This window comes from Fusarium venenatum, assembly GCF_020744135.1.
Source record: "Fusarium venenatum strain MPI-CAGE-CH-0201 chromosome Unknown EDB82scaffold_1, whole genome shotgun sequence".
In the NCBI taxonomy this organism is placed as follows: domain Eukaryota; kingdom Fungi; phylum Ascomycota; class Sordariomycetes; order Hypocreales; family Nectriaceae; genus Fusarium; species Fusarium venenatum.
In genome coordinates this window covers 8,766,263-9,201,642 of record NW_027072129.1, presented here as the reverse complement: position 1 = coordinate 9,201,642, position 435,380 = coordinate 8,766,263, and the positions used below count along the sequence as shown (strand labels likewise).

General features: G+C 48.7%; 132 protein-coding genes and 3 non-coding genes across 135 annotated transcripts; 66 read left to right on the top strand and 69 right to left on the bottom strand.

Moving 5' to 3' along the window:
- The first annotated feature begins 1,855 nt into the window (after nucleotides 1–1,855).
- Nucleotides 1,856–4,403, top strand: EDB82DRAFT_96494 (uncharacterized protein). Its single transcript, XM_025725034.2, has 2 exons — nucleotides 1,856–3,151; nucleotides 3,331–4,403. Exons 1-2 carry the CDS (start codon nucleotides 2,147–2,149, stop codon nucleotides 4,123–4,125), a joined length of 1,800 nt encoding a protein of 599 aa, XP_025588211.1. The 5' UTR covers nucleotides 1,856–2,146; the 3' UTR covers nucleotides 4,126–4,403.
- A 5,951-nt stretch (nucleotides 4,404–10,354) lies between these two features.
- Nucleotides 10,355–12,248, bottom strand: EDB82DRAFT_96450 (XRCC4-like factor-domain-containing protein). Its single transcript, XM_025725045.2, has one exon. The coding sequence runs from the start codon at nucleotides 12,149–12,151 to the stop codon at nucleotides 10,535–10,537; it is 1,617 nt and encodes a 538-aa protein (XP_025588212.1). The 5' UTR covers nucleotides 12,152–12,248; the 3' UTR covers nucleotides 10,355–10,534.
- A 1,219-nt stretch (nucleotides 12,249–13,467) lies between these two features.
- Nucleotides 13,468–15,099, top strand: EDB82DRAFT_491311 (DNA photolyase; the record flags this gene model as incomplete). The annotated part of the gene is made up of 2 exons (XM_025725056.2): nucleotides 13,468–15,030; nucleotides 15,078–15,099. A coding segment is annotated over exon 1 (1,277 nt), but the record flags the coding sequence as incomplete, so codon positions are not given.
- A 1,394-nt stretch (nucleotides 15,100–16,493) lies between these two features.
- On the bottom strand, nucleotides 16,494–16,947 carry EDB82DRAFT_458245 (40S ribosomal protein eS21; the record flags this gene model as incomplete). Its single annotated transcript, XM_025725067.2, has 2 exons — nucleotides 16,803–16,947; nucleotides 16,494–16,725 (listed from the first exon to the last, which is right to left on the bottom strand). The coding sequence occupies exons 1-2, from the start codon at nucleotides 16,832–16,834 to the stop codon at nucleotides 16,494–16,496; spliced, it is 264 nt and encodes an 87-aa protein (XP_025588214.1). The 5' UTR covers nucleotides 16,835–16,947.
- Nucleotides 16,948–17,106: 159 nt separating this feature from the next.
- On the top strand, nucleotides 17,107–20,197 carry EDB82DRAFT_96343 (uncharacterized protein). Its single transcript, XM_025725078.2, has one exon. It carries the CDS (start codon nucleotides 17,272–17,274, stop codon nucleotides 19,927–19,929), a length of 2,658 nt encoding a protein of 885 aa, XP_025588215.1. The 5' UTR covers nucleotides 17,107–17,271; the 3' UTR covers nucleotides 19,930–20,197.
- Nucleotides 20,198–23,944: 3,747 nt separating this feature from the next.
- Nucleotides 23,945–26,916, top strand: EDB82DRAFT_420825 (fungal-specific transcription factor domain-containing protein; the record flags this gene model as incomplete). Its single annotated transcript, XM_065607590.1, has 3 exons — nucleotides 23,945–24,730; nucleotides 24,781–25,143; nucleotides 25,177–26,916. 3 exons carry the CDS (start codon nucleotides 23,945–23,947, stop codon nucleotides 26,914–26,916), a joined length of 2,889 nt encoding a protein of 962 aa, XP_065465878.1.
- Nucleotides 26,917–27,160: 244 nt separating this feature from the next.
- EDB82DRAFT_96307 (uncharacterized protein) lies at nucleotides 27,161–28,829 on the bottom strand. The gene is made up of 2 exons (XM_025725100.2): nucleotides 28,082–28,829; nucleotides 27,161–28,031 (listed from the first exon to the last, which is right to left on the bottom strand). Exons 1-2 carry the CDS (start codon nucleotides 28,602–28,604, stop codon nucleotides 27,406–27,408), a joined length of 1,149 nt encoding a protein of 382 aa, XP_025588217.1. The 5' UTR covers nucleotides 28,605–28,829; the 3' UTR covers nucleotides 27,161–27,405.
- Nucleotides 28,830–29,231: 402 nt separating this feature from the next.
- On the bottom strand, nucleotides 29,232–29,314 carry EDB82DRAFT_t28. Its single transcript has one exon. It is a non-coding gene; the product is annotated as a tRNA-Lys (tRNA).
- Nucleotides 29,315–29,905: 591 nt separating this feature from the next.
- On the top strand, nucleotides 29,906–30,942 carry EDB82DRAFT_521760 (60S ribosomal protein uL14; the record flags this gene model as incomplete). The annotated part of the gene is made up of 5 exons (XM_025725112.1): nucleotides 29,906–29,919; nucleotides 30,375–30,422; nucleotides 30,479–30,725; nucleotides 30,782–30,859; nucleotides 30,910–30,942. The coding sequence occupies 5 exons, from the start codon at nucleotides 29,906–29,908 to the stop codon at nucleotides 30,940–30,942; spliced, it is 420 nt and encodes a 139-aa protein (XP_025588218.1).
- A 1,191-nt stretch (nucleotides 30,943–32,133) lies between these two features.
- EDB82DRAFT_565358 (uncharacterized protein) lies at nucleotides 32,134–37,179 on the bottom strand (the record flags this gene model as incomplete). Its single annotated transcript, XM_025725134.2, has 3 exons — nucleotides 32,784–37,179; nucleotides 32,255–32,731; nucleotides 32,134–32,192 (listed from the first exon to the last, which is right to left on the bottom strand). Exons 1-3 carry the CDS (start codon nucleotides 36,685–36,687, stop codon nucleotides 32,134–32,136), a joined length of 4,440 nt encoding a protein of 1,479 aa, XP_025588220.2. The 5' UTR covers nucleotides 36,688–37,179.
- A 523-nt stretch (nucleotides 37,180–37,702) lies between these two features.
- On the top strand, nucleotides 37,703–39,800 carry EDB82DRAFT_491283 (maintenance of telomere capping protein 1). The gene is made up of 2 exons (XM_025725145.2): nucleotides 37,703–38,620; nucleotides 38,674–39,800. Exons 1-2 carry the CDS (start codon nucleotides 38,065–38,067, stop codon nucleotides 39,630–39,632), a joined length of 1,515 nt encoding a protein of 504 aa, XP_025588221.1. The 5' UTR covers nucleotides 37,703–38,064; the 3' UTR covers nucleotides 39,633–39,800.
- Nucleotides 39,767–42,044, bottom strand: EDB82DRAFT_552334 (uncharacterized protein; the record flags this gene model as incomplete). Its single annotated transcript, XM_025725156.2, has 5 exons — nucleotides 39,767–40,684; nucleotides 40,738–40,981; nucleotides 41,033–41,329; nucleotides 41,383–41,575; nucleotides 41,643–42,044. The coding sequence occupies 5 exons, from the start codon at nucleotides 42,042–42,044 to the stop codon at nucleotides 39,901–39,903; spliced, it is 1,920 nt and encodes a 639-aa protein (XP_025588222.2). The 3' UTR covers nucleotides 39,767–39,900.
- Nucleotides 42,045–43,215: 1,171 nt separating this feature from the next.
- Nucleotides 43,216–44,748, bottom strand: EDB82DRAFT_96141 (peptidase S8/S53 domain-containing protein). The gene is made up of 2 exons (XM_025725167.2): nucleotides 44,303–44,748; nucleotides 43,216–44,252 (listed from the first exon to the last, which is right to left on the bottom strand). Exons 1-2 carry the CDS (start codon nucleotides 44,606–44,608, stop codon nucleotides 43,317–43,319), a joined length of 1,242 nt encoding a protein of 413 aa, XP_025588223.1. The 5' UTR covers nucleotides 44,609–44,748; the 3' UTR covers nucleotides 43,216–43,316.
- A 3,490-nt stretch (nucleotides 44,749–48,238) lies between these two features.
- EDB82DRAFT_t39 lies at nucleotides 48,239–48,310 on the top strand. The gene has a single exon. It is a non-coding gene; the product is annotated as a tRNA-Thr (tRNA).
- Nucleotides 48,311–49,576: 1,266 nt separating this feature from the next.
- Nucleotides 49,577–52,589, bottom strand: EDB82DRAFT_96065 (glycoside hydrolase superfamily). Its single transcript, XM_025725178.2, has 2 exons — nucleotides 51,978–52,589; nucleotides 49,577–51,924 (listed from the first exon to the last, which is right to left on the bottom strand). The coding sequence occupies exons 1-2, from the start codon at nucleotides 52,485–52,487 to the stop codon at nucleotides 49,867–49,869; spliced, it is 2,568 nt and encodes an 855-aa protein (XP_025588224.1). The 5' UTR covers nucleotides 52,488–52,589; the 3' UTR covers nucleotides 49,577–49,866.
- Nucleotides 52,590–53,250: 661 nt separating this feature from the next.
- On the bottom strand, nucleotides 53,251–54,756 carry EDB82DRAFT_96041 (P-loop containing nucleoside triphosphate hydrolase protein). Its single transcript, XM_065610080.1, has 4 exons — nucleotides 54,615–54,756; nucleotides 54,491–54,555; nucleotides 54,266–54,395; nucleotides 53,251–54,210 (listed from the first exon to the last, which is right to left on the bottom strand). The coding sequence occupies exons 1-4, from the start codon at nucleotides 54,675–54,677 to the stop codon at nucleotides 53,449–53,451; spliced, it is 1,020 nt and encodes a 339-aa protein (XP_065465877.1). The 5' UTR covers nucleotides 54,678–54,756; the 3' UTR covers nucleotides 53,251–53,448.
- Nucleotides 54,757–55,684: 928 nt separating this feature from the next.
- Nucleotides 55,685–56,976, top strand: EDB82DRAFT_491259 (uncharacterized protein). The gene is made up of 3 exons (XM_025725200.2): nucleotides 55,685–56,021; nucleotides 56,082–56,337; nucleotides 56,394–56,976. The coding sequence occupies exons 1-3, from the start codon at nucleotides 55,807–55,809 to the stop codon at nucleotides 56,886–56,888; spliced, it is 966 nt and encodes a 321-aa protein (XP_025588226.2). The 5' UTR covers nucleotides 55,685–55,806; the 3' UTR covers nucleotides 56,889–56,976.
- Nucleotides 56,977–57,305: 329 nt separating this feature from the next.
- On the top strand, nucleotides 57,306–58,444 carry EDB82DRAFT_472473 (D-isomer specific 2-hydroxyacid dehydrogenase; the record flags this gene model as incomplete). The annotated part of the gene is made up of 2 exons (XM_025725211.1): nucleotides 57,306–57,495; nucleotides 57,552–58,444. 2 exons carry the CDS (start codon nucleotides 57,306–57,308, stop codon nucleotides 58,442–58,444), a joined length of 1,083 nt encoding a protein of 360 aa, XP_025588227.1.
- A 3,212-nt stretch (nucleotides 58,445–61,656) lies between these two features.
- On the top strand, nucleotides 61,657–63,014 carry EDB82DRAFT_95936 (aquaporin-like protein). Its single transcript, XM_025725223.2, has 2 exons — nucleotides 61,657–62,135; nucleotides 62,201–63,014. Exons 1-2 carry the CDS (start codon nucleotides 61,809–61,811, stop codon nucleotides 62,831–62,833), a joined length of 960 nt encoding a protein of 319 aa, XP_025588228.1. The 5' UTR covers nucleotides 61,657–61,808; the 3' UTR covers nucleotides 62,834–63,014.
- EDB82DRAFT_95975 (uncharacterized protein) lies at nucleotides 62,991–64,148 on the bottom strand. The gene is made up of 3 exons (XM_025725234.2): nucleotides 64,006–64,148; nucleotides 63,153–63,945; nucleotides 62,991–62,996 (listed from the first exon to the last, which is right to left on the bottom strand). Exon 2 carries the CDS (start codon nucleotides 63,784–63,786, stop codon nucleotides 63,196–63,198), a length of 591 nt encoding a protein of 196 aa, XP_025588229.1. The 5' UTR covers nucleotides 63,787–63,945; nucleotides 64,006–64,148; the 3' UTR covers nucleotides 62,991–62,996; nucleotides 63,153–63,195.
- An 876-nt stretch (nucleotides 64,149–65,024) lies between these two features.
- Nucleotides 65,025–68,367, top strand: EDB82DRAFT_552330 (fungal-specific transcription factor domain-containing protein). Its single transcript, XM_065609588.1, has 8 exons — nucleotides 65,025–65,558; nucleotides 65,615–65,685; nucleotides 65,759–66,128; nucleotides 66,180–66,261; nucleotides 66,309–66,785; nucleotides 66,831–67,143; nucleotides 67,193–67,512; nucleotides 67,560–68,367. Exons 1-8 carry the CDS (start codon nucleotides 65,496–65,498, stop codon nucleotides 67,910–67,912), a joined length of 2,049 nt encoding a protein of 682 aa, XP_065465876.1. The 5' UTR covers nucleotides 65,025–65,495; the 3' UTR covers nucleotides 67,913–68,367.
- Nucleotides 68,368–68,590: 223 nt separating this feature from the next.
- EDB82DRAFT_472470 (uncharacterized protein) lies at nucleotides 68,591–69,472 on the bottom strand (the record flags this gene model as incomplete). The annotated part of the gene is made up of 1 exon (XM_025725256.1): nucleotides 68,591–69,472. The coding sequence occupies one exon, from the start codon at nucleotides 69,470–69,472 to the stop codon at nucleotides 68,591–68,593; it is 882 nt and encodes a 293-aa protein (XP_025588231.1).
- An 874-nt stretch (nucleotides 69,473–70,346) lies between these two features.
- EDB82DRAFT_572598 (peptide methionine sulfoxide reductase MsrA) lies at nucleotides 70,347–71,341 on the top strand. Its single transcript, XM_025725267.2, has 2 exons — nucleotides 70,347–70,811; nucleotides 70,862–71,341. Exons 1-2 carry the CDS (start codon nucleotides 70,541–70,543, stop codon nucleotides 71,209–71,211), a joined length of 621 nt encoding a protein of 206 aa, XP_025588232.1. The 5' UTR covers nucleotides 70,347–70,540; the 3' UTR covers nucleotides 71,212–71,341.
- A 212-nt stretch (nucleotides 71,342–71,553) lies between these two features.
- Nucleotides 71,554–76,272, bottom strand: EDB82DRAFT_425545 (uncharacterized protein; the record flags this gene model as incomplete). The annotated part of the gene is made up of 3 exons (XM_025725278.2): nucleotides 71,554–72,040; nucleotides 72,105–72,631; nucleotides 73,336–76,272. The coding sequence occupies 3 exons, from the start codon at nucleotides 76,270–76,272 to the stop codon at nucleotides 71,554–71,556; spliced, it is 3,951 nt and encodes a 1,316-aa protein (XP_025588233.2).
- A 10,065-nt stretch (nucleotides 76,273–86,337) lies between these two features.
- EDB82DRAFT_421760 (uncharacterized protein) lies at nucleotides 86,338–88,201 on the top strand (the record flags this gene model as incomplete). Its single annotated transcript, XM_025725300.2, has 2 exons — nucleotides 86,338–86,770; nucleotides 86,871–88,201. 2 exons carry the CDS (start codon nucleotides 86,338–86,340, stop codon nucleotides 88,199–88,201), a joined length of 1,764 nt encoding a protein of 587 aa, XP_025588235.2.
- A 578-nt stretch (nucleotides 88,202–88,779) lies between these two features.
- On the top strand, nucleotides 88,780–91,831 carry EDB82DRAFT_491229 (V-type ATPase, V0 complex, 116kDa subunit family; the record flags this gene model as incomplete). The annotated part of the gene is made up of 5 exons (XM_025725311.2): nucleotides 88,780–89,040; nucleotides 89,107–89,185; nucleotides 89,237–91,249; nucleotides 91,298–91,477; nucleotides 91,531–91,831. 5 exons carry the CDS (start codon nucleotides 88,780–88,782, stop codon nucleotides 91,701–91,703), a joined length of 2,706 nt encoding a protein of 901 aa, XP_025588236.1. The 3' UTR covers nucleotides 91,704–91,831.
- EDB82DRAFT_491225 (Endoribonuclease YSH1) lies at nucleotides 91,832–95,122 on the bottom strand. Its single transcript, XM_025725322.2, has 4 exons — nucleotides 94,724–95,122; nucleotides 94,573–94,670; nucleotides 93,111–94,242; nucleotides 91,832–93,058 (listed from the first exon to the last, which is right to left on the bottom strand). The coding sequence occupies exons 1-4, from the start codon at nucleotides 94,874–94,876 to the stop codon at nucleotides 91,943–91,945; spliced, it is 2,499 nt and encodes an 832-aa protein (XP_025588237.1). The 5' UTR covers nucleotides 94,877–95,122; the 3' UTR covers nucleotides 91,832–91,942.
- A 504-nt stretch (nucleotides 95,123–95,626) lies between these two features.
- EDB82DRAFT_543946 (uncharacterized protein) lies at nucleotides 95,627–97,621 on the top strand (the record flags this gene model as incomplete). Its single annotated transcript, XM_025725334.1, has 2 exons — nucleotides 95,627–96,902; nucleotides 96,951–97,621. 2 exons carry the CDS (start codon nucleotides 95,627–95,629, stop codon nucleotides 97,619–97,621), a joined length of 1,947 nt encoding a protein of 648 aa, XP_025588238.1.
- A 772-nt stretch (nucleotides 97,622–98,393) lies between these two features.
- EDB82DRAFT_491219 (carbon-nitrogen hydrolase) lies at nucleotides 98,394–100,437 on the top strand. Its single transcript, XM_025725345.2, has 5 exons — nucleotides 98,394–98,578; nucleotides 98,639–98,711; nucleotides 98,836–98,928; nucleotides 99,276–100,051; nucleotides 100,108–100,437. The coding sequence occupies exons 2-5, from the start codon at nucleotides 98,700–98,702 to the stop codon at nucleotides 100,142–100,144; spliced, it is 918 nt and encodes a 305-aa protein (XP_025588239.1). The 5' UTR covers nucleotides 98,394–98,578; nucleotides 98,639–98,699; the 3' UTR covers nucleotides 100,145–100,437.
- Nucleotides 100,438–110,406: 9,969 nt separating this feature from the next.
- EDB82DRAFT_572590 (uncharacterized protein) lies at nucleotides 110,407–111,862 on the bottom strand (the record flags this gene model as incomplete). Its single annotated transcript, XM_065609926.1, has 3 exons — nucleotides 110,407–111,181; nucleotides 111,236–111,266; nucleotides 111,573–111,862. 3 exons carry the CDS (start codon nucleotides 111,860–111,862, stop codon nucleotides 110,807–110,809), a joined length of 696 nt encoding a protein of 231 aa, XP_065465875.1. The 3' UTR covers nucleotides 110,407–110,806.
- A 2,237-nt stretch (nucleotides 111,863–114,099) lies between these two features.
- EDB82DRAFT_95574 (actin-related protein 2/3 complex subunit 5) lies at nucleotides 114,100–115,091 on the top strand. Its single transcript, XM_025725378.2, has 3 exons — nucleotides 114,100–114,527; nucleotides 114,607–114,734; nucleotides 114,795–115,091. The coding sequence occupies exons 1-3, from the start codon at nucleotides 114,273–114,275 to the stop codon at nucleotides 115,018–115,020; spliced, it is 609 nt and encodes a 202-aa protein (XP_025588242.1). The 5' UTR covers nucleotides 114,100–114,272; the 3' UTR covers nucleotides 115,021–115,091.
- Nucleotides 115,092–115,162: 71 nt separating this feature from the next.
- Nucleotides 115,163–116,293, bottom strand: EDB82DRAFT_521738 (S-adenosyl-L-methionine-dependent methyltransferase; the record flags this gene model as incomplete). Its single annotated transcript, XM_025725389.1, has 2 exons — nucleotides 115,163–115,990; nucleotides 116,039–116,293. 2 exons carry the CDS (start codon nucleotides 116,291–116,293, stop codon nucleotides 115,163–115,165), a joined length of 1,083 nt encoding a protein of 360 aa, XP_025588243.1.
- Nucleotides 116,294–116,973: 680 nt separating this feature from the next.
- Nucleotides 116,974–120,397, top strand: EDB82DRAFT_95526 (adaptin N terminal region-domain-containing protein). Its single transcript, XM_025725400.2, has 4 exons — nucleotides 116,974–117,635; nucleotides 117,691–118,025; nucleotides 118,080–120,046; nucleotides 120,099–120,397. The coding sequence occupies exons 1-4, from the start codon at nucleotides 117,139–117,141 to the stop codon at nucleotides 120,261–120,263; spliced, it is 2,964 nt and encodes a 987-aa protein (XP_025588244.1). The 5' UTR covers nucleotides 116,974–117,138; the 3' UTR covers nucleotides 120,264–120,397.
- A 183-nt stretch (nucleotides 120,398–120,580) lies between these two features.
- Nucleotides 120,581–121,639, bottom strand: EDB82DRAFT_95521 (uncharacterized protein). Its single transcript, XM_025725411.2, has 3 exons — nucleotides 121,469–121,639; nucleotides 121,234–121,405; nucleotides 120,581–121,182 (listed from the first exon to the last, which is right to left on the bottom strand). Exons 1-3 carry the CDS (start codon nucleotides 121,577–121,579, stop codon nucleotides 120,674–120,676), a joined length of 792 nt encoding a protein of 263 aa, XP_025588245.1. The 5' UTR covers nucleotides 121,580–121,639; the 3' UTR covers nucleotides 120,581–120,673.
- Nucleotides 121,640–121,742: 103 nt separating this feature from the next.
- On the top strand, nucleotides 121,743–123,031 carry EDB82DRAFT_491195 (uncharacterized protein). The gene has a single exon (XM_025725422.2). The coding sequence runs from the start codon at nucleotides 121,839–121,841 to the stop codon at nucleotides 122,964–122,966; it is 1,128 nt and encodes a 375-aa protein (XP_025588246.1). The 5' UTR covers nucleotides 121,743–121,838; the 3' UTR covers nucleotides 122,967–123,031.
- Nucleotides 123,032–123,253: 222 nt separating this feature from the next.
- On the top strand, nucleotides 123,254–125,635 carry EDB82DRAFT_491193 (Sds3-like-domain-containing protein). The gene is made up of 2 exons (XM_025725433.2): nucleotides 123,254–124,009; nucleotides 124,072–125,635. The coding sequence occupies exons 1-2, from the start codon at nucleotides 123,602–123,604 to the stop codon at nucleotides 125,299–125,301; spliced, it is 1,638 nt and encodes a 545-aa protein (XP_025588247.1). The 5' UTR covers nucleotides 123,254–123,601; the 3' UTR covers nucleotides 125,302–125,635.
- Nucleotides 125,636–125,715: 80 nt separating this feature from the next.
- On the bottom strand, nucleotides 125,716–126,564 carry EDB82DRAFT_543941 (uncharacterized protein; the record flags this gene model as incomplete). Its single annotated transcript, XM_025725445.2, has 1 exon — nucleotides 125,716–126,564. The coding sequence occupies one exon, from the start codon at nucleotides 126,562–126,564 to the stop codon at nucleotides 125,716–125,718; it is 849 nt and encodes a 282-aa protein (XP_025588248.2).
- A 558-nt stretch (nucleotides 126,565–127,122) lies between these two features.
- Nucleotides 127,123–129,653, top strand: EDB82DRAFT_552294 (ARS binding protein 2-domain-containing protein; the record flags this gene model as incomplete). The annotated part of the gene is made up of 3 exons (XM_065609587.1): nucleotides 127,123–127,845; nucleotides 127,930–128,018; nucleotides 128,076–129,653. The coding sequence occupies exons 1-3, from the start codon at nucleotides 127,581–127,583 to the stop codon at nucleotides 129,651–129,653; spliced, it is 1,932 nt and encodes a 643-aa protein (XP_065465874.1). The 5' UTR covers nucleotides 127,123–127,580.
- A 2,270-nt stretch (nucleotides 129,654–131,923) lies between these two features.
- Nucleotides 131,924–134,410, top strand: EDB82DRAFT_95491 (uncharacterized protein). Its single transcript, XM_065610079.1, has 4 exons — nucleotides 131,924–132,145; nucleotides 132,226–132,318; nucleotides 132,372–132,955; nucleotides 133,024–134,410. The coding sequence occupies exons 1-4, from the start codon at nucleotides 132,111–132,113 to the stop codon at nucleotides 134,262–134,264; spliced, it is 1,953 nt and encodes a 650-aa protein (XP_065465873.1). The 5' UTR covers nucleotides 131,924–132,110; the 3' UTR covers nucleotides 134,265–134,410.
- Nucleotides 134,411–136,849: 2,439 nt separating this feature from the next.
- On the bottom strand, nucleotides 136,850–138,067 carry EDB82DRAFT_572581 (uncharacterized protein; the record flags this gene model as incomplete). Its single annotated transcript, XM_065609925.1, has 5 exons — nucleotides 136,850–137,034; nucleotides 137,076–137,144; nucleotides 137,201–137,422; nucleotides 137,671–137,745; nucleotides 137,996–138,067. The coding sequence occupies 5 exons, from the start codon at nucleotides 138,065–138,067 to the stop codon at nucleotides 136,945–136,947; spliced, it is 528 nt and encodes a 175-aa protein (XP_065465872.1). The 3' UTR covers nucleotides 136,850–136,944.
- A 611-nt stretch (nucleotides 138,068–138,678) lies between these two features.
- Nucleotides 138,679–141,777, top strand: EDB82DRAFT_95257 (Mechanosensitive ion channel-domain-containing protein). The gene is made up of 2 exons (XM_025725478.2): nucleotides 138,679–140,347; nucleotides 140,398–141,777. The coding sequence occupies exons 1-2, from the start codon at nucleotides 138,850–138,852 to the stop codon at nucleotides 141,609–141,611; spliced, it is 2,712 nt and encodes a 903-aa protein (XP_025588251.1). The 5' UTR covers nucleotides 138,679–138,849; the 3' UTR covers nucleotides 141,612–141,777.
- A 117-nt stretch (nucleotides 141,778–141,894) lies between these two features.
- EDB82DRAFT_491175 (Alpha/Beta hydrolase protein) lies at nucleotides 141,895–143,140 on the bottom strand. Its single transcript, XM_025725489.2, has 6 exons — nucleotides 143,005–143,140; nucleotides 142,905–142,947; nucleotides 142,813–142,853; nucleotides 142,605–142,756; nucleotides 142,422–142,547; nucleotides 141,895–142,369 (listed from the first exon to the last, which is right to left on the bottom strand). The coding sequence occupies exons 1-6, from the start codon at nucleotides 143,066–143,068 to the stop codon at nucleotides 141,944–141,946; spliced, it is 852 nt and encodes a 283-aa protein (XP_025588252.1). The 5' UTR covers nucleotides 143,069–143,140; the 3' UTR covers nucleotides 141,895–141,943.
- Nucleotides 143,141–143,866: 726 nt separating this feature from the next.
- On the top strand, nucleotides 143,867–146,854 carry EDB82DRAFT_95280 (RHD3/Sey1). The gene is made up of 4 exons (XM_025725500.2): nucleotides 143,867–144,094; nucleotides 144,164–144,607; nucleotides 144,664–146,411; nucleotides 146,470–146,854. The coding sequence occupies exons 1-4, from the start codon at nucleotides 144,003–144,005 to the stop codon at nucleotides 146,766–146,768; spliced, it is 2,583 nt and encodes an 860-aa protein (XP_025588253.1). The 5' UTR covers nucleotides 143,867–144,002; the 3' UTR covers nucleotides 146,769–146,854.
- Nucleotides 146,768–148,310, bottom strand: EDB82DRAFT_95211 (ribonuclease H-like domain-containing protein). Its single transcript, XM_025725511.2, has one exon. It carries the CDS (start codon nucleotides 147,954–147,956, stop codon nucleotides 146,940–146,942), a length of 1,017 nt encoding a protein of 338 aa, XP_025588254.1. The 5' UTR covers nucleotides 147,957–148,310; the 3' UTR covers nucleotides 146,768–146,939.
- A 358-nt stretch (nucleotides 148,311–148,668) lies between these two features.
- On the top strand, nucleotides 148,669–151,375 carry EDB82DRAFT_95179 (kinetochore CENP-C fungal-like protein). The gene is made up of 4 exons (XM_025725522.2): nucleotides 148,669–148,942; nucleotides 149,019–149,218; nucleotides 149,272–150,900; nucleotides 150,951–151,375. The coding sequence occupies exons 1-4, from the start codon at nucleotides 148,866–148,868 to the stop codon at nucleotides 151,070–151,072; spliced, it is 2,028 nt and encodes a 675-aa protein (XP_025588255.1). The 5' UTR covers nucleotides 148,669–148,865; the 3' UTR covers nucleotides 151,073–151,375.
- EDB82DRAFT_95180 (RNA12 protein-domain-containing protein) lies at nucleotides 151,376–154,565 on the bottom strand. The gene has a single exon (XM_025725533.2). It carries the CDS (start codon nucleotides 154,283–154,285, stop codon nucleotides 151,679–151,681), a length of 2,607 nt encoding a protein of 868 aa, XP_025588256.1. The 5' UTR covers nucleotides 154,286–154,565; the 3' UTR covers nucleotides 151,376–151,678.
- Nucleotides 154,566–155,624: 1,059 nt separating this feature from the next.
- EDB82DRAFT_521724 (uncharacterized protein) lies at nucleotides 155,625–156,260 on the top strand (the record flags this gene model as incomplete). The annotated part of the gene is made up of 1 exon (XM_025725544.1): nucleotides 155,625–156,260. The coding sequence occupies one exon, from the start codon at nucleotides 155,625–155,627 to the stop codon at nucleotides 156,258–156,260; it is 636 nt and encodes a 211-aa protein (XP_025588257.1).
- A 357-nt stretch (nucleotides 156,261–156,617) lies between these two features.
- EDB82DRAFT_491163 (heat shock 70 kDa protein) lies at nucleotides 156,618–160,774 on the bottom strand. The gene is made up of 3 exons (XM_065608385.1): nucleotides 160,490–160,774; nucleotides 159,739–160,414; nucleotides 156,618–158,028 (listed from the first exon to the last, which is right to left on the bottom strand). Exons 1-3 carry the CDS (start codon nucleotides 160,555–160,557, stop codon nucleotides 156,820–156,822), a joined length of 1,953 nt encoding a protein of 650 aa, XP_065465871.1. The 5' UTR covers nucleotides 160,558–160,774; the 3' UTR covers nucleotides 156,618–156,819.
- A 2,276-nt stretch (nucleotides 160,775–163,050) lies between these two features.
- Nucleotides 163,051–164,404, bottom strand: EDB82DRAFT_95075 (uncharacterized protein). Its single transcript, XM_025725567.2, has one exon. It carries the CDS (start codon nucleotides 164,178–164,180, stop codon nucleotides 163,365–163,367), a length of 816 nt encoding a protein of 271 aa, XP_025588259.1. The 5' UTR covers nucleotides 164,181–164,404; the 3' UTR covers nucleotides 163,051–163,364.
- A 430-nt stretch (nucleotides 164,405–164,834) lies between these two features.
- Nucleotides 164,835–167,024, bottom strand: EDB82DRAFT_472439 (major facilitator superfamily domain-containing protein; the record flags this gene model as incomplete). Its single annotated transcript, XM_025725578.2, has 7 exons — nucleotides 164,835–165,014; nucleotides 165,067–165,518; nucleotides 165,572–165,629; nucleotides 165,710–165,748; nucleotides 165,796–166,271; nucleotides 166,328–166,710; nucleotides 166,762–167,024. 7 exons carry the CDS (start codon nucleotides 167,022–167,024, stop codon nucleotides 164,835–164,837), a joined length of 1,851 nt encoding a protein of 616 aa, XP_025588260.2.
- A 3,135-nt stretch (nucleotides 167,025–170,159) lies between these two features.
- EDB82DRAFT_424660 (Choline/Carnitine o-acyltransferase-domain-containing protein) lies at nucleotides 170,160–172,828 on the top strand (the record flags this gene model as incomplete). The annotated part of the gene is made up of 3 exons (XM_025725589.1): nucleotides 170,160–170,589; nucleotides 170,638–172,620; nucleotides 172,677–172,828. The coding sequence occupies 3 exons, from the start codon at nucleotides 170,160–170,162 to the stop codon at nucleotides 172,826–172,828; spliced, it is 2,565 nt and encodes an 854-aa protein (XP_025588261.1).
- Nucleotides 172,829–173,907: 1,079 nt separating this feature from the next.
- Nucleotides 173,908–178,388, bottom strand: EDB82DRAFT_543932 (armadillo-type protein; the record flags this gene model as incomplete). Its single annotated transcript, XM_065609389.1, has 7 exons — nucleotides 173,908–175,256; nucleotides 175,308–176,134; nucleotides 176,439–176,440; nucleotides 176,614–176,785; nucleotides 177,413–177,861; nucleotides 177,996–178,016; nucleotides 178,149–178,388. The coding sequence occupies 7 exons, from the start codon at nucleotides 178,386–178,388 to the stop codon at nucleotides 173,908–173,910; spliced, it is 3,060 nt and encodes a 1,019-aa protein (XP_065465870.1).
- Nucleotides 178,389–183,293: 4,905 nt separating this feature from the next.
- On the top strand, nucleotides 183,294–187,156 carry EDB82DRAFT_458191 (uncharacterized protein). The gene is made up of 4 exons (XM_065607857.1): nucleotides 183,294–183,554; nucleotides 183,602–183,614; nucleotides 183,674–183,775; nucleotides 183,827–187,156. The coding sequence occupies exons 1-4, from the start codon at nucleotides 183,428–183,430 to the stop codon at nucleotides 187,056–187,058; spliced, it is 3,474 nt and encodes a 1,157-aa protein (XP_065465869.1). The 5' UTR covers nucleotides 183,294–183,427; the 3' UTR covers nucleotides 187,059–187,156.
- On the bottom strand, nucleotides 187,157–188,865 carry EDB82DRAFT_491135 (P-loop containing nucleoside triphosphate hydrolase protein). The gene has a single exon (XM_025725644.2). It carries the CDS (start codon nucleotides 188,620–188,622, stop codon nucleotides 187,285–187,287), a length of 1,338 nt encoding a protein of 445 aa, XP_025588266.1. The 5' UTR covers nucleotides 188,623–188,865; the 3' UTR covers nucleotides 187,157–187,284.
- Nucleotides 188,866–189,307: 442 nt separating this feature from the next.
- On the bottom strand, nucleotides 189,308–190,680 carry EDB82DRAFT_491132 (60S ribosomal protein eL15). Its single transcript, XM_025725655.2, has 4 exons — nucleotides 190,605–190,680; nucleotides 190,409–190,500; nucleotides 189,949–190,105; nucleotides 189,308–189,886 (listed from the first exon to the last, which is right to left on the bottom strand). The coding sequence occupies exons 2-4, from the start codon at nucleotides 190,493–190,495 to the stop codon at nucleotides 189,519–189,521; spliced, it is 612 nt and encodes a 203-aa protein (XP_025588267.1). The 5' UTR covers nucleotides 190,496–190,500; nucleotides 190,605–190,680; the 3' UTR covers nucleotides 189,308–189,518.
- Nucleotides 190,681–190,828: 148 nt separating this feature from the next.
- On the bottom strand, nucleotides 190,829–192,135 carry EDB82DRAFT_94695 (uncharacterized protein). Its single transcript, XM_065610078.1, has 3 exons — nucleotides 191,800–192,135; nucleotides 191,526–191,748; nucleotides 190,829–191,480 (listed from the first exon to the last, which is right to left on the bottom strand). Exons 1-3 carry the CDS (start codon nucleotides 191,837–191,839, stop codon nucleotides 190,982–190,984), a joined length of 762 nt encoding a protein of 253 aa, XP_065465868.1. The 5' UTR covers nucleotides 191,840–192,135; the 3' UTR covers nucleotides 190,829–190,981.
- Nucleotides 192,136–192,858: 723 nt separating this feature from the next.
- Nucleotides 192,859–195,701, bottom strand: EDB82DRAFT_543928 (uncharacterized protein; the record flags this gene model as incomplete). Its single annotated transcript, XM_065609388.1, has 3 exons — nucleotides 192,859–193,492; nucleotides 193,546–194,224; nucleotides 194,276–195,701. 3 exons carry the CDS (start codon nucleotides 195,699–195,701, stop codon nucleotides 192,859–192,861), a joined length of 2,739 nt encoding a protein of 912 aa, XP_065465867.1.
- A 5,444-nt stretch (nucleotides 195,702–201,145) lies between these two features.
- On the bottom strand, nucleotides 201,146–201,399 carry EDB82DRAFT_521713 (uncharacterized protein; the record flags this gene model as incomplete). Its single annotated transcript, XM_025725700.1, has 2 exons — nucleotides 201,146–201,241; nucleotides 201,301–201,399. The coding sequence occupies 2 exons, from the start codon at nucleotides 201,397–201,399 to the stop codon at nucleotides 201,146–201,148; spliced, it is 195 nt and encodes a 64-aa protein (XP_025588271.1).
- A 1,856-nt stretch (nucleotides 201,400–203,255) lies between these two features.
- EDB82DRAFT_491118 (uncharacterized protein) lies at nucleotides 203,256–206,992 on the bottom strand. The gene has a single exon (XM_025725711.2). It carries the CDS (start codon nucleotides 206,702–206,704, stop codon nucleotides 203,426–203,428), a length of 3,279 nt encoding a protein of 1,092 aa, XP_025588272.1. The 5' UTR covers nucleotides 206,705–206,992; the 3' UTR covers nucleotides 203,256–203,425.
- Nucleotides 206,993–207,173: 181 nt separating this feature from the next.
- On the bottom strand, nucleotides 207,174–208,720 carry EDB82DRAFT_491117 (SUR7/PalI family-domain-containing protein). Its single transcript, XM_025725722.2, has one exon. The coding sequence runs from the start codon at nucleotides 208,375–208,377 to the stop codon at nucleotides 207,349–207,351; it is 1,029 nt and encodes a 342-aa protein (XP_025588273.1). The 5' UTR covers nucleotides 208,378–208,720; the 3' UTR covers nucleotides 207,174–207,348.
- A 2,445-nt stretch (nucleotides 208,721–211,165) lies between these two features.
- Nucleotides 211,166–212,248, bottom strand: EDB82DRAFT_521710 (uncharacterized protein; the record flags this gene model as incomplete). Its single annotated transcript, XM_065609091.1, has 6 exons — nucleotides 211,166–211,444; nucleotides 211,516–211,738; nucleotides 211,803–211,896; nucleotides 211,958–212,024; nucleotides 212,071–212,115; nucleotides 212,171–212,248. 6 exons carry the CDS (start codon nucleotides 212,246–212,248, stop codon nucleotides 211,166–211,168), a joined length of 786 nt encoding a protein of 261 aa, XP_065465866.1.
- A 466-nt stretch (nucleotides 212,249–212,714) lies between these two features.
- Nucleotides 212,715–214,464, top strand: EDB82DRAFT_472427 (uncharacterized protein; the record flags this gene model as incomplete). Its single annotated transcript, XM_065607978.1, has 3 exons — nucleotides 212,715–212,721; nucleotides 213,193–214,008; nucleotides 214,067–214,464. The coding sequence occupies 3 exons, from the start codon at nucleotides 212,715–212,717 to the stop codon at nucleotides 214,462–214,464; spliced, it is 1,221 nt and encodes a 406-aa protein (XP_065465865.1).
- Nucleotides 214,465–215,565: 1,101 nt separating this feature from the next.
- EDB82DRAFT_491101 (uncharacterized protein) lies at nucleotides 215,566–216,112 on the top strand. The gene has a single exon (XM_065608384.1). The coding sequence runs from the start codon at nucleotides 215,676–215,678 to the stop codon at nucleotides 215,892–215,894; it is 219 nt and encodes a 72-aa protein (XP_065465864.1). The 5' UTR covers nucleotides 215,566–215,675; the 3' UTR covers nucleotides 215,895–216,112.
- A 1,558-nt stretch (nucleotides 216,113–217,670) lies between these two features.
- EDB82DRAFT_543926 (Metallo-dependent phosphatase-like protein) lies at nucleotides 217,671–219,374 on the top strand (the record flags this gene model as incomplete). Its single annotated transcript, XM_025725755.1, has 3 exons — nucleotides 217,671–219,092; nucleotides 219,143–219,295; nucleotides 219,345–219,374. 3 exons carry the CDS (start codon nucleotides 217,671–217,673, stop codon nucleotides 219,372–219,374), a joined length of 1,605 nt encoding a protein of 534 aa, XP_025588276.1.
- EDB82DRAFT_491094 (uncharacterized protein) lies at nucleotides 219,273–219,929 on the bottom strand. Its single transcript, XM_065608383.1, has one exon. It carries the CDS (start codon nucleotides 219,721–219,723, stop codon nucleotides 219,445–219,447), a length of 279 nt encoding a protein of 92 aa, XP_065465863.1. The 5' UTR covers nucleotides 219,724–219,929; the 3' UTR covers nucleotides 219,273–219,444.
- Nucleotides 219,930–219,951: 22 nt separating this feature from the next.
- EDB82DRAFT_491093 (uncharacterized protein) lies at nucleotides 219,952–221,170 on the top strand. The gene has a single exon (XM_025725766.2). It carries the CDS (start codon nucleotides 220,085–220,087, stop codon nucleotides 221,111–221,113), a length of 1,029 nt encoding a protein of 342 aa, XP_025588277.1. The 5' UTR covers nucleotides 219,952–220,084; the 3' UTR covers nucleotides 221,114–221,170.
- Nucleotide 221,171: 1 nt separating this feature from the next.
- Nucleotides 221,172–225,205, bottom strand: EDB82DRAFT_565332 (Aldehyde/histidinol dehydrogenase). Its single transcript, XM_025725789.2, has 7 exons — nucleotides 224,830–225,205; nucleotides 224,691–224,781; nucleotides 224,274–224,643; nucleotides 223,233–224,221; nucleotides 223,092–223,158; nucleotides 222,042–222,173; nucleotides 221,172–221,958 (listed from the first exon to the last, which is right to left on the bottom strand). Exons 1-7 carry the CDS (start codon nucleotides 224,938–224,940, stop codon nucleotides 221,208–221,210), a joined length of 2,511 nt encoding a protein of 836 aa, XP_025588279.2. The 5' UTR covers nucleotides 224,941–225,205; the 3' UTR covers nucleotides 221,172–221,207.
- EDB82DRAFT_t27 lies at nucleotides 222,649–222,734 on the bottom strand. Its single transcript has one exon. It is a non-coding gene; the product is annotated as a tRNA-Leu (tRNA).
- Nucleotides 225,184–227,116, bottom strand: EDB82DRAFT_491084 (uncharacterized protein). Its single transcript, XM_025725800.2, has 3 exons — nucleotides 226,310–227,116; nucleotides 225,961–226,257; nucleotides 225,184–225,905 (listed from the first exon to the last, which is right to left on the bottom strand). Exons 1-3 carry the CDS (start codon nucleotides 226,627–226,629, stop codon nucleotides 225,656–225,658), a joined length of 867 nt encoding a protein of 288 aa, XP_025588280.2. The 5' UTR covers nucleotides 226,630–227,116; the 3' UTR covers nucleotides 225,184–225,655.
- A 4,382-nt stretch (nucleotides 227,117–231,498) lies between these two features.
- EDB82DRAFT_94278 (uncharacterized protein) lies at nucleotides 231,499–236,387 on the top strand. Its single transcript, XM_025725822.2, has 2 exons — nucleotides 231,499–236,165; nucleotides 236,219–236,387. Exons 1-2 carry the CDS (start codon nucleotides 231,705–231,707, stop codon nucleotides 236,312–236,314), a joined length of 4,557 nt encoding a protein of 1,518 aa, XP_025588282.1. The 5' UTR covers nucleotides 231,499–231,704; the 3' UTR covers nucleotides 236,315–236,387.
- A 900-nt stretch (nucleotides 236,388–237,287) lies between these two features.
- On the bottom strand, nucleotides 237,288–239,686 carry EDB82DRAFT_491079 (Pleckstrin homology domain-containing protein). The gene is made up of 3 exons (XM_025725833.2): nucleotides 239,098–239,686; nucleotides 238,787–238,976; nucleotides 237,288–238,711 (listed from the first exon to the last, which is right to left on the bottom strand). Exons 1-3 carry the CDS (start codon nucleotides 239,376–239,378, stop codon nucleotides 237,503–237,505), a joined length of 1,680 nt encoding a protein of 559 aa, XP_025588283.2. The 5' UTR covers nucleotides 239,379–239,686; the 3' UTR covers nucleotides 237,288–237,502.
- Nucleotides 239,687–248,870: 9,184 nt separating this feature from the next.
- Nucleotides 248,871–251,197, top strand: EDB82DRAFT_521700 (uncharacterized protein; the record flags this gene model as incomplete). The annotated part of the gene is made up of 2 exons (XM_065609090.1): nucleotides 248,871–249,759; nucleotides 249,816–251,197. The coding sequence occupies 2 exons, from the start codon at nucleotides 248,871–248,873 to the stop codon at nucleotides 251,195–251,197; spliced, it is 2,271 nt and encodes a 756-aa protein (XP_065465862.1).
- A 433-nt stretch (nucleotides 251,198–251,630) lies between these two features.
- Nucleotides 251,631–252,283, top strand: EDB82DRAFT_93296 (mitochondrial 54S ribosomal protein bL36m). Its single transcript, XM_025725889.2, has 3 exons — nucleotides 251,631–251,668; nucleotides 251,765–251,983; nucleotides 252,074–252,283. The coding sequence occupies exons 2-3, from the start codon at nucleotides 251,774–251,776 to the stop codon at nucleotides 252,161–252,163; spliced, it is 300 nt and encodes a 99-aa protein (XP_025588288.1). The 5' UTR covers nucleotides 251,631–251,668; nucleotides 251,765–251,773; the 3' UTR covers nucleotides 252,164–252,283.
- EDB82DRAFT_491056 (uncharacterized protein) lies at nucleotides 252,072–252,940 on the bottom strand. Its single transcript, XM_025725900.2, has 3 exons — nucleotides 252,774–252,940; nucleotides 252,576–252,716; nucleotides 252,072–252,513 (listed from the first exon to the last, which is right to left on the bottom strand). Exons 1-3 carry the CDS (start codon nucleotides 252,867–252,869, stop codon nucleotides 252,439–252,441), a joined length of 312 nt encoding a protein of 103 aa, XP_025588289.1. The 5' UTR covers nucleotides 252,870–252,940; the 3' UTR covers nucleotides 252,072–252,438.
- Nucleotides 252,941–253,246: 306 nt separating this feature from the next.
- On the top strand, nucleotides 253,247–254,149 carry EDB82DRAFT_521697 (acyl-CoA N-acyltransferase; the record flags this gene model as incomplete). The annotated part of the gene is made up of 3 exons (XM_065609089.1): nucleotides 253,247–253,377; nucleotides 253,434–253,757; nucleotides 253,882–254,149. The coding sequence occupies 3 exons, from the start codon at nucleotides 253,247–253,249 to the stop codon at nucleotides 254,147–254,149; spliced, it is 723 nt and encodes a 240-aa protein (XP_065465861.1).
- A 1,192-nt stretch (nucleotides 254,150–255,341) lies between these two features.
- EDB82DRAFT_521696 (PLAC8 family-domain-containing protein) lies at nucleotides 255,342–256,087 on the top strand (the record flags this gene model as incomplete). The annotated part of the gene is made up of 3 exons (XM_025725922.1): nucleotides 255,342–255,456; nucleotides 255,514–255,628; nucleotides 255,685–256,087. 3 exons carry the CDS (start codon nucleotides 255,342–255,344, stop codon nucleotides 256,085–256,087), a joined length of 633 nt encoding a protein of 210 aa, XP_025588291.1.
- Nucleotides 256,088–256,618: 531 nt separating this feature from the next.
- Nucleotides 256,619–259,045, bottom strand: EDB82DRAFT_93279 (IMP dehydrogenase/GMP reductase). Its single transcript, XM_025725933.2, has 3 exons — nucleotides 258,351–259,045; nucleotides 257,214–258,159; nucleotides 256,619–257,162 (listed from the first exon to the last, which is right to left on the bottom strand). The coding sequence occupies exons 1-3, from the start codon at nucleotides 258,808–258,810 to the stop codon at nucleotides 256,970–256,972; spliced, it is 1,599 nt and encodes a 532-aa protein (XP_025588292.1). The 5' UTR covers nucleotides 258,811–259,045; the 3' UTR covers nucleotides 256,619–256,969.
- Nucleotides 259,046–259,064: 19 nt separating this feature from the next.
- EDB82DRAFT_491049 (glycoside hydrolase superfamily) lies at nucleotides 259,065–262,542 on the bottom strand. The gene is made up of 6 exons (XM_025725944.2): nucleotides 261,658–262,542; nucleotides 261,390–261,588; nucleotides 261,123–261,336; nucleotides 260,054–261,064; nucleotides 259,610–260,002; nucleotides 259,065–259,558 (listed from the first exon to the last, which is right to left on the bottom strand). The coding sequence occupies exons 1-6, from the start codon at nucleotides 262,308–262,310 to the stop codon at nucleotides 259,335–259,337; spliced, it is 2,694 nt and encodes an 897-aa protein (XP_025588293.1). The 5' UTR covers nucleotides 262,311–262,542; the 3' UTR covers nucleotides 259,065–259,334.
- Nucleotides 262,543–262,717: 175 nt separating this feature from the next.
- Nucleotides 262,718–264,559, top strand: EDB82DRAFT_491048 (Metalloenzyme, LuxS/M16 peptidase-like protein). The gene is made up of 5 exons (XM_025725955.2): nucleotides 262,718–262,922; nucleotides 262,998–263,123; nucleotides 263,174–263,251; nucleotides 263,303–263,988; nucleotides 264,040–264,559. The coding sequence occupies exons 1-5, from the start codon at nucleotides 262,776–262,778 to the stop codon at nucleotides 264,425–264,427; spliced, it is 1,425 nt and encodes a 474-aa protein (XP_025588294.1). The 5' UTR covers nucleotides 262,718–262,775; the 3' UTR covers nucleotides 264,428–264,559.
- On the bottom strand, nucleotides 264,560–266,020 carry EDB82DRAFT_491045 (transcription initiation factor IID, 31kD subunit-domain-containing protein). The gene has a single exon (XM_025725966.2). It carries the CDS (start codon nucleotides 265,697–265,699, stop codon nucleotides 264,935–264,937), a length of 765 nt encoding a protein of 254 aa, XP_025588295.1. The 5' UTR covers nucleotides 265,700–266,020; the 3' UTR covers nucleotides 264,560–264,934.
- A 60-nt stretch (nucleotides 266,021–266,080) lies between these two features.
- EDB82DRAFT_565327 (histidinol dehydrogenase-domain-containing protein) lies at nucleotides 266,081–269,037 on the top strand. Its single transcript, XM_025725977.2, has 2 exons — nucleotides 266,081–268,679; nucleotides 268,733–269,037. Exons 1-2 carry the CDS (start codon nucleotides 266,312–266,314, stop codon nucleotides 268,927–268,929), a joined length of 2,565 nt encoding a protein of 854 aa, XP_025588296.1. The 5' UTR covers nucleotides 266,081–266,311; the 3' UTR covers nucleotides 268,930–269,037.
- On the bottom strand, nucleotides 269,033–272,059 carry EDB82DRAFT_552242 (Lipin/Ned1/Smp2-domain-containing protein). Its single transcript, XM_065609586.1, has 2 exons — nucleotides 271,330–272,059; nucleotides 269,033–271,280 (listed from the first exon to the last, which is right to left on the bottom strand). Exons 1-2 carry the CDS (start codon nucleotides 271,787–271,789, stop codon nucleotides 269,389–269,391), a joined length of 2,352 nt encoding a protein of 783 aa, XP_065465860.1. The 5' UTR covers nucleotides 271,790–272,059; the 3' UTR covers nucleotides 269,033–269,388.
- Nucleotides 272,060–275,359: 3,300 nt separating this feature from the next.
- Nucleotides 275,360–276,836, bottom strand: EDB82DRAFT_533907 (NUDIX hydrolase domain-like protein; the record flags this gene model as incomplete). The annotated part of the gene is made up of 2 exons (XM_065609266.1): nucleotides 275,360–276,277; nucleotides 276,830–276,836. 2 exons carry the CDS (start codon nucleotides 276,834–276,836, stop codon nucleotides 275,709–275,711), a joined length of 576 nt encoding a protein of 191 aa, XP_065465859.1. The 3' UTR covers nucleotides 275,360–275,708.
- Nucleotides 276,837–280,749: 3,913 nt separating this feature from the next.
- On the top strand, nucleotides 280,750–283,786 carry EDB82DRAFT_491035 (Vps53-like protein). Its single transcript, XM_025726022.2, has 3 exons — nucleotides 280,750–281,014; nucleotides 281,073–282,865; nucleotides 282,917–283,786. The coding sequence occupies exons 1-3, from the start codon at nucleotides 280,975–280,977 to the stop codon at nucleotides 283,565–283,567; spliced, it is 2,484 nt and encodes an 827-aa protein (XP_025588300.1). The 5' UTR covers nucleotides 280,750–280,974; the 3' UTR covers nucleotides 283,568–283,786.
- Nucleotides 283,787–284,123: 337 nt separating this feature from the next.
- Nucleotides 284,124–285,674, top strand: EDB82DRAFT_92975 (uncharacterized protein). Its single transcript, XM_025726033.2, has 4 exons — nucleotides 284,124–284,371; nucleotides 284,455–284,517; nucleotides 284,571–284,689; nucleotides 284,747–285,674. The coding sequence occupies exons 1-4, from the start codon at nucleotides 284,353–284,355 to the stop codon at nucleotides 285,536–285,538; spliced, it is 993 nt and encodes a 330-aa protein (XP_025588301.1). The 5' UTR covers nucleotides 284,124–284,352; the 3' UTR covers nucleotides 285,539–285,674.
- Nucleotide 285,675: 1 nt separating this feature from the next.
- On the bottom strand, nucleotides 285,676–287,801 carry EDB82DRAFT_92985 (nucleotide-diphospho-sugar transferase). The gene is made up of 2 exons (XM_025726044.2): nucleotides 285,987–287,801; nucleotides 285,676–285,930 (listed from the first exon to the last, which is right to left on the bottom strand). The coding sequence occupies exons 1-2, from the start codon at nucleotides 287,418–287,420 to the stop codon at nucleotides 285,862–285,864; spliced, it is 1,503 nt and encodes a 500-aa protein (XP_025588302.2). The 5' UTR covers nucleotides 287,421–287,801; the 3' UTR covers nucleotides 285,676–285,861.
- Nucleotides 287,802–288,129: 328 nt separating this feature from the next.
- EDB82DRAFT_491029 (uracil-DNA glycosylase-like protein) lies at nucleotides 288,130–289,643 on the top strand. Its single transcript, XM_025726055.2, has one exon. The coding sequence runs from the start codon at nucleotides 288,611–288,613 to the stop codon at nucleotides 289,562–289,564; it is 954 nt and encodes a 317-aa protein (XP_025588303.1). The 5' UTR covers nucleotides 288,130–288,610; the 3' UTR covers nucleotides 289,565–289,643.
- EDB82DRAFT_491021 (actin-related protein 4) lies at nucleotides 289,644–291,384 on the bottom strand. Its single transcript, XM_025726066.2, has 2 exons — nucleotides 291,212–291,384; nucleotides 289,644–291,137 (listed from the first exon to the last, which is right to left on the bottom strand). The coding sequence occupies exons 1-2, from the start codon at nucleotides 291,264–291,266 to the stop codon at nucleotides 289,777–289,779; spliced, it is 1,416 nt and encodes a 471-aa protein (XP_025588304.2). The 5' UTR covers nucleotides 291,267–291,384; the 3' UTR covers nucleotides 289,644–289,776.
- A 152-nt stretch (nucleotides 291,385–291,536) lies between these two features.
- On the top strand, nucleotides 291,537–293,714 carry EDB82DRAFT_552228 (uncharacterized protein; the record flags this gene model as incomplete). Its single annotated transcript, XM_065609585.1, has 2 exons — nucleotides 291,537–292,309; nucleotides 292,345–293,714. Coding segments are annotated over exons 1-2 (1,908 nt in total), but the record flags the coding sequence as incomplete, so codon positions are not given.
- A 305-nt stretch (nucleotides 293,715–294,019) lies between these two features.
- Nucleotides 294,020–295,542, bottom strand: EDB82DRAFT_425888 (putative TOS1-like glycosyl hydrolase-domain-containing protein; the record flags this gene model as incomplete). The annotated part of the gene is made up of 4 exons (XM_025726088.1): nucleotides 294,020–294,465; nucleotides 294,516–294,685; nucleotides 294,744–295,237; nucleotides 295,300–295,542. 4 exons carry the CDS (start codon nucleotides 295,540–295,542, stop codon nucleotides 294,020–294,022), a joined length of 1,353 nt encoding a protein of 450 aa, XP_025588306.1.
- A 1,342-nt stretch (nucleotides 295,543–296,884) lies between these two features.
- EDB82DRAFT_491017 (ATP-dependent RNA helicase ROK1) lies at nucleotides 296,885–299,360 on the bottom strand. Its single transcript, XM_025726099.2, has one exon. The coding sequence runs from the start codon at nucleotides 299,088–299,090 to the stop codon at nucleotides 297,006–297,008; it is 2,085 nt and encodes a 694-aa protein (XP_025588307.1). The 5' UTR covers nucleotides 299,091–299,360; the 3' UTR covers nucleotides 296,885–297,005.
- A 319-nt stretch (nucleotides 299,361–299,679) lies between these two features.
- Nucleotides 299,680–300,763, top strand: EDB82DRAFT_491013 (uncharacterized protein). The gene has a single exon (XM_025726112.2). It carries the CDS (start codon nucleotides 299,818–299,820, stop codon nucleotides 300,442–300,444), a length of 627 nt encoding a protein of 208 aa, XP_025588308.1. The 5' UTR covers nucleotides 299,680–299,817; the 3' UTR covers nucleotides 300,445–300,763.
- A 2,325-nt stretch (nucleotides 300,764–303,088) lies between these two features.
- On the bottom strand, nucleotides 303,089–305,341 carry EDB82DRAFT_92870 (uncharacterized protein). The gene is made up of 4 exons (XM_065610077.1): nucleotides 304,902–305,341; nucleotides 304,601–304,846; nucleotides 304,318–304,552; nucleotides 303,089–304,258 (listed from the first exon to the last, which is right to left on the bottom strand). The coding sequence occupies exons 1-4, from the start codon at nucleotides 305,267–305,269 to the stop codon at nucleotides 303,221–303,223; spliced, it is 1,887 nt and encodes a 628-aa protein (XP_065465857.1). The 5' UTR covers nucleotides 305,270–305,341; the 3' UTR covers nucleotides 303,089–303,220.
- A 1,806-nt stretch (nucleotides 305,342–307,147) lies between these two features.
- Nucleotides 307,148–308,794, top strand: EDB82DRAFT_92863 (uncharacterized protein). Its single transcript, XM_025726145.2, has 2 exons — nucleotides 307,148–307,829; nucleotides 307,875–308,794. The coding sequence occupies exons 1-2, from the start codon at nucleotides 307,169–307,171 to the stop codon at nucleotides 308,783–308,785; spliced, it is 1,572 nt and encodes a 523-aa protein (XP_025588311.1). The 5' UTR covers nucleotides 307,148–307,168; the 3' UTR covers nucleotides 308,786–308,794.
- Nucleotides 308,795–309,652, bottom strand: EDB82DRAFT_92861 (PIG-P-like protein). The gene has a single exon (XM_025726156.2). The coding sequence runs from the start codon at nucleotides 309,512–309,514 to the stop codon at nucleotides 308,804–308,806; it is 711 nt and encodes a 236-aa protein (XP_025588312.1). The 5' UTR covers nucleotides 309,515–309,652; the 3' UTR covers nucleotides 308,795–308,803.
- Nucleotides 309,653–309,725: 73 nt separating this feature from the next.
- On the bottom strand, nucleotides 309,726–315,196 carry EDB82DRAFT_491006 (Golgi CORVET complex core vacuolar protein 8-domain-containing protein). Its single transcript, XM_025726167.2, has 3 exons — nucleotides 314,436–315,196; nucleotides 313,945–314,386; nucleotides 309,726–313,898 (listed from the first exon to the last, which is right to left on the bottom strand). The coding sequence occupies exons 1-3, from the start codon at nucleotides 314,763–314,765 to the stop codon at nucleotides 309,892–309,894; spliced, it is 4,779 nt and encodes a 1,592-aa protein (XP_025588313.1). The 5' UTR covers nucleotides 314,766–315,196; the 3' UTR covers nucleotides 309,726–309,891.
- EDB82DRAFT_491004 (uncharacterized protein) lies at nucleotides 315,183–316,371 on the top strand. The gene has a single exon (XM_025726178.2). The coding sequence runs from the start codon at nucleotides 315,336–315,338 to the stop codon at nucleotides 316,269–316,271; it is 936 nt and encodes a 311-aa protein (XP_025588314.1). The 5' UTR covers nucleotides 315,183–315,335; the 3' UTR covers nucleotides 316,272–316,371.
- On the bottom strand, nucleotides 316,372–318,656 carry EDB82DRAFT_491003 (uncharacterized protein). The gene is made up of 2 exons (XM_025726189.2): nucleotides 318,063–318,656; nucleotides 316,372–317,974 (listed from the first exon to the last, which is right to left on the bottom strand). Exons 1-2 carry the CDS (start codon nucleotides 318,269–318,271, stop codon nucleotides 316,840–316,842), a joined length of 1,344 nt encoding a protein of 447 aa, XP_025588315.1. The 5' UTR covers nucleotides 318,272–318,656; the 3' UTR covers nucleotides 316,372–316,839.
- A 3,764-nt stretch (nucleotides 318,657–322,420) lies between these two features.
- EDB82DRAFT_472394 (peptidyl-prolyl cis-trans isomerase H) lies at nucleotides 322,421–323,421 on the top strand (the record flags this gene model as incomplete). The annotated part of the gene is made up of 5 exons (XM_025726200.1): nucleotides 322,421–322,458; nucleotides 322,640–322,665; nucleotides 322,828–322,973; nucleotides 323,033–323,170; nucleotides 323,221–323,421. The coding sequence occupies 5 exons, from the start codon at nucleotides 322,421–322,423 to the stop codon at nucleotides 323,419–323,421; spliced, it is 549 nt and encodes a 182-aa protein (XP_025588316.1).
- A 717-nt stretch (nucleotides 323,422–324,138) lies between these two features.
- Nucleotides 324,139–326,004, bottom strand: EDB82DRAFT_92854 (uncharacterized protein). The gene has a single exon (XM_025726211.2). The coding sequence runs from the start codon at nucleotides 325,810–325,812 to the stop codon at nucleotides 324,244–324,246; it is 1,569 nt and encodes a 522-aa protein (XP_025588317.1). The 5' UTR covers nucleotides 325,813–326,004; the 3' UTR covers nucleotides 324,139–324,243.
- A 3,569-nt stretch (nucleotides 326,005–329,573) lies between these two features.
- EDB82DRAFT_92539 (uncharacterized protein) lies at nucleotides 329,574–332,677 on the bottom strand. The gene is made up of 3 exons (XM_065610076.1): nucleotides 332,055–332,677; nucleotides 331,771–332,001; nucleotides 329,574–331,720 (listed from the first exon to the last, which is right to left on the bottom strand). The coding sequence occupies exons 1-3, from the start codon at nucleotides 332,491–332,493 to the stop codon at nucleotides 329,811–329,813; spliced, it is 2,580 nt and encodes an 859-aa protein (XP_065465856.1). The 5' UTR covers nucleotides 332,494–332,677; the 3' UTR covers nucleotides 329,574–329,810.
- A 648-nt stretch (nucleotides 332,678–333,325) lies between these two features.
- EDB82DRAFT_92532 (uncharacterized protein) lies at nucleotides 333,326–336,430 on the bottom strand. The gene is made up of 3 exons (XM_025726234.2): nucleotides 336,100–336,430; nucleotides 335,217–336,050; nucleotides 333,326–335,008 (listed from the first exon to the last, which is right to left on the bottom strand). Exons 1-3 carry the CDS (start codon nucleotides 336,328–336,330, stop codon nucleotides 333,506–333,508), a joined length of 2,568 nt encoding a protein of 855 aa, XP_025588319.1. The 5' UTR covers nucleotides 336,331–336,430; the 3' UTR covers nucleotides 333,326–333,505.
- A 3,810-nt stretch (nucleotides 336,431–340,240) lies between these two features.
- On the top strand, nucleotides 340,241–340,927 carry EDB82DRAFT_521668 (dynein light chain; the record flags this gene model as incomplete). Its single annotated transcript, XM_025726245.1, has 7 exons — nucleotides 340,241–340,298; nucleotides 340,352–340,374; nucleotides 340,441–340,474; nucleotides 340,540–340,574; nucleotides 340,631–340,657; nucleotides 340,709–340,778; nucleotides 340,863–340,927. The coding sequence occupies 7 exons, from the start codon at nucleotides 340,241–340,243 to the stop codon at nucleotides 340,925–340,927; spliced, it is 312 nt and encodes a 103-aa protein (XP_025588320.1).
- A 2,749-nt stretch (nucleotides 340,928–343,676) lies between these two features.
- On the bottom strand, nucleotides 343,677–344,660 carry EDB82DRAFT_92378 (uncharacterized protein). Its single transcript, XM_065610075.1, has 2 exons — nucleotides 344,227–344,660; nucleotides 343,677–344,176 (listed from the first exon to the last, which is right to left on the bottom strand). The coding sequence occupies exons 1-2, from the start codon at nucleotides 344,510–344,512 to the stop codon at nucleotides 343,893–343,895; spliced, it is 570 nt and encodes a 189-aa protein (XP_065465855.1). The 5' UTR covers nucleotides 344,513–344,660; the 3' UTR covers nucleotides 343,677–343,892.
- Nucleotides 344,661–353,308: 8,648 nt separating this feature from the next.
- EDB82DRAFT_490961 (uncharacterized protein) lies at nucleotides 353,309–354,652 on the top strand. Its single transcript, XM_025726289.2, has one exon. The coding sequence runs from the start codon at nucleotides 353,381–353,383 to the stop codon at nucleotides 354,272–354,274; it is 894 nt and encodes a 297-aa protein (XP_025588324.2). The 5' UTR covers nucleotides 353,309–353,380; the 3' UTR covers nucleotides 354,275–354,652.
- A 58-nt stretch (nucleotides 354,653–354,710) lies between these two features.
- EDB82DRAFT_490959 (putative methyltransferase-domain-containing protein) lies at nucleotides 354,711–356,204 on the top strand. Its single transcript, XM_025726300.2, has 2 exons — nucleotides 354,711–355,744; nucleotides 355,850–356,204. Exons 1-2 carry the CDS (start codon nucleotides 355,010–355,012, stop codon nucleotides 356,177–356,179), a joined length of 1,065 nt encoding a protein of 354 aa, XP_025588325.1. The 5' UTR covers nucleotides 354,711–355,009; the 3' UTR covers nucleotides 356,180–356,204.
- Nucleotides 356,205–356,893: 689 nt separating this feature from the next.
- On the top strand, nucleotides 356,894–358,439 carry EDB82DRAFT_552214 (uncharacterized protein; the record flags this gene model as incomplete). The annotated part of the gene is made up of 4 exons (XM_025726311.2): nucleotides 356,894–357,239; nucleotides 357,303–357,392; nucleotides 357,455–357,965; nucleotides 358,086–358,439. The coding sequence occupies exons 1-4, from the start codon at nucleotides 357,064–357,066 to the stop codon at nucleotides 358,437–358,439; spliced, it is 1,131 nt and encodes a 376-aa protein (XP_025588326.1). The 5' UTR covers nucleotides 356,894–357,063.
- Nucleotides 358,440–359,110: 671 nt separating this feature from the next.
- EDB82DRAFT_92047 (uncharacterized protein) lies at nucleotides 359,111–361,841 on the bottom strand. The gene is made up of 7 exons (XM_025726322.2): nucleotides 361,522–361,841; nucleotides 361,238–361,451; nucleotides 361,078–361,176; nucleotides 360,926–361,024; nucleotides 360,726–360,876; nucleotides 360,286–360,679; nucleotides 359,111–360,238 (listed from the first exon to the last, which is right to left on the bottom strand). Exons 1-7 carry the CDS (start codon nucleotides 361,641–361,643, stop codon nucleotides 359,203–359,205), a joined length of 2,115 nt encoding a protein of 704 aa, XP_025588327.1. The 5' UTR covers nucleotides 361,644–361,841; the 3' UTR covers nucleotides 359,111–359,202.
- A 5,594-nt stretch (nucleotides 361,842–367,435) lies between these two features.
- On the bottom strand, nucleotides 367,436–367,850 carry EDB82DRAFT_521661 (8 kDa subunit-domain-containing protein; the record flags this gene model as incomplete). Its single annotated transcript, XM_025726334.1, has 4 exons — nucleotides 367,436–367,490; nucleotides 367,547–367,633; nucleotides 367,700–367,761; nucleotides 367,815–367,850. The coding sequence occupies 4 exons, from the start codon at nucleotides 367,848–367,850 to the stop codon at nucleotides 367,436–367,438; spliced, it is 240 nt and encodes a 79-aa protein (XP_025588328.1).
- Nucleotides 367,851–368,004: 154 nt separating this feature from the next.
- EDB82DRAFT_442284 (uncharacterized protein) lies at nucleotides 368,005–371,603 on the top strand. Its single transcript, XM_025726345.2, has 3 exons — nucleotides 368,005–368,497; nucleotides 368,545–369,353; nucleotides 369,404–371,603. The coding sequence occupies exons 1-3, from the start codon at nucleotides 368,187–368,189 to the stop codon at nucleotides 371,161–371,163; spliced, it is 2,880 nt and encodes a 959-aa protein (XP_025588329.2). The 5' UTR covers nucleotides 368,005–368,186; the 3' UTR covers nucleotides 371,164–371,603.
- EDB82DRAFT_490944 (uncharacterized protein) lies at nucleotides 371,604–372,956 on the top strand. The gene is made up of 2 exons (XM_025726356.2): nucleotides 371,604–371,890; nucleotides 371,960–372,956. Exons 1-2 carry the CDS (start codon nucleotides 371,691–371,693, stop codon nucleotides 372,927–372,929), a joined length of 1,170 nt encoding a protein of 389 aa, XP_025588330.2. The 5' UTR covers nucleotides 371,604–371,690; the 3' UTR covers nucleotides 372,930–372,956.
- EDB82DRAFT_490943 (At2g23090 like protein) lies at nucleotides 372,957–373,808 on the bottom strand. Its single transcript, XM_025726367.2, has 4 exons — nucleotides 373,615–373,808; nucleotides 373,457–373,528; nucleotides 373,325–373,395; nucleotides 372,957–373,269 (listed from the first exon to the last, which is right to left on the bottom strand). Exons 1-4 carry the CDS (start codon nucleotides 373,621–373,623, stop codon nucleotides 373,200–373,202), a joined length of 222 nt encoding a protein of 73 aa, XP_025588331.1. The 5' UTR covers nucleotides 373,624–373,808; the 3' UTR covers nucleotides 372,957–373,199.
- A 589-nt stretch (nucleotides 373,809–374,397) lies between these two features.
- Nucleotides 374,398–376,500, top strand: EDB82DRAFT_91909 (uncharacterized protein). The gene is made up of 4 exons (XM_025726378.2): nucleotides 374,398–374,409; nucleotides 374,467–374,492; nucleotides 374,544–375,004; nucleotides 375,054–376,500. The coding sequence occupies exons 3-4, from the start codon at nucleotides 374,882–374,884 to the stop codon at nucleotides 376,371–376,373; spliced, it is 1,443 nt and encodes a 480-aa protein (XP_025588332.1). The 5' UTR covers nucleotides 374,398–374,409; nucleotides 374,467–374,492; nucleotides 374,544–374,881; the 3' UTR covers nucleotides 376,374–376,500.
- Nucleotides 376,501–376,767: 267 nt separating this feature from the next.
- On the top strand, nucleotides 376,768–377,714 carry EDB82DRAFT_472381 (uncharacterized protein; the record flags this gene model as incomplete). Its single annotated transcript, XM_025726389.1, has 3 exons — nucleotides 376,768–376,879; nucleotides 376,955–377,087; nucleotides 377,162–377,714. The coding sequence occupies 3 exons, from the start codon at nucleotides 376,768–376,770 to the stop codon at nucleotides 377,712–377,714; spliced, it is 798 nt and encodes a 265-aa protein (XP_025588333.1).
- A 263-nt stretch (nucleotides 377,715–377,977) lies between these two features.
- EDB82DRAFT_91610 (uncharacterized protein) lies at nucleotides 377,978–379,902 on the top strand. The gene has a single exon (XM_025726400.2). It carries the CDS (start codon nucleotides 378,241–378,243, stop codon nucleotides 379,675–379,677), a length of 1,437 nt encoding a protein of 478 aa, XP_025588334.1. The 5' UTR covers nucleotides 377,978–378,240; the 3' UTR covers nucleotides 379,678–379,902.
- On the bottom strand, nucleotides 379,747–381,193 carry EDB82DRAFT_490912 (B-cell receptor-associated protein 31-like-domain-containing protein). The gene is made up of 4 exons (XM_065608382.1): nucleotides 380,943–381,193; nucleotides 380,787–380,872; nucleotides 380,574–380,729; nucleotides 379,747–380,506 (listed from the first exon to the last, which is right to left on the bottom strand). The coding sequence occupies exons 1-4, from the start codon at nucleotides 380,961–380,963 to the stop codon at nucleotides 380,128–380,130; spliced, it is 642 nt and encodes a 213-aa protein (XP_065465854.1). The 5' UTR covers nucleotides 380,964–381,193; the 3' UTR covers nucleotides 379,747–380,127.
- A 174-nt stretch (nucleotides 381,194–381,367) lies between these two features.
- EDB82DRAFT_442277 (uncharacterized protein) lies at nucleotides 381,368–385,749 on the bottom strand. Its single transcript, XM_025726422.2, has 2 exons — nucleotides 384,579–385,749; nucleotides 381,368–384,519 (listed from the first exon to the last, which is right to left on the bottom strand). Exons 1-2 carry the CDS (start codon nucleotides 385,263–385,265, stop codon nucleotides 381,730–381,732), a joined length of 3,477 nt encoding a protein of 1,158 aa, XP_025588336.1. The 5' UTR covers nucleotides 385,266–385,749; the 3' UTR covers nucleotides 381,368–381,729.
- Nucleotides 385,750–387,197: 1,448 nt separating this feature from the next.
- EDB82DRAFT_490909 (Eisosome component PIL1-domain-containing protein) lies at nucleotides 387,198–388,962 on the top strand. Its single transcript, XM_025726433.2, has 5 exons — nucleotides 387,198–387,558; nucleotides 387,619–387,676; nucleotides 387,734–387,867; nucleotides 387,919–388,102; nucleotides 388,155–388,962. The coding sequence occupies exons 1-5, from the start codon at nucleotides 387,502–387,504 to the stop codon at nucleotides 388,778–388,780; spliced, it is 1,059 nt and encodes a 352-aa protein (XP_025588337.1). The 5' UTR covers nucleotides 387,198–387,501; the 3' UTR covers nucleotides 388,781–388,962.
- Nucleotides 388,963–389,767, bottom strand: EDB82DRAFT_490907 (uncharacterized protein). Its single transcript, XM_025726445.2, has 2 exons — nucleotides 389,273–389,767; nucleotides 388,963–389,190 (listed from the first exon to the last, which is right to left on the bottom strand). Exons 1-2 carry the CDS (start codon nucleotides 389,381–389,383, stop codon nucleotides 388,981–388,983), a joined length of 321 nt encoding a protein of 106 aa, XP_025588338.1. The 5' UTR covers nucleotides 389,384–389,767; the 3' UTR covers nucleotides 388,963–388,980.
- A 146-nt stretch (nucleotides 389,768–389,913) lies between these two features.
- EDB82DRAFT_490905 (uncharacterized protein) lies at nucleotides 389,914–394,031 on the top strand. The gene has a single exon (XM_025726456.2). It carries the CDS (start codon nucleotides 390,107–390,109, stop codon nucleotides 393,773–393,775), a length of 3,669 nt encoding a protein of 1,222 aa, XP_025588339.2. The 5' UTR covers nucleotides 389,914–390,106; the 3' UTR covers nucleotides 393,776–394,031.
- Nucleotides 394,032–394,296: 265 nt separating this feature from the next.
- Nucleotides 394,297–395,491, top strand: EDB82DRAFT_521650 (transcription factor S-II, central domain-containing protein; the record flags this gene model as incomplete). Its single annotated transcript, XM_025726467.1, has 3 exons — nucleotides 394,297–394,437; nucleotides 394,653–395,426; nucleotides 395,483–395,491. 3 exons carry the CDS (start codon nucleotides 394,297–394,299, stop codon nucleotides 395,489–395,491), a joined length of 924 nt encoding a protein of 307 aa, XP_025588340.1.
- Nucleotides 395,492–395,663: 172 nt separating this feature from the next.
- EDB82DRAFT_91485 (tryptophan synthase beta subunit-like PLP-dependent enzyme) lies at nucleotides 395,664–397,668 on the bottom strand. Its single transcript, XM_025726478.2, has one exon. It carries the CDS (start codon nucleotides 397,170–397,172, stop codon nucleotides 395,835–395,837), a length of 1,338 nt encoding a protein of 445 aa, XP_025588341.2. The 5' UTR covers nucleotides 397,173–397,668; the 3' UTR covers nucleotides 395,664–395,834.
- Nucleotides 397,669–397,780: 112 nt separating this feature from the next.
- On the top strand, nucleotides 397,781–399,594 carry EDB82DRAFT_490901 (S-adenosyl-L-methionine-dependent methyltransferase). The gene is made up of 3 exons (XM_065608381.1): nucleotides 397,781–398,202; nucleotides 398,266–399,242; nucleotides 399,299–399,594. Exons 1-3 carry the CDS (start codon nucleotides 397,869–397,871, stop codon nucleotides 399,506–399,508), a joined length of 1,521 nt encoding a protein of 506 aa, XP_065465853.1. The 5' UTR covers nucleotides 397,781–397,868; the 3' UTR covers nucleotides 399,509–399,594.
- Nucleotides 399,595–403,308, bottom strand: EDB82DRAFT_490899 (tRNA synthetases class II (A)-domain-containing protein). The gene is made up of 3 exons (XM_025726500.2): nucleotides 402,913–403,308; nucleotides 400,070–402,681; nucleotides 399,595–400,017 (listed from the first exon to the last, which is right to left on the bottom strand). Exons 1-3 carry the CDS (start codon nucleotides 402,995–402,997, stop codon nucleotides 399,841–399,843), a joined length of 2,874 nt encoding a protein of 957 aa, XP_025588343.2. The 5' UTR covers nucleotides 402,998–403,308; the 3' UTR covers nucleotides 399,595–399,840.
- On the top strand, nucleotides 403,295–404,516 carry EDB82DRAFT_490897 (uncharacterized protein). The gene is made up of 2 exons (XM_025726511.2): nucleotides 403,295–403,822; nucleotides 403,889–404,516. The coding sequence occupies exons 1-2, from the start codon at nucleotides 403,681–403,683 to the stop codon at nucleotides 404,404–404,406; spliced, it is 660 nt and encodes a 219-aa protein (XP_025588344.1). The 5' UTR covers nucleotides 403,295–403,680; the 3' UTR covers nucleotides 404,407–404,516.
- Nucleotides 404,517–405,704, bottom strand: EDB82DRAFT_490892 (uncharacterized protein). The gene is made up of 3 exons (XM_025726522.2): nucleotides 405,218–405,704; nucleotides 405,037–405,165; nucleotides 404,517–404,976 (listed from the first exon to the last, which is right to left on the bottom strand). The coding sequence occupies exons 1-3, from the start codon at nucleotides 405,326–405,328 to the stop codon at nucleotides 404,698–404,700; spliced, it is 519 nt and encodes a 172-aa protein (XP_025588345.1). The 5' UTR covers nucleotides 405,329–405,704; the 3' UTR covers nucleotides 404,517–404,697.
- Nucleotides 405,705–406,388: 684 nt separating this feature from the next.
- On the top strand, nucleotides 406,389–407,294 carry EDB82DRAFT_490890 (dUTPase-like protein). Its single transcript, XM_065608379.1, has 2 exons — nucleotides 406,389–406,690; nucleotides 406,771–407,294. Exons 1-2 carry the CDS (start codon nucleotides 406,435–406,437, stop codon nucleotides 407,022–407,024), a joined length of 510 nt encoding a protein of 169 aa, XP_065465852.1. The 5' UTR covers nucleotides 406,389–406,434; the 3' UTR covers nucleotides 407,025–407,294.
- On the bottom strand, nucleotides 407,295–410,165 carry EDB82DRAFT_490889 (uncharacterized protein). Its single transcript, XM_025726533.2, has 4 exons — nucleotides 410,023–410,165; nucleotides 409,792–409,950; nucleotides 407,799–409,739; nucleotides 407,295–407,746 (listed from the first exon to the last, which is right to left on the bottom strand). Exons 1-4 carry the CDS (start codon nucleotides 410,048–410,050, stop codon nucleotides 407,409–407,411), a joined length of 2,466 nt encoding a protein of 821 aa, XP_025588346.2. The 5' UTR covers nucleotides 410,051–410,165; the 3' UTR covers nucleotides 407,295–407,408.
- Nucleotides 410,166–413,498: 3,333 nt separating this feature from the next.
- Nucleotides 413,499–417,077, top strand: EDB82DRAFT_91351 (uncharacterized protein). Its single transcript, XM_025726544.2, has 6 exons — nucleotides 413,499–413,790; nucleotides 413,868–414,013; nucleotides 414,063–414,156; nucleotides 414,213–414,441; nucleotides 414,496–416,900; nucleotides 416,955–417,077. Exons 1-6 carry the CDS (start codon nucleotides 413,610–413,612, stop codon nucleotides 417,053–417,055), a joined length of 3,156 nt encoding a protein of 1,051 aa, XP_025588347.2. The 5' UTR covers nucleotides 413,499–413,609; the 3' UTR covers nucleotides 417,056–417,077.
- A 525-nt stretch (nucleotides 417,078–417,602) lies between these two features.
- EDB82DRAFT_490883 (uracil-DNA glycosylase-like protein) lies at nucleotides 417,603–419,457 on the bottom strand. Its single transcript, XM_025726556.2, has 2 exons — nucleotides 418,711–419,457; nucleotides 417,603–418,654 (listed from the first exon to the last, which is right to left on the bottom strand). Exons 1-2 carry the CDS (start codon nucleotides 419,064–419,066, stop codon nucleotides 417,895–417,897), a joined length of 1,116 nt encoding a protein of 371 aa, XP_025588348.1. The 5' UTR covers nucleotides 419,067–419,457; the 3' UTR covers nucleotides 417,603–417,894.
- Nucleotides 419,458–419,887: 430 nt separating this feature from the next.
- EDB82DRAFT_521640 (uncharacterized protein) lies at nucleotides 419,888–422,376 on the bottom strand (the record flags this gene model as incomplete). Its single annotated transcript, XM_025726567.1, has 2 exons — nucleotides 419,888–421,318; nucleotides 421,366–422,376. The coding sequence occupies 2 exons, from the start codon at nucleotides 422,374–422,376 to the stop codon at nucleotides 419,888–419,890; spliced, it is 2,442 nt and encodes an 813-aa protein (XP_025588349.1).
- An 862-nt stretch (nucleotides 422,377–423,238) lies between these two features.
- Nucleotides 423,239–424,481, top strand: EDB82DRAFT_91285 (uncharacterized protein). The gene has a single exon (XM_025726578.2). It carries the CDS (start codon nucleotides 423,505–423,507, stop codon nucleotides 424,168–424,170), a length of 666 nt encoding a protein of 221 aa, XP_025588350.1. The 5' UTR covers nucleotides 423,239–423,504; the 3' UTR covers nucleotides 424,171–424,481.
- EDB82DRAFT_472363 (Thg1 C terminal domain-containing protein) lies at nucleotides 424,279–425,284 on the bottom strand (the record flags this gene model as incomplete). The annotated part of the gene is made up of 5 exons (XM_065607977.1): nucleotides 424,279–424,497; nucleotides 424,545–424,649; nucleotides 424,697–424,785; nucleotides 424,835–425,007; nucleotides 425,058–425,284. 5 exons carry the CDS (start codon nucleotides 425,282–425,284, stop codon nucleotides 424,279–424,281), a joined length of 813 nt encoding a protein of 270 aa, XP_065465851.1.
- Nucleotides 425,285–425,863: 579 nt separating this feature from the next.
- Nucleotides 425,864–427,302, top strand: EDB82DRAFT_424571 (WD40-repeat-containing domain protein; the record flags this gene model as incomplete). The annotated part of the gene is made up of 2 exons (XM_025726600.1): nucleotides 425,864–426,222; nucleotides 426,270–427,302. The coding sequence occupies 2 exons, from the start codon at nucleotides 425,864–425,866 to the stop codon at nucleotides 427,300–427,302; spliced, it is 1,392 nt and encodes a 463-aa protein (XP_025588352.1).
- A 1,171-nt stretch (nucleotides 427,303–428,473) lies between these two features.
- Nucleotides 428,474–433,860, top strand: EDB82DRAFT_420930 (uncharacterized protein; the record flags this gene model as incomplete). The annotated part of the gene is made up of 3 exons (XM_025726611.1): nucleotides 428,474–428,830; nucleotides 428,888–433,776; nucleotides 433,833–433,860. 3 exons carry the CDS (start codon nucleotides 428,474–428,476, stop codon nucleotides 433,858–433,860), a joined length of 5,274 nt encoding a protein of 1,757 aa, XP_025588353.1.
- Between the last annotated feature and the right edge of the window lie 1,520 nt (nucleotides 433,861–435,380).

Sequence of the window (435,380 nt, the reverse complement as noted above, 5' to 3'; positions counted from 1 at the left end):
GCTGCCTGCATATGTGGCTCGTTCGACTCATGTTGATTCTTATTCCTGTACTACTTATTTCAAGCATTCTAATTCGGGACCTCGAGTCGGAAACTGGTGTAGGGCTGGTGGTGGGCTGAGAGCTGGAGATGGGAATGGTTCAGTACGTGATCACAGCGAGTGCTCTTGCCCTGTCCTCATATATCTGTTGAACCATCCCATCATGGTGATATGAAAATACGCAAATCAGCTGGCGACATTGCATTGTTCCTGCAGCGTCGACACAATTATACAAGATTTAGCAGAGCGTCAAACCATGCATCAGTGTTTCGATTGCCACATGGACCGACATGGCAGGCAAACTGAGGTCATTGGGCGTTCCGCACATGAAGCCTTCTGGAAGACTGTCATGTCCTAAAGCGTCCACGGACCGCGTGTCGAACAGATAGCACCAAACCTCTCGGATATGTTTACATTTTACCTGTTTGAAAGGGGGGTTTGTGCGGAATATGAGCAATCAGCAATATAACAGAGGGGTTGGTGCAGTCCACCAGTCGGAACAGCTGCCTCAACCCAAGCATGATTCCCTGAACCTAAAGTTCTCAAGCGGATGCTTGACGATAAAGCTTCGAGAGATTGTTCCATATGTATTCTTTGACGCATCGGTCCGTAGTGTAGTGGCGATTATATGCTCTAACAATCTTCTGGCGGCTCTTCCGGCAGCAACATGGTGAAAACAAAGATTCAAACGGGACGGGAATCGACTGATGATTTGATTGGCGTGCCGAAAAAGTAATCAGATTGGTGTCCCGATTGGTATTGTCTGAAATGCAAGGTGCCGTTTGAGACGTCTACGTCCCGCGATAGCCCCGTTGACCAGTGCACAAGCCGGCTGAGCTACCGTCAAGTGACTTGATGCCGGATTGGTAACATGTACTATGCAGGGTGCGATGCTTCTCGGTCCCGATACCATACTTGCAAGATGAGGCCGGGACGTTTTGGCAGGAGAGAGAAAGCAGATTTGGCGACACGCAAAGGGGCAGCATGCAACACAAGTCATTCCGGACTGGCCCAATCCTTATCGGCACATTTATTGTTAGTAGATTCCTCTGCTACAGTGTTGCACCCTTTAGTTCTGGACCGTGGCGGAGGGAGGACCCTGGGCCATTTCCTTCCTGATGAGGATGCAATTTATTACTTGTTACCTATCCTTGCAAGGTTACTCCAGCAAAAGAAATGTATTGGATATACAAATGCTGCATAGAGGAAGTTTTGGAAGACCGGGGTATACAGACGCATGTACATCCTGGCGTGAAAGGTGACGGGACAGTGCCAGTTGAGAGGCTGCAAACCCTATGACAGGGCTTACAAACGTCACTTCAACTAGAGAAGGCAGCAGAAGGCAGAAAGTCCCCAGCGAGAACTCGTTTGCGCGTCCAGTCCAACTTCCTTCAGATTTGTATCTGATGGCCGCACACAGCACAGTACAACACGTACAAGCACAAGCGCACACATACACAAATGCATGTTAGTAGAATGGCTTGCCGTGATGAGCCAACATACCCCGGGGGGTGTCCAACACATGGCGTCCCTGCCCGTTGACCTTGTATGCCATGACCACAGGCCTAGTTGAAATGGCTTGCTGGGCGCCTGTTGGTCGTCCTGTCTTTTCTCACTTGGCCCACACCCTCCCTCCAGTTTTAACTACGATCTTGGAGCCCATGTCCATAGCTTCGATGCTTATGAGGGAGGAGTAGGAAGATCTAAAGCCAAGATTTCTGAATCTGTCTACGGGCAGTTGTTTATCAACAGATCGCCGTCTAAACGAAGCCGTTGCCTAAGAGCCTAACCCAGCCCTGCAACTATACGCCCTACCCCAAACGAGAAGACGGAGGCACAAACGTCTTTGCTTCGGCATCAAATATCGCCATCTCTCCTCTTCTCCCCCCCGTCCTTGTCCCATTGTGTCTATTGTAACGTTCTGCTATCTCCCGTTTTCTCTCCTCACTCTCCGCCTCATACATCTCATCTATTTGGCTCTTCCTTCGCTTCCCACTACTTGGTACATGAGTTGAGAAATCTCCTGGTCCCGATAATACCATCAAACGACCACAGGACGTATTGTACTTCATTCCAAGCACCGTCCTTGACTTCAACACAGGCCGCCATGGATCCACCGTTTCCTGGCGAAGGACAACCTTCCAGCTACACGAATGATCTCCCCGGTCACGGGCAGCAATCACCTTGCGTGCCAGAGCTCACCGGTATGGAGTCATACTATGCCCTCTCCTCGGATCCTCAAGATCAAGCATCTCATCTATCATCAACCTGTCCCCTTCCTCTGGGCCCGGTCCTGACACAGCACCAAGAGAATCAGCAACAGAGGTCACATCCGGCTCATGATGCGAACCCGTACGCCTCCGTCATCACAGGTTTTCCCTATCCACCTCGAAGCCATCACCAAGGCTGGCCTTCACCTCCACCAGGACCTGACGATTATGACAACTACTCATACCAAAGTTCTCCAAGCAGTGGTAGTGCCCCGATGAGCTGCTACAACCCTTCGCCAATCTCACCAAGGACTTGGTCCTCTCCAGACTTTCCTCTGCACCAGCCAGAAACCCTCCAGAGCCAACAGAACTCATTCAAGAACCTTCGAATTTGCACTCCAACATCAAACGAAGGATACCCCGTCAGAGGCCATCGAGTTCTGACGCCTTTTACAGGCGGCTCCATGAGCCAAAGCTTTGAGAATGAGCATGACGGCCTGCCACACAACTACTCCCCAGCGACAATCCCCAGCTCATCAGCCGGAGCGCTATCTTGCACCAGCTCCCCACAAGAGCATCTGCTCGGCACTCCTGTGCATATGAAGGCTCGCCAGGACTCGCCAGCAGGCGAACCGGAGTACCGTGCGAGCCCAGAAGTGAAGACGGAAGCTCCAGAGCTTAAGGATCTCGCGGTGAACGCCAAGACAGAGGAACCATACGCCAAGCTCCTTTACCGAGCTCTCATGAGCGCTCCAGACCATGCCATGACACTTCAAGAGATCTACCAGTGGTTTCGTGAGAACACCGACAAGGACATCAAGAAAGACAGGGCAGTGAGGAGGCCAGGCAAGAATGCTGAAGGTTGGCAAAACAGCATCCGCCACAACCTGAGCATGAATAAGGTACGTTGAGACAAGATGCACTCTCCATAATTTCCCGTCTCGGATCTCGCTTCCTCGCACTCCGCTCCATGTAAAGCCCAGGTGTAGCCTGCGGCATAAGCACCCACAAGCACACCCACAACACACACGGGCCAATTCTTTTTAGGGGCTTTAAGGCTGACAGTGGATCCTTCTTGCAGGCTTTCGTCAAACGAGAAAACAACAAGCAGTCTTCGGACCCGGCATCAAACGCAACTGACCAGGGCTCAACCAAAACTGGTGAATCGAAGAAGCCAACAGAATGGGTGCTTCAAGACTGGGCCGTGAAGAATGGAGTCGAAAGCACAACAAAATACCGTCAAAAAGAGCCAGCACGCCGAGCCATGGGAGCCAGAATTCATCATCACCCGTATGGCCACAGACTCCAACATGGCAGTCCCATTTCAACCAAGGGCTCATCTGGTCGAAAGGGAGATGGCTCGGCGAACAAGCTGAGTCTTCGTGGACGCCATTACACTCATGAGACGAGCATGCCACCAACGTCCCACCACATCATGGCTCACCCTCATCCCATTCGACGTACAACGATGCCAAGTATGTATCGATCGCAGCCCCAGTCACAACAGGGCTACGAGGATATGATGATCCCTCGGATGGAGAGGATGCCACAAACGGCCGTCAAACAGGAGTACTCTCCAATGACACCCGACTCGAATGCGTTTGGTTTCATGCTGCCAGAGCCGAGCCTAATACACGCGCATGCAGCCAATTCCAGCTCTAGCGCGAGCAACCATGGCACTAACGCGTATGCGATCCCTAGTGGCGCTCAGAGCATGTACCTTGGCTCATCTCCGTGCGAATATCCGTATGGTATGGTAGACGTCACGGGCGTCTATCAAGACAGTGGTCACAATGCTGCTAGCGTCGGAGTCAACGAACGCCTCATGGGGATCGCTCCTAGTCCAGTCTACAATTGGAACGGTCAGGGACTCTAAACCCTGAAATCCTCCGAACCTCAAGTGTATGAAACCCTCCAAAGCTTGCTCTTGTCCTCTCCACCATCACAACATTTCCCAGTTATTGTATTGATGGCGGCCGTAAACGCTGCGGCAGTTGACACTACCAAAAGTGGTCATTATTGACGAGTGGAGATGTTGAGCAAAGCAACAGGGGAAAAAGAAAAAGAAAACACAAAAAACGAGAACAGGAGAAGAGTCAAGTCCTCAGATACATACGAAAAATAACCGCGGGAATCGCGTTTGAGAAAAAAACAAGGGAAAAGAGGGGCTGAGACTGGCAATTACTGCTTCTAGGAAAAAAAGGACATCGACTTCCTTCACAACGGCGTAAGATTAAGAAAGAGGTGGTAGTTTCAAACGACAGGGGAGGACGTTGAACAACTGCACCAGTACCTGCCTACCTACATTTACAGCACCAACACACCCGACTTTATTCACCTACCTATCTACTCAAGGATGAACCCTAGTGACGGTTGACCCTGGAGGTTAGTCACCGCGGACCACAGATCATCCGGACCAGATCAGACATGGTCAGCATGGACTCGGTGTCATGGGCTGGGCGCGAAGCGCCGAGGCTGGCTGAGCCCTGTACACGGCCAAAGTCAACACAGCACCCTTAGTAATTCCAGTTGCTCTGCAGCTAAACTGGTCTTGTCTTGGCAGTGTCATGGCATATCGAGAGAGAGGGGGGGCTGCTGCTATTACAGGCGAGACCGAGAAGAAACGAAGACATTCTGTCATATTGTTGGTTCCCCCTTCATATCTGTCATATTTCCCGCTACCTGGAACGCGGGCCATATGACCATGCCATTTGCAACTCGGCAAGGATTGATTGATTCTCTCTCCCTGCGACTATTAAGGACTGAATAGACACGATTCGGCCTTGAGCTTGGTTAGGCATCATCATCATCATCATCATCATCGCTATTTCCATTTCATTTCCTTTTCCTTGTCTATGGGTGGCTTTATGGATCTTGTCTAGACGACGCGCTCCATCTTTCGCTCCCCGAGGAGTGACAAAGAGGCATCATTATTATTGGTTGGCCATTGCTAAGGGATAGACGACTAGAAACGTCGTCCCACTAAAGCGTGTTAATGTATTTTTTTTTGTCATTCTACGTCTTTCCAGCTATTGTTTATTATTTTATCACCACCATCATAAAATGGGCTTGTTATTCTACCCCTTTCATGTATCTCTTTGAACCATGCTATGACCTCAATTATCGTTAGAGACACACATACAAACGCTTTCTTCTTTCTCGTTCTGATTTTCTTTTCACCACTCCCGTGCCTTTTTTTGTCATGCCGCTTGCGGTACCAATACCACGAGCACACATCATCACCGCCCTTTCTTACCACCAACATAAATAACCAGTCTTCTTTTGACTCGTATTGTTGGATGCGCCCTTTTACTGGCTGGCCTCTCCGAGAATGCTGAAGAAAGACGGATATGGTAAATTGCCCATGGGATACACACAATCTGATAGAGGGAAATCTACAAGAGAGTTTCACACGGACACATACATAGTATTGGTAGACTTGCCAGAAATACAGCATAATAAAACTCTAAACACCTCCAAGCATCCATCGTTTGAAAACATGTCTATTGTGAAGCAGAATCAATCTGTCACATTAGTGACATGACGATGGCCTTGACCGACCGTTCTCATCGCAATCTCATCCGGTTACAGTGCATCGAGTCTAGAAGACCATGTCTTGCTTGCCCCCACTTGACCCTGCTATTGATCGCTCAAATTCCGCAGATGGAGGTGGGGAAAAGACAGGGTTCATGAGGCCATTGTCGAGAAATGAAGCATTTCTCATTGGTGAACCAAACTGTCGGGACAGAATAGCTGAGCCAACGGGGAATGATCCGGACCCCCTCATCCTATTCATCCCAGACCCCTGCAACCCTATCGCGATGCTTCGCTATCACGCTGAGCTGTGCTACTCTCAATGTGGAGAGGAGAACCGGTGTTGAGAAAACGAGCACAATCGAGGCTAAGTGAGTGGCTTGGTATGATTGCCAGGAGCTCACACATTGGCGTTGTCAAGAAGGGTCCTTTCTCAAAAAGGTAATGCTTGAGAATTAATAGAAATAAAGTGAATATCATCTCAAGGCCAAACTTGATACACAAGCGCTTCACCTAACCTGAGAGCGGGATACCGACGTTCCCCGACTCTTCTCCACTCACATACTGACACGATCAGCATAGAAGGATCGAGCCGCAGGTATGCTAAGATCAAGAGGACAGTTCTTATCGGGCCCAGGGCCGTTTCGACCGCAAGAGAGCAGGCGTTCCATGTCGTTGAGACCGTTCTGTAGATACGGTCTACCTTTCAGGCACAGCGGAAAGGGTCATTCTGTACTGTAGAAACCAGGCGCAACTTCTGCCGAGCGTTGTGTCATTAGAAGCTTGGTTAGGCTCATGAGAAGAGCCAGGACAGCAGCTGCTAGCAAGCGACAACGACCCCGAATTGTATTCCTTGTACGGTAAAATCTCATTATATGTCTCAAATCGCCGTTGATGGGTCTCTTCAGTCTCCTTTTCCTTCAGCATCCCCGTCATCGGTGAATTTCGTGAATAGGAACGCTCTGCATCTTTCCCCTGTATACATTGCACTGCCGACTGAGTCCATTCTCGCTGATTGAAATCATCCCTTGCCTACTCATCCCATGATACCTGGTGGTGTGGGGCTGCCCAGCCATCACTAATCGAGATATGCAATGTCTTGTTGAGACTTTCTGTCGGTCGCGGGCTCATATCTCAGGCGTCGACAGCCAATAGGTTCCGGGAATATGGTCACTATGGTGACACAAGATTCAAAATCCAAGTGTATATGTGCACAGTGTGGTGTGTGCTGTAAAGAGTAAAGGGAAGTAAGTTCCTCATGAAACAGGTGATGGAAAGGAAGCTCATCACAGAATCCTGAGCGAAAATGTTCGGCAGGTGTGATCGACAAAGAACGAGATCTCCATCCTTCTTCTGCCCATTGAACTTCAAAGTAGCGGCTTGAACTACTCGTCATGAGTGTGCGTTTGACACTTTGACAGGTCAACTACCTTGAGCCCAACCAGGAACGGGCCGGGTGAGGACCATCATTCTTGAACGAAATTTCTCTTAGGCCAAGCACGTTATCCCTTTCTTCGCAGGACCTCCGAACATTTGTGCGCTTCCATGCCGCCCATTCTCACAACACGAAACCCAAATAGGCAACCAAAAGTAAGACGCCTCTAATTCTTGGTGTGCACTCTGATATGCTTCACCGTTTAGAAATAAGGCTTCGCTCAAGATTAGCTTTGGAGCCAACAATGACAATAGGATAAGGCATTCTGCACCAACCATGGCTTACGATCAACGGTTAGCGGAGCTGAGAGCACTGCAGTACATGCATGCATGGTGCTCTAGTGCTATGCTTTAGACACCTGTCTTGTCTAGCGTCCTCTGCAGCTCGACGACAATGGAATTAGAGCTAAGAAAAGCATGACAGCATGGCATTTCCCTGTCGTAACTGGCAGATCCCACTCACTGTGCGCGTTGAAATAAGAAGATCTCAAGTGGGTGGCGGGGCATGATTGACCTCCAGGATGTATGGGTGGATCTACTGAAGCTTTATCCATTTGCACTTGTTATTGTCGTCGCATGGAATAGTTTTCGTGGTTTCCCGAAGCGGTAAAATATGGAGATTCAAAAGCTGTGTGGCTCGGGAGCTGAAGTTGCTGATGATGTACCTCTAAACAGTCTCTAAAGCTGAAAGACTCAGTGTTTAAACGGCTGCTTGTCAGATCTTATCTTTGGAAGCCCATTGTAGGACACATGCATTGTGATTACTGTACAATGTCCAGGCGATCGAAGAGGAGGGGCAACCATCACCCTTGCTCAGATAGGAGACACTCCGTGTGATGTATGAGCACTGAGTGTTATCCATACAACCCGGCAGCATGAGATGGGACCGCGGTCTCCCAAATACTGCGACACAGCATCCTGATATTCCATGCCAGATTTGATCCAAAAATGAGCAATACGTGGTCACTTGCGCCCTGAGTGAAGCCACATGGACCTATCTATTTTCGCTCTTTCCACCAACGAAGCACATAATATCGTGTCAAAAAAGATGATGGTGATTGACTGTCTCTGCAATCTCTGCAATCCTCATTGGCCCGTTCTTTCAGCCAGGAATCCGATGTCACCAATGTTACACACACCAACTGCTCGAAATTGAAGCATGCTGACATGCACGACTTCCAATTTGGTCAGACTTTTGGGTCCTTGATCTGCCATTGATTGCGTGGTACTGTCCTGGACTGTGGTGCATATTCAGGATAGCCAGGAGCACGCAAAGACCTCAGCGGCAATAACGCACGGGAGGTAGATGAATGAGACACTAACAGGGTTCAGCGAGATTTGTAGTGCAGCCCGTGACTTCTCATGGCGCAACCAGGGTGGTCCCAGACGACTAACCGTCGATCACTGTCCCCTGTTATACTGTGCCGCGTCCTAATTCGGAGAGAATCATCTATTGATCAAATCATGCTGGCGGTTGGACTCAGTTCCGTAACCCGGTACCTGGTACGATCTAACGAACATTTGCAGCCACTTGATCCACTATCGAGATGGTATCACGATCTGTTAAGATTCAGTTACTAGATCGCGATAACTGCCAGGCTTTTTGAGATCTTAAATAGAGCTCAACCAACACCCGACCCACCCATAAATCTGATTGAACCCGCGAGACGAACGATTCCTTTATTAGAGATAATCGTCAAGCCGCACGCTGAGGTGATGGTGATAAACAGAGTCATCGGTCATTCCAATAATTGGCCGTCATGACTCGAGAGTTCGCCGAAATGTCCATGTCTGAGGGCGAATATCCTTGTAGCTAGTTGAGCGAAACATTTGAGGTACCAGCACTGGTGTCCAAGACAAGGTGTGTACTGAATGCTTCAAGGGTTGATATCATCTCGCCATATCAGCCCTGTTGATATCACAGATAGACTGGCTTGATCCCTCGATTACTGAAACCGTCGTATCGCAGTCCTCCTTTCTTCTCTCTTTGCAGACAACTCTCTTCACCTAGACCAGCTTCTAGTCTGTTGGCCCTTGTTGTCATGGTGTGTGTATTCATAACCCCTCAATTACAACACAATACCTAGGAGTCTATCCAATGACAATAGGCTTCGGAGATCTAGCATGGCCAAGTCTGGCAGTTCTTCAGAGAGTGGTGTCTTCCAAGTTCGAAAGGTGTCTTCAGCGCCTGTCCAACAGTACGCCATGGAACGCCTCATCAAGCCTTAATCGTACGATTGTTATTGTGTTGGCCATTGAGGACTGTTGTCTTAGAACTGTCCGTAACCCTTTTGCTTCAAAATCCGATGGCGCTTGGTTTCTCAAACCACCTTGATCTGTAAAGGAAGATACACTCCGAGCCTAAGAACGAGAATTATCGTTCCTGGGACTGGACCAAATGAATGACTAGTGAACACACCACACGTCGGACTCCATTATCCTGCATAGATGGAGACACAAAAGAATGCATGAGATATGAGGTGATTGGCGGGCTATCGATAGTTTACTTTGTGAAGGATAAATCTGACCTTCGCTAGAGAAGAGCTTCCTCCGACATCTTTCGTACTTGTTCCGGGTAGAAGCTCGCTGCCGATTGAGCTCCTCACCATCCGCTTGGAATCGAGGCATGAGGTAACAAGGTCACCGGCACATGGCGAGTTTCTCATTGTGATCCTGGCGAAAGATGAATCTTGCAGCATGAAGGGTGTGCCAATCTAGTATCAAATTCTTGAATTTCTTGCGAGCGGCTAGCAATGCATATTCGAACAACGGTGCTGGCGTGTATATGTTCAAGGAATACGCCGACTTATAGTGCTTGGTATATGACTGCAGCTGTAGGAATTTGTACCATTTAATGTGGTTTCACAAGTATACTCCTGTTCGGCTTCCACAACATGAACACATGTAAGTACATCGATGGCGCTCTTCGTTGTTGGGTAGATACTGTACGTGTCCATTGTGTACACACGTGAAACGAGGAGTTCCTCCCTATTGAAGTCGTTCGATATCTTATTGAATTCCAAGATGTAAAAAAACACTGATGATGTGCTTGTAACGAATGTTGGCTGTCCAAAACGAACGCTGGTTGTTTCCACGTAGCTCAACTCGCAAAATTACACGGCTCAAAGGCCGGAGCAACTCTGGCCAGCTTGGCCACGGGGGATACGCCGTACGGAGCTCCAAATACCGGAACATCTTTCTTAGTTGTAGTTAATTGTCCCCATCACTTCCTTGCTATTTGAGTCGGACGATCTTTACAAACTGAGATGGGCGAGGTCTGAATCTGCTTGTGTTTCGGGGTGAGGTCACAAGTGTACCTAAAACCTGCGTTTCTTCTTCGCGGGACCAGCTGCCGCCTTCTTCTCGAGTTCCTTCTTTAGTTCCTCGCGTCGCCTGTCAGCCCGCTCCTGCGAAGTTTCTCTTACTTTCGGCTCGGGAGTAGATGCCTTTGCATCAGATCGACCCCGTTGACCGCGTTCACTGGAACTTGGTGCTGGATCTTCCTGGGCGGCTGCTTGTCTCCCAATAACACCCAACTTTCGAGGCGGGCGATGTGAAACTGCAGCTGTGCTGGGTTCGCTGATTTCAATCACCTCCGGTTCAACAAGTGCAGAGCCTTTCTCAACTGGGTGCTTCGACTTAGCCCCTCCAATGCGTCCGAGACCACTCTTCTTTGCCAGGGACCGGGCAGGGGAAACAGACGACGGGATCGGGTCCTTGGCCGGAGGAGAAACCGCTTCATCGTCCTCCTCCGCTTCGGATGCCGTCTCCGAATCGTCTTGCTGCTGGTTCTTTGAATCCGACCTTCTCTGAGATAGCATTGGGCCAGGGGAAGACAGTGGGGTCGACTGCTTCTTTTTACCCAGTGCGCCCAGACGACGGGCTGGCTTGTCCGCCTTTTGTGCATTTCGAGCTGGTGATACACTGCCTGCTGATTCACCTTCTGTAGAGGCATCATCAGTGGCCAGTGTCTCCCTTGCGTCGGTTGATTTCCGTTTGGACGTAAGATGCGGGGGTGTAGATTGAACCTGGAAATCGTCCTCGACGAGACATATTTCCGTGTTCTTTGGGATCGAGGAGCTGTCTGTAACAGCCGCTTTGTGCTGCTGTTGGTGTGCAACAGACGAAACACCTTCGAAATTCCGCCACCATTGATCCAATTGAGGTGACTCGGTGCTGTTCGGCATCGGCTCGAATTCGAGCCCCCCGTTTTCGAAAACACTCTCAACTAATGATCGTGGATTATTGGGGCTGTCTTGTTTATACTGAAGATCCGCCTTCCAGCCCCTGCGATCGAAAGGCGTGAGGCCAGGCACCTTTTCTGCTGCTGCGACTCTGGATACTTTTTTCTTGCCGGACAGAACATTGAAGATATGCTCCATACCTGTTCCCATGGCTTCCAGTTTGTCCAAGAGTTTGGTCAGTACCGCGTCTTTATGCCCCAAGCTCCGAATTAGAGATGCAATCTCCAAGTCTTTTGCATGGTGTGCTTGTATTAATGGGAGCACAAGGTTCGTGGCTATGTTGATTGCGGGCAATTTCTTCAAGTACATGGGCCATTTGAGTGGCTGTAATCCAGGAATTTCGCAAGTGATATTCAGAGTGAGATCGTCCTCGCCTGCTTCAGACCTACTATCATGGTCTAAGCTAAGACTCGTGTCGTAGTGACCTGGCTGAGAAGAGTCCAAAGCAGTACTGATACTTGCCAAAAATTTGGCCATGTTATCTGGAGTATCACTGGGATCGATACTAGTGTTTTCATTCCACCCTCTCATGAAAATTGCCTTGCGATCGAGTGACTCTGTCCACATATTGGCCATGTCGGTTATGTGAATAGTGTACGCTGACGTATCTTTATGGAACGATACCAGGAGGACAGGCAGATCAGGGGACGACTGAAGCGGCAGGGGCCGCCATGACTTGTTAAGGGACATGGCTGATGAGGGAACGGGGCGACGTTGGTAGCAGTAGAGCAGTTCTACTCGCGAAAGCGACGGCGAGTGACAGTAACACTGCTACTGCAGATTTTCTTTGGTGAAGTGAGGTTGAGGTTGCTTGTATTTCAGCGTGAAGCCTGGAGCCGTAGATTTGACGGAAATCCTGTGGGGTCTAATTGCAGAAATGTAGGTATGCAAAGAAGCGGCGCACAGCATGCGAATCTGATGAGGATGTATACTGGAATAAGATTGAAAGGTCGTCGTTGCCGCCAGCCAGACTCGCCAAATACGACGAAGTCCGTGGTACAGGTTGACAGAGAGGGTGTGTCTGTCTGGATGTTCTTTCTTTTTGCGGCGTTCAAAGTCAAATGAAATATTTGGCTCGCCGACTCGTGTCACGGGCCACGGTAACATTCAACGAGAAGTATAGCAAGTTCCAAAGTCGCGCAACGTTTATGATATGAGCGTCAGTGTGGTATTATATGTCCTGCTGGTGATAGAAACGCGTGAGATTGACACGCGCAGGCATCGAAGGATCCTGTTAAGGTATCAGGCTAGTAGGTACCGCTCCAGCCTGCGGACAACACTCAGCCAATCATAGAGCTCCGTTGCGGAAGGCCAAGTCGAAACTGCCGGTGTTGACTTTAATCTGATTCAGCGCCTAAACTTAGGTAGTACCTACTGGGCTACCAGGTGACGGACAGGTAATTCACTGCTAGGAGGTAAGTAATTGGCTTAGGTAATTTATTTGCTGCCCAAATGCAATAATGGCATCCAAATAAGTTATCCTAAAGAAGACAAAGGTAATACGGAAATGCCGTGTTTCTTTATGGCTTCTGTAGCCAATCACGGCAATTATGATATTAGGCTTAAACAGCGACATTGAGTAGACCTCATGATGAATTCTCTCAAGCACCTAGGTAGGTATGTCAAGGTAGGGAAGAAAGCAAAGGGAGGGGAGATGATGGGAATGGCCTTTCTTTTATCTTTAAAGCCTGCACTCCGGTTACAACTGAAGGCCTTGAGGCTACTGGGTAGCAGAAAAAATAGCCTCCTAAGTCTTAGGGTATAAAAATAAGTAGTCTAATAATTGTACCCTAAGAAGCATAAAGTGTCTTACTATTTTCATCTCTTATGCTTCCAACGGTCACTTTTTCTGATGCCCTCAGGGGTAGGTAGCAGTAGGTAGGTATGGCATATTAAATTAAGCACAGACTGCGACAGAACAAACACGGGCAGATACTAGCCAATTACAGAAGGAGATCGGACACTAAACCCATAAAGATCTGTGAATCTCAGATCCCTCCAGTGGAAGCTTCGATCGCCAGGGACATCATGACGTATTTCAAATCGAAGTTTCACGCTTTCCAGTCAGCCACTTGTTGTTACTAAGTAAGGTATGGGTACAGTGTTAAAGAAAGCAGAGGCCAGGATGATTTGAGTAGGAAAATCTGGTGCGTTTTCTCCTTCATATACACAACCGAAACTGCCTTGCTGTGCTCCGTCCGTACACGCCTTTTCATGTCGCGATTTGGATCGCGCATGCAGGTACTATCTCTGAGAGTTTTGCAATTCTCTCTCAGATTACAATCACAAATACTTCGAAATAGTGCATTCTTGTCCTTTGCGAAATTCACAACAATGCCCTCGAAGAGACTCAAGCGCGAGTCCTCGTCTCCCTCAGCAGGTGGTACAGCTAAAAAGGCAAAGACCACCAAGACGAAGGGTTCCAGCTCAACAGATGCTTTACGGCAATCCCATCACAAAGCCCAGGAGGCCGAAGAGAACGGGATCGCAATCCGAAAGTTTTACCCACCAGAAATGAGCAATGCGCGAGCTCGCGCCTACAACGACAACGAGATTCCCCGCCCAATTGAAGTCCTGATTGATGCTCTCGAGGTCACGGCAAAGGAACGCAAAAACATCGATGTAAAGGATGCGATTGTTCACTGGTTCAAAATGGATTTGAGAATATCAGACAACAGAGCCTTGGCTTTGGCGAGCGACAAGGCGAAGGAAGCCGGTGTTCCGTTGATTGCTCTGTACATCATCAGTCCACAGGACTATGAAGCCCATCTCAGAGCCCCCGCGCGAATCGACTTTATGTTGCGGACACTTTCAGTTATCAAGGAAGACCTCGCAAAACTCGATATCCCACTCTACGTGGAGATAGTTGAGAAGAGGAAACACCTCCCCGATCGAATACTGGAGCTCATGGATGAATGGGGCGCAAGTCATATGTATGCCAATATGGAGTATGAGGTTGATGAACTGAGAAGAGAGGCTGCGATGATCAAGGATTTTGCAGAGAATGGCAAAGCACTCGAAGTCGTCCACGATACCTGTGTTGTCCCTCCAGGGGAGCTTCACACTGGTGCTGGAAAACAATACGCAGTCTACAGCCCGTGGTTCAAGACATGGATTGCACACATCCACGAGAATCTCGACCTATTGGAGCTGTACGAGCAGCCCGAGAAGAACCCAACCAGCGCACGTAAGAAGTACAAAAAGCTATTCGATGTTGAAATTCCTGAAGCGCCTAAGAGCAAACGACTTGGCGATGAGGAGAAGGTGCGATTACGCTCGCTGTGGCCATGCGGAGAGCACGAGGCAAAGAAGCGCTTGGACAAATTCTGTGAAGAGAGGATTGGAAACTACCACGAAAAGAGGAACATACCGGCAGATGCAGCCACATCCTCCCTGTCGGTCCATCTAGCGTCTGGGACAATCAGTGCGAGAACATGTGTGCGAACTGCGCGTGACAGAAACAAGACCAAAAAATTGAATGGAGGCAATGATGGCATCCAGACGTGGATTAGTGAAGTTGCATGGCGTGACTTTTACAAGCATGTTCTCGTCAACTGGCCCTACGTCTGGTAAGTACAGACTTTCTGGAAGTTTATTCATTCGCTAACATGAGCAGTATGAACAAGCCTTTCAAGCCAGAATACTCGAACATATCGTGGTCATATGATAACGACCACTTTGCGGCGTGGTGTGAGGGCCGGACAGGTTTTCCGATTGTTGATGCAGCTATGCGACAGATGAATACGATGGGCTATATGCACAATCGATGCCGTATGATCGTCGCTTCGTTCCTGGCAAAGGACCTTTTGTTGGATTGGTAAGATACTCCTCATGTCTTATTGGACTTGTTCATTAACTTGAATATAGGCGAAAAGGCGAGAGATACTTCATGGAACATCTCGTTGATGGTGACTTTGCCTCGAACAACGGCGGCTGGGGTTTTAGTGCTAGTGTTGGTGTCGACCCTCAACCATACTTCCGTATCTTCAATCCTTTGCTACAGAGTGAAAAGTTTGACCCTAACGGCGATTACATACGCAAGTGGGTTCCTGAACTGAAGGACCTAGACAGTAAGGCGATCCATGATCCGTATAATCGAAAGGCCGGTCCCCGAGCCAAGAAGAACAGATACCCCGAACCTATCGTCACACACAAGGATTGCCGGGAGCGAGCGTTGGCGGTCTATAAAGAGGGACTTGCTGTTGATGAGTGAGATGACTGGGCAATTTTGACACACTTGTCCAAGTTATTTGAGATGCAAGGAAGCATTCGGGGTAATATTTCTACTAGTCTAAGATAGATACCCTATCCAGAGTATAAATTTGGAACTGATATTGGCAAGTATGTAGTCTAATACTGGCCTGAAGCAATAGTAGCGCCTAAGGCACAATAGTTCCGGAATATGTTTCTCAATATCGAACAACGAGTTTTGTACAAGGCGACTGGAACACATACGTTTATATTTGAACGCTTTGTCATGTAAAGCATTGCGTATGTGATAACAGAACAGGCAAAAATTCATAGTTGCAAGTGGTCTGTGGGACTGGTATCTACGTAATGGCTGGATGTCCTCGGAGGATGATGTCAAGTCGATAACAATTGCACATACTCAAGATAATCACATAATTGAAAATTCATGTTAGACCCGTATCTGTACCATAGCAAACGACTTGAGCGCTACGGCTTTTTCAGAGCCTAGTCAATCTGCGGCATGGAGACTATCGGAGTAGCCCCAGAATCCTCGGAGTGGGTTGACTTGTGAAGTCTGTCCGAGGAGACTTCGCCAGCCGTATCGGGGGGGAGTGTAACCAGTTCATCACATCTTCAAACACGGATTCGGGATATCGTAATGTTGTCTCAAAATCGAGCCGAACGCCTCGAAGTGGATTTGCTAGATGCAGCCAACCCTAGTTTCTTTCACCCATTGCCTTCGTGCCCGAACCCAAAACCCTGTGGTCCATTCGTATCAGAATTCCTTGTCGAGGATTCTCAGAACCAGATGTCGAGTACCTTTTTCCCACGCTTTATTGATTTATCGCTGTCCGCTCCAGACGCTCTTGAGAAGGCCATCGCGCTGGGCCAGTCGGTTGAGGGAGTCGTCGCTCTCGCCCATGGCTCGGACGAAACCGCAGAGGGCGTAGACGTGGTTCTCGCCCTGGACGGCACGGCCGTTCTCATCAACCTTGGCGATGGAGATCTGGACAGAGCCGTGATCCTTGGCCTTGATGATGCGGTTGGTGGCACTGCACTTGCGGGGGACGTAACTGGTGATTCCGTATCAGTATCATGATTCATCTATTCCTTCGCATGTCCATATGCAATGTCCTAGGTGATGTCTTACAGGTCCACAATCTCGCCGCGGTCGTTCTCCATTTTGGCTGATTTGAAGAGGAGTGGTTTTGGGTGGTTTTGAGTGGTAGTGTCGGCGGGAGGTCAGGTCGTCGCAAGTGGGAGAAGGAGAACGTTTAAGGTGTTTTTCAATTTTGTGGTGTGGGGCTGATTCCGGCCCTATTGAGCTCATCGCTCCTTCCTCTCATGCCTTCAGTCACGTGGGTGCCTAGTCATGTGACGACGCGTGCCATCGCGAAAGCCAAGCTGCATTCCTAGCGTGAGTTTGGCGGCGGACCCCCTTGCCTAAGGGCGAACCATCGTCTCATGACCGCAAGACTTAAAAAAAGGCAATCAAGGCGTTCCTAAACAATGACCCCGCCGTTTCGTATTTTCAACGTCTTTTCAACCACGACATTACTCTGCTACGAATAGAGGGCCTGAGATGCGCTGTGCGCTCTCGGTCTATAATCTTGAGCGCTATGGTATCCCCTGATGTCTCCGAGCTGTCGCCACTTAGCGATACAAGACGCCAGCTACTTCATGTTAATTCTTCATCCCCTGGCCTTCCACCGCTCCGGGAGGTCCTCGCAAACAGTCAGCTTCAGAATCAGAATGGGTACGGGAATACTATATTACCAATGAATGAGACATTGGGCTTCATTACCACCCATCATCTGCAGTCTTCAGAATCAATGTCAAAGGTCACTTCGGCACCTTTATTTGGGACATCTGTTCCTGTCACCAATTTTAATACCGCCGCGAACTTGGGTGAACTTTCGACCAATGGTGGCTTCATAGCTGGGGATTCTGCTGTTCCGAACCAACAGGAAGATGATATCGTAGTAGTCAAGATCACTGGGAAATCGACCAGGAAGCCTCGAAAACCGAAAGTGCCAAAACCAGCTGCGCCGAAACGAACTAAATCGGTTCCATCAGCCAAGTCACAAACTTCCAAAGACGACACTGGCGACAAAGACATCGACGATGCTCAAGTGAAGTCTAAGGCAAAGAAAAAAAGAACTGGTACTATGAGTAATCATTTTCCCCCACCACAAGAACCCAGCGCACCTGAAAAACTTGAGAAGGTCGACGTGAATAAACCCCTTCATCTGGAACAAGCACCTGCGCGGAGATTGGACTGGACTCCTCCGGCTCAGAAAACAGTGGTCAACATTGATTCAGACTCGTCCGCTTTCAAAACGTTGGGCTCTTCTGAGGCGGATCAGCCACTTCCAGTCTTCAAGAATCTTGTAGGTGGCTACGCCTGCGCAGAACAGCCTTCAGAATCAGCATGCCGCACTGCACAAGCTTCAGATGAAGATTCAAGCTTTCTCAAAAAAAGGAAGCGCATTGAGCTCTTGGCTACTAAAGCGACAAGCTCCTCGGCGATGGAACCCGAGAAGTCACCCACAAAGAAACCCCCAAAGAAGAAGAAGCCCACAACAATTACAGAACTTGCCACTGCTGCATACAGGGTGCCTAGTCAGCCCAACCCTGAACCATCAAGCCCTTCGCTGTTGGATCACTTCTCGATCGTCAAGAATGGCACTGATGCTGCTGTTGATGCGCAGTCAAACAATCCCAAAGGCAAAGGGAAGCAGCGGCGCAAAACTACGAAAGCTCCTAAAAAGAAAGCACCACCCAAACCCGTTTTGCTATCGCCAAATGCTGCTTTAGCACAGGTTGCTAACCAAGATTTTGTTTTTGGGACCTCCAGTCAGCTGGCTAGGGAAGAGTCACCAACTGTCTTGAAAGATCTTCAAGCTGCTCTGAGACAATCAAATCAGAACGAAGATATAGGCTTTGCCATACCCATTCATAGTGACGGTACCGAACCGCAACAACAACGTGGCAAGCTCTGGGACGCAGCCGCTCGGAATGCCGAAGGAGATCTCTTTGACGTCGAAGTCGTAAATCTGACTGAGGACACATCGATACTGCCGGTGGAGGGCACCAATTCAAACCCATTTGGATACCATGTGGGCGGAGATGACAGCATTATCACTATTGAGAGCCATGCTCCAAGTGACCATGGCCCTAGTGTTGAGTTGCCGGAAACTTCAGCATTTCCCGGTGAAAGGGCAATGCATGCCTCGGAGGGTGGTTCCCCCTACTTTTCCGACAGCGACTTTTCAGCCAGCACGAACATTGGCCCATCGAGAACTGAGCAGAACAATGCCGCCGATGGGGCTTTAGTAACACCGACAGAGGAAATCGAGAGACTGCCTGAACTTCCGCCACAGCTACCAAGGCCTAATTACGAGGGCTTTACAGACATCCGCTTGGCAAAAGAAATCAAGAAATTCGGCTTCAAACCCATCAAACGAAGAAGCGCAATGATTGCCTTGCTAGATCAATGCTGGCAGAGCAAGGCTCGTATAGGCCAGGCAAGTTTTCACGCCACAGCTATATCGCCTGCTGCAAGGCCCAAAGCCACAAAGATCTCCAAAATAAAGACTCCCCCAAAAGCCGCAAAGAGCCCCAAAAAGCCCAGAGGTCAATCGCGGAGGAACAGCGTTAGTGCTTCGGAGCCTCAAGAACCGCCGCCTTCCGCTCAACCCCCTGAAACTCCGAAGCGACGTCCTGGCCGGCCAAGAAAGGACAGCCTAGATTCATCGCCAGGCATTACTTCCCCCTCCAAGCGCAAGTCTGCTTCGCCATCAAAGCGTACAATATCATCTCGCCGGGGCAAAGCTTCTCAACCGCCTGTGATCGAAATTCCTGACTCCGAAGATGACGGGAGCGACCTCTCATCTTCACCGCAGTCTAATCTTCAACAGACCTTTCCTTCTTCGGCCCCGTTGGATATATCTATCACAACAAATGATGACACAGAGTCAATCCTTGCAGTCACGCATACCAAAGAGGAGGTGGCTCTGTTTGAGCATATCACCAATGCTGTCAAGTCCACTCCACGGACTACAGACCCGCAAAAACCATCATGGAATGAAAAAATACTTCTTTACGAACCCATCATACTGGAGGACCTCGCAACATGGCTTAATACAGGCGAGCTTAATCGAGTGGGTTATGATGGAGAGGTGAACCCCAACGATGTGAAGAAATGGTGCGAATCTAAAAGTGTATGTTGCGTGGCGCGAGAAAACCACCGTGGCAAAGAACGAAAGCGATTTTAATAAAACTCGATGGCGAGTATGGCGTTCCTTCTCTGGCATTACTATATCAGCATCATTGTCTACTTTCACATGCGTTGTTTCTTTTTGCTTTTTTTCTATTCAACATGGCGTCCGATATCCTGCCATGACTTTTGGCGAGGCTGGTCGGAAAATTGGAAGAGTCTGTACTCACTATGCAACTAGACAAAGACGAGCTTTATGTTTATACGACAACGATGATGAATACAGTTATAAACGACAGGGTCGCCTCTCAGAGGCATCCTCCCGCATACACATTCTGGTCCCTCCCTTCATGTCCAAGTGCGCCGGCGCGGGTATCAATCCATATTCTTTCCTTCAGTCTACTTCTTCTTTTCAGGTGTCTTGCTTTTCTCAGGTTTCTTGTTTGATCCCTGTTGTGCCCAAACATCAGGCAACTCCTGCCCTTTCTCCCACCTTTCCATACTGTTGCTATTAGTGCTGCAAAACAAGAGCTTTTCGGGAGATCTTACGGAGATTGGTCAGACATGCTGATTCAATGATGTTTGGAGATTCTTATGACGATGGTGAGGTTTGCTAAATACTGGCAGGTTTTGGGTGCGTACAGAAGAAATCGTGAGAATGACTTGGTTGTTAGAACAAAAGGTCCTGATTTGGGGGGTCGGCAAGTCACTAATTTATATTTCCAGGCTGTGGTAGTCTTACTACCAAGGTGTATCTCTCGCTTGCTACAGCACAACCTCATCAGGACCGGCCTTCGATACTTCGATCATGAGCCATACCACCAGACACCAATGATATCACACCACATCAGTTGCGGCTCTGCTCTTGCCTTTCTATTCTACTAGATCACACCATTAAGCAGGACGACGCTGCATCCTTTCTTTCCTACCGCGATGGGGTGTGGCTCTTTTATCGGTCTACCCGCGATGCATCTGATGGTGCAAATGATGCGCCAATGACGACTCGGGGGCCTGGCTTGCGCTGTTAAGAAAGCCAATTTGGGGCACATGAGACGGCTGCGCTGTCGACGCATAACAGCTCGGATACCTTATCGGGGAAAAGGATGCCGTTAGCACATCGGGGTCCTTGTCATGACCCTAGGTAATGGTTGCAAACTTCTTGGAAAGGTTGACCGTCCACCTCTGTGGTAGATCATGACAGCTCATCAAGCATCTCGAATACTGCAGCTAACTTCCCTGGTGTATGGGGTCTTTCATGGGGCAATGGACCGGTGAAATCTCGATGACGGATCTATCCTTCCAGTTCTGTTTGCTAGATCTGGTTTCCATCTTCTTGATCTATGGGGAAACCATTATCATGCCACAGGGATTTGATTGCGACTTTCCATCTTGGTCTACGGTCATGCTTCCAATTTCACCCAAGCTTCGACGGTTGAACCCCGCCAACGGCCCGGTTAGCCTTTGGAAACCCTTAACTACATCCATGACATGCATAAACAGACCACACCAACAGCCGACCCTCATTTAAGCCAACGAATCAGTGGGCAATATTTACTTGGCAATGCTACAGTCCGGTCTCCCGAACTGGCGTCACTCATAGGTGATGCTGAATCACATCTCATAGCTGTGGCAAGAGTGAGGCTCTGCTTCGAAAGATTGGCGCCCACAACTTCACCGGATTCGGTGTCTCAGACCGTTATTCACCATACTCGCCATAAGACTTTTACTTGTCGGTCCCTCAGTGGTGGAATGTTTATCCAAGTAGGGCAGCTGAGCAAAGATCTCATACTGCATTGACTCCCTGTGCCGCGCCATTGAGCGAGGATCAGAACTATAGAGGGGAAAGTGGCAGAATATTGGAGCTCATGTCAGGTGGGAATGCTGGCAAGTATCGCGGCGCAAAGGGTTGCGTTGGTGCACTAGCTCAAGAGCTAAAGCGACCTGATTGTGACCATGATTTGAGCCAATATTATTGTGCCAACAAAGAATTCATCCAGAAGAGGGGCCACATTGCTGATACTGTAGAGTCGCCGGCTCCGATGCGGCTTCTCAAGCCCAAGATATTCGGCTTTGATTCATACTCCGCTCCGGCCTTGGTGGGGCCGTACTGTATAATATCAGGGTTTAATCACCCCAGATCAATTCGTTGAACCGTCAACGAGCAAGCATCTTGAATTCTTCAGGACAGTTGATCAGGGAGTGTTACTTCAAGAAGACAAACCATTCTATTTGCTTGGTATGCCACCATCAAGTGATCAGCTGCTCCGAGGACACAATCTAGCCAAGTGAGATAAGGAATTCGGGAGACATATCGCACGCCAAGTGAGTTTTGATGTGTTCAATTCAGCTGTCAGGAGAAAGCCGCATATTCACGGCATTGCAGACTACCAATCGCATCTTTCAATTGACGTAACATCCCATGTAATCTAGCGGGATGTGTCAAGTGATACCAACTATCTGGGTTGCCTCAAACCTTCGAAGCCACTATCATAACGTGCGGAAAGCGATCTCGCTTTTGTAAGAGCCGATCAATGCAAGGCAATCGAATTGTGATATGTCATAAACCCCACCAGTTTAATTAAATGACTTCATGTCAAGCATCATGTTGCGAAAAGAAATGCCGTCCTAATGGTGGTTCGTGATATCAAATGCCGTAAGGGCTGTTGTGCTGATAAGCTTGGTCCATCCTGGCGAACTAAGTGTAAGCATAGATCCTCAGGTTGGTAAGTACAAACTTCGATTTTAACTAGACGTCATTGCTACTGGAACTCCGCTTTTGCATGTGAAGATCAACGGCATTCTTAAATTGCTTACATATTTACTTGAGTTCAGCCAAAATGACGGGCGAACCGGGTTGCTCAACAGCTTAAGTAGAAGGCGTATAACATCGAGGCTCAAGAAAGCAACGTCCAGTTAATGGCATGAGCTCGGTGATATTGTCAGTCTCCGTCGACTATTGGCTGATTATAACCAATAGTGAGTGCATTGACTTGACATTCTTAAAACGTTAGTTTAGACGTTATGACAAGTTCATGGAACCCCTCTCCTCTGCAGACGGATGGGGGTCTTCGGAGGCTGGGGGAGCCCAATACCGCAAACAATTTCACGATTTTTGCACCCAGCTACATGGTAAATAATGACGGGATTAACTATAAAGTTTACAGTTTATAGTTATCGATATCATCGAGAGAACCGTTGGTTGTAGCACAGACTCTGCAGCACAGGCATGGCTCAGATCAGACGCAATTCTTTGATGACGACAACAACAGACTCTCGTCTTTAGTGCTAATACCGAACGCGGAGTTAGTGCTGACTTGGCCGATATCAATGAATAATCATAGAACGAAGCCATCAAATAGAAAATCAGGTCTCGTGCAGGTTCTGTATGCTCTGAGACAGGTTGTTAGCGTTGACCCCCATGCCGTACATTCCATGCTATTCTGCCCTACGACCCTACTAGGTAGGAAAATGACAACATGGAAGAAAGTCCCCGGAATTTTAGTGAGGGTTGTCCGCCAGGTGCTACCTTGGCTGGTTGGGTACAGCACAGTACAGTACCTGCCACTTACTAACACTAACTTGGTACTGTACTACTACCAACTGTCACTGTCAGCTCGGCCGGCTCGTTTATTTGACGGGCGTCCAGTTGGTGCCAAGGCAGGGCCGGCACCCCAGGGATCGTCAATACAACGCGACCTAGCAATCCATTCAAACTCCCCACCAACTCATTCTCTTTCAGGTACCCATACCCAGACCCAGGGTCTCTCGCCAACGTCCCCGTCCCGCATCGTCTCTTATGTTTCACAGCTACAGCCTTCTCAGCCTCTTCTTGGCCCCTTCTGGCTTTGCGACGGAAGTCTGTTGGAGACTTGACATCTTACCTGACAGTGGGGGTTTCGCCTGCGTTACCGCACCTGGTCGTTGATGGCCTCTCGCCCGCATTCCGTCCATTCCAAGCCCACGGCACCCGTCTGCAAACTATTCGCCTGTTCTTTTGACCTACCCCACGTACTCTCATTACCGTGACTCGATTATCGTTATCATCGCGCGCGTCTGGCCAACGTAACACGACAATGTCCAACTACATGGATGGTTTATCCCTTGGACCCGGCTTCAACAACGTCGGCATGTCTGAGGGGCTTGACTCTGCACAACAGTCCACAACGTCGCCGTCATCCATATCCCACCAAGATGCCTCCTTCCACACCCAGCCGACTTCTTTTCAAGGCAACGTTACTGTTTATCAAACAACAGGTCCCGATGCCCATACAAGCCCGATCCAGCAACCCGGAAGCAATACCCCCGCCCTGAACCCGCGATCATGCGTAACCTGTCGCCGCCGGAAAGTTCGTTGCGACAAGCAGATGCCTTGTTCCAACTGTCGTCGAGCACAGATCCCATGTGTCTTTCCCGCTCCCGGAAGGGCACCACGGCAGCCGCGCCGAAAAGACCCAAATGCGCCACCCAAAAACTCAAGCCAACGTGAAATAGAGTTGATGAAGAGACTGAGGAAGTTGGAGGGAATCGTAGAAGAATTAAGCGGTCAGATCGAGGTTGAGTCAGGGGGCAAAGGTCAATCATCAGCCAGTTCGCCTGAAGCTGTGCATCCAGGTCAAATCAATTCCTTTGACACCTCAGCACATAATACCCAACGACACCTGTCAAATGCGTCCTCACAGCAAGGTAATGCCAGAATCACTGGTGAAAGCCCGCAAGGCAGCGAGGCTATAAGTGAGCAGAGCGAGAGTACCCGCAAAAGTATGCATAAAAAGTTTGGTCGGTTAGTCTTGAACGACAACGATACCAGCGGAAGTCGAAAATACGTCAGTCATGGACTTTGGGCAAAACTTAATGACGAGGTTGGTTTATATCAAATCGTTGTAAACTTGTAGCTGACTTGTAAAACCAGCTCGACTCGATACGAGAAGAAACACAAAGACTCACCGATGAAGACTTTGACGAATCCGACATAGAAGAAACGCCAGATAGTTCACCCGCAGCTACGCTCTCGGCAAACCATAATGCTTTCATTTTCGGATATCGCTCCACAGAGGTTGATTTGGACAAATACTGGCCTATGCCGACAGTCATCCCATTCCTGTGGTCTGTATACCAGGAGAACGTGGAGCCATTGCTTAAGGTGCTTCATATACCCACTATGGAGCCGGTTTTTCGAGATGCGAGAAGGGACCACAAACAGCTCTCCCCTGGGAACGAAGCACTAGTCTGGGCGATATACTACGCCGCAATAACATCACTAGACCCTGATGAGGTATAGCAAAGTCATCAGCTACAACGACAAGAGATGCTAACTTGGATACAGGTTCGAGCCAATCTTGGTGTCAACAAAGAGGATGTCCTTGTACAGTACCGTTTCGCCGTTGAACAGGCGCTCGCCAAAGCCAACTTCCTCAACTCGTTAGACACTCCGATTATGCAAGCTTTGCTCATCTTCCTTCTTGTAGTTAAGGGCCAAGATGGAAGCCGCTTCTGTTGGTCTTTGACAGGTCTAGTAGCTCACCTGGCTCAGGGCATGGGTCTTCACCGCGATGGATCACATTTTGGGTTGAGCCCCTTTGAGACGGAGATGCGGAGACGTCTCTGGTGGTCATTACTCTTATTGGACCTTCGGTCGGCCGATGAGTTGGGTACCGACCTTATTATTTCGGACTATGACACGCAGATGCCAAGCAACATCAACGATGCTGACATCAAGCCCGACTCAACAGAGGCTCCTGAGCCCAGAGAAGGCCATTCTGATTGTGCGGTGGCGATCGTTCGTTTTGAGATTGCAGGGTTCGGCAGGCGCCTTGTTCGACTTTCATCTGCATCCATGTCATTCTGTCCCAAAGGCATGCCTTTCGAAAACACTACTCTTGCTGAACGAGAAAACATGCTCATCGACGTTTATCGGAGGGTTGAGCACAAATTTCTGAAGCACGTCACGGCCGACACTGATCCTTTGTATTGGATGGCGGCCTCGATCGCTCGTATTATTATGGCCAAGATGACTCTAGTTATATATCAGCCAGTACTCTTCCCTGGTTCCGAGGGAGAAGGTGCGCTTTCAGATGAGGCGAGAGAGCGAGCCTACTTGGCAGCACTTGAAATCGCGGAATACAATCACATATTGAGCAACGATACAAGATGTAAGCAGTTTAGGTGGTTGTTCAAAACCTACACCAACTGGTCTGCCATGGCCTACTTTCTCATAGCCAGTTGCCGTCGGCCATGGACCCCTCTCGTGGAGCGTGGTTGGGAAGCGATCAATGGGTATGAGGATCACCCAGCGCAGCTTGTGAAATCTGGCGACAATACATCTGTCGTGATGCCTATAAGGAAACTTTACTTGAGAGCACAAAGACACCGTGCGGCAGAGATTATCCGGCTTCGCAACAACCCCGAAGAAGCTCGTCGGTTGGAATTTGAAGAAAGGACAAACCCTAGGTACCAAACTCGATTTGGACAGGAAACTGATCGGAATGTCAACAAGATGGACGAGATCAGGGGAAAATGGAGGTATCTGGTACGCGCTGACGGAAGTAACATACCGACGTCTACCCCAGCTGAGCTCAGTCCTGTGGCACTGCCAGAAATACCCCAACCCACACAAGCACAAATCCCATCTCGCCCTCGGACACCGTCAGTCAACGATATTCCAGGAAGCTTTGATCTCTCGGATACGACAATGAACTTTATGAACGATATGATGGCACAGGGCACAAACTTCAACATGGCAGGCTTCTGGCCAATGAACGACGTCGGTGCAGCCCAGATGAAGGCCATGAATACTGCGGCAACGCCCATGACTACAACTGCCCAGATGCCGCAACCACAAACGACGCAAGTATTAGACATGGGTCAGCAGTTTCAACCCCAGTCTATGCAACTACCTAAAGACGAGATCCCGCCGCCCTATCTCTGGGATGGTTCTTACCCGACCATGAACCCAAACTATGATCAAACAGCGGGTATGGATGATATCGACATGCTTGGGGAAGATTTTAATTGGCACCACTGGAGCCAAAATGTTCGTGGTATGTAGATAGATGCTCCACCAGCAAAAAAAAGATGGTGAGTTAACCAAGACTATATTAGTTTGGAAGACTATAGATGGTGTGTATTGGGGGTGAATGTGCTTGTATGATACCCGTTGAGATATTTGTTGTGAGCCGATGAATCTAGACAATCTTCTTTCCGTAATCTAGTTACTTGTGAATTTACTTTCTCCTGGCTTGTATCTAAGACTAAACCTCTATTCTATAACTGCCTGCATTTTAACCTCCTTGTGTCCGATCTCAATATTTCATCCGAAGTGACGGCTGCCTGTAACTCACTCCCACATACTATACAACATATACCATGTGATAGGCGGAGCCAGCTATTTTAAAACAGTTGTTGTTGATTTATCTTGTCTATTCTGAACTTCCGCTCACTCTACCCACTTGTACAGACGAACCACTCTTCCTTTCTTGTAGTGGCTCTTGTGTTGTCGTAGAGGAAAACTTTCAAACTTACAACCGCGTCGCTCCAGTCATAGCTTCTCTTCTTGAGCTTTACTCTGTCTCTCTTCTTCCAAGGCCTCCTCTCTTCCCCTAACTTCGACGCTGGTCGGTCCGCCTTTGCCGAAATTGACGAGAACCACATGCTCCCAATCCCCTCCTCTTTCTGAGTCTCTGAGCTCTGGTCCTGGCTTGTCTATTCCTAATACAATCCTCTTGTCCTGTTTCCTTATGAACAGATTATGCGGGCTCATGACTTTGTCGGCCCAGGGAATCATAGATGTTTTGTGTTGCTTGCCCTTCTCTGTCTCTGCTGTGGGCACCTGCTTCAAAAAGGACAGTAGCTGCTCCCGCTGTTTTGAAATTTGATGTGGTCCTGTTCCTCCTGAAGGACTCTTTATGATCTTGGCAACCAGTGTTAGGAGGAAGTACTGTGGTGGGAAGAGAATTATACTGTTGGTGGAGGCACGGGAGAGGAAGGATTGCGCTGGTGCGAAGAGCGCGGCCGTGTGTTCGACCCCATTGTCGGGTGTTGGGATGAGCATCTCAGATGGCATATCGCTGCGTGACTGTGGAAGCATGTACAGATACATCTGCGTCGTGAAGCGCTTGTTGTTGGTTGCTGGTGTGACCCAACGTGTGAACGGAATGAGGCCATCTGTGTTTTGTCAATAACGCTTCTTTCTGTGCAGTGATTGCTCATCTCACCAAGATCTGGCTCAGCTCCCACTGACTTGAGCCATTCCAGAAACTTGACTTGGTTTCCATGGATCATCTTCCTCGCAGCGTCTCTGTCCTTGACATCCAGATTTATGAGCTCGTTGTCCTTTCTTGCTAGTAAGATACCTGTTTCTTCAAACGTCTCTCGAATTGCCCCTATCCTGTATGCCAGCCCGTCCTGGTGCCTCTCTGGCGAGCCTTCCTCGGGGATAGCGCCGTCATGATAAGGGTCTAAATTTCCACCTGGAAAGACATGGGCCGATGCAAACGAAGAAGACGTGTGGACGCGGTGAAGCAGGAGAACCTCATTAGCCGGCGACACAAGGAGTACGGAGGAACTTGGTCTTGGAATTGAAGGTGGAGGTTTATTTGCTGACGATGACTCTTGTCGAAAATACATGAGAGGCAGATAGGGTCTGGGGAAATGATTACACTTATGAGGGGCGATATTGGTATCACGAAGGGGTTGTCGCGACAGAGAGCGCCTGATGGCGCGAAACAGCAGAGACATGAGTACTAGGTAAAGAGATTTGCAGGCATATACAACGTAGCCAGCGAATGCGGAGTAATACTAGCTGAACTGTTGGAGATGGGCATGTGAGGACTTGCAGGACAGCGAGCCGAGGTCCGGACTTCACGATGCGGTGGGGTGAAGATCGGCTCCGAATCACCGGACAGCCTGGCGGGTTCCGGTAGCTCTGACGATTTGGCGATATTTATACAACTTCGTAAAAGATTTGAAGGATGGAATAAGAAGAAAGTAATTTTTATCAACCCATTGGCTAACTTAAACTTATGACATAACCGGACTCTGATATGCAGATCAAGATATTGGACATTCATCACTTGTTCCAGGGTAGATAGATTGTCGCATATTCTTAGCACTTACATGTCTGACTCAACTCAATTCCAGTGAACAGAAGCACCCAAGAGATAAATGAATGTTCAAATAAAATGAGAAGGAAAATATAGCACTTGTCAGTCATGACATTAGCAGGAGATAAACAACCAATCCCAACGTCATGATTGTTATCAACAGTCTCAACCAGTTTCCCACCGCCACTACCTACTTCAAATATATACGCAAAAACGTCAAAAAGAAAGCACATCTCAATCATTGAATATGTATTATAGGAACAGCCCGATGCGGGGGTCGAACCCGCAACCTTGAGATCGCGTACTCGTAAGAGTCTCACGCTCTACCGATTGAGCTAACCGGGCGTGCTTCGCCGGGTGATCAAGCCCGTTTTTGTTGGAGGGCGACTTGAAAATAATGAATATGTAGTCAAGGATTCTTTGGAAGTGTGTGATGGAGGCTGGTTTTAGTGGGAACGATTGGTGTGGTTCGCTGGGGCTTTGTTGGTGAGGGTTCAATCGGGAATAAAGCCGGGGATCAGGTCAATTTCTGAATCGAATCTTGGCAGGTTGGTCTTCAATAAAACATCTATCTTACCGGAAGGTCATATGAAATTTCTCTTGGAATATAGTAAATAAAACTCAATAAAACCGAATTAAATAGTCTTGAGCTCTGTAGATCGATAACCTTGGCTTTTTCGTGGTTATCATTCTTTGTTCTTCATTGCGCCTAACTCAAAGCAAGCCCTGATTGGCTCTGGTGCGACCCTCAATTTGACTTTGGGCAGGTGCAACTCAGTCACGTGCATTTATCCCACCTGCCTCGTCTAGGGTTTCTCCCCCACGAAAAACAATTTCGACTGAAAACGAAAGAGCTACTGTTTGTTCACGGCATCTCGAGACCCGGCACGACACGACATCTTCACGAAGTAACGCCACACTAACCCTTCAGACACAATGGCCAAGATCTCGTAAGTAACCTCCTCTGCGGACTCATTATAGGACTCGTCTCTCGTTCTCGCTTCTCGTATTGTATCGTCTCTGTCAACTTGTTCGGTGATGGAGCGCCCGATGCGCAAAAGAGCTGGAAATTCTTTCCAAGGTGGCGGTTTGGCGGGGAACATCGAGCCGAATTTTGTGTCAACGCACACAACGAACAACGACAACAGCCATCGAGAATACGGCACCACTATCTGACAACGCTATTCATGCCTCTTTGGTCTTGAATTTTTCTCCACTCGATTTCGAATCCAACAGCCCGGCAAGCAAACGCTGTTGAACATTTGCACCATCCGACAATTCTGGCAGAGAAAAATTCAACTCAGAAGCGAGAACGGGACCGAGACCGAGAGACGAAAATCTCAAAAAAAAAAAAAAAAAAAAAAAAAAAAAAAAAGACAACAGAATACTGACATGCTTTCCACAGGCGTGGTGCCCCTGGTGGCAAGCTCAAGATGACCCTGGGTCTCCCTGTGTACGATTCCTTCCACCTATCACTCATCCGATTCAGCAAACTGACTCCCTCTCCAGCGGTGCCGTCATGAACTGCGCCGACAACTCCGGTGCCCGAAACCTCTACATCATTGCCGTCAAGGGTATTGGTGCTCGCCTGAACCGATTGCCCGCTGGTGGTGTCGGTGACATGGTTATGGCCACCGTCAAGAAGGGAAAGCCTGAGCTCCGAAAGAAGGTCCACCCCGCCGTTATCGTCCGACAGTCCAAGCCCTGGAAGCGATTCGACGGTGTCTTCCTGTACTTCGAGGACAACGCCGGTGTTGTATGTTTTGATCCAAGTATAAATATTAGAAGCTGGATAACTAACATGCTTTGTAGATCGTCAACCCCAAGGGTGAGATGAAGGGCTCCGCCATTACCGGCCCCGTCGGTAAGGAGGCTGCTGAGTTGTGGCCCGTAAGTTCTCTCTCGACTACACCGTCATATCACGCGCTAACAACTCCCAGCGTATTGCCAGCAACTCCGGTGTCGTCATGTAAGGTGCTTGCTTGCGAAAGGAAATCAAGGAAAGACAAAAGGGCGTGCGGTGCGTGGTGGTTGGGTTTCTGTCCCGAATGCGATCAGATAGAGCGCGGTAAAGAAACATTATCCCCCTTCCCCAAGACTCTTATTCTTTTTTCATCTGCCCGGGTCTAGGGGAAGGCGAAAAGGGGAATGTTCTTTTTATCTACTACTTTTAAAGTCGCTGGATTGGCACAAGGCTCTTGCATTTCGGTTGCGGCGTGTAAGGATGATTCACATACCAGGCATTCACATCAAGGACAAAACAAAAGTCACTTCAAAAGGATTCTCCCTGGGCGTTGTGTTCTGTTTTTGGGGTTCAAATATGTGCAATTCTCCTCGCCGTTGACCTTGTGATTCTGTTATGTGGTGATGTCTGTTAAATTACCAAATATCTTGATTGAATGTGCCTTTCACCAAGTCGAGTAACTCACTACGAAGGCTGTTCTTGGTGAGCCAGAGTAGATTTGCATTCCCCACTGTAAGTCCTTTATGGATAAAAACTACTCACAAAGTACTTCGATTCGAATGTCATCCGTCTCCAAAAGAACCGCCGGCTTGCAGTCTGAGAAGATGAACTGCATTAGCGGATACTGGCTGCACCATCGATGATATGCAGGTAGCAACGAATCTCAACATACGTTTTTGGCCAATGAATATCTCCGTATAGATTATTGTTATCTCTTTGACTTTGATCCATTTTTGAGAAGTACAATCACACCTAGTTTGATATCAAGCTATAAAACAAACATTCACAAGAAATGGAACCGATAGTATATATAACTTGAACATTAGGTCTTCTTTTGGGTGCTTGCTACTACGCTTGCCACTCCTTTTTCCCTTCTCAACGTTAAGCCTCCCAAGTTGAGGCAGTCGCCATATAATGCCGAACGATTATGCAAAGCCTCCCCCTCCCCCACTGATGCAGATTTAAGAACAACATTAAAAAAAAAAAAAGCAAGAAAACAATAGAAAAAAGACGACGAATTTTTTTTTTCGCATCTAGTGTACAAGAAAAACGAAAGCAGGATCCAAAACAACCTCTCTTGATATTTGTAGTATACGGAACGGCTGTATGCTGAGAGACTGTGCTTGTTTCTTGGTGTTCGGTGAGGTGGTATCGAGCCAGCGTGCTAGAGGCCACATATATGATAAGTGGCATTTTGTTGCTAGGTTTTTTTTTGTTTTTTTGTAGACATGATCCGAACGTCATCAATCCCAAACACCACTTTAGGGGACCCATTTATAACCAGTGGCCGTAACCTGATTGTTAATAGGGATATCCCATACCCGGCATGCCGTGGCCATGTCCATGGTTAGGATGTTGGCCATGCCCATGCATAAAGGGAGGAGGTGGGTTTCCAGGCTGATGCGGCGGAGGAGGGGGAGGTGGAAGATGTTGAGGAGGAGGCTGGTGCATCTGCTGTAGATGAGCTGGGTGAGGAGGGTGCTGATGGTGATGCTGGGGGTGTTGATGGTGCACGGGATATTGGTGATGGTGATGATGGTGAGGGTGCATGGGTGGTTGCTGATGCATCATGGGCGGGGGCGGCGGGGGCTGCTGCTGCTGCTGTGGTGGCATCTGGGGCTGTTCTGGTGCCATCTGCATCTTGAGAGTAGACTCTCTCTTTATAGGGGCCTTGCCTTTCGGCTTCGGAGCGACGACACCTGTTCTTTGCTCGGCTGCCGCTTGAGCAGCCTTCTTAGCCGCCAGGGTCGCTTTGCGTTTTTCAACGGCTCCAGCCATGTTTCCGTTGGCCCAACGATCTACATCACGTTAGTTCGTGGAAAGTGTAAAACAACCGGCTCAATAACTTACTCTTCATAGAGGCCGACATCTTTTCGGATTTAGTCATGGACTTGTAGTCTTTTGGAGTATCATCATTGTCATCAACCGGAATAGGGGTAGGAGTAGCAGGCTGGGGGGGAGGGGGCGGTGGTGGTGCTTGCTGTGCTTGAGGTGTTCCTCCATTCTTGGTGTCCTGGCTAGACCTGACAACCTTGATCTTCTGAATCTTGCGGTTGCTGAGGACTTGTGCCGGCTCAGTAGATGGGGCAGGTGTGGATGCAGCAGATGGAGTCTCGGTGACAGCGGTACCGCCGCTTGTTCGTTTGATTCTCTTCTTGGGCGGCGCTTGGCTTGAGTCTTCACCTCCATCAGGGTTGTCGCGGAAATTCCTCTGCCGTTTAGGCCGGAAGGAGTAAGACGACTCGGCAGTTTGAGAAGATTCCTCAGAGCAGGCGGTAGTTGGACGGGAATCACCATTGTCGACAATTTCCATCTCAGGCGTGAACTCAGCAAAGTAGCCACTGGGGAGTTTGAGAGTAACAATATGCCGACGGACTGGTGGCTTCTCCTCATTCTCTTTCTCCGCTTCCTCAACTTCCTCTTCCTCTGGCTCATCTTCCTCTTCCTCTTCCTGTGGCTCGTCGTCGACGAATTCGTTGGGATCGGCCTCCTCATACTTGACAGCAGGTCTGGCACGGCCACGGCGAGTGGGCTTTGCAGGCTCGTCTTGGGCTACTTCATCGGCATCTGGAGTAGGCGCGGCGTCTTCTACTAGTATAGCATTCTTGCCGCGAGTGCCACGCTTGCGCCTGGTCTTTGGGCCCTCACCGTCCGAGGGAACCTCGCTGTTGAAGCTGACTGCAAGGTTGGTCTGTGGCTCGTCCTCAGCGTTGGCATTCTTGCGTCGTCGACCACCGCCGCGAGTGGGTACGGGTGTCGAGCTCCTGCTGACATCTTGTGTCGCAGGATCGAAGAGTTGAACAGGCTTGCGCTGGCGTTTGCCGACGACCTCGTCGGTCTCTGTGGCCTTGGCAGTCTGCCTAGGCTGATTCCGCAAAGATCGGCCGCGTGTCATGACCCCAACCTGTTGTGTCTCGGGATTTTGTTTGCCAATTTTTGAAGGATGAGGATCATACTCAAAGCCGTAAGTAGCGGCCATGATGCGATCCTGACTTTGAAGATACCGAGTCTCAGTCAGACCTTCCTTGTCACGAGACTTGTAGCCCTTGACGGCGAATTCAGGCTCCTCATAGTTGACACCGTGTTGGTGAAGGTTACGAGTGCGGGCTTCGTACTTCGAATCAGCTGCTCGTCGACGAAGAGAGTTTTCGTAGTCGTCGACGATTGCTCCCAGATCACTCCACTCGTCTTGCCATTGGACCAAAGAGACATTAATAGCTTCAAGAAGCTCATAAAGATCTTCGGTGGGCATATCCTCGTAATTCTCGATGGCCGAGATATACTCTTCGGGATCCCTTAGCTTGCGATATTTATAGTATCGAGTGCGCTCTAGAGGATCTTGAGATTCGGAGGCGTCAGCATCATCAGCATCATCACCAGCAGGAGCAGGCGAATTGAGGGCTGTCGGGTCTAAGGAGTCTGGTATAGGGGAGCCACGAGTAGGTGTGTTGAGCGCGGGTGTGGGTGCTTCAAGTCCTGCGTCATCTTGATCGTCGACCATAGGTTCCATGTCAGCACCTTCTCGATCAGTGTCCTTTCCTTCCGGGGTCGCATCGTCATTTGCGCCGTCCTCATCCCCGCCCTTCTTTTCTGGGTACAGCAAGAACTCGCCATCGACATAAGGCTTGAGATGAGACCAGCGGCCGACCGGGGTAGGCTGTGGCATCAGCTCTAAAGGAACTCGAGAAGCGACAGATTTTTGAGGACTTGATTTTGGTTCCGAAGGCGCAGAAGACGCTGGGGTTTCAATAGTTTCAGCAGGAGGGGGAGTCGGAGCTTTCAGTTCGATAGGGCTCGAGAGAGTGCCAGGTTCCTCTTGAGTGACAGGAGTCTGAGTTAAATCGGGGATCTGGGGCTCGTCGGTAAGGATTGGTGCCTCGGTAGACTTATTGTCTTCATTGTCCTCATTGTCCTCATTGTCCTCATTGTCCTCATTACCCCCGGTGTTCTCGTTGTTCACGACACTTTCGTTATTCACCTTCTCAGCCTCAATTAAGTCGTTGTCCAACTCTACGGACATGGATATGTCACCAACGCCGACTTCTTGAGGTGAAGCTGTATCCTCTTGTGGCGGAGCCATATTATCTTGAGGCGGTTGATCAGGTTCCCGAGCTGGTGACGGTGACCGCAATTTGGCAGGGGACTTTGGCGATGAATGGGTACTTTTTGATGGCAATGGCGATGGTAAGTCGACAGATAAAGGTGCAAGTGCAGATGTAGGCACAGGTGCAGGCTCCGGTGGAGGCGTTGATACATTTTTCTCAACAGCTTGAGTCTCGTTGGTAGCGGCATCAGTCATTTCGACATCTTGAGCGGGTGGCTCTTCTTGAACTGGATCTATATCCATCTGGTCCATTCTGTCGTCTTGGTGCTGGCTTGGCAGCCGGTCTGGTGATTCGGGTATTTGTTCAACAGTTAGCTGATGAGACGGTTCTTCCTCGATATTGGTGTTGGTGGTGAAGAAATTGGGTTCGGGATTATTTTGCGGAACAGGTTCAGCAGCGGGGAGCTCCATAATGTCGTTTACAGGCTCAGGTTTGGGTGCATGAACAATACGTGAATGAATAGATTCACTCTGATTATTCTCCTCAGCTATAATCGGCGGCGGTGCTATTGTCGGTGCCGGCACTGGCGCTGGCGCTGGCACTGGCACTGGCACTGGCACTGGCACGGGTAAGGAGACTGGCTCGTGGTCTACCTGCTCTGTTTTGACACTGATAGCTGGCACTGCTGCCGTGGAAGCTGGCTTAGATTCTGTACTTGGCATTGTTACTTGCAACTCTGCCGTTACATCATTAGTATTCGCTACAGCTGAAGGCTGTTGCTGGTTATCATTAAATTTTTCCGGCTCGGGTTCCACGTTAGGAAAGTTTTCGGCTTGCGTCTTTGCAGGCTGAGATACAGGTTCCTCAATAGAGTCACTTATATGTTCCACAACAGGATACACTTTTTCTGAAAGGATTTGACCCAGTTCAGGAACGGGGGCAGTGTTTTCTGTTGAAGGTTCAGTTTGATGACTGCTAGTGAATTGCGGCGCTGGCAACTCATTTTTGGCCGACTCGATTTGAGGTGATTTCTTTGGTGAATTTTTTGGTGACATCTTTGACTGGGGGGATGAGTTGTTCGAAGCAGCACCTTCTCTAAGCTCTGAGTCGTCAACATCTGAGTAGTATGCACCGACTTCGATGGTGTCTTGGACCTCGTTATCGTCATCCTGCAAAGCAGCCTGATGAAATACTTTGAGGTCACTGGGTTTGCGTGTCGCATTCCTCCGACGGCTTGATGGAGTGTCAGCACCCATGGAGGCGCCTCTTCTCTTTGAGTCATTTGTGTAAAAGTCATCCGTGTCAAAATTTATCTCTGACCTGCGTTTCTTGCCGCGTGCTGAAGATGTTGAGTTGGGAACGACGACATCGTCGTCAATGTGCTCAAAGGTGTAATCTACACGAGCACGCTTACGGAGACTGTGGCCGCCCTTTTTGGGACCATGCTCACCCTCGTCTGGAATTGGAAAGTTTTCCATAGTTGTAGATCGCCTCTTGGAATTTGAGTTACGACTACTACCTGGAGGTGAGAAAGTGAAGGCGTGCTGAAGGGGTTTGGTTGAGCGGCGACCACCAGGCGTGGTATTAGTCTGAGCAACAACAGGGCTTGTGAGTGGATTCAAGTCAAAAGAAGCCTCTGAAGTAGAGGTAGGAGAAGCTGAAGCTCCTAAAGGGCGACGACGTTGAGGCATTCGGCGCGAGCGGTCCATTGTCAGTCAAGACAGGCTCTGAGGTGAGGCTGGGATGTTACAGCAAGGACGTGTAGCGACCAGCCGGGCCCGCGAGAGGCGTCATGCGAGTGAGTCCACAGACAGAGGCAAGCTTAGTGCGCAGTGTTGGGGGTGGATAACAAATGTCCGCAAGACGAGCAGGGCAGTCTGAAATTGAGGACAAGGCAATGGAAGGACAAAGACCAAGGAGGATGAGGCTCAAAGTGCGTGGATATGAATGAATGAGATGAGCGTGTCGGATGGAGTAAGAGAAACAAGCCAGGGCAGAGAAAGAATTTTGAAGTACAGGGAATTGGCGGCAATGGGTAGTAAGGTACTTGCAAAAACACAAGACGGCAAAGTAAAATGAAAGACAAAGGTGTCTAACAATACTAGCAGCAATAAAGGGTTTGACTTCAATGCCTTTGATACAGCGACGTTGCGATGGTCTAACCAGGAGTGCCAATATACGACAAGAGTCGCGGGTGAGTGATGAAGACAGTCAGTCTCCTTTTGGCTCTGATGTTGGTCTCTGCCCGTCGATTTTCTCAAGGTGTCGTGGTCCGAATAAGCCAGCCAAGGCTAGACCAGACCCGCCTGGGGCCTTGCTGTTAGTGGCATCCTGGCCACTGAAGGCCACTCTCTCACAAGGCTCAGGGACCTGGGAAACCGTCGGTACGTACCAGTCCCCAGCAACCCCTTCTCCGGGGTTCCTCCAGGCCAATCAGATACTATGAAATCATACGGACTTGCCCAGCGCTAGTACAACTCAGGAAAGAGCATGACCGTGTCGTCTGCTGTAAATCACTGCGTGTTAGTGGTTGTTTGGCTGTGTAAGTCACAGGTGAACCAATGACTGTACTTTCTGAGTACTTTGGGCTGAGTTATAGGTGAGGCTTGCAACACGCAGAATCAGGCATCTCGGTGGGTAACCATCAAGTACATGTTTCAGCACATGAGCCATTCATTACACCTTGATGCTTTTTCAAACCGGAATTCTTCAAAGGAAGGCAGTGATATCATTAATATCTAATCAAATCATCGAATTTATGCAACATATTCATTAAATTAAAATATCCGGCTACTCATGTCCCGGTGGTGTAACTGTGGTTTGTAGGCAGGTAGGTATCCATTCCATTCGGCAACGCACGTGTTCCCTGCTGTTTCTGCCTTTGCGGACCCTTGCAGCTGTCTGTACTCTGTACTGTACCTTCCTCCAAAGCTCCAACCCACCTCCTCCATATCTATTTGCGCCAAACAACCTACTTTCTTTCAACCCCCGTCTTCGACAAATCATCACCGCGAAAGCCTTCGATAGTCCCTGAGCAATTCCTAAACCACTACGCTCTTATACATTCTGAGATACGATTTGCAATCATGGCGTCGAAAAAGACCAAACCTGCGGCTGGTGACGACGTTGACGTTGACGAGCTCTTCTCTGGCCTTGACCGCGACACGAAACCACCGAAGAAGACTACCAAGTCCAAGCCTACTTCCGCTGCATCAAAGGCAATTGCCGATCAGGATATTCTAGCCGATCTCGAGTCTCAACTGGCCGAGCAGCCTTCACGACCTCACACTCCTCGACTCAAGGATGCTGCCCGCCGTTCCACGGCTACACCTCCTGCTGGTGACCCCCGCAAGTCTACAGATAGTGCACGCAGTTTGAAAGCAACATTCACACCGAGTGCCACGAGCTCAGATCTCCATGAGAATGAAAAGAAGCCAATTTCAGAGCCTGTCCAGCAACAAGATCCTGCCCCTCAGGCTTCTGGTGGAGGATGGTGGGGTGGCATTCTGTCCACGGCCAGTGCTGCCATGAAGCAAGCTGAAGCCGCAGTCACCCAGATCCAACAAAACGAGGAGGCCAAGAAATGGGCAGATCAGGTCAAGGGAATTAGAGGACTTGACGTCACCACTCTGCGAACCTACGGTATACTCGACTTGAACATTAACCTTGGCTCTAAAGACTAATTGAGACTCTAGGTGACGAACTCCGGCACCGTGCTCTCCCTACATTTACGAATATCCTCCATACTCTTGCCCCTCCCATCAGCTCCCATGAGCGTCTCCTCATTCACATATCTCACGATCTTGTCGGCTATCCATCTCTCGACCCTCTGATCCATAACGTATTTGGCCATGTGATGGCTCAGGTTGAGGGCGGTGATCTTCTGGTCATCCAGCGTGGTCAGGAAAGCCACTCTCGACGAAGTACCGATAGTGCTGCTGGATGGCACGACGGTCCTTGGTGGAGACAAACTGACACTGCTCGCGAGCTGGGCTTGATAAATGGATTGCCAGAAGGAACTAAGCTTTGCCGCGCCAACGCTGAATCGCATGCGAACGAATACTTTTCCGCCAACGGTGGCGTGGAGACAGCCAAGCTCAAAGCCACGGAAGATGTCAGCGAAACCAACCCGGTTCGAACGTCAGATTTATTCTTAGCCGTGCAGGCAATTGCTGTGGATTCTGATGGAACTCTGTTTGCTCGTACTGCTTCGGCCGAAAAGGAGAAGCAATCTTCCGATGTCCAAGACCAGGATGACGAAGACGAGGAACTCATCTGCTTCGCAGTCTTCATCTTAGACCCTGTCCACGACATTGAATTTTATACCGTCAGCCAGTCTATTCCTGCCCGATGGGTTCAGTGGCTTGACACCCCAGCTCCTCTCACCCCTCACTCTGGCGAGGACGGCGATACTTCGGACGCTAATATCCCAGAAGAGATTCGAGATATCATTGACAGTGGCGGTGTTGACCCTCGAGAATGGGTGGCTGAGTGGCTTGAGGAGCTTCTTAACCTCTCTATCGGCACTGTCGCCCAGCGATACGTTGCTCGTCGCATGGGTGTTGGCGAGGGTGGCCTTGGCAGGGGCAAGAAGAGGATGGAAGACCTCGTTCAAGACAATGCTGGAGAGGCTGCCCGAGCAGGCGTCATCTAAACGATTTAAGGGCGACGAAGATATGAAATGCATTATGCCACAAGGTAAGTTGGGCGTTCGGGTTTGCAATTGGCAAATATGATCCTCCTGAGCTCTAAAACGGTTTAGGAATTGGAATATCGGATTTTTGTTTGAACATGCAGTGCCACAGTCAAATTCGAATCAAGTGTCTGATATGTAGCTACAGTTATGTGATGTGAGTCGACTAGCTAAGCTGTGTTGCACTATATGTGACAGCCCACAATATACTATCGCATTATAGTAGATCTCATGTGTGACCAGTTCGATGTACCGTTCCGGCCTTCTTTAGTTCGCCTCTGGCCTCTCTTGTAGCACTCTCTAAATCAACTTGTTTCAAGGGACGGTACTCGGGATCCCACATCTGTTCCCTGATCCACTCTTCCAGATCATCCTCGTCCTCAGGGATGCCTTCTTGTGTAGCCTCACCATCCTTGACAGCTGCTTGTATCACGTTGCGGGCGATGCGAACACTTACATCCCTCACAGAACCCACGTCTGGTAGGAGAGGAGCCGTTGGGTCTTTAAGAACAGGACTCAGAGAGGAAACACCTTCCACAGCTGCGACGAGCATGCGATCTGTAAGGTGCTTGGCGCGGGATAGAATGCATCCAAGCCCAATGCCAGGGAAGACGACCGAGTTGTTACACTCGCCCACGTTGATGGTGATCTCTTCACCATTCTTGCCCCAGGGACCCTTGACGGCTGGGAAGGGTGAGCCAGTGGCCACGAGGGCCTTTCCATCGGTCCAATTCAAAATGTCCTCGGGCTTAGCCTCATGAAGGCGGGTTGGGTTGGATAGAGGGAGGACAATAGGACGCTCGTGGTGCTCGGCCATGGCACGAATTACATCCTCGGTAAAAGCACCAGCCTTGGTAGATGTACCGATGAGGACATTTGGACGAACACCTTTGACGACGGAGAGCAGGTCGGTATCGTTGTCTTTCCGCTCGGAAACATCTTTGACATACATCTTCTGTGACTCAGTGACGTCTTTAGTCTCGGAGGTGAGAAGCCCAGACTTGTCAATCAACCTAGAACTGGTAAGCACCTGACGTTTGTATAGGTTTCGGGGGGATTGTCTTACCAAATCTGCTTTGCGGCGTCTTCGTGGCTCATGTTTCCCTCCGTCGCTATAGCATCTCGAACTTGGTCCGCAATACCGAGACCGGCACTTCCGGATCCAAAAACCACCATGCGCAGGTCCTTGAGCTTTTGGTCGCTGGCGTGAAGACCAGACATGATGGCAGCCAGAGTCACGCATCCTGTTCCTTGGACATCGTCGTTGAAGCAAGCAAAGTCTGGACGATAACGCTCAAGTATTTTCCTCGCTGAATAAACGTCAGTAGTGCGACGTCAACTTCAGCTTGAGTGTCTCTTACCGTTGCCCAGGCCAAAGTCCTCAAAGTGGATATACGCATTTGGGTAAAGCTTCCTGGCAGACTGGACGAACTTGTCCACAAATTCGGCATACTCTTCACCGCGGACACGCTTCTCCTTCAAACCCAGATATAATTCATCGTCAAGAAGCTCCTTGTTGTCCGTGCCACAGTCCAAGACTACCGGAAATGTCCTGTTGGGGTGGACACCTGCGCAGAGTGTCGTAAGTACCAGCTTGGCGACAGAGATGAGGATGCCGCCGACACCTTGATCACCAATGCCGAGAATTTCTTCTCCATCTGTGGATGTATTAGCACTGTGCTGTAGCTTGGTATTGGAGTGAGTAACTGACCAGATACCACAATGTAGTCGATATCTTCGGGGTTACCCCATTGTGCAAGGTTGTGCTCTACATGGTCTGGGTCTTGAATGTTGAGATAGCAACCTTCTGGACGTCGAAAGAGTCGGGAGTAGTTCTGAATAGCATCGCCTTCTGTCGGTGTATAGACTATACTCATCATCTCATCGAGATGAGTCTGGAGCAGCTATACGGCAGTTAGTACAACCTCATGGCATGCATGTGCAGGTTGAACTTTCCTTGTAATAGAGAACCTCATTTTGATCCTTCAGTGAAGTTAAGAATGTGTTCTTGGCCAAGTCGTCAGGTCTAGACGAATACTGCTCATAGGCACGTTTGCACTGTTGTTCAAGTGTCTGAACACCTTGAGGCAGTAAGCCTGTGAGATTGAAGGCCCGGCGCTCGTCTGGAGGAAAGGCCGATCCTTTATTGAGGTAAGGCGTATTCAAGAGCGATGTCCCGCTCAGGGCACAGTTGATAGGACCGCTGGTGCTGAGGGGGAGATTCTCATATTTGGAATTGGACTTGTTTTTAGTTGTGGTAAATTGCGATTTCCCAGCCTGGGTGGCATAGCTGCTGGTGAGATATCGCATTGGTAATGATGGTGGATAGAATCGGGAGACACCGGACAGCGAGTATTTAGTTAATATGAACATGGCGATTATTTATTAAAAGTGACGACAGTATTAATAGATGAACAGTGGGCTCTATAGCTTAGTACAGAGTATTTGTTGGAAGCATCAAGAATTCATGATCGGGCCGTAGACAGTTAGTTACAACACACCATGACGTCTTTGAGATCTCACGGACAAGAATCCACTCTGACAAAACCTTGATAAAATTCACACGTGAAATAAAACAGGATAACGGTTGGACAAGGTAATGAGTAATATTACATAAATTTATGGTACGGTAAAACATCTAATCATTGATAGAACTAAGAAATGTTGGTGCTCCTGGAGCCTCGCCCGTGTAGGAATTTATACAATGTTACCCACCAAAGTGAGCAACAAAGACGAGACGGACGTGGACTATGATGGCCCTGTTTTTCTAGCAGCGACGATGAAAAAAAAAAAAGGACGAAGAGAACAAAAGCCCTCATTATCCTTCTTCCTTCCATCGTTAAATCATCCCTTCAGACTACTTCACAAAGACAGCACAAAACGTGTCGTCAGAGGAAGACCCTCCCGTTAGGGAAGACTCGTAGGGAAACCGAGTGACTGAAGGAAGAACGCTGCGGATGAGAGGAGAATGAATAAGAAATATACCTACCGTGATTCCAATAACGCATTTCAATAGTACATCTTTTTTATCAAGATGGCGTCTTTTGTTGCTTGGTTCGTCTCGTCGAGAGACTCCTTTGTTTGCATGTTAAGGTAAAAGAGTTTGATGATAAAGAAATTTTCACGCGACGAATTTCGGTGGTGGAGCTGACCCGACAAAAAACTCCACTGGTTGGCGGGCCACAAAGCCCAGCCCCTCGATACTCACTGTTGAATCGCTATTGGTTTATCAACTTACACCACGACAGGAGATTTTATGCCTGGAAATATAAATGGCTTAGTAAAACAAGTACCCTACAGTGACTAGATGATGAGAATTATATTGGTCCATTCAACTGTTAACTGCATGATAAGTGGCCAAAGTCTCAATTATTCAATTCGGACTGTTTTGAGAAGCTCGTTATATGGTACATATTCACAAACCATCAGTTGTGTAGAATATGATGAGCGAATGTCATCTTCAAATTGCGCAATATGTACGGCAGTATATACGGTTTCCCTCTTAAAAGGGGTGGGTTGAATTGAAAATTGCCGATCCCATTCTCATTCTCATCATCATCATAAGAGTCAAACTCTTGTCTCGACCCTCCTCTTTCTACGCATTCCAAGACATTTTTATATCTTGTGCAAACCGATAGCAGACGCTTACTGGGCGCTGTTGCCGTTGTTACCGATCAGGTTGGGGGAGCTGCGGAGGTTGCCGGTGATCTTGCCAGAGGTGGCAGTGGAGATGAGCCAGTTGGTAACACCAGAGACACCAGAGACACCGTTGACAGAGATACCGTAGAGGACAAGTCCGGCAATGTGAGGAGTGGCCATGGAGGTACCGCTGATGGTGTTGGTGGCACTGTTGCTGGTGTACCAAGCGGACAGAACACTGGTGCCAGGGGCAAAGATATCAAGGACGGTGCCGTAGTTGGAGTACGAGGCAATAGCCCAGTTGCTGTCAATGGCACCGACAGTGATAGCGCTGGGAGCAGAGGCAGGAGAGGTGTTTGCAGCGTTAGCACCATCGTTACCGGCAGCAATGGCAGAGATGATACCGGAGCTGGAAGCAGACTGGACAGCGTTGTTGAAGGCAGCAGAGTAACCACCACCGAGAGACATGTTGACAACCGAGGTTCTAGTTCGGCCCTTGGAGATGATGTCGTTGGCAGCCCAGTTGAAGCCAGCGAGAATGATGGAGGTGCTGGATGAACTGCCCTGGAAGACCTTGACAGCCTGGATGGTGGCCTTCTTGGCAACACCGTAAGTCTTTCCGGCAATGGTACCAGCAACATGAGTTCCGTGACCGTTGGTGTCAGCGTTCTGGCCGCTGAAGGCAGTGTAGACGGCCTGGGCACGGCCCTCGAATTCGTTGTGGCCAGTGATAATGCCAGTGTCAACAATGTAGGCATAAGTGCCTGAACCAGCATTGGTGTCGTAGATGTAGCTGGTAGATCCCTTGGCGCGGTGAGAGACCGTTCCGAGTCCCCAGGTAGCGCCATTCTGGGTTGTCAAGGCACGCTTAGAGAGAGATTCCTCCTCGGGCTCGTCGACCCAGTCGATGGTCCAGACGCGGTCCTCTTCGACAAGGGCGACCTAAGTCAATGTCAGTACTGCGCATGATACCAAGATATAAGGTTACTTACATCGGGGTTTTCCTTAATCTCCTTGATGGTTTTCTTGTCGAAAGATCCAGCATAGCCGCGGAAGCCATACTTGCCGTTGTAGGTGCGCTCAACACCCTTCTCAGCTCGCTCATTCAGTCCACGCTTGTGGACATCTCCGACCCAGTTGAGATGGCTCTCAAGCTTGGAAGCAGCAATATCAGACTTGAGGGTGACGATGTACTTGCCAGGAATGACTTCGTCAGAGTTGACCTGGGCAGTAGGAGCGGCGTTGGCGAGGCCGAGGAGGCTGGTCGCAGCAACAGCGAGGTTCTTGAAGTTCACCATTGTGAGAAGATAGAATCAAAGTGGAGTGTGAGTCTTGAAGTGTTGATGAGTATGAGGATGATGAGAGGGATAATCGTTCAAAGGAGGGAGATCATGAGGACTTATATAGATGTCGATCCACCTTGGTGCACGGCTTCGCCTTTCGTGATATTAGCATCGAGATTCATCACAAGGCGCAAACATGGAACTATGTCGCCTCCATCCTCAGATATGCTACATCGTCAAGACACAATCGAAGGGATAACATTCGTCAACTGCCTTTTGCGGAAAGAGTGAATGCTTCACACAGTGTCCCATTGTTGTCTTGGGCAGCGCCCAACGCAAAAAGGAAGGCGACATGCGGTGTATAGAGGCGGCATGGGCATAGGAGGCAACGCAGGATAGCGAACGATGCAAAAGTCCTTGAGGAATGTAAGTAGGTGATCCCTAAGCCAGGCCTCAAGGACCACCTGCATGGATGGAACCTATGATCATAACATATGCCATTATGGTGAAGAACTGGGATAACAGAGCTGCGCCAAGGGAACGGGGTGAACACATTGCTCAATTCAAGCTCCAATAGGTCTCATTGACATGTGATGAAATAGAGCAAGAGGATGGACGATACTTCTGTTAAGTGACTTGGCAAAACTGGAGATGTAGCTATTAACCCCTTGGCCTGTTCTCGCTATCGCCAATTATGATCGACATTGCACTAGCAAAGCGAAGCGCTAGAAGACCCTCATCAAAAAGTACATTTAATCAGTCGCTAAGCTCTGGCGATTACCTTGGTATCCTGGCATCTAGTACGAATATCAGAGGATGGCAGATTTGATATGAGGAGTTGGCCGATATGGAAGGCAGGCAGGCAAACGCCATTGTATCTTTGAACAGAGACAAGGACAGGAACAAAGCCACTCGGAGTCATGGATCGGTCCGTAGAATATGCATAAAACCTGGCTCGGGAGTTCATTATCAAAAACCGGAAGGATCAGTTCGAAATACCTACGAGAAGTTAGTGAACTGCCCAATAAGGTAGTAATACTCCCCCGCAACTCTAGCATGTCCATGCCAGGCCAGACGAACTATCCTGATTACCTACCCTAGCATCCAGAAAGAGCCGTAAAGGGTCTCACCCAATAAATTATGCACCTCCGGATTAAGGAACGCGATGTTGACCACCATGCCAACTTCCTCATCGAGGCACTTTGGCCGTTTTGATACGCATTGTTGCCGCTGGCTTTGCAGTATAAGACACTGACTTGGATGCTCGTTTCTTCCAAGGCTGAAGTGGCAAGGCTAGATTGTATATTGGCCACTTCTCTCCGTAGTTTTATTGAGTAGTCTGTATCTGCTTCCACTTAAAGCAGATCAAGGGATAAGAAGGAGGTCAGCGTGATTTGATTTGAGAGGTTGGAGGTGTACTCGGTAAAGGACATGATTTGAACTGAGACTTTCTGATGCAGTGAGGCTCTGATGGTGACAAGGCGGCAGTGATAGGCGAACAGACCCTAGAGGAGACTTATTATCCCTGCATTGAACCTGTCGTAATCTAAATTCCAATAGATTTGTGTAGTAGTATGGGCTATCCGAGCTCATGCTTGTAAGTCGTGTGGAGTTGATAATCAAGGTTGGAGAATAGAGGTGGGGGATGAGTGGGGTTAGATCGCGGCGTTCTTGCCGTTAATTTAACTGGTTAGATGAATTGGTGGGCACCCACTCTTTCCAATTCTCTTGGGGATAGTCTAAGATTTAGTTTAATGGCCGCCGAGAGAAGGTGCAACCCGGAAGTCTAACTTACAAACTCATTCGGATCCAGGTACTTGCTAACTCTAATTGCTTACCCGCCCACCGTCTCACCTGCCCGTAAGACAACCCATCAGCCCCCTTTACAGAAACACGGAAGTTTTCATATTAAGGTAGGCGCTGTCTTGCTGCCTCATGAATCCTACCGAACCTGCTTTTTCCTACCAACCTATTGAAACCAACCTCAAAATCGAATGTAAGTACCCCACCTCGTGCATCTCATGACCCTTGTCTCTCAAACAGCGTGCATGCGGTGCAGCCATTGATCGTTCAATCAACCCATCCATCCTTATCAGCACCACCTGATTCTATCTAAACAAAAGTCCTCGACATAACATAGGATCCCTAAATGTCATCAATACCCTTTACAACGTGCTGCATCAGCTTATCGAGTGCCAAGACTCTTCCGCAATGAAGCAATACTCAAACTCCGAGGATTCAACACGGAAGGCTATTCGTGGAATCATTTAGCGACCGCTCGCACGCCATTCTCGAGAATGTAGAGTCGCTTTCTAGCGGCCCTTGGGCCAATCCTTATGTTGTCTCAAGCTTGGATGGAGGCTACCACTAGTCATCCTCCCATACGTGTCCCCTGGCCGCTTGGAACATCTCAGCCTAGTCATCAATTGGTTGCTATCATCAGTTCCTTGCCTCCAGCCTTTGCCGCTGTTTCTCAGCGGTTACAATGCCAGACACGCCGACTTACCAGGCTATTCGCCGTGCCCAGCCCGCGCCACACGATCACCACGGCCCGCTTGAATCCTTTCGCCGCGGGGTTGTTGGTCTGACCGTTGTAGCAAGGCTCAGGAACAGCACCGTGAGCTGAGTTTGATCTTACAGCCGTCCGAAGGTGAAACTTCACTACCTTGTTTGCGAATGCTGCCGATAAAACTTCCCGTTCGTCAAGTTGCACCCTTGCTACCCTAGCTATCGACTAGTCACCACCCAACCTATGGCTTCCAATACAACACAACAAAAAGAGTAGTATTTGCTTTAACAAGAATGGTCTGGATATAGGACCTCGCTCGTTTTGGACGAGATCATCGATGAGACATGTCGCTACTGTATACACCGAGGACCCTTGGGGCCTTTGGACTGACGCATCTCGCCATTGCCTAAGATCTTGCAGCCCAGTGCCTTCTCGACAAAAGTACATACAACGTCAATGGCTTCAGCTCCTTCCTAGCTGGTCATTTTACCCCGGTATGCAACCGTAATGTCGCGATAAGGATGCCATCTTGCTCAGAATACTTTAATCCGAATAGAGTCATTCTAAATTGGAGAGTCCTACATGGCTCTCGGGTACATGTTCCCCCTCGACACCTTGACAACCCGTGAAAACAAAGGGCCTCATACTGTGATAGGAGTAGAGGGATGCACACGGACTCTTTTGCGACATTCGGCAAGTATATCACCTATCTGTGCCTTGAACGCGACGTGAACGGCAGGAAGAGTATCCAATCAACACAAGCACGAGGTACTGCAAGCTTCTAGATTGCTCTCGATGTCTACGAAAGGGTGTTCAATCAACACCCTTATGAAATTATCATCCGGTAAGTGTTTATGCATGTCCTTCCTTCTATGCTTCCGTCTAGTATCTTTTGCACCTTTCTCTACCATTGATGAGGGTGGGAAAGCGAGTCTTTTTTACCTTCCTTTTCTCGCAAGACCCGGAGAAGCTTTTTCGTACCAGTAGTTGCAAACTTGAGATTGCATCATCAACTCAAGTCCTTAGCCATGAAATCCAGTTGTCTATCAGGTTGAATGTCACAGGATTGAGCTGAACGCTGGCTGGCTAGTAGACTCTATAGGACTCGCGTAGGTGTTGGGTTTCTATCTCAAGAAGCCCCGTTGGCTCAGTGGTAAAGCGTATCACTAGTAATGATAAGATCACTGGTTCGATTCCAGTACGGGGCAGAGATTCATGTCGTCAGGATATATTTTTGGTATCTTCTTTTTTGCTATATTCGATTTGTGTTGAGAAAGGGAGGAGTTGGATCTCACTAACTTGGCTCGCCTTCCTGGTTGAAAGGGGCAAAGGTTAGATCAAAATTCCAAGTCATCCCAACGATTTTATCGTTCATGCTATCAGGACAAACTTCCGTTCAAGAAGAACAATGACTTTTAGTCTGGTTGCTGCCAAAGGCAAGGCATAGTACTGGTGCATGAATGCTATCTCCTCAGTCGAACTCAGTGCTCCGACAAATCTCAACTCATAGAAAACTGACAAATTATTACAAAAGTTACTGGGATACAGTATGTCTATGTGGAGATAACAAATCTTCTGCTGTTGCGTTCATCATCGTCAAGCGTAGTCTTGAATTTCAACTGCCGAGCACGAGATTGCTGGCTGATACCGTCGGCTTCTCATCTGCATGCGGTACCGACCCCTATTGGCCCCAGATCGCAGGATCAGGAACATCCTGCTGGTGAGGGTGTCAGTGTCGGCTCTAGATATTGGCTGTTGGTTCTTACACTATCTATGGATATGTAGGCTTTGTCAGACACAACCTTAATCAGACTTCTGAGTAGGGCGATGGATGTGACTGGGCACCGGCTTCAAGACAGCAAAATTCTTCAGTGTCTCTCTTATAAGGGGATGCAAAAGTCGCAATGCGAGAAATATCTGTACAAAACCTCCTCAGCTTGTTCTTCAGTGTCTCTCTTATAAGGGGATGCAAAAGTCGCAATGCGAGAAATATCTGTACAAAACCTCCTCAGCTTGTTCTTCAGTCAGATGGCATCTCTTGTTCTATGCGGGATCGCAAAAAGGACACACGTAGTACCAATACTACCTAGCAGTTTAATTCGACGTTGCATTCTCAACACCCAAGTAATTGTAGTACAAGGTTATGTTGCAACTGCAAATGTCTATAGACCCGTGCAGAAGTGATGTATGCTGCACCAGCTTCAGCTGTCCTGTAACGTCCCTAAGTGAGGTGCAGTACACGAGAGCATTTTATGAGCTAGTGACGTGTGAGTGAGTGACACTTTGGGCTTAATATACCTAGCCATGTGAGCTGTGGAGACGAACGGGTTACAGGCTTAGACACATAGACATCGTGTATGATATAAGACTTAAGACTCTGGCAAGTTTTGCTGTGCATTCCATTATGGGCCTCCCAAGGGACAGAATGAAAAGTTTGCTTTAATATTTGTATCTTAATAGATCAGCACTCTTATTCACTCGTGACATTATCGAAGCTATCTAATACAGAGAAACACAGAGGAGTCTTGCTTTTCCAAAGAGGGGTCGCACATAGGTTGACAGCTATCTAGCTCTACTCTTGGCTAGCAACTCCTAGAACATTGATAAATTAAGCGGTTGAGTCATTCTATTAACAGTATCAATGGCCATTATGCTAACAATTCATGTCGCCCCTCACTCTCGTTTTGGTAGGTTCAATAGCTGGGTTCACTATTCCATACCATCATGTATCGTACTTGGTAAGAGTCAGATACCACCCCTAAATCTAGTCATGGACCTGCATTCCTAGATACTGCGTCTTGAGGACAGTATCCTTCTTCGCCCCTTTGACGCCAATTGTCACAACCTCTCCGGGAACAACGTCAACTAAATTGTCATCAAACCTGACGCCATCATCTTCGCATTCCAAGGCCAGTCCTTTAATTGGAACTTCGGCACTGATCTCAACGGTCTTCTCGTCTTGATTGACCTTGACTTTGAGTTCCTGGGGTTTCTGAAAGTGGAGGTACTTGAGCGGCTCGGGCCAGTTGACGTATCGCGCAATCTGTTTGCCGTCTTGATATAGATACGCACCAACGACCGTCTTTGCTTCAAGTTCAGCGTGAGGCTTCTCAACTGGTACGTCCAAGATCTTGATCTCTGTTGAACGGTTGCTCTGAAGAACGAGCTCCGAAGACACTGTTTGCGAGTAGGTTTCTTTTCCTGTCTCAATGTCCCAAGCCTTCACTACGCAATCTACAGTCGCGTCTTTCAAGTTGAGGTTACTGCCCCAGATCTCAACTTGGGTCTTGATTTCGACGTTAACTCTGGTGTACTTGTCCTTGGGGTGCTTATGTACTCGGCGCGTCATTCCGATAGTGACGGGGGCCATCTCTCGTTTGATGGTATAGTATGCGTGCTTTGGACGGAGGTAATAGTCACAAATAGCCCAAGAGGTGACGGGCCAACAGTCGTTGGTCTGCCATACTAAAGCACCACTGCAATACTCCTTCTTCGGGCCCTGCCACTGTCGCTTCCAGAGCCTGTAAGCCGAGGCCAAAGCCTCAGCTTGCAACAGTTGACTATAATAGACGTAATCCTCTAAAGGATCAATAGTGAACCGGAAATTCTCAGCCATGTAGAGTCCTAGTCGGCGTTCTTGCCCGTCCGCTTTGTTATGGAAGTCAATGGTGGACGAGCTTGCAAACCTCTCAGGGTCATCTTTACCCTTTGGAAGGTACGCATCGATCGTTTTGGTATTTGGAAAACCCTCCATACCAAATTCGGAAACGAAGCGGCCGACGAGTTTATCGAAATCTTGGTATTTTTGCTGAGAGCCGTGCCAAACATTCCATTGGTGGATGTCTCCAATAGTAGGATCGGAGGTAACCTTTCCACCCCAGGGACTGGCAATGTGATAGACAGCATTAGAATCAAGGTCCTTGCAAGCATCTGGGAGAAGCTTTTCGTAGATGTAGCGTGCTGGAAAGTCAGTCTTCAGCCAGCTCTCAGGGTCGTGGTCATCAAAGTCATAAGTGAGGTTCTCTGATTCGCGCACTTGGTAATCTTCGTTGTTTCCTGCCCAAATAACAATGGATGGATGATGTCGCAGTCGCTTGATGTTCGCTCGGGCCTCTCTGTCGATAGATTTGAGCAACTCAGGCCATGCTGGATAGATTCCACAAGCGAACATGAAATCTTGCCATACAAGAATGCCAAACTCATCGCAAGCATCGTAGAAAACGTCTTCTTCATAGATGCCACCGCCCCAGACTCGCAGCATGAATTGGTTGCCTTCGGCAACGAGCTTGACCCAGTCACGGTATCTGTCTTTGGAAATACGGGGGATGAAATTGTCTGCTGGGATCCAGTTACTTCCGCCGCAGAAAACGGGGATATTGTTGACTTGGAAAAAGAAGCTTGTGCCAGGTTGCCCATCAAGTTCTCTCTGGACAAGCTCGAGTTTGCGAAGGCCAGCCCTTTTGGAAACCGAATCGAGTTCGTTGTCGCCATCAAGAAGAGTTGCTTTGATAGTGTACAATGGTTGCTTTCCATATCTGATCGGATACCACAGAGCTGGATCTTGAATGTGGAACGTTGTTGCTGCGCGTTCGTCCTTCACCTGTGCGGTTTCTGATGCGACCACTTTTCCATCTAGAGAGACATCAAAGCGGACTTTTGATGCTTTCCCCTCGACTGCGGCATGCGCAACGACCTTTGCTGTTTGGAGCGATTCTTCAACCTCTGATTCAGAGTTGAGATCAGCGATACGGGACTCGTATACTTCGAGATTTACTGGTCTCCAAGGACCACATGTCAGCATGGTAGGACCCCAGTCCCAGCCCTAAGAGTGGTCAGTCGTGGGGAAGCGATACATAGATTTAGGATGTAGATTACCCAGTGGTATTGTGCCTTCCGAACAGGCAATCTTGAGCCATCTCCATTCCAGGCGATGTACTTGTGGTGAGGATGCTCTTCAGCCAACTTCCAACCCCTCAGATAGGCAGCGTCGAAGCTGATATGAAGTTCATTCTCGGCATCTTTCTTGAGATGCTTCGTGACATCCACACGCTCTGGGATGAACATGTTCTCTGTCTCAAGGATTTTCTCGCCATTCAGTTTGACTGTAGCAAAAGTGTCGAGACCGTCAAAGGCCAGTACGGCCTTTTCGCCATCGTCAATCTTGGGGGTAGAAAATGTAGTCTTGTAGACCCAGGCAGTCTCTCCGATCCACTGCACTTGCAGCTCATTTTTTCCAATGTAAGGATCAGGAATCTTTTTGTGGTGCAACAGGTCGAGATGAACGTTGGTAGGAAATTGAGCGACAGGCAAATAAGACGCGTCGTCTTCCTTCTCCTGCTTGAACTGCCAATTTTTATCGACTGGAGTGATAGTGCGGGGAGCCATGCTGGAGTCTTCTCTCACTGAAGCTATTCGCAACGTGCTGTGAGGGTAATCGGGAGAAGTCAACTGGTGAAAGATGTCAGTTTAATTGGGGTATTAGAATGAAGAAGGTGTGAAGAGCAACGTCACCATGATTTGTCCTGTTAATATGGAAGGAGGTTCAATTCAACTGGGCAGGTGCAAGCAAGTGTGACCGTTAACCCCGCGATGCATGGAAGTCTCGCAACACCTCATCGATTCATGATTCTCGTAAGACAAGCAGTAAACCCTTGTAATGCTCTATTATCAGTGGTGGATTTGGGAATAACACGATGCCCGACCTCTACACAGCAGAAGAACACCCACTTCCGCTTCGACGGGACGTTAATCCGTCAAATCGACCCCTCAATTGGCAGTAAATCCAGGCTGAATGACGTTGAATCTTGTGTGAACAACACACACGAATGAGGATCAGCGGTTCATACATGCGAAATATGCATGTGAATCCTGTTTCATTTGATCGCTTTCGAACGTTGGTTGATATGTCCAGTGCTAGCGATTCTCTCTGGACTTTCACATAATACAGCATCAAACGAGGCTTGATACAACGGGATCATGAGATATGTATGGATAAAACAAAAAGACATATTATTCGACTCTCACATTACCTTTTACATGGTCAACATAGAAATATGCGCATCTCAAACTATCAGTCGCAGCCAATGATTGTCATGACTATATATATATGATGGACTCAGATACGAGTATAGGTCAGACTACACAACCAAAGAACTCCTATCAAGCCTTTGCGCATCCTGACACCCCAATCATCTATACCAAAACGCCAACGCGCTCCTGAACGAATGTCTCGCGAAACCATTTTCCTAAAATAAAATAAAAACACTGTCAGTCTAACATATAACCAGATATCTTGGACGGCACCGGCTTATAAGCAGGCATGAAAGGGCAGCCGCAATCTAAGCGATTAACAACAGCCACCTCCTCTCCTTCTACTGCTCAACGTAAACACTTCTTCCCATTCTCGTAGTCCCCAGTTCTGTGTTCTGTTCTTCTTCCTCCTTCTCCTGAGTCCGTTGTGAACGTCGTCCACGGTGGCACCTGTCATGGAACTCTTAATACTGCCTCCATCACTAGCTGTGTTCCACCCGCCGCTGTCACCGTACTGAATCCCGCTTGCTGGATCGTCCGGGTCTATCTCGCCGAGTTCAATCTTTGTAAGAATTATTCTTGCTAGCCTTTCGAATATCTCGTCAACACCCTCGCCGTTGAATGCGCTCGCCTCGGTGACTACTGATATTCCTGCCGTACTGGCCCATCGGCTGGACTCGGCTCTTGTGACTTCTCTGCCCTCTGGCGCAATGGTTGCTCTCAGCTGATTGCCTGCGCTTATGGATGCTCCTCGATCTCTGGTCGTGGCTGTACTTGTGTAAGAGCTGCCGCCGGCGCCGAGCATACCAGATGTCAGGGTTGAGTTTGAAGTGACGCTATTTGGTGTTGGGGGCGGAAGACTTGTGTCGACGAGTGTGTCTGTAAGGTCAAGTTTGTTGCCTACGAGCATAAGGCTAAGGTTCGGGGATGCAAGGGCTCGGGCGTCATTAAGGAACGGTTGTAGGTTTCGGAAGGATGCGTGTGAGGTAAGGTCGTAGACAAGGATAGCGCCCGCGGCGCCTCGGTAGTAAGAACGGGAGACTGATCGAAATCGTTCTGTCCCAGCCGTGTCCCAAAGCTGTGTCACGTCAATATCCCACTCTCTGTTATTGCGCGATGGCGAGTGATGGTACCTGAAGCTTTATCCGTTTCCGCCTCGACCCGGAACCAACTTTGATGATTTTGGTGGCAAACTCGACACCGATGGTTTGCGATGACAAGACTCGCCATTCATTCTTGACAAAGCGATGTAGTAGGCATGACCTATAAATGCGCGCAAGGGTCAGCCACTGGTGATCGCTAATCATGGCATTTGCGATCGCTATTTCGTTCGCCGACTGGCTTGGGGTATGACGTACTTTCCTGTCCCGCTGGGTCCAAGCAATATGATCTTGGCCAGGTAATCATACATGCTCCCTAGCTCCTTTGACGCCAAAAGTCAGTCGTCTCGTTTATGATAACGGCTTTGTTCTGGTCGCCTACCTGCTCACGAGCCGTACCTGAGCTCTCCTCGCTCGCGCCGGAGTGCCGACGAGGCCTGGTCATTGCGGGAAAATAACGAGATTGTGGAAGATAGATAAGTTGCGGATAGGTTTCAGGCGGTTGGAGCGACGTCGGATATCTTGGATCTTTGGCGAGCTGTTGCAGCAGGGTATGTAGGAAAGGAAAGCGATTATTAGGCGGGCGATTGATTGTTGATCGGGTTAGGTCAGTAGGTATGAAGAGGGAAAGGAGAAAGACCCGTCGTTCATGCGTGTAGTTGACAAGTTAGAAATTGACAGGCAATGCGATGCATGAAAATGGGATGGATGTCCAGGATGTTCTACTGCAACAGTATATACCATGCCATGGATGCCATGCTTGTAATGACCTGCCCTGCTCGGTGAGTGCGATTGGAAGGGTGGGTCACCTGTAAATAGCCCACCTTTGTCCCCTAAAACAAGAGATAGCGTCATAAAGTTGTGATAATATGACAAAAAATAGCAGCCCGATAACACCGCCAAAGCTTGGCCACCCTTAGCAGCTTACTTAATTCGGGTGGATCAGCTCCAGCTGTTAGGCATTAAAGCTATTGTAGCGTCAAGTTTTATCAGGGTACTCGACTAGTGATAGAGAGCTTGGGTCTATTAGTTGGATACACAAATCAGCCAAATAAGGGATTTTGGGGTCTTTCTTCTTAACAACGTTTTTAATAATGATCAAAGTTATTCGCATTGCGGAGTAGCCGGTTAAGGATATAATTAATCTCACGTCTTGACTTGATGTCACAAGATCCAAGTTCTTCACTCGTTGTGCTGACAATTTGGTAGTCATTGTTGACTTGTTTGGTAGCCGTTCAGTCTAAGTGAGGGTGGAGCTGTGACATCGCCGATCTTAAAGCGGTGTTGACTATCATATTAATCAACATGCCAAATGCTAATAAGTTTAATGAAACTAATAATAATTATTGGAATACCCTTCTGTGTGTGAACATGCACCACTTCATTGAAGTTGTCAAGAGATATGACGCAAATATGCCGAGGCTGTATTACCCTATACTACATCCCTTGGAGACCGTTCAGGCTTATGAGCATCTGCGTATTGGTGATCATCCAATAATATACATGTTGTTCTTGGGACTATCATTGAACCTCTGTTTTTTCAAAATCATATATTGTAGTTCGTTGATACCATCATGGTATTGTACTGTACTTACAAGCTGCGTAAGATGCCGAGGCAAACTCGGTTGTTTAGCCACGTGCCGAGAGACGATCAATTACACAGAACCCAGGTGGCTTTATTACTACAACACCGAGATCTCCTTTCCCCTAGATATCTCTACAAGCATTCATATCAATATCATAAATTCAAGATGAAGGTTCAGGATCGTACGTTCATAGTCTCTGGCGGGTAAGCAAACATCGGTGTCTCTGACAAGCTATCCACAACACTCACTAACCTACGTTCTAGTGCATCGGGCCTTGGTCAGGCTTGTGTAGAGGATATATGCGCCAACGGCGGTAATGTGGCCATCTTGGACATGAACGAAGAATCCGGCCAAGAACTAGTCAAGAAACTCTCCACCTCAACCAAGTTTTTTGAGTGCAATGTTTTGGAGACGGAGAGTGTTACCAAGGCAGTCCAAGATGCTGCCAAGTGGGCAAAGGAGACGGGCAAGCCTTTGGGAGGCGTGATAGCAGCAGCTGGTGTTTCTACACCCGCAACGGTAAGATGTTAGATCCTCACAGAGTGTGGCCAAAAGATACTGATCGAGCAATATAGATTCTTGACCGGAATGGCGCTGCCTTTAGCTTGGATGATTTTGATTTTGTTCTCAATGTCAACCTCCGCGGTACCATCGACCTCGTCCGCCAGACTCTAGAGCATCTCGCCAAGGTAGAACCTCAAGGACTCGACGGCGAGAGAGGCGTTGTAATCATGGTAGCATCATCGGCAGCATTTGATGGTCAGAAGGGCCAAGTTTCTTACTCTGCCAGTAAGGGCGCTGTGACGGCCATGACTTTACCCATGGCAAGAGACCTCGCGCGATTTGGAATTCGAGTTGTGACAATTGCTCCAAGTCTCTTTGAGAGCCGAATGACGAGCGTCATGCCCGAAAAGGTCAGAAAGAGTCTCGAGGGAGCGATGGAATTCCCAAGGAGAGCTGGTCAGCCAAATGAGTTTGCGCAATTGGCGCGACAGGGTATTGAGAATGTGATGCTGAATGGAGTTGTTATGAGATTGGATGGTGCTATGAGAATGCCCAGCAAGATGTAAACCAAATCTATATTGATATAGGTATTATAGCATTTAACTTACTGGTTTTACGTACTTTAAGATAAAATAGTCAGTCGACTTATTAGAATACCTATTGTGACATCTTGATTCAAGATTGCCGAAAACATTATCCGAGATCGGCGTACCCGGCTTAGACCTTAGCCGCTCATGACATTTGGTAATCGACTCCAAAGACCTCTCTCTACCTGCCAGTATTCTTAAACTGTCACATTTGCGATAAATCCAAATTGCTATTTAGCTTCCAACGCCATTGACATACATTCCTTCGATTACATGATATCGCACAGTGTCTGTAGTCGACTTGGACGCCTTGCGACTGTACGGCATTTCACTCATACATCATCACTACCATCTTACATCTCATCACCACCAAGAAACACCCGACAACCTTTAAGAATGGCTTCGACAAAAGTGGCAATCCTTGATGACTATCAAGGCATTGCAGACTCATTCTTTGCAAAGCTCGACTCGTCAAAGTACCAAGTCGTGTCTCTTAAGGATACAGTGCTGCCTTACAACCACCCAGACAACACACAGGAAGGCAAGGATGCTTTGGTAGAGAGATTGAAGCCTTATGAAGTGATATGTACGTAAAGTAACTTACACGCAAGATTGAGGGCAATCGGCTGAACTACATCCCAGGTACTATGAGAGAGCGCACACCTTTCCCCGCAGAATTGATCGAGAGACTTCCATCTCTCAAATTGCTACTTACAACAGCCTTCAGAAACAGATCGTTGGATATGGATGCTCTCAAAGCAAGAGGCATCCCAGTCGCCGGAACAGTTGTTAAGCCTCAGAGTGGCAAGAAAACGGGCGGCGTCAGTAGTACCGTGCAGCACTGCATCACTCTCATTCTTGCCCTCGCTCGCGGCATCGCCAGGGATGATGCCGCCATGAAAGAAGGGCTGTGGCAAACCGGCCTCGCTGCTGACCTCTCCGGTAAGACACTGGGTGTTCTTGGCCTTGGGCGTTTGGGAAGTGCCGTCGCGAAGATTCTGCACGTTGCATTCGGTATGAGGATCATCGCGTGGAGTACCAACCTCACCCAAGAGGCGGCCGATGAAAAGGCAAGGGAGGTCGGTCTTGCTGTCGAGGACGAGGATGGAGAAAAGACGTTCAAAGTAGTAAGCCGAGATGAACTCTTCAGTGACGCCGACGTGGTATCGGTACACCTTGTTCTCTCTGACCGATCGCGCGGCATTATCAACTCGCAAGACTTGGCAAAGATGAAACCCACGTCGCTCTTTGTCAACACCTCCCGAGGACCGCTAGTGGTGGAGAAGGATCTCCTCGATCATCTCAAGGCAGGCCGCATCAGGGGCGCTGCTGTCGACGTCTTTGACCTCGAGCCTCTGCCGAAAGATAGCGAGTGGCGGAGCAAGAATTGGGGCCACGATGAATCGAGCCAGGTCCTCATCACACCTCACATGGGTTACGTAGAGGGGGACACCATGAAGTCGTGGTATGAGCAGCAGGTTGAGAACATCGAGCGGTGGGCTGCCAATGAGCCTCTGGAGAACGTCATGAGTTGAGTGTAAGATCGGCAAAAGAATGAGAGTGACAGGGACGAGGTTTCTAGAAGGACGGTTCATTTGCAGAATCTTGTTTCAGAAAGTCGGCAAAAGGAAAGCGAAAAAAGCAAACATATATCTGCAACAGCGTCTGGGCAGGACTGCATCTATCCATGACCTAGAAAGTTGTTCATGATAGGCTATATAGTCGAAATAACGGCCACATAAATGATCCTTTCGATATGCACGAAATACCAAAATAGTGCTTGCATGTTACAATACTACAACGGGCTTACCCGCTTCATCCCTGATCAAAATCTCGGCCCCAGATTTCCAAGACTTGTTGGCAACATTTCTATGGTTGGTTCTTGGACTTACGGCAGAAGATGTAGATCAAACAACGGCCGTCGATCATATCTTGAATGGTTCTTCCGAGTTGCTTTGATGCTTATTTCTTTTCTTTTCTTTTCCCCCTAACGACGCAATACATGTATGCAGACATGTAGGATCTTGTGTGTATTAATCTCTCTCACACCATAATTTCATTCCCACACCCAAGCCAGTTTCGGGCTTCCAACGAGTGCACAATTACATCCTAGCAACATTCATGTCGACGTGTTATGTCTGAGGTTGGGACGATTCGATGGGCTTGAAAGTGTAACTAGATACTCCTGACAACAGAATATCACAAGGTTGGCTGTCGTAGAATAACGAATGGCATTCAACGCCATGTTGGTCCTCAGCAGACCTCAATCACTTCTCTAACCCTCATCCGTCCATCGCAGGGTCCCCCGACATACCTCGGGAGTAAGCATTGGGAAACAAATTTCCACAATTCACATGATGCTTGTCCCTTGCCGCAGCGCAACTGAAAAAATGCATACCTACCAAAAGTTTAGAGGCGCTGGAGAGGCGCTCAAACACCTCAGGGGTCTTCAGCTGGTATCGGGAGCGGCGGAGCGTCCCTTTTAGTCCTATTCTGAGACATGGGGAAAGTCGAGGATCGGATTTGTGACTTCAAAGAGCCATTATTCGTATGTGATCTAGCTAGCTATCCCTCTTCTGTAGGGTGAGACAAGTAGTAAACAAGCCTTTTTCACGCACATGGTATTCAGGTCCGTTATTGCAGGTCTCAGTTACGAGGCCATCCAATCCAGCTCTCATAGTCTAACTGCTTTTCGGGGAGAGCGCTCAACTATCGTGGATCTAGTGATTCTCAGATGCTTGAAGTTGCCGTGCTCAGGTGTCAACTACTAGTGCAGTGGGCCATCTCCCGCATCTGACAATAACGGTGGAGCTAGACCAGGTTATGGCTTGCGGGAAGAAGCTGAGGGGGACTTCATAGTTCAGTGCATACATGTCAGTTGGGTTAGATTGCCTGTTGTTATGGATCTGCACCACATCAGATAAAGCCAATGGCATATCCCTGCTCCCGCTTCCCCGCTCTCTCGAGGACTCCCCATGTAGCCTTGTAGTGTATCATCGTTTCCTGTCACCACCAAACTCTACGCCCTCAGCGGTTGGTTGCTGTAGAATCAATGTGTATTTACGCCACGAGTACGCCATAAGCTCTTGTAAGTAAAGGACCATTCATGTGACATCCTAGTCAATCGCCAAGATGCAGTAACAAACCTTTAATTTCGAAACCCGATCTTTCCATTTCTCTTTGAATTATCACCAGTCTTTTCTCCACTTGAGATGGAATGATTCACTATAAACATTCTCGAGGACAACTTGTTCCGGTATAACCGTACAAGTCTAGGTGCCGGATGCAAGCCGTCCAACCAATAAGACGCACTGCTTCGATGGACCTTTACTGTGACGTCCGTCGTACAGCTGGCTCAAAGTTTATTCATAGACTATGGGTTTAAGCCCTTCAGCGTCATGATAAAATCACCTGTTATCTACTATGTATGATGACCTCTACGTGAATCGAAGCTAATCAAACCTCTCCAAGGGGCGACCGTTGAAGGCCGAACCAGAGCCAAATAGCGCAATTTAAGGGACAAGACCTTGGAAGACGTTGGAATACTCCTTGTAAACCCGTTGAGTCCAAAAGGTACTCCCCGTCGACGTGGACTGGTACTTGTTAAGATCTGGGATATCCCGGACATTGATTGACAGGCTCCTCATTCAATTGGGTTTCTTCTTTGCATGCTTACTTGCGGGGATCAAACCTACCCCAGTGATCAACAAGCTGACAGAATGAGCTGTCCAATAAGGCTTGATATCGCATGAAACCTTGCTTGTCCCCTCGTGGTTCGTCCTAGGGTTCGCTCTGTCTGTGGTCGCCCGAGACAGAGCTAAAGTTTCCCAAGTCTCAGCAACATTACTCTGCATTCTTTAGCCATCGCTGAGAGTCTGTGATTGCGCGGTCCCGACCCGATGGCCGAGTCTCTGCTTAGACAACACTTGCATATTTCTTCACACACACACACATATCGAGAAGTCGTTTATGCTTTACCGCAAGTGGTTGTAGCTTTACCGTCCTGGACTAGGCTAATTTTTATGCCATCCATGTCTCGCCCCAATCTTCATCATCACGAGCTGAAAACCGCTTGCATGGAAATAGTCGCATTCTTCTCTGGTGCGTCCAGAGAGGCGTCATGAGCTAAGAAAGCCAATATACCTACCTACGGTGCTGCTAGTCCTGATACATGTAGACAGGAGGAGACCAGTCACATTTTCGTATCGTTGATAGGTGTGCTGTACAGCTCGTTGACCATCACCTTGACAGTCTTCCGAGCTTCCTATCCTTGTGTTATGGACAACTCAAGTTGGGCAGACAGACATGACAAAAGGCCCTCGTCCATATAACCAGGCTCCTTGTCTGTGATATGCAATCTGAATTATCACGAGACTCCTGGCGAAGTATTGTACTTGCGGCGTAACTTGCGAGTTACACGATGGACAGACCTGGGAGTCTGAGTATCAATCTCAGGGTTGATGAGACGAGTTTCGGAGCCCAGCCCCCATTCATCTGCCCATCCCACCTTTACCATAACTGTCCCTTGTCAGACTCAGCCCGTGTCCCAATAGACGGTAGCTGCCATGAGGCTGTTTGTACCCTCAGGGACTAACATATCGACGCCACTCAGATTGGCCGTTTGATCCAAAAGGTGTGCTTCGATCAGGGTTAAGGGAATGAGGGACGCCATCGACCGGTAAGTAAAGCTGTAGTTTTCCTTCTCTTCTGGATATAAAGTCTCCGAGGACGCCATCAACAAACTATCTTTCCTTAGACCCAGCAGCATCAATCTCCAGCATACATTCACATACATTCACATACTTCATCATCCTAGCATCCATCTACTCCTCCTCTTTCTGGTCTTCCCCTTCCCCATCACGCATAAACATCAATCAATCGCTTTGTAAATCGGCCACAATGGTTCAATTCGCCTCTCGGGCTAACACGAGCATGACTGGCTTGCCAACTGAGCAAGCTGTTGCAGATCGCCGTGTAGGTAATCCCCAGCGCGACCGCATCAGAAATGCCATTGTCATCATCCTAGGAGAGTTCTGCGGGACATTCATGTTCTTGCTGCTCTCTTTCATCGGTGCCCAGACTGCCCTCGTCACCAACAGCCCCTCTGATCCTGATACCCCGTTGTTGCCTTTCAGTTTGATGTACATTGCTGCCTCTTTCGGTACTGCTCTCGCTGTCAATGTCTGGATCTTTTATCGTGTCAGCGGTGGCATGTTTAACCCAGCTGTAAGTGACACCCGCACCAGCTTGCTTTTTTGATCCAACCCGCATGCTCATTCCCTCTCGTTCAGGTGACTCTTGGTTTAGTTCTCGTTGGTGCTGTGACACCTATCCACGCGCTCCTTATCATCCCTACACAGCTTGTTGCTGCCATGACCGCTGCAGGCATTACACATGCACTCCTCCCCGGCCCGCTTCTCGTCACCAACGCTCTCGGCAACGGGACAAGCATCGCTCAAGGTGTCTTTATCGAGATGTTCCTCACTGCCCAGCTCGTCCTGACAGTCTACTTCCTCGCTGTCGAGAAGCACCGCAGCACTCACCTTGCCCCCATCGGCATTGGTATTTCTGTCTTCATCGCCCACATCTGTGCGACCAACTGGACGGGCACGTCCATCAACCCTGCCCGATCCTTCGGTCCTTCTGTCGTTGCGGGCTTCCACGGTTACGACTGGATCTACTACGTCGGGCCCTTTATGGGTTCTCTCCTGGCTTTCGGCTGCTACAAGATCTTTAAGGTGCTCGAGTATCAGACTGCCAACCCGGGACAGGACGACGATGATATCGAGAAATTGAGCCACCATCATTTCTTCCCTCACGGAAAGGAGCCTATGCCCCACACTCATACTGATACCATTGAGCCCAAGGACCACGGTGTCCCTCAGCGAAATGACAGCGTCATTGATGGTCAGATGGCCGTCTAGGTCGTTCCTCGCAATTGGGCCTGGATCAGACCATGTGCTCAGCACAAACTGCGTTTGTATGACGGGAAGGAGCAGTGCAAGGATGCAAGGTGTCGTTACGTTCTCGTGACGGTAGAGAGGGCATTCAGCATTCAGCTGAATCGATGTGTCGAACCATTGGATACTACATTGCATCAGTGTCTGTGACACGATAACGGTTTAACGGGGTTTCATTGGAAACATTGGTTGGATAATGGCATGGAAGGGATCTTGGAGAATACGAGACAAGAATGATATATGATTATGAAGTCGTTTATGTATAAGGTCTCGGGGTACCTACAGTTTCATCAAGTACTATCAGTTTTCTTGAAAGTAATACCGGCTCAGATACCACGATTGTCCTGAAAGTCGTTCCACTGGTCCTCGTCGTCATTCTTGGTTGTCAAGTGGGTCACTTCCTCCTCGGGACTCTTCAGGTTCCGTACCCGTCTGCACGCTCCGATGCCAGTAACAATAACCCAAACGGGCAGCGGGATATAAAGGAGGATGCCTCCTATGTAAACGGCATAGCCAATGGGCTTGACGTAGATACAGAGAAAATCGATGGTCTTGGCCACGGGCCCATAAGCAATCATGTCCATCATAGTCAAGAGGCCCCAGTACAAGACACATAGGAACCAGAGGATACTTAGGATGGGGAGAATCATAGCCCAGTCTCGCGTTTCATAGAAGAATTTGTTGAATTTTCTGGTGTGGGAATCCAGACGACTAAAACGAGAAGCCGCAGTGTAGAGAAGAAAAAGTTCCATTGACAGGGGGATAGGCAGAGTCAAGACTGTTGTCAGGATCGCGTAAAAGGGGTTCGGGATGCTGAGTTCATGATAGATGCAGAAAGTTGCTGTGAGGAAGCCCCACTGGTAGGACCATATTGAGTAGACTGCGGTCTTGAGAATAGACGCTGCTTTGGACGACATGATGATAGGGATTGGCGAAGGTGGAAAGAGAAGATTCAGGGGAACACGTCGATGCGCGTTTTGGGCTGGATCAGGGTTCGTTGACCCCGCCGTAGTTTCATCGATGATCCCTGTTGAAGATCATCTAAATTGGGACAGTAGTGAGTGGCAAAAAGGTGTCTGTAAGTTGAAACTCGAAACTCATTAGTAAATGGTTGCATGAATATGTTTCTTGCTCACATCCTCAGAATTGGCTATAATTTAGTAGAAATTCGTATTCGATCATAGGTCTGGGCCTCTGGGCGTCACATCATCAGATGAACAAACAACCCTGTCTCGAGTCCTTGGCTCTCATGCTGTACAACTCAGAAACCAGGATACAGGATGTGAAGGTTTAACGTAGTCTATGCATGCATGTATGAACTTGTCCGATGTGAGCGAAATCGATGTCACATGCCATAAACGTTGTGCAAGTAGAATATAGTATATTTGAGAATAATGAAGGAGCGTACTGCATATCCGGATATCGAACAGGCATTGCTGGAGTTTAGGAGTAATTGTCCCGGGTCAGTTTCAAATTCCTCGATGTAGCAGTCAGTACTATACAAGCTTAGAAACACTTGTTCACGATCCTATTCCACAGCATCCACTGCGCCGGATATCGATGCTCTTGAACCGCCGCGAAAGTGGGTAGAATTGGATCCGCTCACCCGATGTCAACTAATTCATAATTCTGCTCTGGATCAAAGGGTACGTGAAGTAGGATTAGTAAAATAATTTCAATCGATCAGAATAAGTCGGTGAGTAATAGAATGGTGCCAATAATCATCATTTATGCGTGTGTAGCTATATCAACTAAGATACGAGGGTATTCTTATCAGATGCCGCTGCCGATTCCTCACCTCGGTACCGGAACGGGGGTTCAAATTCCGGGGTTGACTCGCTTGGCGGGACAATCCAAGACAAAGAACTGTAGGAACAGGGTGTTCTAATATCGGTAAATCATTCATGTTTATGATTTAAAGAATAGAGCCACAAGTGTTGTAGCCAAGCCTTAACGATTGTAATCAGTCGTCATAGCGGTGCATCGCAGGGATATTCAAGCCTGAATTACAGGGAAGGTAGCACCTTGTAGAAATGGCTTTGTCTTGATCCGAATGGCAGGAACCATCTGCCATCCTGCAGAAAGAGCACATGACCCACGTGATCATCTCTTGCTGTACTGCAATTGCTCTCGATCATCATTCTTGGTCTCTTCTCTCTAAGATACGGTTACCATCAATTGATTGATACTGATTTTCATGCGTCAAGAGAATCGCTTACACAGACTCTAACGCACCCCACTGTGGCCTCCTGTCGTTTTTTTGCGCCGGCCCAACGCAACGTCGGCTCCGTGTACTGAGTGGCCTGGCCCGGCCTGGACTGGTTTGGGTTGTGGCCTGTCTCTTTAACTGCACTGCATAGTTACAAAACGGGGAATTCTCGTTTACTCGGACTCTGAACTGTACCTTGCCTCTTTTCTGACCCCTAGAAAGCGACCTTGACCGTCATAATCTGTCCCTCGGTTCAACAATCCATCTTCAACTTCACTATCGGACAGACCCGGCCAAAGTCAACCTTTTTAGGTGGGGTTTCCAATGTCTAACGCGGGGCTCATTGCCTAAAGCTCACGACTCTTAACCGATATTCGATCAAGAACCTACTTGACTCACTAGACCTTGTGGCACAACATGTCGTCCGTCAAAGCCACAAAGAAGAGCGCCTTCTCGTGTGAGCCGTGTCGTAGGCGCAAGGTCAATATGCACATTTACTTCTTGTCTCTGACCTACCAGCGCTGATACTTTCATAGGTCAAGTGCGGCGGCGAGCAACCCATCTGCAACCGTTGTGCTGCTAGGAGCGATGACTGTATTTACAAACTGTGGGACTGACCCCTTCGGCCCTTTGGTCGTGTGCTCCTTTGTACTTTCTGAGCAATTGCTCACGTGTCATAGGAACCCGACTCTGTCTTATACCCAACGGCTTGAGGAACGCATCAAAGAGCTCGAGGATCAACTTGCTGCCATTAAATCCCCACCTTCAATTGCCGCTTCAAATCATTCTAGTCCGGGCGTCTGGAACGGCCACGACTTGAATCGCCATCCAGATGAACATGGCATGACGAGGAGCTTCATGGGTCTCAAGATCGACGACAAGGGTGGAATTACTTATCATGGGCCTACCAGTCTTTTCAACCTCCCCAGTGACCCTCACAAGCACAAGCCGGATTCAATATCCTCCATTGACTCAGATGCTCATAGGCGAGAGCGCCTAGTAAACAATGCATGGCATCAGCGTGCAATGGAAAACTTATCCGATATTCCAGTATGTCCGCCAATCTAGATTGGCCTGTGTTCTCAAACTTACACCACGCAGGAACCATTTCAGTATCTCCTAAACGTCCATTGGTGTTGGATCCAGCCCTTATTCAACTTCATTTACAGGCCAGCCTTCACTCGTATGACTCAAACTCTAAGCTTTTGTAAGACTATCTAACATTGACAGGTGATATGCAATCGATGGGGCCTTACTATTCTCACACACTTCTAAATGCTATGCTTTCACATTCCATCCGTTGGGGCAAAAGTGATCCCTCGACAAAACAACTACTCGACCAATCCTATGATGGCGGTGCGGTTTTCGCAAAACATGCTAGAAGCATGCTTTTCGACGAACTAAACAGAGGCGTTTGCACCATCCCAACAGTCCAGACGTTGCTCCTTCTCAGTGCTGGAGAATGTGGCCATGGAAACACGACACAAGCCTGGATTTACAGCGGCATAGCTTTCCGCCTAATCGACCATCTAGGTATATGCGTTGATGGACAGAGATATCCCGGATCCGTTCACTTGACCGATGAAGAGGTTGAGATCAGGCATCGATTGTACTGGAGCTGTTATTTCTGGGATAAGATCATAAGCCTCTACCTTGGCCGCTCTCCTTCACTGCAACACACGCTTGTATCACCGCCGCAGATCATTAGTAAGTTTTTTCTTCTTTAACTGCCACTTTACTTACTTTTTTCAGTGGATGACTCTGCCGAAAATGAGCTTTGGGTTCCCTTCGATTCTCCCAATGGTTCAGACTGGAAGTATCCTCCTGCGACAGCTCATTCCACCTCTTGCTTTATGAGTGCATGTCGATTGTCTGTCATTTTCAACGAAATTCTCATTCATATGTACGACCCACTGTTGGAGAATACAGAGGCAGAGATGCAAGAGTGCCTTCAAACTCAGGACCCTGCCATGAAGCTATGGTGGGACCAACTTCCGCCTTATCTCAAGATCGAGCTCTCTGCCATGCCAGAGCTAGCACCGCCCTCTCATATTGTCACTATGAAGTAAGCATCCTCGATTATTGTTCCTTCAAGACGTCTAACCTTGTCGTAGCGCCTTGTATCACACTTTCAGGATTCTTCTGTTCAGGCCTATGCTCTCCTGGCAAGTGTATCCAGATGACGAGGGCCCGCATCCCATGCAAAATCATCTCGTGGAATGTGTCACATCTGCAACAGCCATTATCGCCATCTTTGATCTCTTTTGCAGGACCTTTACTATCAACCACTGTGTTCTGTCACTCTCTTACAGTGTGTATATAGCGGCAACCATTTTCCTTCTGCAAGTCCAGGCTACCCCAGAAAACCAGCAGGCGGTTCGCAAACTTAACTTTTGCGTCCGAGCCTTACAACAAGCCAAGACGGTCAATCCAGGTAAGTGGCACAACCGAATATCTAATTCAGATCTGACACACTGGCAGTAATTTCAAGCGCTCTAGATTTAATCACTAGAGAAATGATCAATCTTGGTCTCAACCCGGGCTTCAACACGCCGCTGCAACAACAACCCATGTCGCAGCAAATATCAGAGGTTTCAATGCCGACTGATATACCAATTACAGAGACTGTTTACCCATCTTCCTTTGAGATACCTACACAACAATCTCCCTATGAGCCCGAACAGCTGTTCCAGACACCGTGGGCTGACAACATGAACCCGGATGCGATGGCTGTTGACCGCGGGGTTTTCGAAGCACTGTCCACATTTGAGCCACTGAGTGTGAGAGTCGGTGCTATCTACGAATCGGGGAACAATCCTCAGAGCTTCAGTTGAAAGGCCTCATGCGGCTAAGCACGTCCAAATCTTACTGCTTTGGCTCTGGCTGATGATCCGATATCGACATGCGCTGGGATAACAAAACTTAAATTTTTCGATGTTCCAGTCGATCAACTTGATTTTGCCGACCTCATTGGGCCCCAGACTGAGAATGGTTGTCTTGGCATAACAATCCGCCCTAGCCGCCATCGACAGCTGGGAACTAGAAATGGTCGACATAGGGCACATCAAAAGCTTCGGCAAGTCCCGACAACTGTTCTAAGACATGGAAACCAACCGACCTCAAGAGCGGTATGAATTAGAGTCGGCATCTCTTGAGTTCTGGGCTCCATATAGGAAGCCTTCCTGTCGAGGGCCGCATAGTTGGGTTTATCATGTTCACGGCGAGCCGTGCTATCCCTGACCTAACGGTACAGGCAGATGCTATCTGGGTTTACCAAGGACCGATCTTACACAAGGCAGATTTACAGAATGTAAGAGGCTGGGGCCGGCTGAATCTACTTGTAGGATATGAGTGACGTTACTATGTGACGATAAAGTCGCATTTAATATCGCATTTAATCAATATACATGGCCAGTTTCAACAGACCGCAGCCGACCATACCAAATCTCCTATAACTATTGTCGGTCAATATATCCACTTATTTTTGAATATCTCACGCTCAACCGTACATATTATGCTCTTGGCGATCTTTTAACATCCCACAGATCTTCTGCGTTTCCTCTGAATAGCCGTTCTTTGAGATGCTCATCCTCACCACACCAACCAACTACTTTCTCCATCCATGGCCTGATATCGAGACCCTCGAACCGTGTATGAGGCCAATCAGTTGCGAAAACGACATGGGTATTGCCTGCAATGCGAATTACTTCTTTGGCGAGGGGATCCAGATCGCTATAATCAGATAGAGCGGCGATGCGATAAGGGGCTGACAATTTGACATAGGTAAGACCACCCTTGAGCAGGCGAGCTAAAGATGGGAAGCCCGGCAAGTCATACATATCGACACCCTGTTGGTCTTTCAGTGGTGGCTGTCCCAGATGGTCGATGCAGAACTTGATGTTGAGTTTTGGGATGATAGACTCGAGGATTTCGATCATCTTCATGGGAACGTAAACTTGGACGACCCAACCCAATGGTCTTACAGCATCGGCATACAATGTCAACTGCTGCTCTAATTCGTCGGCATCCATTTCTGCCCCAACTGACTGCAGGTTGAGTCTCACACCACGCACGCCCAACTCATGCCACCTGCGGAGCTCATCGGCATCAAAGGCTTTAGGGTCGATTGCAACGACTCCCCTTCCACGCTCAGAACCAAGAGTCCGCAGACCATCAAGCAAACACGAATTATTCAAGCCATAAATAGATGGCTGAACAAGAACGATGTTTCGGAGACCCACGCTAGTTTCAAAGTCAAGGGCCTGCTCAAGAGAGTGCGAGGTTGGGCGGTATGTTGCTGAGGGGTCGAGAGCGTAGTTCTCAACATCAACAATATGCATATGCGAATCCCATGAGTCGGGTGGAATAAGTTGAGCGAGTTCTGAAGAAGCCATTGCGAAATTGTTGTGAGGAAACAATGAAGGATGGGAAAGACTTGAAGATGGGAATGTAGTCAATATAGCCAGTCCAATTACTGCTACTTTACAGAGGTGAGACGTATTCGGCGTTGACCGAGGTCGGCCGAGTCGGCGGAGAAAGCAAGTCATTGAGCTCCGCATTGTGCTACAACGGCGAGTTTCCGAGATTTGACTTGGAAGATGTTAACAGTTGCAAAGTTAATTTGCTTTTCTTGTTTCTCGCGCAACCTTAAGTATTGTAACGTTGATGATTTACGTCTATATCAGAATTTCCGAGGTTATCGTTCTTGTGAAGCGACGATGTAACGAACAGGCCTTAAACCTGGTCCGCTGCCGGATGTCGGGGGACCTCGGGGGCATGTTGAAGGCACCGAGCGGCTGCAGAATGAATTAGATGATGCGATGCGCACATGAATTGGAAGCCAGTTAAATCAGTATCCTAATGGGTCTTGTTGAAGGTGAGATGTGCGTATAGATGCATGTCTCATAATAAGCGTATCGCAGTTTACACAATACGCCCAATTTACAACCAGAAATTCCGCTTACACATTGTGAGTATATGCTCTTTTTCTCTGACTGTATTCGTCAAGCCAATGAGTAGGTCCTCTGATCAACAACTCAGCCTCAATCATTTTGATTCCATTCATTCAAAATGTGCCTAGCTCCTGCTTAGCCACGGGGATAAGAAGGCCTCTCACTAAGAAGAAACCGCGGGGCAAAAGACCCTTGATTACCTACCGCCACCTTCCCAAAAGAGCAATATAGCTCTTCTAATCCAATCGTCATCTGCGGCTTCCGTGACGCACTGCACATCCCCGCCCGCCACACCTTCCTTCCACCTTCCACCTTCCACCTTCCACCCGTCAATTCCACAATTCCCCATTCTCCGGACGGACGATTTGTCATTCATTAACCGCAAAAAAAGTTCAAATATCATTGCGGTCCCTTCCATTAAGATAGCTTCAATTTTTTGCCAAGCTTGCTCAGTCACCAAACACACTTGCGATTGATAGATACAATTGACCCCGCGGTAGTCGGCAAAAAATGGCTTTCAACCTCCCTCCTTTCCTGGCGCGTCTTGCCCGTCCCTTTACACAGTCCACTCGCCTCTCTATCGCTCCTGATCAATCCTCCGCATCAGTTATTCCCGAGGGTGCACAGCGCTGTACCGTGGCCGCAGGCTGCTTCTGGGGCACTGAACACCTCTACCGCAGACACTTTGGCGACAAGGGTCTTATCGACGCAAAGGTCGGCTACATCGGCGGTGATCTCGAGAACCCTACCTACCGCGCCGTCTGCGGTGGCAGGACTGGCCGTACGTTTCCCATAAGAATATAGAAAATTTGGTGACTAATATCGCAACAGACGCTGAAGCCGCGCAAATCATTTTCGACCCGACAAAGGTCACATACGCACAACTCCTTGAATTCTTCTACAAGACGCACGACCCCACGACGCTCAACCAGCAGGGCCCCGATACCGGCCCCCAGTACCGCTCCGCTATCTACTTCCACAACCCTGAGCAGGAGAAGATTGCGCGCGAGGTGACGGAGAAGGCCAACAAGCAGTGGTGGAAGGGCGGCATCGTGACTGAGATTGCGCCTGCTGGAAAGTGGTGGACTGCTGAGGAGTACCACCAGCTTTACCTACACAACAACCCCTCTGGTTATGAATGTCCTAGTCACTTCATGAGACCATTCCCTCCTCTGGAATAAGCCGTGATGTATCAAGGTCTTGGGTTTTTGATTGGAAGGAGTCACAAATGATATCAATGAAAAGCAGAGGAAAATATATGGGAAATTCCATTTAGGTAGAATTTACTTGTATATAAGAGTCATCGTGCAAGTTGGAGAGGAAACTTGATCTGTTTTTTTTTTGTTTTTTTTTAAGTATTTAGAGTCCTTAAATTATATATGGAGCTTATCTCGGTCCACAAACCAAGCTGATCAATAACAGAAGAGAGGAGTTCATTAGCCTCTGACAAAACAATAATCCTTTTTGCTTAAAAAATAATACAAGTTGCTTCTAAAGCTGGTTTATGCAAATACAAACATCGCTTACTTGCGGCGGTTCTGCTGCATCATGAGAATCTGGACCATGCGGATGAAGATGTTGAGGAAGTCAAGCTCAAGAGAGATACTCTCATTAACGGGGTCACGGCGCATGACACCAGCCTGAGCGAGACGGGCGTGGTGCAGGACCTTCTGGACATCGTACAGAGTGAAACCACCGAAGACAGCGAGACCACCGTACAACCAGAGGTTTTCAGTGAAAGCAAGAGTTCGGACAGCAGTGGCGGGGATGATGAGAGGAGCAAGACCGGAGGCAGCAACGATAGCGGCACCAGCAAGAAGAGGACCACCAATGTAGAGGTACTTCTCCTGCTTAGCAGTGGCGCCGACGATAGCAAGACCACCCATCATGGCAATGGTGTAGAGACCAGCACGGCCCAGAAGAACGGGAGGAACGAAGGCGAGAAGAGGGGCGACAAAGGCAGCCTGGGTGGCGTTGAAGGCAGTCCAGAGAGCGTACTTGGGGATATAGCTGCAAAGATGTTAGTAAAATCGACTCAATTTCGTCATCGATTATCTTTTTTCGAATTACTTACTTGTCAGGGCTGATAGACCGAGTTCCAATCATGGTAGCAAAGCTGAGAGCAAGACCACCAATGCCAACAACCCAAGGGTTGGTAACCATAATTCGGTACACAAAGCCAGTCTGAACCATTTGTCGAGCCGTCAATCCAATGATACCAATTCCAAGTCCAGTGTGCAAGAAGGTGTTGTTCAGGTATTCGCGCTCGTAGACGGGCATGCCGCCATCCTCACGAGTCTCACGGTTGAAGACAGCGTTAATGGCGACAAGAGTACCACCAAAGATGGCACCTCCGACCAAGAGTCGTCGGCTGGTTGACTGAGGGGCTGTTGCGACACCAGTAGGGGGACCCTGGTGGTAATAACGACCGCCGGCGCGACTCGTTCGCTGGAAGGCATTGCGGGTGGCAGTGGGTGTGATGCGCGAGGTGAAGAAGTTGGCTGTGGGCTTGGCCTGGACGTGGAAGCTTCGGGCGGATGCGGAGTTGCGGAAAGCAGTCTTTGAGAGCTCAGGAAGCCTCTGCGCAAGACGCGCAGGGCCCTGGCGGACAGTGAGGGTGAATGACATCGTCGTTCGTTCTGTCGGTGCAGTCGTCGATCGATAATGCAGGCGTTTACAAAGGAAAATGGTGAAGCGGGGACGGGGGACGCAGCGATATAAGTTCCTGGCCAGAGAAGCATGACGTTGGGTAATCTAGTGGAGCTCTTCCAAAATCCAACGTCACGTGGCTGTGGTGGAATATTGTGGAAAGAACCGGCGCCTCCAAGTGACTCAACTCTGTTGGTCAGCACTCGGCCACTAAAGCTCTAAACTCCAAGGTCCGTCGGATTTACAGGAAGAAAGTTGACGACACAATTAGGTCGGCATGATTCAAATTCTAGTCGCTTCTTACGTCAAATCATCTTGTATGAGTACCTAGGTATAGTACTATTAGGTAGGTAGGCTAGCTTAGCAGATTGGTAAGTTTTCCATCAGGGTATCAACCAAGTATCCTTTCAACACAATTCGCATTCGTCTCATCTCGTGATGCATGTCCTGGCCCGTCAATTCCCCTATGCATCGTGGCATGAAACTTGAATGTAATGACAAATGCTCCATGACTCTGACGCCAATGCTGTAAGCAACATATATCCTATCATTGTGCACCGCCTCCAAACAACTATCGTTTTCCAAACAAGGTTATCCAAGACGCCTTCCTATCTTCATCTTAAGCTTCCACGCCCCTTTTCAATAACAAAGCTTACAGGGCGCCTTGCTCTCTTGGACCTGTATCCAAACGCCGAGCGTGGCATAAAGTTCTGCGAAGTGAGCATAGCAACGCTCATGGCTTTTGGTGCTGGTGCATCGTCTTCGCCCTCACCTGAACCAGAAATTTCACCTGGCGTGGATTCTGCAGGGCGTTGACCAACTCGAGCATCGAAACCCCAGTTCGCCACACCACCAGCTCGAATCCATGGCTCCAAGTTCCGGCATTGACTAACATCCACCCAATTGAGTCGTCCGCAACCGTTCAGAACGTTCTCAACTCCTCGTCCTGTAACACGGACACAACCACGCACACTTAGAGCTTCCAGGTCGTTCAAGTGAAGTGCCACACTCTCTAGACTTCCGTCACTGACTGCGCTTCCACAAAATGCCAATCGGAGTTCTTTCAATTTGGGCAGTCGCAGGGCGACGACCTCTGTTGCTGTGTCAGAGAGTGCACAACAAAACGATAGATCCAGATGTGTAAGGTTTTTGGCCGAGTTCACCAAAGCAACAACGGCATTGTCCGATAGATATGTACAGTCTGCCAAACACAGTCGAGAAAGCTTCTCGAACCTGAAAGGCGCCCATGATTGGAACCCGGCATCTGTGATTGATGTACAGCGCGTAAGGGACAACCACTCAATACGGTTCGAGGCGTGCGCCGCAAGATGGGCCATGGAACGATCTGTGATGTGCTTGCAGTAGGAGAGGTTGAGGCGTCTCAGCTTCGGACATCCTACCACCGTTCCGGGTGGAAGGACATTTTGTGGTGAATGCTTCTGTTGCTGCTGCTTGGTTCGTGAACGAGCTGTGGAGCTGGAGATAACAACGGACTTGGAGGGTGGAGGATCAGGTTGGACCCAACCGACAACACGACCTAACAGATTATCGCCGACTTTACGGCAGTTACTCCAATCCACCTCCTCCAAACCCTTGGCATTCTCACTCATCTCCAAAATCTGATTGGCTGAGACGTCCCAAACAGACTTCATTTTCCATGTCTTGACATTCTTGCCGCAGCTACGCCACAAAGCGCCGAACCCTTCATCAGTTACATGAAAGCAGTTGCTCAGGTCAATGGATAAAGCGCGAGTGCCAATAAAAGGAGCCAGCACTTTAATCAGAACTTCATCAGTAACTCTTCGGTTGTAGATCGAAAGGTCAACGTCTTGACAGACTCTGGGCGATGTCGTTAAAAGTTTACGCCAATGCGTGCTAACCAAGCGCAGCCGAAAGAGTTCCCCAATATCCACATGCTTAAAGATATATATCAAGATCTCATCCGACAACACCGGTTTACTCATGGTGATGGGCCTCGTGGGCAGCGTAGTGCGAACTCGTTTGGTCGGAACGTCGTCGTCGTCGGATGGCGTCTCCGAAAATGCAAATTTAATGGGCGTCACCTCTGACAAACGAGATCTTGCGCCATTGGTGTTGGCAGCGGAACTGTCTGTGGGAGGTATCGGGGGCGCCAAAGAATGGCGTCTTCGGTTTCTGATGTTCTCCATGTTGACGCTCAGGAATGGGTCGGGATCCTTGGGTGCTACGTTGGCAATGTCCTCTTTAGAAGGAGATCCTGGTTTAGACGGAGTAGTGAATGTGAGATTGGGAAGTGATGCTCTCATCGATGCCGTAGGGGTCGTTGGATCGGATTTGTTGGCCTTTTCCCTGCCATCGACATCGATCATGTCAACATCGTCGCTCTGTTTGATGTAACGTGATCGCGCAGTCTCTTTAACCTGTGTCAAGATATCTGAAGGACAGCGCCTCCAAAACTCGTCGAGGACGTCTCCAGTGATCATGATACACTCCACAGAGGTGATGGACCGTACAGTAGCTGTTCGGCCACGGGACAAACCTAAACTTGCCACTTCGCCAAAGTATTGGCCTGCCTTCAGCCGCGGCCGTTTCGGAATAGCCAAAGCCTTATTTTGAACGTTGCTGTCGTAAACCGGTTCGTCGTGTATCACCTCGGCTTCTCCACGGACGATGAAAAATATTTCGTTACCTGGTAAGCCTTGACGGACAATGTCTGTGAAGGGGGTATACGATTTGGGTTGGACACTGAGTCCCAGAAAGTGCAGTATATCTGCGGGAAGGGTGGAGAAAAGTGGAAGTTCTTTGAGTGTGGTTCGAATGTTGATTTGACCACTCCCAATAGCACTGCCAGCAGTTGGGTCTTCCATGATACCTGGGCTTGGCGATTTCCTCTTCTTGTTGTTGACCACAGTACCATCTTTGATGACACCGCTTTCTCCAGTAGATACTTCACCAGGTGCTGCCTCTCGAGCAGTAAAATCCCCTTGAGGGGGTGACTTGGTCAGCCTTCCGCCCTCTTGTCGTTTTTTCTTGAGAAGGTTTAGGCGCTCTTGTGCCTCTTCTCGAATTGCCTTCTCCATATCTGGGAATTTGGGTATCACGGCATGCAGATCTTCTTTCTTTAAAACCAACAGAAGACATTTCGTGCGTGCAACAATGGTGGCCGTGCGTGGCATGCTCATCAAAACACCAATTTCACCAAAGAATGATCCAGGGTTGAGCTCAGCATAGACCGCCTCCCCGTCCCGCGAGGTCACAGCAACAACACCTCGTACCAGCCAGTACATTGCCTTGGCCTCATCTCCTTCGGTCACAATATGGTCGTTGGGGCTCTGGATTTGAGGCTTCAAGTGGTTTCCGATAGCAACGAGAAATTCCTCAGGGGCGGACATGAAAAGAGGGAAGGATCTAATGCGGTCGACCAAATCCAGTGGCATATCTCGAATAAGTGATGCTGTGAGCGGCGAAGGCCGCACTGGCCGCGTGGGGTTCGTCTCGACATTGAAGGATCGAATTAACGAGATAGAGTCTGACGATGCTGCTGCAGCCGCGGCATTCTGGTGATGAGCCAGCGCCCTGTAGGGCGATCCGGAGCTTGAACGACCCCGCCTCATTGTTCTAGGCTTGACAAAGAGCAATGTAGCTGGGAGTCAGCGTAATTGCAGCGATGAGGACAGTTACTCTCCCTCCAGCAAGCTCTCGAGCCGCTGCAGCAGCAGCTAAGAATGGGATCTGTTGCCGTTCGTTTATAATCGGCGTGTACAGTTGAAATTTTATGAGGCGCAAGTATCGACTAGAGCCTTGAAGATCGAGCAAGACACGGTCATGCTCTGGTGTGACGACTCGATGGCGAGGGATGGTGACCGTTGATGGGAATAGAATAATCAAGTTTGTACAATCGTTTTATTAGCTCACGATACGAGGTTTGACGCACAAGAGGTTCGTATGGCCGTTCAGAATCGATGTGTAGGGTCCGCGATAAGCGGAAGATGGAAATTCTATAGTCACAGGCTCAATGGCGAGCTGACAAGTCACACAGAGTTCCAAGGCGGCGGTTTGGAAGCTTCCGTAACACGAGAACAAGGTGAAAGCTGTTGCAGGTGCGGGTGTAAAAGTTGAGCGTCAAAGGCGATGGTGTAGATGTGCCGGAATGGGCTTTGAAGGCTGTGAGCGATGACGGCAACGCGGATAAAGACTGGAATCTGATGTAGACTTACCGAAGCTTGAACAGGAGCCAAGAAACAAAAGTTGTCTGATAGCCTCTAGCAGAATGTTGCAAAGTAGAAAGCAAGTGGGGAGCTATCAAGAAGCAACAGGGAAGCTTTTGCGAGGGTGGCAATTGGCATAATACACAGCTCGAAAAGGAAATCAGTTGAGGGAGGTCAAGAACCATGAAGATAGTCCGCATGGGAAAAGATGGATTCCAGTCCCCAAGGAGAGCCCAAGCAGTATAGTCTGGCCGCCACAAGAATAACGCCCACCCACAACACAGAGGGCCCCTCAGCATTGGATCTCTTACGGTCTCACACGCCCACCGCCCACTCACACGCTTAAGGCGAGCTCTGTGTGGGGTATCGATTCTAGCTGGACGGACGGGCAGTGCCGTCACACACGGTGAAGAGCGTGTAAGAAACGAGCAGGGCAGCAAGGGGGCCCTAGGCGCAGCGACACGTTGAGTGGAGTATTTGAGCAAGCCAGAAGACAAGCACCGGCAATGCAAGCAATCGGGCAGCCTGGTAAAAGAGCCAACTGACTGCCGAAAGACATCGAAATTGGGTTCAGATATCCGTATTAATGATGCGATTGCGGATGAACAGAATGAGATGCACGCATGGTGGTGCCGGTACCTTGGCACATGCGCATGTAGCTTAGATGAATTCTACCTAAGTTTAGTGGCGTCCTGGTTGCCACGCAGGGCACGAGAAAGTGAAACCGAACTGCTACTGGCGGCCAGGTCAGTGCGTACTTGTATCGACGCTTTGGCGCTTCGGCGGATGCTTCGATAAAGCTTCAATGGGATGGAAGTGCTGCTCGTCATGGAATCATTGTTGCTTAACCCTTTCAAGGACCCTAGCAAAGTCCTTCTCATCCTCACTAGCGGACGGCACCAAGCGCATATGACCGAGCACGCACAGGGCGCTTGATGGTTCTTTGCGTTGGTTTTCTGGCAGGGATAAAACAATCTGACCTAGAGGGCCTGATGGGTTTTACGGAAGCAACCCGATAGCTTCTATGCACCGTCCGTCATACATGCAAATGCTCCAACTGGAAGACGGATTGTTGGCGAAAAGGGCCATGCAATCAGAAAATTGACTTCACTTGCCAGTGGCTGACGGTGAGCCGTGTTTCCTTAGGGTTAGTAGCGGTCGTCGTCTGCCGTCATCATTTCCCCCTCTGCTACGTCGATCCTGATCTTCGGATCCGTGCAGCCAGCCTCCAGCCTACCGGGAAAGGGGTCATCGGTCAGAAGACCTCCTTTGTTATTTGTCGGCGTATATCCGCTCTGAACGTGATTTATCTCAAGCAAGCTACAAGGAAACATGACCGTTGAAGAGCCGTCAAAGAGTTTCGATATCCGTTGTAGCACCGTTTGGTCTTTGTCCTATGAAAGACAGGTAAGATGGATTTTGACTTGCATTTTGCATTTGCGGAATTACCGCGTACCGCGCTGCAGTTGGCTAGTGGTAGCTGTGGCTGGGAACAAGTATATCGGCGGATAGATTAAACGCATTGTTCGCATTTATGCCAATGCTAATAGTGTACCAGATGAGGCATGTTGTCGCAAAGATCCTAGTCTTGGACGCATTAGATAAATGAAATGCTAGGTGGAATTCTTTTTTGGTGAAACGTTTTGTCATGTTGTTTCATCTGGGCGGATAACCAGAGACATGCACCTTCCTTTGAGAAATCACCGACGACCTGGGTTGCAAGCAAGGTAGGTACAGCCGGTGCGCATTAGAGTACCTGGATACTTCCTACGTTTAGACAAGTGCATTACGGATATTTTAGGTACTGTAAAATATGCAGGTGTTTCTCAAAGAAACACTGCAGCCCTGCCAGCCCTGACAACTTTGCGTCAATTTCTCTCTATAATAGCTGTCATAATGGCGTAAACAACCAGTATTAGCAATGGTTCCTTTTTCCAAGTGAGACAGGATGACCAGCCATTAAGCTACCCTCCCCTACCTCTAGGTTCTAGTTCACCAATTTTGGTTTTTCTAGAAGGTTGCACTGAGCAAGGGCCAGCGGTCAAGCAACGCCATGACCACCTGGCCCTGGTCATGGAAACTCGCTAGAAGAATGCACGCACTCCAATGGAATTGCTTCCTAAAACAGCTTGTCATTCTGTGCATCTTCAGGTCAACACAAACCAATGCTAAGAGTTATTAGACTTTGAGAACACCTACATCAACAAACCAATGCTAAAGTTCCAAATAAGCCTCTGCCCAGCATTTACCACTCTCAAGTTGACTGATCACATTGATGATTGCATATTACCTGATATTTCAGAGACTCATAGCCATTCAATAGCATGCCCAGCGTTCACGAATCGTACCTTGCATGTATAGTTTCCATAGCGGTCCATCTTATGCCAACCGTTGGGCCGCCATACCGCGTCCTGCCTGCTTGAAATTGCCATGGAATTTGTGGTGTGCTTTCGAAGGAATTGGTCAGCACCTCGTGAGGCTGTAACAGATGATTACCCAAAATAAATGCGGTAGCTGAGGGTACTGACTCGAGCACTTTCTTCTAACGCACGCCATCCCAGAAAGATATGGTCTTCCAGACTATCCCATTCGCAATAGCTCAAACTATTGTCTGCTTTGGTCAATCATTCAAAGACAAAATACGCTTGACAGCTGGGAAGGGTAGTTCTGTGGAACAACAGACAGGCAGACAGGCGGGTCAGATAGGACAGACATACTTTCTGCTGGAAAGCTCAAATCAACATGATCCTTTGCCATGTTATGGCCTGGTTGTAGCTACCAATGTTTGTCACACCATCACATCATATTGTGGCTTGTGGCCTTGCTGAACTGTATGTACTGTTCTTCCTACCCTTCCTTCTATGGTAATACTACAAATATCACTGTATTTTTTCTTCTTTTACAACAATCGATCGTGTATCATGAAAAAAAAAATACACCGAATTGAATTGAGCTAAGTTTGACTATTAATTTCTGACGAATAACTCTAGTCTAGTATGCATGGTTCTATCCAACCTACCAGCCTACCAGACAAGAGGGCAACCTAAGTTCAAACGAATAACTACGAATAAACAATTCTACAGTATTGTTATTTCTATATTATATTGACTATCATTTTTAATTTATAGCTACTATTAATGTAGTACTTTGTTCAGTTAGCCTGTGATATTGTTATTGTTTTGAAATAAGCATGAAGGCCAACCTTACTCTTAGAAGCTATGAGGAAATGTAAAAGGATTCTAATTTGGCAGGAAGATAAGAAAAATAGAATTAGGCGTGAGTGTTTGAATATCGTATTATCCAGTCAACCGTCTCGAGAGCGATATGTTGGTGGCGATAAAGAGCGTACATTGTTTTGTAACAACGCATGCACTTACACAACATTAAAAGTTCGGCACGGCAACAACGCATCATTACTTCTTACTTCATACACTTCTTCAAAATCTCTCGCTTTTCGTACGTTCAACGAGCTAAGTTACTGACTCTACAGCGAAGTCATCCAGAATGCCAGAACGCATCACAAACATCTTCAGTTGACCGAAATACCCATACTGGCACGAACATTTCACACACCACTACCACGGTATAATGTTCGAGCGGAGTGTTTTTCGAGCTTCTATGGAAAGCATGTCTGAGAATGATGGCTAGAACTGCAATATAGTCACAAGTTGGTTTCAAGGAAAGGAAGTGTATACAGACGAAAATGCACTCCCTTATGATGTGTCCCACCCAACCGTTCATTGGCCCGACATTCGAGATAGAGAGGTTTCCGGAGTATTATAAATACATGGATCGCTAACAGAGTAGTATTCCTGCGTACATCTTCATAGACTGTGTCGAAGCTGCAAGCACCAAGGTTCACGTCAAAGTACCTAGGTATATAGACTTGACGCTGCCGAGATAGAGCAATAGGACTTGTACTTGATAAAAACACTTTAAGCAGCTACACACCGAGTAAATTAACGCTTCTTTTGTATTAAGGAGCCAAATACCGACATTTGTTGGCTAATCGTAAGCAATGTAGGAAGCCTTCTGTCAAACACCTTATCTGCGCCAATGTCATCTAGACAAGAACATAGTCATCTACCAAATTGGGCTTGTCCAAAGACTCGGTTCGTGTTTGACAAACTAAGTTCACAATGTAAGCTTACCAGTTAAACATTTTTTGGTGATTGGTGGGGGTTTTTGATCTGAGCTTGCTGGACAACATGCCGGTTCTGAGTGCATAACCTCAGTATGTGATCACCATCTAGGATGGGGACGCATACCCGCACAAACGACCATAATTCTTAATCTTGGAGACAACTTCTCTAGTATCAGAGGTACTTTTGGGGGTCCGGTCGTGTGGATATAGACTGCCACCATTGGCTTGCGGTAAAGGGGTGTGTGCTTGTTGCACTACACAAACTGATGGTATTGAGATAAATAGGAGTTGTTGTCAGAACCAGTGAGTCTTAGTAACGGCTATTGTACTTCTTTTTCTTTTATAAAAGTCGGTAGTGCATCACCACATATGTGAGCATCCCTTGGAATAACTACGACGTCAAAAGATCTGTGATTTAGGTTGACCAAGGAGACCATGAGAATCCTATCTCTTCATCTCGACTAGACAGGAGATTGTACCCAATGTCTTCACAAGCGATGCGTCGCTTAAAGGCGCATCAAGCATTGTGTCTTTAACGATAGACCTACCGGGGTCTTCAAAGGTATTCTTTTGGAGTGTAAGGACAGAACACGGAGAACTGATGGACAACCAAGTTGAGCATTTACCCTATAGAGGGAAACTCCAGGTCTGAGTTCCTTTGCCATTAAAGTCCCTGCAAAGTGTGTTTACAGTTAAGACTTTCACACCAAGAAGCCAAGTATCACATCAGGACAGATGGGTAAAGTCGTGGTTCTATATGACGACTGTGTTAAGATTTCTTGGAATCAAGAAGTGGCTGAAGTCGACATCTACGCTCCAAACTCTATGGGTAGTAGTAAACCTATTCGTTTTATATCGGTATCATCTAGGATAAGACATTCCGGGCACTCTATACCCAACAAAGGAATTCAACTTTCAAGCCAGTGGGCTTTAGCAGACGACCTTCTGTAATACTACGCAACACCACAGGTAGCACTCCGAGGTTTCCAAGGCAATGCCGACTCGGTGTCGATTTCCTCAGTCCTACGCAACGTATCCCGCAACTGTTGTTGTAGTGGCTGGAGTTTAGTTTCTGTGTGGCTCGGGTCGCGTCGGTCTATTGAGTCGAAATCTCATAGTCAGGCCAGCCTTGTGTTTATACTACTGAGTTGTATCTGAAGACTAGGCTGTCGATGAAGATCTGGAAATATCAACTGAAGGGTAGCACAGTAGCGGTCTTAAAGGCTAAACAATCAATCCCAATTCGTATTTTGGTTTTCAGTCGTTAGGGTGGAAGTTCATCGTATTGAGTTCTCGTGTTACGGCGAGACCGGATTATCCAAGGATCAATATGTATGTGTTTTGCAGAAAGCGGCATGGATGGTGTAGTTGGAAGGTAGTAATGGACTATGTATGCACAAGATGCAAACATGGGCCTAGACCCAGGGGCAAAATGCGGAGGAGTGTTTGAGGGGTGACCATCAGCATACGCTTATTGGCGGAACGAGTGCGTTGTGAGATCTGGCCATTTCAAGAAGCACTTGCTCGATGCGTATTAGTGATGATGGGAGAGAAAAGGGAGCGGAGCGGAGACGACGGAATAGACAAGAAAGAAAAGTCACGATGCTCCATTTCAAAGCTGATGGTGGTTAATAGGCTATTGGAAGATTAGAACCACCCCCGCCAAGGCCAACATAAAAAAAGGAACCAAGGTTGAGCAAGGGGGAGGCGTCACGAGGTTCACGATGTAGACCGCTAAGGGTAAAGTGTTAGGTAATTGATTTGAGCCGCCACAGGTTTACAAGGGGGGAGAGGTGAAAGCTGGGGAAAGGTTGACCAACGACAGGAGCTCCCTTGTCTGTTTCTGGAGGTTTGTGGTTGTGAGGCTTGCAAGTGTTTTCTTGGTTTTAGTTGACGACGGTAGCTGTGGACTGGGATCTGCAAGACTTGTTGGGGTGAAGACGAGATTAGAAATCTAATCTAATCTAGGAAAGTAAGAAGAGAAGAGAGGAGAGGAAAGAGAGATGTCAGCTGGAGGCTTGGAAAGATTGGACTACTGAGGACTAGGTGCCTGGCCTGAAGGGAAGTAGTGGCATAAGTCAAAGGTCAAGTGACATGTTGGAAGGGTGATGGAAAAAAGAAAAGAGACAAATTTAGGCCATGACGTTGAGGAAAATCCGGGGTAAGAATGACCTTCTTCTTGTCTTCTTTTTTATTCGGTGATAGCTTCCGGGGGGTGCGGGTGCGGGTATGTATATCGGCGCTTGTGAGACTCCCGGCCGCGCACCGGAGCCGCTATCGGGAGAGTATAAAAGCATGATCATCATGTTGAAGTGGTTTGATGATATGATTGATGACAAACGTGATGCAGTTGATACCGAAATCCTGATTTCTCCTGTTGAACTGATAGTGTAACAATAACATAATGTGTTGCATAACAAGCTGTTGTGAACCTCCTTTTATTACCTACCTAGCATGAGCACGATCACAATGTCTGGCATTCAATAGCTTGGGTAGTTGTCGGTATCCGTATTCAGGGGTTGAAGGCACATGTCTTGAACTAGTGAGGCGAGGCGGTGTCTAGTTACCCCATGTCATTCGTAGAACAGCCGATATAGCTTAATTACAGACATATTCCGGGGCAGAAATGAAGCGAAGTGAACAATCTAATCTCGTTCCATCTCTGTCAGAACACTATGAGGCACGTGCTCTGGACTGAATCGCACGTTGCTATGATGTGAGCCGTGCTATGCAATATCGATATCACCAGGTGAAGATCAATAACGTGTCTGTATGTCCATGCTTCAATATCTGGGGAAAGCTTCCGGTATTTTCAAACTTGTTGGCATGAATATGATAATGAGCATGGTGTTGTTCCGTCTGTTAGCCTCCACTGTCCCGTGACCAGTCCTGTCTCGGCGGTTGGAGTCGGTGTTGTTCTCCGTGTCGGTCTCGGCCTCGCGTGTTTAAGCTCTAGTCGGCGCTACGACTAGGGCCGGAAGAAACGGGGTGCCGGTAGAGAATCGAGAAAAAATTAAGAACCCTTCCAGGAGGATCTGGGTATTCTGGAGACCGGCAATAGAAGCCGGTCCTTGATGAGAAATTCCCTCTCTTTTTACGTATTATACTCGTACTCAAACGACTTGTTGTCGACTACGGCGGTTAGTTGAATACTCGCTTGTTGCTAACAAAAACCGCCGGCAATGCGGCGTTGAAAACTGCAAGCTTTTGCCAGTCAGTCATTGTCATTGGGGGTGGTAATAAGCCGGTGGTGCAGTGAAGGGTAAGGTATGTTGGTAGGCGGCGTAAAGGTACCGTACATTAGTACATACTTCGCCTCAAACTTTGCTATTGTAAGGTTGTCCTTGTGACCCGACTGGTCGTTATCCGTCACTATTGCAATTGTTTTGTACTGTTTTTCCCCCCTCTCTTCCTAGGACCTAGAAGCCATTGTCGAATAGAAAGAATCTTTAGAATTTTTGCCGTGTTCGGGACGCCATGGTCGCGAGGATCTCAGCGAATCTAGCAAAGAAGTAATTTCCAGATCTGGGGCATTCTCTTTCTAGAGAATCACTGCATCTGCTAGAAATCCGTGAAACGAGGGCGGGGTTGTGTGTGTGTATTTCTATTACTCTACAGATGCAGCTTCCCATCCACTGACGATGAATGCCATTCATTCATATTACGTTTTACTACCAACGTTACCTCTGAATCCACCGGCACAACTCAACAGAATTGTCAGATATGGCTGTGACTCGGCTGTGCCGTGCCGTGCCAAAGACTGTGGAAGCACAGAAAGGTCCATGTCCGCGGAACAGATGTTCTATAAGTTGTACGACATAAAGGTACCATACATGATACACGTCAAGGGGATGCATAAAGACGCAATTGTCTAGGATGATCAAAGACAACTGTACAGTCGAAAGAACAACAACATTTGATCGTCGCTAAGATTATGATGAATTGTGTATGGATAAATTTGGTGGATGCGTCGTCAATGTGTGGTGGATGATGATGGATTTGGATTTGTTGACAAAATTAGTAGACGGTCCCCTACCCTCTCCAATTGTTGTTAGTCTTGGCTTCTCAGCGACGTCGTTCTCATTACTCAATCCCGACTTGTTTCATCCAATCGAGTGGCACACTCTTTTTTCCAAGGCCATGACCGATTTGGTAGACAGCGGTTGTAGCGAAATTCCTTTCTCTGTTTGGACGTAGGGAAACCGTCTCTGACTTCTCATTACTCGCTAAGAATTCATCATTGGATATTTTCAGAAAATGAGTAAAGATGACAGTGAATGACTGTGACTACGATTTTCGTCAATCGATCCATCCCGGTTACGAACTACCAGCACCAGCCGTTTCATTTCCCCAATGGTGTCTGTCATGTCGCTTTTTTGCTCACCTGACGTCTCCGGACCCGAGAAGTCCATCCAGTCCTCGATTTCTATTACCCAATATTGTGCGATCCTGGAGCTAAAGCTAATGCCCCGTGCATGGTCCATGGCCTGCCTGGTCGGGCTACTGGCATCGTAACGTATGTCCCTGGCGTTGAGCCAGCCCCAGTGGCGCCGCTCGTTAGCTTGTTCTTGTTTCTTCCTCATCGTTCGGGGTTCGCCTTGCTTGCTTGGCTGTGGTTTTGGTCTTGGTCCCTACTCCTGGGCGTCCAGCTAAGGTGTTTGGACCCTCCGGTCCCCGTCATGAGGTCCCCTTCCCTTGTCAAAAAGTCAACTTACACTAAGCTCGAGAGAGTCACCTCGTGGAGTCGTTCGTTCTTTTCCTTCGTTTATAACTATCCACGCCCCCGAGCCCTGATGCGCCGACCTTTGCCCTCGTTTCTTCCCTCTATTAGAATTCAGACCTTTTCCCAATAAAGAAGAAAGAAGAAAAAGAACAAGACCTAGAACCTAAGATATTATATCTCAGGCTCTGTCATATTAACATAAACATCTCCAGGTTTCACTCCGGCTTCGCAAAGTCTACTCACTCTGTCGTCATCGCTTCTCGCCGCCCTCTATCGGCCTAAGTAACAAATACAAACAAACAAAACCTCCCGGATCCGGTCAGTGGCCAATACAACGCCACTGCTTTTTCCGTGAATACCTTTTATTTTCTTTTTTATACGAACTTGAATTCTTGCCAACCGTTGGGTTGGCAAGCTGAGTTCTTCATACCCGCCTAAACCTTACTTTTACCGTTCCGTCCTGTTTCAGGGTCGGCCATTGCATATCCTTGCTTAATAGAATTGAATGGCTCTCCCTCTTACTCCTACGCACCCCGCGGTGCCTTCGCCTTCCGCACCTTCAGCACCAGGCTACTTTGACCTTTCTGCTCTGCTCAAGGCAAAGATGTCTCGCCCCGAATCTCCAAACAGCAACAGCGATAAGACCGCCCGCTCCTCCTTCTCTTCCGTCCGGGAGAACGACGATGGCCTAGCTCAGACTTTCACACGTTCCAAGATTTCATCCTACACTCAAGGGACGGAAGAGGTATTCGATGAATCACCCTCACCCTCGGCTGAGCTTGCATCGCCTACTTTTCAGGCTCCTCTGACGCAGCCTCACAGTCGGCTTCATGGGTTCTGGTTTCCCGCCGATAACTTTCGCGGATGGAAGCAGATCCCTATCAAGGGCAAATCCGCCAGCCGCAGCTGCGAGGACCTTCATAAGCTATCCATGACATGGAGCTCTCCAGCACCTCCCACTGTCACAAAGAAACCTTCCCTCGACGGCTACGAGACCGGAACCTCTCCTCTCGAGCGACTCCCCAGCGAAGTTTTAGGTACGTGCACATGCCACAAAGGCTGTCAATTGGAAACCCTGTCAAAACGACCCTGGCCCCAATTATACGTATTATCAGTGCACTAACATGCCGATCACAGGTTCCATCATTGACCTTCTCGTCATCGAGATCCCCCCGAATGGCCTTACGCCGCGAAATGCCGACCTCATGGCTCTTTTGCTGACTTCGCGATCTATTCATGCTGCGACGCTCAATACACTCTATCGTCACATTACGATTCCTCACTCACGAATCTTCCGAAAGTTTCTTGCGACCATCACTGAGTACCCTGCTCTCGCCTCGATCGTGCGGCGGCTGGACTTTAGCCACTTCAACCCCTCCACCATTTTCTCGACTGCGAGCGAGCGAGCTCAGACTCGAAACTTGACCTCCGAGACCCTTCATAAATGTCTCGAGCTAACCCCATACCTACAGGAGTTCTTGGCCCAGGAGTACATCGATGAGGATCTTGGACCTGAGGTAGTCAAAAAGCTCTTTTTCGATATGCCCCGGCTCCAAGCCGTTGATTTCGCCGGCTGCTCCTCACCTTTCTTCAAGAACTCTTTCAACAGCCTCCTCCAGGAACAGTGGCCCGACTCTCTGACACTTACTCGCGTTTCGTTTCACAAGTGTCTGAACCTGCCAGGATCTGTTTTTGAGGCTATCCTACCTCGTCTTGAAAGAGCCACTCACCTCGATCTCGCTGGAACCAGAGTGACCGACAAGGCTCTACAGAGCTTGCCTGAGACGGCAAGACTCACTCATCTGAACTTGGCCAAGTGCCGTGAGCTCACCTCTGAGGTAGTTGTCAAGTTCATCACCACGCATCCTGCTATTACTCAGACCATAACTGTTCTGAGCCTTGCTACTAATGCCAGCAGCCACCTCCTGCTTGGCAAGGCTGACGTCGATGCTATCCTTCCTCGTCTGCCTCAAACAATCCGATCGCTGAGTCTCAAGGGTAGCAGAATGGATCCCTCCCAGCTTCCTCTGCTCACCCCTCTGGTCCAGCATCTTGAGGAGCTTGCTATCGGCCGAGGCCTCGATCTCCGCGATATTCATCAACTCCTGTACCAGGCTCAGGAGTGGATTCCTCACAGCCTCCGATACATTGATATCTCCGACTTGGACACTATCATTGGCAGTGCTAGCGCTCTTCTCACCCCCGCTTCTGCACCTTTGCAGGTTATCGAGCTCGAGGAGCGTGCATACGAACGCGCAGCCAAGGCGAAGAAGAACCTTGAGCGCGCTGGGTGGACTCCAAAGGAGTTCGGCAGCCGATACTGGCTAGTGCGCATGGAAACCGACCTCGATAGCGGCGCCCGGTGGTGGAAGCTGGGTGCTGAGAGCTGGGGCATGAGGAAGATCCCAGTCGCAAAGGCCGACGTCGGAGGTATGTATGGCACTTTTATGTTCGGCCGAAGGCTGTAAAGTGCCGGCCTCCGAGCTTGCATACATCACTTCGGTGAATTTCTCTACTCTCACATCATTTTCGGGTGTTTTTGTGTTGTTTTTTATGGTTAGATTTGGGTTGCATCTTGATCCGATTGATATCCCGGCGCATAGCGGTTGAAAATTAGCGTTAAAAGTAAAGTCATTTTGATGGAAAAAAGCGTTCTCAGGCATGCATATGACGAAGGAGAGAAAACTTGTAGATAATCAATAATGACTTTCATGAACACCTTTGAGATATGAATGAATGTGAATCTGTGATCATTTGTTTCTGTAATGACTCAATGGTTTGAGTAAAGTTGTATGCTTCACTTATGCGCGAGTTGCAAGTTGCTAGAGCTGGGCAACCTATCAGAACAAGATCAGACTATGCTTTTCACTAGGCGGAAACTTCTATGCATTTGTCTATCGAAGCAAGGGGTTATTATCGATACCAGATAAACTATTTAGAATATTTACCTCATTGATGTCGCTTCCATCCATGCATTGAGTGTGGCATGAAGCTTAATTGTGGCGTTTAGATAGACTTCGGTGGCTGGCTTGAAGAGTCACGTGGTATGAAACTCGGATCAACCAAGCCCCGTGGCAAAGACGGCCTCCTGCGACGTAACCGCGCCGAAGCGTGCCTTGCTTGCTCCTTGAATAAGCTCCAAATCAACGATTATACAGCTTTGGTGCTAGACGGCATCATGGCTCCCAAACCCGACACTCCGTTCCGCTCTGCGGACATGAGCATGGTCCAACTCTATGTTTCCAATGAAATCGGTCGCGAAGTTGTTACTGCGCTCGGAGAGCTTGGCCTCTGTCAGTTCCGCGATGTAGGCAAACCATTCATCAACCATCGCATCATCAACACAAGCTAATCCATCAATTCTTTACTACAGCTCAATGAGAATGTCAGCGCCTTTCAGCGTACATTCACTCAGGAGATTCGACGCCTCGATAATGTTGAGCGACAACTGCGTACGTCATCCATCGGGATCCACCAAAACAAATGAGTCTAACACATCGCAGGATACTTTTACGCTCAGATGGACAAGATTGGTATCCCGCTCCGGAAGCTGGACCTCGACGTCGAAAGACTTGCATCCCCATCAACTTCCGAGATCGACGAGCTTGCCGAGCGAAGTCAGAAGTTGGAGCAGCGTGTTTCCGCCCTTAACGAGAGTTACGAGACTTTGAAGAAGCGCGAGGGCGACCTGACCGAGTGGCGATGGGTTCTCCGCGAGGCCGGCAGCTTCTTTGACCGCGCTCATGGAAATGTCGAGGAGATTCGCGCTTCTACTGACAACGACGATGCTCCCCTGCTGTCCGACATCGAGCAGAACCAGAGTGGCGCCGATGCCGATCGCTCCTTCTCCGGCATGAACATTGGATTTGTTGCTGGAGTCATTGCTAGAGACAGGGTTGCTTCTTTTGAGCGCATCCTCTGGCGAACTCTGCGCGGTAACCTTTACATGAACCAGTCTGAGATTCCCGAGCCCTTGATTGACCCTACCAACAACGAGGCCATCAACAAGAACGTTTTCGTCATCTTTGCTCACGGTAAGGAGATTCTCAACAAGATCCGTAAGATCTCTGAGTCTATGGGCGCGGATGTTTACAACGTCGATGAGAACAGCGACCTCCGACGTGACCAGATTCACGAGGTCAACAATCGTCTCGAGGATGTCCAGAACGTTCTCCAGAACACCCAGGCTACTCTTCAGGCAGAGCTCAACCAGATCTCCCAGTCGCTCTCAGCCTGGATGGTTCTTGTCGCCAAGGAGAAGGCAGTGTATAATGCACTCAACAACTTCTCCTACGACAGCGCTCGACGTACTCTCATCGCCGAGGCTTGGGTTCCGACCAACGATCTTCCCCGTATCAGGACGACACTCCAGGAAGTTACTAACAGAGCTGGCCTCTCCGTCCCTTCCATTATCAACAAGATCCAGACCAACAAGACGCCACCGACTTACCTCAAGACAAACAAGTTTACTGAGGGTTTCCAGACCATCGTCAACGCTTACGGTACCGCCACTTACCAGGAAGTTAACCCGGCCATGCCCGTCTTTGTTACCTTCCCTTTCTTGTTTGCTGTCATGTTTGGTGATTTTGGCCACGCCATTATCATGCTTTCAGCCGCTCTCGCTATGATTTACTGGGAGAAGTCACTCAAGAAGGTCAGCTTCGAGCTCTTTGCCATGATCTTCTATGGCCGTTACATTGCCCTCGTCATGGCTGTCTTTTCTATCTTTACCGGTCTTGTCTACAACGATGTCTTCTCCATGTCCATGACTCTCTTCCCCAGCGCGTGGGAGTTCAAGAAGCCTGAACATTACACCAACAACACTTCTATTGTTGCCACTTTGAACGAAGACGGTTATCGATACCCCTTCGGTCTTGATTATGCTTGGCACGGTAGTGAGAACGACCTTCTCTTCAGCAACAGTTTGAAGATGAAGATGAGTATCATTCTGGGTTGGGCCCACATGACTTACTCTCTCTGCTTCTCGTACATCAACGCTCGCCACTTCAAGAAGCCTATCGATATCTGGGGTAACTTCATCCCTGGTATGATTTTCTTTCAGTCTATTTTCGGCTATCTTGTTCTCTGCATCATTTACAAGTGGTCTGTTGATTGGATAGGTATCCAACGTCAGCCTCCTGGTCTGCTCAATATGCTCATCTACATGTTCCTTCAGCCTGGAACTATCCCCGATGGCCAAGAGCTCTACTCCGGACAAGGTTTTGTCCAGGTTGTTCTCTTGCTTCTGGCGTTCGCTCAGGTCCCCGTTCTTCTCTTCCTCAAGCCTTTCTACCTTCGTTGGGAGAACAACCGCGCACGCGCCAAGGGTTACCGTAGTATAGGTGAAACTTCCCGGGTTAGTGCTTTGGATGGTGACGACGACGAGCCCAACGGCCACGGTAACAGCTTCGACGAGGATGGTGAGGGAGTTGCTATGATCTCTCAAAACATTGACGAGGAGCACGAGGAGTTTGAGTTTAGTGAAGTCATGATCCACCAGGTCATCCACACTATTGGTAAGTTATTTATTCACAATTGATGTTTCTATGCTGACAAATTTCCAGAATTCTGTCTCAACTGTGTCTCCCACACTGCTTCCTACCTCCGTCTCTGGGCCCTGTCCCTTGCTCATCAGCAACTCAGCATAGTACTCTGGTCCATGACTCTCGGTCCTGCCCTTAAGGCACCTGGCGTTATGGGTGTCATTATGATCGTTGTTTGCTTCACCATGTGGTTCTTCCTGAGTAAGTTGTATTCAATTCGAGAGACACCTGACGCTCGTGCTAACTTTGTCCAGCCATTACTATTCTCGTCTGTATGGAGGGTACCAGTGCCATGTTGCACTCCCTTCGTCTTGCTTGGGTCGAGTCGTTCTCCAAGTTTGCCGAGTTTGCGGGTTGGCCTTTTGCGCCTTTCTCGTTTGACACTCTGCTGGAAGAGTCGGAAGAGCTCAAGGACTACTTGGGTTAATTAGGGTAATTGGGAGGGTTGTTTATATCGCGGTGTCTGTTATAGCAGTAGACTTTGGTATTATTACTGTATCATTAAGTAGCATAGTGCACATTAGAAAGACTGGTTTTGCTGTGCTTATCTTGATTTAAAGACGTTATCTAACTACCATTTTGGTATTTGCCCATTCGTAGACAGGGGATTAAATCTGTACTGCATAACTTTACAATAACCAACCATCGTAACAGTGAAATCGCGCTTTAACCCCAGAGAGGTGCTGTCACCTCGATAGCCCTCTCTACAACAGCTCTCACTCGGTCAGCAAATACCTTATGGCTTGACTCGACCTCGAGATCCTCCAACCATACTGTGGCAGACATCTTGTCGACTTTGATCGATACTCCAGGAACTGGGATGCCAATCTTGTGCAATCGCTCAATTTCCTTTTGCTGTCTCTCCTGGAGTTGTGCGTCTTCGCCATCCTCCTCTACCTTCATGGCGTCTTCATCTTCGCCGTCCTTCTTGGGTTTGTCGTCTGCGCCTTCCAGCGTAGGCAGCTTAGGAATAGTAACAGGGGCGACATTGTCTTGGCCGAACTGGGCTTCGAGGAACCACAGGAGACGCTCGAGACGTTCCTCAGGGGTGGCGGAATGGTGAGGGTTCACTTCTGGGAGGTCGTGTGAGTGTGAGTGTTTCGCGGATGAGCGCTTGACCGCAGCGGGAGAGCTCTCGACAGAGAAAAGAACCGCCATGACGGAGTCGGCGATTCCATCGTTAAGCATGTTGCCCTCCCATTCAAGCTCAACTTCTCCGTTTGTTCGATATCGGACTGAAACACAACCCATGACCAGGTACGCTGCAACAAGGCTGCCAACCTCTTCATCCGCATCCTCTTGCTTCGCTTCGTCGCCATCCGTAATCATCTTATCAGCATGTCCATTATGTCCATTCTTTGCACGGCGCATTTCAGGAAGTTCCTCTATATTGCCAAAGGTACCCTCGAGAGCCCACCTGACAAGGTCAACACCCGCAGCACTGAGAGTAAGGCGCTGTTTGCAGGTGATAGTGGTAGTGTTGAGACCCGCGTATTCGCGGAGATCTTCGGGTGCCATGAGAGATAGCTTAAAATCATTTTGCACAAGCACACCAGTGACAAGAGGTGGCGTGGCGGTCTGATCAGGGTGAATGCTCTGAGGGGGCTGAATAGAGGCAAGCTTTCCTACGACCTTGGCCGTCTTGTCGGCTTTGAAGGGAATGCGTAGTTCCTCACAGTTACGGGGAGAGTAAACCTTGACTTTAGTGGTTTTGTTGGCGTTGAGTGATAGGAGCTTAGACTTGAGACGCATCATGTTGTGTTGCTCTCCATGGACAAGAATCTGATTGAGTTAGTTTGATGTTCATGTTAAGTCAAGATTAAAGGAGACTTACAACAACTGGTGCTTGAACCTCCTCGATAAATTCTCGGTTCTCGACGCCATCAACGTGAGCAGCGAACGAGTATTCCTGGACACTGCATCGTCGAGGAATAAGAACCTTCTCACCATCGCTGCCAGGCATACGCCGGGCACCGGCCATACTGCGAGACATGACGGCCTGGATTTGGTCAGGCTCCTGCATAATCTGCTTGGCCATAGTGCCTTCGACACTGTAACCAGTAATAATAACACCGTTCTTCTCGCTGGGCGCCCATCTTTCCAGTAGTTCACGGCTGACACCGTTCTGAAGCATACCGGGGCTAGCAAGCATAACACAACCGCCTACATCATCGAACCTGTCCAGGTTTTTGAGCGAACGGATGTACTTAAAATCCCATGGTCCGCCCTTGCCTGCACCATCACCAGATGCCTCGGCCTCGGCCATCCGCTCACGAAAGAGACGCTTAATATTGTCGTTCATGGCACCGACATATGTTTGGTAGATAAGCATACACTTCCTCGCAAGATTACTTGCGTAGTAGATAGGGTATTTCTGGAAGTCGGCATGCTTTCCCCAATACTCGTCGAGAATCAAAAGCAGCTCTTGGGCTCGTCCCAAAGCAAAGACTGGCATAAGCACTCGACCGCCTCTGTTGAGGATACTTGTGATTGATTTCATAAGGGCCTGTTCTCTTTCCAGACGAGGAACATGAGAGGCAATGCCATATGTAGACTCAGTGATGAGAACGTCAATTTTGACACCCTTGGGAACTTCTGCCGAGACAAGATGTCGATCTTGTTCGCGCGAGTAGTCACCTGTGAAGAAGATGTTGAGACCAGCAATCTCAATGAGAAACATGGCGGCACCGAGGACATGGCCGGCTGGGTAAGGGGTGATTCTGATGGAGGAGATGGTGTGAGTGGTGTGGTAGTCGATAGCCTCGATCTGAGGGAACGTGTTTAGATGGTCTTGCTCAGTGTAAACAGGCTGTGTGGTAGGATTGGATGAAGTGTTGCCAACTCGGACACTGTCCTGGATAAGCCATTTATAGATAGCCTTAGTGGGATGTGTCATGAAGACGCGGCCCCTGAAATTGGTCTTGGCGAGAACATATGGTAATGATGCCGCATGGTCAATATGGAAACTATGTCGGGTTAGCTGTAATTCTCAAGATGGCGTTTGGCTAACTATGAGTTTGGCGACTGGCGATTTCAGGACAGGACGGCATCACAAGGACGAATGGCAAGGGCGTAAGGAAAATGGGCAAAGACTGTATTGTATTGATATGGCATACAAAAAGCATAATCATGGATATAGACGTCACACACGCGCAATACTGGCCGTGACAATACAGAGTAGTGGTGTCCTGTACTGGACTGTCCGTTACATCGCATCACGAAATAACAAAACTTCGTTCCTCGCCCTGTCCAGCCTACGTATATCGTCGCGGGGGTGGAAAGAAGGGATCGCTTACTGGCTGATGAGGAGCACGTCGACAGTACTCAAATCAAAGTCGTCGTAGAAAGGCAACGCGGCGAGTCCATCATACGCAGGATGTTGACCGGCATCAAGCTAGCAATGGGTATTAGACCGGTTTGTGATAGACTGACTTATCGACCGCTTACCATGACTGTCTTTCCTTTGTACTGAATAATGTGGCATGACCTCCCGACTTCGTTTCCTCCTCCTAGGCAAAGAAACATAAGCTCATCCGACGGATCTACTGGTTCTTCGGCTGCAGCCGCGTTCATAGCTGCAGCTTTTCGTTTGGATGCCATTTCGAGGAGATGCCGAGCGGTAGCTCGATTCACATTCGGTGTTGGAAGCTTCTATATAGACAATCAGTAGAACGGCACTAAGCCACCGATAGCAATAACGTTATGATTCACAGACTGCGACAGTGATCACTAGCTGCAGCAATGTGAAGGTAGGTATGGATGAATGAATAGGCGGACAATAATGGCATAAACGCAGACGCGTTTGAACAATGAACGGATAAAAACCGGTCTTTTCTTTTTTTGGGGAGATAGCTATAGGTGTCAATAAAAAACAAACGCACACTATTAGGGAAAGTGCATATTAGTGGGTCTTAAGCGCACTTTTTCGCGTGGGTCTTATCATCGTTGAAAGCACTTTTTTGTCGCTGAATGATAAAGCTGGCTCCTTCCCCCATATTTCGAAAGAGGCTCTGCGCACGTGACGTTAAAACTACGCGACATCTGTTTTACAGGTGAAGCTCCCTCCTTCATAGCCACCCCCAGCCAATTATCATATTCACCCAACGACGCTATACAACGCCTCCATCTGAAAGCGCAACCCCAGCGCCTTCCAGTCACGAATTCCTCGTCTATTGATTGTTTTTACAGCTTCCCCGAGAGCCCCGTCGAGATTGAGCGCGTCGGATGGGAGGCGTCGCGATCGATTTGACAGGCTCATCCGCCTGCTGAGCTAACGCACTCACCAACACTTATCTTCCTTCTACCTTGGCACGACTTTCGACAACACAGTCACGACTAGGGAACTTCATCATGGCTCAACCACAACCACAGGCACAGCCTCAAACCCAGACGCAGGTTCAGGTGCCGCCTCGCGCCTTCTCTCCGCAACAGCACTCCCCATCGCCCGCCGCGTCGCAGTCGAGCTTTGCCCTCCCACCTCAGAAACGAGTTCGAACGGACGGTCCTTCTTCCCAACCCGAATCTCCTTATGCTACATCCCCATATGCTGCGAGCCCAGGCGCTACAGCAACGCCACCTGCTGCGACGGGATCTCCTGCCTTTGCGCAGAGCCCTGCTTTACCGCCGACGTATGCTACACCTTACATCAATGGGCACACGACGCCTGGCCTTAATCTTCCAGATGTGCGACCGAATTCGACGCCTCCAATTCAACAGCCTCAACAACCGCAGACACCTGTACCTCAATATACCAACGTAACGATGACACCTGTGCCTGCTCCAATCCCTGGTCAGTTGGCGGTTCCAACTCCTGGTCCAAGTGTTATGGGTCCCCCACAGAGGCCAGCTGAGCGACCGACCAAGGACTACGAATACGATGTGACAGATTCACTTGCTGGTACGGGCATTGATCTTCGAGCTGAGGAGCAATACATGAATGATCTTTACGCGACTGGTTTTGATGAAGCACGGACGGGATTCGCACACCAGCCGCCTGGGCCCAAGTCAACGTTTTACGGCGCAGGGCCAGCAAACCAACCTGCCCAATCCGTTCAAGACCAACAACAGGAACAGTTTGCTGCACAGCAAGCAGAGAGGGCTTGGTCAGAGTCATCAATGCGACTTGCACTCCAGCGAACACAGGAGATCAGTGAACCGTTTTTGCTGGTCGCCATGTTGCATCGGCGCGCGGACAAGATAGCACGAGAACACCATTTGGGGCTGAACCTGGATCTGAAGAATAACAGTCAGACTATGGGAAAGATGAGACTTCCGGAACAGTTTGCTGCACCAAAGGTGACCGTCAAAGTGACTCCGGGCCCGGATTCGACCATGGTTCACACGACAGGTTCATACATTCCGCACGATGCTTATCTGGTTGATCAGTTGGCATTAATGTCGATTGCTACAAAACAGCGACTTCGAGAGTTGGTGGAAGACGCGCATTTGGTAGCAACGAACCGACAAAAGACGTCTCACGGCGATATACCTGAAGAGTGGGTACCAGCTGCTGCCCCTATGAATGCCGAGCCTTTGGAGCCCATCGAGAAGCCAACGGACACAGTCAACGGCGTCGATGAGGCCACTATAGAAGGTGCGGATGGGGACAGCACGAATCCGTTAAAGCGTAAGTAGTACCAGGGCAATATCTTCAGTTTATACTCACAATCTACAGGCTCTAGCGATGCAGCTGGGTTGACAAACGGTGCGCCTCCCGTTAAGCTACCTAAAGTGTCATCTTATATGACAACCACGATGCGAGACCTCGCAAGACAGGAGCGTGATTGGGAAGAAGCACGACTTCGTAAACGACAAAAGCGCAAAGACGGAATACCAGACACTGGAAGCACAACTTCGCGTGCAGGCAGCGTGGCACCCGGTACTCCCGGTACCGCAGCTCCAGAAGCTCCCAAGAGCATGACAAAGAAGGAGATCAAAAAGAACCAGCAGATGAAAGCTGCCGAGATCGATAACCATCAGAGTCAGAACACTACCAGCAGCATCTTTGCCGGTTTTGGAGGCAAGGGTGGTCTCTTTGGCAAGAAGAAGACAGGCAAGACGTACGATTGGATGAACGTCGGACGCGGAGGCAGTGGAGCCAGTACACCAACCAGGAGCGCTCCGGGACTTGGAAAAGGGCCTGGAGGAGCGGGAGCGGCGCCGGCGCCAGCAAACATGGCCATGACCACTGAAGGACGCAACCGACTCGGCACGTGGAGAGAAGACAAAGAGAAGGGGCGCAATATCCAACTGCGCGATTGGGCTGCAGTACTAGAGAGGGACGGGCGAGAAGGCAAGGCACTCCAAAGAGCGTACCTGTACCTGGACGCGTCAAACCCCAAGTAATGAATGCTACAACTACGAAAACATGGCGACGTAATGGAAGACGGGAAGACCAAGAAGACAGAACCAGGGGAGAACGGATTGGTGACACTTAGCCAGGGCCAGGAGAGAGAGCTAGAGGAAGATACCCTGCGCGGCGTGCATCTCTTGTGATATTACTTAGCACGGCGTTTTATGTTTCTTCTTATTTTTTTGACCCAGCCAAAGGCATGACTTAGGGGAAAGACATTATTTGGGCACGCACTGCACAGCAGGAAACAAGACTATGAACTGATAGCATGAAGGGTGTGGAGGGGCCTCTTGGGGCAGAAGCAAATTCAACACTGGCGGTTACGATGCGTACCAAACGAAGGGAACACAAGTGCACCATGTGTTTCTCGAGGGCTGTGGTTCTGGCACGAGGCCATCACTACCTACCTAGTCAACTCGCTGAAGCCATGTGTTAACCAGAGGGGCAGCTTCTGGTCGGCAAAGGGGAAGAGAGAAAAGTCGAGGGAGAAATCAGAGATGACAAGAATTAAAACCCTTTGGACTTGAAGTTAGCTTCAATTCAACTCAAATTTAGAGTTTTTTTTTTTCCTGTGACGATCATTGATCTTAGTGAGAGTTGGTGATGAGGACATTCCTTCTCTTGAGTCAAGGGAGAAGAAAGTAAGGATAGAAAGTGCCTCTTCTATTTAGCCTTCCTTTGTGGTTGTTTACAGAGTCAATGACAAATGATTCCACTTGGAAGAAAAGTGGGACTGGAGCTTGCATCGTCGGTTTTCCCCTCCCTTATCAACAGTTAAATACCCGGACGATTCAGTCAATTGCTTGTTGAGTACGCAACTTTGATTTAATTGAAAACTCGGCAGGGTCCGAATCTACTGGTTGACACAAAGAAAACAGAGACAAAAACCAAAAACCTAGCCTAAATCACAGCTTCGAGACAACACATACACTCACACCTCTACTGTATAAGTAACGAACTTCCACTTTCAGTAACGTCAAGGGAGAACCATCGACTAATCTATCGTCCAGATCTCAACGCTCAAACCCGTTCAGGAGGATCCATAGTCTTGGCGATACAGCACTCATCAACATGGCAATTGCGGTTGGTTCCTTTCCTCTCTCTCTTTACAATTTTGGAAGGGGGTGTATCAGATCCCTCCCTTGCTTCCAAGCTGGTATGATATGTGCACTACCAAACATCCCAACTAATCCATTCGCGCTTGCAGGCAATCGGTCAGATCTGCTCAACGAAGTCGATCAAGGGTAATCTGGAACAATGTGTCAAACTGGTGGCGAGTGCAGCTCGGGGACAAGCAAAGGTGGGTGACTAAGTGACCGAGTGAGTCCTGTCAAATTTATGACTGGTCGTCTGCAAGTGTCTGGATCCGGAATAGAGGAATTTCTACATCCCTCGATCGAGATGGTTAAAAGGAGACTCATCAAAAATCAGAAAAGAGACACATGATCTAGATTTAAGGGGGTCAGTCAGCTGGATCAACCGTGAGACAACCACACTCTAGGAACTATGCTCGTAAAGAGGTTTGGAGACTCTAGTGTGGTCTAGTTTTTGGTTACCGCTTGTCTTACTATGTTCCCAAAACGGCGGTACTTCTCTTTAAGAGGTTTTGGTTCTTACTCACACGGTATACTTACACATTCTCTTTAGGTCTTGTTTCTCCCTGAGGCGGCTGACTACATCGGCTCCGATGGTAAGGAGTCACTCAAGCTCGCAGAGCCTCAATCGACGTCATCCTTTGTGAAAGGTCTTCAAGATGCAGCTCAAGAGTATCACGTTGCTGTCCACGTAGGAATCCACCATCGTGATGAGACTGATATTGGGCAAGAGAAGTCAAAGAGGATTCTGAACCGTACTATCTACATCCAAGAGGATGGTCAAATCGATGATACAGCAACTTATGACAAGCTTCACGCATTCGACTTTGGCAAGATGAAGGAGAGCGACACAGTCCAGCCAGGCACAACTCTCACGGCACCGTTCGACACGCCTGTGGGCCGCATTGGAAGCCTCATCTGCTTCGACTTGCGATTCCCAGAGGCACCCTTGGCACTCGCCCAGCCTGGCCCTCGCAGCGCGTGGAAGAACCGCCCAGCGCAGATACTGACGTACCCCAGCGCCTTTACCTGCCAAACGGGGCCAGTGCATTGGGAGACTCTTCTCAGAGCCAGAGCTATCGAGACACAGAGCTACGTCATCGCTTCAGGTCAAGTTGGAAAGCATAATGAGAAGAGATCGAGTTGGGGACAGAGCATGATCATTGATCCTTGGGGAAAGGTTGTGCTGAAGCTCAAGGGTGTGAAGGAGGAGGGAGGGAAATATGAGGGCACGCCAGAGGAGGGTGCTGTAGGGGACATCGGGTTCGTGAACATTGATCTTGAGTATTTGGAGAAGATTCGAAACGACAGCCCTCTTCAGAGGAGAACGTAAGTTGGCCATGGTACTCTGGTTGAAAGTGTTTGTATATGCTAACTGTGGATAGTGATGTTTATCCTGAGTTGACTTGCAGCAAGGCATAGACGGAAGGAATAGAATAGACATGCATTGATAGATATCGTGGCTTAAACAGAGCAGTATAAGTGTGGTCACTTCGCTTATAGAGTTATCTTTGAAGGCCCTTTTATGTTGGAGATCCTGTTACGGTTACATATCTCATCTTTTATATGTAGACCTGTCATAGGCTATTACCACTCTTGACAAGATATACCACATGCTATTGCCTTCCATGGCAGACCAAGTAACAATCAATTACGGTTCCTCGAATGGACTAGAGTGCAGTATCTTTCTAGTTATTGGTAAGAACCCTTTGAACTCTGTTAATCGTAGCATCGTTTTAGCAACGTCTACCATAGCTTAATCTGATTCCAAGCTCAAAACCTTGATACAGTACATGGTATGTAAAACTACCGGTGATCGAGATCTCATACAATTAGTTCGGGCCTGATTACGAGAACTTGCCGTGTTTGCTTGCCATGTCTTACAATTGATCACCTCCTGAGGCTCAAACACAAACACCAATGCAAACATGTAAAACCATGACCCCGTCCCCAACCCAACTTACAATCAACGATTGTCCATCCTCACGTAGTCGCCGATGAGATGGATCCTCGCGGAATTCTATACCCAGCTTCCGCTCTTAGAGAGATTGTCCTTACTCGCCCCATTATCTCCTTAGGACCGACAGTTCGGTACCAGATTTTCTCCCAGGAAGAGAGGGGGGGGGGATGTTACAAGTCAAGTCCCGGGTGGCTGGGACGCCTTGAATGCACATGGGTTCCGGTTCTCCCGAAAGACTTGACCTTTCCACCTTGAACCCTGTGAACTGGAACCGGAACTTGAAAAGTCGAGCCTCGCTATAGGCGAGTGGACTGGGGGAGACTTTTTGTTAAGCACAGACAGGCTGAAAGAACCGCCGAGTTACAAAATGGTTTAGAGTTCTTCTCTTCTCGCTTGAGGAACTTGATGGAAAAGGGTCCCGTTGCCGAGATGAAGTCGAAGATCTGTTCAAGTCCCGTTCCCATCGGCTTCTGGGGATGCAGTACCGTTTACCATAGCCGTTGCCTCGGTTCTGGATCCCTGGAAGAAAAGAAGAAGACTTTTTTTCTGCTCTGTGCTTTGCATGTGCGTATACCGGCCTGTGCTCCCCCTTTGCTTCCATGTGTTGTTCTTTTTCTTCTTTTTCTTCCGCTTTCTCCACTGGGCTAGGAATGAGTTTCCAAACTCCCCGGATGGAGATATTCCTCATGTCCCGGCCGTTGGTGTTGTTTTGTTTAGCGTTGCAACGTTGTAGGCCTGGCTTTTCCCTTTCTCTCCCATGTTTGCCATGCATGTTACCGAGTCGTTGGGTACGGTAATAGTAAGTAGGGGAGAAAAAGATTTTTTCCATTTTCCTTCAGCCTCGTCTCGAAACAGGTACGTTGTGATGTGTTGGTTTCAAAGGCATTTCGGGTCGTGCTTCCGCAGACGATGATACATAATGGGTTATAGGCTAAAATGATGGTATAGCAGACATTGGATATACACGAGGTATGCAGAGTAGTTCCATACGGGTGGGTGGGAGGCGACTTGCATTATTACAAGTTTGATTATGATGTCTTTTTTTGTTCAAAATGACATGCATCTTGAAACCTGCTCTTGTGTATTAGTTTTTGCGGAATAATTACGTGTTTGATATCTGTAGTTTCTCTCAACTCATTATGATCCTTTATCGTATTAGTGAACCTTGTTTTTATGTTTTTTTTTTTCTTTCTTTCTTCTTTGCTTCTTCTTCTCCCTTTTGTTCTTCCCGTCGCCCTGAACCTTGAATATTGCATTGCAGCAATGCAGCCTTGCGTTTGCGGTACTTGAGTTGTAGAGGAGTGGTGGTGGTGGAGTAGCACTGACAATGACAGAGGGAAACAAACCTAGACAAGACAAGACAAGATTTGCTTTGACAGTATCCACTTGATTGATACCATGAACCATCATCATCGCCATGGCATGTCAGGTACCGTTTACACTATGCACACGCCCTGTATCATCCCTGATGTAGGTGGTGATATACCCATGTCCTTGTCCATGTCCATGCAAGATTCCCGTCTCGCCTGTATGATTAATTAATTCCTTCCCTTTTATTTTCTTTTCTTTTCTTTTCTTTCCTTCATGTTCTTCTGGCATCTTTTCACCCCTCCCCTACCCTACCTTGCTTCCTGTCTTCCTTCCGCGTTCTCGCCCAACTGCACCTGCCTGAAGAACTTCCATCAACTCCACTGCGGCGCCTCGTCTGCCCCAATTCCCAACGCTTCGGTCCCGGGAGTCAGGCTGCATTAGCCCGGCGTCGCACGATTCTCAATGTGGTCAAGACTCTGCTGAAAGTACTGTGTTGTACCTGAGGTACGTACCGGTACCTTCTTCAGACTTTCCATTACCCTTACCCAGGGTTGCCTTCCGTCTGGACTTTGTCTGATCTTGCCTTACCTTGGACCTGGGAAAAGAAGAACTGGTAAATCGGAAGGCCTGCCCGTTGCCGTTCCTTTGTTCCTGCAGCTTGCAGCTGCACCCCAGTCTCCATTTTCCGTTCCTCCTTCCCCGTCCCCGTCCCGTCGCCGCGTCCCAAAGCAGGAAGCTGTCAATGTCATCTTGCATTAGCCGATATTCTAATTCCCCATCAGATATTAACAATTTATTTATTTATTTTAACAAGGTTTAAAACTGAGGAAGCAATTGACTAAATTTTCCCGCCGAGAGAAAGAGGAAGGAAGAAAGAAAGAAAGAACCAAGGCGACCAGTAATATTTTGCTTTTGTTGTCGTTCCAAAAATGATTGCTTTTTCATGTCTCATCTTCTCTTTTCTTTTTACAGAGACGGCTCAGCCAATGTCTTTCTTGACTCTTGTCTCTTTATCCAAAAACGAGTTTGCGCTTTGTTGTCCAATAGATAAACACGATTTGTTTCTTTTCTCAGTAACGCCTCATGCATCCACTTTATGCAAGATACCGTAATTAGGTAGTATGACTTGCAAAAAAGGCTACGCACATGTCTACAACATGTTGTTGTTTAGTTGCTGTTTTGTTTTGTTTGCCTGTGTTTGTCTGGATCATGATGAATAAAGGCTTTGTTCTCTCTTTTCATCTTTGCTTCTTTCTGGCGCGTATTCTAGCACCTTGATTGTTTTCTCTTTTTTCCTTTTCTCCCTTTGGATGAGATCTGATATCAGATTGCAAACTGTTTTTTTTTTTTTCGTTTTTGTTTTTGTCGCCAGTCGCAAACAGGGTCCCAAGTTGGAGATGGATGTACACGGAGCAGATCCACGTATGATGCGCAAACTGTCGATCCGATATGTCATAATGCTGGAGTCGCATCCTCTTGCTTTTTCTGTTCCTCTCTGGGAGTTACTTGTTTTGACCACTTGTTGCGACTCGTGTTAATGCCCGGCCTATTAATTGTCTTTTGTATCTGTACCGAGACAAGACTGTGAAACGGACGGCTCATGACTGGATACGGAACGCTGAGCCTCGGCTGGTTTTGTCTACTCGTGTCACCGAGCACAACGTTTGACTCTCTGGTAGACAGTAAAGATGTGCCTAATTAAGGGTTATACCCGTAAAATGGCAGCTGTGGCATGTTGATGAGGCCAAGGTTAGCCCACTATTTCATCTGAACCTCCTGCGTGTCATGTCTCCCTGCCGGTTGCCGCTTTACACTCTATCTACTGCCCAGTTACAGATAGATGGCTCAGATCAAGCGCCATGGTTCTGTTCTATTCTGTTCTATCAATGATGTCCTCGTTTTCGTGTCCCCCGGAATCCTCAACCCAGTTAGCCGTAGAGCAAACGTTCAAATGCTTGTTGCCAGGCCCTATGAAACGCGCCCTCAAAACTCAACCGCCAGCCATCAACTCTTTTCTTGCCCCTAATCAGTCGATAGTCTTGTTTTCTCCATCCATTATCTCATCCCAACGAACCTTGAGTGTTGTATTTATTATTCTGCTTTGGCCTTTACTCTTGACTTTAAGCTTTTTTCTTTTCTTTTTATCATATCGGAAACTGTACCCGCGGGTAGAGTCGTCGTCATTGCTGTATCACCATGTGTATATTGTGCCGCAACCACAATGCCGGCCCCTGAAAGCCCAAAAGTCAATTACTTTAGTAGTAGGCCACCACAAACTTACAATATCGTACTGTATCATCCAAGCGTCGCACACCCAATTCATCGACCACCAAAAGGTCGTACCTTGTTTTAGTGCAAAGGTATTTGATTTGTGTATTTATTTTTGGGTTTATGGAAACATTATAGCTCAGCTTTACAGAGTTGCATACGCACGCACTGACTCGTCTTGCCCGTAAACAATTCATGCTTGACCCCTTGCATTGCTGTCATAATTTCACATTCAGGTATAACAGATTGCGGTTTGACTTTGTGGTCATTCGTTATTGCAGCCCAATCTATTTTAATTATATGTGTCATCCCAAGTTTATTAGGTAGGACATTAGACCATCTCGATGCAGCAGGTACTAGTCAAGTTAGATCTATTAACCCAACAACGCTCTACCTTGTTGCGCAACGCTCAATGACATTTTATTACACTTTTTAATCGTCATTCGCATGGACAAGGGAACCCAACATAGCAAACCTCAACCTGTTTGTCTTTGCTTAGATTTGCTAGAGTAAATAGTCTTGTTTTCTCATGCCCTCTCTGTCTACCAGTGACAGCCCAGTCCATTCTTTCGTATTAGTCTAGTTGGGCCATCGACAACTCCCTTGATTCGCAGTAAACATTCCAACCTCTTCCATTCCAACTAAATTGCAGTCTGTGCCTACGCATACAGCGAGTAACTGCCCAGATATCTTTTGTATGCGCGCGTTACCCCAACTAATCTTATGTACTGTAACATACTCTATTGTCACTGTCCTGTTTTCTGTTTCCTCCATGGCCTCGGATTCTTCTCCCCGGTTCTTCATCACCCGCTCGTCACACAAACTACGGCTCCAAGCATAGCAAACAAACCTTCTCGTCCAAGTAATTCACATCCAGACTTATCTCACCTCCCGTTTAAGTTTCCTTAAAAGGCAAACACGGCGAGTAAAAAGATTAGAACCTGAAAATAGACCCTTGCCATGCATCCATCCATTTACTCAGTCAAGTCACTTGTGGCATTGTAGTAGTCAAAGATAATTATTGAATAATGTTCTATTATTTGTATTTCTTCTGGTGTCCCAGATTATTCGTTTCCTTGCGCTGTGTAGCTAAATGTCTTGCGTTTAATAAAATACTATACAGTCGAGATACTTAAAGGGGGGAGACGCGCAGTAGGGGGTATCTTCTATCAATCCTGAGTCCAGCCCAAGTGCTCCACAACACGGCTAGAGCATCGACTCGCTTCCAACTCTCCCCCCTTCCTCGATCCTCATCCAATAGTTGTGTTGTACACCAATCGAGTCCAGAAATAGTACAAGGGAATGTCGCAAGAAATCCCATCACTGTTGGTCCTCCCGCGAGGGAGCTCAGACCAAAACAGCCATCTCCATAACCAATAGTAATAAAAGGAAAAGAAAAAAGAAACGAGCGACGGGGTAGCCGAGAAAACAAAAAGATCAAAAAGCAAAACCCCCAAAGTCTATATGCGATTGCAGAAATCAAACATCTTTTCCCATCCGGTCCCAGTTTTTTTGTATTCCATCCCAAAACCCTTGCGTAAAAATAAACTCCAAAAATGTGTCTTCGTGGTATTCGATCTTCTTGGCTCGGTCGTCAGGCACTCCATGTCGGTTTGTCTCTGCTCGGTTTCGGTCGCCCAATTCGATGTCAGCCCCCCTCGCCAACCCTTGTCGCGGAGGAGACGATCTGAGACAGACCCATCCCAGTCAGATCTGCATTCCGATTCAGAACGCCCTTGACGTGAGTGGTGCTGAAACTCAGAGTTGGTTTTCGAAGGAGACGCTGTGGGGGCGGCCGGCAAAAGACGCTGTAGTGAAGACGAGGCCAGAAAGAAAGGAAAAGCACATAGAAAGAAAGAAAAAGCAAACCCAGTTTTGTTTCCGTCTATGTTCAAACGCCGCGTACTGAACCCAATGTAGAGATGTAACAATTTCGCGTCGCCACGAATGTTGGATGTGAAATAAAGAAAATTGACACTCAGTCATAACAATGAGTGAAATCGTTCCCAAGAAGAAAAATGTTTCCCTTGAAATTCTCGCTTGCTGCTGGGAAGCAAGTGATGGCTCTGAGCCGTTGTGTATATGGTTTTCGACAGGAATGTCTATTAAAAAGTGTATCCGGAAAGCATTATAGCCAGGAGTGATTTAGCTCCTTGGCTGTCTTGAAATGATTAAATAGTGTCGTAATTGATGAAAAGTCGCTTCAAGTCGAAAAGAAGAAAGGCGGAAAAGGGTGAAGCGCGCGTCTCAAAGATGAGCGCAGTGTCATGTCGTCGCCGGACAGGCCTAACCGCCAGCGTGGCCCGGCTTTTGGCGTGGTCGTCAGTCGCATTAGGTTGGGAAACATGTAGAGTTTATCCAACATTTCAAGCGAAAAGACTCTTATGAAGGTCTAGGGCGGGGAGGGGGCTTGGGGACACCGGTTGTGTCGTAGGCTCCTCGGCCCATGTTGGAAGGGGTTGATGATCCTTCAATCATTGTGAATGTTGTTGTCTGTGGCGAAGATTGGAAAAGAATGGATTGTTGCTGTGTTGTTGGTCAGTCGATGTTGCAAGGAAACATGCGATATATGAATGAAAAGACAACCAGAAGAATCAAATACGCAAGAGTCTTTCTCGGCAACTCAGTAGAGTAAAAACCAAGAGAGGCACCAGCGCGAGATTGGATTCCAATGAAGTGATTGTGGTTAAGCGACTTTGACTTACAAGGAATCTTCTTCGTGGTGCGACGAAGAATGCAGAACGTATTGAGCGAATGTCGGTGCGGATTGGCTGAAAGATTGAAGCGGCAGAGAACAGAGAGGCGAGAAGACAGCCGAATGGTGTTCAAGATGTGAGCGTTACCAATATAATTGGAGCGTGTTTCGGAGGTGTAAAGGAGTGGTGGTGAGTGGGAGTATGTTGCGAGAGACGTCGACACCAGAAGGTTGAAATAGGCAACACGAGCGAGAGATGATGTCGCAGGCGTGTAGTAGAGTATTATACAATAAATAGGTAAAGGTAGTCGAGGGACAGATGCGTCTCTTGAATAGTGAGTGGGAAAGGGGAGAGTTATGCTTTTTGAGCGACAACCCAAATGAGGTAGGATCCAAGGGGAAACCTTTTTATTTGGTTTGGGGTGACTTGAACTTCTGTCAAGCGTCCTTGCAAGGGGGATAGGATGGACGGGTCGTTGCCGTAATACGGTACTAGTAGCCTGGCCAGCTACTTTCTCAGCTCGTAGTTGAGTTCAGTTCCGTTCAGGCACAAGGCACAAGGCACAAGGCACAGGTACGCTGCAGAGTAGTAGGTAGAGTAGCAGGGTGGCGCCGGTCGGATGGTCGAATGAAGTGTGGGTCAAACAAACGGGGCTCGATTATTACGAGGGTGTGGGACTTGTTCTGTCTGTTGTTCTGTTCTGTTCTTTGCTGGGATAGATAGATTTGGCTAGCCTGGAGGCTTGCTTGAAAAAGGTCAAGGTAACCTGATGAATGAGGTAAGGCGAAAGGTTGCTAGCTTCGGTGTCTAGTCTTTTCTGTCCGAGTCGTCGATATCGTTCGCTTGAGGTGCGTGTGTATGTGTAAGTGATTCACTAAAAGAGGACAGAAGAGCCAAGTAATCAGAGGTGGGCGGCTGAGGGTATTTGAAAGAGAATGTGTTCCAGAGGGAGACGTGAGATGATGTTCTTGTCCGAGGGAGGAAGGGGAAGCAAGTCGCTTTTGTACAGACAACTTCCGTACAAGGGAACAAAACTTTGGGAAAACCTCAACGAGAATCAATGGCAAGGCAATGCAAGGCTTGCAGGGCCAGACAAGGGCAAGGGGGGTGCCCTCTCTCTCTCAGAGTCACTGGATGTGCCGTCCGGCCTGTCAATCAATGTCAGTGCCAATGTCAATCATACATTATTACCTTACCTGAGTATCAACCTCATCAAAATTGCTGCGAAATTTCCCCAAGGGGGTCCACGGTCAGGGGTGGGAGGGGCGTCTCGGGGGGTGACAAAAAAAATAGTGAGCCACCAAAGCAAAAAGAAAGACCAAGAAAAGGAGAGACGACGCCAGTACATGGCTGGACCATGTTTCATGGCCTTCCTCCCAGGGACTATGCATGTCTCCACGAGGGATCCGTTCGTGGCTGATGGGGATCAAAGAATGAGCTCGGGCTTCTAAAAATTCAGGGCGCGCTTCTCTCAACCTTCCATTCTCTCGCTTGTCGCCTGTGGGCATTGACACGCCATGGGTTAATAGTAGTCGTCTCCCGGCCAGGTCATGACTCCCAGATGAGCGCTGATCCGAAGGTCACAGTACTGTACCCCAAGTACTCGCAGTACCTTTGCTTGACTCTCGTCTCGCCTCTTTCTGCGACACCCAGGCCACCGGGTCGCAGGGATAAGAAGCCGCTGGGATCTGCTACTGCTGCAAGGCGTGTAATGTCTCCGGGAGGTTGGAAATTCGCAACCTGACCATTACATCCCTCTCCAACTGTTTTTTTTGTCTTACACACCCCATCGTCCACGCAGCGCACCCCAGATCCGCTTTGTTCATCCCTTGGTGCCTCCTGTTGCAGGAAACAGTGCTCTTCTCTTTTCCTGTAACTGGCCACGTTCTGACGTTGACAGCCCGTCAGAGCCCGTTTAGATCTTAGACCACAAAAGCGTGTGAGATAATTGTTCTTTGCCATTCCCAGCAAACCTTCTTTCTCCAACGTTTGTGACTAGTTCAACAGGTAATGACCATGACCACAAACCTTCTGAAGTGAACAGGCGTTCCAGGGAGCCTCCTGGCGTCCCATAGTGGGCCTAGGACTGGCCGAGCCCAATGCTCAGCCAAACCAGCCCGCGACGTCAGGTTTATGAGGGTCCAAACGGTACTTAGCGCCGTGTCGTTGCACTGTACAGTACAATCGTGCTGATTCATGGAGTATGCTCTCCATCCGGGTACGAGCGTCCATTCCGTCTTTCTTCTGGCACTGTGACTTGTTCACAAGGGTCTGCTGTACCGTTCTATCGATCCACCGCATCAGGCCGTTTGTTCATCAAACGCTTGATTTCCTTTCTCCAACTGGCCTCTTTCTCGTTTTCTATGCCTGCTCATTTGTGCGGCAGGGTCAGGTTCTCTCGCCTTATGCCCAGGGGCACGTATCCATTGGGATTTGGTTTGTAAAGTTTAATCCTATACCAAATTGCATGTAGCATCGCGATCCCTCCGCTTATATCGCCTTGCTAATTATATAGCACATACCCAACGTCCATGCTTCGTGGAATGTTGAAAGAATGTTCTTCGGCCTCCACACACCTGACGTCTCATCTCGTTGCAGGATGAAATCACCCCAGGTCAGAGCGCGGCAAGCATAACATAGCGCACCACTTTGTTCAGTAGCACCTAAAGGAAGGCATGTCGCACCTGTATCATCCTGTGATAGCGCATGATTTCTCGATTGGAAGGGTCATGTGGTGCTCTGTCGCTCCATCGTGACATGTCAATGCCTCAAAAACAATGACGTTTTACTGTTCTTCCTTCATCAATCATGGCTTAAAATAGACAAGATGACTAGTCTAGTCATTTGTAGTCTCTCCGCTGTCTTTCAAGCTTGCTTTCGGGTAGATCCGATACTTCAACGAAACCTAAAGGAAGACTTCAACCGCGAAAGATAAATATAGTCAGTCATGTAGTTCATCGAGGCACTGCACGAAACCATATTTTAGAACTCATAGAGTTGTTCTCTCGTCTTCATTTCCGATTGTGAGCAATAGCCGAGATAGCTAAGGCTTTACTGCATAACACATCCTCACCTAAATATCTGCTCGCCCACAATAGTCTACCTGTCATCCACGATTAGCTATTGTTTGCTCTGTATTGGTACCGCAAATCATCTAATTCTGGAATGGTGGGTTTCACATAGACCGGCAGATAAAACCATCCTCCGCCACATAGCATATGGGCGATTTCAATATCATGTTGGTTTCATTTGTGAGGATATCAATGACCCAAGCTTCTTTAAGTTCCGAACCTAGATGCGGTTATTAGAGGAGCGGCGAACGGAGTCAACAAAGGGCATCGTTGCAGAAGTAGTCCACGTCTCCCCATATCACATATGCGGCATGGAAGTTCTTCGGCCGAACCGTGCTGATGCGTCTCTTGTCGGGACTATGCAGCCCCGCTTATGATGCTGAATCCCAAGGACACGGAACCGCTGAACCATCACCTGTCCGATCTCAAGTGAATTTATTGACTTGTAGGCTATGCACGGTGACTCCCGGTGTGAAACATATGGCACCTATCGATTATAGGTTGCCCGGCCCCGTTGCTGTTCTGATGATTACCATGAACGAGTTTCTTTTTAGTATCGAGCACCCTTAACAATTGCGGTATCTGTATCGACACGGATAGTTGAAGTTACTTGTTGAGTATCAATGTGTTAAAACTGTTTCACATTCAGCTATTGCTAATTGAGACGTCGTAAAGTCAGTGACTGACAGGAAAGCATGGCGTTACAAGAAGCCCCATCCCTGTGTACCTTATGCAACGGAAGTATTGCCGGCCTCGCCTAATACTGGGCCAACGTCTCTTAGAGTGGTAGGTAGAGATATGCCACATCACCATAATTCGCCGAGATGGTGTTCTCAATGTTTTTCAAGCCCATTGCTACCGTTGTGCAACAAACAATGCTGAGGGGATTTGAGCCGCTCAAGTCGCCCTTCATGAGCTGCCGACTGGGGTTTAATACTTTTGTTTGTTTGTTTGTTTGTCTGTTTCCTGTTACGTTTGCAAGAGGCTTGCGAATGTCCAAGTCCCGATCGATCGCGGCAATGATGTACTGGGTTGAAGCCAAAGTGGACCGATGGGGCTGCGTAGAAGGCTTCCAGAAGCCTGCCAAATTTCTTGGCTCAATGCACACGGTACTTCCTGACCGTGCCAACATGGAAATATCAATGTCGAAGCACTGTATATGCAAGTTAATACTTAAGCGCCATGTGTGTGGTCTTTCTCATGGTACCTGAACAGCTGCGTCTTCCACCTGAGCTCCACTATAGCCAGTCAGTCAGTCCAATGTGGGAGTGTGCATCTTGTGGGGATAATTCATGGATTTTGGGATGAACTGCCAACAAACTCCCGGTCCGCATGTTCAGGGGTAGATCGCTGCACACATCCACGTTAGTGTGGCCAGTGCACACGTTGTGGCGTTTTACGTAGACGGTAGTGCCGCAAAGAAGCCCCAGGCCTTTCGGCGTTCCTGCATTAGTCAATTTCTAAACGCCATTCGTATTTGAAACAGGGGTCGGGGTCGTTCGTTCCAACCTTCATCCACTTCTACATAAGTGACATCCACCCACCGTAAGGGTCCCTTTTGGAGCCAATACCAGTCGATCGGTTTGGAAAACGCCTGGAGTTTCAAATGCCAGATACGATCGCGATGCTCTTGCGTGTCATGTGATGCCCATTGAAGCATTGGTCGCCAAGGATGGCAAGTCTGAAAACGGTTCGATATATGGTAGGAAGCCAACACTGGTCCTTGGGCTTCTATCATTCGTGTCTCAACCGGGCCAAGCCCATGGATAATCGTGTCGTAGAAAATGTACCTTTCCTTTCCAAACAACTCCCTTCGTCGGGCCTTTTCACTCATTCTGGCCTCCAGCATGTAGCTGGCTTCTTTGCTTTGTCTTCTTTTGCTTAACCCACACTACCACAGAAGCATCCTGGCGTTAAACCCTGTATTTGGATCATGAAGAGAGACACGTATGTAAGTCCATTGCTAGAGGCGACGGCGCGATCCTGGGCCTGGGCCACCGAGAATCGTGCTATTGATATGCTTTATCACACTATCACCACTGGCTTGTTAAGCAGGGGAATTGCTTGCAGATCAGGCTGACATGTTCAGACCAGTCAGTCAAGCCAGTGACATTTCGTTCCTGAGCTAGCCTGGCTAGTCGCGGACGACATATTATTCGTATGTCTATGTGTTGCGGCTCTTTGTACGTACCACGAGCCATGAGAAGATGAGATGAAGACCCTTCTTGGCACCATGTCCAGTGGGGTTGGTATCAAAGTCCACCTATCGGATTAGCAGCATACTGAGTTGGGACCAGACGCCAAACGACATGGGCATTTTCTTCTGTACTTCTTTCTGGAAGCCTCAGCGAACAGTGTTGTAGATCAGATGCGAGCGCGTGAGAGAGCCGTGTCAAGAACTAGGACGTCATAATTGACTGGCATATATTAACACTGGCTTGGCATATTCAACGCATTGCCTCTTTGTCCGGTGACTCTTCAGCTAACAGTCAGGGCTGTTATTAGAATGCCAATCTCTGCCAGTGTGACCTGATCTTATGGTAGCTGTTTCCCAGCCTCCCAGATGTTTTCCCTGTACTTTCTGCCAATTTGAGTTGTGTCGTTGAGATTGTACGTACAACGTAATATTGTTGTCGCCGGGGAACCGCTTCCGCAATTAAGGCGTCCGTGCCGGAACCGCCTCGTAATTTCAGAAAATTTGTCCCAAAGACCATGCTCCATGGTTCATGGGCATGAACCATTTGTGTGGGGCCAGAGAGGCCTCTCCCTAAGCCAGCAGGACCGGGTAGGTAACCTTCTGGAAGGACGATCCGTGGATGTGTTTGTTCTAGAGCGTATGTCGTTGAGTCCGGATATGTTCCCCGGACGATAGGACAAGAAGCCACGAGTCAAGCTTCAAATACGTTGGGACCGTCTGCCGTGTCCCCGGTTGATCGTTATCGAGATTGTGTATCTCGTGCCCAACCTCCAAGGCTTTTGGAATTATGTATGGGTACGTCCATGATCTACGCTATCCAGTAATTAACCACGAGTCGTGAGTCTAGCCACTGTCTAAGGATAGTCAGAGAGCCTCAGGAAGCTGACTCGTTCAAACTAACCCCTAAGAACCTTACTCGTTGAGACGCTACCTCAGTCCGGGGAAGCAACCCAAGACAACGCCACACTATCACCCGACGGTCTTTTCAGCCGCTGGATGTGGTGATAATGGGTAAATAGGAAAAAAGCATGGCTCAGTGTAAGTTGACAGACGGGTTGCGTCCAAACTAGTTCTGATACGATGGCTGACAGAAATATTTTGCCAGTAACATGGCCTAAGAGTGCGCTGATATTTTTGTCTTGTCTCCTTCAACTGGGTAGTTGGTTATCGTAATTCGAGCAGTGAGTACGTAGAAGAGGTGATCAGATGATTCTAATTGATCTTGGGGATTCAGTACCGTCGGAAGGTTTTCAAAGCTTATAAATTTGTTAGGAAGGCACGTAAATCCTGCTGCCGATGTAATAAGTCGTGAAGAGAAAGGCACTTCAGGCGTGACAAACGATCCAACCATGCCCATATTTACGGTACAGGGTAATCTGGTATGTGGAGATTCATATGTACGTTTTCGACTTTGTCTTCTCTCAGTTTTGTTATTGAAGCGTTAAGTATGTTTATAATACGTTAATGCTGGCAGTTTGTTGATGGTTTATGCCGTTTCTTTTGTCTGCGGTGCAAATAGCTCTCCATATATCATCAGTTGCAGGAAGTATCTCAAATTGGTTTCATGTGCATCGAATAACTTTTCGTACAAGTGTTTTAATGTCCAACCCACAACATATCTATATCGAATTCAAGATTGGCGAGTCTAGTAAGCTTGTATGGAGCCTAAAGATCTCAAGAATTAGAAAAATAAGAATACCACGAGTGGTATTATTTAACAACAAGCTTCCAATGCTATTTGTTTCGAAAGAGGTAGTGTACAAGATAGGAAAGTACAATGTCATATGCTGCAAGCCCCACTGTATCAGTCACTGTAGCATGATTATCATCACTAAATCACGACAAGCTCATGTATCCGCTTAACAAGGGAGCTCAGCTATCAAGCCACATATCACCGCCTCACCTCCACCCCGCCATCGCTGACGCAGCTTGGATGTCCAACCACGCCGACACCGATATAGCTTCCTACCGATACAGGCTCATTTCAGCATTACGAGCTTCCAACGCACCAACACGACAACCTAACTGAAGAAAAAAATTGCCCAACATGTCAATCATCCAACAGCATACAAGCGCTACCCTGAGCGACGCTTGGCGCACCATCAACATTGACGCTCTGGAGGAGGATTCCAGCGTCAACTTCGACACCTCCACCCTCCACCCCCCACAGCCCGAGATCGACGAGGCGGAAGTGCGACAGCTTTCTGGACAGATCAGACAGCTACTGCGAGGAGGCGATGCCGAGGGAGCTTTGAGGGGAAGTCTGGAGACGCCCGTCTACAACGGAACAGATGCTGCCAAGGTACGCCGATGTGATATTGAGAACGACTGCCATTCGATTACATATGGGAAACGTGGAACTGATGAGATTGCGTTTATAGGATGCGCATTTGCACACTATTATTGAGGTTCTCCAATCGATCAAGGCGAGCGATATGTCACCCCTGCTGAAGAGCATCTACGGATCCGATGGAGGTCCCGAGTTGTTGGATGTCTTGATGAAGTACATGTAAGTTTTAGGACCCGGCACATTGGACAATTGATGGAATTATCTAACGATTCCATGCAGTTACAAGGGAATGGCCACAGCTCATCCCGGAGCAGCTTCGCGATCACCAAACAAGATTACACCCCAGTCGACAGGAGGCTTTAGCCAGATCGGAGGACGACCTGGTGGCGCGAACGAATCCGCAACCGCAGCCATGAGTGTACTTCTGAGCTGGCACGAAAAGGTAGTTGAGGTCGCCGGTCTTGGATGCATCGGTCGAACAATGACGGACTGGCGCAGGGTTTAGAGGGTAGATGCGTGTACAGGAGCGGTCAAGAACACATAGAATCATGAGTACCGACAGCCACAAACCATGGAGCAGCAAACCCCTTGCGAAGCTCCTAGCTCTGATGTCACATTGTTTGCATTACAGAAACAAACAGCCTAGCCTATTTTTGTTCCAAAACATCCTTCAAGTTTATATCACCACTACCCCTGGGCAGTGGCTGCGGTTGGTTCTCGCCCTCTCGCCATCCGATCATGTAGAGAACTCTGAAAGTGGCAGGAATAGTTCCATCCGGGTTACCGTGAAGTTCTTTGTAGATGGCATTAGCAGCGAGAAGAACATCTCGCTGAATCGGGCCCATCTCTCTTCCGATAACAGCGTTACCCTCTCCCATCGCCTGTAGATCCTGCATCAGAGTGAACATATCAGGATAGTCAACAATGATATCATCGATATCGACAGTCAACATCTTGAAGCCAGCTTTCTGAAGCAGACCGCCGAGATCTTTCACATCAGCCAAAGGAGAAACTCGAGGAGACATGCCGCCTCGTCTTTCTGATTCTGCTAGTTGTAGTGACGTTCTCAATTCGAAGAGCGTGTCACCTCCAAGCATGGCTCCGATGAAAGGTGCATCGGGCTTGAGAACGTTGTTGATTTGAGTGAGAATGCCAGGTAGGTCGTTAATCCAATGAAGACTTAATGAACTCAGGACCAAGTCAAAAGAAGCAGGGTCAAAGGGAATTGTCTCTTCATCGTCCACTACTTTTCGAGTGATATTGAGCTTCTTGTTAAATTCGTGATTGGCATCTCGGTGTAAGAGCGAATAAGAAGAATCGGCAGCAACCAACTCGTCAATACGTGTCGACAATGGTGGTGACTGAGGCACATTGGAATCAGGATCAGGGTCAGGATTCTCGCGAACCAATGCTCGTGCGATATTGCAAGAGTTTGCCCCAAGATCTAAAACTCGAGGGAAGTGTCGTTTTATATCCTGATCTGTAGTTAGGATCATGCATCCTATTCAAGTATGCATACTTACAAGAAGTCGCTCTGACAACCGAATGGCAACCTCGTCTTTGAGGTAATCGGTTTCACGACTTTCCTCCGCATTCATACCCGCACGCTCCTTCTGTAGCCATTTTGTGCGGCGATTGAAGACCTGGAAGCGAGGAGCTCCAGCAGCTTGAACAGCATAGAAGCGTTGATTTGCGATGGGACGGCAGATATTGGTTGGTCGCAACAAAGCTTGAAGACTGCAGCGCATGGCCAATGGCGAGATCCTACATGGCGACATTGTGTAAGAAAACTATTCAAGGCACTCTCAAGTTTTAAGAGAAAGATAAGATGTAGTTATGTATAAGACGAAATACCAAAAGTGTTGATGCAATATAGAAGTCATGATGGATTTGATAGACTCCATTGAAGCTCTCTCTCTCTACTGGCTGCTGCAGTGTAGAGTGGATATATGCACGGACCATGTGTGAATTCGACATGCTAATCCGTTTTTGGTCATTACTGTAACCACCTGTAGGAGGCAGGAGACAGGAGGTTTCTTAGAGGCTACTGTAGAAGCCATAGATTGGCCTCAGTGTCTATGGGCGACGAACAACACTTACATCTCACTCCTTCGTCCACCGAATTCGCTGCTTTTTGACAGCTTCCATCTATTCGTTTCTTTGAGTGTCTGCTGTCGCGTTCTATCCAACACTGAAGCGCCCTCAATTACCCTCTCGTCAGTGGCAGCCCTTGTCAGTCCCCGACTCATCCGTTCCCTAGCCCACGGGCCTCTTCCGCAACTCCTAAGTTAACAATTAGGCCGCACAGAGCAGAGAACCATCCACCCACCACCCGCAACCGCATCTTTTGCTTAGCTCGCCCCTCCAACGAGCAATCTCCCATCACATCGACATACAATCGATGTCTGGCGCGTGAGCCGTCTGGACAATTTGAGTCAACTATGCGATCATTGCGATAGAGCGCGAACACACTCTGTTTTGGAGATCACTCGACATCACCCACCGTCTCTCCCGTACTTTTCGCCGAACGATTCATCCGAGTTTAATACCCCCGTCTTGTTCCCCATAATCAGGGGTCTTTAACAGCTGTCCGCACAACTGCTTCAACAATCAACCGCACGCCATGTCGAGCTCAGGATCCGGCTTTCTTGGCCGCTCGAGTAGCAGCAATGCGAATATGCGCGGTCTGGTTCAATTCATCGCTGATCTAAGAAATGCGAGAGCGCGCGAGCTCGAGGAGAAGCGAATCAATAAGGAGTTGGCCAATATTCGACAAAAGTTCAAGGACGGTAGCCTTAGCGGTTATCACAAGAAGAAATATGTCTGCAAGCTGTTATACATTTATATTCTGGGCTGGAATGTTGACTTCGGTCACCTTGAAGCCGTCAACCTGATCTCAGCCAACAAATATTCTGAGAAACAGATTGGATATCTGGCCATGACGCTGTTCCTTCACGAGAAGCACGAACTGTTGCACCTTGTCGTCAACAGTATTCGAAAAGATCTTCTCGACCATAATGAGCTTTTCAATTGCCTCGCCTTGCACGCAATTGCGAACGTAGGAAGCCGAGAAATGGGTGAAGCTCTTAATGGGGAGGTTCATAGGCTTCTGATTTCTCCGTATGCGCCAATACCCCCCTGTACTGCGAGATAAAGACTGACCGCTGTTCACCAGGACCTCCAAATCGTTCGTCAAGAAGAAGGCGGCTTTGACTCTTCTTCGACTGTACCGCAAGCACCCAGATATTGTGTCACCGCAATGGGCGGAGCGCATTATCCATCTAATGGATGACTCTGACCTGGGTGTCGCACTTTCAGTAACATCTCTTGTCATGACTTTGGCCCAAGACAACCTGGAACAATACAAGGGAGCGTATGCTAAAGCGGCAGCCCGTCTGAAGCGAATCCTTATTGATGGCGAGTATACAACGGACTATCTATATTACAAGGTCCCATGTCCTTGGCTACAGATCAAGTTGCTTCGACTTCTTCAATACTTCCCGCCTTCAGGTAAATCAGAACACTGCGATAAACATAACAAACCAGCACTAACAATATCTACAGAGGACACCCATGTTCGAGACATGATCCGCGAATCCTTACAAAGAATTCTTAACCTGGCCATGGAGACTAACAAGAACGTCCAACAGAACAATGCCCAGAACGCCGTGCTCTTTGAAGCCATCAATCTGATCATTCACCTGGACACTGAGCATGGCCTGATGAAGCAAATTTCAACGCGACTGGGCAAGTTTATTCAGAGTCGAGAGACAAATGTCAGATATTTGGGTCTGGAGGCTATGACACATCTCGCTGCGCGTGCCGAAACACTTGATCCTATCAAGCAACATCAAGAGATAATTCTTGGCTCACTCAAGGACCGAGATATCAGTGTCCGTCGCAAAGGTTTGGACTTGCTCTACAGCATGTGCGACGCGACAAACGCCCAAGTGATTGTCGGTGAGCTCCTGCAGTATCTACAGAATGCCGACTTTGCTATCCGAGAAGAAATGGTCCTTAAGATCGCCATTCTTACGGAGAAGTATGCTACTGATGTGCAGTGGTATGTTGACATCTCTTTACGACTTATCGCCATGGCTGGAGATCATGTCAGTGATGAAGTCTGGCAGCGAGTTATCCAGATCGTGACAAATAACGAGGAACTGCAAGTTTATGCAGCCCAGAATGCGCTGCAGTATGTTAAGGGCGACCACTGTCACGAAACCCTTGTCAAAATCGGTGCCTATATTCTTGGAGAATTTGGCCATCTGGTAGCCGATCAACCTCGTTGCAGTCCTATTGAACAGTTTATGGCTCTCCAAGGCAAGCTGATGGCATGCTCCTCGAGCACCCGTGCGATGATTCTGTCATGTTTCGTCAAATATGTCAACCTGTTTCCCGAAATCAAGCCCCAGCTCGTTCATGTGTTTGAATTCCACAGCCACAACCTGGACTCGGAGCTTCAGCAGAGAGCCTGCGAGTACTTGACACTTGTGAACATGCAAACGGATGACCTTCTGCGAACAGTCTGCGACGAAATGCCTCCTTTCCCTGAAAGACAGTCCGCGCTTCTTTCCAGGTTGCACCAGAAGCATGCCAACACAAGCGATCGAAGGACTTGGGTCGTGGGAGGAAAGGACGCCAATGCTGATGCCAGAGAACTTAGCATGGGAACAGGAGCACTTAAGAGGACTTTCAGTTCCAACATGCCACTGAATGGTAAATCGAACGGCCAGGCCGCGAATGCAGCTGGTACGAACGGCCACAGCAATGGCGTAGCCGACCTGGCTGGCCTCGACCTCAACGCGCCCACACCATCCGAGCCAAAGATGCTCAAGGCCCCTAACCTGGCCAGCGCAGCTCATTTGTCACCGGGGTGGGAACAGGGGTTCAACAAACTGCTGGTTCGGTCGGACGGTGTGCTCTACGAGGACGGCCAGCTGCAGATTGGTGTTCGATCCGAGTACCGTGGCCAAATGGCTTGCTTGATCACTTACTTCAAGAACAAGACACCGGCAACCATAAGTTCTTTTACAACAACCTTGGACTTGGACGAGAACGAGAAAAGCAACCTCACCTGGGATGTCAAAAACCTTCCCGACAGCACCATCGTGCAGGGTGGACAGTCTCAGCAAGTTGTCATGTTCGAGGCAAAGAAGATATTTGAGAAGTGCCCTACTGTACGCATCAGCTACCTGGCTGGTGCCCTTCAAGCACTGACCCTGAAGCTTCCTGTGGCGATACACAAGTTTATGGACCCGGCAGAGCTTACTGCCGAGGACTTTTTCAAGAGGTGGAAGCAGATTGGTGGTGCACCTCGCGAGGCACAGGCCATCTTTGGAGTCAATGGCAAGGGTGATAGACAACTCACAGAGAGCTTCGTCACCAAGACGGTAGAAGGATTCAGATGGCGCGTGCTAGACATGGTGGATCCCAACCCAAAGAATGTCGTTGGTGCGAGTGTGCTTCACACATCCCAAGGAGGCAAATTTGGCTGTCTTATGAGACTGGAGCCAAACTATGGACAACAGGTAAGCCCCACCATGCCGCTATATTGCAATGATTATTCTAACCGTTCGCTAGATGATCCGATTGACCGTTCGTGCCACGGATGATTCTGTCCCTGCCGTGATGCTGAAGTACATGCAAGAGCGACTCGCTGCAGGTATCTCGACATCGGCGGAACGATTTGAACCACCTTCACGAGAACAGATTTCAGACTCTTTCCGCAATGTGATGGTGACCTAGTGGGAGAGCATGATGTTTATGTTCTATATAATTCGCCGAAAGGAATTGTCTTAATACCAAGAAAGAAGCATATGGGCGTTGGGGAACTAGCATGCAACCTGGAGGAAGCGCTCAATTGAAGCCATAGCTTTATTGGCTGAGAAGTTGTCTGCGTTGTCGCTTCCTGCATAGTCCCTCTGAACAGCATCAAGGCGACCAACCCGCTGGAAGTGATTTGATTTGGGAGGATGTAGTTGTCATATACCATGATCTATTGTTGTAAATTGAATGAGCCATTACGCGAACCATAATGAACCAGTGATGCATGTGATTTGGCAAAGAACCATCCAAGAGAAGGGGCGTACTTTCTTGCTCGATTTTTTCTTTACAACGACGGTCAATATTCTTTTTGTTTATGCTATTTGGCTATGCTACTCTGTCAATTTGGCATCAGCCTTAGCAGGCCGTTGTCCAAAGATTGTGCTCCCAACACGAACTTCACTGCTTCCCAAGTGCACGGCACCTTCAAAATCCTCACTCATCCCCATGCTCAACTCCAGACTTTCTGGATCCAGACCAAGCTCCTTAGCCACTAGATCTCGCTGCTCCTTAAGAGATACAAAGTCCTCGTTGTCATTTTCAGGGGTGGTGGCCTTGCTGCGAGCAATTGCGCCGATGGTCATGAGGCCAAGCAGACGTAGATTGGGACATGTTTCAATGATTTCGCGGCACAGAGCAACGGTATCTTCACCGGGAGCGCAGCCAGACTTGTTCTCCTCACCAGATGTGTTGACCTGGACGTGAACACCGATTTTGGGAACATCGGGCTCCGAAGAGAGAAGGTTGGCTCGAGTAGTGTTGAGAAGTTGAGCCTTTTTGGAGGTATCTATACTTGAGACGCAGAAGAGATTGGGGATCTTTCCAATAGATTTACAGTGATCTAGAGAGACGTGTTAGTTGATGATTAGCTGGGATAGTGTGAGTCAGTTACTCGACTGGAGACCACCGATAAAGTGCCATTGGACGGTCTTTGGAAGAAGAGCGGCTTTTTGAGTGAGCTCTTGGGCATAATTCTCGCCGAAGTGAGTATGGGAAGTAGGACCCTGATGAAGGGCCAGGATATCATTTGCAGGCTTGAGCTTCGATACAGCTACAAGTCGGACCTGATAACATTTGTGTAAGCCAGGGTATTGTCGAGTGCGAATGTGAGTGTCATGCATGCATACATTTCGACCATTTGCTACAGCAGCAAGACGCTCTTTGACAGAGTTGAGCTGAGAGGCAAGAGCCTGCGCCCTAGATGGATCAATTTTCATTTCTTGCTGAGATTCACTCATTCTCCTTTTTGTATAAGATTATGCGAGTTTGTCGCCAAGCAAGTGATGATGGTTGTAAGTGGAGGGTGTGTAGTTTTGGTTAGCCGGGTTATCATCGGTTAGGTCATGCATTCGCCGTTACAATGTGGCCAGACAGCTCATCAGGGACGAAACTACCTGTACTATACCCCTTGAGTCTTCTAAGCCAACGCTTCAACAGCACATTTTATTCCCACCAAAGGAGCTGAACAGTTTTGAGAAACTCAGAAATACATGAAGAATGGCTTCCGATTTGAAAAATGGCCGTCGGCGGGCAGCTAGCAACGCCGCTACCAGACCCGGGCACATAAGGCGAAAGTCCAGGGCAGTTATCCAGCCAAAGTCATCACATACATCAGACGAATTCCTTCAAGACTTTCTAGACCCAACTTTTGATCCCGCAACTTTCCTCAATTCGGCTTTGCCTCCACTGCAGCAACGCTCTGTACCTGGTCGGACGGGGTCGGATATCGCACCCCTTGCTGAGCTGTCTACTCAGGCCCAGACTCTGATCTCACAGCTTAATGCCCAGACTTCACGATTGTCCACCACTCTCACACATCTCACTGATGATATCTTGAGAAGTGGAAGCCGTTTGGCTTACGAGGTGGAGTTACTACGGGGCGAGACACTGGGCCTGCAAGAGACGATGAATGAGACACTTCAAGACGACATCAAGAAGTTTGTCCCTGAAGGATTACAAGAAGCTATTGGGGCAAAGAACGCGGCTGCGGCTGCGGCCAAGGGAGACAGGAGCGCGGCACCCTCAACAACGGCCGCTGCCACTGCCAGCGACGCAGCAAATCCGGATGATCCCGAGTTCATCAAACAGTTGCAAACGCTGACCCTAGTGCGATCACGGTTGGATTCGGTCATCAAGACATTTGGAGATGCCATGGAATTTGTCTTCCCGCCTTCAGAAATCTCAGTTAGTTCCGGCTTTCTGTCAGTATCAGCGCCGGAACCCGGTTCGGCACAGCAGAGCTCTGAGGAGAAGGGCAAGGAAGTGCTCCAGAACATCCGAAATGAGATATCGGACCTGTTGAATAAATCAGAGGACCCAGTCCAAGGCATTGAAAAGGCGGCGCAGAGGATCGAGCAACTCAAGGAGCTTTCGCTAGTGTGGAAGGACACAGCAGAAGAAAAGGGCAGAAACAAGTTTATAGAAGGTCTCGCCAAGATGGTAGAGGATAAACACCGGGACTTGATGAAGGAAATGGAGCAGCAGGCGATCAAGGAGAAGGGTAAAGTCGAATCACGATCACGGAAAGGAAGCGTCACGAGAGATGCAGCTGTGGTGGAAGATACCAAATCACCGGGTGGTTTTGGTCTAATTAGCCAGTTGCATAAGCTTAGAGGAGGTCTTTGAAAAGATTACCACATACGGTAAAATAGACATTAAAAAATCAATTAAAAATCATCTCTTCCATTGAGCTTATTGTTTAACACTGAATAAACAAGCTCCACTCAAGCTTCAACCGTGTAAGTACAGTGCCAAGCACCGTTTGTTTGATTGCTCAGCCAATCGCTCCACTTACAGCATAACAAGATCAGTCTGGGGCACTATTTCCGTTTCTGGTAGGCGGTAAAAGCAACTAAACAGGCGCCGCAGCGAGGTCATGCCTCTCTCTGCCTCTCGCTCTCTACGTTTGAGCCGAGACAATAGAATCACTCAATTCTAATACTTCCTTGCTTTAGATTGTATGGCACCGGCACTAGCAATTCTCTGTCTGCCTGTGCTATTGTTCTCTCGAATCAATACAAATCTATTGTGCAGTAGATTCTTTTAGCGTTTGTCTTGTCTATTGCCTACTCGCCTTTCCTTGCTCTTAGCTCTTTTCTTCAGCTTGCACTCTTTGCTTCCTCCACCCTTACATCTTTCCTACACATAGCCACGGGAGATTACGACTCTCCCTCTCCTCGACTTTTCTTCCTCTCTCAGTCACACAGAACCAATATCGGCACTTCAAAAAATCAATTATACATACTCAGCAACCCTTCGCAATGGCCGCCAACGACCCAGCGGCCCCTGCTAACATGGGCGGACGATCCGACCGACGTTCTCCCCCTCCTGCTTCTCACTCCAAGCGAGATCGTAAGAGGCAAGCTCTTATGGAGCGACTTTCCAGCATGACCGATAAGTTCCATAGGGAGCGGGATATGACATACCGCGACCAGCTGCAAAAGATCCAATTCGACATCAATCTCGTCCAGCGCTTCGATCCCTACGATCCCAAGATTCTCAATGTGATCGGCGAGCTTCAGCAAGAACATACCAATACTCAAGGCCCTCCGGTCAACGCCGAGGATGCCAGAAGTCTGCTAGACATGGCCGGCATTCGGTTTTCTGATTTTATCGCCGAGGTTGAAGATCTCGTAGAAATTCGTGACTTTCAACTGACACAGTCCAAGGTGAGAGGGTGTTGCACGCCACGCAGTCATGTTTTTTCCCCACCAACCACTAACGCCAACAGAACGAGTACGAGCGACGGCTTCGAGAGTACGAAAACACTTTTGCTTACAAGGTCGAAACCGCGAGGCGCGAGCACAAAGCTCTTACGAGTACTCTCCGCGATCGGTTGATCAACACCCTTACCCACAAGAAGAATCGACTTAACCGCGAGAAGGAAGTGTTGGAGATCAACGACTCCAATGCCTTGCTACTCAACCCGAACCAGTTCAGTTTGACCAACCCTGCGAGTCCCGGCGGTCCCCATGGCAAGCGAGCCACACGTCTGCGCAAGGACGCCGACGATTTGCAGATGTACTCGGACAACAAGAAGCGAAAACGAAACGCCAACGACGACGACGGCTCGCCTGTCCCAGCTAGACGTGCCCTTGACAACCACAACACCACTCCTCTTTGGCAGTCTGAGAAGGCTCGCGCCGCTGCCAAGCAGAACGGTCCTGTCTACAGTATTGACAAGCTGTTTACCGATAAGGAGCTGTCGCTTAACTACAACACAGCTGCTCTCGCTGCGCATCAATACATTCTTCGCAACCGCGTTAACGGCAGTGGTGGGTCACCGGAGGACAGTGATTCTGGCCAAGGTGATGCCAACGGCGACCAGGACGTTGATTCTCTGCCCTCCGCTCCTGCAATGGAGCGCTCGGTCTCTCATGCCACTCGCAGCAACCGTGGCGGCGGTACCCATAACTTCCTCGACAGTAACATTCTCGGTGTTGAAGGCGTCGCCAACTTTGAAGTCAACAACCTGGACATTTTGCACTCTCAGGAGCCACCCAAGATGCCTCCTCCCGTACCTCAGCAGTACCTCAAGCCTTACCCTCGTACCGCCGATCAGAACTTTCCTGTTCCCCTGTCCAATGACGACATTGCCTCTGATCTGTCAGTCATGGGCTACTTCAAGCAGTACGACGCTGCACACAAGCCTGGAGCTCATCTAGACAACCCAGCTGGAATGCGTAAGGTCCTTGCAGCTGTGGCGGTACCTTACCAGAATTCCCAGTACGTGGCTTTCACCAGCGCTCCTCGAGAAGACCCAGAGCACGTCCGCGATTCCCTTGGCCTGCCTGCCATCAGCAGCCTGCGAGACCAGCCCAGCCCCGCGAACGCTGCTGCAGCCCCTTCGGTGGCAGCCCTGTCAAGTGCTGCAGTGCCCATGAGTCGCCAGAGTAGTGCCGGCGGCGTTGCCATGAGCCGTCAGGGAAGCAGCAGCACCCGTGGCAAAGGACGCAAGTAATAGTCATTTGCGAACCGAGGATAAATGTCGTCTTTTTATACTATTGCAAGCGCGGCGCACAGGCGTAGCATCATCGTTTGGCATATGACGGCATCTGACTTTACGAAGTTCGGAAAGCTGCATCTATGGGTGATGTTCTATTTGTTTTACTCTGATTTGAAAAGAGAGATTGGTATTCAGGGTTTATTGGCACAATGAGCTGAAGCATCAGGGAATCATGTTTACTTTTACGGTTTTACAATGGCATCAGGCGAAAAGACTGGATGGATAGAAATAGAATGCCTTGCTTATTATTTCCTTATATGAGTATGAAATTGAACCAATCTGTAACGATTCTCAAGTGAAAGAATTATGCCATCGCAAAAGACCCTGTCCGCCAAGTTCTAGCTTGTCCCTTCTTCAACAAAAACGAGTTCAAGGGCCAAAGACCAGTGTGCGGACCTCAATGCTCTCACGACCCTCTGCCTCGGGGCGAGTCCTTAGGTCCTCAAAGGCAGTATGCGGTACGCGGCCCTTGATCTTGGAGCCAGGCTTGAGTGACTCGCTGTCAAAACATTCTAGCACCAACCGCTCGCTGCCCTTCATGCCACTGAGGTAGTGCCATTTCTGCTCTGGGTTATGACGAATGGCCGCAGTCCAGCCGCGGTAGCCATCTGGATAACGATGTTCAACGGGTACAACATCATCGTCCTCTACAGAAGCGGAGGACGCAACGGCCAGAGGGAAAGACTCGAGGGGTTTCTTGGTAAGAGGTCGCCAAACGTTAACAAGACGGTAACGATGCTTGAGGAGCTCATCTGCCTCGTCCGGGAAATATCTGCGAACTCGCTGAGCCACAGCTGCGGCAGTCTGATCAATATGCACGCGAGTCACGGGGCCCCGAGCAGCATTGGATGTCTGTCGACGGATAGTGTGGTCAAAGAAGAAGACGCGGTTCGAGCCAGGGACCGTGTTGAGAAGTAGTTGTTCCACCTCTGGGTAGTAGTTTGCCTTGATGGAGTCATCGTCGACAAAGTCGGTTTCACTCGAGGGTGGAACATCCTGGATGACTTGGAAGGCATCGTGGTCTAAGCTGTATTCTGATTCATGGCCGCGGATATCGTGGATGGTGGTTGGCTGAGGGTTATCTGTGAAGTTGCGCTGTGGTTGACCCTCGGGGGGAGTGTCAACGAAGTTGAAGGGAATTGACTTGTCCGTGGGAGGATTGAAGAAGTTAAGGGTTGCTGTGACATCGCCACGGGGAATGGTTGATGAGATAGCCATTGTGAGGTCAATAGTTTGATAGGTAAATATATATTGTGATTATATGAATAATACACTTGTTGTAAGTGCTTAAGTATTGATGTTATTCAAGATTGGATGCTTTGTTAAATGAGATGCTTTCTGAAGCAACTCGCTCCTTACACGGCTCTTTATACTTTCATCTGCACTCGCAAATGCCACCATCATAAGAGATGGATTTCAAATCACAAAGTGATGCAATTGACCATCCTGTACCAAATTTGGATGTCAAGTCGTAGAGGTTTGAGCACGCCATTTTGAAGATGCATAACCGTTGGCTACTCGTCAATTGGGAGGGCGTGGCGTACGTTATAATGTAGCGTTCGATTACTAAAGAGGCTTGATTACTGTACAGGCAGACAGGGCGTTCTTTTACATGGAAGTCTGGTAAGTGAGTAAATTATAGCTTCTTTGACCAATGAAAATGGCAAAATGAGTCTGTCGGGAATTATGCGGGTTTTATAAAAGCCAAGCTCGAGATGGATATCGCGTGGTTGAAGAAACCATTATAGAGACTGTTGTGTTAAATCAATCATGACAGTGATGATTTATTATATGCACGGCTGTCATACGATAAATAATAATATTGATCTACAGTGCAAGTACCAGAATAATAAGCAGAGACTCTCCTTCCATCATCCTGGACCAATTGCTAAATTTAGCCCCCTTTTGCTCCATCGCTTGGTGGCCTAATTTCTTTCCTGTCATCGCGTCCATCTTGAGGGGAAGCTGGACTGGGCTTGTTTTACATCTACCGAGTCTCAGTAATTATCGTTTATGAGTCCACGGATGTTGTTGTTTCCAATGTCACTCTAAGCTGCTCCCCCCTGTTTTATCGTTGCTTCTATTGGAGGATCATCAATCATTCATGTCTCATCTTTTGCTCTGTTTCTACTTCTGTTTCTGTTTACCCCCAATTATCACATGAGACGGAACGGACAAACCGACTATGTAAAAAGACTTTTGTTCTCTATTCAATCTTGAGAGATGAACTCGCAATGTCGTCACCTGTCATTGTCAACCCTCGGCCTCCTCCGGCTCAGCCTCCACCGCAGTCCGGCGTATCGGGGGCCGGATCGGGATCCGCTGCGCCTCCGTCCTCGGACCAAAGCTTTACCACCGTACGCCCGGGACTTCCAGACCGGCGCGTCTCGGAGCACTCGGTCGACAATGCTTACGTTGATTTCATTCTATTCTGCAATCCAGCAGTTCCCCTCTCCACGGATACGACCTGCTTACGCGAGGCCTTCCGCAACCCGCCTCGTAGCGGCGGCAAGTCCTTCAGCACGTTTGCCATCTACGAGCTGGTCCGCAAGTTCTACAACGGCGATATACGCACGTGGACAGAGCTGACGACAAAGCTTGGAGTTGAGCCTCCAGACCCCAACAAGGAGGAGAGCGCACAAAAGGTGGCACAGTATGGGGTCAGGTTGAAGGTATGTGATATGTTTGGTCGCTCTCCCAAAGTATACCCACTAATAGGGCTGAGCTAGAAATGGATGAATTCCATGCACGTCAAGGCCTTTTTCGAGTATCTCATGGACATACCCAATGATTACTGGACAAGGATACCCACAGACAGCAATCCTACCAGCCAGCCCATACGGGATGGCGTGGCTCTCGAGGATGACATGGCCCTGAGGGCACTATTCCCACATATCCGGCCCAAGAGAGGTCGAAAGCGTCCAGTAGAAGATGACACGGCCACTTCTCTATCTCCTGCGCCAACTCAGGCTCAAATCCAGACCCATGGCCATAGCCATAGGTCTCACCTTGCCCCATCGTCAGCTGTTGACGGAGTAAGCGGTCCCATGTCAGCAGATCCATCGAGATTAACTGGTGCACCCTGGACACCAAGTGACATTCAACAAACTCCGCTCTTCCGATGGCCACAGTCTGCCATTACACCAACGTCACGAAACTCTTTCTGGGATGATGCTCTTGAACCGCAGTCTGCTGTGACGCCGTCCAGGCCGAAACTCGCTACCCAGCGTAGAGGTCCCAAGAATGTCTCTTCGGCTTGGCGACCTGGAGTTGCCAACGGCACTGTCAAACCAAGAGGAAGACCACCAATGAACAGAACTTCTGTTGATGTATCTCTGCCACCCTTTTCAGTTGGAACTACCACTGCTACAACTACAGATGAAGCCGAGTCTGAACCTGCCGCCCCCATCTACACTCCGCCAGTCTCAGTGGCTCCTAAGACAGATGACGGACCGCCTGGAGGTCCCGTCTCGATCCCTTCGATTACATCACAGCCGCATCCTATTCCACCACGGCCTAGCCGGCCAAGTATATCTTTGACAGTTCCCAACCGGCCTTCTGGCAGTGTGAGACTTGCAACTCCTCCTCCGCCAGTCGTCGTCATCAACGGACAGCCCAGTGAGACTCAACGTTATCCGCACCCAGCATACAGCGGCATCCCACCGTCACACTTCTCAAAAGCTACGCAAGAAGCCGCTGCGACGAGTCGACAGCGGGCTCAGAACGAAGAAGAAATGACACATCCCAAAGACGTCCCTCGGTTCTACTTTGAGAGACTCGAGGATCGGACGAACGTGGACGAAGTCATTGCATACATGATGCGCGGGTGCTTCGCAGCAATCTGGCTAGATGCTGAAGACAATCCGGCTCATGTTTGTACAACCCACGAAGCCATGGCCATCACCAACTGCATTCTCGAAGAGATGTACAAAACCGCTATATCACCACAAGCCTTTCTGATCAACCTAGCAGCCGTGACAGGAGGCGGGTACCTTCTGTCCGGGAAGAGCAAGATCAAGCGCCTGGGCGTAAATGACGGCGCAATGAAGTATAGCTGCGAGTGGGAGTACGGCTTCGGGCATTTCAGGGGCACGTATCATATGGAACAGATCGTGCCGCTGGAGCTGCTCGAGGAGCAAGATGCGAGTCTAGAGCCGACATCTGAAGGATCGGGAACAAAGCTCTCGACGGATGAGTGGCAGGCAAAGTACGAGAATTTACTCATGGCAATGGGTGAGAAGGATAAGAAGTTTATGGACCTGAGGACCAAGGTGACGGATCTTTTGAAGCAGCCACCAAAGAAATGATATCCTTTCCGTGGTTTGGCGTATTGATTTGAGGAAGCATCATAAGCGCATTGTGCAACTTTCTTTTTGGCTCGAGTATTTATAAGGCGTCTTGTTTCATCTTGTTTTTGGTATTGAGTCGCATGTGATTATTTGGATGGCTGCACATATTCAAGATTGGATTCTTGTGGTATTGTTTTTTCTTGGCCATTTACCTGGTCTTAAATAGCGGTGAAAGAGTTGTGTAATCGATGCGATCTCATAGTATGTCCCCATGATACGGTATATGTAAGCCGTCGCCTGCAAGTGCGATATTCGGATCGCGCGGAGGCTGACAGATACAGCATCACCATCCTAATCGAGATGCGGCACGCAAAGTGATCAACGGCGACTCCGAGAAGTAGGTGTAAGCGTTTTATAGTATATGTATGACTCGTGATATAGTTTGGATAGTCGTGATTTGTGCATTCATCATTTGCCAGCCCATCTGTATGGGTGTAAGTCGAGGTTGATACCGGAACCTTGCGATTGGACAAATGTACGAGCGGAGGGATCCCGATAAAAAAAACATGGGGGGGTCTAGAGAATGCCACAGATTGAGTGAACCGATAAGCTGGAAAATCTGGAGTACTGCAAGTCAAGGCAAGGGTCTTGTTTGTGAGAGATAACCGTGGTGTTGGGGCTGGGCTGGTCCTTTTTTGGTGGAGATGAAGCTACCCTAAAACGTCCAGTCATGAAGCAGAGAATTCTGCTGCCTTGAGCTGAGGCGACGCCAAGCAGCCCGAGAAAGCAGCCATTTATCGTAATTCAAATCCGGGGTTGAGTTTGAGTTTCAACGGTGAGGAAGTGAAAATGCCAACGTTGTGGCTGTTAGATAAGTATCACGTGTGATGTTTGTATTCGGTTTAATTTAAAGAATGGAAGAATGCAACGGTGATCCACGCTGTATCAAAACAACCAAGGAATATTTCCGCAACTTTCCTTGTCTACCTTGCATATTGAAGGATTCGGAATGCAGAATAGAAGTGGTCGGGCCATTCAAGTATGTAGATCACCAACAGCTACAGCTACAGCTACGTCACACGCATCAACGAGAGCCTCTGGTGTCTTTTGTCTGATCTGGTCACGAGACTAAGACGGGATCGTGTCGTTCCGTGTTGGTTAAAGTGTCATGCCACTAACCGTGGATTGTTTCTCGGAACGGGCCATGATATTCATGAGGGTCGTATAAAGGAACAGGTTGGGTTGCAGAGGAATCGCGTAGAGGGTACCTGTATGTCTGACAGTTTGTGACAACCGATGCGAGACACGGGACCCTTGCTGGAATGATGTGTTCTTTTGGGAAAGATGGAATATTTTGTGTTATTTTCCTAGTGTTGGAGAGTCGAGGCCCAAACAAAGTCAACAAGTGGACTGACCGACTGTACCTTGAGTCTGGGGCTGACCTGAACCGAACTGGCATCTATCAGATTGCGGAGATGCATGATGGATCGATCCTGGGTCAATAACCCGGGGTAGTGGATTACCTACCACAAGAGAAAGAGGACAGGGAACATTGCATGTTGTTTTGTATGATATGAACAGTGACTAAGGGCATTGATAACACATATTCCTAATTCCAATAAGAATCGACAACATCAATCATGCTAGTTAATTGTTACTCGTCAGGTTAAGCCAAGTCTTGTTGGTACACATGTAAAGTTGTTAATCCTTGACTACCCAGACCCTGGTCTTTTCTTCCCCATCTTCAAGCACACCCGCCAAAGCCCGAATAAAGCGCAACCGAACGCCGCATTCCCTCTCTTGATTATTGTTGATTATCGATTAACCGATTGATTAATTGATCGGGGTCTATAAACAACTCAATATCCGATGCGACTTGAGAATAATTTACTGCCACCAATTGTACTTTCGAATGTCGCCTCCAATTTTTTGACTCTTTTCTACCTAATTCATTACTATGACCTTTGGGTTCGTCGCATAATTCTACCTACTAACCGACGACGACCAGAGGAAAGGGCCTGGATCCTTCGACTCAACTTTGCCTCCTTCAAACTTTCTCGACCAATACCCACGTCAAATCATTCAGAATCACTTGCGTGATTGATCTCAGTGTTGTTATAACCCTCATCACGCATATTCTATACTCTGCGACAAACAGACAATCCTTGTTCTCTCTCTACTTTGACTGTGCCTCGATTCATCTCATTCCAACCCCACATTCGAGAGGCGATCGCCCGACGACACCCGTTAGGAATTATCGTCATTTCATCTCATCTCAACGGTCGCGACAATCAATCAAACTCTCGTCTACCTCGATCGCCCAAAAGCCTCAGGCCAAGCGATTCTCACCATTTATTTACTGCTGGCCTCAGCCATATTTGCTCTTGGGTAACGGCCCTTCTGTCCTGCCACTCAGTCTCATCTTCAAATCAGTCATACCCGCGTCACTACTAATTGGGCCGTCTACTTTACAATATGGCGCCGAATCGCGGCGAAGACGATGTAGAGCGGTACGGTCTATACCCATGCTTATACTCCAAATCATGTATTGTCGATCCCCATGCTGATCAATTGTTCCCAGTCTATCAAGGACCACCAACGAATATCCTTCTAGTTCAATGATCGAACATGCACGGCGTCCCTCAGAAGCTTACGTTAACCTGCATGCAAACGTTGAAGCCAAGTACGTCCACTCGAAGCACTGTCTCATTACCCTTCACCACTGACATCACCAAGAATCAAGAATCCTCTCTGGGGACTTCCTCGAGCAAGACTCTTAGCCGATGTGGACGACTTCTGCCGCAAAAAAGATCTCGACCATTATCGCCCTCTCATCCGCAAGGGTGCTCTTGTCGCTCAGGACCCCACTGGCTATGAGGATATTGAAGGAGACGAAAAGCTCAACGATGAGGAGATCCAAGCCCTCAGGGACGAAATCCTTCACAAGTGGCGAGTTCCCTTTGTCCTCTACTTGACCGTTGCAACGTGCTCTATCGGCGCCGCTGTGCAAGGCTGGGATCAGACAGGCTCAAATGGTGCCAACCTCGAGTTTCCTTATGCTTTCGGCATTGGTGGTGATAGTATACACGACAAATTACTTGTTGGTCTTGTCAACTCGGCGCCTTATATAGGGACAGCTCTCTTTGGTTGCTGGCTCTCAGATCCTCTCAATGCGCATTTTGGCCGCCGCGGCACAATATTCTTTTCAGCAAATTTCTGTCTTTGGCCTGTCATTGGAAGTGCTTTTTGCAATAACTGGAGGCAGCTTTTTGCGTGCCGTATACTTCTTGGTATCGGCATGGGTACCAAGGCTTCAACAGGCAAGTCCTCTTTCATCTATACAGCCCGCACGGTATTTGCCTGCTCAGAAACTAACTTGCTTTGATAGTTCCCATCTTCGCTGCCGAGAACTCTCCTGCCCCGATTCGAGGTGCTTTTGTAATGAGCTGGCAAATGTGGACGGCTTTTGGTATCTTTCTCGGAACCTGTGCAAATGTCGCTGTGACGAAAATCGGCCACAATGCATGGAGATACCAATTAGGCTCAGCTTTTATTCCAGCCGTGCCTTTGATGTTTTTGATTTACTTTTGTCCAGAATCACCCCGTTGGTACATGAAAAAGAACCGCTACGGCGATGCGATAAAGTCCCTGTTACGACTTCGAAACCACCCGGTACAGGCCGCCCGCGACCTATACTATATCCATGCACAACTCGAAGTCGAGCTCGAGTTCATCGGCCAGGGAAACTATGCGAAACGTTTCATCGAACTGTTCACAATACCCCGTGTGCGACGAGCCACTTTGGCGTCATTTGTGGTTATGATTGCTCAGCAGATGTGTGGTATCAACATTATTGCCTTTTATTCGACAAGCGTTTTTCGAGATGCTGGAGCCACCGATAACCAGGCTCTACTGGCATCGATGGGTTTTGGTCTGGTCAATTTTGTCTTTGCATGGCCTGCAATATGGACAATAGATACCTTTGGTCGACGATCTCTGCTGCTCTTTACGTTTCCTCAGATGGCATGGACATTGCTTGCGGCAGGCCTATGTACGTTAATTCCGGGCACCGGCGGACTCCACATGGCACTAGTGGCTCTCTTCGTTTATCTCTTCGCAGCCTTTTACTCACCCGGAGAGGGACCTGTGCCCTTTACCTATTCCGCCGAGGTGTTTCCCTTATCGCATCGCGAAGTGGGTATGTCATGGGCTGTAGCAACATGTCTGTTCTGGGCAGCGGTTCTGTCCATCACCTTCCCATTGATATTAGCGAGGTTACACGCCATCGGTGCCTTTGCGATGTACGCGGGCTTCAACATCGTTGCTCTGGTTATGATATTCTTGTTCCTGCCGGAGACGAAGCAACGTACGCTAGAGGAACTGGATTACATCTTTGCAGTACCTACCCGCGTGTTTGTGAGATACCAAGTTACCAAAGTCCTTCCCTGGTGGATCAAAAGATGGATCTTGTTCCAGCGGGAAGCCAGGTTGGATCCGTTATATCAGTTTGACACAGTTGGCGAGCCGGAAGACAGCCACGGCAGCGACTACGGGTATGAGAACGACAAAGCGAAAGTCGAGCTGAAGGATACCATTGGACTCACGTCAGGGGTTCAGACGACAAGATGAGGTCGATGTTTGATGTGGAGCGAGTGATATAACGACTCTGGCGTTTTGGATTTGATTGTGACGATATGATTTGGAGCAATTTCCTGGCTAGTACTGCTGCTGTACTGTACTGCACTTCATGATACCCTGCATGACAAAGTAGCAAGCGAAATGATATTGGACCAATGTCTTTTATTTGAACGGAGATGATTTCCACAGCCACTAACGCTAGTAGTGCGAGCTGAGTGTCTTAGATGATGTGACGTCAGAGGAACAAGTCATCATGACCGCAGCTATGTTGTTTCTGCCACTTTCAGTCCCTTGAGTCCCTACCTGGCTTGTTAGTTAATGAGCAACTCATCAAAACCCAACAAGCCAAGTTGAAGCACAAATTCACCGAACTCTTTAGTAACTGCTTAGTGACGTCGTCGGGGCCACGAGCCGACTTTACAACAAGCACCTGTGGACTAAGAAATCTGAGCTGAGCTGAACTATTGAAACGGACCGTCTTGGCTTTGGTGAGACCCCGAAATTCCGTCATCAACTGAGCTCGGGATTTGTGCCCCACGAAACAAGAACCAAACAAGACAAGAATGGTGATCGGCATCTCCACTTTGTTGTTGTCCATTGATCAGCATTCGGCTGTGAGAAAGAGGCTAGAAAGAATGCCCGAAGAGCGGTTGTCATTCTGGATCAGGAAGCATTGGCAAGATGGCCGAGGCCGAGGTTGCAGAGCCTAATAACCACCTAGCACAGTTCTGGTGGATTGGCACATTTAACGTCATGGTGTTTTATGCTGCGCGCTTATCATGACAATACAAGTGCTACAGGTGACGACAGACGGTCTCGCTCCATTTTCCGCGATTTGATATCGAGATATCCGATACGTCATGAAATACGAGCTGGGGCGTTGTTGCAGTACTGGATTGACGAGCACAGCACGGTCAAGCTTCCCCGGAGGATGCGTGATCGATTAGATCACGTTGCATCCTCACTGACCTCTTCCTGCTCGTAGCGGAGACGTGGTTGTTGGTGATCGACCGACGTGGATTCCAGACTGATAATGAGATCGGCATTGTGATGTGGAGGGTGTTTCTGTAGTTAGATGATGGGCATGCTGGTGGATGGCAGGACATGGATACTGCGGGAAGATAGTGAGACATTAAGGGTTCAGCGGTTAGAAGAGGAATCTGATGATGACGAAGTTGAATATCTACTATTTTTTGTTGACGGTTGTGTTGAAGTTTGTAAAGAAGAAGTAAGAAACGTCGTTGCTTGAAGCGAGATGTTGACCCAGTCTGCTGGTCTTCTCCAGGATCAGGACCAGGACCGGCCAGAGGGTTGCATTACAGAAGACAACCAGGACATTGGGACCCTGACAGACAGTGCAGCGATAACAGTACAGCATAGCACAGTGTATCATTCGTTCAGGAACCCCAATTGAGTGTCGTGTTGCGAGAGTAAAAGGGACCGCAAGAACGGTTTCACATTCATCCATGCATGCATAGCTCTATATTTTCCAACACAGTCATATTGCAGCATATATTTGCAAAACTACAGTGAGGAAAAAAAGAAGCAAATATTCTCCAGTCTCGACTCTCTCAAACCTCTACTAGTTTTCAATTCTTAACACGGGTCAATGCGGATTACCTGTCAACTAGCAACCGTTTTGATTCTTTTCTTTTCCATCTCATAAACTGTTATTTCCATCCCGACTCGACACGTTGACAAAAACTAACCGGAACTAGTCATTTCGTGTCTGCAGGGGCTGCAGGGCCGACCTGTAGTTGAACCACTGTTATATCGTGATTCGGTTTCTTGGGTTTTCAGCCGGTGGCAATATAGAGGGGCCAGTCGAGGAAGAAATCATTCCATTTGTAGATGATTTTTCCAAGATTTATTACATGGTCGAAAAACTATCACATCATCTATATGAAAGAGAGGCTGAAGCATAATGCATGGGAGACATCGGGCAATGCTTCTCTCTTGGCATTAAACCAATATCATATGTCAATCAGTGCCAGTTGATGCTATTGAAGTAGATATTTGCAGTTCTGCAACCATCAACAAGAATTCGTGTTTTTTTTAATGGTGGCGCAAATAGACGCTAGAAGTTCCTAAAATGGTAGAAAAGGGCTGGCTCGTTTCGTCTTGTCTTTTGTTTTGGCTACAGGAGTAGGTTGCGCGTCAAAGTCAAACGCTGGACGCGGTCCGAAGAGGTGCTAGCCTACCTAAGCCAGGCGTTGAAAAACACGAAGGAGGAAGTTGAGCCGTTGAAGGGTCAAAAGGCTAATAGTTAGTGTAGAAATTGTTCGCCGGTTGCTTTTTGCTGTGGAACAACAAAGAATCGAAAATAAACCTTTGTGATGTCGCTGATGGACAGACTATGTATCATTTGACTTGCTGGCGAACGATGTTTAATACTACCGTTCATCGTTAATTTGACCAGGACCGCTACACAAAAGGCAGTCGTACAGTGAACGTTTCACTGTGATTGAGAAACATCAGCTCTCGATGTGAGATCGGGAGATGGATCACTTGAGATCTCAAGCATCGGGTCCATCTTTTCCATGAGAAGCTGGACTCTGGGCTAGTTGAAGCTTTTCGCAGTGGGTAAGAAAAAGGTGGAACCAATATGGAGAAGATACGGTTATTATTAACTTAGCCGACCGATGACTGATCTTTCGCTCTCGTATCGAATCTACTGTCTCCATCTCGTTGGGGCATGCGAATACCATGTCGTGTCGCCATAATTACAGTAGCACTGCGGTATACTATGTAAGATGATGGGCTGTTGTTAATCAGCAAAACTTAAATGTCATGCATTCTTACTTTTGCCTGCCCGTTCGTTACATTCGGTTCGTACCAGACCAGACCATGCCATCCATGTCTTGCCTGATCCTGTGTTCCTATCAAGTTAAATTATAAGATAAGCTGCACTGTATTCATGAACCGACGTTCGTCCAGTCCGAGTTTTTCTTTGGCTCTGGCCGCGTAGTCCTCGAGCCCGATTGGGAGACGTGAAACAAAGGGGGCATTTGCGACCTGTCAATGGCTGTCTGTGGCTGCCAGGGGCGGCGCCTCCCCCTGGCCCGGCGTTGTAAAACGTCGTTTTGGAGTGCTGCCATTGGAGGGTACGGCTCAATTGGGAGGGGCCGAGTGCCCCTGAAAAGCCGGCACTGCAGTACTTAACTGCAGTGTAGTAAAAGCAGATGAAAGAGGGCAGAAAAATGGAAGAAAATTCAAGGAGCCTGCAGCGTGTCTGGGGACCCTGTCGCGGATCCTTTCAGCTGGTAGGGCTCCTACTCCAGTACAGTACAGTACAGTACAGGAGAGGAGACCATAAAGACCCAATGAGAATTGATTTAGCTTGCCTACTTTTCTACAAAGAGAAAAAGGCAGAGAAAACCCTGAAATGGTGGCTCACTGTCTGTGGATAACGATTGCCCCCTTCTTCAGGGACTTTGACCTCTGACCCGCTGGGCTGTGACCGATGGAAGCACTGGAGACTACCCAAGACTTTTTTATTTTATTAGTTGGACATGAACCCACGAGGGCCCCTTTCGCGAGCCAGACCTTTACGGGACTGTCGGTTTGTGAGTCCCGGCTTGGTATTCCTAGGATGTGCTTGGATGGCAAGGCGGAACAAACCTCAAATAGAAACAGACCTAACCATCCTTAGTACTAACTGTAGTAATCACTGTAGAAATCAACTGCCCACGGGCCGTGAGCACAGTGCCCTTCACACTCACATGAGCTTGAGCACCAGCCAAGAGCCAAGCAGTACTGACAAGGAAGGAGCAGGGAACCTCCACCCAATCCATGATCCCAGAAATCTCGTTCGTCGATGGACAATTGATTGACTTCAACTCTACTGTAGCTCTTCTTTCTTTCTCGCATCCGATCTTTCTTTTCCCTCTTCATTCTCCACAAGACGACGCTCGTTCCAGTTTCCCTATAACCACCCCGGGTCTCCCCTCTTCCTAAATCCTGTCTTTTTAGATCGCTTCCCATTCCCATCTTTTTGTTTGTTTCCCTCTTGTCTCTCTTGCTTCCTCAGTTTTGTCTGTCCTAGGTAGCACCAACCACCAACCAGCCTGTTCTTGTCCGTTCTTTCGCTGGAGAAAGACGGCAGATCGGATCCAACCCTCGTTTTTTCCTGTCCCGGAAAGCATTCTAAGAAAGAGAATTGTGTGGTCATCGGATTGTTATAGTGCTTTGTCTGCATTTGTTTCCTTGAATCCACTACATACATCATCGGCATTCATCATTGCCCACAACCCGCCTCTCGGCATCATCTAGCTCGAGCCAGTCTCCAGCAGATAGATAATTATCCCCTTTCCTATTTTACCCCCTGCTGGATCTCACAAGACTCTCCAAGAGACGATCATTGCGACTAAGGATTTGATATCCTACCGCCGTCTCACTCCCTGTCCGGCACTCCCAGATTTTCATATCCTAAAACGACCATCGGTTTCATCATCCGCTTGACTTGACCCGACGAGTCAATCACCTCTAGCACTTTCGGAATATTCGACCTGCGGCTTCGAATATCCCCGCGCCTTCGGCTCCCTGGTAGGAGTTCGATATATAATCGAGTCCGAGAATGGTCAACCGCCACGTTTCGCTCTCGCCTCGCAACTCGCGCCACTCCCACTCAGGCTTTGTCCCTCTTGGTGGAAGCAACAGCAACAACTCAAACGACATGGAAGGCATTCAGCTCACGACGGTCAGGAGCAACGTCTCTACCCGCAGCGGCCTCAGAAGAGCCGACATGGGACAGCCTATGAGCCCCGACGATAGCTCTTCTCCCACAGAAAAAGAGAATCTCAATTCATCCCATGGACATCGCGGACGTCGACGAAGAATTGGCGAGGGCCTCGCCCGTACTGGTACTGGAGGAGACGATGCTTCATTGAATGCAATGGGCAGACTCTACAACAAGATCATTAACTTCTCCGTTGTCACTCGATATCTTGTATACGTCGTTCCCGTTGGTCTTCTCCTGGCCATTCCCCTGATTGTCTTGTCTGCCATTGGCAAGAAGGACGCCCTCCCTATCGGCAAATTCAATAATGATGGTGACCGAGCCGGCGATGACGGCCCCCCTCTCTTTAAGATCTTCCTCTGGGTCCTCATTATGTGGTTATCTTGCTGGGCTGCCAAGGTAGTTGCATGGTTCTTGCCATCCATCTTCATGTTCTTTACTGGAGTCGTCAGCAAGGGCACTCGCAAGTACGCAACTGTCCTTTCAAACCTCGTTCTACCCTTCTCCTTCTTTTTCTGGGCCCTGGCTTCGTATGTCACCTTCAAGAACCTGTGGCAGGATGAGGATAGAAGCAAGATCTATGTCCCCTGGGTCCGTACCATGGGTCGTGTCCTGGGAGCTCTCTTCGTCTCGTCCGCCGTCTTCCTTGGTGAGAAGGCAATTGTGCAGCTCATTGGTATTTCATACCACCAGCGCTCATTCGCCAACCGTATCAAGGAGTCCAAGCGAGAGGTTCATCTCCTCGGTCTTCTTTTTGATGCCTCCCGCACTCTGTTCCCACTACACTGCCAAGAATTCTCTGATGAAGACGCCGTCATCAACGACAGCATTGAGGTGATGCTTCGTGGTAAGAAGGGTCATAACCGAAATGGCTCTGCCACTCCCATGAAGCTCATCGGAGAAGTTGGCAAGGTTGGAGACAAGGTTGCTTCCGTGTTCGGTAACCTGGCTTCTGAGATCGCTGGTAAACAAGTCTTCAACCCCAACTCGGCTCATTCCATCGTTATCGAAGCTCTTGAGAAGACCAAGTCATCTGAGGCCATGGGTCGTCGTATCTGGATGTCCTATGTTGTCGAGGGTCACGAGTCGCTCACTCTGGACGATTTTCAGGAGGTTCTTGGACCCGCTTACAAGGATGAAGCTGAGGAGGCATTCTTCATGATCGATGGCGACGATAACGGTGATATCAGTCTCGACGAGATGGTTAGAAAAACGGTTGAGATTGGTGTCGAGCGGAAGGCCATCGCTGAAGGTATGAAGGACATTGGTCAAGCTCTTCAAGCTTTCGACAAGATTCTTCTTGTTGTTGTCCTACTGATCGTCATCTTTGTTTTCCGTAAGTACCGACTTGGCTTGTCCGTGTGACCCAAACTAACATGTTTCTAGTTGCCTTCTTCCAGAGCAGTTTCATTGCAACACTTACCACTGCCGGAACCACCCTTCTCTCGCTCTCCTTCATCTTCGCGGTTACTGCCCAGGAGTTCCTCGGTTCTTGCATCTTCCTGTTCGTCAAGCACCCTTACGATGTCGGTGACCGTGTCGATATCACCAACACCAAGATGGTTGTCAACAAGATCTCTCTCTTGTACTCTGTTTTCCACCGCCTTGATACCATGCAAACCGTCCAGATTCCCAACATTCAGCTCAACAATATGTGGATCGAGAACATCTCTCGTAGCAAGTCCATGCACGAGACCATCGAAGTTAATGTTTCATTTGATACATCTTTCGAGGATATTGAGCTGCTCCGCATTGAGATGGAGAAGTTCGTCCGTCTGCCCGAGAACGCCCGCGACTTCCAGCCCGATCTTAGCATCAGCGTTGGCGGCGTTGGTAACCTCGACAAGTTGCTGCTCTATGTTACTATCGCTCACAAATCCAACTGGCACAACGACTCCGTCCGCTCTAGCCGTCGCTCCAAGTTTATGTGTGCCCTGGCTCTGGCTCTGAAGAAGGTTCCCATCATTGCTCCCGGTGGTGGTGGTGAGCCTCTGGGCGGACCCACCAACCCTTCATACTCAGTTACCGTCACCGATGACTTTGCCAAGCAGAGCCGTGATGATGCTGCCAAGGCTACCGATGAAGCTCGCATGGTCCCAACATCAAAGCAGGAGAACACTGCTGAGGCTGAGGCTGCGGCTGCTGAAGGCTTTAATGCGCGCCCTGCTGCCGCTGGCCTCGGTGTCTGGGACAACAGCGATAACCACACACTAGATGGCCACGACGATTCGCGCCGTAGTAGAGACATTGAAAACCTACGTACGGATCTAAAGCGCGAGAGCACTCGCGGTCGTCGCAAGGCCGGCGAAGCTGTGCCTTCACTGTCACTTGAGACAGCTCCTCGTGCCAGCATCCAACTGACGCAAGCAAGCCCTCGCAGCGCCACCCATGGCCCCTTCGATGAGGAGGCCGAGACTGGCATGGGCTCAACACCCTATCACTCCAACCTTGCTCCTGGATCCTCCCAACAGGGCTCTCATGGCTACCAACCCTATGCCAGCAGCAGTAACCAATACAACACTGCCCATCCTCTGCAACGACCCGGCCAGGGACCACCTGGACCACCTCCTCAAGGGCCACCTCCCGCTCCCCAGCGCTAGTGGACCTGGAATTGATTCAGAAGAAGCGTAACAGCTGAACATTGTGTATTGATAGTAGTAATATTGAGGAGGTCATTTGGGTCAGAATTGGATTTTTTTATGTTGGCATTCGGTGCACTCGAGAGACTAGGACAGTCGTCTCCTTTTTTACTACTCAGATTGTTTCATTCACATAAAATTGGGCAGGTGTATCGGTTTATGAAAGTCATTCAAGAACTGCAAATCAGCAGCTCTTATCTTCACGAATTAAAGAATTTAGAATATTATTACACCTTATACATATATTTTTAAAACAATGTTTCATTGTATTATTGTGATACATATTGACCACCTTAACAGTCGTGTTCTGGTGCTGGGACATCACCATCCTTGGCTCCCAGGTCAGTCTTGAGGACACGACCAAAGAGCTCCAGCAGGACCTCAAAGCAAACCTTGGTAATGGCGGGGTCGTAACGACCCTTGCTGAGCTCGTCACGGATGAAAGCATGTTGAGCCCAGGCGAACTCGTAGAAGCTAGTCACGACACCAGCCTCACGGAGCTTAGCACGGATGAGATCACGACCAGCGTCAGGGACGTGAGTATCCTTTACTCCAAAGATCATGGCAACCTCGCCCTTGAACTTGTGAAAAAGGTCCAGAGTGTGGTTGCTGCTGGCAGGGGCTGTAGAGGAAGGGTTGGGGGCATCGTAGGGACCTAGAGTGCGAGAGTGGATATCTGTAGCGAAGTAACCGACACAAGCAGAGATGCGAGGGTCAAGCTGAGACAGAATCAGCATGAAATATGTAACGATATTGAAAAGGAATACTTACAGCAGCGCGGACAGCAAGATGGCCGCCAAGGCACATGCCTGTGGAACCAATGCGTCCTGTGCATGTGGGAAGTGAGAGGAGGTAGTCGACAGTAGCATACGAGTCGGCGTCGTAAGACTCGAGAGTCTGTATATTATTAGCAGGAGTTCATATTATGATCAAAGAAGTATGAGATGATGTCACCTTTTCGATCTTGAATTTGTTGCCGCGGTCAGTGTCCTCAACATCGTACTTGAGAGGCTCGGGACCTGTAAAGTCGTGGTATGAAGAAGGTGCAGCAACGATATAGCCCTGACCAGCGATCTGGCGGGCAAAGCGAGCCACAGGACCGGTGACTGAAGATGTAAGTTGGAGTTTCACATAAGGAAGAAGAAGTAAACTGAATACTGACCTTGGTAGATCTCACTGAAGAGGCTCACACCGGGAAATCGTCTAAAAAATTGATTAGTGGACGATAGATCAGGTAGATCTCACAAGACTCACGCATTGGGATATCCGGGAATAGTAGGATGAAAGACAAAGATACCTGATCACGTATAAGCTCTCGATATTGTAAGTTGATGAGATGTGAGGAGAGACGCACGCATAGTGCCATCCTTGCCATTGGCAGTGGTAGGGACATCGACGTGAGACTCTTTGATCAACATTTTGGCAGTTTTATTTCCAGGCTCAGGATTTTGAGAAAAATGAGAAAACAAAGTGAGTTGTATTGTGGTTAGTGAACTTGTATCAACGAAACCTCATATCATGATCAACCCAGTTCCCCTCGATGCGTGCCCCTCGGCGGGGTGTTGCATCCATCCATCCTTCAAGCTAAAGGCTTGTGATTGGTTGAGAGAGGTATGATTCGAGCTTCATCAGCTTATCCGTTGTGGTGCCGGTCGATCCCGCTAGAACCCGCTGTTGGGTATCAAAAGAGCCAGCGGAGGAGTAGAGACTAAAGCAAAAGCACATGCTTTAACCAGAGAAGAGGTATAAAGAACAGCTGATGACATGTGCTGTACGTGAAAAGCAGCTACTTCAACATTGGTAGCGTGACCGCCTTTTTTAAAGAAGACAACTAACTACCCGTTGAATGCAGAACATGTGGCAGGGATGGATCTCAAGACTCCATTTAATTAAACAAATGCCCTGACTTGGGACCTGACCTGCATACAAAAGGAGTTGATAGGCGTAGAACGTAGAAGGAGGCTGGTTTGGTGGTGGAGGTGGAACCTCTACTAACAAAATGTCTCGTAGAGTAGGTACGTACCCCCCGACATCAATTGGACTGTGGACTGGATCTCTCGTCACAAGGATCTGGCCCATCTTGTCCAGGTGGTCACAACTTTTGGTCTCCCGACTGTCTTTATTCGCCCCAACAACTCTCGATCCCGTTTTGGTTTATCTCTTCTCTAAAACTTGATTGTGGTCTTTTCTTCTCCTTTCACTACAAAATATATCGTCACAATAACATAAACATTGTCCAGTTAGCGAGGGTCGCCACCCGTACTTCTCCACGGATGCACCTCCCAGAGCTCGAATAAAACCAAAACCTACACATACACATAACACTCTCGATATATACCACAATCGCATATCATGAACGGCCATTTCTCTGCCGTCGGCGAGACGCCGGGGGATGGAAGCTATGAGCATGGCGTCCAAGTTATCGACGAGGACAAGGAGTTCAAGTACGTCTGCAATACAGCTCTCCTTTCTCCGCCATTTTGCCCATCATGATGCCTTCTAACACGTCACAGCACCCACATCAACGAGTATCTCCAAAAAACCAATGTCGCCGATTCGGGTTTCAACTACCACCTTATTTCCGTCTTTGGCTCTCAGTCCACTGGAAAGTCCACCCTGCTCAACAACCTGTTTGGCACCGACTTCTCCGTCATGTCGGAAACGGAGCGTCGACAAACCACCAAAGGTATCTGGATGTCCAAGAACAAGCGGGAGACAAGCGCGGGCACCCCGATGTCGGAGAACATCCTCGTCATGGACGTTGAGGGTACGGATGGTCGAGAGCGCGGTGAGGACCAGGACTTTGAGCGCAAGAGTGCCCTGTTTGCGCTGGCTACCAGCGAGGTCCTGATCGTCAATATCTGGGAGCACCAGGTTGGCTTGTATCAGGGTGCCAACATGGGTCTCCTCAAGACCGTTTTCGAAGTCAATTTGCAGATCTTCCTCAAGGACAAGCAGTAAGCTACACCGTCCATGGTAGCCTGCGTATGCGCGATTACTAACGCCATTTTAGATCAACTCCCAGATCTCTACTCTTCTTCGTCATTCGAGATCACCTTGGCACCACCCCCCTCGGTAACCTACGAACGACCCTTATCCAGGACTTGACCAAGATCTGGTCGTCCATCTCTAAGCCTCAGGGGCTCGAGGGCGCGCGCATCGAGGACTACTTCGATTTTGGCTTCGCTGCTCTGCCCCACAAGATCCTGCAAGCTGACAAGTTCACCGAGGAGGTTCAGAAGCTTGGTGCTCGATTCACAGCCGGTCACAGGCACGGCAAGCCTGGCCTGCATGGCGACCAAGAGCTCGAGGGCGGCCTTTTCCTCTCTGAATACCACCGACGCATCCCCGCCGATGGTTTCTCTGTGTATGCCGAGGGTATCTGGGACCAGATTGTGAACAACAAGGATCTTGACCTGCCCACCCAGCAGGAGCTTTTGGCTCAGTTCCGTTGTGACGAGATCGCCCGGGAAGTCCAAATTGACTTTGACGTGATCATTGCACCGCTCGAAGAGAAGCAGAGCGAAGCAACCAAGTTGGGAATTCCGACTGTCCTGCCTGACCTTGGTTTGGCTGGAAACGACGCTCGCCAAAAGTGCATCAAGGCCTTCGAGGTGCAAGCTAGCCGATACCACAAGGGTGTCTACACTCGCAAGCGACACGAGCTTGAGGGCAAGATCGATACCCGTCTCAAGTCTCTCTACCAAAGCCAGTTAGCTGCTGCCCATAAGGCTGGCGTTGCTGCTTTCGGCGAGGCTGTTGCCAACAAGGTCAAGGCTGGGCAAAAGGCCGGTGGCCAATATGAATTCGCTGAGATTGTTGCCAATGAGAAGCGAAAGACATTGGACATTTTTGGTGTTGAGGCGCAGAGCCTGCTCATTGAAGGCGTCGCGTGGACTAACTTCGAGTCGCAGTTAAGGCTGTTCGAGAAGGAGCTCGACGAAGAGAGCGCCAAGCTGCGAAAGGAGGAAATGCGGCGACTTGCGACCCGTGTTGAGCGTTGGGTTAGGTCTCGACTTGGCGATGCCATTGGCCTCGAGTTCAATAAGCTGGGAAGCGGCCGAGGTGGCGCTGGTGCCCCTGAGAACGGCGAGAAACCCGAGACTGAGAAGGATCTGTGGGACAGAGTCTGGAAGGTCTTTACAGGTATCGTCAAGGAGGCCGAAGTTCGATTCGCTGAGCGCGCCAAGAGTTTCGATGCCAACAGTGAGGAGGTTGAGATTGGCACATGGCGATTGCGCCGTAAGAGTTGGAATGCCCTCCGAGAGAAGATCGAGGAAGAGGTTATGGAGGGCAACATTCTTTTGAAGCTCCGAGAGAACTTTGAAGACAAATTCCGATATGATGAGGCTGGCGTGCCAAGAATATGGCGTCCTAGCGATGATATCGAGGGAATTTATACCAAGGCGAGAGAGTCCACCCTCACTCTTGTTCCTCTTCTTTCGAGGTTTCGACTTTCAGAGACATACGGTCCTCCCGACCTGCCGGGCTTTGTTGGACCTCAGCCTAGCGGCGTTCAGGCCAGCGACGAGGAAGACCTTGCGCCAATTGGTGGCATCGATGAGGAAGATGGCAAGAGTCTCGAGGAGGAGATGACAGTGCTTAGCGAGGGCAAGCGCCAGGATCTCGTTGTCCGATTCAAGAAGACGGCTGATGGAGTATACGTTGAAGCTAAGCGTGGAGCCATTGGCGGTGTTGCCCAGGTTCCGTGGTACTTCTATGGCCTGCTCCTTGCTCTTGGTTGGAACGAGATTTTGACAGGTACGTTTGGGTTGGATATAGATATCTTCTATGCTTTTGCTAACAAACTCCTTTCTAGTTCTGCGAAACCCCTTCCTGTGCCTTCTTATTCTGGTTATCGCTGGAGGCACATACTTGGCATACACACTCAACCTGCTTGGCCCTATGCTGTCGATGAGCAATGCTGCCATGACTCAAGGTGTTGAGATTGCCAAGCAGCAGCTCCGCGACTTTATTGCTAACTCCGACACCGCAAGGCAGGCGGTTGGCATGCCTGCGCGTCAGGACAGCGACAATATCAGCATGGATACTTTGGATAGCCGAGGGAGGAAGGCCAACAACTCAACTGCTGAGAGGGACGACATTGACGACATTTGAAGTAAAAGAATGCGTAGGAGTTTGTGAGTAGAGGCTTCAAATCGAGCCCGATATGATTAGCGAATAGGATATAATGTCTATAAAAAGTCCCAACAACAAAAGTTCCATGTACACCAATGCCATGATGGACATATCCTCGACACCAAATTTGTATGTAGATTATAGGGGTATCTAGAATGCCTCCAAATCCGCTGGAGTACCAAACCAATTGCCCAACTCCGATGATTCCTTACTCTTGTCTCCTGCGACAAAGAAATCAGTGACTCTGCTGGTCTCGCCATCATCGTCTAGTGGCCACTCGACTTTAACACCATTGCCCTTGCCCTCGAGCATGTCCTTCGCTGTGCCCCAACTGAATCGACACTCAGGACCCCATCCAAAAACAGGGTGCATGTTATTTTTCATCCAGCTCACACAGTTTCCATCTGATGGATAACCTGAGCCCCAAGCCATTCCCTCACCACCCTTTTCCTCTTCATCTGCCCTTGCTTCGAACAGTACTTCGAGCGCAGCATCACGAGTGACCTTTGCGCACACCGAGGCAGCACTGACGCAGGGGTATAGACTATCGGCCTTTTTGGCGACAATAATCTTTACTGTGGGGAATACACGCTGAAGCTTGGCCTGGTAGGTCGCGGGCTGGCCGATGGTATCGACATAAATCTCTTGCACGTTGACACCTGCGGCATACACAGCCTTAATGAGCTCGATCGTGGCGTCCATGGCCTGGGCATTGAGGTTGTACGTATTGGGACGATACATGTTTGCGCCAATGTCCCTTGCTGATAACGAGGCCGTAGCCCAACCACAAGACTCGTAGAGATCTGAGCCAGGTGTACATAGGGTGCGCATAAGGTCTGAGCGTACGGCAGGTTTTAGGACCTTGGAGTCGTCAAAGTGATGTGTTTCGCGGAGAAGAGAATCGGAGAGGGAGATGGGGAGGAAGAAGACGCCGTAGACCATGGGACCGAGAACGGGGCCACGGCCGGCTTCGTCAACGCCGAGACAGCATGGTGTTGCGGAGGATGGATCTGAAGGGTCGGCCGGTTGAAGCGAGGGAGGGATCGCTGAAATATGTGTGAATGATGAGCCCGCGAGGAGGGCAGCGTCGTGGACTGAGGGTGGGATGTATGTTCCTGAGGATGAACGGGCTGTCGCGGGGACGACTTCGACCGGTGAGTCTGTCATGGTGTGATTGAGAATCGATATTATGTAGAATTGTTATTTGTTTGCTGCATATGAGGTCTGAATGGTGGAGAATGGAACAATTGACGGTTATGGTATTAGTGGTTGTCCTGGAAGTCAAAGTAAAGAAATTGGTTGGTGTTGAAGATGGGAGTTGTCCTTAGGAGACGCGTCTAGACGCGTTAAGCACTTTGGGTCCACTTTAGATCTATCTAGGTCAGCTTCAGTGTAAGCCACGACCTACTCTATTAAAACATGATGGTACAGCTGGCAACCTGAATGCATCACATTGTCTAAAAGAAAACTGTTAATTCATTCATCAACTCAGTTGCTATACTGTTCAAGCCGCTTGACGGTTGAAAAGGCAAAAGCCACTTATATAACGCCACGTCAAAGCAACCTGGTAGTAGTTACATGTAGTGAACCGAAAGCATCGGCCCATACCAAGGCAGATACTCTCACGGAAGCCCGAACAAAGAAGTAAAGATCCGTTTTGATTCGACTCCCTCAAATCCCGAGTTCATTTTTAGCAATCAAGTATACGTAAAGAATATCGTCAAACCCATACCAAAGTGTCTGTTGGTTACCACTTTTGTTGAATGATACCTCAACCCACTGTGCCAGTCCAGCTCTTTTACTGGGCCAAATCAATTGCGACCCTCTAAACACGCCCCAAGCTGCAGCCCACTTCACCTAATTACTCACGGCCGGGACAGCTAAAAGTCACCAAACGACAACAACACACACCACCCGCGTCACCAATCGCGTCCAGTCCCAATTTTTGATTTTGTAGCTGTATAGCTCACGACTGAAATTCTTTGACATCGAGGACTGGTCTAAATCACGGGAACAAGTTATACATATCCTAGCCTTTACATACGATTCGCTTGAGCGAACCAAAAATACATAATAATGGCCCCTCGTGGCGGCGCAGGACGCAGCGAAGTTGCTGAACCGCAAGGTTACTTCGCTCTCGGTGTTCGTGGTCGGTAAGTCTGTTTGCGCATATCGGATCGCGAGATCCCCTCGATGCGACTCAACAAACAAGTTCTAATTTATCTGTAGAAAAACTGGCGCACAGTTGAAAGACACGGGCAATCGCGACGAACATGGCATGCAACCTTTGGACGACCTCTCCTCGTCACCAGAAAGAGAACCAGCATCTCCACCAAGGTCCGACGACGATAATGAAGATAACAACCATGACGAAACCGGGGAGAACGAAGATGACGACCAAGGTAGTGAAGACATGGATATTGAAACAAGTCCGCACATCGAGGTTTACTGCAACAGAATACATTGACTAACACCACTCTAGGCTTTGGACCGGGTCCTCAGACTGTACTTAGGAAAAGCATGATCCCTCTACCTCGAAGTCGTTCACCAATAAAGACTGGAATATTGTCTTCTCCTCGACGAAACCCGAATCTAGAACACCTCTCTTCGCCAAGCCGATCGCCCGCTCGGTCGCCCGCACCAAAAGATCGCGACAATACCGTGACCAGGAAAATCGATTTTGGAGCAAAGCCCACAGGACGCGGGAAGTCTGCAACAAACGGGACCAATGGCACACTTCACGAGGAGGAGGAGGAGGAGATAGAAGACGTGCCTGGGGGCAATGATGAGATGGAGGACGACGTGGAACTACTCAACGAATCGATTCAACTGGTAGATGACATGGGCGGACATTCGTCAGAGCAGGGTTCTGAGCCAGAGTCTGAAGCCGAACCCGAGCCTGTGCCTGTGCCTGTGCCAAAGGCCGCGAAAGCATCAGCCAAATCCAACCAAGAAAAAGCGAACGTAGATCCCAAAAAGACAGGGCGCCGCGGAAGACCGCCAAAGGCAAAAGCAGTCGAGCAAGAACCTGTTGAGGAGGAACCCGTCGAGGAGAAATCCACTGAGGAAGAGCCAGAAGAGCCCCAAGAAACCGCGAAACTAGCCAAAGGCCGACCCGGAAGGAAACCCAAGAATGATGTTCAACCGAAGACATCCAATGCACCCCCATCACGGAAACGGCCAGCGCTGGAGGAGGCCGAGGAGACTGAAGAGCAGGAAAACGAAGAGTCAGAGCAAGAGCAAGGACAAGCAGAACCACCGAGACAGGTTAAGAAGCAACGAACAGAGGCTCCTAAGCCATCAAAACCGGCCAAGCCAGCACCATCAAAAGCTACGTCGACAGCAGAGACAAAAAAGCCGAGAGGGAGACCTGGACGAAAGCCAAAGGCGCCGGCGATCGCGGATGCTGGGGACGACGTTGGGGAGACATCATTCGCAGCGCTTCAGCGTGGGCCCCCTTTACCCAAAAAGCGTGGCCTCGTCTCTGTTCGCCACGACGCAGACGAGGTACATACTACAAGATCTGGAAGACACTCGTTCAAGCCACTCAGCTGGTGGGCAGGCGACAAGGTGGTTCAGGAAGAGGAGGAGTTCAAGGACGTTTCTGGTCGTGATCGCTTTGTGCTTTCAACTATCAAAGAGGTCATCCGTGCTCCTGTAGAGGAAGTGCGTGCCAAGCCGTCAAAGCCAAGAGGGCGCCCTGGCAAAGCCAAGTCAAAAGCAACGAGACAGGTTGAAGCTGTTGAGCCCGAAGACTGGGAGCTTGATCCTGGTACTGTCAACGGTGAGGTTATCCTATGGGACCCCGAACACGAGAAGAACCCTCCCGGTGACGAAGAGCCAGTGGAAGTGATGGACGATCGAATCGCCATATCAGGCCAGGCGATTCAAACCCGCGACGTTCAAGGTGTATCTTTCCGTATGGCCAAGACGCTCACAACGCCCTTTATGGGCGCAGGTGTCGTCGATCTACCGGCTGGGTCAGAGAAGCGGCCCAAGAACTCGCGCAAGATGCACATGGTATTCTTTGTACATACTGGAAAGGTACTTGTCACAGTGAACGAGGCCTCGTTCCGCCTCAGCGCTGGAGGCATGTGGTTTGTTCCCAGAGGTATGTTCCCCGTGTCTTTTCTATTCTTTTGTTTTGTTAACGATGAATAGGAAACTACTATAGCATAACAAACGACTACGATACAGACTCGCGAATCTTCTTCACCCAGGGATGTGAGGCAGCGACACAGTCTACAGAACCAGATCAGTCACAGATGTCCATGATGGCTTGAAAGTGACAACGCCCATGATACTTTTGGAAGTATATATACGATTGCGCAACTCGTTCCAATTTGTAGCGCAAACCAAGACTACTCTTGTTGAGGCAGTTTTGAGAGGGCATCTCTTTGTGAAAGACATGGAAACCGCTTGGTTCATTGTGTCAGAATTTCTCTTCGGGAGAGTGTTTTGTTGGCCGGTTTTATGATTCATGTGCGGTTAGGGAATGGCGCGTTGTATTTGTTGTATACCATTCATGAGATGAAATTTCAATGCAGAACTGTTGCAATTGCAGAGAGTGTTCTTTGATTCGCCTACAAATCACCCAAGTTATCAGCGTTCTCAGAAATGTTGAAGGATGGTAACGTGACAGTAATGCACTCAATGCTCTAGAGGTCAACAGGAAATAGGACCCAAACTTTAGGATGCTAAAGGTAAATTATACAAGGCCTGGTCGAAACTAGATAAATGGTATAAAATATCCATCCCTTCTCATAGGAACTCCCACGTTTTACTCCGCGGTTAGCGGGGTTGATCTTCACAAGGAGTCTTTGCTCTTAAGGTTTGCCTAAGACAACAGGAAATGGGGCCTAAACTTTAGGATGCCAAAGGTAAATTACCTAAAACTCTTCGCTAAGAACCTTCTTTAGGGCAGTCATCTCCTTATCCCACTTGGCGATCTTAGCTTGGCTATCTTCAAGCTTGCGAAGCAAAAAGGTGATGCGCCCAGCGGTCTCTCCTGGCTGTCGAGGCATAGTGCCCAGCAATGCTAGCTCGTTTTCGACCTTCTCAATCGAACGAGCCTCCGCTTTGGATGAGTCGTTCAGGGTATCATAATCCATCTTCGCGCGGAGCACGCGGTCATGGAGGAGAACAGAGAACGCGGCTTGGTGCAGCGGCTTGCCGGCTGTGATAGTCATTGGGCGGCCCTGGTACGTTTTGACTGCAATAAGTTCGGCACTGACGAGGTTATCGATAGCAGCATCGGCATTAGAGCCAGCAGGAGCGGCAGAGGAGAATGGCGCGGAGAGTACGACTTCGTTGTAACGCAGCTTCGGGTTTTTCGCAAGAGATTTAACAAGATGCCAGGCCTGTTGAGGAGAGAACTTCTTGCCCTCAATATCGGACGGCTTGCCAAGAAGGTAGATTCGCACGATGTCGGTGGCTGTCTCGGATACAATCTCCTCCATAGCCTGCTTGGGAGACTGGCCGGTACGAAGGCGTCGAGCAAGAAACTCCAAGTCTGTGAGTCGACCACCAAGGGTTTCAATGCATTGATCAAGCTCCATCATGTTGGTACGCGGAATGGGTGCTTTCGCTGGTGGTGCGTCGTCGCCCAATTCCTTTCGTGCCTTCTCATCATCTGCCAGCTGATCCTTTAGGCGACTGAGAACAAAGTTCTTGGCCACTTCCGGTGCGAGATCGCCGAGGGAAACGGTACGGAAAAGTCGATCGGGAAGTGCCTTGTCAAGGGGTTTCGAGTAGGCCGTATCTGTGGTAAGGAAGATAACATGAGCAACGTTGTTCTGCACGGCAGTAGCTGCCCACTCGGCAATCTTGTCGTAAATGATGCTGTTTTCCTCGCCTTTATGGAGAAAGTTGTCGACAACAACAACAGGTCTGCGCTCTGGGTGTGCTTCCAGCCATGCATCCTCGGATAGCTTGTAGTCACTGTCTCTCTTATTGCGCGATGAGACAGCAACATCCTTGAGGGCGCCGGTGGTGGTCTGCATGATCTTATTCAGTTGAGATTCGAGAGTTTCGGAGAAGCCCGCCTTGACGCCAGTGGTGCTCTGCACAGCAAGATCAACCATGCTACTGATGCTGTTTGCCCAGGAAAAGACAGGACGGTAGCCAACGGCCATTGCTAGACGCTTGATGGTACCCGCCTCTCCTCTAGCCTCGACAATGCGCCTGCAGTCAATCTTGAGCACATTCTTACGACCTTCCAAAGCCTGGTCCATGACCATCTCGACCTTTCCCGAGCCCTTGGGTCCTGTGATGACGATAAAGGTGTCGGAGGTTTCATCAAGCCAGCCTTGCACTTGAACAATTGCGTCTCGCCTGTGGTTCCAGACTTCCTCAAGGCCGTCATCACTCTTGGATTTGTTTGATAGTCCAAAATTACCCGACTGCTTCTTGAACCACTTATAAATGCGTGAGTCCTTGAACTCTAACGAGTGTTGGATATGAAGCTTGATGAAGAATTCTCGGATAGGGTCAAAGATTAATACTGAAAGACCAGCGATCAGTGCTGCAACAACAGGGACGACAATTCGAGGATGGTTGGTCAACCAGTTCCAGATACTATGGGCCTTAACACGCTTCTCGAAAGAAAGACGAAGTTTGGTCCCTTTGCTGCCACCTCCCAAAACCTCGTTCACGATGAAGCCGTGCATACAATTGCGGGCTGTAATGGCATCCCTTGTTACAGGGAATTGGATGTGGGCGTATCGCGGTGTGATCTTTGAGTCGGTGGGCTGCGGGATGATGTCGGCAATCTTGCCGTATTTGCGGAATAAAGAGTACAATGTCTCCTCGGGAAGCTCTTCGGGAGTTATGCCGGGAGTCGGGGGCACAAATTCGATCTTGACAAAACTGGTAGGGTATCTGTACAGATCTTCCAGCCAAGGTGTGCCTTGGACAAGGCGAGCGTTTACGGGGCGGAAGATGGAGAACCATGGCTTTATCGGCTTTTCCCTCAATCGCTTGCCCAACAGAGCTTCGATCTCGGCAGGATCTATGTTGGCGTTGTATTTGAACTTGACATAGGCGCCCCCGTCCTTCAAGCGTGGCAGGATCTCGGTGACTCGAATCGGTAGGTCTTCCGGAATTGCAGTCTTGACAAGGCGGATAGGGTCTAGCACTCCCAAAGAAGACGTTTCGAACCGCTTGAGAAGGTCTGAGACATCATGGTCTGACTTCCAGGGCCTCACGAGTACGCTGCTTAGCTTGAGAGGGAATATATTATCGAAGAAAAGGATGGCTTCGTTAGACTCCGTCGTGATATGGCCGCTCTTATCGGCACCTTCTTCTGAGGAAGCAATCGGAGGGACCGAGGCAAGGTCTCCGAGGTTGGCTGTAGTAATCCAAGCGCGGTTTAGAGGTTGATGTCGTAATGCGTTTTGGTTGATCCGCTGTCGAAGAAGTGACGTTGCTGATCCGGTTGACGTTGATCTTCTGGCTGCGAAGAGCGCTGCCCTGGCAAGGCCTCGACTTAGGATCATGGTGCCTTGGGCTCGCTGAGGCACGTTAGAAAACTCGACCTCTACTCTAAGCTTTAGGATAAATAACCTACGAGCTGGTCTAGAGCGGCATAAAATGACTAAATGATTTCGTCTCTTATGCTCCCAGTAGTCGATTTTTCTATTGCCCCAAGGGCTCGATTAGTCCCATTGCTGTAAGGAGCTTGACCTGGGAGAGAGGAGAGGGGTTATGGAAGGTCTATGTTTATGTCGTGGTGTGATAAATAAACTAGAGCTGTCTGTCGTAGCTAGCTTCCCACAATGAGGTCATTGTTTGGTATCTCTAGGGTGCAAAAAAGAGTCCGGTCTAAAATAGCATAACCTGATTCACTAATTTCGTCTACTCTGGTCAACTAGCAACTAAATTTCCTGATTCTCTGAGGGGAAGGTGCATTTGAAACAACTTGCTTAAAGCGATAGAACCAGCTCTTAATAGCAAACACTTACATCAGGGTATCAGAAAAGTCGGTCGTAAAAACCATAAGAGACGAAATTAGTAGGCCAGCTTAGGTTACTTAGACCATACTTCTTCGGCTATTCATTTGTGTAGCCTAAAGATTGAAGGTCAACTTTTCTGCTACCCACTACCTACCTTACCTACTCAAAGCAAGGACTCCTTGTGAAGATCAACCCCACTAACCGCGGAGTAAAACGTGGGATGTTCTTATGGGATGGGATATCTATGGGACTGAACAGTCAAACAGATTAAACAGTGTGCAATATATGTATTTGAGCATCAGTTTTTCCAACCATGTCTCAATTCATAGATAAGTAGCAACAGGTTCGTTTTGAAACACGAAGACTTCTAACTGCATTAGGTTGATGTGCCATATTTTCTTTCAAGGCCAGCGGCCATACTAACAGCACTCACTGACTAGCAGTAATGAGTTCACAACGGTAAATTTCGGATTTTGACTCTACTATAGTTAAACATCATTTAGTATTCAGCGTAATATCTAATCCCTTACTTCAGAAATGCTATTCGGTTCGATAGAAAGAAATAATCAACGTTGACGTTGGCCACATTGTATCGGAAAGACGGCAGATATTTCCCCCGTCACCTTCTAGCGGCATCTTTGTCTCCAAATCTCGACAATTAACCAAACAGCTTTGCGCGCAGCACGAGACCCAAGTCAGATTATATCACTTGCATCTACCGTTGAACATACTCAACTCCATATTCAGCAAGACCAATTTTCAATTACTTCCATACGCCATTTCAATTGCGACAAACGATTTCGCCTTTCAGCAGTTCATTCTTGCTATTTGATCCACCTCAAGACATTCCGACTACTTCTTTTACCACTTACACAACATCGCAATGGGCTGGCTATGGTCTTCGACACCCTCCAAGGAGGATAAAATATCGACACCAGTTGAGAACAACCCACTTCCTACTACATCGACAACATCAGCACCCTCGTCGTCTACAACCCCCTCCCCCTCCTCCAAGTCAGATACTGATCCCGAACTCCAAAAATTCCTTGATCTCTTCGAATCCGAAAAGAACAAGCCTACACCCACACAAGACGAACAAAGCCAATCACCCTCCACATTATCATGGCTCTCCATGAAAAAGTCACCCCGATCTACCGCTCCCACACCCTCCGACATTCCTCCCCGCGATTCCCTCGCCGAAGCCCTCCTACCAACGGACATGTCCTGCCGACAGGCCTTTGACCAAGCGTGGAGCTGCAACGGAATGGGCGGCCAGTTTACAGCCGTGTACCGCTACGGAGAGATGCGCTCGTGCAGTGAGCACTGGGACGACTTCTGGTTCTGCATGCGAGTAAAGGGTTACTCCGGTGAACAGCGCGAGAGGGCTATTCGGGAGCACTACCGCGCGAAGGAGTTTACAAAGTATGGACCAGGGAAGCCGAGCAGTGAGGACGTTTGGGAGAGTAGAGGGGAAAAGGTACCGGAAGGGTCATTTTTTAATCAGCCCATCGATGAATGAATGAATGGATCAACGATAGTTGTATTAATAGAAACAAACTCTTCAAGCCATTTTGGAAGACATGTACTCTGTTGCACATGACCAGTCAATGTTATCTTGCATATACTTACTTACTCCTCGGGACTCCTTCCAGGTCGTACGGTCTCTATTCCATCAGGCGTCTTTAGATTACAATGAAGAAGGCAAGGCTCGCCTAAATTGTCTACTTTTCATAGGTAAGTTAGGATTTCTTCTCCTAAAGCTCCATAACTTTTCGTATGAGAGGAAAGCATTTGAACTTCGAAGTCGGCCATTGGGCAAGCAAGCTATCAGTCTTATGATATTTCAATCATGTCACAGTAAAGGGAAGATAAAAGATTTATGAATATGATTCATTGATTCATTAAAGTACATGAGAGGTAAACCACCTTAGCTTTTCATAACCGTAAAAGTCGCATAAAAACAGAAAAAGGAAAATCTAATCTCATCATCCCATTAAAACGACTAGCCTCCGCATTGTACCCATGGATACATGACTGCTCTAGAAGTCGAGACTGATGTTATTGGGGTATCAAAGAATTTAGTCGACCTCCTCGACGGTGGGACCATCGTCACCACCAGCGCCGGGAGCGGGGCCACCAGCACCAGGGAAGCCACCAGGACCACCGGGCATGCCACCAGGAGCACCCTCACCACCAGCTCCGTAGAACTTCATCATGATGGGGTTGGCCTTGCCCTCGAGCTCCTTCTGGTGCTCCTCGTACTCCTCACGAGTAGCCTGCTGGTTGTCATCGAGCCACTGGACGACCTTATCAATCTCAGCAGTGAGGGTCTCCTTGTCGGAAGCCTCAATCTTCTCCTCGACCTTGGGGTCAGAGAGAGTGTTGCGGAGAGAGTAGGCGTAAGACTCAAGACCGTTCTTGGCAGCGACACGCTTGCCCTCGGCCTCATCCTCCTCCTTGTACTTCTCGGCATCGCTGAGCATGCGCTCAATCTCCTCCTTAGACAGGCGGCCCTTGTCGTTGGTGATGACAATCTTGTTGGACTTGCCGGTGCCCTTCTCAACGGCGGAGACGTTCATGATACCGTTGGCATCAAGATCGAAGGTGACCTCAATCTGGGGAACACCACGGGGAGCAGGGGGGATACCAGTGAGCTCGAACTTGCCCATGAGGTTGTTGTCCTTAGTGCGCTGACGCTCACCCTCGTAGACCTGGATAAGGACACCAGGCTGGTTGTCGGAGAAGGTAGAGAAGACCTCGGACTTCTTGGTGGGAATGGTGGTGTTGCGGGGGATGAGCTTGGTCATCATACCACCAGCGGTCTCAATACCGAGAGAGAGAGGGGCAACGTCGAGAAGAAGAATCTCGTTGGTGGCCTTGCTAGAGGTGTCACCAGAGAGAATAGCAGCCTGGACAGCGGCACCGTAGGCAACAGCCTCATCGGGGTTGATGGACTTGTTGGGCTCCTTTCCGTTGAAGTAGTCGGTGATGAGCTTCTGGACACGGGGGATACGGGTAGATCCACCGACGAGGACGATCTCGTGGACAAGGGACTTGTCGATCTTGGCGTCAGTAAGGACACGGTCGACGGGCTGAATAGTGGATCGGAAGAGATCCTGGCAGAGCTCCTCGAAACGAGCACGGGTGATGGAGGTGTAGAAGTCGATACCCTCGAAAAGAGAGTCGATCTCGATGGAGGTCTGAGCGGAAGAAGAGAGAGTTCGCTTGGCACGCTCACAAGCGGTTCGAAGACGTCGGAGAGCACGAACGTTGGTGCCGAGATCTTTCTGGTACGAGTTAGCATTACATATTCCCTGTTTTGGCCCGGTGGCCCTTTGATCGCTTGTGAGACTTGAAAGCAGAGAGGTATCTAAAAGAAATATCACAAGGTTCGCAATGGTAATCATCATCTCCCATCTCTGTCTTCTTCTTGTGCCGCTTTGTCTTGTTATGGCGGTCCAGAGAGGCAGCATCGCGACAAGACACATTGCAGACAGAACAGTGGTAGGTCTGGTTGGTAACAGCTTCTTGCTGGCGGATCTTGGTTGCTGGAGCTTGCTTGATATTGTTGGCTCTGGTCCGGGCAATGTGTTCAGGAGTTGGATTAGCACGTAGAGCTTTCCCGTAGTTCGCCTGGTAAGCACGGTCTTTGGCTTTGACCATGGCAGCCATTGCTTCAAGCTGTTCAGCAGTAAGACCCAGATCTCCCTTGCGAACTTGAGCGCCTTCAGACATAGGAGTATGGGAACACAGGCCATCCCATGGGTAAGAGTCAGGGGACCAAGGTGCCAAGTGTTCAATCCCATATGGTGCATCTCGAGGACGTAAGCACCAGAATATGGCATGAAATGCAGCTTCAAGTAGATGCAATAGAACGCGAAATCGAGGTTGGTCGGCTGGAGCTGGGATGGTACATGAAACAAGTAGAGCCATGTGAGTAATAGCGAAACCATCTCCCTTGGCTTTGTCGACATAGTATGGACAAGCATTACCAGCTTGATGACCACTGAGACGCTGGGACACCCCGTACTTAGAACCTGTACCCGAACCGATGTAGATAGCAGGAGCACAGCCAGGCTTCTTAAGCACCAGCACATAAACACCCCAGTGCTTAGCAGGAATAGAGGCAGGAAGACTCTTGAACCAGACATAATCAGGCGGTGCAGCCCTACAGAGTGTGTCGAAGAGGCCAGGGCAGAAGGAGAGCTCAGCAAGCTCAATCCAGAACGAGAGGGTATTGAAAGAGGTAACTGCGAGAGTGTACGTAGGATGGATGTAAGTTCTGATGTGGAGGAGAGACCAGCAGAGAAAGAGAATGAGTCTGGTAAGGTCTGTCTTGGAGGCGTCCAGTTCAGACATGGTTGATGGTTGAGCTGATGGTTGATGGGAAATCAAGTTCTGAGTGCCAGACCCATGCCAAAAGTGGTTTTATCCCATACTGTTTCAATGGGAAGGAAGACACTGAGCATTGCCGGCAATTCCTGGCAGGACCAAGCTGAAGGATGGTGAGGATGGCAGGAATGACTGGCAGTACTGGTGGGGATGGCAGGTGCGGTGTTCCAGGATGGCAAGTGCTGAGGTGAAAAAAGTTCGTCTGGCAGGAGCGATGATTGAGCCAGGAATACCTGTCCCATGGCTCAAACCATGGCAGGTAATAGCCATGCGAACAAGTAGAATTGCCACTGCTCTGTTAACCATGGGATGGGGCAGGAGCCATGATGTCGGCAAAAAATAAGCAGCAATTGATTGCCATGCCATACCATGACCATGCCATGACCGTGTCTTGAGGGTGTCGTGAAAAGATGCTGTAGTGCTGATGTCGCCATGATCTAGCAGTAGGAAGACAAGCGCCAGTGGAATCAGGACATTGGTAGGTAGGTGCTCATGTTTCAGAGAAACACCTGAGTTGTGATGATGATGATGATGATGAACCTTGATGAATGAAAAACAAAACGCAAAAGAAATCAAAAACTTAAAGAAAACTATCTATCTCGTACCTTGTGCTTTCGCTTGAACTCGTTAACGAAGTGGTTGACCAGACGGTTGTCGAAATCTTCACCACCCAAGTGAGTGTCACCAGCGGTGGACTTGACCTCGAAGATACCCTCCTCAATGGTGAGGAGAGAGACATCGAATGTACCACCACCAAGATCGAAGATGAGGACGTTGCGCTCGCCCTCAACCTTCTTGTCGAGACCGTAGGCAATGGCAGCAGCGGTAGGCTCGTTGATGATTCGGAGAACGTTGAGACCGGCGATGAGACCAGCGTCCTTGGTAGCCTGGCGCTGAGAGTCGTTGAAGTAGGCAGGGACGGTGACAACGGCGTTGTTGACAGTCTCGCCAAGGTAAGACTCAGCGGTCTCACGCATCTTGGTGAGGATCATGGCGGAGATCTCCTCAGGGGTGAAGGTCTTCTTCTCACCCTTGAACTCAACCTCGATGACGGGCTTGCCGGCCTTGTCGATGATTGTGAAAGGGAAGTGCTTCATGTCGGCCTGGACCTCAGCATCGGCGAACTTGCGACCGATCAATCGCTTGGCGTCGAAGACGGTGTTCTGGGGGTTCATGGCGACCTGGTTCTTGGCGGCATCACCAATCAGACGCTCGGTGTCGGTGAAACCGACGAATGAGGGGGTAGTTCGGTTACCCTGGTCGTTGGCGATGATATCACATCTGGGGTAAAAGTTAGCGTCGATGTTCAAGCGAAAGACGTTTAAATCTTAGGATGAAGAATTAAAAAAAACTTACCGATCCTCACGGAAGATACCCACGCAAGAGTACGTGGTACCCAAATCGATACCGACAGCGGGACCCATTTTGTGTGATGTGTATGGTTTATGTAGAGTGTATGAGAGAGATTAGGGAAGAGAAAAGAAAAAGAAAACGCGGTTTGCTTCAAGGAAGATCGTGGTATTTGAAGACTTGAGGGGTATTTGGTTTATGATGATGATAATGGAAAGGAAGGAGAAGCAGGAGCAGTTGCGCAAAGCATCTAAATAAAGGCGGGTGCCAAGGTTCGATGCGGTTCTGCGCTGTTCCAAAGAAGCCCACTTTGGAGAGCTTCTCGATATTTGCAGGGGCGTCTACCGCTTTCTAGGCGCTGCTAGGCATTACTGGGGGTGTGCTTAGAGGGGCAAAGCCACAGATGGTGGGTCAGAAGAAGCGTCTAGCAGCTGTTTGCACCTGGCAGATCTGGGTTTGCCCCACTAAAAAAACTGCAATATGCAACCCGTAGCCTGGTCTCCTGGACGATGGGCGAAGAGATGGATCTCTGATCGTTTCTGGCTGCTTCTTGGAGGCGAGTAAGTGATTATTTTGCAAAGCCAGCAAATTCTGTACATGTACACTACCTACGAGAATTCTCATGTTTATTTCCGCAGCTTCCGTCTATTCTCTCTTGTTCTCTGCATTTGCGTACCTTTCCATTGCTTTCGCTTCCATCTCACTGATGTCATGTCCTCATAAACTTTTTGCTTCCCAAAACTTCCATCGCGGGGCATCCGAGCCAGGGTCAGCAAGCTCAAAGTTTAGAGTACTTGTACTTTGGCGTTGGATCCCACCGACGATGATGTAACCAGGTACTTTGCCCCACCAACCGACCTCATGTTGGACAAACAGCTCGTTTCTTCGTGCCCCTCCTTTTACTGGTGCTACACTTTTTCTCTGTCGCTCTTCTCTCCCTGGGGTTTAGCACTGCGAAAACTCTAGGTTGCCTCTCCATCGCGGAACGTCATTAGATGATTTGGGGATGTGTTTTTTGTGGCAATTGATTGAAATTTTCTGATAGTCTAACTAGCTGTGAATAGTGCTACTGCCTTGATGAGAGTCGATATCGAATGCATGCTAGATTTTGGATATGGATGCCTTGCCTTGTTTGCCTTGTCTTGGTGTCCAACAATGCGCTGGCTACCGCTACTTTGGACGTATCAAATGATTGGATTAGATACATTAGGTGCATTCCGATGCAAGCGGGTTGGCATTTCTGCTTGGTGTTGGGTTGGACTTGATGGTTGGTTACACATGTCCACGTAGCTAATGACTTTACTGTCTGCGATGTAGACCTGCATGAGTCTTGGATCACTCTTGAAGGTATCATTGTACTCTGTGCAATCGGAGAAGAGAATACAGTTGCCAATTGATTCGCCAGCCTCTCTCTCAAATGATTACTGGGTACTAGGCCAACCTAATGTTATCAAGTTGTCCTATCTCAATCTTTGGGCTGAAATCAGTGAGACTGTTATGGTTAACCCAACTTCAATTGACTTCAGCTTTAATTCTGACAAAGCCTAGATGTCAATTGAATGGATATCACATCACCCGTCTTAATTAACCCCATTGTTTTTACTCCGAAGTGGATCAACATCTCCAGGCTCTTGTTCTGTTGTTGTCTTTTCGTCTCCTCGCTACGAGAAATGGTATCACTTCTGTTCCTAGTGCTTCCACGACTCTCTGTGCATCCACTTGGGCTCTCGCAGGGCCCAGGGCTGAGGCGTGGCGTAGTAATCGAAAGGCCCCATGTACAGTACTCAATTTGTTTACCTGGGGTGTCTGTCTGTCAGGCAACCGATGGAACCCCTGAGGTCATTTGTTGATGTTGGGTTGTTTCTGCAGTGTCATTTGAAGTTTTGTCGTTGGGTGTTTTTTTGGGTTTAACTGCGGCAGCCTTTCTAAGGCGCCAACTAAAACGACGATTCGTGTACCTTACAGGCTACAGAGTCTGATAACAACTCATCTACAACTGTATGTAACACTTTCATGATTTTACAAGTATTCGCCCCATCTCAACGTCTTCATCATTCTTCCTCCTTCTCTTTCTCAACGGGGCAATAAGTCTTGCCTCTCGGCTTCTATCTAATCCTTGCCAGAGGCGACTCAACTCCAAACTTTTGGAGAGCATGTGGGGCCCCATGTCGTGACCAGCTCCATAGAAACGGCTTCCATGTACGTCCGGTTGTTTAATTGGACGGTTGGGTTTTGGCTTCTCGCTTGTTACTACCCTGGAGCTTCGATTTGAAGCGACGATTGTCCATCGTGATAAAAGACTTCCATGTCTGTCGATTCTACTGCATGTTGTGCCTTGCACTAGCATGCGTTAGATCACGGTGGGATGGCGTACACACCATGATTTCCCGTACCTCAACGCCGGACCTGTCGGATGTCATGGCTCACTTCCGAGTGTTAACTAAACTGAAGCTATCGTCGCCAAACTTGCTCTTGAACAAGGGAAACCTAAAGTATCGCAAGTAGGAGACAGTGAAAATACTCCTCAAGGTTTAATTTTCAGGACTTTATTAACATGATTTTTGACTTTCTCAAGCTTGTGGGAAATATAGACATGTTGAGATAAAATGAATGGACGTTTCAACATAGTAAACTAAAGACTATCTGCATGTCTGACCGTTGCGAACAATGATCCGGTCGAATCTGTCCGGGAACACGATAAAAATGAACTATATAAACCTGACAGGATTCTAGAACATTTCCCATTAAAACAAGCTCGTTGAAACCCCCACACATCCGTCTGCCCACAACTTGCGGTGCCTCTTGTGGCTGGTGTGCAACCGAAGTGAGTCGCCCGGGATATATCAACTATCCACTGCTAGACTCTCCCTTCATGCCCGAATCAATGTCCGGCCACAAATCCCGGCAGATCATCCTCTCCAATCATTACCATTGACTTGTCCGCCATTCTCGAACTCGTCTCGGTTGCAGATCCACCAAGAAACCCGTTCCAGATCTTCTGCATCACATTATCCGTGCTCCTCAACTTACTCCCCTTCAAAGCCTCTTCGTCCCCTTCACCCACCGTCAGAAACACCTTCTTCGCAGCAGGAAACCCGTCGACGACATGCCACAGGCACCCAAACACCTGGTCACTTTCTTGTTCCGCGTAGCCTAGTTCTGACAGCACGCATGCTAGATGCTTAACCCTGTGCGTGTCCTCACGGCGTAGGAAGTATACCATGGCCGAGTTGAACCCGTATATGTCGTATGCTTCTAGCTCGCCGGCGAGATAGACGCAATCGATATTGAAATTGAACCATACGCGCGGCGGCGCGGACACTGGTGTATCGGAGAGGAGCTTTGAAATGCGCCAGCCGAAAGCAAGTTCATAGTGATCCAGAGCTAAATAGCGTGTCTCGCGATTAATTTGTAACAGCACAGGCACTGATCTGCCCCGTGACCGCTGATTCAACTCATTACGTCTTTCGTCTAGGCGTTCATCACGCTGGAGACAGCACACGACGACAATGCGGGGTTGGATAAGGAGCGTCCAAATTCGGAGGCGTAATTCGGGCGGGAACTGTGCGAACTGAGGAAACGCGGTGAGTGTTGATGGTGACTTGGATTGTGAAGAGAGGCCATCGTCAAATGTGCGAAACTCGAGCCAAAATCTTGGATTGGGACTTTGCTCATCTTCAACTTCGATATCGCTCATGGTGATGGTGGGCTGGGAACAGATGTGGCGATCAATTGACTACAGGACAGGTATTATGGCACAATACAGCAACCATGTATGGCAGAGGACGTATATAAACTTAGAAAGAGAACTGATAGTCGGCAGGGTTGAACAGAAGGGAAACAAAAGCGCATTCATGTTTTACCACAATATTTCTTTAAGTAGAGCCAAAGACAAGGTCAGGCGATTGACTTCCAGACTTATACTACCCTAGCTAATCACTCTAAATACGTGTACCTCGTACGTGATTCGTCGATACAACGGTTCATCCTATCATCAGAAAAAGTATGCTGCCCAACGTCACGTACAACTAATCAATGTTTGGAATTGGCTCACTGTTGTAACAATGATCGTTCGTTGCTCTTCTATTTCATTTCTATCGTTCAAACGATTATAGGGCAGATCTTTAGGCGGTGGCAATAGGACTGATGACAAGATATAGTACTATTATATGTGGTGAAATCTATTTGCCCGGGGTATATGCAGATTCTAAATGCTAAAAAAGATAAATACTTCCGTATTCCTCGTCCACATTGTTCGTCCTGTTGTACATCTATCGAGAGGCTAGACCTGCTGCGAACCTTGCAACTGCCTTGAGGCGTTGGCATTCTCATCAGAGGCTGCACTTTCTGACTATGCCCCGCTATGCGAGCTGTTCAGCCTGTATGCGTTCTTCTCAATCCTGAGATGTTCCTGGCCACGTAGTAGTTTGAGGAGATAAGACCCCTTTACAATAATGTCCGTAGGGCCATCCTCCCCAGGAGGGCCCTGGCCAAGTTTGACGTTACCGATACACCATGAAAGAGGGAATGCCTGGTGGGAAGTTAGTTTTCGTTCAATGGAGCGACAGTTACGAATAACCTACCAGAGCAACGATGGGAGTGACGGCAACAAAGGCCCATACAACACCCATCTTGGCATGCTCAACAGCTTGCTCATTTGTCTCACCTCCTTTGGACTGAACATGGCTGAACTCTCCACCACTAGAGCCAAGACCAGAAGTGTTGTTGAAGACAGTAGACATAATGGTCAAGCCAATGGTTCCGCCAAAAGGAATGGCGACTGCCATGAGCCCGATGACCGAAGCCCGCAAGTGGCGAAAGAGACCAATGCCGTGGAGTGGTGAAGCCATGAAACGCATGCCACTTCCACAGCCAACAAGAGCCATCATGCCGTAGATGACGCTCAATCGATCGGCCCAGATCGCCCAGGCGAGAACACCCAAACCCACTGATTCAGTAAGTGTTCCTATAAACACAGAAGGAAACGTCATGCGAGGCCAGCGGTTACACATGAAGGAACAAATGTATACACCAACTGCGAAAATGTCAGTAAGCCCTTCAGTGTGGACAGAAATCCAATCGACGAACCTCCAAGTCCAGGAACAAAGTAGAGAAGTTGCACACCGGCTTCATCAGAGTCATATCCCTGGAACGATGGTTAGTATTGACTTTTTTTTTTTTTTTTTTTTTTTTTTTTTTTGATATGTACCATATAGATAAACTTACCCGAACAGCGATGAAGTAGATATTGCAGAAATAGAGCACCTGGAGAGGTCAGAACAAGAGTCTAGGAAGCAATGCATTCAACTTACTGCGTACATGCCGACTCCAGTAGCGCACTCGCAATAAAAGAGAAGGCCAATATCCCGATTCGAAATCAGCTCCCAAGGAATCATTGCCTTCTGCCAAGGCAGCTTCTCGGCTACCATATTTCCAGGGGCAAGCAGGTATTCCCAGTAGCAAAAGACGCCAGAAAAGATGACACCGAGAACCAGGGGAACGATGACAGCCGGCGATGACCAAGGATATGTCGCTCCACCCCATGTCAGAGCAAGAATAATAAGGCCAAAGCCAAGGATGAACAGGAGCTGGCCACCAAAGTCGACTGTTTTGAGTCGTGCGATGAACTTGGTCCGTCTTCCAGTGTCAGCTGTCTCGTTAAGCTCGTGAATAGGCTGGGGGCCAAGGAGCTCCTTGCGCAGAACAAAGAAGGCCATGATGAGGGCGAGAACAGCGATAGGTAGATTGATACCAAAGCACCATCTCCAGTCGGCTCTAGTCAGATATCCTAGTAGTCATTGTCAGCTGTGTTCGTCCAAACCTGGTAACACTAGGTAGACCTACCTCCAATAACGGGGCCAAGTCCGTATGAGATACCACCGACGAGTGAGAAGATAGCCCAGTTCTTTGCATTTTCCTGCAAAGAGACCTTATCGGCAAGGATAGTACGAACGACAACATTCAATCCAGCTGCAGCGAGTCCCTGAAATCCGCGGCCCAAAAGAAGGACGGGGAAAGCAATGGTAGGAGCTCCAGTACACAGAGCACTTCCAATCAGCATAAGGATAATGGCAGCATTTAATGATGCATTGCGACCAAAGACATCTGCCATCTGCGACCAGAAGGGAATGCAGGCTGCTGAGGTGAGATTAAAGGCAGATACGATCCAGTTGAGTTGAGAAATTTCTCCAAAGTCACCAGCAATCCAAGGGAGAGCGCTTGCAATGCTATGGAGTTTAAGTTAGCCTTTGGTCAGGGTGTTGCCCGGTTTCTCATACATTGTTGAATCAAGAGCCTGCAAAGCAAAGGGTGCCATGAGGCCAATGATGATCTTCCATCGATAAACTCTTGCTGCCTTCTTCTCTGATGCACACGAAGCGCATTTCACGTTTGAAGACTCATAAGCATCCATATGTCGGCATTGTGGTTGTTCTTTGTTGGCATCATGTTGTGTCTGTTGCATCTCCATGGGAGTGGAGGGAAGCTGTGTCTTCTCGCGCTCTTGTTTGGCCTTGATGGCCTTTCTACCCAACGATATCATGATGTTCCCAACAAGGTATTGCGGTATGAGAATAAGCTGGCCCAAGTCAAGTATCGAGGTTCTCTTAAGGTGTAGGCGCGTCCAAGAACTGGTATGATGTTTGATATAGATATCGGGAACAGAGATCAGGAGCAGAGCAAAATTTATTTATCTTTTGGAGCCTCCATGGTCAAGGTCTTTCTCCATGCAAGCTCTGGTTGGAGTTCGTGTATTTTCGTATGTTCAATACAGGGCGAAGTAAGTCGATCATCTCTATGAACGGGGTAATTTCGAATGAGGATTCCTATTCTGGATGAGAACGGATAATTGAAACCAATGAAAACACGAGAGTCGTTAACTTGCGGTCAGATTGTCTATCCGTGTATGTTCCAGTTTATTTGATGCGAGCCTTATAGGGCAGTGTTTTCGACAAGACCCTTATAAGGTCTCGAAAGGCTTTCCCGTTGTAGCTAGTGCGACACACCGAATCGGTTAGACTGACGGCATGTGCGCTGACAGCTCGAATGAACTGCTGAAATAAGAGAAGGCTACATCACTAACAGGGGCGCTGAGCCCCGGCAGAAGCAGCCGAAAGCCTCATTAAAGTTGTGATAGGACCGAAAACGAATCACGGATTCAATAAGCGAAAAGGATTCTTATGAGTTGAGTAATAGGCGATGGCATATCCTTGAATGACGTCGAAGCGAGTGCTACACGGATCTCAAGAGAAAAGTGGCAATTTTATCATGTCTGCACCATCAGATCCTTTATGAATAGATACTATGTCTACCTAGTAGGTAGACAATCGTAAATGCGCATATGGGACGTATTGGAGGCAGTGCTGGAGACTTACTGGACGGCTGTCATTTCTCCGTTGGCAACGGAGCCGAAGCCCGGGTCTTGGAAACGAAATGCGGACCCGGAGTCGAGAAGACATAGACAGCCGGTACCTGCCGGGCGTTTGTTCGACCTGTGAGTTCGAATTGCGTATTGGTTTAAATAAAGAATCATTGAACTCACAGGTGTAAAGTAGGTCTTCTCGGGGAGTAGACATTTACCACAGCTTCCATATAAAGGAGTCAGTCATTTGGGTCAGATGTCCTAAAAGGCGGAAGTTGTCCAGGTAGGGACTTGCCTAATTTCTGTTCAATCCGTTCAAGGCAAGAACACTGACTACAAACGTAGCTTACCGTAAAATACGGCAGGCGAAAAATTAACCAAAGTCTATCATTCCTCTTCTCGGGGTTTTTATTTACTGATTTTTAACTCATCGTTTTCGATACTTGTACGTTTAAAGATTGGAAGCTCTACATGACCCCTGAAGATTTAGCCCTTTGCATTCGCTCACTTGATTGCTGGTCCCCACTTCAAGAACCGCAGTTTCGGGGCATGGTTATGACGAAATACAGAACCCCTGCCTCATCTACCTACGGCTCTCATTTGCTATCGTCCCTTGGACCGAACCGAGATGGGCCTTGGCTTTCATCCGTTGCTATACCCGTTGCAGAGCCAGTACTCAGTATACAGTACAGTCTCAATCAACAACCGGCTCCTTTAGCCCTCGGGAATGCCAAGAGACTGGAATATCACCCGCCTGCTGACCCTATTCTGGCTTGTCATTCGCTCATGACATGTGTCTAGACGGCTAACACAAAGGCATCACAGGCCGTGAATATGTTTTCATAGCGTGAGCTTACTTTTTTTTGCCCTAGCATCGGGAAAACACGTTTGCTAAAATGGAAATATCTCAATGCTCAGCGAAGGCCTTAATTCAAGCGAGAATTTATCCTGTCCTTTCGAGAGCAGAACAATGATGTAAAAACGTGCTTCACTAACAATCGTCAGCCCAGACTTGGAGTGTGGCACATGATGTTGCTCCGGGTCGCCCCTTTTTAGCTTCCCCATGCACCACAAACTTTCAGGTCCCAATATCTAGCACATGAAAGACTCCAGGCTGCCTAGGTATAGACTGCGGCACCCGCCTGACTCCCGAGAGCACTCGCAAGTAGAGTGACAAACAAATCGACGGCACAGCATGGACAATTGCTTCGCCACTCGAACGGACCCCAAATCAATGAATCCCCCTCATCTTGATAGCAGACTATAATCTGGGGTTTAGGACTCATTTGTAAAAGGCTTTACCGGACACTCTCCGTTACGGCTTTTATAACAACGTTAATGATTTACAGTATTCAGCCACTCAGAAGCAGTCTATATACCCCAAACTATTCTCAATAGTGGATCCTCTTCGCTCTAGGCCTCGATCTATCAAGTCTGCTTGTCGTCACAGCTGCGACTGGCAACCATATTCTGCACATCCCGTCGTCCGAAACTCCAGCTTTACCACTTTCAATGCTCGGGAAACGTCCGTAACGGTAACGCACACACTCAAAACGGACAGAACAAGATTTCGTGGCGAACGCTTCGCACCTGGCGGCACTGCACCTACTTCACTTCTGCAGGCCACTCGGTTATTCTTCCAAGACACCTTACTGGGTAGTCTTATTCATATCACTTCGGCTGTATGCTTTTATAACCACCACATTACGGTCTCCAGATTCGGCACCGATTTCATTCTTACCGGCTCTTGCAACTCGGGGAATTCTCGCTTTCTTGAACCAAACCGTGTATCTCACTCTCGGTAAGTTTCTACGCCTGATGCAGTCTACCTTGATGTTCCTTAAACCCACCGTTCGGCACTGAGCACGTCTTGCATCGGACTTGCGGAAAAGTTTCATCACTACCAACTCTTACTCCAAGTCCTTCTGCCCTATCATACTCCCGGCTGCCTTCACCCCAGGTTCTTTCCCAGAGTCTCGGCTACCCCAATCAACTATACACAGATAGTGAAGTGCAGCGTAAAGGGTGTGTACACTATGGGGTGTATGGAGGGTCCACTTGACTCTTGTCTAAGTCAGCGAGGTCACAATGCTCTGCTTATATCAGAGCCATATGCCCTCTCATTTGGGTCGCCCTGGTCGATGCTCTTCGTCTCATATTCCTTCCTATCCAGAAACCATTATATCCATGCCATATAACTGCCCTCAACAAGACTGTCACTACTTCTACCGAACCGCTCTTCGCGGACTCAACGTTAGCACAAACGTGTCACCCATCTACGACTAGACTTCGTTTTCAATACTTTAGACTAACACCATGACTCAAGTCCGGACCTTCACTCCTCCTCAATCTCTTGGAGAGAGGCTCTCTGACCCATCTTCTGCACCAACATCTGCCGGCAACACCGTTCCTCGGACTCTTCCTGATATCCCTGAACTGGCTCAACCCCGACGAGCTTCTCCACCAAGACTCAGCGGCGACTACAAACGCTATCCAATGGCCGACGAATCAAAGAAAGATGGTGGTATCACCTTTGCAGGCCAAGACAAGCTGCCGAAGTTGCCGATCCCCGAGCTAGAAGCCAGTTGTAAGAAATATCTAGAAGCTCTTAAGCCGCTTCAAACTGCTCGCGAACATGCACAAACACAGTATGCGGTGAACGAGTTTCTTAAGGGCGACGGCCCTGAGCTACATGAGAAATTGAAGGCATATGCTGAGGGGAAGACAAGTTACATCGAACAGTTCTGTAAGTTACAAAATCATTCGATTAACGACCAGGTGTTAACTTTTACAGGGTACGACTCTTATCTCAACTTTGATAACCCCGTTGTTCTTAATCTGAACCCTTTCTTTCTTTTGGAAGATGACCCGACTCCTGCTCGTAACGACCAAGTCACCCGCGCCGCTTCTTTGGTCGTTTCGTCTCTTGAATTTGTCCGCGCTGTGCGTAAAGAAGAACTTGCCCCAGACAAGGTCAAAGGAACCCCCCTTTGCATGTACCAATTCTCGAGACTGTTTGGTACTGCTCGGGTGCCCACTGAGGAAGGATGTCAAATCGAGCAAGATCCCGAATCGAAGCACATTGTTGTTATGTGCCACGGCCAATTCTACTGGTTCGATGTGCTGGACGATAGCTCAGATGTTATAATGAGCGAAAAAGACATCACTATTAACCTACAGACCATCGTCGATGATGCGACCCAGGTTCCTATCCAGGATGCTGCAAAGGGAGCTCTGGGAGTACTGAGTACCGAGAACCGTAAGGTCTGGTCCGGCCTTCGAGATGTTTTGACCAGTGAACCAGGCTCCAACAACGCCGATTCTCTCGGTATCGTGGACACTGCTCTCTTTGTTCTTTGCCTGGACTATGCAGAACCCACGGATGCAGCAGCCCTCTGTCAAAATATGCTTTGCGGTACTAGTGAGATCGAGAAGGGTGTTCAGATCGGGACTTGTACCAACCGATGGTACGACAAGCTCCAAATCATTGTCTGTAAGAACGGAAGTGCTGGCATAAACTTCGAGCACACTGGTGTGGATGGCCACACAGTTCTACGCTTCGCTAGCGACGTCTATACTGATACCATTCTTCGGTTCGCTCGCACAATCAACGGCAAGGCACCTTCGCTATGGGCCTCTTCTAGTCCCGATCCCTCCAAGCGCGACCCTGAGAGCTTCGGCGATGTCAGTGTTACCCCGCGGAAGTTGGAGTGGGACATGATTCCTGAGCTCAGTGTCGCTGTTCGCTTTGCCGAGACTCGTCTTGCCGATTTGATTGAGCAGAACGAGTTCCAGACACTGGACTTTAGCCACTATGGCAAGAATTTCATTACCTCTATGGGATTTTCTCCTGATGCATTTGTTCAGATGGCTTTCCAGGCCGCCTACTACGGTCTCTACGGTCGTGTTGAGTGCACTTATGAGCCTGCCATGACCAAGATGTTCCTACATGGCCGAACCGAGGCAATCAGAACAGTCTCGGAAGAGGTAGTTGATTTCGTCCAGACCTTCTGGGCCGAAAACCCTGCTGAGGCCAAAATTGAGGCGCTTAGGAAAGCTTGTCAGAAGCATACCGCAAATACACGACAATGCGCCAAGGCCGAGGGCTGCGATCGACATTTATATGCTTTGTTCTCGGTTTGGCAACGGAGCTTAGATGAGGACCTCGATTACAGTAACGGCTACTCCAGCCCCGGCGACGAATACTCAGACCAGAGCGGATCACCAGTGGGGAGCCCTGCGCAAGATTCACACCATTCAGTTGATGGTGTCGAGGTGAGGCCTACGCGAGATCGTGGCTATAGTATCAACTCTCGATCTCGAGACCAAACCCCTCTTCCCGCTCTGTTCGCCGATGCTGGATGGGATAAACTCAACAACACCATTCTTTCAACTTCCAACTGTGGCAATCCTGCCCTTCGCCAATTCGGGTTTGGTCCTACTTCAGGAGATGGATTCGGTATTGGGTACATTATCAAGGATGAAGGACTTGCTATCTGTGTCGCTAGCAAGCACCGCCAGACAAAGCGATTCGTCGACACTTTCGAGAGTTACCTTCTAGAGATCCGTCGTATCCTACGCATCGGTAACCGCAAGATGTCTACTGGCAAAGCAAGCCGTGCTCGTGAGGTAGAGGTAGAACGACCCAAACTTCTCAATCGTATCAAGTCTCGAGGACGTCCCATTACCGCAGTTGAAAGCTTGCGCTCGGCCACAGGTACCACGTCACCCACAAACGAGAGCAGCACATTTAGCGAGGATGATGAAATGGGTGGATGTAAGTTTTTTTTACCTTCCAAATGGTTTGTAGACGATTACTAACATGCTCTGCAGATGGCTTTTTCGATGCTGGCATGCTTTTGCAAGCTCTAAAGGCTCGCAGCGAGAATTTCGAATTATCTGACAGTCGTGTCTCGGAGAGAGCTGCTGCTGCACAGGCCCGCCGCCGTGATATTGGAAAGAAATTGAGACTGAGTGATTATTGAGTATCATGTCATACATATTGAATAGCATAGCGTGGTCATGGATCTGGCATGGAGTTAAAGGGGCTCATGTATTATATCAAGAGGCGGAAGCCTTGGATATGGTGAATCAACAATTCTCTTCGTGCCTGAAGCAAAGTTGTGTGCGAATTTGAGTTCTCGACTTGTTTGTGCATATTCTTGATCTATAGCTCCGGCTACTTGGGCTGGGAGAAAGGGCAATGAACAAATAGGTAACATGCAACAAGGAATCATGCATATCTTCCTGGAACAACACTGCAGCGTAAACCATTCAAGGCAAATACGACTGGCCATAACCATCGTCTGGAGTAGAGACACCCATCAAAAGAATGCCTGGTCTCAAATCTTGATTGACCATACACCATGGCAATCTCGAGCATTGTGCCGTGATTATGTCACTACGGTGAGATTTAATAAACATTTGGCTTTAGGACAGCATCACATACTCGAGGTCACACATCACAAACTGTGGAATGTAAATATAATAGCGAACCTAGAATTTCAAAGGCCTAGTCTAGATACAGGCTCGGATTCTCTCCCCCTCTCTCATTCTAGGCCAGCTTATCGGCCTACCCACAAGGATCTCTCATGTCCCAAGTAGAAAGCAATAAATTCAGTAGTTGCTGAAATCATACAACCCAAACATGAATCGTTGTCCCCTAGTCGAAATCGCAGTAGCTAGTGATAAAAAAAAACCAAAGCCGAATAGGATAAAATCGTCTATGCCGATGATCGTGATCGTAGCGATCCAAATACATGTACACGCCCCAATCGTGATGCTTGCCCTTCCATATACGCTGCCGTTCTCCCCAAGCAAAGCATACTAGAGCCAAGACCCCAGGATAAGCGGCTGTCCTGTAGTGCCCTTTTGATGATAATGTACACACGACCAAGTCTGGAGGTGTCGTGTCAATCGATCGAATCGGGCCTGCGCCCTTTTGGCCAAGTTTCTGAGACAGATCAAAGAAAATCGTGAATCGTAGCGGTGTCAATACCGCGGTGCCACCGAAAACCGTCATGAACGTCACTATACAAGCGGGTCAATTGCAAGACTTGTAAGTCTAAACCCACTGAGCTTCCCCGGCGTTGCCCGTGCTGCCGTTGGCAGGAGTCGTAGGGCCGGCGCTACCCTTAGCAGCGCCGTTGGAAGCAGGGTTGGGGGTAAAGTTGCCTGGGGCATGTCCATACTGGGGTTGTTGAACAGGTGCGCCAGTAGAAGGGGCCTGTCCATTCATGACTGGGTTAGGAGGATAGACAGACACGTTTTGTCGCATAGTGGGCATGGGACCACTGGGAGGAATAACATTGCCCTGAAGCATAGGAACATTTCCAGAGAGACCCCGAGAGTGAGTAGCCCGCAGAGGGATTTGGCCTTGCGTGTTATCGGCGGGTGTCACTTGGCCGCTCGAAGCAGCGCTACCACGGTTGTCGAAGGCCGAGATCTTAGCTTGAATGCGACGACCGTAGGGTGTAGTTCTGATCTGAGGCAAGATTGGGCGGATTGCCTCTACAAGGCGGTACTTGTAATGAGGAGTAGCATACTCCAAGGCTGTCTGGATGACATAGTTGGCAAAAGAGTCGCGAAGAAGGCGCTCCATCTCCTGGTTACGCAGAAGCTCATCCACAATAAGGTCCCTTGAGGGAGGCTGAGCGCAGCGAAGGCACTTCTCGATAACATTCGAGCTGAATTTGTGACGGGACAACTGGTTGATGCAGTCCTTGAAGGTCTGGACGATAGGCTCAGTGAAGATAGGCTCGTTCAAGTCAATGATGTACTGGACGACATAGTTGCCGAACGGATCCTGAACAAGGATTCGCGCATGCTCAGTGATGCGCTGGATGAGCCAAAGCTTCTGGTCGCCAGATGCATGGTCGATGCACCGCTGAAGAACACAGCAGCCATGTCGGTGGGTGCCAACCTCGACACAATTGTTGCCCACAGCGTCGAAGATGAATTGGGCATCGAGGGGAGGAAGTCTGTTAAGGCACTTCTGGATGACATGGTTGCCGTTGAGGTCCTGGATGAGCTCAACGACTCGGAAACGAAGTGCCTCGATGATAATGTGAACTTGCTGAGGAGTGCTCACATACTCGATCATCTTCTGGAGTGCGCGTGTACCATGCTGATTGAGCGCAATGCGGACCATATCCTGGGAAGCGTTTTGAATCAAAGTGGTTCTCTCGTCGTCATTGCAGTACTCGAGGAGCTTTTGGCACAAATAATTACCAAACGGGTCCGTCATGAGCTCAATGACGTGCTTGTTGGTTTCATTCCAAATAATGTGAACCTGGTCGGGATTGCGCTCCTCGAGCTTCTTCTGGAGGTAGCGACAGCCATGCTGGTCCTTGCAAAGCTCGTAGATTGTACCTACGAAGGATTCGAGAGGCATGTTCTGGAAGCGGGACATGGCTACATAGAAAGTCAGTGTAAAGGGCATATTATTACCCACGGATCACTCACCTTCGTTGTCAAGCTGGCGGCGATGCTGCATAACACGAGCCTGGCTGTCGCGGGGCTGATTGCCCTGGTTGTAGTGACCAGCATTGTATCCGTTGAAGTTCTGAGGCTGATACATGCCACCACCGTTGGTTCCATTCATGTTCATCTGCTGCATACCGTTCGCAAGCATGTTCGCATTGTATGTGCCGGGCTGGTGGGTGGCACCTTGGGGAACCCCTTGAGGAGCACTGCCTTGAGGAGCACCTTGGGGAACACCGTAGCCGTTCATGGGATAATACCCGTTGTTATTAAAGTTGCTGTTCATGGAAGGAGCGCCAGTTGGAGCGTTGCCCATAGATGCTGGGGCGGGAGCTGTGGTGCTAGGCCCAAAGGGAGCAGCACTGGCCTGCAGGGCAGACTGTATGGACGGGTATCCAGACTGCTCACGGCTGACAGCAGCGTTGTCGGAAGAAAGCTCACGACTGTGGCCACGATGGATTGCACCAGCAGGAATTCGACCGAGGCTGGCATTGTGATTGTGGAAATGCTGCTGAGCGTGGGTGTTGGCCTTTGAGGACGAACCTCCTGGGCTCTTGACAGTCGGAACATCGTTCGAAGAGAACGAGCCCTGTAGCTTAGGGGGTGTGGCCATGTTGCCGTTACCAGAGGGAGACATCATAGAACTGGTTTCGATGGCGTTCTCGGAGATGTACTTGAGGTCAATGGAGTGACGGAGGGAAGCAGGTCGAGAGGCGAGGCCCACAAGATCGCTCACAATGTTGGAGGTTCCGTTGACCGACGAGAGATTCTGCTGAGGAGGATGAGAGTTAACAACACGACTCCAAGATCTTGAGGACAAAGTTGGTACAGGTTAAGGAGGGAGTGATAGGGCAAGGTTCCATGCGACCAAGGACGCAGATGGTCGGATGTAGCAATGCGGGTCAGGTAATAAGAAACAATAGTAGCAATACATCCAAGGTGGGGCACTCGAGAGCTCGAGCAACCCAAAATCTAGTTTCGCAATAGGCCAACAATAGAAGGACAAAGAAAACAATGTGGCCTGTGTAAGGAGGCAGGAGACAATTGTGCACAAAGGTTAAATATAAAAGTAAATAGGTGAATGGTAGGGGCAAAGTTGAGGTGAAGCTGCACCTCTGGGGAGAATGTGGAGCTCAGTTGCGAGTCTCGGTCTAAGAGAGGATGTATAAAATCCTGAAAGATAGTCTCCCAACTGACTATCCACAGCACCAACTCTCTAAAGACGGTCGAAGGAATAGAATGTATGGGACAGGATGAAGAATAAAGACTAGATGAAAAGCAAACTCACCATCTGTTCGTCGCGGCGAACGAGAGTCGGAAAGTTTTCGTCAGGAACACTATGGCCCAGTGCGTTTGAATCCTCGTCGCCAAAAAGAAAACGAGTAGTGTTCGTCTGATCAAGGCCCACGTCGTACAACCCAGTGCGCGAACGGGTCACAGGCATTGAGTAGCGGTTAATGCTGTCGTTTGAAGGCATGGTTAGTTTTGTTTGTTTGTCTTTCTGGGAAAGCTCTTGAAGAAGGATCTGAATGAATTGGAAGTGCGTGTCCGATACTGAGTACAGTAATCAAGAGTGGATTGATTCCAACGAAAGAGCTCTTTTCGATGGTGTGTTTGCAGGGTGTAGTGTACGAAGCAATTGAGGAAGAGAGAGGGCTGGTCTGAATGAATAGTGTTGTTCTGAGAAGTGTTGTGGTGTGAGAGAATAGTTGGTTGAGACTCGAGCAGGGGATCAACTGCAGGCTTTTATATCCCCTGAAAGTCAGAGCGAGAGTGAATCACTGCCTCTGCCACCGATACCTTCAGTCTCTTTCCCCACTAGAGGAAGCTCGCATACTCAGCTCAAGAGAGTCTGCTGGCTCAATCTCTAATTCATACTATTCGCTACAACAGTATTTGGCCTCTTGTAGTTGTCTGCGACTTGAACCAAGCACTCAGTGTCTTGGACTCAAGCCCATTCAAATCCACGCCTCCCAGCCGAACTTGGCGAAGCTTCTCCAGGCCTCCTGACTTCAGGATCTTGGCCATAACTGCCACTTGGAACGACGCAGGCTCGCGAAACATGCGATAGTGGTTTGTTTACTTACGAGTTACCCGACCGATGGCTACTTGGGTCCTGTCGAACGGCCTCCTCCTTCTCGTCGTCACTATTCCGGCGTGTAGTTGGGACAGAGCGAGAAGGCATTTGTGTTGTGGTGTCGTCGAAGCCGAATCGTGCCTGTCTTATACCAGATTGGGGAGATGCAAGCTGCGAACCGGATCGGACGGCGCGGTTAAAGAAACCTGGCGGGGAGGTCAAGCTGGACATGGAATATCGGCTCGGTCGTGACAAAAACGTAGGGAACCCAGAGTTGTCACGGTATTCTGGGGGTGTTGTTGGCTCGGACTGGTGACCACCCATTCTACCCACTTCCTCCTCCATCTGAGCAAGCTCCAAAGCTTCCCGCCGTTGTTGCTGGTCCAACTTTTGCATCTCGAGTTCAAAACGCCGCCTTTGTTCCCGGATACGCTCGTACTCCATCTTCTTCTTCTCGATCTAAGTTTGCCGTTAGTCAGCGACCAAACCTTGTACCATTAAATTTCGCATCGCTTGGGACTTGGGAGTCCTTCGAATTGTACAGTCGTGGATTATGTGATAGGGCTAGACGGGAAACCGATTTCAAAACGTACCAATTGCACCTTTTGCATCGCCTACGATCAAATATGTCAGCATTTACTAATACTACGCTGGCGACACCGAATATCCCAAAACAGAAACAAGTCATCAGAAACCTCAAAACAACAGACAAGCGGTGGTAAATCCACAATATCTTGACTACTCACATTATAATCCTGGGGAGGTTCTGGCACTCGCTGAGCACCCAAGGTAGATAGTGTCGGGACTCGACCAGAGTCGGTGGTGAAGCGGCGGGGAAGACCAGATCGATGATCGTGAGCTCCGACGTGAGGGTTGGCTTGGGGGGCCGGCATTCTGGAGGTATTTCGAGGAGGTGAGACAAACGAGTGCATGGCCGGGTCGTTGCCCCTCGGGGACTGCTGCGAGCGAAAGCGTAGTTCGTCCATGGCAGGCTAATAGATACAAGATAGTACACGCCGAATTGGCAAGCGGTCTTAGTCTATGACACTAGAGACATGAGAGAAATAGACAAGTGTCAGCAAAAGCAACTGTATACGATGGAAGATGAAGCAGAGAAAGAGCAAAAAGAGCCGAAGGCGTTGGATGGAACGTTGTTGAGAGGCGGGGTGGACGTGGTCAGTGTGGATATGGCACTGGGAATGGGGGGGTGTCTTGGAACTGGGCTCCTTCAGGTAACGTAGTTAGGTAGGTAGCCTAGGGGGTTCGTAGGGGGTTTCATAGGGACTAGGTTGGTACGCCTCGACTAGAACTGAAATGGCCAGTGGACTCGAGCAGGGTGATGATAGGTAGGTAACGGGTGTATGTGTCTGTACCCGTACTGTATACAGAACATAAGGAAATGTAGGATAGGCAGGGTGTTTAGAACAGAGGAAGCTGAGTTGGGTTGAAAGGGATGGTGAAGCTTCAAGCCACGCGGACGACAAGTCTTTGTAGCAATGGATAAAGAGCAGAGCTTCGAGGTTGAAGTGTTGGGTTCGGAATGGTGCAACTGGAAATAGCACCAAGATATATTGAGACGGTAGGGTGGTGAGGGAGACGGACGGTGTCAATGAGGATGGCAATAGTGCTATGGGCGCTGGTTACGGAGAGGGAGAATCTTCGAACGAATACATCATCTTCATCTTGACACTCTGTTCCTGACTGTCTTCTTCTATCTTCTGAGCCAGCAAGCGACAATTTGCGATAGGTTGCGAAGGGCTGTCTGGCTCGCCATATCGTCGGAATTAAGGTAGCATGGGCGTACGATCATTACTCAGTAGGCGTGCCATCCGAATAGACATCTGCCAATCAATATGTGGACGAATACCGGGCTGCGCTATGTCGGCGGGCGGCGGTGGGTGGTCGGGGTGCATGTTTGTATTCGCCGCGCTATGCTACCCTTGGCCGAGGATGAGAAGAGGAGAGGCAGGACAGAGTGATAAGATTCGATGGTGCATTGATGCTATGATGTGCGGCGCGCCGAGGTAGAGTTGATAACCTTGAAATGGAAGCTGAAGAGGACAGTTGCGAGGATGACAAGGAAGGTACTAGACATCTACCTACCAAGGTAGGTAGGTGTACAGGTGGTTCCTTCCCTGAGAAATCTCGACATAGGAAGCAGAGACGGACGGAAACTCTAGACAAAAAAGATGAACCAACCTAGATTTGCAATGACACTCCGTAGGTAGGTGGGAGTAAACAATCGTGCAACGGATACTTGGCGCGTGTCTTGTTCGGTAATAACTAACACAAGATAGGTGTGTCGGTGATCGTACAATGGTCTACACGCTTTCTCTCTCTTACAGCGCGCCCTGGAAAGCCAGGAGCGACAGGCTGGTCTGGAGGAAAGGTCTGGGCGGCGCGAAATGCGATCGATGAATAAGGAATAAGGGAAGGTTGATAATAGAAGAAGAAGAAAAAAACGTCCAGTCGGTGATGGGACCTCACTAGAAGAATGGGAACCTGGCCTAAGGCGGGTGGATGTTTGGCACTCGGCTCTGGAGGTCGGCGTCAGACGTGGGGAGCTGTGGACACGAGACAGGGACTAGCAGTCAGTAAAAGGCAAGTCGTTGAAGCCCCGAGATGCAGGGTTCAGTTACAGGTCAAGGATGGAGCATGAACGAGGATGCGTCCCAGGGACGGCAAAGAACTGCAGGGGACGACAAGGTTTCAGTGGTTCGGAGAATCTATGAGTTTCCTTCTCGACAGCAAAGCTTATTTGTATACATGTGAAACAAAAAAGAGCTCTCGTTGTCAATCTGCTATAGCTATATGTTTTCAACGCAAAGGACGAGCTCATCCTGCTAAGTATCATCTGCCTAGCTCAAAATCAAAGCTCTTGACAAACCACGGATATGTACATGCGTCTTAACCAAACCAAAGTCTTGGGATCACAGTCGTCAGTGTCGTGCTGTAAACAGGTACTTGCGGGTATATGACGGACGGATATATCAAAACACATAAAACTGTTTTCAATAACAGCTGCAGACAGCAACTGCTATCCAAAAGAATCCAAGAAAACCACTAACAAGGCCACCCACCAGTGGACCCCAAGCCAGGCACCATAAAATGCCAGCTCTCCAGCTGCCAGGGGACGGGACGGAGGCAGAGATGGATGGATGGATACAATGTCCACTTCGCGCAACGGCTAGGCACATCAACTATGTTAGTGAGGTGGTGCGTAATTGGTCTATTAACTTGTTCCAAAAGTGACGAAACAGAGAGTTCGGTTCATTTCAGGGTCTCACTCTTTCATGAGAAGATGATGCTCATCGAGGCAAAGCCCAACCAACTTCTTGACGCCATGGAAAGTGTAGACACGCCTCGGGATATTCTCGTCCGAATCCGCGGAAGGTCTTTCGATGATGATTGCGTGGTACAAGCCATCAGATGTGCTGAAGGTCCCGTCGTATGCTGAGACAAGCATGTCAAGCAGTCAGACTTGTTTCAGTCCCTTCTGATCGCTTCTGTATGAGCTGCTTAAGTATTTTGGTAGACGTCAAAGCTACGACAGCACTTGGATCGAATCTTGCATTGAACCGCAGCTTGACAGAGAATGGAGGGTTGCAGGGATTATGCATCATAATAGTAGGTCCCTAACGGTGGCAGATACAACAAGAAGACCCTACTATCTTTCCTTCATAATTCTTTAGCCGTGAATCTTTACCGGAGTTTTTATCCCTCCTGACCTCTACAAGTGTCACACTAAATAACAACTCGTCAACATCCCGAGCTAATGGAAAACAAGGACGAATTACAAGCTTTGAGACATGCAGGGGAGGGAAGGTGAGATAGTCGCAGATGCTATTGGATCCTGCATTTCAGCTTCTCCTCCCACAAAAGGAAGCTAACTACGACGGAACTTCAAGTCACCTCCATCCAAAAGTTTACAGGTTGTTGTTGATGATCGCACTGAAGGTCCCTCTTTTTGATTGAGATAAGTCCATATTCCATGAATCCTCTCAAACTCTAAATACCATGACAAACCGCCTATTCTAGTTTCACAACCTGGGGTTTCCTCTATTGATCACAATCCGGGATACGTACCAGGTGTCCACTCTCATTCAGTGGGGAGATGAGATCTTTAACAGCCAAGACATGAGTATCAACGGACCGCGCTCTTTCAAGGGAAGTGGAAGCGATTGATATCTCTCATGACCCCTGTCTTCCAAAGGCACGCAAGACCTGGACCAAGCGCGCATCCCCGTCCCCTCATTGTACCTCGCCGATTGGTTGGTGTTGTTGTCCTTCCTGCACGTCACCCAAAAACCCATATTGAACTGCAGCAGTCAATCTAACACGTCCCCAGACTGCTCTTGATTTATCGGCCAGGAACGCTCAGGCGTAGGAGCTTGTTTGGCTTGACAGGTCAATGATTTCGTCACAGACCGAATCCTCGAAAGTATCATCACTCCATTTTCGGAAACACAGGTGCATTTTGAGTCGCCAGCCATCCCATCCGCCACAAACAATTGACACATGACGATATATTGTTTCTTAGTTTTATTCACCGCCTCCAAACATTCATCCGCATGACGCTTCACGGGCTTAAAATTGTTCAGCCTCAAGTCAGCTATACGTAGCTGACAATAGCTGCCCATAAAGGTCAAACCTGATGCAGCATGACTCCTTACTGAAATCGCATCGTTGTTGATTGAACCCGACCAGGGACCGACCATCGGATCGTCATAGCCTTGGTCTGTGTTGCACTTGGCGCTCTGTTTCCCTTGACCTTACCCAGTACCGCCTTTAGTATACGCCAGCCAGCTTCTAATGTTGTTGTGAAATCTGTTAGATCACGAGGTGTTGGTTCGATATCAATGTCAGGGTTTCACAAAAGACCCTCGGCTACGTCGGTTCGAAGTCCACCTCGACCAAGCTGTTGCACACGGGAGGCAGAGCAAAACTTGGTAGCTGCTTTTGTTTGGCCACTGCCGTCGGGTTGTGCTAACTCTACTGCGAATTGCGTATGTCGTTGTCAGGAACTGTTCTTGCACAATTGAGAAATTATCCCTGAAAGACACGGGACATTGGAACTGGCTGTACGAATGGTTGCTTGGTACTTTTTCCCGGTATACAGTACACAACCCCAACGGTCAGATATTATGTGCAGCCTGGATGAGCTGAAAGGTTCCTAAAAGATGCAAGTCGATAATTTATAAACAAAGTAAAGCAGTGGCTATAATCGACCTGGCAACCACAAAGTGCATTAATATCACTAGCTGCCTCTGTTTACTCTCATGGTTCACCTAACTTTCCCCCTCACAGTAAAGAAGGCTCAATCCCTTCACCGACTTTTACCTCCTGCTGTTGCAAGTGGCCCAGCAAGCTACCTGCCTTAGTACCTAGTCGCTTTGCTGTCCCACTCTACTACGTCGCAACTCGAGAAGTCAGGATCAACGTACTTGGAAAGCTAACTGTCAACGCCAAGAGTGATGTTGGTGATCCATCCCATTGTGGCCGCAGCATATCCATTGAGGATCCCCATGATACTTTCTGTTACTGTGCTATCAGGTGAACGAATTATAGCTGTGGCTCGCAGCAGTCCTTCCATTAACGATCATCAAGGTTAGTCAACATTGGATGTTATTGCAGTTAGTATAGACAGTTATAGGGTAAGCTGGCGACTGAAAATGTCTGTCTTCATACAAACCCAACAAAACTGAAATCAGGAAAGTAGAACGATGCAAGGAACAGGATATTGAATAAAATAATATTACATGGCTTTCAGTATACTCATTATCGTAATGCGTGCTCTTGAGTATTGTCTGGAATTGAAGAAGCTCACGTGATCCGTATCTTATCGCATCGCGCTCGTCCCCCACCGTGGCGCAACCAGCCGAGTCGGCTCCACCTATGACCGCGGGGCAAGAACTTTTTGCGAAGCTATCGCAAAGCTGCTACAGAAAAAAAGTAGGTAGTCAGTCCGCGCAAACACGCACCCGAATCTTCCGTTGTAGATGTGCGCTCTTAGGTGACATTCAAGATGCCTACGGTCGATGATGGCTTCGAAGCCCTTCTAGAACCATTTTACAATGGCAAGAAGCTTACTGATCCTATTTCCACGAAGGAGGACAAGTTCCAGCTTTTACCAGCCTTCCTCAAAGTCAAGGGTAAGATTGCCGATTTTTTACAAGTGCTGTTGCTAATTTATACCCAGGTCTTGTCAAGCAGTATGCATCTCGTGTATAGTATAGTTGCGCCTTTCAGTAATTGCTAACAAGAAATCCAGGCACATTGACTCATACAACTTCTTCGTCGAACAGGAAATCAAGGATATCGTGCGCGCCAACCGAACCATCCGAAGCGAAGTGGACAGCAATTTCTGGCTAGAGTAGGTCCTGAGTATGTTAATACCGTCCATCCTACTGACTGCGTTGTCTAGATTCACAGATATCCGAGTCGACACGCCTCGGCGACAAGATTGGCAGGATGCTAAATCACATACTGAAGTCACTCCCATGGAGTGTCGTCTACGAGATATGACATACGCCGCGCCTATTTCCGTCGATATCCAATACATCCGAGACAAGCAGAGAATTGTACGAAAGAATGTACCTCTGGGACGCATGCCAGTTATGCTCAAGAGTTCCATATGTCGTCTTGGTGGCGCGAACAACACAAAGATGGAGGAGATGAACGAATGCCCGCTTGACCCTGGTGGCTATTTCATTATTGGTGGAACAGAGAAGGTCATTCTTATCCAGGAGCAACTAAGCAAGAACCGTATCATTGTCGAAGCGGACGAGAAGAACAACATCATTTCGGCTTCAGTCACCAGTTCAACACACGAGCGAAAATCGAAGACCTATGTTACGCTAAAGAAGGACAGGATTCTCCTCACACACAATGTTTTGGTGGAGGGAATCCCGATTGTTATCATTCTTAAGGCTCTGGGTGGCTTGTCGGACATGGAAATCATGCAGCTCGTGGCAGGATCTGATGGACGATACCAGGATGAATTCCTAGTGAACTTTGACGAGGCGACCAAGGTTGGTGTTTTCACTCAGCATCAAGCTCTGGAGTACATTGGAACCAGGGTTAAGATGGCTCCTCGCAGGGGAATATTCGGTCCTCAAGTGCGCCGTAACCACGTCGAGGAAGGTCTTGATGCCCTGGCCAATTTGGTCATTGCTCACGTACCCATCGAGGGTCTTGATTTCTACCCCAAGGCCATCTACGTGGCCATGATGACAAGGAGGGTTCTTATTGCTGCTCATAACCCCAAGCTGGTTGATGATCGAGATTTCGTGGGAAACAAGCGACTTGAGCTTGCTGGTCAACTTCTCTCACTCCTATTCGAAGATTTGTTCAAGCAGTTCACCACCAACGTCAGGATGTCGATTGACAAGTTTTTGAAGAAGAACAACCGGGCTGTGCCTCTCGACGCCGTGAACATGATCAGCAATCACGCCAACAATATCGGTTACGGAATCAACCGTGCCATTCAAACTGGAAACTGGAATGTCAAACGTTTCAATATGAACCGAGCGGGTGTCACCCATGTCCTTAGTCGACTCAGCTATATCGCTGCTCTTGGTATGATGACAAGAATCAGCAGTCAGTTCGAGAAGACACGAAAGGTATCCGGTCCTCGTGCGTTACAGCCATCGCAGTGGGGTATGCTCTGTACGTCAGATACGCCCGAAGGTGAAGCCTGTGGTTTGGTAAAGAATTTGGCTTTGATGACTCATATCACCACCAACGTTGATGAAGAACCCGTGAAACGATGGATCTTTACACTTGATGCTGGTGTCGAGCCTATCCGCAACTTCTCCGGTGCTGAGATGCACCGGGAAGGGAGCTATATCATTCATGTGAACGGTACGCCGTTCGCTTTGACCCGATACCCGAAACGGTTTGCCCAAAAGTTCAGAACGATGCGTCGAAGAGGTTGGATCTCTCCATTTGTCGGTATTAACATTAACACCCACTTCAACGCTGTTCATATTGCCACTGATGAAGGACGAATTTGCCGACCTTATATCATTGTCAAAAACGGCAAGCAGAAGCTCAAGCCTGAACATCTGCGACTACTCCAGATGGGCAAGGCCACATTTGACGACTTCCTGAACCGTGGAATCGTCGAATATCTTGACGTGAACGAGGAGAATGACGCGCTTATCACCATTTACGAACACCAAGTGACACAGAGTACCACTCATTTGGAAATCGAGCCATTCACTGTCCTAGGAGCTGTTGCGGGATTGATTCCCTTCCCTCACCACAACCAGTCTCCTCGAAACACCTACCAATGTGCTATGGGTAAACAAGCCATTGGAGCAATCGCTTATAATCAGTTTAACCGTATCGACACACTTCTATACACCCTTGTCTACCCCCAGCGACCCATGGTTATCTCCAAGACCATTCAACTCATCGGCTACGACAAGCTTCCTGCTGGACAAAATGCCACCGTTGTTGTCATGTCGTACTCAGGATACGATATTGAAGATGCTTTGGTCCTGAACAAAGCGTCAGTCGACAGAGGCTTTGGCCGATGCCAAGTCTTCAGAAAATACACAACGGAATTGCAGAAGTACCCCAACGGGCGTAGGGAACGAATTGGAGATCCTGAGAACGAGGGCGATGGCAAAATAAAGCGTCGCATTCCAAAGCACGAGGCTTTGGACGACGATGGTCTGGCGATTGTTGGTTATAAGGTTAACAGCGGCGAGGCCATGGTCAAGAAGGAGACGCCCCTCGACCAGACCAGCACTGGTATCGGACTGGATCGTGGACCTGGCGAATTCCGCGATTCATCTGTTTCTTATCGAATTGCAGACCCTGCCTATATCGACAAGGTTATGATTTCGCAGACAGAGAAGGATACCACCGTCATCAAGGTCCAGACCAGACAGACTCGACGTCCCGAGTTAGGTGACAAGTTCTCGTCTCGTCACGGTCAAAAGGGTGTTGTGGGTATCATTGTTGAACAGGAGGACTTGCCCTTCTCCGACAGTGGATTGAGCCCCGACATTATCATGAACCCTCACGGTTTCCCCTCTCGAATGACTGTCGGTAAGCTGCTTGAGTGTCTCACAGGAAAGGCTTCCATTATTCATGGCCGACCCGACTATGGCTTTGGTGATGCTTTCCGCTCTCACCCACTGGAGGAGATGAGCCAGGTGCTGGTGGACCACGGATTCTCGTGGGAGGGCAAGGACTATTTTACATCTGGTATCACTGGAGAACCCTTGGAAGCATATGTCTTCAACGGACCCATTTATTATCAGCGACTCAAGCACATGGTGCAAGACAAGATGCACTCTCGATCCCGAGGTCCACGAGCTATCTTGACTCGCCAACCTACAGAAGGTCGTTCGCGAGACGGTGGCTTACGTTTGGGAGAAATGGAACGTGATTGTTTGATCGCCTATGGTGCTTCCCAGCTGCTGCTGGAACGTCTGATGATCAGCTCAGACGGTACCGAGATTGATATTTGCCAGCAGTGCGGCCTGTTCGGATACAAGGGTTACTGTCACACATGCAAGAGTACTAGGGAGGTTACAAAGATGACGATGCCGTATGCAGCAAAGCTGCTTGTGCAGGAACTTATCAGTATGAATGTTGGAGTACGACTTCAGATGGATGACGAGTTCCCCCATCCCAGGTAATGGGGGTTGCACGATGTGGAAATGCATAGAAATGGAGTTTAGGAACTTGTATACCTTGTACATAGCATATAGTTATTTCAGGATGTAGTTTAGAGGTATTATTATATTGTTTGTTTTATGTTGGGATGTGTATACATAAGTCCTTTATCTGATATAGCTCTGATAACACAGTTCATTTTTTGCGGACTAGACAAGAAACCGCCAGCCGGCGCTTTCTTCCTCAAATTTATTCCTTGTCTTTCGTCTTTTGGGACTGTACAGACTTTAATCCGCCCATGGTGACCTCAAACTCAATCGCTCCGTGTAGGCCCTGACCTGTTGAGGGTGTATGAGGCGCAAAGACAACCTTCATCCATCTGCGCCATCCTCGTAATGTCGGGGCTGCCAAGTCAGAATCGTCCTCCGTAGTTAGCGGCCCAGCTTGTCTTATACGCCCGAAAACAGGTCGTTTGAACAGTGCAACTCGACAAGCAATTTGCGTTGACCAAACAAGACCTAAACTGGGCGTCTTGAGCGAGTATGAGGCGTGAGGGTCGTCACCCCAGCCTGTGAACCAGCGCTGCTGATGATCAAGCATCAGCGCTGGAGGCGGTGGTGGACCATCAGGGTCTTGTGGACCGAAAGGTGATGATGACGACGGAGTGCTGGGGAGATTTATAGATGATGGTGGAGGCATACTCCGTGAAGCAAGGGGACTCTCGCAGACGGCGCCACTGCTTCTAGGAGGTATGTGCCGTAATGCTGAGCTGGAGGAGAAACGGTCGGCGACTTGGTTGGCTACTACAACGGCGATATTATGCTTGCGAGCTAAATCACGGAGAAGGGCCCCGAGACGGACGAGCTCAGCGCTCCGAGCGGCCATGTTAGAACCGTGAGAGCCCTGACGCTCGAATTCGGCGCGGTAATTGGCGGCCACAGAGTCAAGAATGATGAGTCCTATTCGATGACGAGATAGCAGAACAGGGACTTGAAAATTGAGAATATGGTCTTGTGTTTCCAGATCTGGAGTGACGGTGCTATGGATAGCGTCAAGGGAAGGGCGGGCACCTTGATCGTATTGCTGTATAATGGGATTGGACTTGAGCATCTGAGCGAGACGACTCGTTGCCATTGTGGCTTCGGTGGAGATGTAGAGAGCTTCACGGCCCAGACCATGTGGTGAAGGGAGTTGGACGGCAAGACATAAAGATAACAAGACCTGGGTCTTTCCAGCGCCGCTTTCACCAGTGAACTCCGTCACTGCACCCACAGGCACGCCGCCCCCTAAAGCAGCATCGAGGCCATCGTCAAGAGTACTGATGACATTCTTCCCCGGGCTGGAGTCAGGAGCAGGCTCTGATTCTATAAGAGGCTGCTGTGGGCTGAGATCGTCGGAAAGGGAGGCTGAGATTGTAGCTATGAGACGCTTGAGATCGAGGATAGGGAGTCGCGTCTGTTTTGCGATGTCGGTAGGATGAAGAGTCAGAAGATCTGTTGTCGAGAGCGCATTTTGCTCAATGGCGGGAATGAGAGCGGCAAAAGGTCGGAGATGGAAGGAAGGGAGGATTTGGAGGAGGTCTGTCATGAGGACGATGTTATATGAAACATGGGTGTATGTAAAAGTGAGTGAGGGTAGTGTAAGTGAGAGATGAGATATCAATCGAGAAGTTATGGAGTAGTCAATACCCAAGTAGTTCTATCCGTTCTGGAAGTTCAAACTAGGAGGTTTGCAAGTATTCAAATCTTTGTACTTTAATAAACGCCTTATTCTCTAGATGCTCCTGGTTCAATGATCTATTTGATGATGATGGCAGAGTTATGTGTAGTTCACGCGTTAAGTGACTCTGATAGACGCGGCTGGATACATGACGCGCTTAATTGATCTGCCTAGGTGTCAAGCCACAGCCCAAAACGCCACAAGAATCATCCAAATTACTGATCGAAGGGACCTGCTTGCGAGAAAAGCCAGATCCACAAAGTTTAACAATTTTCCCAGCCAGAGAGGCAGCAAAACAAGAATTTTAGCAGCATGTGAAGACTTTTTGCTGTTCATATACACATAGGAACATTGCTGATTGTATACACATGCTGATATAGTATGCCCATGACTTCCTAACGGGTAATGTGAGCCAGTTTCAGTAGCAAATGTCGGGATGGCCTCATCTTTCAACAGCTTCAACTCATTCACCTTTTAATCCAGTTTCAGGTTGGTTTGAAGTGATACTATATAGCGGCAAGCTCACAGACAGTCAAATCACATCTTGGAAAGCAATATTTAGCCGGGAAACCGTAGGTATTCTTAATCTTAATCATGAACTTGGAATTACTTTTGATTCCATTTTTTATGCTACCAAACAAGGTTCCCGACTCCCCAGAGTCCAAGCATGCAGTGCCAAAGCCAGACCCTCCCAAATCGAAATCGCGAGTACAACCAGACAGCCGTGGTGCGAAAACAAACGTCCCAGCCAGGGGGCGAGACGTTTATCGGTATCGCCACAGGGACAGAGTGTTGTGGCGCTTCCAGGTCTTTCTGCGGCCAGCCTTGGTCTTGTTGTAGCGGTGGCCCTTGTTGAGACCACGGGACTTCTTGCCGGTGGCGGTAAGACCGCGGCACTCGCGGTGCTTGTGGACGGGGTTGACGATCCAGTTGATGCGGGGGTCGATGCGGATGGCCTTGTGCTGGGGGTCGACGAGGATAACCTCGTAGTACTTGTAGGTAGAGTCCTGGTTGATCCAGTAGGAGTTGAGGACTCGGAGGTTAGCGCAGCGGCGGCCGACACGCTCCTCAGCGGTAGCCTTGAGGGATCGCTGGTACTTCAGCTGGTTGATACCCTGGTTGGTGGGCTTGCCTGTTGGTTGTGCGTTAGAAATCGAACTCCCTCGTTTTGGAGCTTTGAGCATGGAAACTTACCGTAGGTGGCACCCTTAGGAGCAGGGCGCTTGCGGCCACCACGGCGGACGCGGACGCGGTAGATAACATAGCCCTGCTTGGCCTTGTATCCGAGACGGCGAGCCTTGTCCAGACGGGAAGGACGAGAGGCGCGGTGGATGACGTTCAATTGACGGAGCTATATTGATGCACTCTCAGCAAATGTTCAACGAGTGTATAGCAGAGACGGGGTATAAAACCAGCCCGCTCCGTCTCAAGTTCTCTTCATCGGTGTGTCCATTGCGTACACATTGTCTGACAATGTGTTGACTTCGTCGAATTGAGAATTTTCTTCCCAGTGCGGAGTATTGAAAAACCCCACACAGAAAATAAAAATCGAACGCTTCGGACACGCAAGAGAGAACAAGAGATCGAGAGCAGATTGACCGCCGTCCACATGGGGAGAGAAATCTTGTGCATATTATGTTGTGGTTTAACGTACTTCCCAGCAGCGAACTCGGAGGAGGAAGGCAACGACATCCGACTGCTTCTTCTTCTGAAGCTCTTCGACGTACTTGAGGGCACCCATCTTGGCTGTTGTCGTCGAACGATGAGAGGTTAGCGAAAGGAAATGAAGGAGAAAAACAAAGAGGCTTGCAAGAAGAAGAATTTGAAGGGGGAACGGGGGGTTCACATACCGGCTTGGTCGAGGTCCTGGTGGTTAGTAGGATGTCGAAGATTTTCAAAAGGAAAAAGAACCACCGATAATACAAGTTTCCGTCGTAGAAAATTGTGGCCTGTGGGCTAAGCGATGCCTTTAGCAGCTTACTCAGCCAGGGCTCCCCTCAGAAACTGGTCCGTGCTGAGAACTATCACGTGATATTTTACAAAACGACATTCGACAATACACAGTCAAATAGTGCTGTGTGATTGGTTGTAATTCATCAAGTTGAACATGTAGTTGAACATCCTGGTATTCCTTCCACTGCTGATCAAAGATCAACATATCTTCATTTCTTATCCCGACAGCTCCCCATTGAAATATACCGTATTCCCAAATCCCAATACAGATAGCTCATTCCGAACAGATTACCTCCTCTTCTCCCACTGGAAGTACCTTCATCACCTCAGTCAAAGCCTTTACATGACCCTGAGCAATCTTTCCCCATATCTCATTAGACTCTTCCGGCAGAGCTTCCTCGATGAGCTCCCATGCCACTTCTTCAACACCACTTTCACTCTCGTCAGGCTTGGTAGGAAGTTCGTAAACGTCAGGCATGACAGTGTGATTGATGATCTTTGTAACCATTTGTAGCCCATGCTGGCTCATGCCTTCCAAGTCTTTAGCATCTTGCACCCAGCGCATCTGATTCGGCGCCCTGATCCCAGTATCTTGGTTGACCGTTCTCTCGTAAGCACTGACGTGGATTTGTAGATCATCGAGAGCCTTAAGCAATAGTTGAGGGTATGTTTGTGTATCCTTGGCCGAAGCTGGCGAAGAGCGCATCCAAGGTAGAACAGTGGCAAGATCTGGCGAGAGGTCTTTCATCAATTCACTGTGGTCTATCTGCGGACTGTTCGAGTTAAAAAGTTTGTTGTATAAGTAGTGAATCACATACATTCGTGTCTTGAGCTCGTTATCAATTTCCTTGACAAGATCGCTTCCTTGCTTCTGAACTTGCTTCTTTGCTTCGCTGCCTTGCGCTGTTTGTAAATTTGTCGGAAAATCCACCTCTTTGTTGGTAGCGGTCTTGCCTTTTCGTTGTCCTGCTGCCTTTGGAGCCGTCTTTCGCGCGGCTCGTGTTGTTTTCTTAGGGGGTGTATCTTGTGGATCGTTGCTCTCTGCCCAGTTGTTAGCATGTTTGCGCGTGTACACCAATAGTAAAAACTTGCCAGTGGCAGAAACCTTTCTCTTGCGAGTTTGGGGGGCCATGTTGAGATACAGAGTAATGCTGCAGCATTCGGCAATTGCTACCAAAGACAGGGTTCTTCTTGGTTCAGATAATTGGTTTCAAAGTAGATAGAAATGTTTGAACAAAGTAAATGTAGATGTTTGATCATGTTTGAGGGACGCCAATTTGCCTCTGGAGTCGAGAGGAAGGGAAAGCACGCCCTTGCTCCGACCACAAGTTCCATGGCAAGAACCGAGTCGCCCGCACCTTCCCACAAGCCAGCCATTCCTCACCACATTCTACGGAGGCATGCAAGCATCTCTGGATGGACATGGAATTTACAATCACTTCTGAGGCTTAAAGTTACGAAAACATTATGTATGGGTGATACCTGAGCTCCAATTTAATCTATCACACACAGAGCCTCATTTTCAGGCCTCAGACCGAGCACGCAAATCCTCGAAAGCAAACCCAACTAAGGGAAAAAAAGCACACGTATAAAAGCAAATGAGTAGTAGTAAAGGAAGTCTTTGTCGTACATGATTCCGGCTATATCGTCCAATGTCCCTTTTTTTCGTCGCATATTAGTTACAGCGTTAAATGCGAAACCCTCGGGTCTTTCTGTCTATAATCTCAGCCTGTAAAAGCAATACCGTGCCATCCGTGTCGTCTTGTCTTCTTCCCCTACTCCCTGTCGTAAGCGGCCGTTGGATCACTGATCCTAAACAAAGTAATGACGAAATCGAAAAACAGATGCTAGGCAATCTCATAATCATCGGGAGTCGAATGAAAGATACCTAGGAACGCCCAAAAAACATATAGAAGGGGAATGCCGGAATCCTAGCGCGAAACTTAAAACACAAGCAAATAACCATTTCCCGAGTCCAGTGAGGAATAGTTCTGATTCTGCTTCTGAATCCGATAGTCTGGCCAACAGCTCCATTATTTAGACACGAGCTGTTTCTCTTTCATGGAGTAGAGACTGCTGCGATTGGTCTTGATGGAAAGGAGTGGACTGAGAAGAGACTTCTCGTGGTCGCCAAACGTATGCGTAACAACATTAGTGAGTGTTGAGAGAGAGGCCCTGAAATCCTCCCACCCAGTCGTTCTGGGGAGCCAGAGGGGAGGTAGCCTGAGAGTGAGGCGCAGGGCTTGGTCCCGACTGAGGGTTGGGGAAGCGCTGGCGCATGGACTGGTACTCTCCGAGCTGAGGAACAGCTGCTCCAGGATATCCTTCAAGGGAAGCGATAGCACCAGGACCATAACCAACGTTGGTTCGAGGGTTGGTGAAAGGGCTACCGAACTGTGGGTAGGAAGGGTAGTTGGATGGAGGGTACCCAGACGCTTGCTGCTGTTGCTGCTGAAGGCGGCTTTCGTTGCCAAATGGCTGACTGAAAGCTGGGCGGTATCCTCGACCATCTCGGGCTCCAGTAGTGAAGGCGGGTGCCTGGTGAGGTTCATGAGCCTGCTGGTTCTGGCGTCGGTCATTACCACCCGCACCACGGTTGGCGTTCACGGCACCAGGACCGATGCCGCTGGGGGCTTGAATACCAAGAGTAGGGCTAGCGAATGAGGCGGGGTTAATAGCAGACATCCAGATTCGCGTCTTGTAGATCTTGAAAAGATCGGTGACAAGGGAGTTGAAGTTGATGTACGAATCAGCAAAGTAGTAGAAAGTCAACTTCTTCCAGTCCCTAAAGCAGACAATGTTAGCTGTGTTCACTTTACAGGTGATGAAAATACTCACATTTGGAATTCAGCGTCAAGGATCTCCATGTTAAGGCCGTGCTCCTTGACCTTTTGCATGCAAACACGCTTTGCCTTGGCCTCCTGACCTTCCTTGTCTCGCAAGGCATGGACCTCATGGCTCTGGGCGAGACGCTTGATGAGCTTGGGTCGCAGCTCGCCAGCGTTGGGCTCCTGCGCATGGTGCTGGCTGGGAGGTCCCATGCCTCCAACCGCGCTTCCTTGAAGACCGGTGGAAGAGGCAAGGAGACCCGCGCTGGATCCTTCCTGCGCGGCAGCGGCACCTTGAGAGTACATCATGAGCCACTTGTACTGTTCTTCGGCGTAGTGTTCCTTGAGGTCCTTGGCGGCTTGCCAGTCAACGTTGTCCTTAGCGACAGTTCCCAGGTCAGTGCCGCGATCAGCCTCTACTATCACCAGATCACCAGGCTTGACAGTGAGACCAGTGCCCTCTTGAATGTAGAACACGTCAGCCCGAGCGCATTTGAACAGAACGATGTGAAGGAGCTGGTTGTGGCGGGGTTGTGCAATGCTGTAAACACTGCGATGAGGAGAAGGCGCACGATTGCCATACGAGTTGGGCAAACCGTAGGGAGACGGGTACTGGCTGGCATAACCAGTCTGGTACGCACTCCCCATGTTGGCGCCCATGTTGGGTCCTCCGCCAAAGTACTGGCTGGCTAGGTTATATGTTAGCACATGAGCTGCGGTGGTTTTGGGCTCTGCCATACCGTGAGAAGCGCCTCCAAACGAAGCGGGGTCGGGATACCCCGGAGGGTAATCCTGAGATTGCTGCATGTCGAGTGCGGAAGGTTCGAGTGCGGAATCAGGGATAGAGCTGATGGAGGCTTGACGAGTTGGGAGTGTAGCAAAAGAGTGTCTTCTGCTCTGAGAGATGTCAGAAGGAGAAAAGGCAAGTGAGCTCGACCAGCCGAGAGCTGCTTTCTTAAGGTGTGCGTTTTCGGCCTTGCGGTTATCACCAAACGGCGAGCGGAACCCACCTCCAAGTTCACTCATTCGCCTGTTCGCTGCGCGTTTGGCCAACATATCGCCAGACTCGTTTGCCTCGTCGAGCTCATCAATAGCATAGTCGGATGTTTCAGGGACCGTTTCCCGCAGAGAATAGCCGTTTCCAGTGTATGAATTTCCAGTGACTGCGCGGGGTCTGATGCGTGCATTATTGTACTGCGTTTGCTGCTGCTGCTGCTGCTGCTGCTGCTGCTGCTGTTGTTGTTGTTGTTGACGAAGCATAGCGTTTTCGCGCGCCAACATTTCAATCGTTTTCGCATCAGAGGACTGGTGAAAGGAACTCTGCATTGATTCACTCGGGCTCTCATCATCGTCATCTTCCACTTCCTTGACCTTGCCAAGCATCGACCCGTCGTTTGCCATCTCGCTCAACATACTAGGGCGCGAGGGTCGGTGCTGCAGTGCGGGGTGGTGACGAGCACGACCCATCATGGCCGAGGAGCTCATTGAAGGTGGTGCGGCAGCGTTTTCAGGATCCATTTGCCCAACAGAATACGACTGTGATCGATACGTTTTAGGAGTGGGGTGAAGCGGAATAGCAAACGGGATCTGAGGATTAGGCCCAGGATCTCGTGAAACCGGAGATGTTTGTATCTCTGTGTTGAAAAAAGAGTTGCCACCACCTGGGGGCAGTGTCGATGTCGGAGAAGGCAAGACTTCACTGAGCCGCGCTGGGGGATCTTTACGCTCCGAATTCCAAATATTACCACTCCACGGGAAAGCTGATGCGCCTGTTCCTCGGCCCATCACGGATGAGGTTGGGTGAGATCCCCACGCTCCTGCACCAGCTTCACCGGATGGCGTACTGGGATGCGAGGTAGTTGGAGACATTGAGTTGCTAGCAATAGAGCCCCTGCGAGGACGGCCTAGAGTTTGAGAGGTTTCGTTTAACCACGAAGGTCGTCGAACGGGCCTGGGTGGTTGGGATGTAGCCTGCGAAGCTACTTGCCCAGATTCGTATCGGTGGTCGCCTTCGTCGTCTGAGCTAGCAAGAGCCTCGGAATCAGGCGTGGATGTCCTTGCGTGCAACTTATCGAGCAGCAATGACTGGTTGTTGCCTGGACCTGCGGGATGAGATCCTTGGCCGAGTCTTGCAGACGGACCGGATTTGAGAGGACCCGAGCTCATTGTCCAGTAACAAACTACCTAAGTTTTCTTTCTTTGAATCTAGTATCACAGAGGCAGTTGGTTCAGTGTCGTTCCGCTGCTTAAGGTTCCGGGGGGGTTTTATAGGGCAAATTAGCTAGCGCAAGCTTATCGTGTTCCGAAAGACGTAGAGGAAACAAATCCGATGGTGAAATAAAGCTGTAAGCTGTAAAAGATTCTTTGAGAAGTGATAGAAACGCAACTGTGTATGGTTAGCTGAGTAGTCCAACTGTGAAATGAGTGTCATGAAAAACGGCGAATAAGTGGCTCCCCTAAACTAAGAGAAAGAACGAAATCCAGACAACGATTGCCAAGAAGAGAAAGTACATGAAAAGCGACCTGAGAAATGAGGCAGAATCTTGGTCAAAGCATGACCCAGATTAGCTGCAGATGCAGCAAGTGTGACTTACCAGAGATGTAGATCTCAAGTATATCTAAAGACTATGTCGTTACACGTGCCAAATTCTAGATCGTGAAAGCAGATAAAACGTAAGAAAGAGCACACCGATGCCGTGATCGGTGTCGGGAAGATGTAGTCTTGCCAAACTGCAATACTGGTAGAGTCGCAAATGTGTGGTTGCGATATACCAGTGCGGCGTGAGCCAAGGTGAATGATTAGTTTTGGTTGAAGGCGGCAGAATATCTAAACACCAGCGCGTCTAACCCCAGGCGCAAACAGAAGATTCAAGTTGTCGGATAAGAATGAAGGGCGCAGTTAGGCACCCATTCGTGAGTGAAAGCTGTGTAAGAACTGATATAGGCTGTAGCGACAAAGGAGACTCAATCATAGCCCATTGTCAGTGAAAGAGCTCGAAAGCAGCGCGCAAAGGCCGACACCAAGAGAGTAACGCGGGGTTAATGCTGCACCAGGGGCGGCGATGAGGCAAGAAACGCGGCGGCGGTGGCGAACAGTTAGTGATCACACGGCCTTTATCGTGACTCCAAATCGAAGCTTGCGTCGGCCACTGCAGTCAATGAGAATATGCTGAACAGGTTGGCTGAAGATGGTTGATCGCGAGTTGGTGACGGGCGGGCACACAAAGTGGGCAAGTCGAATGAGGGAATGGGGAAAGAGCCCAAAGTGAGTTTGCGGAATGCAGTCGGAAGGCGGGGGGAGAATGACAGCGGCGCGCTTCAAAGAGACAGTAGTGGATAAGAATGGTTTGGTGGAAGAGCGTGGCAGGAGGGGATATGTCGCGTGTCGCGGAACAGCGTTGCAGTGTGTCGTGCTGTGTGCTGTGTGCTGTGTGCTGTGTGCTGTGTGCTGTGTGCTGTGTGCTGTAATGTTAGGTGATGTGCTGTGTCGCGACCAGTTGATGTTGCGGTGTCGCTGTTGCTTTTTGCTGTTGGGCTTTTGCGTTGCGGTGCGATGCAATGCGCCGAATGCTCAGGTTGTGTCGAGATGCGATTACCACACAAGACCAGGTTCTAAGTGGTGCTGAAGAGAGTGCGCGGGCGGTATGAAACCTCAAGCTTAATACTGCCGTTGCTTTCGCACCTAATAGCAGGTACAAGGGTGGCGCAGAAGCTTTTAATGGAAAACTCAAGTTGTAATTGGGCGGCGCAGCAGGGGAGGGGTTCCTTAGCTGTATGCGCGCCGTAGACTTTATCGCAGAGCAGAACAAAGCAGAGCAGAGCAGATCAGAAGGGAAATTGATCTGGAGTCGCAATGACCCTTTATGATGAATGAGAAGGTGGATCGAGGAGGAAGTTGTGGAGGGTGCCGAAGTGGGGAGAGCCTCAGAGTAACAAGAGCCTGGACTGATGTGATCTTCTGATCAGGGGACGGGACTGGGCTGAGGGGTAGGCGAGCGAGGCAGGAGACTCTATGTCCCTAGTCCATTTGCCAGCCAAACCTGGAGAACGATGCGTTAGCGAATGCCCTAGAGCAAGGTACCGATACCTGACCGGGCAGAGCTTGCTTGCGGAAAGCTTGGGAGCATTGGTGGCTCGAGCAACGCAACGCAGACTAATAGAAGGACTGGCTGGTTGAGTGCTTTGGACAGCGCAAACTTGCACAGTGAAGGAATTGTCATGAAAGGCCATACCTGAATTAGCGAAATGGTTCCTTTGCTAGATGAAAAATATTTTGTTTGTTCCTGAGATAGAATTATAGCTTGGGAAGATGAGATGGCAATGTACAGTGTCGTAGCCAAGCAAGCTTTGTCTAGCGGAGGTCTCAGAAGAAAGCGGCGGGGACTTGACGATGATCTGGGGAGAGCTATCCGTAGAGATGCTAGCTTTGAGTTCGGTAGCTGATAGCTGAGCGGGCGAGAAACTTCGTCGCCTCGGCAGCCAAGCCGGTACCAGTAGAGCTGTAAGCAGTCGACGCTAGGAAACTTGGGCCGTACAGACGATGGCCACAAAGCTCTGGGCATAAGAAGGCGAGAGAGATAATGATAATTGAATTGCCAATGAGGGAGAAGAAAGATATTGATATGTATTTTTTTTATCCTGGTCAGAGGAGGGGGCTTTGTTCAAAAGATGGTGTCAGCCAAGTGGTGGTGATGGTGGTGAAAGCAACGAGCCTAAGGCAGCTCAGGAGAATGAGTTAGGATGGTGGTCCAATAGAAGCAAGAACGGGAGCTGGGGTAAATGAACCATAAATTGGAAGGAGCGTCAAGTTGAATTGCCTCTCCAATCAATGATCTTGGGTTACCTCGACTCAATTGTCACGGATGGTTGATCCTACGTACAATGCAGCATCTGCATCGTGGAAGTGTCGCTTTCGTCATAAGATATAAGTGAAATTAGTTGGGTCTAGACTTGTCTGTACTGTGCAGTATGGTTTCAACGACACCTCAGCCTCTGCACAATCTACCCATCCATCGTCTGATGTTTTTATCTCTTTGAAAGTCATAAATGGACCCTGAATAAAGACAGCAAGACGTTGACTACTACGTATGTGGTTCTACATGATATAGGTACCCCTGTGCTGCTAAGACAAGGAATTGTGAGGCTTTTCTTGGACAGATCCATTGATAATTTCAACATGTCAAAGTATTGCTTTTGGGCAACGTCCGTGAGCTTTAACCGTTGCAGAAGGTTCTAAGCTCTTCAACCAAAGACCTGGTGTTATGACATATCAGGCCATTGGATTGGGCTCTTGTTGCGGCAATCGTCGATCAAGCATTGCTTATTCTCCGTACGGTAGCCGACGTGGAAGCTAAGCTCGTGATGCGCTGCAGAATGAGTGTCAATATTGTCAGGTAGCTCCAGGTCTGTTGCATGCATCAAGCAACCTACCTAGACTGCATGTGCGTGCGGGGAGAGAAGCGCCTCTGACGTGACGAGATGTTATCTTTGATACCTTTCTCGAGTTGGTAGTATTTTGGAGGCTGAAGGAGCGAGTGAAATAACTTGTCAGCGGCATGAATGTATTAGAATGCTATTGGTTCTCGATCAATCTATAGTTTAATATTCCGTATATCTTAAATCATTGCCGAAGACAATATGTCTTGAGATGGAACATTGGCAAGACATTGATGGCCTGAATGTAAAGACTGACCTTTGGTCTAGGCTTAGCAGGTTAGCGGTTGAGATGGTGTGCATGTCCCTGTACTTACAGGGCTTGGGTCCAAGTTAGTTGCAGTTACAGTGAAAGCGGATTGGCCGCTCCACACTTTGGTAATTGATGCTAGGATCCATTGCTAACACGGATGCCCCGCCGACGCATCCCCGACCAACCGAAGGATTGAGATGCCAGAACATCCATGGATCGCATCAGGTGAATACAATAAAAGCAGAGCCCAGCGTTGCAACATGAATTCAAAAAGGGACGACTGCAGCGTCCGAGGCATGATGTTATGCTGCAAAAAAAAAAATATAAAAAAAAAAATAGAATAATTGGAGAACGTCTACCCGGTATTGTACTGAGAAATAGCGTTGTATGTGCCCACTCAAACTTCAAACTCAATGCTTCACTGACAAGCAGCATCGTCATGGCTTGCCCCTCGTGACCATCCGTACAAGGGACTTCCGGATCAAGATCGACTCCCACTTGACTTACTTTTGTTGGGTAGTCTGGGCCAGGATCAGGAAAGTTGGCCACTAGAAAGACAAGAGACGAAATCAGTAAGTCGGTTTATGCCACTTGGACCGGACTTTAGGTTATTTGTTTCTTTTTTGTTATCCACTCGCTACTTTATCACAGATTTCACTGTCCTTGTCGAGGTCATTGTCTCGGTACATTGAGTGGTGACAGATCTTATCTCACCAGAAAAACAATCATTCCCAGGGTCTAGAAAAACAGTGGAAAATTAGAAGGGATATTAGTGAGTTTCTACTTAGCTCAAAGCCTCCCGCCGTTTCTCTTGACCCTAAGGTCACTTCAATGCAAAGCCTCATTCAATCCCATTCCCAGCTGAATATGCCATGCGTTTTGTTTATCTGCATTAGTAAGTTGATACAACATGTGAAAACTTGTGACTGTATTATTTGTTCGCCTGTAAACTGGAGGCCACCCAAGTGAATAGTGGGTTAGTGTCTCTTCGCAAGGCATGGTGCCTGATGACAATGTATGTAGAGTAAATATTGACAGAATCAAATAATAAATCTTGATGGGGTTTCATGTTGTGACGAATCTTCGATAGGTGATGGGGAGAAGGAAATAAGGCTACACAGTTCAGCTTTCTACGATAAAGCTTGAGTCTACTTTTCTGCCATCCCTCAACCTACTTAACAAAAGTAAGTCAAGTAGGAGAGAGGATCGACGTTTTGGTGGAAGGCTCGATCATCAGAAAAGTTGGCCGCCATGGAGTATAAGTGATGAAATCAGTCCGTCTCCATATGATCATCAGACCAGACGTTTAGGTTGCTTGTTGCTGTACCCTGATGCTTATATATTAACTCTTGTGTTACCCACTACCTGTAGACGGGCCGCAACCAGTGCTGATAGGTAGTTTTTCTAAATCTCACAGTCTGATGTTGATGTCATTGACCTTGGTCTTGTTCTTAATCACCATCAAGTAGTCAAGTTCTTGAGTGTTGGGAAGTGACTCGAGCAGTAGAATTAGAAAGCTTGAACAACATGACAGCAAGATGCAGTCTATTCATCACGTACACTTGATTGGATATCATTTCACATTCAGCTCAGATCTTGTCTGATAATAGAACGACTCTTCACATAATCATTCCTCCCATTGACTATACACTGCATAGTTCGTGTAACTGGGTTGTTCTTCATGAAAGATCTTACAACATGGTCCATCCGTTCCCCTCTGTGGAGTATAACGAGTTCCTCCCAAAATCGGTTTGCGGACTATAGGACAGTTCGATCAGATTATCCTCTCTTTCAATGACGTCTAACAAAAGACCGTATGTAAAACCCGCCTTTGCGAGTTGAGTCGGATTCTCTCTTAATTCGTTGGACCCAGTGCTGTTTATCATAACGTCGTAAAATCTTGCGTGTAAAGACCGTAGGCTTATCAACCAACCGAGATGACTACATCGCCCTTGCATTTTCCATAGGAGCAACACTCGGAAGCATCCATTTCACCGCTAAGGATGGCATCGATTTTGGACTGAGAGACTCGATTAGCTCAGAGCTGTTTTTGCATGCGTCTTGATATCATGTACTTACCTGAGGGCACGGTCCGGTTGGCGAGATGGAAGACAAAGACGCGATGGGCGAAGCAGTGATCACGGCAGCCGAGGCGAGAACGAGAGTGAGCCACTTCATGATGCTAGCGGTGTTGGGTAGTGACAGTAATCGTGATAAGAAAAGTGATTTAACACCCAACAACTTGTAGAGTTGAGTAACAAAACGTGGAAAAGAGTGACTATTTGTAGAAAAGAATGACAATAGTTTGAAGAGATAGAGAGAGGGAAAGACTGTGAGAGTAAAAAAAAAAGTTGAAGAAGTGAAAGAAAACTAGTAAGAAGTGAGCTTTGGCCCGATTTATACGGGCGTCATATTGATTGCTAAAATTTCAACGGACATGTTTGCAAACAGCCAAAGCTCCCAGCTTGCAGGCGACAGTGGAGAAACAAGGAGAGTTGGTGCAACTTAAGTTGTTAGGCCGCATCCGGCTTTTCTTTTCCGTCAAAGAAAGATACCAAGTTCTTTTATTCAAGGTCGTTCCATCAGCATTCCTCTCAAATTCCCACTTCCATTCTCGCTTGGAAACTTGGTTCTTGAATAACTCGCACTAATGCAGGTACAATAAGGAAAGGGTCCACTTGCGTAGGTCATATTCCGGGGGTCACAATCACTGATGGAACCCTGCAAATGGGTTTTTTGATGCTGTCATTTCTCAACTGCCGATGCTCTCTCTCTTGTTATTTCGATACATCACCATTTGCAAGCAACCACAAGAATCTTTAATTATTATCAATGACCAAAGGTATACAGACATTTCCAGAGATTCGGTCCGAGACATGAATTAAGAGAAACAAGACAAAGACATACATATTATAGACCTACAGGTTTCAGTTCACTTATCCTTGCTAATAAGACATGTAACAATCGATATAAGAAGCGGGAATTCCTTAGCGCTTGGGTTGCCAGTGCTTCTGTTTCTTGTTCGACTCAGCCCTACGCTTACTCAGAATTTGAATTGCAGTTACATGGCTGGTGCTTTTTTACGAAACATGTCTATCATAGCGTCATTGTGTAACTGGAAATTTGCTTCAACCGTGGCATTTATATATCGTTATTACACTGTCACTTGTTAGACTTTCAAAGGTTATCGGCTGTCGTTTGCCGATCTCGACCATTGGACAATCTCATCAAAATGCAAGGGATTATAAATGTCTTGGCATTTCTCAATAGCTCCACTTCTGTTCAAGCTTGGACGCTTCCATTCCCACAAAGACACAACCACGTTTCTTTCTTGTCTCAAGCACGATGAGTAGGAATGGTAGTTATCGTTGGGCACAGCGTGTCTAGCCAACGTATTTTGGTTGATCTTGGCTACTTGTCCAGTTATTCTCCCACGTCCAAAGAGCCACGACGGTAGTGCTTGGAAAACCCAATAGGTGAATCGCTCAATGAACCTCGTACTGAATCGCCAGCGGTTTTCTTTGAAGTCGAGGCTTTGTGCGATATACCCTTGCTTAACTGAGCGATGGTATCCGTGCAACTCTAAGTGTAGAGCTGAGTGTTGAGGATTTGACGAGGCGAAACATCTTGAATAAATGCCGAGTATTAAGATTAATAATTGAACAAAGAATTGATGAAGGTTTAATCAAGACTTGGATATGATGATAATAAGCGCAATTAAGTGTATAGAATATGGTAGAAATGTAATATCAACAGATAACAACATTAGCTATAAATCAGTTACGGACTCAAAGTTAAAATCATGCCATCTCAAAATCCTGACAAGATCACGTATGTATGGCATACTCTGTAGCTCGTCTGGTTATTGGGCATCGTTCACATGATTATCATCAAGGTTTGGCTTTATCATGTATCTCGACGCCTATCTACATCCACCAAGTCCCCGAGACAACAGGATTGGATTCTTTTGAAATCATCCACGTGATGTAATATCTTGGATCTCTTATGCAAACGCCTCATCTCTTATCTGATCACGGAAAGGCACTCAAAGCAGACAGCAGATAGTGATTGAACATGTCGTAAATTCTACCATCTAACATTCCCAAAACTAAAAAACCTATCATACTTTTGATTCCACAAGACCGAGTCCTCTCATACGACATCTAATCAAACTCCAATCCCCAGAAACACCTAAAATCACATTTTACCACGACCAGACCTCCGCACCCACTCCACCAAGCACAAACTTGAGCCTCTCGCCATCAACGTCCCCGTTTTCTCCCACGATAGCGATGTCGCCAGGGTCAGCAACTCCGCTGTAGGAGTCGGCCACTAGTCTCACATTGCCCGGCTTCACACTCCAGACCTTGACGCGCTGGTCGTTGCTGACAGTAATGCCAAACGTTTCTGCCTCACGTCGCACCAGCACAAGACCGTTGATTGCTGCTGCATGGGCTTTGCGCACTATTCCACGACTTGAAGTTGTATATCTGCGGTTACCCATCTCATTCGACATGGCGACAAGTGTCGTGACACCAAGACCGTTGTCATCGCCACCTGTCAGGACTAAAAAGCCTTCAGGTGTTGGGTGGAGGTCCAGACACTTGACACTGCTTTGATGCACTGGAGCCACTTGGACAAGCACATGACTAGATGTTTCATCCCCATCAAAACTTACTTCCCAGGTCGTCAAGTGTCCATCCGTAGAGGCTGTAAGTGCTGAAAGCCCCTTTTCGTTCACCCCGAGATGGCGAACTTGTGTCAAACAGGCTCCCGTGTACGACATGCGGGCCAAAAGGTGGAAGCCCTTTCCTGGTGTGTATCGGTATGTTTTCAAGGTCGAGTTGGACAGGATCATGGTGATGATGATATTTCCGTGGGCGTCCTTGCAAGCGTCAAAATCCATGATTCGAAGGTCCGCAGCAGGGCTCTTGTCTTCGAGAATGCCTTCGCACAGGATGCCGAGTCCTTTGTACTGCGAGTCTAGTCTTCGTACCGACCACACGAAAAATTCTTCAAAGCCAGCGCTGCTGAGAAGATAGTCATCTTCAACCCAGTGGATCTTTTGCAAACCTGAAATATGTAGTTTGGTGGAAGCGACGCATCGCAGACCACCACCACCTTTCTGTCTGGACTGCTGGTCTTCATACTCCCAGATACGAACCGTTGTATCTTCAGCACCAGTCGCGATGTATCGGCCATTTGCGCTCAAACCTCGAATTTCTCTGCCGTGTGTCCCATACCTAAGCGGTCGGTGCATCGGCGTGTGCTGCGAGAAGACGTAAAGTTTGCTGACTCTTGTGTACCCGAAACGAACTTTGTTGTGGTCGACAGGGTCATGTGCAATGGTAAATGTCCGATGAGCACCTCCGCAATCAATCGAGGCAATCTCTTCTCGCCGAGTTTCGTTCCAGACGATAAAGTTCTTGCTCTTGAAGCCGTACAAGATCAATTCGGGAGACGAGCCCTGTGTGAACCATCCCCCCTCTATTTCAGCACCAGAGGGAGCTGCAACCTCATGCTGGAGGTGCAACCGAACTTCCTCGCCGAGATCTTCAATCTCATAGATCCTGTACTTTGTATCTCGGCTTGTCGCCAAGAAGTACAGAGGAGCTTTCTGTCCTTCGGTGGTAGGTAGAGGCACCAGGCCGGTAATAGCATCGCGTGTGTTAAATCTGAAGGCCAGGATGGGACGGAGCTCATTGCCAGTCTGCCTCAGTATCGTCAGGAAGCCGTGGCGTGATCCAATGGCGATCAAGTCACTCCTGAAGCGAGCGGCAGAAATAGCAACAAATCTTTTATCAATGCCACGGATATCTGCCGTTGCTACAACACTTCCTGTGCGCCAGTCGATCGAGAAGTATTGAGAGTTTGAAGTTCCGTGCAAGTGAACAATAATTTCAGTTGGCCCTTCTCCAGCGGTCGACAGAATTGAAATGTTGAAAATCTTTCCAGGCACAGAGCCAATAAGTGTAACTCCTTGCGCTTCAGAGAAGTAGTATAACTTGCCGCTGGTCGTTCCCAGGATAGCCGTTCCATTTCCAATCGTCTTGAGTGTATAGCACGACTGAAACTCGACATTCATATGTTCTTCGAGTTCGATTTCTTTCCACTCAAGGTTTGGTCGGAAAACGCCCTCGAGAAGTCGCCCCCAATTTGTCGTTACCAGAACCCGATCATCAGAGATGAAGTCATAACGACTGAATATCTCCCGTGCACGAAGTGGCTTCAATTCGCGAAGGCTTGGCAAACTAGTTGCAACATCTTGGAAGTCAAGCCCAGTTAGCTCACTTGTCGATGTCGGCGTCGAATGTGCCAAAGAGGCGGGTTGCGTGATGAGCGAAATCTTACTGTCAGCTCCGCCCGTTGCAATAAGTGTTTGGTCCCCTCGGTTTACCACGGCGTGTGCCCACAGATGCTTGCCATCGTGTACAGCATATGTCTCGATATGCTTAAGAGACCCAGTCACCTTCTCAGGCGAGACACCAATGTTCAATTGCCATCGCTGGGCAGTGGAATCCTCTCCAAACGAGTAGAGAGACATGGGAGATTTTGGTAGCGTCTGGCCTTCTGTGAGAGCAGCAAACTTGATACCCCAGATTCTCGATAAGTGGCCCATGATTGTTGCAACAGGTTGTAGCTCCTCCGCTCTAGGTCCATCGTCCAAACCTGCCTTTGAACCAAACCCAGTCTCTCGTGGCGCAGCGAAATCGTGCTTTCTCTCGTACACTCCATCTTGGTCTGTAACATTCCAGATTCTCACAGTACGATCGTCACTGCAACTGGCAATGAGTCTCAAGGTTGACCCATCTTCACATGGGAGCTCCTCTGAAATATCAACACCGAAAATGGAACCTTCATGGCCATTAAGAATGGCGAGAAGCTCGGATCTACTTTCGGATATATGGCAGCGCCATACCAAAATCTCGCCAAAGATAGTCCCTCCAGCCATGAGAACCGAGCCTTGGTCCAACCATTTCAATCTCGCAGCATATAGGATTGGCCGTGAAGGCGAGACAACGGCGCCAATAACCGGAGCATCTTCACCGTTTAGACGCAGATGAACAACCTCGTTATGAGCCGTTGCAAGAACCGCAGAACAGTCATCATAAGGCGACGGCGCAACATCATAAATCCAATCTGGAGCAGCTGTCTTGTTCACCACGGCCTGGCCATCCGAAGCATCAATGAGACCCTCAATGTTGGAGATAACCGCGATCTGCGCAGCTCCCCAGGCCAATACCCTTCCATTGCCGAGTAGACGAATTCCGTGGATAGGCTGTGCTGAGAAGACGCGAACGCTGCCTATACGAACAGCATGACCGGGTTGCAAATCATAGACAGTCAAATGAGTGTCCTCGCCAGCGAGAAGATACTCTGCATCGCGGAAGAATGCGAGTGAAGTGATGGGACCCTGGAAAAATTCCCGGTCAAGGCGTGACTGAATGGATGTGAGCTCATGATAGCGGGGGAGGGGCAGCATAACGACTCACCTCTGGCATGGCCACAAATTTTAGAGAACAAAAAGAAAAATTGTAGCAAACGCTCACTAATATTCGCAAGGCATGCGATATCTCATTTAGACTCTTGCCGTTACTAAGACTGATTGAAACGGACGATCGAAACCAAGAGCTTGTATGAGTGAGTGAAGTTTTGTGTGGGTTCAGCCATGAGCGAAATTTTTTGGGCTGGTTCTAGTAATTGCTCATTAACGACCCATAACGAATGAAGCATTCACTTTAGACCATTGCAACAATCACCACAAAGAATGCTATAGATCAGATATTTAGGTACTTGTATGTATTTGTTTTTAACGAAAAAGGGAGTATATATGATCAAGCTACGAATGTTTGCCCCGTTGCTCAACCAAAAAAAAAATAACTTGGGGTATCATGCCGTTCCGTGGCATCTTCCCCATCACCAATATCTCCAAACGTCCATTGCATTGCTGTAAGCATAAACGAAAAAAAAAAAAACAAAGAGTTCCTTCATGACGGCGTGAGTGCTATAGCAAACGATATACTGTCACTGAGTTCCAAACCCAATACCAAAACGCCATTAATGCAATCATCAAGTGTTAAGTAAGAACTTAAAGAATCATGTCGTGAGAGCTACTTTCACCCGAATCTAGGCACGGTGAGAGTAGGGCTCGTAGGCGAGATCAGAACGGGCAGTACCACTAGGGTAGCGAGGAGCACCGTACTGAGATTGGGCTTGGTTGTGGTTGTAGTAGCCGGTCTGCATCTCGTGGTCGTCGCTGAGAGGAGCGTAAGAGCCGTGCTTGTTGCCAGCACCGCCGAGGAGCTTCTCGCCGTCAGATCGACGGTTCTTCTTCTTGTCACTTCGACTCTCAGGCTTGCAGCAGCAGATGGTGAACATCCAGAAGAGACCAGCCGCAAGGGCAAAGGCAGCGGAGATAGCGACACAGGCAAAGAAGCGGCCATTGATGTGACCCTGGACACCATAAAACTTGGCAGAAGCCTCAACAGCGCCGACGACGGTACCAGCTAGGACACCTGATAGAACAACGGAGCCAATAACGAGGGTAGTGGCAATACCAGCGACAATCCAGGTCAAGCAGGAGACAATACGAGAGCAGTTGGAGAAGATTCCAAGGACGATCTCAGCAGCGAGAGCAATAAAGGCAGCAATGTAAACAACCTGTGTCCACTTGGTAGCGGTCCTGAAAGCCTTGAGGGCACTCTGGATCTCATCGGGGAGCTCAATAGCAATGTTTTTGTTGGTACCAACGAGAGTAGATGTGTTCAGAGACTTGCTGGCCCAGTCAAATTGAGGCTTCTCACACTTGCGCTTGCCATCGGCGTCGATCTTGCAGAAACCCCAGAGGTTGATGTCGTAGTACTTGTCGAGACCGAGCATCTTGGCGGTGATGTTATCCTTGATGGGAGCACCATCCTCGGCACGGATCATGAGTTGGGGCACATCGCGAGTGCTGAGCTTGAGGTCCTTTAGGTCGAGATTGTCGATGATGTTGTCGACATCGGCGGGGCTGATGCTGAGGTCCTCAACATCGACTCGGAAGATGTAGAGAGACTTGTCGGCGACACCGGCGAGGGCACCGACGAGGAGGAAGATGATGGAGCCGATTGTAAGTGCGAACGGCAATAGCACACAGAAAAAGCGACCGACACCCATTTTCGGTTAGGTTAGAGTTTGATGTGTGAGTTTGTGTGTTAATTATGCGGTGGGCGGATGCTTAAAAAACGTCTGTCGATATCGGAGGTCGAATCGGTATGACGTAAGTTGGCAGTGAACGAGTGCTGTTGTAAGCGAATGACTCTTCTATTCGAGTGAGTTATACGGAACGCGACAGATGATATGACGCGAACGTAAAAAAGGGACAAGGTGAGATGATGAGATGAAACGAGATACAATAAGAAAACAGAGTGTGGAAGAGGACTGTGGTTTTATAAAAAGCTGAACCCAGGGCTGATGCTGGGCGTGAGCACTAGGACTAGGTACTTTTTAGTGATACAGCCCCCGCCGCCCTACACAAGCAACAACAAGCAATCTGCAGCCCAGCACCAACAGTGAGAAGAGGGGGTTGGATAGGTTGACGTGGAGGAGTGGAGTGGCGCAGCGAAGCCTACCCCGGACAGGCAAGATCCCGCGCACAGCATAGTGACTGATGAGTATAGACACTGTCCATCATATAACATCAGCCTCGTATTGTACAGTATCAATAAAAACTGCCTTGTCGTGGAGGCGTCGTGCTTACGACTCCAAGCCCAAGCCCGGGTTCAGGTCGTTACAGCTTAAGGTCAGGTTCCCACTAAGAGTGTCACAGTGGAGACGTAGGGCGCTCAGCCACTTGAGCTTTCGCCGCCCTTTGTTTTTGTTTTCTAGACGAGAAGAGCTTGGCTTCTTTGAAGGCGCAGCTTACTCATTTGCTCCGATCACAGCTGAAGAATAAACAATCAGATGGTGCTTATGCGCTGGCTGACTTGAGTGAACGAGCCCTACGGAGAACGGACTACGGTACCTGAAGGTGAGCATCCATCTGCAAACTCTCTATTCCACGATCAGCATGACGATCATGTCATTGGCCCGGCAGCCGAACCATCACTCTTAAATGGAAGATGCCTTGATAGTTTCAACAGACAGGGTGTTTCCGTTTCCGTTACGATCCTCATGATGACATTAGCTCCGTAAAATAAAAATCAACCATCTCATTTTCCCAACGATAACTCACTTGCTCCATTCAGGTTATTTCTTGACCCAATAGCATGGGTCTGGCGATCCCTACAAGACTGAAAAAATACACGCAAGGACCCTGAACGTTTTGGTGCTGACGACACCTGCTAGGATTCCGATCCACCTCCACCACCTCCATTTTTGTTTTTCCCTTCTTCTCCATTGATCAGCATGTGGGAGAGGGAGGAGACAAACAAAACGAATTGTCATTGACGTGGTGGGACAGTGTTGTATTATAACATGTCGACGCAATACAACGCATAGGACCAAAGTCAATATATTCACCGGTAGTCATACAGATTTTTGAGTTTTTGTGCAAGATTGAGTTACCGCTATTACAGCTGCAGAGTAAAACGGCATGTGGGAGGTGGGATGAAGGCTACCCCCGTTGTATCTTAGTTAGGCTGCGGCTGACAGTCAAGGATGCTTCAAGTTCCTCCATTGTCAGCATCCATCTCACCTTGACCTTAATTAGTCTCACAACGTAAACCAACGAGTAGATGGCATGTCTGCATGTCCGCCATTTCTCTATTCTACAATCGATCGCAATATCGCACAGCCTTAAGGATCAAGCAAATCGAGCAATTTTGTTGCGAAACACGTTCCTCTCCTCTTCCCCTGGCCTGACTAGCAGAGCAAAGCCTCACTCCATCTTAAAAGCACAGCCCGTTGCTAGTCTTGTCCCGGGTAGTTTCGAAATCTACTTTATCTAATTTTAGGTCTGCCGCGTTTTTGGCCTCGCTCAGCCCAGCCAGGAATGCTACTGAGATCACCAGATTGTAGCGATAACTAACCCCTTCCTGCACTGCCCTTTGAGGCTAGTTCATGCCGTTGAAATTTACCGATATTCTTCTTTCAACGTACGTAGCATGTATACGTGTGCCTTTTCTTAACGATAAACTCAATTGTTGATTCAATTTTCTCACATGGCCGCAAAGAGGTATACAAGCCGATATTTGTCTTGGCACCATCCTCTGGCAATTATGTCAATTCTTCCTGTCTTGTACCTACAGGCAGGCCTTGCGAAAATCAAGCTGACACATTTGATAAGGACATCAAAGTTTGGACGTCGCTGACTTGGGTTGTCACTTGTCAGTCATCCCAAAACCCAAAGTCCTTCTTCCATATACAGCTAGTCGACGACTTCCTGAACCTCCTTGACCAATAATCCAATCACGTACCCTCTACGACTGCATCTACTAGATAGTGAACTTATTCCAACAAATGATAATCGTGTACCATGCATCTTTATACCAATATAAAAGAAATAGACACTGCTGGTTCCTCACACATATAAAATAGTCCAGTCTCTCTATTACCAACTCACTTCCGTGGTCAACATTAGCCTGGTTTTCCTCTGAGTGACATAGAGTAAAAGCAAGCGAATGTGGTACAAAAACTCGATCACATTAGATATCAGCGTCTGTATAAGTACCTATTATGAACCGTCTTTTGCTTGATGCCTGTCCTTTGATCTGTATATATATATCTTCAACGATTGACTGTCCTCCCAATGTACCTCAAGGCACAGAGAACCTGATATCCCCTTTGGTTTTGTTGCTATCCCACCACTCTGGGGCATCTGAACCACACACTCATAATACTTGAACCTCCCAAAAACTGACCATGACTTGATCAAAAAGATGGGTGGTTCCTGACCCTACCCGTGAGCCATCAACATAAAGTTGATCTAGTTGAATTGGATATCAACCTCTCGCCCACCAACCTTCTATCCGTTGAAGTAGACAGCGAAGTTTACAATCCTGTCATCACACTCCATCTTGATTCGGTAACCAAGCTTTGGGAAGCACTGGTTGTTGTCATTGGTGAATGTCGGAAGCGAACTGGTCTTGACCTTCTGGTCCCATGAAATGTTGCACAACGACCGAATCCCATTGGTGCCATCATATCGTCTGGGAGATGGGAAAGTCGTCGAGCAGAATATTTCGTTGGAAATCTTGACCATAGCGCCGTCTATCAGACGGTAGTAGTCGTGATGAACTGATCTCTTCACTGAAATATCATCACTTTAGGAGGTAAGTTAGTAGTGGAATGCGCCATGCCCCCCATCCTACTTACTTCTTGGAGGAACCATCCCATCTGGTTATTGGCCATCCACAATTGTTCCATGGCGCACCAGACCTGGTCATTCTTCTTGTGTTTTCCGGGAACGAAGGGTGTGCGATACATAACACCATAACTCATGCGAGCGATTCGTGACTCGACAACAACCCCGAGACCGGAAGGAGGGTTGTGTCGCAGAAGCCCCTGCACCACAGCTCCACGATAGATAGCAGTCCACCTATGAGTTCGTAAGAAGGTTAACTATGCTTGTATTTGTTTTCAGCCAAGGTTGGAGTACTCACGGCTTGCTTCCATTTGACTGCAGGATGGTGGGTGTTTTATTCTTGATAAGTTTCATGAAAGCTTCGTCAAGAAATACTCCGCCGCAGAGATCACCTAGTCGCATTCCAGTCAGCCAAAACGTTATCTGTCAGATGTAATAACCCCGATAATTCACCATCACCCTTAACACATTCTTTGACAATAAACGGGTCGGTTGATTCAAAGACATAACTAATAAGATCCTTTACAGGGTCAGCGGGGCGTAGTTTCATCATTGACCCGACTTACAACTGTGCCACCTCCGGCATCACAGACAACAATGGTGTCTTCAGTCTATTCAGAATGTTAGACACAAACGGACACATAATACAATGTTCTATGTTCTTACCTTGACGGTTGATATTTTACCCATGTCTTTGATAGTAGCAAGGGCGGCAGCTTCAGGCTCTGAAATGAATTCAAGCATGGTAGTACCAGCGGACCGTACATCTAAGATACTAGACTGATGAGCAGCTTGCTTCATTCGGTTTTGAGCGTATAGAGGCCAAATGGCAGGCAGAGTGATAACGACCTGGAACCTGGATCGCTCGAGCAAGTCCGCACCTATGGCACGTCGAATGGATTCGACTGAATGGTCCCTGAGCTTGCGCAGAAATGATGCGATGATTGCGATGGGTTCTTTTCCTGTTCCATTCTGGAGACGACGGGCTTCCTGTATCTGAGTTGAAATAGCGACCTCGGCAGGGAGGTCAGCGGGTTCAAGGAGCAACAGCTTGAACCATTTGAGCGGATCTTTGTCGAGAGAACAAAAATTGTTTTTTTAAGAAAAAGACAAGCGTAGATTGGAGTTGATCCAGAAGATTCCAAGGATTGTTGCCTGGGGAAATTTTTATTGCCAGTGCTCGGAGTGCTTGACAGTGTTTGGCAAGTGCATGGCAGGTGCATAGCAGACGAAAGGGGTTGATAGAAGTGCCACACGGCGCTGCACCCCGATCACCTTCAGAGAATCTTCCGGTGCTGTCAAAGAATACGTAATTGCAAGCAAACAATCAGTCACTGGACGTAGGATTTGTTTGCTGCGTTGTTTGGTCGCTGCAGGCTTTCTTCTGACCGCACGGGTGCTCGCGCTCCTCAGCATCACTTCTTTCGCGGAAGGAACTTAGTGTTTCCCTGCACCTTTCAATTTTCTTCATTTCATCTCTTTCCCAAGATACTTTCAGAGTAACACAATCTTCCCTCAAGGACAGTTCTGCGAGTACCCATTTGACACTTTCTTGTAATATGATATTGAATCAAAACTTACTAAGAAGTAGAAGTCCTTGATCCGTATATCCCTCAAAGTGATCAGGATGGATTTCCGGGACAAGTTACCTGACTGACAGGAGAAACCCACGCTTGATTATCGTGGAGCTTTGACTACCAAGCCTCCCAAGCACGTCAATCATGGCCGTGGACCTGGAAATATCATCGACTTCAGCGGTTTCGAAGGCACTCTAGCACAACATAGCGATGATATTTCGCAAGGCAGCGAAACTCCCAAGAACTCACCTTCTACGAATGAGTTTCGCGTAGTTGAAGAGGCGCGGGTGGGTTCTTTTCGGCGTCATTCTGAAGAAAACGTCGATGCACAAGGGCCCGCTGTGAGACGACGAACTGATCACCTCGTCGGTATCGCCGCAAGACTCAGTGACACTGTTGCCGACTGGCTTGGACATCCTTCTTTGCACCAAGGAGAATCCCTGTACGAACACCTTGACCTCGCCCACAACCGATCTATCGACGTCGAAAGCCAATACCGACAGTTACAGATGGATCATCAAACTTTGCAAAAGAAGTTTCAAGAGGCAGCCACCAAGCTTGCGGAGACCGTCAGGGAGCGGAATGAGCTCCAAAAACTCGTTGACATTGCCAACTGTACAGGCGCGGTAAAGACCTCGGACGATACTATTAGAAGCAAGTGGAAGCAGCTTGACTACAATATCTGCGCTATGGTAAGAGCCTTGGCCAAATACCCAACCAGATGCCCAACAGACCCTGTAACTAAGGAACGGTTAGAAGCCATCGTCTCATCTTGGCGAAAGCTGTTGGAAGAAGATGATTACAAGGAATTTCTCATCACCGCTTACCTCTGGGCTATCGTTAACGAAGAAATCTTCCAGAGTGGGAGTAGGTTTTGGGGAGGCGGTTTCCTTCGCGGCCTCAAAAATATGCGAAGGCGTCTTGCTGGTAAGGGCTGGCATGGCAGTCCCCTGATATACAAGGTAGCTAACAGCATGTGCGATAGAAATTGCCCCTGAGACTGATAGACCTTCACGCTCAGAGCCGACGATGAAACATGTTGCAAAGTGGTCTGCTCAAGGAACTGTTCTCCTCGGTCACTTCTATGGACGTGATAAAAAGGCCCCCAAAAGGAGGGCTGCCTATGAATTGGACAAGCTGGAGCAATTTTGTAACATCGCTGCAGAAAAGACAGACACTGATTTCCTTCGGGAGATGAAGAGCATTGTGGAAACTGCACTCGACCTTGATGAGATGTTGATGAGTTCCATGGCCATTTTGTCGATCCAATGGCCGGAAACTGGACAATCGAAGAGTCTTCCATACGACGCAGATGGGATGGATGCCGTGGTGCTGTGGCATACTCTGGGGAATCGTCTCCCCAGACTGCCGTTGCCTTCATGATCTCGCCAATGCTTCTCAAGACGGGGAACACCAATGGCTGCAACTATGACAGCGAGATGGTTCTTTGCAAATCTTCAGTGGTGTGTAAGTGAGCTGTCAACTGACGGCTACTGATCGATATTGAGACGGCCGAATGAGGGAGCCTGGATGCCTTTTGTCTTGTGGACATATGAACAGAGACGAACATGGTCTCGGGGACTGGCTTAACAGCACAAGGTCCAGCATCCGATGTTTTTTTTTATGGAGTGGAGTGGAAGGGACGGTATTCACACGGTTTCGGGCCAGCCTGTTTGCAGCTGCGCTATACTTTACACCATGTAAAATACTTGTGGTAACAATTTCGAGTTTCCAGTTCTTGAAACGTCGTTCTCTGTATGGTGGTTGTATTATGGTTGTAAGATGTATTCTCAAACTCAATTCACCCTTACACAAAAGAGGGATAGTGTGTGCCAGACCGGCTGCGGCTGTCAGAACCACGCGAGGACGGGTTCGGTGAGAGGTGCACGAGGAATGGTCAGTTGTCACAGCACAAAGTCTGTGCAATGGTGATACCGAGTATCCAACGTTAGGTAGCGAGCTACTGACGCACTACGAAGGCAAAAACGGCGGCCTCAAAATAAGGAAAAGATGGGGGAATGTAATTTGATATGTCATTATGTTCTTGTCTGTAGTGAGGGGTTGAACATGTGCCTTTTTAGTCTACTCCGTCTTGGCTTTTTTTGCCATTAGATAGTCGGTAACTTAGTATACCAGTAGATGGTCCTCGGGACAGAGAAACTTGACTCTAACAACCTGGAAAACGAAATAGTTTGGTCATTTTATGCTACCTTAAACGTGGCTTTGAGTTGGGGAGACGATGGAAATGACATGGATATGTGAAGTGGTTTGAACTGAGTCCGAACGTTTGACCGAGTTTCTTGACTTGTTTCTCTGAGAAATGAATCTTGAATGGTCATGACAAATTCAAGCTCTCGCACGTGCCAATCGGTCGTCTCCAAACCTCCAGGGATTCGGGTTGGATGTTGCATACGGAGACTCCATAGAGATGGTCTAGGCATGTAAGGTATGTATGCTATGATCTGTTGTTCTGTCTCTGTCTATGTCTCGGTATCTTTCTGTTTTTTGTCTTTGATAGTCTAGATCCTATCTTGTGAGTCACTCAGCCAGGTCCCAAGACCAAGATCGACTAAGCACTCTGTACATCCATCCATATGACAAGTCGGCGGAGGTCAAATACCGATAAAATTTCCAACGCATTTCTCTTACTCTTATCAAGGCTTGTCGTTTCTTGGCTCTTTTACCTTGACACTCACACGTATCATCCAAGACGAACTAATTGCTTCAAACCCCTGTCGTGTGCTCTATTTACAGTTAACCCAACCCAACCTCGCACTACTGAAGCTCCCCTCTATTGGGCGCCGATCAAATAAACCACCCCAGACGAACGAGTCTTGGCTAGGAAGTGCTTGTCATCAGAGATTCGTTTCGGTCTTCCGTGTAGTATCCGTAGGTAGGTAGATGTCTCATCATACGAATTTCGCAACCTTTATTGAAGTCTTGTTTGACGAAGCTCTCGAGTTGTCAGCTTGACGTGGTCTCTTTTCCCTAATGATTCTCTCTCTCTCTCTCTCTCTCTCTCTCTCTCTCTATCTTTAGCCTCAATTGGTCCGACAAAGAAAGAGAAAGCGATGAGGGGTGTGGAACCTTAATTGCCATAGCCTGAACCTGAGCCGCCACTTTTACTCGCTTCGCTTCGACCTTTCCGGTTCCGCTAATAATACTCTCTACTGGCCTAGACGTTGCTACTGTAGTGGACTGAGCTTCTCGACCGGCCTCAACTCAACTTATCTCACCTTTTACCTTACGTTTCCTTGCTCTGGACTTGTCTTGGCTTTTCTTGGGGTAGGAACCGAAAGGTGGAGGTCATTCATTAGGTATCCAACCAAGCTCTTAGTCTGCCTACCTCCTACTTACCTTAGTAACCTTGGCTGTCTGTCCTAAAATCCTATCCTATCCTATCTCATCCTAGGTATCCTGTCTACCTAGACTACTATCTTACCTCCGCAACACACTTGTCTCGTCTGCTGTTTCTTCCTCTTGCAACAATCTTCCAGAGCCTCAGCCGTCGCAATTGGTTCTATCTTTATTGCTGTCTTCTTGACTGACTGCCTGCGTCTAATTGCGTGTGCAGATACTTGATCATTCACATATTAAAAGACTCTATCATCTAACGTACCCAATTCCAATCGACGTCATTCGCATGCGAGAACCGCCTTGAAGCTACGCCGCCCGTCGTATTTATCTTCATATCTTGCTTTTCCTCGCATCGCTTCTCTCGCGTCCCTGCAACTGTACTTTTTTCTCTCTCACCTGCCATACCATACCATTCCTATACCGATACCGATACTTTCTTGCGCCAGCGCCCGACACCCAACGTTTTGCCCTTAAAACGTTTTGGTAATCTGACTTTTCAGTCTTATCATACTTGCTTTTGCTGTTGGTCTCATCCTAGCGGCTTCAGCCACCTGTATTATACCCGACAATTCGTTTTGTTAGTTTGTTGTATGTCCACCCGACTTACCCTCCTCTTTCGCTACATCTCTTATCCTCCACACTGTGGCTATTTTTTTTCTACCTACGGTCTCTGTAGCTAGACTAGTTAGCTGTATGCGCCGCAACTTCTGCATCCACTCACTCTCTTCACTCAACTTCCCTCATTATCAGAAGCGAATTACCCTAACTTGGGCCATCTCTTAGACTCAGACTCGGTCTTTTGTCATTCAGCACTATCTCCGATCACCTTTCGGTTCGCGCTTTATATCGTCTCCGGCCTCATCCCGGCGTTAACGGACCATCACACGACGTCATCATCGCCGCAAAATCCACCCGCCGACTCACTCCAACATCTAGACCCAAAAATACAGACAGCAGTGCTTCAACTTGAAGCATCTTCTCAAACTGCCCAAAACGGACGCATCAAGGGGTCAACGTTTCTCCTCCTTCTTCCTAACCCTCGATCGCTTTTTTCACCCTCCTTAACACCTCCCTTGGTCTTAACGGTTGCCGGCATCTCACCTGCGCCCACGCCAAGAATTGTTACGAATTATCCGAACCGCATCACCCGCACACCCACCCGCTAGCCAGTCAGCCAGCCAGCCAAACTTCAGTTTGAGTCATCGTTGGTTAGAGTCGCGGAAACAAATATCATGGGAAACAACAACTCCAGTCAAGGTGGATCTGGCTCAAAGGGCTCCGGTTCTGCCGGGCCCGATGGACCTCTTCAGTCTTACCCATCTTTTAGTCGATCTGACACCAAGGAATCCTCACGCTCGTTTCGTTCTCTAGGATCAAAGATCCGCAGCAGCAGCAAATCGGACAGTCCCAGGAACTCAAAGGTCTTGTCCAACGGCGAGAATCCAGTCGAATCTAAGAGCGAGGAAAGGCGTGCCAGTAGGCATGGACGTTCAAGCTCGTCTCGACTGAGCCGTAGCGAGCTCCCTCCCCTCAATACTGCCGGGACGGACATGTCAGCATCCGAGTCGGCTCTCGCAGATTCCGCCGTCGGAGAGGACCAGCTCCCTCCCTCTCCCGTTCATGGTAACGCTAAAGGCGGCAACCACGATGTCAGTGCCGCGCAAGCATCGGGAGAAGTCGATCACGTTTCCGATCAGCCTCCGTCTGTCAACGCTGGAGCCAACGCGCACATGCAAGCTCCGGGGCAGTCGATTCTGGTGAAGCGCGAAAACACCATTAACCCAGTCAATAATGGTCCGTCTGATGAGTCCAAGGCCGAGGGAAATTCCAACGTTGCCATGTCTGAAATTAAAGATATCGATCTTGATGACTTTATCAAGCGACTCTTGGATGCGGGTTATGCTGGGAAAGTAACAAAGAGCGTTTGTCTCAAGAACGCCGAAATTGTTGCTATTTGCCAGAGGGCAAGAGAGGTTTTCCTGTCGCAACCTGCTTTGTTGGAGTTAGATGCGCCTGTCAAGGTTGTGGGTGATGTCCACGGGCAGTACACTGACGTTATCCGAATGTTTGAGATGTGTGGCTTCCCTCCAAACTCAAACTATCTCTTCCTTGGCGACTATGTTGATCGAGGAAAGCAATCACTGGAGACAATCCTGCTGCTGCTTTGCTATAAACTTAAATTCCCCGAAAACTTTTTCCTCCTCCGAGGAAACCACGAGTGCGCCAATGTCACACGAGTCTATGGCTTTTATGACGAATGCAAGCGAAGGTGCAATGTCAAAATCTGGAAGACGTTTATTGACTGCTTTAACACTCTTCCCATCGCCGCGATCGTCGCCGGCAAGATCTTTTGTGTTCACGGAGGATTGTCACCAGCTCTGGTCCACATGGACGACATTCGAAACATTGCTCGACCTACTGACGTCCCCGATTATGGGCTGCTCAACGATCTTCTTTGGTCTGATCCTGCCGACATGGAGCAAGATTGGGAAGCCAACGAAAGAGGCGTTAGTTATTGTTTTGGTAAACGGGTTATTACAGAGTTTTTGGCAGTACATGATTTTGATCTCATCTGTCGAGCGCACATGGTGGTTGAGGATGGCTATGAATTCTTCAACGATAGGGTTCTGGTGACGGTCTTCAGTGCCCCCAATGTAAGTTGTTCCCTCCCAATTTCCCTCGAATCAAAGGCTAACTCGCGTAGTACTGCGGTGAATTTGATAACTGGGGCGCCGTTATGTCGGTATCCTCTGAGTTACTCTGTAGCTTTGAGCTTCTCAAGCCTCTCGACTCGAGTGCTCTCAAGAGTCATATTAAGAAGAGCCGAAACAAGCGCCAACACATGCTTAACAGTCCGGTATGTTTAAACGCCAACGATATCTTGAATTCCTGCTAATTGACTACAGCCCGCCTTGATTCAACCTCAGAGCATGTAATGATGTACATATCGCAAATACGAATCCGACTTTTTTTTATGCCAGCTTCCTCCATTACGAAACATTCATTTTACACCAATGATGGCAATTCGAGGGCGACCTGGAAGATACAGCCAATTGTTTTAAGCAGAAAGAACAGCGCAAACAGATCAACTCTAGCAAGAGTATGATTCAGGTCCAGAATATGGCCTTGTGAGCCAAGAACAAGTATACTCCGTACGCAGTGGCCCAGTATCACGGTGTGACAGCCGTTAGTCACTGTCTCTGCCCCGAGTAACGGACGTAACTGTCCTAAACACACAACCTGAAATGGTTGAAAGGCACGCAAGGCCCTAAACAGCGCTGCCATGTATACGCTTTGGAGTTTGGGAACGATTGGCCTATGCTTGGCGCATTTGTAAAGGATTGATGGGAGGATTGGAAGGGTACAACCCTATAGAGTTATTCATGGGCTTATAGCAAGATCTGGGATCTTGGTTTTGTGCATAGCAATAGGAACTGAGTACAAGCAGTTCCTAGTAATTTGTTTTTTGTTTATATACTCACTTCTCATGACTTGTTCTTTTATGGTGAAGTCGATGTCAATACGGCCAAGAAATGTGATTGGTCAATGCGGGGTGTACTGGCTTAGTCATGATCTAGCAGACGTCGAAAATTGATCGTCTAAATCACGACAATCAGCTTCACCACACCAGACAATCACCACCAAAATGCAACGTCACGCCTTCCGTTCGGTGTGCAACCGAACAAGGCCAGAGCTCGAGCAGGCCTCGGATGCTCTCCGAAACTACGCCCGCCAATTCTCGACTTCACAGATTCAAGCCGCCGATGGTCCCAGCACCCCGAGGCCGGCTGCTCGTCCCGCTCAGACTGGCGGTCCCAAGGTCATCGACATAAAGAGCCTGCCCCTGCGTGGTCGAGGGGGTCTGAGGGGTCGTGGCAGTTTCCGTGGACGAGGCGGATTTGGGGGCAGGGGAGGATCTTCAACCCAGGATCGCTCATCCTCGCCTGTTCGAACTGGTCAGCCTATGACAAGAGGTCGAGGCCGAGGCGGCTTTAGCGCCAGAGGCCGCGGTGGACGTGGAGGTCGGGGCCGTGGAGGTCGAGGTGGAAATAGAGGCGACAGAAGAAAGGATGATGACGACAAGGATAGAAACAGGGACCGAAACGAATTCAACAACCTGGATCCTGATGAGCAGTCTTTCGAAGATAGCATTCGATTCGGCATGCGCTCCGAGTACACACCATCCCTCACACTCGAGTCTATCAACCAATTCGCCCCTGCTGCACCAAGCACCGCCTCTGGAAAGTCAGCTACTGTTATGCAGAACCTCAGCGTTCTCGGCACAGCAGACCACGTCGGTGCACCAGAAGCCTTCCAGGCTAAATACTACGCCTCCGAGATCGAGGCCAGCGGTATTCGCTTCTTCGCTGATACTGAGGCCAAGAAGGCTGCCGAGCAGTACCTCCAAGGAAGGGCCAAAGCAGAAGGCAAGGAGATCACGGGCCCTATCATTGCCGAAACCGAGGAGGCTATCCGTCAGGTCATTACACAGCGAGCTATTCAGGGCCAGCACGAGACACCCAAGTTCGCATCAGACCCTGTCGGAGTGTCCCGCTCATGGCATCTCCGATCTGAGACTTACACTACCCACGACGTCAACTCGTTCCAGACGAAATTGACGTCTCTTCTGGATAAGAAGGGCGCTGGTGGAAAGGGTGGAAAGGCAAACGCTTAAAAAATACGGATTAGATCTTAGGATCAGTGTACTTGTCACGATATGTAATACTACAAATATTCTGCATCTATCCTACGGCTGCCAGTCTGTGCATCTATAGTTGACGAATTGTCTGTGCCTCTTCCTGGTCGATGTCCTTCATCTTCTTATCCTGCACCTTTTGCAGTTCCTTCTCGGCCTTCTTGACAATATCGGGAAGCACGGTGCCGTTCTTCTTCCAGTCCTTTAGCGTCTTTTCATGTCGTGATCGAGCAGTACGGATGCGGTCCTTCCACTGCTGAACAGCCTCCTTGATTCGTCGCTCGACATCGTCTTTGCGCTCTAGCTCCACCTTGAGGAGAAGCTCAAGCTCGTTGTCTTCTGATCGCTGAGGCTGCTGGTTGAATTCCCGACTCGATTGCACTGCTGACATGATGGGCTTAATGTATTCCTTGTCGTTGACAAGTAGCGAAATAGCTCGGCCAGATCGAGGAACAACCTGCGCAAGCTCTCGTAGGGGAAACGAAGCGTCGGCACCTTCTTCATCCTTGATAGCCACGGGCAACGAACCCAAGTTTGTTGGGTTGAAGCGACCGCCATGAATCATGCCTGCAAGTTGAGTCTTGAAATGCGCATCGATGGGTGCGTATGCAGCAATAACAGCTGTAAAGTCGAGAGGATCCTCTGGGTCGGGCATGGGCACCTTAGCCGTGTCATACTCGGCCTTGTTCATAGACCCCGCAGCGGCCTTCGCAGTGGCGGTATTGGGACTGTTGGCAGGTGCCGAGATCTTGCGCTTCTTAAGAAGCGCATGAGATGTGGTGAATGCGCGAGGACTGGCGGCTATCGAGCGGAGAGGAGCTGGTCTGGGTAGTCGGTTAGGTCAGTCAATCAATTGCATGATTTGGGTTGAGATTGTAGATGGAGAGGAATATGTAATGGGACATACCCCTCTGAGCGCACCAGTTGGCGCAGACAAGTCCTTAAAGGTCCATTGGCTCGTGGCATTGCCATTCTAAAGAGTGTGTTGTGGTTAAAATGGTTTTGCGTGTTTCGTAGGTCGTGGTAAAGATCGAAATTCCTGCACGACGTCAGTTCGTGGTGGGTTCTACGAGGTGATAAGATAAGGAATTGCTTGGACATTCCAACACTTACATGAGGTTTACACGATATTGGCTACAGATATACATAGAACATAAGATTTATCCAAATACAACTAAATCAACATGATTCTGTGTTATTGCAATTGACGATTAAATGATCTGGATTTTTTACTCAATCAGTTGCGGTACGCTTGTTAAGTGACTGGGCACTTCTTACACAGTAACCTTACGTTCATCTACCACAACGGCCCAGTAGCTGAAACACCAGAATTCGGTCTCCACGTTGTCATTTGTGAGATATTAGATCATCAGTAACTCTTGAATTGTTTTCATGAATTTAGTAAGCTATGGTGGCCCCTCCTCAGCCTTGCCACACTACCTTGTTCCCCCGCAAAAATGTGGTTCAAAAAATGATATGGATGCATCACAGACAACACCACCTCATGCGCTTTATGATCGTGGCAGGGTTCAACCTGCGACCAACGGCGAATACAATGGGATTTTTAAAGTAGTTGTGATAACCACTACACTACACGACCGTCGAGTTACGGGTTGGTGTTGTGTTGTGTGTGATGTATCCTGGCTGGTTGTGGGAACTCAAGCATCAGCACACGTCAAACTGAATAGATAAGCTGCCTGATTGACATTATGCTCTCAAAGTATATAAAATTGCAAGAGACTGAGACAACAAACCGAGAGCCTGTGGTGCTTTCGCTGATAACTTATAGAGGGGGCGAAGCCATATGGTATATCGTGTTACTCCGACATTCCTTGAGCGCTGCACTACATCATAGGCTAAACGGTGAAGGTTAATTCATCACTTAGTGGTTAAAAACCCAGTATGTACTCATAAAGAGTTGAAAATACTCCTTGTTGCATCAACTGTTCTCACTCACATGATATGCGTCCCTTGATACCAGCCGGAAATCGTGGATACATTCTCATAACTCAATAGATGTAGTACTCTTATTTTTCATTATAACAAACTAAGTTTCCGTATACCCTTTGTACTTATGACTGAAGAGGCTTGCCCATGCCTCCATATGTGATCATCTTGGTGACCTGGTACTCACTGATACCATACAACGACCCTTCGCGACCGAAGCCACTCTCCTTCACTCCGCCGAATGGCGCAGCAGCATCAGAAATGAGACCAGTGTTGACACCAACCATGCCCACCTCAAGGGCCTCAGCAATGCGGTGCACACGCTCGAGATCGCGGGAGAAGAAGTAACCCGCCAGTCCGACCTCAGTGTTGTTGGCCATCTTGACCACATCCTCTTCCGTCTCGAAGGGAAAGAGACCAGCGACAGGTCCAAATGTCTCCTGGGAGGCCATGTCCATCTCTGGGGTCATATCGCGGATGACGGTAGGAGCATAAAAGTTGGAACCGAGGTCGCTGAGTCGCTTACCTCCGATGGTGATTTTCCCACCCTTCTTCTCGGCGTCCTTGACATGAGCCTCAACCTTCTCAATAGCTTTGTCATGAATCAGAGGTCCATGTGTAACGCCTTGGTCGAAGCCGTGTCCTACACTGAACGACTTGACCTTTTCAGTAAACTTGGACACAAACTCATCATAGATGCCGCGCTGAACGTATATTCGGTTGGCACAGACACAGGTCTGGCCTGAGGATCGGAATTTGGAGGTGATGGCTCCAGCCACGGCAGCATCAACGTCTGCGTCGTCAAAGACGATAAAGGGGGCGTTTCCACCAAGCTCCATGGAGAGCTTCTTGAGGGTACCGGATGACTGCTTCATAAGAAGCTTGCCAACGTTTGTGGAACCAGTAAAAGAGACCTTGCGGATGGTGGGGTCAGAAGTGAGAAGCTCGCCGAGTTCGGGAGTATTCTCATGCGAAGTTATGACGTTGACAACACCTTTGGGAATTCCTGCACGGTGGGCCAGCTCGGCCAGGGCTAGTGAAGTAAATGGGGTCTCGGCAGGAGCCTTTGCAACGACTGTGCAGCCTGCAGCCAAAGCAGGTCCGATCTTTCGTGTGATCATGGCAGCGGGAAAGTTCCATCTAGAGAAGTCAGGTCAACATTAATCTTCAATAAACATTGAGTGATTCTTACGGTGTAATCAAGCCGCAAACTCCAACGGGCTCTTTGATAGTCCAAACCCGGTTGCCAGGCACTGAACTGGGAATTGTGTCACCATATACTCGTGGCGCCTCCTCACTGAACCACTCGAGGAAGTTGGCAGCATAAGTTGTCTCGCCTTTGGCGTCAGCCATGGGCTTTCCATTTTCCCATGTAATAAGCTTTGCGATGTCCTCTGCGTTGGCCATCATCTGTTCATACCAGGCGCGCAACAGCTTAGAGCGCTCACGGCCTGTTTTGTTGCGGAAGGAAGGGAACGCATCAGCAGCAGCGCGAACAGCTAATTGAGCGTCTTTGGAGTCAAACTCGGGGCATGTTCCGATGAGACTGCCAGTGGAAGGATCTAGATCGTTAGTTTGTGGCAGAAGTGGTGGGGAGATTGAGGCTCACCATTCACTTTGAATGTCTTGCCAGACTTGGCCTTGACCCATTCACCATTGACATAACAGACATCCTGTTTGAGAAGGGAGGGATCTTTAAGCTATAGGATTTCAGTGCTGCAACTATATAAACTGCCAATGACAAATACCTTTGGAGGAGAAGCGTTGGATGCTTTTCGGGTTATCATCAAGGTGATAGCTGGAGATTGCCTCAGCGCACCTCGTGCTGAGGGAGCAACCAAGCGCTGAAGAAGAGCCATTGTGACCAAGTATCTATATTTCCGATTGACTGGAAAAGAATGATATCAGACTTAGTCAATTGGACGGTTTATTGACTATTGATGACCTGAAATGTAATGATAAATGATATCGAAGTTGGCAAATACTGGCGGGGTGACGTCTTGTTAAAGCTCCCGGTTCAAGTTTGCGTGGGGTAACGTTAGAACTAGAACTAAAATCCTCCCCCGGAGCCGGCATCCATCTCACTGAACCTACCTAAGACACCAAGATCGGCTCCGGCGGGACCGGCAACGACAGGACTTGGGTGGGAATTTATTAGTGAGTCAGTGACTTGCGTCTTTTATAAGTCTCTTTAAGCTTGGACACCGACCGACAATTCATCTTGGCAGCTGTTCAAGCTTTCTCCATGTTTCATCATTGACCGGGCCGTACAAATCAGCGAAATAGGCAAGTCTTTGCGAAAGATAACCATTTATCAAGACCAATGTGATTATTCTTTAGTCTTAGTGCAGCTATCAAATGACATGAGAGCATACAATGCTTATCTTCTCAAGCTAGATAGAAAAAAATATGTAACAGTATGAAAGTTGTGCCTTGTTCAGCCTCAAAGATTGTTTCTTGGTATCCAATATCATCATCCCAAACTCCAAAACACCCCAAGCTAATTAAGGATAGTAGTCCAGCCATAGACACATATCTTCCGGTCGTCGGGTTTTAATATTTACATTCGCCCATTCACCCGTACCTGTTCTGTTGGGACCGCAGCGGCAATTGGCGATCCAAAGTATGAAATGCTTGTGTTCGAGGAGTATACGGCATCGCTCGAGCATCAGGCGTCTTCATGTTGTGCATTTCCCAAACACCTCTGTCCTTCGGTTCCGATGTCATAGATCCCTCTTCCTCATCGTCGTCGTCGGAAATATCATTGATCTTGTTGGGAAGGAGGGCATAGATTGACAAGGCCAAGCTACAAACATATATAAAGCTACAGGATCGTCAGCATATCTCGTTCGTGTATCCTTTTCTCAAGGGTAACCTACAGCATATACACAGCCGGCACAAGAGAGTATTTGGCGATCATGCAGCTCTTATACTTTCCATAAGGCCTCGCAATGTCGCATCCAAAACGGTAGTACCAGGCTGCAGGTGCGGGATATCGCGAATCGGCGTAGTCGGGTCCAATGGTTCCGTAGGTGCAAACGGCGTATAGAGCGACCAAGCTGCAATTGATAAAGGTGGCAAAGATTGGGTACCAGCACCTCATAATAAAGGCTGTAAGCTTGCCGAGAAGAAAGAAGAGCGAGATGACCGAGATGGCAACATTGAAATCGGTAAATCTTTTTCTCCATGTCAGTTAATCTCATATAATAGAACCCGACAGAAACTCACGTTCTTGTCCAGACAAGGGCGATCTTGGGTAAAGGCCGATGGTTGGCATAAGCGTAGAGGACTATGGCAGGGTTCGAGTTGAGCGGAGGATCATGTTGCCAACCAATATTCCACATATCGCTTCGGTAGAGATCGGGTTGAGAGATGCCAAAGATAACCAGAGCGGCTACGACTCCGATCAGCTCGAGAGGCATCAGCCACCAAACCGCCTTTCTCGCCAGGCGAGGCCATTTTCTGAATACGACTTTATAGCTTTTGGGCTTTGCCGACTTGTCTGTGTGCTCTTGCGATGAGCGACTGAAGATGGGAAATTTCATCATGTCGATAGCTATCTTATCTGATCTGATCAAATTCGCGTGGCTTTTGTTTCGTTTGTGGTCGGCTGCTAGAGGAGCAGCTATAGTCGGTTACACATACACGATATCGTCGTATAGACTTGTGTATAATTGAAGCTCGCCAAGTTGGTTCGTCGCTATGGCTGACCGGCAGCTGTGAATCTCAGTTGAGGATGTAGAGGAGCCGTTCAAGTGGCCAGGTCGGGGGTGGGCAGCGGTTTAAGGGCCTTCAAGGCGGCCAGCAGAAGCGCAACGGATCGGCTGAAGAGGGAACCGCATACGCACGCTTACAGTAAACTGCTGAGGGGGGGCACAAGGATTTTCCCAGCTGTGAGAGGCTCATGGCTGATGAAAACCAGTGCCATCACTGTGATCCTGTGTGAAAGGGGCCTGTAACAGCCTGTGAGCGGCAACCAAGATGCGGGCGTCTGGAGTGATACTAGGTATGTCAATCACCACGAGCATCTAAAGTGTAGCCAATGGTGTTGCAGAGCTACTTGTCCATCACCACTCGTCTCCTCTGTTAAGCGCCCGGGTGGAATAGGTAAGATGCTCGATGTTGACGAGAGGGCCCGATTGGCTGGACCAGAAGTTGGAGCTGCAACCTCATGAGTCTCACTGACCAATCAGAAGGCGAAGAATCCAGTTGACGATGTGCCTTCATGAGTCCAAGCTGCTTGAACAGCAGGGATTTGAGCCGCCTGTTTTTTTGCCGTCAAGTGCTCGCAGATTCGAATTTTAATGTGATCTTCCCGTCCGGAAGTACGGCTTGAACCGATGTTTTTCAAATCGTATCCGTATGTTGGTTCATGGTCAATCTTGTCAAGGTTTAGCCGCCTGCTACTGTCTATCAGTCGAGTGACGATAGGAATGGGCTCAGTTGTGATATCCAACAGACAATGATCATCCATGAGTTGAACGATGAAGAAGCTCATGTTGTTGTACCGCCGCTTTGCATACTGAGAATCATGCCAGATATTACATGCGGAATCGGTCAACTAGCGACTAACTATATCGATAATGGAGGTTTAAATCATGAAAACATGGATCATACGAGCGAAACACTGATTTGAATCGGTTCTTGAACCAAGATTTCCATGATCGTTTTCTAGGTGAGGGCATTCCTAGCGCTCTTTTACTGTGCCCCGGTTCGGCCGTCAAGTTCTTTCAGACCCCTGCATATCTTGGTAGACCACTGGATGTACTATATAGTCACACTCGGAAATGCTTGTCAACAGAGAAGAGTCCAGCATATTCATGGAACGGTCTTCAATATATGTATTGCCGCTGCTAATCAGAATAACGGCTCAGCGCTTATTGTATTGCATTTTCAATAAGTATTGCCATACTTAACCAACCGATGAAAGAGGCTCTCATAGTTCTTGTGATGCATGACCCTGTGATGAACCAAAACCACAAGTTGAAAACTCGTGCTCAGCAAAAAAGAAACCCGACATACAAAGAATGCAGTCAAGTCAGCCACAGCGTCACTTTATCAATTAGTGCAGGGGAAACTCCGCCGTCACAGCATCAACGGAGTGGCTGAACGGGAAGAAGCTGTCATAAGAATGGATTGATGACTGTGCTTTTCCACCCCAAATCTGCCTGTCCTATCAGTCTCACCTCAGAACAGGCGACACGATCCACACCGCTTCGGGATTAGGAAGTTCTGGGCGGTTCAACTGTTTTGTTCAGTTGACGTCGTGGGGCTTCAAGTCCAAGCTCAAACTATGGACCGGACAATTAATTATTCTGCACGAAAGAATCATTTCGGCCGAACCAACTTTATTGTAGACGGGCTAAGAAAACGAAAACGTTGCCTCTTCATTGTGGATACCATCCCACCTACTTCGGTATGAAATTCAATATCAGACACCCATTATCGACCAGAGGTCTAAATCTTGGGCGTTTTGTAACGCCAAAAATTCAAGGTGCAAAAAGTCTCACACAGCCAAGAACCAGGGGTCAGACTTCGAGACCGTGTTCTCTGGAGCCGCTCCTGAACAGGCTAACAGGCTGGATCTCTCTCTGACAGGGGGTCTTACTGATGATGGACGTGCGGTGCAGGCGGGTCGCTTTTGATGCCCCTAAGGCTCAAAGCGTGGGTAAAACAGACCGTTCTAGACCTCTTTGATCGTCATGGGTGTTTCTTGATGTGGGAGAGTGAGTTCCATGCATCTGTTCCACAACCCATCTTTCATTCATTGTTCCTTAAATCGGGAATTTTTTTTGTCATTTTTTTCTTCTCCATCTGCTTCTTCTTCAGCTATTCTCAATTAGTAGATGAAATTTGCGTTCCAAGAATGCTTAAACTAGAAGCTTCTGTGTTTTCCTGTGCAGATTTTCCTCTTTCTCAGCACATACGTATCTTGAACTGGACAAGGCGAGGTGAAAGGTTACTTGCAAACTGCGGCAATTAAGACATGCGTGCCTCGGTAGTTTTGCTTGACTCAACACCTCCACTCCTTGTCAGCCTCAAAGACAAGTCTTACCAGTGCCATTGCAGAGTTGCTCCAGGGCTTTTTCCAATGTTGTTTTGTTTGGGCTCTTGTGTCAAGTCGCCCAACAAAAGCGAAAGTGATAGAAAGTGACCGGTGTGTGGAATTGTAAAGAACAAAATGACCAGCATCCCCGTGTCGTGTCGTGTCATATGGCTCTATTATAACCACAGCCGAATCAGCCAAGGTCACCAATATTGTTGCCAAGAGGTTGCACCGATGGTTCCGCCGCCGTTAATGTTTATAACGAGCAGGGGTCTTTGGAGGCATTATCCATCTTTGGCGTAAAACTCATCCTGTTAGGCCTGCCCTTATTTCTAAGTGATCCATCTCGACAAACCCGGCGACGAGGCACGAATCACGCAAGCTAAAGTAGACTCGGGATCGATTCGATATGGTTCAATACGATGAGGATCGACAGGCTCCAAGCGACGAAGGGTTGCTTCTTTGGAAGCTGAACCACTAATAGCCAAGATTCAACCAAAGTCAAAAGCTTGTTCGATAATAGCCCACAGCCTCTTCCTGACTAGTTGAGAACAGTCTTGGGCGGGACGGACCAGGGCCGGTCTGATATCTGCTATCTGTTTGGTTTGTTCTGTTTCTGTGAACCAGAAAAGAAGCCGGTTACTGTACGCATGTCCAGTGTGGAGACAGGCATCGGATCGCTGCTTATTATTCAGAGACTTGATAGACAGAAACAGAAGAGCAAAATCCATTGTTGTATTGGGGTGGTTTTGGCAAGCTTGGCGCACCTCCTTCCGCCTAAAAACCCGCTGTAACCATTATTGTTCCTTCCTTGTCTGAAGGGGCAGGCTGGCCGTTGGTATTAGCACTATCCGGGCGTGCCTTTCTGATCATGATGAAAGTTTTTACATACCTATGAGTATTCGCCGTATACCTTACGTTCAGCACCTTATTAGTACACACAGGTGGTCAAGCTCCCTGTCGACTCCCCTGTCGAGTCCAGGACCTAAATTGCTAGGCCTCAAAAGCGGGTGGATTATTATTCGGTGCCAAGCTCAAATATATCCACTTGCAAGCCATCGCACGCCAACTCCCCGTCCTAATCTCCATGACCCCCGGCATGAACCCCGGTTATCAGTTCTTTTGAACGCCATGAGTTTGCTTTGCTTTGTTGTGCTGTGCTGTGCTGTGTTGCGGTCACGTTGTTGCGTTATTCTCTGTACTTGTGCTGACTGACTCTCCCTCCTCTTTCTGGGCCCTAGTCGCAGCTGAATTCGAGATGCGTTGGGAGATCAGCGTTGATCCTTTCTACCTCTAGATTAGACATGTCTGTCATAGATTCAATTCCCCCTTTTGTCATTGTCTGTGGTGGCCCTTAATCCAAGTCAGTCAATCTGTCTCGTGCTGGTTGATTTGAATCGACAATACGGTTAATCCAATTCCGTTCCCCATTACTTCTCGTTCACATCTGTCCAGAGACAAATGCGAAGGAGTCTCTCTTCATACCTGCAGACTAACCTAACAGTACTTTCTTGTCTCAATTACTGCCACCTCTGCTTTTTTGCAATTAGATCTTTTCCCTAACCCTCGAACCTGCACTGCACGTATGTTGCGCCATGACATATTCATCCTGATATTCCCTCGAGGCCCTCATCTTCGACTATCTAGCAACGACGTCAATGGCACTCTCTATTAATTGACTATACCCCCGGGCCCCATATAGGCTCCCAGCTGCTCTGTTTGTACCTGCGGCTCTTTTTTCCGGCACTCAATCACAACGGTACCTTAAATCTCATGCCAGGACCCGTCCTTTTTTTCTGATCCTGAGCCCGCCACTCCGAAACCTTGGAGAGTTTCCGTCGAGTCCAAAGCGACGAATGCTGCCGTCACTCTCGGTTATTGGTCTTTTTTATTTCCCTTACCCTCGATCGATCGGCCATTCGGATATTGGCGAAGCAGACAAAAGATACTCGTTGCTTTGCATCCCATCCCGTCCCGTCCCGTCTAACCCAGTACCGACCAAGTCACGTCGACAGTGCCCTGAGAGCCCTGGACAGAACCAGAATTCAGGTGCCTGTTCGGCGACGTGCAGCCGACTTTTAGCTGCGAATCCCCTGTAACACATCCATTCGTATCCATTTCGCATTCTTTCTGATCCCACAGCCCATCTCGATCTCCGTTGCATTTCTTTTCCCCTCCCCCTTCAACCTGGCATCGCATCACCGCTCTTCAAAGCTGTCACTGTACTGTACTTACCTGACTTGGTAAGCTGCGCCGCACCGAGGGTACCTTGCCGACAAGCAGACAACACAAGAGGAGCAGCACTGACTATTAGGTTGTTGCTGAGCTGCGCTGCGCTGCACAGCACATCTGCCTCCCCACTTACGGTACGGGCACAAGTTACAGTCAGGTCACATTCAATCACCAACCACACATACGGTACAGCGCTACACACACCCAACCTCACGGACACACGCCCCTTCGCCAGGTCGCATCTCGATCGCCTGCTGGCCGCCGCGCAAGGCCCAAAGCCACTAGGTGCCAAGGACTCTCAGTCCTTACGGGGCATCGAGTCCGTCCTCGTCTCAAGGCGCCTTCATGCGGCAGCTCTCTAGTTTCAATTCTCCCTCATCTCCTTCTATCTCTTCGAATCGCTCAGTCGCAGATTCAGTCAACCGGGAAGAGGAGGGTCAACCCGAAAATCAACAACATCACAGCCATCACCACTCTTTTGCTTCCACCTCTGCTCAGGCTGATGCACCCACATTTGCGACTTCAACCATAGCCCCAAACAGCACTACTAACACTGAGGTCGATACCAGCGCCTCACTTTTCGCCGCCGCAAACAACGCAGTTGGAAGAGCTTACGACAAAGTTGCAGCATCTAGCAGGACCGCCCACGACTCCCGTCGAACATCAGAAGTACCAGCATGGAGGCAGGACCTTAGCATACCCAACTTGGCCTCCATCGTGCCCTTATCTGACTTGGCCAACTCTTTCTCGACAGCATCGACTACCGGCGCTATTCACCAGTCGAGTTTATTTACAGCCGGCAGTCCGCTAGGTCCTAGCGCCTCGACGCGAGGGCTCCCACAGACTCCAATTCCATCGAAGCGTCCCTCCGCCCCAGCAAGAGGTGAACCGGTCATGCACCCATCGCCCATTAAGAAAGCCCGCACTGGGGCATCGCCGCCTCGCAAAGTCGAACTTCCTAACAAAGCCGCTGGCCTTGATCCCTCAGCACGTGGAAAGCAACAAGGACCTCTGTCACCACTCTTTTTCTCGCACACGCCGGCAAGGCATGTCCATCGTCCGGCCAGCTTTCCCACAGCCGAGCCTTCTGTCTCTATGCTTTCACGTATGCGAGAGGACCCGGCGGGCGGCGTGACGACATTGAAGCTGCCCCGTGCAAGTGTTAACACTGTCAATCCTGGTAGATCAGAGAGCACGCCCGGAAGCTGGGGCTCTTCAATGGATGTTCCGACTCATAGCGCAACTCCAGATAGTCGCAGTCTGCCGCCTGGGCTGCAGATGCTTCAAGGTATTGGAGTAATCGAGTTCTTGGAGCAGGATGAGAGGCCCACTTTCTTGATAGATCTGGATAACTCTGCCAACACTGGTCGTGCTGGTTTACATATCCTTTACTACAATGCGTCCCTGCGTGGAGCACACGAAGTGCTTCAGTACTTATCCGTGGACCAGGAAGATACAAGCACAGATACTGATTTTGGGCGATTTAAGTCCTGGATTATGACACCACTCAAAGGTCGCGCATTGAACGACGGCTCGTCTACTCATTTCTACGCTGGTATCACTTGGACGTTCTCAACATTGCGTCGGAGATTTCGCTTCGTCAGTGCTCATGCTAGCTTTTCCACTCCTCGGCCTAGTTCCTCGCTACCGCTTATCGACGAGACAGCCGCTTCAGAAACACGGAGTGTTGGACAATCGCCGCGGATGCCGGTCACCCCTGACGCTGAGCTCATCGATGCACCTGACTATTTTGGTGATGCTGAACCTCTCAGCGCTGATTTCGATAGCCGCCATGCAGACATGGATGCAATTATGGAGGGATGTGAACCAAGGCTGCATCCTGATGATTTTACAAATCAAGTCTTTCAGTCACAACCTGCACCTAGGTCAATATTCGATTGGACCAGAATACCCATGTCAGATTCACTTCCTCCTCACATCAAGTTTGCCCGTTCTGTAGATTGGGGAGCGACTCCCCTAGGACCCATCGAAGATTGGCCCGCTGACCTCAGATCCATGTCAAATCTTATCATGGGCAGCCCACACCCCGCTGCGATGTACTGGGGCCCCCAGTTTGTGATCCTCTACAACGAAGCTTATTTGGACATGGCCGGACAAAAGCATCCCAAGTTGATGGGAGCTTGTTATTTTGATGCTTGGCCGGAGATTTGGGACGAAATCAAGCCTGTGTTTAAGAGTGCACTTGAATCCGGCCAAGCGACCATGAAGCAGGAAAACCAATTGTTCATCAACAGACATGGATTTCTGGAAGAATCCTTCTTCTCTTGGTCTATCGTTCCTTTGGTAGACGGCAACGGCGACATCATGGGACTCTACAATCCGGCCTTTGAGAATACTCGCAGGCGGGTCAACGAGAGGAGAATGCTCATGCTTCGCGAGATTGGCGAAAGAACAGCAGCGGCTACCACTGTTTCTGGCTTCTGGCCCCAGGTGCAGAAGGGACTGGAGTTTAATGAATTCGATGTACCCTTTGCCTTGATTTATTCAGCCAAGGAGGATACTGAGAGCGAAGTCTCGTCGTTACATTCTGGCAGCTTGATTCACTCACCACAGTTGGTCCTCGAAGGAAGTCTAGGAACCCCCGAAAACCACCCAGCAGCGCTCACACACCTCGATATGCGGCAATCGGACGACGGTTTCGCACCGTATATGCGCCAGTCAATGGCTGCGGGCGGCGTTCCAATTGTCCTCTCTGAGGAAAATGGCGACCTTCCTACGCATTTGACTGAAGGTCTTCACTGGAGAGGTTTTGGCGATCCTTCGAAAACGCTCGTAGTCTTCCCGGTCATTCCAACTACCACAGGTGAATCTGTAATTGGATTCATTATTATGGGTGTCAATCCCCGCCGACCTTATGATGATGATTACAAATTATTCATCCATCTTTTGTCCCGTCAGCTAGCCACATCGATGGCGTCGGTGGTATTATTTGAGGAGGAAATCAAACGTGGCCAGAGAGCTGCTCGCCTTGCTGCACTTGACCGTCAAGAGCTTTCTATGCAACTTTACTTGCGTACACAAGAAGCCGTGGAAAGCGAGTACAGATTCACCAGAATGGCTGAGTTTGCGCCTGTGGGCATGTTCATTGCCAACTTCGCAGGCAAAATCAACTACTGCAATGACATGTGGTGGCAGATTTCCAGACATTCCAGATCCGAAGATTCGGTGGACACTTGGATGGATAGCGTTCGAGATGAGGATAGACAGGCGCTGGAAGAGGCGTGGGATAGGTTGCTCAGGGAAAAGGTCACAATTTCTGTGGAATTCCGCTTCAAATGCAGTCAACAGAGCGATGGAAACACAATCGACACGTGGGTTCTCATGAGCGCGTATCCGGAAAAGAACCAAGAAGGAAACCTGAAGCTGATTTTCGGTTGTATCACCGATATTTCATCTCAAAAATGGGCCGAGAAGGTGCAGAATGAACGACGCGAAGAAGCAGTTGAAATGAAGCGGCAACAGGAGAACTTTATCGACATCACTAGTCACGAGATGCGGAATCCTTTGTCTGCCATTTTGCAATGTGCTGATCAGATTGCAAACAACATCACGGTTTTCGATTCGCATACAATCAAAGCAGACGTGGAGAACCTGTTGGACGGATGTCTCGATGCTGCCAACACCATCAATTTGTGTGCCAGCCACCAGAAGCGCATCGTTGATGACATTCTAACCTTGTCCAAATTGGACTCGAACCTCTTGGCTGTCACGCCTATCGACGAACAACCCGTCAGAGTTGTGCAGCGTGCTTTGAAGATGTTTGAGTCGGAACTGGTTGCTCACGATATCGAATTTGAATTCAATGTGGACAAGAGCTTCGAACAGTACGGCATTAAATGGGTAAAGCTGGATCCATCAAGATTGCGACAGGTTCTGATTAACCTCATGACGAATGCTATCAAGTTCACGCAGGGTCGCGAGAAACGGGCCATTTCTGTCAGCCTTAGCGCTTCGAAGCAGATATCCGAGGTGACCAGAAAGGGCATTACATACTTTGATAAAGTTGATCAACAACGCGCTTCAGCTACGGATATCAACAACGTCGACGAGTGGGGTCATGGTGAGGAAATAAATATTCACTGCACGGTCGAGGATACCGGTCCAGGTCTAATTGAGGAAGAAATGAAACTTCTCTTCCAACGATTTCAACAGGCAACTCCCCGAACGCATGTTCAGTATGGTGGTTCGGGATTGGGTCTGTTCATTTCTCGTATCTTGACAGAGATGCAGGGCGGTCAGATTGGTGTCACATCCCGACGCGACATTGGCAGCAGCTTCAGCTTCTACATCAAGTCTCGACGTTCCCTTGCTCCTCCTCCTGACTTCGAGGACGTCACACCTTTCAAAATTCCTCGAAAGTCACATGCTCCGGGCATTCCACAGAAGCCTGCACCCAACCGTAAAGTTCCCAAAACGGCGACACCGACGAGTCAAGATACGAATCAGTTATTTGATGTATTGATTGTGGAAGATAACATCGTGAACCAGAAGGTTCTCCAGCGACAGCTACGGAACTGTGGCAACAACACCTTCGTCGCCAACCATGGCAAGGAGGCCCTGCAAACTCTTGAACGATCAAGATTTTGGGCAGGAAAGGAAGCCGAGGGTGTTGATATCTCTGTCATTCTGATGGATTTGGAAATGCCTGTCATGGATGGAATGACATGTGCTCGGAGAATTCGAGAGTTGGAACGAGAGGGGACAATTGTAAAACATATTCCTATCATTGCAGTAACGGCTTATGCTCGACCGGAACAGATTGAGAGTGCAAAGGCCGCAGGAATTGTAAGTTGCTGTTGTCAAGAATTTTGCACATTTCACTAACTAGTCTACCACAGGACGATGTCATTTCCAAGCCTTTCCGGATTCCTGAGCTTTTGCCCAAAATCGAGGAGCTTGTCGGCAAATACAAGAACCTCTCGGTGTCCAATTGATGCTAAAGATGGCTTGTCTCACCGATTGACTCACCTATAGTCTTAGCTTTACGAACGAACATGACGAATCTTTCGACCTTGATGGCCAGGTTGGCCTTACCTTTCGATATAATATCTTGACTACCATATACAACATTTTATTCAATTATTCGGCTATGCATGGCTTTTGCTTCATAGCCACCCGGCGTTTTGAGGAGGAAGGAGAACCGTTGACGGTTTGTGGGATGGCAAGCCATCCAATATTATTCAAATGTAGAACTTGGCAGCGATTTTCTGTTTGGGCTCTTGTGCGCGAGTGAATTTGGGCGAAGGGCGAAGCATACGATACAGTGATAAAAAAGAACATTCAGTAAAGAAGGGATATATGAGCATTCACACGAACATGATAGAGACATACACAACGTATTGGCGCTGTTAGGGGCTTGTGGATGGATACTATCAATCTAATATGTTTGGACAGGCAGCAACGTGTCCTATGTTGTTGAGACGATTACAAGTATTGTATGCATATATATCAAGACAAGATCAGTCAGTCTTCACAATACACCATACCTCACACAACTTGAACAAGCCTCAATGATATCACATAGTATTCATCATACGTATATCACTTTTGCTCAGGTCGAGAGGAAGCAGATAGCGCTTTCGTGCTGATATCACGTACAAAAAGAAGATGCATTTTTGACGCTTGGTTTGGCGACTTGTCTGTCGCCACTCAACCATTTGTACTATCAAGAAATAAATATAACAGTGATGGCACTGGAATACAGGCATTTGCATTCACATAGATAGAGCTGATACAAAGGGTTTGTTCAACACGCAGCAGTTGTATTATTAGGTATTAATTATCTCCATTCCGGGTATCAGACAAGAAAACAGCAAGAAGCAAAGGCGCGGACAAGCCAACTCATCAAGGTCGGCAAGCCCATGATAACAGTTTTTTTGTGTTTTGGTGGTATCGGTTACCAGATATCACTTTTCTCAAACATCCTCCTCTCCTCCTTTCATATTTAGTAACTTAACGATGGAAATTGGTATCAGTAAAGCAGTCTCGACAGGGTATCTCGGTATCTTGTGAAGAAATGCAGATCCATCCTTCCATTCCCAAACCCTTTCAATGCGCGTGTTGTATAGTGGTGTGGGGTTTTTGTTTCATTGTATGAGTCGTAACGTTCATCGCCAGGCCCTCTAGGCGGCAGCGGTGACAACGGGAGCGGCGGCGGCGTCCTTGGGCTTATCAGCCTCAGCGGGCTCCTCAACCTTGGGGGCCTCCTCGGTCTTGGACTCCTCAGCCTTGACCTCGGTGGGCTCCTCCTGGACAGCTTCCTCCTTGTTCTCCTCGCGCTTCTCGGCAGGCTTGGGGGACTTGCCACGGATGGTGTTGCGGAGCTTGGAGAAAGGAGACTCCTTCTTCTCACCCTCAACGGGGGCAGGGGACTTGTCACGCTTGCCGAAAGCGAAAGGCAGAGATGACTTGCGCTTCTCCTTGAGGTCCTTCTTGGCCTCAGGGGCGGGAGAGGTAGCGGTAGCAGCCTCGGTGGTCTCAGTAGGGACAGTGGCGGGGTTGGAGACGTCAACGGCAAGGGGAGTGGTGGCCTCAACAGGTGGGATCACGGGAGCAGCTGTCTCGGCCTCAGCATCGTCCTTGGCAGCCTCAGGCTCAGTAGGCTTGAGCTCAGGGGTCTTCTTCTCCTTCTTAGAGAAGACGTTGCCGAAGAAGCTGTTGCGCTTGATGGCGGTGGGCTTCTCCTTGGGGCTCTCGAGGGCCTTGTCATCAGCGACAGGAGCAGCCTCAACAGGTGTCTCCTCGGCGGGCTTAGCAGAGTCCTCGACGACAACAGGGGCAACGACGGGAACCTCCTCAACAGGCTTGGCAGGCTCCTCAACCTTGGGGACCTCGTCGAGAGCGGGAGTCTCAGCAGCAGGTGTCTCGACGGCGACCTCGTCAGCGTTCTTGGTCTCGGCCTCTTTCTTGACCTCCTCCTTCTTGGCTTCCTCCTTCTTGCCGAAGCCGAAGAAAGAGGTGCGCTTACGGCTAGCAGATCGGCGCTTGGGCTCCTCAGCCTTGACCTCAACAGGCTCCTCAACCTTGGAGGGCTCCTCGGTAGCGGGAGTAGCCTCCTCGATAACAGGGGCAGCGGCAGCAGTCTCCTCCTTAGGGGCCTCAGCAACCTTCTCCTCCTTCTTGGCAGGCTTGAAGCTCTCAAGAGTAGCCTTGTAGGTCTCAGACTCGGTGACAGTGGTGGCAAGCTCCTTGGCCTCAGCAATCTTGAGCTTCAGCTGGGCAACCCAGTTGTCTCGCTCGGCGGTGTTGGAAGCCTTGAAAGTGTGCTTGTTGCCCTTGGAGGTGAGATGGAACTTGTTGGAGCCATCGATCTCGGGCTCAGTGGCATCAGCCTGCGGGGATGATGGTTAGCTTACTGTGACATGCCGGCAGTTGATAAATTGGAGAATTGTGGGTCTTTCACTTACCAGGCTGATGACGCTAGAGGGGTTCTTCTTGTCACCAACGAAAAGAAGACCCTTGCCAGTCTCGGAGGCCCAGGCGATGTTAGAGTGGGCAGTCTCGGCGGACTTCTCGCTCTTGAGGTAGTGGGAGAGAGTCTTGGGCTCAACGGCGTCAGTGCCGAAGAAGAAGAACTCCTTGGTGGGGATAAGGTTCCTGCAGGGGCGTGTGGTTAGTGTTTGTTCTTGTTGACATCTGCTGTTCTAAGCTCGTAAGAAACCAAAAGAACGGTTTTCTAGTTGAAGCGTTTAACATATACGCATAGGCTTAGACTTACTTGGGGAAGCTGAGGCCCTGAGCCTTGTGGTTCAGGTGGCCCTCCTCAACGGGCTTGGCCTCTTCCTCCTTCTTCTCCTCCTCGGTCTTAGTAGCCTCGTCGACGGGCTTGACCTCCTCAGCAGGCTTTTCCTCAGCGACGGGAGCGGTCTCGGCGGCGACAACGGGAGTCTCCTCGACAGGCTTGGTCTCAGCGGGAGCCTCGACGGCAGGGGCAGAGATGCCAGTGGTCTCAGGCTTGGTCTCCTGGGGGACCTCGATGTTCTTCTGTTCCTCGGCCATTTTGAAAGATTCTGGGGGGTATCAAATGAGATTGGGTATCACAACAAACAAAGACGTTGGTATAAAAAAGGAAAGAAAAAGGAAGTTAATCCAGAAAAAGGCGTTTGGTTTCAAATGGAGCTGAAGAGCAGGTAGAGGGGAAGGAAGAAAGAGAAAGAATGGACAGAGGACGGGGAGGCTTGGGGTACTTATTTGTTGCTGTTGCGCCGTGAAAAGGACCAGAACCTGCCAAGCAGAGATGGAAACTGTACCTAAGGACTCAGGGTCACACCCAGTGAATAGACCTAAACTTACTACGTGGGTCAGGGCGGGGCGTGTGCAGAAGCGGGCGGGAATTAGGGGGGAGTGAAGAGATTAAAGACCGGGTAGGGTGCCTTAGGGGGGGATGGAAGATGACTGTCAACTTTGTGTGGACCAGTTAAACTGTTGAGTGTCTTTTTAAATCACTGTGACGATTGTGGAAATACAGACTTATGTCGTACGATTGACTATAAATTGTTGATCTTGCAGTTGTGCTTAACTACCAAAGTACTGACTGTACTGTAGTATCTCTCTACCTTGATTCTGATATTCCTCGTGAGGCTATTCACACCTATGATCTCCTCACCGTATTCTAAGATAACAGAGCCTCCATTCCCAAACCACCTAGCCTCAGTCGACGATCTCCTTAACTAGGTTGGTAATTAGGTACGGATTTTCATTAGCCACTCTCGCGTCAACTCGCCGGTCATTGCAGGGGCGTCCTTTTCATCTCCTCCATGGACATGACATGGCATGACATGACAGCATTCAGCATAGCATATCCAAGTATCTGATAACGGTCGATTCACCTCCACACATTTCTATCAAGATGGTGCGCATCCCATCTGGTTCCCCAGCAACTACCTATTATTCGCTCTTGAATGTCTCTCCTCGACCAATTTCTACCATGTCCTCCCACTGAATTTTTACTCCTTGTTGTTGCTGGGTGATGCCCTGGTCTGTGCTGCATTAAACAAGTGGAACTAATATTGCAGATGCCCCATCGACCTGCCGGCTACCAGTGGATTTGGATTGACTCTACTTTAGCGACCTACACTAGCCGCGGACAAGATTGCTGTAGCACATTCAGGGCCCACGTACTCGACACGTACCTTCTCATGTCCAAGCGGTACCTTCCTTCCACTAAGAAAACCAGAGCAAGAGTAACAGTTCCGTTCAGTCAAGAAGAAACTCACCGTAACTCCCGTTTTGGCTACCTGCATCAATTAAACCACACGATATTTGTTTCTGCTACTCTACCTATACTACAGATCTCATCTCAAAAATTCACCGGCTAAAATACCTATCACAATACTCTAAACCTTTGATACCACGATTACGGCGGGCAGTTCCGGCCCCTTTCATCATCCCCAATCCCCAATTTCTCCAAGTTGGGACTCACAACATCGACCACTACTGACGATATTGCGGAACACGTTATCCCCAGCGTCTTGGCTAACTGGGCTCATTTACAGAGGCCTGTGCAACTATCGACGCTATTTAATACTAGCTGGGTCTATCGAACCCCATTATTTAATACGGTCATCCTCCTTGTATTCCAAATATCGGTATCAAATACGGTTTTGTTCTATAGGACTCGGCCGCCTAATATATCGAAAACCGTGCCAAGCAACTCTCGCCCCATCTGTCTCCCTGACTCAATCGTACGGATCTTTGTTCAAGAGGAATACAAACCAGACCACACTGCTTCTTCCTAGCCGGTTTTCTTTTCTAGTCGAGTGCAGGGTCTCGAAACAATGTACAATATCGATCTCCAAGCCGCCTTTTCCCCCCAATCACCTGCAGGATTCGTCCCCACCCTGCTTAAGTGATATGGTCCAGCATTTGACCTCGGCGTCCTTTATTAAAGATATCAACAAACGTATCAGACATCATGTGCACTCTCAAACCTACGAGTCTCACTTCTTCTGAGTTAGCGGCTTGTTGCCCAGGCGGTTGTGTCTCATTTCTTGGGTTGTATTTTTTGAACGAGGAGCCCAATAGCAAGTCATGCTCATTGGTTCCTAAAATAATAAAAACAATCTGCCCAACTCAAGGATCTCTCGCAAAACCCAATCAGCACCCAGAATTCATCTACCTCCTGTGTCTGGCCTTGTCTGAGAGCCCCTTGAATCCTAGCACAAGAGCTCTGGCTTCTCTCCGAACTCTCCACCAAGCCCTTGTCCTTGGTTTCTCGCTTGAGCCCAGTGCCGACAAATGCACCGTGCCCATGCAGCCAAGATCAATTCAGTTGGCATGGGTTCATGTGGATCACCATTTAGAGCAAAACCCGAGATGATGTTGTTATGCCAAAGCAGTGTTTCGACAGCAGTCGCGACGTTCTGTCCAAAATTGTTCATCACTCAAAATGCATGACCATATCTTTGCATGGCTCCTCGTATCTTGGCCCTATTATGTTTCCCTGCACCTTGCACTGCACACATAAAGCCGACCTGCTGCCCTATTCACAGCTGCCATGAGACCCTCATGCCTTCCGTCAGGGTAGTGGCTTCTGTATGTTAAGTGGCTCAAACCCAAATATCGTTACGGATCAGAAAGATGGGTTTCACACGATCTGGATGCACAGACAGAATGCTGCGTTGATGTTCTTCTGTCCTCGACTCTGATACCCCCAAGTATCAGGTCATGTCATGCCAGGTCACGCTTCTGTTACCCGCAGAAGAAGCACCCTCCGACAGGAGCTCTGCTCCAGTAATATCACGAACCAACCCTCCAATATGACATAGCTACGGGAGCCGGCCATGACAGAATCTGGCAGGCACACCATCAGATTAGAGCATGTTTCGATTTGGAATCTGGTAGTTTCCAACCTATTGCTTTCTCTGATATCTTCTTTCGACAAGAAGGAGTTCAAGCAGAGATTGCACTGAATTGGTTTCAAGCCAAAACACGGCCTTACGGCTGGACGCTAGCGAAAATGTCGTATTAAACAGGCCCCGCATTGTGGCCTAGTTCGAGTGTTCGACACACTTCTGGCGAATCAATCAATACGGTCAATTGAAGCAAGGGAATACCACTCCATAAAAGATACATCGCCATGCGCTGGAGGTACATCGCTGGACATGGGCACGAAAATACCTTTCAGTGTCCCAAGATAGCACCGGTACCTTACTTTGGCTCAAAGACCCACAATTTCTTGCTTCTGAGACCCTTATTTGTCTGTTGTTAAGTTCTCTCACTCTTCAGGATGGTAGAATCGCACACAAACGCTACCCTAGAGATTGAACAAGATCGAATGCAATTGAGAGCCGTCTTAATCATTGCCATCAACGGTCAAAAATCATATCAGCCAGACATGTTGCGCCTAACTTGATCTAGTGTCCAGTATAGCACTGAAGGTTATCCACCTATTCACAATTGCATCACAGTGTCACGATTCTGTGATGCCACAGTCAGATTGTCACATCGGCCACTCATTATTCAATCCCACAACCAAGTACGGTTCAATTCAAGCTACGGAGTAACCCCAGGCGTAGCTCACACGATCGCGCCTCTCCCTCGGCGTGCGTGCAGGTGACTGGAAGTTCAGCTGCCACCTTGACCAACTTGAGCATGGTCCCTTTAACCACTTGGGAATAGCCTGCCAGTCAGAGCCGCGATCACCAAGCCAGCATGGGCCGTTGAACACCATGTAGCTTCTGGTGTAGACACTGATACCAATTCCTTCATTCCCTTGACTCAGGCACTTCGAGGCTACTGTCATGCATTGTACTACTGAAGACCAGAGGCTTTGTTGATGGAATACTACGTAGATAGCAGCTGCACGTATCTACCGGGGTGAACCAAAACAGGAGAGACATAACGGCCTGTAAATAATGCATACCAACTTACTCGCGAGGCCATTAAAGCGGCAGAAGCAGTATATCCAACATTTCGAAATCGGTCGACAGCAGCTGTGTTCAAATTAGCTTACCCAAACCCAGGAGTTGAAGGCTTTGTCGGACAGGAACCATCAATGGCTAGCCCATGGGCTTGAAAGAGCCCAGTCCTCTGGTTTCGACTTATTAGACCCCTATCTTTGTTCGAAATAATATCCGGGCGTTATGATTTTACTGATGGGAAGCTTCCGATCTCCCTTGTGCTGACTGGGTTTGATCGACAACCGTCTTCTTCTCAGGCAGGCAGTCGCCGCCCTGATGAGGATCAAAGAGGTGGGCGCCGAAAGGAAGAGACGATGGTCCCAGTGTACGATCATGATCACCATACACGGTCCGCCGCTGGTGGACAATGCAATGCAAATGAGGTCCACATGCCCGTCAGCGCAACCACAACTACAACCACGTCCATCCACATGTAATGCTGGCTTGGCTTCGGCTTGTGGAGACCAACCCTGCACCCTCTTTGCGTGTCGTCCAAGCATTACAACCTGAGGGTTACGGAAGACCAAGATCTGGTCGAGCTTGATTTTAATGTTCAAGGTGGTTTCTTGCTTCAACGGCGCTGTAGTATTGCCACTTGGAGCCCCGGAATAAGACCCGAAACAAGGAAGCTGGGTTCGGTTCGACTAACATTACCAATGGCTGAATTTTACCTAGACCACACCGACATTCTCTGGGCTTGAGATTTACTATAGTTTTCATCCCTGAGATGGCTGATCCCTCATCGACCGATGGTACCTGAGTCTGTTGGGTTTAGATTTTGGCCCTTGTCCTTTTTCTCCCGCGGCTGAAAAAGTCGTCAACTTTTTCCAAATTATCTGTGCCTGGTCAGAATTGGTTGTTAACGCCTGATCAGTCACTCTGGTGGTTTATTGTTTTGTTTTTCAGCGATGAAGTGAGCCGTGTTGCTACAAGATCAAGTCAGGTCATGGTAGCTAACGCCCTGCTTGGCCTATGGAACTGAACAGCATCTTGTTGCCCATGACTCATTCGACGCTGCATGGCTACCATTAAAACAATCCGCCGAAGAAATGCAGTCCAAATGTGTTTTAGGTGACTGACTACTCACATATTTTCGGATCCTATCAAATGACAAGCTGGGGCGTTCCACAAGTTGATCTTATTTGAGATTCTATGCGACCGTGCAATTTAACTTACCCTAGCGGCCCTTTGTTCAATGGACTGGACAGGATGGACGATCCACTTGTCCTTAATGACCAGTGCATGGTAATCATAATGCGATATTCTTCCAAGTCGTCGTGATTCGACCCGTGATTTTTCAGCCTCGGATGCGGCGATACGGTCAAAGGATGTGAGTGGGTTCCTCAAGGGTCCGTTTTGGCGGTTTCGTGACTAACTTGGTTGACCTCGACAACAGACATCTTGTTTCCCGCCACGGTTGATCGTGGTTGATCATGTGTCATTCACAAGTTTTTTCCCCATGCATTAGGCGTAACGGTACAGCTATCTTTTGCAGGCCACCACCGTTTCGAGTCATATGATTTGATGCTACGGGATTGTCTATTCACCGTCCCCACGCATTGGCGATCCCCGAATAGCGATACTATCTATCCGTGTGTCTATGATGAATGTTTGAACGCCTTGTATGTTCTAAAGACTTTTGCTGTCTAATGGCGCCCTAAACATTGACCTTACAACGTGCTAGCTTCTTATCTCACCTGTCGGACCTGGCATGAAAGGATCCGTGCAGTTGGCAACTCTCGAGCCATCCATCCATCCAACCTCAAGTCAAAGTGAGTCGTCCCAGATACGGTAATTATCATCGCTCTTCTGAGTTAAAGGTAAGAAACCGAAGCTCCCGTTTGCATGGCCTCGTGCCCATGCGTGCCATGATACACACGCAAGCAAGCAACCCTGTTGAACCGCCCGTTCCGTGGTGTTCTCGAATTGGTCGAGTTATAATAAGATGTGATTTCTATGCCGGACTGTCACACTCTGTTGATCCTATCTGTCCTAGGGCAATGACGACTCGTCTTGTCTCGTCTAGACCTTTCTATGTACATACCCTCTGGGAAACAAAACGAAACGAAACGTCGATGCAGGACCCCGCAGTCATGCAGATTGGAACACACGCCACGACCTGCTAGCATGGCCATGTGCGCCATGTGCCCACCACTCTTTGATGCTTAGTTACTGACTGCACTACACCCAAAGCAAAGCTCCCTGGACGACTTGACTTGTCCTTGTTTCTCGTGGGCTTGTTAGTTGATGGTGTGCAGGGCCCTGGCCCAAGCTGGGTGTAAGTCCACAAGACTTGGGAAATGTTACTGACTGGTTGGCCCTATCATGCACCAATTTGTCTGTGTTCGGCATGTGAGTGCGTGCGTGATAAGGCAGGGTTTATTGCGAACTCGGCTCAACCAAGCTTGATTTGATATGAAATGCGGTACCAAGCGGGGGTTCTTATGCCTCCAAGCTATTTCCTTGTTGACTGTTTCTGTTGCTTTCTTGATTTTTTTTTCCTGACTGGGCTTGCGATCTTCGTATTATTGCCTTGTTCGATATCACAACACATTAGCTTGTTTTGCCCGCATCTTTCTTATCATGGTAGTTAGAGTATTGGACGTGCATATGGCGGTGAATTTGGGTAGGGCATCAGACACACTGAAAATTAGTAGGTCAGTTTATGTTACTTAGACGAGACTTCTTAGGCTGTTTATTTTTGTATCCCAGTCCTTAGGAGGTTGGTCTGCTATCCATTGGGGAGTGCAATGCAAGGAACAATGCCGTGCGAGAGATGTCATGACTTCTCTTTGATGATTCGAGTAGAATGCATGTCCATCTCTGTGCGCTTCCGAAAGACCGTATCGTTGTATCGAGATCTGATCTGATATTAGTTAATATGCCTGTCTGTATGTGGCTGACCTGCCTGATACGTAGCAACGGCCAAGATAGGTGGTGTCTTTGGCTTGACAAGACTTATTAACCCCGTAGACTTGTATTTCTGGCGATACATTATCGACCTTTTCAAGAGAAAAAGAGTAGTGAACTCAGCAGTGTTATTTCAGAACTGTATTTTCCAATATCCGCTCGTATAGCTATTGGGCGTGCAGTAAGGCTGTCCTCGCGGATACGGTCAAGTCAACCTTGACTGGCATCCTCTCTGAAGTACTGATCTATCATGTTGTTTCATGTCTTTGTTCAACGACGAACTGTAGGTTCAAGCTTCAGCGAAGTGCTCGTGTTGCTTTCGACTGTCAGAAGTTGGTTGGCATAGTCTCCCTACTTGGTTCAGTTATTCACACAGTTGGATGTAAACGATAAGGAGAATACTGGCTTGACTTGACTCAGGGGCTCTTGGAAATTGATAGTATCCTGCTTGAGACTCGGATTTCCGCCTGTAGCTTTGGTTGTGGCGAGGCTACCTCGGAGACAGCCTGAATACGTTGGTAGTGTTATCTCGAGGAGCGCTTGGTTTTGAGAATGTATGCCGTAGGAGCTTCGCTTTCGCGCTTCTCGATGTAACCGAAGTTAGGCTATAGTAAAAGTATCCGGCGCGTTGGAGTTTAAATTAAGAGAGTGTATGCATGTAACAGTACGCGGTTGTTATTTTAGTTCAAGATGTTGTTTCTGGGTCGTAATGGATGGGTTCGGGTCGGTCCTAGCCGCCGTTGTCAACTAGCCTTCGATATCCCAGGATCTTGGGCTACCTTTCGACCCGAAGCTACTTTGTCCGGTGGAGTTGAGTATGATAGAGCCAGAGAAGATGTTGTGATGATACTTTGGAGCTGCGTGGGTCGTCTGATCGGCTTGTACATGCAGCTCGTTCAGTGTTTCAGGGGATCTTTAGGCTTGCAGCTTTGGAATAGTATCGCAAATGGAGATGCGACTTGCGGGTGTGTTTACTAGTATGATCTCTTAACTGAACTAAGTGATCCTTGAAGACTACCTGCTAATTCAGGAACCGTGTCGTGCGCAGGATAAAGGGAGGAGGTGATCGCGGTCCCTCCCCTCAAGACCTCTGCGTCTAAGGCTTCAGCGGAGATTAGTACACTGTACCATGGATATCTGAATCTGTCGGCTCTATTGGTGATATGAATATATCGATGATTCCTTCTAATGATCTCGGGTCCGCATGATAGGACGAGGTTGGAAGAGGGTTTGTCGAGGGAAAGTTAGGAAACCTGGGTGTCCTCCCCCTTTTCTCGAGTTGGAACAACTATGCAACGGTGGTGTATTGTTCGAGTCTTGTTCATGCCAATGCACTTTGTTATTGTGTTTTTCTTTTCTTTGTTGGTGCACATGTTGTTCGCTAGGTGACGAACATGTGACTGGTGATATTGGTAGGAACAACAGAACAGTACACATGTCAGTCCCTGATGTATTTCTCTCGTCTCTTGGAGGATTCTGATGATACCAATCTACTCGGAATGGTTTGTACATTAATAAACGAGTCATAGGACTCGAGAACGCGATCACTTGGTTGTTTGCTCGCGACCGACGTCCCCTGAAATCATGCACTGTAGTATAGAAGGTCACTGGCAAGCAATAACTGCCAGTGCCACGACTCCAGAACAACAAAACAAGCACATTTAGGTGAACAAGAAACATAAAATATGCAGTATCAACAGTTGTATTCAACACGCTGTTCATGATTATTGAGTTCCTGAAATACCCCTTTTTGTCTGTCTAGTCAGAACGCAATATAATCTATACGATCACTCCCTATTTACTTGCAAACCACTATGCAATATACTTTGGAGATGTTCCAGCTGGTTGGCAGTGCCTCTGTACATGTGCTTGACTGCCTTCATACCATCTTTGCAGCTCGGTTTTTGCCTGGCTACTAAGGTAGGCACCTGGCCAGCGGTTCGTTGCCGTGTGACAGCAGAAGTCAGTTTTTCTCTCCTCTCTCATCTCTTCTCCTCCACTCCACTCCACTTCACTTCACTTCTCTCCTACATCTGCAGTGTAGGTAAGGCTAAGATTTGGATAGGTCAGTGAATCACTGACCTCTTTTGATATTGTCACCTTTTGTCACCTACTTAAGCCCTTCTCTCCCTTCTCTCTTCTTTCCCTTCTCTTCTAATCTCCCTCCCTACAGCATCATCGTCAGAGATTACTGATATCGGCATCTCTCCTTTGGTAAGATATCATCGCGTGATAACCTTCATCCCTCTTCGCATCATCATCATCCCGTCTTCATCATCATCGCCGTCATCTTCTTCTCTTTTATCTCTACTTTGGCGATAGCATCGCATGCTGCCCATCTGTCTGCCCTTCTCTCTACCCTCTCCTCTCCTCCGCTCCACTGTGCAACACATCTCGGTGCTGACTGTTCACCCATCTAGAATCCTGATTCCTACTTGCACCTACTCTACTCTACTCTACCTAGGTACACACAGCGTCTTTTGGAACCTTTTTGTTCTATTTTTGGTGAGTACGAGAATTATTTTTATACGTTTATTGCATCGTTGTTTGAACCCCACTCATATACAAACGCAACCTGTATTCAACGTTTGTTTACTACAAAACCTTGTTAGCCCCATCAGTACATCTCATATACCGTGCCTTCCTTTCCCCGACTCTCACATACTTACATTCCATAGAAATGCCTGGTCGTCGTCGCAAACCCGCCTTGACGCCTATGGAGGTAGTCATCCACAAGTATGACTCAGAAGAGGCTTCCAAGCGTCTCGAAAAGCATGGCTACCATCATTTGGTAACCAGCAAATCAATCCGTGAAGTCCTTGAGGAATTCAACCTGAAGTTCAAGGAGAACGAGAAGCGAGCGGCTTCGCGGGATGAATTCCTTACGATCCACGAGGGCAAGCCAACCCATTTTCAAGGCACTTACGTCCAGTCTCGAGAACTCTTGGTCGACACCACTGGCATCAACTTGACCAACACCCACTCTAATCTTGCCATCACCCAGAATTCGAGTCTCTTTGGAATCGTAGACAGTGAACAGACTTACGGTTTGGTTTTCGGAAAGATGTTTGCATCCAATGGAATCAAGCTGCTTGAGTCGTTCTCCAAGGCATCTCCCCTTGCTTGGGCCAAGCTGTCAAAGGGTATGGCCGTTTGGGACTTCACAACTGCCACTTATCACGAGACTCCCACCGGATCCTCTGTATTCCTTTGCGTCAACCCTGAAGGTACCCAGGAGGAGTTCGGTCGAGGACGTGGACGCTTATCTCAGCTCCGCATCGAGGAACACCAGTCACGTACCAACATCCGAAATCTCGTACTTTTCATCCAAGAAGAGTGCGGTCTCACATCGCCATACGGCTACAATACCGAACGTGACGAGAACGAAGATGAACAGGTCCTACACATCTTAGAACATTATGGATACCCGGAAAACATCGTCAAGCTCGCGCAATCGATCCCAGATCAAGAGGACCTTATGAATGCTTTCAGGAGTTTTGTCGATCCAGCGCCCGAACAGGAATTCAACATGTCGAAGCAGGTTGCTCTGACCCAGACGATGCATCTCTGTAAGTCATATTTCTTTCCATTATCATGATTACACACTGACCAGCTCTTTCTCTAGTGTTTGCGATTGCCAAACGTAGCCAGGTCATTGAAGTGTTGCATTTTCACAAAGCTCCTCTACTTGACCGTAGATTACTAGCTATAATCCTTCGGGCATGCCCCAATGTCACCATGGTTGGCATCTACGAATGCCCTTTGCTCCACTTGGGAGATGTCACCTTCCTTCTCGATTTGATCCATGAAGTCAACCTGGAACGAGATGAGAAGAACCTCCCCCACATTGATTCTCTTGACTTCTATCCTAGATACCACTCGGGAATGCCCTACAAGAATGAAGGCGAATATGAAACTTACGGGTATACTTGGAAGGGGGGGAACAATGACGTGTTTCAACGAGGCGTTCTTGCAATCATCATGTTGGCTGTCCTCAAGTCCCGCAAAATGAACATCGGGCTCCTGATGGACGAAGATGCAGCATTAATGACCTTCCTATCAAGCATTCCTATGGTACCCGGCAAGGTGTTCGCCTTTCTAGATGGCCTCTATCGCCTTCTCGATTTGAAGGCCGCCAAGTCTAAGGACGTGAACGCTATCAAGCAAGCCACGTACGACTTACTGAAAGCTGTTCGAAGTGGTCTCGAGCCGCTCAAACGCGACTATCCAAAGTACTACCTCAGGGAAATGGGTACAAAACTCTCATTCTGCTCCTCATGCGGCTACGAATTCTTACCCGAATTCTTTGGCTATACTACTCCGCTCAACAGCCGACCTGAAATGTTGACTTGTGCAGGATGCATTCTACGCGAAAAGCTAGACGAAGAGAATGATCATCAGAAAGTCTGGGGCAAGGAAATCATGTCTGGATTTTACCCTGACTGGGAGCCGATGGCATTCAATGCCGATGCTCCTATCCTTGCTGATGGACGAGACCTGGTTCGGTTCAAGACCGCCAAGGTGGAACGAAAACCAAAACCCTCGATGATTCTTTTACCAGACGGGGACTTTCACCAGCCCAGTTACGAGACTGAGCTCGTCCGTGACCGAAAGCGCCACTGTGACAGTGTACAGGGTTTGCCCAGCCTGATTACTCTTTTGAAGGCAGATGGACTTCGACAAAAGGCCCGAGATGCGGCTTTGATTGCGGATTCAGAGAGATCCCTCGTACTCTACATGAGAACCCTACCTCATCTGCGAACTCCTATGGCGCCCACTCTGGTTCGGATGATCAACGCGATTGGGACACCCAACCACTATGATGAAAACCAAGGCGCACAGCTTGTTCGCAACCGTGGCGGCATCAAGCCCACTCACACATTCAGCGCTGCGGTTGAAATGTACCGAAGCCTTGATGAACCGCACAAGGACGCCTTTGGTCCTTACGAGCATCCAGGTAGCGACGTCTTGACACCTCACGTCAAAGTCAAAGAAGGATTCTGGTAAAGAAGGAAGAAAGGAAGGTTTTTGTGATTTTTGTCAACACTTGATGGACTTGGGACTAGATGAACGGGCTTGATTGCTATAACGGAATGATTTTGTTGACGGTTTTGTAATGTCGGATTTTGGGACACGAGGTTTAATGATTGGCAACCTGAAGGTAGTAGCCAGATGACCTTGGAGCGTCAGGAAACCACTAAGCATTGCGCAAGGAAACCAGAATCACGTATCATAGATCGGCACTAGGCAGGGTAGCTAAATGAAGTGTTTTACATCAAAGTCTTATGTTTTAAGTGTACCCGTGATAAAACCTTTAATCAATCTCTAGGTAATGCTTAGGATACAAAAATAAATAACCTAAGTGTGGTCTAAACAGCATAAACTGATCTGGTAATTTCGTCTCTGATGGCGTCAACTTTTCTGATAACTACCCTGAGGCCATGGATAAGAGAAGATGGATGAAAAGTGGATTCTGGGGTGAGTGTTTGGCACGTGATTCGAGGATCCGGCTCATGGAGCAAACCTCAACGGTACATGGATACAACCTTTGCTAAGAGTCGTCACCGTCCAAAGTAAACCACGATGGCCTCTTTTCTTCGCACTCTTACGCTGTCAGCGAGGTCATTGACCCCGAGCAATGCCCTGGGGGCTTTTGCGACCCGCGGCCCCTGGTCGCTTTTCACCAGCCCCGCGACGACACCCATCTCGCGAGCGCTCGGGAACGGTTTGATGCAGCAGACTCGAGGCATGAAGGTCCAAAGTTCGGTAAAGAAGCGATGCGAGCACTGCAAGGTGAGAAGGAACAATCAAGAAGAAGAAGACCTCTAGCTTGGATACTTTGGGTCTCCTTTGTGACTCGATCAAAGGCTCACATTCTTTCAGGTCGTTCGAAGGAAGGCCGGCAAGCGACATAACGGACACTTGTACATCATCTGCAAGGCGAATCCTCGACACAAGCAACGACAAGGTTGAAAAATGCCAATTATGAGATACGGGAGGAAACTGTACGATAATATCTAACGAATTGCTGGATTGGACAAATTCTAGACGGGGGCGGCGAGACACACCCAATGCGTGATAGGACGAGCAAAAGACACTGGTCGTTTTCTTCTTCTTATGAGGCGTCACTGGAGCCTTGCAGTATTCTTCTGAGAGGTCGAGAAAGAAAGACCGTACAGCGCGCGGGGGGATTCAAGGCTTGTTCGTCATGTACAACTAACTACGACTACAATTACAACTTTGCTGCGCTACATGCCATCGATATACCTCTCCATGCCTTCCCATTCCGTTTTGCCAATTGAGAGGAGATATCGAACGTGTGCCTTTTGCCGTGGATTCAGTCAGTCGTGGGCTACGAAGAAGTGAAGGAGGGAGTAAAACATACAGAGTCCGCCACATTGCGACGTCTCTCGAACTCATCACGGGCGTATCTTCGAGACTCGGCTCTTGTTGTAGGATCAGAAATCCTTTTCGTACCGCGCAGAATAGTGCGGTAGAATGCCAAGACTCGGCCTCTTTGAATGAACTATTTAACTCCATCAGATTTTCGTTTCATAATCAACCAGACTGAAAACCAACATACCTGGTCGAGACTTAGCGTAGGCTTAAGACGAGAACCGCCTGCGCGGGTTGTGGCATAGCCACGGCTAAAAGCCAACAGACGAGTGGTTAGGACCATTCCACCGGTTACTACCTCGTCGGCTGTGAAATAATGAAATTGCTCATCACGCAAAATTTGTAGTGATAATGATGATGAAAAGCTTCAACTGGTGATTTCACATCGTGTCGGACGAACCTCGGCTATCGAACGGGTCTGGTTTGTCTGCAGAGGGAAAGCGCTCCTAGGTCCGCCATGTTGTTAGTGGCAAGTACGGCCATATTGAGCAAGACCCAATCCATTGCATCTGTTTGTTATAATAATAATCTTCTTCTTCTTCTTCTTCTTCTTCTTCTTCTTCTTCTTCTTCTTCTTCTTCTTCTTCTTCTTCTTCTTCTTCTTCTTCTTCTTCTTCTTCTTCATCCTTCTCCCAGCGTGATTTGTTTCGAGTTATCAGAATGACAGACACGGGTGATACGAAAGGACCAAAGAGGCTCGTAGGAAGAAGACGACAAAGGACAGAAAATCCTATTGAAATCGCCAACAACGTCTCAGACGATGAGTTTACTACACAGTATCTAAAACTCAGGTGAGTCTTGACTGTGCGGACTGTGTTTAGATTAATTGGTGACATATGTGTCACAGTGACGGTTGGCCGGAATGGAAACATCCCCAAAGCGAAACACCCTTTACCCTGAGTCTTGTACGGCCTACATGTATGAATGATGAGGATTTGGAAGCATGTTACGATTTGGTAGATGAGACAAGCGGTGCAGACTACCGCAACTCCTCACTCGGGTGGCACCCGGCTACAAAGAAGAAGGAGATGCGCTCGCCAGATCTCAGATACATCTTGGTAAAGGACGGGCAAGACACTATAAAAGGGTTTACGTCTTTTATGCCCACATTTGAGAACCACGAAGCCGTGGTTTACTGCTATGAGATTCACTTGAAGCCGGAACTGCAAGGGTAAGTCAGCCAAATTTCTGTGCATCATTCGCAATCCAGCAGGGTTCCATCAAGACACCAGCGGAATTTGACGGAGTAACTATAAAACATGCGAGACCGTTAGGCTAACAGGTATTCGGCAAAGAACTGGGCTAGGCAAACAGCTCATGAGTTACTACATGGACGTTACAGAGAACATACCAAGTATTGAAAAGGCCATGCTCACGTGTTTTGTGAGCAACAAATCTGCGCTCAAATTCTACGAGAAACTGGGGTTCACAAAAGACGATTATTCCCCAAGGGAGAGGAAACTAAGAGGAGGAAAGGTGGTGGTACCCGACTATGTGATACTTAGTCGACCAACGGCCGCAAAAAAGGTCAACGATTCACGAGCTCACCAGCCTGGACGTTAACATCCATCTCTTCGCCATAAGAGGTAACAATGGATGTGGCATGTTACATTTGTTGATAACTTGGTATCATGGACTTATCCTGCTGTGGAACGAGAGAATAATAAGATCAATTCGATGCTATGTATGTGGATGTAAGAGCTAATAAAAGATCGAATGATAAATTCTGAATAATACATAGACTGGACAACATTTTCGAATCAACCAAAGTCTCCCGTCTGAACAAACTCGAAGCCTGGTTTACCATACTATAATTAGTTAGACGTCCTGAAAGGGTTGTTCCTCTTTTTCTAAGAATATCACCACGCTACAATCTTCGCAATGGTGGCCGAACTTTGTCTAGGCTGACCTGTGAAAGCCTGAGCTGAGAGTTGTCTTTGACTCCCTGAGTTCCGACTGGATACGATTGTGCTCGCTGGCTGCACTGCTTGTCGCTACAGTATCTCCTGGCAAGCTATTGAAAACTAACCGACTTGAGCTGCATTAATCTCAAGGTGGTGGAGGTGATATTCTGCACGCTGCAAAGTTCCCTCAGATCCTTACCAGGGATGACACGCTCCAGACACTGTAGGGGGCCTCGAAGGTCCCTCTGCCAGCATTACCCCCTGCAACCATGTCAGCCCTAGGACGCTAAATCAGAGCCGGGCTGAATTGTCTTTTCAGCAATACCTGTTGAGCTTCACAAACGGCACCCTGCTTGCCGGCTTCGTGCAGAGTTGTACAGGTTGCACAGCTAATTTGTGAGGTAGTTTCAATACTATACCAAGACAGTAAATTATGGTAACGGAGGGATGCTTTTCCTGTGATTCATTTCAGGTTAGAGGCGTCAGCTGGCTTAGAGCTTGACTCCGCTGCTGATCTGACCCTGCCTGTCAATCATGGATTGAAATGAAGGGCGCCCTAGTGAACACGGAGGCTTAGAGCTGAAGCTTTTAGGAGCCGGGGCTGTGGCACGCCCGGCCTGAAACGAAAGGCGATTGCCGTGCCGAGACGAGACGATTGTCAGTCAGATTGTTTGTCCGTAGGAGTTCGTCTAATAATAAGGTGCTGTTATCGTCCATCGAGTCTTGGGAGCTTTCCTTTTCTCTCCATTCTCTCCTTAAACCTGCGCACACTCTTTCTTCTTGGCCTCCCTATACCTCTTTTTACTTGATTTTGTTCCATCAATCGTCAATCGACTCACACATCAATCACAATGGCTCAGCAATACTCCCAAGGACCTAATGTCCAGAACCAGGAATGGCAGAGCAACCTTTGCAACTGCTCGCCCTGCGACTCTTGCATGCTCAGCACTTTCTGTCCCTGCATTCGTATGTTCCTGCATAAGATGACCTTGGCATAATCGCAACTAACAGTCCTTTTCACAGTGTTGGGTAAAACTGCCGACCGTATGAGAGACCCTACAATGCAAACTGCCGATACCTGCAACAGCGATACTCTTATTTTCACTGCCATCCAATGTGTTACCGGCTGTGGCTGGATGTAAGACTCTATGCCAAACATGTTCTTCGAGCCGTCAACTAACATGCGATACTTAGTTACTCCATGATGAAGCGTGGAGAGATCCGTGAGCGATTCGGCATCAAGGGTAGTGGCATGAGCGACTGCTGCGTTAGTTACTGGTGTCTTTGCTGCGCTCTCATCCAGCAAGACAACGAGGTCAAGGCTCGTCTCTCACATGGCCCTATCATGCAGGGCTACCAGGCTCAGAAGGAGGGCATGCATATGCCAACTGCCCAGCCTCAGCAGCAGTACCAGGACCAGAAGCCCAACCCTCAGCAGCAGACTCCTCAACCTGATTATCAGCTCCCTCAGCATCAAAATCAGCACCAACAAGGATACCAGTCTCCCCAGCAAGGATATCAGTCTCCTCAGCCTCAAGGATCCTTCCCTCCACCTCAGCAGACTTACAACCCTCACCAGCCTCAGCCCCAGTATTAATTAAATGCGCACTGAGAAGGGGAGGGATGGATTGAGATGAAAGAATGTACCGGCATGACACATAAAAAGAGAGTGAAGGCATGTGAGAAAGCGGCTGCTGGTAGTAAGCTGGCATGTGAACGGACTCAACGCGCGGACGGGTACGCGCCAACGGATTATACCCAGTGACAAAGACAGTCATGATATCTTTTAATTATTCATAATAAATACTTTTTGTTTCAATAAGACGATTCTTTTCTCAATGTTGAACCAAGAAGCGTCTTATCAGCTTAGCTGCGTGAACCGAATTGATACGAGGTTTGACAGTCTGAAAGGCTAAAAGGCAGCAATGCAACTCTAAAACTTCAAAATTCCGCTGGAAAGACCCTTGTTCGTGAGTTTCCGCCTTGCCTTCCTCTTTGGTAAATGACCTGACTTTGGTATTACTGTCTGTGCGTTTGATATTTCGGTGATTTCCATTCTGCACGGATTCTGAGTTGCCCAAGACATAAGCAGCTAACGGTAGACTAATCTGGACATTGAATAACATACTCGTTCGTGGCCTGTTAATTGTATTTCCGCGTCACTCATATCACAGATCAAACTGACCGGCAGCACTTCAGTGTCCTGAGGGTATCAATAAAATTTTCATTCATGACCTCTGCCTCTGTCGATTTTTTTTCAGACAGTCAGGCAGCAAAACGCCCGCGTCGCACCTCTAATGGTTGGACAAACGCCTATTCAGATCTACAGTTTATCGAGGGTCTTTTTATCCTCATCCGATGAAACACTTCTGAATCTTATGCCCAAATCCCCAATGCAAGTGATTGCATGTAAAATAAACCAGCCCATTTTTTCCATATCCCAATCCTTCGTCATCCCATCATTTTTCAATATATGTCATTACGCGTAAAGCTTCTTCTCATAGGACTCCATGTTCACGTTGCCCTCCAACTGAGCACTGGCTGTGCGGAGCTCGAATCGGAGCTCACCAGCCTCAGCGCACTGGTGCATACCAGACAGGCTGGTCATACCACTGTCCTGAAGAGAGTGCTTGAGACCTGCAGCGAGGTAAGGAACGAACTTCTGGATCGATCTATTAACGATGTCAGTATTCCTCGATTCAATTCAACATGTGAAAACTTACCCTCGGTGAGCCACAGCACCCGAAACACCCTGAGCGACCAGGACGCTGTCACCCTCAGAGAAGTAACGAGCAGTTCCGGCGTTGCTCTTCTGGCTGTCCTTACCACCGTTGCCAGCCTTCTTATCCTGCATGGCGTCGATGCTGCCCATGCCTCGGTAAGCCTTGACAAGCTTACCCTCGCGAGAAACGAAAGAAGTACCGGGAGACTCGGTGGTGCCAGCCAAGAGACCACCCATCATGATGGTAGAGGCACCAAGGGCAAGACCCTTGACGATGTGACCAACATTTTGGATACCACCGTCGGCGATACAAGGAACGCCAAAGCGAGCAGCGAATCGGCTGACGCTGTAGACGGCAGCAGCCTGAGGACGGCCGACAGCCATGACCTCCTGGGTGATACAGGCGGAACCACTGCCCATACCGATTCGGAGACCATCAACACCAGCAGCGATCAAAGAAGCAGCCTGCTCTCGGGTCACGACGTTTCCGCCAATGACGTCGACACCAGGGAACTCCTTCTTAACCCACTTGATCATCTCGATCTGGTACATGCTGTTACCCTGGGAGCTGTCCAGGATAACGATATCGAGACCAGCCTCGACGAGCTTCTTGAGGCGAAGCTTGTCCTCAGGACGAGTACCAATAGCAGCAGCACAGAGGAGCTGCTTGCTGTCGGGAAGCTTGGAAGCATTAGGGAAATGCTGGTTCTTGGTCAAGTCGGAACGAGAGATCATAGAGACGAGGTTGGAGTCCTTGTCGACGATAGGGAGCTTGCCCTTCTTGGACTTGGAAAGGATCTTGTTGGCTTCGAGGAGAGTGACGGTCTCAGGAGCAGTGACAAGGTCCTTAACCATGACATTAGAGACGGGCTGGTCAAGGTCCTCCTCGAACTGAAGGTCTCGGTTGGTAACAATACCAACAAGTTTGGATCCAAGCTTGCCATCCTCTGAAATTTTCAGTTAGCCTGTTGTTCCTGTGCGGGGCAATGCGACCATGGAAAAAATTGATGTGAAGTGGTTGTTCATAGTATAGTTTCTCCACATTGACAATTGTCTAACGGTGGAACGAAAGTTATATGAAAGGGTGTATAATCATGCAACCAGATGTGAGATGGAGTTGGCTGTAGATATAACTTACCAGTGACTGGGAAACCGCCGAAACCCCACTTCTCCTTCAGAGCCTTGGCCTCACCAACAGTGGTGTTCTGGTCAATGACGATAGGGTCGTTAATGAAACCGTTCTCGTATCGCTTGACCTTGCGGACCATGTCGGCCTGAGCCTCGGGGGAGCAGTTGTGGTGAATAACACCGAGACCACCCTGGAGAGCCATGTGGATGGCCATCTCGTGCTCCGTGACAGTGTCCATAGGAGACGAGACGAAAGGTGTTCGGAGGGTGATGCGCTTGGTGATGGGCGATTCAAGAGTGACCTCAGAGGCAGCGAAGCCAATGTAGCCAGGGAGAAGCAGGAAGTCATTGTAGGTCAGACCACCGTGCTTGGTTGTGTCCATAAGCTCGTGGATGTCGAGGCCATCCCTTTGCTTGTACTCCTTGAGAACCTCAAGGGCCTTGGTGTGGTCAAGCACTGAGGCAGACATGATTGGCAACTATAAAAGATGAATCAAAGAAAAATGAGGTGAGGTGAGGTCGAAGACGAGACGAGTCGATGAGCAAGCTCTGGCCTTTATCGACTGCTAAGATTGATAGACGGCTTCTTCCCGAAAGAAAGAAAGAAGAAAAGAATTGGTGGTGGTGCCTCAAAAAGTTTTTTATGGGAACGCGAGACCCTGGGATGACGCCGATAATGGAGGAGCAGCTCCTCCTCTTTTTTTACAGACATCCAATCAAGTCAGCTTCTATGGTGGCAAGTGGGGTACCTTTTTCATTTTTCTCCTTCAGTGCTCCTGCAAGTTTTTCCTGCCCACTAACCATTTGTGGTTTGTTGGTGCCCAAAAATGAATTACCCTATATTTGACTTTTGACAGGTCCGCTATAAACTTTTGTATGGTGACTACCTGTATCAAGATATTGAAATCAGATATACCTGTTTGTGTAATATATCCATTGTAATCAAGCTTATATAATTTTCCACTGTTCCTGAATGTTTCTTGTCGTCACGTAATTAATGGTGATCATTTTCAAGACCAAAGTGCACTTTCACCTCAACGTCATTGCTCCATCGACTTTCAAGACCCATATCCTTCCACGCTTTCCCAATGTCGATCTCAAGTACATGCTTGTCAACTGTTGAAATAGCCACTGTGTGCAAAGGTATCACTTTTTCCTGTATTGTGATCAAGAAATCCCCCTCAATGGTTAGATCGGGAAGTGCAGATATGTAAATACCTAAACATATGAGACTGTGGTAGATATTAGACAGGGTCGAGCTTCACTTACCTAGTGTACCGAATGCCTTGATACGTGTGACTATCAAAACCCGATTTTTATGACGTTCCTGTTTGATATCGTTCATAATGACTGCTGCAACACCTGCCATCTTGCCTAACAAACCCAAGTTCGAGACAAAAACGTCGCCGTGCTTGGTACTGGATAGAGGCGTCAAGGAAAACGCAGACAATATCTCAAATCCTCGGACAGGCAATGAAGTCGTAAATAAGGAGCTAGACCCATCAAGCGTTGTCGGCTGCGAAACCTTGCCTGTTGTATGAGCGCGAACTACATAGTAGCCTGGAGTTACACCAGGAAAGCTTGAGAGAGGAACAAATTCAGTCAGCGGCTTGGAAGAGACATTAAAGACTCCCAGGATGGAATATCCCGTATGTGAAGCTCCTAAATCTGATTAGTTCCATCGAACCAGCTGGCAAACAGAGTAGCTCTTACTGTGGTGACTTCCTACTTTCAAAAGCAAATCATCGTCATAGCCAATATAAGGGTCCACCGTCTTTCCCAACGAGCTTGGCCGGAAGATAACAGTCTTTCCTTGCGGAGTGAGGCCAGTCATTTGTCTGATCAGATCCATATCGTGTTCACCAGGAACATCAGTGATGTAGATAGGTCCTCCACTGACACATCTAGCTGCAGCATGAAATCCGGAGTACTCGTGGACAGTTTGGAACATGTCCCAGTCAGGAAGCACATTCAGATAACTCATAAAGATGGCGTTATGTGCGTTTGTCCAAACATGCCATGGGTGCGACGCGGGTATCTCGGGGAAGAAATCGTCCGAGTTGCGAACCAGAATCGTGGGTCGATTCGTCGGCATCTGAGAGTGGAAGAGAGCTTGAGGAAATTGAGACATGCAAGATATGGCCTTTGCACTAAAGTAACGCAGAGTCGAGATGGTCCAAGCCTCAAGATAGGCGTTGATGAGGTCTCGGCGAGGAGAAGCCTCGACCCATGTATCAATCATGAACTGAGCATCCGTCTTGACAGCATCGACTCCAGCATCCGAAAGGAATCTATAAAAGTCATTGTAAAATCGGCTGACGTCCTCCTGGGCGATGACTGTCATTTTGCCGCCTAAAGGAAGATTGCGACGGTCAGCCTCCTCTCTTGTAACCTTGATAGTTTTGTATGTCTTGGCAAGCTTCCCATCAGGGGCAATACCGCCCCAATACCCCAGAAGCGCATGCCATACAGCAATATGCTGGATATGCGGGTGGTTCTTTCGAATATGGGATACAGTAGCCTTCAACCCTTGGGGGAAAGCCTTGGGCTCGGCTTCAAAATCCTTCCAACCGTACTGAAACTGGCTGGGACCTTGATAGTCAATCGACTGCCAGTTATCATCGATAATCAGACTAGAGACTTTGATGTCGTGCTCGCCTAATTTATCGAGGGCATCGAATATCTTCTGATCTGTTAGTTGCTGCCCAAGAGCGTTCCATGTACCTATATCACGATACTCTGTCAGTCTGTTTCCTGAAGATGGATAGGAATAAGAACACACAGAATCCGAGTCCGTCAAACCAGTGCTCTAGCCATTCTGGTTTGAAGTCGTCTACCAAAGCAGAAAGCTCTTTGGACCATTCCTCGTTGGCCTGCTTCGTGACTGAAACAAGGTTTCTAGCATGGTACATTACTGAAGCCATAGCACAATCGAAATCGTCACCTTCGGAAATAAGGATAGTGGCAGTCTCGTCAGAAAGCCCGTCGTTCCGAGCCTGAATAGTCAGAATAAGCACAAAGGTATGGAAGCCATATTACGGCTACGCACATGAACTTGAAGTTTCCCATCTGATTCGCTTCGGAAAACTGGCAGGACATGGCCGATACCGCTGACAGCAAGAAACACGAGACTTTTGCCCTGTGGGCTTAAGAAACAACAAAGAACTCCATCTTTATCGAGAGAGAAATGCGATTTTCCATGTCGAGGGGCAAGCCATGGTGACCACAGCCGGACAAGAGAGAACCACCTACACCCGGTTAGAGGAGGTGGATGTTGAAGATTTAGATAGCTTATCAAACTCGTCAATGGCACTCACCTTGCAAACGTACCAAAAGGGGTACCGATTGAAATGTCCCTGTAAGTTGAATCATCTTGATTCGCAGATGCAATGGCTGCCTCCAGCGACCAAAGCGAAGTTCGGGGTGATTGGCTCAGTTGCGATTTAATTGTCCAATCTTTAGAGTTTATATCAGGTATGAGATCGGACAGGCTATTAGACGAAAGTCCAACCGGAGTGTTGACAATCAACCCATCATTGAGACCTTGTTCATCGCGGATCCATCTCCAATCGGCATCTGAACTGTGACGAAACTTGAGAGTAAACTTAAGTGAAGCCTCAAATGCAATAGACGAAGAGAAATAGAAGCGATGCATAGAGTCACGCAACGTTTGCAAGGTTTGAGGGGCCGAGACTTCCTGGATAGAGAGCAGCAGTACATCTTCCCAGGCTGAATCGTCTACGGAGTGCCAGGCTGAGACCTCCCAGGACTCGCTGGCACGAGACTTGGGTATCTCGAGAACAGTGGTTAGGGTGGCACTTTTGCCTTGAATTGAGGTCACTTGCCCTAGAGGCGGAAAGCTCTGTAGAATAACCTTCATATTTTCATTAACCGGAATCGGAGGAGGTTTCTGTTTAGCGACGTAGATTTTCTGAAAAACGTCGGCAAAGTTGTAATCGTCAGACGGCATTGCAATTGAAATAAGAGTGATAAGAGCAGACTTTAAGTAGAGATGCGTTTATTTAGCAAATCGAATATTGGAGGTAGAAAACGCTCCCGAAATACGGTTACGATGGATTCTCCGAACTTGACAATAAATCACAGCAATCATGCAATCACAACAGTAAACAGTGTTGATGCTGATGCAGTCATGTATCGTTCATATTGAAGTTCTGTCATAGAAGCAATACGCACGAAAACAGGTAGGCGTTGGATCATAGTGGAGCTAGAACAGGGTTGGAAGTGGTTAGTAATGAGCGCCTCTTATTGGATCAGATCGCCAAACCGGCTGCTGTGATTCGGAGACGGTCGGAATGACTAATCAACTCGCCTTATTGCTCAGGCTGCAAATTATCTCAGTAAAGCTTCTAGCCGAGCCAGATCGAAAGATTTCATCAAACCACTCAATTCAGCGTCGACCCTCCAAACCTGCGTCATGGCGTCCCGGAGACTGGCTTTGAACCTCTCGCGAGGTCTGCGAAACCGTGCTGGGTTTTCGGCCGCCGTTCCTTTCACACGAGGCTTTGCCACTCCCTCTACCGTTGGCAAGACTCAGACTACAACTCTTAAGAATGGATTGACTGTAAGCATTATCGCACGAGGCCAATTGGCTTTGAGAACCACTCCAGAACTTGCTCCTGACAATTCTTATCATTAGGTCGCTACCGAGCACTCGCCCTTTGCGCAAACGTCGACCGTCGGTGTCTGGATCGATGCCGGTTCCCGAGCTGAGACTGATGAGAACAACGGTACCGCCCACTTCCTTGAGCATCTCGCTTTCAAGGTTCGACAACCCATCAATTGGCCGAGATTCATCATTAACAATGTTACCAGGGTACCGCCAAGCGAACTCAGCAGCAATTGGAATTGGAGATTGAGAACATGGGTGGTCACCTGAACGCCTACACTTCGGTCAGTCGGATGAAGGGATATGGGGATTGAATGATGCTAACATTCATTCAGCGCGAGAACACCGTCTACTTCGCCAAGGCTTTCAACTCTGATGTTCCCCAGTGTGTCGACATCCTCTCCGATATTCTCCAGAACTCCAAGCTCGAGCAGTCCGCTATCGAGCGTGAGCGCGACGTTATCCTCCGCGAGTCCGAGGAGGTCGAGAAGCAGGTTGAGGAGGTCGTTTTCGATCACCTCCACGCCACTGCTTTCCAGCACCAGCCCCTTGGCCGCACCATCCTCGGCCCTCGTCAGAACATCCGCGACATCACCCGAACCGAGCTTACCGACTACATCAAGAACAACTACACTGCTGACCGCATGGTTCTTGTTGGTGCCGGTGGTATTCCCCACGAGCAGCTTGTCCAGCTTGCTGAGAAGCACTTCTCTGGTCTTCCCAGCAGTGGCCCCCAGAACAGCGCCTACCTCCGCTCCAAGCAGAAGGCTGACTTTATGGGCTCTGACGTCCGTGTCCGAGATGACAACATGCCCACTGCCAACATCGCTCTCGCCGTTGAGGGTGTTAGCTGGAACTCCGAGGACTACTTCACTGCTCTCGTTGCTCAGGCTATCGTTGGTAACTACGACAAGGCTGTTGGCCAGGCTCCCCACCAGGGCAGCAAGCTCAGCGGCTGGGTCCACAAGCACGATCTTGCCAACAGCTTCATGAGCTTCTCCACCAGCTACAACGACACCGGGTAGGTTATGACAACATGCTTTTCGATTTTACTGTGACTAACTTGTTCTAGTCTATGGGGTATCTATCTCGTTTCCGACAAGCCTGACCGAGTTGACGACCTCGTCCACTTCGCTATCCGTGAGTGGATGCGTCTCTGCACCAACGTCAGCGCCTCTGAGACCGAGCGTGCCAAGGCCCAGCTCAAGGCCTCCATCCTCCTGTCCCTTGACGGCACCACCGCTGTCGCTGAGGATATTGGCCGACAGCTCGTCACCACTGGCCGTCGCATGGCTCCTAACGAGATTGAGCGCAAGATTGACGCCATTACTGAGAAGGACATTATGGACTTCGCCAACCGAAAACTCTGGGATCGTGATATTGCTGTCAGTGCTGTGGGAACCATTGAGGGTCTCTTTGACTACCAGAGACTTCGCAACACCATGAAGCCCAAGTTTTAAGTTATAGAGGGCTAGTGGAGTTGTGAAAATCGAAACCAGGGTATAGAGTGTATGAGATACCGTTTACAGGCCTAGTGTACCATAAGATTTCCTCTGTTCATACTAGGTAACACGGAGTTGTGATAATTGTGTATTGACTGTACTTTTCTCCGTATTGATCATGGGCGACTTCAAGTATGAACTGCCGTCTGCATCCGACGAAATACCATTCATTGGTTGACCCCAGTAAATCGTTAATGCAGATCATCGTTGGAGCAGAGAGCAGGGGTCAGAAACCTGATGGTTTTCTAAGCTTAGCCCAGCTCGAGGGCATGAACAACCAAATGTTCCTGATGACATCTCGTGAATGTCCATCTGTACAAGGCTAACCTTTCATGCTGGTGTAGCCTTTCCATAGCATCGGAAAATATACATCCACTGCCCGTTAACCAAATTGTCCCGAACGCCATTAACACCATTCACACGTGTTCCAGCCTATGCATTTCTGTTGAATGGCAAAACGGGCACCTAACCCTCTTCAGCCATTTCTTCGTCGACATCCTCACCGAACATGTCCTCAACGGTACCGCCTTCCACACCATCTCCACCAATATCCTCGGGTTCAGGCCCTTCGATACCCTCCATGGCATCGCCCCCTTGGTCCATCTCTTCATCGTCGTCCTCATCCCATACATCCTTAAGACCCCAGCTCGTCCCGCTCAGTACGAATCGCTCGCTTGGTAGTCGGACACCCCATTCACTTGGTACGATTTTTGGTAGTGCAACCTTGTTCCGCTGGCCCGCAAGCTCCTGCATGTATTCTTTGCTGATGCCCCCGCCGGCATTTCCTCCGCGAAACTGATAGCTGAGCCGGGCTGCAATGGCAAGCTTGACGGCGTTGGCTGTCACCGCAGCGTCGCCTGCTGGTGCTGAGATAGCGCCGGCGTTTGCTGATGGTTTGGAGCCTGCCTGCGTAACATATGGGTCGCCAGAGAGGTGGAGGGCATCACTCAGGACAGAAGATGTGTGGCGGTATGCGAAATCGAGAAGGAGAAGAGGCACGCGCTGCTCGTAAGCGGTGACTCCTTGCGATGTGAGGAGAAGCTCGATGAGACGAGAGTCGCGCGGCCTAGGAGCGGTTGTTGATGGCGCTGGGGGAGGGGGGGCATTCTGCGAGGCCGTAGCTGCAGGTTGGCTAGACGAGGTGGCGGTAGTTTGTGTGTTTGGTACTGTCTGAGAAGTTCCTGCCGACGAGGCTGGAACCCCATTGGCCTGCGGCTGGCTTGATGCCATTTTGATAATGGTATGATGTCTTGGAGATAGAAAGGAAGTTGGCTAGATTTTCCAAGGGTGGAAGACGGGTATCAAGGGTGCGACTGGTCGTTAAATGGTCGAGATGATTGCGCGCGTAGTATTTGAATTTAGACTGATTAATATTAATTGACGCGTGTGTTGTGATTCGAATGAGTTTTGGTGGTAGTTGGAAAGCAAAGAGGAAAAGAATCAAGTTAGAGCTTAGGCAATCGTTGAAAAGCGAAGTCAATACGCCAAGCCAAAAAGCTTCATGAATCTCGAATTATGCTTTACGACTGAGCTTCAGCGTGGCATGCGCGTAGCTTCGGAGGTTTTGATAATCCGAGATTCTTTCGCGACTTCCTGCACAGACCACACCTTAAATATCATCCACTGGGACAAGCCTGATTTCGAGGTTTCTGGCAGGGAAAGAGATATGGAGGGGCATTGTCTGCCCCACCAAACGCCGATGCAGGAGGACTCATAGTCATTACATCAACTTTTTCCGGAGTGGTTTCTTGACTCATAATTAACAACATCTCGACAACTTACGCGGCAGAATCTTGACTACACTCGACGTCAATTCAATTTCTCTACCTCACTACAACCAACATGGAGACAACCCTCCCGTTGCCGTTCCTGGTGAGCGTTGCCAGTCTCAACAATCAATCTGCCAGCGACGGCCTCAGCCGTCAAGAGGTCGCTCTTCTCGGTGCTCCATTCTACGAATCAGCCTCCAAGGATTGGGGTCGCCCCAGCGCTGGGACCAACGTTCACATGGATGTTACAGGCTTAAGCGACCCTGACGATGTAGTTGCTTTGCTCGATAGCGGAGTACGAACGGTTTTTGTTACCTCTGAATCTTATTCAGAGTACGAGCAATATGGCGCCAGAGTCATTCCTGCTGTGTCGTCACTCATTCTCTCGGCAGCTACTGAGCACGGTCTGTTGGTCAAGGATTTTGACGTCTCATCAAGTGACGTTGAAAAGTTCATTGAAGTTGCGCAGTCCAAGCAGATAAAAAACCTCTATGTCAAGCCTACTCCTGAAACTGACATCGAAAAATTTATCGAGGTGGCCAAGAAGGCCAACGCGATCCCAATTATCTCTTCCACACGATTAACAACCGATAAGAACGATTCGACCCGGTTATTGCTATCGAAACTTATCGCCTCATACTGGAAGTCTGACCGAACTGATGGACTGATCCCCACTGTTGTCACCGATGACGCAGGAATCGCTTTGGGTCTCGCTTACACCAGCGAAGAGAGCATTCTGGAAGCTCTACGAACGCAAACCGGTGTTTACCAAAGCCGCAAGCGTGGCCTTTGGGTGAAGGGACTCACCTCTGGCGATACCCAGGAGTTGCTGCGAATTGGCCTCGACTGTGACAACGATACGATCAAGTTCGTAGTCAACCAAAAGGGTCGCTTTTGCCACCTGCAGCAGTTTGGGTGCTTTGGAGATCTCAATGGTATCTCCGCACTTGAGCAAACACTAAAGTCTCGCAAGGAGTCTGCCCCTGAGGGCTCCTACACTGCCCGCCTGTTTTCAGACGAGAAGCTCCTCAGAGCGAAGATTATGGAAGAGGCAGAAGAGCTATGCGATGGCAAGACCAAGGAGAACATCGCTTTTGAGGCTGCAGACTTGATCTACTTTGCTTTGACCAAGGCTGTTGGTGCTGGCGTTAGCCTCGCTGATATTGAGGCCAACCTGGACGCCAAGAGCCTCAAGGTCAAGCGAAGAACAGGTAATGCCAAGGGCAAGTGGGCTGAAAAGGAGGGCATCAAGACCGAGGAGGCTCCAGCCAAGTCATCACAGCCAGAAGCCGAAAAGCCTGCTGATGGACGTATCGTCATGGAGCGAGTCGATTCTACCAAGATCTCCCAGACTGACCTTGTGGAGAAACTCAAGAGACCTTCTCAGAAATCCCCTGACGCTATTCTGAAGATCATTAAGCCCATCATTGAGGAAGTACGAACCGGCGGCGACAAGGCTGTTCTATCTTACACCCACAAGTTCGAGAAGGCCACCTCTTTGACGTCTCCTGTTCTCAAGGCTCCCTTCCCCAAGGAATTGATGGACATCTCTCCTGAGACTATCGAGGCCATCGATGTCTCTTTCGAGAACATCAAGAAGTTTCACTCTGCTCAGCAGGAGGAGAAGTCTCTTCAGGTTGAGACCATGCCTGGCATCATCTGCAGCCGCTTCTCAAGACCTATCGAGCGCGTCGGTCTCTACATCCCCGGTGGAACTGCTGTCCTTCCCAGTACTGCTCTGATGCTTGGTGTGCCAGCCATGGTTGCTGGCTGCCAAAAGATTGTCTTTGCTTCGCCCCCTCGGTCCGATGGACGCATCACCCCTGAGATCGTCTACGTTGCCCACAAGGTTGGTGCTGAGAGCATTGTTTTGGCAGGAGGTGCCCAGGCCGTCGCTGCTCTTGCCTATGGTACCGAGAGTGTGACCAAGGTTGACAAGATTCTCGGACCTGGTAACCAGTTCGTGACCGCCGCCAAGATGCATGTCAGCAACGACACCAACGCTGGCGTGGGTATTGATATGCCTGCTGGTCCTTCAGAGGTTCTTGTTGTCGCTGACAAGGACGCCAACCCTGCCTTCGTTGCCTCTGACCTTCTCTCTCAAGCTGAGCACGGTGTCGATAGCCAGGTCATCCTGATTGCTGTTGACCTTAGTGAACAAGAGCTTCAGGCTATTGAGGATGAAGTCCATAAGCAAGCTGTAGCACTACCTCGTGTTGACATCGTCCGAGGCTCTATTGCCCACTCTGTTACCGTCCAAGTAAAGGACATCGCGGAGGCCATGCGCATCAGCAACGAGTATGCCCCTGAACATCTCATTCTTCAAATCAAGGATGCCGAAAAGGCTGTCGACCAGGTTATGAACGCCGGCAGTGTATTCATTGGTCACTGGACTCCTGAGAGTGTCGGCGACTACTCTGCGGGTGTCAACCACTCATTGCGTAAGTTCTTTCCTTCACGATGTCACATATTTCATTACTAACTAATACCGCAGCTACATATGGCTTTGCCAAGCAATACTCTGGCGTCAACCTGGGCTCATTCCAGAAGCACATTACCAGCTCTAACCTCACTGCCGATGGTCTCAAGAACGTCGGCACTGCTGTTATGCAACTAGCCAAGGTTGAGGAGCTCGAGGCTCATAGAAGAGCAGTTGAGATTCGACTCAACTATTTGAAGCAACAGCAGTAGATCAGGAATGTAAAATACAAAAGGCGTATGTAGAGGATAGATGTGGTCATGATGTTAATTTCTTTTAGGATAAGGGATTTTGGGATTGGGAATAGAGTTGTTTCAATATGCAAACGATTTAAAATGCTGTAATATTTCAAAACATAAAGGACCCTCAAGCAGTATTTTTAGCCTGTCAAACAACACAAGCTTTTGTCTGCACAGCATGCCTCGAATACAAGTAGAACAAAATGATAACGCCGCGCTATGCCTTAGTATGCCTGAAAAGCCTTCTCCCTGTTCCTTCTCCCACTTCCCTGTCTACTTTCCATACGGAGTGCTTGAGCCAACATCGCTGTCTATGGAAAGAAAAAAGACCTCGAAAACAAACTTGAATCCGTCACGTCTTACTGTTTTTCTGGGGCAACAGCAACAGCCTCCGTGGCCTGTTCGTAATACTTAGCTTTCCTTGACTTCACTTCATTTCTCGATGGAGAGATGACCAACCCCTGTTATGTGCTGGGCGAGAACATCCTCCTTGAGATCGGCTGCCTTCCTCTTTCCAAGAGGGGTAGCAGTGGATGCATTCTCGCCCTCCTCATGGCCTTCTTCGCCATCTTCGTAGATTTCGTCTTCATCGTCCTCGTCATAAGCTTCCTTCAGATCGCGTGTCATAGACGCTTTCAGTTTCTCCTCATCGACGCTGCCACCCAACACACTGGAGGCTTCGGCAAATTCGTCCATGGATGCACGAGAAATGTAGCTGTCGGCGAGTCCTTCGCCAATCTCATCCACGTCTTCATCAATTTCGACATCTTCGTCATCATATTCCTCTTCATCATCTCCATACTCGCTGGTAGGTACTCCTGGACCGTTATCGTCGTCATCCTCGTCCTCGCCATCGTCACTCTCGCTTGCCGAAAAGTCGGCCACTGCGAGAGGGTCGTCTCTCCAGTACGTGAAATCGGTATACTCCTCGCCGCCACCTTTTACCAGCGTGCTTACAGGAGGGAAGTAGTGGTCAACAACTTCGTTGATGTTCACGTAGCTCATCTTGAGCTTGTTAAGAGTCAAGAGATCCAAAGAGACTTCGGAATTGGAATTGATGGTGAAGATGCGGTTTCGCGGGACATCAACGGTTCGGTAAGAGATTTGATCGGTCAGTCGGTTTCCGTACCCAGCGTAGAACGGGGTACGGTCTGGGCCGTACAGGTTTCTGATATCTCGGAGAGTCGCCATCTTGAAGATATGTGGCTTGCGAAGATAGACCTCTCGCCTTAGAGCAGCCATTGTTCGGTCTGGGGACAGAATTGTTGGGCCAGGGGGCATTTTGTAACCCTCTTGCACAATACCAGCCAGGTATGCTCTAGTTGTATCTGATTGTCCGACGGATCGACTGGTCAAATACATGATATTGTAGCCGTTGGCGGAGATATCGCTGTACAGCTTGGCAACACCTGAGTGTGTCCAGTCACGGCCGATCATGTTCAACACATGGCCAAGAGCATCTGACTTGGTAATAGTGCCGTCGATGTCAGAAATGACAACGGGTGTCTCATGTCTCCAGAGATACATATTGGCTTTGCAGGTAGCTCGATTAACAGTAAATGCCATCGAGTTCGCGCCTGGCTTCAACTGAAGATCCTTGAGTTGCTGACTAGTCAACCGCAAGGTTTTCGCATAGTTCCTGTTAGGATCACCTGAGTGTCGTGAAGAGCCTGGGGGCGTGCGAGGAGGCGTTTGCAAGTCCATTGGACCAGCATCGGACTCAGTACGTCGATGCAGGGGCATGGGCGAAGCGGTTGCATCACTGCTGTCGCTTTGATATCCAGGGTCCGAGATAGCATCGGCAGCAGTAGAGCGGCGATGCGACTGCAGAGAAGCCTCAATGGTCTTGTTCATAGCAGCTTGCTTGGCCTCCTCGCTGCTGTAGATCCACAGGTTTCCTTGCTCATCGAACCCGAAAAGAGCGCCGATGTCGTAGTTCCCGTCCAGCTCCTCAGAAAGGATCTGCCGGGCCAGGATTTCAGCACGGAGGATGTCCTCCTCGTTGCCCTTGAAACCGGTCATATCCAGCATCAGATCGCCAGAGTCAGTGACTTTTGTGGGAATGCTTGCAGCAGACAGTCCTTTAGACAACGTCCTGGCACGTTGAAGCGCCTCACCGGTGGAAAGGGGTGGAGGGCTGGCAGATCTCTCCGAAGTAAAGTGTTCCTCATCGTCGGTAGAGCTGTTGCCGTCTAGGCCTCGGCTCCGGGCGCTTGGTCGAAGGACATCGTCGCTGTGTGGCCGTGTCAACTTTGAAGACCAGTCTCCGGACATAGGGCGGGCGCTGGGCAATTCAGGGGAGGTCGAGAGAGGTGTGATCAAGCCTGCTCTAGTATTAGCCTGGTATTCTGTGAGCGGCGAGCGCAAACGCACCATTGTCATTCTCTTTCTTATAGAGAGCAGCAGGAGGCGGTCGTCGGGGCTTGGACTCGGAAGCGTCTAGCTCAAACGCCTCTGGCTCCTGCAGTCCAGCATCAGACTGTTCGGCATTGAGTGGCGGACTGCTTGCAGGACTAGAAGCAGGTGAAACAAGAGGTGATGTCTGCAATGACTGTGGGATCCTGTCTGTGGTCTCGAAAACGAAGAAGGCCTCGCCACCCTCGCCGAGCTTCATAGAATAACTTTGCTTGACACCATTGACCTTGAATTCGACCTTCTTATCCCAAGGCCGCAGGAGAGAAAACTTTCCAAACCGGACGTGGAACGGAGAGCAGACTAAAGAGCCATCCTCATGTTCGACGACAATGACATCAATAGCGCCGCTAAGAGTCGCGGGGTTGATTGAATTCCATGCTGTCGACACGGACTCGCTGAGACCTCGTACGTATTGCATCTTGCCTCTGACGACAGAGGACGTAGTATATTGTATGTCGCGATCTTGTCGATTTTGGTCGCAAGTTGGAGAAGTAGAGGCGGTTTGTCGCGGGGAGGTTGGACGACGATCCGTAGGGGCTCTATGAAGCTGACAGGGTTCTAAAGGAGAGGATGCGGCAGCAAGGAGCGAGAGCCCGTGACCCTATAGAAGTTTATCTGAATATAGGGAGCAAAAGTAGAATGCGCACTGCTAAGGTGGGAGGTATGTAGAAGAAATGTTAAAAGTTCTGTCTGGTATTAGAAAAGAAAACGGTATGGAATGCGGATTGTTGGGGGAGCAGTTCGATCGAGCCAGTGGATGGAGGTACCCAGTACCTACAAAAAGACACTGGCTCGTGGTTGAGCGGGCCTAGGTTCTTTTTTTCCTTCTTTTTACCCAGTCGCCCAGCCTTTTAGATCAGGTGAAGACGTCACTATAAAGTTGAAGAGTTGGAGACTCGGTAGCTTTAGAAAAGAAAAAAAAAAGTTATTTTGATGCAAAGAACGAAACAAATATGATGCTGATGCGACTCTAAGTGTTGCGAAGCAACATATAAAAAGCCTATGAGCTTCAAGTATAAAACAACTAATAATGACGAAGCCATTGTAACAGAAGAGAGCCCAGGTACACACGTTGAGGGGCGTTCCACCCAACATGGCCCGTTGTCGTACCTGGTACAAAGACACTACCCCAGCTCGCAGGGGTCTAGACGTCCGCCAGAATCATGATGGATGCCCCAGCAGAATCTATCACATGAACGGCTCATGCGGCCAAAGCTGCCGAGTTGAGACTTAATCATTCGGGTTTTCAGGTGGTTCCTGGCCTTATAAAATAGTCCTATAAATATGATTGATGGACTGACATTCTTATAGTAGAGCGCGTCATTCACCAAGAATTGACTTTGCTTGGATCATTGATCCCCTTGTTGGTTGCTGAGAATTGGACAACACTCTATAGGCTGCAGCGGTATGGGATATTTTTTGATGCACTTTGTTCAACAATTGATATGCATATGTAGACAGTACTGTCCCGTGCTTACCCATGCAGGTTATATTTATGCTTGGTACAAAGAGTCTGACTGCACATGACTGCCAGTCATTTATAGCTCGGCACTTTTGCTCCGTCAGGTTGGTCTTGGCTGTGGTCATCGTCTGCTAGGTTACCGACCTCGTTCTTGGTTAACTATCTCAATTGGAGAAAATATCGAACATTTTTCTGGTCCTTCTTTTCCGTTCTTCTATCATATGCTTTATACGGATAGTTACTCTTGACCGCTGCATCAGCCGAGGTAGTCGACAAGACCCATAGGACAGGGCTAGGATTATGGTTATTATTTTATATCCATCCCATGTACATGTAGACAAGGAGACGGAAATTAATTACATGTGTAGTTGTAAAAGTTTCAACCCATGTTGGCGAGCCCCGTAGGAACATAGCAGTCTACTGAGTAGCAAAAAAAAAAAAGGCCTCCTAAGTCTTAGGGTATAAAAATAAGTAGTCTAAGAACTATAGCCTGAGGAGCATAAAGTGACCTACTAATTTCGTCTCATATGCTTCCAGCGGTCAAGTTTTCTGATACCCTGATGGTAGTGTATAAGTAGGTTTGTCCGTGATCACAAAGGATATACAACAGTTGTTTACCCTGTCTAGACTATCAACCATACAGTGAGAGACATTGAGATAGCATACCAATCATACATCTCACTACCAGTTCGCATCGAATAAGACATGCACACCGTCCTGAACTCTTTTTATCATGCAGTAGCTCTAGATGTCAGTTACGCTGTTAGTCGTTCACTTTATGAGAGTCAGTGGAGATTAGCGAATCTACATGGACAAAGCAATTCCTACGTAGACACTCAATCCATTACTGTTGTAACAGTGTCTTTTGAGTCTTAACTCGCAATGACAATCCATAAGTATAGTTTCGTTCTTGTAGTTTTCTATTTACTTTATCTAAATAGCTATTTACCCAAGAACAGTGTGTATAATAGTTGATATCACTTTGCCCAGGCGATATTGATGTCATTGATCTATCAATATCTTCGCAACTAAAGCTACTAAGGAGTATTAAGGACAAATAGTCTGAAGTTTCTTGTATTCAAAGTAGCCAAAGGCTTGTAATTGCATGGTAAACGAGGAACGCAGAAACTAGTTGATGTCAACGTTGTGTAAAATACCGTGTAGACGGCTTCACATGCTTTCCATACAAGACACCCAGAGTTGACATCGGTCCGTTCCATTCGAGCAGGGATGACAACACCAAACTGAATAAGCCCTTTCGGAGGAATATTGATGCATTTCTGGAAAGCCCAAGCGCTAAACACTAACTTGGAAAGGGCCCTGGAAGCTGAAATTGAGGCGATCTGCGGCACTTGCTATTAATGCTGTCTAGTTGGTGGCTAACAGAAAAGTTGGACTCAAGCATTATTATTAAGGTAGAAAAATAAACAACCTGAAGCCCGGGTTTGAATGCCATAAATTGACCAACTAATTTCGTCTCTTATGCTTCCAGCGGTTAACCTTTCTAATATCCTGAGGGTTGTCAAAACTGATAGTTAGGAAGATGCAATTTCATAGCTGAGACATCATGTCGAAATAGTTGCAAATCTAGATTAGTACCTTACACTTTTATTAAATCACTCGCAGATAGATAGATATGTACCCAGTGCAACGGCCAATATGGATCCTGAACCGATCGCTTGTTCTACAAACCTCGCGTGTGTAGTGTATGTATTCAGTGACATCAGGGTACCAGAATAAGAGACTAAATTACCAGGCCACTTTATGCTACTTAGACTATACCTCTTGGGTTATTTATTTTTGTCGTCTAAAGCTCAAAGGTCAATTCTTCTGCTACCCACCAAAGTGATTCGTGTGGTAATCGCCTATCATGCATTTCGACGCCTTCACGCATTTATCTGCAAGATGCCCGAAACGGCAGGAACCCTAAATACGCCCTTGATGAAGTTGCCGCCCAGATGATAGGTAGTTACCTACGTAAAGAACCGTTGAAAAGCCAGCCATTGTGCCTCGTCCTAAGTGTAATTGTTCCATCGGAAGCATCATCAGTGACGTTTTTTGCTGTACCAACTCGCCAGCGCTAGTAGCGAGGCTTGATCGTAAATGCAACCTAACATTATTCGCGTAAACACAATTACTAGAAACTATAGAGTTTTGGCCAGGATTGCTTGTTGTCCAACCATATCAATCCGTCGTGCACGCGACGGGTTCATCATAGAAGCATTTGGAGGCATCTTAGAACCTCACATAGATCTATAGGTGATGAGAAAACTGAGGCGGGAGCAAACCGTTGCTGAATACAGTGTGTGCAAGATAGTGATAACTGTCGTGCTGTCCTAATCAGACGAATTGAGAAAGCAGCATGGAGTGAAATTGTTGAATGTGAACCTCCCAGACGACACGTAAAGTACGGTGTCTTCTCAACCAGCAACACTGTAATCTCCGCAGAGCATCCCTGTGGCTGAAAGTTTACACTTTGCAACCATTGGAAAACCAAGACGACTGCCGAAGCCTTGCTGTTTTTAGCCTGAGCATAGCTTACATAACTTGACCCAACTTGCATAATTCTTGCTGAACATTCCGTAACTCTACTATCGTAAGCACCAAAACGGAGTCGGCGAACAGCAGGACCTAATTATTCCAAAGCCGTGTTTATCAATAGTTTCAATCTTCAGGTTACGCTTATCAATCGACTTGAAGCTTGCGCCGGTCGGGCCATCTGTATGACTGAATGTCTTCAAGGTATCTTGTTATTCTTTTGTGGACCTGCTGCACATACCCGTTGGGCTAGGTATAGTCATTCTTGTCGTCTTCCTCACTTTCCTCAGACATGTTGCCATCGCTATCTCTATCACTATCGCTGTCGTACGCATTGTTAGGCATTGTGTGTGCAGTCCTTATTCTCCGAGAGTGCCTGGACAACAAGATTTCTCATCTCACCTGTCATTGGGATGTTTGAAAGGTCGGAGACACCGAACCATGACCCTTTAGAGTGTTCGGCCTGACGAACGCGGGATTCTGAGCCATCGCCTTCAATCGTGACAACATAGCTGAATTGTTGGGCGTAGCGATGAATGACTTCCTCATCCCCGGTCATCGGACTCTTTGCAGTCTTCGTCGCGGTGTAGCTGAGTGTAGCAAGAGGCGTTAGAATCCCAGAGACCACTAGGCCAGACTCTTCATTGACCTCTCGTGTTAGGGCAGCACGGAGATTTTCACCAGTGTTGAACTTGCCTCCAGGCATTTCGAACACGTTCGGGTAGTACTTCTCGTGCGAGTTACGCTTCAGAAGTAGAATTTGGGTGTCTCTTTGCGAGTCATGGCTATGGCGCAGAACTGCAGCACCGACTGTGATCTTGTGGACTGGTGGCCCAGCACATCGTTTTTGTACTTCGATGCCAGTTAGGTCGAGAAACTCTATTCCGGCTCGAGGTGTATTAGGGGCTATGACAGATCAATAGGCCGCATCACGCATCGCGTCTGCTCGACAGACTCACCGTATATCTCCTAAATCTGGGAATGCGTTGAGGACCGCGAGATGAAAAGGAAAGCCTGGGCTAAGATTGTGTCTAGAAGTTTAAAGAGTTCTACAGTTCAACTGTCGATACGTATGGAGGTTGATACTCCAACCTCTAATTCTTTACACCTATCAAAATAGTCCTTACTTCAACCATTTAGTGTCAAGGATTATCGCACGTTCCCTGACTTCATGCTAGGTATATTAGGGCACCTTAGGTGAAGATTAAGAGGTATGAAAGGTTGAGACGTTAAAGCTAGAGAAATACTAGACTTCCCAGGAAGTCACGACTGCGAAAGAAGTCGTAGGGGAGTTGTTAGTGCTAATTGGTACGGTACGATCCGCCACGCTTTAGTACACCGTTTCGCTACGTCTTTTATGCACACCGTGCATAAATGGTGCTCTGCCTCAGGTGACCTTTGACTGTGTCGAGCCTGAACACGGCAGCGAGAGCGCTAACCGGATTAGTTCAATACAACCTGACATGGTTACATGGCAAAAACTACCACCTACTGTCGACATTGGCATCTGCCTCGAGGATCCATTCCCACACGACAACTTGGACTTGGAACTGGAACTAGATCTAGATTTGGACTCTTCTTGGACGCTTGGCTCGGTCTTCAACATCTTCAAGACTGAGATCGCGCTGAGCTGAGAACATGTCATGGGAGTTGCCCGTCTTGACTACTCTCATCCTCAGCGTACTTGGCTTCTGGTGGATTTATAGCCCTCGCGCCAGCTACCAGAAGGCCCTGCTTTACGCTTTCCTCTGCAGCCTTACCGTCCTCATCGATACTCGTCGCCTGCTCGAATACTTCTCTCCGGCCACGATCGAAGCATTGCTTGATTTCCGCATCCATGTTCTTCTGATTCATCACTTCAAGATGGTCTTGACACTTGGTGCTGTCGTTTGGTGAGTTTGCCCCTCTTGTCAAAATTCGACAACATGAGCCGTCTTTTTGCATTGTGCTGACCAGTTGCCCCCCTTTCTTTCAGGCTACTGCATCGCTCGTGGCAGACATTATGGAAACCTGTTCCCGATCTAATTAACATCCTCGGCGTCGACGTGCCCGAACCTCCTGATGTTTCTCTCGCTGGCATTCGATCCGATGCTGCTACTCTGAGCTGGACTCGTCCAGCCAGTAATCGACCAGTACAAAAGTACACTATTCAAGTCAATGGCGTTCATGGTTCGTCTTACTGTCAAGATATACATCCAACCCACGAATGGGGTGAAATGGCACCTGACTAATACAATTGGCATATAGTTGGTGATTCACCTGGAAATGAAGTCGCAATAACTGTTACTGGTCTCAAGCCAGATCATTTTTACAATATAAGGGTTGTTGCTGTCGGTCCGAATAATTTTCAGGCCGGAAGTAAGGTCCTACGCCTCCGCACTTTTGGAAAAGATGGCAGACCTCAGTTGGGTAACTCGCGCTTGCCTACCAGCTTTGCGAACAATGACCACCCTCACCCCAAGAATGGGGACGAAGATGACGATTCGGATTCGCAAAAGAAGCCTCCCGTTCCAACGGTCGAAGCGGCCCCAGTCCTTGATGGCAACAACGCGTCTACGTCTGATGTCACCGCCGCCGTTCCAAGCCAGCGACGAAACACGGTCAACCGACGACACTCACCATCCGTTGCTAGCATGGATCAACCTCAGATCAAACTTCCACCCGTGGATGGCCCGGAACTGTCACTTGACGAACTGAACCGCCGATTCGAGTCGACTAGGAAGGAAGTCGACGAAATCCTTGCCCAGTATGCAAAGGAGGAAGCCGAACTTCAGCAGCAGGAAGAAGAGCTCAAACAGGAGAAGGAAGCCAAAAGACAGGCTTTGAAGGAGAAAGAGGAGCAGACTGCGCAGCTGAAGGCCAACGTTCGTACGACCATGGAGCAGATGCGCGCGGCAGAGAAGGAGCGAGCGAAGAAGGAGCAGCAGCTAAAGGACAAGGAAAATAAGAAATCCAAAGTCCGAGATACTGCTACCAAGCTCGAGAACGACATAGAGAGGATGAAGAAGGAGCGCGAAGGTTTTGAGGCTCAGAAGAAGGAGTTGGCAGAAAAGAGAGATCAGGATGGCCAAGACCTTGACGATTCCAATGCGGAACTACAGGAAAATTGCGCGGGACTGGAAGCTGAGCTTAAAGAAAAGGGAAAGCAACTCCAGGATCTGAAGGCTACCCGAGAAGAACTCCCTGGTGCCGACGATGAGCAGTGGAAGGAGAACGATATCATCGTACGAAAAGAGTGGGATGCGAGGAGAAAAGAGTTGCACAACCAGCTGGTTGCAGAGACGAAGAAGCAACATAATCTGGACCAGCAGATTAGGTATCTTAGGGAGGAACTGCAACATATGGGGCTCTATTACAACAACCAGCCAGACCCTACTGCTTTGGAGTTCGAGCCCTCGGCAGCTCCTCAGGACCCCAGAGATAGTGGAAACTTCGACTCGCTTTCTCACCTCAACTCGCCACCGCACAACCAGTTCGCACCACCCGACGACTCATTTTCTGGCTTCAGTCGCGCAGGATTCGGTCAAATATTGTTTATGGACCACAATGCGGCTGACAATGCCGACGATCATCAGTCAGAAGCCGACTTCAGGGCTAATGCCGGACCTCTCAGCCCTACTGCCCATTCTCTTATCCCTTCAGGTATCTTTGACGAGACATTTGAGGATGCTGCCGAGCATCTGCCAAACCAATATTTGCCAGAATCTGTTACAGCTGCAGAAGAGGACAATCCGCAATCGCCGCTGTCATCGGATGGACGCTCCCTGAACATGTTCTCCAGCCCTCACGGCTCATCTCACAACTTGCCCTTTCCCCAGTACAATGACATGGACTCTCAATCGCTCAACATCAACTCATCTCCCCAGCAACCGCCTCTCCCATCAAGTCACAGACTTTCTAGTTTGCTGTCTAACTTTCAACGCAGTAGAGGGCCAAAACCAGCAGATGTCGAAGGACCCGCGATTGGCAGTCTCAAGGCGGGCCAGAGCCAATCATTCCCACGAAGCACTGATGATCATGACATGTCCGGCAACAAGCGCAGAATAAGTTTTTCATGGATGAACAGGAATTCGGGAGCAGAACCCAGCAGGTCGAGCATGGGCCCTACATCTAGGCCGTTCTCTGCCCGAAGGCTCAACCCATTTGCCAGCAGCGCCGGAGCCCTCACGGGAGACAACGAATCCCCAGACTCACGGCCTGCGTCGATCGCATCTACCGATCTCCATCGACCTTCGACCGACAGTGGCTCTATCTGGAACATTCCTGGTGATTTCTCCATGCTAGCCAAGAACCGAGTTTGGTCGCCAAATGAGGGACGTTGGCCTTCGAGGAATCCATCTCGCCGACCTTCACTTGGTGCAGCCCCGACCGCACTCGAAACGACACTTGCAACAGCCAACGATGAAATCCTTGACGACGACGACTTGCTCAATCCTCAAACGTCACCTAGCCAGGTGGGTGTCATCGGATCGCGTCCCCCAAGTCACCGAGCATCAATGAGCCGAAATCTCAATCCAGCGGCTCCCACTTTTAGGACACCTTCTTTCTTCAGCCGCAGAGATAGAGATGCGAGTCCAGATAGGAGTTCCAAGAACAGAGAGAAGCATGGTAAATCCAAGGAAGGTCGCACGAAGGGCATGGAGGCTTTGACCCCCACCATTGAAGTGCCGCCGAATCCTGATGATTCACCAACAAGCCCACGGATGTCTCGTGACGCATATTCTGTTCACACGCAAAACTCAGTGTCAGAGTCACATGAGTCTCTGGATTTGGGCATGACAGCCTCAAACTCAACGACGGATAACAATACTGCGAGCCACAAGGATGCCGATAGCAGTGTGGTGAAGAAGCTGTTCAGAAAGGGAAGCTCAAGCAAGTTTAGCACGCTGTCTTCCAGACTGAGTAAGGATTCTGTCCTGTTTAAGAAGGGCCCTGGTAGTAGCACATTTTCTGAAAAGAATATGTCGGCAGAGCACCGCTCAAGCATTGGTGATGCCGACGATCTTGAGGAAGATATGGCTCAGCTTGGCCGCAGCTACGACAGCATGGCTAGCAGCCCGTCGATAGGCCAAGGCAGTTTTCGATCTAAGGATGCACCTAAGGAGGGCCGCATGGGAGCATGGCGATTCTCAATGAAAAAGAAGAACAAAGAGCCTGTCGCGAAAGAGAAGGAAAACATGGAAAATGACGGGCTCGCAGATGAGTAGAGAGGCATGGACAGCATTCACATGCCGCGTACAGTAGCGAAGCGTAGCATAGCAAAGCAAAAGATCATGTGTTGGGATTGTTGGTATATAGCAAGATCATAGCATGATTATTCACAGAACTGATAATCACATCTCAATCGTTGCACTTTTTGAATACATTTAACTTTACATGTTCTATGGTGACTTTAGTGGTATTAGATGGAAGGCTTAGGGGGAAGTTCAGCCACGTAGTGACATTCCCAGCTTATCCTGGGTGACCCGCTTTTGGCCATCATGGCACTTGACACGTGCAAGGAGCTTCCTCATGCTCATACTCATGCTCATGCTGACTGCAAGCAACAACGTTTGATCATCTTCGGAGTATTGCAAATAGTCAATGGCTGAGTCACTGTTATAATGAATGGCAACTATCAAGAACCTTCAGCCCTAGATGCTGGTGAGTTGGTGGTGAAGCTCGATTACTTTGTTCCTCGGCGGCTAACCCTCCTTGACAGTCGACTACAATCCGATCGACCACCTCAACCTCCTGTTTTCACACCCCTCGACGATATCATCTATAAGTGAGGTGTCAAAGTCTCTACAGAACCACCAAAATGCGCTTTCGAACGACATAGTCACTCTCGAAACCACCCAAGCCTATGGCTCCGACTCAAGCCTGGAGCGCATGCAGTCAGCGCAAGCTGAGCTTGCCCAGCTATTCCGAAAGATCGAGACGGTGCGCTCGCGTGCGATTGAGACTGAACAGAACATCACGTCGATGACGGCTGACATCAAGCGGCTCGATGGAACGAAACGCAACCTCACGTTGAGCATGACTGCTCTCAAGCGGCTGCAGATGCTAACCACAGCTTATGAGCAGCTCAGGGGCTTGGCCAAGACGCGCCAGTATAGGGAATGCGCAGGCCTTTTGCAGGCCGTTCTGCAGCTCATGAAACATTTTAACAGCTATCGCAGTATCGAACAGATCGCGACGCTGAGCAGAGGTGTAGCTGAGCTGCAGCGCGAGCTCCTGGAACAGGTTTGCGAGGACTTTGAGATGGCATTCGCCAAAAGCGAAGTTGGTGCGCGAAGGGGTATGCTCGTCGAAGCGTGTCTCGTTATGGATGCCCTTGGAGATTCCGCTAAGTCCCGTCTTATGAATTGGTATGTCAATACCGAGTTGCGAGAGTACCGACAGGTATTTCGTGGCAACGACGAAGCAGGCAGCCTGGACAACATTGGACGACGATATGCTTGGTTTAAACGAATGATGAAGTCCCACGACGACGAGCACTCTATGATCTTTCCACAACATTGGAGGGCTAACGAGACATTGGCAGCAGCCTTCTGTGATGGTACTCGTGATGACTTCAAGGGTATCCTGGAGCGGAGCATGCGACGGACGGACGGTAATAGGATCGATGTAAACTTACTATTGAGTTGTTTGCAGGAGACGTTGGACTTTGAGCAGAGTCTCGAAAAGCGATTCGCAACGACTTCACGAGCCAGTATCGACACGCTCAACTCTGTTGAAGACAGGGCGCACAGTTTTCATGGCATGATTTCAGTTGCCTTCGAGCCGTACCTGAGCCTATGGGTCGAATCACAAGATAAACAATTGGCAGCAATGATACCAAGATATCGCAGCCAGCCGCTTATACCACCTGACGACGAGTTCTCACCACAGGCTGTTATTGCCTCGGCGATCGAGCTGTTTCACTTTTACAAACTCACCCTCTCACAATGTGCCAAATTATCTACCAGCGAGCGTCTCCTCGATCTAGCCAAAATATTGGCCAAATATCTCGATGAATATGCCCAACAAGTATTGCTACATATACTACAGTCCGGCGGTCCTCTAGGTCCTCCACTCCAGGACGTCGTGCTGGTGCTAAACACGGCTGACTTTTGGCACATCAACACCAATCAGCTGGAGGAGAGCATCAAGAAGCGAATTGACAGCGAGCTCGTGTCCAAGGTTGATCTCTCATCACAGTCGGATGCCTTTCTTGGCGTAGCGAGTGCATCTGTTCTCGCTCTAGTACGCGCTGTCGAACTTGACTGCGAGGGCGTTTGGCGTGAGATGAAGAATACGAACTGGAGTACTATGGAGAGCGTTGGTGATCAGAGCTCATACGTGGGAGAGCTCGTAAAACATGCTGATGGCAAAGCTGCCGAGATCTTGGCCATTATCTCGAAACAACAATATGCCAGAGCCTTTTGTGACAATTTGGTGGAGCATCTGGCGACAGGGTACATCAATAGCATTATTCAATGCCGACCAATATCCGAAGTTGGCGCCGAACAGGTAAGTTGGCCCCGCGCTCGAGTCAGGCGTGTACTAACAGTGGATTTCTAGATGTTGCTTGACAAATATGTTCTCACCAAGGCGTTTGAGAAGTTGATCATGCACCATGCATCACTCTCTGAACAAGATGCTCCACCATCGAGCTTTGTACGGAGAGTTCAGCATTGTATGAATCGACTTGACCCATTGCTCAAAACTCTTCAAGTGCGCCCATCGCCACCCGAAGGTTTGGTACAAGCGTATCTGATTCATATTGGCGATCGCTCGGATACCAACTTCAAGAAGATACTGGATCTCAAGGGAGTTCGAAAAGCGGACCATGGTCACTTGATAGAGCTCTTTGGCATTCATCGTGACAGCACGACTAATGATAAGCTGGTTGCCAGCTCACCCTTGTTGACACCTCTCATGACGACGATGAGCTTGGGCAACACTGCTAATCTTTCCACTCTGAACCCGTCCGTAGCTTCTGCAGTCAGTCCCAGGTTCGAAGCCGGATCACTTGGTGAGAAGCTTCTTAGCGCAGCAAGGGACATCAGCCAGAGCAGCACGAGCACAGCAGCACAGACGGGATTAGAAAAGGCGACAATTAACGAGAACTTGCGGAACTTTGGCAAGTTCTTCAAGAGAGACATTGGATCTTTGGGAGCGAGATTTGGAAAGCGAGATGGCAGTGTTGGTGCAGAGGAAGGACAGCGATAGAGTGTATAGACAGACACAGTTAGATCAACTATGGACGTCATGGGTCCCTTGCTTTTTCAATATGCTTTCAACTTAGACCATGTTCCATGATCATGAGGAATCAATTAAATAGGTTCATTTGGCTTCTTTGATCGCCGCGGTATAACTCAGCTTTGTCATGCCACTTGATCTACTGATTGATAAAGAAAGGCAAATGTATTGGTTAGTAGTGAAAAAAATATCTGATCAAAGTCAAAAAGTCATCCAGCAGCTTCCAACTAAACATTCTGGCAAGGGTCATCTCCACACCAAAAACCTCCCCGTTGGCTTATAAATCCACTACTTAGAGCCGTGATCCAATCATATTCTCTCCTCGAAATTGATTCCATATCGCCCGTCGTGCTTCAAATCTGCATTGACTTGCCTCGCCTCGCATTGCACGTAACTATACGTCTAGACTCCACATCTCAAACCACGTTGACGCTGATTCCGAAGCCGCTCCAAGTTTACTTGACCGGTTTTTTTTTTTACTCTTTACCGCCCCTCCCTTGTACTAGACAACTTATTTGACATTGCTAGTCTGCAGTGGCGCTTTCCTGTTCCTGTTCCTGTCTGAATAAAGAACTCGCGACAGCCCGCCTTTTTTTCTCTTTCCCTCAACCTCCCCTTACAACACCGCCAAACTGTTCTCTTCAACCTTTAAACGTGTTACTCTTCGTTCAAGCGCTGGCCTATCGATTGCGGCAGCGGCAGCTACATTTCAAAAAACAACTAGAAAACCAGCCATCGAGTTTGGTGTAAGGAAAATGCACAGCAAGGTTGTCAGTACGTTTTACCCCTCCATGGTCGCATGGTGAACCCCTCATGCCCCAAAAATTTACGGACAAGGCTGACATGGCTTTCTATAGTTATCGGTTCCGGGCCTGCTGCCCACACGGCTGCTGTCTACTTGGCACGAGCCGAGTTGAAGCGTGAGTAGAATAATTGCCAAGATATCGATATTGCAAGACTAACACAAAGATAGCCGTTCTCTATGAGGGTTTCATGGCCAACGGTATCGCCGCTGGCGGTCAATTGACCACCACCACCGAGGTTGAGAACTTCCCCGGTTTCCCCAAGGGTATCATGGGAGGCGAGTTGATGGTAAACTTATCTCAAATCCTCTTAACACCGAGAAACTGGACTAACACCACTTTCCAGGACAACATGCGAGCCCAGTCCGAGCGCTTCGGCACAGAAATCATCACCGACACCGTCGCTACCCTCGACCTCTCTTCCCGTCCCTTCAAGTACACTACCGAGTTCTCCCCCGAGGAGACACACACCGCCGAGACCGTCATCCTCGCCACCGGTGCCTCAGCCCGTCGTCTCAACCTCCCCGGTGAGGACAAGTACTGGCAGAACGGTGTCTCCGCCTGCGCTGTCTGTGACGGAGCCGTCCCAATCTTCCGCAACAAGCCTCTCTTCGTCATTGGTGGTGGTGACTCCGCCGCCGAGGAGGCCACTTTCCTCACAAAGTACGCCAGTCACGTTACCGTCCTCGTCCGTCGCGATGTCCTCCGTGCCAGCCGAACCATGGCCAACCGACTTGTCAACCACCCCAAGTGCACTGTCTTGTTCAACAGCGGTGCCACTGAGATCCGAGGTGGTGAGGATGGTCTCATGAGCCACCTTGTTGTCAAGAACAACAAGACTGGCGAGGAGAAGGTTCACGAGGCCAACGGTTTGTTCTACGCCATCGGCCACGACCCCGCCACCGCCCTTGTCAAGGGTCAGGTCAACATGGACGAGGATGGTTACATCAAGACCGAACCTGGTACAACATACACCAACGTCGAGGGTGTCTTTGCCGCTGGTGACGTCCAGGACAAGCGATACCGACAGGCCATCACCAGTGCCGGTACTGGATGCATGGCTGCCCTTGAGGCTGAGAAGTTCCTTGCTGACCACGAGGACGACGAGCGAGCCGACGAACGACCCAACCCCAACTAAAAATAAAAATAAACCACATAGAAGCTTCAATATAGACTTGCCCCATTTTAGACATGATATAGAAATCTACATAAAAAGCATGAGCAGTCAATAGACTTTCAATCTAATTCATTCAGCGTTCATTAACGATATTTTTTACAATTTTGGGTGCATCCATGTGCCATTTCCTAACTCAGGATTTGTATTTACTATTTCATTACTTGTATCGATTATATTCTTGAACTACACAAGATTACGACAAACAACTTTTTTCTGCCAAACCTAGGACAACAGCATCATAATGTTATCCTGGCTGGTTCATGGTATCATCATGTATTCTTTCCCTAGTCCCGCTCCAGAACTGCAGGAGGGGTAATCTCGTTACCGTTGAGCTTCTCAAGACCCTCACCACCCTAAGAATTGTTAGCGAAAGAGTCTTTGCATATGTTATGTCGAGGACTTGACTTACGTAGCTGATCAGAGGGGACACTTCGACGCCGACATCGGCCTTGTCACCAACAACGATGGCGCCGGCAGCCTCAACCCAGCGCTTGCCCTGGGTCATGATATCGGCCTTGCTGGTGTCAGGGTCGTCCTCGCCAGTGCCAGGGGCGTTCTTAAGAGGCGAGAATTCATCCTCACGCTTGACCTCAAGAGAGGCAAACTTCTCGAGGGACAGGAAGGGGAAGACGTCAAAGACAAACTGCTCGAGCTTGATACCGTTGGGCTTCTCAGGCTTGACTGTCTCGCCGCTCTCGAGATCGGCAGAGGGGATCTTCTTGCGGGCGATGTGGTGGGGAAGCTTGTGAGCCCACTGGGGAATAGAGTCGAGGAAGCGGAAAGAGTAGTAGTGGTTGACGATGTTGGCAGCACGGAACCGGAGGAGATCAGGCTGCTTGGGGTCGGTCTCCTCGGCAGTGGACTGGTTGATCTCGGAGTACTCAACGACATCGGGCTTGCCGTTCTTGGAGAGAATCAGACCGACGGACTCGGTAGCGTTGCGCTTACGCACGACCTTGGTAGCAATGTCGACATCGAGAGCGGCAGAGAAGCCAATGAAGACGGGGTCGGCAACCTTGACAAGGCAGTTGTCAACGCAGTAGGCGTGGATGTGCTGGATGCCACGCTTTCGCATATCGTCGACAACACCAGAAAGAACAAGAGCATTGTAGAGACCACCGTTTCCATCAGGAGCAACAGCAACCTTGCCCTTGGTCTCGAGGAGAATCTTGCCATCGTTGGAGATGCAAGGCAGAACACCCTGCTCGAAGATCTTGACGTTCTCCTCGCTCAGGCCAAAGTAGTTGTTCTCCTGGAAGAACTTCTCGGTGGGGCCTCGAGTAGGGCCACTGGTCATGACGTACCAGGGAACAACGGCGTTTGAGCCCTTCTTAGCAGCAAGCTCCTGAATCTTGACGATTCGCTCACCCTGAAGCTGGAAAAGAGACTTGTGGGAGGGAAGGCCAATGTCGTAGCAGCCCTTGGGGGCAGAGCTACCCAGACGAGTACCCTGGCCACCAGCCATGAGGACAACGGCGACCTGACCCTTAGAGATGAGGTCAAGACCGGAATCGTACCACTTGGCAATATCATCGGCACTGGAATCGAGGATACTGGCGGTGGCAGATTCGGGAAGAGGCTCGAGGCGGTCGGGCTCATCGCTGGTCTTGGGAGGGTTCAATGCGCGGTGTGTGATGTCGTTGATGTGGGAAGGGTCGAAGCCAGAAAGCTGCTGGTACAGAGTTCCTCGCTCGGCGGAGGACAGAGAGTCGTAGAAGGTGAAGACTTGCTCCTGGCCGGCCTTTGTGTACTTCTCCTTGAGCTCGTTGAGAGCCTCGGGAGTAGGCTCAGCAGGGGCGTCAGAGCCCTTGCCAAGGTGAAGCGCTTGCTTGATGGCCTCCATTGTGATGTGATGTATAAGTGGTTTTTTGGGGGGTTGCGGTGAGAGCGATCGAAGCTTGTAGACGAGTGTTTGTCTAGAAGCTAACAAAAGACAGAAGATGGGAGAGATGGGGAATGAGTTGGAGAGAAAAGAGAAAAAGAGGAATGAAGTTGGAACAATGGGGGTGGGAGATGGGAGCTAAATACGAGAGGAAGAAAGTCGATCTCGGAAAGAACCTTACACAAGACCAGTAGATGGTCTTCGACTTTCCTTGTGGTTCTTGATGTCGTACTTTCCCTTTCCCTAGCAACGTACCTCCCAACACGTTTACTTAGCTTACCTCTTTCTTACTACGCTCTTACCTTACCTTACCTGTAACGTCGTTTACTTCACCGTACCTTGCTTGCTTAGAGCTCCCCCCCAACGCTGATGCCCCTCAGCTGCCCCGCCGACTCTAGGTCCAATTGAGCTTGGCCGCCAATTGGAGGAGGCGATGAGCGGATGAGGGGCCATCGATCCTCTTCCTACCTCATGCCTGGTGCTGGTGCTGATGCAGAGGCTTTGCTGAGTGCCATAGCGCCCATGTTGTTATGCTGGCACCTCCTATTCGATCATTCATGATATGTTTCATGCTACATGAATGCGTACGTCAGCTCAGCAAAATAGGACAGATAATCAGAGAGATAGAGAGAGAAAGAGGCCCTAGGATAAACATACTAAGTTATGGTGTCTCAATTGTATTTCAGACATCGTATTCATAGCTCTCAAGAAAGAACAGATCCATACAATTTCTTCAGGGACCAGCAGGGTTCGGGTTCTTCAAGTTGTCTCACTACCCCACCATGACATTGAGATGAGGCCTGAAGCAGGGCTACAGTGTGGCTGTGGCGGCTGACTGAGATTGTCCATGTCATTGGATGGATCAAATATGCTGAAAATAGCATCACATCGAATGCTGGGACACACCCGGGCATAGAGCTCCTACAACAATTACGGCTCTGTGGCGAATGACTCAGAACAATCTTCACGCCATGCTCATTGAGACGAGTCTTCCATTATGAAATTAATACCAAGACCAAGTCGATTTAATCCTATTTCCACGGTCATATACCAACAATGCCAAAGACGGTCTCCGAACTGTCTTAGAACCATCTACGCGTCGTACTTCATATCCAACGTACTTTTTTACTTACATTAACAGGCGAGACATCATGACGAGAGGCAAAGACACACAAGACGCTCACATCCAAGAAAACGTCGCTGATGAAGAAACAAACGACGGAAATGATGTCCCAAGCTCACCACCCCAGCCAGCTACCTTTAAAGGGCGTCTTCAAATGAGTGACTTCATGTTCAAGTCAACTGAGTCTACAGGCAAGGGAGAACCCCCTATTCGAAGATCACCACGATTCAATCCATCAACGTCTTCTGCCATAGCGGCGCCTACACCAGTAACTACAGTAAAGAGGACGAAAAAGAGGGAAGCGGAAGAGAAGGAGAATGACAAGCCAAAGAAGAAACGAGCACGCCCCAGTTCTGGATACGCGCCACCCTCAACGTACGCCCATCTCCCTGGTCTGCCAGATGCCATTGCCGACAACCTCCTCGTTCTGTTTATCGGTCTAAACCCGGGAATACAAACGGCAAGAACTGGGCATGCCTATGCTCATCCATCAAATTTATTTTGGAAACTTCTCTTCTCAAGTGGTCTTACTCCACGTCTCTGCAGCCCGACAGAGGATCGTCAGCTCCCCGAGATGTACTCAATGGGATTTACCAACATTGTTGCCCGACCAAGCCGCAACGGGTCTGAGCTTAGCAAGCAGGAGATGGACGAAGGTGTTGAGATTCTTCACGAAAAGTGTCGCAAGTACCGTCCCGAGTCTGTATGTGTTGTTGGCAAAAGCATCTGGGAAAGTATTTGGCGCGTGAGGCATGGCAAGCCTGTTGGAAAAGCTTTCAAGTATGGCTGGCAGGATCAATCGGAGAACATGGGCGTCATTGAGGGTGAATGGGAGGGATCCAAAGTGTTTGTGTCGAGTAGCACAAGTGGTCTTGCCGCTACGTTGTCGCCGGTTGAGAAAGAACGAATATGGGCAGAAATTGGAACATGGGCAAAGAAACGCAGGGCTGAAAGGGAGCTCGAGAAAAAAGGCAACAATTGATAGAGTAAACTTAGGATCGTATATGTTTGCTGAGCCAGGCGCTTACTTCTCTACAGGATAACATTTGACAATAATAGTGATTGGTTCTTATATGTTATGTTGTCTTACTCGTCTAGTTTCGACTTTTGACATGCCCGGCCCTTCTTACAGTTCAAAGAAAATCTTCCCAACTCCATTACGCCAGAAGCCAAAGCGTCTACAGAGCCCAGCTTTTACTTGCATCGCTTCTCAACCACATTAGGACCATTCTCCTCATACTCCTTTCGCGAGATCCACATCTGGTGGAATGTGCCCAAGCTGGCAAGGATGCTGCCACCGATCCAGGCACCGAATCGTCGCTCGCTCGTAAGACCTGCGGCGTGGATCTTGATCTTGAGACCCGGGTACATGGCCATCAGTTCGGTATTCAGGCGGTCGTTAAATCCGTTGATCAAGCTAGTGCTGCCGGTTACAACGACATTAGCGAGTAGGTTGCCACGAAGATCGACATCAACCGCGTTAAGAGCGGCACGGATGAGCTCGGGAATAGTTTGTGTCTTGTTGAGGCGGTCAGCCTCGGGGATGGGGTATCCAGCATTCTCATCCCACATGCCCTCCGTCACTCGGAATCGCTGCTCGCGCCACATTTGGTTGTAGCCGTCGGGCATCTCAAATACACGGCCTGGTTGTGTCTTGACATACTCCTCATTGCCGGGAACACTGTAACGGCCAGGGCCACGCCAGACCTCTACCACGGACTCTTTGAATTCCGTCAACACACGCTCCTCTTCGTAGGCGCGGAAAGAATCTGTAATCGAGTAGGGGAAGCTTCGTAGTCGGACTGAAGGAGGTGACAGAGCATCGACTGGTGTCTTGTTCTCAATCATGAATGTGGGCGTCAGGTCGACCTGGGGCTCTGATGTCTCGAAAAGAGATCGAATCTGAGAAGAGAGCCAAATGCCGCCAACAGGAGACTTTTGGATGGAGCGCTTCAGAACCATGCCATCGTGAATAGCAGTGACTGAGGTGTTGGCGCCACCAACATCAATGACCAGTGACGTGGCCTTTCCAGCAGCAAATGCTGCCAACACAGGGGTGCGGCTCATCCAGAAAGCAGGGCAACCCCAATTCTCCATGATAATCTCAATAGCCTTCTCACGAGCCTTGGGCGTGTTCCAAGGTGCTTCAGTGACCAAGAGAGGGTTCTCGCCCAAGGGCTTCTCCATCGACTCGGCTTCGGCGTCGTCCATAGCTATATCACCCTCTCCATCTTGACCTTTCGGCCTGGGGTCGTCGTTGAGACCATTCTTCGAGGGAGGTGTCTGTCGTTCGGGTTGGAGTCGCTTCACGAGCATGTTCTCCCAAATTCGAGCTGCAACATCCCAATCTTCCACGACGCTGTCCTTGTTCATGTAGTTGCGGACTTCGTAGTTCTCGCGAGGGACGAGGCACTCATCGCCAAAGAGATCGCGGGAGTTGTCGCCGGTTACATGGCCGTAGAATGACGGCAAGATACTCTTGGGAACGTCTTCGCCAGCGAATCCCGCCCGAATTGAGCAGTATCCGGGGTCGAGAACAAGTGCGGAAACCTCATCTATGTTAACATCAAGTTAGTGGAGATCCTTATGGCGGGCTGACGCGACATGGGGGAGCTAAAGCAGCGCGTACCTCCTCCGTAGATGTCGGTAGGCTGCACCGACGAGGAAAGTGGTTGTTGGGCCATTATTAAAGCTGTGAAAGAAAAAGTCGCTGTTCGGAAATGGTGGAGGTCAATTGAATGATTCGGCGCAGAAGATCGCGAGGATGTTCGCGTTGGAACAAAATTCAGCCTTGAGTTAGAGTGATTGGGAAGAAAGAGCAGACGCCACATTATGTCGAGGCTGAACTGTGGCCGTGCGGAACCCCCACCGGACCGCGGGTCAACTTCGGTGGGGCAGGCTTGCTATAAAATTTCGCAGATGGCCTCTCAGAATATTTTCTCTTTCCTTCACACATGGAGCGCGAGTTCCATGCTATAATCATGATTGTAAGTACACAACTTTTGCTACACAACCCTCTTTTCCTTTGCCTATATGATGAGCTCGCATATCTCGCTTCAGAACCGCTGCGATTGACACAGTTCGCTGTGACTGATTTAAACTGCCAATTCTCTGACCCTAGTGCATTGCATTTCTTCACTATATCTTCACTTAGCTGTCGAAGCATTGCTAACTGAATTAATAGAAGGTATGATGTCTATACGATATTTGCGCCAGGCCGGTAGGCCTTTAATACAGTCAATCTCCCTAGCTTCAAGTGCTCGTTACTTGCAAGCATCAAACTGTGGTGGCTCCTTGACGAGAACAGCATGGAGCCCACAGAGTGTGGCAAGCGGGAGGTGTCTAGCTACCTCTGTTGCTAGATATGAAGATAGCGTTTCACCTTTCAAGCAACAGCGCCGGACTGAGCTTTGGGCGGAGCAAGAGGAAGAGGATCCCCTCTTCACAGAGACACATCCTCGCCTCGTGAACCGAGCAACGCGAATGTCGGTGCCAGGCTTCTATGAAGCTTTCAACAATAGTCATGATGATTCTAAGGATGTCACCGTCTGCGGCCGTATCCGATCTAAGCGAGTTGTAGGAAAGAACCTCATCTTCATCGATATTGTGAATGAGTTTACGCGCCTACAAGTTATGGTCAACCGGTCAAAGTGCATGGTGGATGAAGAGGACAGAAGATTAAAGTTCGGATTGTTCAGAAGTTTAATAGAAGTGGGCGACCACATATGTAGGATCCCTAATGCTTATCCTGTTGTATCCCAGATGCTTACAGTCTGGCAGCGATCACTGGTATCCCGACTCGTACTAAGGCCGGTGAGCTCACCATTGAGGCCAAGGCTCTCCCCGAGCTCTTGTCTCCTACTATGGAGCAGATTCCCGAGAAGCTCACGGATCCCAAGACGAGAATGCAAGAGCGCCATGTTGATATGTTGGTGAACCGTGAGGCGATCGACGTCTTGCGTCTTCGTGCCGAGATCACAAAGTACATGCGCGATTACTTCCACTCCAAACGATTCCTTGAGTTCCAAACCCCGATCCTGGCTCAGAATGCTGGCGGTGCCGTTGCTCGTCCCTTTGTGACCAGGGCCACCGAGTTCAAGGACAAGGACCTGGCACTCCGTATTGCACCTGAGTTGTGGCTCAAGCGTCTCGTCATCGGAGGTGTTGATAAGGTCTTTGAGATTGGTCCTTCGTTCCGCAATGAAGGCGTCGACGCCACACACAACCCCGAGTTCACCATGTGCGAGTTCTACAGCGCATATACCAACTTGGAAGACCTGATCAAGGAGACTGAGGAGATTTTGTGCGGCCTTGCTCAGCACTCTCAAGATCTTATCTCCACTGAGCTGACAGCCCTTCCTCCCATTGACATGTCTCGCTTTGTCCGCCCCTTCAAACGAGTTGAGTTTGTTCCGGCACTCCAGGAAGCTCTTGGACTGCGTCTGCCTAAGCTCTCATCACCACATGCTTTACCAGAGGTGCTCGCCATCTTGAAGCTCGCTAACATCCAGGTCCCTGGTGAAGTGCCTACATCATTGGCCAAGCTGCTTGATCGTTTGGCTGCCATCTATTTGGAACCCATGTCCTTCACGGAGCCCGTTCTTATTATGAACCACCCTGCTTGCATGTCACCACTGGCAAAGAGCTTCGTATGCCCCGAGACTTTCCAGCTCGTCTCTGCTCGAGCAGAGCTTTTCATCGGTGGTCGCGAGTTGGCCAACATGTATGAAGAGGAGAACGATCCAGAAGCCCAGAGGCGCAAGTTGTTTGAACATCGACATCTCGTCAACAAGGATGATGGCAGCATTGCTATTGAGCTTCCCGAGACACCAGAAGGGGAAATAGTTATCCAGGAATCACAGGACGAGCCTTTTGAAGACGAAGATGGCGATGCGGCTCCTCTGGACCAGAGCTTTGTCAAGGCCCTTGACTATGGCCTGCCTCCTACCGGTGGCTGGGGATGCGGTATCGAGCGTATGGTGATGTTGTTCTCTGGTGCCAGCCGAATCAGTGACTGCCTCAGCTTCGGTACCATAAGAAACGTGGTTGGACTCTCCGCGACCGAAGAAAACAAGAAGGACAGTTCCGAGGAACACAAGGCCGATGAGGAAGAAAAGAAAACGGGCATCGAGGGCCAATAAATCTTGACACTTGTACGAATAGTAGACCCTAATCATGGGAACGATGTATGATGATAGCATTGTATAATACTGTAGCAATAGCTACACCAAAAGGCCTTGAAGAGAACAAGAAGCAATTTGTCTCATTCCACCAGTACCAAATTACCCACTTGTTGGACAATGGCTAGCACATGGCGAAAGTGAACCGTCACTTGCGTTGATGTTATTTGGCACACTTAAAATATGTACGAAGAAGAAATAACACTATCTAAATCAAGACAAAAAAACAAGTCTAGGAAACTTCAGATGTCTTCCACCTAGGCCACAAGTTGGAACAAGCTGCTGCCTTTCTTGGGAGAAGACATCTCCTTGACCCAAGACTGAACAGTCTCATCACTTAACGACGAGCCAAAGTCAAAGCTATCGGGCAGCTGCTTGATAGCAACGCTCGAGGTTCGCTCGCAAAAGACAACGGCGACCTTGATGTACTTGTCAGCAGGACGCTTGAAGTAGTCGGAGCTTCCAGCGCCGTTGTTCATGTGGAAAGTGCTCTTGCACTTGTCATCACCCGAAGCGAGGACTTCGTAGATGTCAACCTCACCACAGCCAGTCTTCCAGCAGCTGCACTCGCTGTACTGACCAGTGCGGGGGATACGGCCATTGAGGGCCCAGAGGGCGGGCATGTCGCCGTTGAAACCGTTGTCGCCGTCAAAAGGCATCTTGAACTGGAAGAGGAAGATCTTGTTGGAACCGGAGAATCCCTCTGCTATGTGTCAGTGAACGTTAATAAAGGATTGGCCAAGGGAGACATACTGTATGCGACGTCTTGAGCACGAGAGTAGCCGCAGCTCTCATCGCACTTCTCGGCACTCCAGATGGAGAATTCCTTGTTGGAGGGGATATAAATATGCTTCAGGACCTTGGGAGAGGAGGAGCCACCGGTTCCCTTGGCGTTGAGATAAGAGAGGGAGTTACCCCAGGTGCTATTAACTTGGTGAGCATTCGCCATATTTGAATAATGCTAGATCATTGTGAACTCACTTGTCAAAAACACCGGAACCCTCGCCACCATAGTTACCCAAGAACATGACATTGTCGGCAACTCGTTGCTGGGCGTTATAGTAAGAGGTACGCTTCCAGTTTCCTCCAGAAGAGCCAGAGTACGAGTTTGTCTTGGAATCATCATCCTTCTTGGGACTCTTGTCGGATTGCGAACCGGCCTTGGGAGCCTTCTTCTCTGCCTCCTCAGGCTTGGATGCAGTCTTGGATGCCTTGTTGGAAGGAGCACCGCCAACAGCGGGGGCAACCTGTGTAGCAGAGCCGCCGTACCAGTTGTTCTCCCAGGACACTACCTTTCCATCAATGGTGGCAGTAACCCAGTCTCCGCGCTTCTTCTTGCGCTGTTCGTGGAGATGACGATGGCCGTGGACATGGGGAGAGGGCGCAGTCTCGGTGTCACGCTTCTTCTTTCTCGAACCGAGGTTGTAAACGGCGAACTCCTTGAGCTTGAAGGGGCCACGAATGTGAACAGAGAGCTAACGGTCTTTTGTTAGATCTTACTCTTACTAGAGATATTGATGAGTGATTGTTGACTTACATCCTCACTAAGGGGTCCAAGAGCACCATCGTATGAGACGGACTCTCTCTGGCAAGATCCATCACCACCCATCTTGCTCACAGCCTGGTAGCTACCCTTACCAGAGAATCCTTGATAAAGGATCTCCTCAATGGCACCGCAGAACCAGTTACCGCCCTCGTTGACGGCGTTGCCAGTGCATTGTTGCGTAAGGGCCGAGGCAAGGCCAGCATAAGCCAAAAAGGAGACGTTGGAAAGCTTCATGGCGTTTTCAGTATCCAAGATATATCACCGCGGCTTGTAGATATTTTGAAACTTGTTTTCGAGTATCTTTGTTTCGTAATAGTAGTGCAAGGAGCGAATGCTTCGGTATGAACTGTCTTTCAAAGAATGGATCTCAAAAACATCGACAGTCTAGTCGGTTTTAAGGAACGATCAACAAAAGGAGTGTATAGCGGTTGTGAACCAAAGTGTTGTAAAGAGCGAATGATTTGTGTTTCAGCACCAACCTCGAGCAGGAACGTGAGTGACCAAAGTGAAGCTTCCATCCATCATGAGGGTGATGGCGATATTAAAGGAAAACCTCCCATAGTCTGGGCATCACGCAGGCCCATCTCCTCTTCCCAAAGGAGATTGAACGCCATCAACGCCTAGCTTGTCCCCAAGTCTGGGCGGTAGATCTTAATTCTGTTCCTGGCTCAACAGGACCTTTGAGTGACAACTCGGATGCCTCATTGGATGTTATTACCAGCTGTAGCCAAGATCGATAGTGGTGGTGGTGCGAGCATATTGTTTCAGGGCACAACGAGACCGGACTCTTGGCCAATCGAAGAGTTGAAATGACTTGTTTCCAATAGTTAATCAAGACGACGGCGTGACCTTGCTGAATTTGGCATGAAGCAATCACAAAGAGCCACGCTTTGGCGCGTAGGCGAATGGCGCAGCAGTCTTGGCTTCAAAGCAGCATTGTTTGGGAGCATTTGGTCTAAGGCCAAGAGTCTTGACTAGACGCCGAGATGCGCTATGTAAGATTAGACCTAACAGACAGTAGGGCATAGTTGAATATCTGATGTTGCTTCGATTCGTCTTGTGACTGTCTTTTTAAATACCTTGTCGACAATGAATATGTGTAACAAGATCTCGAGGTATTCAACCAAGTCTGAACAAGTGCTGTTCGCCTAAATAACAAAGCATGGCAGCATATATTGAGAATGTCTGATTAAGAAACCCATGAAAGAGAGGTTGGGGTAGGGTGTGATGACTAGGCGTAGCATCCCTGAGACACCAAGAAGCCGCGTCAAAGGCCAACGCTTGTCTTGTCTTGGCTTTTCTTGGCGGGTCCCCTATTTCGACTCCTAAAAACCAATGCAAATGACGATCATGTCTTTGTTATTTTAATGACAATGAATGTATTTCAGGAATGCCCACGTGCCGTCTGACGGAAATGCGCCATAATCGAAGAGGAGATGTTCCAGGAAATGCATTCACAACAATGGCTGAAACAGTCTTGACTGGCAATTGTCCATATTTCTTTGTAGTCACATGGGCGAAAGTTGAAAGAAAATTGAACCTCTGTGCTTATTCGTGAGCCGAGGTTTTCTGGTATTCTGCGTTTTGTATCGAAATCCAGAGACACTGTCGGTCTCTCCAATTATCTCCTGCTCTTCCTGGTATATAGGTGCTTTTTTTTAAAAAAAAAAAAAAAATTTTTTACCATGACAAGTTGTCTAGTCATCAAAACCACCCCATTCTCCATCATCACCACTGTCATCGTTGGGCTGTAGTTTTCTCTTCTTGCTTCCCTCGATAGCACCAAGACGGTTGTTCTCCTTGCGTCTATCGTAACCACTCTTGGATGAGATCTTGGACTTTACACCGCTTCGTCGGGCCTCATTACCTCTCTCCTTGAGTTTCTTGCGGTCCGCCTTGCCAACATTTGGCAAAGCATCGAGCAGCCATTTTTGCACACCAGCCTCGTCTCCCGTCTTTCCAGCCTGCTTCTCGCTGACAGCAATCACGTTGGCAACCATCTTGACAAAAGGAATGTCTTCCTTGGTATAGAAGGTGACTGCGACGCCACCTTCGCGACCAGCACGACCTGTTCGTCCAGCGCGATGGACGTAGCCAGCGCTGGATCCAGGTACATCGTAGTTGACAACGCCGTTGACACCGGCAAAGTCCACACCTCGCGCTAGCACGTCTGTTGTGATCAAAATCCAAATGTCTCCGGCGCGGAACTTGCGCATGATGGAAGATCGAGCAGAGTCTGTGAGACCGCTATGCAGAGCAGCAATTCTTGCAGCGCCACCAGCCTCGAGAGGAATATCGTACTGCAACTCTTCATGCAGAGCAATCGCTCTGTCGATAGTTTGCGTAAAAACTAAGAAAGGGGGTCGTAGCGGGGGGCCCGAATCATCACTGGCTGTAGGGTGTAGCAATTGACGTAGGGCAAGTAGTTTACCTTGCTCCGATGCAGTGTAGATGAGCTTGTGAGCAATGTTTGGCACGGCTGTATCCTTGAGGCCAACGACCAACCGAACAAAGGGTTTGGGTGTGATATCCAACGACTGCGCCCTTGCAATCAACTTCTCTGTGACCATAGACTCGATGTTTGATCCCATGGTAGCAGACCAGAATGATACTCTGAGGTTGGTGTTTGTGCAAGCTGTCCAGTCAGCCATCGTGGCGTCCCGGAAAAGAGGGTCAAGGAGAACATCAGCCTCATCCAAAATCAAATCTCGCACAGTAGGAAGGACCTTTTGTGTGCTAGGAGGCCCAGAGGTGAGAAACTTGAATAGAAGGAAGGGTGTGGTGACCAGGATATCAGCCTTGGTGATCTGCTTGGGCTTGTCATCGGAAGGTTTCTCGTCGCCATCCTCTGATTCTGACTCCTTGTCCTCTTCGTCTTCAGAGCTGTCCTCTGCCATGTCTACCTGTTCGGCCGATAGTTGAGTGTGCTTCTTCATCGACACGACCCTAAGGCTGGTGCCCTTAGCCAATTTTTGACCTTCGCTGACGATCTGGTGCACCAGTTCTCGAGTCGGTGCAACAATAACTGCTTCAAGCTCATGGATGTCGCCGGCATTTTCTTCAGAGCGCCTGCGCAAGATATTGTTGATAGCAGGGATCAAGAAGCTGATAGTCTTTCCACTTCCTGTAGGAGCAATGGCCAGGAAGTCGACGCCTCCGTCCAATCCATCCTCGTCCTTCAATGCCGCTTGGGGGTGAACCAGAAGAGGCAAGCTACCCATTTGAACTTCAGTAGGAACTCGGTATCCTTGGAAAACAAGGTTGTCGGCGACCTTGTCCGAAAGACCGTAGGCATTTCGAAGCTCGCCGAAAGAGTCCAAGGGCTGTGGGAAAAGCTGCTTCTTGTCATCCTTCTTGACTTCGACGGCGGCCTTCTTCTGCTTCTTCTTGCTCTTCTTGACCTTGGACTGGTCTTCAGTCTTTGAGAGTAGAGTAATCTTGAGTCGATGCGATCGCAGGAGCTGGCGACACTCGTCCTCGCTCAATAATCGAGATGATCGTGTAGGTTTCAGCGCTTGGACAGGTTCTTCCACTTCGACGGGTGCTTCGGCGACGGGCTCAGGCTTGGGGGCAAAGAAGTCGACCTCGGGCAGGTCTACTTTAGCCTCGGGCTCGGGTTCATTCTTTGTTCGCTTTCGCTTCTGTCCGCGGACTTGATCGTGGTACAGCTGAGGGTTCGTGCTAGTGCCAGCAGAGGGAAGCTTCTGCTGAGGGTTGAAGGCATTTTGGGAGCCCTTTTGGGTCTTTTTGGTTCCTCGCGATAGGAGCTTTAGAATATCCATGGTGAATAGTATTGCGCTGATACGCGTGACAGGAACAGCGAGCGTGGATTGTGCGATGCAGTGCGATTCGGAGGAAAATCTGCTAACAATTGGGAAATGGATTAAGAAATTTTAGTGGACCCATGTTGACTTGATGTAAATCGTAGGTCGGATAGTGGGGGTGGGGAATTGGTGTGGCGCAGTTACAGCCACAGTCGAGATCACCGCCACAACTCAACGGGTCGATCGTTAGGTGATCGATCAGCTACGTTAGTTAGTGGGCACCATGGCTTAGACGTTGCAAAACAGATCAACATCAGATGCGCTATATCGAAAATCCCCGAAATGTTGGAATCTGTGCACGTCTTTTTCTCGATAACATCTGGAACGACACTTCATGGTTGATCCCCCTGTTAAAAAAACGTTTTTATCCAATAGTCGAGGTCAAGATGATGAACTTAATGTCGATCTTCGTCATAATCATGTCCAACTTTTGCTGCACAAGGTTGACGTCACATCAGCAACCAGGATAGCCAGCAATCAGGATTTGGGAGGTTCGAAAACATGGAAATACATGAAACTTGGCTTTTCACAACAGGAATTTGTACTGTATGTCTGTATCTGTACCTTTTTATGACTTGCATTCCCCATTTCTTCTTTCTTTCCTCTAATCTGAACTGACCTGACCTATATTCAATCAACATCACCACATATACACTTACAAGTTACACCACAAAATACCGCCATTATGCCGACTATGCTTGGTCTCACCAACGACCGCTCTACTAACGGTCTCAATGCCAACGAGAGCAAGTTCGGGGGTCCCTCTAGCCAAAGGGGAATGGAACTCACCCCTAGTCAACAAAATGGCAGCATCGTTTCTGGCATTCAAGGATCCGATTTCTTCAACGGAGGCGGCAAGCAGCAAGAGCACGACCCGGATGAAGAATCAGACGAGGAGAACCTCAAGACAATCAAGGGTCGCAACCTCTCCGCTGTCAAGGAGATGGAGACTCTCCTCTGGCGCGCGCTCTGCGACAAGCCCAAGACGGCCCTCAAGTACATCGCCAAGGACGCCGTCATGTCCAACCGCTTCCTCTTTGGCGACCCCACGCCTCGCACCGCCGACTCTGATCCTTCTCTGGAAGAAGAAGTCAAGCACTGTGAAGAGTGGCTCGCCTACAAGATGCACGACCCTCAGCCCGTCGAGATCGGTCTCATGGCTGCCGCTATTGGATACAAGGTCACGCTATTCCGCCAGCTCGATCAAGGAGACGGAAACTTTGGTATGCAGACTGTCCAGGCCACCTGCTCTAGTTCCTGGAGACAGCTTGCCAGCGGAGACTGGGAGCTTACCAGTATGTTTGCCGGTTAATATAGTGGGTTGACAACTTGGACGATTGCATGAAATTGGATTGGCGTTAATAATGTATGGAGTAATGGCCTGGTGATTCGATGGACTATTATGAACTGAGATATATGTTGTTATATAAAAATATGAGGGTTATTTACCTGCCACTTATGTGCAGTATAATATACCTAAACAGATACTGATATTAAGCTTGTAATGGAATTTAACCCAAGACCTTGAGAGAAACTTTAATTAAGTAGCTAGCTTCTTTTAAAAGACTTTATAAAGTTTATAGTGATATGGCAAGTGCTTTTTCAGTCTTTAAAAGTTAATATAACTTGACCTTTCTAGTATAAACCTAATAATCCAATAATAATAATAGGTAATAATAGGGTCAGTAAGGCTATAAAGCTATATAATATAAGATCTCAGTAGAAACTTTATATCCTTATAAGTTCTATATATAGTAAAATAAGCAGTAAGCTTTAATCATATAACTCTTAAAAGTAATAAAAGGTAATTCAAATACTTAAGCTATAATTAGCTATTTTTAATTAATTAGATTTAATAAAGTTATAAGAGCTGTTAAAATAAATTAGCATCTAGTAAATATATTAGCAAGTATAAAGTTAAGTAGTAAAATTCACATTTATTACCTCTGGGGGCTATGAAGTATATTTATTCTACGAGTATTCTGTTATACCTATATAAGGCTTGAAACACTGTTCATTCCCATGCTCATTATTGTAACCTCGTCATTCTTTCTTTTTGCTTTCTTCGGCTTCTTAATTATACCAGCTTATTAATCGTCCATGATAGGCTTGATGCTGATCTCATAGTCCAACAGTTTCCCCGTGCACTTGGCGTCGCTAATACCGCTCTCGATGTACCGTATAAACTCGTCACGGATATTTCCAAACACATCTTCATTGTATAGGTGTACCTACCGCAGATGAGTGATTGGTCCGTACTTTAGTATGAACAGCCCTGAGATCTGGTCTTTGTCCTTCAGCGGCAGGGCCACAACGAATTCTCTCAGTGACATTGTGAAGAAGTCAAAGGAGGAAATGTTATTGATCCTGTTGGTGTGGCTGTTCGAGTGACGTAGCGAAAACGAGAACCATATGGGTGTGGTAGTTCCCTTGGCGTGATTACGGAGATGGCTGTCGAGAACGTGCTTGACATGCTCCGAGTCGAAGTTGAGTTTATTCTCTGGGAACAGACCCTTCTCTGAGGCCATGGGAATCTTGACGACGCTCTGGTATGGGTTCTTGTTCAGCGACGAGTCTGTGAATGCCTTCTTATAAGGCAACTCGTCTGCCTTGTCTGTTTTGTCTCCGATTGCTCGCCCTGGGTCGTCTTTGTTGTCTATAACATGATCGATGGGGAGGTCGGTATTTTTGATAGGAAGGGGGGTTTGGTGAAGAAAATGTTCGAATAACTATCATCAGATATGCCATCTGGCGTAAAATCCGTAGTCTTCGTTTCTAAACGTGCTGACGATTCTGAAGGTTCTGAAGGTTTTGAAGGTTCTAAAGGGACAAAAGCATCTTGAAAGACAGGCGGTGTGTAAGTTTGCTCTGGCACATACATCGGCGAATCGAGCCTCGATCGGAAGCGGGATACTGCATTAACTTTGGTCTTTTCCGACGGTATATACCCGCTTTCGGAGTCTCAGTTTCTTTCTCAAATACTGGACGGTAGGGATTGTAGGGGGAACTTGTGACCTTCTCCCGCAGCGGCTTGCAAAAGATTGTGTCCTGGACGTCACTAGAGCTAGGTCTTTCTGGGGCAGAGTCTTCTGGTGGGTTACTTTGAATATTCTCTGCGACGTCTCTGGGATTATTCTCTTCTAGAGTTTGAGGTACAGCATGCTCAGCATTTGCAGCCGCAGGCAGGTCGCCCGGAAGGCCATCACACTCGAGATTGAAAGCATCCTGCTTGGTCTCGCTACTGTTGCAGTCCACGAGTTGATCACGGATATGCTCGTCGTCTGATACAAACAAGTTCTCTTCTTCTCCTGTTTGGTTACTAGGTAATCCGACACTGGAGTCTGGGGCATCTAGACGAAGACTCTTTGCGCGGCTTTAAGCTGGGGGGGATTCTGCTTCAGCTGGGCGTTTTGGGCTTTGTTTGGGAAGGAAAATTTCCTGTTGAGGCATCATGTTTTGCTCAATTCCAGAACCATCTGTAACGGGTTCACTGAAATGAACAAGTAAGCAAATGAATCTCAATCAATCGTTCCCCAGACTGGCTTACCTCTTGAGAATACGATCAGGGGAGGACCCTGAGACGAAACGAGGAAGAACATCATCAGACAGATCGTCAATGTCTAGCAATTGGTTTACTCTTTGTTAGCTTGATAGACAAGTTTACTGTGTACTTTACCTTTATCCCTGTGTAACATCATGCAGATCTTAATAAGTTTCTATCAAATTTAATGCATCAGTCGACAGTCTATCCAAGTTTTGACATGTTCAACTCAAAGACTAGCTAATCGTATGGTTGTAAGAATAAAATTTCTATATAAAATCTATGGCCCCCACGTTTTAACCGTCAAGTTCCAAACTTCAATTACTACACAGAACCATGAGCAACAATCTACTAATAGTCATTCGAAATAATACAGCCAACCATATAAGATGAAATACCTCTGTGCAAAACGCTACAAAAATTATATTTGATGGTTACTAAAGTAGCTAAGAAAGGAGAAATAATAACAATGAGCAGACTGAGCAAGATACATAGTTAAAAATACAATCCAAGAGAAAAGAAGGAGACAAATAAAGAAACAGCCCCTTCAAACCGTGAAAGGCTCATTTGAAAAGTAGAGGGAATACTTGGCCCTTCGCCTCTGCGCCATCGAGGTTGAAGCAGCACGCCGATGCTGCTTTGCAATATGATCCAGCCATTGTTCTTTCAAGGAACAAAAGTCATCTTCGCCGTCTATATTCCTTTCGAGTCTCTCTGCCCAATCGTGCGCACGACTCCTGAATCTAAGATGGAGTGTTGCAGAGTCGTCCAGTCCTGCTTCTCGAAACATGTCTGCGAGAGACATTTGGAAGAATGATGTGGGAAATCTTTGAGTCACCCACGTCACAGTATCTTCCATGTTGGTCGTATGGATCAACTCGCAACTGTCAAGAGCTTGTTGCTCTTGATCGCCGATGACAATACTAAAGTCTTGCTGCTCTTGCTCTTGCTCACCACTTCCTCCGGAGCTGTTCGTAATATTCGGATGAACTACCTGAGGAGCACTCGTCTCTGTCCTTGGAGTAGATTCTTCAACCACGTCTCGCTCCCTGCTTGGACCAGCCTCAACCACAGCAGCCTGTCTTGTGGGTAAAGCAGGCTGTTTCCCCTGCGCTCTGGCAGAGAGGCCAGTCGCGACACGAGGTTGTTCCTCAACACCTACAGCTGTTTCCATGACTGCAGCTTCTTCCACTGCTTGTCGAGCTGCTGCTTCTCTTGCAGCCTGCGCAGATGTCTGCTCACCGGTTGATCCCCTAGGAGCGGCAGGGTCTCTACAATGAGACGATAGCTCCTGCGGAACTTGGCCATTAGCTTTGCCTTTACTCTGTTGGCGTTGCCCAGTCTCATTGTCGGAGTTGAAAACCGCCATCATTTGCTCCTCTGTGGCACTATCTTGATTGACTCTCGGTTTCCTCCGTCGATCAGAGGACCGCCGGGTCGTGGAAGCATCATCGGCGTTTTTTTTGGCCTTCTTTCCTTTATTGGATGGGTGAGTAGGTTGCCCAGAAGATGCTGCTTTGTTCCTCGGGCACTTGGCTTGATGATTGTTGTCGTTCGAACTCGCTTCGGCTGGTCGTTTACTTGTCTGTTGCCCCTGCACATGTCAGCCTTAATGTCAAAATGGGTCATTGACGTGAAACTTGCAACGCTTGCAGCTACAGGTGGGCTATTGGGTACCTCCCACGGGTCATCGCCATGCATCCTGGCTTCTGGTGCAGCTTGATGGTTATCTGCAGCATCAGTCGGTTGGCAGCCAAGCATGTCAGGGGCGAAAAGTGACGAGGAGAATGGCTCGGAACTGGAGGGCTCGTCTAGCGAATCCTCAGCTGGTACAAATGCGTCAAAACGTATCGATCTGCCCACGAAAGGATCATTGTCTCTGGATATATTGTTAGAGAGACAGTTGAGCTTATGACAGTGAGCTTACCTAGATGGACCAATAGCACTTGTAGTTGACTGCATAGTCTCAAGATCGATAGGATCCTCGGCACTATTGCCCCTGAGATGAGTCGTGTTATCTGAAAGGGGGTGCTTGGTGTCGCCTGGGTTGTCTTCTGACCGGCAAGACGTGTCGGTAGACTGTGATAGGAGCGGAAGTGTCGTGAATGCGATTTTGTGTCGCTTGTACTCGCGAGCTGCCCGCCAAAAGACCTTGGTCATAAAACTACGGATTCTGTTCACAATGATGTTAGTTGTGCTTCTCAACGACAAGGCAGATTCGCACTAACTTGGCAGAATCTTTCCAGTATTGCAGCGGTTGGGTGGTATCAGGGACGTCTCTCTGCGGCCAGAACTCAAACCCTTTCCCCTGGACTTCAAGAAAGTCTTTGGTCACCTCCAAAAGGCCTCGCTGATGTGCAGTATTCTTCCACTTGGTAAACTTGTACGCTGGGGTGCTGTCACTGCTCGACACAAATGTTTTGATCTGTGTGCGAATGGCCCTTTTAAAGGCAATGTCTCGTTCTTCGCCTCGAGTGCCGTAGCCCAACTCCTTACGAAGATGAGTAAGAGAGGGGATGGAGCAGGTCTTTGTCGTCTTGAAGATTCTTTCGCCTGGTCTGCGAGAGGGTGTCTTAGGGATTCTGGCTGAGTCCATGTTGTTGTGTTATTGTTGAGTTAGGGCATACGATTTATATATTGGTGAAAGCACTTTTCTATGTTTATCTTGGTAGGTTTTATGTGTGTTTGTAGCCTGCTTTCTGGGTTAGGTACGACTTGGAGCACACCCTTTTCGAGCGACGGCATTTCAACCAGAGTGCCGTAGCTCTGACAAGGGTTTGTTTGAAGCCTTCTGCTTGATCAAGGCCCCCGTAAAGGGAACAACACACTCTGTGGTTTCGTTGAGTTGAAGTGGCCAGGCTACCGAGAGGCTTGCCAAAGAGTTACCCCTGAATAAATCGCGGGCATCTCGCAGGACCTTGGCATGACCGCGGGCACCATGAAGCTCCCTGACTGCTTGACGAGGTAGATCCTAAAGATTCCCGTATCTTCTCCAATGACAACTTGTTGCAGTCCCGCTTTGGTAGTCAGAAAGTCCCTCTGTGAAGCCTGATGGTAAGTCGCATATCTCAGAGTTCCCCATCGTCTTATAAGGCTATCGAAAACTACACTCTCAGCAAAGAGGGACTTCTCGGCAGGCCTCCCAATTTCTCGCAGACTCAATTGCACTTTTATCGAAACAGTTATCTCATTTTAAGCACCACGCACAGTGATCAGATTTTCACGATGTCTATTCGAGTACATGTCTTGTAAGCGCTCTGGACTGACTAGGATGTACAGATGTTTGGGACCAACATGCATAACAGAAACCAGCCACAACAGGGGCCCTTGACTTCTACTTTGAAATGTACAAAAAACTCGACTCATAATCGCTTGCCGATTAAATGTGTGAGTGGTTCTGCATATCGTTGCGGGCTGAGAAGTCCTGGCCTGGTCGGTCGATGGCATCGAATGTAGTTTGTAAGTGTTGAAGGCATTCTACTCCAATCGGAATCTCTCCTGTTTCCTCTGAAAGAGAAAAGAGGCAACGTCTCACTCCAGGCTGAACTTTTCTGGTGGATGTATGCTTTATTGGCGATCATAAACCTTGTTCCGGATAGCAACCCCAGAGATAGAATACGGATACACCCACCATCTAGATCGATGCCTCTATTCCATAGCCTTCCAGCATCATTTTGAGCCTCAATGGTTTGCAATTTTACCAAGAGGCGTAGTAAGGCAATCATTTTTAATTTCCCTGAGGCCTCAAGATGTTGTTCACCGTCTTTCTCCTAAAGAATTCTCATCCTATTCCCAGTCTGCCGTTGCTTTTGTTGAAGCACAGATCAACTCAACGTACGATTATCTGCACCGTTGAGTGTCTTTGCACTACAAAACGGTCCTGTCTCATCTCAAGTAATGAAAGAAATTCACGGCCAAGATACCATCACGTAGCAACAAAATTATGACCCAGTTTTTTTGTTTCGAAGTCCTATTGTGCCGCAGGCGATAACTCGTAACTATCGCCAGTTAAGCTCTCTTTGCACTCGTGCTATGCCTTGTAGGTAAACTCAACGGTAGCTACATCGCGAGAAAACACATAGTGCAAAAACAACAACCATATATATCCTCACCAGAAAAAGCAAAAACATAAGGTCTCGGAGGGAGTCGAATCCTCGCTATCAGAATCAGAATCCGCAGTCATAACCCGTGAGTTTTGTGTGACGGACGGTTGTGACTTTTTGAATAACGGTCTCAGATATGAGTAAAATTCGAATAATATCATGGTGGCTTATAATTGTGAATCCTCAGGGATGAAACTCTCGAGTGATTATAACTTTTTAGATCATCCTTTGCCGTTGTCTTAATGGAATGATGTGCATAAATCCATAGTGAATTATGCATAGTGATATTCCGTGTAATACGGAAGTGTACGGAAGTCCATAAACCAACTTGCAACAAGTTTACATACATCACTCTTGGCTCTTCGATTACCCTACAACATTTACAAGTTCAAATGTCCAGCATAAGAGAAGCACCCAAACCGCGAACCAGTCCACGTACAACTGAAGACGACGGTACTTGGTTATCGTCTGAAGGTTCATATCTGAATCTAATCAAGCAAAGCTGCACTCGTCAGCCAAATTTAGAGCTGCCAGATGGAAGAAACCGTGCAGTTTTACTATGCAACAGACAGAATATTCGCGCCTCATTCTTCGAATTAGAGACTGAGAATCAAATCTCACCACCAACAGAGTTCCCTAGTTTTGTAGACCTACAGGAACATTTTAAAGATCCTCGACCCAATGCTTGTCGTCGCATTTATCTCGTCGAAGGACTCAACCCACAAGTCGTAGCTCTCTTGGGCGAAAGTCTTAACATAGATCCCATCTTTTTTGTCACACACGAGCGAACATCAACCTATCTCCGATGGCCGTACGAGCCCAACCTGGCTCCATGCTTACCTTCACTTATAGACGGGAGTCAATCCTTCACAGCCAACTACTACGATATCAGAGCTCTGAGTGAACAGCTCGGCACATTTAGTGTCGCATGCGCAGAGTCTGGAAGAGATGCACTGAGGACGAAACTTGGCAAGGAATGGGAGCCTACTGTCATCCTTCACAGAAAATGCTCCTTCTGGAAAACAACATTTACTAATGAGAACGACTGGACTGGTAAGTTTCACTATTCTTTCTTGTTTCATGAGTTAATATCTCAAGCTTTAATTCTTTGTGATCCGCCTTTCCGACAGGCTCATATATGGCAAAAGCCATCTTTCACCCAAGATCCATGGTCCTTAAAGACTATCCGTTTCTCAGCGCCACCGTTCCAAGGAGGATATGCCGACTTTATTCCTCACCCATGGACTATAAATAGAGCATCTGGTCCTCCTAGGGACAGTCTCTATGATGATATGGTTCACTACTTGACGGAATATCACAATGATATATCGACCAAACTGTCTGGACTAGACATTACTGTTTTTGCCAAAAAGATCATTGCCTCCCATTTTCTGCTTCTCATAGAGTACCACGAAGCTCTCCTCTCGACCATGGCATTTCCGCTCCAGCGAAAAGACAATTTCGCCAATATCGAAACAACATCACTCGAAAGTTCATGGAGTAACATTCAGCAGCTCTGTAGTCGAATCGACAGATATATCAAGGATGTATCGCACATAATGTTGCAATTACATATATCATTTGACGACCCATGCGTGCCAAGCACAGCTACCAACTCCTACACCAAATGGGCCCAGAGCGAATCCGACTTTCAGTACATTTACATGAAATTACAATCCCTCAGAGAAAGGTCAGAATTCTTGAGTTCTTCACTTACAGGTGTGACGGGTATCAATGGAGCTGCGAGGTCTATTCGTGAAGCCAAGACCATCAAGACTTTTACCATTGTGGCACTCATTTTCATTCCTCTTTCTTTTTCGACGAGTTTATTTAGCATGTCAGATCGCTATTTACCTGGAGAAAAGAACTTTGGGGTTTTCTTTGCCGTTGCACTTCCGTTGGTTGTATTCATTTTTGTTGCCATATTGCTTTTTGATCTGGGTTATAATGAGAACAGTAGCTGGCGCTTAGAGACGTTTACAACTAGAATATGGAGATCCTGGTTCTAGGCAAGACTCGGATATCATCTAATCATCATCAACATAACCCTCCTCATCTCGCCCTTGTCCATACAAAACCTCACAAACTCCCGCCAGCGGAATATCCATCACCGCATCTGTGCCCTCGCTCCAAATCTCCCTCCATCTTAATCTCCCATCCGCCTGAACCTTTCTCTCCCTGTTCCTGCTCCCCTTCAGTCTCCCTTTGGCATCAATCTCTGCCAACTTTCCTGCTCCATCAACCACCGTCTCCACGCTCGACAGCGGCACTGTGAGCATTTCCGTGTTGTACGCCGCGAGCGCTACGTAAATATACACGACTGTCATGACTATGAATGCTGGGATGGCGAGCGCCCACCACCTGTTGGGGTAGTATTCAATACCCAGAGCTTGGAGAAAGGGAGACGGGAGGTAGCCCCAGAGGAGATAAATGAGAAACGTCAGGCTGCTGAAGAGATACAGTACGAAGCCATAGTACTCGTACGTGGGCACCTTTGGCGCTGCGCGAGGCACGGGCGCGATTGCGTCGTCGTCGGATGCATCTGGCGTTGTTGGACGTGAAGGGCGAAGTAGAGAAGTGAGTGATGGTGAAGGGGGTAAAGGCGTAGGTGGTCGCCCGTAAAATGGAGGTGCGAATAGATTTTGTGATAGTTGACGTGGAGGAGAGTCTTCTTCCGAGGAACCTTCCGATTGAGCATCTGAGAGAATCTCATCCTCTTCATCAGAGCTGAAAGACATATTTAATGCGGTGAATGTGGCTCTGATTTGTGAAAAGGAGATGTCTATTTGAGGTTCAAAATGTGACGTTTGAGATGAGTTGAGTTAAGGCCAGGTACCGCCCTGCCACTGCGCGGATCACTAAAACATTTATTCTAGCGGCTCTTTTAGCACTCGACCCTGAAATGTCAACGGTTTAACATCACATTTATAAAATGTATAGGATAAATAATTTACACTATTATAATTTCCTCTTATTAAGTATTATAGACTATTGCTCATCAAACCACAGTCAGCTACATGACACAATCCGACTGCACTCAAATTCATCATCATTAATCCCATCTTTAATCTCTATCTATACACTTTGTACAATAAAGCCTTCTCTTGATAATATCTCACCCGTCAATCGGGCATCTATACTCCCTCTCAACACCAATCACGCCCCCGTTCTGCTGCCGTTCTTGCAACTCATCTAGACAGCTCTGATGGTAGATGTGCCGACATGCAAGCACCACCAATGGCCCCATCGGCTTATCCTTATTACTGCTCACGCCACTAGTAGCGTTTGCTTCGATGAGCATGCTCGAAGGCCTTGTGTCGACTCCCTTACCCTTAGCCTTGAGATCTGTTTCGCCGTCATCGCCCTTGGCACGTTCTGCTGCATCGGCCTGTCTTTCTTTCCTCCTCTTTTCCTCAATGGCTTGCTTATCTTCCCATGCTTCAAACACCGATGTTCCTGCAACACCAGGTCCCCACACCCTTCGACTGCATGCCTCGCAGGTTGATCCTCTTGGCCTCCAACCACGTTGGCGGAGTTCGACTGACTGGTTGACGTCCACGAACAAACTACGTTCCAACAGACGGTTCGACAGCTTCAATATCGACTCCTCGTACGCATATGCCGAAAAGATAGATGCAAGCACACCTCGTAGATCTGCCAAGTTTGGCGATGAAGCAGCTGCCTGTGTCAAGAATGCCCTCAATATACGCAAGAAGGACAAGTTGGAACTGGCGTTCGATAGAAGTTTCGACCCTGGTTGTGAGGTTGTCTGACTAGATGTGGTTGTGAGCAGCGCTGTGAATGTGTGCTGAACTAGTGAGCGCAAAAGAGCCACGAGCTTCTCCTCATTAAATTCATCATCACTGGTGTTTTGCTCAGCAGCAGAGTTCAGTGCAGGGGACAGGTCTTTCGTGATCTGCACACATGCCTCAATCAAGCTTAGCCAAAGAGCCTCATCGGAAGAAAGTGTCTCAACTGCTGACTTGGAACCCTTTTGGACCACCTTTGACTTTTTAGACGAAGACTTGGTCTGGCCTTGACACAACCATATACCAACATGGACATACTTCTGAAGACCCTCAAAGAGTTCTTCTGCGGCGTAGCCAAGACTTGGTCCCGAATTTCGTTCCTCGGCACCAGTCAAGAGTCCATGCATAGCCGATTCAAGTGTCTTGAGATGCTTTATAAGTCGGTCCATGGCATCCTTGACTTGACCTTCGCGAGCCATCAGCACCACGGCTGCATCGATAACGCCTGTGTCCTCCATTGTAGGCAGGAGCTTCTCCAATCTCAAGTCGGTCGACTGCACAATGCCCACATAATCTGAGACATGAGATGGCTCATACTTACACATGAGCTGTACGTATTGTTCTACCAGGTCACGAGCGGTAGTCAATCTTGTGTCTGCTGTGGGCTCTTCCGGCTCCAAAAGAGTCTTGAGATATGTGTGCTGCAAGTCTGGTACATCTTGCGCCGAGTCAACCACATGCTGGTGAAGCGCCACATCTTGCTCGGCGAGTGTCTTTGCCGTGAGCGTGGGCTCAAGCTCAAGCAAGTCCCGTGCATGCTCTCTGACGACCTTGAGCACTTCTTGGGTCTGACGTCCAGTAAGTCCTGACTGAGGTCGTAGACACTCGCGCAGACAGTCGAACACTAGCTCCTGATCCTCTGAGTCCTCGAAGTAGGTCTGCAAAAGGTTGTCGTACTGCTTGTCTGTCTTGTATATGCGCTTCAGAATACGGTAAAACCCTGCGTTCTTGAACAACGGCATCAAATCTGGCATGTCTGATGGATGGTATATAGAAAGGAGATACTCAGCACTGAGCTGTGCATCCTCCGCTAAATCCTGACCTGGGTAATTGCATAGTCCAGTCAAAACACGTGACAGTGTTGTGCCTGAAAACAGTAGATACTGAGGGAACTTTGGAAGATTTCGTGCGATAAACATGTCAAGATAGATGGTATCCTCTGGCGCAAAATCGTTGGGATTCATGACATCCAGCAAGATAGACAGCACGTATTGTCGGTTGATGGTCTGCCCAAAGATCTGCTCCTCAGGCAGGTCGCCCTTGGAACTGCCGTTCATGTGGTGATCATTCGAGTCGTTCAAGAACGAGTCTTCGAAAGCTTCGTTCAACGCGCTCAGGAAGCTAGGAGCATCCAACTTGAGAATCATACGAAGATATGGGAACGATGGCTGTGAATCGGAGTTGGGGATGGTGCGAAACTCATTCCTGCTGCCTTTGGGCCACGTTATTGTTCTTCCCGAAAAGAAAAACCAGTAGATTTCAGATTTGGCCCTTGTAGCCATCTCTTCGCTCATCGTCTGATCGTTTGGATACACTCTTCCTGTCAATGTATAAGACAGGTAAGGGAAGATCTTGAAGGCATTGATGCTAAAAAAGTCATCTGCTGGGTTGTTGGCTGTGAAGTCGCCATCGACCATGAGAGGAATCAGCAGCGAAAGGAGATCAATCATAGGCGTGATATAGTCGCCAATGCCCTGGTTCCAAACGTATATAAGAGCATCGTATAGGCTGTGTTGCTTACACAGAAGAGTCGTCTGGTCAAGATCAAGGGTTGCCGTCTCCATGTGACAGATCATCTCCTCGAGTCTACTCTCCCATCCTCGACTGACGTAGTGCTGGACCAGATCTTTAACGATACTTGGCGGCACCATGGTGATCGTCTTTTCAAGGATGCAGGGCTCGAGACATTCGAGAAAGATACCGGCGATGTCAGCGTCTTCGTACCATTCATACATCTCCTCAAAGAGAAAGTCTTGGTTGCCCACAGCTTGGCAAGCAGTAAAACATGTATCCGCTAACTGCTTCATGTGATCGTCGTCATAACTCTCAGGCTCCTTTTCGCGTTGACCAAAGGCGTACTTCAAGGAAGCGCCAATAATCTCCATAATCTTGTCGCGAACCATAGTGTGACGCAGAGTGGAATCTTCTGGCAGTCCAACAGTAAGCTTATCGGCATCGCCAGTATAATATGAGGTAGCAAGTTGGATGGCGCCCATGTAGTCACCGTTCTCCATCATAGCGATAAGTCGGTCTGCCCAGTTCGACAACGCCCCAATGGAGACTTCATTAAAACCGAGGAGAAATATTCTGCCCTTGTAGGCTTTGAAGCTCATATAAAAGGCATCGGCTACAACTCCATGCATAGAGGAATCATTCTCGTCAAGTTGTTCCACGAGGGTATGTAACTGCTCGGAGAATAAGTCTGCGTGGTATATGTACTTCTGTACCAGATCAAATCCTTCAGTCATTCGCATGCTTCTGTCTTCAAGAACAATCATTCTTTGAGATATGGTTAGGACAGCCAGAACTGAACGACTAAGCCATTGAACGGCAACAATAGCCTCTTCGCACTTCCATCGATTTCGTGCTTTAAATCTGTATGATGGAGGTTGGTCTGTGTCCTCACGGGGATATTCGTCCACGTCTAGCACTGTCAGGATGTTCGACCAACAGTAAGCAAGTTTCACTTTTGAAATATCACTTCCGGTATGAGGATCTAGCACTTTGAGCTTGACAGCCGGGAACCATGCCAAACATCCTGTCATAGCGCTGTGGGGAGGAACATCTTTAGGTCGCGCCGACTTGTGTTGAGTTTGCGCTACAGGTGTAGTCGAAACGATGACAAGGAGATAGGGTGTCAGCATAGCTGTCAAACCAAGAGTATCTGTCGAACACTCAACATTGCCCAGGGGCAGAGGCGCAAACGCAAGGACGGTGCTGGGCTTGACTGCCTTGCCCGCAGGTAATGGCGCATCTGGATACCGACCAAGAATTCGATGAGTCTTCACAGTCCTTCCAAGTGCACCTGTTCCTCTAGTTGCAAGATGCGAGAAGGCCATTCCCCGGTTATCGGCTGAAACAAGTGCTGTATGGCGAGTTCCTAGGAAGCCGAGATGAACAATGGCGACATCAGGCACATGCCCATCCACCGTGCGGTTCTGAAGCTGCGCAGGCTCCAAGTGAGGTATTGCCAAAAATGGTCTTGAGGCGCGACTTGTATCCCAAGTAAAGATATTGCCGCTGGCATGTCCTCCTGCAATTGTAGTATGATCTGCAGATATCGCTATGGCAGTAATTGGTCCAGACTCAACAGCTATATCAAGTCAGTTTATACCCTCCAGCAATGACTTGTATCCTACCTTTTGTTCCTGGTCCAATGATCATTTTGAGGTTTTGGTTATAATCAAATACTAATATAATACCCTTGGACGTTCCGAGTACGATCGTTGCTGAAACTGCAAGACACGTCGGTGATCCAAAGTTTCGTTTTCCTGCTTCGGAGAATGCATGGCCGTTGAGTTTCCGTAGCTTGGTCCAACGAACAACTTCCCATGGCGGCGTTGGTGTTTCGAGATCGGCTTGGTCGAGGAGGAATTGTGAGCTTAGAGAGACATTACGGCTGTGGCTAGAAAGAAAGGGAAATGCCGGAGACGATGAGCGAGGAGTATTTATATTGGAGGAAGAAATTCGCGATTGGAATCGTCGATCGAAAGGTCGGAATGATGGTGAGGGACTGCTTAGGCCGGGACGAGAAGCTACAGATGGGAGAACGCTGCTTCCGGGTGAGGAAACAAATGATCCCTGCGATTGGTTAGACAATTCTTCAAGATCCAACAATTGGTATTCGTACTTGAATGGATGGTGTATCGTCAGGTCCCGAAAGGACCGAATCTATCGGACTCCCTGCTCGCTTTGGGAGACCATGCAATGAGCTTCCACCTAAAGAGCTCACATCTGAGCTATCCTGATGTTGCTGCTGCATAATCTCGCGATATCTATTCCCGACAGAGCCATTTCCTATAGGGGCGGGCGTAAGGTGACGATCAGTGCCGTCACTATCGTCGAGCGACCCATCATCCACAGCATCAGCACCAGCCATGGAGGGCGCATCGTTTATCGAGTCGTCGCCATTGTCTAAGCCCACGTCTCCTGGGAGCGACAAGTCTTCTGAATCGGCCATTGCGCCGTGGCTTCCATCACTGCATGCGCAAACACTACCGCGTCAAGATCATGGCACTGCGCGAGATAATGAGCTGGTGGACTGGCGATAAGGCAACAATGCGTTTTGCCGTTTATGGAGCTTGGTCAAGCAAGGTATAAGATGAACCAGGTCGGAGGGGCAACCAAGACACGGCTGGAGAGATTCCCACACTTTGGAATGCCGGAATTTGCGAATAGCGTTTAAAAATCGACAACTATTCACAACTCGAATGTTGTTGCAAAAGATGTAATTTAAAAGGTATCGCGCAAGCTGAGAGCTAAGTAAGCTACGTAGGTCAGTTAGTTCGTTACGCAGCCCCATCGTCGAAGGTAGGTTGGCAGCGGCACAGCCCACTGCACCTGCCCCCGTCACTCCGTACGGAGCGGGCCGGGGATTCTCCGGGCGGTCTGCGCTGTGACGTCTTTCCCCGATGGAAGGTCGCATTGCGACGAGAAGTTCCACCATGCATCAAAGCTTCTTGAACACTGCACCCCTCTAATAATCTGAAACATTGTCGAGAGAACAACTCAACAACGAGAAACATCCAAGATGTCTTCCATTGGACCCCAATTACCACCACATCTATCGAAGCGGAAACGCACGCCAGGTGAAGAAGCGTCCGCCAGCAAACACCGTCGCAGCGAATCCCCAGCAAAAAACACAACGAATACAGATGAGATCGATCTCGAAGACTCGGACGATGATTACGGCCCCAGCGCGCCATTGCCTCCAAAAGCACCTATCGGTCCAGCTATGCCAACATTCAACAAAGAAGAGATAGATCTTGGGTCGGATTCAGACTCCGATACAGGCCCAGCACCACCAAAGCCTACCGTTGGTCCAGCACCTCCACCTACCGACATCACACAACGCCCTGCTTCGTCTCCTGATTCAGACTCAGACTCGGAGGATGAATATGGTCCTGCGCTCCCAGGCGCATCCAACGCGAATAAGCCGACCATAGGACCCCAGCTTCCAGTCGCTGAAGAAGCTCCACAGCGCGATTCATGGATGCTTGCGCCTCCCACTGCATCAGGATATTCAGAGCGCGACCCGACTAAAATGCGCAATCGTAAATTCGCTTCTAAACCGGCGTCATCGTCAGGACCCTCAGCCGTTTCGGCAATATGGACTGAAACTCCTGAGGAGAAGCTAAAGCGACTACAAGATTCTGTACTGGGGCGTTCCGATAAGACTGCAGATGCAGAGCCCAAGAACGTCAAGTCGCGTGAGGAAGAAGAGCGCAATCGCAAGATGTCTGCCAATATTGAATCGAAAAGAGGCAAAAGTCTATACGATGAGCATCAGGGACGGCGAGAAAAGTCTGGACAAAAAGTCGAAGAGGACGATGATCCTAGCAAGCGAGGTTTTGATAGAGAAAAGGACATGGCTCTGGGCGGAAAGATTGGCACAGCACAAAGGAGGGAGCTGATGAATAATGCCGCTGATTTCGGTGGCAGGTTTCAGAAGGGATCTTTTCTGTAGAATGGCTGACACGCAACGACATCTCAGTAATTGGATCAGCATAGTATTTTCAAGTCATATTTAATCATAATGCAAGCGTATGGACGGAACAATTATATTTTGTACCATTCAACTATGGAAGTCCCAAAACCATGCAAACTCCGCCGCTCCGGTCCCAGCTGAAAGCCATGTTTTCTAGCCCAATGCAAATACAATACCTGTCTTAAAATAGACAATTCAAAGAGTACCAGTAAATCCTCACTATGAGCAGCATGCACTGCCCTCGCCTCTACTAGGCATATCATATGACCCACGATCGCGACCTCAGACACCATCGTCATCAGGGGGTATATATAGCTCATCGAGCGTTATACGTCCTCACTCTCTCCCACTTATAAACCTACTGTCGCTCCACGTGTATATCATGCGGTGTAAATCAAATGCCGTGTCGTCAAAAATCAATTCCTTTATAATGTCAAGATTCCAGACGGTTGTGCCCAGCAGTGTGGTTGCCAGGAAGGAATGAGGGGAAACCATCGCTAAAAAGATTCGTGTCGTTATGTAAGAATGGAAAATGTGATACACATGTTTATGTGGCGGCTGGTGCGCGGTTTGCCGCTTCAAGTTGTGATGGTGTTACAGCTTCAGGATTCTCTTCTGGTTGTCGCCTTCGACCAAATCGTAAAGCGCCCCGCATGGAGGAGAGAACACCACCGTTTGATGCCTGAGTAACTTCTGCTGTTTGCTGAGTCTGCTCAGTCTGTTGAGCAGGTTCCTGCCCAGCCGGAGCATCACCTGTTCTGCGTCGACGACTAGCGGAGGCCGGTGTTTCATTCCTATCATTGCGAGAGCCTCTAATCCATGCAGAGCGAAGAGCGGCGGGCATGCCAAAGACTGGGTTGTTTCGAGGATCAAAGCTGGAGCCGTTGTTCGCGCCAGCTTCGTTGTTGGCATCAGGAGCTGGGCGAGGTTTGGGAACATAATAATCGGCCTTGCAGAGTGGACAACAAGCTCGTCGACTGGTCAGCCAGGGATCGACACAAACAGCGTGGAAAGCATGTCCACAAGTCAATCCGCGAACATCGTCGTCATCCTCAAGTGTATCAATACAAATAGCACATGTATCACCGGGGTTTTCAAGACATTCGGGTGGCAGTGCACCATCGATATGATCGTCGTCATCATCTGTTTCCTCGCTAGAGACTCGATGAAGTCGTTGATTGTTGGCGGGCTGTTCGTTTGAAGTTTGAGCATCGGCTGTCGCCTTGGGTGCCTCCTTGGATTTTTCGGCCTCGGCAGCTGCGGTCGCGATGGAAATCTCGGGGGCTTTAGTTTCGGTGGTGTTGCTAGTACCTGTCGTCTCTGGCTGTGCATTCGTTTGCGGTACGTTTTCGGCCAGTTGTCCATCAGTCGAGTCGCGCACCTTTGCAGAAAAGTCTGGCACAATTCCATCCGCCTCCCGAATACTGTTAGGTCGAGTGGGTGGTGCAGAAACGCCGCCGTTGGTAGGAAGACCGTCCTTTGCACGCTCGGAAACCCACGCCTTGTACTTCATCATCGGGAACTTGTCATTGACCTCGTCCATGGTCATCAGCTTCTTCTCACGACGTCTGCGATGAGGTCGAGGCATGTTTTCGAGAGGCATAGGCTCGCCGTCCTCGTTCATTCGCATTTGTCGATTCCGAGCATTGTATCGGAAGCAGTATTTAACACCAACGATAATCCTGACGGGGTGTTAGAGCCATTTCAAGACATGATCCAGCCATCACTGTGCAGACGAGGTTGGGCATGTAAGCATAAACAAGTTCTCACCATAAGTTTGTAAAGACGACACCAAAACCTAAAGCGACAAAGAAAAGCAGTGGCGAGTTCGACCCGCCGCCGTTGTCTTTTCTATCATTGCTGTTATCGGTTGTCGTCTCAGCAGCAGCTTGAGAGGTTGTCGACGAGGGATCTTCGGCGGCGGCGGCGCGAATCACGACGTGAGAGACCTCAGTCAATATCTGACCAACGGCGACCATTTTTAACGTCGGGCAACGGCCAAATTATATCTCGAGCAGTGGAAAGTCTGGCTCGAATTAAATCGCGGGCTACCGTGCGGGTACCATGAGCCGTTCAAGAACAAACTCTTGCGGTTGAAGGGCGTCGTCGAATAAGAAGGCAATTATATCAGAAATTGCCAATCTTGATGCAATCGCCCTTTTTGAGTTTAAAAAGGGCGTTTTTGGTTGATTTCCTCCTCTTTTCACAGAAGAAGAGGGATAATACTCGATCCTGAGCGAGTATGTATTTGATGAGGTGAGAATAGCCGGCGGAGGGCGGAGAGGTGGAGTGAGTGGCAGGACAAGGCAAGAGAAGAGACAGATCCAACGGCAGGTGCGAAAGTGGCCGCGCAAAGGATAAAAAGAGCAGGAAGGAGCACAGAGGAATGGGGAACGGGGCGAGCGAAACCGGGCCGGGGGCTAGCGATAGACGTTGATTGGTCGTGTCTCTGTAGTGTGTGGAGTTGGAGCCGTAATGAACACTGTGAGATGGTACCTTTGCGATAGCAACGGAGCGATAGAGGGAACACGACAGGCTGGAGAGTGCTAGAGAGGCCCTGGACAACCTGGAGCTAGTGGATAAAGCAACCTGAAAGTGGTAGGTCGCTCCCAATTGGAGTGTCGCGTCAAGGCTTGACAGGGATTTGTCTGTGGCTGGAATAATTAGACCAAGTGGTGTGGTGAGATGGTGAACTGTGCTGCGAACCTGCGAGGTTGGGCAGGTGGGTGGTTGGCTCGGAAAGGCGTCCCGTTTAGGTGGTTGCGAGACCTTTTGATAGATATTGTGATAATAGAATGAGTCTCAGGTCACTTTGAACGAGGAACAAGATGTTGTGTATGTAAATCAAAGACTTGACGAGAATGTGTCTGTTTGTTTCAAGTCTTTGAACGACTACGAGACGATGCAATAAACAAATGAATAGACAATGGAGACTTGGGTTGTTTATGAAGAACTTTCGGATATCGTGACGGATCAGAGCGTTTTGAGAACAACGGGCCTATCCGCTTAATGTCCTCCTGATACGGATACAACTGAGTGTAATGAACCTCTTTTTGTGCCGTATTCTCGGGCGTATTCACTATTAATGCATCCATCACTGACAGTCGTGGCGCAGTCCGCGGGGTGAGAGGCAGGCGGCTAGGATCCATCCATGGACTAAGCGCAGTGGAGTTTTGAATCACAAGAGTTAAAAGTCGATGAGGCAAAGAGTTTATGGTAAGACCAGGGGTTTCTTTTGCGGTTTGTTGCAGAAAGAACAGGGTCAGGCAGGTTTGAGAGACGGGACGAAGGGAATACCAGGTTTGATCAGGCCAAGGCCCAGGAGTTTGGTACTATTAGACTGATGTGACTTATTTCACATTTACGGTTTCACTTTTGTTAGTTTACTTTAACCGTCAGCAGGATTCAAGCGTTGAGGTTGAATCATATGTGGCTTTTATTTTCAAGAGTTACCATTTGCGCAATACCCTAGGTAGCCGGATCACACCGTTTGACATGAGAGTTCTATTGACGTTGTAATGTTTTGTTTATTTATTTACGCTTAATCTTTTGCTTTCCCAAGGTCCAATAGTTGAATCGGGTCCCGACAAAGCGCTTCTCACCGAAACGTCTCCACATGTCGCCGACTCAATTCGTCTCAGCCCGTCCCGTAGCCGGCTCCTGGTCTCTGTTTTTTCTTTGAAGCGCTCCACTACGATCGTCATAGGTAAAAGAAGAAATTAATGCGAAAAGGTGAGAGGCATCTGGGCAAATTTCTGATCGTATCACATCCTGGATGTTTTTCATAAAAAGGGGCTGCGGCTGACAGCTGAGACTTGTTCAGCCTGCTTTCCGCTTAGTCAAGTCCATTGAAGGGTCTAGACAAGAGGCACAGCTTCAGCCTGTAGGAGACAACGCGTTCCCAAACAGCTTGGCTTTTTGACTGTGGCTGTGAAGGTTCACAGGCTGCGTATCGAGTTGAATGCTGTACGCCTCAAGCGTCACGGTGAAGCCGAAAAACAGGATAAATGTTTATTGGTTCTTCAGGAACCGGGAACTGGAAGAGTATTAAGAAGAAAGCTCAAATAAAATGACGATGAACATGCAGTCGCGCAGTAGTAATACGTGGTAGAGATGTGTCATTGTGCTACAGAGCAGTCAATCGAGTGGTTCTTGTGCCTTGCTTGAATCCTCAAACCTCTAAAACAGGCTTTAATCTGACAGCTGTCTCAGGACACTGACAGCCAGATTACAAGTTGAATAATCAAAACAATGCCACGTTCGCGATGGATAAATAGGTCTAGGCCTTGCGGTCTTTATTGAAGCGGCCTCACGCGACGCTGAAACACATAGGAGATTGATCGATTGATCCTGGCAGTGATTCCACTTGAGTTATAGTTGAGGATCCATATGGATGGCAAGTACTTACAGTGTTCAGAGTTAAGCTCTCACACTGCTCCTTAGCGTCGATTTATGGCGCATCTTTAGAGGCAGGGATAGTGTATAGCGCTGCTGCACCCCGTCCTCAGTGGTGGGTCTTGGCTCGCTAGCTATCGTCTTGGCTGTGGCGATTGGATTGGATAGGCTAGGTTCTCTAAATGCCTCTTGCTTTGCTGCATTAACCAGAAACTGACAACCTACAGGAAAAGGACAGCGGGGTTTGAGCCTCAAAACAGGTCGGAATCTGCGGGTCGTTCGGCTGCAACGGGATTTAGTTGTTATTTTTTGTTATGTTTGAAGATGTACCATTTGCAGTGCAATTGTTTATTGTTTCTGTGATATACAGTTTGCGATTACGTATTCGTCTGTTCCGTGAATCCCGGTATCGTATTACACTTTTAACGGTTGAATATCAATGGGGCTATGACGCAGCCGTTGAAACCCTGGAAAAAAGAGCCTGACAGCCTGAGCCTTTAACTGAAATACATTCAACACACACGGCCTCGAACAAAAGATCCACGTCAGATCGTCAAAGTTACTTGCCTTTACAACATAAACCTCGGCAATTCCCATGATGGTCTCCTATTTTGACTACCGAAATGGAGGGAAGAAGTCGTCGTCGACAACACCACTACCCAGACCATGTACAATATCCCTTGTAATTCTTCATCAACGCTGACTATCAATTACAAATACCGATCTAAATCTATGATGTCGACATTCAAGCCGAGGCTATGTCGCCTTGGCTCTCAAATGTCTTGATGATTCGCCTCATGGTCGGCATCATAGACATGGCAGTATGAGAATGAGTCAACATGACGCTATTTACCGACTTTTCTCATGATGGGCTGAGCACGGATAGACCCTGACTCTTGTAGTATCAAGACTCTTAGTCAGACGTTGTCAACGATCACAACGCTCATAAGCTGACTTTCGGAAGCTTTCGACGACATGTGCACTAATTGACACTTGTGAATTACTGTTGGTTACCAGAAATGCAAAGTAACAAGTAGACTCTGGGCTAAGAAGGCGGAGCATGACCGTTGACTTATTGGTCTCTTAAAGCGTCGTCACCAGATCTCCATTGCCTTCCCCATCCTGTCTCTTTGCGCTTGGCTTTTGTCTTGGCTTCTCCATGTCTGCACACTCTAGATGCTCTACATTCAATAGCTTCACGGAGCTGACCTGACATGACCTGACCTGACCTGACCTTTCTGGCTTGGTCTGAACCCCAGGTGCCACCCCCGCTTCTGAATCGATGGCCTGGTCGAGATGCATCTAATCCATCCATCAATGGGCATGGGGTAAACCAGTGGAGGAGGTGGTGTTAGATCTGGATCCGAGGCATATGCCATCAACAACGACCTTGACCAATTTTCATGTTGTGAGTATCATGTCTTTACTAGGAAGTGCATTTGACGGAAGTTCACATAGATATTAATAAAAACAAAAACAAGTAATTTCAAAGAATCATAATAATAAATCTCTCGATTGATCAATTGACTAAAAATCAACCAACCAGAGTCTTTCCTCGGTTCTCCACATCGGTCTTCCGATTTAGGTAGGTTAAAGTTTCTTGTAGTGTCTGCCCCACGCCAAAATTGTTGCGTTTCCACAGCCTAGACACAAGAACATTGTAGGCACAATCCATCCTATGCAACACTAGAAACTCTCGACTAACAAGAAAGCACAAATCTAATACCTCAAAAATGCCTCCTACAAAACTCCCCGAGTCCGGAAATCCCCTGTGAGTTAACCCTCTTCCAACCCCTCACAACAAAGTGGCGGTGCTTCGACTCTGCTCTACTCACTCTACCCCAGCACTTTTCGAGGTGGAGTGAGGAGAGACAACCACTCAGTTTCGAGTCAGCCCCCCCCCAATAAGAGATAGAGAGTGTATGTACTAATAGTTGTCTGGTTGTTTACAGTGTGTTTTTCGACATTACCATTGGAGGTTAGTAACTGAGTCCCCTCCGACTCCGGAGCATACCATCACTCCAGAAGTGAAGCTATTCCCAGCGATATGGATGTATTCATCTTTTGATGAACACATCCATATTGTCTCCTACCGCTCCTATGAAATACTCTTAGTGTCCCTTCTTACTAACACACTCAGGTGAACCGCTTGGCCGCATCACCTTTGAACTCTTCAACGATGTCGTCCCCAAAACAGCAGAGAACTTCCGCCAGTTTTGCACTGGCGAGAGTAAGAACCCCGTAGGTCGTCCTCAGGGCTACAAGGGCTCCAAGTTCCACCGCATAGTACGTTCTCTCCCTCTCATTTCCGGCTTGTGAAACATGAAAAGCTTATCGTCGCGTAGATTCCCAACTTTATGTGTCAAGGTGGTGACTTTCTCAACGGTGACGGCACTGGATCGACATGCATCTGGGGCTTCAAGTCTTTCGAGGATGAGAACTTTACGCTAAAGCATGATCAGCCTGGTCTGCTCTCCATGGCCGTATGTCTCTATCCTCTGTTATCCTTGGTATTCATATTAACACGTCTTAGAATGCTGGACCCAACACCAACGGATCTCAATTCTTCATCACCACTGTACCCACACCCTTCCTCGATAACAAGCACGTTGTCTTTGGCAAGGTCTTTGAAGGCATGGATGTGGTCAAGAAGATGGAGGCTACCAAGACTGGCTACCGCGGCAAGGATGTGCCGAACCTCGACGTGGTCATCTCCCAGTGTGGTGAGATGTAGGTGAACTGCATATGGTGTAACTCCTTGACTACTACAAAATGTCTCTGGAGGGAGATACGAGACCACAGGAGCGCGATCGAGTGAATTGAGAGGCCGAGATCTAGAACAGTTTAGATGCCCGTCGCGAATACAAGTCTCCATGTGCCCCTCATTCGGTCGGTATTTTTCATCTTTTGTATCATGTTACACTGGCACACAATTTATATTATATGCAACGTGAGCCACGGCAATGAACCAATAGTACAATGTTTCAGAATTGTGTTCGTTATCTTATTATACGTATCAACCGACTGCTGAGATGAGTACATCCCATCGTCAAACACAATCACAAGGGCAAATATGTTTCACTTTACGAAAGGCACACAAGAATCGCGACGAACTATTTTGGAATTTTATCTCAATCGAACTTTGTCGTTTCGTAAATCCCATTCCCTACCCTCGAAATGCTCCCAAACCAGAAAAAAAAAGAAAAGCAAATGCTCCGTGCTGCGTAAATCATGTACACATATCCGTGCTGTAGCGAAAGACTGCGCCGCCACTTCTCACTCCCCCTTTCCTCTTCCCGACGCCCATAGACGTAGTAAAAGAAGGATAGGGTGGAGGAGTAAGTAGCGGGCATTTAAATTCAAGTGGTATCATGCCCTGTATATCCAACGCCGTTGAATGCGACCGGCGCCCCGTTTTGTTGTGTGTTGATCCTTTGCCTGCATCTTGTGGAGATGAGGAAAACACATACCGTCTATATATACCGTAAAGAAAAGACGAAGGAAACGGCGCCCCTTGACGGGATATTAGAGTCAAGGGGTTGTGAGGTTGGGCAACCTAAAAGTTGCCAAGAACCCAGTTCTGGCGGCGGCGGAGGAATGGCGTGGGGATGGGAGGGCCATCGCTCTGGGTCTGAGCCGGAGCACCTCCATCGGCGGGAGGGTCTTCGCGGAACTGACCGCCGGGGAACGTGGGTTGAGCGGGAGGAGCGTTGACCTCTCCGCTGGATGAGGGTGTATTTATATGGGTGACAATGGTCTTGAAGACCGTGGAGGGCTGCGGCTGTTGCGGCTGATTACCTCCAGTGGGCTGTTCCTTGGGCCGTGTAGTATAGAGAGTCTCGTAGACAGTCGAGGCAGCGGGCGGGGTAGGCACAGCATCGGATGGGTTCTTGCTTTTGGTAACAAGAGCTGTAGTAGTGATGGTCTTGGTGCTGGTCTCTCCATCAACTGGTTCGGGAGCAACTCCAGTAAGAGACTCGGAAGGAACAGTGACATATACGGTGCTTATGATGGGAGAAGGCTTGACGGTCGCTGTGACGGTCACCGTAGCGATATCACCGCCACTTCCAGCTCCTCCATCGGATGGTGCGGTAGCAGTAGGGCTAGCAGGAGATGAAGGAGATGAAGGGGATGAAGGAGCAGGCATATCTTCACCCTTGCCGCCGTCAACGTCGACTTGAAAGTTGGACTTCATCTGCTCCTCGATACCGGCAGAGTAAACGTTCTGATCGTCGACGTATTCAAGAATGTTTTGATCCTTAGTAGCGACACCCGCGGCGCCAGTGATCTTGATGTCAAGGACGCTCGAGTAACTCTCGTTGCGCGCAATGGCGTCCATGTTGAAGCCGTTGGGGTCTTTTTCTCCACGCATGAAAGTTCCAGCCCAGGGGAACTTGCCATTCTTGGTGGCTTCCATGTCAATGCTGTCGCTGTTCAGGTCGGGCCAGTCCCAGTACCAGTAGATGGTGTAGATATCGCCAGCCTTGAGATCGCTGGGGAGCTTCAGATCAGACTGGCAGGCGAGTTCCTTCTCGTGGATGGCGCCCTTGGGCTTGAGTTCGGTGGAGCGTCCAGTGCTGAGTTGACCACTGTTGGGTTGATAGCACTGACCGTCATCATAGTTGCGAGTGGAGATGAGCTTGCCACGCTTGTCACCACCAGTGCCCTCTGTATTCCAGCGGAGGTGAACATCGAAGAGCTTCTCCTCATCATTGGGCTTGGTGGTGCCGTAGAAGTAGATAGTGCCACGGTTCTTGGGTTTGTTAGGCTGGTTCTCGGGAAGAGTGGTGTGGCCATTCTCGAGATGCATGATAGCAATGTAGTCACCAGCAGCGGCTTCAAGCATGGGGAATTGAGGGTTCTTCTCAAGTTTGTACTTGTTCAGAATCTCTTGGCCAGAGTAAGCGGATTGGCCTGCCTGGGGCAAAATGTTCTGAGGGATCGAGTCCGCAAAAGGAGGGTTGGTGGAATCGCGAGGGACAAAGCCACGAGGATAACCCATTTTACCAATCATGGTGCCATTTCGAGCGAGTTTGGAGGCATACTCAACCCAGGAGTGAGCCGAAGCCGGTGAAATGAGGGTGCTTGCCGCAAGAGCGAGGGCGGAGGTGTCGATGAATTTCATGTTGATTGTTGTTCTCGTTGTTGATAATCTTTATTGATGTTTTGTAATCGTAGATTGCAAGGTAATCGAAGCTGATTTGTGTCGAAGTGAATTTCAAATAATGATTTTGAAAAGGAGTGTTGTTGAAGAGTTACCCCGGGGGGCGAGAGAATGAATGCGTCGCAATTTATGCGCAAAGGAGTGAGAGAAAGGCGAAGCCTGTCACGTTCGATTCTCGCAGATGCTGTTGTATTGTTTATTGTGAATAAGAAAGAGAAAAACAATTGTTGTGCGGGTTGAACAGTGAACAGGCAGGGCCTTTTTTCTTTGAGGTTCGGCTCGCAGCTGGCGAACACTGGCAAGCTGTGTGAGCAGGGCTAGTCGCTAGGCAACAAACGGTGCCTGAATACTGACCGACAATGAAGATGACAAACTTGCAATCAAAGGGTTCGAAACTCTTGCAATCAATAGTGATTGGTTTGTTTGCCTTTAATGTTGTATGTAGCCGAAGGAGTGATCGGTTTGTGGTGTGGTAAAGATCCTCCGGCCGGCGCAGGTAATGTGTTGATAATTGAGTCAGTCCTGCTGATATTCAAGTAAAGGAGGGCGACACAAGGAAAAGAAACAGAGGGCTTGTTCAATGTAAAAGAGAAGAAGAAAGAAGAAGAGAAATAAGACGTGACAAAGGAAAAGAAAGAAAAAAGTTGTATACCGCTGGCTCTAGTTCAGCATATTTGGTGTTCGTGAGTCACGAACAACGGGTGATGTGTGTCAAAGGCTCAGAAAGAGAATCTCTAACAACCAAGAGAGCACGACAGCGAACGGATGGCAATAGCTCAGAGTGGAGAGGATGGGAGGACGAGTGGTAATGAAGGGATTGCACGAGAGTTAGGCAATCAAGAACACAAGTGGGACAAGTAATGCACGGCAATCAAGCAAAGAATGACAAGCAGACACCCTGAGAACGAAACTTGAGATCTTTTAGGTAGAAACACGAGATCTGGGACGCAAGGTATAGATAACCATCCCCCATCTCCAAGTGGACTGAGGACCTATCGTTGAGCAGCATGGTAACGGTCGAGGAAACTGGCCTCGTACAGATGGAGTCGAAATGGAGACGGTAAAGAAAGCCGCAACATTTCAACATGCAAGGCACGATCAAGACATGGACAGGGGACAAGGGACAGGGGACAAGGGACAGGGGACAAGGGAGGACAAGGCGCGGCTAAGGACATATCGAGTATAAGTGTAACTTGGCGTAGCATGAGCTAGTTCATCTCATCGTATCGAGCTATCGCGGATAAAGGATGATGGCAGCTTATACATGTGTGTCATTAAACTCAACCGCGCCAACGTTGCTTTACCCAATAGTGGAAAGGAAACAGAAACAAGAGCTTGAGATGGGTTATGTTCCGTTGCAGTTTCGTCTGGGGAAGCGCTCAAGGGGGTACAATAGCAGTCTCACAATCGCATTGGATAGGACAGTTTAAGATCTTGAATCTGTTTGTACAAGGATACTGATACTTCAGATCCTTGTTTGATAGAAATAAAATGTTTCCCACAATAGAGAAAGTGTTTTCCCTTGTTTCGGAGCTAGGATCTTGATAGCCGCCTGACTGGTCATAGAACATCAAGTAAATATTCCCGCCAACACGTCTCAAAAAAGACTCACAGCTCTTCAGTGGTTGGCTGACCAGAGCGACGGGACCCAATTGGGAAAAAATAGAGTCGAGCAGGGGTTGGGTTGAGGTCTAGAACTCTCAAACAATGCCTGCAACGGGATCGTTGAGAACGACTAGAAATAGCATGAAACAACGAGTTGTAAAGTCCAAAGGATTGGACGTCGTTGCTCGGTTGGCGCCCACAAGAATCGGGCGTCTAAGGAAATTGGCTGGCGACGGTTGCAAGCGCGCCATAGCGGGTCTGAGGTCAATTGGCTGTGGCTTGATGTTAAATTGATCGAATACAGGGATCTGACAGGGGCTTTGGTTCGCTGAGGTTCACTGAATTGACCAAGTTTAGAGTAAAGAGAGAAAAGACAGAACAATAAATAAAATGGTTTGGTCGCCTGAGGCCTGCCGTCGTGGCCTTGTGGCCTTGTCTATGGCCTCACCAATTATAGGTATCTAGGCAGGCACAGCATCTATTTGCGCTTATTCTGAGGAAGGCGTCAGTGAGATGGTGGTAGCTTCCTTCCTTTTCGACTTGGATCGATTTTAGACGCGAGTTAAGGCAGGTACTATGCAGCCAACTGCATCTTATCTTGGTATTTGAAACTAGAGCATCCTCTCTTTTTTTTTCCTTCTCTTCTTCTCTTTGTCTTTCCTCCTTTTCCTTTTATCGTCTTCTTCTTTAATATTTGTCGGCCAAGAACTGTCGTCGTCATCGTCCCACAAGGTCAACTCTACGGTCGCATCCTCATCTCATGAATATTTATCGATGCATTGACGAGCATGTTTGATCAAGCGCCCATAATGACTCCACCAGAATACAATATCTTGGAATAATCTCATGTTCAAACCTGGTCTGATCAGTCTTTGAAGAGTATTTTACTGTATCATTTTATCATGTTATGTAGCGTTTCGTTATTGACCCATTTGTTGTGTTCACTCTTTCTATCTTGTACTTTGTTGTACAGAACCACCACACATGTGGCAGCAAACTCTATGATACAAAATCTTGACCGCTTCATTCAACTAGGGATTGTATCACTAACCGATATTCTCTTTGTCTATCAATACATGACAAGTGTTCGCCTGGTTTTGGTCCTCTCGCCAAAATATGCCCTTCAATAAATATTTACTATAGAATTCTTCAACACCATCGGGGACAGAAGACAGATACAAACTAACATATCCCACTCCTGCGAACAAATATCGAATTCTCAAAAATAGCCCTTAGTAAACCTCCTTCACATTCAAAAACTCCATAAATCTATCGTATGAATATTCAATACCCGCGCACCCCTTCAGACTTAGTAATATTCATCCCTCAGTACACCCCTCCCTTGACTTCTTCTTTTCCTAGCACACCCTTTTTGTTCCTTCAAGTTCTCGTTTCGTTGTGAAGAAACGTGTTACGTCAAACCCCTGCTTATCAATTCCAGTTGAAGAAATGCCTCATCTTTTCAACAGCCCTTCATCATCATTACTTTACCAAATTACAACTTACAACTAACTCTCAGACGATATCTCACGTGTCCGAGGGCGTGGCTGTTCCATCTGTTTTCTTCAATGGCTTCTCTCAATGTCTCACTTCCCCAAATCTTTCTCCCCTTCAATGTCTCTCTATTACTCCTTTCGGTTTCTCCAAGTTTAGCTTCCGTAATATTTGCTTTTTCCTTAACGATAATGTCTTTTGCACTGGCTATCTGGGTTGGGGTTATAAGTTCTCTTCCCTGTCCAAGGGAATACTGTGAAAGACGTTTCTATTTCCTCACACCCTCTCCCTCTCATCTCCAATAGTCTTTATTCGATCCAAGTGGACCGAGATGTAGATGCACTAAGTTCCATTTTGATACCTAAACCTTCGTCTTGTCGATCCTCCTGGTGCCTGTTTGCGATGGGAATGTCGTCACAGTCCCTTGCTTTAGTGCCCGTCTGATGATGTAGTGATCGACCGAGGATCTATTAAACTTGAACTTAAAGCCAAACCTTTCTTTAGCCTGTTCATGATATGATGATAATGCATCTGAGACGTCATCTCATGGTAGGAATTTCACCAAAACGAGAAACCACTTCCGAAAACGGATGAATCAAGTGAGCATCATACATTATAGTCAAGCGGAGAAATGATGCCGAGAAATTGGCTAATTAATCTCTTTTGTAAATCTTGAATAAACTACCAAACGATATGCATGTCGTATCTGATACGAACTTGGTATTACTGCCATGGCCAAAAACAATTCCCATAGTTGCTCCTAAACACCGATCCTAACACCCAAGCATGATTATTATGACGTTGACCGCGTAAATGCTTCATTCCATCTCATCAATGATTCGCTATTTTCGTATTCCCGTTCACCATCCTCCTGCCGCTGCTGTCATTGTTGGTGGTATATGGCTATCAATGGCATCTCCTCGTCTTCGCTTCATTGGTCGAGGGCTGCTGTCACGGTCACCCGCCATATGTGCCCATTGTGATTGTGTCCATAGAGCTGTCTGATCACTGCTGGGCTCGACCTTGTGGTGAGATCCCCATTCTGATCCGCCGCCTGTGCCTGTAGACCACTCATCCAAGGCCGGCATGTCCCAGCCTTGGAGCCCAGTATCGCACTCTGAGTTATCATAGACAAGAGAGCTTGATAGGTCCAGTCCTGATGTTGTCGTTGGACTCTGGAAGGGGTTGACAGTAGACATGACAGGCTTGAGATCTGCCAGTGTTGTCTGCGCATCGTAGTAAGCCGCCTGGCTGTGGCTATGTCCATGACCATTGACGGGATGGCTCTCGCCCGCTGTGCTGCATGTGGATGGGATGAAGCCAACACCTGTGCTTGGAGGCATACCGTGGTCAAAGCTTCCTGGGTACGACCCTTGTAGACCCGCGGTTGGTGGAGGTGTAGCGAGTCCACCAGAAAAGGACTCGAATAGTGTAAGTCCATTGTTTGTTGCAGCGACATTTGGCACTTGGGCCAGGCTCACGCTAGGATCCCATGCAGAGCTAAAGGTCTCGTTCATCGCTGCTGTCATGTGTTGGTTGATTGAAGGAGTAGGCGACATGATTGAATCTCGGGACATGGAGGCAGAGGGGTAGACAAGAGCCTTTTGCTGGTGGTAGCGGGACATGGGGTCGTTGACAGTCAACCATCGCCATGAGGTACCAGCGGGCTTGAAAACTGGGTTGTACTTGTACCATTGGTTGGTTGTGTTGAATCGCCAGAACACAATGCCCTGTCGAACCCATCGGTTCGAGTCGGGGGCGCACGACCAAAGCTCTTGGTACATGGCCACCTTACAGACGAGGTCGCTGCCGGTGAGATCACGGCGAGCCCAAGAAGCGGCGTCACCGTCATCCTCAGAGCGCTTGCGCTTGCTACCAGCACGGTCGAGATTCTTGCGATCATCAGCCTTGGTGCGCTTTTCCTTCTTGCGCTGGTGTTCAACATCGGGATATTGAACAGCCATGCTCAAGATGCTAGCCCACTCAACGGCGGGGAAAGGGACATGGATATCCTGACGAGGTCGAGAGTGGCAGTCACAGTCAGGCTTGGAATCGCTGCAGCCTCGGCGGTGGATGCCGGTCTCGTTGGTGTATACGCCTGACTTCTTGTCATCGCTGTGAAGCTCAGACGGTCGAGTGAGGCGCGTTACACACTTCCAGCGGTGGTTTTGGAGGCTGGGGTTTGTGATTGCCACCTCAACAAAGCCAGTGAGCTCAGACCCAGAGGGGAAGCGAGCGTGCTCATGCAACTCAAGAGTTGCGCACATCTCAAGGAGCAAACACTCCTCGTCGCGAGTGGGGAGATCGAGAGTCTCATAGATCTCGGGAGCATCCTTCTGCCATCGGCGGGTAATCGTCTTGACACAGGCAGAAGTGGTTCGATCCAGAGATCGGGTGTACTCATGAAGTAGCACATCCTTGCCGAGTACACTTGGGCTGTCATCACAGTTGTTGTACTTGTTAAGATGAGGGAAGGACTCAGTGTCCAGAGGAGTGTCTTGTGCGTCGTAAGCAATCTCATCTCTGAACTTGACCTCGGAAGAAGAGACATAAACCTCTGCTGTCTTGGGCCGGACTGAGATCAGAGACTGGAGAGCCAGAAGTTGTGAGAAGTATTCATAGTTGGGCTTGACATCGGGTACTCGGCCCTCCGCAAGAGCAGTGAGGACAGGGTTAGACTTGAAGGATTCTTGTTCCTCCTCGTCATAGTAGTCGTCTGAGTTGGTGGATCCAGGCTCCTTCTTCTCCTCAGCAGGGAAAAGGAAGTGGACTAAGAACATCAGTTGAGGCCTCATGTGAGTTAGGAGGCAGTTGACTTACAGCATCGCAAGTCCTCAAAGAACTTCTTGACTACTTGCATATGACTTGAGACCTGCTTGCGTCCCATCTGCTCAATGCTGTCGTTGCTGTTGTCGATTCGAAAAATCTCCTTGCTGCCAAGGATGGCAATACAAATTGTGAAGATGTATTCGCTGATAAGCATGTTGCGCCCATGTAGCTTTCCTCCCATGGAAAACTTGCGACGTCCCATATGAGGCATGAGAAGAACAGCTGCTTATCATTAGTAAAGGCCAAGTCAGTCGAGGATTTTGTCAGGTACTTACAGTCAACAAAGGCATCTTCAAGCTCAGGTCTCCTCCAAACACCACCCTTATCCTTCTGGGTGTCTTTGTGTGCTTGTCGGTTACGGTACTGGCGGAAAGCAGGCCAGAAGTAGAGAGGGTTGACTCCATTTCTGGGTCTTCTTTGTTGGAAGCGAGGTTGGTTTCTTGGTGTAGGTACGCGGTAGAGGCACTCGAATGATTGTGAGGGGATCATGGGAGCTGGAAGGCTGACTGGCACTGAAGGCGAGATGCCAACTGAGTTTGAATAGCAAGGAACCATGCTGTTGAAGTTGTGTGATTGCGCATTGCTGGCGGTTTCCCGTAGTGGTAGGCGGCTGTTGTTGTGATATGTTCGTCGAGCATCTTGAAGATAGTCTGGTGAAGGTGTATAGCGTTGTGAAGAGAGCACCGGCCTTGGGTGGTATAGTGATGAAGACATGGCGACAATTTGATATTGGCAAAGGAATGCCAGTAACAGAGGTCAGAAGGAAAGACTTGACCCAGCTGAAATGCTGTTTGTGACTCTACGAATGCAGACAATGAGTAGACAAGAGATGATGAGAATGTTGAAAGGAATTCAAGACGTGGAATGGTGGGATAGATGTATGCATCTGAAGAAAGGAGTGTTTAGGCACTGGAACGAAGAATCACCAGGAGATATTTAATAAACATCTGTAAATCCAAGACTGGGGAGTATATCATAGATAGTCTGCGGAGCCCAGGGCTGGAGGCGCCCCTCGTCAACTCTACTCCAAACCGATCAAACATCAAACCATTCATCACCTATCCACTAGAAGGGTACGGTAATGGGATGGTATGGGGGTGGGAAGGGCGCCGCCTCGTCTCCATCTCCAACACCAAAGCCAGCTCCATCGGCGGGGAACCGACCTGACCTTGCCCGGAGGGAAACTCACATCGGTAGTAGTGGCGACCAATTGTGAGTGCTTGCAGAAGCCACCAGCACATGGCAGCTTGGAACTCTGATCGAGGGCGTTAGCATGCAAGGGTGTCAGGGCGGGGCCGCGACAACTATCGCCAATCATCAGGGGACTGGGGAGGGAGGGGCGTGTATCGAGGGATCTCAGAGACATCTTCAGAACGAACGGCGCAAGGTACGGAAAGGTATGTATTCAAGATTAGAATCAGACATTAAGAGGATCCGCAGCCTTCCCTGCCAGGGCAATGAATTCTTTGACGAACCTCTAGGCCAGATCGAAGCCACTCCGAATAAGCGTTGCGAGTAATGCATGCATGCCATCCTTTCTGTAGTGGCCATGACCCTTGCCAAGGGAGAGCGGCGTAGAGATGCTGGTTCGTCAAGAGCGAGGCCAGTCGTGCGTGTGGGATCAGGTCCAGGTCCAAAAACAGGAACAGGAACACTCAGCCTTGTCGCAACCCCCTGTATGGGATCGAGGTTGTAAATAGTATCTCTATAGTTTTCTCCTTCATGTTCAAACGTCCATCTCCTCGTCTTCATTGCCAATATTGACCCTGCTCCTTCCCTTGCCAGTCAATTGCTGTAGGGCCACCTTGTTGACTTGTCCTCCAACCTTCTTCTGCATCTTTGCAATCTCCTCCTCGGCATCAACTGCGTCTGCCTCAGCAAAGTCCAAGACAAGCTTGCGACCCAGCAAGTGGGTGTCCCTCAACGAATTTAGCGCGTTCTCGGCTTCGCGGGGAGTGACAAAGTCTGCAAAAGCAAAACCCCTAGGGGTGTAGTCGGCCTTCTTAGGAAGGCGTACAGACCTAAGTTGACCATAGGTTCCAAAGAGAGACCTGATGTCCTTCTTGGTCGTCTGGAAAGGCAAGTTCTTGATGATGATTTTGGTGCGTTGCCCAGCAGACTTCTTAGCCTTGTCTTCGCGACGTCTCTCCTCAGCTGCGTCGTGACCCTTGTGTGATGCCTTCACAGCGAGTGCGTGGTCCTCAAGAACATGGCCATCCATGACCTTGAGGGCAGCCTGCGCTTGGCTCTTGGTTCTGAATTCCACAAAGCCAAAGCCCATGCTAAGCGTCTGCCCTGGCTTCTTTGGGTCCATCTTTGTCTTGACCCTGGCCGAGACGAATCCGTCGAGGGACTGGAAAGTTTCTGCGAGCTTGGACGTCGAAGTGCTGAAGTTTAAATTTCGCACAAACAGTGAAGTTGTTTCCAACTCTTCCTCCGGCTTATCGCCGCGTGACAGCAAGTCATTCACACTAAGGTTTTGGACTGTAGGAGCCTGTCGATCTTTTAGCGACACGGCTTGGTCTAGTTGGTCGCCGCCTCTGAAGATGTCACTTGGCGCTTTTTCCAAAAAGAGAACGCTATCACCAATCCGGCGATATGCGAGGTTCCCAAAAGCGGATTTGGCGTAATTGGGTTGAGAGAACTGGACAATTGCTATGGTACCGCTTGGTGGCATCAAAACTCTCAACACAGGCCCGGACTCCTCAAAAAGTTTACGGAGCTCGTCGATCGTAGTCCCATAGGGAAAGTTCTTTACCAAAATGGCCGTGTCGCCCCGCTTCTTTGATTTGAAAGCCTCAAGGTCCACTCCATTAGCGGTAAAATAGGATTTGGTCTCTTGAATGACGCTTGTCTCCGCGATGGCCTGCTTCACGGCAGCATCAGCTGAGGTAGGGTCGAGGAGTTCTGATTTTGAAACACCGAGACGGTTGGCAACTGATGCGTTGACGGCATCCTGACTCATATACAGCGCATTCCAGTTGAAGGTGTTTGTGGATGCTTCCTGTTTCTTGCGGATCATGTTTTGTTTCTTAAGAGGGAGTTTGGAGAGTGTAAACTCGTCCAAAGCTGTGTCTCTCCTAGCACTGGCAGGAATGATGTGAATGATACGCCCCTGAAACGTCGCCCCATCCATGGCTTGGAATGCTTCAACCGCTCCCGAGGGCTCAGCAAACAAGATCAGGGCAAACCCCTTGCTGGTACCTGAGTTGCTAACGGGAAGATGAACCTAGTAGCCGACAGTTGTTAGCTGATGTTCGGACTAGTATAATCCTCAAGAAATGCAGTGAAATTGGCAACAATTCAGCTAATCGAAGCATCTACTAAAATATTCGTCTCAAGGTTCTCATCAAATACCGAAGTATAAGCTGTCCCTATCTGAGGTTCATCACGTTGCGGGGTTTTGCGTAGAAAAGAGAAAAAAAGTAGAAACATACCTCTTCAACAGTTCCGAACTGCTCAAAGCTTTCCCGAAGATCATCCTGGGTGGCGCTGTAAGGCAAATTTCGGACAAAAAGTCGAGATGTTCGACGGATCGCCTCAAGTGAGTCGTCCTTTGCCGTTTCACCCCCTGTGGCCTCAGGCGCTGGTTCAACCACCTCCACGTCATCCGCTGCTGGCGGGTCGGCTGGAGTGATTTCCATGGCATCGCCTCCCTGTGCATGATCGGTCTCAGTTGCTGAAGGCCCTTGCACAGGCGTTCGTTCCAGATCATCGGGATCAACAAGGTCCAGCAGTCTGTTTGTGCGTGAACGAAGCCAATCGTCATCCTCGGCAACAACCTCCTGCTTTTCTGGGTTGGGCTTTGCCGCATCTGCAGACTCCACCAGTTCGTCAGCTGCAGGCGCTTTATCCTGCATATCAGAGACTGGCTTTGCTTCTTTTAGATGCGAAGGCAAAGTCTCAGAGACAAGAGGCTTCGTTGGAGATTCGATTCTGCGCTGCTTCTCTTTCCGAGCAGGAATTTGCTCGTACTCATCGTCGCTCTCTTCTTCAGGAACGGCGGTAGCAGCTACAGCGGCAACTCCGTCACCGAGACCGCCATGGACACCATCGTCGACAGCACCCTCCCTACCTTCCTTCATTACGTGAAGGAATTCGCGTAGCTTGGGGTCTGCAGCAGCTTGGGGCTCATCTCGCTTGCGCTTCCTCAAGGTCGAGTCAGAGTCTTTCTCAGCCGACTGCTCCTTGCCCTTGATCGTGGTGGGTGGTTGCGATGCAGGTTTGGAATGTGCGGCGCTCTGGGTTCTATTGAGGGCGGGGTCTGAGATCTAACATTCCATCAGTATTGAGAAGTCGAGACATGTAGGAGTAACTCACGGGTCTAGCAGTCTCCACGGCGATCTTGGACATACGAATGTAAGACTTGTTGAAGTACTTGACTGCCTTAGAGGCATCTTCGGATGTCTTGTAGCCCACATAGCCAATGCGTCGCTGGGGAATCAGCTTGACATCAGTAATCTCGCGACCATGGGCGGAGAAGTGTTTCCGAAAGTCAGCTTCTGAAATATTAGGGGGCAATCCCCGGATGAATATTCTTGATGAAGCCATTGTGGTGTGATTGTTTGTTGATAGATCAAATCACTGGTGAATGGTGGTTCACCGGGGGAGTTTGACGCGTGAAGTCATTTTTCAAGAACGTAAGCTCTTTAAGAAGGGAGAAGAGGAAAAAAAAAAAAAGTTCTCTACCACACTCTTATTGTCCGAGGTTGGGACCCGAAGTTGGCCCGTGCATCCGGATTTTCTAACAGTTCTAACCCCACTATTCTATCCAGCTTCTAGGATGCTTCTACAAGCAGACGTTTTGCTTCACCGCCCACAGGTTCAGAGATGGGAGAAATTCCAGCGAACAAGTCAAACGCCACGATAACATTGTAATGTTGATGAAAGCAGGTTTATTTGGTCTAATAAGGAGTAATATATCCTACATCATCTCAGCTTTATCATTCATCCATAAAAATGCATCCTCAACGATCAGATACTTCACGTTGAAGTGGGCAGAATTCTGCCGCATCGTAAAATTTCATTCAAAGCGATGCCTGCTTGTGATGCTTCAGAAGGACAGTTATAGATACATCTACCGGGGGGGAAATACACATCACATGCAGTCTTTCTCTGGTTGCATACACTCAAGAATGCTGAGGGCGGGAATGTTTTCGCCTCCAAGACTCACCTTCCACCCAAGACCTACATACTGAATGCCAAAGGGGTCGTGCTGGAATCAAAGTGGCTTCTGTCTCCCGTGATGTTTCTTTGGAGTTTCATTCTCTCATACATCTCCATTTCACCATTGTGTTATTGTTTGGCCGTAGCAAAAGTCCAAGTTACTGACGAGCTTGGAGATGCTCATTCGCAATGGTCGATGCTATGTTTCTTCTGGTGCCAGCAGCTGTTCGATATTGTGAAGCATTCTACTGCGCATGGGGTATCTTGGGAATGAAGATAGATTCCTCATGAACGATATACATTCAAGTCCAAAGGTGCGGCGTTATGCGTTTGCTAGACGCCGATCATTATTCCCGTACAGCATGCAATGCAAGCCAAAGACAATGGGAATTCGTCCATCATTGCTGTGATTCTTCCCGTCTTTTTTATCTCTAGCATCATTTCAACTCTCTTGTTCCTCATCTTCAAAAAGGTCCTCCATGCCAGAGTCATCGCTTTCAACAATCATTAACTGAATGCAACAACGAGAGATCTTCAAAACATCAGCTTCTCTACGTGGTCTCCCAGCAACTGAAGAATTAACTTTCATTCAAGAAGCGGTGAGCATAATCTAGAAAGATTCTTAAAGTTTAATGCCCATATAGTTCTGAATTTGGTGCTCCGACATTCCTACCACCTGACATCCCATCACTACCACAATATCTAATGCTGGAGAATTGCGAGCATGATTTGAATATAATATTTTGATTCAAATCAAGACTCTTATGATTGTATACATATGAATAAATAAGATTTTTCCTTTTTTTTAAAACTGATTTATCGTCCAGAGGGGTGCTGTAAAATGCATTCTTGATATGCAGTCTGGCATATGTAAAGATGCACACTCCACACCATGAGCTTTGGAATGACTGGTGAGGGAATGCGGAGGCAAGCCATTATTCTTTAGAGAATTCTTTCCAAACTTTATGGAGGGCCATCTGACTTTCAGTATGCTTGAGTGTGTATGATAGACAAGTATAAGAAGTCCCATCAATCCACTCACCACTCGGAGTCATCTCGCTCACTCATCATTGAGGACTGAATCTATACGTGGCCTTCTATACATTTATATTCTTTTACTTATACCTAGTGGTATCCTGCTAGCGATAATGGGTATCAAGGATAGTTTACGACTGGCCTGACCGAACCGACAGGGCACACAACAACGACACTTGGACATATCGACTCTGGAACTCCTCGATAAATCGCCCAACTACCGCTACTCACAGAACAAACCTCGACAGTCAATACAAAAGAAAATTACGCCTAAGATCTTCGGCAGTGGGATTGGTTGCAAGAGCTTGGATAATGGTCTCGATCTGGTACAGGGTTGTCTTGAGTCATGGCACAACTACTCGTCCATGATTCATGAGCAAGAGATATATCACATTGCTATGGGTCCAAAGACTGTTCAACACCAAACGAGAAGAGACTTTCGAGCGATACGCCTATCATCGAATCTGGTTAGCAACCTCATGCGGTCACTCGATCATGAGTCCCTCACTGGGTGATTGTACTGAAAGTCACTTACCAACTTCACTCTCTACCGAACGGCCGCATCATACAACTCGGCGAAAACTTAAACTTTTAAATCTTCTCACAGCCTTGGCGAGTGTGTTTTATCACCACCATGAATGAATCACATGTAGGTGGTAACTGTCAAGTGGTAGGTGTATGTAGTTCCACGACGTCGTTCTTACACCTGTCTGATTCGAAGCTAAACTGCATGCAATGCTCTCTTGGATGTATGACGCCACTCAAAAGTTTATTCAAGCCTTTGGCATTATCTTTCCCCCCGCTGAAAGCATAAGAGACGAAATCAGTAGGTCACTTTATGCTCCTTAGACTATGGATCTTAGACTACTTATATTTATACCCTAAGACTTCGGAGGCCATTTTTTTCTACTACCCACTAGCTTTCTTGCTATTTTCTGACACAACACGACCGCATTCAGTCCTTTTGTTCGCTAGTCACTTGCGTTTTGGGCATCCTCTTACTTGTTTAGTCGAAGACAATTGAGCCTCTGACAATTTTTTTGATGTATCAGTTCGTGATTTTTGTGTTCTTCTTGTTGTATCCCGTCTCTATTCTATGTGGTGCCATTTTAAGTTCACTCATATCCCGTGCCCATTAATATTCATGGTGTATCAATACCAACATCTCACAGTTCACTAGAGTTCACAGGGTGTCTTTTGAAAAGCTTTCGGCTTATACTTCTCACTACTATTCTGGAATTGTGTATTTTATCTTCGCCTTCCAACTATCCACGCCTAGATGTTGTAATCCTAGAGTGGCAGAGTAGGTAGCAGTTCATTGACATGGCGATAATATGGGAGTGCGGAGTCACAGATACGTACTTTGTTACTTTCTTCAACATGATTTAAGTGATAGGCTATCTAAAACGCCATGGATGTTATATTGTAACTCGTCCTGTGTGTGAGAAAGTGACGTTTGCTTCCTACTCTCTCAAACAAGTCCACTGATATGTGTTTATCTACAACTTTTCCAAACTTGGACGAAACCAACGAGACTGTCTAGCGACAAATGTATGTAAAAAAACAATAGTAAAATCATACGGAGCGTATTTCTTCTGGATAAATAACTGCCATACAGAGCCAAAAAGATGACAAACACCCGTTCATTCTTGTATTGTCGTCTATCAATGATCAATGATATTAATTGTACATAAGGTATAGGGTAACGTCACAGCAGATAGGACGCTAGCGCAGATACGTACCGACAAGTCGCGCCCCCCAGGCGTTCCATTAGGCCGCTGCAGCGTGGAAACACCCTCCAAACTACAGGGCAGCTTCTGCCAACGAGGCTACAGCTTGGCTAACAAGGACAAACCAATCATTGCCTGGATAAACACGCGACCTGCACTTTGAGCATTCTGAATTACTCCACAAGGCTTTAGCATTTGTTGCGTTTCATCAACACTCCATATCCGTACAAACAACTACTGACTGACCCGTACCCGTACTCGTACCTTAATACTGTCTGCTTTACTTTTTTACTTTACTGCACTAATCACTCGAGAACGTTGACGCCTCATACCTCGCGCTTATCGCGTACGTACGCCCCAGATCTCCCTTTCTCAAACCAACGCTGCTAGCATCCCGTCCCACGTTAAGGGGAGCGCGCGCGCACCAAGGCGTTGTCGGCCGTCAGCCTCGCGACATCAAGATGAACTAACAAGAATCTACCAGTCGCATTCGCTTCCCAAACCGAAAACTTTCATCAATTCTAATCACAATGGCCGACGCTCACGCTCCCAAGGCAGAGTCTCCCGTTCCCCGGGAGAAGCTCGAGGGTAAGCAACACCCCCTTGAGTACCGAAACAACGTCATACTGATATCCAGCCAGCTCAGATCAAGTCCGCCGATATGGTGAGATAACCCGACATGCGTACCGAATATACTAGACACGATCGCTAACGACGGAATAACAAAAAGACGGAGGATATGCAACAAGAATCCATCGAAGTTGGTATGGGAAACAATGGATGATCGCGCTGCGCCGGCGCAAAGGGAACAAGGCTGACATGATAATAGCTCAGGAGGCCATGGCCAAGTTCACCATTGAGAAGGTTGGTCTACTAAGCACTGCACATCTGTTGCTATCCGAGCTAACATGTCATGACAGGATATTGCACAGCACATCAAGCGAACCGTTCGTATACACCAAGACCGTCGCATATGAACCTGTACTTACACCATCCAGTTCGACGAGCGAAAGGGACCTACTTGGCACTGCATTGTTGGACGCAACTTTGGCAGCTTTGTCACTCACGGTTCGTCAAACCCAACAACTTCCAGAGACGAGACCCGGCCCCTTAGCCTCGGGCTCAGGAAGCTTTTACTAACACATACCACAGAGACCAAGCACTTCATCTACTTCTACCTTGGCCACTGCGCAATTTTACTATTCAAAACGCAATAGGCATGGGAGCAATGGCTCACCAGTGGGGGCCTTTGGAAGAGTCTGCTGTAGCGCAAGAGGACGATGGGGTAGGACAGAAGAAAAGAAAGGCAAAGGATATCGGCAATGGCAACGAAAACGTCGATGGAGCATCATCATGGCTGTTATGCTGCCCACCCTACCCTACTGTGCTCGCCTCGATGTACGATACGGGCAGCCGTGGAACTTGCGGCTGTACTAGCTTCATCACGATCAATAACGAGGGGCGCTCGCCCAGTTTTTTTTTCCTTCCAAATATCGCTATTACTGTTCCATCTGGGTGTTGAAAGTTTACTGCTGGGGGTGGCCGATCTGCCGTGATGGGCTTGTCAGGTTGTGCCTGGTGCAAGGCTATCGAGAACCTAGCTCCAGATCTGGGGATCTGATGGGTTGATGGGCTGATTTGCTCAGATTTCTCCCAAGACATGATCATCGGGGTATGCGTGTGTATGATATGTTGGTCGTGGTTTCTTGGTTGCATTTTGATCATGTTTTGACCGGAATCCTCTGACGTTTCCTGTTGTTGAATGTGACAGAGTTACAAGTCACAACTGGCCATGACCATAACCATGGCTATGACCATCGGCGATTCGCATATTTTCTCAACATGATGAACATTACAATATCGGCCGCCTTTGGTTTACGGCACGATCAACAGCCTCGCGATGATCCACCTCTGGTAAGTTGACGTTAACGAAGCTATCGTCTTTTCGGATCGACATCCGGCCCCAAGTGAGTTACCCGACAGCCTAGGGATCTTCCAGTCCAAGTACAGAGTAGTAACCGCCAACACACCCGTCGCCAAAGGATGGCAGCTGGGGCCTCTGGGTCGGGATAAAGTCAAATGCCTCGTCCGTCTTGCCGGCTCGACTCGGTCCTAACTCGCCCATCAACTAACTAACTGGACTCTCCCGAGAGACCAGACTAGCAAGCTAAACCAAGATGCTGCAGGCTAAAGACATTTTCGGAACGGAAGCGGGGCCTCCATCACCATAATCAACGCCGCCTCTCGTGGGGGTGGGTATTGAGCAGATACTAAGACGGATAGAGAAGGGGGAGGGTACAGGTACACCAGGCACAAGGCACAGGAACAAAGAAAACGATTTGGATTTAAATTTGGATTTGGATTTGTGACATTTCGCCTCTCGAAAGAGCAAAACTTTAAAGAGAGCTAAACTTGACGTAGAGAGAGAGGAAGTTAATCAAGTTAGTGTGACGGGTTGGAAATCGAGATGTGATAACCGACATCGTAAAGTGGTGCTTTTTGCTTAAAAGACACCCTCGACACCCATTAAGCGAAGATGTTGGCTCGAAGCGAGAGATGGAAAAGACTCTGAACTCTAACAGTAGGGGCATCAGTATGATGCTAGCATGCATGATCATCAGGCACTGGAGAACAGTGACCTCAGTCAGTAGAGATGGAGCGAATTAGCTGATGGACACTGGAATTTGATCATCCTTTCTTTAAATTCTTTCTTTCTTATCTTTAACTTGACTTCACTCTAACGACAGTCATGGTCCGGCCCGCTGCCGTTGGGGTCGTCCAATGACATGGACCTTTAGTCACAGGATATACGTACGGATTAGACGGAAAAGGACTTGACACTGTCACATCATATCATGAGCCAAGGCCAGCCCTCCAGTTAAGTGACCGAGACTTTTGGGGTCCTTGCACCCACCCGCTGAATTAGGTTGTCATACAGAAAGGTTCTGGCCTTGAAGGGACCCCATATCAAGTAAAAGGAATCATGGTAGAGAATCTAGACGTTTGTACATGATTGGGGTCGAATGCCCACATTCCCTTTCTGTTGGTCAGACTGACTACCTATTGAGTCTTCTCTCCTTAATGACATCGAGTGTCAATTTTGAGTCTCGGTTATGTACCATGTCGTACGTACGGTTGAACCGGAAGATTGACAAGATGCTGCAACCATAGACATGCGCATGACATGGCATGAGTGTAGTAGCATTAGCATGATAGGTGCATATAGAATTGTCCACTAGACCCGACTAAACCGAACAAGCCGAGACTATGCCGTCCGGTTGAGAAGTCCAGTAACTATCACGCGTACGATCTGGAGGGGATATATGCAGACGATGGTTGATCATGGCGCTTTCTACGTAATACAGGTGCGATACAATAGCAATCGAATGATATTAACGAAACGTTATCCTGGTGACATGTTGGCGAAAACCAGGAATATCGATGTAGTCCATGTCACTTAGGTTACCCTAGAGCACAACATGTACGCCTTGGCTTTGATATGGGGCATACCTGAAACATCAATAATAAGAGGCTATCTCACTCTTTAAACATGAAGGCTAATACAGAAGCTTGCATGTTTAATTTCATTGTCCATGCTCATCAATACGAAAACTAAAGGACGAAGTTTGGATATTGCAATATTTCCAATATCAACCTTGACAGCTTCCATACGAGAAGCATCAACAACTGCAGCATCAGTCCTCATTTTCACCACCAATCCCGTACTGTGACGGACAAAAGTCCTTGCCATCCCAGCAGTACCCAGAATTCATCTTGTCCAGGGCATAGAGCTCCTTAGACAGTGTAGCGTTGGTCGATCAGAGATAGTCAGGGCACTGAGGGCCGAGCGGCTCGAGCTCACTCATCAGAAACACGGCAAACGGGTGGTCTATGCAAGCTAATTATTTCGAAGGCGACAAACAGGTTCCCTAGACTATCCGATGAATATTCGAACTTGTGTTGGGTCGATATCAAGGTTGTGTAGGATTCGAGTTACATGTGAGCATTACATATGACGAGACTTAAGACTATATCGAGCACTTTTACAGATCTGACCGTCACACTAAGTAATCACGAGAGGCAAAGAACTCAAACGAGATAGTGTGCTTGCAGAGATATGTGGTCATCCAATACTGGGAGAAATATCCGACAGTTCCCTTGCTATTCCCAATGGTGCCAGTACTAGCTGCCCATGTATATTGCCTCGCCCTCGGTTAACATGTCAGACATCCTCCCGCTATATCGAGTTTTGGCGAGTTGAGACACATGATATTGAAACACACGAAAATGGACTTTAATATTTTGATAAAGGGCCAAAATATGTATCCGAACTTGTCCTAATAGTCCTAGAGACTCACCACAAGAATTGTACTTGGGCAACATAGTGCAGAAATGATACAGTTGAGTGAGACAAGGCAAATAAGCGCCCATTTTCTGCCCAGTCCAGACAGTACAGCACACGCACACTACAAAGTGTTATAAAAGTGATAGGAGTGAGTGTCAGGGGTCATCATACCCCTGTCATTTATGGACGGAAATCGAATACTAGAGCGGGTCCCTGGTGTTATTATTCCCTGCAGAATCCCTATCCTAGATTTCCCACCTGAATCACTCGCCGGACGGCAACCCTTTTTTTTATTTGTTTGTTTGTTTTGATGGCGATGGGCCCGACTCATTTGTCCCTGAAAAGGGTCACGGTCACGGACAACGTTACAGAATGTTGACTCGTTCCCTGTAATGTCGGTAGAGGTGTATTGTGTTCCGAAACCAAACATCAAACACAGGACGACTGTACTGGTCATAAGCCAAGAGGCCAGGCGTCAAATATCTGAGACAGTTACAGGCCAGCCAGTACACAACTACTAGTCAGGGACTGACTGTGACAAAAGTGCAAAATGTCAGCGCAGCCTCAATAGACACGAACGACCGTGGCGCATGCATACAAGCATACAACATTCCCGATCCACTATCTATGTCTATTTGGCATTGTTTCCATGGTATTCTTATAAATCCATCCATCGGCTCATAGAGGATCTTGTCACGCAAATGAAATCATCAGAGAAACAAGCCAAGACAATCCACCACTGTCAATAACTCGCTAATGACAGTAGCGGTCTGTTGAGAAACCTCGGACCCATTCTCCGGAACATGATGCACATACAGTAGAAACCAGTGCCTGGCTACTATGGTATAACCTTGAAATCTGGGTTGACCAAGGAGGCGAGGCGAGACGGAGAGAGGAGTCTGGAGCCATTTGCCAGCGTGACCATGATGCCCACAGCGCTAGACATGACTGACCATTGCCGGGCCTACAACACATAACACAGTAGTACATGCCTTTTGACGGTGAGGACGAAATGTATTCTGGAGTTATTTATACGAGAGACAATTGTGGCCACTTGCTGTACAGCCAGCGAATACTTACCAGACAGGACCAGGCCAGAGCTGGCCAGGAGGCTGGCGGTCTACGAGTGAATTAAGACAGAGAAAAAAAGAGGCGGCGCATAAAGTGACAGAGAAGACGGAGTTTCACCGATTGGGAATCAATCCTTCTATAAAACTACCGAGATTCCTTCCCGCCAAGCGCGATTTAAAAGCCTCTTTCTCATCCGTCCACAGTAAGGCAGAGGAGTGAGAGTAAGAGTGAGAGCGAGATATGACAAGTGTAGCAGCAAAGTGATGTCAGCGATCATGGTTTGGCTTGGCCGAGAATGCTTCTGTAACGAGACGACGACTCAAGTGAGGCGCGCGCAGCAGCAACAGCCCAGAAGTACAGTACGTACCAGGTACTCTAGTTATGTACATAGTACTCTGTACTGCATCTCTCTTCTGTATGATCCCTGTTGCACAACTCAGTGCCACCCATGTCTACAAGGGTCTTCCGCTTGATGCCCCGGGAGGGGGATCCCTGTCGAGTCTAACTAAACACGTTGGCAAGCTAGAAGCTGTGGGAAGTGGTTGTTTATTCGTGGATTTGGGTATATGGGATTAGTATGTACTTCCAAAGAAGAAGAAAAAAAGTCGTATTAAAAGTGACTGTGGCTGTTCTTAGGTGGGCGGGCATGTCCAGAATGGGTGAATCGTTAGGTAGAATGGAAAGACAGCAGCAACAGCTCAGCCAGCTCGGGTAAAGGTAGCAAGAAACTTCGTAGCGTTGACACAAAGTAAAGTTTCACGGCAAAGAGAAGGATGCCAGAAGAGGGGCAGCTAGCAGACGTTGAGAACCGTTTTGGCTTCAAGGGAGAAGAAAATAAACTTCAATCGTATCTAAAAAACATTAATAGTTTGAAAAGAAAGTTGGATTAATGCGAAGCTCAGTGCGATGACTCAAAAACTATGCCCTGACCACTCAAACTCTCAATTTGAACGATGAGTCAAGATCCTGAATCATTAATGATTCATCTGACACACTCATTATTAATTGGATCTACTGCTTAGTAGCTTGGGAGAGGAGGAGAATTGTCGGGTTTGTGGAGTTTTATTGCAAAAGAATTGAGGCCGGAAGTTGCGGGGGCGGGGCATCTCATCGATCAAGATATGCACATGTAAAGTAAGTAACTGCGCTGTGCTGCTCGATCATGCAGTCAGTCATATCATTAAATAACCGGATCATATCAGAGAAACGGATAAACACGTTCTTTTTCTGTTGTTGTTAGTACTAATAATTCTGCTTCTCTTGTTCTTTCCTACTACAGTTTGGTTCTTTTTTCTTCTTTTCTATTTCTCTCTCTCCCCGCATTTATGGAACGGAAGAGCGGGTGTTCCCTTTGGATCATGACTGTGTCCGGTTAAGACCGGTCCAGAATACCGGGACGGCAGACATTGATCAGAATACATAGTATATTGTGAAGGAAAGAAAACATAACTGACATGAAGGAGCAGAGTGAATTGTTGAGTGGCAGATCAATCTTTGGCTTACATGTCTCGGGTAGCAGACGAATCGAAGCGTCCGTTCGGCAACTCAACAATACGACTGTGACAGTATCAATACTAAACTTTTTCACACTACTGCAGGTAATAAATATCATTAACTAGGTTCGGCGATACGATAATAATTCCTCTAATTAATTATGTACAATAGCAGATTATCCCCAGATCATGCTATATCCTGCAAATCATAATTATTCGCATCTCCCGGCATCGAGTTTCAGTTAACATCTTTGACAGTCCTGCATAATCTACCTAAGTTATGCCCTCATTTCCCTCTCCTCGTGAACGGTTTGGACCCTGATCCACCCAGCTGATCGGCAATCATGTCCAGACCAGACCAGACCAAACCGAATCATCTGCAAGGTCCCGACCACGCCAGTCGAGAAGGTAGGGTAGCAGTAACAGATGATTGATTGGCGATGCAGGTTTTCCTTGGTCAACCTCGCCAGCTCACATAGCCTTTGACGAGCCTCCAAGAAATCAATTATTCTTAACATTAATCAAATCGCAGCGGGGGTCTCTGCAATCGAGAATTGCTTTTGACTCCAAAGACTTTTGAAAACGTCAGCCTGTGACGCTGACATGACCGGAAAATAGAATGGTTCAGCCCTTTTCTACCATGGGAAACGGGAAGCCCGACATGCAATCTGTAAGCCACATACGACCATCGAGGGGACTCACTGGGGTTCACTTATTCCATGCAGCAGCCCATGACTGCCACCCTTTCGCTTGTTGCACCGTACAATACAGTGTATTGTATCAATGTGTGCTGAGTCTGGCTTTTCAACACCCAAAAGGTTGAGCAATGAGATAAGAATGGTCCCTGGAATATGCTCTTCCAACCAGCCTATTCGGGCCCGCCTCGGACAAAACCGCGGTGTGTAGCATGTTGTGTTGTGTTGTGCTCTGCTCTGCTGTTCTGAGCTGACGACAGATCATGGGTACCGCCAAGACGAGTGGGTTCCTCAAGACATGCTATTGACGCATCTAGGCTGTCTCTACTTCTCTGTCAGTCCGTCTCCTAGTACAAACATCATTATCCCGACGTATTCTATCTGTACCACGAGCAGGAATATTCCCTCGTATTGAATGCCATGATTGATATGAACCAAGGCCTGCATCATCGTAATAAAAAGTAAAACCACTGCATGGGAAGCAATGGTCATCCGGCACGGCTTGGCTAGCAGGTCTAATCGGCCGTCACTAATCATCAGATCCCCCAACTACTCGGTCGCCATGTGGCAGAGTGTAGCGTCACTGTACTGGTGCAGTACGGTACAGTACTCTCGTACCTCGCATCACTCCCACTGACCAAAACGATTGAGCTTAGCCTCATCTTGCTCAATTGGTAAGAAACAGGATCCCCTCCTCTAGGTCTTGAAAACCCCCTTCATAATCAGGCAGGCATCCTGACGACAAATGCCCAGAGAAGCGTCGAGATTGCATATCTGCTTAACAATATGAATTATCCACTTGCTTAATCTTCGACTCAACTGGAAATAGAGTCAGAGCTCCACTGTAAACAGTCAGTAAGGCCAAAACAGTCATGGGTCCGCTGCTGGCTTATTGGAGGCGTGCCGACAAGGGAAGAAAGGGTCACTGCGGATGGGATTTTGGGGTTTGAGCTCGCGCTATTGTTATTGCAGGCATACCAAAACGACATGGAATTATATGTGGCGGAGACAAATTGCGTTGAGTAATTCAAGATGAAATAAATCATCTTTTCAAGGGAGAAGACATCGATAACAAAGGGGTTTATTTCAAGCCTCTTGAACAAAGTTTTCTCGATCTGAAACCCCAGGCGCTGCTCTTTCAAGCCCAATCTTGTTTCAGCAAATGTTGCTCCAGCCCTTTGATCTCAGACCGAATGAGTCCTAACCAGCAAGACAAGAACAACTCAGATCAGATGGGATCCTGCACGAATAGCAAACACCAGCATCCCATCCACGGTTCGGCCACGGCCACGACTCCCCCCGGCCGGATGACAGATCCGTCGTGACCTCCATTCCGAGCCCTTGATGTCTTGCTATGGGTCATCCGGAATGGGTCTTCTCGTTCGCTAGACCTGGTAGCTCAACCTGTCCGCTGGATCCAGCCCGTCATGTCCCGTTCCCTAGGCTGACGACCTGACAACCAATTGGGACGTGAAAACAACAATGATGCGACAATCCGAAGAGTATTGTTGTCTCGTCTTTTTCGCTTTCGCTCCGCTTCTCAGCTTCATATTGATAGAGAACCTTCCATTTATATGAAAATGTGCTCAGAAGGACAACCAGAACCTTGATCAAGAGGCCGGCGAACGGGACGGGAGGAACCCTTTGGCTTTCCATTTCTGGGACGAGTTTCTCGACTAGCACAACGCCTTGCATGCATCCACCACATCCATCAATCCATCGCTGTGGGCCTCCTGTGCTACGCGGCCCGCTCTTTGGTCCAGAGGTCGCGGTCAAGTACTGATTTGCAGTTCGGAGCTGCCCCAGGGCTCTTTGTAGGTCTTTACAGTTGAGCAAAAATGCTGAGCGCTACTTTAGGAATACTCTCAAAGGGACCTTGACCGGTCGACTTCACCACATGCACCATCAGGCGCACCATCAGGCACGCCACCGAAGCCACGGCCCCAGTGGACGCTAGCGAAGCTGAAGATGTTTGAATACAGCAGTTGAACTTTTGACCCAGCAAACGGCCCTGTATTTATCACTGTATCGGTCAACGTTAGAGCGGTCACAAGCTCTCTGGGTCCCTGATTAGCATTGTCTGTAGTGGATACTCGTCACTCAGAGCACTGTAGAGCCTTGAGTAGCGATAAAGTACTGCCACACCAGGCGAATATTCGTAGCGTACCGTGCGGGTAGCTTGGCACATCCGAGCAGGAAATCGTCTCCCAGTTAGAATGAAGTGCTGTCAAAGAACGCTTTGTGCTGCCGAAACCCAAATTTAGTGTGTTAAAGCATACTGTGTGTGCAGAGCGGTGCAGTGCAGTCGGCTGTAGCGCGAGCAGTCTGGCAGTGCAGATGCTGGCAGGTGCTGGCAGGTGCTGGTGCTAGGGGCATTGGGGCGTCTCCTTCCTCCCCGGCCAACTTCCCTGTTTGGCCGCACCCACTCCCGCTCGTCAGGTAAGGTAGGAGAGGAAGGTACCTCCCCCATGTTCCTTTCCGCACGCAGTACCTACCTTGGTACATCCTCGTCTCCCGTCCTTCCATTGTCGCTTCCTTTCCTGGGCTCGCTCGCCGCTGCCGCTCTCATTCCCTCATTGATCGTCTCCGCCCTCCGTCAACTTTCTCCCTCAACTTGTTTTTTGCTTCTCGACGAGAGTTGCAAATCACAAAGGGTGCTGGAGCTTCTTTGTACGTTTGTGGCGGTAATCATTGTTACTGCCAACGACAAACGCACAGCGCTCTCTCATTCATCTTTGTCCTCCTTAATCGGAGAGAGGGCCCCCATTCTTGCGTTTCCTTCGTTGCGGCTTTGGCTTTCGTACGCCCAGCTCATAAAAACAGCGGCCTCACTCTCGGCTCACCTTGTTGGATGACAATGTGACAACGCTCCTCACCATTTCTCATTAGACTTTCCACACCGGCAAATCTTTCTCTCCTCATCAACGGTCTCCTCCAAACTTAACCTCCTAACCTTCAATCCGCGAACTCGATCGACTAAACGTCACGCTTCCACGCTTCCGCCCTGCTCCTACATTGATCGACATAAACATTCAACTCCGCGAAATTTCTCACTCCACGGCCTACCGAGGCTCGTGATATCCTCCAGTATGAACTCGCTCAAGGTTCCCGAAAGCGGGCTGCAGCTCGAGGGCTCAACTGGCAAGGACGCTAGTCTGCCTTCCCAGGCCTTTGCTCTCACCCTGAGCGATGTCCTTATTGAGGACATGATCAAGTGTGTGCAGAATGGCGATGGCGTTCAGCTTTCGCTTGGAGCCAACCCCGTAAGTTTGCCAATTCTATAGCTATTTGACAATGCGATCCCAAAAAGATCGCGGGTCAAGACATTTGAGCTCGTGTTTTCGGTTGCTAATCTCACCCGCAGACTCTCCTCTACGGCTCCAAGTCCCATACCATTGCTCCTCCTTCCGACTCGAACCCATACGACCTTTACCTCACACGCCCTTTCGAATCGACTCGAACGGCCGAAAAGATTCCTCATACAGGCACTCTTTTTGAAAAGCCCAAGGGTGCTGCTTCGAAGAAGTCGCAGGCTAGCAAGGCCGACAACACCATTGATGCAAAGACCGCAAAGTCCAGCAAGAGCGTTGCATCTTCAGGATTGGATTCTGATATCGAAGCTCTTCAAAATGGACTTGCGGCTCATGCTGCCTCTAGGGAGAAGTCGGTCTCACTTGCCTCTAGTTTTGGATTAATCATACTGACATTTATTCAAGGGCACGCGTGGTTGACAGACTACCCGCGAAGAAAGGCGCGATCAAGGCCAAGAACAACAAGACGCTTAGCTCTACCGCTCCCCGATCGATTCCCCAATCTCCAGGTCAGGTGTCACTAGGCTCTGCCACGCCCAACCCAACATCACAATCCCTGGACCGAGCCAAAGGAGACCGCGCCATGCTGGTGCATGAGCTTGCTGTGCAAGATCGTTCATTTGACAACCTGTCTAAGAAATGGGAAGGCGCGCAGGAAGACATGGAACCCACACTACGAAAGGTTGCCGATTACCTCGATGACAGTAGGAAATGGTCACTAAAGAAACGAGCATGGAAAGACCTTGATGTTTGGAATTACGATTATGATACCCAAGAACTACGACAGAAGGCGGTTGACAATGCTGTTCGACAATACGACAAGCAAAGGATCACCATCGCCGAACCAGAGTGGGACAGGCTATTGCCTAAGGAGGAACGAGGAACAGGGAAATGCCTGAGCCGAGTGCAGGCCAACCTCACCAAGATCAGCACTCCATCGATCAATGTGGAAATGGCGGACAGTGGCTCCACGCCTCGTGATAACGAAAATGTTCTGGATACTAGTCGGCCAAGAGCTGGCGGAGAGGCCATGTCTAGGTCCACCTCCAATCCTATGTCCAACAAGGCCAAAAAGCCTACAGCTCAAGAAGCTCAGGTCAAGCGTCTCTTGGGCAAATCCAAATCCAAGACGGCTACAACAGCTGGGGCAAAGCCTGCATCAAAAGCCACTTCGATCAAGGCATCGCCTACTAAGCAGCGACCCGCGGCTGCGCCTAAGGCGAATGGAGGAAGGGTTCTATCGCAGGCAATCATTTCCAACTCAGACAGTTCAGAGGATGACGCCGCTCCCATGATCCAGTCCAAGCCAAAGCCAGCCCCCAAGCCAGCTCCGAAGGCGAAGGACACGGTTGTGGCCAAACCACGACCTCCGATGAGGGAGCCAGTGAAGCAGCAGATCACGGCGAAGCGACCTCGTGAAGACGACGACTCCAGCTCCAGCTCTGGAACACCTTTGTCGAAGCGCATCAAGCCCAAGCAGCCACTTCCTGGCCCTCGACTCAAGCAGCGACCCTCGGATGGAAGCCAGAACTCTCGCGGGACAGTCACATCGACTTCGATGAAGAGCAAGAACACGTCGCCAACAAAGTCGTCGCCTCTTGCATCTTCACCACCCACCAACGCTTCGGATCTCGAGAACGAGGCACAGTCTGCACCAATCGTTGTAAAGAAGCGCAAGGTAGAAAGCTCAAGCAAGCCAAACGCTACAAAGCGACCAGCTACCGCAATCTTCTCCGACGATCTTGTGCAAAAGGCACAGGCGTTCAAGGTTTGCTACCAAAAGTACGAAGCCTTGCACAACGAGGTTTCTGCCTTGAACAATCCTTCAAGCAGAAAGCTGGACCACCTCGTGGAGATGAGGAACCGACTGAAAACGATGAAGATGGAGATTTACAGTGAATGCCCTCCCGAGAGGAGCTAAATGGCAAGAATAATACGACAGGCTGAATGAGCCAAGGGGATTGATTTCAACGGCGTACAGCATCACGACCGGATAACTTTGACAGTCGCATTTTGCATTGGGAAAACAGGAATTGCATGAACAAGAGCTAACCGGACAGGAACAAAGCTCTCTTTGATATTTGCATCGTTATTTGATACCACATGACAAGCCAAGCCAAGGCAGGCAGTTAGATTAGGCAAGAGCCAAACAATACAGAAAGTGTTGAAAATGAATTGAGGAAGCATCCAATGATGAATGTGACTGTGATTGGCTAAGCGATCAAAATGTAGCGAAGTCATGGAATCAATGGAGGCACTTCATTTTTATGGACTCCTATCAGTTAACAACATGGGGGGAATATGGGTTCCTGTGATGACGTGAGGTGCATGTGATCATGGTGCGTGATTTACCTAGAATTTACCAAATTGGGCGTCACGGGGATGTCTAGACCAATGTTTGGTGGGCCGAATGAACGGACGGGTGAGCTGATTCAGGACCCTTAGACAAAGTAGAGTTTAGCAAATGCAGTAGTGGCTGATCATGGCCTTTCAGCCTGCTGAGCCGTATATGCAACGATATGGAATTGTTTATCAATAGTAGCACTTTGCTTCTGGTCTCTGTGAATGGGTGTCTTATGCACGTAGCCGCAGGCAAAAGAGGTTTGCTTGAAAAATGATAAAGCAGTAAAGGGGACAATGAACCTGCATATTTTAGCTGCATTACCTGTCTGCAAAAGACAACGAATTAATTCTACAGAATTCACATGCTTATGTTTAAGAAAATATGAGCAAACATGGTCGTGAAGACATATAAATGCCGTACAGAGTTGCAAAGCCTTTCCAACTCAACATCTGCCTTTACTCATCTTTAATCAAAGCAACAAGTCCGTCACCGACAATGGCAGCCAGACGTTCACAGTTCGTCGACACCACAGCCACAGAGGCACCTGGGCTCTACTATCAGGACCCAAGATACATCTACCATGTTCCCCAGACTTCGCTCCGAAACATGGCCCCCGCGCCTATTCGTATGACCGAAGATTACTACAATCAGACGTATCCTCTTCCAGCAACTCCCCCAACCCCTTACATTTTCAATGCATGTTGCCGCGGTCGTAGCCGCAGCCGCCGACGTCGTGCCTCGCGCCCCTCCAACACCTATGATAGCGATGGCTCAACGGATGGCTATCCGTCATATGGAGATGCCCAGCCGACCCAGCAAGGAGTAGATCGCCTTCCGCCTCGAATCGCTCTGAAACAACTCTCAGATTTTCTTTACGCGGCTGCTATTTTCTACGATAAACAGCTCAACGAATTCGCTCACAAGCATTATAATAGCGGCTATACTTCCAACAAAGCTCTTCGCCAGTTGCTATGGAAGGACTGGATGGGCCGACGCGACGATGTCACGCTCGAATCTTTTACGTCTACAAAGATCAACACCACAACGCTGTTTCGCCAGGTCGAGGCAGCTGCTGAGATGCCATGGCTGGAGGATCCAGATATCGAGGCACGGTTTAACTCCACCCTCAAGATTCTACAGGGCATGTGTTTTGAGATTATCAGATTAGCTGGTAAAGCGACGAGTGATTGGCAAGCTTGTCGTTTTCTGGCTGATGAATTGAACAATGCGAGATCGTATGCCAGCCCTGAGGGGCCTGTTCAGCGACACTTGTTCAGTGGATGGGATAAGCCAGAGTCTTGGTGAGCGTAGAAAGGGAGGGAAACATATTTGGATTTCTTGTTAGAGGTGCTTTCTCATGTTTGGAGAAATGGTTTGTTGGAGTTGAGATGCACATTTACATGCAACCAGAGCAAGGATAAGAGCTGGAATATGCTAGGGCGGCCAATCGGGAAGACAGTGGAGACAAGCTCATAGCTCCCTCCTTGTCTGTCAGTGTCAGACACGTGGATTATGTCGATCTTTCCTTTTATTGTTGCAATCTCTTTGTGGCGGTGCAGATTGCAGAGCTGTGGCGCTTACGCACGCAGGCACGACATTCAGAAAAGATATGATAGGAAGATGTGCTTAACCCAATTAGATGTTGGCCAAAAAAAAAAATCGCAACTTTTTCTTCTTCTTCTGTAATTGTTAGGCTTGTTTTTTTTTTTTTTTTTTTTTTTTTTTGGTTTTTTTTTTTTTAAAAAAATTAGTAGCCAGTTAGGAGTCATCATGTGGGTTTTTTTGGTGACCCTTTTCTTTTCCCCGGATTGCCTGTAGAAAATTCCTAACGAAACAGGGACTAAATAACGTTATGTTCTAGGCTTGAGGCGTGTCCGATATGTCTGCATAGCTGTTCTAGCTTGTGCTCTCAAGCGCTTTTCTGATCAACTTCTCCTGTCCTGAAATTTTGACCTCTAAAAGTTTCTCGCCACACCGACAGCATTTGAACTGACTCTCCCTCCCTCTCGTGGTGAAATATCAGTGGATCGCGATCTTATCATGGGTATCGAAGCGCTTGATTTCCCCCAGATGTGGGAACGTCCCAGCTACACTCAGCTGGCAGACATACTCAAGACTCTCGAACTTAGTCCCCCCATATGGAACCATAAGCGTCGCCGCTCAGAGATTATCGAGGAGCAGGAATCCTTGGCCAGCCAGCGCAAGGCCGAAGTCACTCGTTATCTTTCCTCCATCATCAAGAGCCCCCTATCATGGATCGAGGATGACGACGAGAAGGAGATTCTCTGGACACAGGCGAGCAAGCGTATGTCAGAGCGATGCGGACGCACGGCTATGGGAGAAGTCGTTCGGAGCTGGCCTTTTGAAGACGGAGCGGACGAGTTTGAGCTGATTATCAAAGAGCCCGCCCTCACAGGAGACTCGCTTGGCTTCAAGACCTGGGGATCGTCGTATGTGCTTTCGCAGCATCTCCCTCGAATGGCTGAGACCTCGCTATTTCGACTGTTTGACGAGACGCTGGGCCAGCCAAGACCTGATGTTCTTGAACTTGGATCTGGAACAGGACTTTTGGGTCTTGCAGCTGCCGCTTTCTGGAAGGTCCCTGTAGCTCTGAGCGATCTACCGAATATCGTGCCCAATCTGAGAGAAAACGTTGCCAAGAACGCCGAACTCATCAAGTCTCGTGGTGGATCACTTACAGTCGGCGACCTGACCTGGGGTGGCAGTGAGGATGAAATAGACCAAACTCTTTTTGGACAACCGAATCAGTTCAAGGTATGTTTCGTAGGCGATTGTGATTGTGATTGTAAGGGGGAGAGGGATGGTTTTATGACTCTTATTTGCAAACGACTTGTTTTCTAACCGCCCCTGTGACTCTAGATTGTCCTCGCGGCTGATCCCATGTACGACGATGACCACCCAGCACTTCTCGCTTCCGCCATCAGTGAGCACCTGGCTCTAGGCTCAGATTCACGCGCTGTCGTCATGGTCCCGCGTCGGGACGTCACCACTGGGCGCCTCCTTGAGTCGTTCCGCCAGGCTATGCTTGACCTTGATACGCCGCTGTTTTGCGAAGAGGAGGACGAGCTTGCTGGCCAGGATGACTGGATTGAGGATGACGAAGCAGGCAACGTGCGGTGCTGGCTTGGTGTATTTAGTCGAGGCGGTTCACCGCTGCCTTTGAGTAGTGATGCAGCCTCTGTTGTATAGGTGATTAGGAGGGAGGAAGGGAGGGAGGGAGGGAGGGAATGGAGTCAGGCGACTTGGACTTGAGACGAATAGGGGATATGGACCGGAGGAAACACTAGAGGACTAGACGACTAGATGATTAAATGACTAGATATAAATTGACTGATTGATTGATTGATTGACTGCTTGATACAGTAGTAAGGAAACGCAGCAAGCGTAGACAAATGACTCTCTGTAAGCAATGATACAGTTGACCCCTTGAAATTTCGTGAACAATCACCAGACGCTCTCCGGGCGAGCACTTCATAAGGCCTTCTTCTTCTTCCACTTCTGGACTTCTATTTCTCCCCTTTCCCTCCACTTCCACTCGCCCAACAAAAAAAACACGTTTCCCTAAAGCCCCTTTCTTCAATAACGATCATTGTTTCTCCTACGACATACCTGCAAGAAGCCTATTGTTTGATATCTCTTATTGATATCCTATGACTTCCTATTGTTCCTGCTATTTTTCATCTCTTCTCAAGCCTATGATTCACTGTCGATAGCTGAATAGCCTCGCTTAGCCAGTTCTGGACCTCCATAAAACCCTCCCGGTCCCTGACTTCTCAACCTCTTCTTTTCACAACCCTACAACCCAGTCATCGTGATTAAGAAGCTACTTTCCCTTAGTCACAGACATCTAAGTCTACCACCTGAGACATCACGCAATCGTAATTCTCGTTTGTTCCATGAACAACAGACTTGGCTCAACCGCACATCACAAACTACTTAGCTGGACCTAGGACCACTATCGGCTTGGACGTTTCTTGGACAGACACAGTTTTGAATCTTATCCAACATCAGCTCATCACTAAACCTTTGTTACACACTACCTATAAAGACTTTGATACTACTCCTGGCCCATCATGACCGGTAAACCAGTTTACAAACCCGAAGAGATCCGCTTCGCATTGGACCTTATGGTTCAGGACCTGTTCAACGAAGAAATCTCTCTGGCTTTTCGACAACGCTTCGACCGAGAGTTGACTGACAACCAGATTCGATATTTGAGGAACAAGTATGGAAAGGACCCAGACTATGGGTATGTTGTATTTACCAATATCATATTATTTCATACGTTTGTTAACTAACATGGTACTTGTAGATCCCCCCTCATCAATCGGCCAGCAAACAAGAAGGTCAAACGAAGACGAGCTGCTATTGCAGCGGCATCTGTAACATGTCCTACATCAGAGTAAGTTCTTTTAAGTTCTACATAGCTGTCCACTAGTTCATCGATATTGACTATGGTTATAGGGGCTCACCCGGTCCTTCGAAGCGAACATGCAGAGAGCCATCCTCTTCATCAGCTGGACTTTCCCTCTCCCCCCCAGATCAACGAACAGGACTATCACAGATACCACCACTCCAGCTGGAGGATGACCAGTCTACACTCTTCTCTGCTGCTCCTCAACTTCAGATACCAATATCCCTATCTCAGTTTGCCAATATTTGCTCCCCACCCAGGAACTCTTACACTATGCCCTCGACTCAAGATGCATTCGCTCCTGGGCCTTCAAGCAATCGCTGGCAAACACAGCCAAACACAACCTTCACTACTGATTTCACACCTATCAACACCCAGTTCGGCCATTACAATGTCAACACTCAAGGCCGAGGAACTTCGCCAGCTACCAACACGACACTGAGCCCGAGATCTCTACAACTTCCCCAAGCCCAACCCATCCACAACGCCAGTTCTACACAACAGCCAGCATTCAACTCCTTTCTGAATATAAGGTTCCCAGTCACTTCTCCCCAGCAAACCGTAGGCGTTCAGAGCGGGGCCTAGAATGCCCCTGCTACCCAACGCTCGCCGTCCTTCACGCTGGAGATGCCCGCGCCCAACTTTTCCCAAATTCCTGATCCTGTATATAATGATCAGCAGGCGCCCCCTCCTGCAGCGTTCCTTACCGAGTCGAAGCAAGAAGTTGTCAAGGAGGAGGAAGATTCAGCTCAGTTCAGCTGGGAGGAATACGTAAGAGCAGCTCACCCAGCGGCTGACCCAGCTTCCTCAAACCAGTTGCTAACTCGACACGTTGAAGTTTTAAATGAGCAACTTCAGCTGTGCCCCCCTGATGCTGTCAAGGACGAGCACGAAGGGATTGCACAGAGCTCATCGGAAGTTGGTCCTGGGGTCAAGCAAGACACCGAATCGGGTCTGGATCCAACTACGATTGACCCACGACTGTTTTCCGCCAATTATGATGAAGAATTGTTTACAAAGAAGCTTTCTTTCTAAGCTATACTGTAGCTTAGTGCGTGTTTTATATACTTGGGAGACGCTTGAGAATTCTGGCTCGAAGGATGACCAGGCTGTTCACTGCCTTACTCAATTAGATAGGGAATGAATCCCACTGTCTTGATAAACCCAACCTTTGTTTGATGGACTTGATGGGCTTCAAGGCGATACTAGTTGCGGTGACTTTTTTTCTATATAGCTATTTTTCTTCGAATACTGTTGATAATCCAGATAGGCAGCGACAAGCCTTACTGATATGCACAAATCGAAATGGAAACAGGGGGTGAGGCCAGGGCATGAATTGGATACCTGGGGTTTTTAATCGCTTTGGTGTAGCTACAATAACAGTATAACTATTTCAACCGTCTGTGTCACTCAGGATATGTGGCTTTGAAAATCCTCCAAGGATCTCATGAAACTTGCTATCGTGTCATCTTTGACTTGAACAGAGTCGACCGTACCCTCCAGTTCTCTTCCATCGACACGCTCGCTAGAGCCTCCCAACAGGGTATCTCGTGCATGTAGAAATGAATAGACCACCGCGTAAAATCTCTTCAAAATGCCTCTCCATCCCGGCATAAACAGATATATATATAAAATTGTCGTATTTATAAGTGTATTGGCACAATCCAAGGCCTTTATAGCTCCCAACTCCCAGTTCCAGTATAAAACAATAACATTAGACGTAGCGTATCATGAGCGTAATTGGTTCGGCGCCATCTCAAAACCTGGATAAAGAGTTGAGGAGAGCCCGACACCGTGCTTAAACCACAATGCTAACATTGCGTCGTGTTTCAACCTCTTCAATGGGAAATTGGAAAACAACTCGGAAAAGGTCTCGGAGGTAGGCATATCTTTGTGAGCTCTTCATCATCATTTGGATACTCTTGGCCATTTCTTGGGCAGTGACTCGCTTGCCTCGGGCCGGTAAATTGTGGTGTCGAGGGATTATAGCATCAGTAAGAACCGAGTTCTTATACTGTGCCAACAAGTTCGAATGTGAGATAAGGGAGCCGAATGACCCAGGAGGGAGATCCTTCACAAAGGTTTGTAGGGCCGTCGCTGCAGCTTTAGGGTCATGAATGGAGTCACGATTGAAGCCCAAGTTCATAGCAGCTGCAAGAACAAGTATTTTGGCGCGTGTCACATTTATATCTTCCGATGCGGCGGTAGTAGTGGCGGTGCTTGAGGTTCTAGTGCTGCTCTTCGAGTAGCTTGAGAGGTTAGAGGCACTACTAGACCATCGACCGCGGCTGTTGTCGCTGGGCGTGCCAAGAACAAGAATGTTGGGCATGGTGGGTGAACGACTTTGCGGGGAGATGGGTGTGTCTTCAAATTCGGTTACAGGGGTTTCGGGAACAACAGGATTCCTTGGTTTCTCCTCCTGACGTCCGCTCTTAACACTATCATGCCTGGAGCGGACTGAAGACGGATTTGATCCACGACTCTGTCGACCGTTTTGGTCATTCAGATGCAGGGGAAACGGTTGCCCTGGGCGTGGTGTTCCGCCCCTTTCAGGCCGAACTTGGGCCCAGTTGTCCCGGAAAACATCACACAGCTCCAAGCAAGCTGTAACAGTTGAGCTTAGCAATTCTTCATCTGGGGGCCTTCCATCTCTTCTGTTCTGCCTGAGATTGAAGAGCATTTCTGCCAGAGCCCAGCATGCTCTGAGCAATTGATCTGTCTCTTCTGCTAAGTCATTCCGTTGCTTCATAAGTCTGTGACATAAGGCGATGTAGAAGTCCAACGTGCGCTCCCTAAACTCTTCTGGCAGATTGAGATCCTGGGCACTGTACAGACTGCCGACTTGTTAGCAATGTGTAATTTTCGAATTTGTGACACTTACTGGTTGTTGAGCTCAAAACTGACACGCAAGACTGAATCGGCAGCTTCGTCGTTGCGTTGTCGCACCTCAAACAGTGCTTGGCAAAAGTCGCGGCAAAGATCAAGGTTGACCTTGACATTGAAGTTACTAGCATCCTCGTCCCGGCTATTGTACAGCCGCTGGCAGAGTTTCCAACAAGTTCTCCATGCTTTGTCGTGGGCATCTGGAATACCACTTTTACCAAGACCACGCTTGCGTTGGATGGAACTCAGCTTAGACAAGCTGTTGCAAAGAGTCCAACACTCTGTAAGTGCATCTCGGAGGGTTTCGATCTCATCTTGTTGTTGGGGTACTGGCATTGCTTCCGACTCGTAGTCCTCGTCGTCGCCCTCGGCCTCAGTTTGTTCATCAATTTCTAAGCATGTTAGTCACGTACATCACCTCAATTTCTTGCAACCTACTCTCAAGACTGCTCGTACTGCTTGAACGTAACCGAGCTCCATCATCCAGCATGGACTGTAGGTCCTGGGCCCGAGGTGTGGCGCTGTCTATGTTGTATCGCACAGGGTTGACATCAGTCATGATCCCAGGTCGAGTGGGATGGGTCGACGTCTGGTAATCACTTAGTATACGATGAGAAAGAAGAATGAGTGTAACTGACTTTCTCCGATGCGCCATTATAAGATAGACTTTCGACCTCTGATTTTGGGGAGGTTCTGGGGCTTGGACCTTTTGTTTCTACTGCTGGAGGTGGAGCAACCTGTTAGAGGTTAGATGGATGGGATTATGAATACAACAAGGGTTGAAGCATACCCAGCTAGAAAAGCTCTCGGGTGCATGGATGACAGAGACAGCTTCCTCGGTACTCGATTGACGCACACTCTCAGGCAGGTTCGTAGTGAGCATTAAAAGCTGATACAGGGTCAGTTGACACCTCAGAAAAATATATTGACCATTTGTGCTTGAGACTGACCTCTGACCTGCGGGTAGACTTTCTGTCCGTAACTTCCTTCTCAAGATCTTCTGAAACATCGTCCTCAATCTCGGTTGTCTCTGTGCCATTGGAAGTAACTGGAGAAGGGCCCACGATGTCACTTGGACTCATAACATTGTAAGAGCTACTTGACATACGATTGACGGAATTCGGCCGAAGGGAAGATGAGTCGGTGGCAGGAGGAGGAGAAGAGCTGCCATAACAAGTCAATACGTATTCCAACCACGGTGGTTCCAAGCACATAGGTCCGAGTGTTGACGTACAATGGTCTGAATGGAGAGCGACGGCTCTCATGATCTGTGGGTGCAGACATATCTGTCTGAGGATAGGCGAAAGGGAATTGAAGGTTTCCAGTCGATGACCTTAGAGGAGCTTCAAGGGCCATGGCGGGAGCTGAGGAGTCTGAAGTATCGAGCTACTCCAACGGCAGTGGTTGTGAGAGCTCCGGTGGGAGAAACAGGCCCTTAAGACAAGTAGCAGTTCTAAAAGGTAACGCAAGAACGCCTCGTTGCCTTTACAACACAGTATCCTAAGGTTGGATCGTGATCAAATCTCGTCAAATACAAGAAAGGTTGAGACTGCCAACAATTCTCGTGGCAGTGAAGAATGGATGTGAGCTTGCTGGTCGGTGGCCGGTCGGTGGTCGCGCGCGGCCAGTTAAGTGACCCGTGATCTGACAGATGGTGGTGTACTGGGATTTGAAGTATGCGCAACTAGCTTGGCCAGATAGACGGTATGGGAGAAAAGATTGACCAGCTAGTTACAAGATAAAAGATGCCAAATGCTGAAGAGAGGCTCAATAGGACCCAGCAATGAAGTAAGTAGCTGTCCAACAAAAACCAGCTCACCAAAAGCCGAACCAAAGAGTCAGAGGAGGAACAAAATGGAGGGGAAAAGGTTTAAAGAGACAGGCAGGGTCAAAAGCTGGAGCACCAGCGGTTGCGACAACAGGCTAAGGCAGACAGACGCCAGTCTGACAGGGGTCGATAGTCAAGGTCCCTTGTGCTCGCAGCCCTGTTGCATTGGAGCACTATGGGTCGGGTGCTGAATGTCAAGGTAATGTGGGTTGAGTCAAGAATAAGCTTGACGGGAGCGTTCAAGACACGGTTCCCACCCTTGACACCTGCAAGAAGCTGTATTGGACCAAGCTGGCTATCTTGCTGTCATGAATTCCAATTATGTGCGTGCTATCCTGGAGGGGACCGTTAATGCGGCCGGCGCTTGTCGGGAACGCGATATTTGACGCGATGAGAAACAAAAAGACGCGAAGATCGAGAATGATGCGTAGTGAGGATGGTTGAGCTTGATTATACCTTCTTCACACCTTGAGAGGATCGATTGTCCGTGAACTTCAGGGATCAACCAACAAAATCAATTTGACAATCTAACCTCTGCACTTGACAACGGTTCGATGTACCTGCGCACAGGAGAAAGATGACTGTGAGTAAATAAGGGTTGGGTCGTCAATGGGGGTGTGTTCTGGCTGATGAAATATGGGAGGTGTGGATCGAAGCCTACGAACCCAGGAATCTGCGGCTACGGCACAACTTGTGACTTGAAGCTCTCCTGGAACAGTTGAAAAGAAAGCCCTGGGCTACTCTAGATGGGTTTGCCGAGAAGGCAGCAGGTGGACCAGTCGTAAGTGGATCGGCGAACAGATGGGACTTATGAAAGATGATGGTAGATTTGGGGGCCGAAAGGTGTTGAACTCTTAAGCATTCAATGGGTTGTATTTCTCTTGAGACGTCTGACCAAGATCTCTTGCTGTCAGGCTGGGAATTGTGCCTAGATTTACTCCGAATATGGCTTCATCAGCCGAAGAGAGGGTTGGACCTAAATCCAATAACATTGACGCAGAAGTCATCAACTTGTAGTACCATAGGATTGAATCAGATGGCCAAGACAAATGGAGAGGCGGCTAAGCGTAGATGGTCGGCTCTTTATTTTTCTTTTCTTGTTTTTTTGGCTTTGTTATGGAAAATAGGGTGTGGTCAACACAACCAACCTATCGATTTCTTCTGTGTTGGTATGTATTGCAGTGACTTGATGCAGAGAACTTCAATGCGTACTGGTTGTCGCTATTAGGAAATGCCGAATGCAATCGACTGCAGGTAAATGAGTGAGACAAGATATGAGTAATTTCAGCGTGTTAATGGGTTGAGAAGAGTTGTCTCTTTGCAAGGACCAACAGCCCAGTCAGTTAGTTCTTGCATCGTGTAAGTCCAAAGTACCTGCCCGCCCTTGATTTATCATGGTGGACGGGAGGCCCACCCTGGTAAGCACCTGCCTTACGTACAGATCTCAATCATTTTCCCGCGATAGCCCGAGGCAGGTAGGCGCATGTCTATGAGACATGTCACGGAAGGTGACTTCTGAAGTCCCAGGCACATCTTCAATGGAACTTCATGTTTTCCATCATTCATGGCCCCCAAACGACATTGATACCCAGTTTCTCACCCTTCCGCTGGTTCTGCGAGTCAATTTCAACTACGTGTCTTGTCACAGAATCGGAAGCTACACCACTTCTGCAGCTCGACAATTAGTTGTCCGTTACTTTGCGCTCAGCTAACAGTTTGACTATGGACCGCGTTGAGACAATCACAATCGAAAACTCCAACCGCCCGCTCAGCCAATCAAATCCCAGACAACTGGTCAGGGTAGACGGATCGTGGCTTCTAAACCCGTGGGGCTACATTAATGAGGACAGGCGTCGGCGCTTAAGTCATGGTGGGACTGGTCAATCCTCCGCAGTCCCCCACCTACATTACTTCCACCAACGACCTCGAGCCGTCCAATTATTATGCATCGTGGAGCCTCTTCTTAGCAAGATCCGGTACCCAGCCTGCGTCCAGCCGTGACGAATTCAATGCCATGTGCCATGGACCGCTGCGCAGCATGAACGGCACGGAAAGTGACACTCAAGTTTCAATGCGTATTCAGCACGATCGACAACCTAAACCACTATCACAACAGACTCCGTCTATTCACGCAAGTGCATAGGCATACGGTGGGAGTCAAAGCATCTTATGATCCGGGCTTGGTTCCTCATTCCGCCATGGAACCTTGAGTTTACAGACATGAGGTCGGCATAGTCTTGCCTTGCACAAAAGCGTCATCGTCCTTCAAGCATGTTGGTTCAATACATGTAAGTTCTGTTGCTTTTCCTGACACCATTCCTCCTGGTTCACCAAGGGTTGAACTGAAGCGACCGTTGTTGGCCCGCGAGTCAGAATTCTTTGTCGAAAATAGTTCAATGATCAATCGTTTCTCTCCACTTCTCTACTACTTTGTAGAAGATGTTGAATGGAAACATCCACAACGCTGAATCTCCTTTGGTGCTGATGCAGTAAACGCCCAGGGCTCGCAGGGGTGCCACCAGGATGCTGGGCAAGCCAATCAATAACCCAAGCCAAAACCCAGCAGTTTGGTCACGGCGGCTTTAGCAACGCTAAAACGAGCCAGTGGCCCCACTAGCCGGGGCCGCAGGGAGCACATCCCTTCGCGACGCACAGTCCGCTGGCTTCCATTGGGACGGGACGTGGCTCTCGTAGTTAAGCTTCTTAGCAAAAGCTCAAGTCGTCAAGAGCTCTCTGCATTAAAAACAAACAGTCAAGTACCCTAACAGTTGAAAAGGTTGGGTCCAGAGAACATAGCTTCGCTTGCTATCTACTAGCTGTATCACCTTTGGCTAGGCGACTTTCTCAGACCACCTGATACTTTAGACACTTCACACTTGTCCATTGTTTAAGAGTCTTGATACCTGCATCTTTCCTCAAGGATTATACTCGAAGACCCAACGGAGCTGCACCTGTGAGCACACCCGAGCGTATTGAGGTTTGCGGAAACAAGAAACAAAATCAGACTCTACTGTTAAACTTACTGATGGTGTTATAGAGTGGCATAATGAGTTCAGTGCAGTTTGTTTATCTCATATCACTCGCGTTATGACAGCCAACTTTGCCTGGGGTCCCCATCCTACAAGCTGTTTTAGCGTGGTGATACACTCAAGGCCTGCTGCATTGTCTCAGCCATCACAGACTAAACAGATTGTCGGAATTGTTCTAAAGATCGCCAATCCGACCAGCCGGTGCGGGGATATCAGTTCCTCGTTAGCCGGTTGCGTGTACCCTTGTTGTTGTTATTGCTGCTGTTAAGACCTGACCTCCACGAGTTCTCTCGCGACATTCAAAAGAGTGCAAGCTTTCCGCTCCTAAGACAGGGATTTTTTTTTGATGTTTTCCGGTTGCAGGATGCAAGGTCGTGAATATGGCACGGGCTTTATCCGCCCCGGAACACTTCCCGAAATTCATAGCCGGCGAGTCTGAGCAATCCATCGATACTACTCACAGATCTTCGCCCGCAACACACGATAATTTGTGATTCCGACTGATCATGCGACTCATGGCTTCTACGAAGCAATACAGAGTGATGAAAGTGGTCTTTAACGACGCACAAAAAAGCTGTGGGGTTGTGCAGTACATAGGCGCCAGCCTGATCAGCATGTCAACTCCTTTACTATGATGATGATACGATATGGTTTGTTTATCTCGTTGTACAACGTAATGACTCAGGTTTCCCATTACGGTATCCTGCCCGTCCGAGTTTGTCAGATTTACAAGCAGGATCGTGCTATGGCGATCAGCATAAGCTCAAGCGCGATTGTTGGTTAACACTAAATACTACACAAGCCTGCAGGACAATTTAGGCGCGGTGGATGCTCTGGTTCACCGTCTTGATTCCCAATTTGTTCTGATCATACCAGGATGTTATAGTGTAAAAGAACATTGTACTTGATCTTACGCACACCACGCCCGAGTACATGGAATGAATTCATCGGGCAGCAGTTCACTTTCCTTCAACCAGCAGATACGTGTGCTCTTGGCATTTGTTCCACTGCGTTGAGGGGAGCTTGGCCTATAGGATTGACTGAATGGTTTACCCTCATCACACTCGAAAAATAAAAGAAGGGCCTCAAAGAACGTCTATCGTAAGCAGCCTTAATGGCATTGGTCCCGGCATGCGCATCGATGATTAGTTTACTGCGCTTTGTGGTATGGCAAAGGCCACCGACGTGATCCTGACAGCTTTAGTGTAAGAGCCTCAGTGTGAATAATCAAAGAAGATGCATGGTCCAACAGAGTTACAATGGTGAACAGCACCTGATAGCTCCCCCTTTCAAGTGGAACAGTATTACGAAACCTTTTGTCCTATGAGCTTCACTATCCGCAAGTTAGGGATAAGAACATCACAGCAACCTCATTTCTTGATAGAAAGACTCTGAATTGTTGTCCCCGGCAGGGCTGTATCGCGATCCGTCGTTGGGGTACCACACGATGTTACATCCTTTGCACCGACAACAGCACTGACTAACCAACAGGTTATACTCACAATGCTCTCAGCGGAGCCACAACCTTGCTATATCAAACCCGATATCAGATAATTAACGGTGCTAAAGTCATGGTCAATATTTCTTCGGTTGGTTTGGTATAGCAGCCCGCCTTTCCAACGGTAGATGCTGTTGGGCTGACGACACACTTGTCCACCTTCTCCTACAAGCAAACGAGCCGAGAGACAGCCAACAGGTCCGCATGAATGTTCAAGGATGTCCAGGCAACACTGGAGCATAGAAACATACAGAACGCTCAACATTACCGCGTCTTGTATATCAGGTGAGACAGAGAATATGCGAGACAACTTTGCTAGTCTTATCAAGGTCAAAACAACGTTGGCGTAGTTTCATTCTGTGTGGATGCCTTCTTGAAAATCTAGTTAACTGTTGTTTCTCGCTGCAACTGCACATCCACCGCTCTTTGCGCACAGGCCTGAGACAACACAGAAATACCCCAACAACTTGTCCTATCGTTGATGGAAGTCAACTCTGGTCATGTGAATAGTATGCAGGATGGCGCATCATCCTTGACCCAAAGATTTTCCTTTCCGTTCAAATTGAATGCTGTAATGCAAGCAAGGGCTGCTCAAACATTGGTTGAGTCCTCAAAGTCTCGGGAGGGTCTTTAAAGGGTGCTGTCGATTATGAAGACTCTTGTACTCTGATACTGACACCCTGATGAATTCATTGCCTTCCCTGCGCCGTCAAAATGACATATTTCGGCTACATTTCCCAAACGCCAAACCATGCACAACTAACCCGTTGCTACTCATTCACGAGGACCTCCTCTATACGTTCTGGCTCAATTGCTGCTTCTTCTCGTTTCGTCCGTCGGGAGTGTACCTAGTATTATAGTTAGAAATCGCGTTCTAAGCTGTGGTCTGGAGGTCGTGTCGTACTTGAGAAGCTTCTCGATAAGGTCGACGTGGGTCATGATCATACGGCGGCAGCAGTATCGCTTAAGACCGAGCTCGTCCATAGCGTCGCTATATATTTCATTAGTTTTCTATCAGCGCCAAAAAAAAAAACAAAAAAAACAATAGTCGACCTACCCATCAGTCTTGCGGGGATCTGCGATCAGTTGAAGGTAGCGCTCCCAAAGGTCTCCAGTGACCTGTCAATCAATAATCAGCAAGCGCGGCAGGCGCATCAGGTTTGATGACCTACCTTTCCACAGGAGAAGCAACGGATAGGAATAATCATTTTGACGGGGTTTCGTGAATGCGCAGGTTCGTCGGATACGTCCAAAAGATTTGCGACAAGAGAAAGAGGCACGTTATAAACAAAGCTTGTCGTGATTTAGTGTTGTAGCTCGTCTTAGAAAATAAATTCTCCTTATCGACGTTCCGGGGTTTATCCGGAAGCTAACTTATCTTATCGGTAACAAAAAGTTCGCAAGCGGGACCAAAATTTCTGCGAATCTCTATCTAGTAGAGTGCTAGGCAGGTCAACTTTGTTACCTTTTTCTCTGACGTCGAACTTTAACAAACGTCGCAAGCACACTGATTGATCTAGTGCATCGAGGAGAAGGTGGTAAAAATGGCTGGTAACAAAAGCCCCCGAGCAAAACACGACCCGAACAAGAAGCGCAAACGGGATCTAAATGAAAACGACTCGAGATCAAAGCGACTAAGGGCTGAACGCAAGGCGGCCAAAGCCAATGGATTAAATGCGAGCACGGATGGAGTGGTTTCTGAGGTGCCCGAGATCTCTGAGGCGTTGACAGAGACTGGAGCTAGAGAGATTGAGGTTGTTCGACAATTCGATAATACAGAGTCAGGATGGCGCGTCTCTAAGCCTATGGGCGGCAGGATGCTTGACATCGACCCTGTATTGACAGAAGATGAACAGTGAGTCGGATAATCTAGGTATCAGTGCGCCTTGCTAACCCATGCAGATATCTCATTTTGGCGTACAATACTTCGATCCAGGTGTACTCAGCAGCCGACTCTCTCCTCGTTCGAAGAATCCCAATCACAGCAGCCGAAGCCTCCGATGAGAAGACAACAGCTCCCGCGCATATCGTCGCTATGCGGCAATCAAAGCAGAACTCCGACATCCTCTGGGTAGCTACCTCGGACGGCCTCGTCTGCCAGGTCAACTGGACCAGCTCCAAGGCTCCCGGATTCTTCCAGACACGGTCCAAAACCGTCAATGCCATGGCCCTCGTGACAAAGAAGGTTTCTGGCAAGGATACGGAGATAATTTTTATCGCAGAGTCGGACAAGCCAGGCCGAATCGAGGTTGTTGCATACCCAGCTACAACAACAGAGTCTGAGCACAAGGTCGTCTTCGTCATGAAGAGGCCCGGCAACGGCCTGCAATTGCTCGAAACTAGTGAAGATGGACACTTGGTCGGTGCCATCAACGATCGCCTATTCTTTGGCGTTCCTTCGCAGAATCAGTTCGACAGCCTGGCCGTACTAGACTACGAGATTTACACCTTCGATACCCCTGGCCTGGTCAGCTCTCTTGACCTCCGAGTGTATCCTAGACCAGCAACAAGCGGAAAGAAGCTGCGGCAATTGAATGCCCCTGTTTTGGATATCATTGTCGGTGGTGCCCGCGGTTCGATCTACCTTTACCACGATGCGCTTGCTCGAAGCCAGGCGCTTGCCAAGTCTGGATCTGAGAAGGAGCTTATTCAAGCGCAGAACTACCATTGGCATCGCAAAGCTGTGCATGCCCTCAAGTGGTCGCGTGATGGTATGTTTTTCTCCTTGTCTTGCTCACATTCTTTTACTAATGCGCCATAGGTAACTACATGATTTCAGGAGGTTCAGAAAACTCTCTTGCTCTGTGGCAGATGGATACAGGAAAGAGAGATTACCTTCCTCATCTCTCTGGCAGTGTGGAGAACATCACAGTTTCTGCCAGCGGATCTGCATATGTTGTTCACCTCGACGACAACTCGGTCTTGATTATTTCAACCGCTGAGATGAAGCCTACAGCATACATCGCTGGTATCCAGTCAGCCGCAATCAACGTCACCACACCCAAAGACCAGCTTGTCCAGCGTACATGGACGACCCCGTCGCATGTTCAGCGACCCATCCCAGCCGTCATCAGCCCCAAGGATCAGTCAAGACTTAATGTGTGTGTTGGTAACGGTCGCCAGGCTACTCTGGCAGGAGGTTTCTCGGCTCCTCTATTGCAGACCTTTGACCTCGAGAGCTTCCGCAGCGTTTCTAAACAGGCTTTGGCTCGAACACAGCCAACAGACGTCAACATCACCAACAAGGGCAGCCCCATTGAGGAGCCTCTCATTACTCATCTGGCCTTCTCTGCCAATGGAGACTGGCTCGCTAGCGTGGATACCTGGGAACCCTCACCTCGAGATGTTGACAGCGTGACCAGTGACATGAGGGATCAGTTTATCAAAGAACGACGTGAGGTTTACCTCAAGTTCTGGGAAGCGCAGCAAGGCGATGAGCAAATTGCTCTTGTTTCCAGAATTAATGCTCCTCATGCCACACACCGCAACGAAGCAGTTCTCGATTTGGCTTCAAATCCTGTTTCGACGTGCTTCGCTACTATTGGTACTGATGGTACTGTTCGTATGTGGCGCCCCAAGACAAGATCCCAGAATGGAGTTGTAGTCAAGGGACCCAACGGCCGCGAGGTTTTCACCTGGAGCTGTTCACAGATAATTGCCGTTAGCGATGGTGTGCCTCAAGACGGCGTGGTCGATATTCCTGAGGCTTATACCAACCAAGAGCCTCAAGGAAGCGTCGCCTTTTCAGAGGATGGGTCTACCCTCTTTGTGGCTTTCGGAACTGCTGGTTCCGGTGCCGTTTATGTGATTGACGCTGCGTCAGGCGATTTGGTCAAGACCCTTGAGGGCCAGTGGAAGGGTCAATTGCGATCCATCTGTGTGCTATCGCCTTTCGTTATCATCTTGTCTGACGAGCTCCGTGTTTACGACGTTGTCAGCGATGAGTTGCGATATGGTGTTGTGATACCCAAGACAAAGGACAATGCGCTACTCCAACTCGCCGTCGACCATACTTCAGGACACTTTGCTTTGGCTTTGCCTGCCAAGGAAGGATCCCTTCTTGCGGTTTTCGAGCCCGAAGATATCGAGCCCCTGATGGTGCGTAGCACACCTCAAAGAGTTGTTAGTCTGGTTTCTGCCCCCGAGACCAGCGGTTTCATCGCCCTGGACGATGCTGCACAAGTATGGGTGGTTTCTGAGGGATCAGACTCTTCATCTCTGGCCACAGTTCAACCCCTCGAAGACCTCCGTCTTGAAGGTATTGATACCAACAGCACTGAAGTTGGTCATATCGATGAAGACGAGGAGATGGCCAGCGATGCTGATGAGGCCGAGGTTGAAGATGCTGCTGAGCCCGAAGATGTCGAGATGGAAGACGACGATTTCCACCCCAGCGTGATCCAGCAACAACATCTATCAGATATCTTTGATGCCGCACCAGCATTTGCCGCCCCTCCGGTCGAGGATATGTTCTACAAGGTGATGGGCCTGCTTGCGACAAAGCCTCTGTCATCATCATAAGGAGAAAAGGCAGATGAGAGAAAAGTGTTTATATAATAAGGTGCGGTCAAAAGCTAAGCTAGAATGTTTTGTCAAAAAGGGGATCATCACGCGCGCATGTAACTATGCATTCATTATACTAGACTCGGTCTGGTTGGATATGGGGGGGATCTTGGGAAGATTAGATGATCGCAGCGCCGGCGTTAAGCAGGTCTGAATACCAGCTTTCACTCAGTTTCAAGATGTAATAAGGAACATGTCCGACATCGGCATGGTATCTGTATTCTGTGTGGGTGACAAGGAGAGGCGATCACCAAACAGTCACCCCCCGGCATCTCTCGGGAATCGGATGCGGGGGAGACCCAGACGATGGTAGTAGACGTCTTCTGGTGGGCCAATCGCGCCATGGCATGATGAGGTGATGGGTAATCTGCGTTGGCTACTTATTCACATTAGACAAGAAGAGAAAGATACCAAGATATTCATTTATTGGCAGTTACAATATTTGCTCAGTTTCAAAGATTATTTACCTTAGGCCGTGAACCAAAATGTCGTTCACGTCAATTCCCATCCTGGACTTGGCTGCGGCTCGAGATCCAGCTACAAAGCCTCAGTTTCTAACAGAACTCCGCCATGCGTTGATGGAGGTTGGTTTCTTATATCTCAAGAACGTTGGCATCGAGGATAAGTTGTTTCAAAGGGTTATTGAACTTGGAAAAGGGTTCTTTGATATTCCCGAACAAGAGAAGTAAGTAATGATGCATCTATCTCATTCTCTGCTATTCCCGTATGCTAATCACTCAACTCACTTGTCAAGACTCAAGATTGAGATGAAGAATGCGCCCTCTTTTCTTGGCTACTCACGCCTCTCGGCAGAAATTACAGCTGGACAAGTCGACCACCGTGAGCAAATCGATCTTTCTACAGAACATCCTGTCCCTGAACCTGGAGCTCCTTTATATCGCAACCTACTAGCGCCCAACCAGTGGCCATCTGAAGACTCACTGCCCGAATTTCGCAAGGTCTACACAGAGTACATGGAGCGCATGGGCAAGATCTCAATCCAGTTCACTTCTCTCATTGCCGAGGCTATTGAGCTCCCCAGTGATGCCTTCAACAAGTACTTTGACAAGGATCAGCAGCACAAGCTCAAGATTGTCAAGTACCCTGACGCAAAGGAGCTCGGTATCCAAGGTGATGCGCAGGGTCAGGGTGTAGGTCCTCACAAGGATAGCATGCTCTCGAGCTACCTCCTCCAAGCCACTTCGCACAAAGGTCTTCAGGTGCAAAACGTCCGTGGCGAATGGATAGACTGCGAGCCCATCCCAGGAACGCTCGTGGTGGCTATCGGCCAGGGTCTCGAGGCACTTACACAAGGCGTCTGCGTCTCAACGACACATCGCGTACTCTCCCCCGCAGCAGGATCAGGCGCACGCTTCTCAATCCCCTTCTTCCAGGGTGTGCGCATGAGCGCTGAGTTCGAGGATCTCGAGAAAGTCGGTGTTGGTCTTGTACCCGAGGAAGTGAGGGAGCAGCGACGAAAGATTGTAGAGCGCAACGGTGGACGCATTGATGATGTGGAGTTTACTTTCCGTGCTGGTGGTGTATCAAAGACTCTTGGCGAAGCGACGCTGAGAAACCGCGTAAAGAGCCATCCCGATGTTGGAGAGCACTGGTATCCTGATATCCTGGCTAGTATCCGTGAAGAGCAGGCCAAGGCGAAGCAGCATAAGGAATCTACAGCGCCAGCCGTGGGAGCGCCCCCTAAGGCTGTGGAGGCTCATTAAGTTAATAGGAAGACATTAAAAAGCAAGATAGCATGAAGAATGTGTATAAAAAAAGAACTGTATAAAGTTATCATGAGTCCCTGCCAGTCATCTAAACTTCTCTTGTCTCTCCATGTTCTCGTGTAGGGCCATCACACCACAGTACGCCTCGCTTCGCTAAATGGTTTCCATTTTCACTTTTCTTTTTCTTTCTCTTCGTCCCGGTTCCCTTTCTCGTTACGATATCGTTATCGTTGTCTCAAGTCCAGGCGGCTCTCCAGCATAGTCGGTTTACTCTTGGAAGGTAGGGAAGCAGTCGGCGATGGCCTTGCCGTGCTTGTTCTCGGCGTGCTCTTTCAGACTGGGGGAAAAGCAAGTTAGTTAACTTATCAGTGGGGGAGAAGTGGAGGGCATACGCAGGGGCCTTTGTAGTCTTGAGAAAGGTAGATTTGCAGATCTGGCACTGAATGTCGCAAGCCTTTTCGTTCTACGCATATCACATGTTAGCAGACAAAACCAATGGAGAAGAGCTTTCGTGTTTAACTTACCACCTTGAGCTGGGACTTGGCAGTGTTCTTGTCCTTAGCAGCGCGCTCGCGCTTCTGTTGAGCCTTGGCACCCTGTGTTGCAGCATGTCAGCATTAGAGGATCACTAAACGATGTGATAGTGACAGTGTCTGGAAGGAAAAGGAACTATTTAGCTTACGTTACCCATGTTTGCGATTTAGTTTAGTTGAAAGAAGAATAGATAGATAGAAGAGGGTGTGCTGTAGAGACTGGCGGTGTTGAGGGATTCAGAGTGTGTGTAAGTTTAAAGAGGATGCAAAATAAATGGGATGAGATTTGTCCTGCACGGGAAAAACGGAAACTCTTCTCCCCTCACTATCGCTCTTTCGGACACGCCGTTATCTTTTCGCTCAGCAATTGGGCTGATTTATTTTTGTTTACCTACAACTTTTTCACGCGCTTCGCTTCGTTAGTTAGTCCATTTCAGGGTCTCGACCGTTCCAGAAAACCATAAGTAGCAATTAATCTACAGGGTCCATTAACTGGGGCAATATGGTTACCGTTTAATACTGTCATTAACAGTCTAGAGATAGAGATAGAGATTGACTATCTATAGGTTTACGCAGATAGAATACCTCAATAACACAACGTCTCTGAAACATTCCAGCTGGCAATTGGGCAATCCTTTGATGCATGCCACCACCAAACCAATACAGACGAATAATGCCAAAGCAAAGGGTCCGTTTTAGGCTCACACGGCAACTGTCTCAGTAAGCCCTAGGCAAAGCCTATTGATTTCCCCGACTTTTGCCAAACACACAACCTTGAATGAGATCATGGGGTAAGCTGACATCTGTGTAAGTGGCGGGTATAGTGGCATATAACCCGGCCAAGTTAGCAGCTACCAAACTGACCTCCAACTCGGCCCTATCAGATACGACAACACCATGAAGGAAGCTCTTACATGCGGCTCACAGTCTGACTTGGTTCCTTGGTATGCCTCCGTATCTAAGCCGGAAGAATTCACTTGGCTGCTGACCATTCTAACTAGTCCAAGCCTGCACAATAGTGCAAAAGGTAGTGCTTCACACACGTTCATATGCTCAAATCATCATCTAAGAGACTAAGAGAAATCCTCTTTATAGATAGACGGCCAATATCTGACATGACAATAACGCCACGTTCTGCTCGTACTGCATGCATTCGCGCATAGATATCTGTGCCCCTTTCAACTTTCTACGTCGACGAATAGGCGATAGCTTCAGGATTGTTGTACCAAGTCAAGTCAGATTCGATTATCCTATTCTGTGCATCGGTCCTCTATATTTGGTCTTGGTGTAAGCGGGGTCATGGTTAGTGCTGGTGTCCCCATCATGCGTGAACATATAAAAGGCAGCTGTGATGCTCTGTAATGTCCATTTTCTCATCCACCTACCCCATCGTCACACTTTTCTTCTCAGGTAAACATGACTCAAAGCAAGTTCTCATCTCTGCGTGACAAGCTTGTCCAAGGGAAACTACTACTCCCAGGAGACGAAGGATATGATCAAAGTCTCGAAAGATGGAGTCGCACTTGTGTCAAGCCTGCTGTAAGTCGATGTATCGTTATTATATGCCACACAACTTACTCTCATGTAGGCGGCTGTAGCCCAACCCAGGACTGCTGAGGAAGTCAGCGCCATAGTCAAGTTCACAACTTCGAATGGAATCAAGTTCAATGTCAAAGGAGGCGGCCACAGTTCCTCGCAGACATCCAGCTCTCCGTCGCCGGAGGGTATGGTCCTAGATCTTTCTCTCATGCGTGATGTCTCGGTAGACGCCGACGCACAAACCATCACCTTTGGGGGAGGCTGCTTGTGGAAAGATGTTGATGAAGCACTTTGGGCCAAAGGACTGGCCACTGTAGGAGGAACTGTCTCCCACACAGGCGTCGGCGGCCTCACCCTGCACGGAGGTTATGGTATCTTGAGTGGAATCCATGGATTGGCCATCGATAACTTGATTGCATGTCAAGTTGTCCTGGCAGATGGAAGTATCGTGACCGCATCAGCCTCAGAAAACCCAGATCTCTTCTGGGCACTTAGAGGTGCCGGTAGCAGCTTTGGTGTTGTGACACAGTTCACTAGCAAGGCCCACCCACAAGGAGACATTTGGGGAGGTATGGCCCTTTTCTCCCCTGAGAAACTCCCAGCTATCATTGATTTCACAAACACATGGGGAGCTACCAATGATGGCAGACAGATCCTCCTTGTTGCCTTCGCACACGTTCCTCCTGGTCCAGATCCCAATGCACCCAGACCCCCTATTGTTATTGTGCGGATGGCCCAGGTCGGAGACAACCCGTCTGAAGAAGGTCCCAAATATTTTGCCCCCATTTTGGAAATGGAGGCAATAATGAAACAGGCCGGGTCCATGCCTTATCCTGCAATGAATCAGGCTGTAGACGACCAGATGGGCCCCGGAAGCCGATACTTGCTTGGTGGTTCCAACTTCACCCTTCCCATGAAGCTCTCTACCGCTGAGGCGATACGCGACCGCTTCCATGCGTTCACTGAGAGCACACCAAGCGCAAATGAATCTGCCGTGATAATCGAATGTATACCACACCAAAAGATCAGGGAGGTTCCTATCGAGTCAACAGCCTTCAACTCGCGTGGCAAGTACTTTATCATGGGCGTCATGTACAAGTACGAGGATGAAGGTCTCGATACTGAAATTCGCCAGTTCAACCGTACTTTCCAAAATGAAGTTCGTAAGTTGGGATATAACGACGAAACCCTCGCGGACGGCATTGGCAATTACCTCAACTATGCCAACACTGGGAACATCTCAGCTGAGGAAGCATTTGGGTCGCATTCAAAGCGCTTGGTGGGGTTAAAGAAGAAATATGATCCTGAAAATGCCTTTGACAAGTTGTGGAAATTGGTTGGCAAGGTTGAAGACAACTGGATTGCTTGATGCTGTAGATGTTGAAGTTTATTATTGGCATAATAAAGTCCGAATTTGAAATTATGGATTGTGACAAGAATGAACAAGTGTTGCTTAATAGGTATGCGCTTGCCTGTGTAGAGTTCTGATGGCATTTTATAGAGGCTAGCAGGAAGTTACCATCGCGCACCGTGCGAGTCTCTTTCCTTCTTTCGCGTCGCGTTTGAAACTGCACTCTCAACTTACATTCGCAATCTAAAACTGCACTATCTCTCATTTTCTCATGGTTTCTTCGAGAACTCAACTTCTGTCTTGTAAAAGAATCATTGAGTACAGAATAAAACGGTTCAAATTTCTTGCACCCTCATCTCAGTCACTTCTCAGGATCAAGTGTTCTTCCACCGTGTGTAATCAATACCACACAATGGCATCCTCATCGACCATTGTCTCAGCCGATAAAGTCAGTCTCGAGGAGTTCAATCAACTGCTTCTTCGATATCCGTCTGTTATTCAAAGAATCTCTGACGAGAAAGGCGGTAGGTTGACTCTTAAATACGCACTGTAGTCGATACCCCATTAGAAACCGGGCTGATAGTCATCGATCATGATAGTCAAGAATGGCCAGAAGTCACTCAAGGACCTCGATGAATATCGTTACAGCGAAGCACTGGATAACTTTGATGCCGGCAAAAGAACCCGCCCAATGACAATTGACGACATCAAGACCCTTGTTGAGTGGAAGTTGTAAGTAACCTGCCCTCTCATTCTCAAACGGGAAAGCTGTACCATATCTTGACCATTTGTTAACAAACAATCAGACGTCACGGAAAGTTCAGGCCAACACTTATGAAACTTGTCTCATCTAATGGCCCAGATGATGCCCAAGATGTCATCAAGCAAGCTCTTAAAATCTATGATGAAAAGACAGACACTGTGGCGACTCTAGATGTATTAACCAAGCTTCGAGGCATTGGCCCCGCAACAGCATCTTTACTCTTAGCTGTTCATGATGCAAGTCGGGTCATCTTCTTTGCTGACGAGGCTTTCTGGTGGCTATGCTGCAGTGGGAAGCACAACCCTATCAAGTATAATGCTAAGGAGTATCGCATGCTATGCTCCGAAGTTGACGACTTGCGAAATAGGCTTGGCGTGAAAGCAAGTGACATAGAAAAGGTTGCATATGTCTTGATAAAGCAACCGGATCCAACAGAGCAATCGCATGATGCTGCACCTGTCAAGAAGGAGAAAGAGAGCACATCGACAACAGCACCAGCCAAGAAGAGGAAGGTCGATGAAAAGGAGACCAAGAAAGCGGACAATGCCGTCAAAGAGCAGCCTTCACTTCGTCGATCGAAACGTGTCAAGTCCTAGCTAGTTCTACATGATGAACTAGCGCTCATAACTAGGCGACGTGCCTCTTCACATGCACCTACAAAGTTCTCCGGTGCAGGGTTGTCAGATCCAGCCTGTCGGATTCCACAGCTGGTCGCTACACGACAGCACCCTAAGCTGACCGAGGCAATCAAGACGGCATATCTCGAAGGATCGGATACCCGGGCCGTGATAGCGTCAATCCGAAGAATAACAAGTTCACAACCGAAGAATTTCCGCCAGACGACGGGGTCATATGTTGAAATCAATTGCTCAGTGCCTGGTTGATGAAATCCGCCGTGAATTGGTGACGAGCCATGTCGGCTGTGTGTATAAAAGCTGTACACCTCACGAATCGAGCATATCGAGGGGTTTCCCCAAGTGGCCATCAAAATCCGTCTCTTCTTTTACTTAAATAGTTGATCTCGCTTCTTCTCTCCTACAATATACACATAATTAAACCAACCAACAGTGGTTCAGTGCAACCTACCTATCTGCTATTTCCGATACATACAAGCTTCAAAATATGGCACCAAAGGGTCACAGACATGGACCTTCAAGCAGCATGTTTGCTCAGATTACTGAACCCATACCCCTGCCTTCCCGGTTCGCACGGATCAAAAAGGATCTCATCGAGGGTAAACAAGATCAAATCAAGGCCGGCTGGACAAGACTACTACTAGAGCTGAAGGCCGAAATCGACATCATTGCCAAGGCAGGCCCTGATATCTACCCTTCCGTCAACTTTGAAGATCTTAAAAACCCTTCTGTGGCGAATTCCTTCTCTTCCGCACTCAAGGACCGTGGTGTCGCAGTTGTTCGAAACGTGATACCCCGTAGTCTCGCTGCAGAATGGGAGGCAGAGACGGAAGCCCATTTGGAACATCCTCGAGCTCGACGGCTTCCAACCCATGATCCTCATCTTTATGGTGTCTATTGGTCTTCTGGACAAATCAAAGCCCGGGCACACCAGAACATCATTTATACTCAACGTTTCTTGATGAGATTATGGCACTCGTCCGACCCAGAAGCACTTGTGAGCCCCAACTTTCCTGTCAGCTATGCCGACCGCATGAGAATCAGAACACCAGAGGATGAGGCATGTTCCCTCAGCGTTTATGTCGATGGAGGGAGCGTAGAACGTTGGGAGCCTGACGGATATGGTTCAGCTGGAACTTATCAACCCATTTTCGATGGTCGCTGGGAAGACTGGGAACCATGGGAGAGCAGTACTCGACTAAAGGTAACGAGTGATTTATACAACGGTGATGGTTCTTGCAGCATGTTCCGCATGTTCCAGGGCTGGGTTGCTTTGAGTGATGTTCCTTTTGGCCAAGGTACCCTTCTCTTGTGTCCGATGATTCGTCTTACAACTGCGTACCTTCTCCTCCGACCTTTTTTTGTTCCCAGAAACTCTTCGCCCTCAGGCTCAGACTTCCTATTACCAGAGAATTGGATCCTTGAGGAGCCGCCATCGTCTGTAATTCAAGGGGCATTGCCGTCCTACACGCAAGAGCTCAACAGGGCTCTACATCCTCACCTCCAACTGGATCGAAGCATGATTCCAATACCAAAGCTTGAACCAGGAGACTATCTTGTCTGGCATCCGGATGCTGTATATGCTCTTGACCGTCGCCACCGCCCAGATATACCTGCCACGACGATTGTATATCTTCCAGCTTGCCCTTTAACTCAGACGAATGCACTCTACCTGGCCCACCAGCGCAAGGGATTCCTACAAGGCGAACCAGGACCCGACTTTACTGGTGCCCTCACTGGCGACGTAGCTATAGGAGGTGAGCAGGCTATACGAGAGGTTGGCGAAGCAGGAGGTGTGGATGGTATGCGAGCCATGGGTCTTCTGCCATGGGATGAGGATGAAGCCAAAGACGATGTTGAATACGCTGTGTTAGAGATGGCCAATGGTGTTTTGTTTCCCGAAAAGTACGACATAGGGTATTGAATCATTCGTCCATTGTACATAGTTTGTATCTAGTATTATGTAGGTAATGATAATTCATTTGGATTGAGACGCTCATATCACATACGGTAGTGAAAAAATATGGTCTGAATAGTGATATTTTGCACACGCCAGACCCTGGTGACTGAAAACACCGAGACGGCCGATCCAACATCAAAATTCTATAAGTATGAAAATTCGAATACAATCTCAAATGGTTGATCGTCCTATACACGTCCGATCGCCAACTTTGCGCCTATGCTTGACCTCGAAACCGATATACCCGTTATTTTACATCTTCCGCTTCTTTTGGTGGGGGTCTGTTCGTTGTGGGCGCCCTGACAGGCACAGACTTCACCCATGATCCTTAACCGAGCCAAGTCAATAATAGGTTATCAACATTACTGAGTGGGCAGGTATCTTTTGGTAGAAATAGCGTACGTGGTACACTTCTTAGATACCCTTCCTGCCCTCGCCGGTCTGCTGGGTAGCGGCGTACTTGTCGCTGAGCTCATCGTAGCTCTTGTGGAGCTGCTCGCTTTGCTTCTTGAGGGTCTTGAGGTCCTGCTCCTTGAGCTCAAGCTCCTTTCGGAGACGGGCGAGCTCACCGGGCTTACCGGCGGCAGCGAGCTTCTCGGCCTCCTTGGTGTTCTCCTTGGTACCCTCGTAAGAGCGGACCTTGTCCTCAAGACGCATCACCTCGATGATCATGACGTAGGTACGGTTAAGAATGAGTGATAGGAAGAGGGTGAAACCGCAAAGGTACATGTTGCGTTGCGAGTAGAACTTGCGAGCCTGGACTTCGAGACGCTCGTGACCCATGACGGCGGCACTGTAAGCGAGAGTAAAAGTCAGTAACATGGCCAATTGTAGTGTCGCGGTTGCGTGGGGTAACATACCCTCCACCGTGCTTGGCCTGTTCGGAGGCAGCGGCGAGCTCGAGCTGGACACGGTAGACACGGTTCACGCTGTCCACAAAGAGGATCAGGATAAAGATGAAGGTAATCTTCATCCAATACTGAATCTTGGCTACGACGGGGTTCTCTGAAATGAAGCTGTTGCTGCTGTTAGCGCGGTGCTACGCGAGTGAAAGAAACTTCGTGATAACGTACGTAAAGATCTTTCGCTTGACGTTGAAGGGCATGGGGAAGACCAGGAGCATGAAGAGCCCCATCTCGAAGACGAGAAGCATAAAGACCTGATTGCCACAGTTAGCGACTCCATTTTCGAAAAGATTGAAGCTCCATGTCGCGATGTAGGCAACATACAAGAGTGTAGTAGAGCGTCATGGTGACGGTGGCTGACGAGGGGTAAACAGCTAAAAAGTGGTTTCGTATGCGAGAATTGAGAAGCTCAGAGAGAGCTTTCTGAGAGTCGAGTTCGTGAGGTTTTGAGGGGATGTCAAGAGAGGAAAATCAAATGATTGCAAGGGGAAAGAAAAGCTTTCCAGTTGCGAGGCCTTCGTATTTGTAGGAGGGAGGACGAATGGCAAAGGTGGTCAGTTTGGACCTGAACCTGGTAAAAGCTGGGAAAGCTGTTCCCAGTCGAGCACCAGTTAACTACGCTACTTCCCTCTTCCGAATCGACAACGTCATCGCCTGTGGCTGGAGGCTACTGGCCGCTAAAGGTGGCATGTGGGGCACAAGCTTCACAAAAGACTTATCTAGCACGCTTTGATACTAGTGCAGATCTACCCGTGTTATTCATTTATGAAAACATAATCTATACATATGATATCAGAACATTCTTGACACGACAAGCCCATCAAGAGATACTTCAAAAAGGACTTATTAGTGTCTCAAACAGCATGTGTACTTGCGGAAAAAACAGATTAGTCAACCTGTGTGCGTCAAGGACGAGAATCTCGACCGTCGTATTTATTATATCACGTAGCTATCTCTTTCTCTTTCTTTCTCTTTGTCTGATGCTTTAGCCCCTCAGGCTGTTGCTTGCCCAAGCCAGAAATCCAATCCCAGTTCGAGCTACCGCAAACATGTGCCGTCAACGTCTATTTAAAACGAACCCAGACCTATTATTCAAGCTTCCCTACCCAGATCACTGGCTGGCGCTCATCCAATCTCCATCATCTCTTAACTTGGCTGGTAGACGTCGATTCCTAGCGACTCTATCGATGCGCGAACGAACTACGACGTCTTGGTCGTCGTCGTCGTCATCATCATCATCATCATGATTCTTGTTGTCTTCCTCCAGTTGAATCCGAAGCCGTCTGGATTCTTCAGCGGATTCCTCTGTAGGCGTCGCATCTTCCATGTTATCATTAATTTCCATAGACTGTGGTTGCGGTGGTACCACCGGCCGCACAATCGTATCTGGCACCACGATATTTTTGTCCGTTTGCTCTTCTGTTTGTTCTGTTTCCTCCGACACCGACGCCGATAATCTAGTTGTTGCGGTTGTCGGAGCTGAAGTGGGCTTCCGGGGGTATTTTCTAGGTCGACCACTGCCAGGTCTGGCCCCTCCTCTCTTGCCTCGAGTTTTGACATCTCCTCGAGGTTTACCACTTTGATCTGAGCCAATTGCCTTTGCAGCTGGTCGCGCACGTTTTCGGAACCTGGCAGCCGATGGCTTGCCAGTTTCATAATCTGACTCGCCATCAGATGGCGTTTCCACGAGAGATGCATCTGTCCCGGTAGGATGATATTCCTCTTCTTCTGAGTCCTCGTCGAGAGCGCCCTTCTTACGTTTGCGCAACGGCTTCGGAGTGAATCCAAGTGTCGCCGTCAAATCATCTTCATAAAGGACTTCTTGGGTCTTCTTCCCCTTTCCAGGCTTCTTCTTGTCCGTTTTGGGGGCCTTTCTGGCGACTCCTTCCCCATTGGGTCGTCGCGTTCGCTTCTTACCCTCGCCCGACTTCTCTCCCGTCTTATGGTCGAGTAGCTTCTTTGTCAGGTTAGGGAAGTTCTCTCCGTAGTTAAAGAAGAGTTCTTCTCCAGCTGCGATGTCACGCATAGCTGAAAACTTGATTCGGTACTCGCCATTTACATAGAGAATGCAGGGCGTGATGTTGCACCCGCGTTTGTCACTCTCCGAGGCATGGTTGATGTAACGACTCAAGTTGCCGTACGTGGCAGCGTCCACCCAGATGCCTTCAGCTTCCAAAAGAGTGAAAACGTAGGAGATATTAGATTCTTCATCAAACACATCTCCCCGTCGGGCTTCTCGTCGTACACCTTCGTCATGGGTAATCAACTCTCCGACGTATTCAATGATAAAATCGTCTTGAGCGATAGGCTCAATCGTGAACAGTCCGTACCCGACACCTTCAAGTTGACTCTGACCTAAAGCGAGGCCCTTTTGTTGACCACGTTGAAGAGAGCAGTTCTGACAGCCAGTAGAATGTAGAACTTCGTCGTCGGCGTTCTCAGGATCAGCCCTGTCCAGTACACCGCACGTCCCACAAACATCCGGGTCGCATTCGCGGTTCAGCTGCACACAAACACATGGCCTGTCCTTCTGTTTACTAAAGCATGTTTTTCCTTGTGAGTGGCAGGCACAGCCAGTGAACTTGTAGGCACAGTTCTCAACGCTACATCCACAAAACTTTTCGCAGAGAAGATTTTGTTGAACGCAGACACAGCTGTCCAAGGTGCAAGGGCCTTCATGAGAACAGGGCTCAAAAATCTCGCGTGTTTGGTACTTATGGGTTTTGGTGTGACCCTCCCAATCTCCAATTAGTACTTTCTTGTACCGATCATACCAAGTGACCGTTCGCCTTTGCAATTTTCTCGCTGGCTCCGGTGGGGGTAGAGATATTCCCATCCGACAATATTCGTTAAAGACACCACTACAGTCGCGGTCAAGGAGTTGGGCGACCAAGCAGAAGGGATCTTTCTTGACTTGGCTGTGATCGGTTGTTGCGACGACAGAACGTAAGACGTACTGTTCTTCTTCATTCCAGGGTCGCTGAACCGAGCATGCCTCAGGGCGAGGCGATGACTGATAGCAGTTCCGTCTGCAGAGGCGTGAGTGACCATTCATCATATCGATATCGGCATCTTCTTCATGAGGTATGCGCCGTCTCCGCTTGAGAGTTTCTGAAAGGCGAGGAAGCATCGAAAGGGTGCGTTTACAATTCTGCGCATCATATTCACCATGTTCGCAAGAATGACTAAAGCAAATGAGACAACCGAGAATTGAATAAGTACCCAGCCAGTACTCGATGGCCTCATGCTCGTTTTCTTTCTGCGAACTGGAGCCGTCCTTCGCTGTAGGTTTGGTTTCCATGATGCTGTCAACTGATTCATCCAGAAGAAGAACATCGCGAAGCTCAATTTGTTTGTTTGGAGGTTGGCCCTGATGGAAGACGCGATGAAATGCTTCGGTAAATATATCAGCAGCCCTGTTTGCCCCTGGCGGGGTGGTCGATCCAGCTGGGCGGTGCGAGTTCAGAATGTCAGACTTTTGTCTGGGGGTGATTGCATTATCGGGTTCGCGACTTGCCATGTAGCGGATGAGGGTTGATTTGTCGCAGCCAGGCAGTGAAAGCTTGTCCAACCAGCTCTCCAGATAGAGCAGGACAGTCGATGCGAATTCGGACCGTACAGTTATGCGCAACTTTTCTTCGCGACTCATGGGTTTGAAACCGGATTTTCGATCAATGTCCTCCAACTCCTGCAACCATATGTTGTATTTGTACTCTTCTGAGGTCTCGAGATCCCTCAAGTGGGGTACAAATGTCAGCATGGTATTGGGTGTGAGAATGTTCTTTTTGATTTCCACATGGTGAAAACGATACCGCGGTACACGCTCTTCATCCGTTTGAATTCGTACAATCATGTGATGATCCTCCCGTTTGTTGTTCTTAAGTTTAGTACTAGTATGCTCCTTTTGAGAAGAAAAAAATGTCAGTGCTGCCGAGACAAATTTCGTTTGATATCAAATACCTTGGATTTGATTTTCATCGTTTCGCCCTTCTTCGCCGGCATAGACTTGCTGGTGAGTCCGGCGAAGAGATTGCTGCCAGTGAGACTGCGTCGCTCTATGGGTTGTGTAGATTCAATGATGAAAGAAGTCATGCGACTGTGTCCATTTCTGATATCCTGGCGATATTCAGTTAACTTTTCAGCGACAGCAGCAACATCCCATTCGGGTTTTCTGGGCGTCTGATACTTGGGAGACGTGGGCTGGGGTTCTTGTGATGATATATCCATATCTTGTTCAAGTGCTGGCGTCACCTGACGAGATGCCACGTTGGAAGTTGTCACTCTAGACAGTCTTGCCATACTGTCGGCATCGTCGAGAGTAGCAATTACTTGGGTCACGTTCTGCTCAATCTTGAGTACGGGAGGTGATGGACGTGGCGGCTCAGTGGAATGCTGCTTGTCCTGGATGGCGGTGATGGAGGATGAGGTTCGATTTATCTTAGGCGGGCTGACAGGTGCATGGGTTGATGATGGATGTCGTTCGGTAGAAAAGTTGGGGGCAAAACGCGCCTGGGTGGTAAAAGTGTCTGTGGGATGGACAGGCGACGACGATGACCTTTGAATATAGTCAGATCTGTCACTGTCTTCATCCACAGTCAAATCGATGGTGATGGGCCTCGCGTTGATGGAGGTGGGTTGAGTAGCCATGATTGCGGCTAATTGTTTTGCCTCAAAAGTTTAAGTAAGGTAGGTAGGTCCAGACAGGACTGTCGTTGTCAAGTAAGGTTTCCCTTTAGGATTGCCCCTCTCTTTGACTCGCAACTACCATTCTTCAAAGAAACGGTTGCTTTGAAAGACGGCTAGAAGAATCAGGATTAAAGAGAGACTGTTGCGACCTGCAGTTTGTAATCTCGTTGTGGTGGGCAGCACCTTTGTAGGTAAGCCGGTGAATAGACGAAACAAGGAAACACGACTTCGTCTAGCCAAAGAGACGCGTGTGGACAGATTAAAATTTGGATTTTGCAAGGAGAAGCAATAGGCGGAACGAGAAGCGCAATTTGAAGCGTATTAACCAAGGAACCAAATAGACTGTTGCGCTGCAGCGTATTTGCCAGATTCCGCACAATTAAAACGATATCATTTGATGGCCGTTGTGTTGTCGTTGAAATCCGAGACGAACGAAAGATGAATGAATAATGTTAGACATACGCGTTGAGAGGAGACTGCAGGGGATGTTGACAGGGGAGCGCGCTCACTAATCGACATTAGCGTCTTTCAATTGGTCCTGAGGCCTGAAGATTCCCCTGTCAGCGACCCCAATTGAAGTCCATTAATTGAGCATAGTACTACTACCTGGGTGCCTATATAAACAAATATTGATACTGGATAGTATTTATTTCAAACTTGACTTCGTTCTCAGCACTTGGATTTATTTCCATGGTTGTATATCGTTCATGGAGCTTACGTGAATCCTGTGTCAAGTCAATGGATATAAGTGAGCTGGCGAATATCCGAGAAAATCGAACATGCGATTGTAAAAGTGCAAAGAAATTTAAACAATACTAACAATTCAATCGCTGCCTTTGTTCGATTTCAATCGACTCTTGCCGTTGTTTGGTCGTTGAATTTCGTGATGTCTAAGTCGCTAAGTCGGGCTGTCTCACGTGAACGTCGGAATTGCCGGATGCTCTAATCCCAGGTAGGTACTCTTTTACGATTTGCAATACAACAAAATCCTCGGCCGTATTTATCTTGCCTTTGGTAGTATAGTAAATGATCTCAGCATGTTCAATGGGATTTGAAGACATCGAAAGTTTTTAAGGATGGTTTTTATTGTTATGCCCGGTGATTATTTATGGCTGTTTCACTTAACCCATCTAACTTTCTTTGCATGTCTTCCATGAGTCCAAGATTGATATCTTACCAACACTACAGAATACATTCGACAAGTTCAGATATCCACCATAATTATCAGGATTACTACAAACTTGGTCCATGTCTTCGAAAATTTTCAAGTCTGACCTTTTCAAGAACAGAACAATTTTCTAGATGTCTGAACCTTCTATCCGTTGGATGCCTCTTGAAGATCTGCTAGCTACGGAAAGACCCTGTTTCACGACGACATCTCGACGGAACTAACCACACCAAACAAACATGTGAGAAGTCCTTGAGGTAATTTAACTTGGACAGATCGAAAAATACCCCTTGTTTGTTGATCTTTCCGGACTGGAGACTGCCGAACGATCGTTCAGTCTAAAAACCACTTCAACTTCCCCCTAGCCAGTGAACATGTCAAGAACCCCAAAACTTATGCCGTGATATCGTCATATTTCATCTTAGAGACTCACTAGCGCAGGACTGGATTCGACCGAAGCTTGGTGGGCATCAACCGCATCCGGGATGGGTCAGCCAGCAGCCAGCTCAAGGGGGTCCCTCTCCGGATGCACAGGCGAGCGAGGATTCTTGGCGTATGGTTAGGATAAGAAAGAAAATGCAAGACGTAGACCTGAGACATTGCTTGACGTGAGGTAGTGGTACCTCGAAGAATGTGGTGATCACCAGGGGCTGCGTTGTACACAATACACTAATGATTAGCGCCCGTCTGTATCGAACATCCTCATTACCGTCCAATTCAGACGAGGTGGAGTTTGGATGACGTCGTTCTCAGCTCCCCCATAAAGCCGTGACGATCTTGTTCTCCGCAGCAACACACATACTGTAGCACTACCAAGCATTGCCCAGTTTCTTGGACTCCCTCATATAACGTTCCCAGCTTCCCGGCCACGATTTCCTTTATGATTTTCCCGACATCCATCTTTATCCTTGCTTCTCAGCTCTATTAATCCCCACCCGATCCCGATAATATTTATCCCCTGCCTGTCCTTGTTGGACCCTTTACTTGTCAGCTCCACCGCTTGTCGCTCGTCGCATTTTCACCATCATCATGCATCGCACTTATTCTATGCGCCAGACCCGGGCGCCTACTGCCTCTCAACTTCAGGTGCGTAGTGCTCATAGCCATCATGATGATTCAACAACGAGTATGCTGACTTGGACGTAGAACCCCCCACCACCTCCCTCATCCACAAAGTCCGGTCGCCTCTTCAAGGGCAGCTTCGGTACGCTGATCCTCGCACCATACTGGATTCCGTAATGCTAATAATATATCTATGCAGGCCATGCCCTTCGTCGCAATGCAGGCGGTGCCTTTGGCCCCGACCTAGCCAAGAAACTCTCCACGCTAGTCAAAATGGAAAAGAACGTGATGCGAAGCTTGGAGACTGTGGCCCGTGAACGAATGGAAGTTGCTGTATGTCCAAGGAATTATACTTACACGGAATGACACCACTGACCTGTATAGCAACAATTGTCTATTTGGGGCGAGGCTGGAGATGAGGACGTTTCCGACGTTACCGACAAACTCGGCGTTCTGCTGTACGAGATTGGTGAGCTCGAGGACCAATACGTCGATCGATACGACCAATACCGAGTTACTATGAAGAGCATCCGTAACATCGAGGCCTCCGTTCAGCCCAGCCGTGACCGTAAGGATTGTCCAGGCTCCTGTTCACATGCATCTACTGACACCGACAACAGGCAAGCAAAAGATTACCGATCAGATTGCCCAGCTCAAGTACAAGGAGCCCAACTCTCCCAAGATTGTTGTTCTCGAGCAGGAGCTCGTTCGAGCTGAGGCCGAGTCCCTCGTTGCAGAGGCCCAGCTTTCCAACATCACACGCGAGAAGGTCAAGGCAGCCTATACTTATCAGTTCGATGCCCTCCGCGAGCATTGTGAGAAGGTTGCCATTATCGCTGGCTATGGAAAGCACCTGCTCGAGCTTATCGACGATACTCCCGTTACACCTGGTGAAACTCGACAGGCTTATGATGGGTATGAGGCTAGCAAGGCCATCATCCAAGACTGTGAGGACGCTCTCACCGCCTGGGTCTCTTCCAACGCCGTCGTCTCTTCCAAGCTTTCCACTCGTGCCCGCACATTGTCCCAGCGACGCCGAAACAACATCCGCACTAGGGGTGAGGGACATGACCTCTCTGGTCAGGACATGCCCCTGAACGATGGTAGTTCCTGGACAGCTCGCGACCGCGACCTCGACAGCGAAGAGGAAGAGGAAGACGAGGATGCCCGTGGTTCCATTCTCGACAGCGATGGTGGCCTGAACGGCGAATCTCGTGGACGCCCACAGGAAGCTGTTGTCGCATAGAACGTGCTCATGATCGATGTGGCAAAGTGAATATTGGAGATGAAGTAATTACAGGAACGCGATCTTGGTTGTACAAGGTGTTGATGGTAACTTAATGCTGGAGGTTGCAAAAGGGCTGTTCTGTTTGGGTACAATAACTTTCTTTCGCGATAGCCTTAGTGTACTTTTAACGATTAATATTATATTTGTATTCGTTATCATCACATGAAACTACCATCCCGCACCTGACTGGCGAACTGCTCAACTTCCATCTTAGCAATGTGATGGCCTGGTATGACCACTAAACCCAAGTAGCGAGACGTCATGTCAACTTTAACAGATGCCCCGTCTGCTTCCTCGAGTGCCTTTGCACGTTCCCTGGATGATGGCTGACGGTACTCATACGTATAAGCCAGGATAATATTTCTATCCTTCAGGTTATTCGTTAGTAGGCAGTTCATCGATGGGCCTTCTTCACGAGAGGCTACACGGTATTGAGAGGCAAAGACTCACAGGGTCGGCGCATTTTAGCGAACCCCAGAACAACCGGCCATCCGATGTGTATACTCGAAGGTTCTTGTTCAATATTGTCGCGAGATATTGCCGAGCCGTATCCGGGTTCATTTTGGCTCTGGGAATGGCTTGATAACCCGATCAAGATTGCGAGGACTGCCTTAGATGGGAGCGTGGGGAATGTTAGGCTCATTGACTTGGGAGGACAGAAAATGGGTATTTTGGGGCGTAACAATAATCCGCTCCTACAGGGTGACTGGGTTTAAGGGCTGTTTTGGTTTTTAGGAGGATTGCTAACAGTAAACAGAAAATTCTTGTCAACATTTTATGAATTGTGTTTATATATTGGACAACTTGAAGCACGTAATGGTTGTTTTAATTATCCATACCAAGAATATAGAGGAATGTCTGTTCAACAGGTACTTGACAGATATATATATATACACTAGAGAGAGAGAGAGAGAGAGAGAGAGAGAGAGAGAGAGAGAGGTCCATTATCGAGAATGGGTATAAGGTATGGAACTTCTGCTACAGGGGAAGGATGGACGCTAAAGCCCGCGGATTAGCGGCGGTAGCCCCACGCTGACGTTATTCACTTGCAGTCCGTTCCGCAGGCAGACGTGAATTCTATCATCATCCTTTGCGCGAAACAATGTTGAAGTCTACTCACTCTTCCCTCTAACAATTGGCTGCACACAAGCTGGACTGTTAACTCATATTAACCTCAGTCAGAACATGACCATTAATTTCACCGAACGAGGGCGCATCCCTTGAGTATAAGGCCTTGTGCCTCCGGACACCACGGGCTCTATTAATTCACGGTCATAATCCATCATGGGTGTGAACGGCCTCTGGACGGTCGTGCAACCATGCGCTCGACCGACAAACCTAGCAACTCTCAATCGTAAGCGGCTTGCAGTAGATGCCTCGATTTGGATCTACCAATTTCTCAAAGCTGTACGCGACAAGGAGGGAAATGCTTTGCGCAATTCCCATGTCGTTGGTTTCTTTCGTCGCATATGCAAACTCCTATGGTTCGGTATTCAACCAGTTTTTGTCTTTGATGGCGGTGCCCCTGTACTCAAGCGACAGACTATCCAACATCGAAAGCGAAGGCGTGAAGGTCGTCGCGAAGATGCTGCTCGAACCGCTGGCAAGCTCTTGGCGGTACAGATGCAGCGAATCGCGGAAGAGGACCAAGATCGCAGGCGAAGGGACCGAGAACGCGATATATCAGCCAGGGAGGAGGAGCAACAGGAGGTGATTCCTGAAGCTAGCCAGCTCGTCTACGACGATGAGGCTCTCATGTCACAGCAGGAACGACAGAAGGGAAGGACATTCCGAAGACAAGATGCCTACCACCTACCTGACCTCGATGGAGGTGGTATCGCAGCAATGGGGAAGCCCGAGGATCCGCGAATCATGAGTGTAGAGGAGCTGGAGGAATACGCGCGACAGTTTCACGAAGGAGAGGACATCAATCTTTACGACTTTAGCAAGATCGATTTTGATGGCGAGTTTTTCAAAAGTCTTCCCGCCGCCGATCGATACAATATTCTTAATGCAGCGAGGCTCCGAAGTCGACTGAGAATGGGCCTTAGTAAGGAACAACTGGAAGAAATGTTCCCAGATCGCATGGCATTCTCCAAATTTCAAATCGACAGAGTCAAGGAGCGCAACCACCTTACTCAACGTCTTATGTACGAAGTGGGCATGACTGGTACCGACCTCACTCTTGGAGTCAATGCAAGAGTTGCCGGCGAAAAGAACCGCGAGTACATCCTCGTGAAGAATGATGGTGCAGAAGGAGGATGGGCACTGGGTGTGGTTAGCAGGGATAAGGATGTTGGAGAAGCACATAAACCTATTGACGTGGACGCCATCCAAGTTCAATACCAGTCCAAAGAAGACGAAGAAGACGAGGATGAGGACTTCGAGGACGTCCCTATTGAAGGTCTCAATCGATTACCAAAGCCCTCTGCCTCGCAAATAGCTAGCTATCAAGAAGCTCAAGACGCAGCGACACGACGTCGACAATTTCACTGTGGCCATCGGAAAGAGTCAACAGAACGGGAAGAGGGATCGCTCTTTGTCGGTGGTAATGTCGAAAGCACAGATACTTTATTACAGGAACCGCCCGAAGACCCGCTTCAAGCTGATGAGGAGGATGATCTCAATCGCGCAATCGCCATGTCGCTCCAAAAACAGCATGGGGTTGAACTAGAACCAGAAAAAGACGAAGATTTCGAAGATGTCCCTGCCGAAGCACCAAAATGGACACAAAAGTCTGTTGAGTCACAAAAGCCTATCACAGCCAAGGGAGGCTCTATGATCGCTCATATCGTCAACAACCGAGCAAGCGCTGCTGTGCCTAAGCGACAAGAGCGTGGTGCCGCTGCCGATAGTGATAGTGATGAGGATATGCAGACGGTGCTCGCAAAGGCAAGGATGCAGAAGAAGCCGCAGCCGAAACCCAAAGCAACGTTCGTGCCTGTTATTGAAAACAAGAAGAATCCATTTGACGGCCCATTGCCATTTGCTAAACTTGATTGGCGCTCTTCTGTATTTAGAAAGAAGAAGACTGAGGTGGCCGGACCAAGCAAGAAAGCCGAGGTCACAGATGAAGCCCCAGTTCCGAAGAATGATGAAGAGGACGACATGGCTGGTGGTTTTGAGAGAGAGCTAGTGGACGAGAACGCACCCAAACCCTTACCACCGTGGATGGTAGATGACACAGATATCCGAGAGTCGCTCAAGAAGCAAAATGATGCAGAACGTGAGATCAACAACGCAGACAGGCTGGCGGCTGAGGAAGAGCAGAGACTTTATCGTCGGAACATGCAGGACCAGCTGATTCATATTGACTCCTCATCAGACGATGACAGCGACATTGAGGTCCTCGACAAAGCTCCACCACCCAAGGTGTCTCCAAAGGAGATGAATATTGCTGAAGTTGACGAGCCTGAAGCCACCAAGAAAGCTTCACCCCAGTCTGAAAAACCAGAACTTATTTCAGAAAAGGCCCCAGAGGAAACCATGGAGCGCACGTCTCTGCCTGAGGTCGAAGTGCTTGCAGACCGCACTCTGGTAGACTCAGTTCACCTTCCGGTGCAAGAAACAAGGGATCAATCCGAGAGATCAGAGTCACCTGAACCGGAATTCGAGGACGTGGTGCCTACGAATGCAATGACTGAAGTCGCAGCAGAAAAAAGCCCTACGCCCATATTTAAGGAGCTTTCTTCTATTGGCGTACCCTTAGCAAATGAGGGAGCCCAGCAGCCTGATCTTGAAGAAGACGATGGCCTCTTTGACGACATAGAGTATGACGAATTCAGTGACCCTGGTGATGAGGAGCTCTTGGCATCACTGGCCGAGGAATCTGAAGAGCATGCCCGTTTCGCTAGCGAGCTGAACAACAAGACGGCTGAGCAGAACAAAGAGGACTATGAAAGAGAATTACGTGCCCTTCGAACTCAACAGAAGAAAGACCGTCGAGATGCCGATGAGGTGACCCAAGTCATGATCACAGAGTGTCAAGCTCTGCTCCGATTGTTCGGCATCCCTTATATCACGGCTCCCATGGAAGCTGAAGCACAATGTGCCGAGCTGGTCAAGCTTGGGCTAGTCGATGGCATTGTGACGGATGATTCAGATACCTTCTTGTTTGGCGGCACACGAGTCTACAAAAATATGTTCAACAGCAACAAATTTGTAGAGTGTTACCTGATGAACGACATTGAGAACGAGTTATCCTTGACACGCGACCAACTTATCTCGCTTGCTCATCTGCTTGGCTCTGATTACACCGAAGGGCTACCTGGAGTAGGTCCAGTTACAGCAGTAGAGATCCTCTCCGAGTTCCCTGGTAAATCTGGGCTGGAGAACTTTCGCGAATGGTGGAAATCAGTGCAGTCACAAACACGGCCTAAGGATGCCGATGTTTCGACTCCCTTCCGCAAGAAGTTTCGCAAATCACAAGGCACTAAGCTCTTTCTACAGCCGGGCTTCCCTAGCCCCGCTGTTTACGATGCTTACCTTCACCCAGAGGTTGATGACAGCAATGAAAACTTTCAGTGGGGTGTGCCGGACGTGGAGGGGCTACGGCAATTTTTGATGGCTACCATTGGTTGGAGTAAGGAGCGTACAGACGAAGTGCTTGTGCCGGTTATCAAAGACATGAACAAGCGAGACCGTGAAGGTACGCAGAGCAACATCACCAGGTTCTTCGGAGGCAGTGTCGGAGCTGGAGCCAAGGATATGTTCGCGCCGAGGCAGAGAACGCAGGGTAGCAAACGCATGACGGCTGCGGTAGATCGTCTACGAGCGAATGTTGCAGGCGAGGAGCTACAGAGCTCTGCAAACGGTGGAGGGAAGCGAAAGAGGGGATCGAGAAGGAACGCAACTAGGGCAGCAGAAGTCGAAGAAGATGGCGAGGAAGATGACGAACAGGAAGGGGAGCAAACTACAAGCAAGGGTCGTGGAAAGAGAGCGAAGGCTTCATAAGTTTTAGAATTGGAGCTTTCTTCAAGGAAATGGCTGGATCATTTTTAGAAGGGTACATTGGTTATGTTCCAGACTTGTAATAATCCCTGCATATCAATGAACATGTAGTAGTAAAGAAACCGATATGTTTTCTGATGTTTTTGCAAAGAAGCATGATAAACAGGATAGTTTGCAGAAACAACCCCTTCCTTGACATCATGAAATGAAGTTATGATGGCGATGGAAATAACTCGGGCTTGCTATTAGCCATGACGGCGCGGACGTCATCCGAGAGGCGCCGTTGTTCAATTAGGCACTAAAGTGGAGGTTAAACCCCGGCAGAAAAGGCAACACGCAGCTCACGTGCCATCTATCAGGCATTGGTTTGGTATTTGCGAAAGGTACAAACTACGCCTCACCCAAAAGTAACAATTTGTCACCTCGTTTGAACATCTTTCTCTTCAGTGGTTCTTTGTCTTTGTTACACTTCTAATTTCTCCTCCGCGCGCGCGCAAAAATCAAAAACAGGAAAAATCGCAAAAATGCCCATGGACGAACGTGAACTCGGGCAGCGCGTCAAGGCGCTCACAAAGTGCGTTGCTGCGAATGAGCCTCCGGAGAACGCCATCAAGCTGCTCGAGACACTTAAGAAGGATGCGTCTCCTACCGAAGAGATGCTAAGGGTACGTCAAATAATTACCAGGGAAGAGATGGAGAACGCAGGATATACAGGCGCTCTGAGTATATAGACATATTGCCAGCTTTGCGCAAAATGCATGATCGCATTCTGCGCTTCGGCTATTCATCATAAAGTTGATGACATGTTATCTAACCTACGGATCTCGTTTTCTCGATTCGATTTGGAACCTTTACTAATACTGTGATTTCGCACTTATAGGCAACAAGAGCTGGTGTGTTTGTTGGCAAACTTCGTTCAAATCCGAACAAAGAGATCGCACGTGCGGCCGCCGAACTCGTGAGCAAGTGGAAGAAACTTGTCGAACAGGAGAAGAGCTCGAAACTCCAAAAGTCAAAGGTGGGATCGGGATCCCCAGCACCAGCTCCCGCACCGGCTCCCACATCGTCTCCCGCGCCTCCTCCATCGTCCTCTGGAAACCCCGGAGCTAAGTACAAGGGTGATATCGAGAAGCGCAAGTACGAAACCGACAACGTCAACGTCAAGCGAACCGACTCGGCCGTCCGAAACTCATGCATTGGTCTTATCTACAACGGCCTGGCGTACCGATCAACAACATCCGAGAACGACGTCGTTAACAAAGCCGTCTCTGTCGAAAATGCCGCCTTTGTTAAGTTCAAGGGCGAGACACCCGACTACAAGAAGAAGATTCGATCGCTTTTCACCAACCTCAAGAACAAGTCCAACCGAGAACTCGGAAAGAGCGTCTTGTCTGGGGAGATTTCTCCGGAAAAGTTTGTCGTCATGTCTGACGATGAGCTCAAGAGTGAGGAGCAGCGCAAGAAGGAGCTCGAGCTGGAGAAGGAGAACATGAAGATGGCCCAGGTGCCTCAGGAACAGAAGAGTATCAGCGAGAGTCTGGAGTGCGGCAAATGCAAGAAGAAGCAGGTTAGCTACACGCAAGCGCAGACCCGAGCTGCTGATGAACCGATGACTACTTTCTGCGAGTGCATGGCTTGCGGAAACCGATGGAAGGTATGCATTTTGAAGTATCCAAAAATGATTGATCGCGAAGCTAACATATTTGACAGTTCTCTTAATGAGACAGCAAATAGTAGGAACAGAGCAGCGGCGTTTCTTTTTGCGCAGAAGAGCATCTGCAACATCAATGGGAGAAGGTAAAGGAGTTTACGGGAACTGGAGCGGCGACTCAAGACAAAACACGTTTAATAATACCAGACGAAGGAAAGATGATGGGCGCTTTATACCTTTCGTTTTCATATTAAACCTTTTTTTTTCCAGGACTAGAGATCAGGAGAGTGGATGTCAAGTTTGGTGAATAGAATTCCCTCAATGCTCGCTACAGACATTTCTATTTTGCCAAGTGCCATTATACATATACACATACACATACGGTTCGTTCATTCTTTTGTTTCTCACAGATCATGCCTTATGATCGGGTATGCCTAGCTCGGTAAACAGATTAGTCGCCTCCTCTTCGTTCTCAATTCCCATCTCCTTGATGTGCTTCCAGAACTTGCTAAGATGTCTTGTTCCGGAATCGCAAAGAATTGTCACGACACGGCTTCCCTTGGGCAGTCTCATAGCTGTTTCGACGGCGGCGACACAGTTGACGGAACTGCTGCTGCCAACAAAGATACCGTCGTGCTCGACTAGCCAGCGCGCCATGCGACAAGCTTGCTCATCTGTCACCCGCACAGCATCATCGATGAGTTCACGGCCAGCCTCAAAGTTCTCTGTCAAACGTGTGATGCCAATACCTTCGACCATGGTGTCAACCTGCTGCCTACGACGAGTACCCTCGCGCTCCGTAGAGGAGTACATAACACCATGGCGAACCTTGTTGTAAAGACCGCTGCCCTGAGGGTCGGCGAGCACAACTTTGATATCCGACTTCTCCTTCTCTTCTTTGAGATACTTTGCGACGCCTGATACTGTTCCTCCTGTGCCTGCACCCGCGACAAAAGCGTCCAGTTCACCATTTGTCTGCTCCCAAATCTCAGGACCCGTGGTGTTGAAATGCGCTTTCCAGTTTGCTTCGGACTCGAACTGATTCGCAAAGAAACCCTTGCTGCCATCGTTAGCCTTGCCGGCGTGTTCCTCCGCTCGTCGTCGTGCAAGGTTAACGAAATGATCAGGGCTAGTGATAGGCGCAGGCGTAACTCGCTCGACGGCTGCGCCAAGATGAAGCAGCAGATCGGATTTCTCAAGAGCCATGTCACTGGGCATGCAGATGTGAGCCCTGTAACCCACGGCTCGCGCAAGAGTTGCCAGCGATATACCTGTGCTTCCGACTGTTCCTTCATAAATAGTATCTCCCTTGTGTGGTGTAAGAAGCCCTTGAGCTTCTGCCTCACGGATCATGTTAAGCGCCACACGATCTTTGGGCGAGTTTCCAGCGCCATTGAGGAACTCTGCCTTGGCCATGATAGTCCGACCTGTAGCTTCAGATAACGACTGTATTTTGATAAGAGGCGTGTTGCCGATGGTGGCCTCTATTCCGTCAGCCAGGCCATTTCGTGCCCCATCGTAGAAAGTTGGCGACGAAGGTAGAGATTCGTGATCTTCGAGTTCCACAGGATCACCCCAGAAGACACTAGATCTTCTCCCACCGCCTGTATTCGCGCGCCTTTTACGCTGGAACCGCCGCTCAAGATCCGGGTAAAAGTCCTTAAAGCCCAAAGTGACGAGGATACCGGTTGTGAAAGCAAAAGCAACGGCAGCAGAGCCGTAAGCTTTGGGATGGTCGCTGAGCGCCATTTTTTATAGGGCGAGATTTAGATTTTTACCCAAATCCAAGATTAATTGGGGGTTTTCCGAAGAATTAGAAAGCCTGCATTATTGGTAGAAATGAGGTCGAAAGTGAAGCTTTGAAGGCTTGTCTTGGCTGTAGTTGAGCTGAAAGCTATGATGAACAGGTCGAATTGAGATGAACCCTGGTGTGTGCGTGATGTCATGTGGAGCTTCCAGTATAAGCGTCTAAGTTCAAGCCTGTATACAGCCAAGCTACCAGGACATGGTTTGGCGTCATGATAGATAATTAACTGTACAAGAGGTTGAAGAGGTTAGTTTATATTTCAGTCGAGTCTTTCTCTTCTTTAAGATTTTCAACAATAAATTACAGACTCTAACAGTGTTGTCTAGATACCTAGGTCATCAAACTCGTGACCGTTTCAAGCATATCAGTCTTCGTATATGAAAGATCTTGACTGCTGTCAACGTGTTGGACTACAGTAATTTAAAAATGTATTCTAATTACTCGAATAGGAAAGCTTGCACACGATCACTTATAGACATCAAAATGTCTCTGGTGATTTATCAACGCTTTTCTGCTCAACCCGAGGAACACCCGATGAATCAAAGACCCACCTCATCCAATGTAAACCATCTCAATCACCAAATTCAATTCACCAAAGAGGACAGTCATGTTCACTATATCCTAGGGGAAAACTCAACATGGATTCCCCAATCGTGGCCCAACTTTTTCGACAGCTCTTCCACCATCGTCCTCCGGGCTGCAAGGGCATCAGGAACCTCCCCCGCCTTCGCAATGGCCTCCGAACTACTGCTATCGTCGGCCATGGCCAGAGCCGCTTCTACGTTGCGGGACGGCCCTCTAGTGATCGTGGAATGAAGAAGAACGAGAGTCGATGGCAGCAACGGACGAATATCTTGCCCCAGGATCGATCTGCAGAGTTCGCAGAGTACCCTTATATATCTGCGGCGGAGCTCAAAGAACGAACAGAACGGCCACGCAAGGTCAAGATGCTGCTAAGAGACTTTATTGACGGCAAGCTACTCTTACCCAAGCGGTTTCTTTCGACGCCGGGATGAAAACTAACCCTAGCTGCAGACAGTCTTTACAACCCTTCCTATGGCTACTTCTCCAAACAGGCCGTCATTTTCAGTCCTGGCGAGCCCTTTGACTTCAACTCGATGCACGACGAGATCGAGTTCCAATCCGAGCTAGGCCGCCGATATACCGAATTCGAGGACATACTCGACGACCGCGAGGGCGAGAATCCAACACGCCAGCTGTGGCACACACCCACCGAGCTCTTCCGTCCTTACTACGGCGAAGCCATCGCCCGCTACCTTGTCGCCAACTACCGCCTTGGCACATACCCTTACGATGATCTTCTTATCTATGAGATGGGTGCCGGTCGCGGAACCCTCATGCTCAACATCCTCGACTACATCCGCGAAGTCGACCCCCAGGTGTATGCTCGTACTAAGTTCAACATCATCGAGATTTCATCTACCCTCGCCGCTCTCCAGAACAGACATCTTTTGTCGACGGCTGCGTCCCGGGGCCACGCAGACAAGGTCGAGATCATCAATCGCTCTATTTTCGACTGGGATCATTACGTCCCTTCGCCATGCTTCTTTCTCGCCATGGAAGTCTTCGATAACTTTTCTCACGACGGTATTCGCTACGACATCACCACCGAGCAACCCCTGCAGGGCCACGTGCTGATCGACAGCGATGGTGACTTTTATGAGTTCTACTCGAGAGAACTGGATCCTCTTGTAGCACGATACTTCCGAGTTCGTCACGCTGCAACGGCAGGAAACTATCCCAAGCCGTACCCCAGCAATGCGGTTCTGCGCTACATCTCCAGCAAGATGCCCTTCGCTGCCAATCTTTCCGATCCCGAGTTCATCCCCACTCGGCTCATGCAGTTCTTCGACGTTCTCGAAAAGTACTTCCCACGCCACCGTCTTGTGACATCTGACTTTGACTGGCTACCTCAAGCTGTCAAGGGAATGAATGCGCCTGTTGTTCAGACAAGGTACCACAGAAGGATGGTGCCCGTCACGACACCTTTAGTAAGTTCTCTTCTCACCAAACCGATATATAGAGTCAATATGCTAATAATTTCTAGGTTCACCAAGGCTATTTTGACATTCTGTTCCCTACAGACTTCCAAACCACGGAAGCCATCTACCGTGCCATCACGGGTAAGCTTTCCCGTGTTACGTCGCATGGCGATTTCATGCGCAAGTGGGCGTATGTTGAGGACACAGAGACTCGAAGCGGAGAGAACCCCTTGATATCCAACTACCGCAATGCCAGTGTTCTTGTAACCGTGTAGAATTAGTCATGTACAAAAGCAAAAGGACGACGACAAACATGCGTCCCAGATATTTTAAATGTATAAAAACACAGCATATACCCTCACATGGAATGTACATTCGTGACTCTCAATGGCAGTTTCTTTTAGACGTACTGTCCTCTTATGGCAATGGAAAATATCTATGCCTACTAAAACCGCTTTATATCATTCCGTTTTATCTGACCCGATACCCACCCATATTACTCCTGTATGATTGAAAAAAAAGATATCAACATGTTCGCCCCCCTGAGAGTGGCTGACATACTCATATATCTCATTGAGTAGAGTAAACACATTTCTTATTTTTTATTTTACAACTTCAGTTTCTCATCGAGCCACTTTGTCGCGGTCTCGACACCTTCGTCAAGGTTCTCTGGCTTGGTGCCCTGGCCTTGTCGTGTAGGCTCCTTACCACCGGAGCGACCGCCAATGACCTCGGACACAGAAGCAGCCCATTGTTCGGCAGTGACACCTTGGGAGGCAAGATGCTGGGAAACAGTTAGACAAAATACTCATGCAATCACGTTCAGGGAGACTTACAGTTCCGACGTAGACACCGTGGGCAACAGCGCCCTCCTCCTTGCTGCCACCAAAGACATAGACAGTCTTCTCCTTATCCTTACCCTGGTAGTGCTTGACCACTTCCATCAGAGCCTTTGAGGTGGCGCCAACGGGCAGACGGCCAACAAACCACTTGGCATCCTTGTTGCTATCAAAGTGCTTCTTGACAGTGTCAAGCGCAGTTTTGGACTCGGCCTTCTGGCGCTTCTTTTGCTCGGCAGTGACAGCCGCGTTGATCTTCTGGTAGCGCTTGTTGAAGTCATCCTTTGTCAAGGTTGAGATGGTCAACTGGCTGAGCTCCACACTGACGGCCTTCATCTGGGCCTCCTTCTCGGGGCCGAAAGGCAGCTGGTCAAGAGCATCGATCTTCTTGGAGAACTCATCAGCTTCACGCTGAACTTGGTGCGCAGCCTCGCCAGTGTAGGCGATTATACGACGAATACCCTTGGCAATACCGCTCTCCTCAATGAGGATAAGGTCCTTAATCAAACCAGTCTGCTCGACGTGGGTACCACCACAGAACTCAACACTGTACTGGCGCCACTCAGGCTTCTTGGGATCAGCAAGCATCTCATCGATATCCTTGCCAATAGAGACAACACGGACGGGATCAGGGTAGGTCTCGCCAAAGACAGCACGGCATCCTTCAATCTGGCGAGCCTTCTCCAAGTCGACCTCCTTGGAGTAGATCTTTTGGCCGCGACGAATGTACTCATTGGACATCCCCTCGATCTTCTTCAGCTCCTCAATCTTGACACCAGTCTTGTGAGAGAAATCGAAACGGAGCTTCTCACTGTCAACTAGGGAACCTTTCTGGTTGACCTCGTCACCGAGAACCTCTCGCAGGGAGTGGTTGAGGATGTGAGTTCCGCTGTGGTTGTTGCGAATGGGCGATCGGCGCAACTCATCGTACTCGCAGATGACCTTGTCTCCGGAAGACAAGGCACCGTACTCGATGTATCCGTTGTGGAGGACGTATCCACCATAGTTCTGGACATCAAGCACCTTGAACTCGGCAACATCGTCAATGACAATACGCCCAGTATCGGCGACTTGACCACCGGACTCGGCGTAGAAGTTGGTCTTGTCGATCAGGAGACCAAGAGCAGTCTTCTCAGGGACGTCCTTGGTTGACTTGAGGAAGGACTTGCCATCGTAAATAAGCTGGACTTGAGCATTGCTGTCGCCCTGAAGAAACTTGGCGTCATCGTTGGTTCGCTCAACCTTAAGGTCCTTCTCAAGCTCAGAGATCTGGTGGACGTTGAGCTTGGCAAAAGTCTGGACAGACTCCTTGACTGCCTTACTGGCCTCACGGGCCTTATCTTGGGCAGCCTTGACCTCCTCGTCATCAATCTCGAGGTTGCGCTCCTCGGCCATCAGACGAGTAAGATCAACAGGGAAACCAAAAGTGTCGTAAAGTCGCCAGACAACGTCTCCCTTGAGCTTCTTGGCGCCGTCCTTGGTAGCCTCAGCAGCATACTTCTCAAACTGAGCCTCACCACGATCCAGAGTCTTGGCAAAGGCAACTTCCTCCTCGTCAAGGATCTCCTTGATGTCTTGCTGCTTCTTGACGAGCTCGGGGAATTGCTCTCCCATCTGATCGACGAGAGCAGGCAGGATCTTGGAGAAGAAAGCACCGATATCGGCGTTGAAGTACTTTCGGGCATATCGAACGCCTCGTCTCAACACACGTCTAATAACGTAACCTCGACCATCGTTGTTAGGAACAGCACCATCAGCGATGGAGAAAGAGAGGGTTCGGATGTGATCAGCGACTACACGGTAGGCAGTGTCAATGCCATCAACATCATCTTTACCGTACTTGTCAGTGTAGGGTCGGGCACCGGTGACCTCCTGAATCTTCTTGAAAAGAGGGGTGAAGCAATCGGTGGCGTAGTTTGAGACAGTGTCCTGAAGAGCAGAAACGAGACGCTCGTAGCCCATACCAGTGTCGATGTGCTTGGCAGGCAGAGACTTGAGACTGCCATCCTTTTGACGGTCATATTGCATGAAAACGTTATTCCAAACCTCGACAACCATAGGGTCATCCATGTTAACGAGGTCCGAGGCGTTTCTGCCACCAATCTTGTCGTAGTGGATTTCACTACAAGGACCACAAGGACCTTGGTCACCCATCTCCCAGAAGTTATCCTTCATGTTTCCAGGAAGGATATGGTCCTCAGGGACACCAACTGAGATCCAAAGCTCCTTGGCCTCCAGATCAGGCTCCAGCTTCAACTTCTCATCACCCTCAAAGTATGTGACATACAATCGAGAAGGGTCTAGACCGTAGACCTTGGTGAGGAGCTCCCAAGAATATGAAATAGCCTCCTTCTTGAAGTAGTCGCCGAAAGACCAATTACCCAACATCTCGAAGAATGTGTGATGATAGCTATCCTTGCCAACATCGTCGAGATCGTTGTGTTTGCCACCAGCTCGGATGCACTTCTGCGAATCGACGGCAGCCTTCAGGCTGGCCATAGGATCGGTCTTGCCAACGGTGCCGAGGAAGATGGGCTTGAACTGGTTCATTCCCGCGTTGGTGAAGAGTAGAGTGGGATCATTGTGAGGGACGACTGATGAAGAGGGGACTATAAAGAGAAGTCTTGTTAGCAAGTGTCGAGTCGGATGAGAGAAAGTTGAAGTAGATTGCAGTCTTCAAGTCTCAATCATTGTACCCCGAAACGGGGTCGCGCAGCCTTAGCTGTAGGACGGAAAATAGAAAACAAACAAAACAGAATCTCAACAAGAGATTGAACACATTTCCATCTTCTCTCGAGGTGGCAGAGCGTGGTGCCCGCACTATCGCATCGCTCGCATACCTATTGTGTGGCCCCTCTTCGCAAAGTAGTCAAAAAAGGTCTGACGCACTTTGGCCGCGGGCCACTTGAGCTCCGACTCGGCCATGTTCGCGCTGGAATAATACAGACGAAGGACAAAAAAGGGAAACCTCTTGTTAGTCGTAGTCTTGAGGAAATTCCGCGCGGGGGTAATAATCGTTGCCGGTCGTAGAGGAGGAATTGTAGTGGTGGTGGGGGTTCCTGGTTGAAGATTGCGGAGGAGAAGTTGATGCTGCCGGGGTTTGAATTGGAGATGGAGTGGCGTAGACGCAACCGTAGGCGGAGGCGGACGAGAGTAGAAAGTTCTACAAGAATGAGTCAAGACCGGCACGGATACATAAGGCCCGCCCTCGCCCACGCCCGTACTCGGCCTGTTAAAGCAACTGGACCTCAAGCTCCGGGGCAAACAGCGCCGACTCCAACGCCCGTAGCCGCTATCGCAACCACTGAATCTCCAATTCCCACCCCTAGTAGCAGTCAAGCTGACTGGACTCCCGCGATTGATACACGCCCACATCGGATGGAATCGCAACGAAACACAACGTCTTGAGCCTGTAACTATCAATCTCCAAAGAAAAGGAACACGTTACGCAAAGTCAATTCTGACAAAGTTCATCCTGACTACGCGTGACCGTGTCGCCTGTGTCCCTCTCGAGTCGTTGATTCGACGTTTGACAGGTGTTGAAGGATTAAAAGTTCACCTTTCCAGACTTAGAACTGTGGAATTGACCACTATACTGGGTCGCAATCATGCTACAGTCCCCCTCATCCGTCCCGACTGTTGCGACTGCTGCCGAGACCGTCGATAAATCGAAACGATTACGTCGAAAAAGAAAGGCGGACACTCAGGATAATGAACGACTTTCTAAGCGCTTGAGTCTGCTCAATCTTGGTACGCATTTTCGTTCGAAAAATCACCATTTTCTAGGTCAACCACTAATACATGTCGTGCTTATAGAGCAGGGCGGTAACAAGCTCTATGTCCCCGTCGAAGAACCAACAGCTTCAGTACCTCCCATTCCTACATCTTTGTCTCATGCTCCCAATGTCCCCACGGATCTACCAAACCCCGACGAAACAATGCAATTAGATGATTCGAAACACAAAGTATACATTTACAACATCGACGACGAACTCTCTTCCGATAGTGAAACCGATGACCCTGGCAAACTTGTCTTCCTTCCCGACATCGAAAAGCACTTGCGCGCAAACCGCATCCCCCCATCTGTGTTAGCCAACAGCGACGGTGAGCTGGCTGGCATGCAGGTCGTTCTCTATAGCGATCCCAAGTCTTTAACGGTTCCCGAGGATAAGGACAGTGTTCGCAAGGCCATTATCGAGTCGAGACAACGCACAAGGGAGCAGCAACGTTTAGAAAGAGAGGGGAAGGCAGACACTCCAGCGATACAATGCAATACCGTGAGTAATGATATGATGACAGGTACAGACGACCCAGACGCAATGGATTTGGACTAGACGAATAGCGAACCGATATAACAGAACATAAGTATATACCCAAGGCGATTGGAGTTTAGCCATTTGTCGAATTAGCAAGCAGAAATTGGCACACTATAGCGAATGCCAGACTCATGCAATTACTTGTATTTCTATGCTAAGATAGCTTGCCTTGATAAGAGTTTCAATTTGATGCTTTCTTTCCCACGGGTCGCTCAGCAACTGCCATATAAGTGTTTGAATCTAGTGATTGACCTCTACCCATGCATGTACCCTTCTCTACTCAGCCCTTTCCAGCACTATTAACTTCGTTCATCGTGGAGGCGGAGGCCCAGCAGGAGGCGCATAAAAGTCTGCAGGTCCATCCTCACGTCTCTGCTGCCCTTGCGAAGGATCGATCTTGGCGCCGTTGGGGGATTCATCGTACATAGGCGGTCGTGACGGGTCGTAGACTGGTGGAGGAGGCATGTTGTTCATGGCATATCCGCCAGGCTGACCATGATAGCCATTTGGTGGAGCGTAGTAGTATGTGTTCGGTGGATAGGCGTATCGGGGATCAACCTGAGCCATCATGCTCCTACTAACGAAACACTAGCAAGGTTGTTAGAAAATCAGCTGGCGAGAGACCGGCGCATCGCATGTGCAACTTACTCGGTGATATGCCAACGGTCGCAAACCCTTTTGAATCCTTTTCTTTGCATGCCAGTATCCTCCAACGATCCAGAGTGTGAATAGAAGAACAATGACGGCGAGGATAGTCCATTTGACAATGTATCCTTCCTATGACCCAGTTAGTCCTGAGGTCTCCGTGAGATGCGTGATCATTCCTTACTCTACTGTACCACCAATAGATATCGTCGTCGTCGCTGTTTGTAGAATCCCACTGGTAGCTGTCCTCATTTTCGTCTCTGCGCGCCAGCGCATGTCTCACGAAAGTTGCCATATTGGCGATGAGGGGATTGAACTCTCAAAAAACAAGAGCCAATGTTGTTGTTGTTGTTAAGATGGGTGGGCTGAGCACGAGGTGTAGGTGAATTCGGGTTGTTTAGCGGAGATGCCAAGGTACCCTGAAATGCGTAAACAACTTCTCGAGTGCAGGGATGAATGGTGAATATCAGCGTCAGCGAGAAGGAATGGCCCCCAGCGGAAAAGAAAGTAAATGTCAGAAAGACAGAAAGGCTCAAGGAAAGTGTAATAGGATAGGATAGGTAGGTAGGTATGATGAGAGATTCAACAAAAGAAGGGTCTTTGTTCAGATCAAATGCAAGAGCCGTTACATATAAATAGCATTTCCTTCCCTTTCGGTTTCCCCTTCACGCAGGCGCATAAACCAAGTGCACAAAGACCAGAGAGGGGGCAATCGCCTTTATGCTGCGCGACGATCTCTGCAGCAGGTTACGTTACCCTCGTTTCACACGCCAGGAGTGGCAGGGTTGTGTCACGTCCAGCGGCTACCAGCCTAAGACAAGCCACTGAGTCGACATTCACAACACCCTCTTTGTCTGTTACAAGTTTATCTTTGCTCTGTTAGGAGAAGGGTCGTTGAGAAAAGAGACGCCACAGCTTACTTCTAGATGTTTTCTTGAAGTTAACCTGGTACTTTCTGATGATGCTGCAGAATGGAGAATTGGAACGTGGGATAAGCATAATATAGAGTTCATACCATACTATCTGAATTGATTCAAATACATACTATATCCAATATTGTTCGCAGTGGTATAGATGCTTACCCATGCAACCATAAAGCTATCGGAATTAAAGAGACCAATGCTGCTAAACTTCACTATCAACCTTACGATTTAATTCTTGTTCTTCATTCTCTGAGCGACTCAATTGCTATACATCCTAATTACATTAGTACCTACTACTAATCTAGAGATAGTACTTATAGTTTTATATAGTTGATCGGTCAATAAGAGGTATCCAGTTATGGAACCAACAGCTGAGCTAGGCCCCCACTCCCTAAGCTCAAGCCAACAGCTTCTATAGCAACCTATCTACAATCTCCATAAGATTCTTCTTCCTCCATTCTCTTCTCAATTCTTGACGATGACTTCTGAAACTCTCGTTCCCGATAACTCCACCATTTCTTCACCTCCTGCCAAACGAGCCAAGACCGCCGCCACAATGGAAGCTCCCCCTGCCCTCCAGATCAAGAAGCTCTCTGAGAAGGGCCGTCTTCCTACTCGTGGCAGCGAGTTCGCTGCTGGATACGATATCTACTCTGCCCACGACACAACTATCCCAGCCCGTGGAAAGGCTCTGGTTGATACCGATATTAGCATGGCTGTGCCCGCTGGAACTTGTAAGTAGCGAAAATTACGGTCCCAATTGAGGAGAAAACAAAACAAAGAAAGGCGGTCTAACAGAATGTTTGAACTACAGATGGTCGTATCGCTCCCCGATCAGGCCTCGCCTCCAAGCACTTCATCGACACAGGCGCTGGTGTCATCGATGCCGATTACCGTGGCCAGGTCAAGGTCCTCCTTTTCAACCACAACGAGTCCGACTTTGAGATCAAGGAGGGTGACCGCATTGCCCAACTCATCCTCGAGCGCATCTACACACCCGAGGTTGTCGAGGTCCAGGAGCTCGAGGAGAGTGTCCGAGGTGCTGGCGGCTTCGGAAGCACTGGTTAGAGTAAGAAGATAGAGAATGCCAACTCTTCTTCCGAGTAACATATATTTAATGATTTGGGAGCATGTCTGTAACATGGCAGCATTGACTCGTATTTGGTGGACGGGAACAAAATACCAGGTTAAGCTTCCTGGCCTTCAAATAATAGACAAACAATTAGAGGAGATATTATAATAAGGAAATGCTCTCCCTCTGCAAGGCAGGTTCACCTCGTAATTCATGTACAAGAGGGACACTCTGCTTCGACAGAAGAGACTACTAAAAGATAGGTGTAAGCAGGTCACCAATGTACTCAAGCTGTAGTCATTCTTCTATAATAGATCCAAGTACGCCTTCGCTCCGATGCTATCAGTAAGATAAAAAGAAATACCCCCTAGATTTGATATTCACAAAACTATTCCCCCGGCAGCCCCCCATCCAAACTCAGCACCTGGTGCCTCAGGCCGTGGGTTAGGAGGAAGCCCCTGCTCTCTTCTTCGAGCGTCTTCTGCTTGTTGATGGGCCTGTTGAAGCCGCTGTCGCCACCATAGAAGGAACACAAGTGAAAAGGTGATTCCAATGATCAGAATGCTTTCCACAACACCGTCATCATCAGTGTCCTGTCCATCACCAATAGCACCGTCGTACAAGTCACCGCCATTATAATATTCTTCGTCAAAGACCTGACCCTCGTTCTGCAAGAAGTTTGCAACCCACTCCGAAAATGACCTGTCCTTCTTAGGTTCTGGTTATGTTGTTAGTATATGAGCAAAGTCTATATGTTGCGAATGACTTACTGGGCTCGTCCTGGATGGAGTGGATAGGTCCATGCGTCAAGGTGTTCCAAGCACTTCTGAGACGAAGCTTCAAAAGGCTTAGAGTTACTGGTAAGTATGCTTCCTCGTTCACCTCCAAGGCATGATCGTAGTATCTCTTGGCCAGATGGAAATCTTGGACCAAACCGATGCCATTCTCGTGCATCCATCCGAGGTTGAACAGTGCTTGCGCACTTTGTGAGTAATCGGACGCTCCGGTGTAGCATTGGACAGCCTTTGAGATATCCTCTTCAGTACCAATACCATGGTAGTAATAGTCTCCCATCTTGACCAAGGCATCAACATTGGACTGCCTTGATGATCGAGTCCAGTATACGAGAGCCAGAGTGGGGTTCTGAAGAAGTTTGCTTTTCTCACGAGGCTTTCCAATTAGCGACGATAAGGAGATCGTGTTTTGAACCGAGTCCAACATGTAGGCCACATTGGTTTGCGCCTTTTCATAGCCTTGCTCGGCGGCCAAGAGGTACTCGAGGAGTGCAAGTTCGTAATCACCAGCCTCATAGGCGTCATTAGCATCACCCCACGAGGATACCAGTGGTTCTGCCTTCTCGGCAACACTCTTGTAATACGTCAGTGAAGCACCACAGAGCTTCTCTCTTCCAACGCCATGATGGATCATCTCTGCAACGTAGTAGTGTGCCTCTATGTTGCCGTGTCGTCCAGCAAGTTCGAAATAGTTATTAGCGATCCTGACGTCCTCTTGGCCACCTTGGTCAAGGTAAAGCTGCCCCATCTGTACCAAGGCCGGGGCATAGTCCTGATCAGCAGAAGATTTGAACAGATCCATAGCTTTCTTCACATTTTCCTTCGTTCCGTAGCCGTGAAGCATCATCAGACCAAGGCCATGTTGAGACTGGGCATCATTATGACCAACGCCGCGATCAAACCACAGTTTTGCCTTTTCAAAGTTCTGGACAACGCCATCTCCCCTCAAAAACATACGGCCAAGATACCCAGCGGCCTTCCCTGCAATCTTTTCGATGCCGGCCTTGGGATTTTCATGAAGACGTCCGTCCTTCCTCCAGTAGCGAGACGCTACCAGGATAAAGTATTTGCGGGCAAGGTCAACGTCTCGCTCCAAGCCACGCTGGCCGTCGTAGTATATGCGACCAAGATTATAGGAAGCCTTGGAATCGCCCTTCTGAGACATCAAATCCAAATATTCAATCACATCATCTATAGCAGCATTTGCATCGGATCCGGGGCTAGGTTTGAAAGCGTTCATGCCGGAGCTAGATGCACTTGCACCTTCACCATAAATGCCTCCGTCGTTATCAGAGATTCGCCATGACTGGTGAACCCAAGATCGACCACCAGGAGGTCCCGATCGATACCAAGTGATTGCTTTGTCTGCAACACTCTTGTAGTATTTCACGGCTACCTCGCAGTTTTTAGTTGTTCCAATGCCAGCATGATGTCTGAATCCGGTTGCCATTTCTGCGCGAGCATCGCCGCGAATGGCGGCGAAGGTGTAGTATAAAAGCGCTTTGGCTTGGTCGCGATCTACCACGTTACCAAGTCCTGTAGAGTAATAGACTCCGAGCATGTACTGGGCCGTCGTATTCCCATAAACACTTGCAAGTTGGTGGTAGTTGTTAAAGGCCACCTCGAGGTTTCTTGGATGGCTGTAGTTGCCAAAGAAATTTATCTCGGCAAGAAGGTAGAGGGCATCGGAGTTGTTCTGGTGGGCAGCTTCCTCGAGAAGCTCGACTGCTCTGGATAAGGCACCGTCAACAGTGGTCTCTTGCGATTGCGATGGGGCGGTTGCAGGGCTGGATGGAATGGCCTTTAGAATGTAGCGCAAGACAGTTCCTACAAGACCTGATGGCCTTCGCTTTCGTTGATGTAAAGGTTGAGGAGCTTTAGAAAGTTCTATTCTCGCAGCATCGACCAACTCTGCCCCTGTAGATTATCAGTGTCTTTGCGCTTCCGTCGGCTGTAGGAGTAATCGTACCGTGCTGTGGGCCAGTAGGTTGGTTTTGGTCAACCACCACATCGCGCTTGGGGGAAGCAATATGTTGATTCTGCCCGACTTCCTGGGTATCCTGATCATGATATGTTTCGTGATAATGTTTAACGTTGGTACTGAGCCCCCGGGTCGCCTGCCAGAGCACTAATAAACAGGTCAGTAAGCCAAGTTGCCAGCTGTCGCGTGTACCGTATAGATACAAGGTGATGAACTAACGGAGGGCCCAAAGTAATGATTGTCGCATTCTTGGCAGCTACTATGTGCCTGATAATTCAATTTTGATGTAGAGCATGGCTATACTACAGAGTAGTATGTAGATGCGAATCAGCAGTGGTAGAGTTACCAGCTGTCCAGTTGAGTTGAAGCTCGAATGAGGTAATGCTGTCTTGGTCACATAGACTAACCCGAAAAGGGAATGCTCTCATGAATCTACACGGATGAGTCAGCAATCTCTAGTCAGGAACAGAAACCAATACAATAGCCGTCGGACCTATAAGGGTTCAAATTAACGATATTGCATTCCTATAGCTCTGGGGTTTGTTTAGAATTGATTCAAGACTGGTGGCTACGCAGGTTTAAAGGCTTTATACTAATAAAATTTCTGGACAAAGTTTCGCTATAGAATTATGAATGTAACTATCAGTACTTACCTTAGCACCTAGGTAATAATCAGAGAAATATCTTATCTAGATGGTATCCGATAACAAGTACAAAGTACCTGCCGTATAGTAAAAGTATCAAATACTAATGGCCGTCTCGAAAAGATTTAACTTGTGTTGTAAGTTTTCGCTTGTATTGACTTTCTACGAATGAACAGAATATGGCAAAGAACAGTATTAATACAGGGTCTAGCTTGGTAATGAGCTGGGAGTTATTTAATAGCGTGCATCGAGTTTTCGCTAGCACATGAGAGTACATGTTCATTTTGTAAACTCTAAATATCATGAAGATTATGATGTGGAATTCGGTAGATAAGATCCCGAGACATGGACTCTGAAGGGTTGATTGTAGGGCGATTTGTTGAGGATCCCGGGTAGCGGAAACAGCCCCTGCACAGACTCATGCTTTGCATTGTATCCATTCAGGGACTTGAATCAACAAGGATATGGATATATAACTGAGACGACGTGCCTCGCTTTCTCTCAAATATTCCAGAAGATCAACGCAATACCCCATTGATCTTACGTACCCTCTAGTCTAAGCATTGGCATAGGCCAGCAGATAGTCAACAGTATAGCCTCACGTTTGCAACCCTGCCTCCTAACAACAATATATATCTTACCGGTTCGCCTCACCATCTTGCGTCATCGACCTCGAAGGGAAGCCCATTGCCAACTCATTAGGCTGATCTGAAAATATCTAAAGATGCTGCTTGAAGACAACCACTCATAGAAGGCTATGAACGTACAGGGACTTTGCTGCGAGAGGGTGGGATCAAGATGCGCTGTCCATGCCAACTCACACCCAAGACGCCCGAGCTATCGGTACAAGATACAGCGATTGGACAGCGGTTGCAGAAGCCAACGCGAATGAGCAAGACGAGTAACTAAATTTGGACAATTCAGGGCCCAGATAGTTTCATGTTGGTCATTCAGGATCTGGCGTATGTAGTTTAAGCGGAGGGTTCCTGAGAGGCACGGAACAACCGATGAATAGGATCAGCTCAACCACGAGTTGGAGCGCAAAAAAGCAACTCAATCGGCTGAAGGCGGGGGTAAGAAAGGCTGAAAGAATGGACAGGAATCGCCGCCGTGACGTGGAGCATGTTGTTGGTAGGCTGAAGACTGCTCAATAGAAAGTGTGATATTGACAGGGGGATCTGCTGGACAGCTGTGGCTTTAGCGTTTTGCTTCTGACAAGCTTTAGGTTCTTGATTTCAGTGCTGTAGATCTAGGGACATGACTTGCGAAACATTGGCGTCAAGCCCGTTCGAAGACTGTGCAGTATTGGGGCCGATGTCTTGAGGACTTGAGATCATGATGGCGAGCTAAAACACCCATCATAATTTGGCGTCCAACCACGGCGCCAAGATGGTGCACTTGGAGGGGCTTTGGCGGTAATTACCCCTGTTTGTCGTCCCGAGTTGGGTCCTGGTGGATGAAGCTTAGTTCACCTCCACTGGGTTGGATCTCATTTCCGTAACTCAACCTTGCTCAGAGATTGTCGTTTAACCATTGTCCGCATAATTACTGGGTAACTATGTATGTGACTCGTATCTGAGAGTTCTGTAAGCCATTGATCAATTCTGCAGAACAAATTGAGAGCAACATCACTCATTGTCGGTACCTGTGAGGCCATCCAATAATTAATCACACGGCGCTGAAATGTAATTAAAAATCAGAACTTTAAGGAACGTTAAGCTCCACTTGTCTAGTAAAGCCTTGACCCTGTACAACGGCTCAATCCCGTCTGCTAGTGCCAGCTGATCCAATGGTCATCTCTGGTGTGCTTCTTTCTGTGACTCTCATCATTTCTTCTTGAGGGATCCTTTGAGAGGGTTTGCTCATCTGTGCCTGTGACTGGTGTGGAGTTGTGCATCATGATTCTCAGCCTCATGCATGGCAGGCACAGTCTACGGAGCACAGAGTACAGACACTTGTGTCCTGTTTTGTCCTGTCCCTGAAGCCATTGTGTCGTACAGCATTGCCGTTGTGACAATGGAGGTGTTGGAGTCGAAGACTTGACTTAGATAACGAGCCGAGCGAACAAGATCTAGAGGGAATCTACACATGTCTCATATTCATGGTTACTTTGTCTACCTGAGTATCTTATCTCACCTGCTACTATGCACCTCCTAAATCGTCTCGTCTTAGCCCATGTCGCTTCAAGCTCTGGTCTGGGTACATAATGTAATTATCACTCCGCCCCGGGCCTGGTCCAGCCTGGCCCAGCTAGAAAGAAGCCCAATTCCCAATCTTAGGTGCAAATCAGTTAGTGCTTTTCTTCTTTTTATTTTATTTTAGCTGATACGTACCGCATCTAATACTGGACGAAAGATGAACCTGGTCGCGCATCCCCGTCGCCCCTGAAAGCGTGTCCTCCATTCCCACTGTCACCCTCTCATTGCTTGTCTTCTCATATGGAGACTCACTCTCCCACTCACCTACCTTTTTTCCTCTTTCTATGATTCTATTCTACCTTTCTTTCTACATTCTATTTTCATCTCGTCGCTTTTGACCCCCCGGTTTTCGAGCCCCTCCACTTTCTTGTCACCTCTTCACTTCTCTTCCTTCACTTTTGACCTGTCTTATTTCGATACATAGTAAGTTTGAGATAGCTTTCCTGAGTTCACCACCAACCCAATATCTGCTGCGGGGGAAAGAGTCCCCTGGACTACCTGACCTATAGTGACTGTGCCAATTTTATGTGTACGCCCATATGCCCAGTCCAATCGCCCAACCCACTCTGGCTCACCTGCCGCAGGTGCGCATCAAAACTGCCCGATGTCCACCTTCCCGACTTACACGTCTCGCATTGTCTTGCATGCAGCATTTCCAACAAACGACATCGTCATCATTCTTATGCTGATGGATTTTTTCAAACAGGGACTTTAGATCTTTTTTCTCTCTCGATCCGCTAATTTCCAACAAAAGGAAATCTCGCTGTTTGCAGACCTGGGAAATTATTAAAACACCACCTACCTAGGCGTCTTCTGAACCGTTTTCTCGAAGATTACTGCCCCCTATTCAAGATACCCCGGATCGACTCGACGTTGCCTTTCCTACTCACCGTACATGATATTTCGCTACGATAACTTTTTACCCCCTCGATTTCAAATACTCTTTTTCTAGCCATCGCCCATTATGGCAGGTCTTTTTTCTCGCCTCAAAGGCAAAGATGGCAAATCCAAGAAGAAAGGCGCAAACGATCTTGAGCAACAACCAACAAAACCACAGTGGACAGATGCTTGGACACGCACATACGTTGAACCTGAAGAGGTTCACGAGCTAATTCGATGTTGTACGGAGGAGCTTAAAGCACGAGGTATGCCATTTGTCACATAAATTGTCCCGTATGTATTCTTGTGTACACCACATGCTGATTACCATGTCCTACGATAGGCCTCGACCACCCATTCCTCTTGTTGCCATACCGCCCGACCTCCGATCCCAGTGCGGTGCGCTCATTCATTCGACATTTCTTCGAGTCACATGCCAGCTTGCGAGGAGAACAATTGTCTCAGGAGCTGCGCATGACAGAACCCATGGTCAGTGACATGTATAGAGGGGGCTTTACAGCGACTGACTTCGACATAGGTGGTCTCTGGTGTAGCAAAATGGTGTTGGAGTCGCCTTCAAGGAGGTATTGTTGGCTGGGATGCATATGAACTTTTCAAGGTGGGAGAATTTGGTATGTGTCCATTTACAACTGCAATGGCATGTTGGATATACGCTGACTTGCAGTAGACTCGAACATGGCCCGAGACTCTTTCAAGACCTTCATTCCCATTAGTGTCGAGAACGGTGCCCGTCAACGCATTATTTTCGATTTCTTCGATCTTCTAGCCGCCGTCGCAGCTCACGGAAAGTCCAACGGTCTTGGTGGACGAAAGCTTTCGCGAATGGCTGCATGGTGGACATTTGAGCAAAAAGATACCAAAAAGGGATTCGAAGGAGGATATGAAGCCTGGCTTCGGTAAGTGCCTCCCAATGTTGCTACCTATGCCTGCAATTGCTAATCAGAAACCAGTGCTGCCGATGCGACAAGTCACATGTTCTTCGCTTTCTTAAGATCGCTTTCGCCTGAACAAAACGTCACTGGCATCACTATGCTGCCTCGATCCCTCCAAAAACTCCTTCAAGAAACCGAGTATCCTCCCCAGCGACCCTCACTTATGATGACAACGACATACAAGGTTGTCATGATTGTCGATACTGTGTCCCCAACCCCTTTTGCTCTACTGCGAAGAGCCAACCACTTCCAATATCGTGATGAAGACCGCGCGCTGCGAGAGTTCTCTGAGTTTGATGACCCCGTGCAGGCTTTGACCGACGAATGTCGCCGTGTTCTAAAGGCCATTTCAGGTGCGAATCAGTCGCAGGCCTCGAGCTCCAAGCATTCGACAAGCTTACGCGATGCATCCTGGTCTAGATTTGAGGATATCGGCTTTTCTTCTACCCTGGATGAAGACGACGACGACGATGATAGCGCCTTGACCTACAAGCGACAGCCGCCAGCTTTGCGAAGAACACCTGCATCGGGCAATGGACTGGACCGACCGACAACACCATCGTGGGCTGATTTCCTTTCTTCGGGCTTTGTCGATGAGAACCAGGGCACGCGGCAAAACTTGCTTCTGCCTCCCGACAAAGTTCTGCCTCCCCTTGAAACACAAAGACAACACAGTTCGCAGTCCCATCGACCCCGGCTTGAGCACGACCACTCCCTCGAGCCTGGTGAGCTTGCGAGCATTGCAACACTCTCGCTCGACGATTCGTTCTGGTGGGTTTGGATGGCTAGTCTTGCCCCTGAAGAGACTGCGGAGCGCAAGTCAGCCTTTGGTCGATGCGCTGTTATTGAAACAAAGATCAGCACTGGCCGTTGGCTGGTAATGGAGGAAATGGTGGCTGGTGCTGCACCAGAGCCCCAGGAGGGTGCCTACATTGCAGAGAAGAAGGGTTTCTTCAGCTGGACTAAGCGTGGAAAGGGGCTCAATCGACGTAAGTCAACGGCCAACAAATCAGTTGACAACGTCGGCCAGGGCGCCAGCAAAGCTAGCATTGGCCCCGACACCCATGCACGAATCCAAGCCAAGGCCGCTCAGCTACGTGCTCAGGAGCAACAGGAAAAGAAACTGGCCTCTCAACCACTGTACCAGCGCCGCGGTCGAACAGATGCTGAGCTGATGGCGGAAAAGACTAACAGTGTTCTAACCCTTCAGCCCACCATCATCGGCGAGGCTTCGTCGGCATTGAAGTGGGTGTCTAAATACGACAAAGGAACGATCAAAGATTTCTACTTGGCCAACAACAATGCGGGTCGTGGAAACATGATGTCGCCAATTTCTTCCCGGAGCATGATCGACGATGTTTCCAACACTGGTGCACAGAACCAGGAACAGCCCCCTCAGGTGCCCGTTAAGGACGTGGTGTCACCTATCACCTCCCCTACCTTCTCACATGCTTCCAGTGAAATGGTTAGGAAACCAGTGCCTCAGCCGGAGCAGCCCGTTGAAGCCCGAACGGAACAACCTGTACGAAAACCTGTACAGGCACCAGCCCCGGTCCCTGCCCAAGAGCCTGCCCAGGAAGACATCCCGGAGCCTGTACAGCAGTCTGCGCCTGAACCGGCACGGCCTGTCAGCCCTCTTAGCCCTGTACCACCTCCTAAAGACGATGAACCCGCTTATAATGTTTCTCGTGAAGACATGGTCTCGCCCACTCCATCAAGCCCCGAGAACAAGAAGAAGAAACTTCAAAAGGCAGAAAAGGACAACCGTGGTTTCCGCAAGCTCTTCCGTAAGAACAGAAGCTCCAAGGTGCCTGAGGATGCTTCTGCCAATGTTCATGCCTTCCTTCGCCAAAACCAAGCGACACCAGAACCGGCTCAGCAGGCTCCTACACCAGCAGCCACACCAGAACCCGCAGCTCCTATCCAGCGTGTTCCCGTCCCACAGCCTGATGAGGCTGATCTTCCTACCCCTACACCCGCCGCTGAGTTTGTGACGCCTATGGAGGAACCTGTCCAGCGTGTTGATACGCCTCAGAAGAACCCTGAAATCGTTGAGCCTATCATGGACCAGTCACAAATTCCCATTGGTGCTAAGGACTCACCCGCTCAGAACTCGGTCCCTCATTTCAACCAGGGCCCTCTTCAAGACCAGCCAGCCTTTGCACCCGACTCTGACGACGAGAACGATGCCACACCTCCCCCTATTCCACGATCACCTCGCCATTCTCCTCAGATTGGAGGTCCATCTCAGAGTGAGGAGAAGCTGAGCCACAGTGCAGGCCCAGGTGTTCAGGACCGATGGGCCCAGATCCGAAAGAACGCTGCCGAGAGAGCTGCTGGACGCCCTGATGAGCAATTGCGGCCAGGCTACAGCCACAGCAACAGGACTGGGGACGGTGACGATGATACTAGCGGAGAAGAGAGTAAGTTAGCACACAATTCTTGAAGCGAAACAGAAAGACTAACCCATATTCCAGCCATTGAATCTCGTGTTGCCCGTATCAAGGCTCGTGTAGCCGAGTTGACGAACAACATGGAGGGCTCAAATGGACCTCAGGCCCCTGGTCCTCGTTACTAGACGACACAAGGTCTATTTTGATCTATAGTATGGCCTCGACTAATTCACCGGCGAACGAACTTGGTCCTGTATGACGCCGTGCGACGACGTGACACATCTACGAGACACATTTCGCAAGCCTTACACATGCCTAATACCAGCCGACGCAGATTTGTTTCTTCGTTTCCTCTTCTGTTGTTTGATATCCCATTTTTCTTCTTTTTCTTTTCCTTTGCTTGATATATGATACCACTAGAGGTTGCAGCAAGAGAAAGGCAGTGCGAATCTTGACAGCTACAGGAGAATAGGAGTGAGATTAAGAAAACTGATTGTATCCTTTCAAGGACCATCCAATCCTGTAATTAATTATATGTTATTCATGGCCAACTTTTCCGACATTCCTCTCTTACCTATATCTGCTTTGGGCAATCATTTTCAACGATCGATGTAAACATAATCTTTTTGATCTTCGTCAGGCATTCAATTGACTTAATCCTGCCATATGAACGTATTCATGTGATCAAGTCTCTATCCATGCGAATATTGAATTTGTTGAGGCGCCACATATGAGTTCTTAAAGTGCGTGTTAATAGATTTGTATATATACGTTAGATCAATTTCGTAGTCATTTTTATTTTCGCTGTTGAGACTCGTTTCGTTATACAACGATCTATGTACATAGATCCCCGAGGCTGATCTTCATGCGAACACTGACTAGAAAAGCTTTACCCATATATCCCTTCATACCTTACATTTTCATGTCCAGTTCCCTTATCCTATCCTCAGTGTTGAACGCCGTCATAATACGTACACGCCAGTATTAAAAACCTAAAACATGTCATGCCATGCCACGCACAGCCTTACTTTTTCTTTCCTTTCTCCTCTTCCTCGGCTAACCTGAGGGCCTCTTCCAAGGCCTCCTCATCATCGTCGAAGTCACCATCGTTTTCCTTGTCTTCTTCGACCTTCTTGACGGCCTCGGGCTTGGACTTTTCAATGGCCTCAGCCTTCTTCTCAGCGACCTTGGCCTCGTTGGCGTCGGACTCTTTGATAGGGGCCTTGGTAGATGAGCCAGGTCCCAGTGCCCAGTCGATCTCTCCATCGGGTCCGTATCGCGATACGAGCCAGTCGTTGGCCTTCTTGAAATGATTGCAGTCGAAGAAACCACGGGATGCGCTGAGGGGACTGGGGTGAACGCTCTGCAGCACGAGATGCTTGACGCGGTCGATCTTTTGCACTCGCTTGCCAGCCGGTGTTCCCCAAGCCATGAACACCACACCCCTCGTCCTCTTCTGAGCAATTATGTCGATGACCTTTTGCGTAAGCCTTTCCCAACCTCTGTTAGAGTGGGAGTTGGCCTCGTGAGCTCGGACTGTGAGGCAAGTGTTCAACATGAGGACGCCACGTTCTGCCCAGGGTGTGAGGAGACCTCCGCGGTTTGGCGGTGGCTCGAAAGTGGGATAGTCCTTCTTCAGAGCAATGTACATGTTCTTGAGAGAGGGTGGCGCGGGAGTCGGAGGGCGAACGGAGAATGCCAGTCCGTGAGCTTGGTTATCGTTATGGTAAGGATCTTGGCCAACGATGACGACTTTGACATTGCTGAAGGGAGTATGACGGGACCTGTGGCAGAAGAATTAGACACGCTCATGGTTGCTAATGCTGAATTGGAAACTCACCATGAGTAGATATCATCCCTAGGAGGAAACACTTTGCGGCCAGAGGTGATCTCCCTGTCGATAAATCGTTTCAGGTCGAGGAATTCTTTGGAAACAAGCTCATCCTTGAGATGTCCCAACCAGCTTTCGTCAAGGGTGTCGATTTCGAGCTGCAAGAGTTCTTTCTGCTCTGGCTTCAGAGAATCCACCCACTTGGTCTTGTCAAACTTGGCGGCTGGTGCAGAAGCAGAGGCAGAGGCAGTCCCAGCGGCAGGCTTGGGGGCTGCAGCAAAAAAGGAAGCAATGTTACCGTCTGCTTTGGACTTTTTCGAGTCATTGCCTGCAGAGGTACCTGCCTTGCGTTTGAGCGCTGACATGGCGAGAGATCGTAGGTGGAGACCGGGAACGGAGGAGGAAGAAAGATGCACGCTGAGCCCTTGGTATGAGGGAGGGACTCTTGCGACAAGAGCTCGTACAGGATGAATTATGGGCAGTTAGCCAGATGTAAATTTTCGAGGTCAATTGGAGCTGAGAGAGATTGTGGAAAAATGTTGAGACAATATCGACTAAGCGTATGGTGGTATAATATGGATAGAAGGGAGGGAGGTACGTGAGAATTTTGGTGTAGAGTGGTGATGCAAGACCAAGGGGTTAGTGAACGTTAGTTCAAAAGCACGACGCGTTAAGTAGAACGCGGTGCAGTGTCACAATCCGTAGTTCCCTTCCCAGATCTGGGCGTGGGTGGTTGGGACCTGGGCTAGCAGGGATAGCTTAAGCACTAGTGAGCCACTCATGTCGTTAATTAGGCAGACGAGCAGGCAGACGAGCAGGCAGACGAGCAGGCAGTTTGTACTATTCAACAAAAGAAAATAATAAGATGATCAATCATATATGTTATGAACCAAGGATCTCAGACATGGTTACGAGTTATTATGGTGCCGCCTCTTCTCGGGACATGTCTGAGTCTTGGGCTTCATCTGCGAGAAAGATATCAGCTGAAGAGTGGATATCAAGAAAAGGGCTTCCTTCTATGGGTCGTCAAGGGAAAATCCTCAGCTCCAAAGAGGAGTCCTGAAATGCATCGCTATATGTAATCAGGTGTATGGATTTCAACATCTAGCTCTATAGCTCTTACAGTTCCATCTGAGCTTCTGTTCGCTTACATTCCCCTCAACTCTGACACAACTTTCTATTACTCTTATTTCGTACTGTGATCACTATCATAGCTGACCATGGCAATATGAGTATACTCTTCGTCATCACTGGCATTCGAATCAGGTGTCAAGGGTCGTTGCTGATGTGTATCGTGCGAGGATTCAATAGGTCGTGTAGGCAGAGGAGGGTTTTCCTCTTGTCCAGCTTCGACAGGTCGGCGAGGAATGGCAGGTCTGTCTTCATGCTGAGGTTCGGTAGGGCGTCGAGGTAATGGTGGCGTGGATTCTTCGGATTTTTCTCCTGACTTCTTTTCGCTTGCTACAGGGCGACGAGGAAGTTCTGGACCTTCGTCTTTGTCCTTAGCGACAGGACGTCGGGGAAGGGGTGGGTTTTCAGAATCAGACACCTTCTGCTGCTGTTCGTGACCTGGAGGCTGTGAAGGTGAGACGAGTGCCGGGGGGGAAATGTTGAGCCCATGGAGATCTCTCTCGATCTGCTCTTGACTGGGCGACTGAGGCTTCTCTTGTCCCTCCAACGCTGTTCCTTCAAAGTCAATCAACTCTCCCTCAGCATGACGATCCTTCATAAGAATGAGCTCGTCCTTTTCGATTTCCGAAGTAGCCTTGATGCCAACAAAACCGCACTTATTGAGGATTTCACCGATAATGTCGGGATATCGAAGATGTCCAGAGACCGTGTCACTTAGGTCAAGGTTCTGAATACCATCGACCTCTTGGATGTTTTGCAAGCCAGAAACACCCATGGAGAGGCTATGAGCACGATACACAAAACCAAGGATCAAATCATTCTCCGAGTATACGTTGAAAATCTTTCCCGAGACAACGGTGCGAAGGGTACGCCAGTGAGGGGATGCAGAGGGAGCAGGAGCGCCAATAATGACAACAGAATCAATGAGACCAAAGGCTTGTCGCTCGGCAAGAGACTGTAAACAAGCATGGATCGATGTGGCACCTAGAGAATATCCAATCAGTGTTACAGGGCGTTCTCCTTGGACCTTGTTGATAAGAGCATCAGCAAGAAGCTGTCCTGCCTTTCGAGATCGGTTGTGAGCATGGCCAAAGGGGTTGTCAACGTTAGAAGCGACAGCGAGCAGCTGAATAGGCCAAAGTGCAGCAAGAAGCGTGGCAAAAACGGTACGCTTCAGAATCTCCATCTTGACCTTCTTCCAAGCGAAAGACTCGACCATAGTTCGAAGCGCATGTCCAAGAGCGATGAGAGACTTCATTTCGTAACGCAGGGCAAACACCTCAGAATCGTCACCGAGAACACGCCAGGGTTTGGTTACATCATCCTCGTCACGCAGCCAGCCGTTGATTCCAATCGTAACTCTAAGGCGCCGCTCTTGTGCTTGTGCTTGATCCTGTTCAGCGTTGAATATCTCACCCCATACTCCCTTGAGAGGTATAAAGCAGAAGTCTTCAATCTCCTTAGCATATTTGTCCATCATTTCACCCTGGTTCGTGTTAGCTAGCGAGACCAAGAAAGTATATGGTAACATACCGTCATTTTTCCACCGTAGGCGCCGAACAGAGCACCCACAAGGGCACCGTTCATCCAAAAGATACCCAGGAAGCTCGCGACACCTCCTAGACCTACACCACCAAGGATGCTACCAACAGCGCCTGCAACCAATGGAGCTGCCAGCCCTCCGGTGACACCTATAACAGCTGCTCCAGCGACAGATGCAAGGCCTACTTTCCAGAACCTACTAAACTTGTTCTCCTCTCGGCGCTTGGATGCTTCGGCTTCGGCAGACATGACTTCCTGCTGTTTGTCCTGATCCTTGGAAGATTCCAGAAGAGTCTTTGCAATTTCCATCTCTTCCTTAATGATGAAAGTCTGGGGAAGCTCCAGGGATGAAGCAAGGTACAACGCCAGCGCTCGGGTATGGGCAGAATACTTGCCCGTGGACAGAAGGAGCAGCAAGATGCATGAGACGGCCTCCCGCCTATCAGCAGCGGGGATGGTAGTCAATCTTGTCGGGATTGGGTGGTACAAGGACTGGAGAGAAGCAATATCTGCAGATTTGTCGACCTTTACTTCACCGAAATTGATAAGATTTTCACCCTCCTCTGGTGTATCAAGCCTCTTCTTTTCGGCAGCTTCTTGGTGTTTGCGTCTCTCGTCCTGGATCTTGTAGTCATCCTTGACACGAACAATCTCTTCAAGTTTCGGCATGAACTCGTTTTTCCATCCCTTCATATGCTTGATGGCAGCTTTTTGGATGCGCAGTGCCTGTGCTGACGGCTTCTTTGGCTGTTGCTCTTGCTCTTGAGCCCGCTTGTAGAAGTCGTCATTCTTTGGTGTTGACGATCTGCCTTCATCCCTGGGTGTCGAAGGTCCACCTTCATCCCGAGGGGTTGATAGAACAGGACCCAGCTCTTCGTCAGATGCCTGGAGTTGATCTATCATGTAAGAGGTGATCTCATCAACGAGTTTCAGCAGAGCTTGACGCCGTGCGGGGTTGAGAGTGATAACGATTTGGCGAGGGTCCGAGCATGTTGGCGCCATGTTGGCGGTATGTTTGTTACAGACACAATCGCTAATAATATGGCAATTTTGTTGTTGATGGTAGCTACCGGACGTCGTCTTAGTGGGGACAGCTGGTCTTATAGCAGGAATGGATATGTGATGTCAAGAGGGAGCATATCCTCAAGCTAGTCCGTGAATGTGCACAACCACCTAAGAATACCTCAACCTCAACCTAGGCGGACTTTTAGGTAGTGTTGTGTGTTGAAGTAAGGAAGCCCATAGGCTTAAAGCTGAGCCGACCTGAAGTCTTGGTGTAAGGTACAAGTGGATCGTTGGTTGTTGGGGGGTCGATGGTTACAGCGTGTGATGTAATCGCTGGAGCTGACAAGTGCTGAGCCTCTGTCACGTGCAGCACATCGATAAGATTGCAACAATGAGAGTAGCAAGTAAATAAGAAGTGCAGTCTAAATGTTCCAGGCACGAGTTTTAAATGCCATTTGTTGTTAAGGTATCTTAAAACAGTTGTGGCGTCTTGAGCTCCGTTCGATCAATGGAGGCTTGCAGATCCAACGTCATTGACACAGGTGCTAGGAACCAGAAATACAACCTTACTGAATGCGTTATCTTGAGTTGTGATCATTACATATGAACTGAGTTAATGAACGCTCGAGAATCAGGGTCTGTTTTGATAATCGGAGGTATGCGTCGTGCAAGGGGGGACAATAAAAGTTCTTCTATCTCATCTTGAGTAAGATATTCCAAGGCAAAGAAGATGGGGTAACTGTGAGGCGCTATGTGAATGACTCAAGTTTGACAACAAAGTCATACTTGTATATTAAGTGATTTATGGATAAATATCCAATTTGAAACAGCAAAACCATTGACGATACTACACAACGTAATATATGATATAGATACATGATGTATGCCTCCAAACAATTGTAATACTTAACTCCAGGGTAGCATCATGGAAAATTGGCCTAGACCCGATAAGATTATCAGGGGTCCGATAAGCCAGCCCCGCTAAAAAAAATCCCAGTCGCAACTCTCGAAACTGTCCGTGTTCTTCAACACTTCGGCATTTGTTCAGCACTTTCTTTAACTACCTAACTTGGGACTGCGACGACCCCTACCTAATTACTAGAAGGGTCTCTTAATAAAAAAAAGATGGATGCACATGCGCTGCTATCCTCCCAAGGTTGGAGAGGTACTGGCCACTCCCTCCACAAGACCGACGACTCGATCGGACTCGCGAAACCTCTACTCTTGAATCGCAAAGACAATACTAAAGGACTGGGCCAAAAACAACACTTTACCAGTGATCAATGGTGGATGAATGCCTTCGACGAGCAACTTAAAGGCATCGACACTTCTAAAAAGGGAAAGGTGGTACAGACTCTCACCACCGGCAAGCTCAACGTTATCGACAAGAACCTCGGAAGATACTCTGTCTACTCAACCTTTGTCCGAGGCGGGTTCCTCGAGGGAACAATAGACAGACTCAACCTCAATGACTCAAGTGCAGAGTCGTCGGATACGGATTCCAGCGATCAGAAGGACTCGAGTAAATCCGACAAGGACAAGCCTCGAAAAGAGACCAAGGAAGAAAAGAGAGTACGAAAAGAAGAAAAGAAGAAGCGCAAAGAGGAGCGTGCAGCAAAGAGAGCCGCGAAGGCTGCGCGCCGAGAGCTGAAGAAGTCAAAGAAATCTTCCAAGTCATCCAAGTCGTCCAAGTCATCAGCCGAATCAAGCGACGCAGACGAGGAGAAGCGAAGGCGACGGGCAAAGAAAGAAGAAAAGAGAAGGCAAAGAGCAAAAGAGGCTGGAAAATAGAGGATCACAAAGAAAAAACGGGGTTTAATGGCATATACAGCGAGAACATGTTCATGGAGTTGAGGTTAAATGGGATTTTTTTTGGATGATACCCCATAGATGTATATTTTACGTCTGTTTCGGAATCTTTCCTGGCTTGTTTGAAAGAAGCCATGGTCTTCGATCCCAGAAATCGTCCTTGATAATGTCCACGTGCTCCACAACCACGCGAGCCTTTGCGCGACTCTTCTTGTCCTTGTCTTTTTGTGTCTTGGATTGTTGAGTTGGCTCTGCCTGGGAGTCGATGGTCTGCGTGATATTGTGAGAGCTTGGGTCAACGAGTTCGTACTGTCTGAATTAGTGGGCGTTTTTGGCACGAGAATGGGAATACATACATCGCGGAAGATGACGCTACCCTTCTTGTAAATCTCCGGCTCGTTGTTGTAGTTGATGGAGCATTCCGAGAAGAGAATTTCGTTCTTGTCTGCTGCGTATGTTCCCTGTAATGTGTCAGAATGTTGGGTGTCTAGAAACACTTGCGACTTACAGCTAGCCTCTTTTCAGCCTCCTTGTTGTCAAGGCCCTTGACCTGAATCAATGACCAGAAACTGGTGTTGTAAAGATTGTTGATGTGACCTTGCTTGTTAGCACTGAAACCCATACTGGCATACTTTGGAATACTCACAATCAACTTGCCGCCAACTCATGTAATCGCGGAGATTTTGCACGCTTGGGTAACACACTGCTCTCCCGTCAAAGGATGGCAGCGGAGGCGACAAGGGGGTATCCGGGAAGTGAATGGACCAAGAATATACGTAGTTGGCAGTGAAGGTAGATACAACAGTGCTGACAAGTTTACTGAGACACGGTAAGTCGAGGGTTGAGTCGAGGGGAGAATAAATATGTACCTGGCTCTTCGCTCAAACAAAGTGCATGCTTTGTGAAAGACGAAACTAGTGGGCTTGTTATTACGAGACATATTTTGCATATCCAGTCCAACGAACCTGTACTCGTCACTGACGCCATACGCGATAGTGATATCTGGAAGTTCAGTCACAACTGCTTTGGCAGCAGTGTTCATGAGATCCAAGGCTCGACGATCATTTGGCTTCTCAAAAGCATACTTTGCACACATTCTCAACAGAGTCAGTCTGATTCCCACTGTTCAACGGGGTGTTTACTTGGTGAAGCCCCTGCCATCGATGCGAACCACAATCCATGTGTTGGGCATTAAAGCATCTGTCGTCTCGAAATTACGGACATACTCGAATCTTGCAAATGATTAGATACATGTAACAAGCCGATGCGTGGCTCCCAAAACTCACTTGGAGTTCGCCATCTTTGTGATCTAATCAGTGCGAAGCCAACAGTGAAATTGATGTTGGCGCAGAACCTGCACTTTGCTGGTGACTGATATTTAGGTATGAATCAGAGGGGCTTTGTGAGAAATGTTAGTACAACTTGAGCGTCCGTAGTGGAGAGAGACTCGGTACCACAGAGGGGTGCGATGGTCTTATTTGCATACATCAGCCACATTTGTTGCTTGCACACCTGGAGTGATGGAAGGTGGGGCTATCGCAGCCTTGCAGATCAATCAACATCCACCCAAGAAGCATGACTGAAGCCAAATTCTAGTCCTACACAAACACTTATTTAATTACGGCATTTTCATTTATGATAGTGTTTTAATGCTATCTTTAATAGTTGCGCCAAAATGAATTTGTTACTCTCAGACGATTATCTCCTCCAGGATTACCCCGAGAACATCACGAATACCATCCGGTCGGGACATGCGACAACATTGCGCTTCAACCGCCAGGGAGATTACCTAGCATCCGGCCGAGTCGATGGAACAGTTGTGGTGTGGGATCTCGATACTATGGGAGTAGCCATAAAACTGAGAGGTCACAATAAGAGCATCACATTTCTGAGCTGGTCGCGATGTGGACAGTATCTTCTCACAACCTGCCAAGGGTGGAAAGCTATCCTATGGGACCTCCAGGATGGCAAACGCCTGCGCGAAGTTCGCTTTCGCGCGCCCGTATACATGGCTGAGCTCCATCCGTGGAACCAGTAAGACAAATGCGACCAGTCTAGACAGCTCAGCTAACATGCGCCAGCCTTCAATTCGTCGCAGCACTCTTTGAAGAGCAGCCCGTCCTCGTCGACATTACCGACCCCGTCGATGTAAAACACATCTTACCATCCGCACCGAAGCGACCGAATACCGATGACTCTGCGTTACGCGAGAAACAAGCAAAGGAAGATGCCAAACAGATGACAACCTGTGCGGTCTGGAGCACAACTGGAGATCACATCCTTGCTGGCACGAACAAAGGAAAACTAAATATTGTCGACGCAAAAACCTACGAAATTATATACTCTGACAAGATATGCTCGGGAGTCATCACGACCATGAGAATGACGGTGTCGGGCCGCGAGCTGCTTGTTAATTCACAAGACAGAATTATTCGCACACTCCGCGTGCCTAACTTGCTAGCGGAAAACCTCGACCTCGACACGTTACAAGTACCGTTGGAGCACAAATTTCAGGACGTCGTCAACAGATTGTCATGGAATCATGTCACATTTAGTGCTACTGGCGAATACGTAGCAGCCTCGACGTACAACAACCACGAGCTGTACGTTTGGGAGCGTAACCACGGTAGTCTCGTATGCATGCTTAAGGACCCAAAAGAAGAGCAAGGAGTGATAGAGTGGCACCCAACCCGTGCGCTCTTGGCCGCTTGTGGTTTGGAAACCGGTCGCATATACATATGGTCCGTGGTGAGTCCACAAAAATGGTCGGCTTTGGCACCAGATTTTGCTGAAGTGGAAGAAAATGTCGAGTACATCGAGCGGGAGGACGAGTTTGATATTTACGCGCAAGAAGAAATCCACAGACGGCGATTGGATGCGGAGGACGAAGAAGTGGATGTCTTGACGGTCGATCCATCCAAAACTCTGGACGAAGACGAAAGTTTCCGGATGCCGATTCTGTTTAATCTCGGCGAGAGCGATAGTGAGGATGAATTCATCGCTGTATCCACCGGCACCATGAGACGTAGGAGTCCTGGGGAGGGTCAAAGTGATTTGGAGGAGAAACCACCCGTCAAGAAAAGCACGGCCAGCAGAAGAGGGCGGAAGCGTTAGTCGTCTGTACTTACTAACAGAGAACAAAGTGGCCTTTGTCGCAATGCGTTGCTAGGAGCTAGAGCTGCACGGGATAGGGATAGCTCCTAACAGAGCAATTGACAATTTCCATCCCAACAAAGAGATAAAACAAAACGAGTGGTGGCGTGGTAGTAACAGTGTTTAATGCATTTTGAAACTCCCTTATTAATAGAAAATAGTGCTCGGGCCTGGCGTGGAACAATTGGAGAGGAATGCCTTAATGGAGAAGAACTTATCATGAGACTTTACTGATGTAGTACCTGCGATTAAGTTTATGATACTTTCTTCAAGGACATGGTCTCTAGTAGCGATCTCTGACAATGAAATAAAGCTTGGCAGCTAAACATCAACTTCATAGATTGATCTATATTTTATTTCTTATCACAGCGGGAGTTTCTTTTGCCCCTTACAGAGCATGAACAATTGGAGGTGTTTCGCCTGAGTCACTGCCGGATCTCTAACGTCAGAGGGCGTGATTGGATCCATTATTCATAGGGGCAAAAGTATAGGTACTTGATAGCCTCATTAAAAAACGCGACTGTGCACCGGAGCTCTGTGCAAAAGTGCTTTAGTCAGCACGTGAGAACGTGCAGTGAAAGTCCCTGTACAAGCTTTTGAGCAAGCCTCAGGCAACACATAAAGCTCCAGACAGTCCCAAAAGGGCTTAGCGCGTAACCTGCTGCCAGCCGCTCTCAAGTCCAGATTCTTTCAGGCTTCCCCCGACTTCTCGCTTTAACCACGACAAACTTTGCCTACAACACAAAGTCATCACATCGCGCGTCGGGCATCGCGCGCAACTTATTGAAACAGCTCATCGACCGACATCGACCGATTGACGACATCGCCGACCGCGATTTTTCGAGTTTCTGCGACTTACGAGGTGGCGGCGACGGGGGAGACCAGCCTGAGGTTCACCTAGGCCCGGTTGGCCAGGACAGGCGTTGCGGTTCATCGCTATCCAGCAATCGCATTTGAGTGCATATATCATCGAAATTTTCAGCCTTGCGCTTTTAACAACTTACTTAATCGCAAACTTTTGCACTTTTCTTCAGCCTTTTCGCGTTTATTTACGTTCTGGCGCGCTTCCACACCTCTACTCTCGCTTCTCGCTCCTTTCTACTCCACGTCAGAACAATCACCAATCGCCACCATGGCCAACCTCTACTTCACCCACTCGAGCGCTCCGCTCAAGACAGTGGAAGAGATTCAATTCGGTTTGATGTCCCCTGAGGAGATCAAGAATATGAGTGTCTGCCACATCGTTTACCCCGAGACAATGGACGAGAACAAGACCAAGCCTCGTGATGGTGGTCTCAACGACCTGCTTCTAGGCTCAATCGATAGATCATTCCGATGCAAGACCTGCACACAAGCCATGGGCGAGTGTCCCGGTCACTTTGGTCACATCGAGCTGGCCAAGCCTGTCTACCATCCTGGATTTATCAAGAAAGTCAAGAAGATTCTGGAGATTGTTTGCCACAACTGTAGCAAAGTGCTAGCCGATACTGTTCGTCTCACTACTGTATGACGCTATTTGACCTTTGTACGCTAACCTCCTACTCAGAGAGATCCCGAGTTCGTTGCAGCCATCAACACTCGAGATCCTAAAGTCCGATTCCATCGAGTTTGGGAAACTTGCAAGAAGAAGAAGCGATGTGAAAACGACGAGCCGAAACAAAAAGACGACGAATTCGCCGCGACGCTCAAGACTGGTCCCGTGGAAGGCCACGGTGGCTGTGGTAACGTTCAGCCCGCTGTTCGGCAAGGTGCTCTGCAACTCAAGGCCGCTTTCGAAATTACAGTTGACGAAGATGGCCACAAGACGAAGAAGAAGGAGACAACACCTATCACACCCGAGACAGCTCACAGCATCTTGAAAAGGATTACTGAGGACGATCTAGTCAACATGGGCCTCAACTCGGATTACGCTCGTCCTGAATGGATGGTTCTCACCGTCCTACCCGTACCACCACCTCCTGTTCGTCCCAGTATTTCTATGGACGGCACTGGAACTGGTATGCGCAACGAAGATGATTTGACCTACAAGCTGGGTGATATCATTCGCGCCAACGGAAACGTGAAGCAGGCTATCCGCGAGGGATCGCCCCAGCACATTGCTCGAGATTTTGAGGAGCTACTGCAATACCACGTTGCCACATATATGGATAACGATATTGCTGGCCAACCTCGTGCTCTGCAAAAGAGCGGTCGACCCGTCAAGGCTATTCGAGCCCGTCTAAAGGGTAAGGAAGGCCGTCTCCGAGGTAACTTGATGGGTAAGCGTGTCGATTTTTCTGCACGTACTGTCATTACTGGTGATGCCAACCTTTCTCTCCACGAGGTCGGTGTGCCTCGCAGCATTGCCAGGACTCTCACTTATCCCGAGACGGTCACTCCTTACAACATTGAGAAGCTGCACCAACTGGTCGAGAACGGACCCAACGAACACCCCGGTGCCCAGTACGTTGTTCGACCGGATGGTTCTCGAATTGACTTACGACACCACCGACGTGCTGGAGCTATCTCACTGGAGTATGGATGGAAGGTAGAGCGTCATCTGATGACTGGTGATTACATCATCTTCAACCGTCAACCGTCTTTGCACAAGGAGTCTATGATGGGTCATCGTGTCCGTGTTATGCCTTACTCCACATTCCGTCTCAACCTGTCTGTCACTTCCCCCTACAACGCCGATTTCGATGGTGACGAGATGAACCTTCACGTCCCGCAGAGTGAAGAGACACGTGCCGAAGTCAAGGAGCTTTGTCTAGTCCCTCTCAACATCGTGTCTCCTCAGAAGAACGGTCCCCTTATGGGTATCGTTCAGGACTCTCTCGCTGGAGCATACAAGCTGTGTCGTCGAGATGTTTTCCTCACCAAGGAGCAGATCATGAACTGTATGCTCTGGGTCCCTAATTGGGATGGTGTTATTCCTCAGCCAGCTATTTACAAGCCCCGACCTCGCTGGACTGGTAAGCAGCTCATCAGTATGGTTATCCCCAAGGAGGTTAGCCTTTTCAATGGTACCGACTCTGGCGAAAGTGCCCCTCTTAAGGACGAGGGCCTTTTGATTCAGGCTGGTCAATTGATGTATGGTCTTCTTACCAAGAAGAGTGTTGGTGCTTCTGCTGGCGGTATTGTGCATATCAGCTACAATGAATTGGGACCTGAGGGTGCCATGGCTTTCCTGAACGGAGTGCAGCAAGTTGTCACTTACTGGCTTCTGCAAAACGGTCACAGTATCGGTATCGGTGACACGATTCCCGATGCGGCGACAATTGCCAAGGTTCAGGTGCACATCGACGAGGAGAAGGCCGAGGTCGCCCGCTTGACGGCGATGGCTACTGCCAACGAGCTTGAGGCTCTGCCAGGTATGAACGTCCGAGCGACTTTCGAAAACAAGGTCTCTATGGCTCTCAACCAGGCCCGTGACAAGGCTGGTACCACAACACAGAAGAGTTTGAAGGATTCCAACAACGCCGTCACAATGGCCTCTTCAGGTTCCAAGGGTTCGTCTATCAACATTTCACAGATGACTGCGCTTGTCGGTCAGCAAATTGTCGAAGGAAAGCGCATTCCTTTCGGTTTCAAGTACCGTACTCTGCCTCACTTCACCAAGGATGATTACTCTCCCGAAGCTCGTGGTTTCGTCGAGAACTCTTACCTTCGTGGCCTGACCCCTAGCGAGTTTTTCTTCCACGCCATGGCTGGTCGAGAAGGTCTTATTGATACTGCGGTCAAGACTGCTGAAACTGGTTACATTCAGCGACGATTGGTCAAGGCTCTTGAGGACCTTTCTGCACGCTACGATGGTACTGTTCGCAACTCTCTAGGCGACATTGTTCAATTCCTTTACGGCGAGGACGGTCTTGATGCTATGATCATCGAGAAGCAGAAGCTGGGAATTCTGAACATGTCAAATACTGCTTTCGAGAAGAAGTACAGGTTGGATCTTGCCAACCCCCCCGATTGGTTCAAGCATGATTACGAATTTGGCAACGAGTTGACTGGTGACAGGCCTTCCATGGCCCTCCTTGATGAGGAATGGGAGAGACTGGTGCATGATCGCACCCGGATCCGAGACATCAACAGGTCGAAGGGCAATGAGGAAATGATGCAGCTACCATTGAACATTACTCGCATCATCGAGTCAGCGAAGCGTGTTTTCAATGTGAAGGCCAACGACCGAAGCAACTTGCGACCTTCCGATGTTATCCCAGCAGTGCAGAACATGTTGGAAAACATGAAGATTGTCCGTGGAACCGACCCAATCTCGTTGGAGGCTGACGCGAACGCCTCCATTCTCTTCAAGGGACTGTTGCGTTCTCGACTTGCTTTCAAGGAAGTCGTCAAGGAGCACCGACTGAACAGATTGGCTTTCGACCATATTCTGGGTGAACTGCAGAACAGATGGGATCGTGCTTTTGTTAACCCTGGCGAAATGGTTGGTGTTTTGGCTGCCCAGTCCATTGGTGAGCCTGCCACTCAGATGACACTGAACACTTTCCATTTCGCTGGTGTGTCTTCTAAGAACGTCACCCTGGGTGTGCCTCGTCTCAAGGAAATTCTCAACTTGGCCAAGAACATTAAGACTCCCAGTATGGCGGTGTACCTCAACACGCCTCTTGCGAAGCAGGAACAAGCCAAAAAGCTGCGAAGTATGGTCGAATACACCAACCTCCGCTCTGTTACTTCAGTCACTGAGATCTACTATGATCCCAACATTACTGAGACAAATATTCCTGAGGATTTGGATATGGTCGAGTCTTATTACATGATTCCCGATGAAAGCGTTGATCCCACTGCAAACCAGTCGCGATGGCTTCTACGTATTACTCTCGACCGACAGAAGCTCCTTGACAAGGAGATCAAGATTGACGATGTTGCTCAACGCATCAAAGAGGAGTACCCCACTGATCTGGCGGTCATCTTCAGTGACAACAACGCTGATGAGCAAGTTATCCGTATCCGAACCATTCATACTGGCGATAAGGATGATGATGGCGACGGTGGCCGAATGGAAGACGACGTCATGCTAAAGCGCTTGGAAGCCCATCTTTTGGACACGCTTACTCTCCGTGGTGTCCCTGGTATTGAGCGTGCTTTCTTGACAAAGGGAACCAGACTTACCGAAGACAAAGACGGAGCGTTGCTCGCCATCAAGGACGACCCTCGTTGCACACAATGGTACTTGGATACCAGTGGTACTGCTCTCCGCGAAGTGTTGGCTGTGGATGGTGTTGATGCGTCTCGAACATATACCAACGATCTTTATCAGATTGTAGAGGTGTTTGGTATCGAAGCTGCTCGTTCGGCTCTGGCAAAGGAGTTGACCAACGTGTTGGCCTTTGATGGTTCTTACGTCAACCATCGACATATCGCTCTTCTTGTGGACGTGATGACGTACAGAGGTATCATCTCTGCCGTCACCCGTCACGGAATCAACCGAGCTGATACTGGTGCTCTGATGCGTTGTTCGTTCGAGGAAACGGTGGAAATCCTGCTTGAAGCTGCGGCGACAGGTGAATTGGATGACTGCCGCGGTATCTCTGAAAACGTCATGCTTGGACAGATGGCCCCAATGGGCACTGGTAACTTTGACGTTCTCTTGGATCCCAAGATGCTCGAGACTGTTATCTCGGACAACTCTCGCATGGGCTTGATGGCAGGCATGCCTACGAAGAGCGGAGATATTGAGGGAGCTGCTACTCCTTACGATACTGGTTCTCCTATGGCGGATTCAGGTTACCTGAGCATGAGCTCTCCTGCTGCCGGAAACTTCTCTCCTATCCAGGGAGCCGGATCGGACACGCCTGCTGGCTTCGATACCGTATATGGTGGCGGTAGCGTTGGCTTTGGCGGTACCGCTCCTATGAGCCCGTACAACCGTGGAGCTGCCAGTCCCTTCAGTAGCACTTCGCCGACGTCACCATTCAGTTACTCACCGACGTCGCCTAACATGGGATACTCGCCCACTTCACCTCTCATCGATGGTGGTGGCATAGGTCGATATGGACCGACATCACCGTCTTTCAGCCCGTCTTCGCCATCATTCTCGCCCACTTCGCCCATGTTGCGGCCTACCAGCCCAGCCAGCCCCAGCTACAGCCCGACGTCGCCAAGCTACTCTCCTACTTCGCCGTCGTCTCCTCGCCACTACTCGCCTACATCCCCGGCGCAGTTCAACTCTCCCACTTCTCCCAGCTACTCGCCAGCCAGCCCCAACTACAGCCCGACGTCGCCCAACGTGCATGGTGCTGGCCCAACCTCTCCATCTTACTCCCCGGCATCTCCCTCTTGGTCCCCGACATCTCCTGAAGCTTACTCGCCAACGAGTCCAACCTTCCAGAGGAGTCCTACGACCCAGCAGTCGCCTACCAGCCCAAGCTACTCCCCTACATCGCCTGCTTTCTCTCCCCGCACGCCGGGCCCGGGAACGTCTGGAAACCAATAGTAAGTTTTGTCTACTTTATTGCAGCATGTGCAGCAAACTAACAATGCAACAACAGCTCTCCTAACTCGCCCTCAAACGATTAATATTTGTGATTGAATAATGCATACGTGGCACAGGTTGTCATTTCAGTTTTCATGGTTCTTGGTGGGGGTTTTATTTTTTTAAAGCATGATAGATCCGCAAAAGAAGTTGGTAGGATTATACAATAAACGAGAAAATACAAAATCACATCAAATTGGAGGGAAGAGATGAAGTGATTCGTCTGCTTCTAAAGGGGCTAACCAAGAAAGTGGCCACCTGACCTGATGAAGAAGAAAAAAGAAATTGAGAACCAGGGCCTTTGATTTAATAGCTGCTTGATTTTGATGTACACTAGCGATGGGGTCGGTGAGGAATGGGGAAAGGCAAGCTACAATGAGATATAGGATGACGATCCAGATTGGAACCAAGACTTGACCATATTACAGCTGCTATATCAAGTAGGAAATTGAATTGGCTTATTTGCCCTGACATTTTCACATTTGCTGGAGCCTGTGGCTTGGGGAGATGGCGTCAGTATGTCTCTTGTTGGTGAAGCCTGGTCACGATTTATTGCAAAAATGTAAAATTATATATAGCATACATAATACATGAGTTATTTTGAAAGACAGATGTTATGTTATTTGAAGTATAATGGTGGATATTTTGTGCAGTATTAAATGTGTGACTGGTGGCATCAACACCACAATACTAGGAGTTTATGCGGTAGAGTCGGCAGACAGAAAGACGTCGAACCCACCAGAAAGATAAGCTGGTCTATTACAGCATAGTCTAATAGTAAGTACTCAATGGATTGTGGTAATGATGAGAGACAAGCGCTCCACTCAGAAAGAAGCCTGCATGTTCGGTTACTTAGGTGCGTGGGCTGAAGTCCGTCTGCTTGCAGTGGTGGAGAGACAGTTGCAGCAATCACATTCAGAGAGAAGCTGTATGAGTAGAGGCTTGCGTGTGTATATTTGAATGAAAGACATACGTAAGGATGGGGAAGAAGGGAAAAGGAGAAGCATGGCATCCATCCATGACGGGAGTTCCCCACGATCTGCAAAGCTTTGACAGTCTGAACCAGGCTCTCAGCTCTTCTCCTTATCTATGTGGTTACTGGTGGAGGCGATACTGTAACAATGTATGAGTGTGTGTACCATGATGGTCAATTTGGTGGAGTGACATTGAGACCTAACTCGGACAAAGCCCGTGTCAAGTCAAGATCTCTGCTAGATTGACTGCTGTCATTTATCCATGCACAAAAATAAAAATCAGGGTAAATTCTGTAAGACCGGTCCGTTCATAGCTGAGTGGGAGAATAAGAGAAACGCCCCCCCACGCACTGCAGTCTCAGTTGTACCAGAAAGATCCAAGTCTGTTGCTAGCGAGCGAGTAAGAAGGAGGTTGTATAAAACACGGCATAACTAGGTTCCCAGATGCGACGCGGCAATCGTTAATAAAAAAGAAAAAGGAAGGACAAAAAAAGTGTGGCTGGCCATAATATGTTCTGATTTTGTCAAGCATCCTTTTGGGAATCAACCAATCATTGTCTAAATAGAACCGGATGGACAACCGGTGTTGA

Excerpts from the sequence above, each read along its gene's own strand:
- EDB82DRAFT_96041 (XM_065610080.1), bottom strand. The coding sequence starts at position 54,677 with ATGACCAGGCCTCGTCGGCACTCCGGCGCGAGCGAGGAGAGCTCAGGT. Across the intron at positions 54,556-54,614 it reads CAGGTACGGCTCGTGAGCAG|GAGCTAGGGAGCATGTATGA; the intron begins GTAGGCGACCAG and ends TTGGCGTCAAAG. Across the intron at positions 54,211-54,265 it reads GGAAACGGATAAAGCTTCAG|CTTTGGGACACGGCTGGGAC; the intron begins GTACCATCACTC and ends GACGTGACACAG.
- EDB82DRAFT_95521 (XM_025725411.2), bottom strand. The coding sequence starts at position 121,579 with ATGAGTGAATCTCAGCAAGAAATGAAAATTGATCCATCTAGGGCGCAG. Across the intron at positions 121,406-121,468 it reads CTGTAGCAAATGGTCGAAAT|GTCCGACTTGTAGCTGTATC; the intron begins GTATGCATGCAT and ends AAATGTTATCAG. Across the intron at positions 121,183-121,233 it reads TATCGGTGGTCTCCAGTCGA|ATCACTGTAAATCTATTGGA; the intron begins GTAACTGACTCA and ends ACGTCTCTCTAG.
- EDB82DRAFT_490907 (XM_025726445.2), bottom strand. The coding sequence starts at position 389,383 with ATGAACCCGGATACGGCTCGGCAATATCTCGCGACAATATTGAACAAG. Across the intron at positions 389,191-389,272 it reads CGCTAAAATGCGCCGACCCT|GATAGAAATATTATCCTGGC; the intron begins GTGAGTCTTTGC and ends AATAACCTGAAG.
- EDB82DRAFT_491084 (XM_025725800.2), bottom strand. The coding sequence starts at position 226,629 with ATGATGAAATTTCCCATCTTCAGTCGCTCATCGCAAGAGCACACAGAC. Across the intron at positions 226,258-226,309 it reads GCCCTTGTCTGGACAAGAAC|ATTTACCGATTTCAATGTTG; the intron begins GTGAGTTTCTGT and ends ATGGAGAAAAAG. Across the intron at positions 225,906-225,960 it reads GTGCCGGCTGTGTATATGCT|CTTTATATATGTTTGTAGCT; the intron begins GTAGGTTACCCT and ends ACGATCCTGTAG.
- EDB82DRAFT_491048 (XM_025725955.2), top strand. The coding sequence starts at position 262,776 with ATGGCGTCCCGGAGACTGGCTTTGAACCTCTCGCGAGGTCTGCGAAAC. Across the intron at positions 263,252-263,302 it reads ACCTGAACGCCTACACTTCG|CGCGAGAACACCGTCTACTT; the intron begins GTCAGTCGGATG and ends ACATTCATTCAG. Across the intron at positions 263,989-264,039 it reads ACCAGCTACAACGACACCGG|TCTATGGGGTATCTATCTCG; the intron begins GTAGGTTATGAC and ends AACTTGTTCTAG.
- EDB82DRAFT_95574 (XM_025725378.2), top strand. The coding sequence starts at position 114,273 with ATGTCAATCATCCAACAGCATACAAGCGCTACCCTGAGCGACGCTTGG. Across the intron at positions 114,528-114,606 it reads ACGGAACAGATGCTGCCAAG|GATGCGCATTTGCACACTAT; the intron begins GTACGCCGATGT and ends TTGCGTTTATAG. Across the intron at positions 114,735-114,794 it reads GATGTCTTGATGAAGTACAT|TTACAAGGGAATGGCCACAG; the intron begins GTAAGTTTTAGG and ends GATTCCATGCAG.
- EDB82DRAFT_92532 (XM_025726234.2), bottom strand. The coding sequence starts at position 336,330 with ATGGCTTCATCAAGAATATTCATCCGGGGATTGCCCCCTAATATTTCA. Across the intron at positions 336,051-336,099 it reads CCGTGGAGACTGCTAGACCC|ATCTCAGACCCCGCCCTCAA; the intron begins GTGAGTTACTCC and ends ATGGAATGTTAG. Across the intron at positions 335,009-335,216 it reads AGTTCGGAACTGTTGAAGAG|GTTCATCTTCCCGTTAGCAA; the intron begins GTATGTTTCTAC and ends GTCGGCTACTAG.
- EDB82DRAFT_491193 (XM_025725433.2), top strand. The coding sequence starts at position 123,602 with ATGGCCGCCAACGACCCAGCGGCCCCTGCTAACATGGGCGGACGATCC. Across the intron at positions 124,010-124,071 it reads TTCAACTGACACAGTCCAAG|AACGAGTACGAGCGACGGCT; the intron begins GTGAGAGGGTGT and ends TAACGCCAACAG.
- EDB82DRAFT_491101 (XM_065608384.1), top strand. The coding sequence starts at position 215,676 with ATGACAAGTCGGCGGAGGTCAAATACCGATAAAATTTCCAACGCATTT.
- EDB82DRAFT_95280 (XM_025725500.2), top strand. The coding sequence starts at position 144,003 with ATGAACGGCCATTTCTCTGCCGTCGGCGAGACGCCGGGGGATGGAAGC. Across the intron at positions 144,095-144,163 it reads GACGAGGACAAGGAGTTCAA|CACCCACATCAACGAGTATC; the intron begins GTACGTCTGCAA and ends AACACGTCACAG. Across the intron at positions 146,412-146,469 it reads TTGGAACGAGATTTTGACAG|TTCTGCGAAACCCCTTCCTG; the intron begins GTACGTTTGGGT and ends ACTCCTTTCTAG.
- EDB82DRAFT_95491 (XM_065610079.1), top strand. The coding sequence starts at position 132,111 with ATGGCGCCGAATCGCGGCGAAGACGATGTAGAGCG. Across the intron at positions 132,146-132,225 it reads GGCGAAGACGATGTAGAGCG|GACCACCAACGAATATCCTT; the intron begins GTACGGTCTATA and ends CAGTCTATCAAG. Across the intron at positions 132,956-133,023 it reads GGGTACCAAGGCTTCAACAG|TTCCCATCTTCGCTGCCGAG; the intron begins GCAAGTCCTCTT and ends TTGCTTTGATAG.
- EDB82DRAFT_458191 (XM_065607857.1), top strand. The coding sequence starts at position 183,428 with ATGCCTACGGTCGATGATGGCTTCGAAGCCCTTCTAGAACCATTTTAC. Across the intron at positions 183,776-183,826 it reads GACAGCAATTTCTGGCTAGA|ATTCACAGATATCCGAGTCG; the intron begins GTAGGTCCTGAG and ends TGCGTTGTCTAG.
- EDB82DRAFT_565332 (XM_025725789.2), bottom strand. The coding sequence starts at position 224,940 with ATGGCTCTTCTTCAGCGCTTGGTTGCTCCCTCAGCACGAGGTGCGCTG. Across the intron at positions 224,222-224,273 it reads GTTTGCGGCTTGATTACACC|ATGGAACTTTCCCGCTGCCA; the intron begins GTAAGAATCACT and ends TGACTTCTCTAG. Across the intron at positions 221,959-222,041 it reads CAACTGGTGCGCTCAGAGGG|ACCAGCTCCTCTCCGCTCGA; the intron begins GTATGTCCCATT and ends CCGACTACCCAG.
- EDB82DRAFT_491118 (XM_025725711.2), bottom strand. The coding sequence starts at position 206,704 with ATGCTGCCCCTCCCCCGCTATCATGAGCTCACATCCATTCAGTCACGC.
- EDB82DRAFT_490944 (XM_025726356.2), top strand. The coding sequence starts at position 371,691 with ATGTCGTTCACGTCAATTCCCATCCTGGACTTGGCTGCGGCTCGAGAT. Across the intron at positions 371,891-371,959 it reads GATATTCCCGAACAAGAGAA|ACTCAAGATTGAGATGAAGA; the intron begins GTAAGTAATGAT and ends TCACTTGTCAAG.
- EDB82DRAFT_91610 (XM_025726400.2), top strand. The coding sequence starts at position 378,241 with ATGGCACCAAAGGGTCACAGACATGGACCTTCAAGCAGCATGTTTGCT.
- EDB82DRAFT_95526 (XM_025725400.2), top strand. The coding sequence starts at position 117,139 with ATGTCGAGCTCAGGATCCGGCTTTCTTGGCCGCTCGAGTAGCAGCAAT. Across the intron at positions 118,026-118,079 it reads TCAATACTTCCCGCCTTCAG|AGGACACCCATGTTCGAGAC; the intron begins GTAAATCAGAAC and ends CAATATCTACAG. Across the intron at positions 120,047-120,098 it reads AGCCAAACTATGGACAACAG|ATGATCCGATTGACCGTTCG; the intron begins GTAAGCCCCACC and ends ACCGTTCGCTAG.
- EDB82DRAFT_92985 (XM_025726044.2), bottom strand. The coding sequence starts at position 287,420 with ATGGAGGCCATCAAGCAAGCGCTTCACCTTGGCAAGGGCTCTGACGCC. Across the intron at positions 285,931-285,986 it reads TGTCCCCTCTGATCAGCTAC|GGTGGTGAGGGTCTTGAGAA; the intron begins GTAAGTCAAGTC and ends AACAATTCTTAG.
- EDB82DRAFT_96065 (XM_025725178.2), bottom strand. The coding sequence starts at position 52,487 with ATGGCTCCCCGCACTATCACTCCAGTCGATAAAAATTGGCAGTTCAAG. Across the intron at positions 51,925-51,977 it reads GGAAGGCACAATACCACTGG|GGCTGGGACTGGGGTCCTAC; the intron begins GTAATCTACATC and ends GACCACTCTTAG.
- EDB82DRAFT_491093 (XM_025725766.2), top strand. The coding sequence starts at position 220,085 with ATGCAACGTCACGCCTTCCGTTCGGTGTGCAACCGAACAAGGCCAGAG.
- EDB82DRAFT_491117 (XM_025725722.2), bottom strand. The coding sequence starts at position 208,377 with ATGGGTGTCGGTCGCTTTTTCTGTGTGCTATTGCCGTTCGCACTTACA.
- EDB82DRAFT_491283 (XM_025725145.2), top strand. The coding sequence starts at position 38,065 with ATGGCGTCGAAAAAGACCAAACCTGCGGCTGGTGACGACGTTGACGTT. Across the intron at positions 38,621-38,673 it reads CACCACTCTGCGAACCTACG|GTGACGAACTCCGGCACCGT; the intron begins GTATACTCGACT and ends TTGAGACTCTAG.
- EDB82DRAFT_490959 (XM_025726300.2), top strand. The coding sequence starts at position 355,010 with ATGGGTATCGAAGCGCTTGATTTCCCCCAGATGTGGGAACGTCCCAGC. Across the intron at positions 355,745-355,849 it reads GACAACCGAATCAGTTCAAG|ATTGTCCTCGCGGCTGATCC; the intron begins GTATGTTTCGTA and ends CTGTGACTCTAG.
- EDB82DRAFT_490899 (XM_025726500.2), bottom strand. The coding sequence starts at position 402,997 with ATGGCCGAGTCGGAGCTCAAGTGGCCCGCGGCCAAAGTGCGTCAGACC. Across the intron at positions 402,682-402,912 it reads GAAGAGGGGCCACACAATAG|TCCCCTCTTCATCAGTCGTC; the intron begins GTATGCGAGCGA and ends TTCTCTTTATAG. Across the intron at positions 400,018-400,069 it reads ACGGTGTCTACGTCGGAACT|CATCTTGCCTCCCAAGGTGT; the intron begins GTAAGTCTCCCT and ends ACTGTTTCCCAG.
- EDB82DRAFT_491135 (XM_025725644.2), bottom strand. The coding sequence starts at position 188,622 with ATGACAGACCTCCTCCAAATCCTCCCTTCCTTCCATCTCCGACCTTTT.
- EDB82DRAFT_96450 (XM_025725045.2), bottom strand. The coding sequence starts at position 12,151 with ATGTCCCTTAACAAGTCATGGCGGCCCCTGCCGCTTCAGTCGTCCCCT.
- EDB82DRAFT_95075 (XM_025725567.2), bottom strand. The coding sequence starts at position 164,180 with ATGAGCGATATCGAAGTTGAAGATGAGCAAAGTCCCAATCCAAGATTT.
- EDB82DRAFT_491094 (XM_065608383.1), bottom strand. The coding sequence starts at position 219,723 with ATGGCAGCGCTGTTTAGGGCCTTGCGTGCCTTTCAACCATTTCAGGTT.
- EDB82DRAFT_491035 (XM_025726022.2), top strand. The coding sequence starts at position 280,975 with ATGAATGGCAACTATCAAGAACCTTCAGCCCTAGATGCTG. Across the intron at positions 281,015-281,072 it reads ACCTTCAGCCCTAGATGCTG|TCGACTACAATCCGATCGAC; the intron begins GTGAGTTGGTGG and ends CCTCCTTGACAG. Across the intron at positions 282,866-282,916 it reads CCGAAGTTGGCGCCGAACAG|ATGTTGCTTGACAAATATGT; the intron begins GTAAGTTGGCCC and ends GTGGATTTCTAG.
- EDB82DRAFT_490901 (XM_065608381.1), top strand. The coding sequence starts at position 397,869 with ATGGATTCCCCAATCGTGGCCCAACTTTTTCGACAGCTCTTCCACCAT. Across the intron at positions 398,203-398,265 it reads GCTAAGAGACTTTATTGACG|ACAGTCTTTACAACCCTTCC; the intron begins GCAAGCTACTCT and ends CCCTAGCTGCAG. Across the intron at positions 399,243-399,298 it reads TGCCCGTCACGACACCTTTA|GTTCACCAAGGCTATTTTGA; the intron begins GTAAGTTCTCTT and ends AATAATTTCTAG.
- EDB82DRAFT_491195 (XM_025725422.2), top strand. The coding sequence starts at position 121,839 with ATGGCTTCCGATTTGAAAAATGGCCGTCGGCGGGCAGCTAGCAACGCC.
- EDB82DRAFT_491225 (XM_025725322.2), bottom strand. The coding sequence starts at position 94,876 with ATGGCATCCAAACGAAAAGCTGCAGCTATGAACGCGGCTGCAGCCGAA. Across the intron at positions 94,243-94,572 it reads GACGTGCTCCTCATCAGCCA|TTTCCATATTGACCATGCGG; the intron begins GTAAGCGATCCC and ends AACCCGACATAG. Across the intron at positions 93,059-93,110 it reads AGGTTCAAGCACCAGTTGTT|ATTCTTGTCCATGGAGAGCA; the intron begins GTAAGTCTCCTT and ends TAACTCAATCAG.
- EDB82DRAFT_491219 (XM_025725345.2), top strand. Across the intron at positions 98,929-99,275 it reads CAGCTCGGGGACAAGCAAAG|GTCTTGTTTCTCCCTGAGGC; the intron begins GTGGGTGACTAA and ends CATTCTCTTTAG. Across the intron at positions 100,052-100,107 it reads AGCCCTCTTCAGAGGAGAAC|TGATGTTTATCCTGAGTTGA; the intron begins GTAAGTTGGCCA and ends AACTGTGGATAG.
- EDB82DRAFT_490961 (XM_025726289.2), top strand. The coding sequence starts at position 353,381 with ATGCCGTACAGAGTTGCAAAGCCTTTCCAACTCAACATCTGCCTTTAC.
- EDB82DRAFT_91485 (XM_025726478.2), bottom strand. The coding sequence starts at position 397,172 with ATGGCGCTCAGCGACCATCCCAAAGCTTACGGCTCTGCTGCCGTTGCT.
- EDB82DRAFT_442277 (XM_025726422.2), bottom strand. The coding sequence starts at position 385,265 with ATGGCTACTCAACCCACCTCCATCAACGCGAGGCCCATCACCATCGAT. Across the intron at positions 384,520-384,578 it reads CGATGAAAATCAAATCCAAG|GAGCATACTAGTACTAAACT; the intron begins GTATTTGATATC and ends TCTTCTCAAAAG.
- EDB82DRAFT_92047 (XM_025726322.2), bottom strand. The coding sequence starts at position 361,643 with ATGGCCCTTGAAGCTCCTCTAAGGTCATCGACTGGAAACCTTCAATTC. Across the intron at positions 361,452-361,521 it reads CGCTCTCCATTCAGACCATT|CTCTTCTCCTCCTCCTGCCA; the intron begins GTACGTCAACAC and ends TTGTTATGGCAG. Across the intron at positions 361,177-361,237 it reads AGTCTACCCGCAGGTCAGAG|CTTTTAATGCTCACTACGAA; the intron begins GTCAGTCTCAAG and ends ACCCTGTATCAG.
- EDB82DRAFT_91351 (XM_025726544.2), top strand. The coding sequence starts at position 413,610 with ATGGCAGGTCTTTTTTCTCGCCTCAAAGGCAAAGATGGCAAATCCAAG. Across the intron at positions 414,014-414,062 it reads TGCGCATGACAGAACCCATG|GTGGTCTCTGGTGTAGCAAA; the intron begins GTCAGTGACATG and ends ACTTCGACATAG. Across the intron at positions 416,901-416,954 it reads TGATACTAGCGGAGAAGAGA|CCATTGAATCTCGTGTTGCC; the intron begins GTAAGTTAGCAC and ends CCCATATTCCAG.
- EDB82DRAFT_96494 (XM_025725034.2), top strand. The coding sequence starts at position 2,147 with ATGGATCCACCGTTTCCTGGCGAAGGACAACCTTCCAGCTACACGAAT. Across the intron at positions 3,152-3,330 it reads ACAACCTGAGCATGAATAAG|GCTTTCGTCAAACGAGAAAA; the intron begins GTACGTTGAGAC and ends TCCTTCTTGCAG.
- EDB82DRAFT_96343 (XM_025725078.2), top strand. The coding sequence starts at position 17,272 with ATGGTATCCCCTGATGTCTCCGAGCTGTCGCCACTTAGCGATACAAGA.
- EDB82DRAFT_94695 (XM_065610078.1), bottom strand. The coding sequence starts at position 191,839 with ATGGCCCCCCAAACTCGCAAGAGAAAGGTTTCTGCCACTG. Across the intron at positions 191,749-191,799 it reads GAGAAAGGTTTCTGCCACTG|AGAGCAACGATCCACAAGAT; the intron begins GCAAGTTTTTAC and ends ACAACTGGGCAG. Across the intron at positions 191,481-191,525 it reads AACGAGCTCAAGACACGAAT|TCCGCAGATAGACCACAGTG; the intron begins GTATGTGATTCA and ends TAACTCGAACAG.
- EDB82DRAFT_490909 (XM_025726433.2), top strand. The coding sequence starts at position 387,502 with ATGCATCGCACTTATTCTATGCGCCAGACCCGGGCGCCTACTGCCTCT. Across the intron at positions 387,677-387,733 it reads CCTCTTCAAGGGCAGCTTCG|GCCATGCCCTTCGTCGCAAT; the intron begins GTACGCTGATCC and ends ATATCTATGCAG. Across the intron at positions 388,103-388,154 it reads CGTTCAGCCCAGCCGTGACC|GCAAGCAAAAGATTACCGAT; the intron begins GTAAGGATTGTC and ends CACCGACAACAG.
- EDB82DRAFT_95179 (XM_025725522.2), top strand. The coding sequence starts at position 148,866 with ATGGCCCCTCGTGGCGGCGCAGGACGCAGCGAAGTTGCTGAACCGCAA. Across the intron at positions 149,219-149,271 it reads AGACATGGATATTGAAACAA|GCTTTGGACCGGGTCCTCAG; the intron begins GTCCGCACATCG and ends ACACCACTCTAG. Across the intron at positions 150,901-150,950 it reads CATGTGGTTTGTTCCCAGAG|GAAACTACTATAGCATAACA; the intron begins GTATGTTCCCCG and ends AACGATGAATAG.
- EDB82DRAFT_95936 (XM_025725223.2), top strand. The coding sequence starts at position 61,809 with ATGGTTCAATTCGCCTCTCGGGCTAACACGAGCATGACTGGCTTGCCA. Across the intron at positions 62,136-62,200 it reads GTGGCATGTTTAACCCAGCT|GTGACTCTTGGTTTAGTTCT; the intron begins GTAAGTGACACC and ends CCTCTCGTTCAG.
- EDB82DRAFT_552242 (XM_065609586.1), bottom strand. The coding sequence starts at position 271,789 with ATGCAATACGTACGAGGTCTCAGCGAGTCCGTGTCGACAGCATGGAAT. Across the intron at positions 271,281-271,329 it reads TAAGAAAGAGAATGACAATG|GCTTGATCACACCTCTCTCG; the intron begins GTGCGTTTGCGC and ends ATACTAGAGCAG.
- EDB82DRAFT_92861 (XM_025726156.2), bottom strand. The coding sequence starts at position 309,514 with ATGTCTTTCAGCTCTGATGAAGAGGATGAGATTCTCTCAGATGCTCAA.
- EDB82DRAFT_490905 (XM_025726456.2), top strand. The coding sequence starts at position 390,107 with ATGGGTGTGAACGGCCTCTGGACGGTCGTGCAACCATGCGCTCGACCG.
- EDB82DRAFT_93296 (XM_025725889.2), top strand. The coding sequence starts at position 251,774 with ATGGCCTCTTTTCTTCGCACTCTTACGCTGTCAGCGAGGTCATTGACC. Across the intron at positions 251,984-252,073 it reads AGCGATGCGAGCACTGCAAG|GTCGTTCGAAGGAAGGCCGG; the intron begins GTGAGAAGGAAC and ends ACATTCTTTCAG.
- EDB82DRAFT_96141 (XM_025725167.2), bottom strand. The coding sequence starts at position 44,608 with ATGGTGAACTTCAAGAACCTCGCTGTTGCTGCGACCAGCCTCCTCGGC. Across the intron at positions 44,253-44,302 it reads AGATTAAGGAAAACCCCGAT|GTCGCCCTTGTCGAAGAGGA; the intron begins GTAAGTAACCTT and ends ACATTGACTTAG.
- EDB82DRAFT_491017 (XM_025726099.2), bottom strand. The coding sequence starts at position 299,090 with ATGGATATTCTAAAGCTCCTATCGCGAGGAACCAAAAAGACCCAAAAG.
- EDB82DRAFT_491056 (XM_025725900.2), bottom strand. The coding sequence starts at position 252,869 with ATGGTCCTAACCACTCGTCTGTTGGCTTTTAGCCGTGGCTATGCCACA. Across the intron at positions 252,717-252,773 it reads CTACGCTAAGTCTCGACCAG|TTCATTCAAAGAGGCCGAGT; the intron begins GTATGTTGGTTT and ends GGAGTTAAATAG. Across the intron at positions 252,514-252,575 it reads GTCGCAATGTGGCGGACTCT|GCACACGTTCGATATCTCCT; the intron begins GTATGTTTTACT and ends CCACGGCAAAAG.
- EDB82DRAFT_491004 (XM_025726178.2), top strand. The coding sequence starts at position 315,336 with ATGTCTTCCATTGGACCCCAATTACCACCACATCTATCGAAGCGGAAA.
- EDB82DRAFT_490889 (XM_025726533.2), bottom strand. The coding sequence starts at position 410,050 with ATGCGACAATCATTACTTTGGGCCCTCC. Across the intron at positions 409,951-410,022 it reads ATCATTACTTTGGGCCCTCC|TGCTCTGGCAGGCGACCCGG; the intron begins GTTAGTTCATCA and ends CCTGTTTATTAG. Across the intron at positions 409,740-409,791 it reads ACCTACTGGCCCACAGCACG|GGGCAGAGTTGGTCGATGCT; the intron begins GTACGATTACTC and ends GATAATCTACAG.
- EDB82DRAFT_92378 (XM_065610075.1), bottom strand. The coding sequence starts at position 344,512 with ATGACCAGTACAGTCGTCCTGTGTTTGATGTTTGGTTTCGGAACACAA. Across the intron at positions 344,177-344,226 it reads TCCGTCCATAAATGACAGGG|TGTGCGTGTGCTGTACTGTC; the intron begins GTATGATGACCC and ends AACACTTTGTAG.
- EDB82DRAFT_92539 (XM_065610076.1), bottom strand. The coding sequence starts at position 332,493 with ATGTCTTCATCACTATACCACCCAAGGCCGGTGCTCTCTTCACAACGC. Across the intron at positions 332,002-332,054 it reads TGAAGATGCCTTTGTTGACT|CTGTTCTTCTCATGCCTCAT; the intron begins GTAAGTACCTGA and ends AATGATAAGCAG. Across the intron at positions 331,721-331,770 it reads CTTTGAGGACTTGCGATGCT|TCCACTTCCTTTTCCCTGCT; the intron begins GTAAGTCAACTG and ends TGATGTTCTTAG.
- EDB82DRAFT_490883 (XM_025726556.2), bottom strand. The coding sequence starts at position 419,066 with ATGTCAGCGCTCAAACGCAAGGCAGGTACCTCTGCAGGCAATGACTCG. Across the intron at positions 418,655-418,710 it reads AGGGATGATATCTACTCATG|GTCCCGTCATACTCCCTTCA; the intron begins GTGAGTTTCCAA and ends CTTCTGCCACAG.
- EDB82DRAFT_491259 (XM_025725200.2), top strand. The coding sequence starts at position 55,807 with ATGGTATTGTACTGTACTTACAAGCTGCGTAAGATGCCGAGGCAAACT. Across the intron at positions 56,022-56,081 it reads ACGTTCATAGTCTCTGGCGG|TGCATCGGGCCTTGGTCAGG; the intron begins GTAAGCAAACAT and ends CCTACGTTCTAG. Across the intron at positions 56,338-56,393 it reads GTGTTTCTACACCCGCAACG|ATTCTTGACCGGAATGGCGC; the intron begins GTAAGATGTTAG and ends CGAGCAATATAG.
- EDB82DRAFT_565327 (XM_025725977.2), top strand. The coding sequence starts at position 266,312 with ATGGAGACAACCCTCCCGTTGCCGTTCCTGGTGAGCGTTGCCAGTCTC. Across the intron at positions 268,680-268,732 it reads GGGTGTCAACCACTCATTGC|CTACATATGGCTTTGCCAAG; the intron begins GTAAGTTCTTTC and ends CTAATACCGCAG.
- EDB82DRAFT_491045 (XM_025725966.2), bottom strand. The coding sequence starts at position 265,699 with ATGGCATCAAGCCAGCCGCAGGCCAATGGGGTTCCAGCCTCGTCGGCA.
- EDB82DRAFT_491175 (XM_025725489.2), bottom strand. The coding sequence starts at position 143,068 with ATGTTGATCAAAGAGTCTCACGTCGATGTCCCTACCACTGCCAATGGC. Across the intron at positions 142,948-143,004 it reads TGGCAAGGATGGCACTATGC|GTATCTTTGTCTTTCATCCT; the intron begins GTGCGTCTCTCC and ends ATACGTGATCAG. Across the intron at positions 142,757-142,812 it reads CTTCAGTGAGATCTACCAAG|TCACCGGTCCTGTGGCTCGC; the intron begins GTCAGTATTCAG and ends TTACATCTTCAG.
- EDB82DRAFT_490943 (XM_025726367.2), bottom strand. Across the intron at positions 373,396-373,456 it reads CCAAGTCCCAGCTCAAGGTG|AACGAAAAGGCTTGCGACAT; the intron begins GTAAGTTAAACA and ends TGATATGCGTAG. Across the intron at positions 373,270-373,324 it reads AAGACTACAAAGGCCCCTGC|TCTGAAAGAGCACGCCGAGA; the intron begins GTATGCCCTCCA and ends CTTTTCCCCCAG.
- EDB82DRAFT_572598 (XM_025725267.2), top strand. The coding sequence starts at position 70,541 with ATGGCTTTCAACCTCCCTCCTTTCCTGGCGCGTCTTGCCCGTCCCTTT. Across the intron at positions 70,812-70,861 it reads CTGCGGTGGCAGGACTGGCC|ACGCTGAAGCCGCGCAAATC; the intron begins GTACGTTTCCCA and ends ATATCGCAACAG.
- EDB82DRAFT_92975 (XM_025726033.2), top strand. Across the intron at positions 284,518-284,570 it reads GGCACGAGCCGAGTTGAAGC|CCGTTCTCTATGAGGGTTTC; the intron begins GTGAGTAGAATA and ends ACACAAAGATAG. Across the intron at positions 284,690-284,746 it reads TCATGGGAGGCGAGTTGATG|GACAACATGCGAGCCCAGTC; the intron begins GTAAACTTATCT and ends ACCACTTTCCAG.
- EDB82DRAFT_91909 (XM_025726378.2), top strand. The coding sequence starts at position 374,882 with ATGACTCAAAGCAAGTTCTCATCTCTGCGTGACAAGCTTGTCCAAGGG. Across the intron at positions 375,005-375,053 it reads GCACTTGTGTCAAGCCTGCT|GCGGCTGTAGCCCAACCCAG; the intron begins GTAAGTCGATGT and ends ACTCTCATGTAG.
- EDB82DRAFT_95180 (XM_025725533.2), bottom strand. The coding sequence starts at position 154,285 with ATGATCCTAAGTCGAGGCCTTGCCAGGGCAGCGCTCTTCGCAGCCAGA.
- EDB82DRAFT_95257 (XM_025725478.2), top strand. The coding sequence starts at position 138,850 with ATGGTCAACCGCCACGTTTCGCTCTCGCCTCGCAACTCGCGCCACTCC. Across the intron at positions 140,348-140,397 it reads GATCGTCATCTTTGTTTTCC|TTGCCTTCTTCCAGAGCAGT; the intron begins GTAAGTACCGAC and ends ACATGTTTCTAG.
- EDB82DRAFT_491013 (XM_025726112.2), top strand. The coding sequence starts at position 299,818 with ATGCCGACTATGCTTGGTCTCACCAACGACCGCTCTACTAACGGTCTC.
- EDB82DRAFT_442284 (XM_025726345.2), top strand. The coding sequence starts at position 368,187 with ATGGCTGGTAACAAAAGCCCCCGAGCAAAACACGACCCGAACAAGAAG. Across the intron at positions 368,498-368,544 it reads GTATTGACAGAAGATGAACA|ATATCTCATTTTGGCGTACA; the intron begins GTGAGTCGGATA and ends TAACCCATGCAG. Across the intron at positions 369,354-369,403 it reads CCTCAAGTGGTCGCGTGATG|GTAACTACATGATTTCAGGA; the intron begins GTATGTTTTTCT and ends AATGCGCCATAG.
- EDB82DRAFT_491163 (XM_065608385.1), bottom strand. The coding sequence starts at position 160,557 with ATGGGTCCCGCTGTCGGTATCGATTTGGGTACCACGTACTCTTGCGTG. Across the intron at positions 160,415-160,489 it reads GGTATCTTCCGTGAGGATCG|ATGTGATATCATCGCCAACG; the intron begins GTAAGTTTTTTT and ends CTTTTACCCCAG. Across the intron at positions 158,029-159,738 it reads AGTTCAAGCGAAAGCACAAG|AAAGATCTCGGCACCAACGT; the intron begins GTACGAGATAGA and ends AACTCGTACCAG.
- EDB82DRAFT_491003 (XM_025726189.2), bottom strand. The coding sequence starts at position 318,271 with ATGGTCGCCGTTGGTCAGATATTGACTGAGGTCTCTCACGTCGTGATT. Across the intron at positions 317,975-318,062 it reads GTCGTCTTTACAAACTTATG|GATTATCGTTGGTGTTAAAT; the intron begins GTGAGAACTTGT and ends ACACCCCGTCAG.
- EDB82DRAFT_95975 (XM_025725234.2), bottom strand. The coding sequence starts at position 63,786 with ATGTCGTCCAAAGCAGCGTCTATTCTCAAGACCGCAGTCTACTCAATA.
- EDB82DRAFT_552330 (XM_065609588.1), top strand. The coding sequence starts at position 65,496 with ATGTCGTCCGTCAAAGCCACAAAGAAGAGCGCCTTCTCGTGTGAGCCG. Across the intron at positions 66,262-66,308 it reads TTACAGGCCAGCCTTCACTC|GTGATATGCAATCGATGGGG; the intron begins GTATGACTCAAA and ends TAACATTGACAG. Across the intron at positions 67,144-67,192 it reads TCTCATATTGTCACTATGAA|CGCCTTGTATCACACTTTCA; the intron begins GTAAGCATCCTC and ends ACCTTGTCGTAG.
- EDB82DRAFT_92870 (XM_065610077.1), bottom strand. The coding sequence starts at position 305,269 with ATGGACTCAGCCAGAATCCCTAAGACACCCTCTCGCAGACCAGGCGAA. Across the intron at positions 304,847-304,901 it reads TACTGGAAAGATTCTGCCAA|AATCCGTAGTTTTATGACCA; the intron begins GTTAGTGCGAAT and ends CATTGTGAACAG. Across the intron at positions 304,259-304,317 it reads CACCTGTAGCTGCAAGCGTT|ACAAGTAAACGACCAGCCGA; the intron begins GCAAGTTTCACG and ends CAGGGGCAACAG.
- EDB82DRAFT_92854 (XM_025726211.2), bottom strand. The coding sequence starts at position 325,812 with ATGAAATTCATCGACACCTCCGCCCTCGCTCTTGCGGCAAGCACCCTC.
- EDB82DRAFT_491006 (XM_025726167.2), bottom strand. The coding sequence starts at position 314,765 with ATGGCCGATTCAGAAGACTTGTCGCTCCCAGGAGACGTGGGCTTAGAC. Across the intron at positions 314,387-314,435 it reads ACGATACACCATCCATTCAA|GGATCATTTGTTTCCTCACC; the intron begins GTACGAATACCA and ends AACCAATCGCAG. Across the intron at positions 313,899-313,944 it reads CATTGGACCAGGAACAAAAG|CTGTTGAGTCTGGACCAATT; the intron begins GTAGGATACAAG and ends GACTTGATATAG.
- EDB82DRAFT_491029 (XM_025726055.2), top strand. The coding sequence starts at position 288,611 with ATGACGAGAGGCAAAGACACACAAGACGCTCACATCCAAGAAAACGTC.
- EDB82DRAFT_491132 (XM_025725655.2), bottom strand. The coding sequence starts at position 190,495 with ATGGGTGCCCTCAAGTACGTCGAAGAGCTTCAGAAGAAGAAGCAGTCG. Across the intron at positions 190,106-190,408 it reads TCCGAGTTCGCTGCTGGGAA|CTCCGTCAATTGAACGTCAT; the intron begins GTACGTTAAACC and ends GCATCAATATAG. Across the intron at positions 189,887-189,948 it reads TCCTAAGGGTGCCACCTACG|GCAAGCCCACCAACCAGGGT; the intron begins GTAAGTTTCCAT and ends CACAACCAACAG.
- EDB82DRAFT_92863 (XM_025726145.2), top strand. The coding sequence starts at position 307,169 with ATGTCCAGCATAAGAGAAGCACCCAAACCGCGAACCAGTCCACGTACA. Across the intron at positions 307,830-307,874 it reads TAATGAGAACGACTGGACTG|CTTTAATTCTTTGTGATCCG; the intron begins GTAAGTTTCACT and ends TAATATCTCAAG.
- EDB82DRAFT_490912 (XM_065608382.1), bottom strand. The coding sequence starts at position 380,963 with ATGACGCTCTACTACACTCTT. Across the intron at positions 380,730-380,786 it reads GTCAAGCGAAAGATCTTTAC|CTTCATTTCAGAGAACCCCG; the intron begins GTACGTTATCAC and ends CAGCAGCAACAG. Across the intron at positions 380,507-380,573 it reads CAGGCCAAGCACGGTGGAGG|TGCCGCCGTCATGGGTCACG; the intron begins GTATGTTACCCC and ends TCTCGCTTACAG.
- EDB82DRAFT_490892 (XM_025726522.2), bottom strand. The coding sequence starts at position 405,328 with ATGGCAACTTTCGTGAGACATGCGCTGGCGCGCAGAGACGAAAATGAG. Across the intron at positions 405,166-405,217 it reads TCTATTGGTGGTACAGTAGA|GAAGGATACATTGTCAAATG; the intron begins GTAAGGAATGAT and ends ACTGGGTCATAG. Across the intron at positions 404,977-405,036 it reads GACCGTTGGCATATCACCGA|TGTTTCGTTAGTAGGAGCAT; the intron begins GTAAGTTGCACA and ends CAACCTTGCTAG.
- EDB82DRAFT_491079 (XM_025725833.2), bottom strand. The coding sequence starts at position 239,378 with ATGGCCGAGGAACAGAAGAACATCGAGGTCCCCCAGGAGACCAAGCCT. Across the intron at positions 238,977-239,097 it reads CAGGGCCTCAGCTTCCCCAA|GAACCTTATCCCCACCAAGG; the intron begins GTAAGTCTAAGC and ends ACGCCCCTGCAG. Across the intron at positions 238,712-238,786 it reads CCTCTAGCGTCATCAGCCTG|GCTGATGCCACTGAGCCCGA; the intron begins GTAAGTGAAAGA and ends TCATCCCCGCAG.
- EDB82DRAFT_491049 (XM_025725944.2), bottom strand. The coding sequence starts at position 262,310 with ATGCCGTCTGACGATTACAACTTTGCCGACGTTTTTCAGAAAATCTAC. Across the intron at positions 261,065-261,122 it reads GTTTGACGGACTCGGATTCT|GTACATGGAACGCTCTTGGG; the intron begins GTGTGTTCTTAT and ends ATCGTGATATAG. Across the intron at positions 260,003-260,053 it reads GAAAGTAGGAAGTCACCACA|GAGCTTCACATACGGGATAT; the intron begins GTAAGAGCTACT and ends AATCAGATTTAG.
- EDB82DRAFT_95211 (XM_025725511.2), bottom strand. The coding sequence starts at position 147,956 with ATGACAGACTCACCGGTCGAAGTCGTCCCCGCGACAGCCCGTTCATCC.
- EDB82DRAFT_490890 (XM_065608379.1), top strand. The coding sequence starts at position 406,435 with ATGACTTCTGAAACTCTCGTTCCCGATAACTCCACCATTTCTTCACCT. Across the intron at positions 406,691-406,770 it reads GGCTGTGCCCGCTGGAACTT|ATGGTCGTATCGCTCCCCGA; the intron begins GTAAGTAGCGAA and ends TTTGAACTACAG.
- EDB82DRAFT_491021 (XM_025726066.2), bottom strand. The coding sequence starts at position 291,266 with ATGGCCCAACAACCACTTTCCTCGTCGGTGCAGCCTACCGACATCTAC. Across the intron at positions 291,138-291,211 it reads TACCGACATCTACGGAGGAG|ATGAGGTTTCCGCACTTGTT; the intron begins GTACGCGCTGCT and ends ATGTTAACATAG.
- EDB82DRAFT_96307 (XM_025725100.2), bottom strand. The coding sequence starts at position 28,604 with ATGTCTCTGCTGTTTCGCGCCATCAGGCGCTCTCTGTCGCGACAACCC. Across the intron at positions 28,032-28,081 it reads GGGAGCTGAGCCAGATCTTG|ATGGCCTCATTCCGTTCACA; the intron begins GTGAGATGAGCA and ends GACAAAACACAG.
- EDB82DRAFT_91285 (XM_025726578.2), top strand. The coding sequence starts at position 423,505 with ATGGATGCACATGCGCTGCTATCCTCCCAAGGTTGGAGAGGTACTGGC.
- EDB82DRAFT_93279 (XM_025725933.2), bottom strand. The coding sequence starts at position 258,810 with ATGTCTGCCTCAGTGCTTGACCACACCAAGGCCCTTGAGGTTCTCAAG. Across the intron at positions 258,160-258,350 it reads CGGCGGTTTCCCAGTCACTG|AGGATGGCAAGCTTGGATCC; the intron begins GTAAGTTATATC and ends TGAAAATTTCAG. Across the intron at positions 257,163-257,213 it reads GGTGCTGTGGCTCACCGAGG|ATCGATCCAGAAGTTCGTTC; the intron begins GTAAGTTTTCAC and ends CATCGTTAATAG.
- EDB82DRAFT_94278 (XM_025725822.2), top strand. The coding sequence starts at position 231,705 with ATGCGGCAGCTCTCTAGTTTCAATTCTCCCTCATCTCCTTCTATCTCT. Across the intron at positions 236,166-236,218 it reads GTGCAAAGGCCGCAGGAATT|GACGATGTCATTTCCAAGCC; the intron begins GTAAGTTGCTGT and ends AGTCTACCACAG.
- EDB82DRAFT_490897 (XM_025726511.2), top strand. The coding sequence starts at position 403,681 with ATGCTACAGTCCCCCTCATCCGTCCCGACTGTTGCGACTGCTGCCGAG. Across the intron at positions 403,823-403,888 it reads CTTGAGTCTGCTCAATCTTG|AGCAGGGCGGTAACAAGCTC; the intron begins GTACGCATTTTC and ends TCGTGCTTATAG.